This window comes from Schistocerca cancellata, chromosome 2, assembly GCF_023864275.1.
Source record: "Schistocerca cancellata isolate TAMUIC-IGC-003103 chromosome 2, iqSchCanc2.1, whole genome shotgun sequence".
NCBI classification, from domain to species: domain Eukaryota; kingdom Metazoa; phylum Arthropoda; class Insecta; order Orthoptera; family Acrididae; genus Schistocerca; species Schistocerca cancellata.
The window spans coordinates 111,083,233-111,659,948 of NC_064627.1; the positions used below are offsets into that span (position 1 = coordinate 111,083,233).

Genomic DNA, 576,716 nt, shown 5'->3' on the forward strand with positions numbered 1-576,716 from the left:
CGTAAATGACGTTCAATCTCAGAGTTCCATTTATCTTAACATGCCAGTCCTGCAAGTTTCTCTCACTGTACTCATCGATGTAATGCCAGCAGACCGCTGATGGCACAGCCAGCTGCCATCAAATGCACAACTAGCAGTCTCCCGCCAGACACCTGCGGAACATCAAATCCAATCAGCTTGCTTTCTGCCCCCTGTTCTCGTAAAGCTCATATCATACTGATATCGCACTACAGTCATCAATCAACAATGTTTTTTAACTGTTCCTGAAGTTTTCTCTGGTTATGGGAAAAGAATTAAGGTGAAAAAAAGAAACAACGTCGTTTCCTAGTGATAGCCTGTCACCCATATGCTAGCTGCAATTCTGTTTAGGACGGTCAAGAGATGTTTATCTCGCACAATGTTCTTATTAGACGGTCCTAATAGCTGCCTTCTGCGTCACCAAATTATATCTTGCTGCAGACCTAAAGCTTTCAATGCACCTTTCTCTAACAGGTCACACGCCACAGAAAGTACCATTCCATAAGTAGGCCTTCCCTTTTTCTGTATTTTTCCGTCTTGGCTCATGTTGTCCCAGAGTCACTGGCTCGGACCTGTGGGTGCCACTGCTCAGTGTTCGGTTCTCTATTTTACAACAGACGATGCATACAGCCCCCATCTGCTTTTACCTGACCAGCCAATCGCTAATTCTCAGTATACTTTCTCTCCTATGTGCAGGGTTCTGTTCATTTGCGCTTCTCTCTGAATGTTCTGTCCGAGCACGCCAAATCTTGAATGTTCTCCTAAAGAAGTCATCATAACAACATGAACAAGGTCAGTTGTAGTGTAGTAAAGAAACGGGAAAGTAATCACTCCTAACAGTGCAGTCCTAAAGCATCGACAGCACACCGACCAGCGCAGCGTCGCGAAACATCAAGAATGCGCTAACCTGAGCGCCAATGGAAAGAGTGAACAGCGCCACACCTCTAGAAAGACAGAGTTGAGCGCCCGTCACTAGTCGGCCCCCGTTCTGTCGCGGACTTCGAGAGCATCAGTACTGAGCGTAGGAATACGAGGTGCATTCAAGTTCTAAGGCCTCCGATTTTTTTTTCTAATTAACTACTCACCCGAAATCGATGAAACTGGCGTTACTTCTCGACGTAATCGGCCTGCAGACGTACACATTTTTCACAACGCTGACGCCATGATTCCATAGCAGCGGCGAAGGCTTCTTTAGGAGCCTGTTTTGACCACTGGAAAATCGCTGAGGCAATAGCAGCACGGCTGGTGAATGTGCGGCCACGGAGAGTGTCTTTCATTGTTGGAAAAAGCCAAAAGTCACTAGGAGCCAGGTCAGGTGAGTAGGGAGCATGACTAATCACTTCAAAGTTGTTATCACGAAGAAACTGTTGCGTAACGTTAGCTCGATGTGCGGGTGCTTTGTCTTGGTGGAACAGCACACGCACAGCTCTTCCCGGACGTTTTTGTTGCAGTGCAGGAAGGAATTTGTTCTTCAAAACATTTTCGTAGGGTGCACCTGTTACCGTAGTGCCCTTTGGGACGCAATGGGTAAGGATTACGCCCTCGCTGTCCCAGAACATGGACACCATCATTTTTTCAGCACTGGCGGTTACCCGCAATTTTTTTGGTGGCGGTGAATCTGTGTGCTTCCATTGAGCTGACTGGCGCTTTGTTTCTGGATTGAAAAATGGCACTCACGTCTCATCCATTGTCACAACCGACGAAAAGAAAGTCCCATTCATGCTGTCGTTGCGCGTCAACATTGCTTGGCAACGTGCCACACGGGCAGCAATGTGGTCGTCTGTCAGCATTCGTGGCACCCACCTGGATGACACTTTTCGCATTTTCAGGTCGTCATGCAGGATTGTGTGCACAGAACCCACAGAAATGCCAACTCTGGAGGCGATCTGTTCAACAGTCATTCGGCGATCCCCCAGAACAATTCTCTCCACTTTCTCGATCATGTCGTCAGACCGGCTTGTGCGAGCCCGAGGTTGTTTCGGTTTGTTGTCACACGATGTTCTGCCTTCATTAAACTGTCGCACCCACGGACGCACTTTCGACACATCCATAACTCCGTCACCACATGTCTCCTTCAACTGTCGATGAATTTCAATTGGTTTCACACCACGCAAATTCAGAAAACGAATGATTGCACGCTGTTCATGCAAGGAAAACGTCGCCATTTTAAGTATTTAAACAGTTCTCATTCTCGCCACTGGCGGTAAAATTCCATCTGCCGTACGGTGCTGCCATCTCTGGTACGTATTGACAATGAACGCGGCCTCATTTTAAAACAATGCGCATGTTTCTATCTCTTTCCAGTCCGGAGAAAAAAAATCGGAGGCCTTAGAACTTGAATGCACCTCGTACGATAGCCTGCATTCTGTGACTAGTAATAGCGGCTAAAGTACGCAAGTAGGAGGCACAGAAAGCCACTTCATAAAGAGAAGTTGTGTTGCTTAGTAAAATTCTTCTGAGTTTGAGGCCGCATTGCCATCTGTAAAATTCCGACGTTTCCGCGACTGTTGCAAGGTGCCTTCCTCAGGGTGTATAGCAGCAATACACCCTGAGGAAGGCGCCTTGCAACGGTCGCCGAAACGTCGGAATTTTACAGATGACAATGAGGTCTCAAACCCAGAGGAATTTTACTAACTGTGACAACGGCCGCGAAAGCCTACGTTTACAGAAGTCGTGTTCCTTTTCTTTTTAGATATAAAGTGATCTGTTAATCTACAACTGTTATGCTCAGATCATTTTGTACTCCTGCCATCGGCCATCGCAATTTCTCACCTCGTTTGTGTCCTTACTGACTCCCAAAGCAGCCGACATAACATTAACAATCACTGCTATAACTGTATTCAACAGAAAAAACTGAATTTGCATGAAGTGCTTCAGTTTCATTACCTATGAAACTGAATAAAAATGACCAGCTGAAACGGCTTGACGCTTTCTATGGCTACCCATTTTTCTGCCCTGCACTTCTCTCTCATGTCCAAAACTGGCTCTCTCTGTTCAGTGGTATGGAGAAGTTCTCGTTAAACTTTTACCATTTGTGGTTCGGTGTTTCACGTCAGTGACTCTCTGGTTCGAAAGTCTGAAATCGCCCTCACACAACTGCCCTGTCTCGTCCAAAGTAACATTATCTATTAGGGCTTGAAGTTTTCGTTAACATTTGAAAAACCAAACCAGCACACTCACTCCTTGTGGACCTTTTCTTCCTCTGCCACCATGATGCGTGAATTCTCAACTAACCACACAGTCACCCAACTACAGCCCCACGTGGAGTAAGAAATGAAGGAACTTAAATGAAATAAAACACATAACATGTCCCACTTCCCTTCCAGGAAGCCTTAGTGCAGGCTCGCCAAGGCAAGAATTTGCATCGTAGACTGTGTATGGCGCCACCAACATGATGCAAATACACTAAAAATAAAAAATACAATTTTAGGAAAATTTGATAATTTATTCAAGAGAAAGGGCTTCAGAAACTGAGCAAGTCAGTAACGTGTTGATTCCCCTCTGGCCCTTATGCAAGCAGTTATTCGGCTCGGCACTGATTGATAGAATGGTTGGTTGTCCTCCTGAGGGATATCGTGCCAAACTCTATCCAATTGGCGCTTTAGATTACCAAAATCTTGAGCTGGTTGTAGGGCCCTGTCTATAAGCCTCCAAACGTTCTCAATTTGGGAGAGATCCAACGATCTTGCTGGTCAAAGTAGCGTTTTGCAAGCTCGAAGACAAGCAGCAGAAACTGTCACTATGTGCGGGCGGGCATTATCTTGCTAAAATATAAGGCCAGGAGGGCTTATCACGATGGGCAACAAAACGCGGCATAGAATATCGTCGAGATGCTGTACTGTAAGATTGCCGCAGATGACAACCGAACAGTCTTGCTAAGAAAAGAAATGGCACTTCAAACTGTCACTCCTGGCTGTCGGGCGATATGGTGGACTACAGTCAGGTTCTTATCTCATCGCGGTCCAGAGCGTCTCCAGACTCGTCTTCAGCCTGGAATCTCATTGACTGGAGTAGAATTGTCTTCAGTGGTGAGTTATTCTTTGAACTGAGTCCCAATGACCAGCAAAAACGTGTCTGGGGATGCCTTGGACAGTGGTGGGATGTCGTCCTGACTGTCACCCTCTATATATGCCGGGGGCCACGAGTGATGGTCTAGGTTGCCGTTTCTTTTCATAGCGTTACATTTGAACAAGGTAATGCCCGACTACATACAGCGGGAGTTTCTACTGCTTGTCTTCATGCCTGCCAAACCCTACCTTGGACAGCAAGGTCCTCGGATCTCTCCCCAACTGAGAACCTTCAGATCATTATGAGTAGGGCTCTCAAACTGTCTTGAGATTTTGGACAGAATTTGGCACGACATCCTTCAAAAGCACATCCAACAAGGGTATCAATCAAGCCAAGACGAATAACTGGTTGTGTAAGGGCCAGAGGTGAACCAACGCATCACCAACTTGCTCTATTTGGCCTTGCCGCAGTTGTAACACCGGTTCCCCTCAGATCACTGAAGTTACATGCTGTCGGTGTTGGCAAGCAATTGGATGGGTCACCGCCTCTGACCGTTGAGTGCTGCTGGCAAATGTGGTGCACTCAGCCCTTGTGAGGCCGATTGAGGAGTAGCGGTTGACAACAGCCACGAGAATGGTTTGCTGACCACTTGCCCTTCCGTACCACATCTAGTGATGCGTAATATCTGAGGGTGACACGGCGGTCGGTCGGTATCGCCGGAGCCTCCGAGGCTTGCTCGGACGTATTCAGTTTTAGACTGTATGATAGGTTTTGTCAATTCGTATGAAACGGACTAATAGTTATATTTCAAAGGTATACTTCGCAACCGTTAGCCATTTCACTTCTTTCAGGATCTCCATGTCGCTCTCCAAATGGTCAAACAAACTTGTGACCATTCGTGCTTGGAACGTGCTACTTGCGTCCAATAATAAGACAGGAAGCAGCAGGGTCATAAATATCAAACATACACAGCTTGCCTTAAACAATGTTTATTGCCTTGCACAATTTAATACAATAAACCAGACAAATTTAAAAACCTCACACGAGCACAATAAAATTTTTCTTAAACCCCTCTTAAAATCTTCATAACAAATGCATAAAACATTAACAAAATGTCTGTTGGTGTAAATACTTAATAAAATCAAAACTTGCCAAACTCTGAACCCGGAAGACTATCCTGTACAATGTTTTCTCTTTTGCAATATAGATTCATATCAAGGTATAACGTTCAGGCATAACATAAGGCACATAAGTAACAATAAAAGCAATTTCTAACACTTCAGCGCTCGTAAATGAAGACACCGGGCACATAAACTTCTGACTAAAGAATAATCCAGTTGATACCTGCACAGGGAGCACTAGTTAAAATAGCAAACCGTTAATAAAAATACAGCACCTCATTATCTAAACATTCCCTGAAAACACACGCACATGAAACTCTCCTTTACATCACAACCAGCACACAAGGTACCAATATAATAAACAAATGGCTGATAAGGGAATATAGAATGAATAAGGCGGCGCCTCTAGCAATCTTATCAAGCTATAATTACAGTGAAACCCAGTTTTACAGGTTTAAATTCATATTTCGGGCGAAAGGTGCATTCGCCATAGTGGCGGAGGAACGATGTCCAAAACTTAACGACTTGAAAGAGCCAGGAACCAGGAGAACAGCAATACTCAACTTAAAAAGGACGAGATCGAGTCAGAAGGCCAGCTACATGGAGCCCGGTCTAATGCAGCGCAGTTCCACTGGCAACGGCCAAGCCGTCAAGCCCCGGTGCCACGCCCCACCGCATCGGACGAAATACAGTGCGCTCCGCACAACTGAAACATAGATCAACTACAACAGCCCACTTGCTATTTCACATTCATATTACATAAAAGAATAAAGGATAAGACCAAACAGGAAGACTCGATAAATATTTTTTTAACTCAACGCATAAGAATTCATTTAAACACCACAATATAAAAGTAGGTAAGATTGAACCTTGAAACGTGATAGTAACAGCTGAGTATTGTTTTAAACGGGCAAGAGCCCACCAGAACCACACTTTCATGAAATCTGATGTACAGGGTTATTACAAATGATTGAAGCGATTTCACAGCTCTACAATAACTTTATTATTTGAGATATTTTCACAATACTTTGCACACACATACAAAAACTCAAAAAGTTTTTTTAGGTATTCACAAATGTTCGATATGTGCTCCTTTAGTGATTCGGCAGACATCAAGCCGATAATCAAGTTCCTCCCACACTTGGCGCAGCATGTCCCCATCAATGAGTTCGAAAGCATCCTTGATGCGAGCTCGCAGTTCTGCCACGTTTCTTGGTAGAGGAGGTTTACACACTGAATCTTTCACATAACCCCACAGAAAGAAATCGCATGGTGTTAAGTCGGGAGAGCGTGGAGGCCATGACATTAATTGCTGATCATGATCTCCACCACGACCGATCCATCGGTTTTCCAATCTCCTGTTTAAGAAATGCCGAACATCATGATGGAAGTGCGGTGGAGCACCATCCTGTTGAAAGATGAAGTCGGCGCTGTCGGTCTCCAGTTGTGGCATGAGCCAATTTTCCGCGGGCTACGCGCGAAACTTGCCCGCACGCGTTCAACCGTTTCTTCGCTCACTGCAGGCCGACCCGTTGATTTCCCCTGACAGAGGCATCCAGAAGCTTTAAACTGCGCATACCATCGCCGAATGGAGTTAGCAGTTGGTGGATCTTTGTTGAACTTCGTCCTGAAGTGTCGTTGCACTGTTATGACTGACTGATGTGAGTGCATTTCAAGCACGACATACGCTTTCTCGGCTCCTGTCGCCATTTTGTCTCACTGCGCTCTCGAGAGCTCTGGCGGCAGAAACCTGAAGTGCGGCTTCAGCCGAACAAAACTTTATGAGTTTTCCTACGTATCTGTAGTGTGTCGTGACCATATGTCAATGAATGGACCTACAGTGAATTTATGAAATCGCTTCAATCATTTGTAATAGCCCTGTACTTTTACGAGACAGTATAGTATTTCGGTACTCTTAAACTAATGTGCAAACTTTGGTACTTAATCACAGAAGGTTACAACAACCTTAGATATACAAACAATCATGAGCAGCTCATCGGGTTTCCTTACATATACCTGCTGATATTTCATCAGGTGGTAGGAAACAAAGATGGGCCGTGGTGGCCGTGCGGTTCTATGCGCTTCAGTCCGGAACCGCGGGACTGCTACGGTCGCAGGTTCGAATCCTGCCTCGGGCATGGATGTGTGTGATGTCCTTAGGTTAGTTAGGTTTAAGTGGGTCTAAGTTCTAGGGGACTGATGACCTAAGATGTTAAGTCCTATAGTGCTCAGAGCCATTTGAACCATTTTTTGAACATAACTTTGACATATAAGACGCGTCACCAAATTCACACTGCAGACAACATTAGTTAACAATTAACAAATATAGATAAGCACACAATTGCACCTGTTTAAATCACACACACACCATATGCCCAGGCGAACAATTAATTGATTGGCGACTCCATGTTGTCCTGTGCACTACGACCAGATAACAGGTATACTTGAAAAAAGAGACAGCATTGGTCGTATATTTTTTACTATCGCAAAATCGATTTTCTGTCACTGAGTGACCATCTTCAGTGCTATATTGTATAACTTAAATTAGGATGCACTGTTGTCACTAAGCTTACGGCAATCACATAGACTCAATCACATAGACTCAATATGTGATTGCCGTAAGCTTAGTGACAACAGTGCATCCTAATTTAAGTTATACAATATAGCACTGAAGATGGTCACTCAGTGACAGAAAATCGATTTTGCGATAGGTAAAAAATATACGACCAATGCGAACAATTAATGCCAGGCGATGCTCCGGTAAGCTCTTCTCTACATGCACTGCGTGGCGATAAAATCAACACGCCACGCGTCGTGCCAGAACCCAAAACCTTACCGCCGTCTCCGGCCGCAGCACTCCAGTAATACCACGCCCAATGAGCATGCGCACCAAGTGTGGGCCAACCTCCCGACCCCGTTGTAACCGCAACCGACTGAGCACACAGTTAGAGCTGCTGCCTCGACGCTGCAGCCTTAAATAGCCGAACCCGAGATGGACAGTCCACAGCTGCCGGTCACGTTCTCACTTCCCGAGCACGGGGGCTCGGGTTCGATTCCCGGCGGAGTCAGGGATTTTCACCTACCTCGAGCTGTCTGGGTTTGTGTTGTCTTCATCATCATTCATGAAAGTGGCGTGTTTGGACTGATATTGGGAATTTGTACGGGCGCTGATAAACACGCAGTTGAGCGCCCCAGAAACCAAACATCATCATCCGAGATGAACAACTGACTCGCTGCCGGCCAAAGCGATATCGATTGCAAAGATGACACTACAAGAAAGGGGTACTGGTGCCAGCAGCGCGGCGTAATGGCGCTGTCGTCCTAAGTTTACATTCAGTATCCACTATTAGGCATGTTTGGTATGGGTCCCACTAATTTCAGCAGTATTGTCAGAAGGCCTGCACAAGTCTTAAATGAGAGCCTGTAAACTGACTAGTATCAGTGAAACAAAGTCTGCCACCTGTTTTACCCGCGATTGAGCCTCTTTGATCGTTCCATTTCACATCACTACCAATTGTTAATCCATGTCTTTGCATGAATTAGCCGAATTAAATTGTGGCTCATTGGTACTGTAGTCATTGTATAGGCTACTACAGTGAAGTGCCAAAGAAACTGGTATAGGCATGCGTGTTCAAATGCAGAGATATTTAAAGAGGCAGAATACGGCGCTGCCTTCAGCATAGCCTATGTAAGAAAAGTGTCTGACGCAGTTGCTAGATCGGTTACTGCTGCTATAATTGCAGATTATCAAGATTTAAGTAAGTTTGAACGTGATGTTATAGTCGACGAACGAGCAATGGGACACAGCGTCTCCGAGATAGCGAAGAAGTGGGGCCTTTTCCCGTAAGACCATTTCACGAGTGTACCTTGAATATCAAGAATCCGATAAAACATTAGATCTGCGACATAGGTACGGTTGAAAAAGATCCTGCAAGAACGGGACCAACGACGTAACAGAAGTGCAACCTTTCCGCAAATTGCTGCAGATTTCAATACTGGGCCATCAGCAAGTGTCAGCATGTGAAACAGCCACTGAAACGTCATTGATATGGGCTTTTGGGGTCGAAGGCCCATTTGTGTACCCTTGATGACTCGACGACACAAAACTTTACGTCTCTCCTGAGCCCGTCAACACTAACGTTAGACTGTTGATGACTGGAAACATGTTCCTGGTCGGACCAGTCTCGTTTCAAATTGTATTGAGCGGCGGGATGTGTTCGGGTATGGAGACAACCTCATGAATCCATGGACCCTGCATGTCAGCAGGGGTCTGTTCAAGCTGGTGGAGGATCTGTAATGGTGTGGGGCGTGTGCAGTTGGAGTGATGTGGGACCCCTCGAACGTCTAGATACTACTCTGACAAGTGGCACGTACGTGAGCATCCTGTTGATCACCTGCATCCATTTATATCCACTGTGCACCTCGACGGACGGGCAATTCCTGCAGGCCAATGCGTCACCCCACACGTCCTGAACGGCTACAGAGTGTCTCCAGGAACACTCTTCTGAGTTTAAACAATTCCGCTGGCCACCAGACTTCACAGACATGAAAGTTATTGAGCACATTTGGGACGCCTTGCAACGTGATGTTCAAAAGAGACCTCCAACCCCTCGTACTCTTACGGGTTAGTGGAGAGCCCGGCCGGATTCATGGTTTCAATTCCCTCCAGGACTTTTTTTTTTATGCGGCCCGCCACGAATTCCTTTCCTGTGCTAACCTCTTCATCTCAGAGTAGCACTTGCAACCTACGTCCTCAATTATTTGCTTGACGTATCCCAATCTCTGTCTTCCTCTACAGTTTTTGCCCTCTACAGCTCCCTCTAGTACCATGGAAGTCATTCCCTCATGTCTTAGCAGATGTCCTATCATCCTGTCCCTTCTCCTTATCAGTGTTTTCCACATATTCCTTTCCTCTCCGGTTCTGCGTAGAACCTCCTCATTCCTTACCTTCTCAGTCCACCTAATTTTCAACATTCGTCTATAGCACCACATCTCAAATGCTTCGATTCTCTTCTGTTCCGGTTTTCCCACAGTCCATGTTTCACTACCATACAATGCTGTACTCCAGACGTACATCCTCAGAAATTGCTTCCTCAAATTAAGGCCGGTATTTGATATTAGTAGACTTCTCTTGGCCAGAAATGCCTTTTTTGCCATAGCGAGTCTGCTTTTGATGTCCTCCTTGCTCCGTCCGTCATTGGCTATTTTACTGCCTAGGTAGCAGAATTCCTTAACTTCATTGACTTCGTGACCATCAATCCTGATGTCAAGTTTCTCGCTGTTCTCATTTCTAGTACTTCTCATTACCTTCGTCTTTCTCCGAATTACTCTCAAACCATAGTGTGTACTCATTAGACTGTTCATTCCGTTCAGCAGATCATTTAATTCTTCTTCACTTTCACTCAGGATAGCAATGTCATCAGCGAATCTATCACTGATATCCTTTCACCTTGTATTTTAATTCCACTCCTGAACCTTTCTTTTATTTCCATCATTGCTTCCTCGATGTACAGATTGAAGAGTAGGGGCGAAAGGCTACAGCCTTGCCTTACACCCTTCTTAATACGAGCACTTCGTTCTTGATCGTCCACTCTTATTATTCCCTCTTGGTTTTTGTATATTGTATATGACCCGTCTCTCCCTATAGCTTACCCCTACTTTTTTCAGAATCTCGAACAGCTTGCACCATTTTATATTGTCGAACGCTTTTTCCAGGTCGACAGATCCTACTTCAGACATTAGTCGAGTCCACGCCGCGTCGTGTGGCTCGCAGGAGCCCTACACGTTATTAGGCACGTGTACCAGTTTCTTTGCCTCTTCAATGTAGTTTATTTTCATTTTGTGAAGCGCTCAATTTTTCATATATGGACATTTAAAACAAGTTGTGGATCGTTGCGATACTTTCAAGAACTGACTAACTGTGCAGCTTTTTTTAGACAGCGCTTCATTACAGGAAACTGTGTCATCTGTGAACAGTCTGGCGTTACTAAAATAGTGTCTGCAATGTTATTAAGGGACAACATGCACAGCAACTGTCCCACTCGCCTGCATAGGACACGTCTGAAACAACTTCTGTATCTGTCAATGACCCTCCTTGCTACGTTTTGCCTACTCAGAAACCCTCAACACAGTCACGAATTTCGCTTGTTAAGCCATACGATCGCACTTTTTATTAGAAGGGTATGTGATGTACCGAGTAAAATATTTCGCGGTAGTTAAGAACTACGCAAACACACCTCGCGCGTGACGGGGAAGCCACGGCCACCTCATGTCAAGGTGCGTTGACGTCAAAGCAAGCGACAATTGCATAACTTACTCCAGCTAACATATTCCGCTCTCAGACTCCCGAACAGACAGCCAGCATCGATTCTGAAAACATCGATTACGTGAGGCCGGTCTCGCGCTTTTCTCACATAATTTCTTAAAAGTTAGGGATCAAGACAATAAGATGGATGCAGTAGTCAAGAATAACACAATAAGAACAAGACAATCTTATTGTCTTGATCTAAATAAGAAATACTGCATCCATGTTTCAACCGTGAATTTAATTTCAAAACCTTTTCTTAAGAATTTGGTTTATTTACTAGCGATTCATCAAGAACATTCACACATTTAATCACAGTGGGTAACTGATGAAAACAAATTAAATTTCTTTCAGCAAATGGAAATTTTATTCCTAAAAGCCTTTTTTTTAAAACGATTTAAAATTATAATCAGAAAGCACCCTTACAAGCGGTCTTCTCATTGAAAACGGTAGCACTCACCGGAAAAATAAACAACTGACAGTCACGTACAGTAAAGTTTCACAAACGAAAACACTGTTCTGTTGCAAACAGTGCTGTCGGAGATACTTTTTTTCGTTGCAGCCGCACTGCCACCTGCCCATTAACGTTTGCCTGTCCTTATGTAAAGATCGTGTTGGCCGCTTCCCGGCTGGTACACCGGGTCGCTGCGCTGCGGTACACGAAACACTTCCACAGCAGATACAGTCAGCACCAGCTATGAACATGATGTCTCGTAGTACCGGTGTGTGAGCACACCATCATCATTGGCAACATTTCTGCCCTCTTGAGAGTGGAGCTAAAATACTAATACAGGCAGAACATTTGTACTTGCCTGGTGTGCCGTCACTTGTGCATTCAATCTTTGAAACCTACTGAACCGCGAATTTTTTTCAAATAATATTCTTAAGAATTTATTTTATTTACTAACGATTCATCAAGAACATTAACACATTTAATCACACTATGTAATCATGGAAGTAGTTGCCAGGGAGAAACTGATGAAATCATAAGAAAATTTCTTTTAACTAATGGGAATTTTATTCACTTTAACAGTGCCTAAAAGCATTTTTTAAAAGAAACAGATTTAAAATTAAAATCAGACAGCACCCTTTAAATATCAAGTTACAATTTATTCAGAGGCAGAAAGAACAAATTTTGACAGTATGAGCTTTCGGGCTGAGAACCTTGCCGCTCCCTTTTGACATGGCCGTAGTCACGACCGCTAACAACAAACTCTGAAAGACTACATTGGTGCAAATCTGCAACACACCAGATTACTTTAAACTAAAAATTTTAACAACTCACACAAGCACATAAACTATGCATCCCGTAGGAGCGATGGAAATGGTACAAAACACTCACATTATAAAATTACTTGCCACCGAAAGTGCAACTTGTTTTAAAAAAAAACTCTTACGGTGGAAGGGTGGCAACCTTATGTACTAAAATGACCATTTAAATAAAAACCCATGAAATGTAGTCTTACATAAAATACACAAACATGCTCTACATTACACATTTACCGCCTCTCAAGATGATAGGAAAGATAAAAACACATTTCAGGAATTCGGCCGTTACACTTCAAGCAATAAATACGTTAACACCGAATCCGACAAATATGACAGAGGCAGCTATTAACGTATGACAGATTGACAGGGAGATTACTGAACAACCCGAATCGGAGGTCGCTCTAACCCGCCCCTTCTCCACAAGGAAAAAACGGACCACCCAATTCATAAAGAACCACATTCCCGCGGGTGGGCAAACGGAGAATGATGGTGGGACGACCCCAAAACAAAGCGGTTGGTGACCTCACCAAGGAAACAAGTAGAATTTAACACGTAAATGAAACAACACATCTGCAATCACTTAACTTCTAATAAACTGCGATTTCTGGCGAAGACGTGGCGCAGCACCCCCAACGCTCTGCCAAACCGTCCGCTGCCAGCCGCTTCAAAGGAAGGCGCGTCGATCTCCCGTCTCACGGCGTCGCAGCTCGTACCGGCCAGCCCGATGTCGTGGGTTGACTCCTGTTGCTCTCGTGTCGACCGCGAAGCCGCTACCCCTCGCTATACTGCGCGGCCCACTGGACTCCGTGGCGACCTCACATGCGCCGACGCTCAAGGCGGACAAGTTATTTTGTGTGTCAGTACGCGACCGACCAACCGCTCGATCCAACCGCCAATGACCGTTGCCCGAGCAACTCGAGCAGACTGGCGGCCTAACGTGCGGACTCAGATGCTGGAACTCAGCCCGACCGGGCGACCACTAGCTGCGTTCCGTTACTGGAGGAGTGGCAAGACTCTCACTTGTCGGCTTTAAAGCTTGATCCAAACGACAGACATACTAGCACCCCGACGACAGACACTAACTGCCGCACCAATACGAACGAGAGACAGACCAATAACTGGTGACGCGAGACTGACCCAGACTCACTCCGACTGACTAACCACCACTGGCGAGTTTTTTTTTTCTTTATTGATTTTCAATTCCCCCCCGAAGGGGGCGGGCCGGCAGCAGCTTACTACGCTGCTCTACAGCCTACAGACTTTTTTTAAATAAAGGAAGAAGAAAGAAACAAGGAAAAACAGGCGACAAAATGGCGATTTAAAGTGAAAAATGGCGTAAAATTGCGGAAACTTAAAACAGAAAGCAAAGGGGGTTGGCAATGTAGATAAAAGACACAGGAATCAGACAAGTAACACAGTAGACACACAATTACAAAACATGGCGACAGTCTGGTTTCTGTTCGCAAGTAATAAAAAGCACACCCAGCGACAGTATGATGGCTGTTCGCTACACTGCCCAAAAGACACAACACGGAGCACGCACTGGAAAAACACACTGTAAAACACTGCACGAAAAAAGCGGCACAAAGATGGCACTCCCGACCCAAGGCAGATGGGGGGGGGACCTGGAGTAGGGGGAAAAACAAGGAGGGAGGAGAGGAAAAAACGAAAAAGGGGGGGAAACCAAGGAGGGAGAGGACTAATAAAGGGGGAGAAGGGCAGACGCGAGAGGGAATGAGAGGAGGCAGAGGAGGGAAATGTAAAAGGATGTGGGGCAGAGAAGGGGGCAAAGAGAGGGGAGGTGGGGAAGAAAGAGGATGGAAGGGGGGGAGAGGGAGCCTGGGAAAAGGACAGAGGAAAGGAGGGGGAGTGAGGATCAGAGTTGATAGGAGGGATAAATGGAGGGAGAGAGGGCATCATCCGGGAGGGGGAGTTGATGGAAGCCACCTTGGGAAAAGAGTGTAGGGTGTAGAGATGGAGGGTAGGGGGGACACAATGGTGAAGATGTGGCAGGGGGCGGGGACGGGAGAGGAGCAACCAGGGGGTGAGGGGGTTCAAGACGGCGGGAGGTGTAGAGGATGCGGATATGTTCGAGGAATAGGAGCAGATGGGGGAAAGGAATGAGATCATAGAGGATCCGCGTGGGGGACGGGAGGCATATACAGAAGGCGAGACGGAGTGCATGACGCTCAAGGATTTGGAGGGACTTATAGAATTTGGGGGGGGGGGGGGCAGATATCCAGGCAGGATGGGACGGATTGAGGATTTGTAGGTGTGGAGGATGGTAGAGGGGTGCAACCCCCACGTCCGGCCAGAGAGGAGTTTGAGGAGTCGGAGGCGGTTGTAGGCTTTGGATTGGATGGAGCGGAGATGGGGGATCCAGGTGAGGTGACGGTCAATGGTGAGGCCAAGGTAGGTGAGGGTGGGGGTGAGGCAGACAGGACGTGCGCAGACAGTAAGGGAGAAATCCAGGAGCCGGAAGGAGCGAGTGGTACGACCTACGATGATTGCCTGGGTCTTGGAAGGATTGAGTTTCAGGAGCCACTGGTTACACCATGCAGCAAAAAGGTCAAGCTGATTCTGGAGAAGGCGTTGGGACCGTTGGAGGGTAGGAGCGAGGGCGAGGAATGCGGTGTCATCAGCATATTGCAAGAGGAGAACTGGAGGGGGGGGAGCTGGGGCATATCTGCCGTGTACAGGAGGTAGAGGAGAGGGGAGAGGACAGAGCCCTGGGGCACCCACTGGTGAGCACATAGCGCCCCTTAAATGCACATGAACAGGCAACCTTTCCCCTTTCCCACCAGAGGGAGACACCAAAGCTGCGATTGCCAAAGCGGCGCCACCGCCAGAAACGGAAGGCGACTGCTTCACACAACGCGCTGCGGCGCGCTCTTCAAAACAGCAATTTTTCTCCACGGCTCAATCTTATTTTCTTGATCCTTAGCTTTCAAGAAATTATGTGAGAAAAGCGGGACTCCGGCCTCACGTAATCGATGTTTTCCGAATCGATGTTGCTTGTCTCTTCGGGAGTTTCAGATGGGAATGTGTTAGAGTAAGTTATGCAATTATCGCTTGCTTTGACGTCAACGCACCTTGACATGAGGTGGCCGTGCCTCCCCCGTCACGCGCGACGTTTGTTTGTAGAGCCGGCTGTGTAACGTCACGCCGCGAGCTGGAAGTGCCTTCTCCACCTGCGCCAGCTGCGACCGGTACTGACGCAAGGGCCCGCAGAGCCAGTTGGCGAGTCAGCGGACTGTACCCCGCACTGGCGAGGAGAGGCGGACAGTTGTGGGCGCTCCTCTCGCTAATCGCACGCCTCCGGCAGCGCCCCTTCAGCCAGTGAATAAGTGGAAATCTGTGTAATGCACGTCAGCGCCGGTGAGAACAAAACTTTCCAGGTGACTGGTGCTGAATTGAGCGTACAGATTACAACAAAATAATTAAGGCGGGTTTTTGCGCTGGGGCCGGCAACCAAGGCTAATAGCATTCCCGACTGAAGGAGCGCATACTGATTGGAGTCCACTTTCGGTACGCAGTTTTAATTTACATCGTACTTAATCCTCTTTGGCAAGCAGAAAATATCACAACGTGGAAAGAAGCGTCACATAAACATCGTCATAATCATATCCTCATCGTTGTTATCTTAGCCACTTGGCATCTACCGCTAGATAAAGCCCACAACTACCATTGTGATCCTCAGCTACATCCTGCAGCAGTGGAAAAACGCTCCTATCGGAGAACGAAAAATGTGAATATGTAGGAAAAGAATTTGAAAATTTTCCAGTTTATGTAACTCTGGCTGAAAAGTGGCGTACCAGCAGCCTCATTGTACCTTCCCCATCACCTTTAAAAATTTTCCGAAACATTTTTAAATGAAAACTTATTCGCACTCTTTTTAACATGTAGCTCACCTCATACTCCCACAAGTTCCCCTGACTGTAATTCACACCTTCTGGTCCATCGGTGTAAGTCGCTCATTCCCACCCACACCTTGTTGCCTGAACCGCAAAATTACTACTGGTTCACTACAGGTTATTAATCTCAATCAATATGCAAAATGTAAAGTGGAAGTAGGTGCCAAGGAATAACTGGTGAAATTACACAAAATTTTAATAACACTCTTTATTCAAATTTGGTGCAAGACTTCACGACATTTTTTTAAAAAAAAAAAGCCAACAATCGTTTAACAATTAAGTCACAATTTACGATAGGAAAGGACTTTTAAATTATTAAATTATTATAAAAAATTTCACGCCAGTAAAAGGCAAGTACAAGCAAGCAATTTAACGTATACAACGCAACGCTGTATAATATTTCAAGGTCAGCTAAATTACAGGTGAATTTCACTCCATTCATTAAATGGCGCAGAATCTCACTTGTCTGCAACATATAAAGACAATTCAGTTTACAAAAGTTCTCAAAATAGAAAAACCAAAACGTATGAGTCATGCATGCGGGGGGGGGGGGGGGGACACTCAGTTAATAACATTAACATTTCCAAAATACATAAAAATCAAATTTTACAAATTTCTGCCAATTGACGTACGGCAAACACACACGCTCGCCAGGTAGGACCTGCGAACTTTTACAACGTTCTCCTTTCAAGGCAACAATTCTACCCGTAATGAAATGGCAAACTTTTGCATGGCAAGAAATTACACTAATAACCAACTACCTGTATAAAACACATAAGCACGTTGAGTAAAAGCCTTAAAAGGTATTGAACTGGAAAAACACACAACAGTTTTGCTGACTAGAAACAATAAAAAAATCCACTACGGCGTACATTAACAACCTTGCTTGATTATAGCCAAATATACATAAACACAAATTTACGTAAGTTACATCTTCCAGATGAGCAGGAATTCGTTATGCAATTGACTAGTTCTTACCACGAGGCAAAAGGAATTTTTCTTCTTTCTTAGAGTCCCTTTTACACGTGAGTCTAGTAATACTAGTTATGGCAGGCGAGAGAATGGATCAGGTCTTAGTGCCTTGCATTTTAAACAGTACAGTCCCTGGTACCTTAGACTTTGACAGACATGGCAGAGGCTAACAGTCGAATAAACCCGTAGGTAAGCTGGGAGGGGAAAGAAGCAATCCGAACCACAGATTTACTCTGACTCCCCCCCTTTCGTCCTCAAAAGGAGACAAACGGACCACCCTTTTCAATATTAGCACCTTCCCGCGGGTGGGCAGACGAGAATGAATGGCGGGAACCCCCCCCCCCCAAAAAAAAAAAAATACGGCTGGTATAATTAACAAGTAAATTGAATTCAATTAAACTTCATAAAATCGGTTAACAATCAATAATCAACTTCTGGTGCGTTACGACTCCCAGGACTGAACCAACGCAGCACATCCAAATGCTCTGCCGAGCCGCCCGCTGCCAGCCGTTTCAACGGACGCAGGAAGGCGCGCCGATTTTCAGAACCTCCTCGCCGGTCGACAGCATACGGCCGAAATGCAGATCAGGCCCCTTGCGGACCTACGCTCAGGAAGATTACTTTCGCGACGAGCAGTTAACGCCCCATACCACGGAGCCGCTGCTCGCCTCGCTTACGCTGATGCCGCGGTCTGCGTGCTGTCCCTGTAACACCGGCAGAGAAGTCGCTTCTTGATGCCCCGACTGTCAACTCTCCACCAGAGCCCATACAGCCACTTCTTAAACCCACGCAAACAGCCCACTTTTCCCCCTTCCCGCTAGAGGGAGACACCGAAGCCATCAATTGCGACAAAGGCGCCACCACCATAAAACGGAGGGCGCCTGCTTCACGCTACGCGCTGCGGCGCGCTTTTCAAAGCTAACTTTACTACGGCTCATTGCTGCTTCTCAATCACTCACTGTCTCCTTGTGTCTCTCTGTCATTGTTTGCTTTGTTACAGCCACAGTCTCCTCACACAACCACTGTCTTCCTCGTGCTTTCTCTTACTACTAAAATTCATTCCTTTCTTCCTACTGGTGTCTCTTCTCACTGCCATAGTCTCTCACTTACTCATCGTCACTGTCATATACTCTATCATTGTCATTGGCTGTCACACACTTCCCCTTTCTCTTTCTCTTTATTCCCCACCGCCTATCATTGTCATTGGCTGTCACACACTTCCCCTTTCTCATTCTGTTTATTCCCCACCCCTGTCACTGTCTCCTTCACTCTTTTGCTAGCACTATTCTGTCACTGGCAACTATGTCCCTCTGCCACTGTGTCCCTCACTTCATCCTACACTGCCATTGTCTCCTTCGCTCTTTCTAGAACTCTACTATCTTCCAGCACTTACTACTTTTCCGTCTCTTACCTACTGCCACTGTATTCTTCCCTCTCAGCATAAAAAAGAGCGAATATTTTTCGGGAAAATTTTCAGAGTCGCTGCGGCAGGTGAATGAGGCAACTGGTACGCCACTTTTCAGTTGCTGTCTTTTAAATAGACAGGAACATATTCACATTTTTTAATGCTCCGATAGAGTAATTTTACCCCTGTTTCCTTCATTTTAGCTGCTGCAGCAGAGCATGTAACTCGTTTGAAAAGAAATGTAGTGATCGGTGAAACTGAAATAACGCAGAAATAATTTTAGAGCCTAGACCAGATTTTACGTGCAAAAAAAAAAAAAAAATTGCATGTGCTTCAGTACTACAACATGAGGTTCCCAGACGATGACGTAACGGTTCACTTTATAAACTACATTTTCACCTCACACCGAATTTCGTGTGCGTATTTTACGTATACAATTAGGAAACTCTGAATCTCTGTATCTCGAAAACGGATAAAGGTATGAAGAAAATTTTCAAGTGCGTTTGAGATCGCGATCTTAGGAAAACGTAAAAATTACAGCCATTTTCTGTGCATAGCCTTGTCGGATTCCGCGGCTGGGTTTTGGTACCTAAAACACAAGGTTTTGTGGTGTTTCTCGATAGCGCATGAGGATTTTTGAAAACGGGGGAGATGGCTCTTCTAGGTAAATGCCTATAGAATGTTGTTGTTGTGGTCTTCAGTCCTGAGACTGGTTTGATGCAGCTCTCCATGCTACTCTATCCTGTGCAAGCTTCTTCATCTCCCAGTATCTACTGCAACCTACATCCTTCTGAATCTGCTTAGTGTATTCATCTCTTGGTCTCCCTCTACGATTTTCACCCTCCACACTGCCCTCCAATGCTACATTTGTGATCCCTTGATGCCTCAAAACATGTCCTACCAACCGATCCCTTCTTCTAGTCAAGTTGTGCCACAAACTTCTCTTCTCCCCAATCCTATTCAATACCTCCTCATTAGTTACGTGATCTACCCACCTTATCTTCAGCATTCTTCTGTAGCACCACATTTCGAAAGCTTCTATTCTCTTCTTGTCCAAACTAGTTATCGTCCATGTTTCACTTCCATACATGGCTACACTCCATACAAATACTTTCAGAAACGACTTCCTGACACTTAAATCTATACTCGATGTTAACAAATTCCTCTTCTTGAGAAACGCTTTCCTTGCCATTGCCAGTCTACATTTTATATCCTCTCTACTTCGACCATCATCGGTTATTTTACTCCCTAAATAGCAAAACTCCTTTACTACTTTAAGTGTCTCATTTCCTAATCTAATTCCCTCAGCATCACCCGACTTAACTTGACTACATTCCATTATCCTCGTTTTGCTTTTGTTGATGTTCATCTTATATCCTCCTTTCAAGACACTGTCCATTCCGTTCAACTGCTCTTCCAAGTCCTTTGCTGTCTCTGACAGAATTACAATGCCATCGGCGAACCTCAAAGCTTTTGCTTCTTCTCCATGAATTTTAATACCTACTCCGAATTTCTCTTTTGTTTCCTTTACTGCTTGCTCAATATACAGATTGAATAACATCTGGGAGAGGCTACAACCCTGTCTCACTCCCATCCCAACCACTGCTTCCCTTTCGTGCCCCTCGACTCTTATAACTGCCATCTGGTTTCTGTACAAATTGTAAATAGCCTTTCGCTCCCTGTATCTTACCCCTGCCACCTTTAGAATTTGAAAGAGAATATTCCAGTCAACATTATCAAAAGCTTTCTCTAAGTCTAGAAATGCTAGAAATGTAGGTTTGCCTTTCCTTAATCTTTCTTCTAAGATAAGTCGTAGGGTCAGTATTGCCTCACGTGTTCCAACATTTTTACGGAATCCAAACTGATCTTCCCCGAGGACGGATTCTACCAGTCTCTCCATTCGTCTGTAAACAATCGCGTTAGTATTTTGCAGCTGTGACTTATTAAACTGATAGTTCGGTAATTTTATCGTCTGTCAACACCTGCTTTCTTTGGGATTGGAATTACTATATTCTTCTTGAAGTCTGAGGGTATTTAGCCTGTCTGATAAATATTGCTCACCAGATGGTAGAGTTTTGTCAGGACTGGCTCTCCCAAGGCCGTCAGTAGTTCTAATGGTATGTTGTCAACTCCCGGGGCCTTGTTTCGACTCAGGTCTTTCAGTGCTCTGTCAACCTCTTCACGCAGTATCGTATCTCCCATTTCATCTTCAGCTACCTCCTCTTCCATTTCCATAATATTGTCCTCAAGTACATCGCCCTTGTATAGACCCTCTATGTACTCCTTCCACCTTTCTGCTTTCCCTTCTTTGCTTAGAACTGGGTTTCGTCTGAGCTCTTGATATTCATATAAGTGGCTCTCTTTTCTCCAATGGTTTCTTTAATTTTCCTGTAGGCAGTATCCTAGAGAATACACTGTTAAAATTTGAACAATTTGCTGCGGTTATTTCTTATTTCGATTTCTTCTCGTACCAGATTTTACGTGTAGAAGTAGTGTAACTTGGAATCTATGTATCTAGGAAATGGATAAAAACACCAAGAATATTTTCAAGGTTGCTGGAGATCGGGATCTTAGGACGACATCATAAAAGTTTAAGCCATTTGCAATGGATAACCGTCTTGGAATCTTTGACTGGGTTTGGGTCCACTGTGGACGGCGAAAATATAGTTGAAAAATTCTTTTCCTGTTGTTTTCTGAGGAACTGTCTACGAAGTAATGGCAAATCCGTAAGTCTCATCAAGCCCTCTGTAGCACACATCAGACGTAAAAATAAACAACCGATATGCTTCACTTGACTAAGCAAGAAGAACTGTGCCGTTTTCAAACTTTAACCTTGTACTGTAGGGTAGTTACAGTAAGACGATCCTTATGCCGAATATACTGTAAGTACCTTGTTTATATGTGTGTATGTTGGCAGCGAGATAGACTGCATTAATAACTCTGATAGCGCTGTGCGCCCTCTGTAAGAGACTCTCTGTCGCTGGTCGGACTCGCAGTTGGAGTGTTTAGCCAACAGCGATGGAAGTTGGAAGATTATAGTTAGCAGTGATGGAGGTTAGAGGTCTGAAGTGCTAGCGCGAGAGGACGATCTTGATGTGTCCGTCATAGAGATTTAAAATTATTGACGATTATATAATTTTTGGAACTGGTTGACACGGACGATATATATTTTTTGAACTGAATGTCACGTTATTGAGGTAAAATATGCTAGTCTCTGTTTGCTGTGCAACAAATCTTTCCTTTGCTAGCCACATGCCTGTTATTAGTTAGAGCCTACAGTAGTTAGAATCTTTCTATTTAGCTGGCTGCAATGGTGCTTGCTGTATCGCTGTAGTTGGTGTAATGAAGATTTTTTTGTGAGGTAAGTGTCTCATGAAATATATAGATTATTGTTAGGATTTCTTCTAATTCAGGACCATCCTTTTGTGTTAATTCTTTTCTGTCAGGTTGCGTTGCACTTGTATATTGTGGGTAATAAATGAATAAGTCTGAGTTGTATTTGTAAGGAAAAATTCTGTAGGTCAGAAACGAAATGATAAAGACAAGCAGTTTCAGAATTACATAAATTTAGAAGTTTCATCTTCAGTTTAAGTAAAAATATAATGAAGAAGTTTCAATACAAATGGTTCCTAGCCCAAGGGCTTGCCAAAACTCTTGCCCCTACCATTTTATCACCGACAGAATCCCAGTATGGGCACCTGAAAGTCCGTGTTTATGCGCGGCGTTTTGAAACATACCAGGTACGCACGCCGCCGTATGCATACCGATTCATTCATGTCACTCCTGCAAGCTTCCTAAATGTGTTCTATCCACTATCCATCAAATCGTCACGTCCTTGGCTTATTTGTTCGACTGGCTTCCATTTCATTTTCAGGCAGGTCAAAATTCGCCTTCCACTTGAGTCTGTTCCCTGATTCATATGTTTCTTTTTCTTCGTAACTCTTAGATTTGCTTGCTTTCCGCGTTACATATTCAAATCTCACTATCTGTGCAAGCGTAGTCAATATTATATTCTCATCCTTCTATTATACTGTCACTGAGACATTTCTATAGATCACAAGAACGAAAGCATGGCCAAAATCAAGCAACCAGGTGTGACGCGAACCACATCAAGATATTCAGTGGACGGACAAAACAAGGAATAAAGAGTTCTAAAGAGGATGTCTCATGAGATGTCAAAAAAAAATTGTTCAAATGGCTCTGAGCACTATGGGACTCAACTGCTGTGGTCATAAGTCCCCTAGAACTTAGAACTACTTAAACCTAACTAACCTAAGGACATCACACACATCCATGCCCGAGGCAGGATTCGAACCTGCGACCGTAGCGGTCGTGCGGTTCCAGACTGTAGCGCCTTTAACCGCGCGACCACTCCGGCCGGCCATGAGATGTCCATAAGTGTTTATCATGGTACTGGGAGGACTAATACGTAAGAAAATCGGTCTGAATAGTGCAACGATACCGTGATCGATATCCTTGTCAGTGACCTACGCATCAGCAGGCACTAGCTGGCGAAAACTAGCTTCTAAAACTTTCTGCAGTCTCCCGACTTTTCCGGTGAGCAGGCATTACCGCGTTAAGAGAACAGTGCGAGTTAGTAGGGAACCCACATAGCGGTAGTGTGGCACACTAAGCCGAATGTACATGTAATGAAAGAGTCCCGAGTTAGAAATGCGTTAAGTTTAATTACAAAGTGTTTAATAGCGCAGTGAGAGATATATTTCGTTGAAATGGGAATGTTGACCCGTCCGTGGTTTCTCGGAGTGAATGACTTTAGAATTAGGTTAAAATAAATGAGTGCGGCGTCTTTAGATGTGTGTTCCATTGTTTATAGATGAATAAAAAGTTAAACTCCGTCACTTTTTACTTCAGAAGAACCTTACCAGTTTATGATTAATTTTGTGGTAAATATCTGCAATTACGCCAAGTACGGTTAGGCTACAGTTCAGTTTTCTTTGTCATCGTGGGTGAAGTAAGTCTGTTCGCCTATAGTTGCATAGCCAAAGATCAGGATCAGATCTTAAAATTACGCGAATGGGAGCTTGCAGTAGACAGATAAGACACGAAGCGAATAGCTGCTGTAATGATACGGTCTCTCAAGAAATCCAGGAATTTGAATTAACAGTATCTCCAAATGTGACTTCTGAATGAGTACAGGAAATCAAAATTGAATGATGTTCAGATAATGCTGAAAGGAATCCTAAAGTTACGTACCATTTTCCAAACAAACCAATATTTACTAAACTGTCACTACTTTACAGTAGCCAACAACTCATAAATCAGAAGAGCATAAAAGTAACTAACCCATACGTTGAAAAATCCCTTTTTAAGAATTTAATCAAGCTATTTCGTCTACAGAAAGCCCAACATCACAAAATGCACAAAAAGTTACAGTACGCGACAGTGGTCGTAACACTGGAAACTCTTTACTTCCTGTGGGCTTTGCTAGCGGAGATACTTGGCGAGTGTCATCGAACAGATGTGGCGCGTTTACCCTCGAACCTACCCGCAACGTCTTGCCAATAAAACCAATAAGTCCCCCACACGAGTGCTAGTACTGACATCTTCGTGCGACTGCTTGCTCTAAGGACAAAAAGTTTTGACGTTAATTATTGACTAAACCCTCGGGCCGAACAGGAAAAAAAGGAAAAGATTCCTGCAAATGATATTTAGTCACTATACACATCGAAGACGTACCAGGTGTTTCCAAGTGCTTGCGACAAACGTAATAAATCACGTCCTGAGGAACGACTTTTGGTGGATAGAAAACGTTGGCCGACGCTTCCCAGCGAGGCTTGGCCTCCTTCAGCACTGGGAGAGGAAAATTTGACCCAACTGGCAGGATCTACCTACCGGGTATACAGCATACTACGTACCCCAGTAAACTAATACACTGATTGTCAACAAGGGACCCGTAACACGTGAAAGAAACAAATTAGGAACTTAAGTGTTGCACGGCCTCTCACCTTTCAGTCGGAGCAACTGTGTCAGACAACAAACGCTGTACACGAACGCCACATACTGCTGACACACCGTCGTAACTCAGGGGCATAAATGGTCTCGTGTCGCCGGGAAGCGTCTTCAACATTTTTCTCTAAGAAAAGTTGTTCCCCAGTAGACGTTTGATGCAAAAACGTTGAAGCATCCGGTATAAACAAGCGTTTTATTACTTCCTCTCTCCACTCCAAAAGTTTGCATAAATAATTCTTTTACACCGTATATACATACATTGCAATTTTGCTTAACGGGGACAAACTGCAGGTAGAGAGCTCTGATAGGATAAGAAACAATGGTCATGTGGACATATGGCTGGAAATGGTTTTCTTGAGAGATGCATCCACTTATACGTGTAAATAAAAGATCTTTTACAATGTAGGTTTCAAGGACTGAAAGCACAAGTGACAGCACATCAGACAAGTGCAAATGTTCTGCCTGTAATAGCATTTTAGCTCCACTCTCAAGAGGGCAGAAATGTTGTCAGTCATGATGGTGTGCTCACACAACAGTACTAGGGGACATCATCTCCGTAGCTGGTGCTGAATGAATCTGGTGTGGAAGTGTTTCGTGCAGTGCATCGCAGTGACTAGGTGTACCAACCGGGAAGCGTCCAACACGGTCTTCAAATATGGATAGGCAACCGTTAATGTGCAGGTGGCAGTGCGGCTGCAACGAAAGAAAGTATCCCCGAGAACACTGTTTGCAACAGAACAGAGTTCTGTCGTTAATGAAACTACACTGTACGTGACCACCAGTTGTTTATTTTTACGGTGAGTGCTACCGGTTTCGATTAGTGGACCGCTTGTAAGGCGAAGCAAAGCGTAACCACCTTGTTACTGCAACATTTGAAGTGAGCACTTTTTATGTAAGCAGAAAAACCTTGGCTTCTGTTACGCTAAAAAAAAATCTCCAAACTCACATATGTAGGAGACGCACATAAGACACAGACTTATTTAAGAGAATAGTTAACCATCAAAGGCTGATATACCCGAATAAACAATCATTTTGCTGTGCAGTTGAACGGAACGAACTATGGTACAACAAAGGCAATCGTGATAGTTAATGTCCCCCTGGTAAGTAAACCATATTTGGTTGATTTTTTTATTTTGCATCTGGACGAAACGCTGTTTTCGATGGTCAAGGTGAATTGGACACACCGTATACGTAAGACGGAACCGTGATTAGGCGCCGGCCGGAGTGGACGAGCTGTTCTAGACGCTACAATCTGGAACCGCGGGACCGCTACGGTCGCAGGTTCGAATCCTGCCTCGGGCATGGCTGTGTGTGATGACCTTACGTTAGTTAGGTTTAAGTAGTTCTAAGATATAGGGGACTGATGACCTCAGAAGTTAAGTCCCATAGTGCTCAGAGCCATTTGAGCCATTTTTTTGCGATTAGGCCCAGCGGCCAACACTATGTTAACTGATCGCCGTGTCATTCTATCCGACATGGCGTCGTTTTGACGCGGTATGGAGGTACATGGCCTCAACGTACCGCTGTCCTGGCTGTTGTTTGATTATACAGACCTTGGGGCATCTACTTCTTATTCGTTTGGCTCCTCATATGGGCTCATGTGCTAGAGTGCACCCGTTTCCGGTCTTCCAGCCAACGAAATATCGAGGGCTCTTTAGTATTACCCATTTTCTGGACGTGAGGTATCGATTGTCGTATTTTGTCAATAATAAGTGGTATCGATCAGTCATTTTAATTGTACTTAACAGACAGGCCGGCATAGATAGCTCGAGTAGCTCCAGTACTGACGATGAAACCAGTGACATTGACAACACTGAAATATCACAAACACGCAAAACATACATAACATAAAACTCGTAAAACATGCACAACTACTCACTTGAACATTAATCAAATGTTGTAATTTATATCTTACCATCAATGAATCTAATTAAAAGTATAAGTAATTACAATAGATCGTGGACAGATATTGTTCTAGAATCCACGTTAAACCTGTACCCAGTAAGTTGTTACGTAAATGAACGCATCAGTGTAAATGTAATAATATGAATGCACAAAAATTTAACATAAAGCAAGCAAACAAAGTTAAACAGTGTAAATACACAACAGGAATAGATCATGCATATTACGCAATTATACAAAATTAACGGGTCCACTACTCAAAAAAAGTCTAGTTTTATTCAACAAAAATGTTTTTACAAGATTAATAATAGGTTGGCGGTGGATTGTTATTTCTCTTCCAGCTTTGTAGGAAGAATATATAACTTAATTACATTGATGCAGGATATTATTCCAAAGCCATGCATAACCTGTTTACTAACTATCCTTGTAATAGCACTTGTTATGTGACCTAACGAACATCAACTCACAGAGGACTCAAACCTCTAACACACAAAACCAACATGGATTAGATCCGCATGGACTGAAAAAATCGAGTTTTTCCTAGGAGGGATGTTCGTGTATGTCGTACTAAAATGGGTTGCACCACACCTGGAGGCTGGACTTGCAGTTCAATACCAAGTTCCCTTCTCCATGTGGTGTTGATGAAGGGATATCTATATCTACTGTTTCCTGTCTTCATTTGTTCTCTTCTTAAATTATACCATTGTTCAAGATTCATGTATTTTTCTTTAAAAAATAAGTGTAACTGCTGTAAGTAAATAGAAGATAACACCTAACTGCAGACAAACGAACTGCACGCAGCCCCGCCTCCACATGGTGTTCCATAGGCAACGGTGCCAACGGCCTCAACTGCTTAGCACGATTTTGCAGCACTGTGGTGGCCGTGGGCACTGGATAAGAGGTCTGTGTGGAGCGCTAAGGTCTGGATAAGGTAATAAGATAGCAGACTCTAGAAGTCATTATGCAAGTTGGAAAAATATGCAGATTTTATTTAACACAAATCAACAATGCGCTTCCAGAGATTGTTCCCATAATCAGGTTGTCAACTCTCAACACATAGCGGTTAAGACATACCTGACATGGTGGGTCTGGCAGCGTTCTGCAAAATACGGTAACTGAAGAGAACTTCACAAGCGAAGGACGCTGAAAGAGCATTTTATTGTATGATCGGTTTAGAAACAACTATGCTGATGATGACAGCATAGCTCTGTCGAAACCAGTCATGCAATAAAATGCTTTTTTTTTAGCGATCTTAATTTTTCTTCAACTAGCATACATACAATTGAAACACGCTGCAAATAAGTTGTTGCAAATTCGTTGTTAGCGTTTTAGTATGAGGACTATTTTTTTTAAAAGTCCAATCGGTCGCGAAATTAAAATCACAGTGGAAATCAGACGAAGCTTTTTCGCATGCCTGTATGTGTTGTGCAGTGTCTCTAGTATGCGTCAATCGTGTCACGTCAAACTTTTCAGTTTGGATTGCACAGTGAGGACGTAAAGATGCCGAGACGAATAGTATCTCCCGCCAAGTGTGAAGCGTGTGTTATCATTCCATTTCTTAATGCTGGTGGGTTGATATACAACCGCTCTCACGCCGAAAGATCCGCACACAAAGACTGGAAAGCTCCAAAGGTCTCACCACTATTGAAGAAAGACTGAATTACAGGTGCATATCGTTATCCCTGTCCGCTGCTCGTGGTCTCGCGGTAGCGTTCTCGCTTCTCGAGCACGGGGGCGCGGGTTCGATTCCCGGCGGGGTCATGGATTTTTCCTGCCTCGAGATGACTGGGTGTTGTTGTGTCGTCTTCATAATCATCATCCATCCCCATCGCGGTCGGAGGAAGACAACGGCAAACCACCTCCACTAGGACCTTGCCTAGTACGGCGGTGCGGGTCTTCCGCATCGTTCGCCTACGCTCCGTCACGGAGTGTGGGACTTCATCATCATCATTATCCTTGATGTCCAGCGGAATCTAGAAGAGACCGGTTTATTGACAGTCAACACGGATTTAGCCGGCCGCGGTGGCCGTGCGATTCTAGGCGCTCCAGTCCGGAGCCGCGCTGCTGCTACGGTCGCAGGTTCGAATCCTGCCTTGGGCATGGGTGTGTGTGATGTTCTTAGGTTAGTTAGGTTTAAGTAGTTCCCGTCCGCGGTGGTCTCGCGGTTCTAGGCGGTCAGTCCGGAACCGCGCGACTGCTACGGCCGCAGGTTCGAATCCTGCCTCGGGCATGGATGTGTGTGATGTCCTTAGGTTAGTTAGGTTTAAGTAGTTCTAAGTTCTAGGGGACTGATGACCTAAGATGTTAAGTCCCATAGTGCTCAGAGCCATTTGAACCATTTTTTTTGTTTAAGTATTTCTAAGTTCTAGGGGACTAATGACCACAGCAGTTGAGTCCCATAGTGCTCAGAGCCATTTGAACCATTTTTGAACACGGATTTAGAAAATATCGTTCTAGTGAAACACATCAAGTTTTGAGTGCTATTGACAACGAATTTCAAATTGTTTCCGTAATTCTAGATTTCCAGAAGGCTTCTGACACCGTAACTCACAAGCAGCTTGTACTTAAACTGAGTGCTTATGGAATATTGTCTCACGTGACTGGATTCGTGATTTCCTGTCAGAGCCGTCACAGTTCGTAGTCACTGACGAAAAGTCATCGAGTAAAATAAAAATGATTTCTGGCGTTCCCCATTGTATTGCTATAGGCCCTGTGTTGTTTCTCGTCAACACAAACGATTTAGAAGACAATCTGAGTAGTCATCTAAGGTTGTTTGTAGATGACCTTGTCGTTTATCGTCTAGTAAGGGCATCAGAAGATCAAGGCAAATTGTAAAACGGTTTAGAAAAGATATCTGTACGGCAAGAAACTTGGCAATTGCCCCGAATAATGAAAAGTGCGAGGTTATCCACATGAGTACTAAAAGGAATCCGTTAAACCTCGGTTACAGGATAAATCAGTAAAACCTAAAGGCTACCAATTGCAATTATGAACCACTTAAATTGAAAAGAACACATAAAAAAGTGTTGTGGGGAAGGCGAACCAAAAACTGCGTTTTATTGGCAGAACACGTAGAAGATACAACAGATCTACTGAAGAGAATGCGTACACTATACATGTCCGTCCCTTTTTGGAGTACTGCTGCGCGGTGTGGAATCCTTGCCAGACAGGGTTAACGGTGTACACTGAGAGAGTTCAAAATAGAGTAGCACGTTTCGTTTTATAGAAAAATAGAGGACAGAGTGTCATGGACACCACACAGGACCTGGGGTGGACATCGTTAAAATAAAGGCGTTTCTCGTTGCGGCGGAAGCTTCTCGCGAAATTTCAATAACCAACTTTCTCCTCAGAATGTGAAAATACACTCCTGGAAATGGAAAAAAGAACACATTGACACCGGTGTGTCAGACCCACCATACTTGCTCCGGACACTGCGAGAGGGCTGTACAAGCAATGATCACACGCACGGCACAGCGGACACACCAGGAACCGCGGTGTTGGCCGTCGAATGGCGCTAGCTGCGCAGCATTTGTGCACCGCCGCCGTCAGTGTCAGCCAGTTTGCCGTGGCATACGGAGCTCCATCGCAGTCTTTAACACTGGTAGCATGCCGCGACAGCGTGGACGTGAACCGTATGTGCAGTTGACGGACTTTGAGCGAGGGCGTATAGTGGGCATGCGGGAGGCCGGGTGGACGTACCGCCGAATTGCTCAACACGTGGGGCGTGAGGTCTCCACAGTACATCGATGTTGTCGCCAGTGGTCGGCGGAAGGTGCACGTGCCCGTCGACCTGGGACCGGACCGCAGCGACGCACGGATGCACGCCAAGACCGTAGCATCCTACGCAGTGCCGTAGGGGACCGCACCGCCACTTCCCAGCAAATTAGGGACACTGTTGCTCCTGGGGTATCGGCGAGGACCATTCGCAACCGTCTCCATGAAGCTGGGCTACGGTCCCGCACACCGTTAGGCCGTCTTCCGCTCACGCCCCAACATCGTGCAGCCCGCCTCCAGTGGTGTCGCGACAGGCGTGAATGGAGGGACGAATGGAGACGTGTCGTCTTCAGCGATGAGAGTCGCTTCTGCCTTGGTGCCAATGATGGTCGTATGCGTGTTTGGCGCCGTGCAGGTGAGCGCCACAATCAGGACTGCATACGACCGAGGCACACAGGGCCAACACCCGGCATCATGGTGTGGGGAGCGATCTCCTACACTGGCCGTACACCACTGGTGATCGTCGAGGGGACACTGAATAGTGCACGGTACATCCAAACCGTCATCGAACCCATCGTTCTACCATTCCTAGACCGGCAAGGGAACTTGCTGTTCCAACAGGACAATGCACGTCCGCATGTATCCCGTGCCACCCAACGTGCTCTAGAAGGTGTAAGTCAACTACCCTGGCCTGCAAGATCTCCGGATCTGTCCCCCATTGAGCATGTTTGGGACTGGATGAAGCGTCGTCTCACGCGGTCTGCACGTCCAGCACGAACGCTGGTCCAACTGAGGCGCCAGGTGGAAATGGCATGGCAAGCCGTTCCACAGGACTACATCCAGCATCTCTACGATCGTCTCCATGGGAGAATAGCAGCCTGCATTGCTGCGAAAGGTGGATATACACTGTACTAGTGCCGACATTGTGCATGCTCTGTTGCCTGTGTCTATGTGCCTGTGGTTCTGTCAGTGTGATCATGTGATGTATCTGACCCCAGGAATGTGTCAATAAAGTTTCCCCTTCCTGGGACAATGAATTCACGGTGTTCTTATTTCAATTTCCAGGAGTGTATTTTGTTGACGCCGACCTGCATTGGGAGGAACGATCATCGTAAGAAAATAAGATATACGGGCTCGCTTTCCCTCGCGCTGTTCGAGAGTGGGATAGTAGGGAATTATACTGAAGGTGGTCCACTCTGCTAGGCACTTAAGTGTAACGTAACTGTGTCGCGTGGCACCAAAGTACAGCAGTGGTGCAGGAACTTTGAAGGAAGACATACAGATGTCCATGTGGTGCAGGCGGTCAGGGAAGCAAACGAGTGCCAACCGATGATCTTGTTGAGCGAGTGGATCAGGCGTTTCGAGAAAATCGTATACGTAAGGCACCTCAGATCAAGCTAACAAAAATCTTCTCATCGGGCACTGTTTTTCTTTATTACGATGCTCAGCAGCATACTGCAGTTTATAAAAAGACGCACCTGCAGTGTTTACGAGAAGTATTTGATCACCCTCCATACATCCCGGACTTGGCTCCGAATTTTCTCTCTTTTCCCACATGAACAGCTGGATATGAGGACAGAATTTTGGCACAACGAGCTGCAGACCAGTGTAGAGAAATGGCCGAAGGCGCAGGTGGCTGCCGTGTATGACGACGGCAATGGAAAGTCGGTACAACACTACATCAAATGTTTAAGTCGGAGTGGCGATTATGCAGAAAACTAGCTGGAACGTGTAGCTAAATATTGAAAATAAAACAGTTTTCTTCATCACTGTGGTTTTTTTTCGCAACTGATCGTATCTTGGAAGAAAAATTATCCCTGTATTTTAAGCATATGAGTTCAGTGTCGACAATTCTATGGAGAAAGTAGTGTCTCTCGAATAGTATTGATTTGTGTTAAGTACGATTAGACTGACTGAATGCTATCAATTACACAGGCCAACGATGGAAAATTTTTTGCTGAAAATACCTTATTCTTATGTTTTTTAGGTTGGGAAATCCAAATAAGATACTTAAAAAACGGTATCATCCACCATTTCTTCACATTTTACAGATAAATTTATTAAGTTAAGCGATTATTGAAAGAATTTAACAGCTTTTATAGAGTTAAAATAATTTAAAAATGAGCTGTAATGAATGTAGATGACGTTGGTAGCACTGCTGAAAAACATTTGCTGGCAAAAAAGGTCGATTCTATTTTTGTGTTAACAGATAGTGTTTTGTTTACTGTCAACCTAACCTCACTTTCCCGTTTCCTGTACATGTTCTCAGTACAATGTCTAATCGTGGTTTTAAAAACTCTGCTGACAGTTTTTGTCATATTTGTAGTGAGTTTGTGGTTAAAAAACACCAAAGAAACATTACAGACTTTGTGAAAAAGGTTTATTTATCATACTTTGAATCTAAACTTGGTGATAAAGATAACTCTTGGGAGCCACATAGGGTAAGTTATGTGTGTGTTAAGATCTGAGAAAATTGTCCAACAAGGAGAAAAAAGCCTTTAGATTTTCCGTTCCTAGGACATGGAGGGAGCCAAGAAATCATTCCGATGACTGCTACTTTTACATTGTTGATATTACTGGTCATAATTCGAAAAACAAGAAGGTAATAAGCTAACCTAACCTTCCATCCGCCATCCGACCAAGAGTACATGGTGCAGATTTGCTGGTTCCTGAACCACCAGACGATTTAAATCCTATTCCAACAGAAGTATTTTCTGATGTACAATCTGATTTTGATGAGCCAGATGATGATGAATTCCATTATAATACAGAAAGTATAGAGCTTAACGATTTGGTTAGGGATATGGGCTTAACGAAAGAAAAAGCTGAATTTTTTGGCTCTAGAATTAAAAAAATAAGAATTTAGGGCATTTGGAACCAGCATACACATGTATAGAAAGAGAGAGCAGCAATTTTCCAAGGTTTTTCAACAAGAAGGTGATTTAGCATACTGCCCAGACATCCCCGGTCTGATGAATAAGTTTAGAAATGAATACAAAAAGGAAGATTGGAGGCTGTTTATTGATTCATCCAAAAATAGTTTAAAGGCTGTTTTATTACACAATGGTAACATGTATGCATCTATACCTGTTGGACATTATGTACAGATGAAAGAAAGCTATGAAAACCTAGAAATAGTGCAAAATAAAATAGGCTATTCTGTTCATGGTTGGATGATATGTGACGATCTAAAATTAACATGCAAACTCCTTGGTCAGCAAGGTGGCTTTACCAAATTTCCATGTTTCTTGTGTGAATGGGATAGTAGGGCTAGGGATCAACACTGGTGCAGAAGGAACTGGCCTGTGAGGGAGTCTTTGAAACCTGGTAAGAAGAACTTTCTACGCAAAAACCTTGTAGATCCAAAGAACGTACTCCAACCACCTCTACATATAAAGTGAGGCCAAGTGAAACAGTTTGTAAAGGCTTTGCCTGAAAATGGCCCATGTTTTAAGTACCTCTGCAAAAGTTTCCACACCTTCGAGAAGCTAAACTAAAAGAAGGCGTCTTTGTCTGACCTGACATTTTAGAAAAATGATGTCTGATGTTAACTTTGAATCCACAATGACCTTCAGTGAGAAAGATATATGGGTATCATTCAAGCAAGCTGTTACAAAGTTCTTAGGATATGAAAAAACCCAGAATGTTTCTATTATAGCTACAATTTAAAGAAGTTTAAAACTTTGGGATGTTTAATGAGCCTGACTGTTGACTTTTTGAACAGTCACCTTGATTATTTCCCGGACAATATGGGAGATGTTAGTAAGGAGCAAGGAGATCGTTTTCGCAAGGACACTAAAGGGATGGAAAAACGCTACCAAGGCCGCTGGTACACCAACGTGTGGGGGACTACTGTTGGTCACTTCACAGTGAAGTTCAGCAAGCGACTCATCGTAGGAAAAGCTACACAAGAAGCTTCAAAGAAAAAAGAGGAAGAAAATACAAACCAATTCCAGCTGACAAGTGAAACCTCTATTAACACATATAATGGTTTTAAGTAGCTTACTCTAAATACAAACCATGTAATAACAAAGCGTTTCATTAATTTTTCTGTTTGCCATATAGCAGAGGATTTTTATACTATATAGTAAAAAGGATATTGCTCTAAAACTATAGGTGACACAGAAAAAGTCAGACTAGATTTGGATTCAGCTTATAAAAATCTATAAAGATCAGCTATCAAAGTAAAAAAAGTTTTTCAAAGAATTTTTCGTTGACCTGTGTTATTATTGATCACTCGCAGTACCACGAATTGAACCTGGGTCCTCCACGTGCCATTTAGACGAACAGAGATATAAAATAGGTGAAAAACAGTGCAGCTTCACGTATGTCACATCGATGGAAAGTACTGCACTTGAAATCACAATGAAAGATTGATAGATTTACAGCCGGCCGCAACGGTCTGCAATTACGAAAACTGTACCCACCGACTCACAAAACTGATAAATTAGTGTGGTTAAATTTGAAATACAACCATTTGCAATACATTATTTTAAGGCAAAGAAAAAAATTTTTTTTTTTTCATAAAAAATCCGATTCCACATCCTCTTAAATTTTTTTTATCTATGTCCCATATATACCTTGACAACACAATATCTGACGGAAGAAACGCGTTTACTTTGTGCAAGTTTCTTTGATTAGTTGTATCAAGCTGGTCGTGCAGCCCACAACAGATTTCGCCTGTACGAACCAACACTTGCAGGCGCGGAAAGAAGCCAGGAGTAGGGAAGCCGTGCAGCGACGCTTGCCGAAAGCAACACGCGCTGCTTAAAGCTCGTAGGAGTTTAGGACCTCGCCGAGAGATGGCCGCTCAATCGTAGCAGAGGGCGCCAGAGTCGCCTTGCTGCGCGGCGCGCGCGTTTCGTCGAGTCCTAGCGGTAGTCTTGCGGTGCGTCTGGCCCGTGACGCCAGGTGCTGATGTAGCGCGAAGTATCAGTGAGTGCGTCCCAGTGCGTGTGGTGGAACCACGAGCGTGGTGTGCCTTCCGGCGTGTACAGTATACCGTGCCTGACTATTTCGGCTTTCAGTCATGGATAACAGCACTATCATCGAAGGCACCGTTAAGTTCCGCGACGGGAAAAAGGTAAATAATGTAAAATAATTTCGGGTTTTCTTCAAATGTCTTTTTCAGTTCGCCAGAAGATAAAATGTCTTCTGATCTAGTGGCACCATGGAGTAGAGTTAAGTGATATTTTTGGTACAAGTAATGTTCTAAAAGACAAACCTAGACATGTGAAATCGAACAGTTCTCAGTAGAGCTATTAATTACATTCATTCTTTAATTGCAGTGACAGAGATAGGGCAACGACACTACATGAAATCATTGTAGTGTTTTCTGTAAAATTATCATGGACGTATCTTCTCGATCTGCAGGCACTACCCAATATTTGTTACGTATTGTCACAAGTTATTTGTAATGCGTGAGGGAAAATAGCTCTGCTACAGTTTATGATTTGACATATTATTTAAATGATGAACAGGTCTGCTTACACTATAAAACAAAATTCTTCTGCTGGGTACACTCTGCGACAACTGTACGCCACAAGCTGAATTTGTGCGCTGAACCAGACTCGAAGTTAGTATCATCAGTGCTGCTAGGTCATAAAGGGGACACAAGCTTCAGTAAAAGGTAAAAGTTGTTAAAAATGTCTAGTATGGATATTTGTGGATCTAAATTTTACGTCTATCATAGTGTGGTTATCTTCTAGATCCTAAGGAAGAGGGCGGGGGGGGGGGAGGGAAAGCTCAAAATATCTTATTCAGGATTCGAGGTGGAGCTGGTAATCTGGATACGGATTCACTATTGTTACGTTTATACATTTGAACTACCACTGAGTGAGTGTGTATTTGTCATGCTGTACATGTAAGACTCGTCATAAAATCTGAAAACAAATTTAGAGAATTGTCAATTGCTGTAGTGGGTCGAAGATACGCCTTGAATTGCATCTTCGAGTCAGCAGTTAAAAAAAAAAAAAATAATAATCTACTTTTACACTTCATTCATAATGACTTCTCTAAATTTGATAAACTGAGGACGATATGCATGGGCTTAAGGTTTATGAAAGCAATGCAAAATATCATTGCAAGTGTAACTGCAAAATTTGTTGGAAGAAGGAAAAAGAATTTACCGTTGGTAAAGACAAACTCATTTTTGAGTAGGAGAAGAGCTAGCGAATGATCAGTCAAGGGGAAAGATTTCGGATTGTACCATAGGTGTACGCAAGACCAGGGAACGGTGAGAGGGGGGGTGGGGGTGGGAGGGGCTCAAGATGGGACACATGATCCATCCGCCCCCTTCTCCCGGAATCTGGAGCGCGGAGCTTTTATTCATTGCAGAAATCTCCTAAAACATCTGAATGGGAGTGGATAACCAGCAATTCTCTGGGATATAATGTTTTTTATGTCACCTAAAAAATTTAGTTCTTATGGCATGGCGTGTTTCGAAACTGACCAGCTCATTTATATATTTAAAAAAAATGTATTTTTAGAGTCTTGCCCCCCCCCCCCCTCCTCTTGCGTCAGCTGGAAATTTCGGCCAGCACTCAAGTCCTTTTTCATTTTTTTATTTTATTCTATTTATTTATTCGTTTATTTTTTTATGCGACCCACCACAAATTTCTCTCCTGTGCCAACGTTTTCATCTCAGAGTACCATTTTGCTGGTTGTATCTCTATCTTTGCCTACGTTTTCGGTTTCTACCCTTTGCAGCTCCCTCTAGTACCATATAAGTTATTCCCTGATGTCATAACAGATGTCCTGTCATCCTGTCCCTTCTTTCTGTCAGTGTTCTCCAAATATTCCTTTCCTCGCCGATTCTACGGACAATCTCCTCATTCCTCACCTGATCAATCGAACTAATTTGGGTTGTACTGTCGCAAGATAAAATTTTGTTTCCTTATTCTACACACTCATAAAATTGAGAATAAAATGAGTCTTTAAACAAGAAATACATCCGTGACAAAGCAATGTTTTCTGTTGCAGTGGAAATCCCGGTGGTGCGTAATGAGGAAACTTTCACCAGTGGCAGGTGAGTTTTATTTTTTAACCACTCCGCTTGCTGAATTGCGTTCTCGGTGTGGTAGACTCGCTGTTTTCAAGTTGCTGTCTGGCTCAGGAGAATTTTACGATCCTCCATACGGTGAGAGGGGAAGAGTCTCCAGGCCCTGCGTGTCTCCTGGGATAAGGACGCATCTCTCCCTGTTCAACATTTCCTTGGGCTCTTTCCTGCGACTCGCGCCATAAGGATTGCGTCATGCAATGATCCCCTTTTGCTAATAAGCGTTGTCGTTATCTGACCTACAAATAACAAAAGCCTTCCACACTGGAAAGTGATTAATTTTGTAAATAGACCTGCTTCACAGCCTACTAGCACATATTACACGAGGTACGAGCAGACAATATCTTAGCTGGTAGCGTGTCTGGCATTTATCCTGTGGAAAAGGTAGGCAGCCTCTCAGGGGCTTCGTTGTCTCGATTGCTCCTGGTGCCCTTCGGGCGTAAGAAAATCGGCTTAATCTCTGCATACATGTAGTCAAGTCATTTCAGCTTCACGCTTTCCTGCTCACAAACTATGTGGACTGCTATCCCAATAAAAAATAAATACAAGTAATTGATTATGGCAATGTAATATAACCTGACAAGGAAACTATGCCGCTGATAGTTGTACCAAAACAGGACTAGTTTGTCTACAGTCTCTCTCTCTCTCTCTCTCTCTCTCTCTCTCTCTCTCTCTCTCTATACAGGGTGAGTCACCTAACGTTACCGCAGGATATATTTCGTAAACCACATCAAATACTGACGAACCGATTCCATAGACCGAACGTGAGGAGAGGGGCTAGTGTAACTGTTTAATACAAACCATACAAAAATACACGGAAGTATGTTTTTTAACACAAACCTACGTTTTTTTTAAATGGAACCACGTTAGTTTTGTAAGCACATCTGAACATATAAACAAATACGTAATCAGTGCCGTTTGTTGCATAGTAAAATGTTAATTAGATCCGGAGATATTGTAACCTAAAGTTGACGCTTGAGTACCACTCCTCCGCTGTTCGATCGTGTGTATCGGAGAGCACCGAATTACGTAGGGATCCAAAGGGAACGGTGATGGACCTTAGGTACAGAAGAGACTGGACAGAGCACATTACGTCCACATGCTAACACCTTTTTATTTGTCTTTTTCACTGACGCACATGTACATTACCATGACGTGGAGGACGAATAAATTGGCCAGCCTGTTCTTCTGATCTTACACCTGTGGACTTCTTTCTGTGGGGTACGTTAAAGGAGAAAGTGTACCGTGATGTGCCTACAACCCCAGAGGATATGAAACAACGTATTGTGGCAGCCTGCGGCGACATTACACCAAATGTACTGGGCGTGTACGACATTCATTACGCCAGAGACTGCAATTGTGTGCAGCAAATGATGGCCACTACATAGAACATCTATTGGCCTGACATGTCGGGACATACTCTATTCCACTACGTTATTGGAAACGGAAACCACGTGTGTACGTGTACCTCACCCCTCATGGTAATGTACATGTGCGTCAGTGAAAAAGACCAATAAAAAGGTGTTAGCATGTGGACGTAATGTGCTGTTCCAGCCTCTTCTGTACCTAAGGTCCATCACCGTTCCCTTTGGATCCCTACGTAATTCGGTGCTCACCGATACACACGATCGAACAGCGGAGGATAGGTACTCAAGCGTCAACTTTAGGTTACAATATCTCCGGATGTAATTAACATTTTACAATGCAACAAACGGCACTGATTACGTATTTGTTTACATGTTCAGATGTGCTAACAAAACTAACGGGGTTCCATTTAAGAAAACGTAGGTTTGTGTTAAAAAACATACTTCCGTGCATTCTTTTTATGGTTTGTATTAACCAATAACACTCGCCCCTCTCCTCACCTTCGGTCTGTGGAATCGATTCGTCAGTATTTGATGTGGTTTACGAAATATATCCAGCGGTAATGTTAGGTGAATCACCCTGTATATATAGTCTTCCGAGGCCTGTTCGGATTTTTATATGGCAGCTCTCTCTAAGTGTAGAGAAGATAAAATTCATGCAGATGTGTCTAAAAAGTTATATATATATATATATATATATATCCGAACAGGCCTCGGAAGACCTAACGGCACCGACCGACCGCCATGTCATCCTCACTCGAACGGCGTCATTGGATGGAGATATGGAGGAAGGTATGGTCAGCATACCGCTCAGTATTTGTGACCGGAGCCGCTACTCCTCAGTCAAGTAGCTCCTCAATTGACCTCACGAGGACTGAGTGCACCCCGCTTGGCATCAGCGCTCGGCAGATCCGTGACGGTCACCCGTCCATGTACCACCCAAACCCGACAGCGCTTAACTTGGGTGATCTAGCGAGAACCAGTGTTACCATTGAGACAAGGCCGTTGGCGTACTCATTTATACCATTCCAGATTTTGCTTACACAAACAGAGAAATATCTAGGTAAGGCCAAATAATGAAAATTAAAAAAGAAAAGAAGCTATATTCTCAAGGCTGAAAGGAAACAATTACTCCAAAAAGAACAGCTTATGCACCGCATAAGGAGGACGGATAGGGTGGCGTAAGGAGGAAGTACGGTATCGGACGCATAGGGTGAGCGGCAGTATGCGACTGTTTGGTGACGACGCTGCAGTGCACGAGACAGTGACGTCTCTTAAGTTACTATAGGAGAATACGTGACCACCCGGACAGAGTGTCTGTTTGGTATGATAAATGGCAGCCCTCTCTAAGTGTAGAGAAAATTAAATTCATGCAGATGTGTCTAAAAAGTTAATATAATGTGAAGGACTGCAGAGCTATGTTCCAGCAACATACTGCTACAGCTCGTGTAAGGACCGCAAAACGAGTAATTTTGCCGTCGCCCCATTTGTGAACGGAACAGGTGACGCACAGTGACTTGCGAGGTGTGTATGATTAGTTGCAGATGAACACCACAGTTTCTTGCCCGTTTAAGGCGATAAGACATCGGGTTGATGATGGCTTTATAGAACCTAATTATATCTTTATATCTTTCCGTTTATCATGCTGTGACCTTAGTCGTGTTGGGTGATACGTACAGCCGCGCCGCATAAATTCTGGTTCAGACCTACTTATAATGGATCATTTCGAGAGCTTCCGAGGAGAATTCGTATATGCCACACCACAAAGGGCCGCAATTAAACCAATCGAAGTTTCTAAGAAGCTGTAAACTTTCCCATTACGCAATCGAACGTGATCATGCCCTGACTGAGTCTTTCATAATGTTGGCGCTAGGGCTATCCAGAACGGACACATCATTTTGTAAACAAAATACTGGATCAGTAACTTTGTGGAAATTTTAAACAAAATCACACTGCATTGTTTGATATACCTCCCAGCCGGAGGACAACTTCCTTCTGTATTAAGTTCTTTCGTGTGGGATTGCTAGTCTGCTAGCCTTAGCCGGAGTCACAACGATAAGGGCCAAGTCAGTTTTTTTACGTGCAGGAACACAGGAAATCAGTTGGAGCCGGTAATACCTTCCATCTGGAGCTACAAACAACACTTTATTCGCAAACCTCCTTCACCCGTCGTGTTCAGACCATATGAACCTACAGCAAAAAATTCGCGATTGTTCTCAACACTGGCAGATAGTTTTTTTCATCCCACCAACAATCACTTTACAGTATTGTGTCACCTATGGAAGATTTTACTTGCACTGTCAATGTCGAACGACACGTACGTTAATATAGCAGAAACGCTTAAAGCAAAAGGCGAGGAGTTGAGAAGTAATAAAAGGGTGTAGCATTACAATTGGTTTAGTAAATTTTCTATTCATATAGCACTGATTTATTTTTAACTGAATTACTTTCCAGATAGCCCTTGTAATTACTAAAATGGCTGCTTCTGTCCAAAGCTAATCTGCGAGACCTACCATTCCATCTTTAAAGGTATCACTTGTTGATGACACTGAGGACCGTAGCCTGACTCGTAACGCAAACAGCCAGAGGTGAAACGCCCATTGTTTTGCGTTTGTTATTTAAACATTTTGCTATAATAATAAGCATTTACAGGTAAAATAGTTTTAAAGTTTTATTTCCCCCAGCAAAAAATTCAATATGGCATGACGCATGTCAAATGGCTATGAGCACTATGGGACTTAACATCTATGGTCATCAGTCCTTTAGAACTTAGAACTGCTTAAACCTAACTAACCTAAGGACATCACACAACACCTAGTCATCACGAGGCAGAGAAAATCCCTGACCCCGCCGGGAATCGAACCCGGGAACCCGGGCGCATGACGCATGTCAGTCATGTCTGAGAGAAACTAATATTCTTACTATGGGAAAAGATGGGAGTGTCAGATATTAGATTTTCCGTTGACTCCGAAGGGTAATCAGCATTTACTGATGTTGATCGAGAAAAGGGGGGGGGGGGTGTTAGAAGTCGGTCGTGACATTGCTACAAGAACGTAAGGTAGTTTAGGAACACAAACGGATACCTAAATCGGAAAGAAAACAATGGACTGGACCGCATTTCCTGTAGAATGTCGATCCATTGCCTTGACCACGGTGTCGCTTGGCTCGCATTGCCTGAGAATAAGTGTACGTCATATCGGTGGAGGTGCCACACCTTGCTGAATTTTCCGCAAGTCAGTGACACAATTTCGATTCAAAATAGTGTATGTAGTGACGTGACATTTTTAGCTTTACCTAGAAAGAGCTAGACCAGTAAATGATTGCTCGGCGAAATACGTGTTTCAGCTCTACAGTTTGCCACACTGTTGCAACCCTTGTTCACTAAAGTACGAGCAGCCCTTAGCGGCTCGCCATCTTACTTACAACCATTCATGACGTCGCCTTTCCGGCTTAGATCTTTTTTAATATGCGACTTGTAAATAGTGCATCTTTTTCCGGTCAGTACAAACTTTAATTTTGTTCATGTATTATATACTTAATATGTTTTAGAACAGTTAGTCTAACTCTGAAGACGACGCTCATAGTAGCGTCGAAACCTGGTCAATTTTGACTTAATATTTGTTACCGAGGGCTTATTTGTTCTAATATAATTGTGACACGGTCACTGAACCTTAGCAGCTATGTTCAAAGTTTTACAATATTTATAGTTTTCGTTCGACACCGCGTCCCTAAAGTGATGGGCAAGGGAAATTGGAGGCACCGCTCCCCCTCCCTTCCCCCCCCCCCTTCTATCCAGAAAACTTTCGCAAACTGAACTGAAAGCCAAAACATGTAATGCATATTGACTAGTAGCAACTATGCTGCTCCGAGGTATCTTTTCCGTCATGAAATCTCAAACTTATTTCGTCATTCGTCGCAAAACTAATCCGAATGTCGTCCTCCCGCCAGCTCAGTCGGTTTGCAATTTATGTAATTACGTTCAACATCTGTCGTTGACTCGTGCAGGTTGGCACAAAGTAGTTATTTGATGGTGCTACTTCTGCTTGAAGTAGTCTCAATATATGAGTGCTGTACCCGCACTTCAGTGAATACTCTACGATCTGTAACATGTACTACGAAGAACAAACTGTACCATTTATTCTCACGTCGGCATCATAGTCACTAGAGACAAGGATCGGTTCCGATTGTACAAGAATGATCTTTTTGAAGCAGTCATCCGATCATTAACCCGGTGATGCTCGATTAGATGGAATTTTCAGTGTAGATAACCAGAGGGAGATTTGAAACCCGCTGTCAGTCAATACAGATACAGTATTTCAACCCCTTAGTACATAAGGAAAAGGAAGTGTTTGCTTGCTTAGTGATGTAGCGGTGAATCGACCACTTCTGTTGTTTTCTGACTCTTCACGACTTCAGTAGTTTTCACAATGAGAAGCGAGGTGACCCTTAACTGGGGTCCTCTAGTCCAGTTAGTGAAACCGATTTGTTAGTATTTTTATTATTTCGTGTGGATCAGTGGCGAGGTACAAGTCTTGTCAGTTGGACGCCACTTCGGCAACTTGTGTTTTCTTAATACCTAAATCATTTATCCATCCGAGGAAACGGGACTTACAGTTTAATGTGAGATCCTAACCACGTGTCGTTCCTTCTGATTCCCCACATCCCAAAGAGGTGAAGGCTAGATTAAAAACAGTCTGAAAGATTTTCGTGGCCCTAAAGAGATTCGACCCCGCGACCTCTTGGTTTCCTAGCATGTGCTTCCACTAGACCACCAGGTCCTTAGTAGCCTGTTATTCTTTTTTCCAAAACATAGAAGGTCGATGTTTTATGTTTAACATCGATGTTACGTTGTTTCAAACACTTCAGTAACGATACTGAAACGCCGATGTTTAATTTCACAATATCCATACTTTCTGTATGTCGATAATCATAGGACATAACTAGTTTCAATAATTCAGGTGTTGGGTCGGAGTCCCGTGCTCCACTTTAAGTATGAGTTTAAGTGACAGTCTGCAAACCAGCGTATATGTAACTCGACAGCGCTTCTTTGAAAAACTAAGATTACTGCTAAATGCAGTGAGCAAAACGTTGAGGTAGGACCAGAATTCGCCCAAAGTGATTTAAGCGGACTGCGGCAAACATTTTCCTGCTACTTGGACTGATGTTTAAAGTATAGCATGTCATGAAATGGAACAAACACGTAAGACAGGTTGCAGGGAAGGCTAATGGTGGATTTTGATTTGTTGGGAGAATTACTGGAAAGTGTAGCTCATCTGTACAGGAGACGACGTACGTAACACTAGTGCGACCTATTCTTGAGTACTGTTCGAGCATTTGAAATCCCCTCCAGGCCAGATTAAAGGAAAACATCGTAGCAATTCGTAGGCAAGTTGTTCGATTCCTTACCAGAAGGTCCGATCATCGCGCGAGTATTACGGAAATGCTATTTGAACTCAGGTGGGAATCCCTGGTAGGAAGAAGACGCTCTTTTCGCGAAACACTATTAGGAACTTCAGAGAACCTGCATTTTCGACATCCGGCCGAAATGGCCGAGCGGTTATAGGCGCTTCAGTCTAGAACCGAGCGACCGCTACGGCCGCAGGTTCGAATCCTGCCTCGGGCATGGATGTGTGTGATGTCCTCAGGTTTATGCAGTACGAAGTTCTAGGGGACTGATGACCTCAGCTGTTCAGTCCCATAGTGCTCAGAGCCATTTTTTTGCATTTCCGACAGACTGCAGAGGCATCCTCCTGCCACCAACATACACCTCTCTTAAGGAATGCAAAGATAAGAGAGACTGGGGCTCGTAAGGAAGCATATAAATAGACGTTTTTCCCTCGCTCCATTTGCGAATGGAACAGGAAAGCGGATGACCAGCAGTAGTACAAGGTACAATCTACCATGCCATGCTGATGGAGTATTGTGCTAACTGATTCACTCTTGGATTTTTTGACACATCCCGACTTGTGCAGTGCTCTAGAGAAGTGTCTTAATTACCTGCCCCTCCCGCGGGAGGTTCGAGTCCTCCCCCGGGCATGAGTGTGTGTATTGTTCTTAGCATAACTTAGTGTAAGTTAGTTTAAGCAGTGTGTAAGTCTAGGGACCGATGACCTCAGCAGTTTGGTCCTTTAAGAATTCACACGCATTTAATTACCTGCGTCCTTGTTAGTTAGCGCGTTACTGACAGAGTCTCGCGTGAAATGATATAGTTTTATATCAGCAATGCTCCTGGAACAGTACTGGGCGTTTCCTGTGATGTGAGGTAAGTTTAAAAGAAAATTTCGTGAATCGATTGTTATCATCGCAACGCACATGCAGAACTCATCTGGAAAGTCTAGTAGTCTACAAAATTTTAATTTCACCCATTAAATGGAAAGCGAAAGGTAGTTGTAGCAACCCAAGAAGGTCAACTGCTGTTACAAGGTTTTCCTGTTAGAAAGCTAATCAATGTTATCGGTCATATGTAATCTGTACTTTTCGCCCAAACACACTTACGTTTCCTAATGACAATTAGTGTGTTTCCTGGACGCAGTTAAAACTTTCTATCAGTCATTCTCTTACCCCATACTTGCCTGTAAATGCTCTTATTTTTGTCTCAGCTATGCTACGAGATAACAGAAAGCGTTGAGCCACGTAACGTTCTTCGTAATTCTCTGTCCGTTTTGAGACTTTTTCTTGCGAAGTTTGGATAACTCTTATCGTTTGTTATCGCCGCACGCGTGTACGATTTTTTTCCCAGAAAAAACGTTGCTTTCTGCGACGTATTTTGCTTATGCAATTGACGTTTTGTGTGCAGTTAGTCTGTTTGTTCATGTCACCATCATATACCTCGTACCATAGCCACATGCATAGAATGCTTCCAAATTGCTTTCTCCATCACATCATCCAGTAATGTTCGTCTGATCCTGATAAAGAAATGTTCCGCCAAGTTCGGTGGAGATGGAATTCTAGTTCGTTTAGAGGAGAACACTGGCAATTATTGGCCGTGGGGAACAGTATAATTTACTTCCGCAGTAAACCGAACGTATTCAAACAACATAAATGTGATAGTTTTTACACTGGCGCTAATAATTATAATAGGCATTTATTTCAATGTCGTTCTTGTTTCCTAATAAATTCTCAGTATCAACGGACTGCATCACATTTCTGCCAGCATTCTAGCACTGGTACTTCTACTACTACGAGGGCGTGCTGTAGAGTAATGCCTCCGAACTTTGTATGTGAGAACTCTTAAAGATTTTTATACAAAACCAACGTTATAAACATCCTACGTCTTTATTCTTCATGTCTACATATTTGAAAACCTCTGCCTCTAGAGAGCTCTGAATTGTAGCGCGTACAATAGCGGTGTGTAACATAACTATGTCGGTGAGTGAGAAACAGCATGTTGTAATCGAGTTTCGAATTCGAAAATTTCGTCCACATATGGAACACCCTCTTCTCCATCATGACAATGCCAGACAACACACGAGCGCTGCGATGTATACAACACTCCGGCGCGCTGGATTCACCTTTATCGATCGTTCTCCACACACATTTCTCCCAACGAGAGACCTGTTTGGTGATACCATCACTGCAGACTGTTTGACTTTGTTGAAGGAGCCACAACCTCTCTCTGCTTGCACTGCTTCATCACAATCAAAGTGAAGTGCTCGAATGAGTTCTTTCAGTTTTGGAAACAGATGAAGGTCGCATTGGGTCAAGTTCTGTCACTGTTCGTGGTTAAAATTGACTCCGTTATATGTATGTGTTGGGGAGCCTACTCAATACTGATACACGTTAAGAAGGGGAAGAACATGGGCTGGGGCATGAACTGGAGTTTATGTTCGAGACGGAACGTTCTTGGGTAATTCGTGCTGCTGTGAGCAGGAGACCAGGCCTCGAATCCCGTCATTGGTGCAAATTTTAATTCATTTCTTCGACGTGTCTTCACTATCATACTATTGATAAAGTTTAGAGAATCGACATTTGCGACTGACTGCAGGACAAATTTATACCGGCAAACATCTGTCTCGAAGAAAGGCCATGAAGATATGATAAGAGAAATTAGGCTAGTGTGGAGGTAAATAGGCAGTCGATTTTACCTCGCTCCACTTAGAAAGTAACGGGAAAGGAAACAGTATATAAAAAAAATGGTTCGTATGGCTCTGAGCACTAAGGGACTTAACATCTGCGGTCATCAGTCCCCTAGAACTTAGAACTAATTAATTCTAACTAACCTAAGGACATCACACACATCCATGCCCGAGACAGGATTCGAACCTGCGACCGGAGCGGTCGCGCGCTTCCAGACTGAAGTGCCTAGAACCGCTCGGCCACAACGGCCGGCGGAAACAGTATCAGGTGTTAATCCAACATACTTAAACTGGACAATATCATTGCGTAAATATTTCTTCCCTATTGACTGTATGAATTTGTAATTTCATGTTTTTTTCTACTTGAACATAATCCCATAACCTGAAGAGGTCAATGATAATCAATAAGTAGTGCAATCGTATTAAATGTTGACTGGCGTATTGTGATTCCTTAATTTGAACAGGTATACCTGAATACAAGTCTAGAAAGCTGGAGATCTAAATCATTAGAACAAAACTGCAGATCGTTCAGTTGCAGTCTGAGGCATATTCATTCTTACTCGCAAACCGTCATTTACCACTGCATTCCCACAGTTCCGTCAATGATGGGAAGTTTAAATATTCATCAAACTAGTTATAACATCCCGTTTCCTGGCCGTCACCGTGCTCTCTTCCTGCAACTATTGTCTGCAACAGGGTCAGATTCTGGGCGGAAGGAGGCTTTCTACATCCTAGAGCTGAGGGCTGGATTTTTTTCTTAATCCTCATAAATGGGTTGCGAACAGAACCCAAATTACTGGCTCATGGTGAGAGCGATTTTCTCCATGACGGCCGGTGTTTCCAACATCCGTCGCAGAAAAGTTCTTGACGTCCTGGCAAAAGGAAGCAAAGGGAATGGAAATGGTTAGTAGGAATGCGTACCTTATGCTCCTGATTATCTCTGGAAACCCTAAAGGTTAAATTATTTCGTGGAGCAGTTTGGGGGCTCACAAAAATGATCCTGTTTGACCGGCAACCGTCGTGCGATTGAGGACTACTCTGTGGAGCGGTGTTTGTTGTTTTCAGGTGTTATTATTTCGGAAGGAGTGAGTTTGTGATTCTTCGCGATCAACGAGGCACAGTGTGGCCCTAGTTGCTAGCTGGGCACTGTTGCTTTAGTGAACGAGACTGGCTTGACTAGGGTTAATTCGTACCAATGAATTACATTTGTTTCCATGCAAATTTGAGAGATAGTTTCAGAGTGGAACCTTTAAGTGACTGATTTCCTGTTGTCTTTGAACTGTCTTCCTATTTTTTGGTTGTGGTAATTATCGGTGAGAGGTGCTGGTGGGTAACTGGAGGCGGTGAAAGACGTGTTAGAAATGAACATACTCCAGTTCAGCGGTCAGATCCCGGGTGTTCCCTGAAGGTAGATAGCTACAGGGCTTTTTTGACTTTGCAAAAAGTTTAATTCTGTCTCGAGCGTCAAAGCGAGGCCTGATAACCATTATTTATACTGATTTTACATGTGCAACAGTGTACGGAAGAATCTAGGTCCGCCGATAAACGTTTCCGATTAATCCACGGAACAGTATATCGCTTAGTGCGTCTCGCACAGGGTGACCAGACGTATTCTGAAAAGAGCAAGGTGCTCCTTTCATCAACTTCTCAGTGTACTCTTGTAACTTTCCCTTTTTACGCATGTATTATTTTTTTTTTTTTGCACTTCCCATTCTCGTATCATCGAAAATGCTTTGTATTTAAAGTCGACAGCACTTCATGCTATTTGTTTTTGACAGAACACAGAGGTGACAGTTATTAAACTTACGCAAGGCCGACTCCATGTTCACTTACTACTCGATGTTAACGCTTCGTTCTTACGATCCCGTATGCCGTGATTATACTGACGAAAGTGATTTAGCATATTGCGACATATTGAGTTGATAGTACGTGTGCCGGTCAATGTGGGCCTTTGTTAAATTAGGTACCATTTGCTACTTGTGTGATTATCTTCATTATCTCCCTGTCAACAGTCCTGTGGGCTGTATATGATCAATTAGTGAGAAAGTACTCGACCAGTTCAGTGCAAAAAGTGCACCCCCCCCCCCCCCCCCAATACGCTCTGCTTCCTGCAGACCTTGAACCTTGTTTACTGCTGTAGCCAACGAAAACTTGATTGGGAATTGAAGTTGCTTAAAATAAATGGGTAAATCGGTTGGGGCCATTGGTGTATGGAGTAGGAGAGATGTTTCAAGCTGCTGGATCTGTGAAGATGAAGGTATTTCATACGGTTTTAATCTGCAAATGTATGTTTACCAGATTTCACACAATACAGGTTCCGTAGTAGTGTACTGGCGATATACCATCTGACTTTCGGAAAAGCATCATCCACAAAATTCCGAAGACGGCAAGAGCTGACAAGTGCGAGAATTATCACACAATCAGCTTAACAGCTCATGCATCGAAGCTGCTTACAAGAATAATACACAGAAGAATGGAAAAGAAAATTGAGAATGCGCTAGGTGACGATCAGTTTGGCTTTAGGAAAAGTAAAGGGACGAGAGAGGCAATTCTGACGTTACGGCTAATAATGGAAGCAAGGCTAAAGAAAAATCAAGACACTTTCATAGGATTTGTCGACCTGGAAAAAGCGTTCGACAGTATAAAATGGTGCAAGCTGTTCGACATTCTGAAGAAAGTAGGGGTAAGCTATAGGGAGAGACGGGTCATATACAATATGTACAACAACCAAGAGGGAATAATAAGAGTGGACGATCAAAAACGAAGTGCTCGTATTAAGAAGGGTGTAAGACAAGGCTGTAGCCTTTCGCCCCTACTCTTCAATCTGTACATCGAGGAAGCAATGATAAAAATAAAAGAAAGGTTCACGAGTGGAATTAAAATGCAAGGTGAAAGGATATCAATGATACGATTCGCTGATGACATTGCTATCCTGAGTGAAAGTGAAGAAGAATTAAATGATCTGCTGAGCGGAAAAACAGTCTAATGAGTACACAGTATGGTTTGAGAGTAAATCGGAGAAAGACGAAGGTAATGAGAAGTAGTAGAAATTAGAACAGCGAGAAACTTAATGTCAGTACGACGTCAATGAAGTTAAGGAATTCTGCTACCTAGGCAGTAAAATAACCAATGACGGACGGAGCAAGGAGGACATCAAAAGCAGACTCGCTATGGCAAAAAAGGCATTCTTGGCCAAGAGAAGTCTACTAATGTCAAATACAGGCCTTAATTTGAGGAAGAAATTTCTGAGGATGTACGTCTGGTGTACAGCATTGTATGGTAGTGAAACATGGACTGTGGGAAAACCGGAACAGAAGAGAATCGAAGCATTTGAGATGTGGTGCTATAGACAAATGTTGAAAATTAGGTGGACTGATAAGGTAAGGAATGAGGAGGTTCTACGCAGAATCGGAGTGGACTGGAATATGTGGAAAACACTGATAAGGAAAAGGGACAGGATGATAGGACATCTGCTAAGACATGAGGGAATGACTTCCATGGTACTAGAGGGAGATGTAGAGGGCAAAAACTGTAGAGGAAGACAGAGATTGGAATACGTCAAGCAAATAATTGAGGAAGTAGGTTGCAAGTGCTACTCTGAGATGAAGAGGGCGGCATCAAACCAGTCAGTAGACTGATGACCAAAAAAAAAAAAAAAAAAAAAAAAAGGTAGTGTACTAATCACAAGGCGTTATGAGATACGTACAAATTTCGCGTTTCCTGTTAAAATGTACTGTGATGAAGAAAACAAAACAGCACATAGTTGTGTATACAATTTGGTAAAATTGAACTGTGGATTTACTTCCAAAATCTTTTCTTAAAGAGTTTACTTTATTTACTAACCATTCATCAAGAACATTAACACATTTAATCACACTATGTGAGCGTGGAAGTAGTTGCCAGTGGGTAAGTGATGGAAACAAATTACTTTCAACAAATGGAAATTTTATTGCTAAAAACCCTTTCTATTAAAAAAAACGGATTTAAAAATTATAATCGGAAAGCACCCTCTAAATATCAAGTTACAATTTATTCAGAGGAAGAAATAACAATTTTTTTTATTTTTTATTTTTGACAGTATGAGTTTTCGGGATGAGAAGCTTGGCGCTCCCTTTTAACACGGCCGTAGTCACGCCGCTCACAACAACCTCTGAAAGACTACACTGGTGCAAATCTGCAACACACCAGATTACTTTGAAATAAAAATTTTAACAACTCACACTAACACATAAACTATGCACCCCGTAGGAGCGATGGAAATGGTACAAAACACATTAAAAAAAATTACTTGCCACCGAAAGTGCAACTTTTTTTAAAAAGAACTCTTACGGTGGAAGGGTGGCAACTTTATACACTAAAATGACCATTTAAATAAAAACCCATGAAATGCAGTCTTACATAAAATATACAAACATGCTCTACATTACACATATACCGCCTCTCAAGATGATAGGCAAGATAAAAACATATTCCAGTAATTCGGCCTTTACACCTAAGCAATAAATTCGTTAACACCGAATCCGACAAACATGACAGAGGCAGCTATTAACGTACGGCAGACAGACAGACAGACACTAACTGCATAACAAATGCGGACGAGAGACAGACGAGCAAGCTGGGGACGAGAGACTGACCCAGAACACAAGTAGAATTTAACAAGTAAATGAAACAACATATCACGAATCACTTACCTTTTAATAAACTGCGATGTCTGGTGAAGACCTAACGCAGCACGCCCAAAACGCTCTCCCGAATCGTCCGTTGCCAGCCGCTTCAACGGACGCAGGAAGGCTCGCCGATCTCCCGTCTCACGGCGTCGCAGCTCGCGCCGGCCAGACCGATGTCGTGGGTTGGCTCCTGTTACTCCCGTGTCGGCCGCGAAGCCACTACCCCTCGCGATACGGCGCGGGCCACTGGACTCACGTGGCGACCTCACATGCGCCGACGCTCAAGACGGACAAGGCATCTTATGTCCCAGTGCGCGACCGACCAACCGATCGATCCAACCGCCCATGACCATTGCCTGAACAAACTCGAGCAGACTGGCGACCTAACACATACTAGCACTCCGGACGACAGACACTGACTGCCCCACACTGACCCGGCTGACCAACTGACCAGACTCGCCGAGACTGAGCCAGACACACTCCGACTGAGCAACTGCCGAGCTCATAGCGGCCCCCTTCCGGCCAGAGGGAGACACCAAAGCTGCGATTGCCACAGAGGCGCCGCCGCCAGACACGGAGGGAGACTGCTTTACACTACGCGCTGCGGCGCGCTCTTCAAAACTGCAAATTTTACCACGGCTCAATAATATTATACATAAGGGGGAAGAATATACAGGGCTATTACAAATGATTGAAGCGATTTCATAAATTCACTGTAGCTCCATTGATTGACATATGGTCACGACACACTACAGATACGTAGAAAAACTCATAAAGTTTTGTTCGACTGAAGCCGCACTTCAGGTTTCTGCCGCCAGAGCGCTCGAGAGCGCAGTGAGCCAAATGGCGACAGGAGCCGAGAAAGCGTATGTCGTGCTTGAAATGCACTCACATTAGTCAGTCATAACAGTGCAACGACACTTCAGGACGAAGTTCAACAAAGATCCACCAACTGCTAACTCCATTCGGCGATGGTATGCGCAGTTTAAAGCTTCTGGATGCCTCTGTAAGGGGAAATCAACGGGTCGGCCTGCAGTGAGCGAAGAAATGGTTGAACGCGTGCGGGCAAGTTTCACGCATAGCCCGCGGAAAATTGCTCATGCCACAACTGGAGACCGACAGCGCCGACTTCATCTTTCAACAGAATGGTGCTCCACCGCACTTCCATCATGATGTTCGGCATTTCTTAAACAGGAGATTGGAAAACCTATGGATCGGTCGTGGTGGAGATCATGATCAGCAATTCATGTCATGGCCTCCTCGCTATCCCGACTTAATCCCATGCGATTTCTTTCTGTGGGGTTATGTGAAAGATGCAGTGTTTAAACCTCCTCTACCAAGAAACGTGCCAGAACTGCGAGCTCGCATCAACGATGCTTTCGAACTCATTGATGGGGACATGCTGCGCCGAGTGTTGGAGGAACTTGATTATCGGCTTGATGTCTGCCGAATCACTAAAGGAGCACATATCGAACATTTGTGAATGCCTAAAAAAACTTTTTGAGTTTTTGTATGTGTGTGCAAAGCATTGTGAAAATATCTCAAATAATAAAGTTATTGTAGAGCTGTGAAATCGCTTCAATCATTTGTAATAACCCTGTATATGTGGGAGAGACAGTTTGTTCAACGGTTAAGTGCCCAGCTGTTGTAGTTAAAAATGACTGTGCGAAAGGAAACGAAAACGCACATTATTACAGCGCAGCGTTTTCTTTTTCGCAGTCGGTCTTAACAGAAAGCCTGTATGCTGTCAACGAACTTCCAGCATGCTGGAATAGCAACTTCCGTCAATCGGTACAACGAAAAAACAATCCAAAATTGCAAATTTCACGTTTATTATTCACCCAATGGATAGTTTCGGGCCGAGACCCTTTTTCCAATTATCGTAACGTAGTCAAAAATGGTAGTTCCGAAAATGTGAAAACCACGTAAAAAATGAAACTTCCTGGCAGATTAAAACTGTGTGCCCGACCGAGACTCGAACTCGGGACCTTTGCCTTTCGCGGGCAAGGGCTCTACTATCTGAGCTACCGAAGCACGACTCACGCCCGGTACTCACAGCTTTACTTCTGCCAGTACCTCGTCTCCTACCTTCCAAACTTTACAGAAGCTCTCCTGCGAAACTTGCAGAACTAGCACTCCTGAAAGAAAGGATATTGCGGAGACATGGCTTAGCCACAGCCTGGGGGATGTTTCCAGAATGAGATTTTCACTCTGCAGCGGAGTGTGCGCTGATATGAAACTTCCTGGCAGATTAAAACTGTGTGCCCGACCGAGACTCGAACTCGGGACCTTTGCCTTTCGCGGGCAAGGAGAGCTTCTGTAAAGTTTGGAAGGTAGGAGACGAGGTACTGGCAGAAGTAAAGCTGTGAGTACCGGGCGTGAGTCGTGCTTCGGTAGCTTAGATGGTAGAGCGCTTGCCCGCGAAAGGCAAAGGTCCCGAGTTCGAGTCTCGGTCGGGCACACAGTTTTAATCTGCCAGGAAGTTTCATATCAGCGCACACTCCGCTGCAGAGTGAAAATCTCATTCTGGGCACGTAAAAAATGTTCAAACGAGCAGTTGTTGCGAATACAGATAACGGAGTAACTGTTACTGTTCGTTTGCACACTTTTGACATGGTTTCCGCATATTCTATGTGTCTCCGCACGTTTATCAGAGTATCGTTTAAAATTTTGAAGTAAATCGGTCATGAAATTTTCGAGATTTCTGATAACAAGTTTAAACAACGAGTTGCCGTTATATAATAGTGTAGATATCAGAGAAAGCCAATGTTAAATTTATGTTTCTTCATAATATTTAGGCATTTGAGTTGACATGTTCTCTTTTATAGAGAAAAACTGATGGACGTCCGTGTCTCGCGCACCGCACATCGCAAAGTGTGCGAGGATTCTGGTCGTGACACCGTCGAAGCTCCGAGACGAGGACGAAACGAATGATTTCACGGTTACGCGGAGATAAAACGTCTTGCACAGGCTAGGCCAGCTGCGTCAAACCAGACATCTGACAGAAGGAATCAAGAGGAAAGATCGATAACAGTGCAGGCACTGCAGCCAAGCAGGGAAAGGGCTGACGCCTGGGGTTAACATAACGGACCCCGCTGCTGCTCTGCCGGCGGGACGAGAGACACAGCAGTAAAGCCTTTACAGCTCGCGAGGAATGCAGCGGACGCGAGCGCCGCGCGCTGCCCGGCGGGCCGTGACGGACACGCGCAGGCGGACAATGGACAGCGGGACACGGCGCAGGAGTCCCGCACTCCCTCAGACCCTCTGCCGGCAGGCAGCTGCGCTGTTGTGTAGGCTGCCCTGGACCGCCTTCTGCACGCGGGGCGCTGCGGCCGTCCTCCGCCAAGGTCGCCGCTGAGCCGAGCACAGCGGCTGCGGCCCGCGCTGACACCTGCCCACAGCAGGCGCGCCGTCACTCTGCTACTGGCTGGCCGTCCCGGTCATAATGCACCACCTCTCGGGATGAGCCGGAGCTCCACCGCCAAAGCTAATCTCTCCCTCCACCCATCCTCCACCCCACAAAAACTACAGGGTGTTTCAAAAATGACCTGTATATTTGAAACGGCAATACAAACTAAACGAGCAGCGATAGAAATACACCGTTTGTTGCAATATGCTTGGGACAACAGTACATTTTCAGGCAGGCAAACTTTCGAATTACAGTAGTTACAATTGTCAACAACAGATGGCGCTGCGGTCTGGGAAACTCTATAGTACGATATTTTCCACATATCCACCATGCGTAGGAATAATATGGCGTAGTCTCTGAATGAAATTACCCGAAACCTTTGACAACGTGTCTGGCGGAATGGCTTCACATGCAGATGAGATGTACTGCTTCAGCTGTTCAATTGTTTCTGGATTCTGGCGGTACACCTGGTCTTTCACGTGTCCCCACAGAAAGAAGTCACAGGGGTTCATGTCTGGTGAATAGGGAGGCCAATCCACGCCGCCTCCTGTATGTTTCGGATAGCCCAAAGCAATCACACGATCATCGAAATATTCATTCAGGAAATTAAAGACGTCGGCCGTGCGATGTGGCCGGGCACCATCTTGCGTAAACCACGAGGTGTTCGCAGTGTCGTCTAAGGCAGTTTGTACCGCCACAAATTCACCAAGAAAGTCCAGATAGCGAGATGCAGTAATCGTTTCGGATCTGAAAAATGGGCCAATGATTCCTTTGGAAGAAATGGCGGCCCAGACCAGTACTTTTTGAGGATGCAGGGACGATGGGACTGCAACATGGGGCTTTTCGGTTCCCCATAGGCGCCAGTTCTGTTTATTGACGAAGCCGTCCAGGTAAAAATAAGCTTCGTCAGTAAACCAAATGCTGCCCACATGCATATCGCCGTCATCAATCCTGTGCACTATATCGTTAGCGAATGTCTCTCGTGCAGCAATGGTAGCGGCGCTGAGGGGTTGCCGCGTTTGGATTTTGTATGGATAGAGGTGTAAACTCTGGCGCATGAGACGATACGTGGACGTTGGCGTCATTTGGACCGCAGCTGCAACACGGCGAACGGAAACCCGAGGCCGCTGTTGGATCACCTGCTGCACTAGCTGCGCGTTGCCCTCTGTGGTTACCGTACGCGGTCGCCCTACCTTTCCAGCACGTTCATCCGTCACGTTCCCAGTCCGTTGAAATTTTTCAAACAAATCCTTTATTGTATCGCTTTTCGGTCCTTTGGTTACATTAAACCTCCGTTGAAAACTTCGTCTTGTTGCAACAACACTGTGTTCTAGGCGGTGGAATTCCACCACCAGAAAAATCCTCTGTTCTAAGGAATAAACCATGTTGTCCACAGCACACTTGCACGTTGTGAACAGCACACGCTTAAGCAGAAAGACGACGTACATAATGGCGCACCCACAGACTGCGTTGTCTTCTATATCTTTCACATCACTTGCAGCGCCATCTGTTGTTGAAAATTGTAACTACTGTAATTTCGAAAGTTTGTCCGCCTGAAAATTTACTGTTGTCCCGAGCATATTGCAACAAACGGTGTATTTCTATCGCTGCTCGTTTAGTTTTTATTGCCGTTTCAAATATACCGGTCATTTTTGAAACCCCCTGTACCTTTCTGCAATTTTTTCTTCACAGATTTAGGACATTTTGTAATCTGTAGGGAGGTTTAATAAGAATGAAGAGTTATTACTACTTAAATGGCATATACAGTCGAAAAATACTGCAGACAACAAATTTAAGCATTGGAGCAGATGAGATGTATTCCCAGTCTTAAGTTTATCATCTGTTCTGACTCCGTGAGTGCCCTTCAGACCGGTCGTCCAGAACATCCACGATGCCCTACTCCACCTGCAACGGCAGGGGAAGGAGGTTTCTTTCTGCTGGGTGCCGGGGCACGTGGGTATAAGGGGAAACGAACTGGCGGATGTGGCTGCCAAAGATCCATGTTCCCTCCCTCACGTTGTTGAATGTGCCGTCCCCCTCCATGCTGTTACCTCCCATTTGCGTTTTCGCGTTATGCGTCAATGGGAAGAGGAGTGGCTGGCAGTCGGTGAAAATAAGCTGCGTCTGGTCAAGGCCACCAAGCGGCCATGGCGTACGTCCTACCAGTCGTGCAGGCGAGATGAGGTTCTCCTCACTCGCCTCCGCATCGGGCACAGTCCCTTAACGCATGGTTTTTTTACTCCGGCGGGAGGACCCCCCAATCTGCAGCGCTTGTGGCGTCCAGATTACTGTCCGCCACATTTTGCTTGACTGTCTTTTATTCTCTGACCAGAGGGCGGTGGTTTCCTTGCCACCGGATTTGCCCTCTATTTTGCAAGACGACGCAACGAATGTGGTTAAGGTCTTACGGTCTTGTGTCCTGTCCAATTTGTTGCCTCGGATTTTAGGGAGAGGATTTTAATGTGCTGCTGGGTGACTGGCTCACCCAGGTTTTAGGTAAGAGGTCCGCCAGTCACGATTACCTACTTGTTTCACTTCGATTTCTGTTCTCTTTTTCCTCGTGTTTCCTTTCCTTTTTAGTGCGTTTCTTCTCCTCTTGTTTTGCCTCTGTATGTGAGGATTTGGAACTGCGTCAGGTCTGTGTCTTTTAGCCGTTCTCCTTGTTCGCTGTCCGTCTTCGTCCCTTCACCGCATGTGTTCCTGTTTCTATGCGTTTGGGCGCTGATGACCATGCTGTTTAGCGCCAGAAAACCTCAAACCACACACAATTTAATATTAAGTGTAGTAAATAAACTAGGTATCTAGTGTTGCCTGGGGATGTATTTATTCCAATTTTCGATCAGTCCATCTCTTCCTCTCCCCTCTCTTTGTCCATCTCTTCCTTCACTCTTCTCTCTGTCCATCTCTTCCACCTCCTCTCTCTGACCACCTCCTCCTGCCCCTCTCCATCTCCTCCATCTTCCCCTCTCTCTATCTGCTTCTTCCCCCTCCTCCAATTACATGTTTTCTCTTTGTTCATTTCGTCCTTCCTCTTTCTCTCCATCTCTTTCTCCTCCTCCCTCTGTCCATCTCTTCCTCTCCCTCTCTGTTAATCTCTTCTTCCCCTCTCTCTCTCTGTTCACCACCCCTCCTCCCTATTCCTTCCCCCCATATGTACCTCTCTCCTTCTACCCATTATCATGCTCACCCCAATAAGACGCTGGTGCTCCTCATCCCCTCAATTCAAATCTGGTTGCAACCGTTCCAGCTTCTGACCCATGCCTTTGTCCCCCTAAACACTTGTCAAATATATTTCACTTATCCCGAATGAGATTTTCACTCTGGAGTGTCACTGATATAAAATAAGTTTCCTTTAATTTACGACTATGGTCACAAACATTTTGTTAACAGATTACCGGTTTCGGTCTTTAATGACCATCACCAGATCTGTTTCATAAAAACAAAGTCCATAGTGGCCGCAGTACATTAGGACTTTGTTTTTATGAAACAGATCTGATGATGGTCATTAAAGACCGAAACCGGTAATCTGTTAACAAAAAGTTTGTGACCATAGACGTAAATTAAAGGAAACCTATTATATATACGGGTCTCTGTTTTTTCGCGACGATATTGCAGCTTGTGAAACTGATATCAAACTTCCTGACAGACGAAAACAGTGTTCCTGACCGAGACTCGAACACGGGACCTTCGCCTATCGCGGGTAAAAGCTCTACCGACTGCGCTGCCCAAGCACGATTTACGACCCGTCCTCATCTCCTACTTTCCGAACTTCACAGTAGCTCTCCTGCGAAACTTGCGAGGCAAGCACTACTGGAAGACAGGATATGTCGGAGACATGGCGCAGCCATAGCCTGGGGGTGTTTCCAGGACGAGATTTTCGCTATGCAGCGACGTGTGCGCTGATATGACACTTTGAGGCAGATTAAAACTATGTTCCAGGTCGAGACTCGAACTCGGGATCTTTGTCTTTCGCAGTTCTACCGACTGAGCTGTCCAAGCACTCTTTGTTTTTGCTCTACATGGACGAAACGGCCTTGTGAAACAGCGGGCGTATTCAGTCCCGTGCCCAGGGAACGGCTTCTTCTCGCAGTCAGAAGACAGGAACACGTGGGGCAGGAGAACTCAAGTGTATCTTCCGGTTAGTTCTTAATTTTTTTTTTTTACTCTGGCCGTTTTTGCGCCTCCTTTGTGCCTGCACCATTTGCATTGGACTATTTCGTGGTAGCCATTTTACGGCCTTGCTCCACTGACAGAAAGAAGTGTCTAGCAAACGTGAGATCTAAAATGCGTACCTTACGACTTATGAGCACTTATCTTCGCTGCTGTGACTCACATTACTTCCACTGAAAGCTTTTTACTGTCCACAATTTGCGAGGAGGTAAATGGACCAAAACGAAAAAAAGGACGAGTAAACATGGGCTCGGAAGTGTGTACTTTAAGAGCTATGAGCACTTGTTCATTTTCTCTCATGTGAAACACGTCTCCCACTGGACAAGTGCACTTGGCTCTTGGTGTATGCATTTTAGAGCGCATGTTCACCGAGCAACTATCTCCTCCCAAAGTATGGAAAGCAAAGAGCTTGCAGTAGCAAAGGTGTGCTCCACAGTGTCGAATGTGAAACGGCCTTGCGAAGCTCTTAAGGTATGCATTTTAGAGCCCATGCTTTAGAGCAACTGTTTATGTTTACAGCCACATAAATAATCAACAGTGACAGACATCTGAGTTGGAGGCTCAGAGAATATTAGCATAGTATCCCAAGCGCAGATCATAATCCGCTCTGCTCGGAGCAATTTGCGAAAAATGCTACTTCTTCTTCATTGGGATTCCGCATTAGAAGACCAAATATCAGTGGCCTCTGTGCCTCAAGGATATATTCACTCAAATGTTTATCTATTGAAAGCGTCCTTTTATTCTTTAAAAAAGAAAGCTAGCCCCTCTGTAAAATGCATCGATTGTATATTGCGCGATAGTACAGAGTTGGATATAATAGACCTCTCGGATGAAAAGCCGTTTGTCTGTTGTATCTGCCAGCTGGTAAGGTAATGTTCCATTTTAATGTCACAGCTCTAATACGCAAACAGTAAAACGTGAAAATACCTATTATCTCCGCCTACTCTCCGTACATTTCTGAAGTTACGAAGACCTAGAGAGGATATGAATTATCCGGAAAGAGCAGATGTCGATTATAAGAAAAGTTCGAAAGAAATGCGTATGAAATGAAAGAAAGAAGAGTATGGCACTGTTAGGTAGGAGGCCCCGAGGGCTAGGCAAGGCTTTTCTTCCTTCGCCCGCAATGGCATCTTTCATCGTAGTTTGTTAGAATTGTCACCTAAGTGTATGCTTTTACTGCAAGTGACTGTAATGAACACGTGTATAATGCCGTGCCGCATTTATGTAGGAAGAGGCCGGCAAATAGCCTGCAACGCTTGAATAACACGAAAGACACCGCCGGAATTAGTGTCCCCACGCGACGACCAAATCGACAGCGCCTCTTCCCCTCACTTCTTGTAGAGATGGGGGATCCGCTCTTGAACTAATTCATAGAGTTGAATCTTTCAAAGGAGTGAACAATCAGTGATTCAGAAAAAAAGAACGGTAGCTCCAAACGTTTCCCACGGCAGAGAGAGAGAGAGAGAGACGGAGCATATCAGCAGCGCCTCTGCTGGTCAGAGCACAGTGCACACCACACAACACAGCCAGCGCCGGCCTCTGCCCTGCTTCTACCTTGGCTGCCTGCATTGTGCAGTGCCCCATTGGATTTTGTGTTTCACATATGCTGTGCCGTCTCTGTGCGTCGTCTGCCGCCTGCAGTGTCTGGCGCAGCTTAACTTCGCATCGCACTCTGTCGGCGATCGTTTCAGTCGCACGTCCTGCCCTCTGGGCAGTTGATGCGAGCAACAGGACAGAGAGCCACCTAGCGGATAACATAGGAACTACTTGCAACAACCTGCTCGCAAGGGAACGGACGATTTGTCTCGGAGCGGGTGAGTTCACCGCTCTCCCCACCCTCGGAACTCGCCCGCTCAACGCTCGCCACACCCGCCCCACCGTCTCGACTCTAGCCAGAGCGTTGAGCAAAGCGACTCAGGTGTCACTCTGGTCTCTGCGGTCTCAGCTCATGCAGTAATACAGCTCGCGGCTCGACCTGCTCGACTCAGCGCCTCTGCATCGGAGTTCGTCTCTACTGGATATTGTTCTTCGTAGTAATACCGCTATGTATATTACATTATTATGTTATGTATACATCAATTGTTTTTATTTTATTTTTATTTGTTTAAACTGATTAGATTAGGTTCCTGATGACTCCTCTTACTATAGGATTTTTATTATGGACACTCTAATTTACGCTTTAATTACGAGCGAACCGATAAACATATCGCAAAATGTGATACACCAATACTTTCCTTGTTTTATTCTGCGTAAGGCTAAATGCAGCACTTTCGTTTTACAGTCAAATTTATATTTTTTTTCTTATTCTGGTACGGATTTTGCGATTTTAGGCGTCTTCGGAAGGAAACGTTCACTTTAAAAATATATGGCTTGCGATGTATTTGTATGAGGTTAATGAAATTTTAATACATTATAGCCAAATATATTGTTAATGTAAATCTCAAGTTACAACATTTTCCGATCACCCAAAAAACCACGATAGTGCAAAATAAATCAATAATCAAAAACTTTGTCATATCGTGGAAATTTCAATAAACAATACAAAATTCTTACTCATTATCTGTGTTACTTCAAAATAGGATCAAATAAGATCAAAATACAGGTATAGTACTGGAATAAACCAAGTTTAAAGGGCAATGTGCCTTCCATTTATTTTCTATTGTAAATGAGTGGTGAGTCATGAAAAAGAGCTAATTCATTTCAGGGAGTGAACAGTTCTGATCCAATCTCTGAAAAGAACAGTTTTGCCCATCTCTAACTTCTTGAGGCCTTGGGAGAGATTTGGAACTTAATCCAGGACACCGCCTTTCCCCTCACAGCAGTCTGTATGCTGGTCGTGAAAATTTTCTCCACCATCAGGGCTGGAACCAGCTACTTCCTAGTTCGTGCGTGCATTAGCGGTCTCAGCAGTTTTGTGAGGTGAAAGAGTCTGTAACTGCAGCCAGCTGAAACGCATGTGTAAGGATCAAAAAATGAAATGAAATGAGCGTATGGCATCGTTGGCCAGGAGGCCCCGTTCGGGGTAGCTCGGGCAAATAAATAAATAAATAAACTTACAAACGACAGTAGAGTGCGCTTATAATTAAAACTTTATCTACTTGAGCCAGTGTAGACGCAAAACTATTTACCCTAGGGGTACCCAACTTTACAAGAGTGATGTTAAGACTGTGCGCTGCAGGATTTGCGTTGTAGGTTGTGTCTTTATATGTCGTTATGTGCCGATATTGGTACAGCGACGTACGGTTGAAATATAAGCATCAGTATGTGTTACAGCTGCAGACAGTCAACATGGGTTTGGACAACGTGAACACGACTTTTCTCTTAAAGCTGTTTTCTGAAAACTACTGTTCTTCGCAAGCATGGACGCATTAAATGAATGCGGAGAGGTCCTCTTTCTGCACCGGGGTTGAAGAACAAGATTCGGGAATTGGAACTAACCGTCGATTTGTGGACTGCTTCTGAGTAAGGCCGACAGTCAATAGCGCCCCAAATTGTTGAAGAAGTTACTGTTGCCATCGTTGAGAACGCTGGAAGCTATGTGCGATCTTCAAGCAGTGCATGATCATAGCGAGGGAGGTGGCCAGTATCCCACCTGAGTTGTTTCGAGCAGCAATACAGCAAAGTTTAGTGCGATTCCAGGCTGTCGTGGATGGAGGTGGTCGTCACATTGAGCAACATTTGTAACCTGGAACGTAAACATGGTACGAAATTGAAAAACAATACCCTCTCTTGTGGAAATTAAAATATTTTTCCATCAAGGTTTACTCATTACAGATGTTTATTGCGTACAAATGTTTCCACGAAGTTTTATTGTCCTGCGATCATTTGTGTTTCACGGGAGCCCTCTCAACTAGCGAAATTTTGATTATAACTACCCTGCATACTTGGTTTGTAAAAGCGAAGTAAAATTACTTCTTCCGTTGTCGGAATGAAACACCTTACGAGTATTCAATTGTTTCAACTGAGTTCACCAACACACCACAAACACAGAATACGAAATATCGTAGATATGTATTCTTAGTAGTAAAGAAGTAGTAAAACAAAACGTCATGCCTGATGCTCAAATCTTACTACACGAACAGCGCAAATTTAGTATGCGATAAACTTCGTTTCGTCTCATTATTTTGTAGGAGCGTCAGCGAGAAAAAATTTCAAAAAGAATTGAAATTATATGTAAAGTTTTTTTAGAAATTGCATTCTGAAATACAGGATTAATGAAGTCCGGTTAATTTGCGCACCCTGACTTAAGGTGCCTAATTAATATATACAGTTTCTAACTTTGGCACTTAACTTATTTTGTTAAACCTTTAACTTAAGATTGTGCCTCTCAGTGCGTAAATTACGACAACGCTTTAAATTTTTAATATACGAATGCTAAAAAAGCACATTTTTGTTGCTCCTGTAAGCCGTTAGAAAGGCAACCTGCAACTCGGACAGGTTGACTACTGCTCTAACGTGTAGCAATACAGATCGCGTGCCTATGGAGTATCGTCTCTGCTGTGCGACTGGATTCGTGATTTCACGTCTGCAAGTTCACGGCTCATAGTAACTGGTGGGAGGTCGTGTAGTAAAACAGAGGTGATGTCTGGTGTTTACCAAGGAACTATTATAGGCCCTATACTGTTGTTACCCTATATTAGAGAGTCCCAGAACACTTTGAGAATCCCCGTACTTTGACGGAACACATTTTTTTTCATTTTGAAGCTTAGTAAAATTTTCAAAAATGAGAGCAAACTTGTTTTATTCAGGGAATACTTCAATTTTAAATCATAACTAATAACACAGGAATAGGTCCTTCAAGGCGTTGTTGTTAGTGAAGTCATCATAAGTTCACAATGAATTGCAAAACGATTTATACAAGATGCCTCCATGATGCATAAAGCGCCAATACAGGGCTATTACAAATGATTGAAGCGATTTCATAAATTCACTGTAGCTCCATTCATTGACATATGGTCACGACACACTACAGATACGTAGAAAAACTCATAAAGTTTTGTTCGGCTGAAGCCGCACTTCAGGTTTATGCCGCCTGAGCGCTCGAGAGCGCAGTGAGACAAACTGGCGACAGGAGCCGAGAAAGCGTATGTCGTGCTTGAAATGCACTCATATCAGACAGTCAAAACAGTGCAATGACACTTCAGGACGAAGTTCAACAAAGATCCACCAACTGCTAACTCCATTCGGCGATGGTATGCGCAGTTTAAAGCTTCTGGATGCCTCTGTAAGGGGAAATCAACGGGTCGGCCTGCAGTGAGCGAAGAAACGGTTGAACGCGTGCGGGCAAGTTTCACGCGTGGCTCATGCCACAACTGGAGACCGACAGCGCCGACTTCATCTTTCAACAGGATGGTGCTCCACCGCACTTCCATCATGATGTTCGGCATTTGTTAAACATGAGATTGGAAAACCGATGGATCGGTCGTGGTGGAGATCATGATCAGCAATTCATGTCATGGCCTCCACGCTCTCCCGACTTAACCCCATGCGATTTCTTTCTGTGGGGTTATGTGAAAGATTCAGTGTTTAAATCTCCTCTACCAAGAAACGTGCCAGAACTGCGAGCTCGCATCAACGATGCTTTCGAACTCATTGATGGGGACATGCTGCGCCGAGTGTGGGAGGAACTTGATTATCGGCTTGATTTCTGCCGAATCACTAAAGGAGCACATATCGAACATTTGTGAATGCCTAAAAAAACATCTTGAGTTTTTGTATGTGTGTGCAAAGCATTGTGAAAATATCTCAAATAATAAAGTTATTGTAGAGCTGTGAAATCGCTTCAATCATTTGTAATAACCTTGTAGATGCTAAACAACAAGAAACGTGATGGCATCCACATTAGCTCTAAAAAAGAAATTTGAGAACTTCTGTTACCCAACGAATCACACAAAATGAACGGTTTTCACGTAAATTCCCGGCGAATAAAATTACTAGCAACCTGAACTGGAATCATTACTTAGGAAATGTTTTGCGTTTTAGGAAAACATTCCGAAGATGCAACAAGTCTACTAAAGAGAGTGGCTACACTACACTTGTTCATCCTCTTGTCGAGTAATGCTGCTCTGTAAGGGATCTTTACTAGATAGGATGGACGGGCATCTAAATAGTTCAAGAAATGGATGATTGTTTTGTATTATCAGGATATAGAGGGGTTGGGTTGTTTGGGGGAAGAGACCAAACTACGAGGTCATCGGTCTCATAGGATTAGGGACGGACGGGAAAGGAAGTCGGCCGTGCCCTTTCAAAGGAACCATCCCAGCATTTGTCTGGAGCGATTTAGAGAAATCACGGAAAACCTAAATCAGGATGGCCGGATGCGGGATTGAACCGTCGTCCTCCCGAATGCGAGTCCAGTGTATAATCACGATATAGACAAATAGAGTATAGATATACAGATATACACGATATATATCACGGCTTTGATAAGCGACGTGTGGTGGCAATTATTAAAGCGTAGGCATTCTCGTTTCACGAAATTTCAATCACGAGGTTTTCGGAATTAGAATATATTCTGGTGACTCCCACTTACGTACGGGGACATGCCTATCCTGATAAAAGAAGAGTTAGCGTGGAAAGATGGAAAGACAGGTATTCATTTTCCTATGTGTTGTTATAGAGTAAAACGGTCGAGAAATATTCTGGAAGTCATTCTAATGACCACTCTGCCAAAGAAGTGTGAAATGCGAAGTGCCGGCAGCAGTGGCCGAGAGGTTCTAAGCGCTTCAGTCCGGAACCGCACGACTGCTACGGTCGCAGGTTCGAATCCTGCGTAGGGCATGGATGTGCGTGCTGCCCTTAGTTTTGTTTGGTTTAAGTAGTTCTAGGGGACTGATGACCTCAGATGTTAAGTCCCATAGTGCTCAGAGCCATTTGAACCATTTTTAAACTTCAAAGCAATCTTGATGTGGATATGGGTAGCCCATCTACTTCGTTGCGATATGCAACTCTCGGTCTAAAAACTGAGACTGTACACTATTTGGAGAGGCCTCTGCTCAAATTCCAATTGAGTCAAGTCTAAATCGGATTATAAGTTAATGCCGCGCAGACATCAACACTCGTCGTACGTCACCCGGAGGCGAACTCGGTGGCGCTTGAATAGCAGAGGTGGCCGTAAAATGAAATTATTTGTCCCCCGGCGGCGTGTAATACGGCCTGTTGGGGGTGAGCGGAGCCCGCTGCGCCTTTATGGGGGGAGGAAGCACGGCGGGTGCTATTGTTTACGGCGCGCGCGTTGTAGCGGGCCCCGCCCGCCACCTGAGATAAATGCGTGCGCACGCACGTGTGTGTGTGTGTGTGTGCGTGCGTGTGGCAGCTGGGCGGGGCGGCGAATTCACGGAGGAGAGCGGCGGTGTTTGTGGTCGCGGAGGCCCCAGCCGCCGCCGCCGCCGCTGCTGCCGCCGCCGCCGCCCTTTGCCCTTCGCCCTCGCGCAGCTGTGGCAGGCGGCCTCGGCCGAACAAGCGCGCGAGCAAGCAGCTGCCTGTTGACGGCGCGTCGATACGGGCCACGGGCGGGGGACCGCGGCAAACAAGCGCCCACGCGACAGTGCGCGGCCGGCGGAAGTACTGGGTGTCTGACTGCAAGCAGGCGCCTCTTCCAGAGGCCGCCGACACCCGGCACGGGGGCGCCGCTTCCCCTACTGTCCCGCACTAAAAACAGACTGATGGAAGAACTATTTCATTTTATTCGCTGTCACTTACAAATGAGCTACCACCTAGTGACTAAGACAGATCGTGTTGTCACAATATTAAACTGCACATGGTTGGGCAGGCAACGGCCTCCCGCCGCAGCGGATACACCGGTTCCCGTGAGATCACCGAAGTTAAGCGCTGTCGGGCGTGGTCGACGCTTGGACGGGTGACCATCCGGGCCGCCATGCGCTGTTGCCATTTTTCGGGGTGCACTCTGCCTCGTGAGTGTAACACCTACAACGCCTCTCGGTGTTAATAAAGCAAAATAGCTCCCAAATTAGCCCCCAAGCCCTCGAAATATAAATTCAGAAAATGTCCCAAGCCCCTCCACAAGTAGTAATTTACGAAATAGAAATAAGAGACAAACAGAGGGAAATCTATAGTAGAAAAATAATAGAAAAAGAAAAGAATTTTAATCATAAATTTTGGAAAAACGATAGAAATCGTTAAATTATTAGTTATTCTTATATATGAGAAAAATCAATATTATAGTCACAGAACGTAGGTCTTGAACACCAAAGGTAGTGTTTACTAAACTAGAAATAGACATACAATACAATTATGATACTCCAGTCTCTATCCTCTTAGTCTGTTCGAAGTCAGTTAGGACGCACAGCTTTAGGAAGCAACAACAGGAGCTTTATTAAACCAGGGCGCAATAATAAATCGCGACGAGATTGTTTTTTGGGAAGCAAAAATTTCAGATCAGAATTAGAACTTTTGTCATATTAGAGGAACGGGGAGGTGATCAATAATCTCTCTGACTTTAACGTCACTTCGTGTAGAGATTTAAATATTTTACGGAATTAACGATTTTTGGACAGATTCGGACTTTGTATTGTGATAGTGGGAAAGCTTTACTTCGTGCGACTAGTAATCATAGTTCGTGACAGTTTATGGATATTAAACAGGAGCAATCTTTTTATCGAAAGTGACAGAACATTGTTTAGTATCTCTGATATTGACGGTATTCCAGATTAGATACTTATTCAAAGAACCCCTTCGAATGCGATCGTGTGAATGAATTGATTTATTGATAGTTATTGTTAAATAAAATAACGTGTTAATTTGAAACTGACTATTCGTCTTGAACTTCACTTCGATTTAGGGCCGGCCGGAGTGACCGAGCGGTTAAAGGCGCTACAGTCTGCAACCGCACGACCTCTACGGTCGCAGGTTCGAATCCTCCCTCGGGCATGGATGTGTGTGATGTCCTTAGGTTAGTTAGGTTTAAGTAGTTCTAAGGTCTAGGGGACTTATGACCACAGCAGTTGAGTCCCATAGTGCTCAGAGCCATTTGAACTTCGATTTAGGTTCATAAATAATTAGGTTACGTGATTTTCACCAAGAATAGACTGCAGACTAGTAACTGAAACAAGTGAACGAGAATCTACTGAAAACACTAGTATTAATTTACTTATGGCTTTTTCCTTCAGAACTGGGAAGACAATACGTGTAGTGACTCACTGGGGTTAAGTTAAGAACTAGCCGGGATAAAACAAAACCTCTCAGTACCAGTCAATGTATAGATAAATTAACATTCCTACTTCCATGCAAGATACGGAAGTCGAGATAGCAAAAAAGGGTCGCTACAGGAGCTACTAGACCGAACAGTAGCGGCTTCGGTCAAGAATACCATCATGACGACCGGGAGAGCGGTGTGCTGACCCCACGCCCCTCCTATCCGCATCCTCCACTGAGGATGACACGGAGGTTGAATGGCCCCGGTAGGCCACTCGTGGCCTGAAGGCGGGGTGCTTTTTACATTGGTAGGCACCACATAGGAGGTGCGCATCAAGTACGGCGAGAGACTGCCACCATACGGGCACAACAGCTCGCCAGTGGTCTCTCAGCTCCGTGCAGCAACTTCCAGATGACCCTCAGAAACCCAAACAGAGTGGCCTTCGGGATGCACGAAGTCTGCCTAGCTTCCCCTTCCCTCTGGGTACCCATAACCACAGGGTGCTGGTCGCTCTGCACTACTCGTACAATACACGAAGAGCGAAATTTAAGTCATCCAATTCGCCTAAGAAATTGTTTTATATAGATGAGGCAAAGCAGTAAATTTTTACTTCTCACATAAAAAAATAAAATAAAAACCACTGTTTTAGGATTCGCGTGTGTTCTCTCCAGTACAGACTCTCGCATTCGGGTTTGAGGAAACTATTTGGCAAAAAAAATTATTTTTGTGCATCTTATGCCCACAGCTCACAGCTTGATACTGAACTTTTCGTTATTGTCATATCCATTGTGTAATGGAAATGCCGTGTGTCTAGGGTCTCCCGTCGGGCAGACCGTTCATCTGGTGCAAGTCTTTCGAGTTGACGCCACTTCGGCAACACAACACCCAGTTCCTGAGCGGAGAAAATCTCCGACCCAGCCGGGAATCGAACCCGGGCCGTTAGGTATGACATTCCGTCACGCTGACCACTCAGCTACCAGGGGCGGTCTTCAAAGTAATGAAACCATCACACATCTTTTGAAAAGTTAAGAGCGAAAAATATTGTCACTGGCCGGTTTACGTTTGGTGCATTTTATGCCATACATTAGAGCGTACGGAATATAGCTAACATCTGGACATTGTTTTTAGTTGTGCAAGGAGAGTCCTACCGAGTCCTACCTCTTTCCAGCCTCGAGAAAATATGTGAGATTTTCCTCGACGAGGTTGGCACCCATGTGCTACAGAAGGAGCTACTGCCGCCTGCTATGTGGAGTGTGCAGCTGCCTCGTGTTTCTCTGCTTCGTCCCCTACCGATACATACTGAAATTGTAAATGAAAGAAAAACTTAACGAAATGAAAAGACACTGGGAATCATCAGCTCATGACGATAACTGTATGTTCTGTCACTCTATGCTGCTTGTAACATGTATTATTCTGTTCAGGTTATTATATTATTGAATTTATTCGCTTACGTGTGTAATACACTTGAAAACTAACAAATATAAATCAAACCCGCCAAAAAGGAGAAGTGCTGTACATTTCCCAGTTTATATGAGAGTATATCGCGTATTAAATACTGTATTGTTTCGAAAGATAGCCTGCTCATTACTTCGTCGAAGGACTTTATATTGTGATCAGAGACTGGGAGAAAAAGTATTTGACAAAAATCATTTACGTTTACAGGGAAAGAAAATGCTGACATTATATGTAAAGAAGTACGCAAGCAGATAAAGGTGTTTTAATGAAAATTATATGAATAGTGGAAAAGTCAAACGTTTTGGACGAGAAACATAATTTTCATTGTTAAATGGCGCGTAGCAAGAAAACCAGATACAAAGGATGAAGCAAAAAAGCGCTATTTACTGCGTTCTACATACTGCCAGATATGTTTACAAGTATATATTTTCTCGAGCAAGTAAATGTTTATGTTCTGAAATGTTTCGATGAAACTATTCTTATTCTTTCACTTCTGATGAGAATGAGTAGTTTAGCAAAAGACTTTTAACCAGAACTTCCACATTGAATTATGCTTTTGTCATTAATAAACTCTACTGCCATTGCATGTTCCAACATTTTACTACTTCGATTTTTCCGTAGAAAGGGAACCTCACTTGCAGCATTCAGACGACAGACCGCACAGTAGAAACGATAGTGCCGGCAGGGGTGGCCGAGCGGTTCTAGGCGCTACAGTCTGGAACCGCGCGACCGCTACAGTCGCAGATTCGAATCCTGCCTCGGGCATGGATGTGTGTGCTGTCCTCAGGTTAATTAGGTTTAAGTAGTTCTAAGTTCTAGGGGACTGATGACCTCAGAAGTTAAGTCCCGTAGTGCTCGGAGCCATTTGAACCATTTGAAGAACGGTAGTCCATCATAAGATCACTTTCAGCTCTCACAAAACCGGTAATTTTGGCGCTGACGTGTAAACGAAAACTACCACTCGAAACAAACTCGACTCACCATGGAAATAAAACGCCAGGGGCGCTGCAGTAGACGCACTTGTGTCGGGTAGTCCATTGAGACAAGAAAGTCAATCGTGCTAAAGAAAGTGGTCTCTCAGTGCTAACCGTTTTCAGCAGCTACTCGTATGTAGCAGAGCCGTATATCCCGAGCGCCAAGCGTAACGCCTCCACTGACGTAGTGCCAAAAGCTTCCTTCCCCCCCTCCCGATTGCTGCGGAAGCACGTTCCTCTGTCCACGCTTTGCTACCAAGTTATTAGACGCGGTACATTGTACTCGTAGATGTGCCGATAAACTGGCTGTCTCAAATTCAGCACAGTAACAGCTCTTATAGTAGTCATGGTTAACCCGCAGTTCACTGTGCTCAGACGGGCAAATATATGCAGTAACTTGCGTGCCGTTTCTGCAACAGTTTTGAAAATCAAAACCACTGTGTTTTCAATCAATTGAACCAGAAAGTTATGATTCTTTTTTTTAATACACCGGCGCAGGCTGAATTACGGTGTTCGGTCGAGAACACCCAGTAACAAACGAGCACGTCAACGGATGGAAAAAAAAAACAGTTCGTATCGCAGTCCACAGTAAAAATCCGTCATCAGAGCGTGGCAACGTCCAAGATCGATGACTGGATCGGAGGCAAACGAAAGTGGAGGAGGCGTAGGTACACGGTCGGAACTTCATGAAGTGAACTACATCTGGTCGAGGAAATCACAATGATTGATTGTTTAGAAAATAATTATCGGTACGCTTTTATCTCTAACAAAATGACTGGTTTCGACCGCAACACGTTGACGATGTGGTTTACGCGGTGAAGTGATTAAACCACAGCCTGTATTTTATGACCTGCGAATGACCGATGCCGAGCAAAACCTGTCATTTCGGTATGAATGAATGTGATTCTATCGGATAATAAAATTATTTCCTCGGCCAGGAGTGTCTGTCAAAGTTCTGTTATTATGATTATTATTATTATTATTATTATACTGTCTTCAATTCTCCACGGAAAATTAGGATACCAGCAGGTATTACGTATTTAATAATTTTTAAATACATAAAAACAGGCGACAACATATTTTGTCGTTTTAACATACAGTTTGGTGGACAGTTTTTTTTGTGGTCTTCAGTCCTGAGACTGGTTTGATGCAGCTCTCCATGCTACACGATCCTGTGCGAGCCCCTTCATCTCCGAATAACCACTACAGCCTACAAGCTTAAGTTATGACACAGATTTCTTGTCTCCCGAGTTCAATTCAATATCTCCTCATTAGTTACGTGATCTACCCATTTAATCTCCATCATTCTTATACAGTGCCATATTTAGAAGCCGTTTATTCTTTCTTGCCTAAACTACACTCCTGGAAATTGAAATAAGAACACCGTGAATTCATTGTCCCAGGAAGGGGAACCTTTATTGACACATTCCTGGGGTCAGATACATCACATGATCACACTGACAGAACCACAGGCACATAGACACAGGCAACAGAGCATGCACAATGTCGGCACTAGTACAGTGTATATCCACCTTTCGCAGCAATGCAGGCTGCTATTCTCCCATGGAGACGATCGTAGAGATGCTGGATGTAGTCCTGTGGAACGGCTTGATATGCCATTTCCACCTGGCGCCTCAGTTGGACCAGCGTTCGTGCTGGACGTGCAGACCGCGTGAGACGACGCTTCATCCAGTCCCAAACATGCTCAATGGGGGACAGATCCGGAGATCTTGCTGGCCAGGGTAGTTGACTTACACCTTCTAGAGCACGTTGGGTGACACGGGATACATGCGGACGTGCATTGTCCTGTTGGAACAGCAAGTTCCCTTGCCGGTCTAGGAATGGTAGAACGATGGGTTCGATGACGGTTTGGATGTACCGTGCACTATTCAGTGTCCCCTCGACGATCACCAGTGGTGTACGGCCAGTGTAGGAGATCGCTCCCCACACCATGATGCCGGGTGTTGGCCCTGTGTGCCTCGGTCGTATGCAGTCCTGATTGTGGCGCTCACCTGCACGGCGCCAAACACGCATACGACCATCATTGGCACCAAGGCAGAAGCGACTCTCATCGCTGAAGACGACACGTCTCCATTCGTCCCTCCATTCACGCCTGTCGCGACACCACTGGAGGCGGGCTGCACGATGTTGGGGCGTGAGCGGAAGACGGCCTAACGGTGTGCGGGACCGTAGCCCAGCTTCATGGAGACGGTTGCGAATGGTCCTCGCCGATACCCCAGGAGCAACAGTGTCCCTAATTTGCTGGGAAGTGGCGGTGCGGTCCCCTACGGCACTGCGTAGGATCCTACGGTCTTGGCGTGCATCCGTGCGTCGCTGCGGTCCGGTCCCAGGTCGACGGGCACGTGCACCTTCCGCCGACCACTGGCGACAACATCGATGTACTGTGGAGACCTCACGCCCCACGTGTTGAGCAATTCGGCGGTACGTCCACCCGGCCTCCCGCATGCCCACTATACGCCCTCGCTCAAAGTCCGTCAACTGCACATACGGTTCACGTTCACGCTGTCGCGGCATGCTACCAGTGTTAAAGACTGCGATGGAGCTCCGTATGCCACGGCAAACTGGCTGACACTGACGGCGGCGGTGCACAAATGCTGCGCAGCTAGCGCCATTCGACGGCCAACACCGCGGTTCCTGGTGTGTCCGCTGTGCCATGCGTGTGATCATTGCTTGTACAGCCCTCTCGCAGTGTCCGGAGCAAGTATGGTGGGTCTGACACACCGGTGTCAATGTGTTCTTTTTTCCATTTCCAGGAGTGTATTTCTTGTCCACGTTACTCTTCGATGCATGGCCACGCTCCAGACAAAGACTTCCTAACCCTTAAATCTGTATTGGCTGATAATTTCAATTAAAATGTTCGAAAAGTAGCAATATTTTATGATTTTTAAAACTTTTTAGATGATTTTATGTTTCAATAATAATAGTATAGTCATTGACTATGATGTTCATGATGGAGGTCGAATGATGAGTACAAGGCACCTTGTGTAACCGCAGGTAGCGATTAAACGTCACTGAGCAAGGCGGAGGTATGTGGGAGGATGGTGTGAGATGGAACGTTGTGATTTCGTTGTTGGCTGGTAGGAGCTGACTGAAATTCTGGTGGGGCGAGATAGATAAGCCATGAATGGGAAGTGGGATAAGGATGTAGTGCTGCGCAAGGTACCTGCTTTGATGATTTGTGGGTAGGATATTGAGTGCCGGGACTGCGTTATGCGGCTAATGTATTGTGTCCGAAGATGCTCCGCGAAGAGGAAAAAGGGTATTCGATACGAGTTGGGGAAGATAGGTGGATACGGATGGCGAGCCTGAGTGCATGTTTATTGCAGGATTTCAAGGGATTTATAGAATTTAGGAGAGGCAGAGATCGAAGCAGTTATAGTTGAGAATAATGGTACAAGGATTTAAAACTCCGAGGTGTACTCTGTTAATAGCTTTAATCGGTTTCGGGATTTGTGTTGGATGATAAATACGTGTCCATTACTCATCAGTTTTCAGAGAAGGGGTAGTCCTAAATACTTTAATGTATTAGGCAAGGTTGGTTGTTGATGGCTAAAAAAATTGTTCAAATGGCTCTGAGCACTATGGGACTTAACATCTTTGGTCATCAGCCCCCTATAACTTAGAACTACTTAATCCTAACTAACCTAAGGACATCACACACATCCATGTCCGAGGCAAGATTCGAACCTGCGACCGTAGCGGTCACGCGGTTCCAGACGGAAGCGCCTAGAACCGCATGGTAGATGGCTAAATAGAAATCTGGACGAAGGGAACGTCGAACGATGCGACCAAAGATGATGGTTCGGCTTTTTTACTTGAAGCTCTAAAAGTCCTACACCTCCGGGTTAGGATATTCAAATTTCGTTTGAGTGAGGGATGGTAGAGATGGGAGGGCACGAGGCGGGGAGAGGGGATTGTGTATTCAGCATTTTACAGGAGGTAGGTAGAGGTGGCGGTTGAGAAATGTCAGCGTGTAGAGGACGCAGTGGAGGGAGGCTCGGACAGAGCCTTACCTGCAGTAGGTTGAATGACGAAGGAGAAGTTGTGGCCTGTCGAAGGCAGTATAATGGCAGATATAGGCCGCTGGTCTATACCTCTAACGGCACCCAGCGACCAGCTCCTGGCTGTGTAAATGGTATGCACTGCCGCTCTGAAGACCGGACTATCAATGTTCCGTCATAATCGTTAAGTGCGCTGGATACAGCAGTTTTGATGAGCTGATGTACTCCTGTAAGGAGAAATTTGTTTCCTCGGCGCATCAGCAATGAACGCCCCATAACCCTAACGGCTAAAATCGACAGGAAACTTACGTTTAAAAAACAACTTGGTGCCGCCTGAAAGGCTGTCAGTAGCACACTTCTGTAAAAGTACAGCCCCTTTACACGAGCGGCTTCCTTGTCTCAATCGATTACTCGTGGTAAGCGAATCTACTACGACGTTCCTATACAGAAACTTCCGTGTCACGAGCAGCATATTGTCAGTGATTTCTCCTGTGAAAACGAAGTTGACTTTTCTTACAAAAAGTTGAGTACAGTAACGCCAAGTTACACTTTATCAGTATAAGCGTCTTCATTATTTCACATTATCAACCGATTTTGGTGGTGTACCATTGTCGAGTGGTTAGTCATAATATATACGTCTGTCATTTAAGTATGTAACTGTTGTCGGTATAGACTCGTACGGGAACAATTTCTCATAATCGTCAACGATTTAAAAACACTGCTGCCCAAGTGACGTACGTACGTGAACATAAAAACTGAAATCGTGTAGCACATCACTCTCCAGTGGCTGATATGACACTTAAAATCGACGCATGGAGAGCAATGTTCTGTGCAATATACCACTAACTGCGTTTACACACGAAGTCGTCGACACAGTCATCTGATCGAGTGAAATAAATGGCTGTGCTCGCCGGCCGGTGTGGCCGAGCCGTTCTAGGCGCTACAGACTGGAACCGCGCGACCGCTACGGTCGCGGGTTGGAATCCTGCTTCGAGCATGGATGTGTGTGGTGTTCCTAGGTTAGTTAGGTTTGCGTAGTTCTAAGTTCTAGGGGACTGATTACCTGAGAAGTCCCATAGTGCTCAGAGCCACTTGAACCATTTTTTTGACTGTGCTCGTGATCCAGCCGAGATGGAAAATGGAATTGTCTTTTAATAACTCTGTGGCCTGTGGCGCACGATATGAAAATATTTATTGTGAAGGAACTAGCAATGATAGTAAAGTTTAATTACCAGCAAAACCAACTTCATTATTAATGATCTTGACAAAGGTGTGTGGTAAACATTCTTGAAATCTGAAACTGAAAGATTAGGGAAAATGTCATCCAAACATTACAAGACATCATCATCAAACTGCGTGAGAAAATAAATTCGTACAAACTCATCAAACAATACTTACAATAGACTGCAGTGTATAGCGCTTTTTTACTTTCACCGTTTGTGTCTTGTTTTCTTTCCGTGGGCTAGATAACAACCGAAACTATTTTTCTCCTTCAATAGACAAGATTTCTTTCTTTTGAAACAATTTTCATTTCAATTTTTGTCTGTTTTTACTTTTTTATCTGCGCGCAAAGCAGGTTTTTTCTTTGTCACCAACTGTGAAGCTCAAATATTATTTGGTCTTTGTTCTGGACGCACACTCGAACGAAAAATATCAAATCCTCGTGCAACCTCTGCAGCGTTTCACGAAAAAGGAAACAACAAATAAAATAAAAATTAGGAAGAAAGAAAACGTGCTACTGCAACATGACTGGAGCTGTCGAGGATTTTTTGACGATAAAGCCCGCCACTGTTTCTGAACTTGTACTGTCTTCAATATATTCAGCAATTCAGAGTTCTACACTCGACACATTTAAATTGATCATAGACGTCACTGACTCATCTGCGACATAGTTGGCGCCTGTTTTACATAGGGACACATGAAGCTCATACGCTGCCAGTAGTTGAATTTGAGCATATAGTCGCTCTGTATAAAAGACAAACGAGTTCATTCCCTTGCGCCGTCTGTAGGTCAGTGTGCTAACAATGCTGCGTTGTAGCTTATATCTACTGACGAGTCAAAATACGAGGGGCGTTTGAAAAGTCAATGCAAAAATAAAAACTTCTTACTTCTTTGGGGTAAACCTTTTTTATTTTTCGAGATAGTCTCCGGATCCATCAGTATATTCCTGAAAAGTCAAAAATGGGTCTGAGCACCATGGGATTTAACATCTGAGGTCATCAGTCCCCTAGAACTTAGAACTACTTAAACCTAACTAACCTATGGACATCACATACATCGTTGCGCGTCAAACCTGCGATCGTAGCGGTCGCGCCGTTCCAGACTGAAGCGCCTAGAACCGCTCGGTTACACCTGCCGCGACATCATTAAAACAATGGCTTTCTCGTTGCGACGGAATCTTCTCACGAAATTTCAGTCACCAACTTTCTCTTCCGAATACGAAAATATTTTGTTGGCGCCGACCTATATAGGGAGAAACGTTCATCATAATAAAATAAAGACGGAAAAACATAGGTTTCGTTTTTTGCGCGTCGAGTTCGAGAGTGGAATAATAGAGAATTATTGTGAAGGTCGTTCGATGAACCCTCTGCCAGGCACTTCAGTGTGATTTGCACAGTAGCCACGTAGATGTAGATGTAGCAGTAGACGGGAAACAGTATGTCTTGCTTATGTCACCTCAGAGACTCCCTCGACAGGCGACGAAATACAGTCGCATTGGAAGAAGTCAGGGAAGAAGAGATGATGAGACCAGAACAATCCATAAGGCCTAATCTAAGGCAGAAGAAGAAGAGGGTTAGTACTGTAATTCATTTCTTTATAAATTTTCTATTTGGCTTTGTGTAGACTGTGTACCGTCTCGTTTCACGACCAAGTATCTCTGGCTCATGGTGCCTGGAAGATAAATAAATAAATGAAATATGAATAGATTGTTTCAACAATCGAAGGCGACGGCAACATCTTATTTGACTATGAGCGTCAGCCACGAAAAATTTGTTAGTTATTGATTAGTGGATACATGCAGAGATGGTGAGACTGATGGGAGACGGGAAAGATGGCTTACTCGATCTTTCAGATTGACGATAACGCAGAAGAAAACGCCAGCTTTCTTCGTGTGCATTAATCTTGACGTCACAAAGCCGCTGGAGAACATTATTTCGCCACTTCATTTATTTTCGTGCAGAAGAGAAAGGAGCCGGTAGATAGCGAGCTGTTCGGGTGCCTTACGGAACAAGCGGCGGAAACCTGGTGGATGGATTGCCTGTGTGGATACATTATTCTGCGCGGAGAGCCAGTGACGTCAGCGGTATTTATCTTGGCGGGCCACAGGTGGCCGCGCTGCGCTGGCGTTCGTGTTCCCGGAACCCGACAGCTGGCGTGCCGAGTGCAGTCCCCCCCGTGCCGCCTTCCGGAAATGCTGACTCCCGAAAGAGACCGCTACCAGCTGTCAGCCGTCGTCCAGAGAGGCCAGCTAAAAACGCCGAGCAGCTAGTCACCGTTATCACAAAACTGCGATGATTCGACGACGTGCCGCAAATGAGGCTCTATAAGATAAAATTAAAAAACTTTAGGGTCAAAGGAACTGTGATGAAGTGGCCACGTCCTGCTCTTAACTCGCAGGCGAACAGATTTCTGGAAGACGTCTGATTCAATACTCTGCCCGCCTACATTTAAGTATTAGTCCGCACTAGAGTTGTAGCGATTCGTGAATGAGTCGTTCATTTGAACGACTCTAAATAAAGAATCGTAAGAATCGAATGGTGATACTGACGAATCGTCGTTCAAAAGAATCGTAAGAACGATTGTGTGTTTCCGAGTCGTGACGATTCCAAGTTCCAACGATTCATCGATTCTTAGTACGCTATGCTTCGAAGGCAACTTCCGAATCATGCCGAGTCGTGCCGAATGATTACGGCCACCAGACGGCAGTCAAGTGGAGGACGCGTGTCAACAAAGGAAGCTCGAAACGAACAAACGAAGTTCCTGGGCCGTAATATTACGCGTGAAAACCAAGCTGACACTTGGCAGTGTCGTCTTCTCATGTAAATAGTTGTGCCAGTGGCAAGTTCTCAGACAAATTAAAAGCAAAATACCTATGCTTCGTATTTAGAGGAAATGAAAGTTAAGCTAAATTTGCCTTGTGGAAGGGCTGTCAGCTGCGTTATGAATTGCAAGAGTGATGTGGACTTGGAAAGACATCTTAGCACAGAAAAACATAGGATGATATGAACCAAATCACGTCTGCCTCACTGCTAGATTTTGTTACTATAAAACAGACGTCCGTAGTTAGATACGTTCAAGCCACACAACCAAACTGGCATACCACGTAATTTTGCACCACCTTTCGCACAAATCGACTCCTCTTTCCTGGCATACTGAAATAAAACAATAGATGCAATCAAATCGAACGTGACGTATAAATCGAGAATAACACTTGTAACGTCATTTGCATGTTTACTCATAAACTATTTATGGCATATATTATCTTGACACAGTTCGATTCTAACCCCATTGACAATTTCAGACATGTCCTGCCATCTGTGAGTAAGATGTAGAACTTTTTGCATTCCGTAAGAATCGTGCCATCGCAGAATAGAATGAATCGTGAACGAATCGTAGGAATCGATTCGCAATGTGAGATTGAATCGTAGGAATCGAATCGGGAAAAAGAATCGTGTTGCCCAACTCTAGTCCGCACCGTAGGGAAGTTGGCAACGCCAACTGCAGTGTTTAGTAGCGCCTCTTGCGGATGTTATGAGAACTAGTGTCAAAAACCGACAGAAGTAGCGCCTCTATCGGTAAATGCTCAAACGTGCAGAAAGCTGGCTGCGGTTATGAACGGATCTTTGGGTTAGGCCGGTATTACACTATCAAATTTCTTTGTCAAAGATTTGATCAAAGATGTGATCAAATATTCCGTCAAATATATTTGACAAAGATCTTTGACGTAGCGCTAGAAGGGGTATTTGTCATCATATTTTTCGTCAAAGTTCAAGATGGCTGACAACAACAACTTGTTATTAACCGCAGCAGTGGCATGCACCACAATTGCACTATGTGCACATGCGGAGGAGAAGCGGGGGAAAAAAACGAAACATACCTATGCGAAGCCGTGGGTTTTACGACGACACGATAAAAGCATTCAACAAAACTTGTTACGTGAGTTTATAGTGGAGGACGTCAAGTCGTACATCAATTACTTGAGAATGGATGAGCATACATTTCTGTATGTGCTCAGTGAAGTGTATCCTCATATCACAAAGCACAATATTCACTTAAGAACTGCTACATCTGTAACACTCCGATACAAGGAGAGGGTTAGGTTAGGTCAGGTCTCCTATCTTCTTAATCTACTTTTGTATTCAGGTTGCCTCACATTGTAAAGCGCCTCATCAGTTTCATACATTTCTATTAATTTTGTAGTTGTCGGCACACACGAATTGCATTTACCGGCAATGTTTATAAAAACACTACAGATGACAGAACGCTGCAGCGATGCTAGCGCTCCATGTGATAACATGTCACATTGCAGTGAACAGAAGACAAGCGACCTCTTTGATCAAATCTAGAGCGTGGCCCTAGATTTGATCAAATATTGGACGACATTTGACAATGTTCCCTATTACACCATCAAAGATCTTTGACAAAGATTTTTGACAAAGAAATTTGATACTGTAATACCGGCCTTAGCCCGAGGTAAAAGTTGGTTTGGAAGTTTAGTTTGGTTGCGTGATTGCGAAGCCAACGAACCTGAGTGGAAGGAAACGGGCTGTGATAACGATCCGTAGCGTAGCCCGAGGTGTACAATAGAGTGGGCGAAAGTGACTGGCTCTGCTGTTGCCAGCTTTCAACTACGAAGCGCAAACGGCTGCTGGCGAAAACAGCAGTTGTGTAAAGAGCTGCAGAAATACTAGAATCGTTGCCATAGTGACGTATACAGAACCACATTACGTATTTGGTTGAGAGAGGCGAGCGAAGCAGCAATGAAAGCCATTGCAGCTATCGGGGATCCTCTTTCACCGACTCTCGGTTAGGTTGGGATGTGGCAGCTTGGTCGTTTATTCGCAGAAGTCGCATTTTAAAATGATAGTTTCAAAAGGTTTGCTGAGTATTTCCGGAATGACCGATTTCCGTGATTGTTGCTAGGCAGGAACCTTAAATTTTACGCAACGTACCGTTTTACATAACAACATTCTACACAATTATATTTCATCATGCCGCCTCGCATTTTCATTATGACGTTTCTGGAGCGTTATTTTCTCGCTGGATCCGCCATAGTTTTAACCAATCAATGGCCGTTTGGAAATGCTGTCCCGTATTTCGTGTATTTCTCTTAAACTATAATTTTCTTCAGATTCAGTGGCAACTTCTTATTTACATCTCAGTACCCTACGTATGACGCTAATATATACCAATCTATTCTTAAGTTTTACTTTCTGTTCTGACAGTAGAGATACGGGAATGCGTAGTAACCTCACAAATATGTGGCTAGGTCAAACATTTGACATATCCAAGCACTTCAAATAAACGAGAATGCCATTATGACTAGACCCTACAGCTGCTGAGTTAAATAAATTCACTGGCAACGCTATCTGCGCATGTTGCGGATTTTGTGAGAACTAGTGTCACAAACCGACGGAAGCAGCACCTCGATCGGTAAATGTGCGAAAGTGAAGAAAGTGTTTCAGTCTATATGACCATCTTCAGGCACTTCATCTTCGGCTTCTTTTCGTATTGCTATTCCTGTTTCTCTATGGGGGTCGGCATGATTATATCGAGTTTTTCAGTGTGTGTGCCACTTCGTGAGCGGATGCTCTTCCTGACGTGTCTCCGGAATTGTAACTGTGTATTCCATCTGTCTACGTGTAGGTATATTTCATGTCCAAATGCGCCAGTGTGGTCTAAGTGTTTGCGTAGCCGAGCAGGAGGAGGGATATGGTTAAAAAAATGTTCAAATGTGTGTGAAATCTTATGGGACTTAACTGCTAAGGTCATCAGTCCCTAAACTTACACACTACTTAACCTAAATTATCCTAAGGACAAACACACACACCCAAGCTCGAGGGAGGACTCGAGCCTTCGCCGGGACGAGCCGCACAGTCCATGACTGCAGCGCCCAAAACCGCTCGGCTAATCCCGCGCGGCGAGGGACATGGTTACCAACACTCTCTTTGCATACTCGTATGAGAAAAACCGTCTTAGAACCACATCATGAGCTAACAGGCTGCGGACTGTGATTGAAACTATTCAATAATGTTTCGTTCCCATCTGCACCGGAAATATTCTGAGATAAAACAGTGACAACTGCATAAGAAGCTCAAAGAGCCGAATTTATAGAGGAGGTATGAACTGTTACAGAAGGCACCGAATGACTGTGATTCTCGATAACAAGTAATGCATCTGTATAATTTTTCTCTCATTGTGCAAATCAAGAGTGATGTCAACTGTCAGGGACAATCAAGTACTTTCCGTTTTACAGGATAAATGGAGTGCTCTCTATACAGCTTGTAATTTTATGCATCTAACGTAACCTTTCAGCTCAGAAGTACCGGATGGTTATTATTAGCCGGCCGGGGTGGCCGAGCGGTTCTAGGCGCTACAGTGTGGAACCGCGCGACCGCTACGGTCGCAGGTTCGAATCCTGCCTCGGGCATGGATGTGTGTGATGTCCTCAGGTTAGTTAGGTTTAAGTAGTTCTAAGTTCTAGGGGACTGATGACCTTAGAAGTTAAGTCCCATAGTGCTCAGAACCATTTGAACCATTTTTTGGTTATTATTAATGTGCAGCTATTGACGGAGCTCCAGTGTGGGCTGTAATTATCATACAACAGCAAAACTTGTTAGATATGCTAGTGCGTTCAAGCGGGATCGATTTATGAAGAAAAACAAATTAGTTCCATTTGTGCCCACCCTCCACAATTCTTGCTCTGTATAGCCTACTGTCCGTCTGACGGCGTGACATCCATGCTGTCATTTGAGACGCGGTAACTTGAGTCAACAGTATGGCTATGAAGACAGACTGTGCTGTTAGTAAAATGTTTCATGTGAACTGCAGCAATTACAGTGTTGCATGAAGAGAATATCGGCTGTGAGGTCTGAGGGTAATGGTTCAAATGGCTCTGAGCACTATGGGACTTAACATCTGTGGTCATCAGTCACCTAGAACTTAGAACTACTTAAACCTAACTAACCTAAGGACATCACACAGATCCACGCCCGAGGCAGGATTCGAACCTGCGACCGTAGCAGACTGAAGCGCCTAGAACCGCACGGCGACACCGGCCGGAGTCTGAGGGGAGACCCGATGTCATGAAATGGTTTAAAGATAGTGATGACGAAATTCGAAAATAGGGGTGAGCTTCGTGTGGCACCGAGAAGAGGAAGGCATTCCATCCCGGTGGAATTTACTGACAAGCTTGCTGTTAGTGTAAGTGACTATGCAGCACGTGCCTTAGGTTGTGCTAGTTCTCGTGCAGTCTCACAAGAATTGTCCACACCCTGATCGACAGTATGGAACCACACAAGAACCAGACGGGGCAGCAGCTGAAACCTCATGATCGGCAGCAAAATACTGAATTTGCTATTCGGTTTCTGTCACTGACCGAAGTTGATGACACGTGGCCAGGCAATATTATGCGGACTGACGGGGCACATGTTGCACTAGAGCAGGGGCGGGCAGGAATCCTGCACGTGTCCGGTGCACTTGCACGCGTGCAGTTAACAGATGTTCTGCGTGCACACAGGGGCAAGCTGGTCACCCGCTCATCTCCCCTCCCCTCCCCACCATACCTTCTGTCAGCTCCTTCCTCTGCAATGCGTTTTGTTTCCTAGCTTGCTTTATTGAATGTAGGAATAAGATTAGTAGTAGCAGTGCTTGAAAGATATCGTGGTTTGAAAGAGTACCTATTACCTACAATACGTTTTATTTAATTATCACAGGTGGAGTGGAACAAAATAAGGTTAGTAGGAGTGCTTGAAAGATGTCGTGTTTTGAAAGAGTACCTATTACCTACGATACGTTTTATTTAATTATCACAGGTGGAGTGGAACAAAATTTCTACTTACAGACAAACGCAAGCAGTTACTTAAATTTTCATCACTGATGTTTGCTCTTAACCGACACTTACTAATTCAGCAAATAGTTTTCCAGCTCTCGCTATATTAAGCTCGTACCGCTGGGCTATTATTGTTGTCATCCTGAAAGATTGAAAACGGTGCTCCATAAAACGTTAAATCAGTTACATGAGAGACATGACGAAAGGAAGTCGCAAATCTCTCGTGATCACAGCAACTACGACAGATTCATCTAGTATCGTCAGATCGCTCTTCTTAAGCTCAGTCAATTTCCCCATCCGCTCAGAATCCGACAATAAATTGTACTCGTCCTTGTGAAATTTGTTATAATGGCCTTCAATACTAAACTTCCGCTGACCAGCGAGAATACTGCCACATATTAAACATTTTGAATTTTCACGTTTTTGCACAAAGGAAAAATGATTCTCCCATTACTTTTTAAAAGATAGCAAATCTCCACTTCTCCGTTTCCTTGTTTCACTCTGCATTTTCCGGTTTTTGAAATACAATGTTGACTACGTAGTGGTCACTACTAGAGATGGGGGATCCGCTCCTGAGCTAATTCATAGAGTTGAATCTTTCAAAGGAGTGACCAATCAGTGATTCAGAAAAAAAGAACGGTAGCTCCAAACGTTTCCCACAGCAGAGAGAGAGAGAGAGAGAGAGAGAGAGAGAGAGAGAGAGAGAGAGGGGGGGAGGGAGTCGGAGCAGACCAGTGGGGCCTCTGCTGGTCAGAGCACAGTGCACACCACACAACACAGCCAGCGCCGGCCTCTGCCCTGCTTCTACCTTGGCTGCCTGCATTGTGCAGTGCCCCATTGGATTTTGTGTTTCACATATGCTGTGCCGTCTCTGTGCGTCGTCTGCCGCCTGCAGTGTCTGGCGCAGCTTAACTTCGCATCGCACTCTGTCGGCGATCGTTTCAGTCGCACGTCCTGCCCTCTGGGCAGTTGATGCGAGCAACTGGACAGAGAGCCTCCTAGCGGAGAACATAAGAACTACTTGCAACAACCTGCTCGCAAGAGAACGGACGATTTGTCTCGGAGCGGGTGACTGGTGGCCGTTCACCGCTCCCCCCACCCTCGGAACTCGCCCGCTCAACGCTCACCCCACCGTTCTCGACTCTACCCAGAGTGTTGAGCAAAGCAACTCAGGTGTCACTCTGGTCTCTGCGGTCTTAAGCTCACGCAGCAATACAGCTCGCGTCTCGACCTGCTTGACTCAGCGCCTCTGCATCGGAGTTCGTCTCTACTGGATATTGTTCTTCGTAGTAATACCGTTATGTATATTACATAATTATGTTATGTATACATCATTTGTTTTTATTTTATTTTTATTTGTTTAAACTGATCAGATTAGGTTCCTGATGGCTCCTCTTACTATAGGATTTTTTATTATGGTCACTCGAATTTACACTTTAATTACGAGCGAACCGATAAATGTATAGCAAAAGTGATACACCAATAATTTCCTTGTTTTATTCTGCGGAAGGCTATATGCAGCACTTTGGTCTTACAGTCAAATTTATATAATTTTTTCTTATTTTAGTATGCATTTTGCGATTTTAGGCGTCTTCGGAAGGAAATGTTCACTTTAAAAATATATGGCTTGTGATGTATTTGTACGAGGTTAATGAAATTTTAATACATTATAGCCAAAAATATTGTTAATGTAAATCTCAAGTTACAACATTTCCGATCACCCAAAAAACCACGATAGTGCAAAATAAATCAATAATCAAAAACTTTGTCATATCGTGGGAATTTCAATAAACAATACAAAATTCTTACTCATTATCTGTGTTACTTCAAAATAGGATCAAATAAGATCAAAATACAGGTATAGTACTGGAATAAACCAAGTTTAAAGGGCAATGTGCCTTCCATTTATTTTCTGTTGTGAATGAGTGGTGAGTCATGAAAAAGAGCTAGTTCATTTCAGGGAGTGAACAGTTCTGATCCGATCTCTGAAAAGAACAGTTTTGCCCATCTGTAGTCGCTACGCATCAACGTCCGCAGCTTAGCCTGGTACTACACTGCCGCAACCTGCCGGCTGTCGCCACTGCCCCAGTCGACGATTGCACGCGAGCAGCACACGTGCAGCGCTGCGCGCTCACGAGCCGCGTGCAACGTTTGCCCGCCCCTGCACTACAGGCTGCAGTGAATACGCAGAACTGGCGAGTTGGGGTACTGTTAAGCCTTGCAGCCACTGCACTCGCCGTGAGTGACTGTGTGGTGTGGATTCACAAACATCTGTACTCTTGGTCCGTTCTTCTTTGAAGAGAATACGTCTAGATGGCCTGTCAGATGTATCATGACGTCCACACGTTACCGGGATCTCCTTGTAAAGCATGCGATTCCTGCTCTGGAATAGCGCAAGTGTGTGGATACTACTGTTTTCATGTTAGAAGAGACAATATCTCATTTCGCTTTCCCAGTGAAGGGTCTGCCTAATGCAACCTTCGATGCACGTGTTATCTCTAGAGATCATCTGATATGAATCCATGTGACATTTGGCTCTGGAGCACAATATACTGGAACACGTTGTTCAGATTTCACCGCAACTGCAGCGAGCAGTTAAAGGGTGGAGCATCTCGCCGGTGTCTGCGGTGATCATACTGAACAAATGGTGTAAGTGGCTTTTAATAATAAAATCAACGTTATGCCTTTCTCACTTGTTTGACATTTTCTACCCATGTACCGTGTCTAATCCATTACGTATGGAAACATTTCTATACGTATTTCGTACATTCACAGCGTCAGTTTTATACAAGATGTCCAGAATTGGAACTAATATTTTTCCAGCAAAAATCGGTTCCGCATGCACGCATTAGCGTATCTACCAAGTTTCGCTGTCATACGATAATTACAGACCACACTATGCCTCTGTGAGCAAGTCCACATTAATGATAGCCACCCGGTAAATACCAGTGAGGAGTCAACGCAGGCTGTGAAGATATTCTTTATGATATGCAAGCACGGTACCCTAGGCTGTGAGTGCTCATCAGGAACAGAGAAAACTTGCAGAGCATCTGAAGGAAGTGCGGCAAGATGACGCTTGTTCTCACTTTACAGGGTGTTTAAAAAAGAATTATTAGCCGTAACATTTTATTTTGAATAAATCATGCATGTTAAAGGCATAAACTAAGAGTATAATGACAAAATAATTCATAACGTGTTTGTAGATTGAATCATTGTGTGTAGTCCCTGTAAAGAGATTCTTCGTACTAGTCCTGAAATGCTAAATACAGAGGGGTGCTAATTGCTTTGGAACAATGAAACGACATATAAACAATAAAGAGTAGCCTCATATTAATTTTTAGATAATCTAAGTAGTGTAATACAATTATGTGCGATCGGTATTTCCGTAGCGAGCTTTTTTTTTGTAGCAAAAATATAAAACCTGCTTTTCCTGTGCACAGGCGCCGTGTCTCAAATTTTAAGCAGCACAGACATACATCTACATTTATGCTCCGCAAGCCACCCAACGGTGTGTGGCGGAGGGCACTTTGCGTCCCACTCTCATTACCTCCCTTTCATGCTCCAGTTGCGTATGGTTCGCGGGAAGAACGACTGCCGGAAAGCCTCCGTGCGCGCTCGAATCTCTCTAATTTTACATTCGTGATCTCATCGGGATGTATAAGTAGGGGGAAGCAATATATTCGATACCTCGTCCAGAAACGCACCCTCTCGAAACCTGGACAGCAAGCTACACGGCGATGCAGAGCGCCTCTTTTGCAGAGGCTGCCACTTGAGTTTGCTAAACATCTCCGTAACGCTATCACGCTTACCAAATAACCCTGTGACGAAACGCGCCGCTCTTCTTTGGATCTTCTCTATCTCCTCTGTCAACCCGACCTGGTACGGATCCCACACTGATGAGCAATACTCAAGTACAGGTCGAACGAGTGTTTTGTAAGCCACCTCCTTTGTTGATGGACTCCATTTTCTAAGTACTCTCATATTGTTTTGTCACGTCACAGTAAGTCACAGGACAATATTACCACTGAGAATTGTTTTCTGATGTCACAATAAGCTACAGGCAGTATCGTCTTTGAGCATCTCGACGGAAATTCAAAACTCTTTATACGGAACATTCACTTGCCGGAATAAGTGACGCCTTGTACTTATCCACACCTAACGGCAGTCTAACTCGAGTAATTTGGAGGTAAGAATACTATAGCCTTAGTATCGTGGTACGTCACGGTACGCAGTACAGTGGACATACGAATAACATTGAGTGGCGATTTCGAGCGGTACGGACATATAACAGGATGTGAAAAAGAAAGAATGCCATTTATGGACAGACAATGTGCAACCTGGAGGGAGGTGACGTAAAAACTTACACTGTTCTTGAGTACTGCTGGTAAAACTCGCCGATATTAGGCATTTTCGGAGGCGCAGAGAGATCTTACGTGAGTGTATGCTAGGGATAGCGTACTTTTTACCAAACACTGCTGGACAGATTTAAAAAACAAATATTCGAGATAGAGATGCCACTGCGACTATCGTATATCTCACTGCCAGACCACAAGCTTAAGACAGACCTGAGGGAAAGTCGGCAGCATACATTTCCTGAGTAGATGCCACTGTCCCGCGTTTAAAGCCGAATATCTACATTTGCGCACAACGTTAGGACGTAATGGAGTTTTGACGGTGATCGATCCGTCGGGTCTGGACGTTAAAAGTTCGTGGAGCCGTCAAAGCTTGGATTCTCAAACTCCATATCTCCCACTCCATCTTCATCTGTAGATACACTAATATGACGTTGAACAATCACTCATTATTCTCGTCCAGCGCTGTCCCATTTCACGACTGCGATGTGGTGGAAGGCAGCAGCGAGGTACTAATGCTTAAAATTTTAAGTTAATCCGAACTTTCAGTTATCTGATCATTATTTTTACTTCTCATTACGAACGGAGCGAAACATCGAAACGGGAAATGTTTTGACAGCTCTTCATGACCCGATGAACTTATAAACTTCCGTCGCTGCTTGTAGTTTCCCGATAATTAGCTTTTTATGTCTACTTATTTCTGTGTAGTTGTTAGCATTCAGCAGCTGAATTATTCCCGTGCGTCGGCGCTCAGTCTGGAAGGTTCGAATCCTGATGTCTTCTCTCGACAGTATTTGACCAGGATAGAGAGAGAGACAACTTGCCGAAACAATAACAGTGCGCCAATGTTCTCCACAGTGTGTCATGACTATCCGCTTCTGTTCGTTGATCTTGGTGGTGGAGCTATTCGAGATGAGGAGGTTCGCTGTCGGCACTGAGTTTCACCCTCTCTCTGCTTTTCACTTACAAAATTATTCGTAATACCTTGGGCAAAAGTAACTGTAAAGGGAGTGCGAAAGTGAAGATGTCCCAAGAGAAAAATGGGAAAATACAGTGCGTGAATTCTCCGCTCAGTGCCTTACAGTATAGGGCGACTACAGTTTGGCAGCTACATACTGGACCAGGAGGGAACGATGATTCAATAAAAACATCAAAATGTCTCTACAAAATCAGATGAAGACGAATAATGTATGGCAGTGGAGTTTTGCTCCACATTTCGAAGACTGGTTTGATGTGCTTTTTCATGCTAGTCTATTCTGTTCACGCCTCTTCATCTCCGCATAACTACTGCAACACACATCCATTTGAAACTGCTTACTGTATTTAAGCCTTGTTCTCCCTCTACAATTTTTAGCTCCCCCCTCCCTCCCATACTTTTCTCCATTGCCTAACTGACGATTTCTTGATGCCTTAGGATGTGTCTTATATACTGACCCATTCTTTTGCTTCAGTTGTGCCAAAAATTTCTCTTCTCTCCAGTCCTGTACAGTACCTCGTATTAGTTTTCCTATCTGTCCATCCAGTCTTCAGAACTCTGTAGCATTTAATTTCGAAAGCTTTTATTTTCTTCTAACAAGGGAACCTCCCCATCGCACCCCCCTCAGATTCGGTTATAAGTTGGCACAGTGGATAGGCCTTGAAAAACTGAACACAGATCAATCGAGAAAACAGGAAGAAGTTGTGTGGAACTATGAAAAAATAAGTAAAATATACAATTTGAGTAGTCCATACGCAAGATAGGCAACATCAAGGATGGCGTGATCTCAGGAGCGCAGTCTTCCCGTGGTTAGAGTGAGCAGCTGCGGAACGAGAGGTCCTTGGTTCAAGTTCTGCCTCCAGTGAAAAGTGTAATATTTTATTTTCAGTTTATGTGACAAACTCTTATGTTTTCATCAATTTTTTGGGAGTGATTATCACATCCACAAGAAAACCTAAATCGGGCAAGGTAGAAGAATCTTTTTACCCATTTGCGAAGTGTACAAGTTAGGTGGGTCGACAACATATTCCTGTCATGTGACGCACATGCCTTCACCAGTGTCGTATAGAATATATCAGACGTGTTTTCCTGTGGAGGAATCTGTTGACGTATGACCTTGCGATCAAATGTTTTCGGTTCCCATTGGAGACGCACGTCCTTTCGTCTACTAATCGCGCGGTTTTGCGGTGCGGTCGGAAAACACAGACTAAACTTATTACAGTGAACAGAGATTTCAATGAACGAACGGACAGATCATAACTTTGCGAAAATAAGAAATTAAAATTTTAACTCGAGAGCGGACTTGAACTGTTGACATTTCGTTCCGCAGCTGCTCACGCTAACCACGGGACCATGGCACTCTTGAACTCAGACCCTCCTAGATGTTGCGTATGGAACTATGAAAAAATAACTTCCTGTTTTCTCGATTGATTTGTGTTCAGTTTTTCAAGGCCTATCCACTGTGCCAACTTATAACTACACTCCTGGAAATTGAAATAAGAACACCGTGAATTCATTGTCCCAGGAAGGGGAAACTTTATTGACACATTCCTGGGGTCAGATACATCACATGATCACACTGACAGAACCACAGGCACATAGACACAGGCAACAGAGCATGCACAATGTCGGCACTAGTACAGTGTATATCCACCTTTCGCAGCAATGCAGGCTGCTATTCTCCCATGGAGACGATCGTAGAGATGCTGGATGTAGTCCTGTGGAACGGCTTGCCATGCCATTTCCACCTGGCGCCTCAGTTGGACCAGCGTTCGTGCTGGACGTGCAGACCGCGTGAGACGACGCTTCATCCAGTCCCAAACATGCTCAATGGGGGACAGATTCGGAGATCTTGCTGGCCAGGGTAGTTGACTTACACCTTCTAGAGCACGTTGGGTGGCACGGGATACATGCGGACGTGCATTGTCCTGTTGGAACAGCACGTTCCCTTGCCGGTCTAGGAATGGTAGAACGATGGGTTCGATGACGGTTTGGATGTACCGTGCACTATTCAGTGTCCCCTCGACGATCACCAGTGGTGTACGGCCAGTGTAGGAGATCGCTCCCCACACCATGATGCCGGGTGTTGGCCCTGTGTGCCTCGGTCGTATGCAGTCCTGATTGTGGCGCTCACCTGCACGGCGCCAAACACGCATACGACCATCATTGGCACCAAGGCAGAAGCGACTCTCATCGCTGAAGACGACACGTCTCCATTCGTCCCTCCATTCACGCCTGTCGCGACACCACTGGAGGCGGGCTGCACGATGTTGGGGCGTGAGCGGAAGACGGCCTAACGGTGTGCGGGACCGTAGCCCAGCTTCATGGAGACGGTTGCGAATGGTCCTCGTCGATACCCCAGGAGCAACAGTGTCCCTAATTTGTTGGGAAGTGGCGGTGCGGTCCCCTACGGCACTGCGTAGGATCCTACGGTCTTGGCGTGCGTCGCTGCGGTCCGGTCCCAGGTCGACGGGCACGTGCACCTTCCGCCGACCACTGGCGACAACATCGATGTACTGTGGAGACCTCACGCCCCACGTGTTGAGCAATTCGGCGGTACGTCCACCCGGCTTCCCGCATGCCCACTATACGCCCTCGCTCAAAGTCCGTCAACTGCACATACAATTCACGTCCACGCTGTCGCGGCATGCTACCAGTGTTAAAGACTGCGATGGAGCTCCGTATGCCACGGCAAACTGGCTGACACTGACGGCGGCGGTGCACAAATGCTGCGCAGCTAGCGCCATTCGACGGCCAACACCGCGGTTCCTGGTGTGTCCGCTGTGCCGTGCGTGTGATCATTGCTTGTACAGCCCTCTCTCAGTGTCTGGAGCAAGTATGGTGGGTCTGACACACCGGTGTCAATGTGTTCTTTTTTCCATTTCCAGGAGTGTAAATCTGAGGGGGGTGCGATGGGGAGGTTCCCTTGCAAGTAATGAATGTTTCTCCAGAACTGTATAGACTACGAATAGAGTCTTATCGAATACTGAGGCATAGACACTTCTCTAATTGTTAATTTACGATATTTTGAGAAATGCAAAAACGACGATTCTGGCGTTGTACGAAACCACCAAGGCACTGTCATACGAACACACAAGCCCATTCTGATATCTCAACGCTCTGTTGAGACAAGGAGGTGGCCCCATCATTTGTCTCCTTATTCATCTTACGTGTCACTTGTATTGCCTCAGGGACTTTTACCTCTACATAGACCTTGCAGAAACCAAAGCTTTTGCCTATTTTGCGGTACCTGCCCTCAGATGTCCGCGCAGTGTCTTCTCAGGTACCGTACTCGACTAAATCGGACTTGCCTTTAGTCTTGGAATACCCACTGACTGATAACATTGCCTAGAAACAACGTTGGGTCTAGATTCCTATTCGCCATTATCAGGCGAAATCAACTTCGCCATCTCAAGTACTGGTTTTTTATCTTCATCCCCCTTAGCTAACATTACACTATCCCTGACAGTTGCCGCACTTCTACTTAACTTCTAACTTTGGCACTAATGGATAGTCATTTCACCATCTTGTTATCGCGGAAGTCTTAAAGCACACACTTACACAAAAGTTACATGACATTTATTAAGATGTATGATGTTGTACGCCCCTAAAACTGACAGCCAGAATTTTGGAATGCATAACAATTTTATTTTTTTCACAACAGTTGACGACAATCCTCGGAATTCAAGGTAAATTGATGCGTTGGACACAGTAAAACCAAGAAATGAGGTTTCGGCTCGGTCTTCTGATTACAACACGAAGCGGTAAATTAAAGACAATAAGTACAATATGGAATACAGACTGACAACGAACTTGGTGGAAATTCAGGAACGCCAGACGGATATCCCAAAGTATTATCCACAATAACAACTACGTATGGCGGCGATGTTATCGATTCTAGTAGTAAGCATAGGAAGTCACTGGTGGATATATTTTACTGGTTACCCAATGAGACCTAACTTGACGAAGACTTAAAAATAAAAGTATGGAAATATCTTACTAGCTTGCAAGAAATATGACGCAAACGGAACTTGTTACACACGGGTAAGTCTGCCTCTGCGGCAGTCGATGTCAGTGAATACTGTGACAGCAGTACAGAGTGTTAGAAAAAGATTCACCTGATTGCACAGAACTGTACCTCCTACATGGAAGAAAATAGAAAAACTTTATTAAGTCCACGATTACTTTCGCCCTTTATAGTCAGGCCATTTTAAAGTGGATCTGAAACTGCCATTGTCAATACATAATTTAAAGGCTATGTAATTATTTTACTTGCTGTACTTATACTTTGCATAGCTAAGCCCTGCTTCTCATTTCCTATTACGTGAAATATTTGTATATCCATCGAATTATATATTAACAAATGCAGTTTCAATTCCAACTGAAAAGGGCGTGACGTGAAGCTCTAAAATGTTCGTAGACTTAATGAAGTATATTATTAAGAACTGCATCGGCTTTTCATTAACTAATTATCCGAAATAGTTGGAAGGGGAGACACTGACAAACCTCACACAATCAAGCAACCTTGCAGGGCAATGGTGCAATACTAGATCTGAACTCCCCTCAAGGTCCTTGTGAAAGATCTAACTTTTTTGTCAAATTCGATCTGTCTAGCAACACATTTGCCAAATAAGCTAATACATGTACCACCAAAGTCTGTCAATGTAACCTCACTTCTGATGCAGGCAATGTTCGTGTATGCTGTATTTTGACACTAGTGCGAACGGCTACGGATTCAAATGATTCAAATGGCTCTAAGCACTATGGGACTTAACATCTGACGTCATCAGTTCCCTACACTTAGAACTACTTAAACCTAACTAACCTAAGGACGTGACACACATCCATATCCGAGGCAGGATTCGAACCTGCGACCGTAGCAGCAGCGTGGTTGCGAACTGAAGCGCCTAGAACCGCTCGGCCACAACGGCCGGCTTTATATTTCTCCAACGTTATACATGCATCATTTGAATTTGAAGCCTACGTCTAGGGGACTGCTGACCTCATATGTTAAGTCCAATAGTGCTCAGAGCCATTTGAACTATTTGAGAAATATAAACATGAAATAGTACTTATGCATCACAGAGAGGTTTGCTATAGAAATTTCGAGAGAGTACCCTCCGGGAAGACTCGTACAACATATTACTTCCACCCACATATATCTCGCGAAATGAGGACGAGGAAAAACTTCGAGAGCTAATAGAGAGGGTTACTGACAATCATTCTTTCCACGCGACATTCGCTATTGGACAGGGAAGATGGAAGGGGGGGGGGTGTTCAGCGCTACTGGGACTACCCTCCGTCACATACCGTCAGGAGGCTTGTGGTGTGTGTGTGTGTGTGTGTGTGATTGAGGTTTACGAGGCTTGTGGTGTTTTCATGTAGGAGTAGTCGTCAAAAAACTGGATAGATATCCTAAAATAGCTGAAAGTGTATTACCATGATTTCTGAAGTTTCATAAAAGTATAATAAATGCCTGATCTCACCTCTTCTCGTGTGACTGCATGAAGCAGCCCCCATGTTATTTATTCTTTTCTTTCCAGCGTCTGGGCAAGACCATCCAGTCTGGTAATATTTTGTGATCCATTTGCTTAATATGCTGATTCAAAATTTAGGAATATGTGTACAATTGCGAACGTCTGAGGTGTTCCAGTCGCTATTCTCTTGTCGGGTATACTAGAGGCAAACTAGCGCGCCGTTAACAAGGCTTTCTTTATGATGTAGACAGCGGCTACACGACAGTCGTACAGGTTCACTAGGCAGCCGGAGAAGTGTGACGCGACATTCTGGCGCCAAGATAAACTTTTAGTTTCGATGCTTAAGTTAAAATTAATCTAACATTTCCGTTTTCATTCTCCTAGGAGATAATTATAACCTTGTGAAAACGTATGATCTCTTTTCAAAGACACTGTAAACTTCTAAATGCGTCTGTGGAAAGTACTACTGTTCGTGGGTGTCGACGGTTGTGCCTCAAGCTTGAGTTCCCCCTCTGTGGGTTTCCCTCGTGTTTCCTTTTCCCCCTAGTCTACCGGCATTTTCCCATCCGGCTCGGTGTTTTCGCGAAAATTATTACTACTGTCAGTTCCGCTGGGAGTTAATTAGCTTCAAACGTCACGCCACGGATTACGTAAAATGCACCGCACCTCGCAAATGGCATCCCGCGTAAGTGAGAGTTGCGCAAAACTTTTGTCGCGCTGTCACTTGCACGACAAAAGGCGCCGCCCGCCGCACAAATGTTCGTTCCGGTGCGGCGTGGCGTCAACAGTAATGGCGAGGTGGATTGCACGCAAAGTGTGCCAGCGAACCCGCTGTTTGTTCTCTCTTTTCTGTGTTGCTATATCCTGCCCGCCTATAGAATCCGGGCGGCACTTTCAGCTTCTGCCGTTAAAAACAGGAGTGAACGTGTCGCAGGAACGGCAGCTCTCGTGTCGTTTCAATGCGATAAGCACTCTCGGTCCACACTGTCGCGTCCTCTTGTGTAGCGTTTTTTCGTAATAGGCTGTGCTCGTCGGTTTTAAATCACAGAAAACGTTGACTGTTACGCGTTACTGAAAAGTAAGGATCACAGCAATCGTGCTTCATATTGGGATGTAACGTTGAGAACCGTTAACTGTAGCACGATAATCACATCCGTACTTTGCAAAGTATTTGACAAAACTGCACAGCAGAGTGTGCTTTTCATTGTACCGCATATTAAAATTTGCTTTCGTGCTATTAACGAAGCGAGCTTCTAAAGTTATCGACCTGTTACTGTGCCTCTTAATTCTCACAAATCTTCTTCAGCTAATTATAGGTTCCTTCACAAGTAACTGATCACTTAAGACCACAACATAGTCAAGTTTACTTGTTTCATTTGAATTTATCGATTTAAACACAGGATGATCAGCTTCCAGACAGTAACTTTGGCAGTTAGTACCACACAGGTCAGCAACTCAGCCGGCCGGTGTGGCCGAGCGCTTCTAGGCGCTTCAGTCTGGAACCGCGCGACCGCTACGGTCGCAGGTTCGAATCTTGCCTCGGGCATGAATGTGTGTGATGTCCTTAGTTAGGTTTAAGTAGTTCTAAGTTCTAGGGGACTGATGACCTCAGATGTTAAGTCCCATAGTGCTCAGAGCCATTTCAACCATTTGTCAGCAACTCATGAAGTGTATCGCAGACAGCTGATGGTAACCTTGCTCATTGAATGGTAGGGAATAAATGAATCAACACTTTGGTTAACATACAGATGGAACTGATTAAAAGCTCACTCCCGACTGACTCTGAAACTTTACTTGTCAGAAGCTAGCCCACAAGGAACTAACATGGAAATTTATATGTAGCCGTCCGCCGCTCGTGGTCTCGCGGTAGCGTTCTCGCTTCCCGAGCACGGGGTCCCGGGTTCGATTCCCGGCGGGGTCAGGGATTTTCACCTGCCTCGATATGAGTGGGTGTTTGTGTTGTCCTCATCATTTCATTATCATCCAGGAAAGAGGCGAAATTGGACTGAGCAAAGGTTGGGAAATTGTACGGGCGCTGATAACCACGCAGTTGAGCGCCCCACAAATCAAACATCATCATCATCATCATCATATATGTTGCCTACCGGATACTCCTCGCTATGACTTTATGCCTACGCCTATGCACTGCCTAATAAAAATTATCTGGACACCTACTGACTGTCATTAATGTGGAGAGGGGTGTGTGTTGGCGTAAGCTGTCACCAGCAACCGTTCGACAAAGATGAAGATGAAGATCGATAGTAGGCGCTGGATCAAGGTGAGAGACCAAAGGTAGACTCGCAAGCAACAGGCAACAGGCTGCCAACGCTCTCTCGACCGCACGTATTGAGGTCGCCGCAGCTGACCTGAGGGCTCAGTCTCTGTCACTATCTCAGTCTCAGTCACTAGCGCAGTCGCTCAGTCACTAGTTCAGTCACTGACGCACCAACTCGCACTCCAGTTTGGCGTCTGTCATTCACTGCGTAGTGGGGCTTCACCAGCAGTGAGGCCAACATGCACTAATATTAAAGAGCTTATACCACAACACATGGACGCTGTTAAAGTTAAGTAGCAGCTAGCTGTCTAAGAAATAAAGAACCCTGTTAAGTTTACTTTAATTGACGTCTATGGTCACAGACGGTTTGTTAACACATTACCAGTTTCGGTCTATAATGACCCTCATCAGATCTGCGTCAAAAAAATGGGAAAAAACATAAATACACTCGCAGATTGACTACAGCTTAAAAACAATAAATAGACCATAATGAAAAGTACTTCTAACAAAGACTTGCATTTGTGTGCTTTAAATATGAAGAGGCATACCTGTTTTATAAAAACAAAGTCCTAATGTACTGCAGCCATAGTGGCATCGTCAAATGTTAAATGCAAAATCAGCGTCAGCATCGTCAAATATACATAAATAACGTCATATGCGCGAGTCATGTTGTCAGTAGCACTACTGTTCAAAACAAGCTGCCGTACAGTAGCCACAAGATGTTTGTGTTGTAAGTTCACCAGATGTCGCTAATGTCGTCATACACTTGTCTTCAATAATTAATTGAACAGCCTATAATAAAGGGGGATACAATAGTTGAAGTCTGTAATAACGCATAAAAGGCATTATAGTAATAAAAATCGATGAAATAGAACACGACAAAAGTAAGATTGTTCAAAAATGTGTGAAATCTTACGGGACTTAACTGATACGGTCACCAGTCCCTAAGCTTACACACTACTTAACTTAAATTATCCTGAGGACAAACACACACTCCCATGCCCGAGGGAGGACTCGAACCTCCGCCGGGACCAGCCGCACAAGTCATGACTGCAGCGCCTCAGACTGCTTTTTTTTTTTTTTTTCGTTATTGATCGTTGTGTTTGGTCGTTGCAGACGTCGCAAGACATCCTGTTCAAGTTCGGTGGTTGATCCTTCCACTCAGTTTTTTATTACAGAGGCCAACCGGCTCTCTGACCGAACCCGCTGAGCTACCGTGCCGGCACCGCTCGGCTAATCCTGCGCGGCTAAGATTGTTAAAAGGAGGAAGAGTTAAGAGACAGTAGTCGACATACGCTCTAGTGCCAATATTCTAGATAATGACATAAGTAATAAACACTTTTGATAGTGCACAGGATAATATTAAAAACCATAAAACAAATCGTTAAGGAAGGCACAATGAAAGAAACCACAGTGCTGCACATAATCAGCGCCCTCTGCTAGCGCTAACGCCAGAATTCCGCACAGGTGGGAAGTGGCTGGAGGAACGTGACTGCCAGAGGGCCCCTCGTACTATGCGGCACTCCGTTGCAAGAAAAGAATGATAAAATTCCGTAACGGTGCATGACCCACATTATCTAGTTAATGTAGTCTCATGAAAAGATCAGAGAAGGAACAAGAAAATACTAGAGTAGAAGAAAAATTCGGAGACGACTGTCAGCATGAAACTGCACCATGTTTTAAAGCAGCATCTGTGAGGCGATGGTTTCTGGACAAATTCTTGAAATGGGCTAGCCTACCCAGGGTTCCGATCTCAACCAAATGGAACCCTCCAGCGTCTAACGTCACAATCTTCTCTGATTTCGACTCCCTCCATAGCCTATCAGACACCTCTTTGAAAGTCACTCCGGAAGAGTTCGAGCCGTCATAAATGCGAAGGGTTGATAAACTAAATATTAATGTCCACTAATACGTGTCCGGGCACCTTTGATCACAGTGCATTATCTTCCGTCTGAGATGGCTTTTATGTAGGTTCATTTCGTTCCCTAGACTTTATAGTACTTCAAACCGTCATAATTGCCAAGTTCGGACTCACACCATATCATAATTGTGAAGGATGGACACGCACCATGTTAAATGTCAACAAATATGTGTCCAGGTGCCTTTGATCATAGTGTATTATCTTTGGTCTGAGACAGCTTTTCTACGGGGGTCCTTTCGTTCTTTGATATTTTAAGATTTTCTTATCTCATACTTGCTCACGCAAGTTAAAGTCGTCCTGCACCACTAGACAACCATTGCTTCTAACTTTTTGTTTTTCAATTTCTCCGTAGTACACCATTCATGCAGCTCTGTGATTCAAGCATATGATTTGAGGAAAATCTGTCCCAATTGAATCATTTGGTATCAGAAATAAAATGTTCACCTTTTGGTTTTTGCTGCCTTAGATCTCTTTCCGTCGTAGACTAGAGAGTAGCCTTCCCGTAAAGAAACACGCGAAAATTTTATTGTACTGACACTCCACGAAAACCGTCATAGGCACAACTGGTACCAACTCTTCATTACTTACGAGTTTTTGTTACTTCAGCTAAAAAGGTTACTTCGTCTTCGAGCCATATTATCTGTGAAAATGTGTGATCTTCTCTGTGGAGAATGGAAATGATCGGGGATTAATGTCAAAGTTCCTTGGTTCTAATATTTGACTGCAGATTGGAGTAAATGCTTGGTTTCAATTTATGATGGCCATCTTCAGATTACTGTGCTCAACAATTCTAGCTTGTATGCACATTAAATCCGAGACTGCATTCAATAAACACTGGTACTAGACGCTGGTGCCCGTCTTCTATATGCTCAAATATGACAGCGTAGATTTACGTCAAAATATTGTTACGCATTTTATCCCACATAGATCTCAAGGTAATCGTCATTGAATGGGAACAACAGTCTCCGTTTATAGTGTCTATAATGAAGTATTGGAATGGAGAACCTTGGAATTTTTCTGCTCTCTTTGCACGTCTGGTCCTTGTATGGAATTTCCTTCGTTTGGCAACAAGAATTCTTCTTGATTTTCCGCTTGTTTTGTATGTATTACACTTTCCTGGTGTGTCTTTTAGTATATCTCAATCATCTTAAAAATTTCCATTTAATTTCCCTCCAGATCCATGACTACTCGTACGAAGTAGTTAGCGTATCGCTTTCATATATATCATCCAATTCTTGTTTTTTGTACTGGATTCACATCCGGGACAATGATGGTTCAAATACACGCCCGATCATCCAGGTTTCGGTTTCCTGTAATTTATTTACATCGCTGCAGGCATATTACGGTTGCTTTGAAAAGGCATGACAGGTTTACATCCCCGTCCTTAAAACAATCCGATCTTGTACTCCGTCTGTAATGACCTCGTTGTCGGGGGGACGTGAAACTCTAATCTTTCTTGCTTCGTCTTTTTTAGACGGCGATGATTTTCTTTTTGATTAAGGTCTTCAAAAATCTTCTTGTACGTTCATGTTTCATTCAATCAACTGGATACCCGTAAAAGATCGTTTTCTTTTTCTGATGGCTATCTGTAATGCGTCAGTTATTTTATCTCGGAATTTTTATTTTCCTTCATCCATATTTTTTACAATTATTCGAGCCTTTGACATTCAACTGGTTGCAAATTCCCTTGTTGCTTAACTCTATTGTATGTTGTCTGCTAAAGGTATAAATCTCTTGTTGCGAAGATCTTTAGGGACGCCTTTAGAATGTTCGAATTTCAACATCACTCGATAAGCTTAAACTCAGCTGCTACGCTAGGCTCTGGTATTATGCGAGCTGTACACAGCTGTTCGCGAATGACACACCCGTTTTCTTTGATATGTGTGTTGTAACAAATCCCATTGATGTGTTGGATACCGAGACGATATTTCTGTGCCGTTCGTTCACGTCGTGGAATTACCTGTGCCCTTCATATCAGGTTCTCAGTTGCCTCTGATACATGAAAGACCATCAGTTAGTTAGGCAATTAATCAGATTATGCCCACTGTGTCAAACTGGCTTCCGAATGGCCACGGGGAAAAACAGGTCTTTTCACTTCAATATTCGTGCTCCCAGCTGTTCACAAAGGGCTGCGAGTAATCCGATACGATTTGCATTTGGTCAATTGGCTGCGCGTTTACTTGCGTGCATTAACAAGCATTACGTAGGCTACCGAACTGCTGTCCAACAGGACGCACGCTCACAGGAATATTTTCATGGTAATGCTTCGATTATTCATCGGTTTTTAAATTTTAACTTCAACTTTATCTTAAACTGTATGATGTATAACTACTAGCAACGCCTACTTTATACAGTTAGCTTTAGCTTTACATTCTGTCTTTCGCTTTTTCTTTTCTCTTGTGTCGCGAGAAACGTTAGGTATTAGTGAGCTACTACGTGCTTTCCCTAGTAGTTTTGTTGCTTCTTTAGAAAATGTTTCACAAATTATTCCAGTTTTTGGAGAAATTAGCGCAATGTATTTCCGCTTCAGGAATTCCATTATTTGTTCTGCTTTGTCCTCTATTATTCAGCATTAAACAGCACTTCATGCACATTCATTTGAAACTTTCTGGAGCTAGGAGATAAACGTATCTGATAAAGGCATTCGTGACAGAAAAAAATTAAAACTAGAAGTAAATATAGACTTTTCATAAAAACAGAACATAAATGTTATTCACTTTATCGACATTGCGATAATTACGAGACGGAACATAAGAACTGACTGGGAAAGGGTGAGGTAGGAAAACAGAAATAATTTTGTTTAAGGAATCATCTCAACATCTGTCCAAAGTGATTTATAGGGAACATAGGAAGCCTAAAGCTGGATGACGGGGCAGGGATTCAAACACCGAGTTCGATATCTCAACTACTACGCCACCTCGCTCGGTTGTCACCGAGAAACAGAGAAATCAGTAGAGTGAAGGAAGGGAAAAAAAATTCAGGACTGTAAGAAATTCAGGAAGAAACCGGCCGAAAACACTTATAATGAGCAACTGTTTTATGTCGTTCACAGTTGGCCTGATTCGTGGAGTAAGGAATAGGAAATAAGAAGCAAGTGGATGAGAGAGAGGGAGACAGAGAGGGAGGCAGAGAGACAGAGAAAAAAAGGGCGGGGGGGGGGGGTGACATCCCGGCATAGATCTGACAAAAAAAACCTACTACTTCTGCGAAACGCCTCGTCCGCTCTTGACAAATGTCTGCTCCGTAACATGCCCTAAGGAAAAACTCGGGGAAAGTGAATATGCAGTTGGCCACCTGAGAATAACGCGCTTTTCGCACAAAAGCGCGCTGCGAGACCGTACCGTCGAGACAGTACAAAACATGGCCTCGCTGTTGCATCGCGGAAGCCTCATAAATATGTAATTCGTGCCTTGTGCTAGGGTTTTTGTTACACAGTTTCATGTTCTGAGGTAGAAGAGAAAAAGATGCTTCTTGCGACTCGGTATCAGATAAACGCACCTCTACAACAAAATACGTAAAATTGCAGTTATTACATCATACCATTTCACGGTTTCAGATTTATCCTCGGCTTGACCTTTCAGCGAATGAAATACTGGTACTCGCTTGTAACGTAATACGTTTGAAAATGACTGCACAGTGTAATATTAACTATACATTTGATATTTTCATTCGTTTAGATGGTAGGTACAACAACATAGGTTAATTCTGCTATACCCTTCGTAATCAAAGGCAAGACAATATTTGTTTCAATTTAGCTCACGAACAGCTAGCTTTAAAAACAAGAATGATACGGGAGGCAGCAAAACATATGTCGATTATAATATATGCCTTCTCTACGATAATGAGAGATCTGTGTAATGTTGTCGCATTAATTATCTTTCGCCTGATGAAAATGAAGTAATGATGCTCACCTCTTTATGATTCCGTTACTTCTTTGACGACTTATTCCCTTCGTGACGAAGACAATTTGAGTCATTGTCGAAAAGTGACATTTTTGTGGAGAATCAACGCGAAAAATGCATGAACAACATTTAACACAATGAATTCGTCTCAAAAGACTTCGTGGTTATAGGCCAGGACTAGATGGTTATGGAAATTTTCCTTTTCAGCAGAGTTCATAGTCGTGAAAATTTCTGATGAAGATTATCGCCTTTGGTTATCAGCTTAATTTCCAGTACCGCTATTGTACTTTCGACCGTTGAGTCATTATGAAGTGGAATACGACTGATGCTGCAGTCGAAATTGCAATCGTCGTGATTAGAGATTCAATTTGTACAGCTCAACGATACTGGAAGTGAAAACCAAGAAAAGAAATAAGGATAAATGTCCACAAAACAGCGATATTCCTATCTTTGCTGTTTGGGGGTGGAATTTAGACACTTTCGTATGTGTGCCCGTTCAAGATTACAAATGCCGATGGTGCGAACTGATGCTTGTTCAGAATTAAAAATACTTATCGACAGAAAGTTCCGATGGATGGCCGCGGTTCGTTCGTTATGTACGGGGTTGTGCTGCGATAATTTTCTGTGGATAATATACATGAACATCAAAATATTTTGAAGTGAGTTAAATAGGGTTCATTGAAATTTTCACGATAGAATTTATGACGAAACAAATCGGTAATATTTGAGAATGACTTGACTAGGGAAACTGCAATAAGGAGATTGAAGGGACGTTAGGTGTTCAGTCAGTTGTGGGAGAGTTTAGTCCTTCAAATATTGTTTGTATTTTAGAAAATTGTCTACTTTCCTCTGTTTTGAGTGACTAACATTCTTCAGCTGCTAGAGGACAGGTTAGCGCAATCAGTCTCACCAGTTACTTAAGTTAATACAAGCTAAGAGGAAAAAACGACGCAGCACGAAGGAGTTATACAAACTGGTTACAAATTGATATTCATACAGGTTTCCTTTTTTTTTTTTTTGAGTCATCAGTCTTCTGACTGGTTTGATGCTGCCCGCTAAGAATTCCTCCCATGTGCCAATCTCTTCATCTAAAACTAACACTTGCAACCTACGTCCTCAGTTATCTGCTGGATATATTCCAATCTCTGTCTTCCTCTACAGTTTTTGCCCTCTACAGCTCCCTCTAGTACTATGGAAGTCATTCCCTCATGTCTTAGCAGATGTCCTATCATCCTGTCCCTTCTCCTTATCACATGTGACGTAGCATGGGAAAGTTGCTGGATTTGGACGGGTTACTCCAGTAACTGAAATATCAGATCTGAAGATGGTTCTGAATGAACCGAAACCGGTCATATGAATAATAATAATAAAAAAATTGCAATCAAGACGGATTTTAAGTAACACAAAATCTGCATTTCTTCTTGGCGTAGCAATTTTAACGGCCAGTAGTGTATTAGGTATCCCGTGATCTTTGTTGCCTCGATGTATGTCTAGAAACAAATTCTGCGAGAAGCAAAGAGAAACGGCCGCTGAGGAGCTGCCGCTGTGACCTTTCGCGCCTGCCTGCCTACGTTTCCGGTTGGGCATCCAGGTGCGAACATGGCGGTAATGAGATTGGGGGGGGGGGGGGGGCGTTTGGTAGCGCGCGTGCGCGCATGGGGTGGTGCAGTTGAAAGGGTGGGGGGGGGGGAGGCGGGGGGTAAGGGGCACCACCTAGCCCCAGAGAGCGGGGAGTACAATGAGCGGGTACTGCTGCACAACAGTTGGCCGAGTCATGAAGCGCCGGCAGAACAGAGAAACGCGCAGCTGACACGACTCGACTGCCCGCGCCTGCTGCCCCGTCACGCTCGACGGCGGAAAGTCTGGCCCGCATTCATTTTTATTGTGGGAGACGGCAGCGGATAATGACACGGCCGGGGCGGGCCTTCTGTGTCGCCGCGACTCTCCGGCGCGCAGAAAGGAGCGGATGTTCGCCGGCGCCAGTTTGCATCACAATGTTTCCGCGCGCCTATCCCAATCTGCAGCCAGCTGCTTCCGGCCACCGCATTCTGTAGCGCTACTCTCCGTTCACAAATGGATCTTCTGACACCTTTCGCGAGTACTTTTCGTTTAAATGTTTTCTTTTTCCTCCTTCCGCTTTTTCACTTCTCTGTTTGGCCCTTCTCCACCTCTTCCTGCATTCTTTAAAAATGGCTCTGAGCACTATGGGACTTAACAACTGAGGTCATCAGTCCCCTAGAACTTAGAACTACTTAAACCTAACTAACCTAAGGATATCACACACATCCGTGCCCGAGGCGGGATTCAAACCTGCGACTGTAGCGGTCGGTGGTTCCAGACTGAAGCGTCTAGAACGGCACGGCCACAGAGGCCGGCTCCTACACTGTGCTAATCTCTTCTTCATTCGACTACAACAGACACCTCCGATAATCTGTTCCACATACAGTTGACTGTAGAGAGCCAATTGTGAGAGCCCTTTACGTTTTATTATCATTGTTTATTTTTTTGATGATTCTGCTTTGTCAGTTGCGGAGATATTGGTGGGAGGGCTTCAGATCAGATAAGAAAAAAGGACAAACTCTTTGGTATTCCGTTATGAATTTAAAACATAAGCAGCAGAATTTTTTTTTTAGTTAGTTAAATTTACGACTATCGTCACAAACTTTTTGTTGGCATATTACCGGTTTTGGTCTATAATGACCATCATCAGATGTGCAGCAAAAAAATGGTAAAAAATATAAGTACACTCGCCAATTGTCTACAGCTTAAAAACAATAAATAGACTGTAATGAAAAGCACTACTGACATATATATGCATTTGTGCGCTTTCACAAGCATACCTGGTTTATAAAAACGAAGTCATAATATACTGCAGCCATAGTGACATCGTCAAATGTTAAATGCAAAATCAGCATCAGCATCGTCAAATATACATAAATAACATCATATGCACGATTCATGTTGTCAGTAGCACTACCGTTAAAAACAAGCTGCCGTACAGTAGCCACAAGATGTTTGTGTTGTACGTTCATCAGATGTCGCTAATGTAGTCCTACACTAGTTTCCAATAATTAATTGAACGGCGTAAAATAAAGGGGGATACCATAGTTGAAGCTGTAATGAGCTTATAGCATAAAAAGGCATTACAATCATAAAAAGCGAAGAAATACAACACGGCAAAAGTAAGGTTGTTAAAAAGTGGAAGAGTTAAGAGAAAGTAGTTGACATTTGCTCAAGTGCCAATATTCTAGATAATGACGTAAGTAATAAACACCTTTGACAGTGCACAGAATAATATTAAAAAAAAGTATAAAACAAATCGCTAAAGAAGCCACAGTGAACGAAAACTTAGTGCTGCACATAATCAGCGCCCTCTCTTAGAGCTAACGGCAGAATTACGCATAGGCGAGAAGTGATTGCAGGAACGTGATCCGCCCCTTGTACCCTGCGGCACTCCGTTGCAAGAAAAGAATGATAAAATTCCGTAACAGTGCATGACCAACTCTATCTAGTTAATGCAGTATATGAAATGAACAGAGAAGGAACAAGAAAATTCTAGAGTCATGCGTAAAACGTACGAAAACCAATTTTTTCAATTTCTGCTTTATTTTTATGGGCGCCTGCCTAATTCTTTATTGCTGGTATGCTTTGTACTGACTGTTGAGGTTACCAGGTCATCTCCGTCCAAAACAATCACGCGCACCCTACCACGTGGAAATTTGCCTTTTGTTTCCTTTTAGTTTTTTAAATGCAACATTTGTACACTGATTAACAAAAATATACATCTTAGCATCCGGAGATGAAAGCCTCGGAATGCTTTAACGAGCTATTGACGTCCAGCCGCCTTTACTTTTCCAATGTCATTTCGTTCATCCTAAGTGTTGCAGTCTAGCTGTTTTGTTGTGTCCAGTTGTAATATGTAGGATGTCATGTGAACTATGTTTACAGTTATCGATAACTAAAGCTAATATATGCAACCATGTACAGGTGACACTGTAGTACAATAACCAGTTACGTCTACATCTACGAGGGTGTGCTGGAAAGCAATGCCTCCGGAGTTTTTATGTGAAAGCTATTAAGACTTTTTGAATGAAACAAATGTTATTAACGCTCTACATCTTTAGTCTTCACGTCTACATATTTGTAGCTGCTTGCCGCTAGAGGGCTCCGAATTGTAGCGTGTAACACAGCGGTGTGTAACGTAACTACGTCGCTGTGTGAGAAACACTGTGCTGTAAACGACTCCCGAATTAGAAGATTTCTTCCTCAGAATGAGATTTTCACTCTGCAGCGGAGTGTGCACTGTTATGAAACTTCCTGACAGATTAAAACTGTGTGCCGGACCGAGACCCGAACTCGGGACCTTCGCCTTTCGCGGGCTAGTGCTCTACCAGGCACGACTCACGACCCGTCCACACAGCTTCAATTCTGCTGCAGAGTGAAAATATCATTCTGGAAACATCCCCTAGGTTGTGGCTAAGCCATGTCTCCGCAATATCCTTTCTTCCAGGAGTGTTACCTCTGCAAGGTTCGCAGAAGAGTTTCTGTGAAGTTTGGAAGGTAGGAGACGAGGTACTGGCAGGATTGAAGCTGTGTGGACGGGAGCACCCTCACCTGCAGCATGACCAGACTGCATACGAGCGCTGCAACATCTGCAACGATCCAACGCCTTGAGTTCACTGTCATCAGTCATCCTCCATACGGTCCCGACAAGGCTCCATCCGATTTTCATCTGCTTCCAAACACAAAGAACACCTTCGAGGCCCTCGCTTTGGCAGTGATGAAGCGGTGGAGGCAGAGATGAGGTCGTGGCTGCGTCAACAAAGTCGAACACTCTACAGTGACGGTATCAAAAAAACTGGTCTTTGGGAGTAATGTGTCCGTCACCAGAGACTATGTTGAGACAGAAATATGTAGACATGAAGCATAAAGATGTAGAATGTCAGCAACGTTTGTTTTATTTACAGAACTTTAAGGGTTTTTGTTGTGTCTAGACAAGACAGTCTAGACACAGGGTGAGGTTACCGAAAGGGCACACGTCAACTCACGCCGACTGGCGTGAAGTCTGGAACAGGATAAGTAATGAATGCTAATAAGAAAAGTACGTAGCTTGTCTAATACTTATCTTTAATCCACCATTGTGGTACATCGCAATTGACGATACAAATAAGACTCTCTCCAGATATGGTTAATGGCGCCTTGCTAAGTCGTAGGCATGGACTTAGCTGAAGGCTATTCTAACTGTCTCTCGGCAAATGAGAGAAAGGCTTCGTCAGTGTAGTCGCTAGCAAAGTCGTCGTACAACTGGGGCGAGTGCTAGTCCGTCTCTCAAGACCTGCCGTGTGGTGGCGCTCGGTCTGCAAATACTGACTGTGGCGACACGCGGGTCCGACATGTACTAATGGACCGCGGCCGATTTAAAGCTACCACCTAGCAAGTGTGGTGTCTGGCGGTGACACCACATTCCTCCCCCGCAAATCGGCGAACGGTCGTGTTGTGGCTGCGGTAGCGATGAAGCGGCGGCGGCCGCATCGTTTTGCAGCGCACGTTGACCCTGGACGAGCTGTCCAAGGGCATCCAATAACGCCTGCGTCTGCTGATTGTGCAAGCGATAAAATTCGGACAGTACATCTGGAGATTGTGGCGAAGCCATGACACAAGCAAATTAATACAAACGCTATTGGCTCGTCGCCAACTTTTGTTGTGTCTAGACAAGACAGTCTAGACACAGGGTGAGGTTACCGAAAGGGCACGCGTCAACTCACGCTGACTGGCGTGAAGTCTGGAACAGGATAAGTAATGAATGCTAATAAGAAAAGTACGTAGCTTGTCTAATACTTATCTTTAATCCATCATTGTGGTACATCGCTATTGACGATACAAATAAGACTCTCTCCAGATATGGTTAATGGCGCCTTGCTAGGTCGTAGGCATGGACTTAGCTGAAGGCTATTCTAACTGTCTCTCGGCAAATGAGAGAAAGGCTTCGTCAGTGTAGTCGCTAGCAAAGTCGTCGTACAACTGGGGCGAGTGCTAGTCCGTCTCTCAAGACCTGCCGTGTGGTGGCGCTCGGTCTGCAAATACTGACTGTGGCGACACGCGGGTCCGACATGTACTAATGGACCGCGGCCGATTTAAAGCTACCACCTAGCAAGTGTGGTGTCTGGCGGTGACACCACAGTTTTCGCATAAGAAATTCGGAGGCATTACTTTTACGGCACGCTCTCGTTGTATGTACGTTTCTGTGTAGGTTTATGGTGACATTTGGTTACTACAACCGGTCGCTTTCTATACCTAGCTTGTATCTATTTGGCCGGCCGTTGTGGCCGAGCGGTTCTAGGCGCTTCAGTCTGAAACCGCGCTACCCCTACGGTCGCAGGTTTGAATCCTGCCTTGGGCATGTGTGTGATGTCCTTAGGTTAGTCAGGTTTTAGTTCTAAGTTCTAGGGGACTGATGACCTCAGATGTTAAGTCCCAGCGTGCTCAGAGCCATCTCAAACATTTTTGTATCTGTTTACAGTTATAGTTGTTTGCCAATCAGTAAATGTCACATATTAAACGTCTTCAACTCTTGCCCATTCATCGTAGTCAGTTGAACTGCTGCATATTTTGTTGTTCACAAAATCGTCTTGTTTTCAAATATTCATTGTGCAGTACTGCAGAGAAGAAGTCGTTTAGCGTATTTAGTGTGTTGCATGCGCTTTCATTGCGTACTATGACGTTATGGTGTGTTGTGTTAGTGACCTTCTTTGTTGTCCTATGTGCTAAATGTTACTGAACCGTCTGCAGGTCAGGACGATGTGCTCTGGGGTAGCGAGACTGTCACTCAAATACTGACTCCTAATGTGCGAATTCCTAGCATTTTAAGTCTAAATCACGCCTTCCCATAAGGCTAGACCATGTGTCAAAAGAACATAGGCCAGTAATACCTGTCGTAGCTCACGAACATATCTTTCATCTTTGCTTATGAAAACATTTTTCTTTACCTATACTTGAATAGGAAGTTGTTCGCGCAGAACGATCGTCAGATACAAAGGTAACTGCTACGTTATGCGGCTCAGCCTGCGTAGCAATTTTCAAACTTGAACGTAGATCAAGGGGCCGGAGAGGATAGTATTTTCAGTTGTGTGGTGTGTCCTGGGAAGAATTCATCACTTGCGCTACGACCTACATTTGTTTGAACACCATGTAAGTGGGTCATCAGCACCCGCATTTCCGAAACGCTTGTTTACACGCTGTTGTGCTCGAGATGTGGGCTGACGGTATAAGGCGGAAGAAATGGCAAATCCTTTTGTGTCGAGTTTACTTTACAGGTAAGCCTCGATGCGACTGATGCTGAATTCTTGTACTGACTATTCAGAGTGTACGTAAAATTATAAAATATTTTGTATGGCGGCAAACAAGTCTGATGCTGCTGTAGAAGAATTGAAAGTTTGACGTAGAAATGCAGGCACAGTTTTTGCAGACGTGAACTCCGTATGTGATACGTATGCTGGTACGGTAAAAGCATAAGGGTTGCACTATTTAATTTTGTGAAGTATTTTCACATTTTCTGTAGCCATGCCAATGCCTATTTTGGTTGCGCGGTATTCTTATTAGCGCCGCCATCAAATGTCGCTTTTTCACACACTGCTATATGTACCGTAACGTATTGTAAACATAACACTCTTTGGCGTGCTGTGGCTTCACAGTTTCGAAGGGTTGGGAATCAGTTAACTGCTAATTAATGCAACAGTGTTTCTTTCAAAATAGAAGAACAACCCATTCGGGAAAATGACTCCTTTTAAAACATTATTTTCCATTTTTTCCAGCCAGCGAGCAAGTTCGCCTAAATAGCGATCAGCCGAAGCTAATGGCCCGATATAGAGCAGTATGTTTACTTTATAGGAACAAAAAAAACATCATTTGCATGCATCTTTGCCGGCCGGAGTGGCCGAGTGGTTCTAGGCCATACTGTCTGGATCCGCGCGACCGCTACGGCCGTAAGTTCGAATCCTGCTTCGGGTATGGATGTGTGTGATGTCCTTAGGTTGGTTAGGTTTAAGTAGTTCTAAGTTCTAGGGGACTGATGACCTCAGACGTTAAGTCCCATAGTGCTCAGAGCCATTTGAACCATTTTTGCATTCATCTTTCTAGAAGATCGTGCTGCAGGTGATGTCACATTAATGAAACGACCTGTCAAAAGCCTGAATAAACCTCTTCGAGGGTTTAGGAAGAAATTCGATGGTGATCTGGAAGGTACCGTCAGGAATGTGGATCCATGCTGACTCCAGTGTCATGGTCAGCTGAGCTAGATTACTAGGTTATGGATACATGACGAGAACAGCACGATCGAGGTGGTCTCACAAATTATCCACTGGGCTTATACCGGGGAGTTTCGTGGCCAGGCGAGTGCGGTAAATTCATCTTGGTGCTCCTCGAACAACCCATGGGCACTGCGAGCTGTTTGAAACGTTGCATTGTGCCTCCTGGTAGATGCCATCATACAGAGAAGAAAAGCAAGTACTTGTAGGGGTGGACGTTCTCCCTAGGAATAGAAGCTACCTTGTGTTGAGCCATTGCGGCTTCCAGAATGACGAGATAACCCAGGGAATGCGACGAAAACTTTTCCCACGCCATACCGTTCCCTCCTCCGGTCTGGACCCTTCCGACGATTTCTTTCAGTCCGATGGAGCATAAATCTTGATTCATCTGAAAATGCCACCTGTCACCATCTACTCGACGACCGTTGCAGTACTGGCGTGCAAAGTCTAGCTTTCGTCGCCGATGAACCGCAGTCAGCATCCATGAATAAACCAAGCACCTGCTGCTGAGGCCCATAAACCGGTACCTTAGCTGAAAGGTCATTGAGGAGATATTGCTGGTAGCCCCTCGGTTCATGTTGGTGCTCTGTAGCTCAACAGTTGTGCGTCCATTCGTCGCCTCAGCCGTCGTATATCCATCTCATGTACTGCCTGTCATGCACCACAGCTACCTCGGCGACGGTTTTGGATAGCACCGTTTTACCATGCATGATATACTTTAACCACAGCGGCACTAGAACTTCTTAAAAAACTTAGCCTTGCCGGAAATACTTCCACTGTTGGCCCGAAAGTCAATGGTCACGCCCTTTTGGACGTCAGATAAGTCGTTTCGTTTCCGTAACATGTCGAAGACTGCACTGTTTTCCGCGTCCTCTGACATGCTTTATATACCCTCCATGGCTAGTAATGCATCCTGCGCACCAGTTAGTGCGTGTTGACGTTAAACCTAGCCGGTGGTTACAGTTATGTAGCTGGACAGTGTACTCTTCTAGTTGATGAGATTTCTATTTTTCTGCCACTTTGAATCTTCTGTATATCTGAAATGCTAGCTGAACGAAATCGATAACATTTTATGCGCCTGGAAGACTTGCGAATTATGAATACAGCTGAAACTTCCTGGCAGATTAAAACTGTGTGCCCGACCGAGACTCGAACTCGGGACCTTTGCCTTTCGCGGGCACTTGCAGATTTAATCTGCCAGGAAGTTGCATATCAGCGCACACTCCGCTGCAGAGTGAAAATCTCATTCTGGAAACATCCTCCAGGCTGTGGCTAAGCCATGTCTCCGCAGTATCCTTTCTTTCAGGAGTGCTAGTTCTGCAAGGTTCGCAGGAGAGCTTCTGTAAAGTTTGGAAGGTAGGAGACGAGATACTGGCAGAAGTAAAGCTGTGGGGACCGGGCGTGAGTCGTGCTTCGGTAGCTCAGATGGTAGAGCACTTGCCCGCGAAAGGCAAAGGTCCCGAGTTCGAGTCTCGGTCGGGCACGCAGTTTTAATCTGCCAGGAAGTTGCATATCAGCGCACACTCCGCTGCAGAGCGAAAATCTCATTCTGGAAACATCCTCCAGGCTGTGGCTAAGCCATGTCTCCGCAGTATCCTTTCTTTCAGGAGTGCTAGTTCTGCAAGGTTCGCAGGAGAGCTTCTGTAAAGTTTGGAAGGTTGGAGACGAGATACTGGCAGAAGTAAAGCTGTGAGGACCGTGCGTGAGTCGTGCTTCGGTAGCTCAGATGGCAGAGCAGTTGCCCGCGAAAGGCAAAGGTCCCGAGTTCGAGTCTCGGTCGGGTTCAAAAATGGTTCAAATGGCTCTGAGCACTATGCGACTTAACTGCTGTGGTCATCAGTCCCCTAGAACTTAGAACTACTTAAACCTAACTAACCTAAGGACATAACACACATCCATGCCCGAGGCAGGATTCGAACCTGCGACCGTAGCGGTCACGCGGTTCCAGACTGTAACGCCTAGAACCGCACGGCCACTCCGGCCGGGCACACAGTTTTAATCTGCTAGGAAGTTTCATATCAGCGCACACTCCGCTGCAGAGTGAAAATCTCATTCTGGATGAATACAGATTTTTACCTCAGGGCACAGGCGCTCAGATGATTCCTTTTTTTTTTACTATGTAATTATTTTCTGTTTTCATTTACACTCTTTCGTCAGTCTCCTTTAACAGTAGTGACGTAGAAGTAATTGTACTCTTTTTTTCCCACTGCACGCGCTTTCTTTCGTTTGTTCCTCCACCCATAGCGACTTCATTGAGTTTGTAGCTATTATGGCCGTTCGCGGCTAATACGTGAAGCGATTTATCACCGAAAATTTCGGCACCACAGAGGAGTAAAAGACAGCAAGGAATGGGGACGGCATGTGTATTGAATAAGCGATGAGTGTAATTTGTTACTCGCGGTCCTGCCGCCACTGTCGATTGTTCCGCCGGCTACTGTTTATGACAACCAGCTGTTCCGCGGTGGTCAAACGGTGGGTTGGCCACCTTTATTGTTCCTGACGTTACGTACAGCGAATGGGGGGGAGCACGTACATTTTGCAAGTTTGGCTGCTGCTACAGAGAGAGGGGACGATCTAGTTATTCCGCCTGCAGTAGGCACAGGGAGGGGGAATGAATAATTGCCATCTGTGAGCAGCAGGTCCGCAGTACCGTGGCATATGGTCGGAATTTGGAGCGCTTGTGAGCCACACACGGAGCCTGGGTGGAGGATGGAGGGGGTAAAAATGACGGGTCGAGGTGTGCCACGGTATGGTGGGGAGGCGGAGGGGGGAAGGGGGGGGGGAGGAGAGAACGACCAGAGCCTGCCACGCTTTGTCGGTAGATGAGGGGAGCCTGTCTTTTGTCTTCGCGTAATCGATATGCGCGTCCTCGTTAATGCCTTGCACCCTCACGGTGGCACAGCACACGCAAATGCCTCTGGGCGTTCACACGGCTTCGAGCAGTGTGCGTGCGATCTCGGAGCTTTTCCGCTCCTTTTTTTTCTGCCGTTTTTCGGACAGCAGGGTCTGGGTGCGTGGGTGGAGCAGTACGGAACGAACTCGGCTCGCGGGATTTCGATTAACGTCTGCCGGATGATGACGACACGGCGCTGTACGGTCGAGTGAGCCCGTGCAAGCGTTACGTTCGGATTTCTCTGGCGGAATCGTGAGCGGGTGGTGGGTAGGGATGCGGCAGTGGGCAGGGCGTTAGGGGAGGCGTTGTGTGGCAATTTTTGGACAGTTTGACTTTGCAGTGGCGTCGGGGAAGCTGCTGAATGGAGGACACCGCATTGTCCGTGATGGCGTTACACTGTGGCCGGTTGGAACAGTAATGAAGCATTGTGAGCGTGGAAATTGACTGAGCAATGCTTTGTCGCCAGCTGGCGGTGGCAGTGGCTGTGACATGCGTGGAACCTGTTTACCTAAACACCTCCCAGTGATGTTGCCTTAACAGTTATTACTGTGTACAGCAATACTGGCTGTCTCATGAGTCTACAGCTGACAGTTTGTTAGTGAACAAGCGGATGAAAGTGAATTATGAGGTGAACTGAGAGACAAAAAATATGAAGGACCCAGAAAACAAGGTCGGCTGTCAATGTAACTCGTACTCGTGAACAATAGCAGTTTTTTTTTTTTTTTTTTTTTTTTTTTTTTTTTTTTTTTTTGGCATTAGTCACTTGGGCACAGAACTGGGTAAACTTAATGTTGCAGTTTGTACTCATACGTTTTTACTTATCGCCTGTTTGTTTAACTTTAAATCTAAATGGGGTGGAAGGGCTGACCCAATAAAGTAAACATTTCAGTTCAAATGGGTTTATTAACTAGCCCAAACAATCACATAAAATTTGACAGGCGCCACTCGGGCAAGACTGTTTAAGAGACTTACATTACATAAAATCATAAGCTTGTTAATAAATCATCTCCCATAAACAACGAGAACCGCCAGTCAGGCAAAATATTTAAGAAACTCTCGTTATATAAAATCATAAACAAGTTAATAAATCATCTTCCACAATATCCCACCAAAATTGACAGAACCCACTAAGGCCTAATTTAATCATAACTTTAACAAACAACTCCAGTTAAGACACATTATTCAATTTCAACTTTAACATAACATGTAAAATAACAGTGGACACACAGTCACAACTTTAACACGAATACTTAAAACATATTTATTAAACTTAAGCTCGGCAATTTCGCAGGGTGAACCCGAAATTATTCAAATGCCCATTGACTTGTAAGATGGACGTTTAGGGCGTAGAAAGTTACAGCTTTGTACACCATCATCATCATCATCATTTAAGACTGATTATGCCTTTCAGCGTTCAGTCTGGAGCCTTTCAGCGTTCAGTCTGGATCATAGCCCCCTTATAAAATTCCTCCAGTGCTAACATTGGTGCCTCTTCGGATGTTAAGCCTATTACTTCAAAATCATTCTTAACCGAATCCAGGTACCTTCTCCTTGGTCTGCCCCGACTCCTCCTACCCTCTACTGCTGAACCCATGAGTCTCTTGGGTAACCTTGCTTCTCCCATGCGTGTAACATGACCCCACCATCTACGCCTGTTCGCCCTGACTGCTACATCTATAGAGTTCATTCCCAGTTTTTCTTTGATTTCCTCATTGTGGACACCCTCCTGCCACTGTTCCCGTCTACTAGTACCTGCAATCATCCTAGCTACTTTCATATCCGTAACCTCAACCTTGTTGATAAGGTATCCTGAGTCCACTCAGCTTTCGCTCCCATACAACAAAGTTGGTAGAAAGATTGAACGGTACACACATAACTTAGTCTTGGTACTGACTTCCTTCTTTCAGAAGAGAGTAGATCGTAGCTGAGCGCTAACTGCATTAGCTGTGCTACACCTCGCTTCCAGTTCTTTCACTTTGTTGCCATCCTGTGAGAATATGCATCCTAAGTACTTGAAACCGTCCACCTGTTCCACCTTTGTTCCTCCTATTTGGCACTCAATCCGTTTATATCTCTTTCCCACTGACATTACTTTCGTTTTGGAGATGCTCATCTTCATACCATAGTCCTTACATTTTTGATCTAGCTCTGAAACATTACTTTGCAAACTTTCAATCGAATCTGCCATCACAACTAAGTCATCTGCACATGCAAGACTACTTATTTTGTGTTCACGTATCTTAATCTCAACCAGCCAGTCTATTGTTTTCAACATATGGTTCAAATGGCTCTGAGCACTATGGGACTCAACTGCTGGGGTCATAAGTCCCCTAGAACTCAGAACTACTTAAACCTAACTAACCTAAGGACAGCACACAACACCCAGCCATCACGAGGCAGAGAAAATCCCTGACCCCGCCGGGAATCGAACCCGGGAACCCGGGCGTGGGAAGCGAGAACGCTACCGCACGACCACGAGATGCGGGCCCAACATATGATCCATAAATAATATGAACAACAGTGGAGACAGGTTGCAGCCGTGTCTTACCCCTGAAACTACTCTGAACCATGAACTCAATTTACCGTCAACTCTAACTGCTGCCTGACTATCCATGTAAAGACCTTTAATTGCTTGCAAAATTTGCCTCCTATTCCATAATCACGTATAACAGATAATAACTTCCTCCTAGGAACCCGGTCATATGCCTTTTCTAGATCTATAAAGCATAGATACAGTTCCCTGTTCCACTCATATCACTTCTCCATTATTTGCCGTAAGCTAAAGATCTGGTCCTGACAACCTCTAAGAGGCCTAAACCCACACTGATTTTCATCCAATTGGTCCTCAACTAATACTCGCACTTTCCTTTCAACAATACCTGAGAAGATTTTACCTACAACACTGATTAAAGAGATACCTCTGTAGTTGTTACAATCTTTTCTGTTTCCATGTTTAAAGATTGGTGTGATTACTGCTTTCGTCCAGTCTGATGGAACCTGTCCCGACTCCCAGGCCATTTCAGTTATCCTGTGTAGCCATTTAAGACCTGACATTCCACTGTATTTGATGAGTTCCGACTTAATTTCATCCACCCCAGCTGCTTTATTGCACTGCAATCTATTGACCATTTTCTCCACTTCCTCAAATGTGATCCTATTTCCATCATCATTCCTATCCCATTGTACCTCGAAATCTGAAACATTACTTATCGTATTTTCACCTACATGGAGCAACTCTTCAAAATATTCCCTCCATCTGCCCAAGGAATCCACAGGATTCACCAGCAGTTTTCCTGACCTGTCCAAAATACTTGTCATTTCCTTCTTACCTCCCTTTCTAAGACTGCTAATTACACTCCAGAATGGTTTCCCAGCAGCTTGACCCATAGTTTCCAACCTGTTTCCAAAGTCTTCCCACGATTTCTTCTTGGATGATGCAATTATCTGTTTGGCTTTGTTTCTTTCTTCAACATAACTTTCTCTGTCTACCTGAGTTCTAGTATGTAGCCATTTTTGATATGCCTTCTTTTTCCTTTTACAGGCTGCCTTGACTGTGTCATTCCACCAAGCTGTTTGCTTCATCCTACTTTTACACACTACTGTTCCAAGACATTCTTTAGCCACTTCTAGTACTGGGTCCCTGTACCTTGTCCATTCCTTTTCCAATGACTGTAATTGACTACATTCAACTAACTGGTACCTTTCTGAGATCGCTGTTATGTACTTGTGCCTGATTTCCTTACCCTGAAGTTTCTCCACTCTCATCCTCCTACATATGGACCTGACCTCCTGCACTTTCGGACTCACAATCCCAATTTCACTGCAGATTAAATAATGATCAGTGTCATCAAAGAATCCCCTGAATACACGTGTGTCCCTCACAGCCTTCCTGAATTCCTGATCTGGTTCCCCTGCCTTCCTAAGTATACCGGTGAATGTTCTTATGTTTAAAAAAGGAGTTTGTGATTACTAAGCCCATACTAGCACAGAAATCCAAGAGTTGTTTCCCGTTCCTGTTGGCCTCCATATCATCTCCAAATTTACCCATAACCTTTTCACACCCTTCTGTTCGATTTCCAATCTTGGCATTAAAATCACCCATGAGCAGAACACTGTCCTTGTCCTTTACTCTAACAACTACATCACTGAGTGCCTCGTAAAAACTATCCATCTTATCTTGATCTGTCCCTTCACAATGCGAATATACTGACACAGTCCTAATTTTCTTGCTAGACACCGTCAAATCTATCCACATCAGTCGTTCGTGTACATACCTTGTTGCAACTACGCTGGGTTCCATTTCTTTCCTGATGTAAAGCCCTACACCCCATTGTGCTATTCCTGCTTTGACTCCTGACATGTAGACCTTGTATTCTCCCATTTCCTCTTCTTTCTCACCCCTTACCCGAATGTCACTAACAGCTAAAACGTCCAGTCCCATCTTACTTGCAGCCTCTGCCAGCTCTACCTTCTTCCCAGAGTAGCCCCCATTGATATTAATAGCTCCCCATCTCATTACCATTTGTTTGCCAAGTCGTATCTTAGGAGTCCCTTGTTTGTCAGTTAGAGGTGGGACTCCGTCACCTCCAAAGGTCCGAGGCACTTTGCTCTGATTGTTGCCAGCATCATATTTAAAGTAACAGGGAAGCAGGTTGCTAGCCTTACTTGCCCCGAGTCCCATTGAGTTTTACCCCTAACGGTTGAGGGACTAACCGGTGGATTTGGTAGTCTTTGCCGTATGAGCACAAAGGTGACCACGACTCAGAATATGTCCGAGATGCCCAGCCTTATTCCAAAGTAACTGGTATCCCGACTGTCGGGACCACTTACTTGGCCACTCATACGTTGCCCGTGGTTCATGAACTAGGACATGACTACAGGAACCCACACCATGAACCATACAACTTTGTACAATCAATCAGAATTGATTGATTGATTATAAGTAAACCAATCGCTGCTACCTCCACACAACTATGTTGTCTAAAAGTTTGTACAATGATAAATGTGTAACAACAGAAGCAAGGGACAAGCTAGTAAGGTCGATGTTTAACCACGAATGGTGGAACCGACTGAGAGAAGTAATACTTAACTTCGAACAAAGACGTGGCTCTGTTTGCAACCCCACGTCGAGTAGGCCACCGAAATGTGATCCCTGCAAACGCTACCGAAGAGGAACACACGAGCTCAGGTGAAGACCACCGCCCGTAAGCCAAACTTGTAATCTAAAGGGGAGCTCTGCGCTTCGGTTGCCCACTGCCTCAGCTCATTGAAACGCAGACCACAGCCGACAACAGGAGGCTAAAGAACTTTTCCTAACTTCTTCAATTAAAGATTGACCAGTACACTATAAATTCAAGGCTAAACAACAACTAATTTCACTCGCAACTCCTTTCTTTAAGTGAAACAGTACCTGATAAACAAACGCTAAGAGTGGGAAATGAACTGGCTCACGAGAACCGACACTCACTAGAACTTTAGTGACACTTATTGGCCAACGTAAATGGGCCGGCAAAGCTCAAGACGGTAACCTTCAGAAATAAAAACTCAGACTGCCCGCAGAGGACATACTGACATGGATTAATCGATATCGTAAGCCAATTAAACACTTGCTAATAATAGTTAATGAAGTAACATTCTGTAAATACATCAATATTATATGGAGGCAGAGCACACCCTTACAAGGGAACCTCCCCACCGCACCCCCCTCAGATTTAGTTATAAGTTGGCACAGTGGATAGGCCTTGAAAAACTGAACACAGATCAATCGAGAAAACAGGAAGAAGTTGTGTGGAACTATGAAAAAAATAAGCAAAATATACAAACTGAGTAGTTCTAGCGCAAGATAGGTAACATCATGGATGCTGTGAGCTCAGGAGCACTGTGGTCCGGTGGTTAGCGTGAGCAGCTGCGGAACGAGAGGTCCGTCGTTCAAGTCTTCCCTCGAGCGAAAATGTTACTTTATTTTCGCAAAGTTATGATCTGTCCGTTCGTTCATTGACGTCTCTGTTCACCGTAATAAGTTTAGTGTCTCTGTTTTGCAACCGCACCGCAAAACCGTGCGATTAGTAGACGAAAGAACGTGCCTCTCCAATGGGAACCGAAAACATTTGATCGCAATGTCATAGGTCAACCGATTCCTCCACAGGAAAACACGTCTGATATATTCTATACGACACTGGTGACGGCATGTGCGTCACATGACAGGAATATGTTGTCGACCTACCTAACTTAACTCGTACACTTGCCGAATGGATAAAAAGGTTCTTCTCCCTTGCCCGATTTAGGTTTTCTTGTGGATGTGATAATCAGTCCCAAAAAAGTGATGAAAACATAAGAGTTTGTCACAGAAACTACAACAAATGAATGCAACAGTTTCACAGTCGCACAGTTTTCCCTGTGCTGGGTCAAAACATACGTTTTTAACGCTTTCAAATTTTTCCGTGTGTAGACCGTCAAATCCTGCATATGTCCTGGAATTTTGGAGAGCGAAGTTGATTATGTGTGGCTGCCTGAACTTTCATAATTGACACACGATCACGTAAACAATACTGCTCTGTGTACCTGTGCAGCTTCGCAAAATCATAGAATCTTTTCACAAAGTATTTCACTTGCCGAAAACCAAACACATCTAACGGTTGCACAAGAGGTGTACAACCTGAAGGAATGGTAATCACGGACGGACGGACGGACAGATAATAATTGTCTGAAAATAAAAAAATTAAATTTTTCACTCGAGGGAAGACTTGAACCAAGGACCTTTCGTCCCGCAGCTATTCACGATAACCACGTGACCACGGCGCTCCTGAGCATATATAATCCTTGATGATGCCTATCTTAGGCATGGACTACTCAGTTTGTGTATTTTGCTTATTTTTTTCATAGTTCCACATAACTTCTTCCTGTTTTCTCGATTGATCTGTGTTCAGTGTTTCAAGGCCTATCCACTGTGCCAACTTATAACTAAATCTAAGGGGGGTGCGATGGGGAGGTTCCCTTGTTAGTAAGAGGCATAAAATGAAATTGAACAAGTATCACATCATGCGTCCGGCAACGTCTTACTGTACCAAGAGCGATCTCAATCACAGTTAACTAAGCGCTCTTAGTAATTAGAGTACTTAACTGGGTGTCTTGATGCTGGGGCGATTTTGCGAAGATGTCAGACCATCACTTTCTAAGACCATAACAGCGTGTCCCTCCAAAGAAGCGGGCACGTCCACAGCTCACGAGGTTGCCGGAGAGTGCACAGCGCCGGCCAACTCCCGCCGACTCCAGCACAACCACGGGACAACCGCCGCTCGGCCTCTGGCACGCAGTCTTCGCCGAATCGCGCACCGCCGCGTTCCGTTCTCAAAGCCTTATGTCCTCTCACTCTACTCGCGGTCGGCGCTCCCTTATATCTCGAGCCGGCCCCGGCCCAAGCACTGCAATAGGAAATCGATCGTCCTCGAGTCAGGGACAGTACTGCCGCCAGTGTCGCCACGGCTCATGTGCATTCGCACATTCAACATCATACAGGGTGTTTCAAAAATGACCGATATATTTGAAACGGCAATAAAAACTAAACGAGCAGCGATAGAAATACACCGTTTGTTGCAATATGCTTGGGACAACAGTACATTTTCAGGCGGACAAACTTTCGAAATTACAGTAGTTACAATTTTCAACAACAACGCAGTCTGTGGGTGCGCCATTCTGTACGTCGTCTTTCTGCTGTAAGCGTGTGCTGTTCATAACGTGCAAGTGTGCTGTAACCACATGGTTTATTCCTTAGAACAGAGGATTTTTCTGGTGTTGGAATTCCACCGCCTAGAACACAGTGTTGTTGCAACAAGACGAAGTTTTCAACGGAGGTTTAATGTAACCAAAGGACCGAAAAGCGATACAATACAGGATCTGTTTGAAAAATTTCAACGGACTGGGAACGTGACGGATGAACGTGCTGGGAAGGTAGGGCGACCGCGTACGGCAACCACAGAGGGCAACGCGCAGCTACTGCAGCAGGTGATCCAACAGCGGCCTCGGGTTTCCGTTCGCCGTGTTGCAGCTGCGGTCCAAATGACGCCAACGTCCACGTATCGTCTCATGCGCCAGAGTTTACACCTCTATCCATACAAAATTCAAACGCGGCAACCCCTCAACGCCGCTACCATTGCTGCACGAGAGACATTCGCTAACCATATAGTGCACAGGATTGATGACGGCGATATGCATGTGGGCAGCATTTGGTTTACTGACGAAGCTTATTTTTACCTGGACGGCTTCGTCAATAAACAGAACTGGCGCATATGGGGAACCCAAAAGCCCCATGTTGCAGTCCCATCGTCCCTGCATCCTCAAAAAGTACTGGTCTGGGCCGCCATTTCTTCCAAAGGAATCATTGGCCCATTTTTCAGATCCGAAACGATTACTGCATCACGCTATCTGGACATTCTTCGTGAATTTGTGGCGGTACAAACTGCCTTAGACGACACTGCGAACACCTCGTGGTTTATGCAAGATGGTGCCCGGCCACATCGCACGGCCGACGTCTTTAATTTCCTGAATGAATATTTCGATGATCGTGTGATTGCTTTGGGCTATCCGAAACATACAGGAGGCGGCGTGGATTGGCCTCCCTATTCGCCAGACATGAACCCCTGTGACTTATTTCTGTGGGGAGACTGGAAAGACCAGGTGTACCGCCAGAATCCAGAAACAATTGAACAGCTGAAGCAGTACATCTCATCTGCATGTGAAGCCATTCCGCCAGACACGTTGTCAAAGGTTTCGGGTAATTTCATTCAGAGACTACGCCATATTATTGCTACGCATGGTGGATATGTGGAAAATATCGTACTATAGAGTTTCCCAGACCGCAGCGCCATCTGTTGTTGAAAATTGTAACTACTGTAATTTTGAAAGTTTGTCTGCCTGAAAATGTACTGTTGTCCCAAGCATATTGCAACAAACGGTGTATTTCTATCGCTGCTCGTTTAGTTTTTATTGCCGTTTCAAATATACCGGTCATTTTTGAAACACCCTGTATATTCTCACGCTGGATCCTTTGTGTCTGACTTAAACCCGATATCCGCTTCTTGCAGAAAGTTGGCGATGCAAGCATGGTCCTTTGTGGACAACTGTCAAAACTGGTCCGTCACAGATTGTAGGCCGGGGAATTCCTGCTCTGATCAAGGCCTTTAGGAACTTGCGGCGTTGGCTGTCACAGCGTGAATACCCTATTATCATGTGGTTGTGGTCTACAATCACAGAAGGGTGGACTGCACTGTACGGAGAAGGCTGAACTTTGATCCTACAATTATATGAAGGGTAACAGCCGTGACCGAGCCTGATGAACGTTAGAGTAGTGGTAAGACGCCTTATTTCGGAGAACGAGGCGTTTCGCATAATGTCTTCCTTTGGACTGTTGTGAGATCTCCCACGTCTGTAACCATTCTTGATGGGCCTTTTTTCTTTGGGCCAGCAACAAAATCCGTATGATGAAGGCAACTGTAGAAAATTTGGTCATCAATCACATTTTGTTTCGCCAGGTGGTTTTCCATGAGATATCAGTGTGTCCGTTGATCCTTAATGATTGGACACGTTTATTTTTAGTTTCTCACAGATACAATAACTTAATTACAAGCTTGTAAGCTTAGGGACTGATGGCGTTAGCAGTTATGTCCCATAAGATTTCACACACATTTGAACATATGAACGAATTCCAGTCAGAGGTATCAGAACGTTATTCGCTTGTAATTTTCGACTTGTTCGCTTCCAGCACAGGGGCTCTTTACACAAACTGATACATTTATCCTTCTCCATCATCCTAGAAAGTTTATGACATCAGTACGCAATCAACCAGTATATACGTACATTTACATTAGCCGGCACTACAACTTTAACGCTTTGTAGCATCGTTGGATGACTTTTCCGGACATGGGTTCCAACGTAAAACTTGATCTACTGAGTTCCCTCTACAACCTCTAGAAGTGTAACATGAATTGCGAAACACCCTGTGTATATAGTAGTGGATGACCTTCCGAGCCACACAATTGGGAACACGGTATCATCTTTTAACAGCAGTTCCCAGCAACCATAATCACTCAGCAATCACAAATCGCTCTGTCCTAAAAGCCCTCTGGGGTAAACCCATTTGGACCTTCTTACTCATTGTCACACATACAGGGCTATTACAAATGATTGAAGCGATTTCATAAATTCACTGTAGCTCCATTCATTGACATATGGTCACGACACACTACAGATACGTAGAAAAACTCATAAAGTTTTGTTCGACTGAAGCCGCACTTCAGGTTTCTGCCGCCAGAGCGCTCGAGAGCGCAGTGAGACAAAATGGCGACAGGAGCCGAGAAAGCGTATGTCGTGCTTGAAATGCACTCACATCGGTCAGTCATAACAGTGCAACGACAGTTCAGGACGAAGTTCAACAAAGATCCACCAACTGCTAACTCCATTCGGCGATGGTATGCGCAGTTTAAAGCTTCTGGATGCCTCTGTAAGGGGAAATCAACGGGTCGGCCTGCAGTGAGCGAAGAAACGGTTGAACGCGTGCGGACAAGTTTCACGCGTAGCCCGCGGAAAATTAGCTCATGCCACAACTGGAGACCGACAGCGCCGATTTCATCTTTCAACAGGATGGTGCTCCACCGCACTTCCATCATGATGTTCGGCATTTCTTAAACAGGAGATTGGAAAACCGATGGATCGGTCGTGGTGGAGATCATGATCAGCAATTCATGTCATGGCCTCCACGCTCTCCCGACTTAACCCCATGCGATTTCTTTCTGTGGGGTTATGTGAAAGATTCAGTGTTTAAACCTCCTCTACCAAGAAACGTGCTAGAACTGCGAGCTCGCATCAACGATGCTTTCGAACTCATTGATGGGGACATGCTGCGCCGAGTGTGGGAGGAACTTGATTATCGGCTTGATGTCTGCCGAATCACTAAAGGGGCACATATCGAACATTTGTGAATGCCTAAAAAACTTTTTGAGTTTTTGTACGTGTGTGCAAAGCATTGTGAAAATATCTCAAATAATAAAGTTATTGTAGAGCTGTCAAATCGCTTCAATCATTTGTAATAACCCTGTATTTATTCGATATACAGGACATAAAATCCCGTCTGAGGCCTGCGATCATTTTCATGTTAATAATTGGCAACCTATTTTGTACAATCACAGTAAAGTCATGATATGTTCAATTGACTCTTTTATTAGAACATGTTACGCGTTTCAGGATCACACCCATCTTCAGACATCACCAACTTACACTCTTTCCGAACCAACCAGGCGTACAGCCTTGACACCTCAAAGAAAGTGTCGAATAACATATGAGTGCTTGTATCGCAGTCACATGTTATTCGACACTTTCTTTGAGTTGTCAAGGCTGCACGCCTGGTTGGTTAGGAAGGAGTTGAAATTTGTGATGTTTGAAGATGGGTGTAATCCCGAAACGCGTAACAGGTTCTAATAAAGGAATCAATTCAACATTTCATGAGTTTATTGCGATTGTACAGCATAGGTTGCCAATTATTAACATATTTCTTCTACGTGTCCCCCTTAGTCATACCACAGTGTCAGTCTCTGTTACTGCTAATGAATTCATCTTCATTGCCACGCGCTGCTACGTAGCCCTTAAATTTGCTTGTGGGGCGGAGGTGGGTGGGAGAGAGACTGTTGAGCTACAGACGGAACGTCAGCAAGAGTTTACTGCTGTAAAATTCAAGCCCCCCATTCTGGCTTCTGGCAAGTGAGGCAGTGGCGCGGCGGGCAGTTCCGCCCTAATCCCTCAGCGACCGTGCCCCCAGGCATCCAGAGGGTGATTTTGGCGTGCGTGCGTGTGTGTGTGTGTGTGTGTGTGTGTGTGTGTGTGTGTGCGTGCGTGCACGCACGCGCGTGTTTACTCGCGTGTGGGCGGCGCGGCGCCCGGTCCGCATGCTACCGACTGATCAACCCGGCCACGCGTCCGTTTGTTCCACGCGCTGCCCATCAAAGGGACGCGCAAAAATAACCGCCCACTCGGTTTCCGTAGCTCTTTCTGGCCCCCCGCCCCGGCCCTGCTCGTTTGCCGTCTGCGCGCTGGCCGTCGCGCACGCCGATGGGACGCGGCGTGCAGAAGTGAAGGGAAGGCTGGGGGAAGACGGGGGAAAAACAAGTCGGTGTGAATCGGCCGCAGAGGGCCGCTTCGTTCCACGCGATCGAGTCCTTTCAGTGGGGAAAACCATTTCAGGTTAGGGAAGGAAAACGCGCCCGCAAAGGACGACCTCCGCGAAAGTGTCTCCTACGTCATTTCCGAACGGCGGAGAAAAATATGTTTTTTCATGCCTTGGGTGACAGGTCTTTCACTTGAACAGTTTTGATCGTGTTTACAGCACCGCGTACGGGTCATTCGAATCACCTGTCTAATTACTTACGCCGATATTAGAAAGAAGACCGATCATACAATTTCCTTTAAAGTACATACGAGTCGTCTATAATACTTCGCTGGTTTTCTCCATCTCTCGTCGCATTTAGATTTCAGAAGAGTTGCCCTACTGAGACTACCATATGCACGCTCATTCAGCAGATGTTACATGCATTCAGTAACGAAATAACACCGGTTCTGACCTATCTAAGGCATTTGACTGTGTAGATAAACACAGATAAACTGAGGTTCATGGAGCTGGCGATACAGCCAACCAATGGATAATGTCAAACATAAGGAAAAGAATACAGAAAGTTGTACTTAGTAACTCAAGAAGTGCAATCAGGAGAGATTCCTCTGATTCCTCTAACTGGGGATAAATCACATACACTAAAGGCCATTAAAATTGCTACACCAAGAAGAAATGCAGATGATAAACGAGTATTCATTGGACAAATATAGTAGAAATGACATGTCATTATATTTTCACGCAATTTGGGTGCGTACATCCTGAGAAATCAGTACCCAGAACAACCACCTCTGGCCGTAATAACGGCCCTTATACGCCAGGGCATTGAGTCAAACAGAGCTTGGATGGCGTGTACAGGTACAGCTGCCCACGCAGCTTCAACACGATACCACAGTTAATCAAGAGTAGTGACTAGCGTGTTGTGGCGAGCCAGTTGCTCGTCTACCATTGACCAGACGTTTTCAGTTGGTGAGAGATCTGGGAAATGTGCTGGCCAGGGCAGCAGTCGAACATTTTCTGTATGCAGAAAGGCCCGTACAGGACCTGCAACACGCAGTCGTGCATTATCCTGCTGAAATGTAGCGTTACGCAGGGATCGAATGAAGGGTAGAGCCACGGGTCGTAACCCATCTCAAATGTAACGTCCACTGTTCAAAGTGCCGTCAATGCGAACAAGAGGTACCGAGAGGTGTAACCAATGGCACCCCATACCATCACGGCGGGTGATACCCTAGTATGGCGATGACGAATACACGCTTCCAATGTGGGTTCACAGCGATGTCGCCAAACACGGATGCGACCATCATGATGCTGTAAGCAGAACCTGGATTCATCCGAAAAAATTACGTTTTGCCATTCGTGTACCTAGCTTCGTCGTTGTGTATCCATCGCAGGCGCTCCTGTCTGTGATTCAGCGTCAAGGGTAAGCGCAGCCATGGTCCCCGAGCTGATTGTCCATGCTGCCGCAAACGTCGTCGAACTGTTCGTGCAGATGGTTGTTGTCCTGCAAACGTCCCCATCTGTTGACTCAGGGATCGAGACGTGGCTGCACGATCCGTTACAGCCATGCGGATAAGATGCCTGTCATCTGGACTGCTAGTGATACGAAGCCGTTGGGATCCAGCACGGCGTTCCTTATTACCCTCCTGAACCCACCGATTCCATATTCTGCTAACAGTCATTGTATCTCGACCATCGGGAGCAGCAATGTCGCGATACGATAAACCGCAATCGCGATAGGCTACGATCCGACCTTTATCAAAGTCGGAAACGTGATAGTACGCATTTCTCCTCCTTACACGAGGCATCACAACAACGTTTCACCAGGCAGCGCCGGTCATCTGCTGTTTGTGTATGATAAGTCGGTTGGAAACTTTCCTCATGTCAGCATGTTGTAGGTGTCGCCACCGTCGCCAACCTTGTGTGAATGCTCTGAAAAGCTAATCATTTGCATATCACAGCATCTTCTTCGTGTCGGTTAAATTTCGCGTCTGTAGCACGTCATCTTTGTGGTGTAGCAGTTTTAATGGCCTGTAGTGTATATGGTTCTTTGGGTGAAATAAAAGCCATGGGTCGATTCACTACAATTCCACACAGCCACTTATCAAATGCAGCGAGAACCTGTTTGGTACTTGCGTGCTGGGTAACGACATCACTTGATGATTCCATCTAGGTGGTACTATTAGAACTTCAGTATCTCGTTCTGATGTAGCAAGGTACAACGACGTCCCTTACGTTTCCCGCTACTCCACTACAAATTAAAGACAGTTACGTGTTGCCTGAGGTAGCAAAGACAAGGGAGTGGGGCGCTGCTTCTATAACTACGTGCCATTTACCAGCCTCATATTCTATTTCTTGTAGGAAAAGTGTGCTCTTTTGATTTCACCATATAATGCATGACCGTTAAGTTCTTCTGTTTAGTTAGATTAGTTTTTTTTTCTTTTTTTTTTTAATGGGAGTCTGTATTAAGCATCCTCGTGGCTGAAAGGAAAGCCCTAAGCGGAATATAGGAATATGGCAGCGCAGCGACTCATTGGGAGATGATTGAGAAACGCGAAATGTGAACTACAATTAACTCTAGTTATTTCAACATGCTTCGGCGAAATCCGCACAGTATAAGCGTCTTTCCACTTTACTTCCATCTGGTGACTCGTTCCTACTACTCCTATGGAGTATCATTTCAGTTCTGCGTTGGGTTCGTGATATCCTGTCAAAAAAGTCACAGTTCGTAGTAAGTGACGGGAAGTCATCGAGTAAAACAGAAGTAATATCTGACTTGCCCTAAAAAAGTGTTATCGGCTCTCTACTGTTCCTAATCTGTATAACCAATTTATAAGACAATATGAGCAGTCCTCTTGGATTGTTTGCGGAAGATGCCGCCTTGTGGAGTAGTCAGATGGTCAAAACCAGTTGCAAAATGCCTTAGACAAGATATCTATATGGTGCGAAAAGTGTCAACTTACTTTAAATAAAGAAATGTGTGGCGTCGCCCACATGAGTATCAAAAGGAGTCCTCTAGATTTCGGTTACACGATAAATCACGCAAATGTAATGGCTGTAAATTCAACTAAATACTTAGGGATTATGACTGCGAATAACTTAAACTGGAACGATCACATAGATAATGTCGTGGAGAGAACAAACGAATGACCACGATTTAGTGGCAGATACTTAAACGATGCAGTACGTCCACTGAAGAGAATGCTTACATTACGCTTGTCCTCCCTCTTCTGGAATACTGCTATGCGGTGTGGATTCATGTCAGATAGGACTGACGAAGGACATAGAAAAAGTTTAAAGATCAGTAGCTCATTTTGTATCGGTGCGAAATGTGGGAGAGAGTGCCATAGATATGATACGTGAATTAGGGTGGCAACATTACAACAAGGCGTTTTTCGTTGCGGCAGTATCTTCTAATGAAATTTTAGTCACCCATTTTCTCCTCAGAAGTGAACATATTTCGTCGGCAACCACTTACATAGGGAGAAATGATCATCATAATGAACCAAGAGAAATCGGAGCTTGCGTGGTCAGGTTTAAGTCTTCGTTTCTTCCGCGCGCTGTTCGATAATGAAACGGTGCAGAAATAGCTTGAAGGTGGTTTGATGATCCCTCTGCCATGCACTTAATTGTGAACTGCAGAGTTATTATACAAATGTAAATGTAGAGACTGTTATCTGCCATTTATAGCAAGTTGGCCTGCGGTTTATTGATGTAGACGTAGATAGGCGACGTAACGGAAATTTTCACAACTCAGACAAACATTCTACATAATCCTTTGTTATTAGCCGCAAAGCTTTCGATCTGACACCATAGTTTTCCATTAAGTTATTTTCCTCTCTAAGGAAAAAAGAAATATGCACTACTGTCTACAAATCTCCATTGTGATCAACACAAATTCGTTTAAATCCCCCAGCGAATTCGTCACTTCGTTTTTTGAGTAATGTTTGCCTTTAATTAAAATTTATACGCGTACCAGACGGCCTGTGTTTACTTTTATCCGTTTCGCGGGTGTTACGCGCGCCGCCGAGCGCGTAATGGAATTTAGGACACGTGTGATTTGTTGCAGAGGCAAATATGTTCGAGCGACTGAAATTCCCCGTCTTCAGACCATCTCGGTAGCTTAAAGCGCGATAGTACGTGACCAATGATGCAAATACAACGTCTGTGTTCGCAGCTGTGGCCGACTGACTGTTAGCTGTTTATGCACTGTACGTGTTTGGTCTAACTCATTACATTTGGCGTTTATAAACCCGCCAGTACCCAGTTAATAGTTCGATTCGTAGCCATTTATAACTACGTCTGGCTTTATGCAATAAAATTGCGCTGCACAACGGGTATTCTGTTGAGCAGTTCGCGGCCGGCCGGAGTGGCCGTGCGGTTCTAGGCGCTACAGTCTGGAACCGAGCGACCGCTACGGTCGCAGGTTCGAATGCTGCCTCGGGCATGGATGTGTGTGACGTCCTTAGGTTAGTTAGGTTTAATTAGTTCTAAGTTCTAGGCGACTGATGACCTCAGAAGTTAAGTCGCGTAGTGCTCAGAGCCATTTTTTTTGAGCAGTTTGCAGTGGGCGTGTTATTCTTTCGGAAGTCTGTCACTGCAAATATGATGTTTGCCTTGAGGATCGTTTTTACCATTCACAAATTTTAATCGTGTGGTAGACATATCATATAACCTATCTGTGATATTTCATGAAGCATTTATTAACAAATCAGTCAACAGTTGCAGTACATATCTCCCTTTGGCAGTTAATTTCGAAGAGCTGATTCATTTTCTAGCCTGGCGTGCTGAGGCTGCACTGAAAGTGCCTGATCTTAAAAATTAACATCAAAATGGCAATACCATTATAGAACGTTCGCAGAATGACTGTCAGAATCCACATGTGTCTCTTAGCAAATGAAGACTTGAGTTGCTTAGAGGCACATTTGGATGTGAAAATGAACCATCTGGTTCGAAATATGTTGCCAAACGTATGTGCTGCAACTGTTGATATATTAGTGAGTAAAACCTTCATGAACTATTAAAAAATGTGGCTGGTTCCCTGCCAACAAAATGTTGAAATTGAAAAACTATGTGTCATAATGGGAATAAATAACCAAATACGATGATGACCTATATCTCTGAGAAAGGTATCAGTGGTTGAAGTGCTAGACTCTAGTATACAGCAGGGTATATCACTAACAAATTTGTTTCGAAAATTACCACAGAGCAGTTTTACCGCGACCAGTCACAAGTATAGCGCACACACCGTTGCCAAGTGAGAGCAAGAGTACGACACCATTTCCCAGCCAACTCAAAACTACTAACCGAAACCCAGGTTGTCGTAAACCAACGTAAACAGTCCAGTCAGTCTTCTGTTCGTGTAGCGCTTTCACGTTTCTCTACGGGGTCGGTGTTATATCTATTTTGGCAGTGTTAGTGGTCTGCTGACCGGATGTCCTTCCTGAAGCCACTACTTCACCCAACACCCCCCACCCCCCTCGGCAAGGAATCTATGTGTCCTATCCGTCTGCATCTAGTTTAGATCACATTGTCAAATGCGATAACGTTTTGTAAGTGTTTGCGTAAAATCTGTCACGTACCAGCCCAGTATTTACCTAATGGGAAGTTGAAAACCGCCTAAAAATCATATACAGATTGACCGGCTCACCAGCCGTCGCCGTTAATCCGCAAGGCGAATGTGATCTGGGGTTGCTCTTGTCCCCTTGTCCAGGAAGCAGACGTGTTACCGCGCTCAGCTATCCGGGAAGATATGAACAATCCAAGCAGTAGCTAAAGAAAAGTCCAAATTCTTATCCCACAGAGGTGTGGATCCCCTAACATCTTCTAGTGGTACTTTTGGGCCAATAAAAGTTCTAAATCTACAGTTCCCTTCATTGCCGTCAATGTTCTGAGTAGCTAACATTCGGTTTAAGGAAGCTAGCAGGACCGAGTATGTAAGGTTTCCATTGGGTATGATTTTGGAGGTAGGTTGGACAAGTAAACTGACTTGTGGGTAAGGTTCAAAGTAGTAGTATATGACACAGTACCGGGTAGCCGGAAAGTAGTTCCTACCATCCTTTACCGAAGAATGTTTTCCACCGGTTCTTTTCCTCGTCGATTCTGCGGATAGCCTCACTTGTTATCTTATCACTTCATCTAATTCTCATCATCGTTTTACAAGATAATATCTGTAACTCTCTGAGTCTCTCCTTTTCGATCTTCCCACAGCTCATGATTCATTTCCATACCGTGCTATGCTGTAAACGTAGATTATGAAATTTGGTTCTCAAATTAGCGAAAATATTTGAGATTATTAATGTTCTTTCGACAACGATTGACCTCTTGATCTGTGCAGGTCTGCTTTTTTATGTCCTCCACGCTTCCAAAGAAGCAGAATTTCTTAACTTCGTAGTCCCCATGTTAATTTGGTCGCTTACCTCATTTCTTCTAATTGCTTTTGTCCTTTTACAGTCTACTCTCAATCCGTATTTTCCAGTCAGTAGACATTTGATTCCTTTCAACGAGTTCTGAAGTTCTTCTCCACTTTGAGGATAGCAATGTCATAATCGAATTTCAATATTGATATCCTTTCAGCTTGAACTTTAATCCCACTCGTAACCTTTATTTTATTCCTCTCATTACTTGTTCGTTGTATACATTGAGCAGCAGCTCCGAAAGATTGATTTCCTGTCTACTTCATTTTTAATCCAAGCACTTATTCCGTTTTTGTGTCACCGTTAGAAACACAAGATCTTGAAGATGTAGTCGGCAGCGAAATTAGTCTATGCCGTGAGTAACTCCTCCCCGGAATGACTGGAACATCGATTGTTTTATTATTTTAGCGTTTAAAGAAAAATCAAGACACGTTCATAGGGTTTGTAGACTTAGAAAAAGCGTTCGACAATGTAAAATGTTTCAAGATGTTCGAAACTCAGAGAAAAATAGCGGTAAGTTATAGGGAGGCACTGATAATATACAATACTTACAGGAGCCAAGAGGGAATAACAAGAGTGGAAGACTAAGAGCGAAGCGCTCGTTTTAAAAAGGGTTTAAGACAGATGTAGTCTTCCGCCCCTACTGTTGAGTCTGTACATGGAAGAAGCAGTAATGAAAATAAAAGAAAGTTTCAGGAGCGGAATTAAAATTAAGCGTGAAAGGATAGCAATGATACAATTCGCTGATGACATTGCTATCTGAAAGGGAGGAAGTACTACGTGATCTGCTGAATAGACTGGTCTAATGAGTACAGAATATGGACTGAGAGTAAATCGAACAAAGACGAAAGTATTCAGAAGTAGCAGGAATGAGAACATGGAGCAATTTAACATCAGGACTGATCGTCACGACGTACACGAAGTTAAGGAATTCTACTACCTAGGAAGCAAAACAACCAATGACGGACGGAACAAGGAGGACATCAAAAGTACACTAGCACTGGCAAAAAAGGGCATTCTTGGCTAAGAGAAGTCTGCTAGTATCAAACATAGGCCTTAATTCGAGGAAGAAATTTCTGAGAACGTACGTTTGGAGTATTGTATGGTAGTGAAACAGGAATTGTGGGAAAAAGTGGAACAAAAGAGAATCGAAGCATTTGAAATATGGTCCTACAGACGAATGTTGAGAATTAGGTGGGCTGATAAAGGTAAGGAATGAGGAGGTCTTGTGCAGAACCGGAGATGAAAGGAATATGTGAAAAAGACTAACTAGGATAAGGGATAGGATGTTAAGACATTTTTTAAGACATCAGGAAATGATTTTCGTGGTACTAGAGGGAGCTGTAAGAAGGCAAAAACTGTGAAGGAAGACAGAGACTGGAATATAGGAAATCCAGCAAGTAATTGAGGATGTAGATTGCAAATGCTACTCTTGAGATGAAGAGGTTGGCACAGGAGAGGAATCCTTGGTGGCACGCATCAATCTAGTCAGAAGGCTGATGATTCAGAAAGGAGAGAGAGAAAAGAAAAGGATGATGCGTCAGTGCATTCAAAAGGATTTCACTAGAATGAAAGTAATTCTTCCGCAGTGAATTTCTACGCTGCCCCACTTGCCCTGCAAAATAATTACACCAACGGATCCTGTAATGTCTGTCTGCTCGGATAGTCGCGCGCCTTAGCACTTCGCTTTAGAGATTGAAGGTGACCCGTTGATCGAATCCGCCAGGCGTAAGTGCGCCGCCTCGTGTGCCCGCCAGACTTGATATGGCCTTTAGATGGTTTCCCACATCCCACTAGGTGAATACCGGGCTGGTACCAATGCCCTGTCGCTTACACGTTCGCACTCTTTCACATGGGATAATACTAGACGCAGCAGGTACATGAGGTACACCAATTCCTTCACGAGCTGCGAGGGGGGCTGGGGAGGAAAGGCATCTGGTCACTATGTACCACAGACGATAATTAGCATAGCAAAGCCGCGAAGATACGAGATACACGCCAGGAAAAACGAGAAGAAGATCCTCTGTCAGTTACCTTTTTAAACCTGTACTCTTCTTGTGCTAAGTGTGGTTGGAAGACAACACGCAGTTCCCTCATCAAGGGTCTACATAAAGAGTAACATCGTATTCACTTACTGCCCACGCATAAGCGGCGCGTGTGAACCCCTAGTATCCCGCACTGTGCAGAGCTGCACCGACAGTTTCGCGGGCGACGCTACTTTATCTGGCGCGCGTGGCGGCAATAACAATTGTTTTACGGCGGAGGTAAAGCGTTTTATGGGGGCGGCGTGAAGGCGCGCGCCTTTATGAGCGCGGCCGATGCCGTAGCCCACCGTGGCAGCATCGACACCGACATCGACATCGGCGTTGGGGGTCTCCCGCAGCGGTCGCGGGGCTTCGGCGTTCTGCCCAAAACCCGACCTGCGACGAAGCCAGATCCGCGGGCCGCGATAACGTTTCATGGGCTGCGCCATCCGAGGCGACCGTATAAACACGGCTATGGCTGTGGGAATGGCGGTTCAGGGTATCGCAGGCAAAGCTGTAGCTTATCTCCGAAAGCGTCTCCAATGCAAAGTACTCCTGCGACTGCTAGAAGTGACGTGCACGTATGGAGGCGAGTGGCATTGCGATGCGTAGCTGCGTGAGACACGACATTGTCGATCGTAATTTTTATCGAAGTCTTTGAGCTGTCGGCAATGCCATTTCAGGTGTCAATATGTATACTGATGACTTCCGAAACTAGGATGATGTGCATTTGAGTATTCTTTGCACTGTTGGCTCGAACACTGATACAAAGTCTGCGGGGTGGGAAAAATAAAACACACTCGTAAAATAATTCATGCCCCTTAAAGCAGGCTACCTAACGTACATCGTCTGCCCGTGTGTGGATGGCGTAAATTGGGCTTCCTATCTTAAGGTGCATTAGTTATTTTTCGGGTGGGTTAATATGCCCATTCTGTATCTCTATAACATACAAATCACAGTGAACTGCATTTCAAAGGGTGTATGCCATCATAGTACCAGTTATTAGGGCCTCATTCCGTTCCATTCGCTTATGGAGTCTAAGAAGAAAGTTTGATTATAAGCACTTGTCCATGCTACAATTAGTGTAACATTATCTTCGTGATTTCTGCGGGAGCAGCACCAGGGAACCGCAGCATATTTCTCGAATCCTCACTTAAAGTTGGTTGTTGCAGCAAACAGTTTGCGTTTATCTTTGGACATCTGCCAGTTCAGTTTCTCAGCATGTCCATGTTACTCTCCCATGGATTAAGCATGTGACTGTTGTGCTGCCCTTCTTTGTGCGCAGGACTACAAAGCTCTAGGGAGATGGGGCACTTCATAAGAAGTGAGAATTACACAAGAAACCATGGCCATAAAAGTCGACGTACGCAGCTAGGTGGTGGTGTACACGAGAAAACTGGAGAGAAACGTGAGGATTTCCTCATTCCAGCGCTAGCCAGCATACTAGAAACTTGGGATGGTATCCGAGCGGTGAGCTTCCAGATATGCACTTAATGTATAAAATTCTGTGTGCAATGGATGAAGCGCTTGAGCACCGTGAATTATCATTCTGGAACGGGCTCTTCATGGCTAGATTAAAGATGTTCCAGCAGCATGTGGTTCTAAAATGATGAGACGCCTGCTCATTCTGGACTGGCGTTTGAACATGTCATTCTCGCATGGATGGATTGGTCGTGGTGGACCGGTTCCCTGGTACCAAGACTTACAGGATTTGTCGATAACTGATTTATTTCTGTCAGAAGACATGAAATCTCCCATGTATCGCGATCCTATGGAGTCTGAAATGGATCTCTTCGCAAGAATCGTCCGCGCAGCTGCTATAACAAAAGATCTCCCGTTATGTTCGAACGTGTCCGGTAGTCAATGCTAAATCGATGTCAGTCGTACGTGGCATCCGATGGTACAAACTTTGAGCGCCTGTTACAACATTCGAGCTGTGTTTATGTCGTACGGCATGTATACTCATTTAAATGTTTCAAATCAGTGTTCCGAGATTAGACCTCTGCTAGCACTTTACTCGAGACGTTTGTGGCCACTGGTTGCTATGCAATTTTAAATCCTTATGGCGTGCTCCACCTCCCGTAGAAGTTTGTCGCAACATTTCTTGGACACCTTCAGAGCAATATTGAGTACTTGAGCAAAATTTTAGAACGGTTCGCACGAGTGTTTTCTCAGTCATCTCTTTTGTAGCCTTTTCCTTGTATCTTACTACAGGACTGAAGCCTTTCATCTGCATGAATTATTTCTTTACTGAGCCTATGAGATCGTTCCATTTTATACGGAGTAAAGGTTACTGAGGGATTCCAGAAGAGAAGTTGCAAACCAGCTAGCAAAACATCCAGATCACAAGATGCAGCCAGGTATGTCGAGCGCCCATAACCTCTGTGAAACAAATGCCACGAAAAGCAGTTCTGGAAGAATGGAAGAAAGACTGGCAACAGACGACAAAAGGAATCATCAGGAAACAATACTTTCCATTTGTGCACCAGATTACCGACCTCTAATCTAATCTAATCTAAAATCTATATTAACTGGACTTAAGGCTTACTACCATCGATTCAAGCTAACCAACGGTACCATGTGCCCATGTGCTGTACGTCACCAAACTGTGGTCCATACGTCACTTCGGTGTACAACGTGAACAGGCAGAGAAACATCCTACTGGAAAGTGTATTCAGGGAGAACGACAGGGTGGAGGATGAAAATATAGCTCAAATTTAGGATTTTTTTTCTCAGTACTGAAATGTAGCAAAGAAATACGGTTTGCTGCAATGAATAAAGCATACATTGAAGTTTTTGTTGGTATTTTTTATTGAAAAATATTAATATCTTCACTGTGTAATTGTTATTTTCCCCGAGGAAGCTCTGAAAGGAGGTAGATCGGTATTTGTCGCTGTAACACCGGTTGTGTTTATCTGAAACGTGAAATTAACATATCACTCTGATCCTTACGGATGTAATTTTAGTTCATCGGAGAGAAGGCGAAATTATAGGTATTTGAAAAAAATGGCCATTTGTAGACTCCTCTTTATTGGCCGGAAAAATTAGTAAATATCAACATGAAAAAAATCGATGAACTGAAGAGAATCAGTTTGCTTCAAGGGAGACCAAAAGTCATTAAAATCGGATGATAATTATAATGTGGGCGACGACAAACATGTCTATACACTTGGTTTTGAGAAAAGTGCATTTAAGGTTTGATATATATCATATAGAAAAGATATAAACTGCGAAATTTACGGGATATCATCGATGCCTGGCTCCTAATATCTATCGCCCCGTCCAATGGATGGCCGCTTTCTGCTACTTGTGCTACTGATTTTCGTCCTCAAATCCCTTTTCGTCGCTGAGTGCATCGCCGCTGGCGACTCTATCTTCACAGAATCGGCGCATTTCATTGCCAGTTTTGATTTGAAGAGCATTTGCCACGTGTATTAATGCAGTGTGATCTACATTCAATACACATACGGCCAAATCTGAAGCAATGTCGACAGTTTCGCTTCGGCTGTTTGGTATTTTTAGAGCGTATCTCCAAATAAAACTTTCGTTCACATTTTGAGTAAAAGCGTTCAAACAAAGCTCCAGCAAATCACCTTACTCAAATCGGTATAAATAGGGGTGATGGTATAAATAACGAGTTGTGGCAATGGCGTTTTGTGTTTATAACTTTCCAGTTCATAGTTTGCTTTAGCTTCAAACGCACAGAATAGTTACTTTTTGAAGTTCGCGCATAATATTTTGGGGAATAATTGTTCAATGTACATACATTAGAACTTTTTCTACCGTCAGTCTCTCGTTCCTCCTTAATGAAGATCGGAAAATGGCCAACTAGCAGAATGAACTGGTACAACCCTTTTTAAAAGCATTCCGCGAATTCTGTAATTTAATAGAAATTTCTAAGGTGATTAATTTCGGTTACCAGCTCTGAAACAAGCTCTTTGCTAATTTTAAGTCACATCAATCGTAAGATAAATTATGCAATATTCAAATACATTTTTGTGTCTACAACAAAAGTCGTAATCAAGTAAAGGAGCATGTTAATAATAATAGTAGTAATCGTAATTTGTTAGGCTCACGTACGTGTATGAGTTGACCAATTTCAGTTGTGACTCAGTCATACTGTAGTCATAGGCCTATACGTTTATTCGTACAGTAACGTGCAAAGTTTTACATATCTGACTCTTAAAGGAAGTTGCCGTTCTGTACACCACCTTAAAATCTTATCAAGATCTTCAGTACAGATAAATGCGTCATCTGCGAAAAATGCAAAGGTTACGATCAATATTATCTCCAAGGCTATAAATGGACAACGTGAACAGCAATGGTCTCTGCACATTTCCCTGCTACAGACCGGAAGATACTTATAGATATGTTGATGACTCTTTTTCGAAGATAACATTTTGCGACTTCCCTGCCAAGAAACCAATAATTCAGATTCCGCTTGATACTCCGTACTATCTCACTTTCGATAACAAACGTAGGCGTGGTACAGAGTCCAACGCATTTCGGAAGTCTGTTTCATGAAATTACCATACAACCTGCCAGAATCCCGATGTGTTGCCAGATTGCAATTCAGTTTATTGCACAAACTGTGCTCCTCGATCTCTTTCTGACATGTTTGCCTCTTTTAGAGGTCTGACAGTTTGATCAAAACAACAGCCCACTGAGAAATTCAAGCAGAGTGATCATGGCTTATGGTTTAAAAGCTCAGCATCTAGTTACTACTCCGTCCATCGCGCTGTTTTTTGATTAACTGCCTTTACAGCCATCTATTAGTGTCTCATGTACACTTCATATGCAAGAGGTGGACAAAAATGTGGAAAACTAAAAACATAACACATTACCATGTCCAGTATAGTGTAGGAAAACCACTGAAATTCAAAACAGTTTCCAATCGTCTCGGAATGGATAAATACTGATCGTGTATGGTTTTCAAGGCAATCTTAAACCATTGTTCCTGCAAAACAGTGGCATGTTCGGGTAACGATTCTGAAGTTGGAAGCGATTAAGGACCCTTCTCTTCAAGGCTGACTACAAAGAGTAATAATCAGACCTGGTGAGTGTGGTGGCCAGGGGAGATGCAACATTTCACTTGTCCTGGACGCTGGGAGCTATATGAACAGGGCCCTGTCGTTTTGGAACAAGCATCACCACTGAGGAAGAAGTATGTACCATAGGATGGATCCTATCAGCCAAAGTGGTCACATAACCTGTGGCAGTAACGCGACCTTGCAGAAAAACCATGGGGTCCATGGAATGCCACGATATGGCTCCCCAAATCATCTCCGAATACCAGCCATGTTTCGCTCTTGAGACGTAAACACGGCCAGAAGTTGGAAACAGTGCGATATAAGTCTTACACGACAAATGAATTTGTTCCATTGATCCATAGTCCATGTTTTATGGTTTTGTCGCCACGATATCCTGTCACGGGTATTTGCATGAGTACCCACGAAATTCTAGTTCGCCCTGCAGTTTCCTGCTTACTGAGCTCCTTTCGTGTTGTGTTGGTGCTGACAAGGTTCGCGAGTGTGACATTCACTTCCGCATTCATTTTTGCTGCCGTTGTTCTGTTATGTTTTGTTACAGTTCTTTTCAATGGCCGTCTGTCACGATCAGTGAAGAAAGACTTTCGTCCGCGTTGTGACATAGCGGATAATCTTTTTCCGCTTTCCCTGTATGCGGTATAAGCTTTCAGTACTTTGCCTCTTGAAACACCAAAAATTTCCGCTCCCTTGCTTATGGAAGCAACAACCATACGAGCGCCAACAATTCGCCCACGTTCTAATTGACTTTTCTCCGACATAATGCACTATACACGACACTATTCTGCCCACGACTGACACCTGCAGCGTATGGACAACAGTGCAGGGGTGTCAAATGCAACAGGGCAACAGCTTGGTTACTATCTGCATTTACGTTCAAGCATACCTTTCTCGCCGTGTTTCCTCATTTTGTCCAACCTCTCTAGTTTCTCACTGTCTTACGTCGATGCCACTATACTAAAATCATGTGCATGTGTTCGTCACTTCGCCGGCCGGGATGGCCGGACGGTTCTAGGCGCTACAGTCTGGAACCGCGCGACCGCTACGGTCGCGGGTTCGAATCCTGCCTCGGGCATGGATGTGTCTGATGTCCTTAGGTTAGTTAGGTTTAAGTAATTCTAAGTTCTAGGGCATTGATGACCTCGGATGTTAAGTCCCATAGTGCTCAGAGCCATTTGAACCATTTTGATCGTCATTTCTGTCATTTCTGTCAATACTCCGCACGCCATTGTTCAGTGTGATGTGGAGAGTACTTGTGATATCACTATGATTAACCGCCTTCCCTGTTTTAATAGTGAGACATTGTCTATGAACTACAACGTCTCTGACGGTACCACCATGGTCATGTTGTCTGATATGAATGGATGAAGAAATATGACCTGAGTCTTCTTGGAACACAATCCCGCAAAATTTTCACAGTACACCTCAGGAGATGCAACCAGTTTATCTTGTTGCGTCATCCACTGAACAGTGGTATGCATCCTCGTTTCAAATCGGTGGTGAAACTGACCGCTCTTTTTTTTTTTTTTAAAAAAAAAGCCTGTATTGCAAGGGTACTAGACCGACGAGAATATTTGAACAAGTGTTGTCGTTATTCCTGCGGCTAGTGCTTACTGGAACTCCAATCGAAAATGGAAGCCCTGTACATTTTGCGAAGGCGCACCCAGCAGCACCTGCAGGGACTCTTCTCGCAGAGTCACGCCAGCTGCGAGAATTCCGGACGTGCCGTCTCGGGCCAGGGCTCGCCGTGAATGCCGTCTCCAGGTTACGCAGCTGGCGGAACAGGTTTTGCAACAGCTCACGCCAATTAAGCCGTCATCCCGCACTGGACAGGGAAATTCGCTCATTACGTCTTGCTGTGCAGACATGTGGGTGGCGGCAGAGCTGAGAAATCACACGTCGATTCAGTCCCTGTGTTGTAACAGGCGTAGCGCAGCGCAGCTGCTCTTGAATTTGCACTGAGTGACTGACGTAATACAGGCGACTCTCTACGATTCGATGTCCAAGACACCTAACAAGAAGTATGAATAAATGAGAGTTCCAGTATTTTAATCATAGCTGCACAACAGCAACGGTTCCACGTAATAAAATTATAAACAGCCGACCAGTTGCAATGGATAAAGAAATCTTTACCTAGGTTTCAACAAAATTAATTTTGTCTTCTTCAGAAGGTTGCAATTTTACATTAGTATGGACTGATGTATCATCGTCATTTTTACAAATATCTGCATAGATCCATTTGTCCAAATTAAAATATAGCCCTGAAAATAGGGTTTGTCATGTACTAATTTACATTTACATGACAAACCCTATTTTCAGGGCTATATTTTAATTTGGACAAATGGATCTATGCAGATATTTGTAAAAATGACGATGATACATCAGTCCATACTAATGTAAAATTGCAACCTTCTGAAGAAGACAAAATTAATTTTGTTGAAACCTAGGTAAAGATTTCTTTATCCATTGCAACTGGTCGGCTGTTTATAATTTTATTAAATGAGAGTTCGGTATAAGAGAAGTTTAACTGACCGCAGTGGAATCAGAAAAAAAGTCGAAGAAAGTTAAGAAATGGTGTTATTAAAATTTATTTCTTTACGAAGAGAAGCAGAAAATTATAACTACAACTCAAATGAAATGAAAGTTAATTTTCAATAACTAAACTATTTTTAATTTTTTTTACACTTTCAAACGAAAAAACCGTAAGACAAAGTCATTTTCATTTGGTTTTAGAATTCCATACCTCAATCGGTAAAAACAGAGCTCCTATAGAATCGCTTTGTTGTCCTCTGTCTGTCTGTCTGTCTGTCTCCCTGTCCGTCTGTCCGACTGTTAAGACACCTTTTCCTTTGCAACCGATAGAAGTCTTTCTTTCACTTGCGCCTTTATCCCACGGATTAGCAGGGTCGGGGCATGGTTAGGATCGGATTTGGCAAGGTTAATGTTAAGGGGTGGCCGGATGCCCCACCTGCCCCACCCCCCCGGTGTCTAGTGTAATCTATGGAACAGTGTGAACATGTTCAGATGCCTGCGAGTCATGAAACTGAGGCGGGACTTGGGAAACAGCCCGGTATTCGCCTAGTGGGATGTAGAATGCCGCCTAAAAACCACATCCAGGCTGGCTGGCTGGCACACCGGCCCTCGTCGTTAATCAGATGTTCAAATGTGTGTGAAATCCTATGGGACTTAACTGTTAAGGTTATCAGTCCCTAAGCTTACACACTACTTAACCTAAATTATCCTAAGGACAAACACACACACACCCATGCCCGAGGGAGGACTCGAACCTCCGGTGGGACCAGCCGCACAGTCCATGACTGCAGCGCCTTAGACCGCTCGGCTAATCCCGCGCGACCGTCTTTAATCAGCTGGGTGGATTCGAAATGGGACCAGCTTGCCTTTGCAGCCGATAGAAGTATCAAGTTAAAATTTATGTCATTTCTACGGTGCCTTGGCGGAGTGAAAAATTTAAGCTTCTAAGTCAATGCAATCGGAAGATATCGCCATATATTTCGGTATTCGCAAACTCACTCATCGAAACCTATTGCTGAACTAATATTGAAACAAATGAGCCCTTGGTCACTATTATTTTTAGTCTTATTGAACAGGTTTCAACACTTCTAAGAGTCTATTGCAACCTGTGGCTGTACAAGTACGAGAAGCCCATAGTGGCTCGCCTTCACCCATTCCTTTTTATATATTTTGTGACTAAAGCCCTTCTGGCCTCTGAATTATATGAGTTGTAAGTACTGCCTCTGTCTTTTATTGTTAGTCAGTACTTACACTTTTTATATAAAAATGTCTTTTCCTATAAACTTGTAACTATGTTATAGGCCATTTTAATTGTTTTAATGGATGCCACTTCGATTACTTATGTGTCCCTAACTTACCCCATTATCCAACCGGGAAAAACAGACCTACAATTTAACGTGGAATCCGAACCGGCTGTTGTTTCCAGCACTCTTAGAAGTGTTGAAATCTGGTCAATAAGACTAAAAGTTATAGTGACCGCGGGCTCATTTGTTTCAATTTTAATTTAGAAACCGTCACTGAACCAAGCAGCCATGTTTAAAACTTTGCTACTGTTGAACTCCGTATGCACGTGTCTGGCGTAGTAATCTAATGGTAAAGTGAGTGCTGGAATCTCCGAGGTCTGGCCACGGACTTTTCAGCCTTCGTTTTAACCTAGGCCTGACCTCTCAGCGATGTGATGAATCGCTGGAAACAACAGCCGGTTCAGATTCCACGTTAAATTGTAGGTGTGTTTTTCCCGGTTGGATAATGGGGTAGGTTAGGGACACATAAGTCATCGAAGTGGCATCCAGTAGGAAGAATTGTACAAGGCTAACGTGGCATGGCTGTTGGCAACTTTCGACGTGCATTCACTGGAAAGCCTTCGGGATGAGATAGAACAGTCCAGACTCCGGTGACAGACCCCCGCGTTCGACACCACTACTTTCTCTGGCCTCGGACCTTGAGGAAGAATTTCGGGAGTACAGCAGGTCGTCGTAAATTTCACACCATGATATTTCGACTGGACACCAGCCATCTTCTAAATATCTTGACGAAGTTGACGACGACCGGCTGCAATCCCGAAATCTCCTCGAATATTTAATTAGCCGTGAAAATATTACATCTCACAAGAATTATGTCCCCTGTTGAGTTCAAACCGTCATAAAGGTGAAGTGTATACACACTGCATGTTAATATGCACTAACAGGTGTCCGCGTACTTTTGATCATATAGGGAATGTAGAACATTTCATTTTAGTGATCTGGGTCCCAATTTTGCTCTTCGGTTTTCCTGTCTAAGTTAAGGTATCATACAGAAGCATGGATGTGGCCATAATTTAAAAAAACAATAGCTATCTCAGTGCCTTTTTTACAGTGTCGACCCAGAATTATTCTCGTTGCTCCACAGAATCCTGAGGTTAGATGGGTTTTAGTTCTGATTTAAATAAGAAAACACCTCGCCAGTTGCGGTTTCCCATTTTCTAGTGCAACTATTTACAGTGGTACAGTGTGTAATGTCTGGATGATTGTTGTTCTACTTATCTTCCAATGTAAATAGATGCGCTATAAAATCGGAATAAATTACTGAAACACGTTGTGCCATACCTTAAGAAACGTAACTGGTGCAGTATTCTGCTATGTAAATCATTGATGACACAGTTCCAGACTTTTGAAAAACATCGATTATGACGAATGCGAATGAGCATTTTATTTCTTTTTTTCAGTATCATAGTTGTAACGGTGTCTAACGAAACATTCGAAGTATTAAGATATTTTTCTTTTTTAATATTATCTTTGATGTTATACTTTCTTTGAGCCGCGCGGGATTAGCCGAGTGGTCTCAGGCGCTGCAGTCATGGACTGTGCGGCTGGTCCCGGCGGAGGTTCGAGTCCGCCCTCGGGCATGGGTGTGTGTGTTTGTCCTTAGGATAATTTAGGTTAAGTAGTGTGTAAGCTTAGGACTGATGACCTTAGCAGTTAAGTCCCATAAGATTTCACACACATTTGAATATTTTTGAACTTTTTTTGAAGCAATATGCCGGTTTCTAATCTTCCAGAAAAACAGTCTTGCATTAGTTGGCATAGTAAATAATATTTCAGTATAGTTACAGATTTAGTTTGACTCACCGTCGTACTTCTGCAGGCATTTTTTGCCTGAAAATTTCGTGATTTAGAAATACTACGGTTCCTGCTATTCTGCCTATGAAACATCCACTTTATGATTTACCGAGTTCTTAAAAATGACAGTTGCTGGATATCAAATTATTAGCACTACATTTAAGCTACTTTAATACTATTACCGGAGCACCATGAAGGATACAAGTGGATAATGCTCTGAGTCGGTTGACCGTAACTATACTGGCCACAGTAGGACTGCAGTCTGGCAACTGCAGTTTTGAAGCAGCGCATAAATCACTACGTGATCTTTTTGATCGAGAGGTAATCCGTACGTTTTCAATATTCATGGGAGCAATTCGGCCCGCTTGCCAGGTCACACACAATATTTCGTTCGGAGGTTTTCCCGTATTCATCGAACTATCGCGGCCACTGGAGCGGGAAGGCGGGTTTTCGCCATTTAGCTCGGCTCCAGTGACTCCAATTGCCCACATGAATATTGCCCACCTACTTGGTGCAGTAATTTTGCCTTTGTCGCCGTATTTCTCTCTCTCTCTCTCTCTCTCTCTCTTGCTCTTTTTCTCCGTAGTTTTGCCAGTTCGCGTGTTCATTTTCGAGCGCGCAGGACCGCTCTCCGGAGCGGATATTTGCGCCTGTGCAGCCGCCCGAGAATGGCCAACTGCCCTGCTGTTCCCTTTTGTTTTCCTTTCTTGTTTTGTTTCTCCCCGCGAAAAACAATTGGCGACCACCGGCAGCCCTCTGGCTAAGCGTCTCTCTCTAACTATAATGCAGCGGCCCGAATCTGAAAAAGAAATAAGTGTTTCGCTCGAGTTTCCCCTCCAATATTGTCATCGTAAGCGAACTGCCGCAACCAATTTTACATCACTTGATTGACGTTGTTCAGAGAACTGTTACAACCACGGAGGACCATTCGCAATCGGATTTTTATAATCGATACATATTATAAAAATGGACGTATGTATGTGCAGTGTATGATCCACATCTTCTCCTAAACCACTGGACCGATTTCAACCAAACTTGGTACACATATCAGTTACAGTCCGGCAACGATCGCTATCGCAGTAAAAACCAACTACTTTTCACAGTTCAGGAGATACGACGTCATAAATAGCGAGATGCGTGAAAAAATGCCGCATCGTGAATGAAGTTTAAATCCTTTTTTTTCTTTACTACTAAGGCACTCCTACAGTCGAGTCAACTTCAGGAAATCTCTGACTCCCGGTAACTGCGGAATGCAAACCGCTGTAACGAAAACAATAGCTGTATGTAAAGTGGCGTTGCCATGAAGACGTTTACAAAACCGCGTTAAAGTCACGAGAATCAACTGCGCCCAGTGTACAGAAACTGTAAGGGCTACTGTACTTATAAAAATTGTACACTTTGCGTAGTTTGCTGCACGAATGTTTCACAATTTCAAAGGTTGTTTTATGAATATATGGAAATGAAGATTTTCAGTGTCACATTACAAAACAGTTCATTTTTTACCACTACTAAACAACCATCCAAAGCTGGAAATTCCTTTTTTTTGTTTTTTCTTTTTTTTTTTTTTTGTTACGGACTGGGACCCATTTTCAAAACATTGTGCTGGATGGTCAAAACGATATTTCCAAAAATGCAAAACCATATCAAAATGTATACGTATTATGAAGTGCAAATGAACAGTTACAAAAAAAAAATGGCTCTGAGCACTATGCGACTTAACTTCTGAGGTCATCAGTCGCCCAGAACTTAGAACTAATTAAACCTAACTACCCTAAGGACATCACAAACATCCATGCCCGAGGCAGGATTCGAACCTGCGACCGTAGCGGTCGCTCGGATCCGGACTGTAGCGCCTAGAACCGCACGGCCACTCCGGCCGGTCGAACAGTTGCAGCACGTACAGAAGTTGCTGACCTGCAATTAGTCCAGCTTTCTGGAAGTTCGAGGTTCAGTTTTTGTTCTCGTTTCTGATACAAAATTGTCAAAATGAATCTTCTTCTTTTTTCGCTAGCGCCTTTGTCCCGCATTCTGATCAGGGTTGGCATGGTTAAGTCGGATTTGGCGTTGTTGATTTTAAGGGGTGGCCAGATGGCCTTCCCGCCGTCACCCCTTACCCCCCCCCCCCCCCCCCCGGGACCGAAGAATGATTGACCCCAGCTGTCAGCGTCTAGTGTAAACCATGAAATTGTGCGAATGTGTTACAAATGTCTGCGAGGCGTGTAACTAAGGCGGGACGTGGGGACCATCCCAGTATTCATCTAATGGGATGTGGAAAACCGCCTAAAGCCACATCCAGGCTCGCCGGCACACCGGCCCTCGTCGTTAATCCGCAAGGCGGATTCGATCCGGGGCTGGCTCGCCCACCCGAATCCAGGAGGCAGCGCATTCGCGCTCTCAGCTAACCTGGCGTGTCAAAATTGTCAAAATGAATATCCAGGCAATACCGTGTTGTTTTTATTTTTATGGTACATTAAGTTCACTATTCAAATATACCTCTCCCAAAGCAGTCCGACGAAACTTCCACATATTCTCAAGAGAATCGAATTCGTAGTCTTCCGACGACATTTAACACGCCAAAATAAGGTAAATATTTTTCGATAAGCGGTTTGGTTGTGAATAGAGTGCTCGCTTGCTGTGTATGCATGTGTGTGTGTGTGTGTGTGTGGAGGGGGGCAGAAGGAGGGGGCGTGAATTTGATTCCAGGTGGAAACAATTTTTTAAACAAAGGTGCAAGTTCTACTAACATATTCGTGAAGGGCAAAATACAGAAGGCCCACGAGGCCGATAATCCCAAGTCTCGTTTCGATCAAAACTTTTTCCATTCAGTTCGAATACCTGCATCATTTAAATATAAAATTCATCAAATGTATGCTAATTAGCACTCATAACAGTAATTTTTATGAAAAATACATGTTATTTATAATAATATATTGCCTACAAAAATCCAGTTTTTATTGCAAACAAAAGTTATTAATTACCGATCCTGCATAAAATATTGTTAGTCGAGACTACATAATTGAAACAAATCTCAAATTAATTTTTGTATTTTATGATTTGCGTAAATGTTTACAGAACTGGCACCTTTGCTTAAAATTTTGAATCTGCCAAGGTTCGAAGCCAGGCCCCTATAGAGAAAGAAAGCACTTTGCCACGGAGCCACGTTGCATGTTGGAAAGCATCTACGGTAGTTCAGCATATTAAACTTGGGCGCAAAACTTCAAAGTCGATTTTCTCGAGAAATTTTGAGAGTTGTATTGAACTGCTTTGGGAGAGGTATATTTGAGTTTTAAATTTCACGTACCATAAATATAAATAATTACAAGAACGTGTTTGCTATGTGATGCCCTCGTCTGTACTAAATGTGGAAGGATTCATTTTGCTGAGAAGTCGCGGTGATTAAAATTTCTTGTCAATCTCAGAACTTCGTGCTGTTACGCTAAGGAAAATAGACACTTTTACGACATGGAGCCCCAGTTACAAAAATTTATACTTTTTGGAAATGTTGACTCACATAATGGGTACTAATGAAACTTTCATTCCGTCTGAAACTCATGTCTGTCATCAACATCAATGTGGTGTGCCCCTTACAGTCACGAATAGACTCTAATCTTCATTGTAGCATGGAAACTACCTTTAAATGTGACCTTGAGGAATATCTACATCTACATCTGCATACATACTCCGCAATCCACCATACGGTGCGTGGCGGAGGGTACCTCGTACCACAACTAGCATCTTCTCTCCCTGTTCCACTCCCAAACAGAACTAGGGGAAAATTACTGTGTATATGCCTCTGTAAGAGCCCTAATCTCTCTTATCTTATTTTTGTGGTCTTTCCGCGAAAGTTGGCGGCAGCAAAATTGTACTGCAGTCAGCTTCAAATGCTGGTTCTCTAAATTTCCTCAGTAACGATTCACGAAAAGAACGCTTCGTTTCTTCTAGAGACTCCCACCCGAGTTCTTGAAGCATTTCCGTAACACTCGCGTGATGATCAAATCTACCAGTAACAAATCTAATAGGCTGCCTCTGAATTGCTTCTATGTCCTCCTTCAATCCGACCTGATAGGGATCCCAAACGCTCGAGCAGTACTCAAGAATAGGTCGTATTAGTGTTTTATAAGCGGTCTCCTTTACAGATGAACCACATCTTCCCAAAATTCTGCCAATGAACCGAACACGACTGTCCGCCTTCCCCACAACTGCCATTACATGCTTGTCCCACTTCACAACACTCTGCAGTTACGCCCAAATATTTAATCGACGTGACTGTGTCAAGTGCTACACTACTAATTCAAACATTACAGGATTCTTTTTCCTATTCATCTGCATTACTTTACATTTATCTATATTTAGAGTTAGCTGCCATTCTTTACACCAATCACAAATCCTGTCCAAGTCATCTTGTATCCTCCTACAGCCACTCAACGACGACACCTTCCCGTACACCACAGCATCATCAGCAAACAGCCGCACATTGCTTTCCACCCTATCCAAAAGATCATTTCTGTAGATAGAAAACAACAGCGGACCTACCACACTTCCCTGGGGCACTCCAGATGATACCCTCACCTCCGATGAACACTCATCATCGAGGACAACGTACTGGGTTCTATCACTTAAGAAGTCTTCGAGCCACTCACATACTTGGGAACCAATACCATATGCTCGTACCTTAGTTAGAATATCTTGGCGTGTCTGAAATACATGCTCTATCAGCTCTTGAAGATTTCAGGCTGAAGGCTGGTATCAAGGTATACGTCTTCCCATCGCATCCCAGACATGTTCTATGGGTGAGAGACCAAGGGAACTGGCATGCCAGCCAAGAGTTCAGGCAGCCAAGAGTTCAGGCTTGTCAGGTGAGGCTCTGGGCACGCCAGCCAAGGGTCGGTGCATGCCAGCCAAAGGATTGGGTATGCCAACCAAGGATCTGGGTATACCAGCCAAGGGTCTGTACATTTCTCAAGTCTTTCCTGGTGTAAGATGTTCAATATCCTGCTGGAGTGTGCCGTTGGTACCAAAGTCAGAAATCACTAAATAAGTCTTGTCATCATATCCACTGGTCCTACACACAATGATCGCAGAATTTGGAGGCGTCGATCTGATCACCACAAACACATGTGATATTTACCGCTGAAGGTCACAGAACTCCACCCATTGTCCAATTGACTCTGTCTTTTCACCATGCAGGTCTCTATTTTTTGTATGGCAACTCCAGAGCTCTCTCTAGCGTCTAGCAATTTGTTCTTGGCCTTTTGTGGTGACAGTCTGTAACCTCCGCCAAGACTTCATCTGTTGTCATCAGTCTATTCGTGAGCGCCTGTAGAGCACTCCTACAATATTCCCGTGGTTTTGTCCTTCTGGAAGTACCCGTACTTATTCGTCTTGCTATACAGCTGTCCTGTGTCCAAATCGTACCCACTCCTGCACCAATTTCGATACCAACCAACTGTTTAGGTGATCTGTCGGTATGATGCTCGTAAATGTTTCATTTCTCAAAATACGAAAGATGACGATAAGCTGCATTTCAACATCCTCGAAGTATGCGCTCGCTACCTGAAAATTTCCAGTGACGTTAGAGACACCATATGGTCATCATTTACTCCAACCATTCTTTAACTGTAGGGTTGGCTTTATCAAGTACTGAAAATTAGCTCAAACAAAGATGAAATTTAGATCAGAATTTCCCACACATATGGAAATACTAGTTTGTTTGGCGAAAGACTTTCCACTTCCGTGCGGAACTATCTTATTTTGTTATTAAGATCAAGGACGAGGTGCACGGATTAAAAAGGGTGTAATATAGGGACATAGGCTTCCACCCCTTCTGTATACAACTTGGAAGACGGCGCGTGGATCTGCTCCTGAAAACTGAAAGGTTGACTGAGTGAAGGAAGTGAGTAGGAGCAGGAAAAGGTAATACACGTCGGTAGCCGGCCGGAGTGGGCGAGCGGTTCTAGGCGCTTCAGTCTGGAACCGCGCGACCGCTACGGTCGCAGGTTCGAATCCTGCCTTGGGCATGGATGTGTGTGATGTCCGTAGGTTAGTTAGGTTTAAGTAGTTCTAAGTTCTAGGGGACTAATGACCTCATATGTTAAGTCCCATAGTGCTCAGAGCCATTTTAACACGTCGGTACCGCAAGAAAGTAAAAGTTGTTTACAGGTGCATGACTATATCTAGGGCAAACGTAACTTTGTAATGATGAGCAAGTCTTAAAGCCGCCGTAAGTAGAGCAAAATATATGAAGCGAAGTGTCCCGGCCGTCTGCTCACGATCAAATGGGCTGAATCTGCAGCGGAGCTCGTAGATCTGCACAGTGCCTGCTGCAGGGCGCTATCGTCGGTGTCGGTCGTAGTGCCAACTTAAGTACTTGCACTTACGCCGTGGCATCGTGGCTATCGATACCACAACCCCTTCGGTTCAACACATACATCGAAAAAGCGATGTCGGAAGTTAAAGAAAATTCCAAGTGTGAAATTAAAATTCAAGGTGAAAGAATATCAACTATAAGGTGCCCTGATGACATTGCTATCCCCAATGAAATTGTACAAGAATTACAGGATTTTCTGAATGGAATGAACAGACCAACGAATATACACTCCTGGAAATGGAAAAAAGAACACATTGACACCGGTGTGTCAGACCCACCATACTTGCTCCGGACACTGCGAGAGGGCTGTACAAGCAATGATCACACGCACGGCACAGCGGACACACCAGGAACCGCGGTGTTGGCCGTCGAATGGCGCTAGCTGCGCAGCATTTGTGCACCGCCGCCGTCAGTGTCAGCCAGTTTGCCGTGGCATACGGAGCTCCATCGCAGTCTCTAACACTGGTAGCATGCCGCGACAGCGTGGACGTGAACCGTATGTGCAGTTGACGGACTTTGAGCGAGGGCGTATAGTGGGCATGCGGGAGGCCGGGTGGACGTACCGCCGAATTGCTCAACACGTGGGGCGTGAGGTCTCCACAGTACATCGATGTTGTCGCCAGTGGTCGGCGGAAGATGCACGTGCCCGTCGACCTGGGACCGGACCGCAGCGACGCACGGATGCACGCCAAGACCGTAGGATCCTACGCAGTGCCGTAGGGGACCGCACCGCCACTTCCCAGCAAATTAGGGACACTGTTGCTCCTGGGGTATCGGCGAGGACCATTCGCAACCGTCTCCATGAAGCTGGGCTACGGTCCCGCACACCGTTAGGCCGTCTTCCGCTCACGCCCCAACATCGTGCAGCCCGCCTCCAGTGGTGTCGCGACAGGCGTGAATGGAGGGACGAATGGAGACGTGTCGTCTTCAGCGATGAGAGTCGCTTCTGCCTTGGTGCCAATGATGGTCGTATGCGTGTTTGGCGCCGTGCAGGTGAGCGCCACAATCAGGACTGCATACGACCGAGGCACACAGGGCCAACTCCCGGCATCATGGTGTGGGGAGCGATCTCCTACACTGGCTGTACACCACTGGTGATCGTCGAGGGGACACTGAATAGTGCACGGTACATCCAAACCGTCATCGAACCCATCGTTCTACCATTCCTAGACCGGCAAGGGAACTTGCTGTTCCAACAGGACAATGCACGTCCGCATGTATCCCGTGCCACCCAACGTGCTCTAGAAGGTGTAAGTCAACTACCCTGGCCAGCAAGATCTCCGGATCTGTCCCCCATTGAGCATGTTTGGGACTGGATGAAGCGTCGTCTCACGCGGTCTGCACGTCCAGCACGAACGCTGGTCCAACTGAGGCGCCAGGTGGAAATGGCATGGCAAGCCGTTCCACAGGACTACATCCAGCATCTCTACGATCGTCTCCATGGGAGAATAGCAGCCTGCATTGCTGCGAAAGGTGGATATACACTGTACTAGTGCCGACATTGTGCATGCTCTGTTGCCTGTGTCTATGTGCCTGTGGTTCTGTCAGTGTGATCATGTGATGTATCTGACCCCAGGAATGTGTCAATAAAGTTTCCCCTTCCTGGGACAATGAATTCACGGTGTTCTTATTTCAATTTCCAGGAGTGTAGAATATGGGTTGAGAGTAAATCAAAGGAATACGAAAATAATGAGTAGTAGCAGAAATGAGAACAGCGGGAAACTTAACATGAGCATTGGTGGTTACGAAGCGGAGGAAGTTACGGAATGCTACTATCTAGGCAGCAAAATAACCCATGAAGGACGGAGAAAGGAGGATGTAAAAGGCAGACTAGCAGCGGCAAAAAGGGCATTCCTGGCCAAAAGAAGCCTACTAGTGTCAAACAAAGGCCTTAATTTGTGGAAGAAATTTCTAAGGATGTACGTTTGGAGTACAGCAATGTGTGAAAGTGAGACATGGAATATGGGAAAACCGGAACAGAAGAGCATCGAAGCATTTGAGGCATGAAGAGGCTCTGCGCAGAGGGGGCGAGTACAAGAGCATTGTGGGAAATACCGACATCAAGAAGGGATAGGATATTATTAAGACCTAAGGAGATAACTTACAGAGAGTAACACCTGTAGCGTAAGATATAGATTGGAATATATCCAACAAATAATGGAAAACTTGGGTGCAAGTCCTTGTCTGAGGCGAAGAGAATGACACGCAAGAGGAATTCGTACCAGTCAGAAGGATGGTCCCCCACGGCTTCTTACAGTACAGTGGCGTGAGAAATTCGGTGTGTACCAGGATTGCAGACATGTGCGTGCAAAGAAAAAAAATTACTTAAGTAATATTATTTTTTCAAGATGATAAATCGTATTGACTTTGTCTCGTAGTCGTTTTTCTTTCGCTCAGTAGATGAATGGAACAGGATAATATAAGTAATAATATTGGTACGACGTATGCTTCGCCAAGAATTGTACGTTGTTTTGCTTCCCGGCGTAGGCTGCAGATTAACAATCTGTATATGTTAAAGGAAACAAAAGAAAAATTCGGAGTAGGTATTAAAATCCATGGAGAAGAAATAAAAACTTTGAGGTTCGCCGATGACATTGTAATTCTGTCAGAGACAGCAAAGGACTTGGAAGAGCAGTTGAACGGAATGGATGGTGTCTTGACGGTAGGATATAAGATGAACATCAACAAAAGTAAAACGAGGATAATGGAATGTAGTCGAATTAAGTCGGGTGATGTTGAGGGTATTAGATTAGGAAATGAGACACTTAAAGTAGTGAAGGAGTTTTGCTATTTGGGGAGCAAAATAACTGATGATGGTCGAAGTAGATAGGATATAAAATGTAGACTGGCAATGGCAAGGAAAGTGTTTCTGAAGAAGAGAAATTTGTTAACATCGAGTATAGATTTAAGTGTCAGGAAGTCATTTCTGAAAGTATTTGTATGGAGTGTAGCCATGTATGGAAGTGAAACATGGACGGTAATTAGTTTGGACAAGAAGAGAATAGAGGCTTTCGAAATGTGGTGCTACAGAAGAATGCTGAAGATTAGATGGGTAGATCACATAACTAATGAGGAGGTATTGAATAGGATTGGGGAGAAGAGACGTTTGTGGCACAACTTGACCAGAAGAAGGGATCGGTTTGTAGGACATGTTCTGAGGCATCAAGGGATCACCAATTTAGGATTGGAGGGCAGCGTGGACGGTAAAAATCATAGGGGGAGACCAAGAGATGAATACACTAAGCAGATTCAGAAGGATGTAGGTTGCAGTAGCTACTGGGAGATGAAGAAGCTTGCACAGGACAGAGTAGCATGGAGAGCTGCATCAAACCAGTCTCAGGACTGAAGACCACAACAACAACAATATGTTAAAAGTTATGGATTTCTATATACTTATTTCTTTATTAATGAAGGGCGAAAAAATTATTTATAATCATTATCAACAGATATTATGATTATAAATAATTGTTGCCACCTTCACTACATTACTTTTGTCATACTTAATCTGAAGGTAGCTAGTAGTTTTAGCCCTGACGAGATGCCAAGAATATAAACAATTTTTGCGGTCTTGATTACTAAAGGATTGTTTATAAGATATAACACTCTACATTGGCTTGCAGAATGTATTCGTAAATGTGGTCAGTAGAGGTTTACGGTGCTCAGCGGCAGACCTGAAACCTCTCAAAATATCAGCGCGCAAGTACCAGCACGCGAAGGCAGCCTCGCTCCATTGCACCTCTCCCTCCCCCCCTCCCCCCTCCCCCTTGCCCTTCCTAGCGGACCCACAACTCAGCAAGAGAACGTGATTTCAGGTGTCGGTACGGGAAAATGTTGACCTTGGCCTGGATTTGCTTGCGTACGGTGTAAGGGTCGCCCCAGCGGAGCCCGGAACGCAAACAGCGGCTGGGCTGGCTGCACCGGCGGTCCCGCCTACACACACACACACACACACACACACAAGGCTAGCGGCAGCTGTTTGCCCAGTACGCTGCGGCCCAGCCCGGTCTCCCGTATCGGGGCCAGAGTGTTATCTGGCGGCTATGCACAGCCCATCTACCCGCTAGCTGGCCCGTAACTAACTGTGCCCGCCGCGCGATAACTTATCCCGCAGAAGCTAAGCCTTACCCTCATAAGGCAATGCTTCACACGAATCTCGAGCATCCTTCTAAGGACTTACTTTGGATCGGATCCATCGACGAAAGGTCAGTCTAAATTAAATTTGATGATTTTTCCTTGGTTGGAGAGCACAGTCATAACATAATGTATCAAAGGATATTATTGCCACCGTTTGACAGTAAGTTTTATTATTTATTTATTTCACTACGTCGATTTCGCCTGTAGAGCCGTTTTCTAGTGCACAGTGAAAGAACTCACTAATTATCGCAAATGTCTGAATGACAACCACAAAATTTACTAAACGTAAGTGGACACATATACCAGTCGAGCATAAGATCTGATTGCGAATTGAAAACAGGCGTTACAATATGCATGTGTCTGCCGTGCGTAATGTTAGTAGTGATCCCTGTTTTTAATTTGCACTCACAATAGGAGGTCACGACGTTGGCATCACGGATTTACTTCAAACTTTGTACACCTTAAGTAGGCCATTAAAACAACATGATGTGCAAGTAATAAGGTGCACTAATTAGGCAATTCCGAGAAAATCGCAGCACAGATTTTACGAGTTTATTATGTAACTGACGTATCTGTGCGAAGGTCCGGACAGTAAAAGTAATTGTGATCAAGTGGATAGGGATTGCGCATAGCAAGACGGTCGTACATGAGGCGACGTTACGAATCCTACCAACACTTATTTTTTAGTCTATATTTTTTCTTGGTCACATTACTTGATTTGTGTGACATTGAAGAGGTAATATAATGAAAAATACCCATGTGTATTTTCATGAAGTTGCAGTGAATTTCATATGTTATTTCTCTATTTATCATTTTTAATTAAATTTTCGAGGATGAGGGACAAGTTTGGAAAGCCCAAGTCTAACCTCGATAAATAATATTTAGAGTTTCTAAGGGAAACCACACCTCGTTGACATTTTGAAAAATTTCGCCTTCTTCCGAAAGTGTAGATTAAAACTTAATTTTGAGGGGGAGTAGAACCTTCGCTTCATAAACGTTACTTTCACGAAACTCGGACGCTGACCACTTGCCTACCATGAACTCTAACGTTCTGTTCCTACTCACAGATATATAACACACATAACGGAGCGTAAAACTTCTCTCGCGAATTTCTCGTATTTGTCAGAGTAGTGCACTTTACTGCTTGCACATCATGTTGTTTTAATGGCCTACAAAAAGTGTACAAGGTTCGAAGAAGATCTGTGATCCCAACGTCATGGCCTCCCCTTGTACTGCTGTTGCTGCTCGCTGCTGGTGTTTCATTGTCAAGACCTTTCCTTGTTAGTAGCGCTGCATGCTTGGCGGTTGAACTTTCGGTATAAGTGCTGCTCTGAGGTGCTGGCACAGTGGAAGAAGTCGTGGCGGGCGGCATCTGATCTGTCAAATGATAGGTGACCCAATGAAGGAGACTAGTTCAAAACATTCGAAACGACAGCTTCCTCGGTGCGGTTTCCCTAGATCTAGAACTACAGGGCTATTACAAATGATTGAAGCGATTTCATAAATTCACTGTAGCTCCATTCATTAATATATGGTCACGACACACTACAGATACGTAGAAATACTCATAAAGTTTTGTTCGGCTGAAGCCGCACTTCAGGTTTCTGCTGTCAGAGCGCTCGAGAGCGCAGTGAGACAAAATGGCGACAGGAGCCGACAAAGCGTATGTCGTGCTTGAAATGCACTCACATCAGTCAGTCATAACAGTGCAACGACACTTCAGGACAAAGTTCAACAAAGATCCACCAACTGCTAACTCCATTCGGCGATGGTATGCGCAGTTTAAAGCTTCTGGATGCCTCTGTAAGGGGAAATCAACGAGTCGGCCTGCAGTGAGCGAAGAAACGGTTGAACGCGTGCGGGCAAGTTTCACGCGTAGCCCGCGGAAAATTGGCTCATGCCAGAACTGGAGACCGACAGCGCCGACTTCATCTTTCAACAGGATGGTGCTCCACCGCACTTCCATCATGATGTTCGGCATTTCTTAAACAGGAGATTGGAAAACCGATGGATCGGTCGTGGTGGAGATCATGATCAGCAATTCATGTCATGGCCTCCACGCTCTCCCGACTTAACCCCATGCGATTTCTTTCTGTGGGGTTATGTGAAAGATTCAGTGTTTAAGCCTCCTCTACCAAGAAACGTGCCAGAACTGCGAGCTCGCATCAACGATGCTTTCGAACTCATTGATGGGGACATGCTGCGCCGAGTGTGCGAGGAACTTGATTATCGGCTTGATGTCTGCTGAATCACTAAAGGGGCACATATCGAACATTTGTGAATGCCTAAAAAAACTTTTTGAGTTTTTGTATGTGTGTGCAAAGCATTGTGAAAATATCTCAAATAATGAAGTTATTGTAGAGCTGTGAAATCGCTTCAATCATTTGTAATAACCCTCTACTTAAACCCACTTAACGTAAGGACGTCACACACATCCATGCCCGAGGCAGGATTCGAAACACCGACCGTAGCAGCAACTCGGTTCCTGACTGAAGCGCCTAGAACCACTCGGCCACAGCGGCCGGCCACGGTTCGGATGAAACCGGTAGAAGTCGGTCGTCTTCGAGCAGTGAGTGTTTTGCTTCCGGACGCCGGTCAACATTGGCCAACTAACAATACAGTACCTGTGTGTTCCGTAGCCTTTGCTAAGTGATTGTCGTGCTGTGTGAAACCAGTAAACGTAAGAGTACTTGTTCCCGCTCCCGTTCCGAACCACCACTCTACCTGTGTCTGTCGGTATGTTGGGCGGATCTTGTTTCCACTGTTCCCCGGATAACCCCCCCCCCCCTCCTCAACCCCTCCTTCCCCTGAAACACATCAGAGAATCTTGAATAAGCTTTGGAACATAAGACTCCTCCCAAACCACACAAAGCTGTATAATGCACGTACATAATTGCGCGGTTAAACGATTCAAGTGCAGCTCAACAAGTACTGTTTAGTCATTGTTAACTGATGACTCCCTAAGTACCGTGGGACGACGGCACTGTCCTTACATAGCGACGCTGGCGATCGCGACGTCATATATGCCGAGAGGCTAGACTATCACCATGTAAAGGAATGTTTTCGTTCCGCTTCAACCTCGCGATAAGTGCGCAGCTGCAGGCCTCCGAGGGTATCATGTATAGATTTAATTTGTACAACATTTTCGCGAAATCATATGTCATACTGCTAATAGGGGTGTCATCAGTCTTAATTCTACTTTTATTTTCTGGGGCGAGTTGTGCCAATGATAATTATTATGCTCGTATTTTCTAGATCGAGTTACGCTAATGATAATTCTTTCGCCACAGGGCATGCTGAAACACCTGTAATTTTTCTTCTGGCGCTTCCGTACAGCGATCACAGTTAACCCTACTTAGGAACACCAAGTGTCGTCCCTGCCGAACCAATAGACAACGGCATAAACAGGCAATATCCGGAAATAAAGCGCCATCGGGCGTCAAAAATACACTCTACAAGTGTTACTGCTACTGCTGTTCTCATCTGTAGCAATGCTTTTGCCTTGCTCTGAAATGTTATTTTAACGATTTAACGAACTGTTCTGAAATTTTATGTACATTTGACCTAAATATTAATAGTAAATAAATATATTTTAGGCTTTTTGAAAAATTAAATCTTATAGAGGCCGCGCGTATCTAGCGCAAAGAGAGTGAAAATAATGTGTGTGAAATCTTATGGGACTTAACTGCGAAGGTCATAAGTCCCTAAGCTTACACACTACTTAACCTAAATAATCCTAAGGACAAACACACATACCCATGCCCGAGGGAGGACTCGAACCTCCGCCGGGACCAGCCGTACAATCCACGACTGCAGCGCCTCAGACCGCTCAGCTAATGCCAAGCGGCCAAAGAGAGTGAACAGACTCTAAAAAGTTTTTAAATCTTTATAAGACCGGTATTTTACATTTTATAGCTAGTTTGACAACGCATGGACCTGTGTTCAGTATATGCCGCCTTTAGGTATGAACTATATGTATTTCGTATAAATTCAGTTACATCACTAATAAGCGTGGTTAAATATTGTACTTATTTTTACGTTTTAATGTAAATTTTCTTTTGTATTGTTTTAGCATCCGAAGATGTTCATTGTATGGCCGAAACCGATTATGACTGCGTCATAAACATGTGACTGTGTCTATAAATAAACAAAAATTTTTTTTGCAGAAGAATCAGTCACGCACTCCTTAGACAAAATGTTTTTCCAAGAACTCCAAGTTTTTATGATCGCCGGGCATTTTGAACCCTTCTAGGAACGTAACAACCCGGAATAATCTACAGAAATGTATAGAAGAAGCTACACGGGAATCTTGGAAGATTAACAACGTATTTCTCGCGAACACAGGCATAATTTGTCGTATGTTTGTAACCATGCAGTGTGAAGAAGACAGTGCAGTAAGAAGTAAAACTGAAACCAATGCTTACATGTTGAAGAAACGGAAGGGTCTAAAAACGCATGGAATACATTTGTATACGTTGTAAATGAAAACAGAACATCCACAGGGACGTATTTTGCATAAACTGATCTACAAGTGTTTCAAGTCGGGAACAACTCAGTTAAAGAAACATAGTTGTAAGAAATCCCATATTGACACAGCTTCTTCAGAATTACCTACAGTAGTAAAAAGAAATAGTATAACAGCAACGTTTTTTCCAATGTGTGCTAAAGATATGGGGCCTTTTAATACTGTTTCCGGTGAAGGTTTTAAAGAACTAGGCCAAGAATTAATTTATCTAGATGCAAATTATCAAGAAGTCAGCGTTTCAGATGCTATGCCCCATCCTAGTGTGGGATTTCAGACATCACCTATGGCTCGGTCACCCATGTAGCAACAGAGCCGTAAACGGCCAAAGATCGAAGGCTGCAACATTCTAGCCACCAAACTCCCAAGACGTGAACAATATTGAACATATCTGCGATGGCTTGCAACGGGCTGTTCAGAACGGATCTCCACCACATCCCTTCCCCTCCCTCCGTACTCTTACGGATTTATGGACAGCCATGCAGGATTCACGGTGTCAGTTCCCTCCAGCACTACTTCAGACGTTAGTCAGGTCCATGCCACGTCGTGTTGCGGCATTTGTGCGTGCTCGTGGGGGCTCTACACGATATTAGGCAGGTGTACCAATTTCTTTGGCTGTTCAGTGTAGATGAGTGACTGTAATTGTAGTGTAAGTGCGATCAGAACAAGAAGGGACGTATATACGTACATATATACATAGCCATCTATCGCAGGCCCTGCAGACTGCGCTCTGCTTCCACAAACTGCCTGCATTCCTGTCTGATTTGTGGTCGGCTCCTCCAGGTGTCTTCAATCTCTAGGCCTGCCAGATCCTTGGCTAGGTCGTCCTATGGGCTGTCTGGTGTTTGGTTTCCTTAGAATGCATTCTTCGCCTATCTTTCTTCTGGCATATGGGCTGTATGGCCTGCCCACTGAATTCTTTTGCTCTTCAGCTTCTGTAGTATTGTTGGTTGTTGCACCAAGAGGTAGATTTCCTCATTCCTCCTTCTTCTCCATTCTTCTTTATCTAAGAATGGTCCCCACATCTTCCTGATCACTTCCTTTTCAAATATTAATAGTTTTTCCTTTTCACATTTTTTTCCGCTCCAGGTTTTTCAACTGTACGTGATTGCTGGGCATATTACTGTGTTATACACTACTGGCCATTAAAATTGCTACACCACGAAGTTGACGTGCTACAGACGCGAAATTTAACCGACAGGAAGAAGATGCCGTGATATGCAAATGATTAGTTTTTCAGAGCATTCACACAAGGTTAGCGCCGGTGGCGACACCTACAACGTGCTGACATGAGGAAAGTTTCCAACCGATTTCTCATACACAAACAGCAGTTGACCGGCGTTGCCTGGTGAAACGTTGTTGTGATGCCTCGTGTAAGGAGGAGAAATGCGACTTTGATGAAGGTCGGATTGTAGCCTATCGCGATTGCGGTTTATCGTATCGCGACACTGCTGCTCGCGTTGGTCGAGATCCAATGACTGTTAGCAGAATATGGAATCGGTGGGTTCAGGAGGGTAATACGGAACGCCGTGCTGGATCCCAACGGCCTCGTATCACTAGCAGTCAAGATGACATGCATCTTATCCGCATGGCTGTAACGGATCGTGAAGCCAAGTCTCGATCCCTGAGTCAACAGATGGGGACGTTTGCAAGACAACAACCATCTGCACGAACAGTTCGACGACGTTTGCAGCAGCATGGACTATCAGCTCGGAGACCATGGCTGCGGTTACCCTTGACGCTGCATCACAGACAGGAGAGCCTGCGATGGTGTATTCAACGACGAACCTGGGTGCACGAATGGCAAAATATCATTTCTTCGGATGAATCCAGGTTCTGCTTACAGCATCATGATGGTCGCATCCGTGTTTGGCCACATCGCTGCGAACGCACATTGGAAGCGTGTATTCGTCATCGCCATACTGGCGTATCACTCGGCGTGATGGTGTGGGGTGCCATTGGTTACGTGTCTCGGTCACCTTTTGTTCGCATTGACGACACTTTGCACAGTGGACGTTACAATTCAGATGTGGCTCTACCCTTCATTCGATCCCTGCGAAACCCTACATTTCAGCAGGATAATTCACGACCGCATGTTGCAGGTCCTGTAAGGGCCTTTCTGTAAACAGACAATGTTCGACTGCTGCCATGGCCAGCGCATTCTCCAGATCTCTCAACATTGAAAACGTCTGGTCAATGGTGACCGAGCAACTGGCTCGTCACAATATGCCAGTCACTACTCATGATGCTCTGTGGTATCGTGTTGAAGCGGCATGGGCAGCTGTACCTGCACACGCCATCCAAGCTCAGTTTGCCTCATTGCCCAGGCGTATCAAGGCCGTTATTACGACCAGAGGTGGTTGTTCTGGGTACTGATGTCTCAGGATCTATGCACCCAAATTGCGTGAAAATGTAATCACATGGCGGTTCTAGTATAATACATTTGTCGAATGAATACCCGTTTCTCATCTGCATTTCTTCTTGGAGTAGCAATTTTAATGGCCAGTAGTGTAGATTATCGTCTTAGTATTCGATGATATAGATTCTGAGCTGAGCATCTCTATGAGGGAATACATGCATTTTATCCCCACTGCAATTCTTTCCTTTATACAGGAACGTGGAACAAGAATTTAAAGTGAAATAAATTTTATTGTACGAAAGTGTTCACGTACTGCAACCTCTGCATCATTATTGGAGTTTTCGAAGGGAATGAATTACAGAACAGTGTGGGAGAATAGATAGGGCATTCGTCGTAGGTTCACGCTCAAAACTTATCGGCGCATGTACCTTTTGAGTGAGTTATTAATCCAAAACTGGTTACTTATGAAATTCCGCTGCCTAATTTTCCAACTAGGCATTCTGTAGCAACTAATAATCAAGTATAAATCAATAAGCAGTACGGAATGGCGGCCTACGGCCTCATCTGATAGCTTTGTCAGACCTATTAGTGTGATTTTGTATTGATTTCATGATTCAGTTAAGTGTCCTTGACGTGTGCTTAATTAAATCTTGCATTGTTCTGATCAGTTTGTGCACACAATAATTTACAATAAATATTTGGGGATTTACCTGAACCCTGTCTGTTAGTTTGTAATTAATTAATGAAATAAAATTATACGAGTGCCAATACCTGTGATTCAATGCTACGGCCACCTCACTGTAAAGTGCATTAAATGACATCCGTTGTGTAACTTCCTCCAGCATTTGGATTCTAGGCAGCTGTCAGTCAGTCAGTAGGCGCACTTGCTCCAGAAGAAATGTTCAAATGTGTGTGATATCTTATGGGACTTAACTGCTAAGATCATCAGTCCCTAAGCTTACACACTACTTAACCTAAATTATTCTAAAGACAAACACACACACACACACACCCATGCCCGAGGGAGGACTCGAACCTCCGCCGGTACCAGCCGCACAGCACTTGATCCAGATCTAGCTACAGGCTCACAGGTACATCCACACGGTAAATAATAACCCCCCTCACACACACACACAGACACACACACACACACACACACACACACACACACACACACACCAAACGCCAAAAACATCTTTTTTTTTTTTTTTTTTAGGCCTCCGTGCACAATGCGGAGAGAGGCATCGCGCGACAGAGTTGTGGCCTCGGTACGGGCTGGCATCTCGTCATTCAATGTCGCCGCCTGCCCTCGCCGTGTTCTTCCGGCAGCGGGAGCATTTGCTCGTCCTGTATAGCAATATCGCGGAAATTCGCCACTAAAGGAGGAAATATAGCAACGTTATTGGCGGCGCCACGGCGGCCCCGCCTCGGGGCGGGCTTATTTCCGAGCACCGCTAGCGGAGGAACCAAGGAACCACTCAGTTTGCCCGCAGGGAGGGTTCCTTTCAGGGCTGCGCGTTCGGCGCCCGTGGGCCGATGTCATTGTGCGAGCGCTCGGCTTTGGCTCGCTTCAAGAAGGACCAGGTTAGCCGCGGATGGCGTGGGGTTGTACGTGGAGGGCGGTGGGGGGTGGGAGGGGAAGGAGGGTTGATGCCAGACGGCCAGTCGCCGGGTTTCGGCCGCGCCGCTCATGAATAAATTTACCTGCCAGCGTAGCTCGTGTCTCGGGCAGAAGACGTGCGACGCACGCCGGTTAGTGGTGACCGCCACCTGGATGGGGGGGCTGTCCGAAGCCGGCAGTATACTGCACCCCTCCAGCACGGCCGACGTTGTTGCTAATAATACACGAGCACGGGGGCAAGTGGCGAATAATTCAGCGGCTAGCCGTCACCTGGCATGAAACTGGCCGTCGAGAGGGAAAGTTTTTCCCCCTCAGAGACACAGCTATGGGAGTCCGTGCAGTGAGAGTCGGTATCAAGCAAAGGGCGCACGCATCGCTGCGGACAGGGCGCGATGCGAGGGATTGCCTATGGTGGAAGGCTGTGAGGCAGCAAGAAACGACTTTTCCACTCTGTGCTACGGAACTGTAGATACATCATCGAATTCCAATACTACTGCACTGGATGCTGGTTCAGAAAGATTCGTCTGATTGTACAGTATACATCTGTGTACATACCGCGCAAGCCACCGCGTGGTGGACGGCGGAGGGTACCTTGCATCACTAGTAGTCATTTCCTTTCCTGTTCCTCTCGAAAACGGAGCGAGGGGAATACGACTATCTATATGCCTCCGCTTTTTATTTTATTATTTTTTTATTTATTTGTCATCAGTCTTCTGACTGGTTCATGCTCCCCGCCACGATTTCCTCTTCTGTGCTAACCTCTTCATCTCAGAGTAGCACTTGCAACATACGTTCTGGCTCTGAGCACTATGGGACTTAACTACTGTGGTCATCAGTCCTCTAGAACTTAGAACTACTTAAACATAACTAACCTGAGGACATCACACACATTCATGCCCGAGGCAGGATTCGAACCTGCGACCGTAGCAGTCACGCGGTTCCGGACTGCGCGCCTAGAACCGCTAGACCACCGCGGCCGGCTATACGTTCTCAATTATTTGATGGATGTATTCCAATCTCTGTCTTCCTCTACAGTTTTTTACATTTACAGCTCCCAGTAGTACCATGGAAGTCATTCCCTCAAGTCTTAACAGGTCCTATCATCCTTTCCTCTCCGATTCTGCGCAGAACCTCCTTCATTCCTTACCTTATCAGTCCACATAATTTTCAACATTTGTCTATCGTACCACATCTCAAATGCTTCGATCCTCTTCTGCTCCGGTTTTCCCACAGTCCATGTTTCACTACCATATAATGCTGTACTCCAGACGTTCATTCTCAGAAATTTCTACCTCAACTTAAGGCTGATATTTGGTATTAATAGACTTCTGTTGCACAGGAATGCCCTTTTTACCATTGCTTGTCAGCTTTTGATGTCCTCCTTGCTCCGTCCGCCATTTGTTATTTTACTGCCTCTCTCGTGTCTTTGCCTTTCATAAAGTCAAATTGATCGTCAACTAGCGCTTCCTCAATTTTCTTTTCCATTCTTCTGTATATTATTCTTGTAAGCAACTTGGCTGCATGAGATGTTAAACTGATTGTGTGCTACTTCTCGCACTTGTCAGCTCTTGCCGTCTTCGGAATTATGTGCATGATGCTTTTCCGAAAGTCAGATGGTATGTCGCCAGACTCATACATTCTACACACCAACGTTAATAGTTCTTTTGTTGCCACTTCCCTCAATGACTTTAGAAATTCTGATGGTATGTTTTCTATCCCTGCTGCCTTATTTGATCTTAAGTCCTCCAAAGCTCTTTTAAATTCTGATTCTAATGCTGGATCCCTTATCTCTTCTAAATCTACTCCCGTTTCTTCTTCTATCACATCACGTAAATTTTCCCCCTCATAGAGGCTTTTTCTCCACCTACCCGCTCTCTCCTCTGCATTTAACAGTGGAATTCCCGTTGCACTCTTAATGTCATCATCCTTGCTTTTAATGTCACCGAAGGTTATTTTGACTTTCCTGTATGCTGAGTCTGCACTTCCAACGATCATTACTTTTTCGATGTCTTCACATTTTTCCTACAGCCATTTCGTCTTGCTTCCTAGCGCTTCCTATTTATTTCCTTCCTCAGCGACTTCTATTTTTCTGTTCCTGAGTTTCCCTGAGTATTTTTGCATTTCCTCCTTTCATCGATCAATTGAAGTATTTCTTCTGTTACCCATGATTTCTTCGCAGTTACCTTCTTTGCATCTATGTTTTCCTTCCCAACTACTGTGATGGCCTATTTTAGAGACGTCCATTCCTCTTCAACTGTACGGCCTACTGAGCTGTTCCTTGTTGCTGTATCTTCAGTCTTACAGAACTTTAACTGTCATTCCAAACTACTCCCGTATCCCACTTCTTTGCGTATTGATTGTTCCTGACTAATGTCTTAAACTTCAGCCTACTCTTCATCACCACTGTATTGTGATCTGAGTCTATGTCTGCTCCTGGGTATGCCTTACAATCCAGTATCTGATTTCGGAATGTCTGTCTGACCATGACGTAATATAACTGAAATCTTCCCGTATCACCCGGCCTTTTCCAAGTATACTTCCTCCTCTTGTGATTGTTGAACAGGGTATTCGCTATTACTAGCTGGAACTTATTACAGAACTCAGTGTTTCTCCTCTTTCATTCCTTGCCAAAGTCCATATTCTCCTGTAACCTTTTCTTCTACTCCTTTCCCTGCAACTGCATTTCAGTCCCCCATGATTATTAGATTTTCATTTCCCTTTACATACTGTATTACCCTTTCACTATCCTCATACACTTTCTCTATCTCTTCATCTTCAACGTCTTATCAGAATCGACAGCAAGCCAACACCGACAAGCCATGCTGACGTCGGCGTGTATACCTGAACTATCGTTGTCGGTGTTGATTTGCAGTCGATTCTGATAAGAACAACCCTATCATTAAACTGTTCACAGTAAGACACTCTCTGCCCTACCTTCCTATTCATAACGAATCCTACTCCAGTTCTGACATTCTCTGCTGCTGTTGATGTTACCCTACACTCATCTGACCAGAAGTCCTCGCTGTCTTTCCATTTCACTCCACTGACCCGTAATATATGTAGACTGTGCATTTTCATTTCCCTTTTCAGATTTTTTAGTCTCCCTACCACATTCAAGCTTCTGACATTCCACGCCCCGACTCGTAGGAGTTATTATTATTGAATCTTTTTCTCATGGTAACCTCCCCTCCCGCAGATCCGAGTGGGAGACAATTCCGCAATCTTTTGCCAGTGGAGAGATCAGAATGACACCTCTTCAATTGCAAGCCACATGTCTTGTGGATACACGTTACGTGTCTATTATGCAGTGGTTGGGTAGCTCAGTTGGTAGAGCACTTGCCCGCGAAAGGCAAAGGTCCCGAGTTCGAGTCTCGTTCCGGCACACAGTTTAAATCTGCCAGGAAGTTTCATATCAGCGGACACTCCGCTGCAGAGTGAAAATCTCATTCTAGTTCTTTCTTTGATGTAAAAAGGAAAACAAAGGAAAAAGTATTATGAGAGATTACTGAAGCATAATCACAGCTTGTATCTGCATGCATGTACCATCGGATTCTTCTGCAAATAAAAGCTTTGTCTGCCTATGCCTAAGTTAAAATTTACCTCAAGCATCTACATTCATCCAGATGATGTTTTTTTTGGCACTCCTTTTGAAACATCCACTAGTTTACTCGCTTCTATTTAATGCTGTAATTATGAGATATATACAATGCAAAGAATCACAGATTCGTCTAATTGACATTATGTGGAACCTAAACTACCCTTACATACATGCAAACGTTTCGTATGCACATTACACATTTCCCTCCCTTTTTTATGAAAGTAGTGTAATACTATATAAAAATATACAGTAAACGTAACATTAGGAGTAGAAACCTCACTGTTCGTTATGCTTTTTGTTGACATAAATTTTAAAACATTTTATTTTAATTAATTGAATTGTATTGTTAACGGAGAATATATTTTTTTTTTAGAAAAGACTCTTAAATATTTTCATACTCCGGTGCAATGGTTAATAACTTAAGCAATCCAAGAAACAGAGACTGAACGATCTTATTGGATGTTAAAAAAGTTTCTCACATATGTCATTCACTGTCCATTGCATGTGTATTACATCAATGAATAACTCATAGGACTCTGAGAGTATACTTGTGAATGTAGATTTAAACTGAAAGATTGTTAGTGTATTTCCGAGTATAACAAATCTTCTCTCTTTTTCAGGTAAGCAAGCAGAACACGAAGACATTTTTGTAAGTAATTCAATCATTGTCATCTTCAGGCACAGATCTTGAATCATATGTTTTTAGTATTAAATACCTCAGTTCTTTAGGCGCCGATTTATGTACCTTCTACCTACTAAAGTGTGCGTGACACATGGTTAAGTCTCACAGCAACACATATTACCAACATTTTCGTTCTGGCTCTGTCACGTATAATGAAGTATTGTCTCAAAAATACTTCACAAGTATTGAATCAGACCTTGATAAGATTTTAGAATGATGCAGAGAGTAACAACTTGCTGTAAATGTTCAGAAATATAAAATTTTGCACTTCACGAAAGCAAAACCCACCGGAATCGATCAACTTATACAAATACCTGAGTGTAATCCTTCGTGGGGTATTACTTTAGTTACATATGCCGGCCGGGGTGGCCGAGCGGTTCTAGGCGCTAGATCCTGGAACCGCGCGACAGCTACGGTCGCAGGTTCGAATCCTGCCTCGGGCATGGATGTGTGTGATGTCCTCAGGTTAGTTAGGTTTAAGTAGTTCTAAGTTCTAGGGGACTGATGACCTCAGAAGTTAAGTCCCACAGTGCTCAGAGCCATTTGAACCATTTAGTTACATATGTATTCGAGTCAGTCTGTGGCTAAGCCATGCCTCCGACATATACTTTCTTCCAGTAATGCTAGTCCCATAACGTAATCAGGATTATTTCTATGAAATTTGGAAGACAGGAGATGAGGTACTAGCGGAAGTACAGCTGTGAGTGCGGGTCGTGAGTTGTAGTGAGGTCGTGACTCATGCTTGGATAGTTCAGCCGCTGGGCACTTGTCCGTGAAAGGCAAAGATTCCAGGTTAGAGTCCCAATCCTGTACACAGATTCAATTTGCTAGGATGTTTCAGTAAAAATACATGGTAATTACCATTCATCATCATCAGTGTTCTGCCAAAAGGCAGGTTTTCACATGGTAGTTCTCCAGGCTGTCCGATCTTCTGCCACCCTCTTCAGGTATGCATAATTTCCTCTTCCATTTATGTCGTCTATCATCTTGTATATCCTTCTTCCTCTCAGTCTTCTCCCACAAACCAATCCTTCCAAAGCATCTGCTAGCAAGCACTCCCTCCTCAGTGAATGTCCCAACCAATTCTTTTTCCTTTCTCTTACAACATTCTGCAGACATCTTCTCTCACCAACCCTTTCCAATAATCTTTCATTACTAACTCTTTCCATCCAGCTTATTCTCTCCATTGTCCTCCATATCCTCGTATCAAATGCTTCTAACTATTTTTCATCCTCTCATCTCAGCGCCCATGTTTCTGCCCCATATAGTGCCACACTCGAGACAAAGCATTTTCCAAGCCTTTTCCTTAGACCTGTATCTAATTTTCCACATAAGAGTCTCCTCTTTCTGTTGAATGCCTTCTTCGCTATGGCAATTCGAGTTTTCACCTCCTGGTGACATCTCAAGTCTTCAGTTATTATGCTTCCAAGATATTTAAATGCACTCACTAGGCTAATGGTAGATCGTTCTATTTCAGTATTTGACAGTCTACGTCTTGTACTGATGACCATACTGTTTGTTTTTGCTGTGTTTATTTGCATCCCATATTCCACACAAGCTTTATTCAGATCTTTCAGCATGTTATTCACTGTCCACTCACTTTCTGCCACTAATACCATGTCATCAGCAAATATTATAGATTCTGTTCTCTTTCTACCAATACATATTCCTCTTTTCTCATCTAAGCCTTTTGCAATAATCTCTTCAAGTTGTAATTACCATTAGAAGCAAATAAAAAAATGGCTCGGAGCACTATGGGACTTAACTTCTGTGGTCATCAGTCCCCTAGAACTTAGAACTACTTAAACCTAACTAACCTAAGGACATCACATACATCCATGCCAGGGGCAGGATTCGAACCTGCGACCTTAGCAGTCCCGCGGTTCCGGACTGCGCGCCTAGAACCAATAAGCAAATAAAAAAAAGAATTCTAAAGTTACACTACAGTTGACTAGAGCCTTGCAACTTCAGTTCTGCACAGAGACCTTGTTCTGTGCAAGATGCAGGACATTGTTAGCAATCCATGGTCTGTGGTTCTCCGAAGCCACAGGGAAATGTCATTTCTGCAGATTACTCCTGGATTGTCCAGCTCCAGAAGGAAATCGGCTGAGTGGCCTTCACACAATCTAATCCTGTTCATGGCCAGGTGGTAGCGTTTCCGAAAGGGGAGCCTAGGTAGAGTTATTCTCAGGTTGAGAAACCACAATTGTTTCCCTGCTGTAGCTGCTGCTGTTGGTATTGAGGAAACTTCATCTGGACCTGAAACTGGAAAGTGATTATTTAATGTAAAATTTGTGAAAAACAGTGTAGATTGCAATGTTTATTTTATTTAAAATGGCCGGTTTCGGTCTAGTCTTAGGCCATATTCAGAATAACGCCATTAGCTGGAGTTTACGATGTCCAGGACAGTCACTAGACGTCAGTCGGTGAAACTGCTTTATCACTATCAAAGTGAAGTCCTCGAGGATTTTCTTTATGTTTTGGAAAAAGATGAAAATCGGAAGTCGGGACTGTAAGGAGGATGATCGATGACAGCGAACCCATGGTGTGGGATTGTTGCAGATGTCAGAGCGCTCGTGTGTGGTCTGGCAAAGTATTGCTGAGCCAGAGGATACACCACGTGTGGACGAACTCTTCGAATTCGTGCTTTTAGTTTTCTGTGGTGTTCTGAGGAATTTTTGGTATCCTTAGTCATGAATTGCCAATTCTCCACACGTTGAACATCCCAAAACGTTGTGAGCATGACTTTACCGGCTGATGGTATGGTCCTGAACATTTTTGCCGTCAGTGATCCTTTGTGGCGAAACTGCTTTTATGCTTTTGTTTTCGGGGTCAAAATGGTGAACCCAGTTTCCATCACCTGTCAAAATGCCGTTAAGGAACTCATCACCTTCATGCTCGAAACGCAAAAGAAACTGTCGACAAGTATACTGTCTCCCCTGTCAGGAAGAAGTTTCGAGGCACCCACGATGCACCAAGTTCTGCAGCAATGGCCAGTACACGCTCTTGTGATATACCACACTGAGCTGTTTCAGTGTTGTTAGAAGATTTCCTCTATTTCTCTGTTTCCGATGAGTTTCCTCAACTGCAGTACGCGATCGTCCACTCCGGGCTCTGCCACACAATTTGGGGATTAGCTCCACCAATCCCTTCATTACGGGTACGAACAACTGAACATCGAAAAGTGTGGATGCGGATACAGTCATATTATAAACAGCATTTATTCTTCTATTGTTTATGTGGTGTGCGTACTGTAAGACCTTCGGTACACACACCATCAGATTATTGGACTTGTCGCTCTAACGAAGTAGGTGAGTGTCAGCAATATGTCTCGTGGTCTTATCGTGGCGTGTTTATCTTCTGCCGTTAGGTCAGACGGGCAGCAGCCTTGCTGCAGTGGATACACCGGTTCCCGTGAGATCACCGACGTTAAGCGGTGTTGGGCGTGGTCGGCACTTGGATGGATGACCATCCAGGCCGCCATGCGCTGTTGCCATTTTTCGGGGTGCACTCAGCCTCGTGATGCCAATTGAGGAGTTCCTCGACCGAATAGTAGCGGCTTCGGTCAAGAATACCATCAGAACGACCGGGAGAGCGGTGTGCTGACCCCACGCCCCTCCTATCCGCATCCTCCACTGAGGATGACACGGCGGTCGGATGGTCCCGGTAGGCCACTCGTGGCCTGAAGACGGAGTGCTTTTTAGGTCAGACGATAGAAATGCCACTTGCACACTCAGAGTAGCAGCTTGACGGTGACCAACTTTAAACAGAACTTGATTAATTTTCACACACATTTATTAAAATCATAAAAAGCATAGACATTACGTAACTTGATTCTGGATGCTGTTTACAACTGACAATCTGAAGTTCCTTTGGTCTTGGTACGTTAATCTTATTCTCACATATCTCTGATACTTGACAAAGTGTCTATTCATTTATCTTGATGACTGTGTACAGGAATATGATAATCTTCTTAGGTGTGGACTGAAACTTGACTGGTACAGACTAATGCAGACTGGTACAGACTGGTGCAGACAAATGCAGACTGACTAATTGGAGGTCTGTACACTCGTTATAATACCTCGCGCGTTCAGGTATCATTACGTGAGGGTGATCTGCGAGGAGAAAAGGTTCTATGTTAGCAGCAATCTCATTGACTGCGTTACATATTAATACGCGGATCGGCGGAAGCAGAATTTGGTCCGTCCCTAAGGCAACGCCATCTCGTAGTGCGGAGACGGACGAGCACTGCGCCTGCTCTGCTGTGCTTAGCGGGGCGCGCTCTAGTGGGAAAGTTGTGTACGCGCTGACTACGCAGAACTATGTACACAACAGATTTCAATTGGAGGCTTTTTTTTGTGGTGGCAGAAACTCCATTACAGCACACTGCTTTCCACGCACCTACGTAGTTAAGTTACACAGTGCTATGTTACACGTTGAAATCCGGACCCCTTTAGCGGCAGAGGGTTGTAACTTGCGTCAGCGAAGCGGAAAATTGGATCGAGTATAAGCACGACAGTATGGAGAACCGAATAAAAAGTGCGGAGGCATTACTTTTCAGCATGCTCTCGGACTACCTTGTGGTAGGCCATTTCTTTGGTGTCTCCGTCAGACGACATTGGCCCTATAAGTTCACCTAAGATGTCCACTGTAAAACTGATGGTGGATTATTTTTTGGTGAATTGACGCCGAGGACTAACGACGTGGCAGTTTCCCAGGTGCTGCACATGTGGTGTCGTAGACAGTTACTCGCATTATATGAATTATAGGAAGGGAAAAGAAACTGAACGCACTGTGGCGAGCTTAGGCATCGCATCTGTGGGGCTGCGGCGACAGAGTCCACAAACAGAGCGCGCGGCGCGCTCCTCTGTTATCTAATCTGGCGATTGACACCCGGATCGCCGCGTGTGTTTGCCCACCTCTTGTGCCGAACGCGCTGCTGCAATAACGACGGCGCAGCTAGCTAGAACCGAGCCTCTCTCTCCCCCTCCCCCCCCCCCAGCGTCAGCCCTCCTACCCAACCCCTCCCCCCCAGTCAACCCCACGTATTGTGCCCAGATACGGCGCCCCGCTCGCGCCGTTCCGGAAGCCCAGCGCCGTACGATTCTGATTCTCCCTGTCAGGGCGCACCATGGCGAGCCGTTCCGGGTGGATTAGTTAGCAGCTGACGTGGAATGGCAATGGCATACCTGTCACAAACTCTGTCACTCGTTCGCGAAGTAGCAACGCTCATTGACTGGATCTTTTGGAAATTGTGACATACAGTGTTGTTGTTGTTGTGGTCTTCAGTCCTGAGACAGGTTTGATGCAGCTCTCCACGCTACTCTATCCTGTGCAAGCTTCTTCATCTCCCAGTACCTACTGCAACCTACATCCTTCTGAATCTGCTTAGTGTATTCATCTCTTGGTCTCCTTCTACGATTTTTACCCTCCACGCTGCCCTCCAATACTAAACTGGTGATCCCTTGATACCTCGACACATGTCCTACCAACCGATCCCCTCTTTTAGTCAAGTTGTGCCACAAACTTCTCTTCTCCCCAATTCTATTCAATACTTCCTCATTAGTTATGTGATCTACCCATCTAATCTTCAGCATTCTTCTGTAGCACCACATTTCGAAAGCTTCTATTCTCTTCTTGCCCAAACTATTTACCGTCCAAGTTTCACTTCTATACATGACCACACTCCATACAAATACTTTCAGAAAAGACTTACTGACACTTAAACCTATACTCGACGTTAACAAATTTCTTTTCTTCAGAAATGCTTTCCTTGCCATTGCCAGTCTACATTTTATATCCTATCTACTTCGACCATCATCAGTTATTTTGCTCCCCAAATAGCAAAACTCCTTCACTACTTTAAGTGTCTCATTTCCTAATCTAATACCCTCAACATCACCCGATTTAATTCGACTACATTCCATTATCCTCGTTTTACTTTTGTTGATGTTCATCTTATATCCTCTCGTCAAGACACCATCCATTCCGTTCAACTGCTCTTCCAAGTCCTTTGCTGTCTCTGACAGAATTACAATGTTATCGGGGAACCTCAAAGTTTTTATTTCTTCTCCATGGATTTTAATACCTACTCCGAATTTTTCTTTTGTTTCCTTCACTGCTTGCTCAATATAGAGACTGAATAACATCGGTGAGAGGCTACAACCCTGTCTCACTCCCTTCCCAGCCACTGCTTCTCTTTCATGACCGTCGACTCTTATAACTGCCATCTGGTTTCTGTACAAATTGCAAATAGCCTTCCGCTCCCTGTATTTTACCCCTGCCACCTTCAGAATTTGAAAGAGAGTATTCCAGTCAACATTGTCAAAAGCTTTCTCTAAGTCTACAAATGCTAGAAAAGTAGGTTTGCCTTTCCTTGATCTAGCTTCTAAGATAAGTTGTAGGGTCAGTATTGCCTCACGTGTTGCAATATTTCTGCGGAATCCAAACTGATCTTCCCCGAGGTCGGCTTGTACTAGTTTTTCCATTCGTCTGTAAAGAATTCGCGTTAGTATTTTGCAGCCGTGCATACAGTACGTTGCTTTATTTCTTTACACATGAACATTTCGCATCACCGTAACTGATTTCGACCAACCAGCGTTCAGATAGCAGAAAAAAAAGAGGAGACATCATTGTAGTGCCTAAAGAGTGACAATTTTTGAATTGTATGAAAGAAACGTAAATTAGTTACAAACTACGGCGTGCACACACTTTATTCAACATGTAAACGTGACTAAAATATTCGAATTTATGTTATGTTTAGTATAACTGCCATCATTGGTGATGTTGCGGTGAAGACCAATAGTGAAATTCTGCATGACCTGCTGAAGTGTCGGAACACCGATGCTGTCGATAAGCTCCTGAATGACTATTTTCAGCTCAGAAATGTTTTGCTGTTATTGCTGTACACCTTGTCTGTAATAGAGCCCCACAAAATGGAGTCATATGTTCAGATCCATAGAATGTAGCAGCCAATCGCCAGCGTCCTCTGGTTACCCCAGAGCCGGAATTCGGTCCCCAAATGCTCCTCCAGGACATCAAACACTCTCCTGCTCCGATGGGGTCGACCTACGTCTTGCATGAACCACATCCTATCGAAATCAGGGTCACTTTGGTTTATAGGGATGAAATCATCTCCCAAAACCTGCCACTAACTGTTAGGTAGTCACCGAGCCATCAAGGAATATCGCACAGATTATTCCGTGACGGAACACTGCTCACCACACAGCCACCCGTTGAGGGTGAAGAGACTTCTCCATGGCGAAATGCGGATTCTCAGTCCCTCAAACGCACCAATTTTGCTTACTGACAAACTCATCCAAATGAAAGTGCACTTCGCCGTTAAAACAAACCATGCTAAATCCCATCATGCCTCGAAGTCAACAGTGCAGTTTGAACGTCCTAACGAAAACTGTTCAGAAGTTATGACTATTTTATTTCATAGAGTTCAATAGTTGTCTCGCACTGTATAAAATACAGTAGCAGGAAGAACACAAGACAGTCGGATTTTTGTAATATGTACAGTGTGTTTCAACAATACACCTATAGACTTGGAGGTGATGTAGGAGCAAAACGAGTGTAGGAGCCCGTGTCAGGGGGCGTCATCCAACGGATCTACAGGGCGTCGCAGTTACAGGCGCTGGCCCATGTATACGGGTGTAAATTCAGGTTGATTGCGCGATGATGTTCTGATACCTGACAGTGGAATACATGTACAGGTACGGTTGCTGCTGAGACTGGAGGGTAGGCAATTTCCAGAGGCGGTAGTATTGAGCAAAACAAGAAAAAAATGCCCAGTAAAGATTTGATCTAAAACACCTACGGGGCTATGAGGACTTGTTCATTTCGCTACTGTCATCTCATCTATTGAACAAGTGTTAATAGCTCTTAAGATATGATTTTGGAGCCCATGTTTACTAGACACTTTCTCTTGTTTTCGTCCATGCTACCGCCTCCGAAAGTTGCCTACCCTACGTCTTACCAACAATAGTGCCGGTACATGCATTCCATTGTAAGGAGTATTAGAAAGATTTTCGTTTATAGCTTTCGTCTCATTCGTTTCTGATGTTCCTTACCACAAATTGATACATTTAATTCTTCTCCATCATCCCTGAAAGTCTGTAATATCATCAAGGAATCACCTCTTATATTCGTACACACGCAGACACCGGCGCCTATGATTTCGACGCCCTGCAGCGTCGTTAGATGGCGTTTCCTCGTCCGGTTCCTGTCCTTATTTTACTCCCCAAAACACCTTCAAGATCCCCTTGAAGTTCGTCACAGTAATTCTGAAGAACACGAAATGACTGTCTGGCTCATAATCACCCAGTTCAAACCGCTAAGGACAGAAACTTGAAATTTGGAGAGGGTGTGGATCTTATATTGTAGCCATCGGATAAGAAGGCACTGTTCGAAATTTCACTCTTAAGGGGGTGACGTAGGAATAGAATGCTTTTGAAGAATATGTCGCTATTAAGGCAGTTTTGAAGCTAGAACTACGAAAATTAGTATTCGGTTTCTCAGTCAAAATTAAGAACAAACATGGTCCAGCATTTTTGGAAATTCGACCACTGACGGCATAAAATAGTGAGTGAAAATCTTTTTTTTAAATAAATCTTTGTTAAAGATTTATTTAAAGCTACATCTATGAAAATTGGTATTTCACTTCTCGGTTAGAAATGAAAAATTCGTGTTTCAGTGTTTTTGAGGATTCAACCCCCTAAGAGAGTGAAATAGGGGTAGAAAAGTTTTATGAAATGGTTTAATTATTAAATCATTTTCAAAGCTAAATCTATGAAAATTTGTATTTGGAATCTCGGCTACAAATGAAAAAAAAGTGCATGTCTCTTGTTTAATTATTAAATCATTTTCAAAGCTAAATCTATGAAAATTTGTATTTGGAATCTCGGCTACAAATGAAAAAAAAGTGCATGTCTCTTGAAATTCAACGCCTAAGGGGCTGAAACAAGGGACGAATGCTTCTGAGAAAATATTTTGTTATATATAAAAAAAGAAATCTGTGAAAATTGATATTATAGTTCTTGGTTATTTATAAACGAATGTGTGTCAGGGGATGAAAGTTCAATGGAAGTATCATCACAAAACGCAAAAGTTACAGTTGACAAAAACCTTGGACTCCAGATTCGAGAATAGTTTTTGATCAGAAGTACATTCGGAAAAGAACATGCTTCTATAGCATTAACTAGAGTGAAAAATTTAGAGGGTGCTGCAATTTGTGAACAACATAAAAATTCGATTAAGGAAAAAACAAACTCTGTGCAGACCGTGTAGTCTAAGCGAGCGAAGCAGAGGGCGCTAATTTAGTTTTGTATATTTATGATACGCAAGATCGGAATTTAAATACCAATAAATAGGTCACAGACGTGCTCATTTGTGATTACTTGAACAGTGATGGGGAAGGGGACCGCTGTGGCTCCGCTGAACCATCTCGTCCTTGGTCCAAAGGTGTTCAAATCAAATGTGTGTGAAATCTTACGGGACTTAACTGCTAAGGTCATCAGTCCCTAAGCTTACACACTACTTAACCTAAATTATCCTGAGAACAAACACACACACCCATGCCCGAGGGAGGACACGAACCTCCGGCGGGACCAGCCGCACAGTCCATGACTGCAGTGCCTTTGAAAGCTCGCCAAAGGTGTTGAGGCAGTACTTACGGACGGGTATTTGACCTCTGGTCCTGTTGAATACGTCTAGTGTCTTAGCGACTACGCCATTTCTCGGTATGGTTTTTCAGAGCCAACCAGGCGAACTTTTTGATAATTGAGACTGTATGTCAGTATCTCAGCCAACCTTGGGCCTTTTACATGGGTAAAGAGGTAAGCAGAACTGCTTCACGAGTAATTACTTAACTATGGGATTTTAACACTTTACTAACACCTCTAAGTATAGATTCTTATAAACACTTCCGGTTATATTACCAGAGACCTTTGCAGCACTTTCAGCGAAACTTTGGTGGAACGTTCCCGAGTGGATGTTAACTACAAGTGTGAATGGCAGAGATGGTGAATCAAGTTTTATTAAAGTCCTAGAGATTTGCGCCATAATAGTCATTTTAAGACAAACGTATTTTTTCCTTCACGATGGGCCAGATATTTTCCGAGAAATGCTTAATCCTTCCTTACTACAGTTAATTCTTTCCAGAAAACGTCTTTATTTCCTGTTAAAATTTAGAGTTTGTGATCAAATAAATGATTGTCCATTTCCCTACTTTTCGTAACACGATTTTCCCTGTACCTTTGTATTTTACCTTTCGCTACATTTGTGTGTTGCAGCTGACTACATTCAAAATCATAAATTTTTGTCAGTAATTTACCCCGAGCTGCCACAACAAAAGTAATTATACGTTTCACCTTTCCAAAATAATCATGTTGTTGTTGTTGTTGTTGTGGTCTTCAGTCCTGAGACTGGTTTGATGCAGCTCTCTATGCTACTCTATCCTGTGCAAGCTTCTTCATCTCCCAGTACCTACTGCAACCTACATCCTTCTGAATCTGCTTAGTGTATTCATCTCTTGGTCTCCCTCTACGATTTTTACCCTCCACGCTGCCCTCCAGTAATAAATTGGTGATCCATTGATGCCTCAGAAGATGCCCTACCAACCGATCCCTTCTAGTCAAGTTGTGCTACAAACTCCTCTTCTCCCCAATTCTGTTCAATACCTCCTCATTAGTTATGTGATCTACCCATGTAATCTTCAGCATTCTTCTGTAGCACCACATTTCGAAAGCTTCTATTCTCTTCTTGTCTAAACTATTTATCGTCCATGTTTCACTTCCATACATGGCTACACTCCATACCAATACTTTCAGGAACGACTTCCTGACACTTACATCTATACTCGATGTTAATAAATTTCTCTTCTTCAGAAACGCTTTCCTTGCCATTGCCAGTCTACATTTTATATCCTCTCTACTTCGACAATCATCAGTTAATTCGCTCCCCAAATAGCAAAACTCCTTTACTACTTTAAGTGTCTCATTTCCTAATCTAATTCCCTCAGCATCACCCGGCTTAATTCGACTACATTCCATTATCATCGTTTTGCTTTTGTTGATGTTCATCTTATACCCTCCTTTCAAAACACTATCCATTCCGTTCAACTGCTCTTCCAAGTCCTTTGCTGTCTCTGACAGAATTACAATGTCATCGGGGCACCTCAAAGTTTTTGTTTCTTCTCCATGGATTTTAATACCTACTCCGAATTTTTCTTTTGTTTCCTTTACTGCTTGCTCAATATATAAAATGAATAGCATCGGGGAGAGGCTACAACCCTGTCTCACTCCCTTCCCAACCACTGCTTCCCTTTCATATCCCTCGACTCTTATAACTGCCATCTGCTTTCTGTGCAAATTGTAAATAGCCTTTCGCTCTCTGTATTTTACCCCTGCCACTTTCAGAATTTGAAAGAGAGTATTCCAGTCAACATTGTCAAAAGCTTTCTCTAAGTCTCCAATCATATGGTTTACGAATTTCTAGCTAGAGCTAGTATTCCGAAATGAAAACAATTATGGCTGTTTGTGCGGTACAAAACTGGTGAACGTTAGCGGAGAGTGCGGAGAGACTGCCAAGGTCGGAACTGATACCTGCCCATAGCAGGCTATCGAAGCTGCGATAGCGTTCATGGAACTGCCGTCTCCGAGAATAAAGCACGTACGTGTGTCTGCACTTCAGTGACCGGCGACATTTTACCGTATCCTTCACGACAACTAGAGAAGTTCTCTTGAGATTAGTAATGAGGAAAAATTTGCTTCTTTCTGTTTTAACTTTACTGCTCGTTGCGTTACCTTTTAGTGCAGTGATTAATTGTTCTAAGCACTATGACTCTAGTAAATATTGCCACCTTGTGAGAAAAATCACTGAATCACTGCTGCAAAACAGAATTATCTGTTGTACGCTGGAGAGCAGAAAGATCGGATGACAACTGCAGAAAAATCGGCTCACCCACGATGATGTCCTAGCTACCCTCCACTTCAACCTGTGTACCAGTGACCGACCAACACCAAATCACACCACTACCCACTACCTGCACGCCAACGATCAAGAGGGTTGGCCATCACAGCTCAAGAAAAGAGCTTTGAAAACATGGAATGCGCTCCGAGCACCATGTCTGAATTTTACCAAGAAAATTCTCTTAAATCAAATCACTCGAAGACTCAAGTCAGCGTTTTCCACCTTCGCCCAGATCGAAATATGAATATTATCTGGAATGACGTTGTCCTGGGACACACTTTGGTGTCGTACTGGACCTGAAATTAAAGCGCAAATATCACTGCGAGAAGACCTGTCATAATGTCGAAGTAGGATGTAACGTGATGAGAAGATTGGATGACAGCATTTGGGAAAATAGAACAAAGACGTTTCTTCTGAGCAGGATATGTTTGTGTGATCCAGATCTGTACGTGTCAGGTAGATCTTCTGAAGCTAAAGTGAAACATCGTGACTAATAAATTGCTGCATGGAACCCACTTCTTTTGATAAACTATACAAAGTGGGCTGATTTACGAACACCAGAACACTGAGTACTGGTCACGAACATACTGATAGGCTTAAGCATGCATTAGTGAACGCCTCTCCTCGTTTGGAGCTTCCTGTGGACTTGGAACACTTGAATCCCACAGGAGAATAATGAACAACGAAGTTATGGAGCCTTCAAATGACTACTCCCCACTATACGAGTTTCGCAGCGACGATAACCTGTGATGAAGTTTTAGAGGATCCTGAACTGCATCGGAATGGTTGTGACACCAGTGAAAGCGAACCTGATCAAGTGGGGCCTTGTAGACGAAATGACGATAAATATGATTCGGGCGAGTATCAGAATGTGGAACATCTCCTGACCTGACCCAGTAAAAGGACCCTCATTGAATTATTGCAGGCAAGCATGAAACATAGCCAATTTTAGGGTTGAAAAAAGAAAAGTAATGCAATGTTACTTCTTCTGGAAACTTTATCACAAGCAAATAACAGTCAACTTACAAAAACCATTATCATTTGATAAAAATCACACTACTCCGTCTTCCGGCTGGTGGTACAGCAACCTCTTGAGATGTTCAGATAAGAGTAGGTAGACTCGGTTGGAAAACGGTTTTTTATTTATTTAATTTGTGACGCGTTTCCCTCTCACAGGAGCATCATCAGACATCGGGTAAAAACTCTCGTGGACCACTGGCAAGTGCACAGAAAGTATCGCAATCACCAAAAATGGCACGTCATCCAACAAAATTTACGGGGCACATCCACTGGGTAAAAACCACTCGAGGACCACTGGCAAGAGTACAGAACGTCCCGAAATTACTTGGTAGTTGGTCCTCCAGTGTTTCTACCAGATGTCTGATGATGCTTCTGTGAGAGTGATATGCGTCACAAATTAAATAAATAAACAAAAACATTTTGCAACCGAGGCTGCCTATTCTTCGTTGATCATCAATTGATAAGTTGGTCTGAAAACCGCCATCCATCGCCAGGTTAGCTGATATTGGAACCGAGCGAGAAGGTGTTGTAATGGCACGATGGACTCGAATTCAGTAGGAGGCCGCCCGCCTTCCCTTTAGCCAGCCAGGTTCAGAATTTCTTTGGTTTCCATGAATCGCTTAGAGCCTTAAGGCAAATGTGTGCAGAGACTGTTCGTTTGAAAAAGAAATGATCTACGCCCTTCCCCATTTTTAGTTTATGCTCTGTCTCTAATGAACTCACAGTCAACAGGACTTTAAACCCTGTCTTCTTTCCTTTCTGTTTGTTGTAATATTGGAGGTGATACTCCCACACTCCGATTCGACCTGAGAGCCAGTTATCGAAGCAACTATAGAGCTGTGGAGAAATACAATGCACACAGCAGCATGCAGGGGAATGGTTCGCTCCTCGTTGAAAGAAAAAAAAAAAAAAAGAACAAGTTCTAAAGTGCCAGAAAAGAGAGACCGAAAGTAGAAACAGTCTTTTGTGAATGACTTTTGAACCATAGGACATTTGCATTTGTAGTCTCACGGTGTAACAGCACTTTTTATCTTACTATGTTTTTAATAGTCCCCTGTTCTTAATTTTCGTGAGTGTATGTACTGTAATGTGGTCGTTCTGTGAACTGAACAATGCGAGTGGTATGCTTACGTAAATGCAATCTAATGAAATTCGTCGCCAAATCAGTCTGAAATTGACTTATTGTATTACAACTGACTTTTAGTAAAATAATTAGAAGATATAAAACTATACACGGAAGAAGCTATGTTGTGAAACTCAGCATTGTGCACTGCAGTACGTCACAATACGTTTCTTGCAATACTACCACACAGAACTAACAGAGTAAAAATTCTGTATAAAATTACAAACTGAAATTTGGTTCAAATGGCTCTGAGGTCATCAGTCCCCTAGAACTTAGAAGTACTTAAACCTAACCAACCTAAGGACATCACACACATTCATGCCCGAGGCAGGATTCGAACCTGCGACCGCAGCAGTCCCGCGGTTCCGGACTGTAGCGCGTAGAACCGCACGGCCATCACGGCCGGCCGAAATTTGGAAGAATAAATGCTGAAAATGCTTGTGTTTAAATGCACTGCAGATTTACGTACCCAAACTGAGTAAAATCCTAGCCTTTAAACGACATATACGAAAATACGTAAACGCCACTGTAAGACTGCACTGTAAGATGTCTGAGAAGAGGAATGAGATCTGAATTAAACATTAACTGAACTGACAGTGATGATAATTTTGAAACACACTCCTTGACTGTAAATTATCTTACTGCGTCCTAATAAAACAAAAACAAAAAAAAACACCATCCGAACAGGCCTTGAAGCCCCAATGATACCGACCGGCCGCCGTGTCATCCTCGGCCCTTAGACATCGACGGATGCGGATACGGAGGGGCATGTGGTCAGCACACCGCTCTCCCGGCCGTTGTCAGTTTTCGTGACCGATGCGGCTACTTCTCAGTCAGCTAACTCCTCAATTGTCCTCACAACGGCTGCGTGCTTCCGCTTCCCAAAAGCGCTCGGCAGACCCAGACGGTGAACCATCCAAGTACTAACCAAGCTCGGAACTTTCGTAATCTGACGGGAACCGGTGTTACCAATGTGGCAAGGCCGTTGGGACTGTGTCCTAATAGTGACGTTTGGTCGTGTGACTAGGGTCTCCCGTGGGGTAGACCGTTCGACGTTAAACAGGCCATAACAAACTTTTGCTACTTACATGGTTGTTGTTGTTGTTGTGGTCTTCAGTCCTGAGACTGGTTTGATGCAGCTCCCCATGCTACTCTATCCTGTGCAAGCTTCTTCATCTCCCAGTACCTACTGCAACCTACCTCCTTTTGAATCTACTTAGTGTATTCATCTCTTGGTCTCCCTCTACAATTTTATCCTCCACGCTGCCCTCCAATACTAAACTGGTGACCACTTGATGCATGAGAACGTGTCCTACCAACCGATCCCTTCTTCTAGTCAAGTTGTACCACCAACTTCTCTGCTCCCCAATCCTATTCAATACCTCCTCATTAGTTATGTGACATACCCATCTAATCTTCAGAATTCTTCTGTAGCACCACATTTCGAAAGCTTCTATTCTCTTCTTGTCGAAACTATTTATCGTCCACGTTTCACTTACATACATGGCTACACTCCATACAAATACTTTCAGAAATGACTTCCTGACATTTAAATCTATATTCGATGTTAACAAATTTCTCTTCTTCAGAAACGCTTTCCTTGCCATTGCCAGTCTACATTTTATATCCTCTCTACTTCGACAATCATCAGTTATTTTGCTCCCCAAATATCAAAACTCCTTTACTACTTTGTCTCACTTCCTAAACTAATTCCCTCAGCATCACCTGATTTAATTCGACTACATTCCATTATCCTCGTTTTGCTTTTGTTGATGTTCATCTTGCATCCTCCTTTCAAGACACTATCCATTCCGTTCAACTGCTCTTCCAAGTCCTTTGCTGTCTCTGACAGAATTACGATGTCATCGGCAAACCTCAAAGTTTTCATTACTTCTCCATGGATTTTAATACCTACTCCGAATTTTTCTTTTGTTTCCTTCACTGCTTGCTCAATATAAAGATTGAATAACATCGGGGAAAGGCTACAACCCTGTCTCACTCCCTTCCCAACCACTGCTTCCCTTTCGTGCCCCTCGGCTCTTATAACTGCCATCTGGTTTCCGTACAAATTGTAAATAGCCTTTCGCTCCCTGTATTTTACCCCTGCCACCTTCAGAATTTGAAAGAGAGTATTCCAGTCAACATTGTCAAAAGCTTTCTCTAAGTCTACAAATGCTAGAAAAGTAGGTTTGCCTTTCCTTAATCTAGCTTCTAAGATAAGTCGTAGGGTCAGTATTGCCTAACGTGTTGCAGTATTCCTACGAAATCCAAACTGATCTTCCCCAAGTTGGTTTCTACTAGTTCTTGTTTCGTCTGTAAAGAATTCGCGTTAGTATTTTGCAGCTGTGGCTTATTAAACTGATTGTTCGGTAATTTTCACATCTGTCAACACCTGCTTTCTTTGAGATTGGAATTATTAAATTCTTCTTGAAGTCTGAGGGTATTTCACCTGTCTCATACATCTTGCTGACCAGATGGTAGAGTTTTGTCAGGACTGGCTCTCCCAAGGATGTCAGTAGTTCTAATGGAATGTTGTCTACTCCCGGGGCCTTGTTTCGACTCAGGTCTTTCAGTGCTCTGTCAAACTCTTCACGCAGTATCGTATCTCCCATTTCATCTTCATCTCCATCCTCTTCCATTTTCATAATATTGTCCTCAAGTACATCGCCCTTGTATAGACCCTCGTTACCGCAGTGCAACGAAAGGCAGATTTGCTAAGCCAATCATACGTTACGCTTAGAGCAACTACGTTCCGCTAAGTGTGTTGCGGTGACACACGATTACAGGGTAAAACTTTAGTAAGGGGACGGTGAAAGAAACTGAACTTACGGAATGATATAGAAGAGACTAGCATTTGAAAAAAGTATTATGAAACTGACATTTTTCTGTTAGAACTATCTTTATAAAATACACTTCTTATAAAAAAAATATTACTCTACCATGTAATTCGTCAATGAAATGGAAAAGGAGTGGTGAATCTGTAGTTTTGAGTCCAAGCCACGTTAGAACATAATTTTGCTTAGTCTAGTCACGACAATCAAGCGAAATGACCCGACTCACAGCAGAGAAGCTATTATGCTACGTTCACCTTCAGCCTTTGTATTTTTTAAGAGGTGGAGAAAGGGGCGGAGGATTTCGCTGTGTTTACCTGTCGGTTAGTGACGGATTGTTACCTAGATCCTGCAGTGGGGCGAGATGAAGAGCCCAAGAGGGATCGGGCCTCACTCCCCAGCTGCCTTTGTGTTTTCTTTGTGCGGTGTGCTTGGTTGGGTTCCAGGTGGTATATTTTGTTTGCGTGGCAGGGTGTGGTTTAGTGTATGGATTTCACAGTATTTATTTCTTCTCTTTGCTTCCGGTGTATGGTGTCATCTTGTGGGGAGGCCCTGTTTTTGTTTCCTCACTTTGTGTATTATTTCCTATGGAGCATGAGTCGGTGTGTGTATGCAATGTGTGTGTAGGGGAATGGCGGCGGTGGGATTTGGAGGGGGGGGGGGGAGATTGCAAAAGTGCGTACGTGGATTCTTGTCTGTCTTTGTGTGTGCGTTTGTGAGTGAGAGAGGGACTTTACAGGACGTATTATATGGTGTCTGTGTTCACGAGCACAGTCGAAGAGACGGTCACCTGCACATAGGAAGGTTCAAATGGTTCAAATGGCTCTGAGCACTATGGGACATAACTTCTTAGGTCATCAGTCCCCTAGAACTTACAACTACTTAAACCTAACTAACCTAAGGACGTCACACACATCCAAGCCCGAGGCAGGATTCGAACGTGCGATCCAGACTGAAGCGCCTAGAACCGCGCGGCCACAACGGCCGGCACATAGGAAGGTTATCAGGTAATCAGGTAATCACAAGTTGCGTAAGAGGGGGAATGTATAGATGAGCAGCGGTCTGACATTCCTAGTGATCGCTGACGGCTGGGGACGCACGGCTCTTATTCATGATTTGATTACTCTGTCAGGAGTCGGTTAAGGTCCACGCAACGCTGAGTAATCACCGCCTGGGTCCGTCGTATACGGGCCTCAATAAGCCAGTGAGTATTCTACTGCTTTCTGCCGCAATCATTTGGCAACTATATCTGTAATTAAGTGTTGAATCATTGCCTGCCACATCAGAAATGGATTTTAAACTTCGGACTATTCATGGCTGTTGGGTTTTGAGTAAATGGTTTCTCCCTAGTGCGGCAGTGTCAGTCACAGAGGATGAGACGAAACGTATTCCGGCGCAAACTTCAACACAGCATTCGAGTAAAGGTTACACTCAACGGACGGGAGTTCACAGTCGGTAGAATATAGGAAAGGATGGATTCTTCCACCAGCTGCCGAAGTCAGAGCCCAAGAACAAATACAAAATGTTTCAGTCTGTGCGGAGCGACACAGAAATTGTTTTAAAAAATGCGTAACGCTGAGCTATCAGTAATAATGTCGTTTTTTTTGCTGCCAGTTTCGTTTATGAACCGTCATCAAAGCAGGAAAATTATCACAGATGTAACACATGTCATACATGCTTTAACATAAGTTACCGTAAGGAATCACAACTGCCAAGAGAATATGAAATCAAAAATTGTGACAAGATTAATATGTGACGTCACTTGACACAAGGACAACAAGTGATGTGAATCACTTGTTGTCGTTGTGTCAATGCGCCATCATATTTTAATCTTGTCACAATCTTTGATTTTGTGTTATCTTGACAATTATGATTTCCTGTGGTAACTTACGTTAAAGCATGTATGGCATGTAATAAACCTGTAAGAATTTTCCTGTCCTTGATGATGGGTCAGAATCGAAACCGGCAGCAAAACAAAATAACATTGCTGCAGACAGCAGACTGTTATGCATTTTTAAAAATTTATAGATGATGGTGACCATCGCCTGAGCAAGCTGTACAGATGTTGCGTGCGAGAGTTCGGCTGAAAAAAACAAAAAAGTACTACACTGTCGCGTGAACACGTGTACTACTCTCTATTCTTTGTCCAAATAAGCAGATTATGTTCATTCTTTGCCATGGATGAGCCTTTATCCTGTACTTTTCTAACGAAACGATGTGCTTGCCATTTAATTTAACAACGTTTTAAGCTCATATTTCTATTTTTCTCAGAATTTTGAACTTCTTGCACCATTTGTTGTTGTCGAACACATTGTCCAGGTCGACAAACCGCATGAACGTGTCTTGATTTTTCTTTAGTCTTGCTTGTGTTATGAACCGCAACGTCAGAATTTCCTCGCTGGTGTCTTTACCTTTCCTAGAACCAAACTCATCGTCGTCCAACACATTCTCAGTTCTCTTTTCCATTCTTCTGTATATTACTGATAAACGAAATACCCTCCGTCTCCACACATTTTGGAAGGTCCGCCTCTCATGATATTGGTCATTTCAGCAGTGCGTTGTGGTGTCCACATTCTTTTCATCAGATGGTGTACGAGCAAAAGTATCAATTGGAAAATATCGAGGCAAAAAGTATAGGAAAAATATTCCATATCAAGAAGTACCCATACTTATTGCGTGTCGCTACTCTCGCAACAGAAAGTCTTCTGTTATCTTTTTCGTTTTGTCTGTACCGCACTTTCGAGATTGTGTAGTAGGATGGTCTTTGCGGCTAGCGGGAAATTCCGGTGCGCACGGTGCGTCCTCGGACAAAACAGTTCTCTGCGACCGAGGTGCAGGCAGCAGACGAGCACCGCTGCAGGCAGCGGCGGCGGTCGCGGCGAGGGAAGGCCGCTTTGTGCGTGGCGACGTACCTGCGGCCGCCGTCCTGCGTGCTGCTCTTTGTGCACGCACACGCACACGAAGACAGCGCGCCCGACAATGGCCGCCATTGTGGGACCCTGGCGGGCCGCCTTTGCCTGCCTGCGGCTGCGGAAGAGAGAGCACCCCCATTGTTGCCGGGGATGTTTTAATTACCACCTGCGGCGCGCCCGCCGACCGAGTAATTGACGAGCGGTCTGTCCGACAGATGGCGTGCGGGTGGTTCGATTGCTACTGCGGGGTAGTCACGAACACGGCGCCACCCGAGCGAGGGAAATGCGTTTCGGGCTTGCGTGTTGGAGGCAAGTCCAAGCCGTTTCGTTCTCCAGATTTCAATTGGAGTCTGCCCTAATAATATAAGGTCCCTAGCAGCCGTAATCTTCCGTGAAACATTCTTCCTCCTCCTCCCTAGGGTCTTCCTGCTTTTGCAGAGTTCACAGTTCCGACCATGGTGCGTCACATCGCCAATGCTGAGCGGAATCAACGGTATCTATATCTTCGCTAATGACGACCTGCTGTGTCTGCTTAGGCCGTTGACATTGTGGACTGCCACTATATCAGTCCGTAGCAGTTCAGCGAAGCTGACCATCCCGCAGTTTCTCTGTATTGACTTCGTTTTTTGTCATTCAAATCCAACATGTCAGCTAGAAAATCTGAAAAGGTAAATGTAAAGGCTCAATCTAGATATAGCGAAGTGAAGTGGAAAGAAGAGGAGGATTTCTGGTCAGATGAGTATAGTGTACTATCAACAGCAGCAGAAAACGCACGGCGCCACCCGAGCGAGGGAAATGCGTTTCGGGCTTGCGTGTTGGAGGCAAGTCCAAGCCGTTTCGTTCTCCAGATTTCAATTGGACTCTGCCCTAATAATACAGAGTCCGTAGCAGCCGTAGTCTTCCGTGAAACATTCTTCCTCCTTCTTCCTAGGGTCTTCGTGCGTTGGGAGTTCACAGTTCCGACCATGGTGCGTCTCATCGCCCATGCTGAGCGGAATCAACGGTCCATATATCTTCGCTAATAACGACCTGCAGTGTCTACTTAGGCCGTTGACATAGCGGACTGCCACTATACTAGTCCGTAGCAGTTCAGCGAAGCTGACCATACCGCAGTTTCTCTGTACTGACATCATTTTTTGTCATTCAAATCCAACATGTCAGCTAGAAAACTTAAAAAGGGAGATGTAAAGGCTCAATCAAGACATGGGGAAGGTCAGTGAAGTGGAAAGAAGACAAGGATTTCTGGTCAGATGAGTATAGTTTAATATCAACAGCAGCAGAAAACGATGTAACGAGAGTAGGATACGTTATGAATAGGAACTTAGGGCAGAGAGTGTGTTACTGTGAACAGTTCAAAGGTAGGATTGTTCTCATTAGAATCGACAGCAAACCAACACCGACAGTGATAGCTCAGGTATATATGCAGACGTCGCAAGCTGAACATGAACAGATTGAGAAAGTATGTGGGGATAGTGAAAGAATAATACAGTACGTAAAGGGAGATGGGGGACTGGAAAGCAGTTGTAGGGGAAGGAGTAGAACAAAGGCTTATGGGAGAATTAGGAATGAGAGAGGAGAAAGACCAATTGAGTTCTGCAATAAATTTCCCCTAGTAATAGCGAATATGCTGTTTCAGAATTACAAGAGGAGGATGTATACTTGGAAAAGGCCGGGAGACACGGGAAGATTTCAGTTAGATTACATCACGGTTCACGGTCAGACTTAGATCCCGAAATCAGATTCTGGATAGTAAGGCAGAAGGATGTACGGGGGAAAAAATGTAATCATTGATGACAGGTCACGCCGTTTTCAAAGGAAACATTACCAAACACTTTTTAATAAATTTAGCGAAGCCACGAAAATCTAAAGTTGCGTATCTGGCAAGGCTTTTGAAACGCTCAGCATCTTAAGAAAAGTCCTTACTCCGTCTCGTACGTTTTGTTGTGATACCGTTAGTATTCATGGATCACCACGGAACCGATCTCAACAGGTGTCTATGTAGGTATCGTCCTGGGGATGTGACGTTCCGATTAAGGGGCGGAAGTTGCATATGAAAGAAACGGAACTGGTAGCATAATCCAGCCAGCCAATTCAGGTTGTCGGTTTTTCATGTGACTCTCCTCTGAGGAATGATTGAACAGTATATTTGATAAAAGAGCTTCTGATTCGTCCTCACCTGATGCTACTGCCCCACCTCTAACGACTTCGAAGTCAGCGAAACTTTTAACTGTAACATTGCCTCTTTCACACTAGTGACAGCATATTTAAAATATGTTCTACGAAAAACGAATCGTCAATTTGTGGAGGCTTCTAGCCGCCACATCTCCAGCAAGTCTTTCCATTACGCTACGAAAGAGCTATTTAAATGACGTCTCCTTACAGAAAGAATGCCAGCAAAGGATTTTTTCCGCTACGGACGTCTTGTTGGCTGTTCAAGGATCTCGGTAATTGGCCCTCACTGCCTTAGCGTCTTCGTTCCTCGGTCCTCAAGAGCACTTATTATTATGGTCCCTCTCGCGTGAAGAGTTTATTTAGCCTAGTAATAACCTACTTGAAACGCGGAACGACTCAGAGAGGTGTACTGCACTTCTTTGGTGAGCGGTGATGAAACGGAATTGTAGCGTTAAGAAATAAAGAATTCTTTTGATATGGCGCATTCTACAAAAGCAGAACAAAGGCTGATATTCTAAACAAGTTCTATTCTGCACTACTTTCACACAGGGTGACTTTTCGAAGTGTGCAGAAAATTTAATGAAATGCAGATAATACCGAAGCTGAATCGAAAATTCATGTGCTAATTCACAAATATACCGCTTCATAATAGACACACGGCCGACATTGCAACAATGCAAATAAATAGCTTTGATAGTCAAAGGCTGACTACGATATTATTTACAAAAGGGCATTCTGTTATGGCGAACTAACTGGGAACGGCGAAACTAGCCGGCTCTTCGTATGCACAGTATGTCCCAGTTCCGTTGGGACTGTGGCTATGAAAAATAAGAGTCATGGGTTACGTTCACAAAACCACTGTTCTTTATTTTCTCAAAATAGATCCTCCCTGAATCAATAGCTAAAATCGTTTTAAAAGTGTTTTGAAACGGACACTATAATCCTTTTTTGGAACTGTCTTTAGTACTGCAGCACAGTTGTTTTGGATATCCTCGATTGCATCGTAATTGTGTTCTCTGACTGCCAATTCCAATTTGGGGAACAAGAAGTCGGCTGGAGCCAAATCCCGGGAATACAGCGGGTAATCCAGGACCACGGCCATTTGCTGGCCATAAAGTGGCACACATTTTTCGCCTTGTGGACTGGGTCATCGACTTGGAGGAGTGTCCAGAAACCTGCCTGTCGGTATTCAGGTCGAATTTCAAGAAATCTTGCCCACAAACGATGGAGGACTCAAAAAACTTGATGTTGCTTCACTACTCGACCTTCATTTTTCGACAAGTGTTGGACACATACTGTTTCATTTGCGGTCAGTCAGGTCATTTGACCTTCGAGGACTTTCAAACCCTATTAAGTAGGACAGGAGGCGATCTGTGACAGAACTGACGACAGAATACACTATTGGTGCACACGTGTTTGGGGTCACCCCGTTCAGCCCATATTATTGAATGTGGTGTTTATCTCAGCCGACGGCAATGTGTTGCCATGTTGATCCAGAAACGTCGTCATTTACGCTTGCAGTGGGCACGGGATTACCGTGACTGGATCATGCATCTGTGGAAACTGCCGCCTGGAAGGATGTAACACGTCTCTTGGTTCACAATGTCGATTGTAATTCCCGGAGATGCCGTCATAGAGGTGAACGATTACTCGAAACGTGCACCGCTCCACGAACGCAGGGTGATGAGGGCAGTATTATGGTACCCGCGGCATTCATCTGGGCCCCTGCGTATGTCGAAACCATCGTGACATCTGTGGACTGTGTGAATATTCTTGCGAGCCACCTCCATCCCTTCGTACTTGGTACCTTCCGGGACAGTGATGGCGCCTTTCATCAGAACAACAGCTCTTGTGAAAGGCCAGGTAGTGCTGCAGTGATTTGATGAGGACAGTAAGGAACTCATGGTATGTCTTTGCTACCAAATTCTTAATATCTTAAAATATAAGCTCGTAGAGTCACTAATACTCTCGAAACTTGACTACCATGACGTTAATCTCCAAGAACTTTTGTACCAAAGTTCACGCAGGCTAGAACTGGCGATTAACGCTTGTGTGCGATACGTTTGTGACGTACTCCTCTTTACATACAATTATCATGGCTGCACGCCAATAAGCGTAGAGATTATCATTATGTCTGCTCTACCGTAGTCTCAATCACTGCACTCCCTCTTATTTATCTTCAGCTCTTACACTACTATCTGAACAGCAGAGCAGAAACACTCGGTCTCATCAAGGTACAATCCTCTCTGTACCATCACATAACACTGCCTTGTTCTCTAAATCGTTTTCTGCATGAGGAAACCCGCATCGCAACGATCTTCCTAAAAAAAATCAGAGAAATTAAATTCTTTCCAAACTTCAAAAGACAGTTAATGGTTCACCTTCTATCACTATCTCTCCCATACAACAGTATGTATCTCACTCTCGTCAATCCCACCTCCCCTAAATTTTTGTCCTCTCCCATGCTGGCAGAGTCCTTTATTTAATTTCTGTTCTTTCTTAACAGCCATTGTCACTGTTAATTCCAATCTCTTTATCATTTTCGATTTTATAATACGGAACATGTATTCCAGTGTGCTAGACTAATCTACATCATTCTTAATGCCCTTCACTATTATTTACCATCATCGTCATTATTATTAGTGTCAACCGTTATTTTCATTATTATTACTATTGTCAATTATTATTATCATTATTGGTGTCAATTATTTTATTATTATTATTATTATTATTCCTGTGGACGTTTTTATAATATCTTTGGTATGTGATCCTGGTCAGATGAAAGAGAGGGTCTTATGGCCCTAATCTGGATAGGCTACATAAGGAATAACCAAATAAATAAATTCATCTGATGGGAACCTTATAGGACACAGTTGGAACGCTCTCGGGCGATAGCTCCCCGAGTACAGATCATAGTAATTTAACGGCATTGCGTGACCTGTGCGTAGACATGTGGTACCATACACTTCCGGTAGACTACCAAGGACTTACATATACTGCCGAGATTAGGTATCAACACTGCAGGCTGGATTTTAAGGTTAATAAACAAATAAATTCTTTGTCCTGGCTCACATTGTTACTCCGCAAGTGCTCGCCCAGTTCACGCCTTATTAGTACTGAAGACGAACGACTACCCACGCCTTACCACCGAGAAAGAAGACAACCCTTTGCAACAATAATGCTACAAGATAGGCTCTTGTCCCCATAAAAGACGAATCTGAGCGAAAACGAGCAGATAAAATAATAATTTATAGCAGGATAAATGAAGAATAGGAATATTTTATGTGACATTTTTATGTAACATTGTCTGCTCCTTCCACCCTGTTGATTTGCATGTGGACTCCGGGATTTCGCAGAGAAGTAAGTGTACTTGTTACCCGTTTGTCAGGCTGTACAGCCGTTCGTTAGCCCGCAATTGACATTAATGTTCAGGGCTTACGGATAAATCATAGAGGGACTCATTTGCAATTCTAATGAATCTGGCGCCAGCACAGTGGAATCTTGCCAAGGCGGCCATGTCTTACTACGTAACACATGCCGGCGTCTGAAAACGTTTCGATCAGGCCCATAGTAAACCGTTTTACGTTTAAAAGACAAGAGCTTTTTGTTATTGTGAAGCTGAAGCGTTTTAAGAATAAAATTTTGAGTACAAGCTTCAGTTTAATTATTTGGTTATATTTACGAAAGCTCGCTATGATTTGGAATATGTCAATAAGTTTACAAAAATTATACATTTTTAAGTGAAAATATGGCTTCATAATGAATATTTACGGAATTGTATTTTTACTTTTGCCTTAAAACAGAGATATTAAACAGCAGAAATAGAGGACAGCCAACCACTTGCAAAAAATAATGGTTTTCAAATAACCCTGACCACTGATCTGATGGATCTATAGCTGTTTTCTTCAGAAGGACAGACAAATTTCACACTAGCAATTTACTTGGTGGAAGCTGTCTCTACATGCCATTAATCGGCAACGGTCCGTATGTACATACGTAAAAATTAGGGCCCCAGGTATCAAGGGCTTGTCACATCAGTAAAAACAATCACTTAGAATAACAGACCATACTACTAGCTACATGCCGACTAAACTGATATTAAACAAATGAAACTGAACCGCACTAACGAATTATTCGTTCATAAATTCTGTGGACTAATCGACCAGAAGTGATTTCACTTTGGTTTTACACCTGTTTCCAATATCTGGTCAAATACTTATAATGCTGCACACTTTACTTTTTTCTGTGGAACAGTAAGTAAAGTTATAGATAGCCCCTTCAGCTAGCCGCGCGGTCTAACGGGCTACTTCCCGAGCGGGAAGGCGTGACGGTCCCCGGCACGAATCCGCCCGGCGGGTTAGTGACGAGGTCCGGTGTGCCGGCCAGTCTGTGGATGGTTTTTAAGGCGGATTTCCATCTGCCTCGGCGAAAGCGGACTGATTCCCGTTATTCCGCCTCAGTTACACTGTGTCGGCGATTGCTGCGCAAACACCGTTCCCACGTACGCGTACACCATAATTACTCTACCATGCAAACATTTGGGGTTACACTAGTCTGGTATGAGACGTTCCCGGGGAGGGTTCCACTTGGGGCCGAACCGTACAATAACACTGGGTTCGGTGTGGGGTGGCGGTGGGGTGGGTGGACTGCTGTGGACTGTTGTGGGGTTGTGAACCAGTGAGGGCTACTGCGGGACGAAGCCTCTCCGTCGTTTTTAGGTCAGCCCTTTAATACACAACATCCCGGTTTACTACAATACAATATAACACAATGCAAAAGTTATAGATCGTAGAAAATATTTTCTTGTGTTTTATCTCTGAATGGTACCCTCAAGAAAGTCCCCTTTTTCTCTGTAGCAAGGGATACCCCGATGGATAAGATAAGCCACGTTAGGACAATTTGTATTTCTTCTAGTATAATTCCACTTTTCCTTCGCGAAGTAGGTTGCGCTTCCGGCAAGTTTGAGAAATTGTGTAAATGAGTTAGAGTTGTACTGCCATGTCTGAGTTATTGATGACAATGAGAGAGAAAGAAAGGCGATAGAGACAACAGATAGTGTCCTATGCTCGAACTGTGCGAAGTATGTCACCTAATTTACATCATCATCCGACGGATGCGGACGGGTCATCATTTACAGTCTTACGTGCACTCGCTTTCACGATACTCTGTCGATATCTTTCGAATTTAAGCCTGGGTATCAAGCACTTTGCCATAATCTCATCTCCTGCCGACCAAATACTGGCGACAAAAATTTTAACTAGTATCAGGATTTTTACTGGATTCCTCCTGGTGCGTTATGTACCTTCATATGGCAAGAGGTGAGAATAGGACATGCATCTAGGAACATTGTCGGACATGATTGTTTTGAAGTCCATGTGTTACGGTGTGGAGAGGTATAATGTTGCATATTGACATCGAAATGTCTGAACACTACACTTACCCATCAAAACTACTGCGGCTTTGTTTTCCTTGCTCATATGCATCTCTTGAGAGCCGTACTCTACTCTGGCTTTATTTTGAGGGTTCTGCACCTCAATCGGAAACTTTTGGAGCCGTTTGACTGTTAAGACCCCATTGTCTCAGGAACAGATAGAGGCATCGATTTGAAGTTCATGCCAAATACTTAGGTTATCCCCTAACGGTGTAAAAAATTTAAGCTTCTAAGTCGGTGTCGTCAAAAGATATTATCATTTATGCCATATGTTTTGATACTTGTAAACTCATTCATCAAAACCCATAGATGAATTATACATGTGCCTGGGGGTCCACCGGTAAACCGTGTGCCTGGAAACCATCAGGTCGCGGGATCGACTCTCTACAGGACCACGGATAGTTCAGTCCCTCGCCTCTCTACGACGTGAGAACAACACGAGTTTCGGATTCCACGTTAAATTATAGGTCCCTTTTCCACGATTGAGTGGTGAGCATAGTTTCAGAGAAACACAAGTCGTGCTGAAGTGGCGTCCTATTGGAAGACTTGCACCAGGCTACTAACCCACTCTTATTATTACTATTGTTATTATCTATATAGGTAATTTTGCACGGAATCCTCAGAGCACAAGGTTTTGAACTTTATACAAGAAAGCCTCCTGTCAACTTGTTCCAAAGAAATTGAAATGGTCGACTTCATAGAGTTGCTCTCTCAGAAACTGTATATATTAGGTTTTATCACAGTTAAGCGTTACCCTGTTCTCTGAATACAGAATGCTGATCTTATTGATGACTCTGTTAGGTGCATCATTTATATTGCGTTCCATGTCTTTCTCAGTGATACTTGTTTCATCTGCAAAGACAACAGTTTTTGAGCCATTTGTTACGTTTAGCGGCAGCTTATTTATATATATCAAGAGGACCAATAATACCTGGCCGCTGTGGCCGAGCGGTTCTTGGCGCTTCAGTCCGGAAGCACGCTGCTGCTACTGTCGCAGGTTCGAATCCTGCCTCGGGCATGGATGTGTGTGATGTCCTTAGGTTAGTTAAGTTGAAGTAGTTCTAAGACTAGGGGACTGATGACCTCAGATGTTAAGTCCCGTAGTGGCTCGAGCCATTTGAACCAATAAGACCAGTGGACCGAGAACAGAACCCCGTGGGACCCCCCTGCCCCCACGTTACCTTACACCTTATGCAAAAGTATTCTATTTGCAATAAAATGCTTTTGTTAAATGAAAGAAAATACATACTGTCCTCGACTTACCGTTCAATCATTGCAATGCTTCACACAGAAGAATAAATTGAATTTTTTGTGGATACCCACCTCGAGAAACCAAACCGAGGGTCTGACAGCAAATTACGTGTACTGTGATGTGCTACTACTCTCCTAAACGCTGCTTATTGTCTGAGTTGTCTCTTTCTCTCTCTTTTATAAAGTTGTTTCACTGATGAGTATTTCAATCTGGTACGTCACTGACCACATCTGAGAGACACATTGCAGTAGTGAATGAATACAGGGTTAATGTAAGTTGTACCGAACTTCATGATTCTACTTGAAATGTAACATCCTAGGAATCCTTACATTCAGGGTAGTTGACACTTAAAGCAGCCCAAAAAACCAATGACGTCTTTTTAAAACAAACGGAAAAATACTCCAGAAAACATAATGGACCTTAACTATATTTGATTACGAAAATTTAATTAACATTCAAAGTGTTATATAGTTAGCCTTAGATAAATTAAAAAGAGCCATTATATTAATTGAAGACAACTATTTTCTTGCAATATGACAAACACAGTAAGTAACATTAAACTTCCAGAAAAACAGCTTTAAGCTGATGTAGAATCCTAATGACTGTATGTACAATTTAGCCCTTTTTTGGATACCTGCAGAAATTTATAGATCTTCACTGACTTCTCCGCTCATTTCTCCCCTAATTATAGCTTGTATTTGGCCAAACAAGCCCGAAGCAGGAGGCGATTCTCTCAGTGGATATAGGGCTGGCAGGGCAAGAAATGAAACTTTTCACAAGAGTAATAAAGCCTGCAGGTAAGTTTCCTGCTTTTTGAGGCTTTCAGCTACATTATCTTGCACCATATGTTTGGATAGAACTGTTTCACAATTGCATCGGAAAACATAGTGGAAGGAAAATAATCAGAATTAGCAGTCCTAAAATACTGAAGACTGACAAACCACTCTGCACGAACTCTGAGAACCAGTTTTCTGTACTATTTGCTAGTTCAGCAGTTAATCATTTCCCTCTGAATTTTGGATGTAGCACTGACAGTGGAAGAGTTCTAGCGGTTGTTTCTTTCGTTTTCTTATTACGTTCCATATCATGACTTTCTAAAAGATCGATCCATAGTTCGACAGTTTGTACAATATTTGTGCTGTCCGCTTGAAGAAGGGCCAGGACTCCACAAACCTGTGACAGTTATTGTGGAAGATGAGTGGCATCTTTGTAAATCGTAACATTATCCAAGGTATTGCTAGTGTGAGTAGGGTCTTCTTCAGGGTGGCCTGTTACAATTGCTACATATATAGAATAAAGTTGTCGTAAGACTGGGTTAGTGTTTTGAATAAATTAATCGTAAGAATTTAAACTGAATTATTTAATCACCAGTACCGAAAAATCCCAAAAGTCCCAGTTTCATTCAGTGGGTTGTGTTTCTTTTTCAAATACCCGGGTTTTTATCTACCCTGCTTACTCCTTAATGGTGTAACAGTTGTTTCATCTTTACATGTTTACTGTAGCTGCCAGGATGTCTTGGAACAACTGTTTCATTCTCTACGCCAGTGGAAATATGGGAAGATGCAGCATGACAGTTCTAGAAGCAGGATATAAGAACGCGGTGAGGAGGCAGACGTTTCTGCAAACTGGAGACGCCTGGGGACACGAAAAACAGATTGCTGGACCCGAGCAAGCAGCCGCTGGCGAGGGCTAAACTTGTTAGCGGCCATGTTAATCAAGAGGTAAACAGGAGCACAGCGGGAAGGCCGTGGCGTTCCCCGTACAGCCTCCTGCCATTCCCCTGCCGCTAACTGCTGGCGCAGCGGCGGAAGGCCACGGAGAACGGTCCGGTGTGCGCCTTCGCTGCAGGCGCACATAACAAGTAGTCACAGAAACCCTGGTGTCCGTTGGTCGGGCAACTGTCAATAATCCGCAACTACGGCACAATGGAAGGGTGGTAGAGTAGACTGTAGATCCTGTTGTGCCGTACCAAAATACACACGCCTGCACAACGGTGGGTTCTTTGGTTTGCTCCCGAAAGAGCATATAAACATATTGCAACAAAATTAAAACAGCCGACCAGTTGCAAAGGATAAAGTAATCTTTACCTAGGTTTCGATAGATTTAAATCTATCTTCTTCAGAATGCGGCAGTATTACATTAACATGGAGTGATATGTCATTGCCATTTTTACAAACATCTGCATAGCTCCATTAGTCCAAATAAAATATAGCCCTGAGAAGATAGATTTAAATCTATCGAAACCTAGGTAAAGATTACTTTATCCTTTGCAACTGGTCGGCTGTTTTAATCTAATTACGTGGAACCGTTGCTGTTGCGCAGCTATGTTTAAAATATTGCAACAAAGGTAAGAAGATTTACGTAACTTTGTTTAATCCATTTCTACAGGAATATTGTGAGTATTTAGAACTGTCCCTGAATATTACAGATTATTATTACAGAATATTAATGATACAGATTTACAAGACTCTTCACTTGAAGACTAACTGACACACTGAAAAGCCAAAACATTACGACCACCGCCCAATGCGACGTTGGATGCTGCTGGTAGCTTTTCGAGCACGTGACGCGGTAGCAAATGTACGTATGCGGAGCAGATACGGTCGGGGGATCACCCTAGCGAAGATACGGGCTGCAAATGGGGAAATCCATTGAGATAAGTGACTATGACAAATGTCAGATTATTATTACGCAGAGCCGGTGGAAATGGAAACGAGCGTTTGGCGTCATTGGCCGGCCGCCTTGGTGCAGGTCTTATTACATTCGACGCCACATTGGGCGACCTGCGCGCCGGATGGGGATGAAATGATGATGAAGACAACACAACACCCAGTCCCTGAGCGGTGGAAATCCCCGACTCAGCCGGGAATCGAACCCAGGCCCCTTAGGACGGCAGTCCGCCACGCTGACCATTCAGCTATCGGGGCGGACACGCAGAACCCGTGAACGAGTGTGTCGGAAACGGGAAAGATTGTCTAGTGTTCACCTGCCACTGTCGTGAGCATCTACGGAAAGAGGTAGCAGCTCAGTGAAACTACCACTAGGCGGTAAATGGGGGACGTCCACAACTCTTCTCAGAAGAGGTTTGGAGGCTTTTCAGCTCTGTACAGTAGAATAGATGATCTGTAACATCTCGGAAGAAGGAACTCAGTGCTGGTGCACATCGTTCGTACATTGTTGAACATGGGCCCGCATCTCGTGGTCGTGCGGTAGCGTTCTCGCTTCCCACGCCCGGGTTCCCGGGTTCGATTCCCGGCGGGGTCAGGGATTTTCTCTGCCTCGTGATGGCTGGGTGTTGTGTGCTGTCCTTAGGTTAGTTAGGTTTAAGTAGTTCTAAGTTCTAGGAGACTGATGACCATAGATGTTAAGTCCCATAGTGCTCAGAGCCATTTGAACCATTTGTTGAACATGGAACTCAACAGCAGAGCACCCCTACGTATTCACGTATTACGATTGCAGTGAGCGCGGGACCATGGGGATTGGACTGTCGATCAATGGAAACGTGTCGGCTCTTCGGGTGAATCACATGTTTGCTATACTAGGTTGATGGTCGTGTTCACAAATGCTGTCATCGAGCTGAATGACGGCTGGAAACGTGCAATGTGGCACGAACACAGGCTGGCGGGTGCAGTATTATGCTATGGGAGACATTTTCCTGCGCTCGCATAGAACCTCTGGTAGTAATCGAACACACGCTGACAGCTGGCCGGCCGGAGTGGCCGAGCGGTTCTAGGCGCTACAATCTGGAACCGCGCGACCGCTACGGTCGCAGGTTCGAATCCTACCTCGGATATGGATGTGTGTGATGTCCTTAGGTTAGTTAGGTTTAAGTAGTTCTAATTCTAGGGGACTGATGACCTCAGAAGTTAAGTCCCATAGTGCTGAGAGCCATTTGAACCCGTTTTGAACGCTGACAGCTGCGAACCACCTGCATCCCTTCGTGCTTGATGTCTTCCCCGATGGCGATATCGTCTTTTAGCAGAACCGTGCTAGAGTGGTTTGAGGAGCATTACAGTGAATTCACGTTGATGTCTCGGCGACCAAATTCGACTGATGTAAATCCGGTGGAATCCATTTGGGTCGCTGTTGGGCCCCATCACGAAAACCGAGCGAGGTGGCGCAGTGGTAGCACACTGGACTCGCATTCGGGAGGACGACGGTTCAATCCCGCGCCTGATTTAGGTTTTCCGTGATTTCCCTAAATCGCTCCAGGCAAATGCTGGGATGGTTCCTTTGAAAGGGCACGGCTGACTTCCTTCCCCATCCTTCCCTTATCTGATGAGACTGATTACCTCGCTGTTTGGTCTCTTCCCCCATACAACCCAACCCCAACCATCACGAAAATCAGTGGACCGTTATTTGCACGCATTAAGTGACCTGTGAGTACACATCTAATGCCACAAATCTCTACAGACCTACCAAGAAACTGCCGGTTCCTTGATACACAGAATCAGTGATGAATTTCATTCAGAAGTCGGAGAAACAAGGTATTAAGCGGTGGTCATAATGTTTTGGCTCATCAATGTGATGTTCACATAATATTCTTCCTCAGACATATAATACACTGGCGGCCGATCTAAGATCATGCTGTCGTCTTGATCGTTGACTGCGAACTGGGCCGAGCAATCCTCTGCTCAGCCGTTGAGTAGACGAGCCGTTGCAGTGGCATTAAAAAGCTGTAGTGGCGTGGCTACCCCGGCATTAATCATTCGCTGTGCGGCATGCATAGTTTCGTTGCGAGCTGCCAATATTGCTTTGGCGCTACGCTCTTGGACGTCACTATAGAGTCTTTAAGCAAAAGTCTATGCCCAGTGATTGGAAGAAGCACAGTCCCACCAGTCTAAAAGAAATATAGCGAAAGTGAACCAAAAAATTGTAGCCTAACTCACTGACGTCCTCTGTTGTAGAGTAACATATTCCGAGCGCAGACACCATGAAATACACTCCTGGAAATTGAAATAAGAACACCGTGAATTCATTGTCCCAGGAAGGGGAAACTTTATTGACACATTCCTGGGGTCAGATACATCACATGATCACACTGACAGAACCACAGGCACATAGACACAGGCAACAGAGCATGCACAATGTCGGCACTACTACAGTGTATATCCACCTTTCGCAGCAATGCAGGCTGCTATTCTCCCATGGAGACGATCGTAGAGATGCTGGATGTAGTCCTGTGGAACGGCTTGCCATGCCATTTCCACCTGGCGTCTCAGTTGGACCAGCGTTCGTGCTGGACGTGCAGACCGCGTGAGACGACGCTTCATCCAGTTCAAAACATGCTCAATGGGGGACAGATCCGGAGATCTTGCTGGCCAGGGTAGTTTACTTACACCTTCTAGAGCACGTTGGGTGGCACGGGATACATGCGGACGTGCATTGTCCTGTTGGAACAGCAAGTTCCCTTGCCGGTCTAGGAATGGTAGAACGATGGGTTCGATGACGGTTTGGATGTACCGTGCACTATTCAGTGTCCCCTCGACGATCACCAGTTGTGTACGGCCAGTGTAGGAGATCGCTCCCCCACACCATGATGCCGGGTGTTGGCCCTGTGTGCCTCGGTCGTATGCAGTCCTGATTGTGGCGCTCACCTGCACGGCGCCAAACACGCATACGACCATCATTGGCACCAAGGCAGAAGCGACTCTCATCGCTGAAGACGACACGTCTCCATTCGTCCCTCCATTCACGCCTGTCGCGACACCACTGGAGGCGGGCTGCACGATGTTGGGGCGTGAGCGGAAGACGGCCTAACGGTGTGCGGGACGGTAGCCCAGCTTCATGGAGACGGTTGCGAATGGTCCTCGCCGATACCCCAGGAGCAACAGTGTCCCTAATTTGCTGGGAAGTGGCGGTGCGGTCCCCTACGGCACTGCGTAGGATCCTACGGTCTTGGCGTGCATCCGTGCGTCGCTGCGGTCCGGTCCCAGGTCGACGGGCACGTGCACCTTCCGCCGACCACTGGCGACAACATCGATGTACTGTGGAGACCTCACGCCCCACGTGTTGAGCAATTCGGCGGTACGTCCACCCGGCCTCCCGCATGCCCACTATACGCCCTCGCTCAAAGTCCGTCAACTGCACATACGGTTCACGTCCACGCTGTCGCGGCATGCTACCAGTGTTAAAGACTGCGATGGAGCTCCGTATGCCACGGCAAACTGGCTGACACTGACGGCGGCGGTGCACAAATGCTGCGCAGCTAGCGCCATTCGACGGCCAACACCGCGGTTCCTGGTGTGTCCGCTGTGCCGTGCGTGTGAACATTGCTTGTACAGCCCTCTCGCAGTGTCCGGAGCAAGTGTGTTGGGTCTGACACACCGGTGTCAATGTGTTCTTTTTTACATATCCAGGAGTGTATAACTTACCTACCGAATGATCTCCTCCACACCAACCAGCATGGGTTATGAAAACATCGATCATGCAAAACCCTACTTTCGCTCTTCTCAGTGGCATCTAGAGAGTTACGAATCAAGGCAGTCGGGTGGAAGCAGTAGCATTTCTTGACTTCCGAAAAGCACGTGACTAGGCACCACACCATCGTTTGTTAACCAAAGGGACTTTATTGGGGTATATCATTACTGCCTGTATTGAGGATACCTCGGTAGGGAGGATGTAGCGTGTTATCTTGCAATGACAGCAGAACTAAAAACATAAGAAAGAGCAGAACAGAGATTACACGATTGACAGACAGCTGGCACGGCTGTTGCCGAAAGATCATGCAGGCCCCAAAATGAATGCCATGAATAAAAATAATAATATTAACAGCAGGAAGGAGACGGCGAGCTACATTTCTAGCGCATGCAACCTACTAAAGCTAGACTTATTTGCTAAAAGATTTAAGTTAAAACATATCCAATTTTATTTGGACTATAAGAACGCTTTCCTACTGGATGGTATTATATCAAAATCTGACCATTAATTGTAGTGCAAAACGATAAGATAGAGTTTTTAGCTGTTAAACTGAACTAACTTGGATTGGCAAAAAAAAAGAAAGATTTGGATAAGTCATGCCCTGATTGTGAGCCTTTCATTCACAAATTTGGGATGTAAGTATCACTGTACATTGTGAAACACGAAGTGGATTACAGTTTTCCGTAGGAATAGAACTATTCCGTAGGAAAACTATTCCGTAGGAATAGTTATTTTGAGCTGTCGAGGCTTACTGCGTGCACAACCTAACCGCATTCGATATTACCAGTAGGTCCATCAGCACCGTCCTTTCGTGTTCCCAGAAACTCGAGCTGAATACTGTGAAAAATCTTGCTCTTCACACGGATCTTTTAGCCAGAACCTAACATGTTTTCGCGGAACGAAGGTTAACGATAGTAGATGCATTGAGTTTATATCTCTTATATGTGCTTCACAGACTAGCGTAAGAAGGCTATTTCGTTGGAAGTAACGTTCCCTGTCTGGGTAGTTTACATTTACGCGCACATATTCTCAGTAATAAAGTGCAGTTATGAATTAGTATTAGCGGCAACGTTGCTCCGGGGGACTTGGTGCATGCCGTTTAAACGAGTTTGAAACTACTGCTTACTTACGTGTGTGTCGCGTAATTTAGCAAATTTATCGTCACGTTTTGTTATGAGATAGTTTTGTCTTACGAAATTTTGTTGGAATGCCGAGTAACACTGGCGATCTCAAGCGGCACATCGTCATCTGACAAGCGGATAGCTTAATAATGAGCAGTCGCAGTGTGGAATTACACGCATTACTGTACGAAACACGTTCAGTTTTCAAATCTTAGATGCGTGTAGCGGCTGTTCTCCATTGGCTCGCGTTTTCATAGACACTGTTCATGAGCGGTAACTTTCCCCGCTGCTGTCGACGCTTATCGCGAACCTGTGGTTAGTCTCTGCCGTGCGTCAATAATGGAAAAGAATTGTAAAGTTCTGGTAGACGTCGCTCGGCTTCGATTTAACAAAGGAAAAGACACAAGAGAGGCAGTTCTGACGTTGCTGTTGCTAATGGAAGAAAGATTCAAGAAAAATTGATACGCTCGGAGGACTTGTGAACATGGAAAAAGCGTTCGACAGTGTAAAAGGCGAGGGCTAGTAGAAATCCTTGGGTAACAGAAGAAATATTGAATTTAGTTGATGAAAGGAGAAAGTATAAAAATGCAGTAAATGAACCAGGCAAAAAGAAATACAAACGTCTCAAAAATGAGATCGACAGGAAGTGCAAAATGGCTAAGCAGGGATGGCTAGAGGACAAATGTAAGGATGTAGAGGCGTATCTCACTAGAGGTAAGATAGATACTGCCTACAGGAAAATTAAAGAGACCTTTGGAGATAAGAAAACCACTTGTATGAACATCAAGAGCTCAGATGGAAACCCAGTTCTAAGCAAAGAAGGAAAAGCAGAAAGGTGGAAGGAGTATATAGAGGGTCTATACAAGGGTGATGCACTTGAGGACAATATTATGGAAATGGAAGAGGATGTAGATGAAGATGAAATGGGAGATACGATACTGCGTGAAGAGTTTGACAGAGCACTGAAAGACCTGAGTCGAAACAAGGCCCCCGGAGTAGACAACATTCCATTGGAACTACTGACGGCCTTGAGAGAGCCAGTCCTGACAAAACTCTACCATCTGGTGAGCAAGATGTATGAGACAGGCGAAATACCCTCAGACTTCAAGAAGAATATAATAATTCCAATCCCAAAGAAAGCAGGTGTTGACAGATGTGAAAATTACCGAACAATCAGTTTAATAAGCCACAGCTGCAAAATACTAACACGAATTCTTTACAGACGAATGGAAAAACTAGTAGAAGCCGACCTCGGGTAAGATCAGTTTGGATTCCGTAGAAATGTTGGAACACGTGAGGCAATACTGACCTTACGACTTATCTTAGAAGAAAGATTAAGGAAAGGCAAGCCTACATTTCTAGCATTTGTAGACTTAGAGAAAGCTTTTGACAATGTTGACTGGGGTGCTCTCTTTCAAATTCTAAAGGTGGCAGGGGTAAAATACAGGGAGCGAAAGGCTATTTACAGTTTGTACAGAAACCAGATGGCAGTTATAAGAGTCGAGGGACTTGAAAGGGAAGCAGTGGTTGGGAAGCGAGTAAGACAGGGTTGTAGCCTCTCCCCGATGTTATTCAATTTGTATATTGAGCAAGCAGTGAAGGAAACAAAAGAAAAATTCGGAGTAGGTATTAAAATCCATGGAGAAGAAATAAAAACTTTGAGGTTCGCCGATGACATTGTAATTCTGTCAGAGACAGCAAAGGACTTGGAAGAGCAGTTGAACGGAATGGACAGTGTCTTGAAAGGAGGATATAAGATGGACATCAACAAAAACAAAACGAGGATAATGGAATGTAGTCGAATTAAGTCGGGTGATGTTGAGGGTATTAGATTAGGAAATGAGACACTTAAAGTAGTAAAGGAGTTTTGCTATTTGGGGAGCAAAATAACTGATGATGGTCGAAGTAGAGAGGATATAAAATGTAGACTGGCAATGGCAAGGAAAGCGTTTCTGAAGAAGAGAAATTTGTTAACATCCAGTATAGATTTAAGTGTCAGGAAGTCATTTCTGAAAGTATTTGTATGGAGTGTAGCCATGTATGGAAGTGAAACATGGACCGTAAATAGTTTGGACAGGAAGAGAATAGAAGCTTTCGAAATGTGGTGCTACAGAAGAATGCTGAAGATTAGATGGGTAAATCACATAACTAATGAGGAAGTATTGAATAGGATTGGGGAGAAGAGAAGTTTGTGGCCCAACTTTACCAGAAGAAGGGATCGGTTGGTAGGACATGTTCTGAGGCATCAAGGGATCACCAATTTAGTATTGGAGGGCAGCGTGGAGGGTAAAAATCGTAGGGGGAGACCAAGAGATGAATACACTAAGCAGATTCAGAAGGATGTAGGTTGCAGTAGGTACTGGGAGATGAAGAAGCTTGCACAGGATAGAGTAGCATGGAGAGCTGCATCAAACCAGTCTCAGGACTGATGACCACAACAACAACAACAACAGTGTAAAAGGGCGCAAAATGTTCGAAATTCTCAGGAAAATATTTAGGCTGGTTATATGCTGTGTGTACGTAAATCAAGAGATGGATTATAATGGGTGTCAGACTGGCATGGAGCCTTTCGCCCATCCTTGAAAGTAAGATGTCGAAGACATTCAGTCTGTACATTGAATAAGCAGCGATGGAAATAAAAGTTGAGGACTGGGATTACAGTTTAGGGTGAAATATAAGATTCATTGACGTCACTGCTATCCTCAGTGAAGATAAAGAAGAATTACAGAACTTGTCGAATGGAATGAACATTCTAATGAGCACACACTATACAAGAAGTAATGCGGAGCAGAAGAAATGAAGTCAGCAAAAATTTAACATCAAGATTTCGAGGAATTTTCTTGCCTTTGTAGCAAAATAACCCATGGCGACGAAGCAAGGACGCCGTATAGCACTGGAAAAAAGGGCATTCCAGGCCAAATCAAGGCTCCTGTATCAAACATCAATTTGATAAAGAAATCTCTGAAAATGCACATCTGGAGCAAAACATTGTATGGAGGTGAGTCATAAGGAACTGTAGGAAAGCTGGAAAAGATGGAAATGAAGCTTTTCAGATGTGATGCTATAAAAGGGTGTTGAAAATTAGATGGCTCTGAGCACTATGGGACTCAACATCTTAGGTCATAAGTCCGAAAATTAGATGGACTGATATAAAAATAAGGTGGTACTGTGCAGTATGGACGAGGAAAGGAAAATGTGAAAAACATTGCGAATAAGAAGGAGGGAGTTGTAGAGAGTGAAAACTGAAGTAGAAGACAAAGATTGGAAGATACTCCACAAATAATTGAGGAAGTTGGGTGGAAATGCTACCCTGAGATGAAGAGGTTGGCACAGGCCAGAAATTCCTGGCGGGTCGCATTTAACCGGTCAGATGGCCTACTTCTCTAGCCTTAATGCTCTACAAAACAACCTCTCACGTTTAGATTCCAGAATTACTGCCGATTAATTTCGTTTCAGTCTCCATATATTTTGTGCTTAATGCGCCCCGGAAGTCAAGCAATACTGCAACTACTCGACTGCCTTGATTCATAGCTTTCAAGATATATGTGGGACAAGTGCGGGTTGAGTCTCACCTGACATGTTTTAGTAATCCAGCAGATAGAAGTGAACGATATTGGATGGTAGTTCTGTAAATCTTTTCTGATATCCTTCCTGTAGAGAGATGTAACCAGTGTTCTCTTCCAACAGCTTGACAGGTTTTCGTCCAAGGCATCTACGGCATGTTATGGTTAGCTACTTTCTGTATGTAATGTGATAGTGATCTTGTCGGACCAAGAAGCCTCGTACATTTTATCGATTTCAGCTGTTTCTCAAACTCACTAACACTAATCAATATATCTGAGATATCTGAGTACATATCGAACGAGCCAAAGCGTATTTCGGTGGGTGGGACTAGTTATGTAGAATTATATTATTCTTGAGGAATCAAGTTAGCGAGATCGCTAGCAATTCTTTTTATTGCTATGACCGCTTTCGACAGATCAATGCCGTCATCATCGGATCTTGTAACATTATCCGATGACGACAGCGTAGATCTGTGGAAACCGGTCATAGCAATAAAAAGAAATGCTAGTGACCTTGGCTAAGTTGAGTCTTCAAGAAAAATACAACTTTCAGTTCGCCCTCAAACTGAAGCAGTGTCAGACATATACTGTGTTGAATTCTTAATGAATTAGAGTTCTCGTACGTGTACGAAGGGAACCCACCGTGTTATTCAAGCTGTATAAAGAACAAGCAGTGAAAGAACTAAGGTTTACCGATGTCCAAACCCAAGGGCGATGCTCAGATTGCCTTTTAAGTGGTGGTGGTTAGTGTTTAACGTCCCGTCGACAACGAGGTCATTACAGACGGAGCGCAAGCTCGGGTTAGGGAAGGACTGGGAAGGAAATCGGCCGTGCCCTTTCGAAGGAACCAATCCGGCATTTGCCTGAAACGATTTAGGGAAATCACGGAAAACCTAAATCAGGATGGCTGGAGACGGGATTGAACCGTCGTCCTTCCGAATGCGTGTGTCCAGTGTGCTAACCACTGCGCCACCTCGCTCGGTGACTTTTAAGTCTTTCATATTGATTGAGAACAGCAGAGGGCCCTTTGGCGTTTTCTCGTGGAACCCTAAACATAACTTCAGTTGCATCACGTGGATTCCAGTCGTCTTACCTATGTGACATGAAATCACGAATCCATCGCACAGCTGAGACGAAACTTCAGTAGAGCCGCTATTAGAAGCCGCATGTGATGAATGATGTCAAAACCCTTCTGTAAATATACTAATATGAAATAAACTTGAGATCCCCTGTCAGAAGCACACATTACATCGTACAGATCAACACACAGTTCAGAAGAGCGATTTTTTCTGAATCCGAGCTGGTTATGTGTCAGTGGATCATGATTTTGAAAGTGATTCATAATGAAACTTCCTGGTAGATTAAAACTGTGTGCCCGACCGAGACTCAGCTCAGGAGAGCTTCTGTAAAGTTTGGAAGGTAGGAGTCGAGATACTGGCAGAATTAAAGCTGTGAGGACCGGGCGTGAGTCGTGCTTCGGTAGCTCAGATGGTAGAACACTTGCCCGCGAAAGGCAAAGGTCCCGAGTTCGAGTCTCGGTCGGGCACACAGTTTTAATCTGCCAGGAAGTTTCATATCAGCGCACACTCCGCTGTAGGTGAAAATCTCATTCTGATTCATAATGTTCAAACACGGTGTCAATTATGTTCCAAATTCCTACTGCAAATCTATGTCTACGTCTGAAGATTTCTCATCGTTGATTGCACCGCTGGTCTAAGAGTCCTCGGACCCGGCCTCGAATCCCGCCACTGCTTATATTTTGAATAACAATCAGCATTGGCAGCCGAAGACTTCCAGTTCTGCATTCTGCCAACGACTTAGTCAAAGACGGTCTTGTCAAAGGGGGCGGAGGAGCGGACATAGGTTCAGGACACTCACTTGTCTTTGGCGTGGGAAACTGACCTTAAAGGCGGAAGAATCAGCAATGATCAACGGCATGAGGATGAAGATTTGTCTAACGTGAAAGGAGAAAAAACAAGACTTGAGGAAACAGTATGAGAATCAGAACTTAAAAATAGTTCAAATGGCTCTGAGCACTATGGGGCTCACCTTATGAGGTCATCAGTCCCCTAGAACTTAGAACTACGTAAACCTAACTAACCTAGGGACATCACACACATCCATGCCCGAGGCTGGATTCGAACCTGCGACCGTAGCGGTCTCGCGGCTCCAGACTGTAGCGCCTAGAACCGGACGGCCACTCCGGCCGGCATCAGAACTTAAAAGAGATTTGGAAAACTTAACATCTAATGAGGCAGAAGGAGTAGATAACATTCCATCAGAATTTATAAACTCACTGGGGGAAGCGGCAACAAAACAAATATTCTCGTTGGTGTGTAGAACGTATGAGCAAGGCGATATACCATCTGACCTTCGGGAAAATGTCATCCACACGTTTCCGAAGACTGCAAGTGCTGACAAGTGATGAATTATCGCACAATCAGCTTTAACAGCTCATACATCCCGGTTGCTGACAAGAATAATATACAGAAGAAGACAAGAGGAAATTGACGGTGTGTTAGATGACAATTTGATTTTAGGAATGGTAAAGGTACCAGAAAGTCAATTCTAACGTTGCGATTGATAATGGAAGCAAGACCGCTTATAGGAAAATGCATTCGACAGTGTCAAATTGTCCAAGGTGCTCGAAATTCTGAGGAAAATTGGGGTAAGCTGTAGGGAGAGGCGGCTATTACAGAACATGTAGACAACATTAGCCAAGAGTGGAGACCAAAAACGAAGTGAAGAGTGTAAGACAAGGATATAGTCTTTCGCCTTTTATATCCTTATATAATTAAAACTGCGTTTTATAAGCACTAAAAATTTGTCGTCCGCGTAACTTCGGCATTTTTATGCAACAAAAGCAGTCACTTCTGATACAAGTACAGTTTACACGTAGAAACATAGCAATTGTGTATATGATTATTGTTGTTATTTTGCACTCAGTAGAACGTTATTCATCACGATCAAAGATATGAGTTACCTGTTGTTATTGATAAATTCGTAAGCTTTTTATGAATAACGGAAACATGTTCTGTGTAAGTTCGACAAGGTATTGTAGCGGTGTTTGATGTATTTTTGTTTTGTGGTTTTGTTTCTTTTACCTTTTTGTTGAGAGTATTTCGTTTTCTAGCATTGTATGATAACTCTGTACTGTTTTCTTTACTTTATACTACACTATCCCTCTGTTTCACATTACAAATCAATAATTTTCAAATAAAACCTAAATTAAACATTGATAACTTTTTTGCTATAATCACTGTTTATTTTTAACTATGTAAAACAAAAATGTTCCTTAGGTTACCCAACTCTTTATATATTCTCACTCAGTTTGTAGACGTTTCACCACATCCGGATTTCAGAGGAATGTAGTAAGACACTGTTTGCATACATGACGACAATCGTTAACGGGTATAATGGGTAACGCCTGATAGGTATGCAACACCATACACACAGTTAACGCGGGTACGGTTTTAACTGACCAAAGCTACGAGCAAAACTACCGCAGTCTCCGGTTCCGGTAGTCTACGGTAGCCTACGGTAGCTTTACAAATCTGCAGAGAAGAGACTAGCCGCACCAAAACACTATTCGGATTGGTACCACAAAAAAGACAGTGGTTTTGAGAGAGCATAGAGCGTGCGAAGCGACAGCGCGCCCAGTACGCAAAGTAGATTCGGTGCTGCGGACTCGTTGGCGGTCCAGCCGCAGAACAGCGCACACCTGCCGCTGCCCGTGGGCGGTGAGTAGCAGAGAGCAGGCAGCAGGTCGCGTGCCGCCAGACAGCACCTGCCGCAAGGGGCAGCTGCGCTCGCGGACCGGCTCCCTGCAGAGCCGGCAGGTGCAGCGGCCACTCCTTCAACCACAGATTTCTCCTGGCCGGCCCTCGCCTTGCCAAGGACATCGGGCTATCTGTGGCTGATGCGACGCGAAATGGATTTCCCCTGCACAGATAAAACATCTCTCTGGTTACCACATTACATTTTGTATACACTGAGATGGCAAAAGCTATGGAATACCTCCAAATATCGTATGGGATCTCTTTTTCCCTGGGGTAGTGCAGTAACTCGACGCGGCATGGACTCAACGAGTCGTTGGAAGTGCCCTGCAGAAATATTGAGCTGTGCTCCCTCTACAGTCGTCCGTAATTGCGAAAGTGTTGCCGGTGCACGATGTCGTCTACGAACTGACCTCTCAATTGGGCCATGTAAATCCTTGATGGGGTTCATGTCGGGCGGTCTGGGCGGCCGGATCATTCGTTCGAATTGTCCAGAAAGTTCTTCAAACCAACAGAGAACAGTTGTGGCCCAGCGACATGGCCCAGTGTCATTAATAACATGAAGTCCACAAATAGCTGCAAATGGTTGTCAAGCAGCCGAACGTAACCATTTTCAGTCAATGATCGGTTCAGTTGCACAAGAGGAGTCAGTCCATACCATGTAAACACGGTGCACACCATTATGGAACCACCACAAGTCATCAGTCCCCTAGAACTTAGAACTACTTAAACCTAACTAACCTAAGGACATCACACACATCCATTCCCGAGGCAGCATTCGAACCTGCGACCGTAGCTGTCGTGCGGTTCCAGACTGAAGCGCCTAGAACCGCTTGGCCACACAGGCCAGAGGAATTTCTCAAGTCCGTCGGAATGCACAGTGGACATGGATGGATGCAGTTGATCAGACAGGATGCTTACGTACGTGTAGCCTGTCAGAGTCGTACTTAGACGGATTAGGGGTCCCACATCAATCCAACTGCTTACGCCCCACACCCTTACAGACTCTTCACCAGCTTGGCCAGTGTGGTCAAGCAGTTCTAGGAGCTTCAGTCTGGAACCGTCAGACAGCTACGGTCGCAGGTTCGAATCCTGCCTCGGGCATGGATGTGTGTGATGTCCTTAGGTTAGTTAGGTTTAAGTAGTTCTAAGTTCTATGGGACTGATGACCTCACAAGTTAAGTCCCATAGTTGAACCACCACAACTTTCCGCAGTGCCTTCTTAACAACTTGGGTCCATGGTTTCTTGGGTTCTCCGCCATACTCGAACCTTACCATCAGCTATTACCAACTGAAATCGAGTTTCATCCGAGCAGGCCACAGTTATCCAGTCGTCTAGCATCCAACAGATATTGTTGCGAGCCCAGGAGAGGCACTTCAGGCGATGTCGTACATTTAGCAAAGGCACTCGCGTCGGCCGAGTGCTGCCGTAGCCCAAATTTCGCTGCACTATCCTAACAGATACGTTCGCCGTACGTCCCACATTGATTTCCGTGGTTATTTCACGCAGTGTTGCTTGTCTGTAACTATTGACAACTCTTCGGAAACGCCGTTGCTCTCGGTCGTTAAGTGAAGGCCGTCGGCCACTGCGATGTCCGTGGTGAGAGGTAATGCCTGAAATTTAGTATTCTTGGAATGCTCTTGGCACTGTGGGTCTCGGAATGCTGAATCTCCAAATGATTTCCGAAATGGAATGTCCCATGCCTGTATCTTCGACTACCATTCCGCCGTCGGACACCTCTTCACATGAGTCACGTTAGTACGAATGGCAGCTCTGCGCCAATGTACTGCCCTTTTATACTTTGTGTACGCGATATTACCGCCATCTGTATATGCGCATGTCTCTATGACGTTTGTCGCCTCAGTATATAAAATTATTTTTACCAGGTTCAGCTCCATAGGAAAACAGCTGTTCATAGCGACTGCATTCGTTTCAAATAGTAAAGAGTACAGGAATGCAATAAATATAATTTGCGACTGATTGCCGTACCCTACACTGCTTCAAATGTATATTTGACTGGTAGTTATTTACGCTACAAAACATACGAAGGGCTTTCAAGATATTGTCAGTAATCAGTTGGTGGAGATGTACATAACTTCTGGAGATGAACATATTCCAGTCTAGTGGTCGGATGTTGGAAAATTTCCTGAAAGTATCTGCAGGAATATCGATTCTTGTCTTTCGAGTTGTGAGATGTTTAACCCCATCTCACGGGCCACAGCGATACTCATTTGTAGTGACTGATGTACAGCAGAATAGAGAATTAAACAAACGTCTTACTACTCATATTTGTCAGCACCGTACATTAAGATAGCGTGAAGTTTCTGCGAGGGGCATTCAATAAGGAATACTTTTTTTTGTCTTGGAGCAGATTGGTTTCCTTGAGGATTCCCATACATCATATTATTCTCCACTCTTTTGTTTCCAAAACACTATTTTTTAATATAAGCTCTTTTCAGTGCGATGGCCTAACGCCATCTTACTGGGCCTCTATGCCCGTATGGTACCACACTACTTGTCGAGGTAGGAACCAACGCCTTGCTCCATCAATAACCTCCCCATCATTCACGTATTGCCTCCCGCAGAGTGCACCCTTCATTAGGCCAAAGAGAGGGAAGTGGGAAGCTGTGAGGCCCGGGCTGGAGAAGGGATGAGGAAGAGCAGTCCAAGCTCCTCACAGGTGCATAGATTTCTGTGAGGCCATGCTTTGTCATGGGGAAGTGCGTTTGCATTTTTTGGCGACGAACACGCTGAAATCGTTTCTTCAATTTCCTGAAGTCTTATGAGCTCTGGTGGGAAGACTTGTGTGGGGCCTTGCGATGTCTCCAAGAAGAAGTTCATTAGCATTGTGGCAACTAACACGCTGAAAACATTTTCTAGCTTCCTGTCGGTAGCACAATACATCTCTGAGGTGATCGTTGCACCTTGAGTGAGGCCATCGAACAGAATAACACTTTCAGAGTACCAGAAGACAGTAGCCTTGACTTTACCGGCTGAGGATGCAGTGGTACGGTGTCACTCCACGGATTGCCGTTTAGTTCGCGATTCGAAGTGATAAACTCATGTTTCATCGCCTATGGTGATTTTTTGCAAATATGGTCACGATAAGCCTCGTAAGCGCAACAAATTCCGCGCAGATGGTCCTTAGTTGCTCTTTATGGTTTTCTGTTAGGAGTCGAGCGACCCAGTGGGCACAGGCCTTTGAATACCCCAGTTTGTGGACAAGGGTGTCAGCACGACCAACAAAGACGTCAAACTGTGCCACGAGGTGTTTCATTGTGATCCGTCGATCACGTCCAATGAGAGTGTCCACACGTTCTTTTTGAAGGCAACTTTTTTGTTCTGTACAGTACAGGCAGCTCTGATTAAAACTACGCTGGAGAAGTCACCAATTTTTTGATGAGAAGAACATCGCTCATATACAACAGTTCTACCGCTTTCTTTTAATTATTTGACAGAGAAAGATAACAGTGTACACAGTGTGCATTGATACGAATGAGCAGTTCATATATTAAAGTCGAACATCAAATTGAAAGGAGAATGGGAAGGTACCAAGGAAATCCAAAAATAGTTTGGGAATGCACCGATAACATGTTTCACAGAAATTAGATGCCAAAAAGGAATTTTAGAACCGATGAAACTTCCTGTCAGATTACAACTGTGTGTCGGACCGAGACTCGAACTCGGGACGTTTGCCTTTCGCAGGCAAGTGCTCTACCCAAGCACGACTCACGACCAGTCCTCACAGCTTCAGTTCTGCCAGTACCTCGTCTCCTACCTTCCAAACTTCACAGAAGCTCTTCTGCGAACCTTGCGGAACTAGGACTCCTGGAAGAAAGGATAGCCGCGCGGGATTAACCGAGCGGTCTCGGGCGCTGCAGTCGTGGACTCTGCGACTGGTCCCGGCGGACGTTCGAGTAGTGTTAAGCTTAAGGACTGACGACCTTAGCAGTTAAGTGCCATAATATTTCACACACATTTGAACATTTCTTTGAAGAAAGGATATGCGGAGACATGGCTTAGTCACAGCCTGGGGGATGTTTCCAATGTTTTCAGAATGAGATTTTTACCCTGCACTGGAGTGTGCGCTGATATGAAACTTCCTGGCAGAATAAAACTATGAGGACGGGTAGTGGTGAGTCATGGTTGGGTAGCCCGCGAAAGGCAAAGGTACCGAGTTCGAGTCTCGGTCCGGCACACGGTTTTAATGTTTCAGGAAGTTTCATATCAAAGCACACTCCGTTGCAGAGTGAAAATCTCATTTTAGAACCTCTGCTCCCTTTTAAATGAACATTTATGTATCATTAAAGGAAGACCTCCTTCCTTCGGTAACTCTAACAGTAGTCGTCAGCAAATTTTTGAAAATGTTCTTAACTATGAAACTCATAAGACGTTTTACATTCAAAGCCATTTTTTTATTTTATAATTTTAGCTGTTAAGTTACTGCTATGTGCCCATATCAAATTTGCCTTCGTGTCCCTTTCAGAAATTCTGAGCTATTGAAGTTATTAATATTTATTGCGCAACAGTACTTGCAACACATTGTACCAGATTACGTAGCTAGTTCCAGTCCTTCAACTTTCCTTCCGCTCTGTTTTAGCTCCATTACGCTATATTAATGTGTTACTAAAGAAGAGCGTGCCAACAGCCGTACCACAGTGGTAACAACGTCCCATCAGTTCACTGAAGCGCTGTTGGGCTTGGCTAGCATTTGGATTGTTGACCGTCCGGGATTGTCGAGTGTTGTAGTCAATGGAGGGGGCAGACAGCGCTGAACCCTTGTACTACTTGATTTAGAAGTAGCGGGTCCGGTTACGAAAACCGAGAACGACTGGGAGAGTGACGTCATGACCACATGTCCCTCCACATTTGTGTCTGCATTCAGTGACGCCTATCGGCTGAGGATGATATGGCGGTCGGCCGTTACCCTTGGGCCTAACGAAGCCTGTTCTGACGGAGTTCACTTCAGTTAAAACTTGAGCACTGAGTCGTAGTTGGCTATTTATCTCTGAAGGCTACGGTCGCAGGTTCGATTCCTGCCTCGGGCATGGGTGTGTGTGATGTCCTTAGGTTAGTTAGGTTTAAGTAGTTTTAAGTTCTAGGGGACTTATGACCTAAGATGTTGAGTCCCATAGTGCTCAGAGCCATTTGAACCATTTTTTATCTCTGAAGTTGTTGCGCACAATTGGAGACGAAACGCTCGTAATTAATTATATACATATCCGACAGCCTTTCAGTTTGGAAGTTTTAACGTGTGTACAGAGTAATTTGTCACAGTATGTCGCCAGGTGATGTATTGTTTCCTTATATAAAACAACCTAAGCGGAACCATGATGTCTTTTCACACTTTTTAAGTGTAAGCGCCGGAAATATCCAGCTCGATTGTACAGTAAGGTAAAGCATCGTTGCTAAATGTGCAGTGGTTAGCACTGCCTGTAGATTGAGTGGACACGGATTCGATTTCCGGCCGTTTCGGATATATCCTTCCCTTAGGAACTGGACGCTTGTGGTGTGATAGTCTTACCTTCATTACAAAGATGCATGAGTTTTAGATTAGCTCCCTAGTACTTTTTATGGCGCGTGTCATCTTTGCAGTTTTTTACTGGTATTTATTATTTTATAGGCTTTAATTCTTGACCTAATGGCTTTTTTTCAAGCATTATACGTACTTCAGTTGATGTTCAAATTTCTTAATGCTTCTGGCCTGCACTTTTACTGTCTCAAATGCTGTTATTATAGCAGTTATCTCTTTGAGTTCCATATGCGTCTTGCATAGTCCGCTGCTTTGACATTAGATGTGACCTGTGTAAGTCGTCGTGTTTGTTGATTTTCTTGGTTTTTCCTGAGACTTTTTTTCTAGTCGGTATTTGGTCCACTATGTTTTTTACGGAGCGGTCATCTCTCGAACATGTGCCGTGACTTTCGGCTGCTCATTACTATTTTCGTCGTTTTGAACTTCACCTTAGCTTCTCTTTTGTTCGGGTGGGGAGTTCCTGACGCCGTCTTACTTCAGAGCAGTTTGTAATCACATTACACACACTGCCGCTTTCTACGAGTAATTGTTATGTGGCAGACGTTTAGCTACTTAGTTACGGACACTTAAATACTGTTTCATCTGTCGAAGTTAAGCCAGTTTTTATGCTGCCTATCAATGACAGCACAGTGTTAACTCGGCTTCGGTTGGCCTTCCATAAGTGTAACTATTTACGGCTCAGTTTTAGAGTCACTTTGTAGTGTAAATGAGTAGTTGATGGATGGAGACACATCATCGTTGTTACGGGGAGTCTGCGAAAATCAGTTCACAGATGTTGACCACTGATGAGTCGGGTATATGTTTGGAGTTAAGGCCTGAAGATGGTGAACTGAAGCACCGAAACTGGTAGCCGTGTAATAAACAACATCGTAAGAGCGACTGTAGATGTTACGTTTTATTACACAACTGAACGACCAAATTCCTTCAAATCTTCAATCAGAAGAATGGACATACAAAAACTTGCAACATATGATTGAGTTAGGTCAGACAGATTTGAATATTGAAACTTCCTGGCAGATTAAAACTGTGTGCCCGACCGAGACTCGAACTCGGGACCTTTGCCTTTCGCGGGCAAGTGCTCTACCAACTGAGCTACCGAAGCACGACTCTCGGTCGGGCACACAGTTTTAATCTGCCAGGAAGTTTCATATCAGCGCACACTCCGCTGCAGAGTGAAAATCTCATTCTGGAAACATCCCCCAGGTTGTGGCTAAGCCATGTCTCCGCAATATCCTTTCTTTCAGGAGTGCTAGTTCTGCAAGGTTCGCAGGAGAGCTTCTGTAAAGTTTGGAAGGTAGGAGACGAGGTACTGGCAGAAGTAAAGCTGTGAGTACCGGGCGTGAGTCGTGCTTCGGTAGCTCAGTTGGTAGAGCACTTGCCCGCGAAAGGCAAAGGTCCCGAGTTCGAGTCTCGGTCGGGCACACAGTTTTAATCTGCCAGGAAGTTTCATATCAGCGCACACTCCGCTGCAGAGTGAAAATCTCATTCTGGAAACATCCCCCAGGCTGTGGCTAAGCCATGTCTCCGCAATATCCTTTCTTTCAGGAGTGCTAGTTCTGCAAGGTTCGCAGGAGAGCTTCTGTAAAGTTTGGAAGGTAGGAGACGAGGTACTGGCAGAAGTAAAGCTGTGAGTACCGGGCGTGAGTCGTGCTTCGGTAGCTCAGTTGGTAGAGCACTTGCCCGCGAAAGGCAAAGGTCCCGAGTTCGAGTCTCGGTCGGGCACACAGTTTTAATCTGCCAGGAAGTTTCATATCAGCGCACACTCCGCTGCAGAGTGAAAATCTCATTCTGGAGATTTGAATATTGTGTTAGCGTGGTCACTTTTCCATATTCCCTCTGATGAGCTACTTAACGGCAGACATGCTACCTTTCAACTTAACTCTGACAAGCACATTTTCTGTTGCTTTAGGTTCGTCGATGTTTAACACATTTTTGACCTTATTTGCTTTCATGCTACTAATAGCCTTTCATGATCCTTATTTTTCAGACAAAAGTTCCATTTTCAGTTTAGTTTTGCACGTGAAGATAGGGCTATGTTCCTTAAACCGGTTCGTGGATGTCCTACTAAGAGAAATTTATGTAACAGAAATGTTGTGGGGTCTTAAATGGAAATCCTTCGAAGAAGCGGACGGAGCTCTCTTGGATACATTTAGAGAACCCATATTCGACCCATCATACGTTAACCAACCTGTATCTAGCATAGGGATCATGATAATTTGGACCCGTACAAAGTCATGTGGACAATCATTTTTGGTTGGTTGATTGAATTGGGGTAGGGGACTAAACAGTGAGGTCATCGGCCCCATCGAATTAGGGAAGCATGGGGAAGGAAGAGGCAGTGTTGTTTCAAAGGAACAATCCCGGCATTTGCCTGAAGCGGTTTAAGGAAATCACCTAAAACCTGAACCAGGATAACCGGACGCGGGTTTGAACCGTTGTCCTCTCGAATACGACTCCAGTGTGGTAACCACTGCGCCAACTCGCTCCATTTTTCCATCATTCAGTGCACGGACGGAACAGGAAAGGAAATCGAAAATACTGGTGGAATGTGCGCACCACCATGCATTGCTCAGTGACTTGAGGGGGATATATGTAAATGTACTGCGAACTGGTTCTCCTTGTTGTGTGAATTAGTAGTCGTTTCTCGTAGTGTTGGATGATTAGAAGACGTCAGATACATTAGGGATGCGGTGACCAGTAATGCGTAGCGGCTGTCGGTGGGGGGAACACTGTGTGGGTCGGTGTGTGTAGCGATGGAAGGGGGGGGGGGGAGTAGCGGAGGTAGTGGAGCCGCGGTGGGAGGAGTGTGTTCAGGGAGGGAGGGGGCGGGGGGGGGGAGGGGTTGAGCCCCGCGCCCTGCGACCCCGACATGGCGCGCTTTATTAGCGAGCGGGCGAGCATATTGATTTGCCTGATATTGGCGATCCCCGGTGACGTTTATTGCCGGCAAGATTGCCCGCAGGACAATCGGACGGCACTCACTCAGGGCCGCTGGGGAACGCGAGTTGCGCCAAGACAAGACGGAGTGCGCGGGTCGCCGTGCTGCCGCCCGCTAATGAAACTGCCCTCCCGGCTGCCGTTCGCAGCAATTTGTGAATCCTCTCAACGAGAACAAGTGTGGGCAGACGTCTGCCTGTTAAGCGACGAAGGGAATGGGGACCATGGTTAGTGGGCACCCACATTCACAGATATACAGGGTGTTACAAAAAGATACGGCCAAACTTTCAGGAAACGTTCCTCGCACACAAAGAAAGAAAATATGTTGTGTGGACATGTGTCCGGAAACGCTTACTTTCCATGTTAGAGCTCATTTTATTACTTCTCTTCAAATCACATTAATCATGGAATGGAAACACACAGAAACAGAACGTACCAGCGTGACTTCAAACACTTTGTTACAGGAAATGTTCAAAATGTCCTCCGTTAGCGAGGATACACGCATCCACCCTCCGTCGCATGGAATCCCTGATGCGCTGATGCAGCCCTGGAGAATGGCGTATTGTATCACAGCCGTCCACAATACGAGCACGAAGAGTCTCTACATTTGGTACCGGGGTTGCGTAGACAAGAGCTTTCAAATGCCCCCATAAATGAAAGTCAAGAGGGTTGAGGTCAGGAGAGCGTGGAGGCCATGGAATTGGTCCGCCTCTACCAATCCATCGGTCACCGAATCTGTTGTTGAGAAGCGTACGAACACTTCGACTGAAATGTGCAAGAGCTCCATGGTGCATGAACCACACGTTGTGTCGTAAAGGCACATGTTCTAGCAGCACAGGTAGAGTATCCCGTATGAAATCTTGATAACGTGCTCCATTGAGCGTAGGTGGAAGAACATGGGGCCCAATCAAGACATCACCAACAATGCCTGCCCAAACGTTCACAGAAAATCTGTTTTGATGACGTGATTGCACAATTGCGTGCGGATTATCGTCAGCCCACACATGTTGACAGTGAAAATTTACAATTTGATCACGTTGGAATGAAGCCTCATCCGTAAAGAGAACATTTGCACTGAAATGAGGATGGACGCATTGTTGGATGAACCATTCGCAGAAGTGTACCCGTGCAGGACAATCAGCTGCTCATAGTGCCTGTACACGCAGTACATGGTACGGAAACAACTGGTTCTCCCGTAGCACTCTCCATACAGTGACGTGGTCAACGTTAGCTTGTACAGCAGCAACTTCTCTGACGCTGACATTAGGGTTATCGTCAACTGCACGAAGAATTGCCTCGTCCATTGCAGGTGTCCTCGTCGTTCTAGGTCTTCCCCAGTCGCGAGTCATAGGCTGGAATGTTCCGTGCTCCCTAAGACGCCGATCAATTGCTTCGAACGTCTTCCTGTCGGGACACCTTCGTTCTGGAAATCTGTCTCGATACAAACGTACCCCGCCACGGCTATTGACCCGTGATAATCCATACATCAAATGGGCATCTGCCAACCCCGCATTTGTAAACATTGCACTGACTGCAAAACCACGTTCGTGATGAAGACTAACCTGTTGATGCTACGAACTGATGTGCTTGATGCTAGTACTGTAGAGCAATGAGTCGCATGTCAACACAAGCACCGAAGTCAACATTACCTTCCTTCAATTGGGCCAACTGGCGGTGAATCGAGGAAGTACAGTACATACTGACGAAACTAAAATGAGCTCTAACATGGAAATTAAGCGTTTCAGGACACATGTGCACATAACATCATTTCTTCATTTGTGTGTGAGGAATGTTTCCTGAAAGTTTGGCCGTACCTTTTTGTAACACCCTGTAGAGACACAGAGGCACACAGTAGATAAGGCGTCTCTGTGTGTTTTTAACACGCATTACAGGTGCTCAGGCAGCGCACCGAAGTCTTTGTCAGGAATTGCCTGGAAGGGCGAGACAAGGGCCCACTTTACAAATTGGTTCATTGCGTTGCCTATCTGTAGGTGTTCAATGCGACGATACGAAGCAGATGATTGGTTTACTACACTCTACATGTCATGGCACACCTGCCCCGTAGTGCAACTACGCCACGGCGTGTATTACGGTAGAAACTTGGAGAGATGCTGCGTCCATTCATAGTTGTCATTTTTCAGAATGTCTTGTAGTTTTTGCGGGAAATCCTAAACGTACTCCTGTGTGTACAGGTCTTCAGATCGCATAAGGGGCTCCATGCTCATAGTAGTCTATTCTATGCAAATCACTTTACTTGTGCACAGATACTGCAATTTATCTTTGAAACTGGGTACTGTACTCAAATCTTGGTCTCCCTGTACTGTTTTAAACCTCCCCCCCCCCCCCCCCCCACACACACACATTCCAGCAAACGGACTCTCCTTGATGCCTCAGGATGGTTCAAATGGCTCTGAGCACTATGGGACTTAACTTCTCAGGTCATCAGTCCCCTAGAACTTAGAACTACTTAAACCTAACTAACCTAAGGACATCACACACATCCATGCCCGAGGCAGGATTCGAACCTGCGACCGTAGCGGTCGCGCGGTTCCAGACTGTAGCGCCTAGAAACGCTCAGCCACCCAGGCCTGCTGGATGTCGGTCACAGTCTGCAAATGTATTTTCCATGTGACTAGTTTTGTGTTTGGATTATTTGACTGTGTAATGCTCACAGTATGTGCTTTGCTAAAGAATAAAATATTATTGTGTCTCATGTTTAACCTATAAAAATAAAAGGTAATGTCCTGACCTGACTGAATCATCATTGCCTGGACCAAACCGCTAACGACAGAAACTTGAAATTTGGGGAGGGTGCTGTAGGTGCTGTAGGTATCGTTTAACAAGGGATTTTTTGGCATTCCACCTCTAAGAGATGAAATAGGGGATGAATAATTTTTTGAAAATGTGTCAATATTAAGCCAATTTTGAAGCTAGACCTACAAAATTGGTATTTGATTTCTCGCTCAGAAATAAAGAAATACGTGTTTCAGCATTTTTGGAAATTTAACCACTAAAGGGGTGAAATGGGGGGCGAAATTGGTTTTGCAAATTTATAGTTACTATAGAATACTGAAGTATTTTTATAGCTACTTATATGAGAACTGGTGTAGGTCCTTTTGGTTAAATATAAAAAAGTACGTGTTTGAGTGTTTTTGGAAATTTGGCTCATATGGAGGTGAAGTAGGGGATGAAAGTTTTTATGGGACTATTTCATTAAACAAGCATTTTTGAAGCTACATGTATGAAAATCTTACTAGGCTTCTTTGTTGGAAATAAAAAATAGCCATATCACTCTTTTTACAAAATAAGTCCCTAATGGAGTAAAATGAGTTTGGAAATTAAACCCCTAAGGGGAAGAAACAGGGCCAGACTGATTTATTGACTCGTCATTGACCGGCCCAAACCCCTAAGTATAGAAAGCTGAAATTTGGTGATGATGTTATACTGTAGAAATTTTTTAAGATGGGATTGTTTGAAACCCCAATGTAAACACAACGTGGTCTGCCTAGGATCTTTTTCCTACTAACGACCATTGTGTCAGTTCTCAAAATATTTACTTCTGCTACAGGGACACACAGGTGGGTCAATAAAATAAATTGATGTCAGTTATTGGTACATCAGCGTAAGACAGATGTTCAGGGGATGTTAGACAGGCACCATACCAAATGCTCTGCGAATGGGGACTTAAGACGATATACCAGGAGATCCTATGATATAAAAGCACTACATTATCATTCCGTGTGTGATTTAAATTGTTTTTCGAGAACAACTCCCACACTGGAGAATTACAATGTAATATGAGCTCTTTATCATGGCAGCAAACAAAGCGGAAAAGAATGTCGACTCCCAAATCCGAAACGTGCATAGCGCACAAAACTTTTGTTTTATGTAACGGCGGCGATTTGCAGCCGATAATTAATGCATGCTGGCCGCGGGCTACTATTGATTGAACGCTTACAGCTGCAGAGGGAAAGCTTAAATTTAGATATCGTACGCCTGGCTATCATGCTACGAGCGGCAGCCAACAGAGCAGCCGCACAAACACTTTCCACGCAGCAGACAATGCTGCTGTGTCTGCAGCTGAAATAATGTTTTTTCGCCCAATTATAGGGCTTTTGTTTCGCATGTGTGTTGTTATCCGTTCGTTTCATTCTGCGCCGCCGTTTAAAGAAGAGTGATAAACTGAAATGATGTAATAATTAATACCGGCATTGTGCGTAACGAAATTTATGCAGTATAATTTTAGTTTCTGTTGCGAATCTGGCTGATTTCATTGGAAAGGTTCAGTGCACGCGCGACAAAAAAGAAAGAAAAGGGTAGCAAAACACAAAGGACACCTGTGCGACCGCATTTTGCAGTCCCATTATTTCACGCACGAGTTTTTAAGTTTTAGTATCTATACCTAATCTTTCCTCTGCGTATTTCATTTTGCTGTGTAATTTGTTGTTGAGGTAATAACTTCATATTCTAGATATTACGTAGCATATAATTGTATTTCCATGTATAGTTTCCACTCTCGACTTATTCTTCCACGCACAGTCCAGAAGAACACCAAATTTTTGGTAGTTTATGGAAAACTCCACGTATGATTCACGTTATGTTCTTATGTTAAGATTCTCATGCTACTTCTCTTTCTGTGTCTTCTGTTTTAATTGTTGTAGATTACGTGTGTAACTCGTTCACAAAAGTCTAAAAGTCGTAGTACTATCTCTCTCCCCCTTCGTCTCGTTATTTTTTTACGGCTCTTGAAGTTGTTTGGAAGGAATAGCAGATACTGAGGCACAGTTTTCCAATTTTTAACGACATTCTTACGTTGATAAGATTACGTGTGAAGAATGATGGGACGTCAGGTGCGACACATGACCACTGATAACGTAACTTACGTCATCGCCCTGCCTCAGATAAAACTCGAGGTGAGGTGACGTAACATTAAAGCTAAAAAGTAAAATGGTGGATAGATAACGGAAAAAAATGTTTGACGAAAACTCACACACCCTATTGCAGGTAATCAGTCCAACATTTCAGTCGAGTTGCTCTCAGTGATGCCGACTATATACGCGGGTCGTTCAATATGCCCCACAAATTTTTTGCTCAGAACTAATTTATTCTTAAGAGAATTTAGTGACAATATCAGTTAACATTTCTTTTACATGTACTGTTCTTCTACAGAGTCTCCATCACGTTCTATGGCCTTTCGTCATCATTGTGGAAGATATTCTTAGCAGCTAATAGCTCGCATCATCTTCAAGGTGTCTCTCACGTAGAGAATCCTTAAGTGGCCCGAACAGATGGACATCCGAGTGCGCCATGTCTGGACTGTAGGACTGATGGGGCAAAGATGCCCAAACCAGTTTTGCACTGTGTTCCTTTATTCTGAGACTGGGTGTCATGGATTGTCCTGTTGGATTCTTGAGATAGACATCATAACTTTGGTGTTAGAGGTAGCTTTCTTGAATTACTTCTTTTTTGTGACTGCACTACTTCAGTGACTCGCTTTGTGTTTGCGGCTCAAAGTGATACGCTCTATATTGGCCCGAGATTCATCCAGCATCAGATGAAAAGTCTTTTCTATGTATCTTGTGGTCTGGTATGCAAACAATCTTGAGCACGTATTTGAGTATCCAAGCCTCTGTATTCTCAATACTAATTCTACTACTACTATTACTACTACTACTACTATAAACCCCCCCCCCCCCCACACACACACACAACCACACACACACACACACACACACACACACACACACACACACGTCCATTGCTCAGCGATAGCTCTAGAGCCAACTGAGATATGTCGAAACACGGGTCCTTTTTCTGCAATAACCAATTCAATTACACCACGTTGCTTGTAACGAGTGTCTCGCATAGACGCCATTCTGATGGTTCACTACGGCTCAGCCATCTGAATTGTTCCAAACTTCGCACACGTATAGCAGAATAAACATAAAATTTGATTTGAGGGACGTTTTACATTATGTATATTCTCAGAAGAAAAACAGGCACCACATCCTCCAGGGTGAGATCGCTAACGCGCTACTTCCTGGACTCGGTTAGGCGCGCTGTGCCCGGATCGAATCTGCCTGGCGGATTAACGACGACGGACGGTGTGCCGGCCAGCCGGGATGTGGTTTTTAGGCGGTTTTCCACATCCCACTAGGTGAATACCGGGCTGGTCCCCACGTCCCGCTTCAGTTAAACGAATCGCAGACATTTGAAACACATTCACACTCTTTCACGATTTACACTAGACGCAGACAGCTGGGGTACACTAATTCCGTCCTGGAGGGTATGGGGTGGCGGCAAGAAAGGCATCTGGCCACCCCTTACAATTTACCACGCCAAATCCGTACTTAACCTTGCCGACCTTGCGCATAAAGCGGGATACAGGCAGTAGCAAAAGAAAGAAAAGAAGGAAAAAGGCACCACGAAGGAATTATCGAAATGGGATGGCAATCGATGATCTGATGTGCATGTACAGACAAACAAATGATTATAATTAAAAAAACTGGAAGCATTTATTCAAGGGCCGGTCGCTATGGCCGAGCGGTTCTAGGCTCTTCAGTCCGGAATCGCGCGACTGCTAGAGTCGGAAGTTCGAATCCTGACTCGGGCATGGATGTGTGTGATGTCCTTAGGTTAGTTAGGTTTAAGTAGTTCTAAGTTCTAGGGGACTGATGACCTCAGATGTTAAGTCCCATAATGCTCAGAGCCATTTGAACCATTTATTCAAGAGAAAAGACTTTACAAATGGTTATCCCGCCACTGTCTGGAGCATCTCCAGACACGTCTTTGCTTGTCATCAGGGATCCGTTGGAAGCGGTACTCATCACTGAAGGCAATTCTGTTCCAGTCAATGACATTCCAGGCCGAAGGCGTCTGAAGACACCTTGGGCAGCGGTGGGATACCATCCTGACTGTCGCCCACCATCCTACCCGAAACCAGGAATGATGTCCTGGGGTGCCATTTCTGTCCACAGAAGGACCACTTTGTTTGACATTCGCTGCACCCTTACAGCACAGCGGTACGTCGACGATATTCTATGCTCTTCATGGCAAGCCATTCCGAGCTTACATTTCAGCAAGATAACGGCCATTCGCACAAGGCGAGAGTTTCTACTGCTTGTCTTCGTGCTTTCCAACCCCTACCTTGGCCAGAAAAGTCACCGGATCTGTCCCCAATGGAGAACCTCTGGAGGATTGTGGGCAGGGCGCTCCAGTCTGCTCGGGATTTTGACGATCTAACGCGCCCATTGGGCTGAATTTATCACACTGTCCCTCTGGGCGACATCCAGCGATTCTGTCAATGAATGCCAAGTCGTCTAACTTCTTCCATAAGGGCCAGAAGTGGACCACCGCGTTACTGACTTGTTAAATTTGTGAAGCTCTTTCTCTTCTTTTGTCTTAGAGTGTACTGACGGCTGTCTAAAAAGATTTGGGGTATAATTAATTCTACGACCTTCGCAGAATGTAGCTGCCCAACACCGTACCTGCGTTTTGGTTGTAACGGTTAATCATTCGTTTAATGCGTATCGTGAATGACATCAGGCAGTGCTGATTAGCTGCATAGCAGCACCATACCGTATGACTCACTAAACGATTGGGTTTGGGTGACACACTCTTCTTAGTACTATAACCCTGTCTCGTACGTGACAAGAACTGGGTTCAAAGCACCGTCCAGCGGTGTTCTGAAACGGGTTTTACAAATGCCGCACCTGAAACACTACAAGTGGATTCCGGGCAGCATACAGCAACAGGAAAAATTTTCCAGTTATCTTGATGTCCACGGAACGCAAGAGTTACGCCTTCATATTCAAATTTTATCCTTGTTTGCAATTGTTCACTTAATGATTATTTTATTTTTGCCCCTGGACTGATGCACGGTTTTTTCCTTTTTTCATTGCATGAAATTAAAAAAAAGACAGAATCATCTTTCTCACTTTAAGATGTAAGTAAGCAGTGGACAGTAGTAATCTAATAGAAGGTATTCGAGAAACGATTGCCAGTTCTTCGGAGTCGCCAGTTATCCTCGTGAATTTTGTGGTTGAACGTAATGTGCTGTCTGAAAAGAAAAATATTTGGCATTGAAGAATTCCTGAAAAGGCAAACTATTGAGTATGACATCATTTAATGTCGTACGCTGCTGTTAAATGGTACTGACTTTTTACATTTGTGAAGCTCTTTCTCGTTTTTGTCTTAGTGTATTGACGGATATCTAAAAGGATTTGGGGTATTATTAATTCTATAACTGGGCTTCTATAAATTCTATAGTGCAAGAGTCACTGGAGCACAGTGATGTCAAAAAAGGAGGGTAATATCATAAAGACGACTCTATATGGAGAAAAAACGGCTAACACTATATCTGTAAAAGAAATATTGCCGGCTTATATCATTATTTGTCGAAAATATCGATATATAGTTATTTTATCAAAAGCCCTAGTGCATGGTATAGAAAATTTAGATGACAACATAGTCGAACAGAACATTTAATTTGTAACATTTTAGAGACTTATATGTGCAGATTGACGCAACCCTCGTCATACTGTACAGGGCCAAGCATATAACCGAATACGATATTACACTTCACGTGAACTGTCGCAGCAGTAATTAACGACTTGCTTACTTATACAAAAATACAACTTCTCTTCGTTGACATCCGTAAGTTTTTTAAAGGTAATTTGCCTTTCTTGAGTGGTGCACGAAAGCCAGTTCATAGCGCTCTCCCGAAGTTTATCACGCAGAACAAATACTGCTGCCAGCTTTCGTGTTGATCAGCACCTTATATAAAACTTTTTTGTACAGTCGCTGAATTAGGCGATGGTAGAACAGAAGTACAAATTCTATAGGCGGGGCATCCCCGGTTTGGGACGGAACTATTTGATCACCCTCTATTGTGATTATCGTGCAAAAAAGTGATGACCATTCTGTGTCAATTAGCTAAACTGATTACTGTGCTGTAGCGACGATGCCTGAATACTCCAACGTAGAAACGTCTTACAATAAATTCTTCCGCCAAGGGACCTTCACCGCCTGAAGGGAAACGCCTTTTTACAGCGCCATTTCCAACAGAGATCCCCTCGAGATCAACATTTATTACGTATCATTACGTCCGTTCTCAGCGACTGCGCAACCAGACACCTCCGCTCCTTGTGTTCCCATTGCGCCACTGTTAACAGCCGCTCCGCAGATATAATTACATTAATTAACGCGGCCGTTATTAAAATCTTTCAAAGGCCATCTCCCCGGTTAAGCCGTTCGTAATTGCTACTCTCTGTTGCGCAGGACGCTCAGCGCCGAGCGGGGCAGTTAATTGATTAATTAATAAGGGAACATCGTGTCCGGTACGGAGAGAGGGCAACTGTTCATGCAGGGGTCGCTCAGTCATCTCTAGCTCCGCTTTCGCGGAAATAATGACGGTCTTCGCTCTTTTCCCTACTGGGTGCTAGCACAGACGTCGGCCGTCTCGAATTCCTTTTGCGCGCGAGGGAATACCCGGTCCGTCCCGCGCGCACACTCTTTATTTTACTCCTCTTTGTGCGCGCCTTTGCGCATGCGCGCCCGTCCCTAGGGCTCGCGTTGCACGTTCCCTCTTTATTCCGCCGTAACGCGATACCCTTCACGCTCGAGCGAGCCAAACGGAGCCAGCCGTGTGCCCGGGTCTCTTCCTGTCTGTTCTGCCCGCGACTGCTGTTGTAAAAACCAGAGGGCCGACCTCCGCTAAACGTTCTCCGCGTATGTCGTGGCCCGCGCAGCTGTCTGCCGTGCTCGTACAGTGTCGTGTCTAATGGCCGAGGCCCGGTGCTTGGGCTGAAAGCGTGTAATGGACTACTTGGGGCGGGGAGGGGGGGGCGACACGGACATGTATTATATATCTCCTGGTGATGCAGAGGACGGTGACACATGGGCGCTTCAGAAACGGTAAACTGGAGGGACCGTCGTCTTCGCCACTTGCGATCTAGTGAGGCGGCGTAGTGAACACAACTGCACTTACATTTGGGAGGACCAATACCCCATTCAGCGATCCAGATTTAGTTTTTCTGTGTATACTCCAAGTCGAACGTCGGGATGGTTCCCTCGTAAAGGCCACGACGGAGTTCCTTCCTGACTTCTAGCGTTTGCGAAGTCACTAATGACCACATCATTGAAGGAACTTAAAACGCTAGACTTATTTCGTTCCTTCCCCCTTTTTTGCGTCATACACTTTGTAGACAGTTGCGATTTCTGTAATCTACAGTAAATAAATTGAGCCGGCTCCTAACGATACCTGATGAGAACGGTCAAACGTCAAGTTTCTGCACCACGGTGCGATGATCTTTCGCTGCGGCCCGATAAAGAGAGGGAGAGAGATGTCTTGCTCAGCCGGCCAGAGTGGCCCAGCCATTCTAGGCGCTACAGTCTATAACCGCGCGACCGCTACGTTCGCAGGTTTGAATCCTACCTCGGGCATGGATGTGTCTGATGTCATTAGGTTAATTAGGTTTAAGTAGTTCTAAGTTCCAGGGGACTGATGGCCTCAGAAGATAAGTCCCATAGTGCTCAGAGCCACTTGAACCATTTTTGTCTTGCTCACCGGATCTTGCGCTAGATTTGTTGTCTGATATGCCCCCTCGTGTGCAAGAGTGCAGAGGTGTCACGCATTGCAATGGGTACGTTGTACCGGCAGTTTATCGGGGTATCACGCACCGTCAAGAACGATATTGTCGATCAGTATCGTTTGCAGCTCGTGATCTAGTAGCCAGCGTCCCGGGTTCGATTCATGGCCGGGTTGGGGATTTCTCTGCCCGGGGACTGGGTGTTTTTGTTGTCCTCATCATTTCATCGTAATCATCATCATTCGTGACAGTGGCAAAATTTGACTGAAAAAAATTGGGCTTTGTACGACCGCTGATGACCGCGCAATTGAGCGCCCCACAAACGAATCTTCATCGTCATCATCATCATCATCATCATCATCATCATCTTGCAGTATCGCCCGTGGACATGTAGCGTCGCTTGTGTTGTAAACTTGGCTGCAGGTTGGTGAGTTAGATTTATTGGCGATTTACGGCCATCTCATCAGCGCAGGAGTACTGTTTTGAATGTTGTGAGCCGCGAGGGATTAGCCGAGTGGTCTTGGGCGCTGCAATCATGGACTGTGCGGCAGATCCCGGCAGAGGTTCGAGTCCTCCCTCGGGCATGGGTGTGTGTGTTTGTCCTTAGGATAATTTAGGTTGAGTAGTGTATAAGCTTAGCAACTGATGACCTTAGCAGTTAAGTACCATAAGATTTCACACACACATTTTTTTTGAATGTCGTGAGGCTTCATTTTTTAACCTGAGCTTGTGCGTCTTGTTCCGTTGAAACTCGATATGATGGTACTGTCCTTGATCGCTCTTAAGTATTTCTGTTGAAAGTTGTTTTAATTGGCTTTTCTTGTGGTGAAACCATTTGGTATTCTGAATCGTATCCCGAGGTCTAGGGACTTATGTTGCATAAACTGGCGATGTTTCTGTCTCCGGTTATTAAGTCCAGTGCCCTGCAAAGTACAGCTTGACTACTAATTATTGTAGGCTCGAATTTCAAGTTTTGATGTCAGCTGAGTGGTTGTATTTCTTATGCATTCAAGTGTACTGCACGTGTGTAACTTTCGATTTTGTATGTTGCAATTAAGTGGCCCGTTCAGACTAGTGGTATTCCATACTTTGAAAGGACACATACCACACGTGCAGACCCAAGCTTATTCGGTTTGTTGATGGGTGCCGTTGCTGCAAAGGAGCTGATTATAAATTATTATTTGTATTGACACTTGACAGTCTTGCAATCTTCTTAGAAACCAACTGTTTAAAGCTGTAATTGAAGGGTGTTACTTATCCCTTTGTTTGTTTTAAAACTGCTTTTCTAGTATCATGTATTGGCCGATATCGCCCCATGGTGCATCAGGTTTGGTAACAGGGTGGAGAGTTTCCGCCTGACGCCGACGGCGATCTCTCAGGTCTGGCGGACGCAGTGGTGTGTACCTGCAGAGCCACAACTCAGTTTCTCCGTACCAAGAGCGCCCTCTTCCACTGTAATATAGGATGGCTGGTGACAGTTGTTCAGCCCACTTGCACTTGGAGCCACTGCACAGTGACACCATTGTTCGTGCTTCATTCTTACTGACATTGAGATGCCTGTACTCTGTTTCTTGCTACATTATTTCTAAAGAGACTTTGTACACTTGCGGAAATAAAAGTTAAGTAAATCCTCTGTTTGTTTCATTGCGTTGTTCTCTAATGATGTCAGCTCCTGCCCAGCTTTCCCACAACGACACTTGCCACACGACTCCGTAGCCCACCTCTCCTTACCACTGCGTACAAAGTTGTACGCAACAGCTTTCATGATTCTTCCACTTTTAAAAATGGCTGTTTCTCGGCAACCATAGGATTATACAGCCAACCGGTTGCAAATAACTGTTTCGTGCACTGACCTAGGTTTCTACACCTTCTACAGATGTTTGCAACAGAATGAAATTTGAGAAAGCGTAAAATTATATAGCGAGAAAGCAATAATCAGAATTAAGAGCAAATACGCTGAAATCAAAAATTAAATAAAACACGTTTCATCCTTTCGCACGTGTTTAATTCCAGTTTTGACTTGAACATATCTGCTCTTAATCCTGATCATTGCTTTCTCGCAATGTAATTTTACAATTTCTCAAAATTTCGTTCTGATTAAGGCATCCTTAGAAGCTGTCGAAACCTAGGTCAGTGTACCAAATAGTTATTTGCAAGTGGTTGGCTGTATAATTCTGTGTTGAAGCTTTCATAATTGTAACAGCTTAGGTCAAGCTGTAACCTTAACGGTCACGCTTTTTGAAATAATTTTTTATTTAATTTCGATTGACGGTTGCCTTATTTCAACTGTTTTAAATTAACTTCAATATGCCTTTTAAGCGATTGTGTCTAATTTTCTTTGTGGAGACCTCAGGAAAACCGAAGTACTTATTATATTGAAATCATACTCTGCTGGAGACAAGTACCTACTGCTCCCCTGCACCACGCAGCTGTTACTGTGGCAAATATCCTTTATCATTTGATAAATAGACACTTTACACGGTTACGGTATTTACTGACTATCATACTTTAAATGAACTTAAATCGCCGTTCGTTGTATTTGGGAAAATGTAAGGTTTGCAAGAAAATATAATTTCCTAGAAACCCTTTATGCTCGTCAGGTGGCGTTTATAACCATCAGAGTCAGTACCTGGCAGATGGGGGTGTTGTTTCTCACTAATCCTCCTAGATTGATTGTGGCTGAAGCCCATATGAGGGCCAGTATTTTCCGAGATCTGTGGCAGATAAACTAGTGAAAGTCCTGCCAGGAGACACCACCTTATAAAAGCACTGTAAGTGGGAGTAGGAAATCACCATTGAAAAATGCATACATTCTGCTCCTCATTCTGATATAATCGGTTAACGCTAAATAATGTCGTGTAATGTTTTAGTGACCCGCCCAAACAGAGCGATCCTAGAACCCGTAAGCCTTGTGGAAGGCTCGGTGGTGCTATTTTCGTAACGTACTTCAGAATTCGGAAAAAGGCGATCCTACATGATTTCTTGCAGTATGGAAAACTGAGAGATTCCATACCGTTCAGTCACTGGTGTCGATGTTCGTTTTCCTGCCCGTGGATCACTACTTCATACGACTTATAGTGAGCCAAAAAAGTGTTCGTCTAGAAGTTTATCTATTTTAAAACGTAAATCTGTGGCACATGAAAAGAAGCGAATACAAAATCCGAGGAGCCGATCCTGTGGAAAGTACCTCAGTAAATAATCTTTAGTGAAATACTAGGAGCCGCGCGGGATTAGCCGAGCGGTCTTGGGCGCTGCAGTCATGTACTGTGCGGCTGGTCCCGGCGGTGGTTCGACTCCTCCTCGGGAATGTGTGTGTGTGTTTGTCGTGAGGATAATTTAGGTTAAGTAGCGTGTAAGCTTAGGGACTGATGACCTTAGCAGTTAAGTCTCATAAGATTTCGCACACATTTGAACATATTTGAAATACTAGGAAAAAAATATAATCATAACGATAACAAGCTTAACGAAATAGGAACTTTCATACGAAAGCTACTTCAGAAAGTACTCTTCCACTCTAGTTTTCCGACATTTATAAGCTGAAAAAATTGTTCAAATTACAAAAATTAATACTGAGTTGTGTTTCTGCTTGCAATTATTACTGCTTGCAGTCGTCTGAACTTAGAGCTGACTAAGTTTGCTCTCACAGAGGATAGAATTTACTCCCATTCTTCTTGAAAAGCTCGTTTTAAGTCTTTCTTCTTAGAAAATTGTCTTCTTCCGACCTCTTCGGGCTCTTTTCTAAGATGTTCAGAGGATTAATATCAGGACTCTGGCAAGGAGTGTGTTTTCAAGGCCACGTCCTCGCATTTCTAGCCGTATGCTTCTAAACGAAAAAAAAAAAAAAGTTTTCCAACACCTGCAGCTCCCGTACACCACAACACCATCAGGATGGCCACAAGGTCATGTGGCATCATCTCCGTGTTTTTCATACGCCACACCATTCCCATCCGACCCGAGTACTTTATATTGACCTTCATCAGAAAATATAACCCTATTGCAGAAACCATTGTTCTGGTATCTATGGTCCTGGGCAAAATGAAGACGTTTGTCACGATTATGTTGACACAAAATTTGCTGTTAGCTACTCGGCCATTACGTCTGTATTTCTTGCAGGTGTGAGTATTTCTGACTGTATTCAGACATATCTTCTTTCCCCACCCACCTACGGAGCGCTGATTTTAGAATTTTTCTCGATTACGCTCACGAGAAGCCTCAAGTTATCATCGGTCAATGAGCGAGGGTGTGAGGTGAATGGCTGGTTTCTCAATATTTTAGTTATAAAAAAGCGATATGTTATCAAGTGAACCGTTGATTTCGGTCTCCATACTAGTTTAACAATCTCGTAATAAGATGTGCACTGATTATGCAAGTGTCACACTGCGCTTACGTCCCCTGTTGCAAAGCGCACAGTCCTGGCGCCGCTCAAAACAACAACAGGTGACAGGCTGTGGTTGCGGACGGTTGATTCTAGATAGTGCCGTAGGTTGAAGGTTCATTCCTGGGCGCAAATTTTATTCATAACGCGGATGAGTACGTTATGAAGTAGCTTCTGCATGAACTTTTAGGGTTTGCTAACGTTGTTATCGCTGTGAATGTATTTAGTTCCTTGTTTTTCGATAGTAACAATTTACAGACGCACTTTCCGCAGGCCTCACCGTAGAGTCCTACCTTTCACCAGCCTTACCTTCAAGATATCATTTTTGATAATGCTACTCTGTCGCAGTTACTTTTACTGTGTGACTTCGTCGTAACGTCTGTTGTACTCCTTTCTTTGTGGTTGCTAATCCTAACACACAGAATGTAAGGTGGCTTGGTCTCCTGACCTTCATTTCTTACATATTTCGACCTCACCATCATATTCTGCATATCAAGACGCTTCATTCGAGCCTAAACTCGATTGGGCAGAGTCAGTTTTACATATTTCCATTTAATCGATATGCAAATCTAATAAATAAATCGCAAGTGCGCACCGAGATTAAAAAGTCGAGGCTGGCATACGCAAACATTCAAGACACGATGGCCACAGGAGTTTTTGTTTGGCGGAGGCAACCAGCCCACTGGAAAGTCCGTTAGCACACAACTGCGCCGGCTGGCTGACCGCCCAGGGACGAAAACAGTTTTTGCCAGAGAAAAGGGATAATGGCCTGCGTGTTCACCTTAAAAGCAAAACCCGCTGTATTGTTTGGGAGAGCCCCAGCATACGCATTTTTTGACGGACCTAGTGCGCAGTTTCAGAGTTCTCACAGGTTGACAGTAAATGCCTAACGCAGATGCTATATACACTCCTGGAAATGGAAAAAAGAACACATTGACACCGGTGTGTCAGACCCACCATACTTGCTCCGGACACTGCGAGAGGGCTGTACAAGCAATGATCACACGCACGGCACAGCGGGCACACCAGGAACCGCGGTGTTGGCCGTCGAATGGCGCTAGCTGCGCAGCATTTGTGCACCGCCGCCGTCAGTGTCAGCCAGTTTGCCGTGGCATACGGAGCTCCATCGCAGTCTTTAACACTGGTAGCATGCCGCGACAGCGTGGACGTGAACCGTATGTGCAGTTGACGGACTTTGAGCGAGGGCGTATAGTGGGCATGCGGGAGGCCGGGTGGACGTACCGCCGAATTGCTCAACACGTGGGGCGTGAGGTCTCCACAGTACATCGATGTTGTCGCCAGTGGTCGGCGGAAGGTGCACGTGCCCGTCGACCTGGGACCGGACCGCAGCGACGCACGGATGCACGCCAAGACCGTAGGATCCTACGCAGTGCCGTAGGGGACCGCACCGCCACTTCCCAGCAAATTAGGGACACTGTTGCTCCTGGGGTATCGGCGAGGACCATTCGCAACCGTCTCCATGAAGCTGGGCTACGGTCCCGCACACCGTTAGGCCGTCTTCCGCTCACGCCCCACCATTGTGCAGCCCACCTCCAGTGGTGTCGCGACAGGCGTGAATGGAGGGACGAATGGAGACGTGTCGTCTTCAGCGATGAGAGTCGCTTCTGCCTTGGTGCCAATGATGGTCGTATGCGTGTTTGGCGCCGTGCAGGTGAGCGCCACAATCAGGACTGCATACGACCGAGGCACACAGGGCCAACACCCGGCATCATGGTGTGGGGAGCGATCTCCTACACTGGCCGTACACCACTGGTGATCGTCGAGGGGACACTGAATAGTGCACGGTACATCCAAACCGTCATCGAACCCATCGTTCTACCATTCCTAGACCGGCAAGGGAACGTGCTGTTCCAACAGGACAATGCACGTCCGCATGTATCCCGTGCCACCCTACGTGCTCTAGAAGGTGTAAGTCAACTACCCTGGCCAGCAAGATCTCCGGATCTGTCCCCCATTGAGCATGTTTGGGACTGGATGAAGCGTCGTCTCACGCGGTCTGCACGTCCAGCACGAACGCTGGTCCAACTGAGGCGCCAGGTGGAAATGGCATGGCAAGCCGTTCCACAGGACTACATCCAGCATCTCTACGATCGTCTCCATGGGAGAATAGCAGCCTGCATTGCTGCGAAAGGTGGATATACACTGTACTAGTGCCGACATTGTGCATGCTCTGTTGCCTGCATCTATGTGCCTGTGGTTCCGTCAGTGTGATCATGTGATGTATCTGACCCCAGGAATGTGTCAATAAAGTTTCCCCTTCCTGGGACAATGAATTCACGGTGTTCTTATTTCAATTTCCAGGAGTGTATTTCCGGATTGGTCAGCTTAAACAGAGCGCCGTTCTCCCGTTTGTAAGAGTAACGCTGATTGGCGGACTATTTCTGACGCAATGAGCCGGAGGACTGAGGGAAGGACAGCAGATGATATACCCTTTCACTTTTTGCGTGGAGGGCGGTGGTTCCCGTGACGCTCTTGAAGCGGGAACACGTAGCGGGAACGAATGTGCTCGTGTGTGTATGCAGAGAGTGAGGAACAAAGTCTCTACTCAGTAGTGCACTGAGAGAGCACCTCTGTCACTGGCGAATCAGAGTGATACTCTATGTTGAGTCGCTCTCGATTAAGCGTTTGTTCAGTGTGTTGGCCGCGACACTTAATGTGCGGTGTGAACACAGTCTTAGGAAGCGCCTGCAAGCGAACATTGAGTTTTATCACGGTGCACTGGTTATCTGACTAGTGGGCCACGCCAATAGAATAGGGGCAGATAGGAGTCCTTGACTACATCAAGGCATAGTGAGAGGTCGATCGGCGAAGGTCAATCCAGATAGAAAGAGACAGTTTTGTTATTTTTCAGCGGCAAATGACGCGGGCAGCAGTCGTCGCAGCTCACAGTATTGTGCGCTACAGCGTAGGCGAGCACCATTTTTCTTCCATTAGAAATAACATACATCATTCACGTCACTCCATAACATTTCCCACGCGACAGCCTCGACCGTACTTAGAAAAATTCAATCGGATAATTATTCAAGTTGAGTAGGCGCGGCTCTCAGCCATTCTGCCGAGTAAATAACATTCTTAAAGAAAAGGGATAAAAGAGCTCTCCCACACTTTGTATATAAATTTCATTAACAGGATTCCTATCCATAAGAGATAACTTCCTATTCTGAAAAGAACCTTGAAATTTGTGTATCAGTTTTTAAATAAAAGTTTCACTTGATTTTCTTAGGTTTTGCAATAAATAATATTTTCCCTTTGTTTAATGTTTTTGTCACACTAACTAGCAATGCTCTAGTACCCAAGTATCCCACCAGTTACGTAAGAAAATAGGATATTTTTTGTGTCTTTTCCTTACAGCGGACAACTCCAGAAGATATTTGTTGCTGAAAGTTTTTCAGGCATTTTTGGTACGTTAGGAGCGTGCGCGCGCGCGCGCACGCACACACACACACACACACACACACACACACACACACACACACACAAACTTCTATACATTTTTGTAAAAAGACAACAGAAATTTCGTAGAGAAAAACTGGAAATAATAACTACGGAGAAATAGTTTCCGCCCTGAATAATCCCGGGAAGAACAAGATGTATTTGTCAGGAATGGAATTTCCACAGCTGGTTACGTGGAGGCTCTGCACTTGCAACGAGGATTAACGGCGTAAGTACTGTCGCAATGGCGCCCGGTGCGACGTGTTAGAGCCGCGTTGGGAAGTCGACTGTTGCCCCACCGATAGCGCGGTGCGCTATCTGCGTACAAACAAAAGCCTTTAAGGCAGCAGATAACCTGTGACGAGCGCTGGCCGCGTTACACGTGGTGCACGGAAAATGTCGCCTGCTATCCGTGCGCGTTTAACGTCCTCTCCGCAACGAAATGACTGCAGCGGAAATCTAACTCACTCTTGGCAGACCTGCTGAGAAAACATTGGCCGTGAGGCGGACAGCCTTTATCTAAGTGTCACTAAACGTCATGCAATCGTGTCTCAGGTATCAGGACAAGAAACAAACCGGAAAGGGTAAATTTCTTCACGCATAGTGCTGCGTTCCTCCATACACGGCGTTGTCATGATAGTGGAATTGCACAGGCTGCAGCACTCGTCCGTACATCGCGAATTCATTTGTTAGCCACAATACTTTTTCGTGTCAATGAAAGAAAGTCATATTATCCTAAACATGGAATGTTCAGGATTATGATAACACACGGTCCTATTCGAACGTGTTTCGTAAATTGAGCCCCTGAAAAATCCACATTTATGGCTCTGAGTACTATGGCACTTAATGTCTGAGGTCATCAGTCCCCTAGAACTTAGAACTACTTAAATCTAACTAACCTAAGAACATCACACACATCATGCCCGAGTCAGGATTCGAACCTACGACCGTAGCGGTCGCGTGGTTCCAGACTAAAGCGCCTAGAACCGTTCGGTCACTGCGGTCGGCTCCACATTTATGTCAATGGCATGAAACTGCAGTAATGCGTCTAAGAACCTTACGATACGCGTACATGATAAAAATGATGTTTACATTCAATAGTAATTGCAAATATCTGTTGTTTAAAACTAGTAAGATGCATATTTGTGTTCAAAAATTTAGAACCGAAGTGACCACAATAAATTCAGTCTAATGGCTCTAGTGCTATACTGGCGTTACTCAATACGTCTGATAGAAAGTGACCGAATTCAGAGTGAAGTACAGTCTGAGAGAAGAGGAGGATGAGGATGAGGATGAGGAGAAGAAGAACATTAGCGTTTAACGCCCCGTCGATAACGAGGTCAACAGAGAGGAAGCGCAAGCACTGATTGGGGAAGGACAGAGAAAGAAAGCGGCTGTGCCGTTTCGAAGGAACCATCCCGGCAGTTGACGGAAACCTAAATCAGGATGGCCGGAAGCGGGTTAAAACCGTCATCCTCCTGAATGCGAGTCCAATGTGCTAAACAACGCGCTACTCCGCTCGGTCTCACAGAAGAGGCTAATATGACAACTAAGGGGCGCTATTTGAGACAACAGAGAAAGGGGCAATTCAGGAGTAATAACAGTGAAAATGCATCCAAGGCGTCATCAAGAGAGAGAGCGATTTACGGAAATGCTTTAAGGAAAGATCGAACAAAAGTCTTTCTAGTCACACTGGGTATATTTTGCCAAAGAGACTCCGCCAAAACAAAGTTTTTTCACCTTACGTTGTTTATTTTATCGCGAAGTACGTTGTGACAGTACGCATAAAAGAAGACGTCTGATATCTTTCGAAGAACCAGGTCTATGCATCCGACACTGACACGATGCTCACTGATCGTGCTGTTACCTTTACTGGGATGAGAACCGACATGTGCTATTTATGAAGGCATCAGTGAAAATTTTGATTTCTTCCGTTAGCCCAGGGCTCAGGTGCACAAGATTGAATACAAGCTGATGAAGGATAATCATCCGTCAAGATGTTGCAAATGATGATTTTAGTATCCTTCGAAAATAGGTAAATAAGAGACAAAGGAACGGTAAGAGAGAGAGAGAGAGGGAGAGAGAGAGAGAGAGAGAGAGAGTGAGAGAGTAAGCTGCTCCCTCCACCCCTCCTATGATATTTCCAGAATCGTTTAAGATATTGCAATTCTCTTCCCACAAAAAGTTATTGAGGAAATGTCTTCGCTAAATGATTTATGACCTCTGCTCTTATCCCAATTAAAAGACAGAAATGTTGTTGTTGTTGTGGTCTTCAGTCCTGAGACTGGTTTGATGCAGCTCTCCATGCTACTCTGTCCTGTGCAAGCTTCTCCATCTCCCATTACCTACTGCAACCTATATCCTTCTGAATCTGCTTAGTGTATTCATCTCTTGGTCTCCCCCTACGATTTTTACCCTCCGCACTGCCCTCCAATACTAAATTGGTGATCCCTTGATGCCTTAGAACATGTCCTACCAACCGATCCCTTCTTCTGGTCAAGTTGTGCCACAAACTTCTCTTCTCCCCAATCCTATCCAATACTTCCTCATTAGTTATGTGATCTACCCATCTAATCTTCAGCATTCTTCTGTAGCACCACATTTCGAAAGCATCTATTCTCTTCTTGTCCAAACTATTTACCGTCCATGTTTCACTTCCATACATGGCTACACTCCATACAAATACTTTCAGAAATGACTTCCTGGCACTTAAATCTATACTCGATGTTAACAAATTCCTCTTCTTCAGAAACGCTTTCCTTGCCATTGCCAGTCTACATTTTATATCCTCTCTACTTCGACCATCATCAGTTATTTTGCTCCCCAAATAGCAAAACTCCTTTACTACTTTAAGTGTCTCATTTCCTAATCTAACACCCTCAACATCACCCGACTTAATTCGACTACATTCCATTATCCTCGTTTTGCTTTTGTTTATGTTCATCTTATATCCTCCCTTCAAGAGACCATCCATTCCGTTCAACTGCTCTTCCAAGTCTTTTGGTGTCTCTGACAGAATTACAATGTCATCGGCGAACCTCAAAGTTTTTATTTCTTCTCCATGGATTTTAATACTTACTCCGAATATTTCTTTTGTTTCCTTTACTGCTTGTTCAATATACAGATTGAATAACATCGGGGATAGGCTACAACCCTGTCTTACTCACTTCCCAACCACTGCTTCCGTTTCATGTCCCTCGACTCTTATAACTACCACCTGGTTTCTGTATAAATTGTAAATAGCGTTTTGCTCCCTGTATTTTACCCCTGCCACCTTTAGAATTTGAAAGAGAGTATTCCAGTCAACATTGTCAAAAGCTTTCTCTAAGTCTACAAATGCTAGAAACGTAGGTTTGCCTTTCCTTAATCTTTCTTCTAAGATAAGTCGTAAGGTCAGTATTGCCTCACGTGTTCCAGTATTTCTACGGAATCCAAACTGATCTTCCCCGAGGTCGGCTTCTACTAGTTTTTCCATTCGTCTGTAAAGAATTCGTGTTAGTATTTTGCAGCTGTGGCTTATTAAACTGATTGTTCGGTAATTTTCACATCTGTCAGCACCTGCTTTCTTTGGGATTGGAATTATTATATTCTTCTTGAAGTCTGAGGGTATTTCGCCTGTTTCATACATCTTGCTGACCAGATGGTAGAGTTTTGTCAGGACTGGCTCTCCCAAGGCCGTCAGTAGTTACAATGGAATAAGGCAGAAATATCTGTATGAAAATTCGCTTTTGCAGCGGAACAATAGTAATTTCTGCTACCGGTATTGTCGTTCTAAAACAGACGAATCCAAGGGCGTTTCACTCTTCAAAATCAGATTAGTAAGTGACAAATCCATCCTGCAGCCAAAAACCCTAAGAGTGTCCTGTGTTAAACAAAGCTTATAATTTCTTAGAGTTTCTTGCCATTTTCGAGACTTTATCCTAGGCACTGTGTTCAAAAGTTACCTAAAAAATTGGGAAATTAATTACGCAAACGCTTTCAGCAAAATGTAAATATGAGAGGTGGGTGTCATGACTCCCACAAACACTCCGTTCATCCCTCCTCTCCATCCTCACCCGCCACCCCGTAGATTCTCACTGGAATCCTACTTCTAGCAGAAGGCCAACACTACATACGACCTTATACCTGAACTACATTTTTCAACGTGCCCATCTTTTTTTACGCGGACAAAGAAGCTGGTACCTTTGGTGTTGGGTGGCTTGCAACAGCCATCCAACGAAATGGGTGCCACTTTGGCTCAAAGATGGTTGATGAAGCCGTGGCGAAATTTGCGTAGCAAATATCGGTAATTTGCTGACTGAATGGCGTGTGGGATGCTGGGTAAGCAGCTGTGTCACCGCGTAACGAGAAACTTAGCTCCCTTCTCCAGAGATCATTTGCTACCTGATCCCTCTTTCACAGATCACCTGCCAATTCCCGTGCACTTGAGAAAGCCTTCTCTTCTCCGCAGCGGAGCTGCCAATTTGCTGACGAAGTGAGATCCGCTCGTTTGCGTGCCCGGTGCTCGATATTCGCCCCGTCCGCATCCGCGGGCGGTCGTTTGCTCTGGCAGGTGTGAGCTGTCCGTGTGGTGGGGAGCTGGAAGAGAGCGGGGGGGGGGGGGGGCTTTCCCGGAAGGACAGACACCCACACAGCCGCAGCCCACCCGGCTGGGTCGCCAAAGCGCGCCTCTTTCCCACGAATTCGCGCCTCTCGACGGGCGTCCGCTTTCGCTAACATCCTCGGCCGTCGACGCCGATGCCGCATACTCATTTCCGCCTCGCAAGGAATGCGTGATAGCAGAACAATGTAGGAAACAGGTAAAAAGGTAGAAGTCTCATATACTGGTCGAAATTGGCTCTCTATTCTGGTGATATTACAACAATTAGTTAATGTTATTATATTGATTAAAAGTATGTAATGATTTCGTAATGTCTTCTGACCCTTTATTTGATGTATGTGTGACCGTACAATTTCTTACGTGTTTAACGTAGGAGAAAGTCATATCCCAAAATCTACTAGGAATATAACTTACTTTATGAACGGTTCTTCAGTGGTATATTATGTTACGCACGTCTTTGCTCCTACGACTGTATGTAACTGTCATAAAAGAGATTAGAGGAAATTTTGTTTATTTTAGAAGCTCGCTATTTCTGAGCAGTTGTTGCAAAGCTTTTATATGTATGGTCGACGTTTTTAATACAGCTTAATTACAGAACTTCTGTTAAATAATTATAATCTTCTTAGTTTAAGTACATTAAAAACATCGAACTTTGCAGTTACTGCTCGTAAATTACCTTCTCCTAAAATAAAAAACTACCTCTAATGTCATTTAACATACAGTCATTTCTAATTTATTTTATGACAATTATATACAATCATAGGAGCAAGGACGTACATGGCACAGTACACCACTAAAAATCGTGCATATCGTAGGTTAAAATCCTTTTAGTGTATCTTGGGATATGAGTTTTTCCTATATTAGATTTATGAGTGATACAAATATGTCCAGTATATAATGCTTTCTTCCTAGATAACTGAAAATGACCGAAGGCCGAAATTGTACAACCATTCATTAAATAAAGAGAATGCTAGCTGAAGGCATCACGAAATCGTTTTAAAAAATTCATCGGACTCACAGACCCTATCGCAATGCAGATTATAGAAATAAGATTAAGGTTACACACTGTGGAAACTTAAGAAGCCGTTGCTGTATATTAAATATAAATACAGAAAACTGCAACGTCACTCTTTTGAAATACTAGTTACTTATTCCATAAACCAGTATCCGAACCATCTCGGACTCATTTTCAGATGATGCTCCGGAGGTTACATGACTATTCCAAAGTGTAATGTTGAGAGCTGACTTTGTGACAGTATGGCGGCTTTGTTATTAACAGTTATCTATCAGCTTCGGTTGTAATTTACAGTTGGTAACGCTTAGTTTGAACAGGATACGTATTTATTTAGCGATTGTTACAACTGTACAACTGGGCACATGCTGGGTGTTGGCCAAGTTACGCAACTATCAATAAATAGATACATATCCTGTGAAAAGTGAGTAATGCGTTATCAACCGACAATGGTAGACAGATATTGATAACAAAGACGCCCGTAATGTCACAGAGCCAGCGCCGAGCACCACGGTTTAAATTAGTCCTAAGCACCATCGTAAGATGATCCTGAAGAGGATCTAAAACCGTTTCATTGATTAAATAACTATTCCAAAAAAGTGACTGATCAGCCAGAACATTACGGTGACTGACCTACAATCGACACAAACCTGTCCAGACGACATCAGCGTCACCTGCAGAGGAATGACTGCTAGTCAGACATGCGCACGGTGCGTGTAGGATCAGCGAGCGTGCTGTCAGTGTATACAGGGTGTTTCAAAAATGACCGGTATATTTGAAACGGCAATAAAAACTAAACGAGCAGCGATAGAAATATACCGTTTGTTGCAATATGCTTGGGACAACAGTACATTTTCAGGCAGACAAACTTTCGAAATTACAGTAGTTACAACTGTCAACAACAGATGGCGCTGCGGTCTGGGAAACTCTATAGTACGATATTTTCCACATATCCACCATGCGTAGCAATAATATGGCGTAGTCTCTGAATGAAATTACCCGAAACCTTTGACAACGTGTCTGGCGGAATGGCTTCACATGCAGATGAGATGTACTGCTTCAGCTGTTCAATTGTTTCTGGATTCTGGCGGTACACCTGGTCTTTCAAGTGTCCCCACAGAAAGAAGTCACAGGGGTTCATGTCTGGCGAATAGGGAGGCCAATCCACGCCGCCTCCTGTATGTTTCGGATAGGCCAAAGCAATCACACGATCATCGAAATATTCATTCAGGAAATTAAAGACGTCGGCCGTGCGATGTGGCCGGGCACCATCTTGCATAAACCACGAGGTGTTCGCAGTGTCGTCTAAGGCTGTTTGTACCGCCACAAATTCACGAAGAATGTCCAGATAGCGTGATGCAGTAATCGTTCCGGATCTGAAAAATGGGCTAATGATTCCTTTGGAGGAAATGGCAGCCCAGACCAGTACTTTTTGAGGATGCAGGGACGATGGGACTGCAACATGGGGCTTTTCGGTTCCCCATATGCGCCAGTTCTGTTTGTTGACGAAGCCGTCCAGGTAAAAATAAGCTTCGTCAGTAAACCAAATGCTGCCCACATGCATATCGCCGTCATCAATCCTGTGCACTATATCGTTAGCGAATGTCTCTCGTGCAGCAATGGTAGCGGCGCTGAGGGGTTGCCGCATTTGAATTTTGTATGGATAGAGGTGTAAACTCTGGCGCATGAGACGATACGTGGACGTTGGCGTCATTTGGACCGCAGCTGCAACACGGCGAACGGAAACTCGAGGCCGCTGTTGGATCACCTGCCGCACTAGCTGCGCGTTGCCCTCTGTGGTTGCCGTACGCGGTCGCCCTACCTTTCCAGCAGGTTCATCCGTCACGTTCCCAGTCCGTTGAAATTTTTCAAACATATCCTTTATTGTATCGCTTTTCGGTCCTTTGGTTACATTAAACCTCCGTTGAAAACTTCGTGTTGTTGCAACAACACTGTGTTCTAGGCGGTGGAATTCCAACACCAGAAAAATCCTCTGTTCTAAGGAATAAACCATGTTGTCTACAGCACACTTGCACGTTGTGAACAGCACACGCTTACAGCAGAAAGACGACGTACAGAATGGCGCACCCACAGACTGCGTTGTCTTCTATATCTTTCACATCACTTGCAGCGCCATCTGTTGTTGAAAATTGTAACTACTGTAATTTCGAAAGTTTGTCCGCCTGAAAATGTACTGTTGTCCCAAGCATATTGCAACAAACGGTGTATTTCTATCGCTGCTCGTTTAGTTTTTATTGCCGTTTCAAATATTCCGGTCATTTTTGAAACACCCTGTAGAATTGGGAAACCGTGCGATCATCTGAGTCTGATCAAGGGAAGATTCTAACGGTCCGGAGGCTCGGTACGAGCAGTTCTGGAACAGCACGACTTCTCGGGTGTTCGAGGAATGCTGTGATGAGTGTCTTCAACATGTGGTGCAGAAAAAAAAGGTGAAACCAAATCTTGACACCGTGGGGTTGGGCGACCACAGGTCGTCGTAAGTTGAGCAGACAGGTAAAACAGGACAGGCGGCGAACTGTGGTGGAAATAACTACAGACCCTAATGCTGGACAGAGTAAAAGTGTGTCTGAACACAGCGCAGAGAACACTGCTAATGATGGGTCTCTGCAGCCGACGACCCATGCATGTGCCAACGTTAACACCGCGACAACGGCAACTACGACTGGAATGGGCACGTGACCATCCGCACTTGACGTTTGCGCAGTGACAGAACGTTGCATCGTCTGATGAATCCTGATACCTTCTTCATCACGCAGAAGGGAGGGCGCGAATCCGTCGTCATCCATGCGAACAGCTTTTTGACACCTATATTGCGGCACGGAGAAAAGCTGGGGTGGCTCTATTATGCACTGTGGAACATTCGCTAGGGCATCCACGGGTCCAGTGGAACTCGTGCAAGGCGCCATTGCTGCCAAGAAGTATCGTACATTGGTTGCAGACCAAGTACACCCCCTCATGACGGTCATATTTCCCTTTCGAGGAATACAGTGGTGAGTTCCAGTTGATGAGCTGGCCGTCCAACTCGCAAGATGTAAGCCAGATCGAACACGTTTGCGATATGATGGCGTCAGATATCATCGCCCCCTCCCCTGAATTTACGAGGATTAGGTGACGTGTGTGTGTGTGCAGATGTGGCGCCAACTCCCTCCAGCGACCTACCTTAGACGTCATTGCTTCCATGCCAGACGCGTCGCCGCTGTTATCCGTGTCAAAGGTTGACATACCAGCTATTAGGTAGGTGGTCACAATGTTCTGGCTAATGAGTGTATGTTGAAAAGTAAATGAAATTAGGAAGAACCAATGTTAGGTAAGCGATCTGATGTTTTCCCGGCGTATTTATACGTTGTAGAAATCTCGGGTGTCCGCAAGGGTCTCGTCTTCCAGTCTCCGCGATGCAAACAGACTCGATGCCATCTGCAAGTCGTTTCTGATGTCTGCTGCCCTGCTTGCGTTGGCGTACTGTGACCTTTGACCGTTATCCCTACGTCACTACCCTTCTGTCGCTATCGGCGCAGCTGTCGCGGAGGGTGGCGGTGGAGGCGGTGGAGGCGGTGACGCATGACTGTGAACTGTGTTCTCCAGCGTCCGCAATATCCCCGCCGGGTGCGGGCCGCTGTGTACGCTTTGCTTTTCCACGGCTCAGTCAGGCCGCTTTGTTAATTAGAGCATCTCGAATTGTAATTTCAATGGCTTCTTTAATCGCGCAGTCTCAGAAGGGGGAAGATGGCCTAAGTATCTTAGTTTTGTCGGCCACAACAGGTGTCCCTCTTCTACTATGCGTATAGGCTTCCCACTGTGTGCCTTGTCCATTGGCAGTAGATTCGGCAGACTCCTAGTTTTCGAGGGCCTTTATCATCGTATACTGAATCAAGTACTGTCAGGATCATAAGGTGTGAGCGAAATAAGCATTCGATATTACGTCACTCCAAGACTGTGCAGGTTTTTCTGGAGGAATTACCGTCAAACGGTTTGCCTGCTAGTGATTTGCCCTCTCCTTTTGGCCCCTGGCGTCGTCTACGTAAAACCTGTCCAACCGCACGCCTTATCTGCTTGCCGCCGTATCCCTTCCTTTGGAATGTTGTCTCCAGGTGCTTCAACTCAATTGGAAGGCTGGTCGCAGATAGATCGCGTCCTGTGAGCAGGTGTGCTTAAGACACCGTGACACTAAGAGTTGTGGTGACTGCTGGAGGAGAGTAGATACAGATCAGTGTGTGCAGGCTTTCTGTACACACTGTTTTCCAGCTGGTTTCCGTTTAGCCGGTACCTGAAGAAACGGGAGGACGCCAGCCTGTTCCATCTCCATTGTACGCTGTATGTTGGGATGAATCGAGGTGTGGCGAAGTAGAAATTCACCTAAGTTGTCCCATCCATGTAACCAAACGACGAACGATAAGAACAGGATGGTTTTAGTTGAGCCTTCTGCTCCAAATATTTCTTGAACAAATTCGCCACAAACCCGACATAGGACAATCCAAGACGACGCCGTCCTTCTGTTTATAGTTATTTCCTTCGAATAAGAAGATTTTCAGTCAATAATTTTTTTTTTTTTTGGGGTTTGTTGCCGCATTGTCAATGTGTTGTTTGAACAAAAACACCTTGAAGAAAGTCACGAGCAACAGTGACCGAAACGTCAGAAAATTTGATTGACTGTGACAATGGCCGCGGAGGCCTACGTTCCTACGCTTATATAAATGATTTTCATCTGCTTGGTCTCGAATCCCGAGGAGGTTTTTTGTGCTACACTTATCAACGTGGCACCCACGATTCAAAAAACTAAATACGGGAAAATCAAGAGTTTCTCAATTCAAGTATTTAAGCGAAATCTGCCAGGAAAATTGTTTGGGAAAGGCTGGTTACGGAATTCAGTGACACAGAATAGAGCCAACTTTCAGGTTTACAAAAGACGTCTATAACAAAAATTGATTTCAAAATACATCAAAGTGAGACACTACAACAGTCACCAAAGCAGAGTATCTTTATATGGCTAAAACACTTACTTAAACAGAGAGAGATAGTGAAGAAATCCAAAAGAAAGTACAACACTTACTCAGAATAATCTGAGGTCCCATTTATACTGAGGAAGGGACTCCAGACTAAGAGAACATAGTTAATTGAATAGTGTATTCGGTCGTGAGCAAACGTAGTCTAAAATTCTGTGGGCATGTTTAAAGAATGTAACCAAATAGAATAACTAGACAGTTTGAAGAATTCTACGTAGCTCACAGTATGGCTAGAACTGAAACAATGAAATAAATCGGTGCAGTGAAAGACCTGACTGAAGCAGGAATAACAGCAATTTGCTATACCAAATAGGAAATTTGTTAGGCGGAAAATTCTCGACTGGAGAGTTATTGGTGTGGCAGAAAAACGCAAGATGACACGAACAACGGCCTGATGACTGGAAAAGAGCCCATTTTCAATTATTAAAAAGAAATCTGAAAACGCGTCTTGTTGTACATCGCCTGCGTTACGTTACATTGCATGGTACAGAAGGGCGAGAACGTGAACAACGATACCAAATGAATGATGTTGACCTCAGCTCTTAAACTATAGAAACTCGCACCAAACATTCAAAATCAGCGACAAACCGGACAAAAATATCAGAACAAATGAGCAGCGCCAACATAATATCTCTCGGCGAGTGTGCCACCTTAAGTTTTCGTATTTTTCGTTTTGTGTATGAAAACTTTCGATAACAGACGCAGTGAGGAAGGTGCGCAGAACTGTGGGAACAGTTACAGCCTGCAAAGAATTACACCAAGGAGTATAAATACGACGTAAAACAGAACAGTCAGTTGCTTTCTGGACGATGACGATGGTGGACGTTGTCGAAAGCACAGATTTCATCGAGAATCAACATGACGGCTGCACCACGAACATTTAATACACAATATCCACTAATGTTACTTTCGGGACAAGTTTTCAAAAAACAATTATTCTTCGAGCAAAAATTATTATTATTTTTTTTTCGAGCTGCTTGACAGGAGTCTTGCTTTCAAGCCACAATATGGATAACAACTGACAAACTTGTGCTGTCAGATCATGACCATTTATACAGCTTCAGGTGAGTAATCACAGCGTAATCCAATACACTGGTCTTTAGCCAACAGCATCTGTAAAATCTTTTGTGAAATAAAATGAGACCCGCTGAAGATGCCTCATTGGTATCTAAACATTTGGTATGTTGTTAGAGAAGTGAAACAATGGAAAACTTTGTGTTTTTCAAAGGTGGTGTTTTAAAAAACAAAATTTTTATAAAACCTTCCTCTTAACAGTGTTAATTTTGCACTGTTAAGTATGATGTAATTACAAAATTAGTTTCGAATGAGGTATCTCAGTCTATCTGTGTACTTACGGTGTAATGAAATGTTATTGTCATCAGCAACAACAGCTATTAAATGTTTATTATTGCTTCAAGGCCTGCTCTGGACTTTCCCCTTATTAGTTCTTCCGCTAGACTTATCCAGATTGCTCCTGCATGTTTTATAATGTCATTTTCCCATCTTCCACTAGGCCATTGTCTCCAACTTTTCTTACCTCTTACACTACAGAAAAATACTTCTTTCATTTACCATTGTTTCACCTGACTAAATATTCCACCCATCACCATTTCATTTTCATTACGGTCATAATTACGTCTTCCGTTCCGGTTTGTTGTCTGCTTTATTTGCTTTTTTCCTGTTTGTCCTGGTAATCTTCTCAATTGTTGTCGAGCAGCTTACAGTTTTTCAACGGTTTTTCACATATCTCACCATGCACATGACCCGCACTGGAGTCACATAGTCCACTCGGACGTGATAATATACGTGTCAGTTACATTGGGCTGCGAGCTCCAGAGAATAACTCACCTTGCTACGAACACACGATAAAGATGGCCTCTAAAAAAAGTACTACCTACGCGCACGCAACAATACCTGGCGTTATGCTCAAGGGAGCAAACCACGGTTCTCTTATTTGAATAATAAACTTTTATATGTCGTCCAAAATAAGACCGATATCGAGACAGAAGCCGTGTTTTGCTATTTAGGTAAAGCGTAGTGAATAACAGTGGTGTTTTATGGCAAGATTAAGTGGATAGCGTCTGAGTTACGCCCGATCAGATGCAATTTTTTTTTGTCGTACGCAAGTGGTGCTGTCCCAAGTAATTTGTTATTATTATCATCATTTTGTGGGAATCATTGGGGGAAAGTCTGTAGGTACAGTGGAAAGAAATTTTACTGCAACTTAGTTTCTCAGAACCCGTTCCAGAAGTGTAAACAATGTTTGTTATAAAGTAACCGTTTTGTTTGAAAGAAAATCTTTTATTGCCATTGTACATAAATAGCTAAAAACTCTAAAATTTGTGAACAGTTAACAAACAATTTTCTTCATTTGAAACGTTGATGACTTGAATTGTTTGAAATTTTATGTTTGGACCCTAAGTCTTAAAATAAAAAGAAACCTAAAAATAGACGTGTAAATTAAATATGCCCACGAATCAGTATGAGAAAAAATAAAAATAAACTAGACAAAATAAACCATGGGCTTGAGAATCTGCAGGCACTGCGATTTAAGAATGTTCGTAGCCGGACTAATTATCTGAACACCAATCTCGCAAGTTAAACCGTTCGAGTAGCAAAATCAGTTTCACTTTTGGCGATAGAAATTTGCCATAATTATTTACTTTTCTCAGTTAAAACTGATGCGTCATTTTCAGGCTCGGGGTATATACGGTAATAAGGAAATACGTAATAGGGAAAGTAAGCGTAGTATGTAGTATTTTTATTGCCACCCGGCTCAGTATTCTCGCTGACACGTAAGAAATATCTGGTCTGTAATAAATTTATACTGCACTACCTGCGGCAACCAAGAAAACCAGAAGGCAAAATAAATAATAAACAGCACCTAGATCCCTTGAGTTTATCCCTATTACTTCTGAAGATAATTTTGGTACGGTAGCAGTGCTTACACTCGTTTATCGTAATAAATCCACTGAGATTTGGCGCCGCGGCTTGTTATGTTGTAGTTTTGCAAAAAGTGGATAGATCACAAATTACATGAACCTCTGAGAACGCATGCTATCACATTTGTACTTACCTGTCTTTGATATGATGGTTTAAGTTTCACGTTCTTCACATTGCTGGATGCTGTACGGCAAGAAGCAGATCTTTTTATGATTATAATGAGATTTAAATATTCTTAAATATCCATCTTTTGCTATTGATAATGTCTACTTGACACCATTTAGATATTCTTATTCTTTTGGGTACCAGGACATATGATGTTTCGGAGAACAAAATCGCGGATGTAGGAACCGAAGGAGCCTACACACTTCCTACTGATGCATAATTTGGAGAACCCCTAGATTGGCCACTCTGTTGACAAACATGAATAAGTAATTGGGGGAAGATGTAGTTGGAACGGCGAGAAACTCATCTGACGAAACATGACTGCATGTAAGAGGGATAAGATGCAGTTGGAGGTGTAGGAAAACCATCTGTGCTTGGTAAAACGTACTACCCATCTTTAGCGTAGTTCCTTTCAGCCACAAAGACACAGTTTACTCTTCACTTACCTCTGGTGCATGGATTCCCAATGTTGTGTCAGCTACTGTGGGAGTCATCACGGACACAAAGAAGGAAGGAGTGAAGCTGCGATGGCCACTGGCAGGAAACCAAAATTATCTGTACCGAACAGTGGTAGATTAATAGAACATTTTATATCTAAAAAGGAAAGGAACATAACTCCTTATGAAGGGGATACCTGTGCTTTCTCAGCCTCCCACATGCAATTACGTTGACACACTATGGGTACCTGCAGAACGCAGACTAAGTATCATCTTCCCATTACTCAGTATTGATGCTCTCGAAGACTGCGACCAAACTGGGTCGACCACCTATGGGCGGCTGGTTAAATCATCGTTGACAGGCGGCTGCCGCTCTTCCCATTGGACGTAGGTCAGCACTTCCTTGACGCCGTTTCGCGGCGCTTCGATGGTCGGTGTGCAGTCTGTCCCACTGTGGTGAAAGGATCGACCAATGTGAAGTGTTTGTGGCGTACGTCTGCCTATGTAGTTTATTTTAGAATAGTGAATCCACTTGGTATGTTAGAAGGCAGTACATTATTTTGCTTCGGAGTTACCTTCTAATTCTGATGATGATAAAAAATGAAAATGGCTAAAGAATTTCTTTTCATGTTTTCATTTTATCCGAACAATTTTTAAGTAACGAATGCTGTTTTTATTTCTATCTCTACTGTTTCTAATGGGAGAAGCATGAACTTTCTTCTTTTGAATAAAATAAAATCTTCTTCTTTATTCACTCATTCCATTTCTTCTTTATTTATTAGTTTTCATTTTACGATCATGCATTTCACGCATTTTCATAACCTTTAAATAATAATTCAGTACTAAGGGATGCTGATGACAATGCATTCGCGTGTACTTCGTCCTCACAACAACAAAATGTAGTTTTGTCGTATAATACCATATGTTAAGATAGTAGTGCGGAATGTCGTTTTAAATGTAATGAAACACCTTTTTCTCTTTGTTACAGGTAAGCAGCTGAATAGCTCAGAGATAGAAACGTAAGTAGTATGACTATTGTTGACTTAAGAATAACTACTTTGTACTATGAAAACTGGTCTTGTGGTGATACATCCGTTACTGAACGTCGGCTTTTGTATAACAGAGCCATTTATATGTACTAGGTTTCTCCATAATAGTCTAAAACAAACCTAAATCTAGCAGCAACGTGTCTTTAAAACATGTATTCGTAGTAATCCAAATAGAAAAATGAAAGGCCAGTGGGCTGTCAGCTCTGGATTTTGAGCGTTCAGCTCTCCCTGGAGCATTTAATTTCAGACGAATACGTAAGCAAACTTAGCGTAAGTTTCTTTGTAATGACTGGAGGTGACCAATAGCTGAGAGACATTTGTGGTAAATGCACAAGCTCTACAACCATTTTGATGATGGTTTCATCATTTTTACGTTTTTGAGATATGGTGGCTCTCATTTAGGTCACAAATGTCGCATCCTAAAAATTTAAGTGTGTTGAAGAGCGCTCGTACAAATAAACACAGACTGGAGGGAGAAACAAATGGAGCTCCAAAACGAGAGAAATGTAATTATACTATTGTGCTAACGAGCTCACATAAAGAGCTATACGTTTGAAGTAATTACTATTTTCCCACCATTTTACAAATCATCCTGCCACTAAGAATTGAAAAATTGCAATCATATCTTAGATTTTTGGTGGAAACCCTCATTCTTCCAGAATTAATGATTTGTACTTTGTGGTAGTCTTCTGTTACTTGTTCCCCGCTGCCACTCACATCTCAAATATTTCGGGACAGCTGAAAATGTCTTTGTAACTGGTATGATTTCAGAAGTGTCACGTATGTTGCAAGTCAGACTTCATGATAAGGCAAATTATATCTTTCCGAAGTGTAATTAAATTGACTTTAAAAGGTGAACGTTTTATGCAAACCGATACCACAGCCTCTCAAAATAGAATTTGTACATTAATCTGAGGACCAGTTTGGTTACTGCGTGAAGTATAAAGACTTTAATACGACTGCCTAAGCTCGTAGGATTGTTTAGCACAATTATAATTATTTACAAGAAATTACCTGTACAGCAGCGTCGAGTTTCTGCACATTTAACATTTTGAAAGTGTACTGTGATACACGAGAAATGTTTATTTTTTAATAAAGTTACTCAAGTTCATTTTTTACACGTGGTTTGCACACTAGCGACGTGATCCTTATTACATATCTTGCGTGGCAAAGAGCTAACGTAAAATATCCAGGCATGTGCGAGCAGTCTGCGCTTATCATCTCATCAGCTACATTCTGAAGATAAAAAGGCAATTATTCTTCTCGCAAGCCCAAGCACAGATATATTCACCGAAATTGCATGCTTGCGAAAACAGATTAATTATAATGGACTTAAAATTTTGCTATTTGAGCTAATTTCGTGACTATAACTCGGGCTAGCTATTCTTAGTCATTATACATAACACAAAAGTTATTGCTAGAAGAAGCAACGTCGAACATACAGAAATAATTTTTTTGGAACAACTTCAGCGTTTTTACAATCACTTTTGTAATGCGCATCTTTCTGTCAGATTAAAACTGTTGAAACGTTCCCTTAGAAAAATTATACAAGACTGTGCTTAAACTGACACACAATATTTTTTTAGCGCAACGCAATCTGACTTTCAGCAATCCCTACAAAGGAATGGCCCTGACTAACATTAACCTGTACGTTTCACAAATCACTTACCTCACAAAAATCTTCGTTACTCGAACTACTGCAATACAGCGAGCGCCACTACTGCCAGCTAAATAACAGATTCAAACTACGGAAGGCACTAACTACTGATAGGCGTAGTTAGCAAATGAAAGATTTTTGTAGAGAACAAACAATGTATTTACCTTAATACTCATAATATATATAGCAGTTCATGACAAATTACAAAACTCCGCCATCTCTCTCCCCACATCCACCACTGCTGGCGGCTCACCCCCAACTGCCCAACGCTATGCGCTGTTAACATCCAGCTGCCCAACAATACAATGGCAGACAACAATGCAAACTAGCCACAGACTGCACACAGCACAGCCAGTGATTTTCATACAGAGCGCTACGTAGCGTTGCCAATAAGAAAACATAAACAGCCTACTTACATAAAGAAAACATAAACAGCCTACTTACACTGTGTGCCAGAAACGGTTACCTGTACTTGGCGGTTTGTGAATCTTGCCTGGAGAGCTCACTTGGCTTGCGTACGCCAAGGTCTCGTTCGAGTCCCGGTGTAGCAAACAGTTTTATCTCTCAGGAAGTTTCAAAACAGTGCGCATCCGATACAGAGTAAGTCATTCTGGATCTCGCTTGTCATTAGCAATTATATGTCATTTGAACTGGCTATGTTATTTGAAGCTGTGTGGGTCCTGCTGTGCGAAAATGTCATTATCTGTCAGCACCTTTAATTCAGAAAGGACTTGATAAAATATTTGAATATTCCTAATTGGTATACACCTTTCTGTGCTTCAGTGTGATCAACTCGACCTCGAATTCAGAGACGCGCCACTAGATTAGTAAAAGGTTGCAAAAGTGCATGATGTCGTTGATGTTACCGTTGTGATCTTCATTCTGGAGATTGGTTTGTTTTAGCCCTCCGAACTAATCTGTTCTGCGCAATCTTCTTCATCTCTGCAAACTACAGCAACCTTCATCTATTTGAACCTGCTTACTGTCTAGATTTTTCCTCTACAACTTTTACCACCACAACATTTTCCTCCCTTAGTAAATTGACATTGTGTTCATTCCCAAGAATGTGTCCTATTAACTTATCCCTTCTTTTACTCAAGTTATGTCATAATTTCTTTTTTCTACAGTTCAGTTCAGTAATCCTTCATCTGGTTTTTGATCTACCCGTTTAATCCACAGAAAACTGCAATAGCACATCATTTAAAAAGCTATTCTCTTTTTGTCTGGACTGCTTATCGTCATATTTCGCTTCCATAGAAGACTATACTCCAGTCAGTAACCTCCACAAAGGCTTCCTTGCACGTATGGTGATATTAGACTTTTTTATCAGAAATGCTTTCATGCTGTTGTTATTCGGCGTCTTATGTCCTCTCTACTCCACCCATCATCAGTTATTTTGATGCCCAAACATCAAAACTCGTCTGGCATTTTCAGTGCCTCAGTTCGAAATCTAATGCTATCATCATCTCTTTACATTCCATTAACCTTGTTTTACTTTTGTCGATGTTCATAATATCATTCCATTTCAGGACACCATCTATTCAGTTCAGCTGCTCGTCCAAACTGTCTCCGAAAGAATGAAATTATCATTTTTCTTCCTTCAACTGCCATTATTGGTGTATGGATGAAAATACCTTTTCTAAACGTTTTACTGTTTTATTTCTTAACTTAATGATCATTCTATTTGGTACATATCACGTTTAATCATTAGTATCCTAAGGCGGCTCATCAATTTCAGAAAGATGTCAAACCCACAAAAATTTTAATAATACAAATATATGTGTTTTGTTGATAGTAATTCTTACCTTTTATGTGAGAAAATAATCTACGTATAACAAATATTGTGTGGTTAACCATTAATTCTACATCTACATTTATACATCTACATTTATACATCTACATTTATACTCCGCAAGCCACCCAACGGTGCTCTGGGCAATGTAAGTTTTGAGTATCATGTATACGATTTAATTCTTATTGCATGTCACGTCTCGAAATTATCCAATTCATTTATTTATGTAAGATTTATGTAAGAAATGGCAATTTAAGTGTAATGCGCACCCTGAATAAACTTCTTTGGGTGCCCTTAATAAAGTGCAAGAGATGATATAATCTAACAGTTCCAAGAAAATCAACGTTGATCTTACAGAACCTGCACTGAAGATAGACTTAGCTACAGTTCTACTTCATTCATCTTATACCTCATACTGATTTATTCTAAGTGCTGTTTGGTCGAAAATAAAACTGGTTAGACCGTGGCAGTGTAGAAATCGTGGTTAACTCTGAGAATAATAATTGTTTCGGTTTTGTCTTTCACAGTATTTAAAATGTCTAGTTACTTGATCTTTTTAAAATGACTAGATAGAGACAATCTTACTGATGGTGTTCGGCTTGTGTAATGATAACCGGTGTTTCGAGCTGCTCTGTAGTACCGAAACACAGCCCTCATAAAACACAAAAATGTGTGATACAGACAGTTATCATTTATTCTTATATAAAACAAATCGCTCAAGATCTAACATGTTGCCAATTTTTTTATTTTCATAATGAAGTGCTGTACATTTGTTTATATTATACTTAATACATAATTACAATTTCAGAAAAATAGTATGATCTATTCAAGAAAAAGAGCTTTACAGATCGAGCAAGTCAATAACTCGTTTATGCACCCCTGGCCCTTATGCAACAAGTTATTCTGCTTTCATTGATTAGCAGAGTTGTTGTACACCCTCCTTAGGGATATAGTGCAAGTTATGTCCAATTGGAGCGTTAGATCATCGCCGCTCTGCCTGTCTTTCTGTCCGACTGTTAAAAAATCATTTTTCTCACGAACGGGTAGACGCAGTTGTAGAAGTTGAAATTTATGCCACGTACTAAGGTCTAAAGTTGTCATGGCAGTGTAATAAACTTAAGCCTCTATGTCAATGCAGTCAAAAGATATGTCCATTTATCTCATATTCTGGAACTCTAGAACTCACTCATCAGAACGTATAGGGCACCTCCTGTTGACCTAGAATCATAAACATTGACAGGAAGCAAGGTTTCACAGTACCTGTAAAGTAAAATGACCGGAAAGTGTTAATCTGTAATTATATGACGCGAAAAAATATTTTCTATTTGCCATTAGTTATCCGACTGTCTATCTGTCTGCTAAGACTCCTTTTTCTCAAGTATCAAATTAAAATTTATCTCACATACTTTCTGTAGACCCTCGACGGTATAAAAACTTCGCGTTGACCCACAATCATGAAATTTGACAAGAAGCAAGATTCCCTTGTGCAAGTAAAGGAAAAATATTCCGGAAATTGTTAATCTGTAATAATGTCAGATGAATATTTTTTTCATTTGTTTTCTGACTGCCTGTCTCTTCGTCTGTTAAAATTCCATTTTCTTCGAACGGATCGACGGATCAAGTCCCTCTGCAAAATTTGAGCTTCTATATCATTGCAGTCAAAAGACACAGACACCTTCCCAGAATCGATATCAATAGCTGGCAAATATCATCGAGATTCTCGGTTTCCGGGATGGATGAATTAACTATATACATAATTAACATTGTACGAAACCCTCGTTGCATGGCTTCCACTCGTACTTATCCAGATTTTTAGTTTTTTGTAGGATTTAACAATGTATACTCCACATGTTACAGGAATAGAACAGGGAGTAGCTGATGTTTTGTGAAAGAGGCTCTTTGTGTAGGGAATCTCTCCTGTCGACCGACTTGCATGTGCGTGACTGAACCGCAACATTCTGGCAGTCGTCAGTGGAACGTATGCGAACTGCCCGTCGAAATCAGAGGGCGCTAAAAGCATAAGAATGCATCGCCGAGCACACTGACAGGTATTTCTCTCCCCTGACTCCCCGTTCCTGATGTACGCTAAGCTCCCTCTACCCCCCCACGCACCTCCTAGTACTTACCAGGGCACTCCACTAGAGGGCTGCCAACCCTCCCCTGCCCCCCGGATTATTCATTTCGCTTTCACCGCGCGTGCCTTATCCAGCTTGTAGGCCTTCATTCACCACGACCTGCTGTTGCCAGCCTAATCCACCACTCATGTTTCTCCCTATTGTCTCCCTCACCTCTTACATACCCTCCGCCCTTCCTTTTTTCCAGTAGCCGCCCTCCGCCCTTCTTTCCCGTACCTATAGACTTTCACGGTGGCCAACACTTTCTCTTCGTTTGTTTTCACTAATTGATTTACGCTTTTTATGTCATTTAATTGTATCTCTTCTCTTAAACTAGAAAAAGATCTCGCACTGATTGCACAGAGAAATAATATTCAAATTATTCATAAAATATTACGTACTAAATAATTTCCACTGGCACTGTATGCTACCGTCTGTAAATGAACTTAGGCCTGAAATTACACTACTGGTCATTAAAATTGCTACACCACGAAGATGACGTGCTACAGACGCGAAATTTAACCGACAGGAAGAAGATGCTGTGATATGCAAATGATTAGCTTTTCAGAGCATTCATACTAGGTTGGCGCCGGTGGCGACACCTACAACGTGCTGACACGAGGAAAGTTCGGAGACCGTGGCTATGGTTACCCTTGACGCTGCATCACAGACAGAAGCGCCTGCGATGGTGTACTCAACGACGAACCTGGGTGCACGAATGGCAAGACGTCATTTTTTCGGATGAATCCAGGTTCTGTTTACAGCATCATGATGGTCGCATCCGTGTTTGGCGACATCGCTGTGAACGCACATTGGAAGCGTGTATTCGTCATCGCCGTACTGGCGTATCACCCTGCGTGATGGTATGATGTGCCATTGGTTACACGTCTCGGTCACCTGCTGTTCGCATTGACGGCACTTTGAACAGTGGACGTTACATTTCAGTTGTGTTACGACCCGTAGCTCTACCCTTCATTCGATCCCTGCGAAACCCTACATTTCAGCAGGATAATGCACGACCGCATGTTGCAAGTCCTGTACGGGCCTTTCTGGATACAGAAAGTGTTCTACTGCTGCCCTGGTCAGCACATTCTCCAGATCTCTCACCAATTGAAAACGTCTGGTCAATGGTGGTCGAGCAACTGGCTCGTCACAATACGCCAGTCACTACTCTTGATGAACTGTGGTATCGTGTTGAAGCTGCATGGTCAGCTGTACCTGTACACGCCATGCAAGCTCTGTTTGACTCAATGCCCAGGCGTATCAAGGCCGTTATTACGGCCAGAGGTGGTTGTTCTGAGTACTGATTTCTCAGGAACTATGCACCCAAAGTGCTTGAAAATGTAATCACATGTCACTCTAGTATAATATATTTGTCCAATGAATACTCGTTTATCATCTGCATTTCTTCTTCGTGTAGCAATTTTAATGGCCAGTAGTGTAGTTATTAATACGTAGTTGATTTGATGGAAAATTGACTAGATGCAACATCTCATCGTAGAACAAAGCTACCTCTCAGAGCTCAATCTGAATGTTCCTTTCAGGTACAAATGGGAACTCGCAGCTGGGACTTAAGCTTTTTGCGGGAAAGTGCTCTGCCGAGTGAGCTATCCTAGCGTGGATAGCGACCCTCCCTCATAGCTTTACTTCCGCCAGTACCCCTCCCCTAGCTTCCGAACTTTACAGAAGTTTTCCTTTACAGAAGTTGACCTGCATACATTGTGGGACTTGCAGTCCTGGAAGAAAGTAATGACACACCGAGTTGCTGCTCCAGGCCGGGCAAAAGTAATTCCGGCACGATATTAGGAAGCATTCCGTCTCTTTTGTCAACTCAGTGTATCTATAAGATACAGGTAGTGAGATCCACCTGTTATGCAAATGAATGCTGTTTCTAAACGTCCAAACAGGTTTTAGAGCTTTTTGCCGTCAACTGTAGATACTTTTATTCAATTCTTATTATCTATAAGGGGCAGTCAAATGAAAAGCAGGTACACGGAGAAAAGGTAAGTAAACCGTTTGTTATTTCAAAAGTAATCGCCGTAATTGTTATTACATTTATCCCACTTATGATAAGACAATCAATGCCTTCACGGAAAACTGCAGTTGCCTACGGAACCATGATTATATCCAGAAGTGTACCTCTTCGTTCGAAGCAAATCGACTGCCACGAAATTCTTTCTTCAGGCTCCAAAAATATTCGGAATGTGTAAGGGTTTCCCAGCGAAACTTCTGCAGCGTCGTCGAAAGAATTTTGGAAACACGTGGGCCTGCCAAGTTTACATATCTCTTTTCGTCTGTTTAGTTTACATTGGACTGCCCATTATTCATTGCCTGTTTCTGTAGGATCTTTTTCACACAGACGACACAGACACACAACAGCAAGCAACATAAAGATTCTGTTTTGTGATGTACCATAATATAACAAGTGGAGTTACTTGGAAACCTGTATCGTTTTTCTCTCTTCATCTTCACATCAGAGCAGCATGCAGATGACAGATAATTTGAAAGTTAACTTTATAATAGCCACTGATGCTGGCACAAAGGTGCTGAAACGTATTTGGACATTTATAAACAACAGCTACTTGGATACCAGGAATACTTGAGCTCCCATAATTTAGTCGGCAACACGATTGTTGGTAGGGCATCAAAACCAAATGGTTCAAAAAATGGTTCAAATGGCTCTGAGCACTATGGGACTAAACTTCTGAAGTCATTAGTCCCCTAGAACTTAGAACTACTTAAACCTCAGACTGAAGCGCCTAGAACCGCTCGGCTACTACGGCCGGCTTCATAATCAAATGAAGATTAGTTTCGCTTGTTCTGTTACCAACTGACCACGATATTTTTGCACTTGGCCTCCCGTGGCCGTTATCGGAAAAACGCGGTGACATTACGGTAAACAAGTACAGTGGTGACAAACGAAAACGCACGGCACTCTGAACGATTTCAAGACAGTTGGTCAGATACTATCAAGTGTTTCAGCGTGTCATCATGAAGCATCATGATAAAAACTCACGACAAGCCAACAGAAGCACCCTCTCTCCGAGCTACAATAATATTGTGGTCGACTAATACACATCGTGTGTTAGATGACGATCAGTTAGGCTTTATGGAAGGTAAAGGCACCAGAGAAGCAATTCTGACGTTGCGATGGATAATTAAAGAAAGACCAAAGAAAAATCAAGACACGTTCATAGAATTTGTCGACCTGGAAAAAGCGTTCGACAGTGTCAAATAGTGCAAGATATTCGAAGTTGTCACAAAAATCGGGGTAAAATGTAGGGAGAGATGGGTAAAATACAATACAAACGAGAACCAAGAGGGAATAGTAAGAGTAGACGAACAAAAACGAAGTGCTCGAATTAAAAAGGATGTAAGACAGGGACGTAATCTTTCACCCCTGTAAACCGAAGAAGCAATGAAGGAAATAAATGAAGGGTTCAGGAGTGGTGTCAAAATTCAAGGTGAAAGGATATCAATCTTACGATTCACTGATTGTTATCCTGAGTGAAAGTGAAGACGAATTACATGACCTGCTGAATTGAATTAACAGTCTCATGAGTTACAGAACGTGCACTGACAGTAAATCGAATAAAGACGAAAGTGATGAGAGGTAGCAGATATGAGAACAGCTAGAAACTTAACATCAGGATTGATGAAGTTAAGGAATTTTGCTACCTAGGAAAATAGCCAATGACGGACGGAGCAAAGAGGTCATCAAAAGCAGACTAGCACTGACAAAAAGGGCATTCCTGGCCAATAGAAGTCCACTAGTATCAAACATAGACCTTAATTTGAAGAAGAAATTTATGAAAATGTACGTTTGGGGCACAACGTAGTATGGTACTGAAACATGCACTGTGGGAAAACCTTAACAGAAGAGAATCAAAGCACTTGAGATGTGGTGCTATTGATGAATGTTGACAATTAGGTGGACTGATAAGGTAAGGTATGATGATGTTCTGTGCAGAATCTGAGAGAAGGGGAATGTGCGGAAAACACTGACAAGGAAAAGGGACAGCATGATAGGACATCTGTTAAGACATCAAAGGCTCTGAGCAGTATGGGACTTAACATCTGAGGTCATCAGTCCCCTAGAACTTAGAACTACTTAAAACTAACTAACCTAAGGACATCACACACATCCATGCCCGAGGCAGGAGTCGAGCCTGCGATCGTAGCGGTCGCGCGGTTCCAGACTGAAGCGCCTAGAACCGCTCGGCAACACCGGCCGGCTGTTAAGACATCAATGAATGGCTTCCGTGTTACTAGAGGGAGGTGTAGAGCGTAAAAACTGTACAGGAAGGCAAAGATTGGAATAAATCCAGCAAGTAATATAGGACGTAGGTTGGAAGTGCTACTGTGAGATGAAGTGGTTGGTGCAGGAGGTAATTCGTGGCGGGCATGAGATGTTTATATTTTCCCACCTCCGCGTTGCAAATGTTTTGAGTGAAATGCCCAGTCGATGTGCTGTTTTTTTCACGTCAGTTCTACCAACATTGAGAGTTGGTTAGTTCTCGGGGTTTTGTAAAATTCCTGGATTCATGTCTCGTCGCTGTGCAGCCTATGAAAAGGATTGCGGAAGACTGCCAAATAAATTCCATAATACAGTGCAGTTTTAACACCAATATATTTCCAGGACTCTGGTGTCCGAGCCTGGTGAACTGTACGGGTCACATCAGATGTACCCAAAGTTGACATCAAACGACACAGAGTTCACAACAATCAACAAACGAGTGAGCCTACAATACATTTTCTCGCAACCCTAGCCAAAAAAGAAGTGCCCCAAGGAGCCTGCGTGACCTCTGTTTATACTTTCGTTAACAATTACCTACACTGAAAATTACAATTTTATGTAAAATCACAATTAAAAGTTAAACCGAATATGAGCTACACATTCCTAAAAATTTACAATCTCAGTGTTGAACAAAGTGAACCTATTTTCAACCTAGTTACGAGTTAATATAACATTTTCTGACTAATTATGTTACAGGTAACAATTACATTTCTAAATTGTTTATAACAAATCAACTAGTGCCTGAATTTTAGTGCTAACATACATCGGAGATTCAATTAACATGCTTTATTTATATGTTCTATTTAATTTGCTGTAGTAATTTTATACTGATAGGTTTACTGGTACATCCTGACCATTTGCTACATTTCTTTCGATTAGTTACAGTAGTAATTTTACATTTATATTATATTTCTCACACAAGAACAATGTTAATCAGCAAAACATCGTTTTCGAATTATATGTACACTGAAATAGTGGTTACTTTTGTACGTAATTTGGAAACAAGTCACTTTACAATTGAACAATTAGGACTGGTGCTTATCTTTAATGCTCTCCGAGGGGTTCTGATAGGTAGCAATGAGATACAGTAATATTTCAGGCTGCATAAACCAGTCATAAGACGGGGGACTAAAAGAACATACATTGGAAGCCCCTCTAGAGGAGCAGAAGCAAAACTTGGCGACGCATCTCCACTTTACCCAGGGGCTGTATTCATAAACAGTTCCTGGGTTCGCACCTGACAACAGAGACACGTTACAGGAAAAATACGCCAGGGGCGCTGCAGTAGACTCACTTGCCAGAACTAGTCGATGGAGAAATGAAAGTCGCTCGCGTAATAGGCCTTAACGCGACCGGGATGGCCGTCTTATAACGGTGTTTACGGTGCGCCGCCGTGGGCTGCGGCGCAGACGAGCGACGTCAAAGTGCGGCTCAAAAGGGGTCAGGGGGGCCGTGCGACCGGCGGACAATGCACCCAGCGGGCGGCGCAAGGTTCACCGAGCCAGGTCGGTCCCAACTGGAGCGCCGGCGGCGATTAACGCGCTTCCTAGGCGATACAGCGGCCGCTCGGACCGCGCGCCCGGCGCGGGCGCACACGAAATATCCATTAAGTTTTATGTCTGCGCGCTCCGTTAACCGCGAAAATTACGTTTCAAACGAGGCAATTAATCCTCTATCGATTATCCGATTACGTCATGTAGGGTAAACGCCAGGTCGTGTGTAAGCCTACGAGGATGTAGGGCGTAAAGCCCTGCGTGCAAGGCCGGTATCTGGATGGCGGCCTAAGCGTGTGTCCATCCGTGTAGTCCCTCAGGGCCGACAGACAACGAAACGAAAAATCTGCCGTGTAATGCTTGCGATCAGGAAATGTATAATGAAGGGGGTAGCCAGGCGATAAGTTTGATGTGACCCCGTGGGGTGCTGCCAAGTGTTATAAATAGAAGGAGCTTACCTCGCGGTCACGTACTACAGTGTTTTACTTAATTTGTTACTGTGCCCTGAGAATATGAGGAGTCCCCCAGTTTGTTGATAGTTCGCATGACTATAGTACATTACTAAAGGCTGGTGAAGCGAATGCTGCTCCAGTGCTATAACCTTCTCAAACGATTGCAAGCAACAGAGACTAGAAGTCTGTTCATACTTCGTTAGTGTCCCATAGTCTCTTCCTAAACTTATATCACTACAAAATCAGTTTCATTCAGAAGAAGTGTAATAATAGTAATAATAATAAATGTGGTATTTTTATGGCGAGGTATATTAAGAAATCGCAACTGAATCAACATTTCGCGAGTTGCGACTTAGTCGTGGCAAAATGCAGTGATCCAGAAAAGAGCTTCTGTCTCAATTCAGTTTGCAGCTAAAATCTTATATAGCAAGTAATAATGACCATCTTCAAGACTAGAATGCAAACGGTTTTTCTACCCCATCTATGCCGGTGTGGCCGAGCGGTTCTAGGCGCTACAGTCTGGAACCGCGCGACCGCTACGATCGCAGGTTCGAATCCTGCCTCGGGCATGGGTGTGTGTGATGTCCATAGGTTAGTTAGGTTTAAGTAGTTCTAAGTTCTAGGGGACTGATGACCTCAGAAGTTAAGTCCCATAGTGCTCAGAGCCATTTTAGCCATACCCCAGCCGGCCGCGGTGGCCATGCGGTTCTGGCGCTGCAGTCCGGAACCGCGGGACTGCTACGGTCGCAGGTTCGAATCCTGCCTCGGGCATGGGTGTGTGTGATGTCCTTAGGTTAGTTAGGTTTAAGTAGTTCTAAGTTCTAGGGGGCTTATGACCTAAGATGTTGAGTCTCATAGTGCTCAGAGCCATTTGAACCATTTTTTTGAGCCATCTATCCGATAACTTGTAAGTGTGAACCTATCAGAAAATAATAAGTCAGAAGGGCTTCGTCGTTTGAAGCAAAATTGCGACTACCATATAACACACTTGTACAGGAATACACCTGCTAATAGATGTTGCATACATCCGACACGTCTCTCCAAATATGTTACACAGGCTGTTTCATCTTCTCTTACCTATGGGTTTTATGCAACCTGCAATGCTTTCAGAAACCACGCTTATGATATTCGTGTTGTCTCGCTCGCTACACACAAACTATTAGACAGAAAAAATGAGGAGTACCTATTTGTAGAAAATTTAATGTAGTTAAATTTTGTACTGGGATGTTAGGAAACAGGCCTGAAGGCACTTTTGTAGGTTTTTCTTGAACAACTCGAAAACTGGAGCCTCTAGTTAAAACGTATCCCAGAACAAAATTTAACTACACTAATTTCCAGCAAAAATGTCCTGTTAATTTTTTCTGTAGGACTAGTAGTTAGCACATAGTGAGTGAGAGAGTATGAAAATCTTAATCTTGTTTTAGAGGGCGTTGCAGGTTGCGTAAGACCAATAGTTAGCGGCTGCTGAATCACACTGTGGGTTGCATAAAACCTGTATGTAGGAGCAGATGAACCACCCCATACAAGGAACAGGAATCGTAGTAGATATTACTCAAAAATCTCCATCGAAAACCGCTAACACTGCTTACCAGGGTTGTTAGCAGCTATATTTTACTGCTGTACTATCTGGACACATGGAACATAGTTCACGTTTTCACAATTTCAAAGCCCGGGAAAGATCATTCTAAACCAGTAAGCTATCGCCCGATAAGCTTATTGCCTAGTGTGGGGAAGGTGCTGGAGCGAATTCTCTTTAACAGGATCACCGCTTAGTTGGAACAACATCACATCATATGGCTGGAACAGTTTGGTTTCCATGCAAAGTTTTCTGCGGAAATTCAGCTCATCTGGTCACTGAATTTATTCAGTTTAATTTTAACAGCCTCTGCTCTGCCCTCGGTGTCTTCCTTCAGCTTGAAGGAAAGAAGTCCGGCGCGGAACATCAAGTCGCTGGCATCCACCCTGACTCTGTCTTGTCGCCGTTACTGTTTAATATTTATATTAATGACGTGCCACTGAAATGCGACGTGTCCACGGGTCTTTAAGCAGATGACACGGCTTTCTCAGACACGGGTCGTATTATACCGCAGCTGACTGCCCGCATGCAGCGACAAGTGGATCGACTTGGAACATGGATTTCTACAACAAAATAACCACTAAGGCAATCAAAACTGCAGTAGTCATATTTAAGAAGGAACGCCCAATACTGGACGTGAGCTTAATGATCAACGAAGACAGGATTCCCTGGGAAACTCACACTAAGTACCTTCTTGTATGGCTTGACAAAAGACTTATTTTCAAAACAAGTGCTAAGGAGAAGAAAAAGACAACACAGCCTTCTATATGGCAGTGCTGCATGAGGGACGACCTGCAACTCTAATATTAAAGAATTTCAAACTCCTCAGAACAAATGCCTTAAATCGTGTTTAGGTCCCCCATGGTGGACAAGTACACGAACGATTAGCAGGGCTCTTCACTAAAAATACCTTAGTGAAAAGATAAGCGACCACGCAGCCACAATATTCCAGCGAATAGACGCCTTACGACACGTTGTCCGGAAACTTGAACACGTAGGCACCATCGAACCACGTCTGTGGCATGGATAGAATGTCCCCCGACAACTAATGAACCGTTAACACAAGAATCTGTCCTGGCCTACGTTCACTGAGATGTTGAGCTACGTTCAACCTTAGTACAGTTCAGCGTTCAACCCTTTTGAATTTACGATCGCAGAGGTAAAAGGGATGTATTATCTCTTCCTGATTGAATGCAGAAGCATAAATGGTAAAGCTTCACTATTCTGCTATGAATCTGTTACTACCCTTAAAGATATGCGTCTGTAGATAGTGCCCCGTTAGGTTCTGAACTTTAAATAGTGCTGATAAGCAGAGTGGTCCACTGCTGGTTGACCTCGGACATAACTGTGACTAGCTAGCGAGAGACTGTGATTTTTCGTGGTCGTTGCCACATACTTAAGAGAACATATGAGAATCTTAATTACAGCGTGTAATGACCATAACATATTGCTAGTATTGGGAACAAAAATAAGTACTTTCATTATCAACACACACACACACACACACACACACACACACACACACATATATATATATATATATATATATATATATATATACAGGGCTAAACTGATAAAGTTTTGTTCGGCTGAAGCCGCACTTCAGGTTTCTGCCGCCAGAGCGCTCGAGAGCGCAGTGAGACAAAATGGCGACAGGAGCCGAGAAAGCGTATGTCGTGCTTGAAATGCACTCACATCAGTCATAACAGTGCAACGACACTTCAGGACGGAGTTCAACAAAGATCCACCAACTGCTAACTCCATTCGGCGATGGTATGCGCAGTTTAAAGCTTCTGGATGCCTCTGTAAGGGGAAATCAACAGGTCGGCCTGCAGTGAGCGATGAAACGGTTGAACGCGTGCGGGCAAGTTTCACGCGTAGCCCGCGGAAGTCGACGAATAAAGCAAGCAGGGAGCTAAACGTACCACAGCCGACGGTTTGGAAAATCTAACGGAAAAGGCTAAAGCAGAAGCCTTACCGTTTCGAACTCATTGATGGGGACATGCTGCGCCGAGTGTGGGAGGAACTTGATTATCGGCTTGATGTCTGCCGAATCACTAAAGGGGCACATATCGAACATTTGTGAATGCCTAAAAAAACTTTTTGAGTTTTTGTATGTGTGTGCAAAGCATTTTGAAAATATCTCAAATAATAAAGTTATTGTAGAGCTGTGAAATCGCTTCAATCATTTGTAATAACCCTGTATATATATATATATATATATATATATATATATATATATACACTCCTGGAAATGGAAAAAAGAACACATTGACACCGGTGTGTCAGACCCACCATACTTGCTCCGGACACTGCGAGATGGCTGTACAAGCAATGATCACACGCACGGCACAGCGGACACACCACGAACCGCGGTGTTGGCCGTCGAATGGCGCTAGCTGCGCAGCATTTGTGCACCGCCGCCGTCAGTGTCAGCCAGTTTGCCGTGGCATACGGAGCTCCATCGCAGTCTTTAACACTGGTAGCATGCCGCGACAGCGTGGACGTGAACCGTATGTGCAGTTGACGGACTTTGAGCGAGGGCGTATAGTGGGCATGCGGGAGGCCGGGTGGACGTACCGCCGAATTGCTCAACACGTGGGGCGTGAGGTCTCCACAGTACAGCGATGTTGTCGCCAGTGGTCGGCGGAAGGTGCACGTGCCCGTCGACCTGGGACCGGACCGCAGCGACGCACGGATGCACGCCAAGACCGTAGGATCCTACGCAGCGCCGTAGGGGACCGCACCGCCACTTCCCAGCAAATTAGGGACTCTGTTGCTCCTGGGGTATCGGCGAGGACCATTCGCAACCGTCTCCATGAAGCTGGGCTACGGTCCCGCACACCGTTAGGCCGTCTTCCGCTCACGGCCCAACATCGTGCAGCCCGCCTCCAGTGGTGTCGCGACAGGCGTGAATGGAGGGACGAATGGAGACGTGTCGTCTTCAGCGATGAGAGTCGCTTCTGCCTTGGTGCCAATGATGGTCGTATGCGTGTTTGGCGCCGTGCAGGTGAGCGCCACAATCAGGACTGCATACGACCGAGGCACACAGGGCCAACACCCGGCATCATGGTGTGAGGAGCGATCTCCTACACTGGCCGTACACCACTGGTGATCGTCGAGGGGACACTGAATAGTGCACGGTACATCCAAACCGTCATCGAACACATCGTTCTACCATTCCTAGACCGGCAAGGGAACTTGCTGTTCCAACAGGACAATGCACGTCCGCATGTATCCCGTGCCACCCAACGTGCTCTAGAAGGTGTAAGTCAACTACCCTGGGCAGCAAGATCTCCGGATCTGTCCCCCATTGAGCATGTTTGGGACTGGATGAAGCGTCGTCTCACGCGGTCTGCACGTCCAGCACGAACGCTGGTCCAACTGAGGCGCCAGGTGGAAATGGCATGGCAAGCCGTTCCACAGGACTACATCCAGCATCTCTACGATCGTCTCCATGGGAGAATAGCAGCCTGCATTGCTGCGAAAGGTGGATATACACTGTACTAGTGCCGACATTTTGCATGCTCTGTTGCCTGTGTCTATGTGCCTGTGGTTCTGTCAGTGTGATCATGTGATGTATCTGACCCCAGGAATGTGTCAATAAAGTTTCCCCTTCCTGGGACAATGAATTCACGGTGTTCTTATTTCAATTTCCAGGAGTGTATATTGATAGTGGCGTTTTTTTCCTAAAATTCATGACCGATCACAATGTTTCATATTCCGTCACAAAAGATTAAAAATGGGAAGAACAGTGCAAATAAACTGCGGTAAAAATGGGTAAAGCTGTTATAAACGCGAATATTGGTTTCAGCACTACAGTGCTTTGATAGGCATGTTCGTACTGAGCACGGAATATCGTTGCCTTCTTCCGACGTACTCACCCAGCCAATTACAGAGCGAAATTGTATGTTTCACATTAACGGACATTTCCAAAGGTGAAATAAGTGATAAAAATCCTAGGACTGACCTGGGGCCAGACCAAAGACTTTTTAATCCGCAGTCTGACACTTAACCACTGACCCACACTACATAAAGTTTTTACAGTAAAATTTAAAATATTTCTCTTCTACTGATCACACGAGTGCCCTGGAAAGACGCGCTGATAAAATCCTGACTGTAGCGTTGTTAACTATTCTATAAATACTCTATGAAAGTATAATGTACTATAATCCGTAAATATCTGCACAGTATCAGGTACTGAACGAAGTGTTTCTGAAGTCTGGATTACATTGTGTAATATTAAATAGTGCACACTGTGAACATTAATAAAACCGACAAACAGCAGGGACGGATTCCTGATTGGAAATGGAAGAAAAAGTCCCTATGAACATGTGCCCAGCAATGGATGGTGCGTGCGCAACGACAACAAATGGTTCAAATGGCTCTGAGCACTACGGGACTTAACTTCTGAGGTCATCAGTCCACTAGAACTTAGAACTACCTAAGCCTAACTAACCTAAGGTCATCACACATATCGATACCCGAGGCAGGATTCGAACCTGCGACCGTAGCGATCGCGTGATTCCAAACTGTAGCGCCTAGAACCGCTCGGCCACCCCGATCGGCGCAACGACATCAAATCATCCTCGAGCACAGTACAGAATTGCATCGTATCCTCGTCACAACAGATGCTCAAAGTGGTTTCCAGGCGATATGGGTAGTAGCAGGATAGTGCAGGATACACGTAGTCGTATTTTGGCTTACAAAATGTTGGCAGGCCACTTGCCTGGAACTTGTGCTAATTTTCGACTCAATACCCGGTAGAATAGGATCCTCCAGATGTAGTGTACGCACAGTCCGCCGCCTCCCAGCACGTTCGTCTGACTGGAAGGACCCATGATCACACGAACGCCCAAAAAGGGTTTGAAATATTGTGTGATATGGTTGGTGTCTCTCAGTACTTGTTCTGGCGTAGTCGTGCTGCCCCTCGACCGTTTCCCTCTGCTTGGCCGTACATAAACACCATCTCGGCCCGTTCCCGACATGAATAAGGCACCATTCTGCTGCTTACAGAGTACGCTCCGCCAATCGCACTCACTGCAACAGGGGTGGCCGAGCGGTTCTAGGCGCTACAGTCTGGAACCGCGAGACCGCTACGGTCGCAGGTTCGCATATTGCCTCGGGCAGTGCTGTGTGTGACGTCCTTAGGTTAGTTAGGTTTAAGTAGTTCTGAGATCTAGGGGACTGATGACCTTAGAAGTTAAGTCCCATAGTGCTCAGAGCCATTTGAACCATCTCTGCAACACTCAAGGAAAACATGGCACGTGGTCAGAGGAAGTTTCATCGCCATCTACAGCGGCAACGATGCATTTAGGGGTACATGTTCAAAGGACATTTTTACCTCGATTTCCAGTCAGGAATCCGTCCCTGTCGGTGTCATTAATGTTCAACCTATATAATGCTGATATATGACTGTTTAACCGTACAACACTAAAGAGGGTGTTTCATTGTTTCTAAATTATAGTAAATTTTACTACTGCTTTTTTATTCAAATCAACTCATAATTTACAGTTTATGCACTAGTTAATTACAATTATAAGGTCTCCAATGGCGTGTTACATAGAATACATGCAAAAAATGGCCTGTTTCACGCTCTATACTGACAATACCGCACTGGCGGATACCACCGAATTGGTACCATTTGCCACCGTAAATTTTACGAGGTTTTCCTAATCCAGATTTAACAACGTTCTTCATCGTAACTGTCGTGGGTTACTGCTCCCGTCGGACTGGACTACTTCTTTGTAGTGTATGTCGTTGATAATGTTGACGCGCGCCCCGCAGAACGTGAACTGGTGAGCCTAACTCAGTGACTCAGCTCTAGCACTTCCGTCGCACCTATCACCCGATCTACTGACATTCCCATTGTCATATTACCTTTATCATGTACCCGCAGCCTGAGTGACCTATAGCCCCGATGGCTGTAGAAAACTCGCTTAGCGGCCTGCACGCTCTTTCCAACTGTTCAAAGTCACCACACCTGCTATATAGCTAGAGAAGGCCGAAATGCACGCGTCAAATGACGCCGGCTTGCTTAGGTCTGAAACAGGATACGTAATGAATGCTATAAAGAAAAGTACGTAGCTGCTGGAATACTTAACTTTAATCCATCATTTGTATACAGCATTCTTGATGATACAAGTGAGACTCTCTCTAGAAATGGTTAATGGCGCCTTGCTAGGTCGTAGCAATTGTAGCTGAAGGCTATGCTAACTATCGTCTCGGCAAATGAGAGCGTAATTCTCAGTGAACCATGGCTAGCAACGTCGGCTGTACAACTGGGGGGAGTGCTAGTACGTCTCTCTAGACCTGCCGTGTGGTGGCGCTCGGTCTGCAATTACTGACAGTGGCGACACGCGGGTCCGTCGTATACTAGCGGACCGCGGCCGATTTAAAAGCTACCACCTAGCAAGTGCGGTGTCTGGCGGTGACACCACAACACCCTCATACGTTTTCACAAGCTACTGTTGACGTAAAATGTTCGCGTGTCTTTGTGACCCAAAGATTATAATGTCTACTTCCCTGCGATCCGATAGAACTACAGTTTTCACACGGCGCCTCCAAAATGGTAGGCAAAATGTGATATTTTCTGTGGAATTTTACAAAAAACCGAATCCCTAGTGTTTTTGATATCGTATCTCGAATATTGTGCTAGATCGAATATTGTGTTGTCCTCCAAAATAACACAAATTTCATTTTTTTAAAAATAGCTTTCTACAATTTCACTTAATTCGTTTGGTTGCGTATTGTATTTAAGCAATTTTATCATATCTAGTAGAAAAATTACAAATACTTCGGTGACATTTTGTTTCTTAGAGGTAGACAGAATGAAACGACTGAATAAAACGATGCGGGACGGCTTAAAACCGATATTTTGTTGTGAAACCACATTGGTATTATGAGATGAACGGGTCTGATACTTGTATCATGAGTTTAGCAAAACAAATACGATACTCGAACTGACTTCCTCTAATTACAATAATCACGTAACATGGCAGCACCCTTTAAGAAATCAATTTCTTTTTCGTACAAAACCTCACTTTTGAGTACTTACATAATTTTTTAAGTATATTTTACGAATGTTTGAAGAAGAACTGCAACTCTGAATGTTTTCAACCTCTGCTGTACACTTCGCCCCCCCCCCCCCCCCCCACCCTTTGACCTTTGGCTCACACCCGTGTTCGCCACCCCCCCACCCCCCTCAGTGCCCCCTAAAAATAAATTAGTTGTCGCCATCCTTTCCCCTTTTTGCAATTAGAGAACCTCTAGGTGCTTACCATCTGCCAGAACTCTAGTTCTGCCGATAATTAGACAGTCGGGGATTACTTCCGTTGACTATAGAGAAACCTATTCGGAAACCAATATCGGTGAAGCACAAAATTTGATGCTTACGGTTGTATGAGAGTCAATTTTCTGGTACACAGCTAAAAATAGGTTACGAGGTGCATGTTTAGTGTCTTATCTGGTTTATTGTACTAATTAGGGGACAGTTGGAAGCGGCTCACGTAACGGCGATCGGTAACACGTGGTCGCTAAATACACGCGTGCAGGTGGCGCCAGCTATTAGAAGCAGACATCTGTGTCAACAGGTGCCCGGCACGCTGACGTACTGTATACCAAACACTGTCGAGACAGGCCTCGCCATCCACACCGCACAACTCGATAATTACTCCCCTGCACTTCCTTCTTAACTACCTTTTCAGAAACTATACGCAAGCGCCGGCTGACGTATCAAGAGAAGTTAGCAGTAGGTTGTTTACATATTTGCTCTCCTACTCCGTTATTTATGACGGTATTGCGTTGCTGTTGTGTTTACGGAGCAGGGCAAGCAGCGCAGCATGTTCAGTGAGCTATCTCGGTGCTAGACCGCTTGTTCTCTGGACCAGAGACATGAAGAGAAAAAATATTTCATATTTCGCTCAAAACGAGACATTTTTAATCTTTGCAGTTGTCAGTCATTTGATAATTTTTACGTTCTTCGATTATTTTGGCACTGCCCATCCGCTCCTATGTATTGTACGCTGACACCTTCTGCTAACGTAGCGGTGTGAAAAATATGTTTCAATACGGCAAACGGTAAAATTGTCAGTTACCTAATTTACTTCTACTTACTCGTGTTGGTAGCTTATCGTTGTCGATTCCGTTTTGGTCTCAATGAATGGCAGCCAAACGAACATAGGGCAGTATTTTCAGAAGCTGTTTTGCGATTGCGTTATTCTTAGAATACACAAACCTGTGGTACATGGCACCAAGAGTTGCTTATCAATAACAGTTATTGATAACCGTGCCGGCATTGTTAGCAGTTCTCGGTTTTGCAGTACACGAAAATATGACTCCTTCCTAACCGAAGCGAAACCACATACGTAAAGTGGTAGGTATAAATCTCAGCAAGTTATTTAAGAATTCTGGCACTACCTTTATAGAGAATTCATCTTTTTTATGCTAGTGTGACAGATGTCAGTACGTATGTTTCAGGTCTCACTGCATTAGAAAACACGTAATTTACAGTATGTCTAATAATTAATAAGATTTTTAATAGGATTTTACAGTCAGTCTTCCTACTTTAACAGTGCTCATTATTTTGACCAGATTAAATACATTAATTTTAGCTCATACTATGATAGTTTCATTATCACAAGTTAAGTGGCCATTTCAGAATGAGATTTTCACTCTGCATTGGAGTGTACACTGATATGAAACTTCCTGGCAGATTAAAACTGTGTGTTGGACCGAGACTCGAAGTCGGGACCTTTGTCTTTCGCGGGCAACTGCTCTACCAAATGAGCTACTGAAGCACGACTCACGCCCGGTACTCACAGCTTTACTTCTGCCAGTATCTCGTCTCCTACCTTCCAAACTTTACAGAAGCTCTCCTGCGAACCTTGCAAAACTAGCACTCCTGAAAGAAAGGATATTGCGGAGACATGGCTTGGCCACAGCCTGCGCAATGTTTCCAGAATGAGATTTTCACTCCGCAGCGGAGTGTGTGCTGATATGAAACTTCCTGGCAGATCTTAAGTGGCCATTAATAATTTAATTTTGAACCTATAGCTGGCACCAGAGAATGTAATCGACTATTCGTTTATCAGTAGAGAACATCTCTGGAAAAGATTCTGCGTATATATATACCTCCAGAAGAACGTACGCCACTTCGGTCTGACTATGTTTACTTATTACCTACTGTGTGAGTAGGATGCTTCCCTGATTCTATGGTTTTGATGCAGTTGGACTGTAGTACCATCTGGATAAAAGTTGCCATGATCTTACACATGTCCTATAATTGAAGTCGTCTTGTAAGTGCATGTTATGTAACGAACGATGTAAAGATGTTTCTGTTTGTGACCACTGTGCCCAATTATGGTATTTTATCGCTGTATGTAGATAGGATGGTATGGTATCCGAGCGAAACTGTTTGTAAAAAAAGCGACATTCAGCTAGGGTCCAAATCAGGACATTCTAAAGAATGCATTTGGTGCATTTTACATAGTATGTTGTAACGTATGAAATTTAGCTAACATTTTGAATCTTTCTTTAGACTTGGCTGAGACGTCTCTGTCAGCAGTCTCTGGAAAATTGATCTGACGTCGTACACTCATTTGCGATCGCGCTGCGCCAGCGATGAAACCTGAGGAAATATCCACAACACTCCTCGTATCTCATAACGGTCAGAAATATTGAAATGAGATTTTGACAAGTAATAACTCGTGAAGAGAAGAGTATTTTACTGTATGATTATTATGCAATACTTCATTGTCTAAAGTCTTGTTCCACTAACTACAGACTTTTTCGATGAAAGAAAGCAGTTTTTAAGCATCATCCATAGTTGTTGAAAGGAGAAATGTTATGGGTTTTGGAACAATGTAAGTGAAGACATTACACATTTATTTTGTACCAAGAATGTGCTTCTTCATAAGCTACTGACCGTACTTTTCCTCAGTTCCTCAGTTAACAAACTTGATACCTCTTTTTCAGAATTCTTTTGCAGCTGCATCTTCACAACATGTTAAAGAGGCGAGACTGTGTAAACTCCACAGTGATTTGGCAAAAGAATAAAATTTTAACATGGAAACCAGAGAAATGTGTAGGTTTTACTCAAAATTCACCCCTAATGATGCTTCTCTGAAAGTTACAAATGGTTAACAAGCCAGGTGCAACAAAATTGCTGCATTTTTGGCGAAATTCCAACCAACCAAAGCAGAGGTGACATTAGATGTTTTTGAATGGCCTTCATGCAAGTATAGGTGTATAGGACTCCCACTTTATATTTACGGAAAACGTGAGCATAGACTTCAGTTTAGAAAGGCATTTCCCCTCCAGGGCTGAGCGTTTCCCCTAGAGCGCCAGCCTGTAACCCCCACCACTACTAATAATGACTTGAATGTTGTTGTTATCGTGATCAGCTCATGAACAACGATTACAATTCGTCCCGTTGAAGTGTTCAGTGAATCTGCAACTCACAGTGAATCCCTCATCTTTGGAATAACCGCCGACACCTTCCATGGGTGTCATGTTGTCTGGGCAGTTGACTGAGTTCTGAAACATTTGCGTTATAAGGCAGTGGGATCTGGCATTTCTCTGCATCGTCGAGCAAATGTTATGTTACTAAAACGTAATATCCTCGTCCTTCTTCACGATGTAAGAAAATATTTCTGTGAGTGCTTTGCACTTCCTGTGTACTCTTCCCAATAATATACAGTCTTCCTCTGCCAAAATTAACATTTTTTTTTAATCGATCACTGCACTGCATGTTGTTCTTTTACTTCCTCTGCTACGACTGTCATGTTGCACTGCACGTCTCCTATAATAACAAAACGTTCCCTGCAGCGAACTGGAACTCGCATCGCAATACTGCTCTCGTCTATGGGCAACTGTAGCTCCGACCGACTTACAACAAACTGTAAAAATAAATTCAAACCTTTCCGAAACTTCTTCTTGCATATACCCGCGGCAACAAGTGTAAGGGATAAAGTTTACTGTTTACTGCAGTGTCACCGCCAGACACCACACTTGCTAGGTGGTAGCATTTCAATCGGCCGCGGTCCGCTAGTATACGACGGACCCGCGTGTCGCCACTGTCAGTAATTGCAGACCGAGCGCCACCACACGGCAGGTCTAGAGAGACGTACTAGCTCTCGCCCCTGCAGCCGACGTTGCTAGCCATGGTTCACTGAGAATTACGCTCTCATTTGCCGAGACGATAGTTAGCATAGCCTTCAGCTACATTTGCTACGACCTAGCAAGGCGCCGTATTCAATTAATATTAAGACTCTATTAATGTATCATCAAGAGCGATGTTCTACAAATGTGGATTAAAGTTAAGTATTCCAGAAGCTACGTACTTTTCTTTATAGCATTCATTACGTATCCTGTTTCAGACATCACGCCAGCCTGCGTGAGTTTAAGCGCGTACCTTTCGGCTTCCTCTCATTGTGTCTAGGCTGTCTTGTCTAGACACAACACTTACTATATTTCGAATACTGGTTTGCTAAAAGTAGCGCAACTTAGATGAGACTTTGATTTATTACTTCACTCGTCACTGTTGGCTAGAAAGGCCGCACACGTAATCGATAAGTACTGCTCTAAAATTATGTTGCTATACGACACATAGTATAGAAAATATGGCGTGATAAATATTAAGTAAGGCGAAAAGCCAACATTTCTGTAAAGTCTAAATATTTTTATATTTCAAGAGCACAAAATGTCCATTGAATTAAAAGAGCTGTGGGAAGGCAGTCCTCGCATTACTCTATCATGCACAGTTCTTAAATTATACAACACAACTACTCCAGTTTTTAACGTTCTGACGTACACGCCTAGGAAAACGTTTCACGCAGCGTCTTGCGTCCCGCACCGGAAAGCGAAAAGCGCAAGCGTTTTCCGCAGCAGGTTGCGATAAACTTCCGCAACTAGGAAAACTTAGCATTACAGTTACATAGAACTTGCTTCTGTCTCTTCGGAAAACAGCCATTAAGACTCTGGAAACCAATCATCTATTCCACCTCTTACGAGTGGAAGAGCTCCTTTCAGCTGTCTTAGTGTTCCATCACAGGTGGATCGAAATAAGCCATCTCAAGAAAGAGTCCATTAATGCAACATTGAAACGGCACCCTTGTAACAAATGAGACCTGCACCTGGAATACACTACGTTTTGTTGTTCTTGCATCAGTTTATGTGATCGATAATGACAGGTCCGTACACAGATTACGAGATATGTCAACTGTGTGTCGAATCACACTGCAGGAGCACGAGGTAACGTAAAGCTGCTTTGAGGATCAACGATAATGTTGACACAAACTTTATGTAATGCAGGGGACAGAGAATATCTGTTAGCTGAATTTCTTTACCCGTATCACATAAGCAAAGAATGATTACAAAATAGTGGTACTGTTTGGACGGTATATGATCCATTCTTGCCGAGTCAAACAAAATAAATCTGCCAGAAGTGGCGTTATATGCCAAGAGCAGCCTTCAGCTATTTTTAAGCTCTTTTTTTTTCCTTACAATATATACACGTCACATGCGAAACATTCTATGTTGGCTATCAACATTTTCCGCCGTATAAAATTGGCGCTTCCATGGACGCCTTTTGGTCGAAAAAGCTATCATCTGCATTGGAGAGAAATCGCGTTTGATTCACATTCAAGAAAAATGAATATACTACTATATACTCGTGTTTCTCCAGACCCTAGATTCATGTAAAATTATACGTCAAAGGTGCAATTTTTATCATTATCTAAGAAGGGTGTATTTATAGTGAATTATAGAAGGAGCCCATTGAGACACTATGTTTATTAAGAAGTGATGACACAGTTTCAACTAATATACTCGAGAAACTGAAATCAGGTGACGAACACGAAGAGAAAACTAAAAGCAAGAAATTCGAACTGATGAATTTAAAATATGTTAGAAACCCAGAGGAGAAAATTATTAGAACATTTCTGTTTCAGTAATTGTCAGTATGAAAAACTCTTGCCTGTATTGGGAGAACGTACATTTCTGGAGAAGAAGATTTGGTGCCTTTCTGAGGGAAGGAAGCCTTTCTTCCAACACTTATCCGCTTTGTTTAAAAGCAAGTATTAGCAGACCTCACAAAACAGTACTTCGGAATAAAATCCAATATTTGGAAAAACATGCATTGATCTCGTGGGGACGGCGTCAAAAATGTAGCCATTTGCTTTATCTAAAAGCACGGTATTTAACCACCGAGGCGTTATACTGATCCGGGTAAACAGACCAGCAAGAGCGATGGCTGGTGCGATGTTCTGTCTACTTCGCTTGTCACTGCATTGGATAACGAAGTGCCACAAGTTCTGAGTGCTTTCTAGATCATTCCGCTGTAGCGTGAAAGACTTTCTGCAAACATCTCCTGGTGCTGTGGAGTGCATGAAACATTTAACGTCTAAACATCACGTCAGTATTTTCTCACTTTCAGATTTCAAATTCAGTGCAACCCTTCTAACTGCACAAAGCCAAAGATTAAGTTCATGTGAAGACACTTTGAACGAAAGCTGTATATCATCTTCTCGTGGAAAGTATTGCGTATGTGAACTTCACGAGATTTTAGAGCTGAAACTAGCTGTGTGCCGTTGCTAAGATATAGTTAGTCATACGATGACACCCAGGGGTACTATCGTACTTGGTTACAAGGAGGAACTTAGTAAAGTTTAGAAGAGTTGGAGAGAAATAGGGGCACGCTGGCCCTTTGAGTCAGTCCCTGAGGCGTACTCCGATATCTTTTACGGTACAGTTCATCCTGCTTGAGAGTTGTGTGAGCTCTTCTCCTCGCCCCAGATATGAGTACAGAATTTCACTGTATGGCGTGTGTTTTCTACTCTGACCAGTACTGATACTGAGCGAGGAGAATAATCACCGCAAATGGATCACCTTGCGTGTGAAACCATGGCATTGTTTGCTGAAATACAGATATCTCTACTGTTGCTATTGGACTGACTCTATCAAGAAAAATGTAATGGAACTGCAAAATATATTTTTACGCCACTCAGTGTATCTCATCAGTAGCTCGAAGCCAAAACTATCGAGAGAGTGAAATTGGCCGTTAGCTGGCTGCGGGCAGCTACAACTTCAGATACATTTCTCGAAAACCTCACTTACGAGGGCAGAATTTCAGTTTCACTGGATTCTTAAAATGGGCAATAGTCCGGACGGAACAACTCCGAAAAGAGTGAATTTGCAATGTGATTCCTTCAATTTCGATAGGGAAATAACGATGTTTGGTATGTGACGAAATAATGTGGCAGAGACCAACGGCTCGTTTAGAAGTTAACGCCTGAGCACACTTCGAGCTTCCGCGACCTTCAGCTATTGTTAGCAACATGTTTCGTGGCAGCGTGCCAAGACGTTAGTGCGAACCTTTTGAGGTCAGAAAACATCTCGTGGTCAGCAACACGGGTAGGCGCAGACTCCTGTCACGTAGACCCACCGTGCAGCAGACAATGGCTGATACAGCAATCGGGTACATTCCTTCGAGGTGACTGCACTCACGGATGTACACGGGAAGCTGTTTTTAAACGATAAACAACGTAACTCTTTGCCTGCCGTCAACAGCCGTCGGATGAATTCAGTTGTGCTTTCTCTTACAATATACCACCCACAGATTCGGCAATACTCACTTGATGCTCTTGTACTTCCTTACTTCCCCCTCCCCCCCCCCTCACGCACACATACAAACCTCTCACAAATACTAGTTGTACGAGTAAATATAGTTTTCACGACTATAACACTAAGCAACTAAACACATCGAAATAATTCATGCACGACAAAGGATGCATGACAAACAGAACAGAAACAATAATCCATTCTCTTTGTTTGCCAGCATTACACTTTTCTACATCTACACCTACATGGATTCTCTGCAAACCACACTCAAGTGTCTGGCAGAGGGTTCATCAAACCACCTGTATTATTCCACTCTCGAACAGCGCGCCGAAGAAACGAACACTTACATCTTTCCGTGCGAGCTCTCACTTCCCTTATTTTTTATTATAATGATCGCTCTGCCTATGTAGGTCGGCGTCAACAAAATATTTTCGCATTCGGAGGACAAAGTTGGTGATTGAAATTTCGTGAGAAGACTCCGCCGCAACGAAAAACGCCTTTGTCTTAATCCTGTCCATCCGAAATCCTCTATTATGTCCGTGACACTCTCTCCCCTATTTATCGGTAATATAAAACGTGCTGCTCTTCTTTGAACTTTCTCGATGTGCTCCGTTAATCGTATCTGGTAAGGATCCAAGTATGCGCAGTACTACTCCCAAACAGGACGGATAACCGTAGTGTAGGCAGTCTTTTTCGTAGATCTGTTACATTTTCTAAGTGTTCTGCCAATAAAACGCAGTCTTTGGTTTTCCCGCCGCACAACATTTTCTATGTGTTCTATCCAATTAAAATTGTTGGTAATTGTAATTCCTAAGTATTTAGCTGAATTTATGGCCTTTAGATTTCACTGATTTATCGTGTAACCGAAGTTCAACGGATTCATTTTAACACCTACGTGGATGACATCATACTTTTCATTATTTAGTGTCAATCACCAATTTTCACATCATTCAGATATATTTTATTGCACTTGAAGAAGAATTAGTGAGTAGCTGCTTATCTGGGTAGAAAATTAGTCTACATGTAATGTAGCTTCTCTTTACCCGTTGCTTCGCTGGTGTAGACTGTATGATCTATATAGATTTTTTTTCTTTAAATGAAATTTTTGTGTTGTTCGGAATTTTCAACACCTTCTAAACGTTTCATACTAAATAAGGCCACCCAAGCATGGACTATTCAGAATGTGCTTCAGATCAAGAAGCAGTTCCCCTATCTGAGGTCCAAGGTTTCTGTTAATCATGCCTTTTGCTTTCTTGTGGTGGTACTTCATCAAAATTTTCATCCCTTCATATCTAACCGAGAAGTGAAATACCAGTCATCATAGAATCAGCTTCAAAATTATTTAACGTAACGAAATATTTTACTGAAATCTTTCACCCCCTATTTCACTGACATACGGGTTCAATTTCCAAATACACGTGACAGCCAGAGAGTAGACTACGTTCAAAATCTCTGAGCTCTCCTAACCGACGCATTCTGCTTTTATTTCTTCTCTGCTGACAACACAAGACTACCCGCCCCCTTTTACACTGGCTGGGTCTCGTGACATCTAGTGGTCCGGACACAGAAGAGGTAGTCCACACGCCGCCAGCAGGGACAGAGATCACTGCTATATTTTGACTAAAGTTCAGTCTTGATCACTCATGTATGTTTTAATGATATAGGTAACCGGTTTCGGTTCTTTCTACAGAACCATCATCAGACCCATGGCTCCCTTAGGATGGTAGGTGGAGCTCTCCTCGCTGCTACGCAGTCAACTGATCAGTTGACTGCGTAGCAGCGAGGAGAGCTCCACCTACCATCCTAAGGGAGCCATGGGTCTGATGATGGTTCTGTAGAAAGAACCGAAACCGGTTACCTATATCATTAAAACATACATGAGTGATCAAGACTGCACGTTAGTCAAAATATAACAATTAATTGATCACTGCTTTCCAAAAATGTTTACCAAAAAAGAGATCACTGCGTCAGAACTGTTGAAGGTGGTCGCCAAATCATTGCGTAACAAGATGTTCGCGCGTCTCAATACCCTGTACCCTTTCACCGCCTCCAATGTTCCTAAACCACGTCTACCCCATAAGCCTTATGATTTCGGCTGGGCAATTGCAAACTTGACCGCCGTCATTCCTAAGAGGGACTTGGACCTTATAAACCGCTTCCCTATTTTTACCGATCATGACTGGCAGCGTGTAATTGCTGCTATTCCGAGAGTTAAGCAGAAGAAGAACAAACATTCCTCTTCCTCTCGCCGCTAGTTTCCTAGCACCCATTGTATTTTTTCCTGTCGAGCTCAGACAAGCCTTAGCAAACCCTTTTTAATCCCAGCCAATTTTACCTTTATACTTGTGGAGTAAATGTCAATTGACAACAGACTCCGATATTGTAGACCACCTCAGGGGAGGTTGTCCATACTAGAGAGCTGCAAGCCAAGAAGGTCCGTTTTGCAATGTATACCGGTGTCCGGATACTTTTGTGTACCGTCTGCCGTTTCATTCGCTTCGATTTATCGAGCGTACCAAAAACACGTGGAATTTCTTCCATATGTCGAGGTTTTCTCCGTGGACCATACAACTAGTTCGAACTGTCGAAGATCGAATTAACATAAGTCGACTTTATTTATGCCGCTGAAAATAGGCTTCTATCAGATACCGGCTCATCAACAATAACAGTATTACCATAATAGTCTTAGAACTATCTATTAATCAACATTAAATTACTGAAATTCTGATTTAGGTTGTTCTTGGTGTCTCTAAATGGATGAAGCTGAATACCAGGCTCGTTCCTTTTAAAATCATGGCTGATTTCCTCTCCCATCCTATATCTTTCTATGGTGACACTATGTCTCCAGTAACGTCTTTATATTCCTACCATCCCTATTCTATTTTCAATCCAGCCGTACTCTGAATTCCCGCGTTCTTGAAGCCTAAATAAAAATTTCTGTCATTCCGTCGCTATCTAGAAAAGTCAAGTGGAGTCCCTTCAGCGGACACTGTACTGATATGTTTCGAAATGCTCGTGACCCGCTTCTGTAATCAGAACATCGGCGCTCTGCTTTCATCCAGTGGTACAGCGTGAACTGTTAGTCCTTATCACTCTGGGCAACGATCTTCCATTCCGTTTAGCTTTCCTGCAGGAACATTGTCGAAATTCATACACTAAGCCTTTAAAGAGCCTCTTCGAGAGAATTTTCATTGCTAAAAGCACATTTGATCAAGAATGTAAAGTTAGAGAGGAAGTGCAACTATCACTCTGTTTTCAGTTAGTCGCTGCTGAATGTGTGATGTCCATTGCGATGTGAAGCGCATCCGAGTACATCGTTACTCAAAGATCTGTCGGTGAAGCAAATTCAAATCTGTTCACGCATCATTAACCTATAACTACCAGTTTCATTGGAAACGTTTCAGTACGTCAAAAATTATTGTGCTAGATAAGATTCCATCCGACCATTTTTATTTATGACCCCATGAAAATGATGCTGGCTTTCGTCAGCGGGCCAATAGCCTATTCCTTCCCTTCTGCGTGTGTAGCCCTCTTCCTCCCCCCCCCCCCCCAATTCTTTAATTGGACGCTATCAACGGGGAATGAAGCATAAAAAAGACAAAAAAGCCTGCAGTATAACACCCATAACTTGATTTTATGACATTTTTTGCCCGTCCTACACGAGCACCATCAGACCTGTAAAAATTAGAGTATTTATCAACAAGAACGTGTGATAAAATTAATTACAGAACGTCAGCTTTCGATGTAGTATCATATGATACATACAGTAGCGGCATCACGTTGGAAGTGAACATTTAAACGCAACCAAACATAGCGTAGTAGAAAATCATAGCATGAGCATATCTGACACAAGAAGGCTAATTAAATATGCTGGAGGAATTGGAAGTACGTACGAAAAAGAAAAGAAACCGCCAAAATATATTACGTGAACGGAGTGAGTTCAAATTGAATGGATTTTTCACGATGTTATAGGACTGGTTTGTACTTATCGATATATTCCCAAGCATATGTGATAACTTCCACTGATGTGCTTTCGTCATACACCTGAGGAAAGAGCCTATTGAGTATTAGAGATTGAACGCACAGCACTTTGCGTTTGACTATGGTACCGAATTGTACTTTTAATTTCCTAATGTGTTACCACGGCGGCAACGAATGTAACTTATTAAGTCGAAAACTAAGGCTGGACGCAGATAGCCGTGCGCCTTAGCGCGCCGCTTCTGGGATTCAGGGAGACTCACCAGCCTCGGATCAAATAGGTCCAGGGAATTAAGGACAAGGGCAGGTGTGTCGACCATGCTGGATGTGAAACTTCCTGCCAGATTAAAACTGTGTGCCCGACCGAGACTCGAACTCGGGACCTTTGCCTTTCGCGGGCGAGTGCTCTACCATCTGAGCTACCGAAGCACGACTCACGCCCGGCACTCACAGCTTTACTTCTGCCAGTATCTCGTCTCTTCTGTAAAGTTTGGAAGGTAGGAGACGAGATACTGGCAGAAGTAAAGCTGTGAGTACCGGGCGTGAGTTGTGCTTCGGTAGCTCAAATGGTAGAGCACTTGCCCGCGAAAGGCAAAGGTCCCGAGTTCGAGTCTCGGTCGGGCACACAGTTTTAATCTGCCAGGAAGTTTCATATCAGCGCACACTCCGCTGCAGAGTGAAAATCTCTTTCTGGAAGGATGCTGGATGTGGTTTTTATGCGGTCTACAGTTAAACTGTCGACTAAGTGAAGATAGGGGATAGAAGACAAGAACAAGAAATAAAAGAAGCTGACTGCTAGTGATTAATTTCATATGACGTTCTGTTCCTGAATACTCTTACTTTTACAGATCTGGTGATCCCCACGTTGGACGGCCGAAACCTCTTAAATATTCAATCAAACTGTGTGCGACCTTTGGTTGTTTTATCTGAATATTATTCACAACGCCCATTATGTCTGCAGCAGGTGATGCCTGTGTTTGCTAAATCTTCTATCATATCTACAATTTATTACCAGTAAAGGTTTTATTTCGATTTACATGGGACACCGTCGTGTTTGCAATGCAAATCATCCTTGCTTGTTAGTGAAATGGCTGTGAGAAATAAACTTGTATCTTTGCTTTTGCAGATGCGGCTGAATGTCTGACTTCAGAATGATTTTCAGTGAGCTGCTTATGCAGACACACACTACGCCACACAAATGAACTACCCGGTAGCCACAACGTCTTGAACACTGTGAATTTGAGTTCTCTGGGGTCTCCCAGAAACTTATTTATTCTTCTTCTTCATTACGATAATTTTCGGCAGTGACGTGCCGCCCTAGCAGTTTGTTGGAAATACCGTTGCGAGAACTATACTCATCGCTGTCGGAGCTGATGTACAGAGTAACAATTATTGAACTGTATGAAATAAAATTGTCGTAACTATTGAACGGTTTGCGTTAGGACGTTCAAACTGCACGTTTGGCCGGAGCGTGATGGGAATTAGCATGCACCGTGTGGTTTGGATTACCGACGAAGCCCACTTTCATTTGGATGGGTTCGTAAATAAGCAAAATTGGCCAATGGGAGGACTGAAAATCCGCATTTCGTAAACGAGAAGTCTCTTCACCCTGAACGGGTGACTGTGTGGTATGCAATGTCCAGTCACGTGATAATTGGTGCGGTATTCCGTGATGGCACGGTGACTACCGAACGGTACGTGAAGGTTTTGGAAGATGATTTCATCCCCATTATCTAAAGTGGCCGTGGTTTCTACAAGATGGTGTTCATGCAAGACGGAGCTCGACACCATAGAAGCAGGAGAATTATGTCCTGTAGGAACACGTTGAGGACCGCATTCTGGCTCTGGGGTACCACTGTTATGAGACTCTATTGACCGCCATATTCTCCGGATCTGAACATATGCCACTCCTTTTTGTGGGGCTATATTAAAGACAAGGTGTACAGCAATAACCCCAGAACCATTGCTGTGTTGAAAACAGCTATTCAGGTGGTCATTGACAACATCGATGTTCCGACACTTCAGCGGGTCATGCAGAATATAGCTATTAGTCTGGACCACATCATGGTCAATGATGGTAGGCATATCTAACATGTCATAACCTAAATCGGAATATCTGTAGTGACGTTTACATGTTGAATAAAGTGTGTGCACCCTGTAGTTTGTAACTAATTTACGTTTCTTTTCCATATAGTTCAATAATTGTCATCCTGTATGTCGTTCTTTGTATCCTCGTATCATGAACGCTTCACAAAGTCGCCCCGTGGGTGAAGGAATCATCAGAGGACTCGTTGAAAATATCACTTTCGAAACAAAGTAATTCATAGGAAAAAAAAGGAATGAAAATGTGCCCGTGGAATGTTCGATGTCCGGGACATCAGACTTACTCTGCCAAGCGTATTGTGATAATGGTGTTTCTGTAGTGTTGATATTCTCTGAATTAAATAAACAAAACTGTTTTCAAGTTTCTGCGTTTTGATATTGAAACTTGTGTATATTGAGTCGCTGTTTTACTTACCTTGGCATTATTTCGACAGGAAATTTCCTATTTCAGTTGACGTCCGCTGACAACAACGTACATTACTTCAGAATTATTTAAACATCATAAAAGGGGAAAAGAAGCAAAGGTAGTGGATGCTCTTGAAAAGACTGTGCACCATTTTGATGCTTAATTATCAAATTTTAATCACTGTATTCAGTGAACTAAAATAAGTGACCTTAAATTTTTCAGAATACTGACAGCAAGTCAATTTTCCAATTCCTTTTTCTTTCTCATTGTGATTTGTTAACTGAACCTGTCGATAATTTGCACACAGAAACTTTACACCACGCGATTGGTCTGAACGGAAATCGCTCTGCGAACTGAATTTGCACGCCTGTATGCGAGTCACGGACACAGTACCAAATTTCTGCAGCTCTGATTTCGAATGTTAATTTCTACGGGAGCAGTCAATTACCGATAAAAGTTTACTGTGAAACAACTGAATCTGATAAACATCTGTAATTAAATTACGAATTTAATTAAACAGCAGGTAATGCTGCCATCGGGACACATCGTAACTCTACCTAACAAAAAAAAAGGGATAGAGAGAGCGAGAGAGAGAGAGAGATAGGAACATACTTTTTTGTCCTCATTGCTCGTTGCTAACCTCTCCCTTTAACGGATCAGTGACACGCTATTTTTGCGAAAGTTTCTTAACTTTTCGTGACCATATGTGTCGGATGATTTATATGCTGATGTACCATCAAATAAGTTGACCATCAAAGTGAAATCTTCTCAGTTTAAGTTCTGACATTGAAGAAATTCTCGGAAGCTTTTCTACAATTTGCGGTTCTTTCTATTTTTTTACTATGTGGGGCGTATAAGAGCGTACATCCTTGTCACCGCAGGCTATCCCAGTCAAACCCTTTTGGGTTTGTCGCCGCGTCACAATATATCAGAACTACCAACATTTCGGCAGCTATTGCAGGTAGCCTTAATCAGGTTAATACCACCGAGCGAGGTGGCGCAGCGGTTAGACACTGGACTCGCATTCGGGAGGACGACGGTTCAATCCCGGGTCCGGCCATCCTGATTTAGGTTTTCCGTGATTTCCCTCAATCATTCCAGGCAAATGCCGGGATGGTTCCTCCGAAAGGGCACGGCCGACTTCCTTCCCCATCCTTCCCTAATCCGATGAGACCGATGACCACGCTGTCTGGTCTCCTTCCCCAAACAACCAACCAACCATCAGGTTAATACCCTTTGAGCATCTTTGGAGTATGGACCATGCCCATATGTTCTCCATTCTATTGATGTTAACGTTAACTGCTTCGTATGCCCGTAGTTGACAAGTTCGTCTTCAAATAAGGAAGTGCTCTACTTCCTCTCTTTAAAAATATTTCTATCCATCACAGTGTGCTCTGTCACGCTACTCAGTTTAGATCTTGAAGCACTTCTCTGTGTCATCTAGTTTCATTGTTGAGCTAATAAACGTAATATTTTTCCGGTTTTCTCTTCCTCTTAAACTTAGAGCATCCGTAAATATTTCATTGATTAAATAGCAAACCCATTTGCTTAAGAAAGTATTTATTGCCACAACCTGTTCAGGCACTTAGGTTTTTTTCAGTGATCATTTAGTTACCATGACAAGAAATGATGTAAGTTGGAAATGGGTTATGGATGAAACCGGCTGTGACAATATATGCGTTCTTATGCAACTGGAGATGGTCATATGCCTTATACCCCATTAACATATGCAGACCTGTAACAGCGTATCATTTGAAAATATATGAAATTTTATGCGGAATAGCCATTTCGTATCCACGTGACAACAGTTTGTGAATTCAAAATACCTAAGTTACTTCCTTGCTTGCTGCCTCCGACTGCAAGGGAAGTAGTATCCCAGGACTTAGTTTTGCAATCCAGTACTGATTGTGTTTCTTAGCTCGGCAAGTTCCACAGTAAGTTGAAAGTGGAACGGATTGTAACGAAGCCTCATAAGGAAGATCGATAGCTAGCAAAGGTCGGACGGATGTGGTCATGCAGCACGAAGCTATCACGGAATGGGCAATTCACCAAGCTGTCGGAGAGTTACCAGCTTTCAGTCGGTACTGAAGTGGTCCTACGACCTGTTACCGAGCCAGACGGCGTGCTAATTGACACAGCGGACCAATGCTCTCACCCTCTAAATTGGATTTTGACCTCCGGTGTCAAAACGTACCGGCCAAAGATCCTGATCCTTCGGATCTTGACCAACTAGAATATTTCTGCCAAGTAGTGATAGCACTCACATAAGCCTGTTACTTCGCATGTTACAGATCTCAGGAGCTGAGCTAGGTGGACTGTTTCTAGAGAAGCGCAACAATCGGTGATAATTCTAATGTATCGTTTCAAAACCATTATGTCATCCTGGCGTTGACAGGATGATCAGAAAACCGATTCTGTTTCATTCAAGTTGTGTTTTATGCACACTTCTCATGAGATGCAACAGAAAGCAATAAATTATGCGCTATTTTAGCTGAATCTTTAATTATATGCAGATCGTAAAATGAAGTACTATAAGCAATATAGGTGCCTCTTGAACAAAGCTGACCTCGTTTCTTGAGATATGGCATTACTTGTGAATATCATATATGAACAAAGCAAGTACTTATTAAATGTCTTCAGTCCGAAGACTGCTTTGATATAGCTTTCCATGCAACTCTATCCTGTTCAAGTCTCTTCGCCTCCGAGTAACTAATGCTACCTACCTCCTTCCGAAACTGCTTATTGTATTCATCTCTTGGTCTCCCTCTATAATTTTTACCCCTCACCCCCCCCCCCCACTCCCCACTTACCTCCAATACCATATCGCCTCCAATACCATATCGGTGTCTCAGAACGTAAATCAATAGATCCCTTCCTTTAGTCAGATTTTGCCACAAATTTCCTTTTTCCCCTATTCTACTCAGTGCCTCCTCATTTGTTACATGATCTACTCATTTAATGTCAGCATTTTTCTGTAGCACCAACTTCTCTTCTTGTATGAACTGTTCAATGTCCACGTTTCACTTTCATACAAGGCTACTCTCCAGACAAATACTTTCAGAAAAGACCGTAATACTTCATATTCGATGTTAACAATCTGTTCTCTTTGAGAAACGCTTTTCTTGTCATTGCCAGTCTTCATTTTATATCCTCTGTACCTCGGTCATCAAGAGTCATTCTACTGCCCAAATAGCAAAACTCCTCTAGTACATTTAGTATGTCGTTTCTTGATCCCTTCGGCATCGCCTGATTTAATTCAGCTACATTCGTCACCATTGGCTTGCGTTTGTTGATGTTCTTATATCTCCTTTCAATGCGCTGTGAATTCCATTCAACTGCTTTTCAAGTCCTTTGCTGTTCCTGACGGAATGACAATGTCATTGGCAAACCTCAAAGATTATATTTCTTCTTCCTGAACTTCAATTTCCTCACCAAATTTTCTTTGGCTTCCTTTACTGCTTGGGCAATGTATGAATTGTACAACGTGGGGAATATACTATAAGTCTGTCTCACTCCATTCCTTTCATATCGCTTGACTATTATGACTTATTAAATATAAACTGATATGAAAATGTGGAATGGGTCCTACATCACAATACATTTTTACTTATTTTTATCTTACATGATACATTGCTTACTAACGTTTTTGCTGCCAATAAATGTCACAGAGACACATACTACAAATGCGACAGTTGTTACCACCAATATCGAGCTTCCTGGAAAATTGTCTGCATACCGGTCGCTACTTGTGGTCAGTTTTGGTAACACAGAAACATCTACAACACATGTTTGGGAATAGTGTCCGAAATGATTGTCAATTAACAGCAGGGCATACACAGCAAAGACATAAACCACACGAAATATTCCTGGAGCACCAAAACTCCGCTACCAGTTTGCAGAAACAAAACGATTAGGAAGATTGTAAAATTCGCATCATACCTGAAGGAAGCAATTATTGTAAAATTCGCATCATACCTGAAGGAAGCAATTACTCTGGTTATGTACATCTCTTCTACTGAAGTATTAGAATGGCCTGCTAACAGTTACTTTACTTACTGTTATAGTCATGGCCTAAGGTGTATAGTCTGAAACTGATAAATTACAGTTAATCACGTAGTGAACGATCGAAACATTTCGCTCAACTACAACATGCGGACGGTGCAAAGCAGGCAAGCGCAAATTATTTGCGTAGAGACTAGAGCTCTACTTCCGGGTAAAGTAGAGGCCACTTCAGTGGATTAGGAAGTAGTTAGGTTCGACTCCGCGTCCGACCACCCAGGATCAGATTCCACATGGTTCCCCTACCATGTTTGAGGCAGGTGCTGGTATGGTTCCCTCTTACAAGACGATGCTGATTTCATTCCCTGTCCATCATCGTAACAGCACCTGCACCCAAATTGCTAACAAGGATAGTATACAGAAGAATGTAAAAGAAAATTGAGGATGAGCTAGATGACGATCAGTTTAACTTTGTGAAAGGTAAAGGCACTAGAGAGGCAAGACTGAAGAAAAATCAAGACATTTTCATAATATTTGTATACCTGGAAAAAGCATTCGATAGTGTCACATGGTACAAGAAATTCGGAATCCTGAGAACAATAGGAGTAAGGCTATAGGGAAAGGCAATATACAACAAGTACAAGAACCAAGAGGGAAAAATAAGAGTAGAAGACGAAGTACGAAGTGCTCGAATTAAAAAGGATGTAACACAGGTATGTAGTCTTTCATCCCTACTGTTTAGTCTATACATCGAAGAAGCAGTGATGGAAATAAACGCAAGGATCAGGAGTAGAATTAAAAATCAAAGTGAAAGGATATTAATGATACGATTCGCTAATTACACTGACATCTTCACCGAAAGTGAAGAAGAATTACACGATATGTTAAATGGAATAAACATTCTAATGAGTACAGAATATAGATTGAGAGTAAATCGAAGACAGACGAAAGCAATGAGAAGTAGCAGAAATGAGAACAGCGAGAAACTTAACATTAGGATCGATGGTCACGAAGTAGGTGAAGTTGAGGAATTGCACTACGTAGGCAGCAAAATAACAAATGACAGACGTAGTAAGAACATCAAAAGTAGACTGATACTGTCAATAAGAGCATCAAACATATGCTTATATTTGAGGAGAAAGAAATTTTTGAGAACGTGTGTCTGGAGCACAATACAGCCTTGTATGGTAGCGAAATATGGACTGTGGGAAAAGGATCGGAAGAGGGTCGAAGCATTTCAGTTGAGGTGCTACAGAAGACTGTTGAATTATAGATGGACTGATAAGGTAAGAAAAGACTATGTTCTCTGCAGAATCGGTGAGGGAAGAAATGTATGGAAACACTGACAGGAAGAAGGGACAGGTTAATAGGACATGTATTAAGACGAAACGGCGCGTCAACTGGAAATCCACTTCATAGTTTAAGCAAGTGAGACAGGACGATTCTTTTGGGCAAACGTCAAAATGTCACAGAGATGTACCTTGAAATTATAACGGTATATGGACCAAATACTGCTAACCCTAGTGAAACGGCGAGAACAGTTTGACCAAGGGCGCAAAGACATGCGTAATCCTTATTGACAGGTCCAGATTTACGTCCAGCGATTTTCACCTTCCGGCAAGGTGAAAGAACATGTGAGAGAGAAAGGAGGGGGGGAGAGATTTTCGAACTATTAGGAAGTTCACACAGCAGTTCTCGAATGCGTCTGTGACCAATGAACTGATTTATATCTTCGAGAAAATAAGTTATTGGCAGAACGTTCTGATTGTTGCTTACACAGACTTTGTGACCGTGTTGAAAAAATGTGTCAATTTATCTACGTCATTTTTACATATAGTACAGCATTCCATAAAAGTTACTTGGCTTGCCATAACAATGTGTAACTGGCTTTTAGAGGTAACGTCGAGCTTGAATTGCAAGTACTTTTGTTCAAAAAATATATTTATGGTAACTGAGACGTGAGCTGCCTGTGGCACTAAAAGTGTCCAGGTAGCAATGACTAAACATGTTTATTTACCAAAGACTGTTAACACATCTACTCTCATGTGAACTGATACAGAACATAAGGTAAGCCAGGTCTTGAAATAGGACAATACTTCTGGTGGCTGATGGCCAATTAGATTGTCACTGAGTGTAAGTTCACTAATAAAAATAAACTTTATGAAACTCAACTTCCTGTAGGACACTCAAAGCACAAACTGAATTAACAAAATTTTAACTCTGCAGGCAGCAATGCTGCCGAAGTCCAGCATGAAGCCAACTGACAATCTAACACGAATAGATTTGTAAGTCCACTAGTCTTCCATGAAGAGTGAGTTCTCATCTTCCTCAACGAGGAGGCCATGATCACTCTCAAGTTCATAGCTGGCAGCTCCTGCGGTCGCTAAGTCAGAAGTGAACAGCAGTGACTTCGTGGAGATGGCTCTCGAGTGAGAATTCTGATTGATGGACTCCTGGTGGAATCAGTGCCAGACCTTGAAAACTCACTCCGAGCAAACTGGTCAGGGCCGCGTGCTGCCCTTAGTACCACTCGGTAGAAGGGTACAGCCGGGCCTATTTTCGATCACGCGTCTTGTGGAAGAGAATAGGTTCACGTGGCTCGTGTCGTCTGGGTCGCCTGCTGGTGTATGGTAGGAGCAAGGCCATCTATCCTCCAGGAAATTGTCCCCTGTGTGTTAGACATCATCAGAACCCCGATGTGTTGCTGTCTGCTGGCAGTGCAGTAACGACAAGTTTCTAACTTCTGTATGAAGGCTGCTGCCAGTTTTATAATTTTGCTTCTGCTCCGTTTTCTTCAGTGTCACTGTTTTTCTTTGATTTTGTTGTCAGCTTGTTCACTAATACATTTCACTCTCCAATAGTGCTTGGATGTAAATTTTTTATGAACTAAAAATGTCTGGCCCCTTTCGCTATACGTTAGCGATACATTGTGTAACTTACCTGCTTGTCTGACGCATAAACTGTTCGTTTGCTTGGCTTGTTCTTTGCTATCATAATAATTAGGCATCGGTCAATTTTTAGCAGCATTACCAGAGAGCGTATTCCTGAGGTACACATACCCCTGTTAATAAAATTCTTCTGGTCTGTTGACCACATTGTCAATGTATAAAATTAGCTGACGTTTGGGCTACTGTTGCAAGTGGCCTTCCTGAGGGCTTTGTGCTCAGCTGTTGTAAATCCATAACTATGTGCCTATGTGACATGCGTCCTCTCAGTCACCTACTGTTCGAAATAAGTCAATTAATGAATGTACTACGGTGAAAGGAGATCTCTAATGCAACATTTTAGGATGCACAGTGGGGTTTATTATGCCCTGAGCTCACCAAAAATGTACCTATGTCGATCTAAATCCACTCATAGTACATGAACACTTACATTATTCACATGATTTGTCAAATTATACACTCCTGGAAATTGAAATAAGAACACCGTGAATTCATTGTCCCAGGAAGGGGAAACTTTATTGACACATTCCTGGGGTCAGATACATCACATGATCACTCTGACAGAACCACAGGCACATAGACACAGGCAACAGAGCATGCACAATGTCGGCACTAGTACAGTGTATATCCACCTTTCGCAGCAATGCAGGCTGCTATTCTCCCATGGAGACGATCGTAGAGATGCTGGATGTAGTCCTGTGGAACGGCTTGCCATGCCATTTCCACCTGGCGCCTCAGTTGGACCAGCGTTCGTGCTGGACGTGCAGACCGCGTGAGACGACGCTTCATCCAGTCCCAAACATGCTCAATGGGGGACAGATCCGGAAATCTTGCTGGCCAGGGTAGTTGACTTTACACCTTCTAGAGCACGTTGGGTGGCACGGGATACATGCGGACGTGCATTGTCCTGTGGGAACAGCAAGTTCCCTTGCCGGTCTAGGAATGGTAGAACGATGGGTTCGATGACGGTTTGGATGTACCGTGCACTATTCAGTGTCCCCTCGACGATCACCAGTGGTGTACGGCCAGTGTAGGAGATCGCTCCCCACACCATGATGCCGGGTGTTGGCCCTGTGTGCCTCGGTCGTATGCAGTCCTGATTGTGGCGCTCACCTGCACGACGCCAAACACGCATACGACCATCATTGGCACCAAGGCAGAAGCGACTCTCATCGCTGAAGACGACACGTCTCCATTCGTCCTTCCATTCACGCCTGTCGCGACACCACTGGAGGCGGGCTGCACGATGTTGGGGCGTGAGCGGAAGACGGCCTAACGGTGTGCGGGACCGTAGCCCAGCTTCATGGAGACGGTTGCGAATGGTCCTCGCCGATACCCCAGGAGCAACAGTGTCCCTAATTTGCTGGGAAGTGGCGGTGCGTTCCCCTACGGCACTGCGTAGGATCCTACGGTCTTGGCGTGCATCCGTGCGTCGCTGCGGTCCGGTCCCAGGTCGACGGGCACGTGCACCTTCCGCCGACCACTGGCGACAACATCGATGTACTGTGGAGACCTCACGCCCCACGTGTTGAGCAATTCGGCGGTACGTCCACCCGGCCTCCCGCATGCCCACTATACGCCCTCGCTCAAAGTCCGTCAACTGCACATACGGTTCACGTCCACGCTGTCGCGGCATGCTACCAGTGTTAAAGACTGCGATGGAGCTCCGTATGCCACGGCAAACTGGCTGACACTGACGGCGGCGGTGCACAAATGCTGCGCAGCTAGCGCCATTCGACGGCCAACACCGCGGTTCCTGGTGTGTCCGCTGTGCCGTGCGTGTGATCGTTGCTTGTACAGCCCTCTCGCAGTGTCCGGAGCAAGTATGGTGGTTCTGACACACCGGTGTCAATGTGTTCTTTTTTCCACTTCCAGGAGTGTATGTTGTAGTGCAAGGTTAGGTTTGGTCGCTGCAAAGAAAAGTATGCTGTTCCATAGTTCCATACAGCATTATAATAATAATTGAATAAATACTTGGCCCTTGTCTTCGCACCAACGTGGGCTACGTTCTGATTGATACTTGTGCACTCAATAGTTCACTCCATTAGCAGATCTTAAGTACCTACAGACCTCTTCTGCAGGTGCGAAACCCCATCCCATTACCTAGCCAGGGGACTTCCCCGCCTCATTTGAGCTCTTAGATCCAGCAGAGTTGGTAAGATTCCTTACATCGCAGTGGTGTCCATATCTGTACCCCGATAACTGATCTCAATATTTTATTTTTATTTAATCATATGGCTAGGGCCCCACGTCGGACAGACCGTTCTCCGAATGCCGGTCTTACAATTTGAGGCCACTTCGACGGCCTGCAGTCGGTGAGGATGATAGGAGGATGATGAGGCCAGCACAATACCCAGTCCCTGGGCGGAGAAAATTCCCCGACCCATCCGGGAATCGAACCCGGGCCCAGAGGATCGACAATCCGTCAGGTTGACCATTCAGCTACCGGGGGCGGACATTCTCAAAATGATGTCTAACATAATCTAGAATGAAATTTTCACTCTACAGCGGAGTGTGCGCTGATATGAAACTTCCTGCCTGATTAAAACTGTGTGCTGGACCGAGACTCGAACTCGGGACCTTTGCCTTTCGCGGGCAAGTGCTCTGCCAACTTTTTTTTTTTTTTTTTAATTCTCATTTTGTTCGTTTTTGTTCGTTGTATCTGCTCAGGGCGGACGTCGAAAGACACCCATTTCAGTTCGTCGTTGACCCATTAACTCAGTTTTTTTTATTACAGAGGGCAGCTGAGCTACTGTGCCGGCGACCAACTGAGCTACCCAAGCAAGACTCACGCCCCATCCTCACAGCTTTACGTCTTGCAGCCCTCGTCTCCTACCTCCCAAACTTTACAGAAGCTCTATTGCGAACCTTGCAGAACTAGCACACCTGAAAGAAAGGATGTTGTGGAGACATGGCTTACCCACAGCCTGGGGGATGTTTCAGGAGAGCTTGTAACCTCCCCACAAAAATCATAATAAAAAATGAAAATTAACCATGAACCAGGTGTAACCTCCCCTCGGAAATAAGAATTAAATGAATTTTAAATATTGTAACCTCGGAACAAAATTGGCTCCCATTTATAATCTCTGTGCAGAAATGCATTCACATTTAATGTTCCCACAAAATTCTTTTTTCATTTAATGTTAAGTTCGAAACAGAAAAATTCCTAAACGCAAAAATAATAAAAAAGGAAAATTCAGTAACCTGGTAAATTTTATGACGACAGCAGCGCTGCGCCACGGCCCTGTATTCTGAATAAAAAAAGCAAAAATTCTTACCTCAATAAAAACTGCGAATGTATCTGCTCTTAACTAAAAAATTTTCGGCACAGCTCCGTGCAATGCTGGCCTATGCTTTGTGACTCGTGAAAGGAATTAATTATTCATTAGATAAAATCTTTAAATTGAAATGAATGCTTTTTTATTAAAAAAATTACTTTATATTATGAAAATTATTATTGGGGCATTTTTTGAAAGAAATTGGATGACAGTTAACATACATTACTAGATATGTGCAAGGCTGCTTCTTTACCTTCTACAGTAATACTCATCCTCCAGAGTCCCGACCAGAGCAGACTGCCGACACGCGCAGACACGCGCCGACTACTGCCGACTCACGCAGACTACTGTCGACTACTGCCGACTAATGCCGACTAGCGACAACTAACTACATACTGCTCTCTGGTCAGAGACTCTCCTAAGTCTTGCCTGTTGCAGGCAGCGCATACATCGCATACCTCTTACAAGCTTCTGTAAAATTTGGAAGGTAGGAGACGAGGTACTGGCAGAAGTAAAGCTGTGAGGACGGGGCGTGAGTCGTGCTTGGATAGCTCAGTTGGTAAGAGAACTTTCCCGCGAAAGGCGTAGGTCCCGAGTTCGAGTCTCGGTCCGGCACACAGTTTTAATCTGCCAGGAAGTTTCATGTCTAACATAAATTTTCAGTAGCTTACTTTTATGGCACACTTAAGTTCTCATCTCGGACACCAGCTACGCAGCTCGTCGAATGGTCGGTACCAGTGACAGTGGCCGTCAGCATCGCACTTGTCAATGCTGTACTAGTTGGTGCCCGGGGTCAAGAGAGCTTGTTGCTGATGTTTCAGTATGTTGAGTGTCGCTAAGCGGCGTGGCTTATTCAGGGTGGTCCATTGATAGTGACCAGGCCAAATACACTCCTGGAAATGGAAAAAAGAACACATTGACACCGGTGTGTCAGACCCACCATACTTGCTCCGGACACTGCGAGAGGGCTGTACAAGCAATGATCACACGCACGGCACAGCGGACACACCAGGAACCGCGGTGTTGGCCGTCGAATGGCGCTAGCTGCGCAGCATTTGTGCACCGCCGCCGTCAGTGTCAGCCAGTTTGCCGTGGCGTACGGAGCTCAGTCTCTAACACTGGTAGCATGCCGCGACAGCGTGGATGTGAACCGTATGTGCAGTTGACGGACTTTGGGCGAGGGCGTATAGTGGGCATGCGGGAGGCCGGGTGGACGTACCGCCGAATTGCTCAACACGTGGGGCGTGAGGTCTCCACAGTACATCGATGTTGTCGCCAGTGGTCGGCGGAAGGTGCACGTGCCCGTCGACCTGGGACCGGACCGCAGCGACGCACGGATGCACGCCAAGACCGTAGGATCCTACGCAGTGCCGTAGGGGACCGCACCGCCACTTCCCAGCAAATTAGGGACACTGTTGCTCCTGGGGTATCGGCGAGGACCATTCGCAACCGTCTCCATGAAGCTGGGCTACGGTCCCGCACACCGTTAGGCCGTCTTCCGCTCACGCCCCAACATCGTGCAACCCGCCTCCAGTGGTGTCGCGACAGGCGTGAATGGAGGGACGAATGGAGACGTGTCGTCTTCAGCGATGAGAGTCGCTTCTGCCTTGGTGCCAATGATGGTCGTATGCGTGTTTGGCGCCGTGCAGGTGAGCGCCACAATCAGGACTGCATACGACCGAGGCACACAGGGCCAACACCCGGCATCATGGTGTGGGGAGCGATCTCCTACACTGGCCGTACACCACTGGTGATCGTCGAGGGGACACTGAATAGTGCACGGTACATCCAAACCGTCATCGAACCCATCGTTCTACCATTCCTAGACCGGCAAGGGAACTTGCTGTTCCAACAGGACAATGCACGTCCGCATGTATCCCGTGCCACCCAACGTGCTCTAGAAGGTGTAAGTCAACTACCCTGGCCAGCAAGATCTCCGGATCTGTCCCCCATTGAGCATGTTTGGGACTGAATGAAGCGTCGTCTCACGCGGTCTGCACGTCCAGCACAAACGCTGGTCCAACTGAGGCGCCAGGTGGAAATGGCATGGCAAGCCGTTCCACAGGACTACATCCAGCATCTCTACGATCGTCTCCATGGGAGAATAGCAGCCTGCATTGCTGCGAAAGGTGGATATACACTGTACTAGTGCCGATATTGTGCATGCTTTGTTGCCTGTGTCTATGTGCCTGTGGTTCTGTCAGTGTGATCATGTGATGTATCTGACCCCAGGAATGTGTCAATAAAGTTTCCCCTTCCTGGGACAATGAATTCACGGTGTTCTTATTTCAATTTCCAGGAGTGTATTTCACGAAATAAGCCTCAAACGAAAATCCTACAAAGAACGAAACTCCTTTAGCATGAAGGGGGAAACCAGATGGTGCTATGGTTGGCCCGCTAGCTGGCGCCGCCAAGGTACTTAAACTCGGGCTGACGTTGCCAGACGCCGCTGTTTGACGTGAAGTTGCCGAATTAGCATGGGATTAGTGAACCCTTCCTTGAGTTCTTCTGAGTGATGAATTTTGCGTCTGACCACTTTCGCCCCTTCCTCCCCGCGTGAATCTCTCTCTCTCTCTCTCTCTCTCTCTCTCTCTCTCTCTCTCTCTCTCTCTCTCACACACACACACACACACACACACACACACACACAACATTCGCCACATACTTATCCCAAAAAGAGCACACACACATTGCTCTCTCTCTCTGTCTCTCTCTCTCTCTCTCTCTCTCTCTCTCTCTCTCTCAGTGAATATTGGCAGGAACACCGGGCTCTGGGCAGTTAATTAACGCCGATATCCGCGGTGGCAGGTGACCAGCAGTGTGATTAACACGCACACAAGCGCAGGTACGACCGGCGGGCAGGCCAGAAGACGAGCGGAGACGGCGCGGCTAGGCTCGCCACGTGTCACGGGCCCTGCAATCAAATTTTCACGTGGTCAGCACCGTTAAGACGTGACGTACGCCCGCGCCGTCATCACCGTGCCTGAATATTCATGCGACCAAGGCGGAGGCGCAAGCGAGGGCCGCACGGCGTGTTGCACGTCGTGCCGCGATGGGACGCTTTCTTGGACAAAAAGCGGGCTTCAGCCTGCAGGTGAGATTGAAAAAGGGTTCAAATGGCTCTGAGCACTATGGGACTTAACTGCTGTGGTCATCAGTCCCCTAGAACTTAGAACTACTTAAACCTAACTAACCTAAGGACATCACACACATCCATGCCCGAGGCAGGATTCGAACCTGCGACCGTAGCAGTCCCGCGGTTCCGGACTGCGCGCCTAGAACCACTAGACCACCGCGGCCGGCAGGTGAGATTAAGACCGTGTGCATCGCCTTCTGGGAAGTCACTCTACCTGTGTTCGCAATGAACACTCTTTCATCGTTATTTTCTTGTTACTGAGGATATGTCAGTGATTGAGGTACTACTCACATCTTGTGTTAAGGTTCGAATGATTCAAATGGGACTTAACATCTGAGGTCATCAGTCCGCTAGACTTAGAACTACTTGAACCTAACTAACCTAAGGACAGCGCACACATCCTTGCCCGAGACAGGGTTCAAACCTGCGACTGTAGCAGCAGCGCGGTTCCGGACTGAATCGCCTATAAACGCTCGGCCACAACGGCCGGCTTGTGTTCAGGGATGAAGCGAAGAATAAAGGGAATTAGCACTTTTGGACGTAGAGGAAGATATTTTACAGATCAGTATGTAGCAACATGTTCGAAACTCTGGGAAGACTGTGCTTTATCCCCAAAGATACAGAAGCGATCTGCAATATCGTAAAAAAAAGTTTGTACTGTAAAAGTGTAAGAGAAAGAGGAAGGAAGGAGGACTAACCATCCGTAGACGACGATGTCTTTAGATTCTAGGCACAGGCTCGATTTGGAGAAGAAACTGGGTCGTGTCCTTCTCAGTGGAACCATCCTAGTATTTGACTTGAGTGTTTTACCAAATGCGACGATGAAGAAAGATACGTTTGTCCGATGTAAGCACAGGTTCAAGTCACTTTAATGTAACCACTGCATATGTTAGACATCAATAACCACTCACCGACGGTAGGTGGCAGCAGTAGCAGCGAAATACATACAAAGCATGTCGGGAAAATTTGGAAATTTGTAGGGCCGGCCGGTGTGGCCGAGCGGTTATAGGTGCTTCAGTCTGAAACTGCGCGACTGCTACGGTCACAGGTTCGAATCCTACCTCGGGCATAGATGTGTGTGACGTCCTTAGGTTTGTTAGGTTTAAGTAGTTCTAAGTTATAGGAGACTGATGACCTCAGATGTTACGTCCATAGTGATCAGAACAATTTTTCAAATTTGTGGTAAGGACTATGGGACTAAACAGCTGAGGTCATCGGTCCCTAGGCCGACGCACTACTTAATCTAACTTACGCCAAGGACAACACGTATACCCATGCCCGAGGAAGGACTCTAACCTCCGACGGGCGGACGGCCAAAGTTGTAACCATTTCCGAAATGGCTAAATCTGTAAACTACACTCCTGGAAATGGAAAAAAGAACACATTGACACCGGTGTGCCAGACCCACCATACTTGCTCCGGGCACTGCGAGAGGGCTGTACAAGCAATGATCACACGCACGGCACAGCGGACACACCAGGAACCGCGGTGTTGGCCGTCGAATGGCGCTAGCTGCGCAGCATTTGTGCACTGCCGCCGTCAGTGTCAGCCAGTTTGCCGTGGCATACGGAGCTCCATCGCAGTCTTTAACACTGGTAGGATGCCGCGACAGCGTGGACGTGAACCGTATGTGCAGTTGACCGACTTTGAGCGAGGGCGTATAGTGGGCATGCGGGAGGCCGGGTGGACGTACCGCCGAATTGCTCAACACGTGGGGCGTGAGGTCTCCACAGTACATCGATGTTGTCGCCAGTGGTCGGCGGAAGGTGCACGTGCCCGTCGACCTGGGACCGGACCGCAGCGACGCACGGATGCACGCCAAGACCGTAGGATCCTACGCAGTGCCGTAGGGGACCGCACCGCCACTTCCCAGCAAATTAGGGACACTGTTGCTCCTGGGGTATCGGCGAGGACCATTCGCAACCGTCTCCATGAAGCTGGGCTACGGTCCCGCACACCGTTAGGCCGTCTTCCGCTCACGCCCCAACATCGTGCAACCCGCCTCCAGTGGTGTCGCGACAAGCGTGAATGGAGGGACGAATGGAGACGTGTCGTCTTCAGCGATGAGAGTCGCTTCTGCCTTGGTGCCAATGATGGTCGTATGCGTGTTTGGCGCCGTGCAGGTGAGCGCCACAATCAGGACTGCATACGACCGAGGCACACAGGGCCAACACCCGGCATCATGGTGTGGGGAGCGATCTCCTACACTGGCCGTACACCACTGGTGATCGTCGAGGGGACACTGAATAGTGCACGGTACATCCAAACCGTCATCGAACCCATCGTTCTACCATTCCTAGACCGGCAAGGGAACTTTCTGTTCCAACAGGACAACGCACGTCCGCATGTATCCCGTGCCACCCAACGTGCTCTAGAAGGTGTAAGTCAACTACCCTGGCCAGCAAGATCTCCGGATCTGTCCCCCATTGAGCATGTTTGGGACTGGATGAAGCGTCGTCTCACGCGATCTGCACGTCCAGCACGAACGCTGGTCCAACTGAGGCGCCAGGTGGAAATGGCATGGCAAGCCGTTCCACAGGACTACATCCAGCATCTCTACGATCGTCTCCATGGGAGAATAGCAGCCTGCATTGCTGCGAAAGGTGGATATACACTGTACTAGTGCCGACATTGTGCATGCTCTGTTGCCTGTGTCTATGTGCCTGTGGTTCTGTCAGTGTGATCATGTGATGTATCTGACCCCAGGAATGTGTCAATAAAGTTTCCCCTTCCTGGGACAATGAATTCACGGTGTTCTTATTTCAATTTCCAGGAGTGTATTTGCTTGCTGCCATGGTTTAGGTATGCCGTGCATGGTAAAACTGTGCCATCCAAAACTGGCGCCGAAGCAACTGTGGTTCACCACGGACCAAGGATGACAGGGGCGAACAACGGCTGCGGAGATGTGTACCGGCGAACAGACGTGCAACTGTTGAGGAACTGACCGGCCAGATGAACCAAAGGAGCTACCAACAGTGTTTCCTTAGTGACCGTTCGGCGAACGTTTCTGCGTATGTGCCTCCTCAGTTCTTGCGGTCCATCGGCGACGAAGGTTGGAATTTTTACTCCAGTACCGCAAATGGACGAACGGCCCTTCCAGGTGAATCACATCTTATGCTCCATCAGACAGATGGCCGTAGGCGTGTACGGCGTGAAACACAAACCCATTCAACAATTGTCGGAAGGGTTCCAGTCCAAAGAAGGGAGCGTTGTGGCCCACGGAATGCTTCTGTGGGATTCCCTGGCTGACCTCGTCATTCTGGAAGGCACAGTGGATCGAGACAAGTATGCATCTATCCTTGGGGACCATGTTTACCCCTACATGCTCTTTGATTTTCGTCAGCACGAGGGCATCTACCAGAGGGTCGTGTCACACAGCTCTCAGTGGACGTGCATGGTTCAAAGAGCACCATAGTAAATTTATCTAGTGCCACGACCACAAATTTCGCGGTTTTAAATCAAACCTAGGATCTGTGTGACCACCTCAATCGGACAGTTCGTGCCATGGGTATTCAACGGAGAAATATAGCCCAGCTGGGTATGGCACTAGGTCGGCATGCCTCCGAGTTCATGTCGGCACCTTCCAGAAACTCACAAACTCTCTTCTTGCACGCCTCCAGCAGTCTGTGCTACAAAAGGTGATTGCTCAGTCTTTTGACAAGTGATCACATTAATATGACTGGACAGTGCAGAAGACTGAATTTCAACTTGTAAGTCGTGTGTGTGTGTGTGTGTGTGTGTGTGTGTGTGTCTATGAGAGAGAGAGAGAGAAGCTATTTCATAAGTGACTGATGAGCGTGTAAGGGAAGTACAAAATCTAATATTAGCAAGGTTCAGGACAGTTTATCTCATGTGATAGAAACTAATATAGACTGTAAAGAAAAGCATTATTAGAACATTTTACTTCCTGTAGTTAAGGAAAATTGAAACGGAAGTGATAGAGGGGGCAGTGAAGAGTGTAATAAAGACTTACTATGGAGCAAAGTCGGGGAAGTGAAGGAAAAATATGCAGCTAGTCGGCTAACGACAACTTAGCGTCTGCAGTCAACCACCTCAAAGAAGTTGCATATCAAATCAACGATGCGTCACGAGATGAGGCAGTCCGGCCGAGGCTCGACCAACGCCTTCTGGAGTTGGTTGGCGCCACGACTGTGCGTCCTACTGTGGGGGACCGAGTGAAGTCCGGATACCCGCTGGGAACCTACGAAGCGTCAACGATGCTAGTGAAACATTATCAGTTGCGCGCCAGCTCAAGGGTTGCACGTCCAGTCGAGGTTTAGCGACCCCATTGCACTGGTGGGTTGCCGCAGGGAAGGCGTGGCCATACATAGCCCAGTGCGAAGTGGTCTCGGGCTGGCTGCTGGCGTGTGCTCGGCTCGTCCCTTGATGACCCATCCACGATGTTCCTGGTGTTTGTAATGGTGTGATCTGTTGATCTCCTCCCTACCACGGCCAGGTTTCTGCTCAGGAAAATGGACCGCATCAAGCCATGTTGCTGGCTTCCGCATTGAACAAACAACTTTCTGGGGAGAAGAACCACAGCTCAGAAACATTGTGAATAACAATAAAAACACCCAAACACTCAGTACCCATTCAAATTATCATTATAATTATAATAATTACAAATTCAAGAATGGTGAGGTGTTTCCAAAAACGGCATAGCTGTATGAAAATGCTTAATTCGCAACTACCGGTTTCACGTCAGTATAGACGCATCTTCAGATTTATAATAGTTATATTTCCATAATTGAGATGAAAGGTTGCTAACAAGCTGATGTGGCGTAAGCAGCGCATGGAGGCTAGCTTCCACAGGCTGCTTGCGCGACACTGAAATCTGGGACTCCGTAATTGTCCATGTTATGGAAGTATAATGATTGTAGACCTGAAGATGCGTCTATGGTGGCCGATAGTCGTGAATAAAGCACCTTCATACAGCTATACCGTTTCTGGAAATACCTCATCATTTTTTAGTTTTTCAGTGTTACCATTTTTATGATAATTTGAAGCGATATTGAGTGTTTTTATTGTTATCACGCATTGAAGTTCAGTGCTCGTAGCACTTTGCAATGTTGTGTTGTCAGAAGTCAGTTCAAAATTGGTTAAAATGGCTCTGAGCACTATGGGACTTAACATCTGAGGTCATCAGTCCCCTAGAACTTAGAACTACTTAAACCTAACTAACCTAAGGACATCACACACATCCATGCCCGAGGCAGGATTCGAACCTGCGACCGTAGCAGTCGCGCGGTTCCGGACTGCAGCGCCTAAACCGCGTGGCCACCGCGGTCGGCTCAGAAGTCAGTTCCTCTACCAGTAGATGGTAGGGAGTGAGCAGCTTGAGGATGTTCAGGTGAAGAGCATTTATCTCGAGTACATATTCGGCTGTGCTCTAGTATCTAGGACATAGATTCACTGAAGTTTCGTAATCAAAGAATCGAGTGCTGTTACTGTGAATGCCATCGATCCCACTGATCAACTCATCTTGAGAGCTGGGGTGTTTAAAGGGAGCTATGACCTAAGGCTCGGTTCATCATGACCTAACAAGTCCTTCTTATTCTGCTATATTCACTTAAAAGACAGTTTACTAATGGTTCAAATGGCTCTGAGCACTATGGGACTTAACATCTATGGTCATTAGTCCCCTAGAACTTAGAACTACTTAAACCTAACTAACCTAAGGACAGCACACAACACCCAGTCATCACGAGGCAGAGAAAATCCCTGACCCCGCCGGGAATCGAACCCGGGAACCCGGGCGTGGGAAGCGAGAACGCTACCGCACGACCACGAGCTGCGGACGACAGTTTACTGCTGTGTCAGTTTCTCGCTATGTGCTCGTGTGAAAGAGACAATTTTTTTTTTTTTTGCAATATTTCTCACAAAGTAACAAATGTTGTCTCACTTTCTTTGGTATTCTGTTACAGTCTGCTTTCTGCAGAATGCGTATGCTCACTCGCCAGACGGAGTCGTAACATGTGTCGACAGCCTGATCCACTTACGACTTAGCCGGCCGCGGTGGTCTAGCGGTTCTGGCGCTGCAGTCCGGAACCGCGGGACTGCTACGGTCGCAGGTTCGAATCCTGCCTCGGGCATGGGTGTGTGTGATGTCCTTAGGTTAGTTAGGTTTAAGTAGTTCTAAGTTCTAGGGGACTTATGACCTAAGATGTTGAGTCCCATAGTGCTCAGAGCCATTTGAACCATTTGAACTTACGACATACCTGCTTGTTTCCTGCTTCCGCCTGTGTGTCTGGCATGACTTGATTTTTCCTGTGGCAATGTGACTGAGTATTTAAAAAAAATTGTCATTTGTTCTCTTTACTATTCTGTGCCGGAATACTGCTATGAAATGCAGCCTGCAAGAGACAAGCTGATCTGTTTCTACCCTGCTTCTCGCTGCTTGTGTTCGGGTTCGTCGAGGCCTTGTTCTGCGAGCTCAAGTCGGACTAGTGTCTACTGAGTACAGAGTTGTCCTATTAACAAATGTCAAGTAATAGTGGCGCTTAAAAGATTCAGAGTTCAGGTACTAAAGATTTTCAGCATCATGCACCACTGTGTTTGCGGCTGTTTCTATGTGTATTTGTAGCAGCTAACGCACTATCTGATCCCAAGCTTGTCATCTGCAGTCACAGCGGATTGGAAAGCTACAAAAGATAAATGTTCTTTCCGAGTTAAATAGTGTTTCTATTTACTGTGTGTGTTAATTCATTGACTGTTCTCCGTGTCGAAACGCGTGTACAAAAGAGGAATACAAGAAAAAGTACTGCAAGAACTTAGTTCTCCAGAAAACATCATTTCTAAATCTTACCCAAAGTGTTGGAAGAAAGGAAACTATAATAACTAGACTGTCATAGATTTCCACGGGGAAAAAGTTCGGTTTCAACGAAAGAACATTTGTGGCATGAAACATTAACAGAATTTAAGGAGTCTGTAAACTAGAATATTGCAATTTTTATTTTATTTTAGTTTTTACGTGTTTCAAGTGTTCAAATGTGTGTGAAGTCTTATGGAACTTTACTGCTAAGGTCATCAGTCCCTAAGCTTACACGCTACTTAACCTAAATTATCCTAAGGACAAACAGACACACCCATGCCCGAGGGAGGACTCGAACCTTCGAACCTTCGCCGGTGCCAGCCGCACAGTCCTTGACTGCAGCGCCTGAGACTGCTCGGCTAATCCCGCACGGCTTTTACGTGTTTCACTCGCCTCACAAGAATTGGCCGGACTTTCATAGAACTTTGTTCTTGTGAGCCAAATATCCCTTTAGGATGAAAGTGAAGGAGAGGGCCCTACAGTTGAGAATGTTTAGGTTCTGCTTTCCATTTCCAGCATTCACCTGATGATGTAGAGAAGCCTTCCGGAAACCTTGTTGGAAACCAAGGGATTGGAACTGTTTAAATTTGTGGGACAATGTTGTCCATTATCCTATTCAGTAACTCAAAAAATGTGTATATATGCACGTATATCGGTTGAGTGAGTGTGTGTTTTTCTCAGTGTATCTGGCGCAACCAAATTCAGTAGAAGGACCTTACTTATGGAGAAACAGATATTACGAGCATTTCACCATAGTTTGCTCTTACACATTCACAAAACCAATCAGTTCCTCGTTTCGTGTGGATGGCTCGTGCCACGTGATGATACTTCCAGACGTTCGTAGGGCGGTTCCGATTATATCGTTGTTCTTCATTATATTTCACCCACAAACCATCCAGTTTAGAGGAAGCAACAGCCGATAGAAAGGCTCTTACACTCGCCTAAATGACACAGTGGATTTCAGTCACGTATGTTAACACCACTAGACGGCTGAAGTTCGGTAAATACCTTCTTATCACGATTTCTGTCTCGCATTTTTCTATCAGTTCGACACTTGTAAAGCGAATTACTAGAATCCGCCGCTGCAATACTAAGCGCATTCAATAACTCACGGCGTTAAAAACACGGTAAAATATTCTGATTGCAGAAACCGCAAAATAAATAAAAGTATTTATAGCAACAGTTAATGTCGCTGTTAATTATTTTCGTGCATCGGCTTGTTTCAGCGTGTAGTTACCGTTATTCGTGGGAATGTTTACATAAATAATTCAGCAAACTGGATGAATAAACCACCGCACCTCACGCATTTGTTTTTAGGATGAAATGGCCTGCGGCCGCGCGTGGCTTTTCGTTGCAGTTATAAGGGTCTCTCATTTTAATTAAACGTGAATGAAAAGATAAACGCAGAGGGCGTTGCCCGGCATTTAATTTACAGCAACTTTCTTTACAGGGATGTTTGTACGACTACTATAAAACCACCCTAATAAGAGGTAAGATATGTCACTTCTAGCAAATTCCGTTGCATCATGCAATTTTATCCGTCTTAAGCCTTCGAGTTTTACTCAACGGAAACCTCTTTGTAACACATTTGTCTCTCCCTCTTCTTTTATATACACCAAAGATGCGAAGGAACATTCCACCTGCACCCTTTCGTACGTGCGTTAATTTCTCTTGTCTTGTCGTTATGAGGATTATTTTAAGTCGGAGCCTGACACTAACAAACTTCCTTGAGACGGAAAAGTTTCTGTCCACAGTAATACAGTACGGTTTTAGAAAGCACCGCTCTTTCGAAACTCAGCTTGCCCTTTTCTCGCACGATATCCTTCGAACGATGGATGAAAGGCAGGAGGCAGATTCCATATACCTAGACTTCCGGTAACCATTTGACCCAATGCCCCACTGCAGACTGTTAACGAAAGTCAGAGCATACGTAATAGGTTCTGAGATATGAGAGCGGTTCTAAGGCTTTTTAGCATTGAAATTCAGCTCCACTTCCTGGAAGGCGAGTGTTCATCATAGACAAGGTTATCATGTGGAGTGCCCCAGGGAAGCGTATGCATAAATTATCTGACGAACTGGGTGAGCAGTAATCTGCGGCTGTTTGATGAAGACAGTGTAGTGTACGACAGTGTGTCATCGTTGAGTGACTGTAGGAGGGTAGGGTATGACTTAGACAGAATTTCACTTTGGTGTGGCGAATATCAGATTGATTGCAATGTAGAAAAATGCAAGCTAATGCGGAATCGTTCGGTGTTAGAATAAGTTACAATGTTATTGGTACGCTGCTTGACACAATCAGGTCAATTAAATATCTAGATGTAACATTGGAAAGCAATATGAAATAGAAGGAGCACATAAGATCAGTTACAGTGAATGCCAATGTCGTCTTCGGGGTACTAGGGGATTAAAGGAAAGTATAGTTCATTTGTAAAATAAACACGTATAGAAAGGACAGTTATGCAGTCTATTATTGAGTATTGCTTGAATGTTTCGATCTCCACAAGATCGATTTAAAGAAAGACACAGTAGCAATTCAGAGGCATGCTTCTAGATTTGTTACCAACATGTTTAATAAACGAAGGTAGGAGACAAGGTACTGGCAGAAGTAAAGCTCTGAGGACGGGTCGTGAGTCGTACTTGGGTAGCTCAGTTGGTAGAGCACTTGCCCGCGAAAAGCACAGGTCCCGAGTTCGAGTTTCAATCCGGCACACAGCTTTCATCTGCCAGTAAGTTTCACATCAGCGCACACTCCACTCCAGAGTGAAAATCTCATTCTGGAAACATCTCCAAGGCTGTGACTAAGCCATGTCTCCGAAATATCCTTTCTTCCAGTAGTGCTAGCTCTGCAAGATTCGGAGGAGAGCTTCTGTTGAGTTTTGAAGGTAGGAGGCGAGGTACTGGCAGAAGTAAATCTGAGAGGACGGGGCGTGAGTCGTGCTTGGGTAGCTCAGAGGGTAGAGCACTTGCCCGCGAAAGGCACAGGTCCCGAGTTCGTGTCTCGGTCTGGCACACAGTTTTAATCTGCCAGGAAGTTTCATGTTTTGATAAACATACGAGTATTAAAAAATTCTCCGTAAACTCAAATGGGAAGCCGTGGAAGAAAACAACGTTCCTTGCGTGTGGTACGATTGAGAATGTTTAGACAACCGGCATTAGCGACTGACTGCAGAAATATCCTACTGTCACCTACGTACTTATCGCGTAAGGACCGCGAAGACAAGAGAAAGCAGGGCTCGCACGGAGGCATATAGGCCGTCGTTTTCCCTCGTTCCATTTGCAACTGGAAAATGAAAGCAGTGGTAAAAAGTAGGCCCTGCCGTGCACCGAATGGTTTCTTGCGCGGTATGTATGTTGATTTAGATAGAGACACAAACTAGGCAGGTCATTGCCGCTAATCACGTAGCGTGTGGAAACCGAGACAGTCGAAGGCCGAAAACTGCAATAGGGAGTAAGCCTTAGGACCCTGGAAGTAACACGAACTTACATCATTACCTATGAACAGACCTAGTAGTTTGCAAATTCAAGTCATACTGCCAAGAGATGGTAGGAATATGACTGTTTGTTACGAGAAAATAGGATAATTTTTGATTTCACCCATCTCAGTTACATTGATATAATATTCTGCTGTGGTGGTTACCGATTTCGGGCTGACACGCTAATTCACAAACTGCACACTTTGCTATTAACCATAATTGTTCATAAAAAAATGCCGCCAAAAGACACGAACAGCTTCTGTACACCAAATTATACCGTGGGAAGCAAGTACCTTCACTGAGCTTAGCCTATGTATCAGTTGCAACAGGCTACTACTAAACTAAACTCCGTCTGAATAGGTCTTGGAGGACCCTAACTTTACCGACCGACCGCCGTGTCGTCCTCAGACTACAAGCATCACTGGTTGCGGATACCGAGGGGCGTGTGGTCACCATACTGTTCTCCCGGTCGGTATCAGTTTTCGTCACTGGAGCCGCTACGTCTCAGTCAAGTAGCTCCTCAATTCGCTTCGCGAGGGCTGAGTGAACCCTGCTTGCCAACAGCGCTGGATGGTCACCCATCCAAGTACTAGCCAAGCCCGACAGCGCTTAACTTCGGTGATTTGACGAGAACCAGGTGTTATCACTGCGGGAAGGCCGTTGGCGTAACAGGCACATTGGCTAATGTGAGTTACAGTACTTGTTTCCCACTGAACACTTTGGTGTTCAGAAGCTGTTGGTACCTTTTGGCTCCATATTGTATGAATAATCACTTAATAGCAAAGGTGTTATTGTTTGAGAATGGGCATGTCAGCCTGAAACCGATAACCACTGCAGCTGACTTTTATACCAGTGCAGCTGACACGGACTCTAGCTTAGTACCGGCTCAAACCTAGTACCGTACTAAAGAGCAATACATAGTCACACAAGAGTTCCATCTCTAGGGCCGGCAGGTAACATTTGTTTGGAGAATAGGCGTGCGGAGTCTTCAATAACAAGGTACGAACTCTAGAACCGTCAGCTGGGAGGGGTGGTATTTCCTGGAAAGGTCCAATGACGATGCTCGTGTTAGTCGCAAACCCTGGAACGGAACAGAGTGCTGCAGAGTGCAGACACTGGAGCGAATGACTTGGTGCCAGGTATGTTAGGATTACCAATATAAAAACTTATTAATATAATACGTTTTTAAAACGGACTAAAAAGTATAAAGTAATCTGCCCTAGCCGCATACAGATAGTTCCGAAAATGTTTCCTTATGAATTTTTAATAGCGGTGGGTGATCTGTAAAATTTAAAGCGAAAATCGTGGAGCGCATGCACTAGGTAATTGATACATGAATAGTTTACACGAGTCACTAACAATTTTATTGTGCTGCAAATGATATGAATTGTTGTGTGATATTTCTCAACAATAGCTACTCCCTGCACTCCTTACTATTATCTTTTGCATGAGCCCTATGTTCTTCGTTTTAAATTTTACAAATATTGTCATAGCCACTAAAAATTCACAAGCACAAATTTTCAAGACCATCATTAAGGATTCCAGAGTCTATGTGGAGCTACGAGAAATTACTTTATAATTTTCAGTCCGTTTTGAAAACTTATGACATTAAAAGGTTTTTTATTTAAATAATTATTTTCTGATTTTTAGTGTTGAGTGTATGAAATAGCTCATCGGAAAGTTACTTTAAAATCAACTATAAAATCTGTGCTGAACAATATGGAAATGGAAATGTCGTGTGGCTAGGGCCTCCCGTCGGGTAGACCGTTCGCCTGGTGCAGGTCTTTCGATTTGACGCCACTTCGGCGACCTGCGCGTCGATGGGGATGAAATGATGATGATTAGGACAACACAACACCCAGTCCCTGGGCAGAGAAGATAAGAGAACGACCTAACAAAAACGTGTTAAAAATACAACAGTATTCTAGTTTGTCTTGCTTATTGGTTCGTTCATCTTTTCTAATAGTACTGTTAGCTTTGAGACATCCCCTTGTAAGATGTCTCGTCCGAGGATCTCTCGTGCTGATTCAAACCACTATTTACAAATGTAGTAGCGCGCTGTGGTGTTCATTAGATTTTTTTTTCTTCTGTTTCGCCAAACTGAGACTCCCAAACAGTGGTACAGAAAAGTCTGGTAGCATAAAATTCTTGTTCTCTGTCTCCTTTGTATTGACCTTAAATATCTCCCGAGCCTCCAGGTTATTAAAAATCGGACGTTTTACCTTCCTATTTTGACTTTACATGTTTTTTCTTCCCCATGTCACTTCATTCTGCACGAATGAATAAATCGCGTTTTACAAACGATCAAAGCTTCGCGTAGGTTACATTTGCCGGCGGCAGTGGCCGAGCGGTTCTAGGCGCTACAGTCTGGAACCCCGCGACCGCTACGGTCGCACGTTCGAATCCTGCCTCGGGCATGGATGTGTGTGATGTCCTTAGGTTAGTGTGCTCAGAGCCATTTTAACCATTTTTAGGTTACGTTTCTTTTTTTTTCTCGTGATGTGCTTATGGTCTTTGGAGAACACTCTATCATTCCACATGATACTTTATACTGTTATCGATGAAACAGACTTTACTAGAAAATCGCTAATTTCTTGTTGAAAGGATAAAATGTTTCGTACTGCTAACAGGGAGGGAGATTAGTGTTTAACGTCCCGTCGACAACGACGTCATTAGTGACGGAGCACAAACTCGGATTAGGGGAGGATAGAGAAGAAAAGCGGACTTGCCCTTTCGAAGGAACCATTCCGACATTTGCCTTAACCGATTTAGGGAAATCACGGAAAACATAAATCAGGATGGGTGAACGCGGGTGTGAGCCGTGCGAGTCAAGGTTGGTAATCACTGTGTTACCTCGCTTGGTCTGCTGCTCATAGTCTACATTTAAAGGAAATAGTTATTCCATCTAACTCTTGGAGTATGAGTGTCGTTACGAAACTACCTGGGTGTGTTGCCCTCATTTTGTCCAACTCATTCGAGTTTTTGGTGTATTCAGATTATAACGCTGCATTTTCAATACACCTCTCTTTCATGTCGCTGCCTGTTCTGTCTATACAGCAAATTAATTTAATGTTTATTTTTGTGCTTGTACGTCTTTACTGTAACTGCATAAGCAGTTTCACTTTCCCTGTAAAGTCTTTACCGAATCATTTTTTATATTTAAGTTTTGGTATCCATTGCCTTCGCCTTTTTTTTAATCATCCAGAATAAAGCACATACGATCAAAGCTTCGAGTAGGTTACATTTGCCGGCAGCAGTGGCCGAGCGGTTCTAGGCGCTACAGTCTGGAACCCCGCGACCGCTACGGTCGCAGGTTCGAATCCTGCCTCGGGCATGGATGTGTGTGATGTCCCTAGGTTAGTTAGGTTTAAGTAGTTCTAAGTTCTAGGGGACTGACGATCTCAGCAGTTAAGTCCCTTAGTGCTCAGAGCCATTTTAACCATTTTTAGGTTACGTTTCTTTTTTTTTCTCGTGATGTGCTTATGGTCTTTGGAGAACACTCTATCATTCCACATGATACATGCACCTTATCTCTGTAACTCGTTCAAAGTGCAGTGAAACGGGGACATCACCCTCTTGTTGAAATAACTTTCCTCAAACGAGCACATGTCACCATCTACCGCCCCCCCTCCCCCCCCGTCCCTCCTGCGTAGCCACTCATTGACAGACTGGTAAAACCCATGACAAACTTAGTGGCTGTGCGTGTAGTGATGGCGGTCGAGTAATTTGGAAAAGCGAGTACGAAATGTACCACCACAAAATAGCGGGACATGCAAAGAGCATACTATAGTAGTACATCAAGCGATATTCTGCGTGACGTCACGACACACACGCACATCCAGTGACATCAGTGACGTCAGCACGCATTGCGTAGCGGGCCACGCCCGACGAGTACATACCCTCTCTCTCCGGTAGCGCGCGCGCGCCTCCCCACAGCGGACGTACCCGCCCTGTAGTTTTCAGCGGGTCGGCCGGTGGGGACAATCGATGGGAGATTCACGGCATTTGTTACTTGCTTGTGTTTTTTTTTTTTTTTGTTTACCTCGGTAGTCCAAAGCTTTTTGCGCGGTATCGATGAGAGGTACGCACCAGCAGTCTGTGCGAACGGAGCACTGCCACGACAAAGCGGCCGGTTTTTGTTGTGGCAGATGTTTATTGCGCGAAGTTCCCAGGTCGCCGATTCAAAAGAGAGTAACCGATAGGGTGTGGAGAGGAGCAGCACGTATGCATTTACGTGTGAACCTCTCTAGTGTTCGCTAAATCTCTCATTGCCGCACATAATGAGCGAATTCACTGTAGAGAGGTAAAAATTCCGCGTTCTTTACGTGTACATCTCGGCGCTACACATCATTGTGAATACGTGGCGGATGGTACCTCCCATGTTACCGCATATTACAGTTTCATTTCCGGTCCATTCGTGTATGGAGCGCGAGCGGTATGACTACTTAAATGCCCCTGTATACGCTGTGATTAATAAATTTTGTTTCCGCGGATACCTGCGCGAGCCTATACGCCACGTGTTGTACAGTGTTTTTCTTTTTTTTTTTTTCCTCGCTCTCTTGTTTGTGGTGAGCATGCTCCCGACTATCCGAGTTAATGCGGACTCGTACATGCGTGGATAACTGAAAAAAAAAGAATAATCCAAAACATAAACATTTAAAACCGGAAATTGCTATTCACTCTACGTACAAATCAGGCTACATGTCACATTACTTAACGCTTTACTCCCCGGAAAACTGACGACAGGGCGAATGTATTACTATGGTGTGCAAAATTTGAGGACAAAAGCAGTTTTCGCATAATGTGTCACTGTCAAGTAACGAATGTTGATGAAAATTTGACCATAGACAGAAATAACTGCTACAGTTTTGTACATAAGATAACTCAAAGAAATGCACAATAACACGAACAGAAATGAAGCTTCCATTAAAGGATAGTAATTACAAAATGGTTCAAATGGCTGTGACCACTATGGGACTTAACATCTGAGGTCATCAGTCCCCTAGAACTTAGAACTACTTAAAGCTAACTAACCTAAGGATATCACACACATCCGTGCCCGAGGCAGGATTCGAACCTGCGACTGCAGCGGTCGCGCGGTTCCAGACTGAAGCACCTAGAATTGCTCGGCCACACCGGCCGGCACAATAATTACACTGAAGCCTACTGGACAATGCAAAACGCGGGACATGATCCTGAATAGGGTTGTGCTCACCACGGACACCAGTGAATGCTGTGTAACATGTACCTGTGCTGGTCACGTAGGTGGTAAGGGGTTCGTAGGTCGTTTCATTCCTCCACCAGTGCGGTTGACAATTGCTGGATGGTCATTGGTGTATGTGGACGTTCTGCAACACGTCTCCTCGACTCATCGCAAAAATCCTCGTTGAGAAATAAGCCGGGGAAACGGGCAGGCCAGTCTGTTCACCCAAAATCCTCTCATTCCAGGAGCTCCTCCATCTGCGTTCTTCGATGCGGTTGCTCGTGGTTACCCATAAAAATGGAGATGAAATATCTTGGCAGATTAAAACTGTATGCCGTACCGAGACTCCAACTCGGGACCTCTGCTTTTCGTGGGTATGTGCTCTACGGACTGAGCTACGCAAGCACGACTCACGATCCGTCCTCACAACTTTACTTCCGCCAGTAATCTCGTCTCCTACCTTCCTAACTTCGCATTAGCTCCCCTGCGAACCTTGCAAACCTAGCACTCTTGGAAGAAAGGATATTGCGAAGAAATGGCTTAGTCACACCCTGGGGTTTGTTTCCAGAATGAAATTTTCACTTTTCAGCGCAGTGCACGCTGATATGAAAGATCCTGGCAGATTTAAAACTGTGTTCCAGACGGAGTTTAACTTGTATATCTCAACATGTATGAAGTTTCATTAGAATAATGCAGCAGGAAATAGTGTCATAGCCTCAAGTAGTGAAGAGGCTCCAAGTGTGAGAGGGCTGTGTGTGGCTGCCACCGGCTGACAGATATTGCGGTAGCACAAGGCGCTCGTAGTACGGAGCTGCTGGAGGCATGGCTCAGCGGGCATGCACCAATGGGTTCGCAGGATTCCACGTCACTGCTTTCGGCGTCTGACGGAAACTCCTAATTCCATTGCCAACTTTGACGTCCAATGAGTGTAACGTGTTCAGAGATTTGGAGATCACTATGCCCACACAACATCATGCCTCTCCTCACCATAAAACATAGACCATCAAAACGATCAATGTCGACAATGCTGGTGGTACCTTCGAATTGCGCGAGAACGGAAATTGTCGGGCATGATCATTTTAGTGGTCTACATGTTATCATATGGGGATTGCATGGGTGTACTGACCTCCAAATCTTTGAACATGATGCACTTAGGGTCAACGTTATTGTGACACTGTACTCCTTCCCCATGTACGGCTTTGAGGGGTACATTCGGCCCCGACATCGGTTTCATGGATGACAATGCACGACCGCATAGAACAGCACAGGTGGAAGAGGTTTTGAAACGAGAGGGTATTCGGCGAATGTGCTGCACTGTCCAATCTCTCGACTTAAACCCCATCGAGCATGTGTGGGATGCTTTGGCGAGAAGTTGTCAGCAGTTCTCATGGAGAACTTCAACGCCCTACGACATGAGTTTCTTACCAACCTTATCGACACCATTAGGCCACATTGTAGAGCATGCACTGTCGGCTGTGTCCCGATTTTGTAACTTACAGATGACCATCGTGAATCGCTGTGACTGCAATATAATTATTGTCTTTGAATAAGAGTTTCACATTTCGTATTTATTTCAGTTACGTTCTGTGCTGTACTGCAGCAGTTCTTTCTACGTGTCAAATGGTTCAAATGACTCTGAGTTCTATGGGACTTAACTTCTCAGGTCATCAGTCCCCTAGAACTTAGAACTACTTAAACCTAACTAACGTAAGAACATCGGACACATTCATGCCCGAGGCAGGATTCGAACCTGCGACCGTAGCGGTCGCGCGGTTCCAGACTGTAGCGCCTAGAACCGCTCGGCCAATCCTGCCGGCCTTCTACGTGTCATCCAAGTTTCATCGAGCTATGTTACACCATTCGAAAGTTACTTTCGTCCTTAAGTTTCAGTGTAATGTAGTATATCACTAGATTCCTCACTTAACACGCATTCTTTGAACATTCTAAGTTGGTTTTCTCAGGTTTGTTGACATTTATCTTCAATCGTCACCCAGTTTAGACGCCGACCCCTGGATTAAATAAATTTGTTGCCGTTCATGCTGTCTGTCTACGTATACATTTAATATCTCCTGTTAGCCCTGTTTGATTTGGGCCCTGTACGCTTCAGTTTCAGCGAAATCTAGGATGGGCTGGACGAGTGGTATGTATGCCAGCTTTTGTAGACTGATTGCATTTTCCTAGTGTACAAGACGTTTATCGAAGTCTTCGCCCTGCTGCACCTACGACTGAGCCTAAGTTATAATATTTCGTATGTCCACAAAATTAGTCGTACGTCACTACTTTTTTTTCCATTTTCCCAAGAGCAAAATACTGCTTCTCTGAACATTTAAAACTGGTTACTGATATTTGCACCAATCTCAGATCTTGTCAAGAACTGACTGTATAAGTGAGCAGCTTTAGTCAGACAGCACGCCATATACAAAAAGTTCGAGGTTACTAGTGATACTCTCCACCGGGTCATTCATAAATATCAACAGCAACCGTCCCAATACGCCACCATGGGTACGCCTGACGTTACTGCTACATATGTCAATGATTCTCCATCCAAGATACGATGTTGTGTCTTCCTGCCAAGCAATCTTCAACCAAGTAGAAAATTTTACTCGTTGGTGTGCTATTGAGTCAAATGTTTTTCGGAAGTCAAGAAATACTGCATGTGCCACAATGCTTCGAGCTAGTGCTTTCCGGATATGCGAGAAAAGCATGATTTGGGTTTCTCATTTACGTCGTTTTCAGAATCCATGGTGGACAGTATGGATTGTGCTCGAGATACCTCACTGCGTTTGAGCTCAGAATATGTAATAAGATTCTACAGCAATTGGATGTAAACGGTGTCGGATGGCAGCTTTGTAAGTCACTTCCGCAACCCTTACTGTGGACGGGTGTGACTTGTGTTTCCACCAAGTACTGAGATCAGTTTATTGTTCCAGGGAATTGTGATGGTAGAAAGAGGGCGTAGGTCAGGCTCAAATCCTCTATAGAACGTAATAGGCATTACATAGGGCCCTGGAGCTTTGCTCAGTTTCAGCTGTTTCATCTGTTTCCCAGTCCCAGTGACACACACTTGTGGTTGTACGAGAATTAAAGTAGACGCTGCTCCTGGACCTTCTATTGTAAAGCAAACATTTTAGTTCTATTCTTGAATTAGGAATTTGTCACACATTACGATTTTCCACAACTTGAAGTATTGGCCCTCGAAACTACTGTTGATGCAGTAGGATACACGCGCATCATTACCTTTCTCGTTATTTGCTTCTAAACTTTTGCACCAAGTATCTCGTCGAACCCATTCATTACTTATTGTCTCTTCCCCATTTTAAACCTGTGAAATGGCCATAGTGTCCAGCCAGCTGTTTGGTTACGTATGCGTAAGACATTCCATTCTCGGCCCAGAGGAAGTAGGGTCCTCATTTTCACAGTAGAGAACGGCGGAAGGAGCCTCTTCGTCACGTTGCATGGTAGCTCTATCTGTGAAAGTTGCCCAAGAGAATCCAATCATAAGACGCTTCTCAAAAAATGTTAATGATGGTTGTGAAGGATGAAATGGATAATTGCATTTAATTCCGACTGACTGTCTTATGGAATGACACGCGTGAGACAACGGCAGTAATTTCCATTGTATGACGTTACTCCCCTAAGGAAGAGAAAGTGAATGCTACCGGCCAGCTCTAGAGCTTCTAAAAAAAGTAGTGGGTTCCTTGCAACAATCTCTGTGTAGTTGTTCGTAAGTCTCAAAGCAATATCCATATAATGCAGTAGGCTTCTGTAATGTTTTTTCACTTTTCACGGTGACATGATTGGATCCATTTTTCATGAGCTCCCCGGCATCACATTGTTTCTTCTTCTTGGGATGATAATTGGAAATCCTGTCCAGAAAAGAGATAATTTCCTTTAGCTGTACGGAAATAAAGAGAGTTTCATCACAGATTCTGGAATAGTCACAACCTAGATGACAAACAAAACATGAACGAAGCGAAAATGAGCGTGAGGAGAGCAATGAGAGAAACGTTCAGTGACTCTGAAATTAAAATTTTGTCAACCGATCCGAAAACCCAAGGAGGTTTTGTTCTTATGTAAATTCAGTAAGCGGCCTAAATACTGAATGCGGTCTTCCAAAATTGCTTCTCCGTGGAAGATCGTAACACGATCCCTCCTTTCGGTCATCTCACGAACATGAAAATGGTAGATTATTAGCTAACCGATCATGGAACTACAATACAATTTCTTAGTAGTGGAAAGGATCGTTACTCGATGAGATACTTATAAGAAAAAATGGTTCAAACTGCTCTGAGCGCTATGGGACTTAACATCTGAGGTCATCAGTCTCCTAGAACTTAGAACTACTTAAACCTAACTAACCTAAGGACATCAGACACATCCATGCCCGAGGCAGGATTCGAACCTGCGACCGTAGCGATCGCGCGGTTCCAGACTGAAGCGCCGAGAACCGCTCGGCCAATCCGGCCGGTTACCTATTAGACTCTACAAAGTTTATGCGAAAGAATTTGCTCCCCTTGTAGTAGCAGCTTATCGTGGATCACTGAAACAACAAAGACTACCTAGTGACTGGGAAGGTGCATGTCATTTCCTTTTCTAAGGAAGGTCGTAAGACGTACGCACGTATTCATAGGCCTATGTACACTCCTGGAAATTGAAATAAGAACACCGTGAATTCATTGTCCCAGGAAGGGGAAACTTTATTGACACATTCCTGGGGTCAGATACATCACATGATCACACTGACAGAACCACAGGCACATAGACACAGGCAACAGATCATGCACAATGTCGGCACTAGTACAGTGTATATCCACCTTTCGCAGCAATGCAGGCTGCTATTCTCCCATGGAGACGATCGTAGAGATGCTGGATGTAGTCCTGTGGAACGGCTTGCCATGCCATTTCCACCTGGCGCCTCAGTTGGACCAGCGTTCGTGCTGGACGTGCAGACCGCGTGAGACGACGCTTCATCCAGTCCCAAACATGCTCAATGGGGGACAGATCCGGAGATCTTGCTGGCCAGGGTAGTTGACTTACACCTTCTAGAGCACGTTGGGTGGCACGGGATACATGCGGACGTGCATTGTCCTGTTGGAACAGCAAGTTCCCTTGCCGGTCTAGGAACGGTAGAACGATGGGTTCGATGACGGTTTGGATGTACCGTGCACTATTCAGTGTCCCCTCGACGATCACCAGTGGTGTATGGCCAGTGTAGGAGATCGCTCCCCACACCATGATGTCGGGTGTTGGCCCTGTGTGCCTCGGTCGTATGCAGTCCTGATTGTGGCGCTCACCTGCACGGCGCCAAACACGCATACGACCATCATTGGCACCAAGGCAGAAGCGACTCTCATCGCTGAAGACGACACGTCTCCATTCGTCCCTCCATTCACGCCTGTCGCGACACAACTGGAGGCGGGCTGCACGATGTTGGGACGTGAGCGGAAGACGGCCTAACGGTGTGCGGGACCGTAGCCCAGCTTCATGGAGACGGTTGCGAATGGTCCTCGCCGATGCCCCAGGAGCAACAGTGTCCCTAATTTGCTGGGAAGTGGCGGTGCGGTCCCCTACGGCACTGCGTAGGATCCTACGGTCTTGGCGTGCATCCGTGCGTCGCTGCGGTCCGGTCCCAGGTCGACGGGCACGTGCACCTTCCGCCGACCACTGGCGACAACATCGATGTACTGTGGAGACCTCACGCCCCACGTGTTGAGCAATTCGGCGGTACGTCCACCCGGCCTCCCGCATGCCCACTATACGCCCTCGCTCAAAGTCCGTCAACTGCACATACGGTTCACGTCCACGCTGTCGCGGCATGCTACCAGTGTTAAAGACTGCGATGGAGCTCCGTATGCCACGGCAAACTGGCTGACACTGTCGGCGGCGGTGCACAAATGCTGCGCAGCTAGCGCCATTCGACGGCCAACACCGCGGTTCCTGGTGTGTCCGCTGTGCCGTGCGTGTGATCATTGCTTGTACAGCCCTCTCGCAGTGTCGGGAGCAAGTATGGTGGGTCTGACACACCGGTGTCAATGTGTTCTTTTTTTCATTTCCAGGAGTGTAGTTGACGTCAATCTGTTGTAGACCTATGGAATATGTTTAATGCTCGAGAATTATGACGGTATTGGAGAACGACAATCCCCTCTAAAAAATCGTCATGCACTCCGCAGGCAGAGTTGTGGTGAAACTCAGTTTTCTGTGCTCCTCATGAGATCCATAGCGCCGTAGCCAACGGAGCTCAGGTAGATTCCTTGATTTGACAGGTACTGCACTGGCAATTAGTGAAAAAAAGAAGAAAAAACGAAGTTTCCGAGTATCGCGACTGTGTTCAGGACTTCCTTTTATATAGAACTCAACTCGTCACTCTTAAAGGAACAAAATAGACAGATAAGATAATTTCAGGAGTACCCCAAGGAAGTGAGATAGGACCGCTACTGGTTACAACGCATGTAAGTGATCTAATAGAAAGCATCGGAAGCTCTTTAAGACTGTTGCGGTTGTCTGTAATGAAATAGCAACGCCAAAAGACAGAATGTATTTGCAGAATGGCCTGCAGAAGTTTGATGAATGGTGCAGATTCTGGCAATTGATCCTGAACGTAAATAAATGTAACGTTTGTCGCGAAGATAGGAAAAGAAATCCACTTCTGTACAACCACACTATCGACGAAAAATTTCTGGAAACATAATCTACCGTAAGTAGCCAGAGGGACCTTAAGTGGAATAACCACAAAAAAACAAATAGTAGGAAAAGCATGTATCAGACTAAGATTCATAGGAAGAGTTTTAAGGGTAGGTAACTCATTCACGAAGGAGGTGGCTTACAAGGTGCTTGTCTGACCGAGTGAAGATTATTGTTCACGAACATGGGACCCTTACAAGGTAGGACTGATAGAAGAGATAGAGAGGATCCAACGAAGATCAGCACTTTTCATCAGTTAGTTTAGTCGATGCGAGAGCGTTGCAGAAAAGCTCAACAGACTCCAGTGGCAGACTTCGCAAGAGAGGCGTTGTGCATCACGGAGAAGTATACTATTGAAATTTCGGGTGAGCACTTTCCGGGAACATATCGCTTACTCCCACATACTTCTTTCAAAACGACCGAGACGAGAAAATTCGAGGTAATACAGAGGCTTACCGGCAGTCACTCTCTCTACGCGCCATTTGCAAATGGAACAGGAAAAGTGGGGAGGGGGGGTGATCAGTTAGTGATACCAGAAAAGTACTCTATGTGACATACCGTTAGGCAGATTGCGGATTATGATGCAAATGGAAAAAGTACGTGATAATAACGTAGAATTCTGTCAGTATTACTTGCTAGTTGTACTGTAGCGCATTGATAACTCATGCTAGGGCGCAATTCTTTTGGAATTTGACATGAAATGGAGGTCGCTCTAAACGGCCGCGGTGGCCGGCGGGTCTAGGCGCTTCAGGCCGGAAGCGCGCCACTGCTACGGTCGCAGGTTCGAATCCTGCCTCGGGCATGGATGTGTGTGATGTCCTTAGGTTTAAGTAGTTGTAAGTCTAGGGGACTGATGACCTCAGATGTCGAGTCCCATAGTGCTCACAGCCATTTGAACCAATTTTTTTGAGGTCGCTCTCCTAGCTAAAGCCGCAACATTTGCTTATCAAAATGGTTCAAATGGCTCTGAGCACTATGGGACTCAACTGCTGTGGTCATAAGTCCCGTAGAACTTAGAACTACTTAAACCTAACTAACCTAAGGACAGCACACAACACCCAGCCATCACGAGGCAGAGAAAATCCCTGACCCCGCCGGGAATCGAACCCGGGCGTGGGAAGCGAGAACGCTACCGCACGACCACGAGATGCGGGCAATTTGCTTATCGTTAGCGTTGCTTTTGTGTGGTGGCTTCCTCACAAAAGTTTAACCATTTACCAGAAATTATTACTTCTTGTAAGAAACTTCCTGAAGTCCGCAGCAGTACGGAGCATATTCGCAAGGTCGCGACTTCAACAGAAGGTAGCAGGTTTTGAGATAATTTATTATTTATATATTTGTCATTAGAGTCCACAGTTTGACGCATACTGCTTTAGGAGGATTAGAGGAAGCCCATCTTCAGGCCGATCAAACAGCCCCGTTCCCACTGCAAGCGGAAACTGACTATAACAGTGCGCAGTGCACGTACAGGTAGTGGTACAGTGTTACACGGTCCCACAGAATACCGTACGCTACTGCCAGTATTTTGATTCTAAAATAATGGCCTAGTTTTCTAGATGTAACCGCGTGGCCAGCGTACAATGTCCGACATGTACACACATCAAAAAAGTTTTGCATCACCTCGTTTCCGAGAGTTCCGGAACGCGTACAGAAAACTGAAACGCAGATCAACATGAACATCATTTCTGCCCTTTTTACTGTTCATGAAAACTACACATTGCATGTTGTACCACCATACAGTGAGACCTTCAGACGTCGTTGTCCAGACTGCTGTACACACAGGTACCTCTAATACCCAATAGCGCGTCCTCTTGCTTTGATGCCTATATTCGTCGTGCCAAAGTTCATCAAGGTACTGTTGGTCCAGATTGTCCCACTCCTCAACGGTGATTCTGAGTAGATCCCTCCGCGTGCGTACTGGGTCACGTCGTCCATAAACAGCCCTCTTCAGTCTACACCAGGCATGTTCGATAGGGTTCATGTCCGGAGAACATGCTGCCCAGTCTAGTCGAGCGAAGGAAATTATTCACAAGATGTGCACAATGGGGACTCGAATTGTCCATGAACACGAATGCCTCAACAATATGCTGCCGATATGGTTGTGCCGGCCGTAGTGGCCGTGCGGTTCAAGGCGCTGCAGTCTGGCACCGCAAGACCGCTACGGTCGCAGGTTCGAATCCTGCCTCGGGCATGGATGTTTGTGATGTTCTTAGGTTAGTTAGGTTTAACTAGTTCTAAGTTCTAGGGGACTAATGACATCAGCAGTTGAGTCCCATAGTGCTCAGAGCCATTTGAACCATTTTGATATGGTTGTACTATCGGTCGGAGGATGGCAATCACGTATCGTACAGTCGTTGCGGCACCTACCATGACCAGCGGCGTACGTCGGCCCCACATAATGCCACCCCAAAACAGCAGGAAACCTCCGTCTTGCTGCAATCGCTGGACAATGTGTCTTAGACATTTAGCCTGACCGGGTTGCCTCCAAACACGTCTCCGACGATTGTCTCGTTCAAGGCATATGTGGCACTCATAGGTGAAGAGAACGTGATACCTATCTTGAGCGGTCCAGTCGGCATGTTGTTGGGCCCATCTGTACCACGCTGAATGGTGTCATGTTTGCAAAGATGTACGTCGCCACGGACGTCGAGAGTGAAGTCGCGCATCATGCAGTCTACTGCGCATAGTTTGAGTTGTAACACGACGTCCTGCGGCTGCACGAAAAGCATTATTCAACATGGTGACGTTGCTGTCAGGATTCCTCCGAGCCATAATCCGTAGGTAGCGGTCACCCACTGCAGTAGTAGTCCTTGGGCGGCCTGAGCGAGGCATGTCATTGACAGTTCCTGTCCCTCTGTATATCCTCCATGTCCGAACAACATCGCTTTGGTTCACTGTGAGACGCCTTGACAGCCGGCAGGGGCGGCAGAGCGGTCTAGGCGCTACATTCTGGAGCCGCGCGACCGCTACGGTAACAGGTTCGAATCCTGCCTCGGGCATGGATGTGTGTGATGTCCTTAGGTTAGTTAGGTTTAAGTAGTTGTAAGTTCTAGGGGACTGATGACCTCAGAAGTTAAGTCCCATAGTGCTCAGAGCCATTTTTGAACGCCTTGACACTCCCCTTGTTGAGAGCCCTTCCTCGCACCAAATAACAATTCGGACGCTATCGAACCGCGGTATTTACCGTCTACGCATGGTTGAACACAGACAACACTAGCCGTGTGCCTCCTTTCTGGTGGAATAACTGGAATGAATCGGCTGTCGGACCCCCTCCGTCTAATATTCGCTGCTCTTGCATGGTTTTTTACATCTTTTGGGCGGGTATAGTGCCATCTCTGAACAGTCAAAGAGACTGTGTCTGTGATACAATATCCACAGTCAACGTCTATCTTCAGGAGCTCTGGGAACCGGGGTGAAGGAAAACTTATTTTGATGTGTGTGTAGTCAGGGGTGGCCTCTCCATACTGCGACGTCTGGACATCTTTTCACCTTGGTTTCGCCGCGTGTCAAGGGCACTCGCCACGGAGCTTCTCGAACACCCGACAAGTCGTGCAGAATCCGAAATGCTCTTGCCTAGCCTCCGGCCATCACATTCTGCCCTCGGTCAAACTCAGAGCGCGCGGCTTCCCCATTCTTACACACGGACAGCACGCTCACTCATATTACATTCACCGTGCGTGTGTCTGACTTGCAGTCATTTCTCGTCTGGACGGGTTTTTGTCGATAGTAGATCTGTGTTTACAATGTACTGGCTGATCCGTGCCTGCAGGGCTTGACCAGAAATGAAAGTGACAGAAGTGGAAGGCCAGGTGCCCAAGCGTTTAGAAAAAGTGCACCTTTTGGAGCTGGACCGATGACGCATGAGCCTTTGCGTTAGCAGAGATTGCCGCAGCTGAAGGAGTACTGAACGGCAACCCGTGGATCGTTGTGTCGAGTCCCTATCCGCAAAATTTCTTCTTTTCTTTATTTTCATTTTTTACGTTTGTTACACTGCAGGAAACGGAAATAATGCTCGTTATGTATCGTACTTACTGATATTTTCATACAAGGCAAGAAAAGGAAAGCCAAAGGAAAATATAGGAATGTTGTAATTACTTCACAAAAATAACCTTACACAAGAGTTTTTTGATTGATTATCTCTCTCCTGTTAATTTACTTGTGGGGAGGACAAACAAATCCACAATTACATCACCAGATTTTTCAAGGTGTAGAAAGACTGCCATCGTGCAGTATTAAACTGATTCCCCCCCACCACATATGCACCGCTAGTGCAAACCTGCGGTTTCATGTAAAGAAGTTGATCAAAGAGCTCCAAAAAGTTCATATCTAGTCGAGAGACAAAAAAAGTCACATTCCATTGCAATTAATTGGTGAAACGGTACTGGTCTTGTGTTTGCTGCTACACAGTACGATGAGAGAGAATCATTTATGAATGTAAACTGTGTTTGTTTTTCTACAGAAACTTGAAAACTGCATGTAAATGTAAAAATGTGGCTCTTATAAAGTATTCGAGATGCAAAGAAAATTACTACTTCCCCTCTTTTTACGATGCATGTTACCCCAGCACTTGTACAACGTGAACTGTCAAATAATGAAAGTGTCTACTTTTGTAAGCGAACTACTTTTTTAGTCCTTACAGATTTTTCTGGGAATCTATTTGCAGTCCCCAGCTTTCGTTGACCTTTCCTTTTCATGCGTTTTTTAAAATATTAATAAAAACAATATACAGGGTGATTCAGCTGCCCCTACCGATATCGTTTTATGCATCCCACAATGTTATATTTGGCCTTCAAAAACCAGGCGCGAAATTTTAATATTCTTTCTCTTGCTACACGCGAAATTTTCGCATTTTTCTCGCTCGAGAGGAACAAATTATTAGTCCTACAGCAAAAAATAACATTTTCGTAGTAAATTTAATGTAATAATCAAATGGCACACGTTTAGCTAGAGACGGTAGTTTTCGAGTTACTCAAGAAAAACGTATAAAATTCACCTTCAAACGCATCCCCACTCCAACACTCATCCACCGCCGGTCAGGATTTCTAGTATATAGTTCACGGCACTATCTCTTACCACTGTACAAAAATTGGCGACTGCACAAATTATTTCCAACATTCGACCTTTTTTGGTCTTTATTGGCAGATCTTATTACGCCACATACTCATTCGAGGATACAAATTGTGATTGACTTTTATGTAGACTTTACCTAATAATTTCGAGAATTTTAACAGCATAAATAAACAATTACGTTGTTGTATTCCTCATGGCCTCTAAGTAAGTAACTACTTTGCTTGTAAATGTTCGGTCTGGATCGAACTGTCAAGGTAATTTGCTTTAGCATAACGTTTACAAAAGTCATTTTTCTTTCATTACCCTCACGGTCACATTTAAATTAATAATGTTAGTGAAGTAGCCTACTCTCTAGCGTGATGTAAAAGCCCAAGCAACAGAGAACAAACGAGATCAACTATTGCGAACAGTTCGCGTACTTGGAAATTTTTGTACAGTGATAGGAAAGAGTGCCATGAAGTAATACTAGAAATCCTAACATGATGGATGAGTGTCGGGCTGGAAGTGCGTTTCCACCTCACTTTCGTACATTTTTCTTGAATACCTCGAAAACCATAGCCTCCAGCAGAAAACGGATCCTAGTACAAAATTTAATAACATTACATTTTCTATGAAAGTGTCGTGTTGATTTTTCTGTAGTACTAATAGTTGCGCGTAGCGAGCGAGAGAATATAAAAGTCTCGCGCGTGGTTTTCGAAGACCAGATATAGCACTGGAGGTTGCATAAAACGACATCGATAGGGGCAGCAGACTCTCCCTGTATCGAGCCTCCATTATTTCTGTTTATTTGCAATGCAAGTAACTTAAATATTGAAAAGAAAAAAGGAAAATGTCTCTCCGTAGCTACTCGAGCCCACACACGTGGTTTACCGTTCTGTACTTTCTCTGCTGCGCCAGCTGCTTCCTGGTAACTACACTAACATAAAAGCTCATCCGATCCGCACCAAAAATGTTACTTTTAGCTTTCCGTTCCTCAATCTGTAGAAGCGGAATCCATACACGAACTCTTTGTTGTCTGTCTCTCTCTGTTCGACTGTTAGAAACCATTTTCTAAGGAACGTTTCTAGTTATAATTTAGTCACATATTAATACCTATGATCCCTTGAAAGTGTAAAAATTGTAAGATTCAAAGTCAATGGAATCAAAAGAAACAGCCATTTATGTCATATATTTCGTAACTTGAAAATTCACTCATCAAAACCCATAGGATACTTCCCGGTGACCTAGAATAATGAAATTTGGCATGAACCAAGATTTCACCGTAAAAGAAAAGGAAAAAGAAATCCTAAAATTGTTCATTTATGATTACGTAACACATGAAAATATTTTATTGTCGTTTTTTATCCGTTTCTATCTATTTGTCTGTCCGTCAGTTAAGAACCTTTTTCTCTGGAACAGTTTGGCGTATCAAGTTCAAATTTATGAGACTTATTAAGGTTTACGATCCCTTGGCAGTATAAAAATTTTAATGTTCTAAGTCAATGTAATCAAAAGATACGACCAGTTGATACTCGAGAACTCACTCATAATTTGTAGAGTACTTCCCGTTGATATAGAATCATGGAATGTGGCAAGTAGGAAGATTTCAACTACAAGTGAAAGGGAAAAATCCGAAATTATTAATTTGTAATTATATCATACGGAAAAAATATTTCTTTTGTCATTTGTTATCCGACTTCAAATTTGAAATTAAAACAATAAAAAACCGATTTTCCACACATCATTTATAATGGTAATTATATAAACTTGTAATGATCCACTGTCATCCAAGGTGTCAAGAGGAAAATAGCATAAATAAAAACCACCTAAAATCAGGTATACATCTCCAGTGTACATCTAAGGATTAGCTAATCGTTCTGAAAAAAGACACGATATGAAAGGAACGGTATAAACAGCTAACGATATAAACAGCTAAGGATGTTATATAACTTTACTCATCATAGTTACAGACCTTTATATGAAGACCATTACTTACTTATGTATTTACAGAGCACTTGATGATGGCAGTATGCCGAAGTGCGATCATTGTGAATGATTTATAAACCAAACCATTTTAAGAGCAGTTAGCTGACTGATCTTGGTATTACTTATGTCATTGGAAGATATATTTTGCACTGCAGGCCTGCAAGAACAAAAGTCATGAAATTAAAACTTTCTCAGAAGTCTGGAACCAATGTATTGCCAGCATCAATGTCGATAACAAGCAAAAATCTCAATATCCTCGATTCCCGGAACGGATGAACTGTCGATATACCGGGTGATCAAAAAGGCAGTATAAATTTGAAAACTGAATAAATCGCGGCATAATGTAGATAGGGAGGTACAAATTGACACACATGCTTGGAATGACATGGAGTTTTATTAAAACCAAAAAAATACAAAATTTCAAAAAATGTCCGACAGATGGAGCTTCATCTGATAAGAAGAGGAATAATTAGTATAACAAAGAAAGCCAGAGCAAAGGTGATGATCTTTACAGGAAATGCTCAATATGTCCACCATCATTCCTCAACAACAGCTGTAGTCGAGGAATAATGTTGTGAACAACACTGTGAAGCATTTCCGGAGTTACGGTGAAGCATTGGCGAAGGATGTTGTCTTTTAGCATCCCTAGAAATGTCTGTCGATTACGATACACTTGCGACTTCAGGTAACGGGCTGAGGTCTGGGGACCTGGGAGGCCAAGCATGACGAAAGTGACGGCTGAGCACACAATCATCACCAAACGACGCGCGCAAGAGATCTTTCATGCGTCTAGCAATATGGGGTGGAGCGCCATCCTGCATAAACATCGTACGTTCCAGCAGGTGTTTATCAGCCTGGCTGGGGATGATGCGATTCTGTAACATATCGGCGTGCCTCTCACCCGTCCAAAATCACGAATTTCCTCGAAGAAAAAAGGCCCGATAACGGTCGATGTGGTAAATCCAACCCATACCGTGACTTTCTCGTCGTGTAATGGAGGCTCCACAACAGTTCTAGGATTTTCGGCAGCGCAAATTCTGCAGTTGTGGGCGTTGACAGACCCTCGGAGCGTGAAATGAGCTTCGTCGGTCGACAAAACGTTACTCAACCAATCGTCATCTTCCGCCATCTTTTGAAACGCCCCCACCGCAAATGCACTCCGCTTCACTAAATCGCCAGGTAACAGTTCATGATGCCGATGGATTTTTTACGGATAGCATCGGAGGGTACGCCTAAGTGCCAACCAAACAGCAGTGTATGGAATGCCGGTGCGACGTGCGACTGCACGAGCGCTGACTTCCCCGTGCATAGACGACCCCGCTACAGTCTCCATTTCTTCCGGAACTGCCTCAGCAGCATTACGCCTTGTGCTCGGTCGGCCACTACGGGGTCTATCGTCTAAACAACCCGTGGCTTCCAATGTCGAAATCATTCTCGCCACAGCTGCATTTGTCAACGGACCTTTACCCGTTCGAATCCCCTTCCTATGACGATAGGATCGTAACGCTGAACTAGCACATTCCCCATTCTGATAATACAGCTTCACTAACAGCGTCTTTTCAGGTAACGTCAACATGCTGCGACTGCTGGCGCATCTGATTCTCTCTCCTTTTTTTTTCCTTTATTGTAATTTTCATCACCTGATACAGGCGGGCTGTCAGCAGCATACTACGCTGCTCTTCAGCCTTAAGTGGAACAATAACAAGACATATAGGTGATACAGACACTACAGTAGAAACGGCGGGCAAAAAAAAGGAGATTTAAAAAACAATAAACATGAAGCCGTTCACGCTGGACTCGAAAAAACAGGAAACACTTGGTGACACGGCGCACAGAACACGGATGACGGCGACAGCATACGTGAACAGTTGATGCGTGACGGTGACAGAACACGAAACACAAATCGAGGGCCGGCCGGAGTGGCCGAGCGGTTAAAGGCGCTACAGTCTGGAACCGCACGACCGCTACGGTCGCAGGTTCGAATCCTGCCTCGGGCATGGTTGTGTGTGATGTCCTTAGGTTAGTTAGGTTTAAGTAGTTCTAAGTTCTAGGGGACTTATGACCACAGCAGTTGAGTCCCATAGTGCTCAGAGCCATTTGAACCATTTTTGAACAAATCGAGGCACACACACGACACACAGATGGCGATGATCTCCGGCGCGCGAAAGTCCACTGAGCGTGTACGAGTCCGGGGACCTGCCAAGAGAGGAGGAGGAGGAAGGGGAGTGGGAGAGCGAGACCAGAGAGCAGAGATGCCACGGGCAGGGGAGAGAGGGGGGAGGGAGGAAGGGGGAGGGGAAGCCCGGGGGAAGAGGGGTGGAGGGAGGGGACGGGGGAAAAGGAAAAAGAAGGGAAGAGAAGAGAAGGGAGGAAGGGTGCCGAAAGGAAAGGACACCGGAAGTGGGGGGTGGGGCAGGGTCAAAGTTGATAGGAGGGGTAGATGGAGGGGACGAGGATATCATCAGGGAGGGTGAGCTGGCGGAAGCCACCTTGGGAGAGGGTAAGGAGGGTGGAGAGATGGAGACCGGGTGGGACATGGGAATACAGGCGCGGCAGCGGGCGGGGGTGGGAAGAGATCGGGGACACGAGCGGGTGAGGAGGATCAAGTTTACGCGAGGTGTACAGGATCCGTATCCTTTCAAGGAAAAGGAGGAGGTGAGGGAAGGGGATGAGGTCATACAGGATCCGCGTGGGGGAGGGGAGACGGAGGCGATAGGCAAGGCGGAGAGCATGGCGTTCAAGGATTTGGAGAGATTTATAAAAGGTAGGGGGGGGGGCGGAGATCCAGGCTACTTGGGCGTAACAAAGGATAGGGCGGATGAGGGATTTATAGGTGTGGAGGATTGTGGAGGGGTCCAGACCCCACGTACGACCGGAAGATTCTCTCTCTCATTACAGCTCCTTTTATACACGATTGTCATGTGCAGTCACTGACGTTTTGCTGTCCAGTGCCATCTGTCGGACATTTTGTGAACTTTTCTTTTTTTTTGGTTCTAGTAAAACCCTATGTCATTCCGATCATGTGTGTCAATTTTTACCTCTCTATCTATATTATTCCGTGTTTCATTAAGTTTTCAAATTTGTACTGACTTTTCGATCACCCGGTACATAACTAAGTTTCTACGGAACGTTCAGTGTACGTGTCTTCCTCGCATCTGGCCAGCTTTTTATTGCTAAATCCCTGACCATCTGGATCTCCTTCTTTTGTCACTTTAGTTTCTGGCCCAGCACAGATTGTAAACCACGGGTTTATATGAAATCTTTGATGACCAGTAGGCGCGGTCCCCTTCTCAGTACGAGTGACGAAGTCAGCTACTGCAACGTCGTGTCTGTGCGGACGGCTGTCGGACAGAGGGCAGCGCACACGCCCGAAATACGACTTTGGTGAACGCAGACCGCAGAGGAAGTTGCGCTGCAGAGGCAGTGAGAACTGGCCGAGCAGAGGCGCCGCGGGGGCCGTAGTATTGCAGATCCATACCGGGCGGACGGGCACCCCGTGTGTGTGTGTGTGTGTGTGTGTGTTTGGACCCCGGCGTGTGTCTGGGCGCCTGTTTGCCGATGGGCTCTGCTGGGAGCGCGATTGCGGGAGGCGCGCCGTTGGTGCTTGTAGAGAGGTGTCAGCCGGGACCGGATGCGGCGAGAGACTTAGCACAGTGGGGACGGCGCAGACAACTCGCGGAGCGAAGCGCCACTGTTGCAGCACATCCACACACACACACACACACACACACACACCGTCAGGTGCACGGCTGTACCCCGCCTATTGATTGCGAGCGCCGTTGTGTGTTGGCCGGCGGCTGATTGACGCAGTTAATTCGTCAGGAAGCCTCGCTTCCGGCGGGCGACCGCGGTAAGCGCCGCCGACACCAGATGGTGTTGGCGGCGGCGGTCACTGTGCGTGCGGCGCGGCTTGCGTGTGTTTTACGGGCGGCAGGATACAAAAAAAGAGAGAAAAGGGGAAAAAGAGAGAGGGATGCGGCGAAGCAGAAAGAGGTGAGCTCTCTCGCAAATTGAAACTGGCCGCTTCGCGTTTCGCGCTGATTTACGGCGGGAATCGTCCCCTCCCTCCCACACCCTCCCCCAACTCCCCAAGTTTTTTGTCTTTTTTTTTTGTCTTCCGCCCTCAGCTAGACTTGCGGTGATAAACTTTTGAAGGACTCGCACCGAAACTGGTCGATGCTCTCCTACGTAGCGCGAAGTCGTAAAACGCTCCTTTCCCTACCGTCTCCTTCTGCGTTTGTCCTTTAGGTAGAAATTCATGACAGAACTGCGCGCCACGGCGCTTTCCGATTTACGGACGAAATTTTTACAGTCGTCTCTACATCCACCGATAAAGTCGTCTTCCGCGAGAAGACCTTGCACGATACAGGGCTACGCGAGCCGTTGCCCTGTTCTCCTTGAGACGCGGACCACCGATGACCGCCGCGACAAGGAATACCTTTCAGCTTTCGGTTGGTACATGTTGAGGTCTCTCTTTACTGTTTTACGACAACAGTTCCTCCTTTAGAGGTGCTGTCCAAAATAGGACCACCTTGAGAGAGGGCACGTTTTTTTCTTACTCTCCTAACGTTTGGAATGTTTTACGATGAGCAACTTTGACCTCGATGGAGTGTCATCATTAAACGTATTTTATGCTTTCTCCTCTGTAAGTCCTGAACCACGAATGAAACAGAAATCGACAACTGTAAATTGTTTCCCCAAACTGAAACGTTATAACTGCTATAAATATCCGATTGTGGTATTAGTGGCCGTAATAATAAATGAATGGTGAATCCGCCCTGCAAATACAACCAGTGCACACTCCACGCAGGATTTGTCAATGCAAACCAGTCGCATTCGTTGCTTCCTGTTGTCTAAAAAAAGAGATGCATTCAGTAGTTTATAAAATGTTTTCGTGGATCTCAGACGATGACGGGCTTGAACATCCGTGTGACAAAATTCATCCCAATTGCAAACCGTGAATTTAAAAAGTTCTTAGCGATATTTCGAATAACACAAAATACAGTTCATGTCCTTGCCGATGGACAACGATGTTCCTTTTTTCAGTATTCACGTAAGTAAATACCAAGCACTATATTGAGTATGTAATACATGTGCAAGTACATACAAAGCCCATAATAAATGAAACAAGATCATACTGACACTACATGGTAACAGGTAACAAGTAGAATTAGTAGAAAAGATGCCAATTCAGTTATTTCGGGCATTACGCAATTGTCAAGCATAAATAATTGGTGTCTTCCCAAATAAGGTCACTTGCTTCCATTGTTGTAAAGTGGTACTTCACCCAACAAAGTTACCATTAATTACAACTTACGTCTTTGCCATGTACCAATCATTTATGTTTGACAGTGGCGTAACGCCAAAATTGCTACAGCAAAATAATACCTCTACATCCATAGGCTTCTTGTGACGCCCCTGTAACAATACATACAGGCTACGGGCTCATTTTATAAAAAAGTTAAGTACAATACAACGATGAACGTTAGGTGTCGTGCACTACATTTCCAATTCATAATCCAAGACTTTTTGTGGGAATAGGTTTCATACTGATTTAGACAAAATTTCTAGTTGAAGTGATGAATGGCAGCTGGCTCTAACTGAGGAAATGTAAGTTATTGTGAATGAGTAGCAAAAGCAAATCCCCAATGTTCGGATACAGCTTTAATAATCAAAATGGCTCTGAGCACTATGGGACTCAACTGCTGTGGTCATCAGTCCCCTAGAACTTAGAATTACTTAAACCTAACTAACCTAAGGACATCACACACATCCATGCCCGAGGCAGGATTCGAACCTGCGACCGTAGCAGCAGCGCGGCTCCTGACTGGAGCGCCTAGAACCGCACGGCCACCGCGGCCGGCCAGCTTTAAAAATGCCCTGCTTGAAACAATCATGTCCTTTAAATAACTGGGCGTAAAGTTGCAAAGCGATATGAAATGGAAGGAGCAAGTGAGGATTGTGGTAGGAAAAGCGTGTTGTCAACTTTGGTTTATTGGGAGCAGTTTAGGAAAATGTGGTCCATCTGTAAAGGAGACCACATATAGGACGCCAGTGCGACGTATTCTTGTGTATTGCTCGAGTGTTTTGGATCCGCACTAAGTCGGATTAAAGTAAGACATCGAAGCGATTCCAAGGCAGGCTGCTAGATTTGTTATTGGTTGCTTCGAACATCACGCAAGTTTTACGGTGTTACGGAGAGGATTCGGTAATTCAAATGGGAATCCCTGGAGGGAACTCGACGTTCTTTTCGAGGAAAAGTATTGAGGAAATGTAGAGAACCGGCAGTTAAGGCTGACTACAAGGCGATCCTACTACCGCCAACATACATTTCGCGTAAGGACCACGAAGATAAGATACGAGAAATTAGGGCTCGTACGGAGGTGTATAGATAGTCTCTTTCCTCTCTATTGGCAAGTGGAATAGGAAAAGAACCGATCAGTAGTAGTACAGGGTACCCTCTGCCATGCACCGTACAGTGTGTTGCGGAGTATGTATGACGTAGAAGTAGATATTATAGTACTTACGGCCACTCTAACGACACATTTCTGCAGATTCTTCTTTCCTTGCATTGTGTTTCAATTTCAAGTCAGATGAATTAAAAATGTATTCATTCTGTTGTTGCGTTAGTATCCAACGCTCAGCCGGATAAGTCACTTACATCTGAGATTCACTATCATCTTCTGATACTGAGGGAATACGACGTCGCATGCTTCGAGCAAAAAGAAATAAGAAAACGTACCTAACCTGTGTTGAAATTTAACCTGTTACAACACCAACTGCGCAAATTTGAGTTGAGTTATAAATTCAACCCCTTCTGAAATTTCAATTGAGTGCTATACAATACTATCCTCCTTTGCAGCCAAGTGCACAATGCGCGCTTTTGCGGTGGCGATAAATCGAGGAGGAGGTCCAGATGGTTTGAAGAAAGTACCCCCCACACCTGCCAACGAGAAAAGGCGAGGTGTTTTCGTAATATCCCTGATCACCACTCACGGAATGAGTGCAACTGACACCGTTGACAGTGATCGGTTTGTCGGGACTGAGATGTTGGCGATGCCTTTCAGTGCTATTCCTGAAGGCTTCCTTTCATCACATACTCTATCATGACAACACAGACACACAGTGATGTAAAACGCCTGGGCATTTGTACTCTGGGGCAAATGCCCATGACAAATGCTTGGGAAAATGCCTAAAAGTCACAAATGCCTGGGCATTTATGCATTTTAGAGATAAATTGATAAATGACGCTTATAAAAAAATGTAAGCTGATATTATGTATTGCAAAAATGTTTTGCAACACTGCTTCTTTCGTGGATGGGTGACCAAGTTAAAAAAGCTGCTTGAGAATTAGAGGAAAGGGGGAGTTATTAGGAGAAATAAATTGGACTGCATAAATAACTTTTTACATCTTTAATGAGAACAATTCTTGGGCTAGCACATAAGAAGAGAAGCAAATAATACTCTCGTTTAAAATTATTTTTTTTTAAAAGTAAAGTATGGTTTATATTAAGTAGCTGGCCTGACGTAGCATTTTTTTATACTATACTACTGAAAAAAATTAAAAAATTCTTCTGAGTCAGCTTCGTGATCTTTATAAGTTGAAGAAGAATTACGGAGTTCCGAATCTGCCTCGTATTCTCCGGAATCTGATTCCTCGCTGATTACTGGTTCCTTTCCATTTTGTCTTTGCCGTGGCTGTGTAGTATAGGTTTCCCCTTGACATCTAAAGGATTAGGTCGTGTTCCTGCTCTGTCCATCAATTTCCAGTTATAGGAGAGGTAGATTAGTTTTGCAGCTCTATGATGAGAGTACGTTTCTTTCTTTTTTTGTGTGTATCCATCCAAAAGTGCCGGAGTAACATTCTGTAGCAGCAGATGTAACTGGTACGCCCAGAATTTTTATGGCAACTTCTGCCAATTCACAAGTACATCTTAAACCTCGTCACTACAATAAAGGATGTAGAGGACGATTTTTATCTTCTAGAGGGTGCGGATCCACTCCTTCCCATGTTAACTGTATGGACCAAATACTTTGTTTTCCCTATAATCAGCCAAGTTGTCTCTAACTTAACTAACATTTAGTCCATTGTTCTTTGCTTTGCCACAAACAAAGCTTATTGCATCAAGCATCTCGACAAGCTTCGGGTTACTACATTGTGCTACTTGATCAAGAAGATTAGCTGCATGATGGATAGAAGACACAACGAATGCCTTCCCAGCTTGGAATTTAGATAAGATTGACTTTTCTTGTGCAGACTGCAGCGGAGAGGACCGTAGTTTCTCAGTGAGAACTTATTGAAGTCTGTGGCTATTTTGCGAACCTGTGGCTCATTTAACTCTAGAGCTGTAATCAAATGAACGATTCGCTCCATGACGTCTATCGTTTTCTCAACTCTTGTCCAGAAAACATCATCATCCAGAACTCTCTTCTTTATTTCAGGCTGCATGTATGATTGCGCCTTTTTGTCTGCAACTAAGGCTTGTAAGGAAACTTTATTTGATTGCAACGTCCTTTTAAGGCAAAGAAAAGTTGCTCCCTCATATTGTCCGTCCTGGGAACTGCAGTGAAATCATATATGTAAATTCTTTTTAGCCTGATATTTCATCGAACACTTCTTGTAAAATGTGGCTGTGATTTACTGTTTTGACAATATCTACTGCGTATTCCAAGAAAGTTTTGATTGTTTGGTAGCCTAAAATATCTGAGTACTACAAGTTTAATAGGCACCCAAGTGGAAAAATGCATCGATTCTTTGATATTAGATCTTTTTGGTGCCTGTGTTCTCATTTTATCTTCACAGCAATGCAGTCATACGAAAATAGATAAAGAAGAGAGGAGAACAGAAAACTATAGTCTGGCTCAAATGTCGCTACGTCTGACAGTAAAGCATTTTTGTTTTTTTGTTTTTCAGTGAAAACATTTCAACATTTAGGAATACATTTACTATCAAGAAACACATGCCATCTGTTTAATATATTCAGTAATAAACACTCTTCAATAAAATTCAGAGATTTGACACAGGCTATGAAGTGTTATGTTACAAAGCGATGATCAAAGGACAATCTTTTTTTTATTATTTTATTCTGGCTTATCAGTACACAGCTGTTAAACGCTGTATGTGCGCAGATGTTTGTGCGTGCGCGCGTTTGTGTGTGTGTGTGTGTCTGTATGAGTGTGAGAGAGACGGAGAGTGAAGAGTAGAAGTGGTAAAACACTATCACTCTTACCCATACCATACAAGTAAATACTAGACACGTTATGAGAACTTGAGAAAACGGTTAACGCACGGATAAGTTTGAAAAGGGGATTAAAGATCAGGGAGAGGAAATAAAAGCTTTGAGGATTGCCGATGAAAACGTAGTTCTGTCACAGACGACAAAGAACTCGGAAGAATCAGTTGAACGAATGTGTTGAAAAAGGTTTGAAAGATGTACACCGACTGGAGTAAAACAAGGGTAATAGAATGTATTCAAATTAAATCAGTTCGTGCTGATAGAACCAGATTACGAAATGAAACAATAAAAGAAGTCGATATCTTTTGTTGTTTGGGTGGCAAAATGGTGATCACCCAAATCGAGACTGTATAAAATGCAAACTGGTAATAGGTACAAAAGCGTTTCTGAAAAGAGACATTTGTTAACATCCGATATAAATTTAAGTGTTAGAAAGCCTTTTTCTTGAGGTATTTGTACGGAGTGTAGCTTTGTACGGAAGTGGATTATGGACTTTAAGCACTTCAAACAAGAAGAGAATAGATGCTTTTGAAATGTGGTGCACAATTTAATTAAGGGGCTCCGGAAAGGCTCAAAATCATGAAAAGTTCAATTTTTACTTTTTTGCGTTTTCTGAATCTGAAGACTATTACCTTTTAATGGATATATAATTTATTCAATTCCGAAGACTACAACTATTTTTAATTTTTTTTTTGAAATGTGTTCTACATGGGCGTGACCCACTGTGGCGCTGTTAAACTGCTGTCAAATGGTGTTATTATTAACGTCCGTGTTCATCAGGTATAAGCATAGTCTGCCTCATGCAATAATGGAGGTGATAAAACGTATTTTCAGAGACTTAGCAGCACCTGAACTGTTGAAAAAGTGTATTCACGGAAAAACTCAAAACCCCAATGAAAGTGTAAATAGTGTTATATGGTCGAGAATCCCCAAGACTGTATTTGTTGGAATAGAAACACTTCACTTTGGTGTGTATGATGCTGTTGCGACTTTCAATGATGACAACATTGTAAGGTGAAAGGTATTTAGAAATATGGGAATGAAGATAGGTTCTAACATGGTACGAGCGATGCTTGCTTTAGACAAGGAACGCCTTCGGGCTGCAGAAAGGGCTGTAAAGAGTCTAGAAATACAAGCAAGAGTTAACAGGAGGAGGATCAAGAGGAAGCTGGAGGAGGAGTTTGCAGAGGATGAAGATAATCCATCCTATGGACCTGGAATGCACTAAAAAGTTAATCCAATCTTTGTTGCTCGATTCCCAAAACTTTTATTTTCTCATACTAATTAAATGTTTTCTAAGGATCTTCCAAACATACTTGTTTCAAACTTTCAGTAAATGTTACACAGTACCTTCTGCATAATTTAACACAGCCTTTTTCCAAATAACTGTATATTTTTGAATATATAAATAAAAAATTGCAAAAAAATGTTGTGAATTTTCATTGCAGTTGAAAAAAAAATAATCTTTAATAACTGAACTAAAATTTTGTAAAATCCCTGTGTTAAGTTGTAGCCCATATTCCAATAAATAATCTGTAAAAAGTTCAACTTCCTACCTCAAATACTTTGTGAGGAAAGATGTAATTTATAAGCATTATTTTAACATTGCAAGTATAGGGCGTTCCGGAGCCTCTTAAAGGAATGCTGCATCAAGGGATCACCAACTTGGCAATGGAAGGAAATGTGTGGGGTAAAAATTTCAGAGCCAACAACAACGACAAATTTAATGAACGTACCACTAATTTACTTGCAGAAGAACCTCGTACAGGGTAGCAACAAGCCAATTTGTATTATTCCCAAGGCTCAGTGCTTGAGTAAGGGACTTATTACGTCTTTGTGTGTCTGCTTTAGCCCAATACATAACCGAGTACTTCCTGGATTCTGTACGTCTACTCTAATGAAAGGAGAAGCGTATAAATTCCATTTATCAGCCAATATTATTGTGGGAACATAAGGATATAAATTAAAAAATCCTCGAGCAGTAGCTTATCGTGATATTAACCGATCTTGTGATCAACTGCAACAACTTTTAGGATCAGTCTTTCTATACTATGTGCAATAAGCATTGCACAGATGATGCACGAGCATGTATGAATTCAGGGATTACCACCACTGGTCTGACGCGTAAACAGAACTTGTAGTGAAACAACTTATATCAACAGGGATTCGTTTCCGCACGCTGATACATTACGGGAATAAGATAACACGAATCACCCTTATCATCAGCGGCAAGTGTGACCTCGTGTAGGAGAGAAACATCTCCAGATGCTTTACATATCACAGTCTTCAGCTTTTCGCATCCACGTATAGTCTGGCTGCTTGCTGATCAGACTCCTAACTTTTTACCATTGTCTAGTTTCTTACTTACAAGGAAGAATTTAGCAATTGTCCTAATACGTTAGTTCGCCTAACTACATTCCCCTTTTTCGTGCTTCTTAGTTCTATCACGTATCATGCCTTTGATTGTTTCATTATATGGATGGTTTATAAATATGTGTTTAACTACTCCTAAACGTTAGAAGTGGCAACGACTCCAGTTTCAGGCAAACTGAGATTTTACTTTTGACTACGACTGAGTTTCATTCTTTTTTATCCTCGTTCAGCTTCTACTCGATCTTTCTTTGGAGTTATCACAGGCACTAGTACACAAAGTTTTTATTAATCGTCTATTTCTTGTTTTCAATGTACTGGTTTTATGTTATTTTTCTACTAATTTAGTTAATTTTCTGCACCAGTTCCACATTTGTGTTACTGATCTCGTGATGCCCTCAAAGTATGAATCAGAGATTGTCGACTCACTTGTGGAACAATCGGGCTTAAAATCCGCCTGACTTACGTGTCGAGTGATCAGATCAGTCACTGCAGGCAAATGGCAGAATGGTTCTTCATACAGACCTCGATGTACATGAGACAGTGAACTGGTGTTCCTTCTTTATTCAGAGTATATAGATAGAAACAAAAAGTAAAACACGTGTTTTCTTGGTTCAAAAATAGCTCTGAGCGCTATGGGACTCAACTGCTGTGGTCATCAGTCCCCTAGAACTTAGAACTACTTAAACCTAACTAACCTAAGGACATCACACACACCCATGCCCGAGGCAGGATTCGAACCTGCGACCGTAGCAGCAGCGCGGCTCCGGACTGGAGCGCCTAGAACCGCACGGCCACCTCGGCCGGCACGTATTTTCTTATGTCGTCATTTATATAACCTAGCTAGACCAGTCCGCTCAGGCCCTCTCTTCCCTTTTAACCAGATGTCCGTTGTGAGTCAACATTACTGCATACATAATACATGAGTATGAAATAATGACAGTAATAATAATGATAATAGAAACAGTAATGAATGTATAGAAATTTCTGAAATGGCAGTCTTATTAAATTATGTTAAGCAGTTTCCTCGTTTCATTATTGCCTAATGTGGCAAATGAGATCTAAGATATGTATGTTAGCACTATGTGGAGAAGGAGGTCCTCAGATCAAGAGCGAGAAATGCACTGGTGTTCAAAAGCTAAGGAGAAAGGAACCAACGCATGATGTGTCACCTAGCTGAAACAAGGCCTATGCATATAAGGTAACAGTTGTTGAACTATATGAAATAAAATGGCCATAACTTCTGAACGGTTTGCCTTACGACGTTGAAACTGCACGGTTGGCCGCGAAGCATGATGGGAATTAGAATGCGTGGTATGATTTGGTTTAGCGGCGAAGCCCACTTTCATTTGAATGGGTTCGTCAATAAGCGAAACTGGCACGTTTGGGGAACTGAGGATCCGCATTTCGTGATGGAGAAGTCTCTTCACTCTCAACGGGTGACTGTGTGATGGGGCAATGTCCTGTCGTGAAGTAATGGGTGCGATATTCCTCGATGGCACGGTGACTACCGAACGGTACGTGAAGATTTTGGAAGATGTTTTCATCCCAATTATCCAAAGTGCAATTGATTTCGACCAGATATGGTTCATGCAAGACAGATCTCTTTCCCATCGAAGCAGAAGAGTGTCTGATGTCCTGGGGGAGCACGTTGAGGACCGGATTCTGGCACTGGGGTACCCAGATTGGTCGCCATATTCTCCGGATCTCGACACACGAACCACCTTCTTTTGGTGGTATATTAAAGACAAGGCGAGTAGCAATAACCCCAAAACCATTGCTGAGCTGAAAACAGACATTCACGAGGTAATCGACAGCACCCATGTCCCGACACTTCAGCGGGTATGCAGAATTTCGCTATTCATCTGCGCCACTTCATCACCAATGATGGCAGGCATACCGACCATGTCATAACCTAATTTCGAATATCAGAAGTGACATTTACATGTTGAATAAAATGCGTGCACTCTGTAGTTTGTAACTAATTTACATTTTTTCATATAATTCTATAATTGTCACCATGAAGAAAGAACTGCTTCATTGTAGTACAGAAAATACATGATATTACAGACTGCGTGGCATAGTTCAAAAAAGGGTGTAGTGATCACCACGGAAGGCAGTGAAAGCTCTGCAACGTGGTCCCATGCTGGCAACAATGTTGGTAAGGAGTTCTTGCGGTAGGGTTTTCCGTTCCTCCACCACCGCTGTTGAAATATGATCTTTGGCGCAGTGGACGTACTTCAGTACGTCTCTCCAATGCCACCAAAACGCGCTCAGTGTGATTTAACTCTGGGGGAAAGGTAAGGCCAGTCCATTCGCCTTTTATCCATTCTTCCACCTGCGCTGTTCGAAGCGGCCGAGGATTCTCATCCATAAAACTGAAGTCAGGGCTGAATGCAGCCTTGAAAAGACCCACATGCGCAAGGAGAACAGTGCCACAACACTGTTGACCGTTGAGTGAACCGTGTGTTTAGAGATTTCGAGGTCATTATGGCCGTAGCTTAAGGAAAGGCAAACCTAGATTTCTAGCATTTGCAGACTTAGAGAAAGCTTTTGACAATGTTGACTGGAATACTCTCTTTTCATTCTGAAGGTGGCATGGGTATAATACAGGGAGAGAAAGGCTATTTACGATTTGTACAGAAACCAGATGGCAGTTATCAGAGTCGAGGGGCATGAAAGGGAAGCAGTGGTTGGGAAGGGAGTGAGACAGGGTTGTAGCCTATCCCCGATGTTATTCAATCTGTATATTGAGCAAGCAGTAAAGGAAACAAAAGAAAAATTCGGAGTAGGTATTAAAATCCATGGAGAAGAAATAAAAACTTTGAGGTTCGCAGATGACATTGTAATTCTGTCAGAGACAGCAAAGGACTTGGAAGTGCAGTTGAACGGAATGGACAGTGTCTTGAAAGGAGGGTATAAGATGAACATCAACTAAAGCAAAACTAGGATAATGCAGTGTAGTCGAATTAAGCCGGGTGATGCTGAGGGAATTATATTAGGAAATGAGACACTAAAAGTAGTAAAGGAGTTTTGCTATTTGGGGAGCAAAATAACTGATGATGGTCGAAGTAGAGAGGATATAAAATGTAGACTGGCAATTGCAAGGAAAGAGTTTCTGAAGAAGAGAAATTTATTAACATCGAGTATAGATTTAAGTGTCAGGAAGTCGTTTCTCAAAGTATTTGTATGCAGTGTGGCCATGTATGGAAATGAAATGTGGACGATAAATAGTTTGGACACGAAGAGAATACAAGCTTTCGAAATGTGGTGCTACAGAAGAATGCTGAAGATTAGATGGGTCGATCACATAACTAATGAGGAGGTATTGAATAGAATTAGGGGGAAGAGGAGTTTGTGGGACAACTTGACTAGAAGAAGGGATCGGTTGGTAGGACATGTTCTGAGGCATCAAGGAATCACCAACTTAGTATTGGAGGGCAGCGTGGAGGGTAAAAATAGTAGAGGGAAGCTAAGAGACCATGAGCTGCATCAAACCAGTCTCATGACTGAAGACCACAACAACAACATGGCCATACAACACTATGTCATCATAACACCTAAACCACCAAAGCGATCATGTTCGACAGTGTTCCTGGGTGCATTACGTGTTCCTACCTCTCAGTTCCGTACAGAATCTCTACTCAGACTTAATGTGCTCTCATCCGGAAAGAGCACGCGACACCTCTCCTCGTTGGCTTAGTCGCTGTGCTGTGGACACCATTGCAAACGGTGCCGGCGATGGGCGGGTCTACAGAACGCTATGTACTGGTCGTCAGCAAAGGGACCACTCCCACGCAGTCGCCTTACCACTATCAATTGTGGCATTGCGCACCTTGCAGTCTTAAGTTTTGGAAGCGGGTCCCTCCTTGTCTGCTGCGCAAAGTAGCGGTCATCTGCAGCTGTAGTTGTCCGTCGACAACCACCTCTCCTTCGGGCAGTAGTGCCTGTGTTTCGGAACTCTCCCCGGATCCCGCGAAACAATGTTGCAAGCAATACCAAACTTTTGGGCTACACTCGTCACACTTCGTCCTTATTCCATTTTCCCGATGATTCTTCCCCTTTGAAGTCATCTAAATTCTTCTGGGCTATTTTGTAGCGGAGAACATCGCCATAGTGCACCATGACTGGTCGCTGGTTGAGAAGACTGTCTTTTTCTCGATCCTTCAAGTGTCTCCTGTTGCGTGGCCAGCCCCATTTGGCGCTGTATTCACTATGACTGCACTCCATCTGACGTCCAGCTTTCTGGGTACGACTGGAAGACATTGGCATTATGCTTTTGCAGTTTCATTCATTTATACCTAGTACTTTATATTTACCGTTACTTAATCTGTCTCGCCCTCAAGTTTTGCAGAGAAGTGTGAGGCGATAAGGATAGCAGGATTTACAAGACTTTACGGAGGCTTTCCGGCAGTCGTTCTTCCCGCGAACCATACGCGACTGGAACAGAAAAGGGAGGTAATGACAGTGATACGTAAAGTGCCCTCCGCCACACACCGTTGGGTGGCTGGCGGAGTATAAATGTAGATGTGGATGTATTATAGATGGGAGAAAGTAAACAAAAAACACTCGTATGAAAAGAGCGTGGATAGTGTTGACGATGTGATACTGCTTCACTGTTGGACAGTCGGAAAACAGCTGGAATATCTTGAGAGAGAAAGTATACCAACGATAACACACAAAAGTTTAATATCTTCTTGAATGCGGAATGGTTTTTGATAAGTCGCAGGATACGGGTAGGTTTTTGCAGAGCTGTATGGCTGAAATCGAGAAGGAGATGGAGAAAGATTCAGTGTTATGCATAGGTAGAGTCAGTCCCGAAGGACGTATCCGATTTGATATTGCAGATGTTGACTGATGATAGGTGTTAGATTTGTGAGAAGGAGTACTAGCGACTAAGAAACCATCAAACAAAAAAGTTTGTGAAAATCGTAAATGATTTATTATAATGTTGATATCAACACCAGATATTTTGATAAACACAATTTCCTCTGTCTGACTGAAGAGCTAACGTCGAACGCTTTAGCATGTGCCTCCTTCCTCCAAGGGGCAGCTATCCACTAGATACTCAAGTACGGAACTCTTAGCAGTAAGCAAAGTGAGGCGTTAACAATTTTATATAACAGCATTTGCCAAGGCGAGCAGTGTAACACTTGCTAATCACCGGACGTACACTTCGTCGACTCTCAGACATTCCGGTCGTGAAACAAGGCTCACCTGCACATCGCACCAGCTACCGTGTAAAACTCATACATGTTGTTAATAGCTGTTATAGGTCGCATAGTAACCGAGAGGCCTCGCGAGCTAAACACTTGCGTCGGTTGTATTTACATGTGTGCCCCCGCTAACACAGCGTAATGGACGCAGTTAACACAGCGGCGATGAATGAAAGTGGTCCGCTTAGTAGCGGAGAGTGCATCGAATTCAGTTGTTGGGGGCGGATTAAAACCGGACGGTGTACCGTTAGCGCGGACCACAGGGCCAGCGTGCTGTGGCCCTGAACTCGGACCAGCCTGTTTAGGGCGAGTACATACACCGGGAGTGTGTTTAACATGAGACAACTAAAACAAATATCTCGAAAAATGTTGTAGGAGAAAAGTTAATATTAGTAAAGCGGACATCTCTCTGTGCTGCAAATGGACATCTCCTAACCACCCTTTCTGCGCGGTCGCGGTCAGTTTCCTACACTCCTGGAAATTGAAATAAGAACACCGTGAATTCATTGTCCCAGGAAGGGGAAACTTTATTGACACATTCCTGGGGTCAGATACATCACATGATCACACTGACAGAACCACAGGCACATAGACACAGGCAACAGAGCATGCACAATGTCGGCACTAGTACAGTGTACATCCACCTTTCGCAGCAATGCAGGCTGCTATTCTCCCATGGAGACGATCGTAGAGATGCTGGATGTAGTCCTGTGGAACGGCTTGCCATGCCATTTCCACCTGGCGCCTCAGTTGGACCAGCGTTCGTGCTGGACGTGCAGACCGCGTGAGACGACGCTTCATCCAGTCCCAAACATGCTCAATGGGGGACAGATCCGGAGATCTTGCTGGCCAGGGTAGTTGACTTACACCTTCTAGAGCACGCTGGGTGGCACGGGATACATGCGGACGTGCATTGTCCTGTTGGAACAGCAAGTTCCCTTGCCGGTCTAGGAATGGTAGAACGATGGGTTCGATGACGGTTTGGATGTACCGTGCACTATTCAGTGTCCCCTCGACGGTCACCAGTGGTGTACGGCCAGTGTAGGAGATCGCTCCCCACACCATAATGCCGGGTGTTGGCCCTGTGTGCCTCGGTCGTATGCAGTCCTGATTCTGGCGCTCACCTGCACGGCGACAAACACGCATACGACCATCATTGGCACCAAGGCAGAAGCGACTCTCATCGCTGAAGACGACACGTCTCCATTCGTCCCTCCATTCACGCCTGTCGCGACACCACTGGAGGCGGGCTGCACGATGTTGGGGCGTGAGCGGAAGACGGCCTAACGGTGTGCGGGACCGTAGCCCAGCTTCATGGAGACGGTTGCGAATGGTCCTCGCCGATACCCCAGGAGCAACAGTGTCCCTAATTTGCTGGGAAGTGGCGGTGCGGTCCCCTACGGCACTGCGTAGGATCCTACGGTCTTGGCGTGCATCCGTGCGTCGCTGCGGTCCGGTCCCAGGTCGACGGGCACGTGCACCTTCCGCCGACCACTGGCGACGACATCGATGTACTGTGGAGTCCTCACGCCCCACGTGTTGAGCAATTCGGCGGTACGTCCACCCGGCCTCCCTTCTGCCCACTATACGCCCTCGCTCAAAGTCCGTCAACTGCACATACGGTTCACGTCCACGCTGTCGCGGCATGCTACCAGTGTTAAAGACTGCGATGGAGCTCCGTATGCCACGGCAAACTGGCTGACACTGACGGCGGCGGTGCACAAATGCTGCGCAGCTAGCGCCATTCGACAGCCAACACCGCGGTTCCTGGTGTGTCCGCTGTGCCGTGCGTGTGATCATTGCTTGTACAGCCCTCTCGCAGTGTCCGGAGCAAGTATGGTGGGTCTGACACACCGGTGTCAATGTATTCTTTTTTCCATTTCCAGGAGTGTATTTTCAAATGGAAACCTGCCATTTTTATTGCATATTCGTATTCTACGCCAAAAGGACACTTAAGGTTTACGTCCACCATCGTTTTACATTCGTGGTAGATGGCGCAGTAATCGACAAACATCAAATGTGCCTGGTTTTGCAATTAAGAACCGACGAATTTGATCCTACATTTCCTTTACGGTGCAAACGTAAACTTTGTATTCTAAAGGTTGACAGTTACGTTCGAAATTTATTTTAGTGTTGCAAATTTGATAGTACAGTACCATATGGCTACCCGTTTCAATGTCTGGTTAGAAACTACGTTTAAGTTGTTCCAGGAACAACGATGCGGATGTAACAGTTTTCTGTTTCCATTGGGATGTTTGATGTCGTCGAGCCTCCTTGCCTCTCATCAATATTTTTGGATTGTTTGGGGGAAGAGACCAAATAGCGAGGTCATCGGTCTCATCGGATTAGGGAAGGAAGTCGGCCGTGCCCTTTCAAATGAACCATTCCGGCATTTGCCTGGAGCGATTTAGGGAAATCACGGAAAACCTAAATCAGGATGGCCGGACGCGGGACTGAACCGTCGTCCTCCCAAATGCGAGTCCAGTGTGCTAACCATTGCGCCACCTCGCTCGGTCTCTCATCAGTAGGTTGCTTGATTTCGGTAAGTACCCACGTCAGCTGCGCCGGTCGCTATCACTTCAGGATATATTACTTTGTCACAATGGTCATTTTGTAGGCCACTTATGCATGTGCCCCAACTTCATCTGTGTGGTTTTTCACATTGTATTTTAGCAGTTGCTCTCTTTCGATTGTATTCAGCTCTTAATTCTGGCTTTTTTTCTCTGTACATAAGCGCTGCAGGGCGAAAACTTCTTCCCCTTTAGCGTGTTCCTGTTTCTTCTGCGGGGTCGGTGTTGTTATGAGGCCTGAGGCGTGGTTGCCGGTAGTTGTTGGTTATGTGCGTGCATTTTCTCTCTTGTTACTTATTCCAATTCTTTGTGCCACATCGTAATCCTTTTTCACTATGTCTTTCAAATATGAAATCAAAGCGACAAATTTTAAACATTCTAGGTATTTCAGCATGGTTGATTTTGCAGGAGTGATGCTGATGAGCTGAACACCAAAACTTCCGCCTGATGACGGAGTAAAACTCCTGACATGCGTACTAATTAAATAAATTTTAGTTACTATGTTGTGTTTTTTTATTTATAGATCAGACGAAGCTGCTGAATATCGCTTTATCTGTTGCGTCGACAAAACTATACTCAGTAACACACTGTAACCGCTACTGCAGTAACAGCCGATCTGCAGCCGCAGGCGTTTGCACCAGGGCAGCGAAAAACTGGTAGGGAAGCAGCTTTTTTGTGCCTCCCACACAGTCGGCCACGACCTGGGTGTGCAAGGACATGCCGGACGCGGTTTTTCACGCTCGGCTGGGAAAACCTTCATTGCTGCTGTACCTCTGTTACGCAACATCCTACCTTTCAGCACCTGGACGTGCAGGTGCTAACGCGCGAAAGCGTTCCCTGTTCCTGCAGTGGTATTTCAAAGATAATTGAGGAACAATGTCTAATAAAATATTTGATACCAGATAAAACAATCACTCACTTAACCTTTGTCTCAAAAGATAATAATATGGAAGAGTTACAGGTGGTTATTCAGCTGGCAAACTGCCTCGGGATCATAAAAGGAAAAAGTCGCTGTTTGCAGTAAAGTCGGATCTGAATAATTAATACCTGGTGTGCAAATCGTAAGAATGTAAGTAACTTCCGTATGATGTGTCACTGGCAGCTAACATAGCTTGATGCAACTTGGACCGTACAATGACAGAACCGTTGCAGTATAGCACAGCCCACTGCTTGAATACTGCTCACCGGTGTGGGATCCGTACCGGATAGGGTTGATAGAAGAGATAGAGAAGATCCAACGGAGAGCAGCGCGCTTCGTTACAGGATCGTTTAGTAATCGCGAAAGCGTTACGGAGATGACAGATAAACTGCAGTGGAAGACTGCAAGAGAGACGTTCAGTATCGCGGTAAGGGGTTTTTGTTGAAGTTTCGAGAACATACCTGCACCGAGGAGTCAAGCAGTATATTGCTCCCTCCTACTTACATCTCGCTAAGAGACCATGAGGATAAAATCAGAGAGATTAGAGCCCACACAGAGCCATACCGACAGTCTTTCTTAATAGAATAGAATAGAAGGGAGAACGGATAGAGGTACTCAAGGTAGCCCGAGGCAGGATTCGAACCTGCGACCGTAACGGTCGCGCGGTTCCAGACTGTAGCGCCTAGAAGGCGGTTCTCTAAGCACTATAAATATAAACATACAGTCTTCTTGACGTTCCAATATACTGAACACTGTGGCTAATTAATGTTTGGAGTAAGGCGCGAACATAAATGCCCACAGTGCCCAGTTTCTACTGCTCGAGGACCCCTGACCAGTCTTGTAGCCATCAACAGCACATTAAACCAATTCGAACAAATTATGTTGGCATCATCAGTCAATTTCCAGGGGTCTTCCATGTATTCATGCCTTTATTGTCGTTATTATTTCTTTTACGCCGATTCGTTTTTGGTTTGCTGCCCCAAACGATGCTGGTTAACATGTAGTAGTAAAAAGGATGAGGGAATAATTATTTGCAGTATTTTTTCAAAATTAAACGCCGTCTTTTAGTTTTCGTAATTTAAATTGTTTGCGTTTTTGATGAACCGGGAAAAAGAAACGAGTACGGCATCGGACTAGCAGTGGAGAAAAACGTCTGAAGCTATTATGAGGTTGGCAATGCTCATAGCTAACAGTCATCTACAGATGTTCGAAACAGGTCAGTTTCATCTTATGTCTAGACTGTAGGCACAAATCAGGCCACTCATCGTAATGAATACTGAAGTGCGTAGCTTCTCGTGTGCCCCATGGCAGTGGATGGGCTGTAATTCTTATTTCACATCCGCTTAACTGTTCACCCACGTAGCCCTGGTCGCGACGCGAGCGTACAACCTCCGGTCCTATAAATTATCACTCTCCTAACGGGAACCGAGTGTCCGCGTCCTTTCCCGGTTATCTTTACTGCTGCATTATGCCACTCTTCGCCAAACAGCGTCAGTAGCACACGTTCAAGAAGAAGGGCATAAAAGACATTTACGTCGTTATGGTCGTGACGCAATACCCATTCTGCAGAAGCGGCAGCCTGAGTGCCATCGTAAATGAATTAATGCCTCCGCTGGCCTCTGTTGCTCTCAGCTGTAATCCACGAACCGGCTAAGATAAATCTCTCGATAATTCTGCTACTGCGAGGATTCTCACTCCTTCACTCCAAAGGATCTTTGTCTCATACATACAGTCAACGTCCCAAAAACCATTCCTTCCTACTCGAGTTTTCTGACCAGATCACTTTTCTCGTGATCCATACTATTCTCCAGTCATCCCCAACATCCACGTATATTTGGACAACTTCATTTCCCAGTGTAACTAGTGGTACCTTTCCGTAATTCCTGTAAAACCGAATCAATAATTATAGGTCAAAAGCAGCCTACCACTTTAGGCAATCCATCCAATCTGACCCACCTAAGCCGGCCGCGGTGGTCTAGCGGTTCTGGCGCTGCAGTCCGGAACCGCGGGACTGCTACGGTCGCAGGTTCGAATCCTGCCTCGGGCATGGGTGTGTGTGATGTCCTTAGGTTAGTTAGATTTAAGTAGTTCTAAGTTCTAGGGGACTTATGACCTAAGATGTTGAGTCCCATAGTGCTCAGAGCCATTTGAACCATTTTGACCCACCTAACTAAAGCTCTAAGGCGCCTGGCACAAAAGTCCTGCTCAAAAACTAACCTGCTAACCATGCAAAAGAAATTACGTAATAAGATGAAACTTCTGACCACGAGCATTTTTCATAAATATAAAACCCTCATGCGTCCCATCCTGACTTTTGCCAGATGTAGCCTGGACTTCCGCTCTTCCCAAGTTTTATCCCCATCACTGTCTGTACGCAACTACTTTCTCCCATCCACATGCTATACCAGCTCTTACCTCGACCCCTAGAACACCTTCGCCTCTGCTGCGGCCCTCTCAGTATGTCCCAGTTTCCTTCCATCTATAGACACTCAATGTCCTCCCTCAAAGTAAGTTTTAATCACCTACCCCTCCCACATCATGAACTCATCTATGAAATTTACCCGCCTAACAACCACAACCCACTCTAACTGAAGGCTTCAACGCACCGTTTCTGGCATCGCGCTCGTCTCCTAACACGCACATTCTAACTGTCTTCCTTCCCATACAGACATCCCACATACTTTTCCATATAATATCCTCTCCAACACTACCCATGTCCCAATCCTTATCCATAGCGAAAAGGAACTTCTGTGATGTCATCCTCATAGTGAAGGGAATGTAAATCACCATTTTCATGCCTAAACTTCTTCAGTTACTTCATACTAAACCTAAAATTATGTAACATAATGGCTGAAAAACGGAAATCAGGCCTCATAAAGTGAGAATATAATTACAAAAGAAAAGCATCTTCTGAAATGTCAATTCTGTAGACAGAACCTCATTGGAAATGTTACATTACTAGTAATAAATAAAATTCATAGATAAAGCCGAAGAACACCAGAAATAAGAACCACTGATTCAATAAGACTGATAAGTTGGCTTTTATGAATATACTTTGTGATCCGAAGATTGGTTTCATGCAGCACTCCAAATTACTCTCTCTTGTGTAAGTGGGTTCAAATGGTTCAAATGGCTCTGAGCACTGTGAGACTTAACTTCTGAGGTCATCAGTCCCCTAGAACTTAGAACTACTTAAACCTAACTAACCTAAGAATCTACCACACATCCATGCCCGAGGCAGGATTCGAACCTGCGACCGTAGTGGTCGCGCAGTTCCAGACTGTAGCGTCTAGAACCGCTCGGCCACTCCGGCCGGCCTCTCCTGGGTAAGTCTCATTTCGGAATAACCACTGGATCATGCACGCATCTCAACATGTTACTGCATTGATGGGAAGTTGTCAAGGTCTCCCTCTGCAATGTTTATCACCCGCCCTCCACTCCATTACCTTTGATTCTTTCAAGCATGAGGATACATCTTAACAACCTATCTCATCTTTTAGTTAAGTTGTGTCCCAGATTTATTTTTTCCCCAACTTTAGTTAGTACCTTCTAATTGGTAATTCGGTCTACCCGACTAATCTTCAGTATTCTTCTGTAGGCGATATTTCTAAAGTTTTGATTCTAGCCTTGCCTGAACTGTTTATCTTCCGTGTTTCACTTCCGTATAAGGCTACACTCCAGATAAATTATAAAAGACTTCCTAACACTGAAGTACATATTAGATGTTAAAAACTTCTTCTTTTTAGAGATTGAAACGTCCCCTTTGAACAATTATACCTGACTGTGCTTAAACTGACACACAATAATTTTAGCGCAACGCAATCTGACTATCAAAAATCCCTACAAAAGAATGGCCCAGACAAACATTAAACTATACCTTTCACAAATCACTTACTTCACAAAAATCTTCGTTACTCGAACTACTGCAATACAGCGAGCGCCACTATTGCCAGCTAAATAAAAGATTGAAACTACAGAAGGCACTAACTACTGATAGGCATAGTTAGCAATTGAAAGGTGATAATAGAGAACAAACAATGTATTTACCTTAACAGTCATAATATATATAGTAGTTCATAATATCCAGCATTACAAATTATCAAAACTCCGCCATCTCTCTCCCCACATCCACCACTGCTGGCGGCTCACCTCCAACTGCGCAACGCTACGCGCTGTTCACATCCAGCTGCCCAACACTACAATGGCAGACAACAATGCAAACTAGCCACAGACTGCATACAGCACAGCCAGTGATTTTCATACAGAGCGCTACGTAACGTTGCCAATAAGAAAACATAAACAGCCTACTTACAAGATGCTTTTCTACCTTTATCTCTATACTTCGGCCATCATCAGTTATTTTTGTGGTCAAATAGAAAAACTAATTGACAACTGTGACTGACTTAGTCTAATTCCCTGAACATCGCCTGACTTAATTCTGTTACATTTTATTATTGTTGTTTTACTTTTGTGGATGTTCATCTTATATCCTCTTGTCAAGGCACTACCCATACCATTCAGATCTCTTCCAATTCCTTTCCAGTCTGTGACAGAATTATAGTGCCATCAGCAAACTTGAAAGTTTTTATTTCTTCTCACTCATCTATGATTCACTTTCCACATTTTTACTTACTTCCATTTAATGCTTTCTCTGTGCACAGGTTGAATAAAATCGAGAATAAGCTGAAACTGTCTCGCTTTTCTCAACCAGTGCTTTATTTTCATGTCGATGGACTCTTTATAATTGCAGTCTGGTTGCTGTACGAGTTGTAAATAACCTTTCGCTCCTTGTATTTTATGCCTGCTATCTTCAGTCTTTACAGTCGTTGCTTGAAAAATCTGGTAACAGCTGTAGAGAAAATCGTTCAACTACGTCTGCATACACTCCTGGAAATTGAAATAAGAACACCGTGAATTCATTGTCCCAGGAAGGGGAAACTTTATTGACACATTCCTGGGGTCAGATACATCACATGATCACACTGACAGAACCACAGGCACATAGACACAGGCAACAGAGCATGCACAATGTCGGCACTAGTACAGTGTATATCCACCTTTCGCAGCAATGCAGGCTGCTATTCTCCCATGGAGACGATCGTAGAGATGCTGGATGTAGTCCTGTGGAACGGCTTGCCATGCCATTTCCACCTGGCGCCTCAGTTGGACCAGCGTTCGTGCTGGACGTGCAGACCGCGTGAGACGACGCTTCATCCAGTCCCAAACATGCTCAATGGGGGACAGATCCGGAGATCTTGCTGGCCAGGGTAGTTGACTTACACCTTCTAGAGCACGTTGGGTGGCACGGGATACATGCGGACGTGCATTGTCGTGTTGGAACAGCAAGTTCCCTTGCCGGTCTAGGAATGGTAGAACGATGGGTTCGATGACGGTTTGGATGTACCGTGCACTATTCAGTGTCCCCTCGACGATCACCAGTGGTGTACGGCCAGTGTAGGAGATCGCTCCCCACACCATGATGCCGGGTGTTGGCCCTGTGTGCCTCGGTCGTATGCAGTCCTGATTGTGGCGCTCACCTGCACGGCGCCAAACACGCATACGACCATCATTGGCACCAAGGCAGAAGCGACTCTCATCGCTGAAGACGACACGTCTCCATTCGTCCCTCCATTCACGCCTGTCGCGGCACCACTGGAGGAGGGCTGCACGATGTTGGGGCGTGAGCGGAAGACGGCCTAACGGTGTGCGGGACCGTAGCCCAGCATCATGGAGACGGTTGCGAATGGTCCTCGCCGATACCCCAGGAGCAACAGTGTCCCTAATTTGCTGGGAAGTGGCGGTGCGGTCCCCTACGGCACTGCGTAGGATCCTACGGTCTTGGCGTGCATCCGTGCGTCGCTGCGGTCCGGTCCCAGGTCGACGGGCACGTGCACCTTCCGCCGACCACTGGCGACAACATCGATGTACTGTGGAGACCTCACGCCCCACGTGTTGAGCAATTCGGCGGTACGTCCACCCGGCCTCCCGCATGCCCACTATACGCCCTCGCTCAAAGTCCGTCAACTGCACATACGGTTCACGTCCACGCTGTCGCGGCATGCTACCAGTGTTAAAGACTGCGATGGAGCTCCGTATGCCACGGCAAACTGGCTGACACTGACGGCGGCGGTGCACAAATGCTGCGCAGCTAGCGCCATTCGACGGCCAACACCGCGGTTCCTGGTGTGTCCGCTGTGCCATGCGTGTGATCATTGCTTGTACAGCCCTCTCGCTGTGTCCGGAGCAAGTATGGTGGGTCTGACACACCGGTGTCAATGTGTTCTTTTTTCCATTTCCAGGAGTGTATGTATATGTTCGCGAATGATTTACCGAAGTCTGGTGGTATCAAGGAACTGCTAGTATTGCGATCAAGTCCTCGGGATTTTCGGCTGTATACCTACCAGAGATACTCTCGGCACCTCCAGTTGCGCCTCGCGCGGGGCGTGTCGCAGATCGCGGAAGTGACGGCCCACGAGCCAGCCCGCCCCGCTGGGCTCTGCCCATAAGTAACCAGGGTAAACAGCGATAAACATGCCGCGCCGCAGGTTTACGGGCACGGCGAGCGGCGGGCGAGCTTGCTTTACGGCGGGGGACACGCGGTGCGCCAGCGCAGTTTTACGGCGTTCTGCAAAGTATTGAAAAGTGAAAAGTGCTGGGCGGCAGCTAACTCACGCGGGTGACCCAGCATTTTGGACTGTCAAAATATTTCGCACTGTTTGCAGGGTCATCGGTAAAGGGGGATCAAAACTAAAAGTGACGTGGTGATCATTGATTCTGGGATACGGCACATAAAGCAGCTGTCTTTGTCCGGTCAGAGATTGAGCAGTAGAGAAGCGACAGAAGTGGAGAGAATGTAAATGGGGAGGACATTCGAAAGCTCACTTTCATGTGTAGCCGCGCCCTTCAAGTGAATTAATGGTTCAAATGGCTCTGAGCACTGTGGGACTTAACATTCGAGGTCATCAGTCTCCTAGAACATAGAACTACTTAAACCTAACTAACCCAAGGACATCACACACATCCATGCCCGAGGCAGCATTCGAACCTGCGACCGTAGCGGTCGCGCGGTTACAGATTCAAGCGCCTAGAACCGCTCGGCCACCAGCGGCCGGCAAGTGAATTAATCTGCGATTTTTAATGGAGTGGTTGCAGGTTGCGTAACGGGGCTTAGTGAGAATACGGAGAATGAAACAGGAAATGAGCAGTACGAATATTTTCAATTTCGCCAGCCACAATCTGAAGTTATTAAAATTTCGTATGACGTTTGATAAGACAGATCCGACCTTACGGAATAGTTTATCAGGTAATTACATGGCTAGCTACAAAACAAAATGGTAGCAAGACTAGTTAAGTAATCGAATCCAGCAGGCTTTCCTGGACGGCTGGTGTTCATCGGACACAATGGCGTCTTTAGGAGAGCCCCAGGGAAGTGTGAAAGGGCCTTTGTTATTGTCGGTATACAGAAACGCTCTGACGAATGTGGTGAACAGCAATGTGCAGGTGTTTACCAACAGGTCGAATTAAAGGAAGATATCGAATGAATTAAGAGACGTGCTGCTAGATTCGCTATTACTTCTATTACTGCTACTACCACGTGATCAGGCCCAGCATCTACAAGTTTCCTCCTCCACTGTATTCTGTCCATTGCTGCTATCCGCCATCCATTCACATCTATTGACTCTTGGTTTAAATCTTCATGGAGTCCATGCCTCCAACGCTTCTTGGGTCTCCCTGGCGGTCTCTTTCCTGTAGATGTGAAATCCAGGAGCTTCCGAGGCCATCTGTGATCATCCATCCGGGCCACATGGCCGGCCCACTGCATTCGTTTGGCCTTGACAGTTTCATGCTATGTTGGGCTGCTGGTACAGTTTCTCAAGCTCTTGATTGTATCTGATCCTCCATTCCCCTGTATCTGCATCCAGAACCGGACCGAAGATCTTCCGAAGCACTTTTCTCTCAAAAACAAGGAGCTAATGGAAGTCCTATTTCCCGATACTCCATGTCTCACAGCCATATAAAACAACAGGATGGATCAGGGTTTTGTACAGTCGAATCTTGAACTGTCTGGAGAGATATCTGGACCGACGCAGTTGTGCTAGGCTGTGGTAAGATCGTTTTCCTGCTTGTATTCTAGCACTGATCTCTGCTTCACATAAGTGCCCCTAGTTATTTGAAATCTTGCACTCTCTTATAGGACTGGTCCCCAACCTGCAGTGATTGTAGATGATCAGCAGTCTGACAATGAGCACGCGTCGTAACGAGGTACTTCGTTTACGTTTAGCCCAAATTTGCTGCCAGCCTCCTTTAGTGCTTTGGTCATTTGCTCCAGCTCCTCTTCCAACCTAGAGAGTAAACATATGTCGTCTGCATAGGCTAAGTATGATAGCGTCTTTCCTTCGATTTCAATCCGTTCGTTCTCGTGGAAGGTGTCGCGTGCCTCTCATAAATACGCGAGCATTACGGAAATGCTCCGTGAACTCCAATGGAAATCCTTGGAAGCAGGACGATAATCTTATCGACAGCGAGAAGGAGATAGTTTAGAGAATAGACATTATTTTGCAACAGACTGCGGGAACATCCTACTGCCACTGAGTATAACGGGTGATCAAAAAAATTGCGTTCGAAGGCAATACGGTACAGAATCGGCATTCCAGTCAGGCAAAATTGTTGAGAGCGTTGAGGCAATCATCCAGCCGACGCCCCACGTTGACTATATCCTTTTGTAAAATGTCGCGTCCTACTGCGTGATGACGTTCATAATTGCTTTCTGCACATCCTCGATCGACAGGAATGTCGACCCTTCAAGGCCTTTTTTAAAGGATCCAAAGCGTTATACTCGCTTGGGAAGAGATCAGAACGACAGGGCAGATGCTCGACTTTCTCCCACTTGGATTGGCGTAACTTCTGCGTTGCGACATTAGCGATATGGGGACGTGCATTATCATGAAACAGCAGTACCCGCTGTTGCAGACGTTTCACCTTAAATGCACTCCGTAATTGCCCCAGCGTTGCGCAGCACCTTTCTCCAGTGATGGAGACACGAGGTTCCGTGAAATTTATAACCAATGGGTCCCGGTAATCAGAGGATACGACGAGCATCACCTTTCCAGCAGGTAGCTGGCTCTTGAACCTCTTTCGACAGACACGCTGACCATATGCATTCTTCATTCTCCGTTGGATGTCCACCGCCGTGTCTCCTTCGGTAGCCGAGAAAAGAGTAGCAAGTCGTTAGCTCTCCTGGGGCGCGTCTGTTAATAATGTCACCATAGTACACGTTTCCAGTGTTGCCGCACGCACTTAGGAAAGACACGAATGCCACGCTGATCCCTTCCCTACACGTCTGTGTCTGTATACCTACACTGGAGTCGCACTCCACGTTACACACACGCTGCAGCAAAGCTCGCAAATGGAAACTTTTTTTATCACTTCTTATGTATCTCGCGCAAGGACCGCGAAGAGAAAGTAAGAGAAACGGGGCTCGTACAGAAGCTTAGAGACAGTGGTTTCTCGCCGTTTCCTGTTCTCTGCCCTTTCTTAACAGTCTGTTAAAACAGACTGTTATAACCGCTTGGGAAGAGATAAGGACGACAGGGTGCATGCTCGAGGTTCTCCCACTTGGATTGGCGTAACTTCTGCGTTACGACATTAGCGATTTTAAAACAGACTGTCAATAAAGATACCTGTACAATCATATTGAAGTTCAATAACTAGCATAGCACAAGGTACACTCCGCCCTGCATCGTACGGTGGCTTCCAGAGCACATCTGTAAGTATAAGTAGAACTGGAAAACACACGTTAAAACGTAAGCTCGATAGACCATATACACTCCTGGAAATTGAAATAAGAACACCGTGAATTCATTGTCCCGGGAAGGGGAAACTTTATTGACACATTCCTGGGGTCAGATACATCACATGATCACACTGACAGAACCACAGGCACATAGACACAGGCAACAGAGCATGCACAATGTCGGCACTAGTACAGTGTATATCCACCTTTCGCAGCAATGCAGGCTGCTATTCTCCCATGGAGACGATCGTAGAGATGCTGGATGTAGTCCTGTGGAACGGCTTGCCATGCCATTTCCACCTGGCGCCTCAGTTGGACCAGCGTTCGTGCTGGACGTGCAGACCGCGTGAGACGACGCTTCATCCAGTCCCAAACATGCTCAATGGGGGACAGATCCGGAGATCTTGTTGGCCAAGGTAGTTGACTTACACCTTCTAGAGCACGTTCGGTGGCACGGGATACATGCGGACGAGCATTGTCCTGTTGGAACAGCAAGTTCCCTTGCCGGTCTAGGAATGGTAGAACGATGGGTTCGATGACGGTTTGGATGTACCGTGCACTATTCAGTGTCCCCTCGACGATCACCAGTGGTGTACGGCCAGTGTAGGAGATCGCTCCCCACACCATGATGCCGGGTGTTGGCCCTGTGTGCCCCGGTCGTATGCAGTCCTGATTGTGGCGCTCACCTGCACGGCGCCAAACACGCATACGACCATCATTGGCACCAAGGCAGAAGCGACTCTCATCGCTGAAGACGACACGTCTCCATTCGTCCCTCCATTCACGCCTGTCGCGACACCACTGGAGGCGGGCTGCACGATGTTGGGGCGTGAGCGGAAGACGGCCTAACGGTGTGCGGGACTGCAGCCCAGCTTCATGGAGACGGTTGCGAATGGTCCTCGCCGATACCCCAGGAGCAACAGTGTCCCTAATTTGCTGGGAAGTGGTGGTGCGGTCCCCTACGGCACTGCGTAGGATCCTACGGTCTTGGCGTGCATCCGTGCGTCGCTGCGGTCCGGTCCCAGGTCGACGGGCACGTGCACCTTCCGCCGACCGCTGGCGAGAACATCGATGTACTGTGGAGACCTCACGCCCCACGTGTTGAGCAATTCGGCGGTACGTCCACCCGGCCTCCCGCATGCCCACTATACGCCCTCGCTCAAAGTCCGTCAACTGCACATACGGTTCACGTCCACGCTGTCGCGGCATGCTACCAGTGTTAAAGACTGCGATGGAGCTCCGTATGCCACGGCAAATTGGCTGACACTGACGGCGGCGGTGCACAAATGCTGCGCAGCTAGCGCCATTCGACGGCCAACACCGCGGTTCCTGGTGTGTCCGCTGTGCCGTGCGTGTGATCATTGCTTGTACAGCCCTCTCGCAGTGTCCGGAGCAAGTACGGTGGGTCTGACACACCGGTGTCAATGTGTTCTTTTTTCCATTTCCAGGAGTGTATATATATATATATATATATATATATATATATATATATATATCTGCGTCAAAGCTGAACCTAATCAATCCACGGCAGTCGGCAGTATGTCGTTAAGCAAGCAGTAAGGTATACTGGGAAAAAAGCCGCACCACGAAGGAATTATCCGAATGGGATGTGATATACATGCACAGACAAACAAATGATTACAATTTCAGAAAAAAAATTGTTGATATATTCAAGAGAAAGAGCTTCACAAATTGAGCAAGCAGTTATTCGGCTGGACACAGATTGATACAGTTGTTGGATGCCCTCCTGAGAGACACAGCGCCAAATACTGTCAAACTGGCACGTTGGATCGGCAGAATCCGGAACTGGTAGCAGGGCCTTGTCCATGACTCTCCAAATGTTCCCAACTGGAAGGGGGGGGATCGGGTGACCTTGCTGGCCAACGTAGGATTTGTAAAGCGCGAAGATAATCAGTAGGAACACTCGCCGTTGCGGGAGAGCAATATCTTGCTAAAATGTAAGCACATATGGCTTTTCATGAAGGGTACAAAACGGGCTGTAGAATATTGTCGACGTACCGCTGTGCTGTAAGGGTGCCGAGAGTGGCAAACAATGAGGTTTTGCTATGAAAAGAAATGACACCCCAAACCATTACTTCTGGTTGTCAAGCAGTATGGCGGCAGACAATCAGTTGGTATCACACCGCTGCCCGAGGCGTCTCCAAACGTGAGTAGTCGTTTTGTTGCCAATTCCCCCAGTGATTTTAGAGATTCTAATGGAATGTTATCTATTTGTATTTCTCTATTCCTGAGTTTCCGGGAACATTTTTGTACTTCCTCATTTCATCGATCAAGTATTTCTTCCTTACCCATGGTTTCTTCGCAGTTACTTTCTTTGTGTGTATGTTTTCCATCCCAACTTCTGCGATTGCCCGTTTTAGAGACGTCCATTCCTGTTCAACTGCACTGCCTACTGAGCAATTCCTTATTCCTGTATCTGTAGCATAAGAGAACTTCGACCCTATCTCGTCATTCCTTAATACTTCCGTATCCCACTTCTTTGAATATTGATTCTTCCTGGCTCCAGCCTACTCTTCATCACTACTATATTGTGATCTGAGTCTACGTCTGCTCCTGGGTACACCTTACAATCCAGTATCTGATTTCGGAATGTCTGTCTGAACATGATGTAATCTAACTGAAATCTTCCCGTATCACCCGGCCTTTTCCAAGTTACCTTCTCCTCTTGTGATTCTCGAACAGAGTACTCGCTTTTACTAGTTGAAACTTGTTACAGAACTCGATTAGTCTTTCTCCTCTCTCATTCCTTGTCCCAAGCCCATATTCTCCTGTAACCTTTTCTTCTACTCCTTCCCCTACGCCTGCATTCCATTCCCCCATGACTATTAGATTTTCATCTCCGTTTACACGCTGTATTACCTTTTCAATATCCTCAAACATTTCCTCTATCTCTTCAGCTTGTGACGTCGGCATGTATACCTGAACTATCGCTGTCGGTGTCGGTTTGCTGGTAAGAACAAAGCTAAGCTGTTCACAGTAACACACTCTCTGCCCTACCTTTCTATTCACAATGAATCCTACCCCCGTTATACCATTTTCTGCTGCTGTTGATGTTACCCTATACTCATCACACCACAAATCCTTCCTTCTTTCCACTTCACTTCACTGACCTCTACATCTAGATTGAGCCTTTGCATTTCACTTTTCAGATTTTCTAGTTTCTCTACCAAGTTCAATCTTCTGACAGTCCACGCCCCGACTCGTAGAATGTTATCCTTCCGCTGATTATTCAAATGGTTCAAATGGCTCTGAGCACTATGTGACTCAACTTCTGGTGTCATTAGTCCCCTAGAACTTAGAACTAGTTAAACCTAACTAACCTAAGGACATCACAAACATCCATGCCCGAGGCAGGATTCGAACCTGCGACCGTAGCGGTCTCGCGGTTCCAGACTGCAGCGCCTAGAACCGCACGGCCACTTCGGCCGGCGCTGATTATTCAATCGTACATGGTGGTATAAGAGGCGCACAGTATAACTGGCCACGCGTTCCCACCCGAGTCTTGCGATAATTAAGCTAGTCCGCCCTTGAACTGACTTATGAGCCGCCGCGCAAAAATTCTGCCTATCTGTTGTGTGGGGAAGCTCTCATAGTCCTCTTGCAGAGCCGTAGCAGTGCCATCGGAGTCAGGAAGTGCAATACTACTGCCTGTGTGTTACATAATGAAGCGGGAAGAAGTTTTCCTGTGCAAATAATTTTTATACGGGGGTTTATTTAAGAAACACCGTAAAATGAACTTGTTCACGCTCGTTATAAGGCAGGAGAGCATGGTCCACCACATGACTAAATCGAAAGGCATCCTATCGACGACTGCCGATTACGGCTCATAGTTTGCAACTTGAGTGAACAATCGGTATAGTTCGCATAAGACCGTGCATCTTCATTTGTGCCAAAACTATTCATTCATTTAATAATATTAATGTTGAAAGGCATTGTAAAACTACTGAAAGATAGTACACTCCTGGAAATTGAAATAAGAACACCGTGAATTCATTGTCCCAGGAAGGGGAAACTTTATTGACACATTCCTGGGGTCAGATACATCACATGATCACACTGACAGAACCACAGGCACATAGATACAGGCAACAGAGCATGCACAATGTCGGCACTAGTACAGTGTATATCCACCTTTCGCAGCAATGCAGGCTGCTATTCTCCCATGGAGACGATCGTAGAGATGCTGGATGTAGTCCTGTGGAACGGCTTGCCATGCCATTTCCACCTGGCGCCTCAGTTGGACCAGCGTTCGTGCTGGACGTGCAGACCGCGTGAGACGACGCTTCATCCAGTCCCAAACATGCTCAATGGGGGACAGATCCGGAGATCTTGCTGGCCAGGGTAGTTGACTTACACCTTCTAGAGCACGTTGGGTGGCACGGGATACATGCGGACGTGCATTGTCCTGTTGGAACAGCAAGTTCCCTAGCCGGTCAAGGAATGGTAGAACGATGGGTTCGATGACGGTTTGGATGTACCGTGCACGATTCAGTGTCCCCTCGACGATCACCAGTGGTGTACGGCCAGTGTAGGAGATCGCTCCCCACACCATGATGCCGGGTGTTGGCCCTGTGTGCCTCGGTCGTATGCAGTCCTGATTGTGGCGCTCACCTGCACGGCGCCACACACGCATACGACCATCATTGGCACCAAGGCAGAAGCGACTCTCATCGCTGAAGACGACACGTCTCCATTCGTCCCTCCATTCACGCCTGTCGCGACACCACTGGAGGCGGGCTGCACGATGTTGGGGCGTGAGCGGAAGACGGCCTAACGGTGTGCGGGACCGTAGCCCAGCTTCATGGAGACGGTTGCGAATGGTCCTCGCCGATACCCCAGGAGCAACAGTGTCCCTAATTTGCTGGGAAGTGGCGGTGCGGTCCCCTACGGCACTGCGTAGGATCCTACGGTCTTGGCGTGCATCCGTGCGTCGCTGCGGTCCGGTCCCAGGTCGACGGGCACGTGCACCTTCCGCCGACCACTGGCGACAACATCGATGTACTGTGGAGACCTCACGCCCCACGTGTTGAGCAATTCGGCGGTACGTCAACCCGGCCTCCCGCATGCCCACTATACGCCCTCGCTCAAAGTCCGTCAACTGCACATACGGTTCACGTCCACGGTGTCGCGGCATGCTACCAGTGTTAAAGACTGCGATGGAGCTCCGTATGCCACGGCAAACTGGCTGACACTGACGGCGGCGGTGCACAAATGCTGCGCAGCTAGCGCCATTCGACGGCCAACACCGTGGTTCCTGGTGTGTCCGCTGTGCCGTGCGTGTGATCATTGCTTGTACAGCCCTCTCGCAGTGTCCGGAGCAAGTATGGTGGGTCTGACACACCGGTGTCAATGTGTTCTTTTTTCCATTTCCAGGATTGTATTTATAAACCAAAGACTCCTCCTAATGTCTTGAGTGGCAAAAGTCAAGTTTTGTTTGCAAATATTTATTAATAACAATTACTTGATTCGTGCCAGAATAAATGTAATTTCCTTACGTATCTCTTTGCTGACATCACGAGCGATTTCTACATCGGCACCTCATCCCACAGGCTCTGAAAGCACCATATGGCCAGCCGCGTCTGCTAGCCGGCAGGGGAACCTACCAGCCGCTCCTTACTCTGTAGGTACAGCAGTACTGCAGCGCTGATACGTTCATTTCATGTATGTGAAACAGCAAAATTGGGAATAAAATAAAATGCACTGTTATCTGCAAATAAGGGATACATTAGGAGTTCAGATCTTTCATTTTCATCTGTCCTGCGAATGAAACTGTACCACAAATTAAAGGTACGTTTTCGCATTAAATCTCATTTACTAAGAACGCACTTTTCTTTACTTTTGCTTATAGTCGCCACTGGCGCTACGTTTAAGCTTAAATTCATATTTGCTTTGTGGAGATGTTCCACCTTTTCGCACTGCTCCTCCTTCCTTTCGAAACTTATCCTCTCTGTTTAAAAGTCTTCCTCTGCTTCACTCTGAAACAAGTGAAAATCACTTGGTGCTATAACTGAACAGTACATGAATGTGGCATGCTTACCAACCGACGTACTGCAATAGCTTCGGTGCTCCACTGGCAGTCTGCCGTAGTGCAAGGCAGTAGTCTGATAGTAGTAGATTTCAGCGTATTCTCATCGCCTGGATTGTTAGAGACAGTGCACTAGTTGAGTTGGAGAAATGTGCGGAAAGGAAGTACCCCTAATGCTTAAGAGAATATGTGGATGTTCATCTGAACTGTTTGAAGGAAACGGAAAGCTCGAAGGCAGGAAGGCATTTCTAATCCACTGCTCTTTAATCAGAGTGTGGTATCCACTGAAATGGACAACAGACGTATTACAGAACGTGGTTTAATGGTAAACAGTGCAAATCTGGAAATTTGTGGTACGGACTATGGGACCAAACTGATGAGGTCATCGGTCCCTAGGCCTAGACACTAATTAATCTAACTTAACCTAACTTAAGCTAAGGACAACACACACACACCCATGCCGGAGGGAGGACTCGAACCTCCGACAGGGTGGAAGCAGCGCGAACCGTGACAAGGCGCCTCGGACCACGCGGCTCAACAGTGCTAAGAGGAAGGGAATGAAGTGTAGTATAAAGGAACGAAGAAGAACTGTTAAGGGGTTAATAATTGAATAATTTCGAAATAAAACTTTAAAAAATTGAGTTTTGTAACCGATAACGAAGTGTTCTGGAGTACAGAAAGTCAAATGTAAAATATGTTATTCCTGGGTTAGGAATTATTAATTCATGTTCCGCCATCATTCTAGCTGCTATCCAGCGCTTTATGAGGCCACAATTACAGTATCAAGGACAGTACGGATTCAAAAATTTAAAATGGTTCAAATGGCTCCGAGCACTATGGGACTTAACATCTGAGGTCATCAGTCCCCTGGTACGATATCTGACATATATGGCCTTACACCTGCTTCTGTTTTTCACTTACGATTCGTATTCTGCAATGATGAAAAACTTCCACATTTGCACTTACATTTGGGAACTATTTAAAATGGTTATTTCAGTACGTAGTAGTGTAATAAATATGTCGAATAGTTTCAAAATGTTAATTGCAATTGTCGAAGCTTATACCAAAACAGAAGACGAAAGTCATGTGATTTAATGCAAGTGATGAACTGAAACAGATGCACAGCCAGATATCCATACAGTCATTGAAAATGGAGCTTTAGCTCCGAAACGCCGTGGTCAGCAATTACGAAGTAACATTTATGACTGATGACGGAATAGTACTCACTAATATACCTAACGTAGAGGTTAAAGTCATAGACTGCCCACGACTTTACATCTGTTAATAGTGTTATACCCGTCAGATATAATTTAATATGTCCCATATTTCCGATAACAGACATCTAACAAACTGAACACATACAATACTTCATTATTATTTTTATTTAACGTTTGATGACATGTTGGTAAGGACGTGATAAAAAATAATAAAAACACATTATGGCGTAAACTTTAAATAATTATTTATAATGCAATATAGTCTTATTCGCGAAATTGCCGGAACAGTTTCTGCTGTTGTTTAGACACAGGTGAACGTTGGCAGAAGGCCAACATCTCTTATTTTCTCATTTCTTTTTCCTTGCCTGCGGAGAGCCTCTGCTGGGTTTGAATTCTAGTCGAGAATTTATTACGTGGAATATTGAAACCGTCACAGGCCCTCTGTGTAGTTGGTGCACGAGGTCTGAAATGTCCATGTGTGTTTCGTAAGAAAGACGAGAACAGCAGACCGCTCTAAAAGTACCCGAAATGTTCAGGAAATGGCAGAACATGTCAGAGGCATTAGTAGCGTCGTGTAGGATATTTATCTATATTCACTGGCACTCAAAAACAGTCAACCTCCCACCTATTAGCGTCGCTTTGGTACGACGCGAAGTCATGGCAGTCGGCTGTATGGGGTTAAATGAGGCGCTATCGAGGAATATTATAAATGAAATATTAAGTAGGTCAGGTGTGAAAGAAATTTTATGAAAATCGTTGCTACGAGACCTGCCGGGATAGTGAGACATCTGCCACGGCATTCAGAAATAGTACAGGAGAAGCAGAGAGGGAAAAATGTTAAGGGTCGAGCAAGAACAGAACATGCATAGCTCCATATAAAGTAGTAGTAGGTAGAGACGTAAACACAGCGCAAGGCATTAGACGGTGATATGTAGCACCGTAGCACCCAACCAGTAGAAATACAACTTACCTCTGACGTGACTTGCTGGCGTTCTCAGTAAAATGCATTCTCCGGGATCACGAACAATGGGCATTAAAGAGACAGCTTCATTATTAGCACTTACGATTTACGGCTCTTCGTACGGGTTGTCATCTTTGCTACGACCAGTAGCTTCCAGTATCGAAGATTATAGTTGTACCGGGCGTTCTTGTACGGGCTGCAACGAGAAACACAAGAGATGTAAGTTGCAGCACTTATGCAGAGATGAAAGAATTTGCGCTAAGACACACTAGCGTGGAGAACTGTATCAAAGCAGTCTTCAGAGTGAAGACCACAACAAGAACAACAACAACAACAACAACAACAACAACAACAACAATGGTTACTTTTTAAATTTACTGAACAGTTTACCAGAGGGACTTGTCCAAAACGTTTCACGAACGTGAATGGTTACCATAAGTTCCGCAGGATAACACTTTGTTATTAGACAAGACACAGGCTAGTGCCAATAATAGTCTACTTATTTCCCGGCGATTTGTTGTGAGATTAGTTGGCACGGAACTCTAGATATTTCAAGCTACAATCACCAGTGAATTACACAATTTTATTTCTACGCAGTTGCTCTTGGTCTTACGTGAAGTCCTGCCCTGCGGCTGCCTTAATCAGAGTTTCTCCAAGAAATGGTTTTTCATCAGTGGCACTTCTACGTTCACGATGACGCTTAAGAACAAATAAAGTGCCTTACAATCTCTCAAATATATATGTTTCATACATAAAACTATTCAGGAAGATGTGAATAGAAAATAGCCATATTTTGAAAAAAATCTATTTTCTTTTTAATTTCTGAGTTCCTACCCCCCCCCCCCCCCTCCCTTAACAGTGCATTCAGTTATCTTCTCTTCCTTCGTCCGTTTGCATCATCTTTATAATTACAGGAGCACGAATCGAAAAATCTCGGGTGTGCTTCGGAACCAACGAGACGTATCCTGATGATTGAAAGTGGAATTTGATGGAAAACATCGAATAGTACCGCAACGAAACAACACGCAAAACTCAGAAAGCCTAGAAGATGAGAACGAGAAAGAGGAGAGGAGACATAAGGTTTGAAAGACGTAAGGTGTCCATTTTAAGTCGTCATTGAGATTGAGGCCACTGCAGACAGAACTCTAGCTTGGATTATACAAGTAAGAACGGTGAACTGACCACAGTGGAACTGAAAAAACCGTCTCGAACATTTTATTTGCTGTATTCTACAGTCACACCATTACTTTGTCAAATGACTACCCGTTTTGGTAAGAAATATGAAAATCAGGTCATCTCCTGGCGCGCAGTCCCCAGAATCGCTTACCCATGTAGGTAAGTTGCGAAGTGAGTTTAATGCTATACCTCCTTACCTAAGCAACTGGGGCAACTACGCTCAAGATGATGACCTGATGACGGTACTTAGCACCTAAACTTCCATTCACTCGACAAAATAAAAGTACAACTGTAGAGTAATTATAAAAAGAATCCTGATAGTGCTGGTCACTGTTCCAACCGGTAGTATGTCGTGAATACCAATCTCGACATTCTCTTGGACTTGGTAAGCTATGGAGGACTAGTCATGATGGTCGAACATAATTATGAGGTGGCTTCCCTAGTTTTGGATCTTGGAAGCACATCTTTCTACATAAGCATTAAGTGACGTGCAAAATAAAATAGAGTAAAAAGGTGAAGAACAAAATGAGGAGTGATATAAGCAAGAGTGAGTTTTTTAAGAGAAAGTACGATTGGTGTGTGGATAAGGAATAAAAATAGAAAAAGAGCTCTAAAAAACGTGAAATAAGTAAAAGAGAAAAGAAATAAGAGCAACATAATGAAGAGCTAGAAGAAGAAAGCGCAGGACTTGAGAGGAGTACGAGAATAGTAAGAGAATAGATAAAGAACTAGGAAAGTGAGGAAGAAGAGAAACAAGTAGAAAAATGAAAATTCGAGGAGACGGGATGAGGGTTAGAATAGTGATGAATGAGGATGATTAGGAGAAATAAATATGTAGGGCTACACATAGTGGAAACAAACTTTACCACAACGCTGTACACGTTTAAAATGTAAAGCTGTATTCTTACTCAATTAAGGCAGCTGACCACTCACTAAAAATTTGTCGATAAGGTTCACTTTTGCTCTGTTTACGTGACCCGGTAGCTGCGACCGCCTGAGAATTCGTCAGAGCCGCAGATTCCCGGCGCCCACCCCTTCTGCCTGGCGGCTGGGCGAACACGCCACCGGAGGCGGCGCACCGCCGCTCGTAAAGCATGCCGGCCGCATTAACGCAGCGCTGGCGGCCGCTGCACGTCCGGCTCGCTCCAGCAGGCCAAAAATCTGCATTATTAAACTGCAGATTAAACGTGTAGCTGCGCGTATATTATCTCGTTTTCATTAGCACACCGCCGCCGCGGACACAAGTTACTGGGCGCGCCCGCCGCAGCGCCCTCCTCACGCTCCGGTTCCAAATGGCAGTTCTGCGTCTGCTTCGCGCGGAATCTGCTGTGCGCGCGGTAGAGATTAAGGGGAGCCGGAGGTGCCTATGCTGCCCATGTTATAATCACTAAGTTTTAGGAACATTTATGAATAAACTACCAAATAGAAAAATTTGAATTTTTTTTACATATAGAGTGGTTTAGTATTGCAGTTATGACAGAGGGATTTTGGAGTATCTTTTCTAGTTTCCTTCAAATTGTTTGACCACTAGGAGTGCTGTATAAAAATTTCATCTCTCTAGCTTGAGTGGATTTCGAGAAAATGTTCCTTATATTCGAAAAATTCTAATTCACGGGAAATGGCTATCAAAGATTCTCAATACATTCCTGCACTATAGGATGGATTATCAGGGTCTTCTTCTTCATCCTCCAAAAGCTTCCTCCTCTGTCTTCTTTTCTGGCCTGTTGTTCCATCGTACTTTCCCTCTCTCTTCTTTCTGCTCCTCTTATCCTTTCTCTGTCAATATTTCTTAGTGCTCGTACAGTGTTCACCCCAGCTGTAAATCCTAATACCTTCAGAACTTCACACTTCACACTATTCCCTTGGTTGTAGGTTGCTATTGCATCATAAATGCCAAAGTGCAGTGTTTTTATGCTTTACAAACACCCTTTTAGGAATCACTTTCCAAATCAAATTGTTTACGCTCTCATTAGGATCCTGCGTCTTTCCGTGTAGACATTTGTGTAACAATTCTGGCTGTGCTAAGTCATGAAAAATTGGTTTTATTGTTCCCTCCTGATTCGTGTACATACTGCATATTACCCGCTTTATACAAGAAGTATAATACTACCAAAAACAGGCGCAACACTGAACTAATTCGAAACGGTAAACAGCAAAGAGACGATGTTCCGCGCTCTTATTCATTGTAGTATCGCAACTTGGTATTAGTGTTAATTTTCTTTTCCCTACGTTCTTCCTCTTCTTATATACACGGCTACTAAAACGTGGCATCGTAACCAGAACAAAAGTGTACGACAATATTAAATGGAGCAAGATGTTCGAAATTCTGAGGAAAATAGGAGTAAGCTGTTAGGAAATACGGGTAATATTTGTGACAGAAAACAATGTAGCCTATCCTTGCACACTCGCTGTATGCGTAACATAAGGCGCTGTAAGCGTAACAGGCCGAGAAAATCCCAAGCAGTTCGCCAGGAAGTCACGAGAGGGTGTTAGATGCATTCAGCGGCCGCCCATTTCCTCTGCAGGCGTGGGGGAAAATGGTAATAACTCCACTTCTAGGGCGAATAGAACAATAATTCAAAGTTTACATTAAAGAGGAATCATGTCCATTATAATTATCTGGGCTGTTATGCCGTGGTCGGTTGATGAATTCTGTGGTGATTCCCAACGTTTCGTCTCCGACTGCGGGAGACATCTTCAAGGGGGTCCGTAGCTTGATGGAAGGTCCAACACACACACTGGCTCGCTACTGACTGCCGCTAAATTCCGTGTCCGCGCGCCCCCGCGCCGCGGCGTGACGTCACGTGTTTTGAAAACGTCAGTGCAATTGGCCGCTGTCCGTCGCCGTCGATCGCCGTTGCCATCACCCAGTAGTGGACGAGTGGTACACATCTTGAAGATGTCTCCCGCAGTCGGAGACGAAACGTTGGGAATCACCACAGAATTCATCAACCAACCACGGCATAACAGCCCGGATAATTATAATGGACATGATATTTCCGGCCGTGAAAGTTTACATTTTAGTATTAAAGAGGAATGTTCCAATTAATTTTCGGTACCAAAAAAAAAAATCGTAATTTTTAGGATTTGACCACCTCCGGCTCTCCTTAAGCCATCAGCAACAATACTAACGTTATAGATTTTCCTCTACTGTAACTGTGGTGTGTTGTCACAAATGAGTAGGGCTCTAAACAGGTGATAAATTACGTGATTATTGCACGTGTAAAATGTAAGAATTGAAGTATATTTACTGTCGAACACTTATCTTTTGTTATACTCCGTCTTCTCCGCTATACATTGATAGTACCAGGATAACACTTGCGGTGCAACACTGTCGTTAGTAGTAAAACTCGAATCGCTGATAAATAAAAACTGTTTCTCTTAGCACTGCTCAAAGACAAAGTTCACAAACATACGCAAAGACTTGCAGAATATTTCAAGAGTGTAACTGGTTGTCTCTAACACTGTTGTCGCCGGTCACGGCCTTCTTCTCGCTACTTACTGTGGACTAGCCGTTGCCTGGAACTTAGGCTGGCGTAGAACTTGACCTACTTCTTTGTATAGGTCTATTTGAAGACAGGTCGCCGACCGTGGTGCGGAGAATTTCTGTGGACGTGTCTTGCTACTTCCACTCTTCGATGTAGCCAGCGATGCTCGGATACCAAGGAGCATCTTTGTCGTGTCGATAGCAGTCGCCAGCACTACGCCTATGAGCTACTTCGCAGTTTCCATACGGGCTTAGTGCAATGTTTATCAGTCAAACATTAATGGTGTCGATGTTACTCCACTTACAAATATGCTGAGATTTTCGTGATCACTTGCCGACTTATTGGCTGTTGTCTTTTGGCTCTGGATCTTCGACCGACGATTGTTTAACGAGTTTCCTGACGTTCAGCCAGAACGAGTGGCTGGCATTTTTCGAGGTTCACCCTCCATTGCATATGGCGGACTGATTATGCCACCAGTGTTGACGAAGCCAGCCACTCGTGACGGCAAAACCGCAGGAAAATCGTTAAATGAACGCCGGATGAATTTTCCTAGTGCGAAGCCAACAGGCCATACGTTACGCTACATGGATGGCCTCAAGTCGCTGAATGCATATACAACTCACCATTTGTAGGTGATTTGGAGCTATACAGAATGAGAAATTTAGTAAACAAAGCAAGTTTGATTCTAATCTGACTAGGTACCGAGTCGAACCGAATTTAGATGACAGGTATGTGTTCATCATTCTATTTTGGTTTAACTCCTTGCCTTATTTGGGGAGTTACGTACGGACTAAGAGATGAGCAGCTCATCCTTTGGAACATTATTTCTGGGAGCAGTGTTCATCATCGCTAAATAGCGGGCTTTTCCTCTCCTGTCTCTCAGTCATCATGTAGTTTAAATGGGCTGAGGATGATTGTACCACCATTGAAAACCAGTAACCTGATTAATAAATTTTCAGTTTTAGCAACTTACATAAGTTTCTGTTACATTAAAAGACTTTTATATATGCAGCTGTTGAGTAACTGATCACCCAGCTGAACCATAGGGCAACCAACAATGCGTTCTCAACTACCTTTGAGCGAACGTTGCTGCCTATGTGTCCCCGCAGCAGGCGTCTGGTTCTTGCACCTATGCTGACTGTTGTTCATCAGTGACGAAGGCTGGAATTTGCACACCAGTACTGCAACTGTACGTCCACAGTATGGCGACCGGTGTCCTATTCAGATGAATCACATTTCATGCTCCCTCCAACTGATGGCCGTTGACGTGTATGGCGTGTGACGTCTGAAAGCACAGGATCGTGGCCAGAGAAGGGCCTGTATGGTCTAGGAAATGTTTTCGTGCTATTCTGTAGCAGAACTCGTCATTCTGGAAGGTACAATGAATCAACACAATTATGAATCTGCCCTTGAGGACCATGTACCCTGCCGATCGGAGTGGCAGCGCGGTTTGAGGCGTGTTGTCACTGATTGCGCGACCCCTCCCTCGGACTTGGGTGTGTGTGTAAGTCTAGGGATCGATGACCTGTGCAGTTTAGTCCCTCAGGAAAAAAAAATGTTTATCACTACACGCTGTTTGTTATTCCTCGGCCCGAAGGCATCTACCAGCAAGACAAAGCAAAGTGTAACATACCTAGCGGTGTACGTGAGTAGTTCGAAGAGCACGCGAATGACTTGTCCATACTCCCTTGGCCGAAAGACCTCCCGAATTTAAACCCAATGTGGGACCACATCAATCGGGCTGTTCGCACCATGGATCCTCAACCGAGAAATCTAGCGCAGCTGGCCACGGTGCTGGATTCGGAACCTTCCCGAACCTCACTGACTCTTTACCGGCATTTATCGCAGGGGTACGCGCTGCTAAAGGTGGTTATTTAGGTTTCTGATAGTTGGACACATTACTTTGATTGGGCAATACGGAAGCTGCAACAATTGTTGCTTTGCTGACAGTCCTTGTCTTTCCAGTCGTTGTCGGGTTGTCAGTGTGAATGTTGATTATGTTGCAGAGAAGCCCAGTTTTTTGAACCAGGTACGTGGCATGTATGTAATATCCTGCTCAGGCGAGTGAACAATCGGTCTGTACTCTCGGGTGCTAGTCGCGTGCGGCCGTTAAGAGCCCACATTCTTCTTAACCCATCGATTCCCTACTCGCATGGCATTCGTGAATTTCCCGATCAACACGTGCAGCGATATCACGGAATTATTAACGGCAGTCTCGTAGGCTTCAATTCCGACATGTGCTTCTTCTTCTTACAAGAGGCATAACAAGATCTTCTGACAAACAGTTTTGCATTTAAATATGATTTCTGCACGTTAAACTCGCTGGATATTCTTATTTGTGCACAAAATGTGGAAGCATTTTTGCTTCCTACTTTGAGCGATTGCGATGAAAAGTAGATCACTTGTGTATCCAAATATGCAGCATATTTCACGCCAATTTTAGTTTGTTCCGTGCAGCTTTGATTGTGCGGCAAATTTCAGTGGTCACCCGTGTAGCACTCCACGGTGGAGAAATCGGTAGAGTCATGAATTGAAAAAAGGATGGAGGAAAGATGGAGCTTCATCGTCGCGTCAACGCTGACGTCGTTATAGAAGGAACACAAGTTCGGATTGGGGAAGAATAGGGGGAAATCGGTCCTGATCTTTCCAAAACAATCATCCCAGCGTTTACCTAAAGGAATTTGGAGAAACCGTGGAAAATGTAATTCTGGATGGCATGACTACGATTTGAAACGCCATCTGTCCGCTTGCGAGACCAATGTGCTAATTGCTACTCAACTTCTCTGGATTAGTGGGGTTAAACCAGGGAAATTCATTATACCTTTCATTGATTGCCTCAGAGGATGTTCCATATCAGCTTTCGCTTCTGAATGAGGTACAGTTCTTTACTTGATTGCAGTTTCCGTGATGGATTGCAACAGAGTGTTGGTCAGTTGTAAAGTATGAGACAACGGATCTACGGTTCGATCCCTAGTCGGCCATAGGATTTTTATCTGTCACCTCTCTTTTGAGTTGTGGAAATGTTGGTGTGGTAAATGCCAAGTGCTCCGGAGTTCACGTTAAACTGTACAGGTGCCAGACAAAAATGTGGAAACAGGTTGAGAAGTCCATGGTTAGACATAAATGCAGATACACAATGTATAGAAGAACAGTAATCGATCACGAAATGCGTCGTTTTATGACAGCAGTTTCAGATTTCGACTGTTACATAGCTGTCTTCAGTGTATATAACAACAGGTGACATTAGCACAAAGTGTCACATAGTAAAAAATATTGATGAAGAGCTGTTCATGTTAGACCCCTTATGTTCTACATAAGCCAAAAGGCTGAGATCGAAGTTTTTGCTTGGTGGCTGGTGTGGGTGAAACAGCATACAGGTTGTTGATTATGGCTATGTGCCACTCACGTAGTACTTGTTTGTGGTTGCAGGTAATAATGCAGTCTTCGAGAACTGTTTAACCTCAGTCTAGCCCGCTTTAAATCTACGAACACCAGCATTTCACCTGTTTTTGTAGCTTTTAGCCTTTTAATTTGGCACAGAAGTTCGTCGTTGCTTTACTGGGCTAAATCATACAAGAATAAACCGAATTATATGGATGGAAATTGGACTAGGTTGTAAAACTGTTGCTACACGAAGGAAGTTCTTAGTTTCTTGCTCGCTTCGTTCAGCTACACGTTTATAATAAAATGAGTTTGCTAATTGCCGTAATGTTTCTTCTGTGAATTGCTATTCTCTTCAAGTACAGTAGAATGTCTTAATTGGAGGACATATTTATTGTGTAATGCAAGCGCTGCGTAATACAGTGATAAACTTTTGTAATGAACGCGCCCTTACATCATTCTGAGATGATCTTACTTAAGACATTACTGATAACAGGAGATTAATATGAAAGCTTAAGCCTTTAAGCAGAGATTTGCGGACATACGATCCAGTATCACCTTAATCCGAAACGAACCCCTCCCCCCCTCCCCCTCCATAGCTCCTCTCTTCCCTCCCTTCCTCCGTCACATTACGCAATGACTCTGAATCTTTTCCCATGTATTGCGTGGGAACGCTTGTTTGAATTAATTAATATGTTCTGTCAGCGAACAGCGTAACGAACGTCTTCTTATCGGCTTCTGTAAGAGAGGAACCGACCCTTCTCTCAACAGTTAATGCCGAGACTGGTCACATAAATCTTAGTCTTATCTCGGGGGATTTATCATCCACTCGTTAAATGAGAAAGCCCTAATTTAGTTATCGTTGACCTCGTATGTCTCAAGCAGAGATAAATAACAACGGCAGAAAAACACTGACCATTGTGTTGTCCCGAACGTTATTAGTTCCATCACAAAAACATTTCGTGTGAGTGATGTCAACTCACTTGTTATGTCCTGCAGAGATTCTTTCGGTCCCGTACTGTGAAGGCGTTGTAATTCGTTCCGTCCCTCTGTTACCTTACTGTGAGACTATACAGCGCTGGTTAAGGTCCAAGCGCTTGGGGTGTCAATTTGAGAGGAGCACCTGGGGCGCTCATGTAGAAAATTTTTATGTAGATTGTATCATAATGGTTATGCTGTAATGTTAATAATTTGCTTATCCAAGCAACAGAAGCAAAGTCGTTCCAGTAAAAACTGGTCCGCAATCGAGCTGTTTACAAGGTAGTCTGTCTACGAGCCAGCACTGACTTCAGAATCAAATATTGCACTAGTCAGTATAAATGTAACTGTAATTAGGGTTCTTTCAACTCCTCGTTATGCAAAACACAATTTATTTCTTTTTATTCACCCAGACATATTTCGAAACCTGTCCGTGTTCTTCTGTGGGTCAAATTCCTTTCTTTGAAGCGTAATATTCAACTTCATGATCGTTTATCTGTTTTAGGCAAAAAAAATATAAATGAGCATTTTGTTTTGTTTTGGTTCAGCTACTCACCTGAAAATTACATATTTTGTGAAAATCCCTTTTTTCGGAAGGACATTTTTGTGCCCTTTTTTCTCGTTTTCTCACCACTGAAATGTAAACATTTCGACTAAATCTCCGTGTCAGTGAGCTTAAATTTTGCCCGACTCCTGCATGTTCCACATTATTCTGGAAACTATGTGAGCAATTAATTAAGAAAGAGCCTTTTTAGATTCAATATATGTAGTGTGTTGTTGAAGGGAGAAGACGTTCGAGTCCGCTGTATTGCAAAATACCTAAGTCCAGAGAAGAAATTATGTTAAAGCTTGCTGATATTGGACCCTTTCTGAATTATCTATTTGTAACACGCTGCCATCAGATACCAGGGACCTGGTATACAGGATACGATGCCGTGTTAACAGTAACCTGCGGCACATCACTAACGAGGTACATCGTAGAACTACACTAATCGTTTTCCAAATCACCTTGCCGTCTCCAGAAATTCATAGGATTATCAGATTCACGAGTAATTTAGTTATTTAATCGTTTACTTTTTACCAATCCTTTAAATTTTTTATTAAACGTTTAGATACATCTTTCTCTTCTTCTCCTTCATGGATTCAGTGACTTCACATGCTCCGATCAACAAGGTCCAGCACTTCTTCTGTGGTTTTCCCCTCTGTCTTGTCACTTTAAGTTTGAAGTCTATTTTCATGCTTTCTATCCACGTGTTCTTGCCGTCTGTTTCTGGTTAGATCTGTTTTCTTGTCTACTGAAGAATTTTGTAATTCACCACTAATGTCTTAATTTCAGAAGCTAGTTTCTCTGGGTCACCCTCTAACACTACGTCAAGATCTCGTTTCCGCAGCCTGGGTCTTGTTCACATCCTTTTGCGTGGGAACCCAGATTTTGGATACCTATTGCGTGGAGCATAGTAGATGTGTCTGTGTCTCACAAGATTTGGTTATACGTGAAGGTAAATTAATGTTTGTTAATGAAAAAATGCATCGTTTTAGTAAGAAAAAGGGTATTAGTCTACAATAGCGCCATAGAATACATTGCAGTTTGCCTCGGAAGGCTATAAGAACCAGTTTTCTCAGTAACGAGTAGACGTATCAAATTGAAATTTATGTCACATACTAAGGTCTACGGTCCCTTGACGGCGTACAAAACTTATGCGTCTACGTCAATGCAGTCATAAAATGCTGTCATTTATGTGGAATATTTGATACTCACAAACTCATGAAATTACAATTACAAACGCAATATTACACAAAAAAAATTAAACTTAAAACTTAAAATTGAAGCATTTTCGGAAGTCTTGGAGTTTCCTGATTCGATAACTTGCCAATGTCGGTATCGATAAAAGGCAAAAATAATCGAGATCCTCGATTAGTGGGACGCCTGGACTATGTGCACACATATTTAAGATTGTACGGAATCCCTAGAGCGCGATTCTATTTGCACTTTCCCATTTTCTTCTTCCTACAGAAAATAAATACGATTCCATGTCTATGACATTCACTTATAACCTACACAACCTCTTTCATAAACTATTCATCTTATGCCAATTTTTGAGCTTAGGTATCAGAAAAAAAGATACACAAGCTGAGATTTAGGGAATGTGCCCAATGGTGGGCTATTTCGAACCACATCACATGCAACTATACGGCCAGAATGGTCGATATATGACCATAAGCATGTTTTTGGTCCAAGACCACTTTTGGCCGCTGCTTGAAGGCTCCAGTAACACTGGAGGATTGCCGGCCGCTGTGACCGAGCGGTTCTACGCGCTTCAGTTCGTCTATTGACTTACGTAACGGCTCAGTGATTCCTTTGAATTCAGCTTTTCTATAGAAGTGATATTCTGCATCAGTGGCTACCATCAAAACAGTTTGAATCAGGGTTGCAGTATTTTCTTTACTTTAAGTTTACAGCGAAAATATTTGAACTTCGAGACGCAGAAAGGTAACATTTAACAAAATTTTCGGTTCTTTTTACACCCACCTGGAGTGTAACTCGATGCACTGTGCAGAACAGTCATACATACACCCTTCGGGACGTGGTTTCACTAGTTGTTGATTATCTTGAAAGATGTAGGATGGACATCTAGCACAACTGTTCTCTATCTGTAAAGTAGTGACATTCGGCCTTGCGACACTGTATGATTACTGTGATGGAACTTCCAGGAGAACTCCTGATGAAGTTTATAGCCTTCCATGGAGTACATTCTACAAAATATTTGTCGCGCAGTGTAGCAGTGCGGTCTCAGCCCCATGGTTCGCGTGGTTCCCACGCCGGAGGTTCGAGTCCTCCCTCGAGAATTGTTGTGTGTGTTGTCAGCGTAAGTTAGTTTAAGTTAGATTAAGTTGTGTGTAAGACAAGCGACCGATGACTTCAGCAGTTTAGTGCCATATAACTTCACAAATTTCCGATTTCCAAACAAAATATTTAAGAGCATTATGTGCAGCATCGAATACTGTATAGTGGCGTTTGTCCTAGATGCAGTAGATATCATACACTGGTTCGTTTCTGCTTACTATGGTTGATGACGACATACTGAAAATTGTAATCCACTATTTCTCTGAACGAAGGGTTTCCTTTCTGCCCTGTGACAGGAACTTGGCGATGTTAAATAGCCCACCAGCAAGAGTGACGGAATTTATGCGGTGGGAGATAACTGTGAGCTTATGCAAAAGAACAGTGTGGCCTCACGTCTCTCCATCAATCCGCCACGTTGAAGCATATTGAATATAAATCAGATATGAAAGAGAAGACTGTTTGTTGCATATAAGCAAATAGACGGACTAGACAGGCACACGCATTCTCTCAAATACTGCAATATTCTTACGACAGTATCTCATGAGAGAGCATGCAACACTGGCAGTGTTTGAATATTGATAAAAGAAGTAAAGGATCTGCAAAAACTTCAACAACACTTGCGAGAAGGACACATGTAATATATATATATATATATATATATATATATATATATATATATATATATATATATAATATAAGGCAATTATTACACACACACACACACACATATATATATATATATATATATATATATATATATATGTGTGTGTGTGTGTGTGTGTATAATAATTGCCTTATATATCACATGTTGCAGCAGTTTCCCTTTTAGTATTGTGACAAAACATGACAGCAAAACTGAAGAAAAGTTTCATGTAAATACTTGGTGCTGCAAACTATCTACGAAGTTTTCTGTGTCAGCTAAACATTTTTACTTTTTTTTGCGTCTTCTGCAGGGTGTGTTGCTAACTCTGATAAATCAGCATGCCGTGAAACTTTAATGAACTAAATGACTAATTATAAGCGTGCTCCATGTAACACTTTTGACCAAGCAATATGCGGGTATCTTCTGGCAGCCATCTTAACTTATAGATTTGACATATTTGAAGAAAAAAAATTTAAAACGAGCATTATGCAACGTCAAAAATGAACTACAAGGTTCAGGAAGGACATATCTAACAAAAATGAAAATGTTCAGTTGACACAAAAAACTTCATAGAGAGTTCAAAACACGAAGTTTACACGTGGAACTTTTCTGCAGCCTTGTAATTTCAGTTTGCCACAATACTTAAACGAAAACTGCTCCAACATGTGACATATCGGGCAATTATTGCTCATCGTATACAGGGTGTTACAAAAAGGTACGGCCAAACTTTCAGGAAACATTCCTCACACACAAAAAAATAAAATATGTTATGTGGACATGTGTCCGGAAACGCTTACTTTCCATGTTAGAGCTCATTGTATTACTTCTCTTCAAGTCATATTAATCATGAAATGGAAACACACAGCAACAGAACGTACGAGCGTGACTTCAAACACTTTGTTACAGGAAAAGTTCAAAATGTCCTCCGTTAGCGAGGATACATGTATCCACCCTCCGTCGCATGGAATCCCTGATGCGCTGATGCAGCCCTGGAGAATGGCGTATTGTATCACAGCCGTCCACAATACGAGCACGAAGAGTCTCTACATTTGGTACCGGGGTTGCGTAGACGAGAGCTTTCAAATGCCCCCATAAATGAAAGTGAAGAGGGTTGAGGTCAGGAGAGCGTGGAAGCCATGAAATTGGTCCGCCTCTACCAATCCATCGGTCACCGAATCTGTTGTTGAGAAGCGTACGAACACTTCGACTGAAATGTGCAGTAGCTCCATGGTGCATGAACCACATGTTGTGTCGTAAAGGCACATGTTCTGGCAGCACAGGTAGAGTATCCCGTATGAAATCATGTTAACGTGCTCCATTGAGCGTAGGTGGACGAAACTAAAATGAGCTCTAACATGGAAATTAAGCGTTTCCGGACACATGTCCACATAACATATTTTATTTATTTCTATGTGAGGAATGTTTCCTGAAAGTTTGGCTGTTCCTTTTTGTAACACCCTGTATATTTTACACGTGCTGTTTTCGCAGTAAACTTGTGAGGGGTCTTATTTTGTCGCCTGGTGATGAAGACAGTAGTAATAGCGCCCAGAAGAATGAGAATGAGTTTTAACTCTCGTCACTATTGAGCCAAGAATGTCTCATACATGAATGAGCATTAATTGACAACAATAACAAAAAGAGACTTTGTAAAAGAATCAACAGGCAACTACGGTTTAATCTGTAATATCCTGGCTTAGTTAATTAGTTATGGCATTGGTAAGAACTGCGGGGGATGTCAGAAAAATTAGAAATGCGAATTACCTACAGGTACGGCTCTGTTTGTTTACAAAGATTGTAACTCAAAACAGCATATCAAGAGCGAATTACGAGAATGTGATAGCTGGATGTTAAACGGTATGTGTACGGGGCTTTTGTTTGGATTTTTATCAAAGAAGTGACAGAATGGGAGTGTGGACAATTGCATGAAAATACTGTAAAGCTTAAAGCTTATAGACTGTGCTCGAAGCCTCAAGTTTCACAGGAGGGTAAAATAGCGAAGGAGAAAGGTGACTAGAAAACGAAAACTGATAGACTTTAATGAGAAACGATGGACTTGCTCAGCTTCATAGGAAGACGGAAAACTAAAACTAAATGGAAGAATTGGAAAGTATCGCGTGTGTGTGTTTGTTCAGTTATTGAGAGAGTTACGATACGCTCGACTTGACAGAACAGCTACAGACGGAAAAAAAGTTGAAGATAGGAGCGAGGGAGAGAGAGAGAGAGAGAGCGAGAGCGAGAGAGAGAGAGAAAGAGAGAGAAGAGTTAAATTAAGTCAATCGGGCTGTTATGAATCGGTCCTAGCGAGGCCTCGACCTCAGTTTATTTTATTTACTGTTACGACAGAAAAAAGTTGTAGTCCATAAGCAGTAAGCGGAGCACATAAAGAGTTTCGTTCCGTCTTTTAACTTTGGTGATACGGACCGGAGTCATATTGCCGCGGCTCGAGAAGTTTGGATATAGTGGCAGTGCCAGGAAGAGACTTCTTGTGGGTTTGCTTTACGGTCTCCACTTAGGGCGGGTTCGCGGACGGTCGCGGAAGGGCGCCCAATAAATCGCCTTTATTCCTTCCTTTCGGCGAACACGCCGGACGACGTAAATTCTTCGCATCCGTAAACTACTCTGAACCGCCGCACACACCTGCAGTCGCCAATGGCTGACACTTTCGCAGATTAAGGTGTAAGCTGAACTACGTTAGACTAGTTTGTTTGTTGTTTAATGTCCACATGTAGGCACACTCGTACCACTTCTGTTGACAGCTTGCTGTGGGAAATGCAGTGTGTTGACTGCAAAGATACATCACTTCTGTTGAGAAGCCTTGAAGTTGTCGTCACGCAGAAGTACAGTAGCTTACACACACACACACACACACACACACACATACGCGCACGAGTTGCTAACGGAGAGTACGTCGTGCCAGTATTCATCAGCCTCTACATGTTCTATTTATTCACGTGCGATGCAAGAGAAGAGTGTATGTCTGCATGTCACTGCGTCTCTTCTCTTAGTCTCATAATTCTTGCCGAAGATATAGGGTGCAGACAGTGGAGTACTCTGCAGTCAACCTTGACAACCGATGCTCTAGATTCACACGGTGGGATTTCACAAGAACAATGTCGCCCTTTCTATCTACGACTCGCTTTTGTGTTTCATGAGTATCTCTGTGGCATGTGCATATCGTCGTGCTAACCTGTTACGTCACTAGCTGCATCACTTTGAGTACGGCTTCCATCAGGAGTACTGGGTATGCACCCGAAACAATGGACCAGTACTGTTCAGTAGGTCGTAACATTCTCTGTCATTCCTTCAAAGATACCAATGAGTTGGTAGAAGTGTGTTAAAATCGCTTAGGTTAACAATAAAACTGTCTCGTCTATTTTGATGAGTTAGGACAAGAAAGTTTCGCACGCTTTATCATATTCTCGAAGAGGCGATCAGCTGATCTACTTTCCGGGAATGTTAAGTAACTGCTAGCAATTGACTGCTGTATGTGTTCGTAGAAATGTTACCTCGGCTTTTATATATAAGAGAGGTTCCTTGCTTTTACATGCCTGGATATGATATGACGAATAGCAGCACTCATGCAGTAACCCTCCATAGAGTTCACAGAATTATTAACATACGTACGATTTGTGTGGAGGCATTAGCTTTCATTTGTCCACGGTTACAATTATGTTACAGCAGTCTTTTATTGCACTTGTACATACCGTTGTATGGCTTAAATAATTAAGACAGGAAGCTTACAGTGCATTTGCTCATATTTTCGTTTTGCTCATATCTAAGCTTTTTCCTTGTATGCATTGTTTCAAACAAGTATTTTTCACATATCTGCATTTTCCCCGTATCTGTGTTATTGCAGTACGTACGTTCTTCCCACATTTGACTTTTCCTCGTATCTGCGTTTTTGTCATATTTTTATTTGTCCTGTATTTGTATTTTCCCATATTTGCATCATTACAATATCTGTATTTCGCCATGTCTTTATTTTTTGCATATCTGTGTGAGATGGGCGTATTTCCGTTATTGTCAGATTTGAGTTTTTCCGCCGGCCGGAGTGGCCGAGCGGTTCTAGGCCCTACAGTCTGGAACCGCGCGACCGCTACTGTCGCAGGTTCGAATCCTGCCTCGGGAATGGATGTGAGTGATGGCCTTAGGTTAATTAGGTTTAAATAGTTCTAAGTTCTAGGCGACTGATGACCTCAGAAGTTAAGTCGCATAGTGCTCAGAGCCATTTGAACCATTTTGAACCTTATTTTCATTTCCTTTATATTTTCGTTTTTCCTATACATGCATTTTACCTATTCAATGTGTTTCGCATAACTGCGTCATTGCTATAACTGTTTATTTCCCATATCTGCGTTGTTTAACCTGTCAGTGTTTTTTTTCTCCGAAACTCCATTTTTCACATATCTACATTTTCCCGATATTTGCGTTTTCATGTATCTGTTTTTCCCGTATTTGCATTTGACATATTTTTCCCCATTTTTTTCATTTTTCACTTTTTAGCGTTTTGCGATTTCTGAATTTTCCCAAATCTGCGTTTGTCCCCCCGTCTGCGTTTTTCTCGTATGTACGTGTTTCCTATATTTGCGTTTTTTGTTCAGTTGTGTATGAACCTTAGAGACATGACACCATTTTACTAGGTTAGGTTAGGGTAGAAAGTGAAGTAGTAGTATTTATCTTCTACATCTACATTATTATAGATAGAGCAGATAAAGCAGAAACAGGAAGTTAGTTTGACCTTTCCGACGTCTGCTAAAATAATTTTCGAAAATGACGAGAAATTTAAATCAGAATTGCGAAATGGATGTCAGTAGTTCCTTCACATACAAACCCACTGTCTGAACAACTCTGTCAGGCTTGGTTGTCTCTATCGTTGCAGCTGCATTGCTTAGCAGAGTTCTATCGTCCGTGTACCAGGAAGAAGCAGAAAAAGTATATGCTTTACGCCTTTCGTAATGAAAACGGTTTTTTTGTTGGGGTAAAATGAGTTTTAGGAAAATCTTTGACGAAGTATGGTGAACCCTGAATCTGCTGGAAAGTCGTTTAAGTAACGTCAGTTTCAGAAGTTGAAACTGAAGTTTTCTTAGTGCAACACACTGCCATTCTGGTGTATCGTTTTATTTGTTATTCGTCACTACTAGTAAGTGCTCCGTTAGGTACAGTTCTGCAAGAAGTACTTGTTCTCATAAGGTTAATGTGTAAGTCCGAACAACCTACTATTCTTTAACCAGGTATGTCTAGAAGAGCAAATACGTTCGTGAGACGGTTTGTACTGCACACTTAAAAATGTCTACCCCGCAGCAATATGCAGTAACGATAATCCAAAATAACGAAAAAGAAAGTATTTTAATTCAACTAAGGCCTGCAAGTGCGGCAGATTGTTGGCGTTCAGAAAGAAATGTTTTGACTGTCAACCTCTTTGCAACTAAATTATTGAAATGGGAAGCAAGCAAAAAATTTGACGCCTACATTGAAAGAGGAAACTGAATGACAAACAGTCAAAAACACAATGGAGACGTGAAGGAATTGGAAAGGCAGTACGTTTAAAGCAACAGTGTTATTGTCATTAACTTGTACAGAAGAAACACAGTGCGCTGGTATTAGGAAAGAACGATTTTTTTTTTCAGTGTGAAGAGTAAAGAGATTAGACTGGTAGGGCTTCAGCGTGTATTTACTTCACCATCACCTGCTGCATGCTATTAGCAGACAACGTGTCAGTCATTCCGTAGGATTTTACCACCGTCTCTTGCTCCGTTTATGTTTCTGCCGCGGAAATGAAATTCCAGCAAGAATGCTCCGTGCGCCATCTGGAATCTCAGGTTCTGGACAATTTGTATTTGCGTTACACGGAAGCAAAACTGTGCTAAATGTTTTGGAAAATAAAAATAAAATTGTGTATCACCCCACTGAATTACTGGGATTCCAGTTTGACCTCAAATGTAGCACACACTGAGGCTACGATGTTGCGTCATCAGTAAAAATTGCCGATTTACATCCAGGTTCGCAGCTCACGTTAAGCTGTAGGTCTAACAGGCTGTTGAAACCTGTTCAGAGGTCAGCGAAAGGTGACAGCATGTCACCTCCCATAGGTCCATGCCTAGTAAAGCACTGTGGTGTTCAAACCAATCTTCGGGTCGATGACTGAGTATAGGGGGCTAGCAGGAAATCTGCCATTACGATCCCTGAGCTTGGATTTTACGCCGACGAGTAACACTGCTATGTCTGACTAGAGAAGTACATTCGCAGTGTAGTTTGTCTAGCTTCGACGGGTGGCCAGTAGCAGTCTCACAAGCCCTCGTTCCTCTGTGCTCTGGAGAGTTTTGAGATACAACCCACAACACTGACACACAGCCTAATGATTTCCTCTTATCCCTGTCCTTGCCAGATACTAGCGGTGAAATTTGCCTGAATGAGTAATGTTGTTGTTGTTGTGGTCTTCAGTCTTGAGACTGGTTTGATGCAGCTCTCCATGTTATTCTATCCTGTTTAAGCTTCTTCATCTCCCAGTACCTACTGCAGCCTACATCCTTCTGAATCTGCTTAGTGTATTCATCTCTTGGTCTCCTTCTTCGATTTTTACCCTCCACGCTGCCCTCCAATACTAAATTGGTGATCCCTCGATGTCTCAGAACATGTCCTACCAACCGATCCCTTCTTCTAGTCAATTTCTACCACAAGCTCCTCTTCTCCCCAATTCTATTCAATACCTCCTCATTAGTTATGTAACCTACCCATCTAATCTTCAGCATTCTTCTGTAGCACCACATTTCGAAAGCTTCTATTCTCTTCTTGTCTAAACCATTTATCGTCCACGTTTCACTTCCATACATGGCTACACTCCAAACAAATACTTTCAGAAACGACTTCCTGACATTTAAATCTATACTCGATGTTAACAATTTTTTCTTCTTCAGAAACGCTTTCCTTGCCATTACCAGTCTACATTTTATATCCTCTCTACTTCGACCATCATCAGTCATTTTGCTCCCCTAATAGCAAAACTCCTTCACTACTTTAAGTGTCTCATTTCCTAAGCTTATTCCCTCAGCATCACCCGACTTAATTCGACTACATTCCATTATCCTCGTTTTGCTTTTGTTGATGTTCATCTTATATCCTCCTTTCAAGACACTGCCCATTCCGTTCAACAGCTGTTCCAAGTCCTCTGCTGTCTCTGACAGAATTACAATGTCATCGGCGAACCTCAGAGTTTTTATTTCTTCTCCATGAATTTTAATACCTACTCCGAATTTTTCTTTTGTTTCCTTTACTGCTTGCTCAATATACAGATTGAATAGCATCGGGGAGAGGCTACAACCCTGTCTCACTCCCTTCCCAACCACTGCTTCCCTTTCGTGTCTCTCGACTCTTATAATCGCCATCTGGTTTCTGTACAAATTGTAAATATCCTTTCGCTCCCTGTATTTTACCCCTGCCACCTTCAGAATTTGAAAGAGAGTATTCCAATCAACATTGTCAAAAGCTTTCTCTAAGTCTACAAATGCTAGACACGTAGGTTTGCCTTTCCTTAATCTTTCTTCTAAGATAAGTCGTAGGATCAGTATTGCCTCACGTGTTCCAACATTTCTACGGAATCCAAACTGATCTTCCCCGTGGTCGGCTTCTATCAGTTTTTCCATTCATCTGTAAAGAATTCGCGTTAGTATTTCGCAGCTGTGACTTATTAAACTGATAGTTCGGTAATTTTCACATCTTTCAACACCTGCTTTCTTTGGGATTGGAATTATTATATTCTTCCTGAAGTCTGAGGATATTTCGCCTGTCTCATACATCTTGCTCACCAGATGGTAGAGTTTTGTCAGGAGTGGCTCTCCCAAGGCTGTCAGTAGTTCTAATGGAATATTGTCTACTCCGGGGGCCTTGTTTCGACTCAGGTCTTTCAGTGCTCTGTCAAACTCTTCACGCAGTATCGTATCTCCCATTTCATCTTCATCTACATCCTCTTCCGTGGAAAGAGTATGTAGAGGGTTTATGGAAATGGAATGAATAATATTCGATCCAATTGTCTCGAATAGAGTGCCATCACAAAAGTATCCTTACCTTAACAGCATGAATATCGTTATAGAAAGCTAGCCTGAATTTCTGTAGTAACTGAGCAGATCCAACTAGGAGGTTATGGGGAAATAAATGCTAAATTTTACTGTAAAAAAGTCCACAATAGTAACTAAAAGTGATAGATGGGCAAGAAATACAGTGGAAAAAACTTTACCGTATCTGCGAATGGGAAATCCAGCAGAGAGGCGGTATATGTAATATTGGGAATCATAAAGCACTTGTGAAAATTTCGCCCGCCGACAGGTAGAGTGGTGTGCCAGGGCATATCGGACACTGGACGCAGCTCGCCATCAATTCGTAAAGTGGGTGGATCAAGGACGGCAGGCGGCCTCAGTGCGCATGCGCGTGCCTGACGGGAGGGTTACGTGAAACATGCCGCGGCCCGCCTATCCCATGCATTATCCAGCGGCTGTCTGCGTAGCGCCGATCACAGCGGAACTCCAGTAGCCGGCCGGAAGGCCCGCTGACAACCTCTGCTGTTGCTGCCGGGCGCTGGCGTTTCACGTCCCGTGCGGAGGGGCCACTGTGCGTTTCCTCTACATCCACATCTACATCTACATAATTACTCTGCAATTCACATTTAAGTGCTTGGCAGAGGGTTCATCGAACCACAATCATACTATCTCCCTACCATTCCACTCCCGAACAGCGCGCGGGAAAAACGAACACCTAAACCTTTCTGTTCGAGCTCTGATTTCTCTTATTTTATTTTGATAGGCTGGGCTTAACAAAATATTGTCGTATTCGGAAGAGAAAGTTGGTGACTGAAATTTCGTAAATAGATCTCGCCGCGACGAAAAACGTCTTTCCTTTAATGACTTCCATCCCAACTCACGTATCATCTCTGCCACACTCTCTCCCCTGTTACGTGATAATACAAAACGAGCTGCCCTTTTTTGCACCCTTTCGATGTCCTCCGTCAATCCCACCTGGTAAGGATCCCACACCGCGCAGCAATATTCCAACAGAGGACGAACGAGTGTAGTGTAAGCCGTCTCTTTAGTGGACTTGTTGCATCTTCTAAGTGTCCTGCCAATGAAACGCAACCTTTGGCTCGCCTTCCCCACAATATTTTCTATGTGGTCTTTCCAACTGAAGTTGTTCGTAATTTTTACACCCATGTACTTAGTTGAATTGACAGCCTCGAGAATTGTACTATTTATCGAGTAATCGAATTCCAACGGATTTCTTTTGGAACTCATGTCAACTGCCACCTGCCACACCATACAGCAAGCTTTTCTAAATCGCTTTGCAACTGATACTGGTCTTCGGATGACCTTACTAGACGGTAAATTATAGCATCATCTGCGAACAACCTAAGAGAACTGCTCAGATTGTCACCCAGGTCATTTATATAGAGCAGGAACAGCAGAGGTCCCAGGACGCTTCCCTGGGGAACACCTGATATCACTTCAGTTTTACTCGATGATTTGCCGTCTATTACTACGAACTGCGACCTTCCTGACAGGAAATCACGAATCCAGTCGCACAACTGAGTCGATGCCCCATAGGCCCGCAGCTTGATTAGAAGTCGCCTCTACATTATACTTCGTTTTTATTGTGGAACATCCAGGACGCTAACGGCGTTGTTCCTCGAGTTTCTAATTAAATTGCATGCGTGTTAAACATCATCTCAGTTGTGCTACTTGACTCGTGATTTTGTTTGAGAAAGTTCATAATAAGTCATCAGAAGTTGAAAACTAATTGCAAAATGATTCACGGTGCAAAAAATGACGACCCAGAACAGTATGAGATCCTCCATATGTACTTTAAATAAGTTTGTTAAATTTTTATACTGCCGATTCAACTAAAATTACAACTTAAACTGACACTCTCACACAGTAAATGTTGTGAGGGAGGCGAACCAAAGAAGATTCAACGATTCTATTAAAGAGGCTGCCTGCATTACGTTTGTCTGTCCTCTTCTTAAGTATTTATGCGCGGCATGGGATTCTTACCATATAGGATTGAAGGAGGGCATCGAAAAAAGTTGCAACAAGGGCAGTTCGTTTTATTTTATCTCGGAATAGGGGAGAGAGTGTGTAAAGGATTTGATAATGTAGTTCAGTTGGCAGTCATTAAAACAAGGGCGATGTTTTCACGAATTTTCAAACGAAAACGATTTCCTCATATTGCAATAATGTTTCGTTGACTCCCACTGGATTTTTTTCCAGCCTCCAAATTGGTTTGATGCAGCCTGCCACGAATTCCTCTGCTGTGTCAACCTCCATCTCCGAGCAGCTCTTGCACCTTTTTCCCTCAATCATTTATTGGAGATATTCCAATTCTAGTACCATGAAATTTATTCTCTGATGTCTAACAAATGTCCTATCGTCCTGTTTCTTTTTCTTGTCAGTGTTTTCCTTTCTTCGTCGACTCCGAGGAGGTGGTCCTTATCAGTCCACCTAAATTTCAATTTCCTTCTTTAGCATCACTTCTCAAACGCCTTGATTCTCTTCTGAACAGAAGACCCACGTAGATAGAGGGGGGGGGGGGATGACAATCGTAGTAAAGTAAGAGAGTTATAGGTGTTCAATTTTTCACGTGCTATTCGGAAGTGGAACGATCGATAAATAATATGAAAGTGGTTCTGTGAGCTCTCTGCTGAGAAGATGTAGAATACATGTAGAATCAGAATTTCTGTTTTTGTGTTATTCTCTATGTTCGTCAAATGCTTTCTAATTTTTGAAAGACGATCCACAGATTTTTGAACTGTCATCTTTTTCAGGTTGTTGTTTGGCTTCTCACCATTCTTCTACTGGTTTCTTGCTGTCCTCCATCTTTTCTTAATTTCTGCTACATTTTCCATGTGCACTTAACTGTTGGACCCAACAAACTTTTATACACTTTATTTCCATATGGTAAGTTGATTTATTTCGTCACCGTTTGTTACTATAGTTGAATTCTTTTATGTTGGCGGTTCGCGCATGCCCGCCCAGACGCGGGAGATTGCTGCGTTGCCACTTGTACGCGCCAAGAGAAGCAGCGCCATAGTATAGTATAGTTCGCAAACTTACGTTTAGGGGGGAGCGCGCAGTTTATGAAGTAAAGCCGCCACGGCCGCATTAACCCTTTCGCTGGTACAGAGACGTGCTCCCCGCATTCCGCGATGTGCGCGATTTTGGCACCATTGCACTGCTCGCCTGTGCAGACACACGGTGTTCCGACTTCTTTGACACACTTTATCATTCGATTTCACAAAAACTATTTGGCCCAAAAATTTTATTTTTACTGATTCTTGACTGATACCTTCCCCCCATAAATGACTTAATTTTGTTTCGATGTTCAACGCAGTTATTGTGCAGCATTAGATGTAGTAAACCATTGCACGAAATTTTTGAGAGTTTGCAGAGGTAAAAGTCAATAGCGTATACTTTCCGTATGGTCGATTTTAGTTGCCACTAGAAATTTCAAAAAAATTACATTCAAACGAATAAAATTCATGTAGTAAGACACTTCGATGTGGTTTTTAAAATAAAGAAAATGAACCTTTCGCTTAGCAGCCATACACTTTAACCATTACGCTAACGCAGCTCATTATTCAACTTTACTCCCGAAGGGCTTTAAACTCTTACGCAAAATACCGACAAACACTGTTGGTATGATTATGAATTAATCACGTTTCGTCGAAGTACAATAGGAAATAAACATTACCGCTGTTCTTTATTGCGAAAAAGCGGTTAGTGAGAATGATACAAAGACCTTTCCTTGCTATCGCCTGAATTAGGAGGCTTATTGCTTGTTTGGTTTAATTAATTAATAGAATATGAAGCAGTTGGTATAAAGAATGCTTTTTCCAAACTTTCTATAAAAGAAAGTCTGCTACCAAGACATTGCTTTTGTTCAATTACTTTCTTTATGACTGAACGTTTCTAAAACTGGAGCCACTCGTCCGTGCTCTGCACTGCAGTCGAGCTCTGGCAACGTCGTTCTCTGTTCATTGGCTGACTGTGTTTTGTGACGTCAGATGCGCAGAACGAACCTAAACTCGTCCGCCGTCATAAATGACGCGCACTTTAGTACCTCATATTTCGTACTGGTGCCTGGCGGAGAGAATACGAGCCTGGCGGAATTCCGCATCTTCGTGACCGAGCTGACTTTCTCGCAGGCAGCACGCCATTCCAGACTCGAAGAATTTATCAAATATGAAAGCAGCTTTAGATCTACCCAAAATGGATGAGACAAGGTTCTTGTTGTTCTCAGTGTACACAGGGCGGAAAAAAAGTGTGTCACGTATTCCTTCAGGAGGTAGTGTTGGTCAAAAGTAGAGGACACATTCCTGTAACGATATATCCGGAAACCAATACCTGTTGACATATGGGTCAATCCGTCCTGTCATTCCCATCGATCTTTTAACGTAGAAGCATACCCTACAGGCTGTGCTGTATGTGGTTACCACGCATCCTTCAGTCCTCCTTCGCAGTGAATCACGCACTGTTTATTTACCTTCATTTCGGATTGAGTCACATGTGTTGTTTACGAACTACTGCAAGATCGATAGGTTGGGCACACACCAATGACTTTAAATGTTGCCATAGCCAGAAAGCGAACGGATTCACATCCGCTGAACCGGGACGTCACGCTACTGAGCCTCGACGGCCAGTCGGCCGCCCATGCATGAAACGTAGCGGTGACAAATAGTGTCACGACCCGTACAAAATGGGGTGGTGCACCGCCGGCGTAAAGCAGTCGTTGACTTCGGGCCGCCTTCAAACATGCGCAGCGAAGTGCAGCGGTAAAACTGTTTGCACGATCGAATACTGTAGATTACTCGTCACAAATAAAACTGCCCATTTCACAACAGGTACTGGTTTTCGGACATATAGTTACTGGAACTTTTGTTCTAGTTTTCATCAGTATTACGTTTCGATAAATGCAACCAGGCGGAGGGGCACATAACTTTGCTGTAGTGACAATACTCATAACTCATCTATCAATCGAGATACCGAAGCAAGTATTTTTTAAATGAAACTATATAGTTCTCTCCAGCAAAAAGCGTAAAACTCTTTAAATGATGAGTACAGTGGTTTAACACTTGTCAATTTTGACGTTAAAATTTTCGAATAAATACGAGAAATTACTGACGTTGAAAGGCAAAAAACAAGAAACCGGAAATTACGGCGTGAACACCACCAAGAGGAGTTCTCATGCCACACTCCGTCGTTACATGCAGCATGGAAATCTATGCTACTCGCCCTAATTTATACGAGATAGATACACGTCAGTTGTGATTTTTGTATGCTGGTTTGTAGCCTATCAGAAGGTTCTTGAGAAAACTAATTCAAGAATTTTTATTTACTTACGTACAAATGAAATCTTTTATGCAAACAAGCAAACAATCTAATAACTCGATACAGTTGCGGAGTTCAGCTCTAGCTGGTTCTGTTTACATCGCAAATAGTTGATTCCGCACTCCTGGACCTTCAGTATAAGCAGAGTCTCCCCTCCCCCCTCCCTTCCCGGCAGCTGAGGGGTCAGCGCGACAGAATGTCAATCCTGGGTTCGATTCCCGGCTGGAGGCTAGGTCGGAGATTTTCTCCGCTCAGGGACTGGATGTTGTGTTCTTCTAATCATCATCATTTCATCCACATCGACGCGCGAGTCGCCGAAGTGGCGTCAAATCGAAAGACTTGCACCCGGTGAATGTTCTACCCGACGGGAGGCCCAAGTCACACGACGTTTATTTAGTATTAGCACATTTATTGGATACTAGCTCAAAAATCGGGCATTGTCCGGCTATACATTTTGCCAATTTTCCGCTAGAAACGAAAAAAAAAAAATGAACTGTGCTTGTAGCGTAATACCGGAAAAATTTATTTACATGCATTCGCGAAAACACCTTTGAAATTATGGAAGAGTCGTGCAAAGAAATATGCATAATGTACAAATGTGTAAGTACACTATCCAAACTTAGAAACATAGTTTCCCTAAACTGGGAGCAGGTGTTTGGCGCGTCTACGGGTACAGTTTACGCCTACATCAGTTTGCGCTTCGCAGCTGAAAGCTGTCAAACTTAATTTATGCGAAATTGATTTAGAATAGAGTTAGTAGCACAGAAGTAATAAATTTAAAGTCGTGCATGAAGCGGCAGTTTTTCACGCGTGTAATTGTTTATAACTTCATATTTCGTGAATGGTGTTATGTATGTCGTTCTTAACCCCAGAGCGAGTGTTGCCTGACAGTGAGGAATAAGTGTACATCCATTTTAGAAGGCCGTGCGGTTCTAGGCGCTTCAGTCTGGAACCGCGTGACCGCTACGGTCGCAGGTTCGAATCCTGCCTCGGGCATGGATGTGTGTGATGTCCTTAGGTTAGCTAGGTTCTTAGTTCTAGGGGACTGATGACCACAGATGTGAAGTCCCATTGTGCTCAGAGCCATTTGAACCATTTGAACCATTTTAGAAATATTAATAGATTTATGCGAAAAGTTTCACTGCCGATATTAATAAGCGTTATATCGCTGCACTTGTGTTTTCTACAACTTTTGGAGTGTCATGAAAAGTACATCGTTTCATTTCAGAAAACCTCACTTCCGTCAGTGTCTAATTTGACACAAGTGTTAAGAGGATTAAATGTACAACGAAGTCTTGTTTACCTTCGCTTACTACCAATTACCGAAAACTTCGTTTCAATGTACTGAAATTTTCGTGAAATAAAAGAGTTGTATATTTTGCGCAACATGTTCTGGCACATAATGTCCGTTGCACAGTGTTTGTTCGAGGACGATGCTGTTGTTTTACGTATAGGCAACTGGAGGATGCAGTCATCCTGACTACATACGCTGAGCAATACTGACAAAATGTTCAAGTTACCAGTCAGTCTATCATAAAATACAGAGCGAAAGCTGGAACTATTGACAGTTCTTGAAATCAACGGACACTCAGCTTACAGTTCATAATTAAAATTAACCTGTCCGAATAAGCTTAGTACTTCTTTGTTCTTAAATCTACAGCTTCCGATTACTCTTAAATTACTTTATATTCTGCTGTGTTAAGGTGTGAAATTAGCTACAAAATGTAAGTAACTACTCGGTTACAGATTGTAATTCTTTTGTACCACAATCCAAACCTAAAACTTATTTTGGCCCGCTAGCCTTTCCTCTCAACCTCTTCGTTTCCGCTTATTCATTCTTAATTTTATTGTTTTCTAGTCGATTTATTTAAATAGCGGCAGCACTGCACGGAACTAAAGTTAATGGCGCAACAGGTTTCGGCTCTTAGTCTATTCTCGAGCTACAGCAGTTAGTTATCACAGCAGAACTCATATTGGTTAGACGATTTGTGATTTGCTATACCACAATTGAATGACTTTTACTCTGTAAGCTTTTTGAAGCACATTTCGTAAATAATTTTCAAGCTCCTTGATATCGTCTTCGACGGGGATAGATGTCATCTGGCGACGGTGTTGTGAGCTGAAAACCATTTCACGGAAATATTAAGTTTGTAGAACTTCCACAGTTTATGTTCTGTTGCTTAATGTTCCAGACGCTTATGGCTGTTTACTTTAACAAAAGTACGAAGTTGTTCAGTGGAAACGTTTACTGCTCTCATTTGTTACGGCGAAGGTCATAAACGCCGCTATTGTCCCGGTCCGTTACTATTTCGTCGGGCGTATGAAGAACAACCGCCGATGTCTGTCCTGGAATTTGCAGTACCCAGAATCCTGTTGAAATTTTGTGCGAAACCCATTTCCGTACGGCAATAAAAATTACAGAAAGAGCACCACGAATACCAGCGCCTCAGTCAGATGAATGTACTCGTAATAATTTTGCGAAGATAATTCGAAAAGAAAGATTTCGCGGAAACTCTAGACAGACGGTGACAAATTTTTCTCCGTGTTGAGTAAGACCATCGTCATTCATACTGGTCAGGCGCTCAGTGCAACTTTCGGAAGTAATAAGCGTAGCCATTGCAAGCCCTGCCGGATTCGGGTATTGCGGGTGGAAAATGATACCGTGCAGCCCTCGTCGTTGAATTGCCGTACTTTACGGACGCTGCCAGTTGCCGAAATCGATGCTTAGCGTTTCAGAGTTCGTGAACAAGCTCATGTTAGTGAAAAGAGCAAAATCATTAAACAGAATCAACGCTTCTCGGTTTGTGAAGTGTACGATTAGTGTCCGCAAGGGTAGTGTACATTATTAAACGAAGATCTAAATGAATCAAGGGGTGAACGCTTTGTATTAGGAATTATTTAAGATTCTCTGGAGGTACGAAAAATACATTCGGAGCGACTATACGGTGAAACAAACGGAAACATACGGTACTGGTTTGTATTTTCATGTTAGCTCTTCGGTGGCTCAAGTGACAGGGCACTGTCTGTGAGAAGTTTCTCGTTGGAAACTGCCGATCAAGGTATTGTGCTACGCAGCAAGAATTAGGATTCCCATGGGTATGGTGAAATTTGAAGTACGATTATGTGACTTTTGCAACTTCTCATTGAGGTGTAGTTAATTTCTTGACAGACTGAAATACTCGGTTCCCGGGTTCGATTCCCGGCGGGGTCAGGGATTTTCTCTGTCTCGTGATGACTGGGTGTTGTGTGATGTCCTTAGGTTAGTTAGGTTTAAGTAGTTCTAAGTTCTAGGGGACTGATGACCATAGATGTTAAGTCTCATAGTGCTCAGAGCCATTTGAACAATTTTTTGAAATACTCGGTAGTGAAACCACTATATAAAACGGGCACAAGACATAACGCAGGCAATTGCCATTCAATTTCTAGCTTACCAGTACTTTCAAAATATTTTAAGAGAGCTATGTGTAGGGGAGTAGACGTAATTTGCTGTCATACTCTCAGTTTGACTTTCACATGATCTTCCTTTAACATTTGGAATCATTGGTTGGAGATATATGAAAACAATGAAGAAGAAGAAGAAGAAGAAGAAGAAGGAAAAGGACAAACGCGAGCGAAGATAATTACCTGCAGCTGTTGATAAGAGATTTACGAAAGTAACAATAAATAATAAAATAACGTGGGGACCTCTTTCTCAGTTTCAGTCATGTAAAATCACCTCATTCACTAGACAATAAATAAAGAAACAACCGGAAAAAGTAGTTAAATTTAATAATATTGTGTTGTCAGACGAAAGAGAAAGTCTAATAGCTCCGTCACCATTTTCGAGTAAGAAAAGTCGGTCTTTTGATGCTTTCAAACACAGTAACGAATACTCAAAGAGCTTTCAAATGTCCATTGAACTGAATTACCATCCGTACGTGTTAAATCGAACTAGGGAACAGAAGTTCTCCCACCACGAATATCGGTATCGTGTAATACGAAGCTACCCTATAATCAGCGACGAATTCACTGCAGACTACCGCGCTGCTTGTAATTGAGAGGATTTCCATGTAAATGTGGAAGTGAAAGCAGTTGCTCGATGATCTGACGTGGAATGTAATCAAGGACAATGGGATGGACGCGACAGCGGCAGATAATCTTCTTCATTTGGTGCTCTCCGTTCACGGCGGGCAGGTGAGCGGCGTTCCATGTAAACAGGAGACCGTTGCGGGCACAGTGGACACGCCTGGTCAGCTTGCTGGAATTCCAATATCTGCAGCCTGATCTGCTTGCGGGCCGCAGCTGCTACTGGTAACGTCACTTTGTTGTTAACTTGAAACTGCATTTCATCTTCACTACAGACCACTGTCAGGCGGTCAATCAATTATCATTTGTGATTAACTCATAGTCATGGAAAATTAAGAGCAAGGCAGTTCGTCATGTCTCATCGTATAAGGTGAAGTATTATCTTTACTGTTCACGTTTCGGCCATATTGGGTCCTATGTACGACAAAGAGCATTTTCAGGTTTTTGTTGTAGCATTTCTTGCGGGCGTATTACTTTCTTTCTCTCAGAAAGGACTCTTTTTTTCTTACCGTCAGACCAAGTTATTCTGGTCGGGCAAACTCTTCAGTCGTCTACCTAAAAACGTCTCTTTCTATTATATCACATTCGTATCCTTGATTCCTTCAGGTGTTATTTTACTCCAACGATTAATTTTTGTGTTTCTTTCGTAGAATTTCACATCTCAAGTGAATCTAGTTGCTTCCATTCTTTCAATACGCCCAATAAAATTTTTCTTGGGTTTTTGCATATACGAATAAGTGCTGGTATAATTTTCAGTACCCTTATTTGCTCTTAGTCTGTTTATTACATCTTTACTATAGCTTGGGCCCGAAATTTAGCTGAATATGTGTGTTCTTTGGCTTGATCCATTAGAAAACATCTTTATAACTGGCTGTTTGTATACGTTTATTATTCTCGATGTGTACTGTGCACGGAAAATTGTGTCTGGTGGTTAGTATGTGTGGACTGTGCACAGATGGAGCACAAGAAAACTTAAAGACAACAATACCATGCAGAACCTCATACATCTAAAACATTATGAAAAAGTAGCATAGCACACAGAGAAAAACGCACCTTGAAATGGGAAAGGGCGTCCTGCAAAATATAAATAAAAGAAAATCATGACTGAGAAGCAGAAAATTTACAAACTCGTGAGTTCTTTCTTTCGGTTTCTTTTTCGCTCTTTGTGTTTAAAATGAATCTTTCAGAACGCATAAAAGCACTCGAATTGATGACTGTGTTTTAGTGTCTCTCTTTTCTGTATTTTGGGTTGTTATTTGTTGTAGATATTTTATGTAAGTTCAGAGGTTGTTTCTGTTATATGGGAATGAATTATGTAACCGGTCTTTATGTGGCCAGTCTCCTCAATTGTTTCGCCAGAACATATGTTAAAAGTTAAAAAATATCGCGACTTTTTCGTTTTACGAGTATTTGTCGAAAGTTCGGGCACCAGATTGATGTTACACATGCACGTTTCTTTAAATTATACCTCGAGGCCTACCATTACCACAATTTCTTTAAGAACTGACATTTTTATTTATTTAGTTTTTTGATGTTGGGATGACTTATATAGAATAGGCAGGTCGTCTGGAGCCTATGGTAAATTAGTTCGTCAGTTGTAATCTCTGTCATTACTTTTGGATTATAACGGCAATACCGCCCATATTGGCGCAAGGCAGTCTCCCACATCGCGCTTCAAACGGTGGTTTGTCTACATGTTCTGACACATCTGCAGCTGCATCACGGAGCATGTTACGAATCGAAACTTGGAGAGCTGCTCTATCCGTTCAAGCTGACTGCTGTAAGGCTAATGTGTGGAAAAAAATAAATAATTCGCAAGCGACTGGTTGCAGTTGCGCGCGAGGTGTTATTCCTAAGTATCGCCGTGGTTTCAGAAGCTGACTGCATGAAAAGTACGAGACATACAGCAAATAGACACATCTCAGTGACAGAACAGCACTCTAAGCTTTTAACTCAAACTGCAACTGCCCAATGTGGCCACCACCGGGTGCGCAGCAGACGTCAAAGTGTGTGCGCGCAGTTCGTTGAAGTCGGTGCTCCTGTTACGACAGCAGCCAGCATTGCACTTCTGTGCTTTGGATTGCCTATCTTTAGGCGCGAACTAATTCCATACGATAATACGATTGCTATTCGGAAAGTAAGGAACGGTAGGTCGCGAAATGGAAACCCCAGTGAAAATCAAAACTGTTTTATTTGCAACAGTCAGCTACAACCTCCAGCTACTTATCTCCATAGTCGCCGATCCAACTTAAACGTTTGTCGTAGCGTTCTACCAACTTTCCAATACCCTCGCTATAGAAGGCAGTCACCAGTGCTTCCGGCCAATTCTCTGAACAGGCCTGCAGCTCGTTGTCTGTGCCAAAATGTTGTCTTCATAGCCAGTGGTTCATGTGAGCAGAGATGAAACTCAGAGCGAGACAATTACGGGCTGTATTGTGAGTAATCAAACTTTTCCAATTGGAAACAATGCAGGAGGATCTTCATTGCTCCTGCAGAATGCGGCTGAGAATTGTCTTGAAGCAGAAAACGTATGACAGTTGTGTAATGTTGGCTGCATAGCTTCAGGCGAAATTTCTCACCAGGCCCTCGTACTTGGCGGGAGACACTATTGTTCTAGGTATCTTCATGTGTTCCCTGTGTGCTCAGAACTAAAAAGAACGACGTAACTTGATCAACGGCATACTAGAGACACAGCCCAACACGCCTGTGCAGAACTTCATCGGATTTTCACTGTGGTTTCCATTTCGGGACCGATCGTTCCTTACTTTCCGAATAACCGTCGTATAAAATAGATGATTTGTCTACATGGCCTGATAAAACTGCAACCACACCATGGCGCATAATTCGAATCGAAACTTGGATAGATACAGAGTCCGCTGCTGTGCGCCACTTTTCTGTATGTCTTGTAGTTTTTGCGCAGACTTCTTTTGAAACCGTGTGGCACTTGTAAATAACCCTGTATTTATATTCAACACTCGAAATATTGGGTTGACGTACAAGATCATAGCGTTTTCCGTAAGTTTAATAAACACAACAGATACACATAATTTTAGCCATCAATAAAATATTCTTCTTTACTGTTAACAATAGACTGCCAATGCTGAGGTTACTTTTCGATTCCGCGAATCATCTGGTTTTGAGGCGAAGAAAGGAAGTTCCTTGAAGGTTGTTCGATAGAGAGCGAAAGAGAAGAAAAACTATCTTTATCAAACCACGAAGGTCTTTCTGAAAGTGGAGCGTCACTGATGCCAAAACGAATCTCCCATAAACGAGAAAACCATTTTCTCGCCGTGTTCTGTCCATTGCCATTATCCCCATGCACGACTTTTTTTTTTTTTTTTTTTTTTTTGAGTCATTAATCTTCCGTCTGGCTTGATGCGACCAGCAACGAATTCCTCTCCTGAGCAACCTTTCCATTTCAGAGAAGCAACCTACGTCTTCAGTTATTTGCTGTATGTATTCCAATCTATGTCTTCCCCTACAGTTTTTACCCTCTACGGTTTCCTCTAGTACAATGTATATTATTTCTTTATGTCTTCACACTTGTTCTATCTTTTTCTCTTATTATTATTATTGTTTGTCATATATTCCTTTCCTCGCCGATTCTCCAGAGAACCTCCTCATTCATTATCTTATCAGTACGCCTAATTTTCAACATTCTTCTGTAGCACCACATCTCAAATGCTTTTGTTCTGTTCTCTTCCGATTTTTCCACAGTTCATATCTCACTACCACACAATGCTGTGGTCTAAACGTACATTCTCAGATATTTCTACCTCAAATGAAGCCCTATGTTTAATACTAATAGACTTCTCTTGGCCAAAAATGCCCTGTTTGCCTGTGCTAGTCTGCTTTTTTATCTCCTACTTGCTTCGTCCGTCGTGGGTTATTTTGCTGCCTTGGTAGAAGAATTCCGTAACTTCATTTGTTTCATGAACATCTACCCTGACGGTAAGTTCCTCGCTGTTCTCATATCTGCTACTTCACTTTCGTCTTTCTTCGATTTACTCTGAACCCATACTTTGTACTCATTAGACTGTTCTTTCCATTTAGCAGATCCTGTAATTCTTCTTCACTTTCACTGAGGCTAGCTGTGGGATCCCGCCCACTCGTCTCTTATAGGGTACCTAAGGGATGCTGCTTTCTCGGATAGTTATACTACAATTCGAGCAAATCATATTAATGGTTTTTATTAAAATAAAGTAGATTTACAATACTTGCCTTTGGTTTACAATGTCGTGTCGCAAGCTATTGGCGACATCAAATAATCAATATCTTTCGCTATGTGCCAGTCCTTGCAAGTAATGGATACGGATCACAAGTAACAGCACTTCTAGTCCGGGTCTACAAATAATCAATGTCTTTCGCTATATAGAAGTCCTTGCAAGTAATGGATATGGATCACAAGTAACAGCTCTTCTAGTCTGGGTCTACAAGTGTCCCTCTTCTACTGTCCGGCCGAGGCGCCGGCCGCTGTGGCCGAGTGGTTCTAGGCGCTTCAGTCTGGAACCGCGTGACCGCTACGGTCGCAGGTTCGAATCCTGCCTCGGGCATGGATGTGTGTGATGTCCTTAGGTTAGTTAGGTTTAAGTGGTTCTAAGTTCTAGGGGACTGATGACCACAGATGTTGAGTCCAATAGTGCTCAGAGCCATTTGAACCATTTGATCTGGCCGAGGCTGGCAGGAGCGGCGCTTATATTCTCTTCGGCTGGAGGCCGCTCCTGTCGTGGCCAGTCAGCGAACTATTGACTGACCTCGTCTCACAGGCTTCTGTGCTCTTGCGTTCTTCATCTTCGTGCCGTCACTTGTCGTTACGTCGGAACAGTAGCAATGTCACCGGCGTATCTTATCATTGAAATCCTCTCACCTTCAGTTCTAATTCAATTCGTGCAACTTCCTTTCATTTTCGTCATTGCTTGTATGATGTACAGATTGAACAGTAAGAGCGAAAGACTACGCCCCTGTCTTACACCATTTCAATATGAGCACAATTTCTCGATCGCCAACTCTTATTGTTCCTTCTTGACTCTTGTACATATCGCATGTCACCCGCCTATCCCTATAGCTTACGCCTATTTTTCTCAGAATATAGTACATCTTGCACCGTTTCACATTGTCGAAGCTTTTTCCTGGTCACCAAATAGTATGACCGTATCTCGATTTTCATTTACTCGCGCTGCCACTGTCAGCGCCAACGTCAAAACGAAATCTCTGGTGCCTTTACCCTTCCTAAAACCAGACTGATCGTCACCCCTCTATTGAACTCAAACACACAGCTCCATTCGGTACCTACAAATGAAAAAAATTACCATACGTATACTCCAATAGCAACAGTGAACTACATTTAAATGACAATCGATAAATTCATAGCAACTGTGATGTCAACATGCAAACCAAAAGCGTAACGAACTTGTGCGTCAACCTAATACTTCCTAATTCGGTCTGGTGGAACACACTAGAAAACGGTCGCACAAGTATTGCCTAATATTCTGGGAAGAGTTATATACACTACTGACCATTAAAATTGCAACACCAAGAAGAAATGCAGGTGACAAACGGGTATTCATTGGACGAATATATTATACTACAACTGACATGTGATTACGTTTTCACGCAATTTGGGTGCATAGATCCTGAGAAATCAGTACCCAGGACAACCACCTCTGGCCGTAATAACGGTTTTGATACGCATGGTCACTGAGTCAAACAGAGCTAGTATGGCGTGTACAGGTACAGCTGCCCATGCAGCTTCAACGCGACATCATAGTTCATCAAGAGTAGTGACTGGTATATTGTGACGAGCCAGTTGCTCGGCCAACATTGACCAGACGTTTTCAATTGGTGAGAGATCTGGAGAATGTGCTGGCCAGGGCAGCAGTCGAACATTTTCTGTAACCAGAAAGGCCCGTACAGGACCTGCAACATGCGGTCGCGCATTATCCTGCTGAAATGTAGGGTTTCGCAGGGATCGAATGAAGGGTAGAGCCACGGGTCGTAACGTATGTGAAATGTAACGCCGACTGTTCAAAGAGGCGTCAGTGCGAACAAGAGGTGATACGCCAGTATGGCGATGACGAATACACGCTTCCAAGGTGCGTTCACCGCGATGTCGCCAAACACGGATGCGACCATCTGTAAACAGAACCTGGATTCATCCGAAAAAATGACGTTTTGCCATTCGTGCACCCAGGTTCGTCGTTGAGTACACCATCGCAGGCGCTCCTGTCTGTGATGCAGCGTCAAGAGTAACCGCAGACATGGTCTCCGAGCTGATTCTCCATACTGTTGCAAACATGGTCAGACTGTTCCTGCAGATGGTTGTTGCCTTGCAAACGTCCCCATCTGTTGACTCAGGGATCGAGACGTGGCTGCACGATCCTTTACAGCCATGCGGATAAGATGCCTGTCATCTCGACTGCTAGTGACACGAGGCCGTTGGGATCCAGCACGGCGTTCGGTATTACCCTCCTGAACCCACCGATTCCATGTTCTGCTAACAGTCATTGGATCTCGACCAACGCGAGCAGCAATGTCGCGATACGATAAACCGCAATCGCGATAGGCTACTGTCCGACCTTTATCAAAGCGGAAACGTGACGGTACGCATTTCTTGTGCTTAAACGAGGCATCACAACAACGTTTCACCAGGCAACGCCGGTCAACTGCTGTTTGTGAATGAGAAATGGGTTGGAAACTTTCCTCATGTCAGCACGTTGTAGGTGTCGCCACCGGCGCCAACCCTGTGTGAATGTTCTGAAAAGCTAATCATTTGCATATCACAGTATCTTCTTCCTGTCGGTTCAATTTCGCGTCTGTAGCACGTTATCTTCGTGGTGTAGCAATTTTAATGGCTAGTAGTGTACGTAGCTATGGAGAGGGGCTGGGGGGCGGCGGCAGAAGCGTCCAATGAGCGTTGTTTCCCTCGTCCTCCGCTGCTCACTTTTTCGCGAGGCGGGCCCGAGTCCCCAGCTCAGCTCAGGAGGATGACAGGCGAGAGCCCCGGTCCGCTGCCTGCTCCCTCTAGCGGAGCCGCCTGCCGTCTCCTCTTATACTGCTGTACGTGTGGGACGGCTACCGGCTCCTGCGGTAGCCACCTGTTGCTTCCCTTCTTTTTCTCGTAACAGCTCGCTGTCTCGGCCTGAGTTATCGCCCAGTTCTTCGCAGCACGCTCTGTTTTCATCTCCACGCCTGTTGCTAACTCGTTCTCTATATCTTTCGATCAACACTGCAAAGTAGGAACTTCGATCACTTCGGAGATAGGCCTCTTCTCGCGTATTAGTCGACAAACAGCAGGGACGAGGGGCTGCGTCTTCTTTATTCTTTCCTCACTAGACACCTTCGTCTCTACTGATACGCCACAGCAGTACCTCTGGCACATACCGAATTAATCTAGATAATGTGTCTCTGGCGTAAGTATGAATAGCATCTCAAGTCTAGAAGCATGTAAAATTGTGTATTCCATTCATCCCAGACTGTCACGTAAAAGAGCGACTGCAGTCAACTAACTAGCTAATGTAATGACAGTGTCGTTAGCTTTGAAAGTATTCATGCAGGCCACAATGGGGTGAAAAACGTTGTGGAATACCTCTTAACATCGGGTCGGAACTCTTTTTGCCCGGAGTAGTGCAGCAACTCGACGTGGTATCGACACAGCAAGTTGTTCGAAGTCCCCTGCAGAAATGTTGAGCCATTCTGCTTCCAAAGTAGGCCGTAATTGCGAAAGGGTAGCCGGCGCAATATTTTGTGCACGAACTGACCATTTGAGTATGTTCAATAAATGTTCGATTCATGTCAGGCGCCGGCCGGTGTGGCCAAGCGGTTCTGGGCGCTTCGGTCTGGAGCCGCGTGACCGCCACGGTCGCAGGTTTGAATCCTGCCTCGGACATGGATGTGTGTGATGTCCTTCGGGTTAGTTAGGTTTAAGTAGTTCTAAGTTCTATGGGACTGATGACCTCAGATGTTAAGTCCCATAGTGCTCAGAGCCATTTGAACCATGTCAGGCGATCTGAGTGATCAAATTGCGAGGTTCCGGGGCTAGCAGTATATTTAACACTCAATTCTTCTAGAATCTACATATGTAAATGATGCTCTAAGCCCCCCCCTATTCTAACTCCAACTTTTGCTGTTGCACAAGGATTAAAAAAAATACGCGAACTGACTCTAATCAACCCTGCCAGTGGAGTAGAAGAGAGTTTGGCACCTGCAATAATTTAATTTGATAAATAAGTTATATAAACGAAGGTTTCATTAACATAGTGAGGAATGATGGGGTTGCTTTACCGATTAACAGAATGAATGTTCTGTCCAAAATAACAATATGATTTATTAAGACTAAACACAAAATAATAAACAAAAACACATGAAACATTTATAATACATAAAATTGGCTCAAATTGGATACTCAAACAAACGCTATGAAGGTGAAGTTGTCCCTAAACTAGATTGTGAGGTTTAAGACGAAGTGGTATGTGGAGCCAATTCCTTGCCACTCAAATCTTAAGAGAGACACACAGCTAACCCAACATTAATTGCTGCTACTCAAGACAGAACAAAGTTAGAAAAAGACGAACAGGCGCGCTCTGCTGAGCTCTGATTGTCACCTAGGAAAATCCCTATCTGCTGGTGCTGCGGACATACATTACCAAACTGTCTTCTTAACTGCCAGAACACGATCTGGCGTACCGGAGGGGCTGGTTGCTTCGACGTCCTCGACCGAAAGGCGAGAGCCGATACCCCACAAGAGCACCCGTACAAACCGAACACACAACATTCCCGCCCCCACGACAGTGGCCGTGGTTAACCGTTCCAATCAGCAACTGGAAAACCGGCGGAATATTCCACTCTATTGCCGGAACACTACCATTCCACCAATGGAGATTCTTGGCGCCAATTTCTTCGCTGGTTTTGCTACGTCACGGAGCTATGCCCTGAGCAAGCCAATCACAGTTACTATTTTGCAGAAAGCGCGGGAATTTTCCCGCCACAACTGCCTGGGTACACAAGTCATTCCCACGCCTCGCTGGTAGCCCGCCAGAAAGTGTTTTCGCTAAGTTTCTGCGAAGTAACGGAACCTCTAGCCCAACCGCTACTTCAGGCCCCCGCGAGCGTGTCTCTTGAAAATGTCGGCGTCTGCAAAGCATTCACTCGACTTCCTCACACCCGTCGGCTTAACGCTTTCCAGATCAGCAGAGCCCGCCTGTCACCGGACCACCCGGGTGACGAGAGACGCTGCGTGGGAAGTCCGCTTGTGAAGGAATAGCGACTTTTCACTGCATGCAATTAGAGAGGAAAACCATAAGATAGAAATATGAGAGGGGGATCATGCCACCTCTCAAAATCATTCTCTCAAATTGCCCAGAACGTTCTTCAGACCAATCGCGAACAGTTGTGGCCCTGTGATATGGCACACTGTCAAGCATAAAATTTCCATCGGTGTTTGGGAACATGAATTCCTTGAATGGCCGCGGATGGTCTGCAAGCAGCCAAACATCCATTTCTAGTCGAAGATCGGAACAGGTGGATTAGAGGACCCAGTCCATTCCATGTATAAACAGTTCACACCATTATGGAGCCACCACCAGCTCGCACAGCGCCTTGTTGACAACTGGGGTCCATGGCTTCGTGGGATCCGCGCCACGCCACACTCGAACCCTACCATCAGCTCTTATCAACTGCAATTGGGACTCATCTGATCAGGCCATATTTTTGTAGTCATCTAGGGTCTAACCGATGTGGTCACAAGCCGAGGAGAGACGCTGCAGGCGATGTCGTGCTATTAGCAAAGGCACTCGAGTAGGTTTTCTGCTTACATAGCCCATTAACGCCTAGTTCAAATGGTTCAAATGGCTCTGAGCACTATGGGACTTAACTTCTGAGGTCATCAGCTGCCTAGAACTTAGAACTACTTAAACCTAACTAACCTAAGGACATCACACACATTCATGCCCGAGGCAGGATTCGAACCTGCGAGCGTAGCGGTCTCGCGGTTCCAGACTGTAGCGCCTAGAACCGCACGCCCACCCCGGCCGGCATTAACGCCTAGTTTTGCCGCACTGCCATAACGGATATGTTCGTCGTAATTCCCATATTTATTTCTCCATTTATTTCACACAGTGTCGATTGTCTGTTAGAACTGACAACTGCACGCAAACGCCGTTGCTCTCGGTCGTTAAGTGGAGGCCGGCGGCTACTGCGTTATCCACGGTGATAGCTTTCGGAACACTCTTCAGACTGCGGGTCTCAGAATAGTGAATTCTCTAACGATTTATGAAATACAATGCCCCATATGTGCAGCTTGAAGTACCACTCCGCATTAATAGTGTACTAATTCGCATCGTGCGGCCGTAATGACGGCGGAAACTTTTTCACATAAATCACCTGAGTGAAAATGACAGCTCTGCCAATACACTGCCCTTTTATATCTTGTGTACGCGATACTATAGCCATCTGTATGTCTGATTATCAAATTCCCATGACTTTTGTGACCCAGCGTAAAGCATGAGTGGAAGACTCATTTACATTGACACAAATAGTGTACATTCGTGTCTTCATTTTGTGGTGGGTATTGTTGCATCTACATCTATGCTACGTTAGCCTCTCCATATGACGTGTAGTGAAGGTTACTTCTGCTGCCACTATGGTTCCCTCCTGTCCCCCGCCCACCCCCCTCCTCCCCATTCCTTCCAAACCACCACCTCTCACCAGCCTGCCACACTTCCCTATTCAATTCGTGAATGGTGTGTGGGAAGAATACTGTCGATAAACCCCGTGCAATTTAGAATTTCTTTGATTTTATCCTGATGATGATTTAACGAAATTTATGTGAAAGAAATAATATGCTGCGTCATACGACTTGCAACTCAGCATATCTCGTGCGATGCAACATGGGTCTGTCTTGCAGCTTGAACCGCTGGAGTTGGGACAGCATCCCCGTTGTACTATCGTGTTTGGTAATAGTGCAGTAACCATATTGGTTACTTGATCATAATTCGCTGATAGAAAAAAAACTTCGGCACCAAGAAAGAGTTGTGTGACACAATCGACAGTTGGTAGACGTGTTTCTGCGTCTGAAACATGATGTCTATCCAGATTTCGCTCGCGAGCGTTCGTTACCTACGAGACTGGACGCGGTGAGTTGCGTTAGTTAAGAGGGCTCTTGCCGACCGTTGTGACCGAGCGGTTCTATGCGCTTCAGTCCAGAACCGCGCTGCTGCTACAGTCTCAGGTTCAAATCCTGCCTCGCGCAGGTGTCCTTAGGTTAGTTAGGTTTAGGTAGTTTTAAGTCTAGGGGACTGATGACCTCAGATGTTATGTCCCATAGTGCTTGGAGACATTTGAGCCATTTTAAGAGGGCGTTTAAGGGGCTCCGGAACGCCCTATACTTGCAATGTTAAAATAACGCCTATAAATTACATCTTTCCTCACAAAGTATTTGAGGTAGGAAGTTGAACTTTTTACAGATTATTTATTGGAATATGGGCTACAACTTAACACAGGGATTTTACAAAATTTTAGTTCAGTTATTAAAGATGATTTTTTTCAATTGTAATGAAAAGTCACAACATTTTTTTGCAACTTTTTATTTATATATTCAAAAATATACAGTTTTTGGAAAAAGGCTGTATTAAATTATGCAGAAGGTACTGTGTAACATTTACTGAAAGTTTGAAACAAATATGTTTGGAAGATCCTTAGAAAACATGTAATTAGTATGAGAAAATAAAAGTTTTGGGAATCGAGCGACAAAGATTGGATTAACTGTTTAGTGCATTCCAGGTCCATAGGATGGATTATCTTCATCCTCTGCAAACTCCTCCTCCAGCTTCCTCTTGTTACTCCTCCTGTTTACTCTTGCTTGTATTTCTAGACAGGGCTGTAAAGCCCGAAGGCGTTCCTTGTCTAAAGCAAACTTCGCTCGTATCATTTTAGAACCTATCTTCATTCCCATATTTCTAAATACCTTTCACCTTACAATGTTGCCATCATTGAAAGTCGCAACAGCAACTTTACTTTTACTCATTATTATACTTCAACAAAACAGAGACTCAAGAAACAGAATTAATTACGAATATTTTCGAGATAACGACAGAGTAAATAAACATGAAACAATCGACAGTCACACCAGCGATGTATATTGAACCATCACAGGTTAGCCATAACACATACTTTATCTCACATCACTAAAATGTACCTGATGAACACGGACGTTAATAATAACACCATTTGACAGCAGTTTAACAGCGCCACAGTGGGTCACGCCCATGTAGAACACATTTCAAAAAAAATTTAAAAATAGTTGTAGTCTTCGGAATTGAATAAATTATATATCTATTAAAAGGTAATAGTCTGCAGATTCAGAAAACGCAAAAAAGTAAAAATTGAACTTTTCATGATTTTGAGCCTTTCCGGAGCTCCTTAAGGCGACAAAAATGCCTTTATTGACACCTCGCTGAGTTTGAACGAGGTCGTGTGATAGCGGTAGGAGAAGCTGAACGTTCCTTCTGCGATATTACAGAAAGACTTAGAAGGCACGCAGCGGCTGTACACGATTGCTGGCGGCTATGGGCCCAAGAATGTATGGTCGCAAGAAGACTGAGCTCTGAACGGACACGTGGCACTCCGAGAGGGAAGACCACCGTTCTCGGCCTATGACTCTGGCGCATCGTACTTTATCTTCAACAGCATTATGAGCAGCAGCTGGCATCACGGTGACGCCACGGCTAAAAATCGGTTACTTCGAGGACATCTCCGAACCAAACTCTCTGTAGCGTGCATTCCACTGACCCCAAACCACCGCCATTTGCGCCTTTAGAGGTGTGAAGCAAGAGCTCAAGAGAGGGCACTGTGGAGGTCTGTTGAGCTTTCTGGTGAAAGCTGGTTTTGCCTCGGTGCCAGTGAAGGTACTGTGTTGCTTAAAAGGAGGCGGCGTGAGCGCCAGCAACCAACCAGTATTAATGCTAGACACACTGGACGTACACGTGGAGTTATGGTCCGGAGTGCGATTTCGTATGGCAGCAGGAATACTCTCGTGGTTATCCCACGCACTCTGACTGCATATTTTTACGTCAATCTGGTAATTCGACCTGTGTGTGTGTGTGTGTGGTTTGAGGTTTTCGGGCGCTAAACAGCGTGGTCATCAGCGCCCAAACGCATAGAAACAGGAACACATGCAGTGAAGGAACGAAGACGGACACCGAACAAGGAGAACGGCTAAAAGCCACAGACCTGACGCAGTTCCAAATCCTCACATACAGAGGCAAAACAAGAGGAAAAGAAACGCACTAAAAGAGGAAAGGAAACACAAGGAAAAGAGAACAGAAATCGAAGTGAAACAAGTAGGTAATCGTGATTGGCGGACCTCTTACCTAAAGCCAGGGTGAGCCAGTCACCCAGCAGCACATTAAAATCCTCTCCCTAAAATCCGAGGCAACAAATTGGACAGGACACAAAACCGTAAGACCTTAACCACAGTCGTTGCGTCGTCTTGCAAAATAGAGGGCAAATCCGGTGGCAAGGAAACCACCGCCCTCTGGTCAGAGAATAAATGACAGTGAAGTAAAATGTGGCGGACCGTAACCTGGACGCCACAAGCACTGCAGATTGGGGGGTCCTCCCGCCGGAGTAAAAAACCGTGCGTTAAGGGACTGTGCCCGATGCGGAGGCGAGTGAGGAGAACCTCATCCCGCCTGCATGACTGGTAGGACGTACGCCATGGCCGCGTGGTGGCCTTGACCAGACGCAGCTTATTTTCACCGACTGCCAGCCACTCCTCTTCCCATTGACGCATAACACGAAAACGCAAAAGGGAGGTAACAGCATGGAGGGGGACGGCACATTCAACAACGTGAGGGAGGGAACATGCATCTTTGGCAGCCACATCTGCCAGTTCGTTTCCCCTAATACCCACGTGCCCCGGCACCCAGCAGAAAGAAACCTCCTTCCCCTGCCGTTGCAGGTGGAGTAGGGCATCATGGATGTTCTGGACGACCGTATCCGCTGGGTACAAGTGTTGCATGGTCTGAAGGGCACTCAGAGAGTCAGAACAGATGAGAAACTTAAGACTGGGAACACATCTCATCTGCTCCAATGCCCGCAAGATCGCAAACAATTCGGCATCAAAGATGGTAAACGCTGCAGGAAGCCATAATTTGACGACTCGATCAGGGAAAACAACAGCACAACCAACAGAGTCCCCCAGTTTAGAGCCATCCGTAAATACTGGTACATGGTCGGGATGCTGGTTTAAAATATCATAAAATAAGGAGGTAAAAACAAACGCAGGAGTGCAGTTCCTCCGGTACTCTGACAAGTCTAAAAGGACGCTGGGCCTCTGGAGCAACCAGGATGGCAGACGGGTAAAACCCTGGAGTTGGGGTGCGACACGCTCCACACCTAGGGACTCTAGCAAATGCTTGGCACGAATCCCAAATGGTCTCGTTGCCCTTGGGCGACTGGAAAAGAGACGTTCCATAGGCGGTAGGGCAACAGTAGGGTATGCAGGGGAGGTAGGACAGGCAAGGAATTGACACACCTGTCGCACCATGAGGAGTTTCCGCCGGATGGCGAGCGGCGGTTCCCCTGCCTCAGCACACTGGCTGGGGATGGGACTGGTACGGAAGGCACCAGTGGCCAGCCTGATACCCTCATGGTGTACTGCGTCAAGAATCTTGAGATACGAAGGCCTCGCTGACCCATACACAGAGCATCCATAGTCAAGACGCGACCGGACGAAAGCCTTATAAAACTGCAGACCTGTTATGCTGCCACTTATGAACAGCATTCCAGGGGGTGTTTTCCAAAAGGATAACGCTCGACCACATACCGGTGTTGTAGTCAACATGCTCAACAGAGAGTCGACATATTGGCTTGTCCAGCTCTTTAACGAGATCTGTGTCCAGTCGAGCGCGTATGGGACATTGTCGTACGACAACTCCATCGTCATCCACAAGCAGCATTATCCGCCCCTGTATTGACCGACCAAGTGCTTTTGCATGGAGCTCCATCCCACAAACCGACATCCGGCACCTGCACAGCACAATGCAGGCCCGTTTGCATGCTTGCATTCAACGTTTTGGCCGTTACACCGGTTGTTAATGTGCCAGCATTCCGCATTTTCAACGGCTTACCTCGCGCCTACAGTAACCTTATATCTTGCAATGTTAATCGCTTAAAGATGTTAATTACCCAAACGTATTCCCGATATATCAATACGATTGCTCTTTCACGTGCAGGCGAGAAAGAGGGAAAAAAAGTTAAATAACACGCTTGTTCCTGCAGCCCAGAAACTGTTAATCAGTCCTTGAAAGTTCCCTTTAGAAATAGTACCTGTTCGCTCTCTATTACGTAACTTTGAGATTATTACCTTGCTGCGCAATAAAAGTGTGACCTTTTTTTGTTTCAGACTGCCTACACCTGCAGCTGTACCGGGACAGCAAAGAACGCTACAAGCAGGGACACACCAAAGCGTCGCTTTCCCTACAACACTTCCTCGCCATCGAAACTGGTGAGTCACTCAATGCTCTATTACACTGACGTAACTCAGCGAACCCAACTAAAAGAGTAGAGCTTCAACATAATCCTCGGGAAAGCAAATAACGTTGCGGCTGTTTTTACTTGAACGTTCGTCGTGAGATGAGAAATTGTCACTACTGTAGGAAACTGATTGCACCATATTTCTATGAGTCTCGCATATTACAATTTCTTTTCATATTTTTGACGATGCAAGCATTTGACGAGACGTATTTTTTGACTGACTGCATTTCTAGTCATAAAACTGTGGCTCTCCCAAAGCCTTATGAACTGCTGGCGACACTCTCCAGCTTCGACGACTTGTCTAGCGTAGCGCTAATAAATTATACAGTCTGTTTCAGAAGTGACGGTCAATATTTAGCGACTGTAACAGGAATGATCATTCGAGATAAAAAAGTCAACCTGGGCTCTAAAGCGCATCCCTTAATACCTATGAGGAAATCTTGATCTTCGTAGTATGAAATAAATCTCCTCTACTTCAAGCTCTTTGCTCTCCATATTTTGGAAATACGCAGTATAGACCAAAACAAGAAAAAATTTCCAGTAAAAATGTGCTCTAAGACGCGTACCTTCAGAGCTATGAGCACTTGTTCATCTTCGCTTGTTTGAAACACAACTCTTCTAATGAACAAGTGCTCATAACTTTTAAGGTATGCATTTTAGAGCACACATTTACTGGACATTTTTTCTTGTTTTGGTCCATACTACGATTTTCCAAAATATGGAGAGCAAAGTGCTTGTATTAGAAGAGATTTTTTTCACAATATCGAAGATCAATAATTGCTCACAGCTCTTAAGGTAGGCGTTTTAGAGCCAAAGTTTACTTGACATTTTTGTTTCGAATGATCATTCCTGTCAAATCATTGAATATTGACCAGCACTTCTGAAACATCCTGTATATTCGAATCAACCTCGTGGATCTATCTTTTAGTGAAAACCATTTCAGAATCCTTATAGTAGTTCCTGTAGACATACAGACAGAAAAACCGGGCAGAGGACTTTAATTAACAACATGTATACAGGGTGTTCCACAGTTCATGTTGAACACTTGTATAAGTTGGCCGGCTGAAGTGGCCGTGCGCTTCTAGGGGCTGCAGTCTGGAACCGCGAGACCGCTACGGTCGCAGGTTCGAATCCTGCCTCGGGCATGGGTGTGTGTGATGTCCTTAGGTTAGTTTGGTTTAATGACCTCAGAAGTTGAGTCCCATAGTGCTCAGAGCCATTTTTTTGTATAAGTTGTAGAGGGGACTCATTAGATCAAGTTTTACATTGTAACCCATATCCGAAAAGTCATCCAACGACGCTACAGAACGTGAAAGATGTAGGCGCCGGTGCCTGAAGATCTTTCTACGAGTATATAGAGGGTGATTCCACGATTATGTTACAAACTTTCTAGGGTGACCGAGCAGGATAAATATATTAATTTGATGTAAGAGTTCCTCTACCGGAATCGAAAGAGTCGAAAGTTGTAAACCAAAACTGTTCTGATACTTCTGACAGTGGAATACATGTACTGCTACTGTTGTTGCTAAGACTGCAGGGTAGGCAACTTTCGGAGATGGTACTGTTTACCAAAACAAAAAAAAACAAAAAAACGTCTAGTACACTGGAGCTCTAAAATACATGTGTTAACAGGTATTGGCAGCCGTTCAATGGAGGAGATGCGTTCCACAGAAGCGAAGACGAAAATGTGCTCCTCATAGTTCAGGTATACATTTTACAGCCCATGCTTACTGCAGCTTTTTTTTCCTTTTTTATGTCCGTACTACCACCTCTGAAAGTTGTCTACCGTATAATCTTAGTATCAACAATACCAGTACATGTATGTCATTGTCAGAGCTATCAGAACCATTTTTGTTTAAAACTTTCGACTCCTTCGTTTCCGGTACGGGAACACTTGCCTCAAATTGATACATTTAGTCCCCGGCGCCTGTAACTTTGACCTTGTGTAGCGTCGATGTATGACGTTCCCGCAAAAGGTTTCCTATGTAAAACTTGATCTACTGAGTCCCGTCTACACTCTCTAGAATTGTGAAACACCCTGAACATGAGAAACAACCAATAGAAAACTTGTCGTCTCTGTTTCTTTTTTCCATTTAAGTTATTTACATTGTGTGTGCCTCAAGATCCTGTTGAAAAGGAAAAAGAACAGACATTTTCGCTGGACAGGAATCAACTGCTGTGTCATTCAAATAGAGCAAGTAGTTCATTCACAGATTAAATTTCGAGAGAAGCAGAGAGCGAGAGAATCAGTGAAAACTATTTTGCTTTTAACATATTTCTGATTTATTTTTATTTTTTTGTAAATTCTTCATTCGCTTGGCACGGTCGTGGTAGATTAATGATTTCTTCACGCTAAAGCTGCAAAGAAATGTCCAGTCTCTGTTTATCAGCACATCAAATTAGTAACAACATGAAGCAGGAATGTATTTTCTCTTCAGAATTATTTTATGCCATATTTTGCACTTTTTGCGAATTAACACACTTCTTTACAAGAACACCCAACTTTCTCTATGATACAGCTTTACAACTGCATCACAACTGCCTCCAGCCAAAACGTAATATACGTTCCTAGCGAACACAGACACAGATGTATCAGTTTCAGTAAAATGACATGTTTGTATGATCAGTACGATAGATGTCCTTTACCAAAAATTAGCTGTTCGATTAATACATCACGAAAGCACAAAGAAATACCATCTTCTGCTCAGTTCGTCTTTTTAACAATTATGCAAAACTATGAGTATAATACTAAACCCAAATGTTCTCGATTTTACAACTGAAGAATGCTGTGAAGTACATTAGAAATACAAAAATAATAATGTTCCTCTTAAAATTATTAATTTTATGTCACCGTTATGCTTTATCAGTGTGCATTTACATCAAAATTATGTAAAATACACAACTTGCATTTTCTAACTCTCACGATCGTGTTGTGAATCATAATGTGTCGGGTTCTTCGAGACTTCACGAGAAAAAGAGATGATTTGAACAGTTTACAAGCTACATAAACTATATTTCTTATTTATCTAATATTTCGGCTGTATAAATTTCTGCCACCTTCAGAGTGGGCCAACTAAAGCTGGAGAACGATACTGTTTTAAACTACTGAAAGCGACAAGTGTTTGAGACACTGGTTGGCGGCGAAGAGTATGCATAAACTGAATCTGTCGTTACGCAGTCAATCCGTACAGGGATATCGATGTGTAATGTTTAGCTCTACTATAGCCATGTCATTGTGAGTTTATTGAAGAAAGCACTGAATTCCATGTTTTGTCTACGTTGAAATCACCATCTTTGTTAGTTAAATTTTTCGGCAACGAATTTCGATAGCTTCTTTCACCGCAGAAAGATGAAATTGACGCAAGAATTTCATTTCCATACGGCATAGAGTGACCGGTATCAATGCACTGCTCTACCACAGCAGATTTATTGTGCTGCAAAAGTCAGGGATGTCTACGCTGTTAAATATATCTTTGCGGGATTGTACGAGTCGTTTGCCGCTGTCTTCGGTGCAGGGCGATCAATCATCAAACGAGCAATGGTAGTTAGAATGTGTGTAAATAACTATAACTCTTGGGGACGCAGTGATTCAAATCATGAGTGGTAAAAATTTAAATCGTTGCTACATGGTGGCGGACTTTTTGATGCAAGGTATCATTTACCAAATAACGTTGCTATCACCAACAGTAGTGATAAATTAGCTTGCGCGCGCATTTATCGGCAGGTCATCTTACTGTAATTAGTGCATAGTTCAGAGTTTACGGCTTCCCTGTTTCATTGCATATAACTTCCAGTAAATTCCAAATTCTTTGCTAACAGACTGTTGATGTACATTTTGGCGCAGTTGTATGGTAGTTTTAAACATTAGTGGCCACATTTTGAGAAATTTGCAACGCTAACAGAAGAATGCAAGAGTTACATCTCTGTGCATCACAGCAACCTCCTTGAAAAGCAGTCTGAAATTATTCGTAATACAACAGAAAATCAATTTAACGCTTCCGTTTGGAGTAAGGTACGTTTTTGGGGAAGAGAAACCAAATACTTGTCAGTGAAACACTTCCTGACGTAAGAACTCCCTGATGGCAATGAAGGCAATCAACTTCTTCTCAAGTGGTGAAAGTTGCAGAAACCAACAGAAATTCCACGAAGGTGTGCTTCGTGCCAGGACAAGCATCCTGGATATGCAGCACTTGCAACGTACCATTGTATTCTGAAAAAATTACGGAGACTGTTTTCAGAAATTTCAATTTGAAATTTTCTGTGTGTTTTACGTAGCTTCCTTCAAATCTTTTCACGTAAAACAATAACGCATTCATTCTGACTTCATCAGTAAATATCTTTCTTTAACCAAACAATAAGCGGTCTCAACAGCATTCTGAAGCAAAACGTGTATCACTAGATTTTCAAGAAATACGTTGCAGAGAGGTTACAAAATATCTTTTACAACTAATTGCAGGGTATAACCAGAAAAACACGCAAAGTTCGAGTATTGCAAAAGTCACAAATTTCGTGCTACAAGGGTCACAAGAGAGCGATTTTCTCCGTGCTGCAAGGAGTCGAGAGAGATAAGGGATTTGCACTCAGCTCTGGTTGGAGGCTGGTACTTGAACCGAGGAACTCTGTGTACTTTTCATTCTTTACGTGAAGGAGTAGAGAGAGCTGTTTGCTATGCGGCTCATTATAGAATCGGCGTTCTTTTCGGCCAGTTGCCAGAGAAGCTGCTAGTGAGACAGAAGGTTCTCAATTAGGAATAAATGTGAGAGGATTACCAGTTCCTGCATTTGCCCAGTAACCAAGGACAACCTCCTAATTAGGAGTAAATGAGAGGGTAATGGATGGCATACGAGTGTTCTCATGAGAGATGCTGCAAGTCTATTATTTTTAAAAATATCTGTTGTAACAGTCTCAGTTGCAATTTGTCATTAATGATAACTAATTTCGGTCAAAACTGGGAGAGTATTACCAGTTTTCATCCCACAATTAAGGACAATCTCCAACACATCTTGTGAAGAAACGGAGAATTAGAATTTTTTTCTTAAAAAAAGAGAAGGAATGGGAGTGTGTCCTGTGTCATATGTCGTAAAGGAAACAAAGATGCTGCGAGTGACGTTTCGTAGTTGCAGTGTTGGCAGCAGTGTAATCGCTGGTGCAGAGATCATCATTTCTTCGATAGTTAAGAGTTATTTTTCTGACGAATAACATGGAGTATATTGTCGAAAGGTCGGATTTTCGTAGAGATAATAACTCGACAAGTGCACCGAGACTGTTTAATAGTCTTCATGGTTAGACAAGAAGGAAACAGTTTCAAGTTGTCCTCAAAACTGAGAATTCGTTGTGGATCCTTTTCTACGTCCAATACGTAGATAAACTCTATGAAGCCATCTCGCTATCAATGCACGCAGAGAACTTTGACTTTACTAAGAAAACTGGTATGACAAAGTTTCAGTTTTAATTCGAACCGTTTGCCCCAGTTTTTATAGAAATTTCCGCCATTTGACTGTTAATTGTTTGTTTATTTTACATAATCATGATTTCAGCTTTGTAGCCATCTCAAGTGCATGTTGAAACGTTCAAAAATGTCTGATCTTTCTGCGACATGTCATCGTCGGAAAAGCATATTTCTGGTCTTCTAGACCAGTCGTTGTACTACAGAATACGAGTACATATCGAAGATTCATAATATGGCTGACATTGTGTGCGATACGAAACCACTAACGTACTGTATGATGTATTTAACACCTACTGTATTCCTGTGACCTGCGTTCATCACTTATGTTCATCAATTTAAGTGACCTATTTTAGAAACTTGCCGATGAGGCTTTGGTTATTTGATTTCACAGCTACGCAAAAAACAGAAAGCGACGAATCTCTGGTTGGTTTTTCGTCTTCCTCAGGACGTGAGAAAGCTGGGAGCAGAGGCCTTAGTAACAGTATCGTGTTAACCGGCACCTCTGCTGAAGAAGGTTGCGCGGACACGCTAATTCCGTGGAGTGCTACTTCAGTAGAATGCTTAGCGCATGCGTTAAAAGTGGGTAGCCGTTTATATTGGCAGTAAGAACTAAACATGACGGTACCGATGGCATTTCCAGTATTCTGGAGTTGCCAGAACTGCGCTTCACTGCTAAGAGGCGCAGTGAACATTCTTTGATACAGTGCGCATCCACAATTATCACAACAATCTCTTCCAGAGATCTCCGCATAACACTGTCTTCTGCTTTATTCGTCCAAGCCTAAACTCGAGTGCGGTAGCATAAGTGATTGAGGCCGAATGGCCAAAGAAGTCCCGCTACAAAAATGACGAAAGACGACTGAAGTCACGTGACAACAGTGGCATTACAGACGGAAGTAAATATGGGTAAGGAAATCGGCAGCGTCCATTTCAGAGGAACCATTCCGTAATTTGCGGTGAGCGATTTAGAGAAACCACAGAAAACCTAAATCTGGGTGGCCGAACGGGGATTTGAACGGTCGTACTTCCGAATATTAGTCCATAACAAGAAGACAGTTGCCCATCCCAGCATAATGCACCATAGAGAGGGGAAGAAGACATCGGATGTTGACGCTGCGTTTGCCTGACTGTATTAAATGGCTACAGTCTTTTACATAACCACTACACGAATGCACTCGCGACAAAATTTGCCCGATGGCGGGCTGGGAAGTATTTGGGATTTAGGGGGGGGGGGGGGCAATAGAGCAGGGACCTGGCCGTTAGTAAATGCAAGCAAGTTCAATTAACAGATATCAAAGTTTATGGCAAGAACAATACCAACATCTCTGTTGGAAAATGGTTTAAAAGCAGTCACTTGTGGTGCGCGTTTGCTTCGTTTTGGAGTCGTATTTCCTTGCGTATTATTAGGCAAGCTGGTTCACCGCGGAAAAAAGGAAAGCGGAAAAAATAGAGAAGTGTGAAGATGGTGATCTACATAGTTTCCTCCCGTTTGAGTACAGAACAGGCCTTCAGTCTGGAACCGTGCGACCGCTACGGTCGCAGGTTTGAATCCTGCCTGGGGCACGGATGTGTGTGATGTCCTTAGGTTAGTTAGGTTTAAGTAGTTCTAAGTTCTAGGGGACTAATGACCTCAGCAGTTAAGTCTCATAGTGTTCAGAGCCATCTGAACCATTTGAACAGAACAGGCAACGTTCATACAATTGAGTGAAAGCGTCAAAAATGTCCTTCTTTGGAATGTTGTTCGACTCATGCGTGACTTTGCCTTATGTCGGTTATGTCACCAAAGCGTTGATTCTTCATGTGAATTTCTGCATTTTTATGGCAGTTTCTTAATGATACCACGAATTCTCATCACCATGACGATTCTTTCCAGGGAAAAATTGGCCTCACTTTGCATGTTAATCAGGTCATGGGAACAATCCACTGGTAGCTTGTTTTCGTTTGGGAGTCAAGCTGTGTGGGACAAAAGCTGCACACACTCTTCTCTTCTTCGAAACATTTCGTCTCCTGCTGGATTCTGGGACAAAAGCTGTTATATTGGACCATCAGCATCCGCAAAACTACTTATTATGTGTGTTGGAGCATATGGGGTCAGCATATCAGTTCAGCGATAGCATATAAATAAAACCAATAAACATACCTGATACTGTTACAGTTACTACATACCAGGTGATTCAGCTGCCCCTACCCATGGGTTTTAGGCAACCCGCATTGCCTTCAAATACAATGCAGAAGACTTTCATATACTCGCGGTCGTTACGTGCAAACTGTCAGTCCTGCAGGAAAAAGAAACAGAACCTTTTTGTAGGAAATTTAATGTAGTTAAATTTTCTTCCGGAATACGTTATCAATAGAGGCCGTAGTTTCCTAATTATTCAAGAGAAACGTACGTAAGTGCTCTTCAAAGGCGCCTTCCTTGAATAACTGAAATACCGTGGCCTTCAACAAAAACGTGTCCCAATAAAAAAGAAAAAAAAATTAACTGCAAAAATTTCCAGCGGAAGGGACCTGTTCATTTTTTCTGTAAGACTTATAGTTTGCACTTAGTGATTGAGAGAATAGGTAAATTTTGCGCGTGGTGGCGTTTCAGGTTGCATAAAACCCATAGGTAGTGCCAGCTGAACCACCTTGTATATTTTCCAGAGTGTCTTGATCACTTCAGAGACGTTGCCCCATACCGATTTGTGACACAACATCGTTGAAACACTACGGACACACACACACACACACACACACACACACTAATTAATACTGTCTCTTCACAACTGACTGGTTGAATGTACAGCTCTTGTTTACAGTTGTTAGTTCAAGCTGCCACCGTAGTAATACTCTGCCGCCGCTTATTTGCCACGGATAAAAACAGTCTCGGAAACTTAACGGATTTACGCCATCTTGCATACTTGTTACATTAATTAAATAGTGAAAGGGAAGATTACTTCACCACCAACTAATCGATGATCCTCCATACAGGCAGGCTATCAGTGGTGTCCGTTGGCATGGAGAAATTAAATGGATTACATGGCGTGAAACGATTTAGTTTAATTATTTTATAATTAATTGGCAATCAGGTCTGTGATTACTGTCAAAGAACTCGGAATTTTTTCAGGCAACTGGAATGTGTGATTGAAATCGCGAAATTGATTTTACTCGTCTCTCTTTCTTTATGCTGGGGACTGGACTAGGCAGGCTTTGTGGCTTCGCCACGTGCGTTATTTGCCTTCAAAAGTATCTCCAGTACAATGTACAAGATATTATGAAATTATGTCTATTATAGAATGGTACACGATATCAGGGTTTGGGGGTTCAGTATTCTGTGTAGTAGCTGTAAAAGAGTGTGACTGAACAGCTCCGTGACGGTCGAATGATGTGTGGTTTTATGGTTTTCCTAGGTTTCACACTAGACAAGGAGTCCAATACAATAGCTATCATCTGCCAGGACGTGACGGTGATCCTGGCATTCGACACCCGAGAGCGGCAAATGCAGTGGCAGGTGAAGATATCAAACAATCTGGGCGAAGGTAAGTCATAAACAGCTACAGTATTCTAACTTAAGAAGTAAAGCAGTGTTCCTTCAATGACACATAGATATTCTATTGTCACTCTCTCCATACATTTTTGCTTTACTGTAAGTGCAAGCTTATTTACTGAACAAGAATAAGAATGTTTTATTTTTGTGCATAATTTATTGAAATTTAATTTACATTCATTCTTGATATGGTTGAAACAACAGTTATTTCAAATCGATTTAAAGGATGAGTCAGGTGCGAAGGTACATCCTCTTCTTAAAAGTTTCCGAGGAAAGTAATGGAACAGGACAAGTGAAGGGGATAGTAAATGAAACATTGTGATCTAACGTTTTGTTTGATTCCTGAGGATATTTTTGTTTCGTCGTTACAACCACAAAAAGATGCATGTTTTTCTCATGAGATGCGTTTTGCTTCAGTGAAGAAAAGCATCGCGGTCTGTAATTAAAGACGATTCCTTTTTTAGATCGAAAAGCAGTTCGTTAACAATTTTTTGGTTTTTACTTTTACTTTTACAACAGGTAGTTGGTTTTTACTTTTACTTTTACAAAAAATTGTTAAAGAACTTTTTTCGATCTAAAAAGAAATCAAATTGTAAATCTCTTCAGTCACAGACCACTGATGATGCTTTACTTCAATAAAGCGAAACGTATCTGGTGAGAAGAAGATGCGTTTTCTTCTAGTTGTAATGACGGAACAAAAATACCTTCAGGAACTGTAAAGCAGCTACGGACAGTATGGGCTCACAAATGAAGAATTTTTTTTAATTGTGTATATTTCCTCAGAAAAGACGTTCAAAAAGTCCATCGTCAACTACACTGCATTTTGCAGCTCTTTTAGGCAGCTGCTGTGTTGCTGATTCGTATGGTCCTTTACTTGAGCACACACAGATAATGCAAGCGAGAAGTTCCTGCTTCACGTCCACTCTGCAGATGCAGCCAACTATACAAAAAGTAATCTAATGGCCTAAGTTCGTGTGACCTCGATGGCCAAAAAATGACTCTGCAGCGACCGGAGTATGAAGCAGCTTCTTCGTTCTGAAAGCACATACGACGCTGTGTTGCCAAAGGAATATTCTCCAAGTATTCTGGTAGTACATTTCGAAGGAAATGAAGATACCGTACTCCATACATGTGAACCGATGAGCTGATCATCAATAATATCGCAATACACGTCCACTGAGAAAACAAATTGAAAATTTTGTCTCCACAGTAGCGTGCAGATTTTCATCTGCCCATACGTGAGAATTGTGCGTGTTATTGATGCCGTTGTGGGCAAATATCAACTCATCAGTGAACAGAATACGTGGAATACAGCATTCATTGGCAAAGATCCACTGAAATAATTCCTGTCGTTTGGTATCACCTCCTACATGCAGATGTTGCGCAATCTGCCGATCATGCGGTTGCAGATCCTGCTAATGTACTGTGTCCATAACCTTCATTGGTGGAATAGCAAGCTGTACAGCAATTCTTCTGAAGCTGGTAGTTGGGCTACGTTCTTTCATTTCAAGAATGTTCTCAGCTACAGCAAGGTCTTGTTGGACAGAAAGTTCAGATACAAAACGTACCCTGGGAAGCGTTCCACCGCACACAATCTGTCACATACGCTGCTAAATACCTGCTATCCGGAACTCTGCGATAAGGAAATCGTATTCGGGAACAACGGGCTTGGAATTCCCATTGCAAAACCAGTAGATAAAGGTCGTGTCACCATACTCCACACGTGTGACGACCAGTGGCATTTTCGCTACACTGTGTCGTACTGGTTTGACACTGTAGTACATTGGTGCAACCACTGTAGTACTGAGACGCGAGGTAAACAACGTGTAGGCCTACACTTACAGCTCTCGTCGCAGTCCCATAAGCAGCTACAGTGCGCATTGAAATGGCCAGTAAAGACAACACTATGTAGCCTCATGTCGCTTTGTTTGCATTCACATGTGAGTGCTGGTGAAGAAGGACATGAGACTGACACCAATGATTTTCAAACGGCTTTGTGTCGGATACGGTTAAGAAAAGGGCAGATGTTCATTTGAAGTTTGTTGTTCAGTATCACCAATACTATATCCGCCCCGATAGCTGAGTGGTTAGCGTGACGCATGCCGTCGTAAGGGCCCGGGTTCGATTTCCGGCTGGGTTGGGGATTTTCTCCGCTCAGGGACTGGGTGTTGTGCTGCCTTCATCATCATTTCATCCCAACCGGTGGGCACGTCTCCCAATGTGGCGTCGAATGTAGTAAGACCTGCACCAAGGCGGCCGGACCTGCCCCGCAACGGGCCTCCCGGCCAATGACATCGAACGCTCATTTCCATTTACCAGTACTATGAATCCTGAAAGCAGATACCTTTGGTTATCACTGGTTATCACTGTTAGCATTCAACCGCGATTCTTAAACATATATTTTAACAACGCGTTTCAAGAGACAATGCTCCCATCATCAGGTTGTAAAATCTATGTCATGAAATTAAACTGACTAAAAAGACAAAATACCATCACAAATAGTTGGGAAGTTCATATAGTAAAACAGAATTAAAAGTATATTGGACTGTGCGTCCTCGTCTTACAATGAAGTTGTTGACACAAGTCAATGGCCGTCCCATAGCTACCAAATATGCTGTCGCACTGTACCGGCTCGGGAGCTGTTGTGGACTGACGTGCCTAGGTGTTGTGGCGTGGTTACAGCCGTGTGCTTGACGGTAACGCTATGCTATTGGGCGCCTGATTTCCTTATTACATTGCTCTGCCATCGTTAGCCTCTCGCAACTCTGTCAGTGACATGCTACAAGTTTAAAGTCGCATACCTACCCTAAAATAATTCTAAAAACCCGCTAAAAAATCTCATTTCCTTAAAATTATCTTGTGCATTTAGAATATTGCTTTGTTTCTTTTCGTGGATAGCTATCTCGAATTCCTCTAGTAAATCAAGTTTCCTCCCTTTCTTTTCTACATGCAATATTTCTACGTTGTCTTCTATGCTATTAAGGGGATGGCCTGTTTCATATATATGGTTCGCAACAGCTGATTTGTCATAATTTCCTAATCTGAATGTATCTTTATGTTCTTTATACCGGATCGCGAATGATCTTCCTGCCTGCCCTATATATTCTGCATCACAAGTTCTGCACTGAATCTTATAAACTCCCGATCTTTCAAACTTATTTCTCTTCTCGCCAATATCGTGCTTAAGGCTTTACCTCACTAGGTTATTAGCCTGAAAAGCTATTTTAACATCGTGTGGCTTAAAAATATTTGCTATCTTTTGTGAGACTGTTCCGTAGTATGGCATCGTGATAATTTTCACTTTCTCTCCATCAGGTTTATTCTTTTTGCGCTTATTACTTTTCCGTAACAGTTTTTTAACCATATCTGTTCTGTAACCGTTGTTCATCGCTATTCTCTTAACGGTATTAATTTCAGTCTCCCTATCTTTTTCGCTCATGGGTATATTGATTGCCCTCTGCACGAGACTACGGAAAGCAGCTTCTTTATAAGCCTGCGGATGGCACGAATCATTCGGGATCACGGCATCAGTCGTAGTTTGTTTTCTATAAACGGAGAACGCGTGTTTGTTGCCATGCTTTTTTATATTCAGGTCCAGGAACTGTAAACCATTGTCAGTTTCATACTCCACGGTAAATTCTATTTTATTATGTGCGTCGTTGAACTTTTTTACTATTTTCCCAATGTCCTCACGGGAACCATCGACAAGTAACAGAGAGTCGTCTACATAACGTTTGTAATAAACAATTTTATCCATGATGTTATCGTCAGAATTTAGAACTTTATCTTCAAGGTCATTGATAAAAATGTCCGCCATAGTTCCTGAAATACTGGACCCCATGGCTAACCCATCGTCCTGAATGTAAAATTTGTTATTAAACGTAAAATAATTAAAACTTGTAATGAGCTGTAGGAGTTCAATAAATTCAGACACCTTTCCTCCAGACTTACTGCAAATATAGAGGCGTCAGACACAGTCTGAAAAGCTTGTAAGGGTATTGCAGGATAGGTTCTGCTGCGCCTCTTCGGAATTAATTGGCACTGAATGTAGCCAATCAGGCCGTTGTGCTGCCCGCCAGGGATGGTGTCGCCAAACGTTTCCTGTGTTTGGATTCCTAAAATCGAAGAAGAGAGCGATACAAAAATTAGACACGGGACGGTAGCAAGCATCGAACCAGAACCAAAGACTGAGCAATATCGTGCGCTATCATCTACCCTATGAGAACAACTGACAATAATTATATCTGGCGTGCTGCTTCAATTTTCGTACACATCTTCCTGTTTGGCTAACTACAACAGTAATTAACTCGGAATCGGTTCAATATGTCGAATTTTTTCTTAACAAATATTTCTCAGCACAATCTACCCTACGACACCATTACAAGCTTTTGAGGTTGTTTCTGATCACCCTGTATACCGGATATACGCTCTTGAGCAGTTGAATTAGACGTAGATGCTATTTGAAAGAGGTCGCTCTTGCCGACCTTTTTCCAGCCATCGTCGTAAATAGTCCAGCTAAGAGTGAACTTTTTTCTCCGAATAATTTCTCATCTGACTGGTTTGGTGTGACCCAACACTACTTCTTCCCCCTGCTAACCCCTTCATCTTCCTCCTCAATTATTTATTGGATCTATCCCAATCACAGTCTTCCCATACACTTTTTGGCCTCTATAGCTGCCACTACTACCATGAAAATTATTCCCTAATGTCTTAACACACGCCCCATCATCCTGTCCCTTCTTTCTACGATTTTGCAGGGAACATTATTTCATACGTTCTTAGACAGCGTAGTTCTCAGAATCATTCTATAAACGCTTCGAGTCTCTTCTTCTCTGGTTTCTGCCACAGTCCTTGAATGACTTCTTTAGAATTCTGTGTTCCATACGTATATTTTCAGAAATTTATTCCTCTTATGAAGCCTCTTTTGGATACCAGTAGACTTCTCTTGGTCATGAATGCCTTCTTTGCTTGTGCTGGTCTGCTTTTTATATCCTACTTGCTTCGTCCGTCATTCGTTATTTTTCTTATAAGGTAGAAGAATTCCTTCATTTCGTCTACTTCGTGATGTTAGCTTTACTCATTCAGTCAATGAGATTTTTATTTGCTGCCGAATTAAGGGTCTGCTATGAGTACCTCAGTTCGGGATAAATTTCAGCCTTCGGAATCAACTGTGAAAGATAAAAGGATACAGAGGAAAGTGTATTAATGAAGCGCATGCTAATGTTATGCAACTTTTGTCCGACACAAATTTTGAAAACTAGGTTTTAAGTAATGTAACGACGTAGAGCTCTGGTTACTTTCTCCTTCCCTAGACATGTTCTTAGGCTTGTTGGAATATTTAGATTCCTCTGTCGGTACATAACTTAGGCGTTCTGTCCTAGACTTACAAAATTCTTTTGCGCTAGCCACACTTGTCCTTTCCTTTTATAAGTTTAGTCCTTTTTGCTTATATCATTTCTGTTACGCAGTATTTATTATCTGCCCTCAAACCACTTCACTATCTTCAATAATTTAAATACTGTATGTACACCTAAGAATCCCTTGCTCGGCTACAGTGCGAATCAAGATCTCACTTGACCCACGCGCTTGACTAGCTGATGCAAGCGCACAACCATGCTGAACGCATATGGAGAGGAAAATGCTATTGTCCTCTGATAAAACATGACTGACACACGGCCGCGTCGCCTGTAAGTCATAATGGAAACAAAGGGCACAAACTTTTGTTATGTACCTTTGTTGTGATCGACGATGGGAACGTCCTCGAGAAATTTCCACATTAAAATGCAGCTCACAACCTACATCTACATTTAAACTCGGCACGCAACTTGTAATGCATGGCAGAGGGCTTCTTCCTGTTCCATCAACGTATGCAGCGCAGAAAGAACGATCGCTTAAACACCTCTGTGCGCGATATAACTAGTTTATTCTTGTCACCGCTTCGGGAGTGATACCTAGAGGGGATTTGGTGTATTCCTAGATTCGTCTCTTAGTGATGGTCCTGAAACTTTAATAGCAGACTTGATCGAAACAGTTTGCGTCTGTCTTCAGGTTCCTCCCAGTTCAGTTTCTTCGGCATTGCTGTGACACTATGCCATGGCTCAAACAAACCTGTGACCGTTTGTGTTGCCTTTCCGTGCATACGTTCTATATCAGTGTAGTCGTATTTGGTACCAGTGCTATGTTCTAGGATTTATTGAACGACTGCTTGCACGCAATCTCCATTTCCACAGTATTCGACCCATAAACCAAAGTCTGTCATTCGATTTACCTACCATTAAGCATATGCGATCGTTCCATTTCAAATCCCTACAAATTTTGACACCCAAGTCTTTGTATGTGTAGATGGATTCCAGTTACGACACGTTGATATTTAAGTCATGGGCGACTACATATTTTCTTTCTCTGAAGCGCAAAATTTTGCGTTTCTGAACATTTAAAGCAATTTGCCAATTTCTGCGCTGTTTCGAAATTTTATCAAGATCCGACTGAATATTTGTGCAGCTTTTCTCCGACAGTTATTCACTATAGGTGGCTGCATCCGCCACGAGAGGCCTCGGGCTCTATTAATATTGTCTAAAAGGTAATTAATGTATAACACGAACAGCAAGGATCCCAACACACTTCTCAGGCGCACACCTGAAATTACTTATACATCTGTCAACGGCTCCATTCTAAAGATAACATGCTGCGTCGTCCCTACCAAGAAATTCAAAACCCAATCACAAATTTGCTTGACACCCCCGTACACAGCTGTGTTGCTTACAAGTCTTGACACTTATCTGAATTTATGAGTTACTGCACCTCCTTATTGCTTTGTTCCATGGCTTTCAGTATGTCATGTGAGAGAAATGCGACTTTGTTGTCACATGATCAATGTTGTCGGAATGCATGCTCGTTGGCATGGAGAAGCTCATTCTGTTTGAGATACGTCACTATGTTTGAGTTCAGAAAATGATGGTCTTATTTCCAAACTGACCTATCTCCACTTCAGACCAATATCCAGTTTGTGGACATAGAATGTTGTCTAAATGTTCTTTCATCATGCTGCTTGGCTTTTGTTTTCGGTGTGTCATTAAACTTTTTCAATATGGTATCGGTAAATAAATGTTATTTCCCAAAGTTTCATACCTCCTTTACTTGTTTATTTTATGTCACTTTTTTCACTGTCAATAGAGACACTTGAGAATGATACACGTGAGTTAGAAGTAAGAATGTTATTCTGATTTGCTTGCGAAATGTAAGCCCACAATGTTGAAACGAGACAAAAGGAGGCCGTCTCTTGTAGTTAACATAAGAGTCAGTCGGTAGAGGCCTTAAGCATGAAAAATTTTATGCTGTGAACCGGCCTTGAAGAAAATCAGCCATTTTAAAACAAAGTGTTTTCTCTATAGAGAAAGTGTATGGTGTTCTGAACAAATAATGATTTATTAATTCTTTCCTAAATACAGTAGATTGCTTAGTATTTCAGACTGTGTAAATGTTACTGATCAAGAAAAATTCAGTCATTTTTATGCCGAACGACTTAACTCCAAACCCATAAGTACTTCCTATGGACTAGGATTTGTCTGTCTGTTGCGTCTGTGTTTAAAACATGAAAGTGGTGCTATGTGTCAAAAACTACCCAGATAGAACGGTTACGTTATTTAAAATTTGTTTCCCAAAAATTTTAATTTATTTGAGGAAAGTCGGTCTGGAAATCCGCTTTTCATATGTTGTACTATTCTGCAACCAACTGATGCCAAGGATACAAGGATACTTCTCGTAAACGTGCGTGGCCTGTTATGTATTCTAAATTCTGGGAACAGTTTTTTGCTCGGGTTTTATGGTGTATTATGGTTGAAATAGAGGCTAACTCAACCGCTAGTTCGATACAGATTCTGATAGGGATTGCACCGTGCGATGGAACCTTGTTCAGTTTTATAAATATAAGCTGCTTCACAATGCCACTAATATCTACATGACTCAAATTTGTAGTGGTATGAAAATTAAACTGCGGTAGTGCTCTCCGAGTGTCTTTCGTAAAGAAACATTTGAAAAAGGAGTTCAGCATTTAAGCTTTTGCTCTGTTTCCTCAGTTTCCGTTCCTGTATCATCCATGAGTACCTGGACACTAATTCTGGTACCAGATTAGCAACCTTTACATTTAACTAGAATATCTTTTGGCTTTGTTAGAGATATATGTTTCGATAATATTCTTCCATGGCAGTCTTTGTAGACTTCACGCATTGCCCTCTTGGCAACCAAGAGCGTTTTGTTCAGGGTCATTCTATCTATAGCTCTATGGTTTGTGCTTGGTTTTACACGTACTGTGCTGTAACCTCTGTTTCTAGAAAAGTGCGTTTACACTGACTGTAGGGACCCTCCCTTGATGAGCTGTTCTGCTGGGTATACATCTCTCAAGTTTATGGACAACTATTCTTCTACATGCTCCTCTCCAACACTAAATGTTTTACACTACTGGCCATTAAAATTGCTACACCAAGAAGAAATGCAGATGATAAACGGGTATTCATTGGACAAATATATTATAATAGAACTGACATGTGATTACATTTTCACGCAATTTGGGTGCGTACATCCTGAGGAATCATTACCCAGAACAACCACCTATGGCTGTAATAACGGCCTTGATACGCCTGGGCATTTAGTCAAACAGAGCTTGGATGGCGTGTACAGGTACAGCTGACCATGCAGCTTCAACACGATACCACAGTTCACCAAGAGGAGTGACTGGCGTATTGTGACGAGCCAGTTGCTGAGCCACCGTTGACCAGACGTTTTCAGTTGGTGAGAAATCTGGAGAATGTGCTGGCTACGGCAGCAGTCGAACATTTTTTGTATCCAGAAAGGCCCGTACAGGACCTGCAAAATGCGGTCGTGCATTATCCTGCTAAAATGTAGGGTTTCGCAGGGATCGAATGAAGGGTAGAGCCACGGGTCGTAACACATCTGAAATGTAACGTCGACTGTTCATAGTGCCGTCAATGCCAACAAGAGGAGACCGAGACGTGTAACCAATGGCACCACATACTATCACGCCGGGTGATACGTCAGTATGGCGATGACGAATACAGGCTACCAATGTTCGCTCACCGCGATGCCGCCAAACACGGATGCGATCATCATGTAAACCATCTGCAAACAGAACCTGGATTCATCCGAAAAAAGACGTTTTGCCATTCACGCATCCAGGTTCGTCGTTGAGTACACCATTGTAGGCGGTCTTGTCTGTGATGCAGCGTCAAGGGTAACCGCAGCCATGGTCTCCGAGCTGACAGTCCATGCTACTGCAAACGTCGTCGAACTGTTCGTGCAGATGGTTGTTGTCTTGCAAACGTTCCCATCTTTTGACTCCGAGATCGAGACGTGCCTGCACGATCCGTTACAGCCAGGCGGATAAGATGCCTGTCATCTCGACTGCTAGTGATACGAGGCCGTTAGGATCCAGCACGGCGTTCCGTATTACCCTCCTGAACCCACCGATTCCATATTCTGCTAACAGTCATTGGATCTCGACCCACGCGAGCAGCAATGTCGCGATACGATAAATCGCAATCGCGATAGGCTACAACCCGACCTTTATCAAAGTCGGAAACGTGACGGTACGCATTTCTCCTCCTTACACGAGGCTTCACAACAACGTTTCACCAGGCAACGCCGGTCAACTGTTGTTTGTGTATGAGAAATCGGTTGGAAACTTTCCTCATGTGAGCAAGTTGTAGGTGTCGCCACCGGCGCCAACCTCGTGTGAATGCTCTGAAAAGCTCATCATTTGCATATCACAGGATCTTCTTCCTGTCGGATAATTTCGCGTCTGTAGCACGTCATCTTCGTGGTGTAGCAATTTTAATGGCCAGTAGTGTATATCCGTCATTGAGGTGCGACATATTGCGGTTAATGCGTTTCGCCCTGTGTCCTGTGTCTTCAGACGTCCAGTTCCTGATCCAGATAACGTCGGCTCCTCCGCGCGCCAAGATAGCTGCTGGACCAGCGCGGCTGCACGTGAAGGAGCAGCGCTTCTGCCTCACCTCCGGCGTACCACCCAGGCTGCTGGGCTTCTGGGACATCAGCCAGCTCAGGTGAGTGGGCTCAGCACTATTCTCCTGTCTGTCTTACATCAAAGCAGCCTGCCGTATGGGCTGCGTTTTTGTATTATTAAAGCCGGCCGCTGTGGCCGAGCGGTTCTAGGCGATTCAGACCGGAGCCGCGCTACTGCTACGGTCGCGGGTTCGAATCCTGCCTTTTTCTTGTTTATATAGATATCAATGTGCTTACGGTCATAGTTAGTCAAGCCTGCAAAACTAAAACAGAATGAAGACACCATCGAAGATAGTAAACATAAAAAACATGAAAATAAAGCTACCACTTCGTACTTAGGCTTCCCAGCGACTGCGCCCACTGATAAAGATAAAATGATCGTATGGCATTGTTGGCCGGCAGGCCCCATGCGGGGAAGTTCGGCCGCCGTATTGCAAGTCTCTTTTAGTTGACGCCACTTCGGCGACTTGCGAGTCAATGATGATGAAATCGTTCAATATACGATCGTTTGCAGTTCGTTCTGACCTCATCTACCACTGCCTGGAACATTCCAGCTACACGGCGGGCTGTGAAAGGCACTCCATAGGTAGTTTGCGAAGCATTGTCGATATCTGGTATGCCCGGAAATAGCATGATGTCTTTCTTGCAAATAGAGCCAGAAGTCAAGTAAATTCTTGTGTCTGTCACGGTAGAGTTAATGGACCTATGTCCACGTATCCAAGTGACGGAATTGGTCCGAGTCTTGGGGTAAAATGTCTCATTCGGAAACAATAAAGTGCATGCAGGTGTATGCTCCGGCCTAACTCGCAAGAGATAAGCCAGCATCTGCCGCACTAGGTGCCAAACCGGTTCCGCCTCTCCACAGCTGAGGCGGTGCACGTCAGAATCTACTGTATTACAACCCACACAATTCGGAGATTCTGCCCTGTGCATATTGTAGAGACGTTCTTGTGTCACCAGCTTCCATTCTACATCTACATCTACATCTATACTCCGCATCTGTACTCGGAGGGTACCTTGAGTACCTCTATCGGTTCTCCCTTCTATTCCAGTCTCGTATTGTTCGTGGAAAGAAGGATTGTCGGTATGCCTCTGTGTGGGATCGAATCTGATTTTATCCTCATGGTCTCTTCGCGAGATGTACGTAGGAGGGATCAATATACAGTTTGACTCCTCGCTGAAGGTATGTTCTCGAAACTTCAACAAAAGCCCGTACCGAGGTACTGAGCGTCTCTCCTGCAGAGTCTTCCACTGGAGTTTATCTATCATCTCCGTAACGCTTTCGTGATTACTAAATGATCCTGTAAAGAAGCGCGCTGCTCTCCGTTGGATCTTCTCTATCTCTTCTATCAACCCTATCTAGTACGGATCCCACACTGCTGAACAGTATTCAAGCAGTGGGCGAACAAGCGTACTGTAACCTACATCCTTTGTTTTCGGATTGCATTTTCTTAGGATTCTTCCAATGAATGTTAGTCTGGCATCTGCTTTACCGACGATCAACTTTATGTGATCATTCCATTTTAAATCACTCCTAATGCGTACTCCCAGATAATTTATGGAATTAACTGCTTCCTGTTGCTGACCTGCTATATTGTAGCTAAATGATAAGGGATCTTTCCTTCTATGTATTCGCATCACACTAAACTTGTCTACACTGAGATTCCATTGCCATTCCCTGCACCATGCGTCAATTCGCTGCAGATCCTCCTGTATTTCAGTACAATCTTCTCATTAACGACTAGGTACCATTGGGAAACAACATCGGAATCAAACATGGCATCGCGTACAGTCTTCCACACCACGCGCCACCGTACGTCAGGATATTTTAGATCTACCACATTTAGGGGGCGGCGTTGCAGCATGTCGTGATATAGACGTCGAGTTGTGGCCATTCGTGGTGTCGTAAGCGCTACACTGGAATGACTTTGTTCTAAACAGAAACGTCCTATATAAAAGAGGGGCGCCGGGATGTCCTGTAGTGGCATCGGCGCTCTTAGGGAAGCAGGTCGTGGCGCCGTCAGAAGCAGACTCGTGATGCTTGTAGGACAACGGCGCAGCAGACATAAATGTGAGCTAACATAGAGGGCAATGGCCCTATCATGGACGTTAACTAGGCCGAGATCACATTTTTCCTTGGGGATGGTAAGAGATACGTATCTGATCTTCAGTAAGATACCAGCGGTGACAAAGTATCCCAGCGCTACCATAATGCTACGCGCCAAGGAGTTCGGAATGGGTAGCGTTTGGGCGACATGCTGTATGCGGGACGCCCGCTGAACGATGTGCCATTTGAAACATTTTTTGTATTATTAAAATTTATTTTCCTCTACTTTCAGTTTTTGTCTTTTCGCACAATTTGTTACGATTACTGTTCCTATTAATGTCTAGTTCTCTGTTACTGCATGGCTTAGTCATTAACCTTGAATCTGTCTCTTCTTCTGGTACAGCTTTCTGTAATCACCTTTTTTTTTTTTACAGTAAGTAATCATTTTGTAGTTTATCTTCCTGCTTAAAGTCTTGTATACCCTCACAAAACTGCATTTCAGTCGCGTCCACATTCTTCTTTTCCGGGTTCCCCGTGTACTTTGATATTGTACAAGGCTGTATGAGAATCGTTTCAGAAACTTTTTTCCGGTTTCTTAGAAACATAAGTTACTGACAGAGACCTTTTGTTGCAAACCATCTTGAGCAATCTTCTGTCTTGTAGACGGGTATTAAAAAGTGTCCTATACTACTACAGGATATAGTATTATTTAAACCTAGAAAGTTAGTAACTAAATAAAACAAAATTATATAACACATTTTTGAAACGGACAAGAAAGTATAAAATAATTAGGACTAACAGTAGTCTTGGACATAACTGATGCATGAATATTTCACCTTTACTATTATGCTTTACATGCTGCCCAAGTTTTTCGTTTTAAATTCTAAAAGTATTTTCACAGTCATTAAGAAGTCACAAGCACAAATTTTCAGGACTATCTTCATGAGCTCACGAATCTGTATGGGTTTACGAGAAGCTATTTTATACTTTTTAGTCAGATTTAAAAATGTGGTGTATTAAAAAACTTTTTATTTAAATAATTATTTCCTCCTTTTTAGTCACGTGTGTATCAAATTTTTCAGTCGATCTAAAATGTTTTGGTGAGATGACTATTTAGGCATGTGGTAAATATCGGGATTATTTCAGTCTCTCTTCACTTGAGTCACCCAATACATTGCTTCCTCCTACGATTACCTCACGAAAAGACCTCTAAGGTAAAAATGAGAGAGAATCGAGTTCACATGGAGACTTACCAGCAACCGTTGTTACCACGAAACACTCGCAAGTGGAACGGATAAGAGGGAAATAGCAGTCGTACACGAAGTACCCTTCGCCACAACCCAGACCCGAAAGAGGGTTAATTTTGCATTGTCATAAAGTTCTGAGCAACGTAAAAATTTAAAGTATCTAATTCAGCAGTAAGTGATAGTGGTACCATCCGCCACACACCAGATAAGAAAGTGAGTTAATATAGAATTGTCATCCAGTTCTGGGCTATGTTGAAAGTTGCAAGCCTGTAGCTCGTAAGAAAATGCTAGTAGTAAACAAAGTACCCTTCACCACACACCAGTCAAGAAAGCGAGTTAGTATGGCATTGTCTTCCATTTCTGAGTTATGTAGAAAGTTTCAAGTTCGTGGTTCATCGGGAAGTTCGGCCGACTGCCTTGGAGGGGACCCAGGTTCAGTTCCCGGTAGTGATACGAATCTTTCATTCGTGCGAGTACTGGTACGGGTTGCACTCAGCCCTGTGAGGCCAAAGAAGAAGCTGCTCGACCGATTAGCGGCGGCTCCAAGATAAACCAACCCAGCAACGACCGGGAGAGCGGTGTGCTCATCACATGCTCCTCCTTAGCACTTCCGCTGACGCCATTGGCAGAGGGAGACACGGCGGTCGGAGTGGTCCGATTGGTGCATCGGGACATAAAGTGGGATATTACCTATATAATTACTGACCACATTAAAAAAATTAAATTGCTTTCATAATCTACTCAGTAGGAGGTAAATGTTATGGCTCTGAGCACTATGGGACTTAACATCTATGGTCATCAGTCCCCTAGAACTTAGAACTACTTAAACCTAGCTAACCTAAGGACAGCACACAACAACCAGTCATCACGAGGCAGAGAAAATCCCTGACCCCGCCGGGAATCGAACCCGGGAACCCGGGCGCGGGAAGCGAGAACGCTTCCGCACGACCACGAGCTGCGGACGTAAATGTTATGTTAAAGGTTTAACACGCTAAGACAAGTATTACGGCTAGAAACTGGGTATATGTTTTATGGAACCGTAACTCACGGCGCGCAAATTACCCATACTATATTCATCTAGTATTTGAGAACGAGAGCGCTTGGTGATTTCTAACAAACTTTACACATAATTTCAAACAAATCTTCTCCAAAATTTCCTCGCTGGTACCATTCGCGAAATATTAACAAAAAAGAAAACTTTAATAAAAATGGTTCAAATGGCTCTGAGCACTATGGGACTTAACAAAAAATGGTTCAAATGGCTCTGAGCACTATGGGACTTAACATCTGAGGTCATCACCCCTAGAACGTCGAACTACTTAAACCTAACTAACCTAAGAACATCACACATCCATGCCCGAAACAGGATTCGAACTTGCGACCGTAGCAGTCGCGCGTTTCCGGACTGAAGCGCCTAGAGCCGCTCGGCCATCGCGGCCGGCGTGTATCACTTACCACATTTTCGCTGCTCATGCAGTAAAATTTCAGTATTAGGTGCGACGTATAATTTTAGATATCGTTAAAAAACTTACTTTTTATTAGTTAATCATTACTAACTCCACTCGCAAGCCATTTTGCAAATCTCTGTATGTCCATCTTTTCAGAGATGCTTGCAGAACCTCGGCAGTTAAATACAGAATTTCAGATCCAACTCATGTCAGCCGTCTATATTTCCAAATTGTTATTTTATTGGGGGACCAGTTTCGACAACACAATGCTCCATCTTCAGGCGTGTTGGAAGATTCCTATCTCACCTGCCGACCCCGGTGACGTTTGAAGTGATCGTTGTGTGAATGCTGGCGATTATTTTGACCGTAACCGAGGCTGGAATCTTCCTACACGTCTTTCAGTGGGCATGAAGACGGCGTAATATTTTTCGAAACTGGTAGCCCAATAAAATAACAAAGTGGAAATTTAGACGGCTGACAAGTACTTGTTTTGACAGTATCCACATATACAGCTGAATATATCTGCAAAATTATGTTAATGTACGACACATAGTACAGGTGAAATGGCGTCATAAACATTGAGATGCGTGAAACTCGCTTGGGAGTTCGATTCTTTAAAGAATTGAGGATACGGGTTACTGTTGGATTCTAGGACAGAAACGTGAAGACTCGCTGTTCATAGCTCGCATTTTATTTACAGAATAGTCTGCTCGGTAGAAAAAAATGAACTAAAACAATGCTCACAAGCGGGCACGTGCGAATCGCCGAGCGATCGTGAAGGCAAAGCGACAGGTGCGGGTCACAGATTCATCAAATCATACAGATTGCCAGTCGGTTGAATATCAATGTATACGCAAGAAATTACCCCCACTCGTGGGCAGTGGATGAGGTTATGCACGAGGGTTCGCCACACCATTTTCTACGCTTTGTGTGGCACTGAATGACACCAACTTCCAACTAGCGATGGAGATTAGTCGAGGAGCATGGCCGGGAAACTGTTCAGCTGAGCTTAATCGCTTTGATTTCTGGCGATGTGGACAAAGCTAGTACTGCAATCAACACCAATGAAAAAGTCCATTTTTTTCGGCAGTATGCGTCCCTTGCATGTTCTAGTATATAGAATGTGCGTACGGCATATTTTGGCCGGGAGTTCCCTTTCGGAGACTTCAGATACCTGGTGCAAGTCTTGTTTTTTGTGAGCACTCAAGCGACTTGTGTGTCGATGACGATGAAATGATGGTGATGACAACACAATACCCAGTCCCCGAGCGTAAAAAATCTGCAACCCGACCATGAATCGAAACCGGGCGTCTTGAATTGCATTCAACCACGCTGACCACTCAACGACATCCAGTGACAACCAGCTTCGTTCGGCACAAGTCACTGATGGAGAGCTGTTCTGAGCTCCTATCAGAATATGCAACACAGTTATTTAACTTACTGATCGTAAAATCAACATTTTATTCGCATTTTTCTTCATGCAGCAGGAACTATCAACCTTCAAACCACGATTCTTGAAAGAATCGAACTTGCATGTGTAAAAAAGCTTCGAATTATGTTCGTTGTAAGTCGCTAAGGGCTCTAATTATGAAACAATTGGGTGTGTTTAGTCTAAGTAATTTGCATTCTGTTTTAAGAAAAGGTGGAAGGAGTATATAGAGGGTTTATACAAGGGCGATGTACTTGAGGACAATATTATGGAAATGGAAGAGGATGTAGATGAAGATGAAATGGGAGATAAGATACTGCGTGAAGAGTTTGACAGAGCACTGAAAGACCTGAGTCGAAACAAGGCCCCGGGAGTAGACAACATTCCATTTGAACTACTGATGGCCTCGGGAGAGCCAGTCATGACAAAACTCTACCATCTGGTGAGCAAGATGTATGAGACAGGCGAAATACCCTCAGACTTCAAGAAGAATATAATAATCCCAATCCCAAAGAAAGCAGGTGTTGACAGATGTGAAAATTACCGAACTATCAGTTTAATAAGTCACAGCTGCAAAATACTAACGCGAATTCTTTACAGACGAATGGAAAAACTGGTAGAAGCCGACCTCGGGGAAGATCAGTTTGGATTCCGTAGAAATGTTGGAACACGTGAGGCAATACTGACCTTACGACTTATCTTAGAAGAAAGATTAAGAAAAGGCAAACCTACGTTTCTAGCATTTGTAGACTTAGAGAAAGCTTTTGACAATGTTAACTGGAATACTCTCTTTCAAATTCTGAAGGTGGCAGGGGTAAAATACAGGGAGCGAAAGGCTATTTACAGTTTGTACAGAAACCAGATGGCAGTTATAAGAGTCGAGGGGCATGAAAGGGAAGCAGTGGTTGGGAAAGGAGTAAGACAGGGTTGTAGCCTCTCCCCGATGTTATTCAATCTGTATATTGAGCAAGCAGTAAAGGAAACAAAAGAAAAATTCGGAGTAGGTATTAAAATTCATGGAGAAGAAGTAAAAACTTTGAGGTTCGCCGATGACATTGTAATTCTGTCAGAGACAGCAAAGGACTTGGAAGAGCACTTGAACGGAATGGACAGTGTCTTGAAAGGAGGATATAAGATGAACATCAACAAAAGCAAAACGAGGATAATGGAATGTAGTCAAATTAAGTCGGGTGATGCTGAGGGAATTAGATTAGGAAATGAGACACTTAAAGTAGTAAAGGAGTTTTGCTATTTAGGGAGTAAAATAACCGATGATGGTCGAAGTAGAGAGGATATAAAATGTAGACTGGCAATGGCAAGGAAAGCGTTTCTCAAGAAGAGGAATTTGTTAACATCGAGTATAGATTTAAGTGTCAGGAAGTGGTTTCTGAAAGTATTTGTATGGAGTGTAGCCATGTATGGAAGTGAAACATGGACGATAACTAGTTTGGACAAGAAGAGAATAGAAGCTTTCGAAATGTGGTGCTACAGAAGAATGCTGAAGATAAGGTGGGTAGATCACGTAACTAATGAGGAGGTATTGAATAGGATTGGGGAGAAGAGAAGTTTGTGGCACAACTTGACTAGAAGAAGGGATCGGTTGGTAGGACATGTTTTGAGGCATCAAGGGATCACAAATTTAGCATTGGAGGGCAGTGTGGAGGGTAAAAATCGTAGAGGGAGACCAAGAGATGAATACACTAAGCAGATTCAGAAGGATGTAGGTTGCAGTAGATACTGGGAGATGAAGAAGCTTGCACAGGATAGAGTAGCATGGAGAGCTGCATCAAACCAGTCTCAGGACTGAAGACCACAACAACATTTAAGAAAAGCTAGTTTTTAGCGCAAATCAGGTTTGTGATGTCATATCTCCTGAACTATAAGCCCTGTAGCATTAGAATTGTGGATATACATTCAGTGGTGTATGTGGATACTGTTTGGAATGTGTGTTGCGAATAGAGTTTATAACAAACGAAAGTCGCGCTTGATGCTGAAATTTTACTGGAAGGACAACGAAAATGTGGTAAGAGATAAAAGCTTTCCCTTTCATTATTTTGTGGCAAGAGTCAGCTACGGAAAGTTTCATAAAGGGTGGAAATTATGTTTAAAGTTTGTTAGAAGTAGTTAAGTGCTCTCATTCTCAAATACTGGGAGAATATATTCTCGGTAATTTGGGTATATTTACCTCAAGACAGATACACAGTTTGTAGCTGTCGTGTGTCTTGCTGCGTTAAGCCTTTAACATATGATTATACCTTTTAATTAGTAGCTTATGACAGCATTTTAAATTTTTAAATTCGGCCAATAATGTCATTAAATACTGATAAATCAAATTAGCACCTGATAGTCTTTAGATAGGCAACCTGCGACTCGCTCTATGAACCATGAACTGGGATGGTATGTCAGTAATAGGTTTTCACTATCGATCAGCAAAGATGAGAATATTCTGTGAAATCAGTTGGACGTAGTACAATGGAACAGGGAAAAAACAGTGGACGTGGTAGTAATAATTACGATTTATCCGTTACTTGTAATTCAGGATGTACCTAAATGTAAAAAATTTATTACCTTGCCAGTAGCGAAGTGAATACGATGTTTCATGCTTCCGGAATACATTGACAGTATGCTAAAAATACCTACAGTATTACTGCTACAAATATCAGTAGTAAAATATCTTTGGAGGTATTTTTAAATGCCACTAAATCATTTGTGTTAAAGACGTCTAGTTATTTTGAGCTGCTCTAAAAGACCAGGAATGCTGCGCGTTGATACTTATTATCGGTTAAAAGCAATGACCTAAGGGAAAATGGAATCGTCAGAGAGTTTACGTAATAGAGTGGCATACGGCCGCGTGTTAATATATCCACTTACGTCCTTTAGGTACGCCGGTAGTTTATTTTCAGCCACGCATGGCGTTCGAATGACTCGCGTGCTCTACCTCTTTATTCTGCGACATTTTGTGCCGGCAGACAATCTGATTGGAATTAATCGCATCGTGCTGTCTGGCATCCAGGCCGCTTCCAGCGGCTATTGCGCTGCCAGTTACCAGAAACGATTCAATTAAGTTCGACAAAGTGTCGGCAGTAAACAAGGCGACCGTTTTAATTTAAAATAATCTCTGCTGGCGGATCTCTCTAAGCGGCTGTACGACAGAAATACTACGGGAAGTTCTTTAACGTCATAAAAATGTGAAATTCTTCGGACCATCCTTTTCTGAGATTATACACGTATTGCTAAAGATTACTGTATTAGTGTTTCGCATTTTTGTCTGTCAGAGATAATTCTTTGATCTTCATCACAATAAAATTCTTCATGTGTTATATTTGCTGTAGAATCCTTTTCTCTTATTGCGCATGTATTTTTATGCCTGCATATATACTGTAGGTCGCCTAACTCGTGCTTAAATGCCAACTACATTTCTTCTTACAATGTTTGTCCTTCGCTCACTTAATGGTGCTGTTTATCTCAAATTTCTTTCTCCTTCCGACCTTTATTTACCGGTTTTCATTCTTCGACTACTATTAGAAACTTTTATAATAGTACATAAGCGTACTACGAGACTCATCCAGAAAATAAAAACCATTTCGACATAATTAAATAAAAACAGAAGGCGTCAGAACAATACTTTGTAAATAAAATAACAATCTCTATTATTCAATGTACTCGTCATAGCTGCCAAGGCACTTAGTGTAACGTAGGACCAGTTTCCTCTACCGCCAAGATTTGAGTCAGAATATCACTGATTGTTAGAGATCTTTATTGTTTGCAAACTATTTTACACCAAAAAGTTCCTTCAGTTTCGTGAATAAATGAAAATAACTTGGTGCCACGTAAGACGTCGAACTTCTTGCTGTGTTCGAGCTGATGGCGTAATGACTGACTGCCTCCCACTCCGATGTTCGTCGTGCAGACTGGCTCTTCCCAGATCTAACGTAATGCACCGTTTGCTCATTGAGGACTCATTCATTACGCTATCACCATAAACATTCTTCATTTTGTGTAAAATACGAGGGTAATCCCAAAAGTAAGGTCTCCTATTTTTTTATAAGCACGTCGCGCTGAGGCGCTGTCTTGGCTTGGCAGCCATTGAGAATAGAGCTCCCGTTGGATGTTACCGCCAAGTGCGGGTTGCGCGCAGTTATTCAGTTTTTGAATGCAAAGGACACTGCGCCGATTGACATCCATCGCCAATTCACGGAAGTGTATGGTGAGTCGTGCATGGATGTCAAAAATGTTCGTAAGTGGTGTAGAGAGTTTGAAGCTGGTCGAACCGAAATTCACGACGAGCAAAGGAGCGGGAGACTGTCAATTTCTGAGGAGACAGTGTTGAAGGTTGAGCAAAGCATGCGTGAAGATCGGCGGATCACCCTGGATGATCTCTACACGTTGGTTCCTGAGGTTTACCGAAGCACCACTCACAGAATTTTAACAGAAACATTAAACTACCGGAAGGTGTGCGCTAGATGGGTGCCGCCCGCATCTCGTGGTCGTGCGGTAGCGTTCTCGCTTCCCACGCCCGGGTTCCCGGGTTCGATTCCCGGCGGGGTCAGGGATTTTCTCTGCCTCGTGATGGCTGGGTGTTGTGTGCTGTCCTTAGGTTAGTTAGGTTTAAGTAGTTCTAAGTTCTAGGGGACTGATGACCATCGATGTTAAGTCCCATAGTGCTCAGAGCAATTTGAACCATTTTTAGATGGGTGCCACGCATGCTGACTGAGGACCACATGCGCCAACGAGTTGATGCTTCCTGCGCATTTCATCACCGCCTTGTAGCCGAACAGGACAGCTTTCTGGACTCAATAGTAACGAGTGACGAAACCTGGGCATATTACTTTACACCTGAGAAAGAAGATGTTCATGACATTCTGAACGGCATGGCGGCGAGCTGGTATGACATGGGCATACAAAAACTGCCGCAGCGCCTACAAAAATTCATCGACAGAAATTGTGATTATATCAAAAAATAGCTGTAAACTGATGTAAACCATTGGAGAAATAAACAGGTCTACGTACTTATAAAAATATAGGAGACCTTACTTTTGGGATTACCCTCGTATGAAAGGCCGAACATTTTGTGCATTCAGAAAACGAATGACACCGCACACTTTGCATTTGGCGGGATTTTTGATGGGTGCCGGCCTTTCGAAACGTTACCGAACAAAGACACGTGACCACTCAGCAACAAAACTCGGTTCACACGGAGACTGGGGAAGGATATAACTGGCACGCTTTCGATCACGGTGGTGGGAAATCGGCGTCGGTCTTGGGGTGAAATCGACCTTTACTTTCTCAGCAGCCAGCGTATGTTTCAAATGGTTCCAGATTTTAATTCGCAAGTCTTACGCTGTTTCCTTTTAGTGATTTCCAAAACTTCCTCTTGACAGAATTAGATTTCTGTTCTTGAAATACGATTAATTTACGTAGGACTGTATGTGTTCTTCAGCAAGCTGTTAAACTCGTAATTCTAATATATTTATGTAAGACCACCTTTGAGATAATCCAATTAATTCTCTTCTAGTAATTATCACGATTTAAATAACGGAAACAGCACCAGTAACTTATTTTTTGCTGCTTCGCACAACGCGTTTCGATAATTTATTCTCATTTTCAAGTGCAGTTGTGCGTTCATTACATGAATAAGTTTGGTGATGTTTTGCGTGTGTGCTTTTGTTTCTCTCCTGCGTCTTAGACTGCAATCGGAAAATCGTACAAAATGAGTTTTTGAGAGATTTTTAAATGCTAATGTTAGAAATGGTATTTTGTTTGTTTACTAACAGTAAGTAAACAAACAAAAATATTTTTTCTATGATTAGCATTTAAAAAACCCTGAAAAATTCATTTTGCCCGACTTTCCGATTGCAGCATAACTTCTAAAATACGCAAGATTGCCAGAAAAGCACACAGACAAACAATACAAGTTGTTCTTGTCCGCCGGTGTGAACTGCGTCGCTGGGTATATCCTACACACCCGGAAACTGCTATGCACAATGAACATCTGAGATTAAGGATCTAAAGTAGGTGGTATACAGGTTGAGATCAGATGATAACCAGTTTGGCTTTAGGAAAGATTAAGGCATCCTAGAGACATTTCTGATGTTTTCATACTATCTGTCGAAGTTGTAAAATTGTGCAAGATTTTCGAAATTTTGAGAAGAACAAGGACAAGCTCTGGGGAAAGACGGGTAATATACAATATGTACAAGAACCATGAGGGAAGAAAAAAATTCAAGAATTCTGGGGATAAAGAAAGCTGTAAGACAGCGACATAATCTTTCGCCCGTGCCTTTCAATCTATACACCGAAGAAACAATGACGGAAATAAAATAAAGGCTGAAGAGTTGAATTTAAATTTAGGCTGAAAGGATATCAATAACAAGATTCGTCGATGACATTGCTATCCTTAGTGAAAGTGAAGAAGGGTCACAGAAGGTGTTGAACGGAATGAAAAATCTAATGAGTACAGAATTTGGACTGAGAATAAATGGAAGAATGGCGAAAATAATGAGAAGTAACAGAAATGAGAAGAGCGAGTAACTTAACATCAGGATTGGAGATCCTGAAGCGGAAGTAGCCAAGGAATTCTGCCACCTAGGCAGCAAAATTACTCATGACGGACGGAGCATGGAAGACATAAAAAGCAGATTACCACTGACAAAGAGGAGACTCTTGGCCAAGAGAAGTGTACTAGTATCAAACATAGGTATTAATCTGAGGAAGAAATTTGTAAGAATGTGCGCTTGGAGCACAGCGCCGGCCGCGGTGGTCTAGCGGTTCTAGTCGCGCAGTCCGGAACCGCGCGACTGCTAAAGGTCGCAGGTTCGCATCCTGCCTCGGGCATGGATGTGTGTGATGTCCTTAGGTTAGTTAGGTTTAAGTAGTTCTAAGTTCTAGGGGACTGATGACCACAGATGTTAAGTCCCGTAGTGCTCAGAGCCATTTTAACCATTTTGCCGGCCGCGGTGGTCTAGCGGTTCTAGGCGTGCAGTCCGGAACCGCGCGACTGCTACGGTCGCAGGTTCGAATCCTGCCTCGGGCATGGATGTGTGTGATGTCCTTAGGTTAGTTAGGTTTAAGTAGTTCTAAGTTCTAGGGGACTGATGATCACAGATGTTAAGTCCCATAGTGCTCAGAGCCATTTGAACCATTTTTTTTTTGGAGCACAGCGTTGTGTGGCAGTGAGACATGGACCTGGGAAAACCGGAACAGAAGAGTTTCGAAGCATTTCAGATGTAGTACTACAGAAGAATGTTGCAAATTAGGCGGACTAATGAGGTAAGGAATGAAGTAGTTCTCCGCAGAATCGGCGAGGAAAGGAATGTATCGAAAACACTGATAAGTAGATGGGTCAGGATGGTAGGACGTCTGGTAAGACATCATGGAATAACTTCCATGATGTTAGTGGGAGCTTTAAACGGTAAAAACTGTAGAGGAAGACAGAATTTGGGATACATGCACCAAATAATTGAGGACGCTGGTTGCATGTGCTACTCTGAGATGAAGAGATTGGCACAGCAGATGAATTCCGAGTTAATTGCCGTTGAAGTTAGCGAGTCAGGCAGTTGCGAGCGCAAATTCAAGCGGCCCTCCAAAGAGAGCAGTTCTAAAACCGGACAATATGAACGAAGAGTTAGCTTCGTGTAAAGCACAGACTTACAGACACCGGTTATTTAATATTGGCCCCTGTTATGTCTCTAAACGAGATTGGACTGCCGGCCGCTGTGGCCGAGCGGTTCTAGGCGCTTCAGTCCGGAACCACACGGTTGCTACGGTCGCAGGTTCGAATCCTGCCGCGGGCATGGATACGTGTGATGTCCTTAGGTTAGTTGGGTTTACATAGTTCTAAGTCTAGGAGACTGATGACCTCAGATGTTAAATCCCATAGTGCTTAGAGCCATTTGAACCATTTGAGATTGGACTCCTCCCAATTTACGTTGGTCAGGCTACCTGAAGAGCGTGTAGTGGAACACCGAAACTGGTTCTGTAAACAAATTAAATCCAAAAGAGACGACTGCAGATGCCTTAATTTTCATTTGATGTTGGCACTAAGGCAATACACGGTTAATCCAGTCACTTACGTTCCCCTAAACGAATAAGTTTATTTATTTTTGTTGCAGGCGCTATGGCGTGGTAGAGGGCAGGTTCGTGTTTGAGGGTGGCTCCCGCTGCGGGAAAGGCGAGGGAGTGCACGTGTGCGTCACGGACCAGGGCGACGAGATCACCAGGACCTTTCAGATGGCGGCCCAGGGCAAGGTCGCAGTCAGGAGGCGGCCCGTCACCAGGAACATGTCCAGTGAGTATAACACACTGCCCGTTGTACTGTAGTGCAGTTGAGGTGCCTGTCACTTCCCTGCTGGTAGTAACACAAAGTTCGTGGTACATCATCAATTTGAAGCACAAAATTAGAATGCAGACTTTCTGGAATCGTAACAATTGACTTCATCAACGAGACATAAAATCCTTTGGGCCAGTCTGTATCGGTCATTATTGTCATAGAAGTCCTTGTCACGTTTTCTGCGTGTTCTTCAGTATCCACTTTTAAATTTGAAGGAAATTTAATAGCCAAGATCGTATTCAATACTATTTATTCCTAATGACCGTTTTCGACAGCTAAGATTGTCATCTTCTGGTTTTTCAAAAACTTGTTACTTGCTCTGTTCCATTATGACAGTATCACATACACCATGGTGGCATTGTAATGGGTAGCGTGTACCACATTTCACAAAGGTTTGTAAAAAAGTAGAAACAGGTTTGTCAAATATGAAAACAATATTGTGACAAACCTGTTCCTATATTTTACAAACCTCTCTGTAATGTGCTACTTACTTTTCATATTGTAAATGAACAGTATAGCCGGAGCCAGAGCCGATTATCAGCATACAAACATCTGACAGCATTGTATGTACTATATCTGACACCTGTCTACTTGAGGAAAACTCCGAAATTGCTCCTGTATACGACTTTTTGATTGACTTAGCTCACTGACTGACGATTTTCATTTCATTTTCCTGTGCAGTGATGGACAGTCCCCGGCGGCAGATGCTACCCCGAACATCCGAGGTGTCTTCCGTTCTGGCAACACCGGCTCTGTCTGATCTATGCTCAGATGACTTATGCAGGTACGTGATCTTTCTTTTATTTCAAGTTTAATATTAACCAGTAAGAAAGTAATGTTCAGTACAGTTCCACTTTTATTTGAAGAGAAAATGATCTTGACAACTTATACAGGGTTATTCATAAATGCCTGTGGGGTTGCAGAAGACCACTGTGCGAAAAATACAAGATATACAGGAAAGTGACACGTATCAGTGGACAGAGAATCTACCCAGGTTTCGATTAATGCAACATGATGTACTTGCACTAGGAGGCAGGTATGACAAAACACTTGTACAAATTGTACACTTAATAGTGCATAAAATTAATTCCCACCATCTGATAGGAAAACCAGTGAAGATATTTCCAAAGTGGTCTACTATCGCGCCTTCCCAGACAATATGCCTCATCGATTTCCGTGAACTGGAGCACATACTTATATTTGCTGTATCATAAATGCTGTCCGTAATGAGCAACTGAACTGTAAGTTAAAATTTGGAAAGATACTGATGAGTGCCTTTTTACCAAATGTGTTGTAATTTTCGCAGTCATCTTAAGAAACTCCGGAGGTACTCATGAGTAACGATGTATAAATACGAGGTTTCTCTAGAAAGTATGCACCACATTTTTTCTTCAACAGTTCTTTATTGAACATAATAAGATTTACACACGCGAATGAATGGTATTTTATCTTTACACCCTAGTTTTCCCGTTCTATGGCCTTCCTCTAACGCGAAACAAGGGTGTGTATGCCCTGTCGTTGCCAGTCCTTGTCCTGATGGCGGAACCAGTGCTTCGCTGTGTGAATCACCTCCTCGTCGTCCTCAAAATGTCTTCCACGATTGCCATCCTTTAATGTCCCAAAATAAGTGGAAGTCCGAGGAGTCTCCCCGACCGCTGCAAATCGTGGAGCTCCGGCGAACCGCCTTCTGATGAACTCACCCTCCGTGTCCAGCGACTGACTGTACTTATGTCGACAGCAGGTGCTCCATAGACCGTGCACAATAGTTTGTGAATATTCCACACACTTTCTTTCTCTGCAGTGAGAAATTCAATGTCGACACGTTGCTTGTAACGTACATCACTACAGACGCAATTTTGAAACTGTCCTGCAGCTACGCTGTCTGTCGGAAGTGACGGAAAGTGGGCGCGCTCACTTACGAGACTTCAAATAATACATACATAACGTTTCGTACTCGTAGCGTTGTTTCCGGCTGAGAATAATAAATGTGGTGCACTACTTTCTGGGCAACCCTCTTATTTACTTAATATAATGATTGTTGTAACAATTTCTCAATAATTTGTGTGCACATCATAAATCCGTGACAAAAATACAGAGTGATTCAAAATGAACGGAATAAAAGAGAAAGTATTCCTCTAACTATAGTAACGACTTTATTCCAGAAATATATTTATTTAATATACATACATATAATGTACATAATATAGTGTACATATGGGCACATTAATAGACATATGGAGTGAAAGGATAACTGTCACAGTTCTTATGGACGCATACAGATGTTCGATGTGTGCTCCATTTGCTAAATAGCTTAGTCTATGTCCGGTACTGCGTTCCGTAACAGACCCTTTCTAATGTAGCCCACTCAGTGGAGTTAAGTGCACTATTTACACCGATTATCCAGTGCTATAGCTGCTGTAAGTGCTGCGGAAATGGGCATCTGTAAACGGTTTCATTCACACATCATCAAAGGAAAAAACTCCATTGGTGCAAGGTCAGGCGAACTAGGGCGGTCACAATATGAACTGCACGTCATTCGGCTCAGCTTGACCATTTCAGCATTGTGGAAGACGTTCGTTGAGGTGATTACATACTAGGTTATGCCAAAGTGGCGCGGTTCCGCCCTACTGCAAAATGAAGTAGGGTAACTCTTCTATCAAACAGAGAGAAAGCATATCGTGATAGGTTATCCCTGTAGCGATAGATTCTGCGCAAAAGAAAGGACTGAGGGGTATATTGCGCATAAAACATTCAGCTTCGGAGAATCACGTTCCAGAGTAGCATGCGAACCCTCTGTAGCCAGTATTCTCAAATTATGCTTGTTTGCTTTGCCATTTAAGTGAAACTTGACTTCGTTAGAGAACGCAAGTCCATCTGTGAAACCATCTATCTCCATCAGGATTATCAGCTGGTTTTAGCGGCTGCAACACTTCAGTTCTGTAATCTTTGAACTGCAGATGCTTGCACATCACATGCCACACTGTTGATTGCAGCTCATTCACTTCTCTGTTGGCACGACCTGTAGATTTTCTGAGACTTCTTTCGTAGATCGTACGAAGATTTTCGACCACTTCATTGTCGACAGTTTGCCATCCGATGGTTTGCTTCTTTGATATATATCCTGTCTCCCCGAATTGCTTGGCACATCCAATAATGTTGTGTCGGAGTGCAGCCATTTCACCAAACTTGGTCGAAAGTGTCTGTGAACAACGATTATAGTTGATTGTCGCATATTATATGCCACCGTTTTGAATAATAAGACCAGCGGCGAACAACAGCGGCGGTTTTACATTGTTTCATTGTTGGCAACTTACACTGTGAGAGTTAACCTTTGAGTCTCATTTTCTAAAGCATGCCTGTCATTTGTTTAGTCACAGGAGTACTTTCCTTTTGTCCCATTCATTATGAATCAGCCTGTGTAATAGTGTCCATATAAACTGCTGCAGGTGGCACCGTACAGGCACCTAACCCAAAGTAAATGCGAACACTTGTAAGAAATACCGTACGTAGACAGACGCACACGTGCACAGATGCAGTTTCAATGCAGTAGCTTACGCTAGAAAATACGGCGTGTGTGGCTGGCTGTCCAGGTTGCACCGCGACGGCAGCTCCCCCTACTGGCTGTCCACCGAGTCTTCCGGCGGGGCGCGCAACTCGGACCTGGACAGCAACTACGGCTGCGGCGACACGTCGTCGGTGAGCGACCACTACGACCAGTCGGCCATGTCGGGCGGGGGCGGCTGGCACGGCTCCAGCGGGCCCGGCGGAGCTCTGGAGAGGTGAGTGAGCCAGCCTCCAGCGTCACTTCGCGAGGGCAGCCGCGCTCTCCTTGCACCGAACGAGGTCTTCTCAATTGTGAAGCAAAGCTGTCCTCGACACGAAGGTTGATTTGAACGCAGCAGTGCTTTACCAGGCATGGCCGTACTGATTTTCCCCCCACAATGGTCGTAATATCTGCGCCCCCCTCCCCTCCCAATGACACCTACATCTTACTCCAAAGCCCTCACAAATTACTTGCCTTTACATGGGCTCTTAGGTCATCGTCATCACAATCAGAAGCTGTCCTGCATTTGTGACAGGTTACTGACGCCATTAGTGTCTCCATCTGATCCTGTCCCTGTTCGTCTGTATCGTAGTTATTATTTTCATACTTCCTATCCCGTTTTTCTTCTCTCCTTCCAATGTACCTTCGGTAGCTGCTGTTAGAATTGCCTACTCTGGCTGTGTATGCCCCACCTAATCTTCTTTCATTTGCTTAACCAGGTTTGGTAGAATTTTTCGTTTCAAATATTTTATTATTCCTTATGTATCCTCTCATTTTCTCCTATCTTCCCCTTATTGACATCGGGAATATATCAAATTTGACTGTTTCTCTCTCCGTCAATGTCCAAATACCATAGCTATATAGAAAAACGCTCGACAAAAAGCATTCAGTTAACCTTTTCCTTAACTAATTATAATTTTGCTTCAAAATAAGCACAACATAGACATTCACCTGTGACAGGAATAAATTTCTGAGACGTATTACAGTGGTAGAGATTTACAGAAGAAAGAGATAGTTTACATACAAGATAATTCTTGAAATACTGAAAAGCTATTAGTGAAGCAGAAAGAACTAAACATATTGTATTGTTCTAACGTCAGTCTACCTATGAAATTGAGTGAAAAGAATGGTAATATAAAATTTTGTAATTTTTAAGCTTTTAAACGGAACGTTTTGTTATTTTTATGATTAAGTTTCTTACTTTCCATCGAAAAAAGTGGCAGTGAAATACAAGAAATTATCTAATTTTATAGTGACACGTTAAACATGAGAAACCGTTTAACTGAGTAATTTTATGTACCATCAGCAAACATACTCACCAGTAAGTAGTTAAACTTTAGAAAATTTACGATCAAAGTTGTTGGAAACTAATAAACACGCTTAAAATTTTTATGTGTACAATTGAAATGAAAGAAAAAAAAAACAAAGTTCCCTGTGGTTCGAAAGAGAAACACTCTATCAATAAAGTGATGTGTAATTCTTACAGTTGGTCAGTGTATGTACTGACATTGAAATGTTGTAACATTTAACTTAGCAAAATCTTTCGGAGCACATCCTCAATCTATTGACTTGAAGGTTTACGTTGGCTAAAGCTGACAATCCATTCAATCGTTCTTGAGGATGTACTCACACAATGTTATATCTTTCACAGCCCGAGTATTGAAAAACTTGTTTCTCCTATAGCTGCGTAGACAGCTAACAGGAGGAGTTGTAAGCGTATAAAACTATTGGAAAAACTGCCAATGAAATTGCTTTTTGTAATACAAGGTTTCGAGCTTTGTAGATAACTTCCAGCAAGAAGTATGGCCGGTAAGGTAAAAATTCCATCGTTTAATTCCTTTCTGTTGTTGTCACCTCCATCACCAGCAGTTGGCATAGTCTCAAGAACCAGGCGTGCAGATTTCGGGTCGTTACCATCCCGCGACTGCAGATCATTGATACACTACTGAATCAGTGGCAGCTCATATAATGACACACTCGCATTTCACTCGCAAATGTTTATCAGACCATCTTTGCTTTTCATATCGTATACTTTCACCCCTGTCACTTTTCGCTGCTAATTACAATACACCATGTATACAAATTTGCACTTCTGGGCATCTGGTGCCCCTCTCCGCTTGGCGCCCCAAGCATCCACTTGTCCCGCTTGGGCCTTAAATCTCTCCTCACAGTTGAACGGATAGGTCATGCTTGTGTACTTGTGCTACGTTCCTGAAGGAAAAGCATTACTGAAGGTCACATGTTGATAACTCACGACTGTGTGCGTTACTCATGAGTTGGCGCAGGAGACCTAACCGTTGTCTCCGTACTGAACCTACTTTTTTTCATTTTTGTATCTGCAGCTGCAAGCACAAACATGGAACGTGATGAGAAATAGATGGCTAGACTTCATGCAACACGAGTCAGTGGTGAATGGAACTACTGTTATTCAGTGACACCATCAGTACTGAATCCACACAAGTCTGAACTTAGGCTGAAGGCTGTAATGATGAAACAGTCAAAATATAATTTTCACTTGGAGGTAGCAAAAAATAATGTAATGAAGGTAAATGGCCAATAAGAAGTCCCTTCTCCCTCCGATGCAGAAGGCAAGTCGTAGTGATGCTGTTGACAGACATTCGTAGCTACCTCAGTCGGCGTTGGATAGCAAATGGCATGGCATTGTATGTAGCAAAGTCTCTAGTCGAGATACTGATTGAAGAACTGTGGGTACATTTGGCGCCTGGCTGAGAGCTGGACTGAAGACTGCATTGAACGTGCATTGTGTCCATACTAAATTCCCTGGCGGCATATAGATACTAGACAGTGTACTTGTGATAACATGCCTTGCGCCAGCGAAGAGACCAGCAGAGCTGACGACCTCTAGTGGCACAAGGGCTGCCAGCCGGTGGCCTAGTGAGCATGTGTGGTTCAAGTTTTGTTGCTTACTGGTGTAACCCCATCTGGGCTAGGCCGCTTGTATACCACAGATATGGGAAGGACTGCAGGTCTGCTGGGCAAACGACCCACAGCCACACCTATTGCCCCTGTGAAAGATGAGAGGATGGTGCCCATCTCAAAGACTCAGGAAGATTGCGGCCGCTCGTATAACTGGTGACCCATGACACTGTGGGTGACGTCCATTGGCATGGGAGCTACAAGCGGAGACCCAGAAAATACTCATCGACAACAGATATGGGACAAAACTTGGAGGTGGCGGCAGAGACAACAGAGGCGCTGGAGGCAGAAAAATCTTTGTGGCCAACACACTAGCTGTGCGATGGTTGGGGAGCAATGAGAATCCAGCCAGGTTAAACAACGCAGAACAGTTTTATTGAAAGGTGGAACCAAATTAATCTTCTGCTGGAGAAACGTTAATCACTATATTAGGTTGCGAAAGTTCGTGATTGGCACTGAATTTAGACCAGTTTGAAATTAGGCTGAAGACTGGAATGATGGAATAGTCATAACTTGATATTCACTTGGAAGTAGAAAAAGAAAAGATCAACGACCAGTACCAAGTTCCTGGTCATCTCCGATGCGGAGGCCAACACCTGCTTATGGTAGTGACAGACACTGGCGGCTCCCTCGATCGTGGGTGGCTGGCGAGTGGCATAGCGTCATATGCAACAAAGATTCGGATCGAGACTCTGAAGACTTGTAGATGCTGTAGGCACTTGGCTCAGAGTTCGACAGAAGACTAGCTTGGAGCTGCGTTGTGCAGCTCTAAATACTCAGGTCGCTTCTAGATACTAGAGGGACTATTGGCGATAACGTGTCCCATGGAAGCCGTTTGCTGGTCTAGTCAGCGTGTGTGACTGAAGTTCTGATGTCTGCTGATGTAACCCTTTTACAGTTAGGCCGCTCGCATACGATAGATGTGAGAGTGTTCGCAGTGCTACCGGGCGAGCAGCCCAAACACCATGCATTTTACCATAGCGTGACGTTTGAAAGGCTTCGGTTCTCTTCTTTCCCGTTTTCTCCAAAGTCTTTCACAAAATGGTGTGAGCCAGGCTTACATTTTCAGAAACTTTTCCCTCAAATTAAGGCCACTACTTGACATTAGTATATTTCTATTGGACAGGAATGTCCTCTTTGCCTGTGCTAATGTACTTCTGTGTCCTTGATTCGTGCGTCATGTGTGTAGCTTCGTCTATTTCGTGACGTCACTGATTCCAATTTTTGGTTCTCTACATTTCATCGACTTTCTTCCGTTTCTACATGTACATCTACATCAATACTCCGCAAGCCCCCTGACAGTGTGTGGCGGAGAGTACCTTGAGTACCGCTATCGGTTCTCCCTTCTATTCCAGTCTCGTATTGTTCGTGGAAAGAAGGATTGTCGGTATGCTTCTGTGTGGGCTCTAATCTCTCTGATTTTATCCTCATGGTCTCTTCGCGAGATATACGTAGGAGGGAGCAATATACTGCTTGACTCCTCGTTGAAGGTATGTTCTCGAAACTTCAACAAAAGCCCGTGACGAGCTACTGAGCGTCTCTCCTGCAGAGTCTTCCACTGGAGTTTATCTATCATCTCCGTAACGCTTTCGCGATTACTAAATGATCCTGTAACGAAGCGCGCTGCTCTCCGTTGGATCTTCTCTATCTCTTCTATCAACCCTATCAGGTACGAATCCGACACTGCTGAGCAGTATTCAAGCAGTGGGCGAACAAGCGTACTGTATCCTACTTCCTTTGTTTTCGGATTGCATTTCCTTAGGATTCTTCCAAAAAATCTTAGTCTGGCATCTGCTCTACCGACGATCAACTTTATATAATCATTCCATTTTAAATCACTTCTAATGCGTACTCCCAGATAATTTATGGAATTAACAGCTTCCAGTTGCTGACCTGCTGTACTGCAGCTAAATGATAAGGGATCTTTCTTTCTATGTATTCGCAGCACATTACACTTCTCTATATTGAGATTCAATTGCCATTCCCTGCAACGATGCGTCAATTCGCTGCAGATCCTCCTGCATTTCAGTACAATTTTCCATTGTTACAACCTCTCGATACACCACAGCATCATCTGCAAAAAGCCTCAGTGAACTTCCGATGTCATCCAAAAGGTCATTTATGTATATTGTGAACAGCAACGGTCTTATGACACTCCCCTGCGGCACACCTGAAATCACTCTTACTTCGGAAGACTTCTCTCCGTTGAGTATGACATGCTGCGTTCTGTTATGTAGGAACTCTTCAGTCCAATTCGTGATGTTACTAATGTCATCCGTTTCAGTTCATAGAGTGTTCCCAATTGAATGTTCATTGTTTGCTACAGCTCCAGCAATTCTCCTTCGCTTTTACCGAGGATAGCAATGTCATCAGCGAATCTTATAGTTAATATTCTTACACCATGTACTTTAATCCATGTTCTGGATCTTATTTCCGTCATTGTCTCTTAGACGCTCAGACTGAATAGTAGTGGAGGAATCCTGGATCGCCAGCCGGTGTGGCCGTGCGGTTCTAGGCGCTACAATCTGGAGGCGAGCGACCGCTACGGTCGCAGGTTCGAATTCTGTTAAGTCGCATAGTGCTCAGAGCCATTTGAACCATTTGAAGCCTGGATCCCTGCCTTGTAAGCTTTTAAATCCGAGCATTTCTACCTTGGTCTTCCGTTCCTATTGTTCCCTGTATGTTGTTTGCGGCCTTTGTGAATGACCGGTGTGGTGGTGCCGTGGCAGGTGCGTGAGCTGCATGAGCAAGCTGGGCGCGCTGTCGCGCTCGTCGACGGCGGGCACGTGCACGCCGCTGACGCCGGGCCCGCCTGGAGCTGGAACGGCCGCGTGCTGGCTGCACGACGCCCAGCAGACGGCCGCCGGCCAGCAGGGCCGCGACGCGCGCTCCAGCGCCGCCTCCCTGGCCTCCTCGCACGGCAGCGACGGCCCGCGCTCCTCCCAGGAGGCGCCCTGCTTCTGGTAAGGCTCCTACAGGGCTGGCTACACGCATTACAGTCGGCAGATGAGAAAGGGGCAAAGCGTGATCCAAAGAATTTCTAGCAAAACGCTCAGATGGAAGTACTTGACACTAGGCTGATCAAGAGCATTCACCACTTCATTTCAGACAGAAACGTTTTTATCATAACCATTCATAAAACAACAATTCCATTAAACAATTAATCGATTAAAAGAAGCCGGCCGCGGTGGTCTAGCGGTTCTAGGCGCTCAGTCCGGAACCGCGAGACTGCTACGGTCGCAAGTTCGAATCCTGCCTCGGGCATGGATGTGTGTGCTGTCCTTAGGTTAGTTAGGTTTAAGTAGTTCTAAGTTCTAGGAGACTGATGACCACAGATGTTAAGTCCCATAGTGCTCAGAGCCATTTGAACTTTTTTTTTTTTTTTTGATTAAAAGAAGTTTACTTTAAGCCATCAGTTAGTACCGATCTCAAGACAATGTAATGTGACTCAATTAATAACATGGAGATAGAGATTAGCAGGTTGGCTAATGCTCAGAATTAAAGAGTACAATCAATTATTTTCTCAAAAAAAATTGTGTTCATTTACCACAGTTAACCAGCCCCTTATGCACAAATAGTTGGCTAAAAAGTTGCACTCTTTAAGGAAATTAACTGGATCAAAATTACAAGGATAATCAACATTTATCAATAATATTTTCTTAGAGAAATAAGGATAAGAACAATTTACATTTTGCCGGCCGCGGTGGTCTCGCGGTTCTAGGCGCGCAGTCCGGAACCGCGCGACTGCTACGGTCGCAGGTTCGAATCCTGCCTCGGGCATGGATGTGTGTGATGTCCTTAGGTTAGTTAGGCTTAAGTAGTTCTAAGTTCTAGGGGACTGATGACCACAGCTGTTGAGTCCCATAGTGCTCAGACCCATTTGAACCATTTTTGAACCAATTTACATTGAAATGATAAATATGCCCGTAAAACTGTTAGTCGACACAGTAACGGACCAGATGCAAGGACATCAAACGATGAAGTAAGCATCTTTTTGGGTCATGAAAAACAAATAGGTTTCAGTTATTACATAAAATTGCTAAAAACCATTCAACACCCAAGATTGCATAAAATATTTCTATCTTTGAGACAATAGGTTTGCCGGCCGGGGAGGCCGTGCGGTTCTAGGCGCTACAGTCTGGAACCGCGAGACCGCTACGGTCGCAGGTTCGAATCCTGCCTTGGGAATGGATGTGTGTGATGTCCTTAGGTTAGTTAGGTTTAGGTAATTCTAAGTGCTAGACGACTGATGACCTCAGAAGTTAAGTCCCATAGTGCTCAGAGTCATTTTTGAGACAACAGGTTTCAACAGACTTCGCTGTTATCTTCAGGTCTTGAAAGTCTTTTTGTTGTAAACCGAGTTCATTTTACGCAGAACCTCATGTCAAGATGTCAATTGGATAAAAGTCAACACATTATTCACTTCACATATTGGTCTGAGGTTCAGTGTAAAATGAACGCGTTTTACAACAAAAACGTTTTTAAGATCTCAAGACAGCAGCAAAGTGTGTTGAAACTAGTTGTCTTACAGAAAGAAATATTTTATGCGATCTTGGCTGTTGAATGGTTTTTAGCGATTAAAACAGATTGACGTTTAGTACTCTCAAAATGAGAAAAGTCTATTACACAAAATATTAAAGGTTCATGTCTAGGTTCCAACCACAATGAACAGCAACTTAACTTTGCCTTTTAGGTATTTATCTGTTTCATTTTATTACATAGGTATTTTAGTTCAACTGACAGCCTTCAGATTTATACGATTTACCGTGTAACCGGAATGTAGTTAATGGATTTATTTTAGTACGCCTGCACATGGCCTCACACTTTTCATTATTCAGCATCAATTGCCAGTTTTTGAACCCTACAGAAATATTGTCTAAATCATATCATAGACTGAGAAAGGGTAGATCATGTTCGGAACAAATACAAAACCTCGAAAACATTATGGCACACCAAAAATCAAGGACAAAGACATGCGTAATGTCCTTCATTGACTTAAAAAAACATATGATTCGATTGATAGAGAATCTCTATTATCAGTCCTGGAAGAAATGGGTTTTAGATAAGAAAACAACTAATATTATAAAAGCGACCCTTACAAATACATTTTCGAAAGCTAAATTTATGGTCGAATTATCGGAACCCTTTGAAATAAAAACGGGAGTGCGACAGGGGGATGGGCTTTCACTGTTGCTGTTCAATTGTGCGCTTGAGAAAGTAGTCAGAGAATGGAACACAAATATTAAGAGTGGTATAAGACTGAGATGCAAAAAGAAGAACCTTAATGAAGAACCTGCTTTTGCAGGTGATGTGGCCCTGTTTACTGAAACAATGGAAGAAGCACGGGAGCAAATCCTTGACTAAAGAAACAAGCAGCTAAAATAGGTTTTCACATCTCCTTTGAAAAAACTACGATATTGACAAACATCAAGCACTCATGTAAATACCTCAAAGTTCAAGAACAGAAGGTTGAAACAGTAAAAGAATTCAAATATCTCGGAGAATGGATTAGGTGGAATGCTAGGAAAAGCAAATCAATGGAATCCAGAAAAAATAAACTTGAATTGGCCTTCCAACTAACAAAAAATACATAAACAAAAAATCCCTTTCATGGGGGTCCAAAAGAACACATTACAAGACAATGATTAAGCCAGAAGCACTGTATGCAGCAGAAACACTAAACATGAATTTCAAAGGCCAAATGGAGAAACTTGAGCTGAAGGAAAGAAAAATTTTAAGAAAAATCATAGGGCCAAAATTTCAAGACAGTAAATTATATACATCAAAAATGAAACTCTCTACAAGAAAACTGAAAAACTTTCAGATACTCTGCGAAAAAGGAGAATAAATTTTTATGGTCATCTTCTCAGAATGAATTCCAACAGATTAACTAAACAAATCTTTGACTCTTTCCGTAACCGCAAAACGAAACCCAACTGGTTTAAAGAAACTGAGAAAAACCTAGTAGAATTAAAGATTTCAGAAAATTCACTTATTGATCAAACAGCTAAATTAATTACTGAAGATGAAAACGTAAAGTTCCAAGACAAATATACGCAAAAGTCCTAACACTTAATCACGAAAGAAGAGAGGAAAAGAAGGTAAGAAAGAATGAAGACATGCTGGGCCCTAAGAAAAGAACAACGCACACAGAAATGATTGATGCAGCGTACCCCAAAGAGGGGGAAACGAAAGAAGAAGAAGACGAGGCATTTCCTTGGGGAACGCCAGAGACTTACGTTTTACGCGACGACCTTCCATTCCTACGAACTGTGACCTTTTCTGAAAGGTCCCACGACTGAGACGATACTCCATAAGGACGCAATATCGCTGTGCCACTAGGGAACGGTAACGAAAGCTTTCAGGAAATCTGGAAACGGATTCAATTTGAGGTCCCCTGTCGACAGCGTTCATTACTTGATGAGAACATACACTGAGATGATAAAAGTCGTGGGATAGCAGTATGCACACATTCATATGGCAGTAGTATCACGCGCACTAGGTGTTAAACGACAGCGCATTTGTACTCCGGTGATACTCTTGAAGAGGTGTCGAACGTGATTATGGCCACACGTTGAGAATTAACAGACTTTGAACGTAGATTGGTTGTTGGTGCAACACGTATGGAACATTGCGTTTCAGAATTTGTTAGGGAATTCAGTATTCAGAGATACAGAGTGTCGAGAGTGTGCAGAGAACACCAGATTTCAGGCATTAGCTCTCACTATGGGCAAGAGCAGCGAAGTTTGCGTAGAGTTGTCAGTGCTAACAGACAAGCGACACTGCGTGAAACAACCGCGGAAAATGTGGGACATACGAAGAACGTATCCGTTAGGACAGTCTGGCAAAATTAGGGGCCAATGGGCTATGGCAGCAGATGAGCGACGCGATTGTCTATGCTAACAGCATGACTTCGACTGCAGCGCCCCTCCTGGGCTCGGGACAGTGTGCCATATCGCTGTGCCACTACTGTTCATGACTGGCTCGAAGAACATTCTAGACAATTTGAGCTAACGATTCGGTCACCCAGATCGCTCGACATAAATCGCATCGAGCATTTATGGGAAATAATCGAGAGGTAAGTTCGTACACAAATTCCTGAAACGGAAGCACTTTCGCAATTATGGACGGCTATAGAGGGAGCGTGGTTCAATATTTCTGCAGCGGACTTCCAAAGACTTCTGGTGTCAATACCAAGTCGAGTTCCTGCACTGCGGTGGGCAGACTGAGGTCTGACACGAATTAGGAGGTATCTGATGACTTTTCACCTCAGTAGAGAACTAGTTGTGTTTCACACAAGCGATATTTTCTGAATCCGTTTTAATTATTGTCATTATATCGTTTTCCTTGAGGTAATTCGTAGCGCAGTCCCAGCACCTCAGCAGCTTTGTTCCACCATGAATGCAAGAGGATTATACATCCGCCGCGCTGTATGATTTTGGCTACTAGCGGCGTGCTACTTTACTGCAGGGCGGGAGTTTCTTTGTATCTGGACTGCAAAAATTAATTACGGAACTTTATATTTTAGAGCTGATAATTGTAACTTCATGAACATCGGACATACATTCATCGTGCGTGTCAGGAGGAGAGAGAGAGAGTGAGCCAGCGGTGTGCCCGCAGGTACGACCGTCCACGGCTGGGCACGCCGCCGCCAGTGCTGCCCCCCAAGAGCCCCGCGCGCGCCGCCCCCGCGGCGTCGCCCTGCCGCCCCCCCAAGCCGGCGCTGACGCCACAGAGGAAGCCTCCGCCGCCGGCTCTGCCGCTGCCGCTGCCGCTGCCCCTGGCGCTGCCGCTGGGGCGTCCGGCCGCCTGCCAGAACCCGGCCTGCGCATGCGCGTGCACGCGGTTCGCCGCCGCCTACCGCCGCCTAGCCTCTACCGACTCCGCCACCTCGCCCTACGACAATTACGACGTGCCCAAGCCGATACTCGGGCATCTAGCCGTCAAGGTACTTATCTTCATACCACACTTCTTGTTTGTTGCTGACGTAGGCACTTTTCTTTTTTTTTTTTTTTTTTTTGTGTCATCAGTCTTCAGACACTTGTTTCACGCGACCCGTCACGAATTCGTCTCCTGTGGCAAACTTTTCATCTCACAGTAGCAATTGCAACCTACGTCGTCAATTATTTGTTGGAAGTATCCCAATCTCTGTGTTGCTCTGCAGGTATACCCTCTACATCTCCCTCTACTACCATAGAATTACCCCTGATGTCGTATCATCCTGTCTCTTCTGCTTGTCAGTGTTTTCCATCTATTCCTTTCCTCGTGGATTCTGCGAAAGTCTTCCTCAGTGCATCTAATTTTCAACATTCTTCTGTTGCATCGTATCTCAAAATCTTCGATTTTTTCCTGTTCCTGTTTTCCGACAACCCATGTTTCACTTAATATGAGACAAATGGTCCACAAATATCGGGTAAACCTCAAACGTGAGTGAAAAATGTTGAACGTGTGATGACGCGAAATGACGTACCTCACCGCACGTGCATCAGTTGAGCCTATCAGTCTGTCACACCTGATCATACCAAATATTTGAATTATTCACGTCGTTGTGGCACTGGGACTACGTGCGCAACTTTGGCGCATGTTGCAGGCAAAATTGTTTCATTGTTTTGAACAGTTGTGTGTTTAAATTGAGTTTTTTTGTGGTTTTAGGGCCTACAACTACAGTAGTCATTAGCGCCCAGACTAAGTTATGAACGCACTACGAGGCACAAGGTTAAAACAGCAACTAAAAAGGACAACACTATAAAAGGCACATTAACAGGCCAGGGATTAAAAGAAAACAGCATAATCAAATGTCATTAGACAGGTTTGTCAAGTGGATAAAACAGCTACTCCTGGGTCATCCGCTAAAAAGTCATCCAGAGTACATGGCAGGCCAAGATCAATGCGCAGTGTATTAAAATTCAAACAGGACGTTAAAATGTGACGTGCCGTCAGCAATTGCCCACATGGGCAGACCGGCGCCGGCGCAGCCGTCAGCAGATGGCGATGGCTGAACCGGCAGTGTCCAGTCCGTAACCGGGCCAAAACGACCTCCTCCCGCCGAGTTAAATTGAGGTAAGGATTATCGGTCTAGTTTACTGCAAAGTACAGTATAACAAAAATTTACCGTATTGCGTCACGAGTAAATGAGTATAAGGTTCCGAATTTTGTCGTTACCAGTAGATGACGGACGTTTTCTTTACCAAATAATGTCTGTAACAAAACAAGAAGTGACATCAAGAAAGGAACAAAAAATACGTACAGTTTTTGTTTGGTTATAGCGATGATAGTAATTTTGTGGTTTCTACGTTTACAGCAGACCACATTCACAAAAGGCGTTCGAAATTTGTTCTGTTGTGCAGCGATATGCAGCACCACCCCCACCGGCGAGGTCAGTATTTGCAAGCCCAACCCCTGCACGTGCGACGAGGTACGTCATCAGGTGACGTCATTTCTTCAATACTTGTCAGCCGCTTATAGGGTACATCCCGACATTTGCGACCCCGTGATTCTTATATTAAACTACTTATCGCAGCAATGTCTACGTCGCTTCGGGCATTTTTAAACTTTAAGGAGAATCACCCTTTATATATGGTGATACCGTGAGAATGTTAGAAATTTTCAGGGATGACGGACAAGTGTTAGGGAACCTGGTCCGAAAACGACCGACTGAAAAATTAAGCAAAAATTGTTCTGGTACCTCTGATAGCGGAATACTTGTAACGATACTGTTGTTACTTCGAGTTTATGGGTAGGCAACTTTCAGAAGTACTAGTATGGACCAGGACAAGAAAATAATGTCTAGTAAATATGATATGCTTACTTCGATAGCTATGAGCAGTTGTTGATCTTCGCTACCTTGCAAGAAATCTCTTCTACTGAACAAGTTCACGTAGCTCTTAAAGTATGCATTTTAGAGCCCTTATTTTCTGGAAAAGTTTTTCTTGTTTTGTTCCATACAACGTTCTCCAAAATAATGAGAGCAAATAGCTTGAAGTAGAAGAGATGTGTTCACAGTACCGAAGATGAATAAGGGCCCATAGCTCTTAAGCTATGAGTTTTAGAGCCCATGTTACTGGACGTTTTGTCTTATTTTGGTCCATGCTATCATATCTGTAACTTTCCTGCCTTATAATCTCAGCATCAACAGTAACGGTACATCTACTCAACTGCCACACGTATCGAAATGATTTTCACGTACAGCTTTCGGCACAGTCGATTCTAGACGAGGTTCCCTTTCCTGTAATTGATACAGTTATCGTGCTCCATCTTCCCAAAAAATTGTAGAATCATCACGGAATCACTTTGTATACTGTCAGGATAAATAAGGGTGGACAACGTCGCTTAGAACCGCGAGATAAGTTTAAAACTCTTTCGCTAATCAAAAACTGATCGTCAACTAAAAGATCTGCATTTTCCTTTTCCATTCTTCTGTATCTCTTTCTTGTAAGTAACTTAGAGGTATGATCTCGAAGATACGGAATTAAGTTTGACAGCACCTGTGATTGTACGTCACAGGAGTATAACTTGTCTACACGTTTCCCACTTCACCCTCTGTCTTTCTTCGTCAGTAACATTTCACTTTACACACACTTACCAGATTCATTTACACAGTGCAAATAGGGACACATCCTTCCCTGATCAGGAAGGATAGGTTTCCTTCAATTATTCCATACGGCATCTAATCTTTTGCTTAATTTTAATGTTTATTTAAATGTTTCTACTTTGTTAATTTCCAGGACCAGATAAGCAACTTGAGACCAGCCGGACAAGGCGACGTTCCTGACGGGTACTACGACACGCCCAGGAGTCTCAGGGAACACCTGACGACTCCCACCATGGACTCTCAGTCACCGTACGGAAATTACGACGTCCCAGCGTCCGCGCGGCCGGTGCAGAGGTCCTGCGGCTGCGGGATGAAGTACCCCAGAACTCCTGTGTCTGCGTCTGCGGACAGCCCAGTGGAGAGGCACTCCTGCCCCTGCCAGAGGATGATGGGCTGGGCCGAGAACCTGATGACGCTGCCCTACTGCAAGCGCGGTAACGGCGTCGAGAACACCACCATGACCATCACCAAAGTGAGGCTCAGCGGCGAAGGCAAGATGCCGGTCGTCAGCCCCAATGGCGACATAGCCATCTACAACCCCAGCGACAGCGTCAAGAAGTTTGTGCGCAACGACTCTGCTCCGAGTCTGCCGCACCAGTTCCACCGCGACGGAAGCTCCTACGGACTGCCCGAGGAAAGGAGCGGCATTGCTGCCGGCGTCACCCTCGAAGTGTCTAAAGTTAACTCTCTCGATAGGAACATGAAACCAAAATTCAGGGATTACGCCAACCTGGCCTTTTCAGAGTCTTTAGAGTACTACGAGAACGCCAGAGACGTGCTCAATCGAGCAGGTATGGGACAGCAAGTAACAGACTTGGTGGATCAAGATGTTTCCCCGTCCATGCCACAGGAAAGAATCAACGTATGTGATAAGTGCAGGCATACGTGTCAGAACACTGAAGGTAACTCTCCAGGACAGAGTGATGAAGCTGAAACTGCAGTTCCTCCTGAAGAAGACAGTAATGCAGAAAGTGAGAAAGTAGATGCTGACTACGTTTCAATGCAGTCAGTTGCGAAAGCTCTTTACAGAGACACAGAAAACACCCACCACGACAATGCCAAGAGTGAAGAACATCTAGTGCCAACAGTTGCAACGAATGAACATGAAATGAGTGGTGTGTCTCTTGTGGCGGCAAGTTCTCCACTAGGTAGCAGACAGACTGAGAAGTCCGCGAGTAGTCCCAACTTGGAAGAAGCAAAAAGCCTGCTCGAAGTGGCCGATATCTTGAAGCGACACGCGCCGCTAGACGAGCTGGACGCTTCCTCCCAAATGGAGGACTCTAGAAAGCAGCAGTTCGCCAACAGGAAAAGGTCTAGTTCAGCCGATGCCTCCAGATTCATTGACGATGTTGAAGATGAACCCAGTTCCCTCGATGGCCCCGTCTCTCTCCCACAAGCTGGAAGCTGCGACAGTGTCATTCATTCTCAAGTGATGGTCGCTGATAACGTGGAACCATCGTCCAATAAGGCAGTAGAAGTTCAACAGGAGACGTCACCTCATGTTCCAGAACCGAGCGCTGTCACCTCGACGTTACATGCAACTGAAGCACGGATCGCGTGCATGCGGCGGTCCTCGAGCGTTCCTAGCCACAGAGCAGCTTCCGCGGTGAGTGGCAACAATCGCGATTCCTCCAGTTCAAACGATTCTGGCGTTTCCATCGCGTCGCTGAGGCACCGAGGAGGTGACTTCGCCGAGTTTGAGCTGCCGTTGACCACCTCTATGTCCGCGAGACGACACCATATGGCCATGCGCAGCAGTGGGAGCCACCAGCACCATCACCACCACTCACCCGTGTCGTCCGGAGTCAGCGGTGGGGGCAGGGGTTCACCTTGTCTGCACTCTTCTCTGCCCCGCCGCTCCAAGTCTGTGGACCCGCTCAGAGACATCACCTTCCAGTTCACTGAGGTGTCAGACGACTCACAGCAGCAGCAGGCCAAATGTTCCTCTGCTGAAGCTGAGGTGCCAGTCTGCCCAAAACGCAGAGGTGAGTCCACCCAAATGAGTGTGTAACTTATCTTTAAACTATTGTGGGAACGAAGAGATTCAAAGATCCATGTTCACATTTCACCTGTCCACGTTCTGTAGCAATTGAAATACTTTTCCTTAAGCAGAAAGTGCCTTGACATGTTTGTTAGCCGGTAAAAGGTGTTTCTTTAACGTATGCTACTGCACTGGCGTCACGTGGTTGGTAGTTTATTTATCCCGGCCAAAGATCTACGTATATATGAGGAAATTTCCTTCGTACCATCGTATGAAGTAGCTAGTTACCTGCACTGTCTTCGATTTATTATTCCAGATACACTTCTGTAACTTTACTCCGAATATGTGTCATGTTCGACCACATGATTTGGAATTATCGACCATTTCCATGGACAGTTTTGCCAGTGTTTGATTTGCCTACATCATTATGTTGCATGGGTAGACAACCATGAAATATAACACCCAAGAACTTCTTCCACGACCATCTGAAGTTCTACCTTACTTGACACACTCGCGGATCTTGCTCTTAGACAAAAATATGGAAATGCCGCGAGAAATGCAAACTTGAAGATAAATGGAGATGCTAAGCTTGCGAGCTTCACTGTTGTATTTGACCGCAAACAGCCTCTGTGCAAAATGTACTCATCATGATGAAGGGTCAATCGTTGTCAGAACAGTGTTCTGTATAGTTGTGAGTGCATTATGTCGGATCTCAGTAAATTTGAAAGTGGACAAATTGATGGTTCTGGTGTGGAGGATACTTCAGCAACCAAGGGAGCCGACGTTGTTGTAGATTCAAGGGGCAGCGTATCGAAGATTACACCGCGTACAGGGAAAGCGGAGAAACATCGTCCGCTGTGTCAAAACGCGCAAGAAAGTGTGTGCTAAGTGATCGTGACGAACGGACATTGAAGAACATTGTGACGAAATACAAGATGCCGACAAGTTTGAAAGTCATTGCACAACTGAATGTCACACTTGCAAATCCCGGCGGCACCAGAACAACATCAAATGAGCTCCGTAAGCAGGAAATAGGAGAGCGAGCTGGAAATCCGAAACCACTCGCCGGTGATGTAAATGCCCGAAACGAGAAAATGTGGCGTCAAAGCCTTATGGCTATGGAACAATGGCAGAAAATCATTCGGTCGGATGAGTGTTGTTGCATCCTGCTTTCAACTTCTGGAGGACTCTACGTCCCAAGAGTGAAACATGATAGGGCTTCGGTGCTGATTTGGGGAGCCATATCTTTATATTACATAGGCCCCCTCTGCGAGATCACATTACTGCCAAGAATCATTTGACCATTCTGGCTGATCAGGTCCATCCTATGGTAGAATAATTGTTCCCAAATAGTAAGGCCGTCTTCTAAGAAGTCAGGGGCCCTATTCAAAGGGCTCTGAGCACTATGGGACTTAACATATATGGTCATTAGTCCCTTAGATCTTAGAACTACTTAAACCTAACTAACCTAAGGACATCACACAACACCCAGTCATCACGAGGCAGAGAAAATCCCTGACTCGCTTCCCACGCCCGGGTTCCCGGGTTCGATTCCCGGCGGGGTCAGGGATTTTCTCTGCCTCGTGATGGCTGGGTGTTGTGTGCTGTCCTTAGGTTAGTTAGGTTTAAGTAGTTCTAAGTTCTAGGGGACTGATGACCGTAGATGTTAAGTCCCATAGTGCTCAGAGCCATTTGAATCATTTTTTGAAAATCTCTGACCCCGCCGGGAATCGAACCCGGGAACCCGGGCGTGGGAAGCGAGAACGCTACCGCACGACCACGAGCTGCGGACAGGGGGGGGGGGGGGGCTATTCACGCAGCCGGTATCGTCCAGGACTGTTTTTGTGAGCACGAGGAGTCTTGATTCTGATAAGTACGAAAGTGAGCTTGTATAATCAGTACAATATATACGTTGTTCTACGTAATAGTTATTTAATGCTTGATTTGCTGATGTACTACTGTTCAAGAAAGATCGTTGTATGATATGATACGATGTAAGATGGATTTGGTCAAGAGTCAGTGAGATGTACTGCAGAACATCGGATGATGGCAACGTAGTTTGCTGAAACCGGTCATCACAATAAATACGGCACAATAGTGATCTTGGCTGTCTGAAGCTGTAGCAGGCCGGAGTGGCCGAGCGGTTCTAGGCGCTACAGTCTGGTACCGCGAGATCGCTACGGTCGCAGGTTCGAATCCTGTCTCGGGCATGGATGTGTGTGATGTCCTTAGGTTAGTTAGGTTTAAGTAGTCCTAAGTTCTAGGGGACTGATGACCTCAGAAGTTAAGTCCCGTAGTGCTCAGAGCCATTTGAACCATTTTTATCTGAAGCTGTACTTAGGTTCCTGTATTAAATAACTTGACAATGTCAAGCATATGTGGTGTAAGACCCTTGTAAACCATACAGAACATGTATTTAACCATTCTGAGACGCTGGAAGCTGTTTAGAAGCTAACGGTTTTCCTACTCCATATTATGAATGGTAATGTGTTTTTGGCGTTACCATATTATGTCGTCTCACGCTGAGATCGTTGCGCAACAAGAGTGGCGTATTATCAGAAGAGAGAAACTGAAAATATTCTCCTGAGCTGAAGTACGCGAGAACCTGAGATTCTTGCGGCCAAGACGTCTAAATTGCATACAGAGCTATCGTGAAATTATGACGTTGTTTGGACCAAATTCGGTATCACCTCTAGTTGTAACGAAATTGTGCCAGCAGTTTGACCAAGGCCGCACAGAAATGGTTGTTGTTGATAGGGTAGGAAAGCCATCAACTACAGACGACTATGCCAAATCTATGGTCAGAGCGAGGTGGCGCAGTGGTTAGCACGCTGGACTCGTCTTTGAGAGGACGACGGTTCAAACCCGCGTCCTGCCATCCTGATTTAGGTTTTCCGTGGTTTCCTAAATCGCTTCAGGCAAATGCCGGGATGGTTCCTTTGAAAGGGCACGGACGATTACCTTCCCTATCCTTTCCTCATTTGACGGGACCAATGACCTCGCTGTTTGGTCCCTTACTCCAAACCAACCACCCAATTAGGCGATGGAGGGATAACATAGGAGGGGGGGGGGGGTCAAGATTCGTAGACGTCGACGACGTTTACACTCCTGTCCTAGAGCGACTCAGTGACCGAGGAGCGCATTTCTAACGTCGAGGAAATGAATGAGTGGCAGAACATGTGGTGCCACATTCAGTAACAGTTACTTGGCCTGTATTACTTACATTTCGAAGTTCCCTTGCAGAATTTTTGCGATAGTCGTGGCCATAGCGATCAAAACAAACAAGCAAAAAATGGAAATGATAGCGTCTAGTATTTTAAAAGAAGAATTCATGTGTTGCCTTATTTTGTTGCTTTGCATATTGTCTTAATTCGTAAACTTTGGTCCACTGTCAGCCTGCGTTACATGGGAAAATGAGAACATGATTGACATGCACGGTACCCAAAACCTTTAGGGTCAAAAGTGTATATCTGATGGAGTATTCTAAATTGATTACTGCGAGGTAAGGAATTAATGGTCGAAAATTGAGTTTTTAATGACGTAAAAAATTTACATGTTAAGCAACAACGTAAGATTATAGAAGTTTTTCAGAGTTACGACAGCCAGTCTCAAGGCATCTATTACAACGGGACGTACAACTGTGTCCCACTTTATGAAATATTCCTGTTCTCTGTTGCTCAACGAGACGGACGGCAGAAGCCTACAAATCAGTTTCCTTTCAGTATGTACCAGGATTTCATACGCCCACGACTACATGTAGCCCCACAGAAAAAAATCCATTCTCGAAATTTGAAGGTGACTGCGTATTGTTTTTAAGGTAATCGTAAAAATTCGGTACAAGAAGGTAAGCAGGAACATACAGGGACATTCCAGATTCAACAGCTGGTACCACCAGATAAATTGACTATTGCTTCCCTACTTGGAAATGGTCCGCTGCTGTTTGCACAATTTTGAATTCAAAGGCTTTGTACTTTATGTATATTTATCGTACGCATTGCATACCTACCACATTATCAAACTATTTGGTAGCACATCAGAAGATCATTGTATCAAAGTCACTCAATGAAAATTCCTGGACGTCTCAAAGTTTTTCGGTACATTTCCCTTTCTTTATGTGTACTGGGATGTATCTGTGCAGAATTTCGTCCACTCAAAACTCGATACCAGAATTTTATCTTCCTTTCGTATCATTCGGTTCTCATTTCATACTTTTCTACAGTTTAGGCTGTAAATGATGTATTTTATTAAGTCCATTACTTCTTAAAATATCAGTTTCAACGTTTATTAGGTTTGAGGCATGATTTATAATTTATTGCTGAATACTGCAAGCTTATTGCTTTATTTTATTTTCTCGTGAAAGCAATGCTGAACACGTGAGTTCTCAGTTCTCCCCGACGTATACTACGTTCAAATAACTTACGTGAATGCTACATGGTGACGTGGTCGACAATTGCCGATGTTTCGACCAGTGAGCACCCTGTCATTTTCAAGTCAACACTGCAGCAAGTAAGCGCTCTGCGACTGACTTTAAAACCTCGGTTTGTAGAGCCGTTCCGGAAAGGTAACACACACACACACACACACACACACACACACACACACACACACACACACACACATTGTAAACTAGCTCCACCACAAAACTAAGGATGACTGACTCCAGAAGTTATCGATTGTGAAAAACAACGAATGAGGTAGCGTTAACTCTGCCCCTCTGTTTCTTGACTGGGGCATGAGCAGAGTTCCTCCGTCTCTATTTGCAGCGTCAGTTGCTAATTTAATCTCAACTGCTTCCGTAATAACACTGTACCAATAGCTGGAAGTACTTGTCAGACTCTCCGTGTTGCTATATACAGGGCTATTACAAATGATTGAAGCGATTTCATAAATTCACTGTAGCTCCATTCATTGACATATGGTCACGACACTCTACAGATACGTAGAAAAACTCATAAAGTTTTGTTCGGCTGAAGCCGCACTTCAGGTTTCTGCCGTCAGAGCGCTCGAGAGCGCAGTGAGACAAAATGGCGACAGGAGCCGAGAAAACGTATGACGTGCTTGAAATGCACTCATATCAGTCAGTCATAACAGTGCAACGACACTTCAAGACGAAGTTCAACAAAGATCCACCAACTGCTAACTCCATTCGCCGATGGTATGCGCAGTTTAAAGCTTCTGGATGCCTCTGTAAGGGGAAATCAACGGGTCGGCCTGCAGTGAGCGAAGAAACGGTTGAACGCGTGCGGGCAAGTTTCACGCGTAGCCCGCGGAAAATTGGCTCATGCCACAACTGGAGGCCGACTTCATCTTTCAACAGGATGATGCTCCACCGCACTTCCATCATGATATTCGGCATTTCTTAAACAGGAGATTGGAAAACCGATGGATCGGTCGTGGTGGAGATCATGATCAGCAATTCATGTCATGGCCTCCACGCTCTCCCGACTTAACCCCATGCGATTTCTTTCTGTGGGGTTATGTGAAAGATTCAGTGTTTAAACCTCCTCTACCAAGAAACGTACCAGAACTGCGAGCTCGCATCAACGATGCTTTCGAACTCATTGATGGGGACATGCTGCGCCGAGTGTGGGAGGAACTTATCGGGAGGAACTTATCGGCTTGATGTCTGCCGAATCACTAAAGGGGCACATATCGAACATTTGTGAATGCCTAAAAAAACTTTTTGAGTTTTGTATGTGTGTGCAAAGCATTTTGAAAATATCTCAAATAATAAAGTTATTGTAGAGCAGTGAAATCGCTTCAATCATTTGTAATAACCCTGTACTATACGATTGGCGGTGCCAAGACAACGCCCTGCAATAGCAGATTTGCTCGGCTGTTTTAAGCGTTTGTGACGCTTATGTTCAGTACATCGGTTCTCCAAGGTCCTGATAGTCTGACCAATATATGACAGGACACAACTGCAAGGAATACGGTAGACACCCGTCTTACGCGAACAAAGATGATCCTAAACGGAATCTAAAAGGATCCTAATCTTAAATGGATGTCCTTTACCTCTGGAAGTGAGCGTGGTTTTCTGGCGTGCACACGAAATTTCAAATACTCCCTTAAGGAAGAAATCACAAGATCGCAACATCTGGGTGGTCAATTCACGTCACCATTGCTACAAGGAACCTCTTCGATAACAAGTCCATTGTTGTAGTCGATATGTGACAGGTTGCGGCATCCTGTTGCAGGCGAAACCTCTACAGTATCCACACTAACCAGCTCAGACCACAAAAACTTCTTGATATATTGCGACAGCGTTCGTCGACCATTGGTAATATGTTTCCGGTGCCATCTTCGAAGAATTACGGTTTAGTTATACCCTCTGCCCAAATGCTATACCACATACTCACTCTTTATGGATGTACTGTACGGTGTCAGTTTCATTTTTTTAAAACAATGGGGTATTTTGAAAATTTTAGAAAGAAACCTGGGATAATTCAGAGGAAAAGGGAAGACAAATTATATCGACAAAATTCAATGGACAGAGAAGTTTACCTTTGCATCATGCACTCACGTGATCTCAAATGACTTATTACGATTATTCTGCTGCACTCTCGCCGTAATTTTCACTTCTGTGTATTTTATCAAGAGGTGTATCTTCCTATGAACACACACGCGCTGTCCCTTCGTCTTAATGCAATTAACAAAGTCAGAACTTCCACCATGTCCAATAGCAAACTTCTATTTGCACAACGCGCCTACTACAGTTTCTCAATTGCCAGAGGAAAGGTAAATTCACTTTTAGTATTGGTGTTAAAATTACACTTGGTCTGGACATCATGAAACAGCGTACATGAATCGGTACTATCAACAGTGCAAAACATGAACGCAGTTATATAAAGATTATAGAGCAACTTATTCAAGTACAGTTCCTATCGTATATACTTGCACAGTGCGCAGTACAATGCAAATCGAACATTCGGTAGCGTAAAATACTTAAGCGAAGAGGAAGCACAAAAAAAGCGGGACATTTGAAGTTCCCCCAAAAATCTTTCGGAGCACCCAGTAAATTTTTGAAAGGAAAAAAAATAACTGACTCTCCCATGAAAAGCGGGGCGAATGGACTCCGTAATGTATTGGCATCTTCGTTGTGACTGGAAGCTTAGCTGTCAGTCTCATTACAGATCATTTACTCCATGCTTTACGTTGACCAAACATCGAACGGAGTCTGACAGCCACGCCTCGACAACATTCCCTACATTTGAAATAAGTTTTCACAATGCATTATGCTGTTCTGTCGTGAAGGCTTCATTACTTTATGGTTACGAAGGAAACGGATGAAAATAGTGTGATGTCCAGTGCTGCCAACTTACTAGGGCAGAAGTGACGGGTATTTGAAGAACTGTGTTCTTTGTGGGACACTCTTTGCAGCCTTGATAAACGACACTGCCAAACGGCTGTGTTGCAGGTTTCCAGAGCCCTGGCGGAGACAGCGCGATCGTCGTGCCGTACCCAGACTCCCGCTCCACCAGTAGCGGTACCTCCGACATGTCCGACTACATCGAGACGCTCTCCTTGTCCTCGCACGGGTCTTCCGATGTTCCTGATTCGATGAGGTGAGTGTGATGTAGCGATGTTTCCTCATGTTATGATCTCGTTTTCTTTCTCGGTGAGCTGAATAAACATGAAACTCTCAGGTCGCCATCCGTGTGAGTTGGTCGAGATGGTGCGACATTTGAATGCCTGTCACTTCCGTCATCATCGCCGGAAGATGATGGGATGGTGCCGAAACGTTGCGCCTTGTTAATAAAGGAAATATAGTTCCTATATGAGTCTACAATCAGTATGAATGTTGTGTGGATAAAACCGTCTTGATCACTAAATAAATTTCTTTATTTATTTCGCCGCTTCCGCTACAGTCATAATCAGATATCAAAAGAAGCTTATTAAGGGGCTCCGGAAAGGCTCAAAATCATGAAAAGTTCTATTTTTACTTTTTTGCGTTTTCTGAATCTGCAGACTATATACCTTTTAATAGATATATAATTTATTCAATTCCGAAGACTACAACTATTTTTAAATTTTTTTTGAAATGTGTTCTACATGGGCGTGACCCACTGTGGCGCTGTTAAACTGCTGTCAAATGGTGTTATTATTAACGTCCGTGTTCATCAGGTACATTTTAGTGATGTGAGATAAGGTATGTGTTGTGGCTAACCTATTTTCAGAGACTTAGCAGCACCTGAACTGTTGAAAAAGTGTATTCACGGAAAAACTCAAAACCCCAATGAAAGTGTAAATAGTGTTATATGGTCGAGAATCCCCAAAACTGTATTTGTTGGAATAGAAACACTTCACTTTGGTGTGTATGATGCTGTTGCGACTTTCAATGATGACAACATTGTAAGGTGCAAGGTATTTAGGAATATGGGAATGAAGATAGGTTCTAACATGGTGCGAGCGATGCTTGCTTTAGACAAGGAACGCCTTCGGGCTGCAGACAGGGCTGTAAAGAGTCTAGAAATACAAGCAAGAGTAAACAGGAGGAGGAACAAGAGGAAGCTGGAGGAGGAGTTTGCAGAGGATGAAGATAATCCATCCTATGGACCTGGAATGCACTAAAAAGTTAATCCAATCTTTGTCGCTCGATTCCCAAAACTTTTATTTTCTCATACTACTTACATGTTTTCTAAGGATCTTCCAAACATATTTGTTTCAAACTTTCAGTAAATGTTACACAGTACCTTCTGCATAATTTAACACAGCCTTTTTCCAAAAAACTGTATATTTTTGAATATATAAATAAAAAATTGCAAAAAAATGTTGTGAATTTTCATTACAATTGAAAAAAAAAATCATCTTTAATAACTGAACTAAAATTTTGTAAACTCGCTGTGTTAAGTTGTAGCCCATATTCCAATAAATAATCTGTAAAAAGTTCAACTTCCTACCTCAAATACTTTGTGAGGAAAGATGTAATTTATAAGCGTTATTTTAACATTGCAAGTATAGGGCGTTCCGGAGCCCCTTAAGTGCGAAAAGACGTTCACTGTCAATATTAAATGCTATTCCTAATATAGGCGTTAACTTGGCTAGTTGATGCCTCAATTAGGCACACGTTTTACGATTGACACTGAAATTTGTTCGCAAGTTCAAAGTTGTCTTTGATATCTGACGATGCCAATGACAGCAACCGTCCGCCCCTGGTAGCTGAGTGGTTAGCGCGACGAAATGTCATTTCTAACGGCCTGGGTTCGATTCCCGGCTGCGTCGGAGATTTTCTCCGCTCTGTGACTGGGTGTTGTGTTGCCCTTATCATCATCATTTCATCCCCATCGACACGCAAGTTGCCGAAGTGGCGTCAACTCGAAAGACTTGCACCAGGCGAACGGTCTACCCGACTGGAGGCCATAGCCACACAGCATTTCCGTTTTGATGACAGCAGCTGCGTAATAAATAAATAGTTTCGTTTAACGGTCAAGACGGTTTTGATTACGAAAATTTGCGCCATTTCGACGAACAAAATGTGATCTGAACGACACTCATCGGAACTTTGCACCATTCGGACGAACTCTCTCGGCCGGAAATTGGAAATCCTTATTTTATTTCTTCACGTTGTCTCTTCTTCATTCACGGATAGACAGTAAGGTGCAGGTATGGCATTAGAGCAAGATTTCATGTAGCATGATCCGTTGGTAAATCCATCCATTCATTCCGCTGCCATTCATCCAGCTAATGTTGGGTCGGAAGTGGGAATATTAATTTCTATAATACGCAGAGAATCAAAGAGGCACCTCAATTCGATGAAGAAATTTTTGAAAACATATGGCTGCAGAACAGCACTGTGTGGTAGTGAATCATGGACAATGGACAAACCAGAACAAGAGAGAAGCGTTTTAGACGTGGTGATACAGAAGAGCGTTGGAAACTAGGTGGACTAATTAGGTAACGGATGAAGAGGTAATCTTCTGAATCGGCGAAGAGAGAAACATACGGAAAACACTAACAAGAAGAAGGGATAGGATCAGAGGGCATGTGCTAATACATTAGGGAATAACTCCGTGGTACTAGAGGAAGCTGTAGAGGGCAAAAACGGTAGAGGAAGACGGAGACGAGAATACATCCAACAAGTAATTGAGGACGTAGGGTACTAGTCAGAGATAAAAAGGTTGGTGCGGGAGAGGAAGATGAGGCGGGCCGCATCAAACCAGTAAGAATGATTATTCAAAAAACAAAGCGCGGAGAACCAACCATGTCTGTATATAAGCTATTATTACGATGGGGTCGCCGCCCCCAAACGCATTCTAAAGATACTGCCATCTCAGCCCAGGGAGTAATCCATGTACCTCTGCTGCCTGTATCTCGTGGACATTAAGTCGTTAAATGCAATAACGTGTTTGGAAGTGTCTGCGAATCATGTAACGGAGGCGGAACTTGCGATTCTGCCCGACATTTATTTCGTCGGATATGGTAAACGGCCTAAGAACGACATCTAGGCTGGCTGGCACACCGACCCCTGTCGTTAACCAGCCGGTCGGATTCTCTCAAGGGCCGGCGCGCATCCTCGTGTCCGTAAGGAGGGCGCTTTGACGCGTGAAGCTGTGCGGGCGGGTGATTCGTAGTTAAACAGCTCAGTGAACAGATCCAAAGTTTTTATATTTGGCAGATTAACTGTAGGATGAAATGAAACGATTTTTCAACCCATCAAGAGCGCAATGGACAGTAGATGGCAAGCACCGGAGCAATGAAATTGAAGGAGTAGGTGCGATAATATGGTGAAGGAACTGTAGTATGACCATAATTCGGAAGAGGAACTAGAACAACAAAGTCAGTCAGTTTTGTAGAAACACTATTTGTCCGGATGGATGCCCTTCAGTAAGCAATAGATAATATGGACGTAAAATGGATGCGCGCGGTATACTGCTTGGAAGGGAATATATTTGCAACTTTGTCGCTTATCTAATCCGTTTGAATCATGACTCAACCCAGGTATTGAAGAAATCGTGTCCTTTTTTTTTTGCGAAACGGTATACATTTTTACTGTCATTCGAAAGTTTGAAATTACGAGTACAGTGATATAAAGCTTATTTCTGTCGGCATTGACACTTTTCGCAAAAATATCCGGTAAATGTCCTAAAGTTCAAAAGCAAGGCGGCGGGAACTGGCTGTCCACAGAGATTCGACGTCGTCATCGCAGTTTCATGTCAATGAACCTTTCACCAACACAATCTGTTTCACTGACGTGGAATATTAATTACAAAAATTATCTCGTTCGGACGGATGTGGTTCTCGATACTACTGTTGTTTAGTGATAACTTCTAAAACTTTGTCAACGTGTAGATGAGCAAGAGACAAATTACTTCATGACTCCGTATTTTCGTCTTTACAAGTTCATTGGAGTAGTGTACAATGAATAAAAAATATGTTTTGTCGGTTGATTTCTACCAATGTCGCTTTGTTCTAGTACCTGGAGACGAGGGCACGGTTATAAATAAGAGCAGACGTGAGAATAATAGATGAAACAAGTATTTTTTTTTGGAGAGAAGCATTGAAAAAGGAACTGTGTAGGTTGGGAGCGTACTAATATATGTGTGCGATTATAGCGGTACCGAAGTAATTTTAAAGCTATTTAAAAGCACGAGAAATTCATGTTATGTAGCCGTACTTTTCCTATGTTTTTGAGCCGACTTGTTTATTAATAAGAGCAGACGTAAGAATAATAGATGAAGCAAGTATTTTCTTAGAGAAAAGCAGTGAAAAAGGAACTGTGTAGGGTGGGAGCATACCAATATATGTGCGATTATAGCGGTACTGAAGTAATTTTAAAGCTATTAAAAAGTACGAGAAATTCATTTTATGTAGCGTACTTTTCATTGGAGTAGTGTACAATGAATAAAAAATATGTTTTGTCGGTTGATTTCTACCAATGTCGCTTTGTTCTAGTACCTGGAGACGAGGGCACGGTTATAAATAAGAGCAGACGTGAGAATAATAGATGAAACAAGTATTTTTTTTGGAGAGAAGCATTGAAAAAGGAACTGTGTAGGTTGGGAGCGTACTAATATATGTGTGCGATTATAGCGGTACCGAAGTAATTTTAAAGCTATTTAAAAGCACGAGAAATTCATGTTATGTAGCCGTACTTTTCCTATGTTTTTGAGCCGACTTGTTTATTAATAAGAGCAGACGTAAGAATAATAGATGAAGCAAGTATTTTCTTAGAGAAAAGCAGTGAAAAAGGAACTGTGTAGGGTGGGAGCATACCAATATATGTGCGATTATAGCGGTACTGAAGTAATTTTAAAGCTATTAAAAAGTACGAGAAATTCATTTTATGTAGCGTACTTTTCCTATGTTTTTGAACCGACTTATTTGTGATATAACTGCGTATTAGTCGAAGTGCAGATATGCTTTATTTTTACCTAAATGTATTTGCATCATTACTGTTCTTACACACACAGTGACCCAAATGCCACTCAGTATTTGAAATTCAGTACCTCACAGAATAATCTAGGTAGAGAGGTAAAAATTGACACAATTGCTTAAAATTACATGGGGTTTTAATAAAAGAAAAGACCAACAGAAGGTGCTTAATATGATACAAAAGCGTTGATTTTTAGTAAAGACGATGTTCTTTATAACAAATTCTCAGCACGTCGGCCATCATTGCTCAACAATATCTGTAGTCAAAGGACAATATTTTGTACAGCACTGCACAGCGTGTCAGCAGGTATGGTGAGAAATTGACGTCTGATGCTGTGTTTTAGCATCCCTAATGAAATCGGACGATGGCGGTAGACTTGCAACGAAGTAACTCCACAACCAATAATCACATGGATTAAGGTCTGGGGTGGCCAAGCATCACGTACGAGGCGGTTCAGCACGTGACCGTCACCATGCAATGCGAGCAAGAGATGTTTCACACATGGGATGGAGCAGAACCGTACATAAAAATCGAACCTTTCAGCTCTGTTTATCAGCCAGGCTAGGGATGATAAACCACCCTCACTCACTGGAGCTTATTTTATATACGTTTGTCACAACTCGTCACTCTTGTCCTCCTGTCCAGTATCGACTGTTTGCCAATTTTTGAACTTGTTTTGGGTTCCAATAAAGCCCCATGTCATTTCAGGCACGTATGTCAGGTTATACCTCTCTACCTACTTTATCTCGTGAATTACTGCGTTTTCATATGTGTACAAACTTTTGGGTCGCCTTGTACTTCCAAAATAAACATTTCACTAAACTACAGTATAGTGTGAGGAGCTATTCACAAATTCACTTGTCTATGTCTACACCGCATCATTCACATTATCTGCTTTGTCTCAATAGTTCATCAGATGCAAGAAGCGAGCGGTGGTGTAGCTTATCCTACACAACCTTTTTGGAACTTGGGCCAGGGTTCTGACACAATACTGCCTGTATTGTCCATGCATTGACACCTGCGGCACTGGAGATTATGAAGTGCACCACCTCACAGTGGTGTAAAAAACAAAACATTAAAAAAACACCGATCACAATGCGATAACTGTGTCGGAGTCTCGTGAGGTGAATATGGATAAGACTGCGGCTTAGGTAAAACAGACATACTTCCAAACAATAAGGAGAGAAGTAGCAAAGTGAAAACAAAAAACGCAGTGCCATAGAGCTGTTGTGGGTATCGTGTGTCGACATCCATTTACGGTCTAATGTTTCTCGTCTGGTTAAGGTGGAAGGAGGCGTTATATGAAAAGTTTTTTGCTCAGTCCAAAGAGCGACGGAGATCTTCGTTTATGAGAAAAGCATAGTTGGTTCTGAAAGCATGAATAGTGTGCTTTTCTTTGCATATTCGTAGTTTTGAAATAGCTTATTACATTATCATACATTCTTGCTCTAGAAAACACTGACATCCAATGAAACGAAGAATTTTACTCACGCACCTGTATGAAATTATAGTGATATGAGTGCAGTTAGAATACTATGCATTCCATAAGTACTATTACAAATCCCGTTGAAAAGCCATTTGAAACTGTGGCTAAATCGTTGGTTCATCATTTTATATTACGACTCGATCCAGAACTCAAAAGAATTTTGTAGAATGTAACAGTGTGACGTTACAGTAAGACTGACTTCTTGCATATGCATTTAATGTATTCGTGGCAGTTACCTAATGCCTGATTTACTTACAGGTTCGGCCGGCTTGCTGTGACGACACTGAAGCCACGTTCTGGAAATGAATATCAGCTCATTGACAGGTCTGCTCTTGAAGGTGGCCCCAACGTGAAGTAGGAGGACTACTGAAGCATACCACAGGGGACACAGAAAGAGGCCGTATCAGTTGATTGTTTCTACCAATGTCTGTAATATGTTCACATTCTGTAAATAAAAGCTCAAGCATTACAAGTATAAAAAAGTGGATGACATCACTATTTGCCAAACTGTACAGAGTGGAAATGGGCTCAATTCCTGCAAAAATTTTATAGCAACATATTTACCTTTCAGTAGCACAAAGGAAATATATGTAACTATAACACGTTTTAATCTTAGGCACTCAGCTATCACAAAGGTCTTCACTTCCGATCTTTGCCAGTTAGACAGAGAAACAAGACCATTTCAAGGGAAACACAATATTACACAATCGCCAGACATGGAGATAACATAGTGTTTCCTTGACTCCCCTGCTTGCGACGTAACTTGCGTTTGAGACGTTCTCAAAGCACTGAATTACGGACTGTAAGTAAAAGTCTGTATGTTTTGAGCTTACTTGATCGATTGGTAAGGAAAAATGTTTTATCTGTAGGTACCCTTCCAGATGTACCTTACGTACTCTGTAATAAAAAAAACAACAAATTTTCTATTACTTTTGTAACATATAAGCTTTTCTACAGACTTGTAAATTTGACTGAAGTTGCGGGACATGTTGCGTATTTGAAAAAGAATTTGTGACTGATTATAAAGACGGCCAGGTTTTGTAAATAGTATGGCATTGTGTGTGAACGGTCAGAGACTTTCTGAAATATTTATTCTGCTAGTCAGGTTCTGTGATAGAGGATTTTCAGGATGGTGTAGAGTGCATTTACGAGAGTATTACACATAAGTTAATTTTAAGTCACAGTTCTTGGAATAATTATTTTGAAGAGTTGAAATTATTTGATTATTCTTTTGGCTTGTTAAGTTCTTATTTAGAATGTTCTGTGACTTAAACATCTTATCTGTGTATGTAATATAATTTACTTACCTTAAATGAGACACTGCTATATATGTAAAGAGCACTGTAACATATTGATTTGAAGAGATAAATATATGAAAAAATTGAAACTGAATTAACTCTCAGTTTTTATATTCTATCATTTTACATTCCTTTCATTTATAAAGAAAGTTTCAGAAGAGTAGATTGTACCCAACATCTTCATCAAGTATTCTTTATTATTATTGTTTTAAATAAATACAGAACTATAACTTTTCATTGCCACTGTCTTCTGTTTCTTTCATAATGGTACACTCAACAACTCCATCTTACTACTATTGCCCCTGCATTTCAGAAACCATAGCTGCAGACAGTTCTTCTATTTTGTAGTGAGATGCAGGCACCTGTTTTATTTCACGTCGGGAATTTAGAGATTTTATGCTCTTACCTACATTGAAACAAACATTCATAGTGATTTAATATTACAATATACAAAGTATGTGATCAATACATAATGTTATAGTAACAGTAACAATAATACTGGTAATAGTTGTAAGATAAACATATGGTGTTCCAGAAACGTCTTTTATTAATTTCGTCATTACATTTCTGTTGAATATGTGTACTTCATTAATAACAGAAGTGTATAACAGCGTTACTGAAATGGAGAAAGAGGTGGAGAAATATGTAACTATATGCAAAGTTACTAAACTTATCAGATCTTGCATTGATGTTATGAAATGGTGATAGGTATATGATATAAAAGGGGAGGTATTTAAGACACTCGTAACAAACCTAATTCTACGAAGGCATGAAAATCATATTGTTGTCCCGCTCCATCTATACCAACTAAACAATGGAAGTACTGACAGGCTCAAACACTGAATGTTACACACATACCTTAGACAAGTTTTTGGGGTGAGCTTGTGCTATGTGGAGGCTTCACAGATTCTGCTGTGTTAAACGAAATATCAGTAGCAAAGATTTTCCAGAGCCAAAGAATGGATTAGTTTTTGCATTATCTTAGGTGGGAAAACTAAATTTTTTGAATTCTTTCACGCTATGTTCTTCTTATTTTAAGTGCTCATCAAAAATTGTGTGCAGATTCGGTAAATTTTTATGATAGTGTAATTGGATATCATTGAAGGGTATAGGAGGAACCGTTTCACCGAAGTGCTCGCTGACCAATTTTCAGCGTGATATGAGTGTGGACTGTGACATCTTAGGCTTTAGTTTAAGATCTTTTGTGCCTATCCTGATTCTGAACCAGGGTCGTCAGTCATGGTAACAGCACTATTCTAAGGGCTTATATACAAATGGATGTCATCAGCATATGACAGTTACAGGAATACCCCACAGAATAAATATCAGTTGGGCACAGTGTGTTAAGTTATGGACCAATGACTGAACCCTGTGGGTGTCCTAAGAGTTCATGGTTCTCTTTGTTTATTACTGAGTGAGACAGTGCAGTGGTGAGCGTAGTCGTGTTCAGGAGGATGGCAGCTCAAATCCCTGTACAGACACTGTAATATTTGTGGCCAGTTGGGTCTTGCTGGAAATTTGATATGGTGCAATACTGCATAAAGTAAACCACAGCCTCTCCTATTATGTTGTCATCACGAGCTGAGTGCTTAGGTGAACGACCGTTTCTCATTTCTCACTGCCTGACCACAGCACATCCTTATAATGAAGCTTTGCCTCTCCTGGCCTCTGATTGCTTAAAAAGTCGAGAACAGAGATTGCAGAACAGCTTAGCACCAGGTTGGTTGTGTCATTTGGGAGAATGATGTCACTCTAAGCAAGTATATCCACAATATGACAGTGTGTTTTCATTCAAATGGCATTTTACACAAGCATTACATTCTGACAGGGACAAAATGTAGTGGTCCACACTGCCTCCTGGCAATAAAATATTGTGGCATCCCTGAAAAATACGGAATAATTCAGCAGGTTCAGAGAATCCTAAATCCTCATTACAGTCACGGCATATGTGATTAGCGGACCTACCTACTGTGTGAGATCTGCGAGAGGGACACGTCTATCACAAGACACAAGGTGATTGAGTAGAGCTCTAGGCATGCGTGCCTGAAGTGGAAACATCCAAGAGTACCACCTGTGTCACCTACCAACTTATTGCAAGCAGTTCACACCGTCACCTTTTCTGAATTACACAGTTTGATGCATCTTTCGAAAATTGTCAATAACATCGAATTTAAAGTTTCGTCTTTAATACCCCAAGGTAAGGTTGACTTTGACAGACAATGTGGCTCTGTGGTAGATTGATCTTCTTTCATACCCAACACCGTAAAATTTTAAAGAAAAATGCGTATTTCATGAACATTTCTGTAAAGCAGAAAATACATAAAGGTGAAAAGAAAATTAATTTGCTTTTCTCTAAATTTAAAAATTCTTTATTAACAATCTTTTATAAAAGAATTTATATTTACAAAGAAAACTGCATTTTAGTGCCATATGTGATGAGAAACAAGACATGTGTTTTCATGTAAATGACAGTTATATATGCATTGATTCACATATAGTTGGTGTATCCACCTTTGTTTAAACATTTGCGTCACCTTGGAATAGAGCTCCCATTCTTGCACCAGTGCCTGTCGGAGCTCCTGAAGTGTCGTAGGGATTTGAAGACGTGCACCGATATATCGACCGGGAGCATCACAGACGTGTTCGATGGGGTTTAGGTGTGGAGAACAGGCAGGCCACTCCATTCGCCTGACATCTTCTGTTTCAAGGTACTCCTCCACGATGGCAGCTCGGTGGGGCCGTGCGTTATCATCCATATGGAGGAAGGTGGGACCCACAGCAAACCTGAAAAGGCGGACATACTGGTGCAAAATGACGTCCCGATACACCTGACCTGTTACAGTTCATCTGTCAAAGACATGCAGGGGTGTACGTGCACCAATCATAATCCCACCCCACACCATCAAACCAAGACCTCCATACAGGTCCCTCTGGTTCCTGGTTCACGCCAGATGAAAACCAGGCGAGAATCACTGTTCAATCTAAACCTGGACTCGTCCGTGAACATAACCTGGGACCACTGTTCCAATGACCATGTACTGTGTTCTTGACACCAGGCTTTACGGGCTCTCCCTTGACCAGGGGTACAGTGGAATGCACCTTGCAGGTCTCCAGGTGAATAAACGCTGTCTGTTCAGTCGTCTGTAGACTGTGTGTCTGGAGACAACTGTTCCAGTGGCTGCGGTAAGGTCCGAGCAAGGTTACCCGGAGTACTCCGTGGCCGTCTGTGGGCACTGAGGGTGAGGTATCGGTCTTCTTGTGGTGTTGTACACTGCGGACGTCCCGTACTGTAGCGCCTGGACACGTTTCCTGTCTGCTGAAATCGTTACCATAATCTTGAGATCACACTTTGTGGTTTACGGAGGGCCCGTGCTACGATCTGCTGTGTGTGACCAGCCTCCAGTAGCCCTAGAATTCTACCCCTCATAACGTCATCAATATGTGTTCTTTGAGCCATATTCAACACGTAGTCACCATTATCACGTCTGAAAACGTCTGTACACTTACTCGCTGCACCATACTCTAACTTGTACCAACACACCTGTGCGTATGTCGACTGCTGCCAGAGACACCGTGCGAAGACCGCAGGTCAAACACACTGCATGGTCACATCCCGAGGTGATTTAAACCCCCAAAACCCCCACCAGAGCGTTGTTTCACCATGTATCAGCATTATACTTAATTTATGAGCATGAGTGTATTATCATTAATATCCTTTCACCTTGTATTTTAATCCCAGTATTGAATATTTACTTTATGTCCGTCATTGCTTCTTCGATGTGTAGTCCAAACAGAAGCGACGAAAGACTGCATCCATGTCTTACACCCATTTCCATTCGAGCACTTCGTTCTTGGTCTTTAACTCTTACTGTCCCCTCTTGGCTCTTGTACACTTATTTTTCTCAGAATTTCGAACATCTTTTACTATTTTACATTGTCAGACACATTTTCTGTGTCAACATATCATATGAAGGTGTCTCGATTTTTCTTTAGTCTTGCTTCCATTATCAACCGCAATGTCAGAACTGTCTATCTGGTACCTTTACCTTTCCAGTGGAGGAATTACACAGCCAAAAGGTCGCAGATAATAGTTTAGTACACTGACCTGGGTTTCGACACCTCTAAAGAAGTCTTTATCAGACTGAAATTTTAAAGGCCCTGTAAAATCATAGAAAAATAAGTTTGACAGAAACATTAACGAAGATGATAATGTCGAAGGGTTCGTTATGTAAAGGCAAATTGCGAAAAGACAATAGTCAAAACATACAACACACATGCTCAAGTCAAAAATTAAAAATTAAATCCGTTCCAGCCTTTAGTACATATACCTTGCAATGATCAACATCAGACAGATCGGCCCAATGGCCTACATTACTGCGACGAAAACAAGACACAAGCTGCACTTTGATTTCGTAGCAGCAATGTACACCCCTTCTGCATTATTCGAGCTTAAGTATTCCAAAGCTCTTTTAAATTCTTATATTAATACTGCATCTCCTACCTCTCGTATTAGACTCCCTTTTCTTCTTGTATCACATCATCAGACAAGTATTCCTCATCATAGAAGCCTTCAACGTACTACCTCCAGCTAGGCGTTGTCTTCTCTGAATTTAACAGTGGAATTCCCATTGAATTGTTAATGTTACCACCATTGCTTTTAGTTTCACCGAAAGTTGTTTCGACTTTCCTGTATGTTGAGTGGGTCCTTCTAACAATAATGTCATAATTTAGTTTTTCACGCTTTTCATTCTGGCATTGCGCCATAGCTTCCCTGCACATCCTATTTATTGCATTTCTGAACACCCCGTATTCATTAATTTCCTTGAACATTTTTTGTAATTCCTTCTTTCATCGATGAACAGAAGTATTTCTTCTGTTACTCATGATTTCTTCGCAGTTACCTTCTCAGTAGCTATATTTTAGTTTCCAGTTTCTGTGTTTGTCCTTCTTAGAAATGTCCATTCCTCTTCAACTGAACTGCTTACCTTGCTATTCCTTATGGCACTATCTACAGCTTTGGAGAACTTCAGGGAACTCTCTCTGTACCTTAGTACTCACTTTTTAGTCCATTGATTCTTCCTGACTAGTCTCGTACATTTCAGCCTAGCCTTCATCACTACTTAATTGTGATCTGAGTCTGTATCTGCTCCTGGGTAGCCTTACAATGCTATATCTGATTTCGGAATCTCTGCCTGAGCATTAGATAATCTAACTGAAATCTTCTCATGTGTCCCGGCTTTTCCATTTCCCCTGCTGTTATCCTTGTGTTTGTACGGAGTAAAGTTGATGACTTGCTCGACATGTGCAGTGTACCTAAGAATTCATTACTGTGCCCATGATGTTATAACGCAGCTTTCCAGTTGTCCCGGCAGCGAGTTACAGGGCGTGCGTCGAGAATCACCTCTGCGCGCAAACTCCACTGCCAACTCTCGTCAATAATTAACCAGCCGACGTTGCCCACTCCGCCAACACAGAAGTGCCCTGCAGTGGATCTAAGCTCCAGCTGAACCTCATCTGCTCTGCGGTATACTCGTATTTGCCTCCGCCTCGTGGCATGAGCAGCCCGTAGCTTTCCTGAGTCTTTCGTCTGCTCTTGATTTCCCTATAACAAGGTAAATATGAAAAGTTCTAAGTTTGCACCGAAAGGCTCATATATTTTATCTCACGAGTCTACTTACTTTTCGCCCTAATTCCCTGCAAGTGAACGCAGCTTGTTCAACATTTTTGTAGTGAGAAGATTCCATCCTCGAAAAGTACGAGGGCAGTTCAATAAGTAATGCAACACTTTTTTTTCTCGGCCAATTTTGGTTGAAAAAACCGGAAATTTTTTGTGGAATATTTTCAAACATTCCCGCTTCGTCTCGTATAGTTTCATTGACTTCCGACAGGTGGCAGCGCTGTACGGAGCTGTTAAAATGGCGTCTGTAACGGATGTGCGTTGCAAACAACGGGCAGTGATCGAGTTTCTTTTGGCGGAAAATCAGGGCATCTCAGATATTCATAGGCGCTTGCAGAATGTCTACGGTGATCTGGCAGTGGACAAAAGCACGGCGAGTCGTTGGGCAAAGCGTGTCTCATCATCGCCGCAAGGTCAAGCAAGACTGTCTGATCTCCCGCGTGCGGGCCGGCCGTGCACAGCTGTGACTCCTGCAGTGGCGGAGCGTGCGAACACACTCGTTGGAGATGATCGACGGACCACAATCAAACAACTCAGTGCTCAACTTGACATCTCTGTTGGTAGTGCTGTCACAATTGTTCACCAGTTGGGATATTCAAAGGTTTGTTCCCGCTGGGTCCTTCTTTGTCTAACCGAACACCATAAAGAGCAAAGGAGAACCATCTGTGCGGAATTGCTTGCTCGTCATGTGGCTGAGGGTGACAATTTCTTGTCAAAGATTGTTACAGGCGATGAAACATGGGTTCATCACTTCGAACCTGAAACAAAACGGCAATCAATGGAGTGGCGCCACACCGACTCCCCTACCGAGAAAAAGTTTAAAGCCATACCCTCAGCCAGTAAAGTCATGGTTACAGTCTTCTGGGACGCTGAAGGGGTTATTCTGTTCGATGTCCTTCCCCATGGTCAAACGATCAACTCTGAAGTGTATTGTGCTACTCTTCAGAAATTGAAGAAACGACTTCAGCGTGTTCGTAGGCACAAAAATCTGAACGAACTTCTCCTTCTTCATGACAACGCAAGACCTCACATAAGTCTTCGCACCCGAGAGGAGCTCACAAAACTTCAGTGGACTGTTCTTCCTCATGCACCCTACAGCCCCGATCTCGCACCGTCGGATTTCCACATGTTTGGCCCAATGAAGGACGCAATCCGTGGGAGGCACTACGCGGATGATGACGAAGTTATTGATGCAGTACGACGCTGGCTCCGACATCGACCAGTGGAATGGTACCGTGCAGGCATACAGGCCCTCATTTCAAGGTGGCGTAAGGCCGTAGCATTGAATGGAGATTACGTTGAAAAATAGTGTTGTGTAGCTAAAAGATTGGGGGAATAACCTGGTGTATTTCAATGCTGAATAAAACAACCCCTGTTTCAGAAAAAAAATTTGTTGCATTACTTATTGAACTGCCCTCGTAGATGAAAGGTGGCGCTAGTTCTAATGAATAGGGTGGACTCCAGCTCACTTTATCACGTATTTAGTCGTCGAGTTTGTGTAGAAGAACAGCAAAGCACACAGCACTATTTTCCTTACCTCCTTTAAATAAGCAGTGAGTAGGAAAATGCCCATATTTTCATTTCAGAAAACCCTGGTGGTAAGTTTTCCTATACATCAAATCGACCTTTTCCGTGTAGAACACCAGCTTCCATTCACTTTGTTGATGGGCGCCGAGATCGTCTGGCCATCTCGGTGTAAGTTTTCCATAGTGTCCTTGAATCGCTTAAGAAAATACTGGGAAGCTTCCTTTCAAAAGCATATGGTAAGTTTCCTTCCCTGATCCTTTCGCTGTCATGATTCCGTCTGTAAGGACGTCATCGTTGAGGGGCCTTACACCCTAATCTCCCTTCCTGTTTCTCCCATCTACACTAATGTGTAACACCTTGCTGTACACGTTCCTCTTATAAAACAGTTAGGTAAATTTCGAAGATGGTACGAGCATAATGCTGCCTATATCATTTAACTCCTGCAGAGGTCACAAGGAAACAGAGATTATTGCAGTCATTGGTCACCCATATTCAGTACACAAGTAAAATAGGTTGAGTAAAGTAATCCCTGTGGTGTAATTTCTGATTACATGTTAGGTACGAAATTGGTCCTATAGCTGTCAGTGTACCTGACACCGAACTGGTAATGTTAACAAGCAGCAATACAAAACATAACAGACCTTAAGGAGGACAAATCGCCAGTAAACAGGAGATAATTGCAACGAATACACTAGAGATACTTTATTTAGAGTCACTCGTATACATAATTTAAAGACTTTTTAACTGCGTGGAGTTAGGAAACAACATCCAACAGTCTTCTAAATTTAGAAGGCATAACCAGAAGTAACAACGTGATCACATGACTGCAAATATCAACACTAGGGTCTCTAAGGTGTACAACAATCCTTGATAACCGCAAAGACTAGTTTTTTGTGGTGTGTCAAAACATCTCGCTGCGAAGTGCTAAACATCCCTCAGCTGCTAGAGAAGGAGATGAGACCAACTGAAAAAAACTGCTTTATGGTTATTATTGGAAAACCTAAAGAATCTTGTTGACAACATAAATTACATAAAAATAGTAACAAAACTTAAGCATTGTTACACCCATTACAAAACGGCATTGTATTATTATTATTATTACTATTATGGTGCTTAAAATAATGGATCAAGTGGACCGTCAGGAAGAAATAGCGGTATCTCTGTAACGCCAAATAAAGAAATTCGTCGTACAATAAGCAATTATCTACATGGCAAATTCTCCAAGTTCGTTTCTGGAAGACACGGTGTGAAGGCAAAACTACGATGTCTCCTACATGGAAGTGTGAAATGACAGAAAGATGCATCTTGGAAAAACTGGCAAGGAATAATTGGAAACCTTTCTGAGGAAATATAGAAACCCTTTGGCTAAACTATATAAAGGGAACTGGATAACATTAAAATGAATGTCCCAATGAACCAACAGCCTGGAACTTCTTCATAGCTTTGTGTAGACAACTATTATATTTTTTATCTGGCTAAAATGCAAGAATGTGGTGAGACTTTTAACAAAAGGAGATGTAAGACTACCTAACACTAAACTTTGAACATGGAATGGTAGTTGGAGATAGAGTCATGGGACACACCATTTCGGAAATCGATAGTAATTCACAGTGACGAGGGAGTCCCGAGAATACCAAATATCAGGCATTATCTCTCACCACAGACACCACAGTGGCCGACGGCCTTCACTTAATGACCGAGAGCAGCGTCCTTTACGTGAGTTGTCGGTGCTAACACAGAAGCAACAATTCGTGAAATAACAGCAGAAATCAACATGGGACGAACGATGAACGTATCCGTTAGGACAATGTCCAAAATTTTGACGTTAATGGGCTATGGCAGCAGACGACCGGCGCGAGAGCATTTTCTAACGGCAGACAACGCCTATAGCTCATCTCCTGGGCTCGTGAGCATATCGATTCGAACCTAGACGGCTGACCTAGTCATATAGGTCCCGATTTCAGTTGGTATGAGCTGATGGTAGGGTCAGAGCTTGCGCGTAACCCACGAAGCCATGGACCCAGGTTGTCAACGAGGTACTGTACAAGCTTTTTATGTGCAATAAACTGCGTCCTCTGTTGGAAATGAAGCTGTCATCGACTATTCGGCTACTTGAAGACTGTTTGAAGACATTCGTGGGCTTTTTATTCCCACAAAACGATAGACTATTTTATTGCTGTCAATCCGTCGTGTCACCGGGCCACAATCGTTCACCGTTGACGTGAATAACATTCTGGACCGTCCCATCGAACATTTATGGGACATAATCGAGTGGTCAGCTCGTGCATGAAATACTGCACTGGCAACACGTTCGTAATTATGGACGAATATACAGGCAGCATGGATCAATATTATTGCAGGGTAATTCCACCAGGTTGTTGAATCCATCCCACATCGAGTTGCTGCACTACTCCTGGTAAAAGAGATCCGACATGGTATTGGGAAGTATCCCATGACTTCTGTCATCTCCGTGTGTTTCCAGATTAGGATTGGTTTCGATGAATAACGTTGTTGCACAGCTCTTAAGAGAAAGAACCTATGTATCAAGAAAATATAATCCATTCCGTATTAAAAAAAATTACTCCCTTAAGGGCAGTTAATGTGTTATGTGGTTGTAGAATAATATACGCTACCAGTCACAATTATTGTGACTGGTAGCGAATACTTTTCTACAACCCCATAAACGAACAGTCACGGAGTTTGACAGCATCCACTATGGATAAAATTCATTTAATGTGCTATGTGTATGAAATAGAAAACTCGTAACGGAAATGCAAAGCAGAAAAAAGAAAACTGCAGTATTTGGAGAAAACATTTGCAACGAAGAAGGACTATGATCTATTACTAGTAAAGTAGAAGGTCATTGTAGACGTGCAAGCGAGGGTTGGAAATTACTTTGCAGAGGACGTATGGAGAAACCTTGATAAAACTGTGGAGTTCTAGATATCTGTATTTGCTGTAAATACCAATGAAAAGTAGTCATACGTTGGAGTGTATGCAGAAAATAATGGAGCTGAGGACGTAATACGTTAAAGAACACACAAGAAATCTGTTTATTAGCTCTGTGCCCATTTGGATCTCTTCGAAAATGGTGGTCACATTGTATCTCTATGAGGTATACTGGACACGCTGCATCTAGAAGCAGGAAAACTGTTTGCAGATGTTTAGTAACTCTGCTTTAGCGCCACTGTCATCAGTAACATCATCATTGTTATCAAACAGTGACAGTATTCATTGATCATGCCGCTGGTAATATTTACGTACGACGAGCATCACTTTTGCTTTTCCGCCAGATTTCGAGATGAAGCTTCGTCGTAGAAACTATTAGAAGCGTCTCGCATTTAAGCTCGAGTTTCTGTAAAACGTCGCCAATCTTGAGGATTTTGCCTTCTTTTAAATTTGGAAGAGTTTTTTCATTGCTTCTGCAGGTGCGTTTGCCGTCCGAAGTCGCCGTGCGGTTCTAGGCGCTGCAATCTGGAACCGCGAGACCGCTACGGTCGCAGGTTCGAATCCTGCCTCGAGCATAGATGTGTGTGATGTCCTTTGGTTAGTTAGGTTTAACTAGTTCTAAGTTCTAGGGGACTAATGACCTCAGAAGTTGAGTCCCATTGTGCTCAGAGCCATTTGAACCATTTTGCAGGAGCGTTTCACCTGTTTTTTGTACCGTGAGAGATCAGTATCGTCTCTTTTTAAATAATTTAGTATATATATCTCTCAGTTACCGTCAATACTATTTCTCTGAACCTTAACTACATATGGTCTACGCTTGCGTAGTCAGTTTGGAAGGAGTGAAAACTGTCCCTTAGGAAGGTGTAAAGCAAATTTTTATTTGAGTTTCTTCAATAGATGTATTCTGCGTTTATTGATGATGGATTTGCTTGTTACGGTTTCAGTCTAGCTACAACAACCTTGTGGTCACTAACCCTTGTATCTGCTTTAATTCTCCCTATTTGGTCACGATTATTTGTTGCTAAGAGGGAAGTATGTTTTCGCAGCAATGTACACTTTGAATGGGCTCCTGAAATAGTTGTTCGAAATAGTTTTCTGAGAAGGCACTTAATACGACTTCGGACCATGTTTCATGCCTGCTACCGACTTGAAACATGTATTTTCACCAACACATCGAGGGTAAATTGAGGTAATGGGATACATACTTGAAACGAGGCTCAAGTTTTCATTGAATTGTTCAACAACTGTATCATCTGTGTCCGGGGTCGGTAAAGGAAACCAGTTAATAATTTATTCTGGTTGTCAAGTGTAACGTATGCCTATAATAACTCGCAGGAACTATCTACTAGAATTTCACTACAGCAATAACCACTCCACCAACAACAGTATTTAATCTGTAATCTATCCTACCTGAACACTGTTTGTCTATCCTGCAGCCTTTGGAACTGAATGTCTCCCCCAGGCTGTTGCTTGGCCAGATATCCGCAATTTCCTTTCTCCCAGGTGTCCTAGTCTTGCAGGGTCCACTGGAGAACCTCTGTCAAGTATGAAGGGTAGGAGATGAGATAATGGCGGAAATATATTTGTGAGGACGAATTGTGAATCGTGCTTGGATAGCTCAGTCGGTAGCACAGTTGCTCACCGAAGGCAGAAGTCCAGGTTCTGTGTCCCAGTCCGATACACAGTATTAATCTGCCAGGGAGTTTCATATCAGAGCATACCCCACTGCAGAGCGAGAATTCATTCTGGCAACCATCCTTCTGGTTGTTGCTGAGCCTTGTCTCCGCAATATCCTTTCCTCCAGAAGTGCTAGTCCTGCAGGTTCCGCCGGCGAATCTCTGGAGATGAGGTACTGGTGGAAGTATGGCTGTGAGTATGGGTCCCGAGTCGTGCTTGGATAGGTCATGTAGTAGTATACTTGCCCAACAATGTTTCCAGGTACGTGTCGTGGTATGACTCACAGTATTGATCTACCAGGAGGTTTCATATATTATTTGTATTAATCTAATTAATGGCTGGAAAAAGAATTGGACCCCAATACACACAAACGCGCGCGTGCACACGAAATAGTGCAATTGGGATACGATTTTAGAACTGAATGAGTCAGTTCCTCGAACATTATACCCTTTTGTGCATAGATCATCGATCTTCCGAGAAAACAAGTAGCTTCTATAGCCGCAGTTGATCTGTATTCTGTTTTATCAACATAAGAGAAAGTAAAAATGGGTGTCACCTCCGTTAGGTGGTAATAAAGTGGCATCTAAAGTCAGCACACGTATCTACGACCCACTTTGTAATATTGAAATAATTTCACTTCCAGAATAATCCATGTGTTTCAGTATGTACGAGTATATTGAGTGACTCTGACAGATAGCATTGTCTTCACAAAAGTTATTTTTTCGGATCAGATATTTCTATGAAGAAGAAGAAATGTGCCTTCAAACTCGTTGTACATACTCTGGCTGTGTGATGGAACCTGAAACACTGCTAGATGCTACGGAAATCTCCATACACCTGATAGGGGAACGAATAAGGAAACAGATACACTTGTATAAAATCTTACACACAGAAAGCAATCTCTCTTTGCGTTTGTGTGGAATAGTTTTGATAGCACACAGCTTAACTTTTAACATATATGATTTGAATTTACATAGTAGTCGTATAACTCTTTTCCAACCAATATGTCGATAAGTCAAACAAGGTATGCACTCAAATTCTAATATGTATCTAATTTTTTTCTGTAAACTATCTGCCTTATTCCCTCAACAATTGGCTTTCTTCTCTCTTCCAATTCTTCTAGCCAGAGCAAACGGCAATTTTATTGTTGCCTTTTATTTCCTGTATTACACATAGGTCAAAGAAAGCCATATCTTATTGGGTGTACATTGGCGTTTCTTATCGACCACGTTCTTGTGGAATTGCTTTATGGAACTTTACATCTTTTGCCAACGAACTATTATTAATTAGTTATTCCATCAGTTTTACCTCTGCAAATGAATTTTCTGCTCTAGCATGTGCAGACTACGACATTTAAATAAAGTGTACCCACCATTTTAAGCAGATCCAAATGGGCATAGAGATAATAAAAATGTGAGCACTTTCCATTGCTGTTCACTGTAAACGCTTATATCTTGTATTTCCCAGTCATATCCAGATTTTTCCTTATGATGTGCATACAGCAATTTGTAAGCCTCTCTCTCACATTAGAAATGGCTTGCACTTTTTCCAGTAGCAGTTTATATTCTTGCTTCATGGCAAATGTTTTCGGCAAATAATCCAGCTTTATTTTCTTTACTTCAACCTATTCCATTTTAAGTTTTAAATGTCGTATGTATAATATGTTAACTGCATTTTAGGAAGCAATTTCTTTAATAGAGGATAGTCTAATGTTCTTGATACATTGATTCTTTTTCTTAAGACCTGTGGAATAACGTTGTTAACACAAGCCAGTCCTAATTTCATAATGCCTATATTCGACGGTATTGTGGAGGTGTCCTAGACTGAGAAAAATATGTTTCTCTAGCTGCAGTGTGACACTTATGTATATTACTTATGTTGTCTTTGTTGAAATCTTTTTTAACAATCTTCATATAGTTGACAGGTAAATGCTAAAAACAACAGATCGACAGGCCACAGTTTGTAATCTTTTCTTATTGTTGGTTCTCCAGAACTTTGACTCGCACACCAGTCACATTTGTGTGTCATTATTGCCTCAGTAAACAAGTTGCAGAATACAGGTAAATACAACACGGCAGCTGTTTTGCAAGCTATCCAGGAATGTACACAGCATATAGGTTATTGGTACAGAGTACAGTGAAGCATGCTGTAAATACTGTTAACTGGCGTGGAATATTCTCAGACGGTGTTCCATAGGGTCAACCACCCCATCCATAGTTATATACTGTAGCTTCTAGACTGGCAACAGCATATTCTTTAGCCAAAGATGTGAAAATTCCTCATAGATGTATGTCACGGTACTTCATAAAATCGATAAAATGGTTTCCAGTAACTTTGTTTTCTCCTGGGCTTGTGATTCGGCACATAAATTTGTTCCACATTTTATTCTATAGTTGGAGCTCTTCCGAATTAAACAGTTTATTAAAACTCTGTCATCGTTGTTTACAATCACTCTGTCATTTCCTTGGTAGTCTCATTGCAATTAGAAGTCGTCGTTTGATGTTACGTGATCACATATGTATTTTTGTTAAAAATCCCAGCAAAATCCTGTGTTATAGCCCGGTCCATAAGGTAACAGTTGTCTTCATAAAGCTGTTGCAAATGTCAAGGCAGTTGCTCGATTAGAACCTGAGCCCCTTCCCCTTTATATAGTACAGCTACAGGACTTTTTTTTCACCTCGAGGTGTTTCCTTGACCATTCTTCAGTATTCCTATCGAATTAGTGTTCCCTCGTACGAGAAATGGTAGTTCCCGTTGACATCACTTTTCCTTTTCGAATTGTTCTTGATAGTCCACTTGATCACAGATTTTAACCACCATAACGTTCTCACGAAACAGTTCTGTAATCAGTGCAAGTCAATTTAAATTTTATTGTTGAGGAGCTTACTGTCTTCAGTGTAATTTATATTATCAATATCAGTAACAAGATTCAGTAGGTTCTTCAGTAATAACCACCAAGCAAAACTTTCATCAGTTGGTCTCATCTTCTTCTTCAAGAGCTGAGGGATGTAAAGCACTTAGGCGTGAGACATGCGTTAAAGGACTAATTAGTTGCTATTGTCAAGTGTTGTTATATACTCTTAAGATCCAAGTTATTGGCACTTCAGATCGCGTGATAATGTCATCACTTCCGGTTATTTCGTACCTTTAAAGTTTAGAAGACTGGTCGGTGGTGTCCCCCACTGCCCCGCAATTAAAAATTCTTTACGTTATGCAAGTCTTGTATGAGGGCTATTCGGAAGCTAAGATGCGATAAGTCGCGAAATGGAAACCAAAATGAAAATCAAAAATGTTACCTACACCTTCCAGCTGCTTCTCCATACAGTCGCTGCTCCGATTGAGACATTTGTCGTAGCATTGTACCAACTTTCCAATACCCATACCATGCGAGGCAGCCACCTGTGCTTTCTGCCAATTCTCTACGCTGACCTGCAGTCCGATGTCTGTGCCAAAATGTTGTCTTCATAGCCAGCGGTTCATCTGAGCAGAAGCGGAAATCAGAGGGAGCCACGTGCGGGCTGTGTGGTGGGTGATCAAACACTTGCCATCGAAAATGCTGTGGAAATTCCACTGAGCCCTTCAATGTGCGGCCGAGAATTGTAGTGAAGAAGGAGATGCATGACAGTTACGTTATTCGGGCTACATGAAATCAGGTGATATCTCTCACACTATTTTATAGACATTTTACGTGCTCACTGTGTGTTCAGTAGTGAAAAGAGCGAAGTAATGCGATCGATGGGCATACTAGAGACACTGTCCAACACATCTATGCACAGTTTCATTAGATTTTCAATGTGGTTTCTGTTTAGCAGATCGATCGGATGTTGCTTTCCGAACAGTCGTCGTATGTTAGCCTAACACTTCAACTCAATGTCGCTATATGCGTCTAGTAAATTTGCTGCAATTGTCTCCTGCTTATTTTCGGTTTGACCTTGTTAAACTTTGTTGGATCCTATATTACGTCTTATTAACACCACGATAACGGCGTCAGATGCACTGAGAGTTATTGGACCAGGTATGAACCTAACAAGCAACCGGAAATTACATTGGGCAGATTACATATTCCATTTGTTTGTTAAAAATCTGGAGAAAATGACTGTGTCATAATCACCTTTCTCTTAAGATCACTATGAGAGTTACACGGTGGTGGTAGTATTACGCACACACATCATTCTTCGAATACAGATTATCGAAATTTACCTAACTCAGTTTGACGAAAACTACGCTGTATTTTTTCCATGGAAGGCCATTTCAGTTCCCGAGTACTTCCGTTACTTTTTTAATACAGTTGCATCGACCAATGCCTCAATTATCTGTATTATTTGTGAAAAAGGTGTTCATATATTTGAGTGACCTCCAAGACAGGGTTATGGAAAACAACATGTGTTTGTGGACCTTTGCTCTTAATGGTTCCGCCGGCCGGAGTGGCCGAGCGGTTCTAGGCGCTACAGTCTGGAGCCGCGCGACCGCTACGGTCGCAGGTTCGAATACTGCCTCGGGCATGCATGTGTGTGATGTCCTTAAGGTAGTTAGGTTTAAGTAGCTCTAAGTTCTAGGGGACCGATGACCTCAGAAGTTAAGTCCCATAGTGCTCAGAGCCATTTGAACCATTAATGGTTCCGTACAATGGAGGCTAGGTGATACATCGCCATTTTAGGGCTAAACTGCAACAAATTGCACCACATTGTTTCACCTACTAGATGATAGATAATGTTCTCGGTTACATAAATGCATCAAGCAAATTTGTAAAAAGTTGCTCTATACATTACCACGTTGCAACAAAATTGTAGCAGTTGTTGTACATTATAATAATTCCATGATAGGGTAATTCCGATGTCAATAGTTGGCTAGCGTTACCTTTTTTTATTTTGGCAGTTGTATACATTTTAATTGGTAGGACACAATGCTTGGTTTGGAGTGATATCTCACATACAAAAGGACACGGAGCCATTTACTTTAACCAGTATATGAAATACTAAATTTCTTTCCCAAGCCGATGTTTCTGTGATAGACAGCACTACTATGCATACAAAACAAATGCAGGATTCTTGTTGTAATACACAGGTTTGATTACAGGAGAGAGTAACTATACGAAACACAAAATCCAGAATTGACAGATTTTCATTGTTCCTGCATAATTACCATTCGCTAGCACTGGTAGGCAGAAATGCAGAATGTATTTCGTCTTGATTTATACATGAGGTATATACTGACACACTTTTCAGGATGTGACACCTTGGAATACAGTGGAATGGAAGAGTTCGCACGACTCATCATGGATTCCCTAATTCTTTCCGATATTCCAGGCTGTAGCCCAATAACGTCACATAACAAGAACACGCTGAGCAAGGGTCTGGACATCAGCAACTAGGTAAGCACTATTTTTCTTTCTTAAGTCTTGTCTTCTGTCAGTGTTTTCCATATATTCCTCTCTGTGCCAATTCTGTGGAGAACCTCCACATTCGTAACCTTGATAGTCTGCCTAATTTTCAACATGCTTCCAGAGCTCCACAACTCAGATGCTTTAATTCTCTTCTGTTCCAGTTTTCCCGCAGTCCATGTTTTACTATCATACAATACTGTGCTCCACACTTACATTCTCAGACATTTTTCCTCAAATTAAGACCTATGTTTGATACTAACAGACGTCTATTCGCAAGGAATGGCCTTTTTGATAGTGCTAGTCCTTTATGCCCTTTTTACTCCGTTCATCATGGATTATTTTACTGCCTAGGTAACAGAATTCTTTAACTTCATATACTTCGTGATCACCAATTATAATGTTAAGTTTCACGCTGTTCTCCTTTCTGATGCTTCTAGTTTCTTTCGTCTTCTTTAGATTTATTCTCAAACCATTGTCCGTGCTCATCAGACTGTTCAGTCGCGTCAACAACTTTGTAATTCTTCTTCACTTTCACTAAGTGATAGCAAAATTCTTATTAAATCTTAACACTGATATCCTTTCACCTAATTTTTGATCCCACACCTGGATCTTTCTTTTATTTCCGTCATTGATTCTTCGATGTATAGATTGAACACAAGGGCCGAAAGATTTCGTACCTATCATACATCCTTTTTAATCCGGGCACTTCGAGCTTGCCCTTTCATTCTTATTGTTCTCTCTTGGTCCTTGCACATATATGTTGTACTTGCATATTCTACATATATTACCCGTCTTTCCCTACAGCTTGCAGCTATTTTTCTCAGGATTTCGAAAATCTTGCACCATTTTGCATTGGCGAACGCTCTTTCCACGACGACAAATCCGATGAACGTGTCTTGACTTTTCTTCGGTCTTGCTTCCACTATCAACAGCAACGTCAAAATTGCCACCTGTTGCCTTTACCTTTCCTAAGGTCAAACTGATCGTCATCTAGCATATCCTCAATTTTATTTTCCATTCTTCCGTATATTATTGTCGTCAGCAACTTGGATGCATGAGCTGTTAAGCTGATTGTGTGATAATTGTCGCACTTGTCCGCTCTTGCAAGCTTGCTCTTTTCCGAGACCCCAGAAAATAAAAATCAAAGTGGTTTGCATGCCATTGGCTAGGCAGACTGTCCCCCTAATCCGAGCGTCCGGGAGTCTAGCTAAATCGCTGCTGATTTCAACCGTGGCGAGTTATTAAATCGGTTTACGTTCGTCGTCGACTGTCGTACAGTTTACACAATTACAATTTCGACTTTTAGGTTATTGGGTGGTGGTTATGCTGTAGTCAGTAATGAACACTAAAATTAGACATAACACTGGAAAAATGTAGACATGTTTTTCAGTACTTCCTTGAAATAATCTAGATTTGTAGTTGACAAAAATTACTGACGTGCTGAGAACACCTCAGTTGTCAACATTAGTAAACGGAGTAAAAATGACTGAGCCCACTTATATTAACATTCCTCAAATACAGATACAGAGATAAATAAAGCACTCTTGACTAACTTGCAAAAATTTTCATGAAACTTGGTTTGTGGTTTCAACCCACAGCAGTAACTTAGTTAGAACTGGTCAAAAACAGTCGGGAAACAGATTCCAAATATTTACATCATTTGCAAGGATATATTTAAAATGCACGCAGAATTTTTGATACAAAACATACAAATGAATTCTTAGCTCTTAAGCTTGCAGTGATGGGAAAACGAGAATTATAACAGTGTATTACTTGTGGTAAATCATACATTAATCATATAACATTTATTGCAGCCAAATAACTATACAAGTTTAGAAAATGTAAATGTTACAGATTGTAGTTTGCGTAGTTATTTTTTGACCGTGTCATTCTAGTGCCGTATTCTATACGGTAACGTTCGCATATTTAGTTACAAAGTTTACATTCACACGTTGTGTTTCGTTCGTGACACGGGGAACTACGGGCTGCCATTCTGGTAATCACGTGTCTCGTCTCGAAGTTTTTTTAAAAAAATGGCTCTGAGCACTATGGGACTCAACTGCTGTGGTCATCAGTCCCCTAGAACTTAGAAATACTTAAACCTAACTAACCTAAGGACATCACACGCACCCATGCCCGAGGCAGGATTCGAACCTGCGACCGTAGCAGCAGCGCGGCGCCGGACTGGAGCGCCTAGAACCGCACGGCCACCGCGGCCGGCCGAAGTTTTTCTTCGTACATGTTTGGTCAGCCATCTCCACGGTGTTTTTAAATTGTGGCGGTATGTCTTCCCTTTTTCCTTCAACATTCGTAACAAGATGGAAAAGCGGGTGCTGGGTATGTGCGTAGTTCTTCAACACGGAAAGAATCCCTAACCAGCAGCTACATGAATCTGGATCGTGTAGTTTTGGACACTCCGATCACTTTCTTTATTTGTTTTGCCTTTATTCTTCCTAATGTTATTAGGTTTCTCACCGTGAGATGTGGTTCTGTGATTTCTACGAAATACGTCAGTACTTGAGAGATTTTTGCCCTGACTAGTGAGGCCCACACGTAGGGGATGCTTACACTAGATACAAAGGAAATTTTCGAGCTCCAAAATGTTTTCTTAATACTATTCATTGTTTAGCATTAATGAAACTCAATTGGAGAGAGTTTCATGTGTGAAGAAGCTGATGGATAACAGCAGAGGAAGGTCCACGAAACTCTACGAGGCTTCAACACTTTTAAAGAAGAGTAGATAGTGAAAAGTTTCATAACATTACTAAAACTATATTTGCGTAAATATTCCCATATAGTTGAAAATATATCATCCGAGGATAGGTTTGAGCTAATTAGCTTGCTTGGTCTCCGGACTCAATGCCGTACTTAACGATACAATGAAAAATTTATGTGAAGCGTGGCAGCGTCTGGGTTAATTCGGAACAGGAACAGAATAGACTCAAGGTAAGTATCTTCATTCGAAAACTTTTGTTAAGTAAATAGGTGCCTTTCACGTAGAAAAAAATAGTGAATGATTTTATCAGGAAAAGTCATCTGGAATGGAATAGATCTGTTAAAGCGAGAGTGGTCTTCAAGCCCCTGTACAACCACATAAAAGTAAGCACCTCCAGCCACGTAAAAAAGTAAAGACACTAGAACGAAGTCACTTAATTAGGAACTTTTCATCTATCAACTCATAAGATAACTTCCGACCCAGTTAGGTAGTGGAAGAAAATTTTTGGATTTTCCCGGCATAGAGTGTGCGGGTTGTCTATGAAGAAGGCAGTTTGGTAAGCCAGCGCCCTCAGTAAAAATGGTTCAAATGGCTCTGAGCACTATGGGACTTAACATGTATGGTCATCAGTCCCCTAGAACTTAGAAATACCTAAACCTAACTAACCTAAGGACATCACACAACACTCAATCATCACGAGGCAAAGAAAATCCCTGACCCCGCCGGGAATCGAACCCCGCCCTCAGTATTTTGTACCCCTACTTCAGCTGTACTGCAGATAGAAACAGGGTCACCTCAGAATTTCCAATCACTGGATTATTGTGAGTAATACAAATCACTGAATTCTTTATTTCAGTTACTCAAAAGCGAAATGTCATCAAGGATTTCATTGATACTACAAATGTTTATAATTTATTTACGGGACATATAGATACCTATCTTCCACAGCCGGTGCAAAACAGACATAATTTAATATCGATTCTGAGAGTAAAATGCGTAGCACAGATACGAGTTCGCTTTGGAACAAACTGTTTTTAGGTAGATCTAGCTAGAAATCCTAAATCATAGCGACGGCGGTTTCATCACTGGTTATTCATAATCACAACATCTGACAGAATTCGTATCCACCCATTCAGTATAACAAACAACGAAAATTTGCTCCCACGAGCTTATTTAAGAGTCGTAATTCCGCTATGTAGGTAGGTCACGTTGTATGATAATCTTACAATCCGAAGGCACGACCTGTGTAATGCACTGGGGATGAGTCCGGGGATATCATTAATACTTCCGAAGGGTGCCCACTTATAGAAGTGGTAAAGCGTACTAACCAACCAATTACGAGAAAAAATTATAAAATTTCAAATTGGAGCTTTCTGTATTTCAAATATTTTCATAAACAGCAACCAGCTTAGTTAGACAGGAGCCTATTCTTCAGTTCTACAATAGTAATCGAACAATAACCTATTAAGCAATGAACTTGGTATAGTGTCTAGCAAGCCTGCATACTCGGTTCGCTAGACAAACAATCAAACAAGTTGTATTACTGAGTTTTTTTACAATAATCATTTACAGTACTTAATTTGGCAATCACACATATGTGTCACAAGGAAAGGGCGACATACGAAATAATCAGTCTTTGCAGTGACTGCTGATCTCTAACTGACAAAAGTCATTCCTGAACTGCTATCGAAGTCACTAACGTAGACGCTGTTATCAAAGTCGCTAATCTTGAAGCTGCTGTTCAACTGGGACGTCACCAATCGGTCGCGGCGCTGATGTCCTCTTCACATAATGGCCGCTGCTGTCGCGTTGTGGTCCTGGAGTCACGTCCGGTCAGCGTGCGATTGACTGATCTCTTCTCATAGCCTTCTCTTCCCTGTCGTTCCCAACTGGCGTGCCAGCACCTGACTTTACGCCGTAACACTTGGTACTTCTCTAACATTGCTGTAAAGTAAATTTATCTAGTAGTTTCGCGGAAATTGGGGATATTATCACGTTTATGGGTCATTTAAGATGAAAGAAAACAGAAAATTACTTCTTGTCTACCTGACTGATTTATTAAAAAATTTATTCAAATCTTTATTTAGTGAAGTGAAGTGGAAAGAAGACAAGGATTTCTGGTCAGATGAGTATAGGGTAATATCAACAGCAGCAGAAAATGGTATAACGGGAGTAGGATTCGTTACGAATAGGAAGGTAGGTGAGAGTGTGTTACTGCGAACAGTTCAGTGATAGGGTTGTTCTTATAAGAATCGACAGCAAACCAACACCGACGACGATAGTTCAGGTACACATCCCGACGTCGCAAGCTGAAGATGAAGAAATAGAGAAAGTGTATGAGGATATTGAAAGGGTAATAAGTATATAAATGGAGATGAAAGTCTAATAGTCATGGGGGACTGGAATGCAGTAGTAGGGGAAGGAGCAGAAGGAAAGGTCCGTGCAAACACAGCAATAGCAAGAGGGGAAGGTATACATGGAAAGGCCAGGTAATACGGGAAGATTTAAGTTAGATTACGTCATGGTCAGACAGAGATTCCGAAATCAGATACTGGATTGTAAGGTGTACGCAGGAGCATATACAGACCCAGATCACAATATAGCAGTGATGAAGAGTAGGCTGAAGTTTAAGACAATAGTCAGGAAGAATCAATACGCAAAGAAGTGGGATACGGAAGTACTAAGGAATGACGAGATACGGTTGAAGTTCTCTAAGGCTATAGGTACAGCAAAAAGGAACAGCTCAGTAGGCAGTACAGTTGAAGAGGAATGGACATCTCTAAAAAGGGCCATCGCAGAAGTTGGGAAGGAAATCAGAGGTACAAAGAAGGTAGCTGCGAAGAACCCATGGGTAACATAAGAAATACTTCAATTGAACGACGAAAGGAGGAAGTACAAAAATATTCCGGGAGACTCAGGAATACAGGAATACAAGTCTCTGAGGAATGAAATAAATAGAAAGTGCAGGGAAGCTATGACGAAATGGCTGCAGGAAAAATGTGAAGATATTCAGAGACAAATGATTGTCTGAAGGACAGACTCAGCATACAGAAAAGTCAATATAATCTTCGGCGGCATCAAAAGCGAGGGTGATAATATTAAGAGTGCAGCGGGATTTCCACTGTTAAATGCAGAGGAGAGAGCGGATAGGTGGAAAGAATACACTGAAGGCCTCTATGAGGGGGAAGAGTTGTCTGATGTGATAGAAGAAGAAACAGGAATCGATTTATAAGTAGATAGGAGATCCAGTATTAGAATTTAAAAGAGCTTTGGAGGCCTTAAGATCAAATAAGGCAGAAGGGACAGATAACATTTCATTAAAATTTCTAAAATCACTTGCTTCAAATGGCTCTGAGCACTATGGGACTTAACATCTATGGTCATCAGTCCCCTAGAACTTAGAACTACTTAAGCCTAACTAACCTAAGGACAGCACACAACACCCAGCCATCACGAGGCAGAGAAAATCCCTGATCCCGCCGGGAATCGAACCCGGAAAACCGGACGTGGGAAGCGAGAACGCTACCGCACGACCACGAGATGCGAGCTAAAAACACTTGGGGAAGGGGCAACAAAACGACTATTCACTTCGGTGTGTAGAATGTATGAGTCTGGCGACATACCAGCTGTCTTTCGGAAAAGCATCATGCACACAGTTCCGAGACGGCAAGAGCTGACAAGTGAGAGAAGTACCACACAATCAGCTTAACAGCTCATGTATCCAAGTTGCTTACAAGAATAATATACAGAAGAATCGAAAAGTAAATTGAGGAAGCGGTAGATGATGTTCAGATTGGCTTTAGGAAAAGGTAAAGGCACCAGAGAGGCAATTCTGATGTTGCGTTTAATAATGGAAGCAAGACTAAAGAAAAATGAAGACACTCACAGGATCTGTCAATCTGGAAAAGGCGTTCGACAATGTAAAATGGTGGAAGTAGTTCGAAATAGTGGAAAAAGTAGGTGAAAGCTATAGAGAGAAACGGGTCATACACAATATGTACAACAACCAAGAGGGAATAATAAGAGTGGACGACCAAGAACGAAGTGGTCGTATTAAAAAGGGTGTAAGAAAAGGATATAGACTTTCGCCCTTATTGTTCAGTCTGTACATCGAGGAAGCAATAATGGAAATAAAAGAAAGGTTCAGGAGCGGAATTAAAATTGAAGGTACAAGGATATCAATGATCCTATTCGCTGATGACATTGCTATCCTGAATGAAAGTGAAGAAGAATTACCTGATCTGCTGAGCGGAATGAACAGTCTAATGAGTACAGAGTACGGATTGAGAGTACATCGAAGAAAGACGAAGGTAATGAGAAGTAGTAGAAAAGAGAACAGCGATTGATGGTCACAGAGTAGGTGAAGTTAAGGAATTCTGCTACCTAGGCAGTAAAATAACCAATGACGGACGGAGCGAGGAGGACATCCAAAGCAGACTAGCAACGGTAAAAAAGGCGTTCCAGGCCAAGAGAAGTCTCCTAATATCAAATATCGGCCTTAATTTGAGGAAGAAATTTCTGAGGATGTACATCTTGAGTACAGCATTGTATGGTAGTGAAACATGGACTGTGGGGAAACCGGAACAGCAGAGAATCGAAGCGTTCGAGATGTGATGCTACAGGCGAATTTTGAAAATTAGGTGACTGATAAGGTAAGGAATGAATAGGTTCTGCGCAGAATCGGAGGGAAAAGGAACATGTGGAAAACACTGATACAGAAAAGGGACAGGATGATTGGATGTCTGTTAAGACATAGATTGGTACTAGGTACTAGAGGGAGCTGTAGAGGTCAAAAAGTGTAGCGGAAGACATAGATTGGAATACATCCAGCAAATAATTGAGGATGTAATTTGCAAGTGATACTCTGAGATGGAGAGGTTAGCACAGGAGAGGAATTCGTGGCGAGCAGCATCAAACCAGTCAAAAGACAGATGACAAAAGAAAATGAAGAGTCACACCAGATACAATTAGCTTTCTGATTTGCCTCCTCCCCCATCTCTCTCCATCACCTCTTCCTCTCTCTGTCCGTCTCCTCTTACCCCCTCCTTTCTATACTCATTGCCGCTCCCCACCTCCCCCCCCCCCATCTACCACACTCTCTGTCCATTTCATTTTTCATTTTCCCCTATCTCGCTATTTATTGCTATAGCCAACGAAGGCGAAACCTTGATTGGGATTTGAAGTCACTTAAAATAAATGGGTAAATCGGTTGGGCTGATTTGCATACTGGGTATCAGAGACCTCTCGCACTGTGAGGATAGTAGCTTCGATGGCAGTGTTTCCCATAATTTTGATCCGCAAATGGGTAGGACTGCAAAACCATGACTACAATTGACATGATTTCTGTTAAAACCGACAGCGAGGAAGACAACCAGAGAACACGTAGTTGTGTGTACAATTTTTGTCTCGATTTATGTACAATATAATCAGAAAGAATACATGGTGAACACTAAGAAAAGCGACAAATTGCAGGAACGGAGGATAAGTGCTATGACCATGTGTCCGGGAGTATCGTGTGTTCCTTGTGCGTTGCAGGCCGCGTGATTGAAGCAGCGTACTGTAAGCAACAGAATGGTCCCGTATTCATGCCTGGAACAAGCCGAGACGGTGTTTGTGAACGGTCAGGCAGATGGAAACGGTCTAGAGGTAGCACGGTTTTACAAAAACAAGTACAATCACAGACAAAACCACATTACACAACATTTTAAGCCCTTTATGGGCGTTTGTGTGACCACGGGTACTTCCACGCAGACGATCGTGCGGGGAGGCGGCGGATTGTGCATACACCATATTCGGAGGACAAGCTTCTATGGGACATCGAGACGAACCCTAGTACAAGCGTCAGTGGCCCCCAACATGGTGTAAGCCGAAGTACGATTATGTGTCCCTACATGACAACCGCTACTATTCGTATCACCTGTAATCTCATGGAGGCCACTTTGAACATTGGTTGTGACGTAGATGTGACGCCGCTTTGTTCTGTGTTCCGGGACGATTTTTTGTCGTTACACACGTACAGTCCATTTTCGCACACTTGTTCGTTGGACCTTTGTTCCCGCATTTTCATTCAGGAATCCGTCACTGCAGTTTGTCGGTTCTTTAATGTTCACTCTGTATATACGCTGAAGAGTCAAAGAAATTGGTACACTTGCCTAATATCGTGTAGGGCCCCGCGAGCACGCAGAAGTGCAGGAACACGACTTGGCATGGCCTCGACTAACGACTGAGGTACTTCTGGAGGGAATGGACACCATGAATCCTGTAGGGCTGTCCCTAAATCCGTAAGAGTACAAATGTGTGGAGATCTTTTCCGAGCAGCACGTTGCGAGGCATCCCAGATACGCTCAATAATGTTCATGTCTGGGGAGTTTGGTGGGTAGCGGAAGTGTTTAAACTCAGAAGAGTGTTCCTGGAGCCACTATGTAGCAATTCTGGACGTGTGGTGTCTCGCATTGTCCTGCTGAAATAGCTAAAGTCCGTCGGAATGCACAATGGACATGAATGGATGCAAGTGATCAGACAGGATGCTTACGTACGTGTCCCCTGTCAGAGTCGTATCTAGACGTTTCAGAGGTCCCGTATCCTGCAGTTGCACACGCCCTACACCTAAGGAACCTCCTCCAGCTTGAACAGTCCCCTGTTATATGCAGGGTCCATAGATTCTAAAGGTTATCTCCATACCTATACACTTCCATCCGCTACTTTCAATTTGAAACAAGATTCGTCCGACCAGGCAACATGTTTCCAGTCCTCAACAGTCCAAAGTCGGTGTTGAAGGGCCATGGCAAGGCGTAAAGCTTTGTGTCTTGCAGTTATCAAGGGTACACGAGTAGACCTTCGGCTCCGAAAGCCCGTATCGATGATCTTCCGTTGAATGGTTCGCATGCTGACACTTTTTGATTGCCCAGCACTGAAATCTGCAGCAGTTTGCGAAAAAGTTGCATTTCTGTGCGTTGAACGATTCTCTTCAGTGGTCGCTTGTCCCTTTTTTGCAGGATCTTTTTCCGGCCGCAGCGATGTTTTGGATTTGACGTTTTACGGCATTTCTGATATTCACCGTACACCCATGAAACGGTCGTACAGGAAAATCCCCTCTTCATCGCTCCCTCGGATGTGCTGCAATAACCTTTCTAACGACTGCGCCAGACACTTGTTATATAGGCGTTGCAGACCGCAGTATTTTGCTGTTTACATATCTCTGTACTTGAATACAGATCCTATACCAGTTTCTTTGGCGCTTCAGTGTATAAGGGAAACAATTTATCGAAAGGCTTATATGCCCTGCTGTCGTAATTGAAAATGACTGGGAGAAAGTAAAAGAAGCTTTTTAATTTTTACGGTTCAGTATAGCACAGCATTTTCTTTCTCACAGTTAGTTTTAACATGAAACCCGTACATTATTATTTAAAAAAATGCAGCCTATGTCCACCTGAATGATTATTAGAGAACCTTTTCAAAATCTGAAGTAAACCAGTCATACACTTCTTCAGATTTTTGGTAGCAACGTTAAACATTGACTTGTCTTCATATAATAAAATAGATTAAATACTGATTTAATACCATGTAATATGTATAATAGTAAACCAGTACTAATTCTTTTATTGCACATTCACAGTCCATTTCGAGACACTTGCTGAAACGAACGTTTTGTTCATTTTCGTGTCGGAAGTCACCTTCCGACGTCCGTCCCTGTGTCGATTTACCTTCGCAAATTCATGCACTATCATGTTCGAGGCATAAGAAGGAAATGATGTTCTCCGGTTGCAACTCTAGTGATTTACTGATATCATTAATGTTAAATACATGAACTGCTGAGAACTGCAGACAAGGGAAGTTTGTACTGGAACAGATCCGCAAGAGTGAAACAGACGATGATCATGATACATAATTACTGCCACCACTAACTCTGTCAGCATTCGGGACTGATACACCACTAGTTGCTAAGCAAACACAAAAAGAAACAATCGAAAGTTAAGAATAAAAGTAGTTGTAAAAATCCAGGTTTACAACGATCCAAAGACTGGAAAATAATGTAAAGGAGAATCTTCAAATTCCTCACATCAACACAGCTAGTATGAGAAGAAACTCTACACTTATGAACCAAACCAATATGATCACCTGCTTAATAGCTTATTTGTCCGTCTTTGCAACAAAATACATCACTGATTCTGCATATCAGGCATCCGACAGTTTGTTGGTAGGTTTGTGGGGGAATGTGGCATTAGATGTCTACGCTCAGGGCACGTAATTCCCGCAAATAACGGACCGCTGATTTGCGTACTCGGTGATGGCGCCCAAGGTGGGTTCCACAGGACTTACATCAAGCGAATTTGGTCGCCGATACCTCGTCGTGAGTCCACTACAATACTCCTCAAACCACTGTAGCACGGTTCAGGCTCCGAGACATGGACAATTATGCTGCTGAAAGATGACATCACGGTCGGGGAAGACATTAAGCATGAAGGTTGTTTGTTTGATTCGGAGGAGGGGACCAAACAGCGAGGTCACTGGTCCCAAGCATGAAGGGATGCAGGTGGTTGGTAGCTATCAGTGTGTCTTCTATTAGTAGCAAAGGGCCCATGCAAGCGGAGGAGAATGTCTCCTATAACATAATACAGCTCCCACCATTCTGCGTCCGTCGCTCGCTGTACGTTTTGAGCCGCCATTCACCTCGATGACGGCGTTTGTGGAGGCGACCAGCGACCTAGGGTAGCAAAAATGTGATTCACCCGAAGAGGCGACACTTTTCCATTGTTCGACTGCGGAATCCCTTTCATCGTAATTGACGATGTCGCTGGGTCAACATTTGTACAAGTATGGGTGGTCTACGGCGGAGCTACATGTTCAGCTATGTACGATGAACGCTATGCTCCGAAAAATTTGTGCGTCCAACAGCATTATCACCATCTATCCTACTTTACAGAACAGATAAGCTTCCGAATCCCACGTACTGTGAAGAATCGTGGACGTCCAATCTTTTAGTACCTAGTGTCCTTACACACTTTTCGTAGATGCTCATGACAGTAGCAACTGAACATTCAGCTTCGCCATTTTCGAGATATTCGTTTACAGGCCTTGCATAATAATAACGACCCCTTTGTCAGAGTCACTTATCTCAATGTATTTCCCCATTTGCAGCCTATACCTTCACTAGGGTGGTTCCCCGTCCCGCACCGCTTACGTACTTTCGTTACCGCGTCATGTGTTACCGCGGCATGTGCCCGTAACGCCACCAGGCGGAATCGAGCGCCTCGGTAGGTATGGTTATAACGATGGCTTATCATTGTAAGTTTGTATGTGCCCGAAGGTTTCAAAAGTGGTGTACGGCTCGTTGTAGCGACAGAGAGAGAGAGAGAGAGAGAGAGAGAGAGAGAGAGACAGAAGAAAGAGAAGGAGGACGTCAAGATATGATATCGGCGGAACCAGTGTTAGTATGCAGGGGCGACCAACGACAGCGCCGAAGAAACAGTTCCCGTGTCGCTATTTGCATGGCAGGGCGATAGCGTCCTCTGACGTCAAAGAAGAGTCAGGTGCGTGCAACATGGCGACACTCTCTCGTCCTTGACGAAGAGCAAGGGCTGTCAGTTTTAACAACCCAGAAAAGAGGCCACAGCGAACCTGTGTAGAGGGAACGGTTTTATTTATCCCCCGTTGTTCCTTCTCCGAGGCCTAATCGCTTATAATACGCAGACAAGGTGAAAATTTGTCTTTACTCTCTCCATTAAGAAAATGTAGTTAGTAGGGACCTGCTATAAAGTGACTGATTTAGTTTGTCTGGTGGTTAATTCACACAGTTTTACAGAAGTCCTGAGCTTTACTTTGTAAAAAATTGTGTTTCGTCTCCTCATCGTCCCTCCTCTTCCCCAAAATTAACAACCTTCCCATCTTACTCCTTCGTTTTCTAACCCAGATATTCGCATTAAAAAATAAAAAATAAAAAACAGGGCTTGCACAATCTAATCAGGGAACTATTGGCATTATCGGGTGATATTAGTCGTATCTTAACGGGGATGGTTTCGTAGTTGTGTGACCATTCACCTCTTGGTAGGTCTTATCAATCATGAACGTTTAGTATTTTTAATGTAATTTTTGTATTAAAGTATACAGGACATATTTAGATTTCATTATGCTATATATGGCATGATGTTGGTGATATTGCCTTCTTGATAAGCATAACTGATCGCAAGTACAGTCCCAGTACTGATTTCTTTATGTGAATTTCTTTCACATGTTTATACTTTCTTGTTTCACCTTTTAGGTATCATTCCGTACACTGTCAGTTTCCGACGGTGACCCCTTACTTTCTACTGTGTAGTCTTCTCGATTTACGTACAATATTTCAGTTTTCGTCTTCTTCCTTCTTACTAGGCGACCTTACAGTTCTTTACACTTGTACTGTGATTAAGGTAATTGTGTACGTTTCGCATACAGCATATGTCATTGCTTGATTACTGCTTGTTCACATCTCAACACAGGTCGTTTCCTGAATGTTTGCTGTCTGTCCGTAATCCCTATTTTCGCGTACATTGATAGACATGATTGTTTGATTGAAGCTCGTCCAGTAGCAAGTGAGTCGGATTGTCCTCACGTGTTTCGTAATTTGTAGATTCACCTAGTGCTCACAGGATGTGTATACGCTCAGTGACGGACCTGCTGCTCATTCATTGGTAGCTGGCTCACATTTCTTATACTTTCTTGCTCTGATATTGGTAGCCTGGTAGCCTAAATAACAGAATATCAAAACAAGGGACAATTTTTACAATTCAGGAAAAGACGTCGATTTGAATCTTACGTCGTCCTTATACTTCTACACTCCTGGAAATTGAAATAAGAACACGGTGAATTCATTGTCCCAGGAAGGGGAAACTTTATTGACACATTCCTGGGGTCAGATACATCACATGATCACACTGACAGAACCACAGGCACATAGACACAGGCAACAGAGCATGCACAATGTCGGCACTAGTACAGTGTATATCCACCTTTCGCAGCAATGCAGGCTGCTATTCTCCCATGGAGACGATCGTAGAGATGCTGGATGTAGTCCTGTGGAACGGCTTGCCATGCCATTTCCACCTGGCGCCTCAGTTGGACCAGCGTTCGTGCTGGACGTGCAGACCGCGTGAGACGACGATGTTGGGGCGTGAGTGGAAGACGGCCTAACGGTGTGCGGGACCGTAGCCCAGCTTCATGGAGACGGTTGCGAATGGTCCTCGCCGATACCCCAGGAGCAACAGTGGCCCTAATTTGCTGGGAAGTGGCGGTGCGGTCCCCTACGGCACTGCGTAGGATCCTACGGTCTTGGCGTGCATCCGTGCGTCGCTGCGGTCCGGTCCCAGGTCGACGGGCACGTGCACCTTCCGCCGACCACTGGCGACAACATCGATGTACTGTGGAGACCTCATGCCCCACGTGTTGAGCAATTCGGCGGTACGTCCACCCGGCCTCCCGCATGCCCACTATACGCCCTCGCTCAAAGTCCGTCAACTGCACATACGGTTCACGTCCACGCTGTCGCGGCATGCTTTCAGTGTTAAAGACTGCGATGGAGCTCCGTATGCCACGGCAAACTGGCTGACACTGACGGCGGCGGTGCACAAATGCTGCGCAGCTAGCGCCATTCGACGGCCAACACCGCGGTTCCTGGTGTGTCCGCTGTGCCGTGCGTGTGATCATTGCTTGTACAGCCCTCTCGCAGTGTCCGGAGCAAGTATGGTGGGTCTGACACACCGGTGTCAATGTGTTGTTTTTTCCATTTCCAGGAGTGTATATCGATGGCACGGTGGTGGATATAATATCTCAAAATCTTCAAAATATTTAGATATAAGTGCTTAAGAGGCAGGATGACGTAAATGTGCTGCTATTCTTAGAAAGTTTTAGACAATGTACATATAAAATCAATGTTTGTATTGCAATAACACTATTGTTCTTATGATTTATCTCTGATAGGTGACTCGTTTATTGGTAAATTGCAAAATATGTTATATATTTGTAACATATCATTGGTTGTACGCCGAATGTATTATATGACTGGTTTCTTTTGCTTATATTTATTAAACGTACCTTTGTTTCGTTTGTAAAATACTGTGTATGATATCTTATTATGTATTTGTCTGATAATTATGTATTTGTCTTGTAATTTTTACTGTACAGGGCCTGAAGACGATCCTATTGAGGAGTCGAAACTGGTATCCTAAATAAAAGGATATCAAAGCAAGGGACTGTTTTTACAATTCAGAAAAAGACGTCGATTTGAATCTTACGTCGTCCTTATATTTCTATATCGATGGCACGTTGGTGGATATAATATATCCAAATGTTCAAAATATTTAGATATAAGTGCTTGAGAAGCAGGATGTAAATGTGATGCGATGCGTTTATTTACTATTTCTTTCGATTTCTTCTCTATCCCCAGGGACAAAAATATGATGAACAAACTATTGAGTTCTATGAATATTCATGGTGCTTTAATTTATGAATGCCCTACGTCGTGCCTACATGAATATATAAAATGTTGTCGCGTCGATGGTCACGACAGGTGGTTAAAAACCCACGAGTTTTACGTCCATTCCAGTTTCAGCCACTGTCAAGTGTTACAATTGCCGTCTGACCCACGCACCGCCTGACGGCATGCATCTCAAATGGGAACAACGGGCAGAAAGCAAAAGACTGCCGTATATGGAGAGGCGAATAACAGTCACATGAAAATGACCGCATCACAAAATGCCACCCCTACTTCCCCAGGAATCTGCGATTCTCACTCCGGCCTTAGTGGGCCTCTGAAATTTCTTCCCCAAATTTCTTCCTTTAGTACCAAATACTTTTGCATATTGTAATGGAAGTCTTCAGTACACCTCTTACTTCGTCGAGTATCGAAGTACTTGATACATTATAGTCCACAATCCGATCTAAAAAGATTAAAATCGAAAATTGTAATTTTCTATAATTGTTATGTAAATATACATTGATGACGCATACTCCTGACACAAAATTAACTCTTTTATGAGAGACGTGGTTTTTTTGTTTTTCTAATGTGCTTCACATACTTGTTCATTTGTAATGTCGGGAATAGACCTTGTTGATCATAGACCTTGTTTGATCATAATTATCGTTATCCGTAACTGTTCAAAAAGGTAAAATGAATAGAATTCTGCATTTCTTTCCGATTTAATGAAATATTAATAAAATTGGTATTCTTTGGTCAAGGACATCAACTACATAGGTCATGTCAACTTATCTTCGTACTGAAAGTGATATATCTCTGTTCTTGTTTACTTGGAGCATGTGTTCATTTTTGGCGAGAGGCAGTTGGGATGTAGTTGCACAAGTTGTCGTTGTTGTAAAATGCAAAACTGAAGTTAGTAGTTCTTTTTAAGAATTGTGTTAATTTGTGGAAACTGCAAAATGTGTTCAAATGTGTGTGAATTCCTAAGAGACCAAACTGCTAAGGTCTTCGGTCTCTAGACTTACACACTACTCAGACTAACTTGAACTAACTTCTGCTAAGAAAAACACACACACACACATGCCCGAGGGAGGACTCGAACCTCCGGCGGGAGAGGCCGCGCAATCCGTGACATGGCGCCTCTAACCTCGCTGCCACTCCATGCGGCTGCAAAATAGGGAATAAAATAATTCTCGAGAGAAAATACATTCTTGATACATGGTTTTACTGAGCTGATCTGTGGATAGACAGAACACCATTTTTTGGCGTTAGCATGATGAATGATTAACCTACGACGAGTGTGCCAAGAGCAAGGTCTTTCAACAAACGAGGAGAATTAAGTTAAGTGCAAAATACTTTTCACAAATTTTTTTCGCTCTCTACTTTATCCCTTTAGTAGTTGAAGACCTGAAACTTCCAATTCACACTCAATAATTGCTTCAGTGTTGTATTAACTAATAGTATTTAAATTCAATTTTGGTACTTTTTATAGCTCTAAAGAGTACTAATCTGGCCATTTCCGCTCTGAAGTATTTCCTGCATACGTCTTTCCTCTTCTGTCTACTTCGCACTTCACCTGTATTAACAAGCAAGACAGTGCCGTGATAAAAATTTGACTAATATTAGAAAAATTGTGACGATTTATTCTCCTCGCGCTCTTTCTGCAATTACGTCATTGTCGACTAGACAATGGCTCTTGATATTTCCTATTTAAATGCGACTTTAGTTCATAATGTTTCATCTAGGTACAATAGAATACAAAGGAAAGGGGAAATAATATCAGAACTTGGGAGATGTGAGACTCTGAGAAGAATTTACCAAAGTACTGAAGTAGCTAAAACGGAAAAAGGCTCCAGAGTTCATGATATTACCTCGGAATTACTAATATCCTTGGGAGAACCATTCATGACAAACTATTCCACGTCGTACGGAAAATACACTCTAACTAAAAAAGAAAGAAAGAAAGCACTAAGTAGGACTCATCACATCAACAATGAAGACAATTCTGCTCCAGTCAATGATATTCCAGGCCAAAGACGAGTCAAGAGACGGTTCGTACAGTGGTGGGATACCAATCCGTAAAGAAAGAAAGCACTAAGTAGGACTCATCACATCAACAATGAAGACAATTCTGCTCCAGTCAATGATATTCCAGGCCAAAGACGAGTCTAGAGACGGTTCGTACAGTGGTGGGATACCAATCCGTAAAGAAAGAAAGCACTAAGTAGGACTCATCACATCAACAATGAAGACAATTCTGCTCCAGTCAATGATATTCCAGGCCAAAGACGAGTCTAGAGACGGTTCGTACAGTGGTGGGATACCAATCCGTAAAGAAAGAAAGCACTAAGTAGGACTCATCACATCAACAATGAAGACAATTCTGCTCCAGTCAATGATATTCCAGGCCAAAGACGAGTCTAGAGACGGTTCGTACAGTGGTGGCATACCAATCCGTAAAGAAAGAAAGCACTAAGTAGGACTAATTACATCAACAATGAAGACAATTCTGCTCCAGTCAATGATATTCCAGGCCAAAGACGAGTCTAGAGACGGTTCGTACAGTGGTGGGATACCAATCCGTAAAGAAAGAAAGCACTAAGTAGGACTCATCACATCAACAATGAAGACAATTCTGCTCCAGTCGATGATATTCCAGGCCAAAGACGAGTCTAGAGACGGTTCGTACAGTGGTGGGATACCAATCCGTAAAGAAAGAAAGCACTAAGTAGGACTAATTACATCAACAATGAAGACAATTCTGCTCCAGTCAATGATATTCCAGGCCAAAGACGAGTCTAGAGACGGTTCGTACAGTGGTGGGATACCAGTCCGTCTCCCAGTATACGGTACTACAACGTGATGGTCTGGGATGTCATTTCATTTCGTAACAGGACCTCTTTGGTTGTCATCCGCGGGACCTTTACAGCACAGAGGTACGTCGGCTGTATTCTACTGCCCGTTTTGTTAACATTCATGGCAAGCCATTCTGAGCCTGCATTTCAAAAAGGTAATGCCCACAGGCACAGGCCGAGAGTTTCTACTGATGCTTATGGTACTACGGGCAGTGCCTCCAACCAGTTCGTGATTTTGACAATATAACGTACAAACTAGACAGAATTTAGCACGACATCCCTCAGGACAACATCGAACAACCCTGTCAATCGAGGACAAGGTGAATAATCACTTGCATAAGAGCCAGAGATGGGCCAACGCATTATTATACTGCTCAATTTATGAAGCTCTTTCTCTTGAATAAATCATCCAGTTTTTCTGAAACTGTAATCATTTGTTTGTCTTTACACGTGTATCACAACTACCGATTTCCGTTACATTCGGACAATTCTTTGCTGGTACATAGTTTTTTTCTTACTTGGAGCGTATATAAAACAGGCGAAGAAGAGAACGTAATAATTCCAATTCCAAACAAGGAGGGTGCTGAAAGGTGTAAATGTTACCGAACTATCAGTCCAACAACTCAGGACTGGAAGACACTCGCACAAATTATTTACAGTGGAATGGAAAGCTGGTAGAGGCCTACGTCGGAGAATATCGGTAGGGATCCCACAGAGATGTAGGAGGAGACAGTGACCGTACGATTTATCTTTCAAGGCAGATCGAAGAGGAGAAAACTTGTCTTAATAGCATTTATAGATTTAGAGAATGTTTTTGACAATGTTGACTCGGATACAATGTTTGTATTTCTGAAAGTAGCAGGAATGAAATACATAGAGCGAACGATTGTCTACAGTTCGTACGGAAAGCAGATTGCATTTATAAGAATCGAAGGGGAAGGAAAGGAAGCAGTAGTCAAGGCAGTAGCATCTTACCGATGTTATTTAATCTGTAGATTGAGCAAGAATTCTGGAAACGGAGTTAAAGTTTAGGAAGAAGAAATAAAAAATTTAAGATCTGCCGATGACATTGACATTCTGTCAGAGACGGCAAAGGACTTGGAAGATGAGTAGGGCGAAATGGATAGTGTCTTGAAAACAAGTTATAAGAAGAAAGTTAAGAAGAGTACGAAGGATGTTCACTAAGTAATGCAACATATTCTTTTTCTCTGAAAGCAAGTTGGGTTTATTCAGGATTCTAATACACCATATTATTTACCACTCTTTTGGTTACAAAACTATACTTTTCAACGTAACCTCCTTTCAATGCTTACCCCACCTTACTGGGAGAGCGTGGCTATGCGTGAAGCGTTCAGTGAATTCGAAAGTAAAATTCTATGTACCAACTTGACAGAAAATCCTAGGAAGTTCTGGTCTTACGTTAAATCAGTAAGTGGCTCGAAACAGCATATCCAGACACTCCGGGATGATGAAGGCATTGAAACAGAGGATGACACGCGTAAAACTGAAATACTAAACACCTTTTTCCAAAGCTGTTTCACAGAGGAAGACCGCACTGCAGTTCCTTCTCTAAATCCTCGCACAAACGAAAAAATGGCTGACATCGAAATAAGTGTCCAAGGAATAGAACAGCAACTGGAATCACTCAACAAAGTCCACTGGACCTGACGGGATACCTGACGGGATACCAATTCGATTCTACACAGTACGCGAAAGAACTTGCCCCCCTTCTAACAGCCGTGTACCGCAAGTCTCTAGAGGAACGGAAGGTTCCAAATGATTGGAAAAGAGCACAGGTAGTCCCAGTCTTCAAGAAGGGTCGTCGAGCAGATGCGCAAAACTATAGACCTGTATCTCTGACGTCGATCTGTTGTAGAATTTTAGAACATGTTTTTTGCTCGAGTATCATGTCGTTTTTGGAAACCCAGAATCTACTATGTACGAATCAACATGGATTCCGGAAACAGCGATCGTGTGAGACCCAACTCGCTTTATTTGTTCATGAGACCCAGAAAATATTAGATACAGGCTCCCAGGTAGATGCTATTTATCTTGACTTCCGGAAGGCGTTCGATACAGTTCCGCACTGTCGCCTGATAAAGTAAGAGCCTAAGGAATATCAAACCAGCTGTGTGGCTGGATTGAAGAGCTTTTAGCAAACAGAACACAGCATGTTGTTATCAATGGAGAGACGTCTACAGACGTTAAAGTAACCTCTGACGTGGCACAGGGGAGTGTTATGGGACCATTGCTTTTCACAATATATATAAATGACCTAGTAGATAGTGTCGGAAGTTCCATGCGGCTTTTCGCGGATGATGCTGTAGTATACAGAGAAGTTGCAGCATTAGAAAATTGTAGCGAAATTCAGGAAGATCTGCAGCGGATAGGCACTTGGTGCAGAGAGTGGCAACTGACCCTTAACATAGACAAATGTAATGTATTGCGAATACATAGAAAGAAGGATCCTTTATTGTATGATTATATGATAGCGGAACAAACACTGGTAGCAGTTACTTCTGTAAAATATCTGGGAGTATGCGTGCGGAACGATTTGAAGTGGAATGATCATATAAAATTAATTGTTGGTAAGGCGGGTACCAGGTTGAGATTCATTGGAAGAGTCCTTAGAAAATGTAGTCCATCAACAAAGGAGGTGGCTTACAAAACACTCGTTCGACCTATACTTGAGTATTGCGCATCAGTGTGGGATCCGTACCAGATCGGGTTCACGGCGGAGATAGAGAAGATCCAAAGAAGAGCGTCGCGTTTCGTCACAGGGTTATTTGGTAACCGTGATAGCGTTACGGAGATGTTTAACAAACTCAAGTGGCAGACTCTGCAAGAGAGGCGCTCTGCATCGCGGTGTAGCTTGCTCGTGAGGTTTCGAGAGGGTGCGTTTCTGGATGAGGTATCGAATATATTGCTTCCCCCTACTTATACCTCCCGAGGAGATCATGAATGTAAAATTAGAGAGATTAGAGCAGGCACGGAGGCTTTCAGACAGTCGTTCTTCCCGTGAACAATACGCGACTGGAACAGGAAAGGGAGGTAATGACAGTGGCACGTAAAGTGCCCTCCGCCACACACCGTTGGGTGGCTTGCGGAGTATAAATTTAGATGTAGATGTAGATGTGTGTGACCGCAAAGTACCGCCCTATTGGGCGACATCGGAGCCAACGTCTTGCTGCATCAACAACCTCCCCATCATCCAAGTACTGGTTGCCGTGGATTAGATCTCTCATTGGGCCGAACAGATGGAAGTCGGAAGGTGCGAGATTCGGGCTGTAGGGTAGTTAAGAAACAACGGTCCAATGAAGTTTTGTGAGCTCTTCTCGGCTGTGCAGACTTGTTTGAGGCCTCGGGTGTTTATGGAAAAGGAGCAGTCCGTTTGCATTATTGTGGCGACAACCACGCTGAAATAATTATTTCAGTTTCCTGAGAGTAGCGCAATGCAGTGTACGAGTACACTGAAGAGTCAAAGAAACTAGTACACCTGACTAATATCGTGTAGGGCCCTCGCGAGCACGCAAAAGATCCACAAAAAAAAGAAAAAAAATGGTTCAAATGTCTCTGAGCACGATGGGACTTAACATCTGAGGTCATCAGTCCCCTTGAACTTAGAACTAATTAAACCTAACTAACCTAAGGACATCACACACATCCATGCCCGAGGCAGGATTCGAACCTGCGACCGTAGCGGTGACTCAGCTCCAGACTGTAGCGCCTAGAACCGCACGGCCACTCCGGCCGGTGTCTCTGAAGTAGACCTGGAGGGAATTGACACCATAAATCCGTAAGAGAACGACGGGGTGGAGATCTCTTCTGAACAGCACGTTGCAAGGCATCCCGGATATGCTCAATAATGTTCATGTCTGGGGAGTTTGGTGGCCAGCGGAAGTATCTAAACTCAGAAGAGTGTTCCTGGAGTCACTCTGTAGCAATTCTGGACGTGTGGGGAGTCACATTTTCCTGCTGCAATTTCTCAAGTCCGACGGAATACACAATGGGCATGGATGGATGCAGGTGATCAGACAGGATGCTCACGTATGTGTAGCCTATCAGAGTCGTACTTAGACGTATCAGGGGTCCCACATTAATCCAACTGTTTACGCCCCACACCCTTACAGACACTTCACCAGCTTGAACATTCTCCTGCTGAAACGCAGGGTCCATTAATTCATAAAGTTATCTCCATACCCGTTACCGTTCATCCACTCCATACAATCTGAAAGGAGACTCGTTTCCAGTCATCAACAGTCCAATGTCGGTGTTGACGGGCCAGGGCGAGGCGTAAAGCTTTGTGTCGTGCAGTCATCAAGGATCCACGAGAGGGCCTTCGGCTCCGAAAGGCTATATCGATAGTGCTCCGTTCAATGCTTCGCACGCTGACATTTGTGGATGGCCCAGTATTGCAACGTGCAGCAAGTTGGACTTCTGTCACGTTGAACGATTATCTTCAGTCGTCGTTGGTCCTATTCTAGCAGGATCTTTCCCCGGCCTCAGTGATGTAGGAGGTTCCATGTTTTACCGGATCCCTGATATTCACGGCACACTCATGAAATGGCCGTACTGGAAAATCCTAACTTCATCGCTACCTCGGAGATGCTGTGTTCCATCGCTCGTGCGTTGACTGTAACACCAAGTTAAAACTCGCTTAAATATTGATAACCTGCCATTGTAGCAGCAGTAACCAGTCTAATAACTGATCCAGACACTTGTTGTCTTATATGGGCTTTGCTGATCGCAGCGCCGTATTCTGCCTGTTTACATATCTCTGTATTTGATTACGCATGCCTATAACAGTTTCTTTGGCGCTGCAGTGTATGTGTCATTACCGATGTTGAGAAGATGTAAAGAGCAGGGTGACAGTATCATAGAAGTATTTATGAGGCATATAAATTTGTTAACGAGGAGTGTACATTTAAATGTTAGGAAACCTTTCATGGAGGTATTTGCAAGAATGTATCCTTATACGGAAGTGAAACATGGTCGACAGACATTTCAAAGAAGTAGATAATAGACGCTGTAAAAAGTGTCTTTACAGTTTTGATGAACAGATTACACAATAAATGGACTTAGGGAGGAAAGACTTTTACGGCACAACTCGACTAAAACGAGGAATTGCTCGATAGAAAACATTCGGAGGCATCAAGAAGCCGCCAGTTTGGCTAGGAAGGAAGTGTGAGAGGATGTGAAGAGATACCAAGCCTGACTTGTGCAAGGTACGATCCTGTAGTTACGCAGAGGTGAAGAGGCTTGCATTGGAATGGCTAGTTTCGACTACTGAGCTGCATCTATACAGTCTCGTGATGAAGACCACAACAGCAACAGTATTTCGACGAGAGCTCACATACCTTGGAGCACAGCATCTGACGTTACAGCTGAGCTATACTGTCTATTGTATTGGAAACATTAACCTTGATGCACTAAGGGAAGTATGTGTACACACACACAAATAGCATCTTGTAACTGCAGAAGAAATTTGCAAAAGGATCGTCGTGGGGAAATTTGCTAATAAAATAGTATCTAATATCCTACGCCAGCTGCTCCACGCCAACCGACCAACTGCTCCCACACAGCACAGCCGGAAACTATATGCACCAGGCCGAAGATAGTACAAGGTGCGAGTATCGATACACATCGCTGCTGCCACTCGTGGAGAGAGAGGTTAACAGCATAATCGCTATAACTCCGGGAGACTAAACACAGAATAGCAACCAAGGTTTAACCCGACGCCTAACATGAGCTAGACACGGCTCACTTACTAGAATTTCATACCCGCTTACAGCAATGGCTTTGTGACTTCTTGTAAGTTTTTTTGTATTGGCGCGGTAATTTATGGGTCACTCTGAATCACTAACCTGGAATTTCCGAATTATGGAACGCTTTTAAATGACACCTCTGGACCGCATGGCCTACAACTCCTCTTACACGCGGGAAGGACGTCGGCAAACTTCTTGTTTCATGAGCTCCAAGTGTCTCACAAAACTGCTCAGTCACTGAAGCCTTTGAGATAATATGTCCTGGTATTTTTACCTCTTGCCTTATTTGTCACTGCACTGCCTGTGTTTCAGTTCTGCGCGTAACTTGGCTATGTTTCACTGCCATACAGCACTTGTAACGTTCCTACGGCTTCTCCGTGGTGCTGAGGTTTCTCGCAAAGTGTCACACGCATCGTGGGCGAAAATCGATACTGCTTCATTTGCCTGTTTCGCTTTGACATCCGAGAAAGGATTAAACATCATTCTGCAGTTAGCCTCAAATGCCGGTTCACTAAATTTTCTCAATAGTGCTCCTCGAAAAGAACGGCGCCTTCCCTCCAGGGATTCTCATTTGAGTTCCGGAAGGATCTTCGTGTTTCTTGCTTGTTGTTCGAACAACATTTCTGTGAGCCCCTCTCCGAACTGCTTCACTCTCTTCCGTTAATCCGACATGTCGCAGATGCCAAACACTCGATCAGTACTCAAGAACAGGTCGCACTGGTGTTCTATATGCTGTCTCCTTTACAGATGAACCTCACTTCCCAAATTTCTCGCAATAAAGCGAGCAATAATCTTTACATGTTCATTCCATTTCATATTGCTTTCCAACGTAGCGCTGTATATTTAATCGCCGTGCCTGTGTCACGCAGCAGGCCACAATTGCTGTACTCGAAGATTATGGGTTTATTTTTTCCTACTCATCTGTACTAACACAGAGAGCCAGCTGCCGTTAATCACTCCAGCTAGAAGCTTTTTCTAAGTCATCTTGTATCCCACTACAGCAGGGGCGGGCAGGAATCCTGCACGTGTGCGGTGCACTTGCACGCGTGCAGTTAACAGATGTTCTGCGTGCACACAGGGGCAAGCTGGTCACCCGCTCATCTCCCCTCCCCTCCCCACCATACCTTCTGACCGCTCCTTCCTCTGCAATGCGTTTTGTTTCCTAGCTTGCTTTATTGAATGTAGGAATAAGATTAGTAGTAGTAGTGCTTGAAAGATATCGTGGTTTGAAAGAGTACCTATTACCTAAGATACGTTTTATTTAATTATCACAGGTGGAGTGGAACAAAATAAGGTTAGTAGGAGTGCTTGAAAGATGTCGTGTTTTGAAAGAGTACCTATTACCTACGATACGTTTTATTTAATTATCACAGGTGGAGTGGAACAAAATTTCTACATACAGACAAACGCAAGCAGTTACTTAAATTTTCATCACTGATGTTTGCTCTTAACCGACACTTACTAATTCAGCAAATGGTTTTCCAGCTCTCGCTATATTAAGCTCGTACCGCTGGGCTATTATTGTTGTCGTCCTCAAAAATTGAAAACGGTGCTCCATAAAATGTTAAATCAGTTACATGAGAGACATGACGAAAAGAAGTCGCAGATATCTCGTGAACACAGCAACTACGACAGATTCATCTAGTACCGTCAGATCGCTCTTCTTAAGCTCAGTCAATTTCCCCATCCGCTCAGAATCCGACAATAAATTGTACTCGTCCTTGTGAAATTTGTTATAATGGCCTTCAATACTAAACTTCCGCTGACCAGCGAGAATACTGCCACATATTAAACATTTTGAATTTTCACGTTTTTGCACAAAGGAAAAATGATTCTCCCATTACTTTTTAAAAGATAGCAAATCTCCACCTCTCCGTTTCCTTGTTTCACTCTGCATTTTCCGGTTCTTGAAATACAACGTTGACTACGTAGTGGTCGCTACGCATCAACGTCCGCAGCTTAGCCTGGTACTACTACACTGCCGCAACCTGCCGGCTGTCGCCACTGCCCCAGTCGACGATTGCACGCGAGAAGCACACGTGCAGCGCTGTGCGCTCATGAGCCGCGTGCAACGTATGCCCGCCCCTGCACTACAGTCACTCAACGCCGACACCTTCTCGTACAGCATAGCATCATCAGCAAACAGCCGCAGATTGCTGCTCACCAGACTATATATGGAACAACAGCGGTCCCATCACACATCCATGGGGCACTCCGGGCGACATTCTTGTCTCAGATGAACACTCGCCGGCGGGTCAACGTATTGCTTAGTGTTACTCAAGAAGACTTCGAGCTATTCACGTACCTGGGGATCTATCCCGTACGCTTGTGTCTTCGTTAACAGTCGGTAGTGTGGCAACGTGTCAAAAGCTTTACGGAAATCTAGGAATATGGAATCCACCTGTTGCTAATGATAAATGCCAGGTAGAGACATAACTGAACTCTAAAAGACTCGAGGTAGAGACATAATTGAACTCTAAAAGACTCAAAATCCGACCAATTGATAGAAAAACGTAGAACGCTAGCAATCAGTAGATTCATTCGAACCAGAAACTTCCTCAAAGAGAAAGTAGCGCAACAGTTAAAAAAAAAATGTTCAAATGTGTGCGAAATCTTATGGAACTTAATTGCTAAGGTTATCAGTCCCTAAGCTTACACACTACTTAACCTAAATTATCCTAGGGACAAACACACACACACACACACACACACACACACCCATGCCCGAGGGAGAACTCGAACCTCCACCGGGACCAGCCGCACAGTCCATGACCGCAGCGCCAGAGACCGCTCGGCTCATCCCGCGCAACAGTTTAAAACTACGTAACTGTAGAATCACACCTACACAGACAGATGCCATTTTTTACCTTTTATTAAAACGCATCAAGTCTGTGTCTTCTGTCGAACGCCCCTCCCCCCCCCCCCCCCTCTACTAGGTGCCATGATCAGATACAAAGATACCAGGCTTGTGCCTGTGAATGCGTGTTACTAAAACCGCAGTAACTGATAAACCCGCAGGACAGGACAGGTAGTTTAAGTCGTGAAAAGGGGCAAAAACAAGCGGCTGTCAGTTACACTCGAACATACAACTTTATTTATTTGACCAAACATTACAAGAGCCAAGAAAACTAAAAAAAACAAAAACAAAAAACACAACGTTAATTTTTGGAACTTAATCGCTGGCTGAATGCGCCATACAATCTCATGCCTTAAGGGCAAGATCACTTTAATTCAAAATTGGATAAAAGCCAATAACTTAAGACTCAAACCAAAATTAGAAATGTAAAAGGTAGAAGGTCTTATCTTAAATCGGTTCTTTCAATTACGCTGAAGGCCCTAACAATCTGACACCTTAAGAGCAAAACAACTTTAATTTAAAAATCGGCTGAAGGCCCATCACTTAAGACTCAAACCAGAATAAATTTTTAAAAGGCAAAAATGCCTTATCTTATAACAATTCTTTAATTACGCTGAATGTGCAAACAATGTGACACCTTAAGAGCAAAACAACTTTAATTTAAAAATCGGCTGAAGGTACATCACTTAAGACTCAAACCAAAATGAATTTTTAAAAGGCCAAGGCCTTACCTTAAAACAGTTCTTTAAATTAGGCTGAAGGCCCAAACAATCTTACGCCATAAGGGCTAAACAACCTTAATTTAAAAATCGACTAGAAGCCATACAACTACAAACAATAAGAACAAATAAGAAAAGGCAGTACACCCAACGGCGCTCAGAAGTTTGCGAGGGTCGGCCTGGAATTCAAACACTAACGCTCGCTTAGGTGAGGCAGGCAGTTGGCCCAACCATTCTCGATCCAATGACAGCCCAACCGACAGTCAACGGACCCACCGACAAGATTACTTCCGCTACACCTGACCAGCACACAATAGGGAGTTCAATGGAAGAACGTAGAAGGTATTGGCTTCCACAACCAATTATATATCATCATCATCATCATCATTTAAGACTGATTATGCCTTTCAGCGTTCAGTCTGGAGCATAGCCCCCCTTATACAATTCCTCCATGATCCCCTATTCAGTGCTAACATTGGTGCCTCTTCTGATGTTAAACCTATTACTTCAAAATCATTCTTAACCGAATCCAGGTACCTTCTCCTCGGTCTGCCGCGACTCCTCCTACCCTCTACTGTTGAATCCATGAGTCTCTTGGGTAACCTTACTTCTCCCATGCGTGTAACATGACCCCACCATCTAAGCCTGTTCGCCCTGACTGCTACATCTATAGAGTTCATTCCCAGTTTTTCTTTGATTTCCTCATTGTGGACACCCTCCTGCCATTGTTCCCATCTACTAGTACCTGCAATCATCCTAGCTACTTTCACATCCGTAACCTCAACCTTGTTGATAAGGTAGCCTGAATCAACCCAGCTTTCGCTCCCATACAACAAAGTTGGTCGAAAGATTGAACGGTGCACAGATAACTTAGTCTTGGTACTGACTTCCTTCTTGCAGAAGAGAGTAGATCGTAGCTGAGAGCTCACTGCATTAGCTTTGCTACACCTCGCTTCCAGTTCTTTCACGATGTTGCCATCCTGTGAGAATATGCATCCTAAGTACTTGAAACCATCCACCTGTTCTAACTTTGTTCCTCCTATTTGGCACTCAATCCGTTTATATTTCTTTCTCACTGACATTACTTTCGTTTTGGAGATGCTAATCTTCATACCATAGTCCTTACATTTCTGATCTAGCTCTGAAATATTACTTTGCAAACTTTCAATCGAATCTGCCATCACAACTAAGTCATCCGCATATGCAAGACTGCTTATTTTGTGTTCACATATCTTAATCTCACCCAGCCAGTCTATTGTTTTCAACATATGATCCATAAATAATATGGACAACAGTGGAGACAGGTTGCAGCCTTGTCTTACCCCTGAAACTACTCTGAACCATGAACTCAACTTACCGTCAACTCCAACTGCTGCTTGACTATCCATGTAAAGAACTTTAATTGCATGCAAAAGTTTGCCTCCTATTCCATAATCTCGTAGAACGGACAATAACTTCCTCCTAGGAACCCGGTCATATGCCTTTTCTAGATCTATAAAGCATAGATACAATTCCCTGTTCCACTCATAACACTTCTCCATTATTTGCCGTAAGCTAAAGATCTGGTCCTGACAACCTCTAAGAGTCCTAAACCCACACTGATTTTCATCCAATTGGTCCTCAACTAATACTCGCACTTTCCTTTCAACAATACCTGAGAAGATTTTACCCACAACGCTGATTAAAGAGATACCTCTGTAGTTGTTACAATATTTTCTGTTTCCATGTTTAAAGATTGATGTGATTACTGCTTTTGTCCAGTCTGATGGAACCTGTCCCGACTCCCAGGCCACTTCAATTATCCTGTGTAGCCATTTAAGACCTGACATTCCACTGTATTTGATGAGTTCCGACTTAATTTCATCCACCCCAGCCGCTTTATTGCACTGCAATCTATTGACCATTTTTTCCACTTCCTCAAATGTGATCCTATTTCCATCATCATTCCTGTCCCGTTCTACCTCGAAATCTGAAACATTACTGATCGCATTTACACCTACATTGAGCAACTCTTCAAAATATTTCCTCCATCTGCCCAAGGCATCCACAGGATTCACCAGCAGTTTTCCTGACCTGTCCAAAATACTTGTCATTTCCTTCTTACCTCCCTTTCGAAGACTGCTAATTACACTCCAGAATGGTTTTCCAGCAGCTTGACCCATAGTCTCCAACCTGTTTCCGAAGTCTTCCCAAGATTTCTTCTTGGATGCTGCAATTATCTGTTTGGCTTTGTTTCTTTCTTCAACATAACTTTCTCTGTCTACCTGGGTTTTAGTATGTAGCCATTTTTGATACGCCTTCTTTTTGCTTTTACAGGCTGCCTTGACTGTATCATTCCACCAAGCTGTTTGCTTCATCCTACTTTTACACACTACTGTTCCAAGACATTCTTTAGCCACTTCTAGTACTGTGTCCCTGTACCTTGTCCATTCCTTTTCCAATGACTGTAATTGACTACATTCAACTAACTGGTACCTTTCTGAGATCGCTGTTATGTACTTGTGCCTGATTTCCTTATCCTGAAGTTTCTCCACTCTTATCCTCCGACATATGGACCTGACCTCCTGCACTTTCGGCCTCACAATCCCAATTTCACTGCAGATTAAATAATGATCAGTGTCATCAAAGAATCCCCTGAATACACGTGTGTCCCTCACAGCCTTCCTGAATTCCTGATCTGTTATTATATAGTCAATGACAGATCTGGTTCCCCTGCCTTCCCAAGTATACCGGTGAATGTTCTTATGTTTAAAAAAGGAGTTTGTGATTACTAAGCCCATACTGGCACAGAAATCCAAGAGTTGTTTCCCGTTCCTGCTGGCCTCCATATCCTCTCCAAATTTACCCATAACCTTTTCATACCCTTCTGTTCGATTTCCAATCCTGGCGTTAAAATCACCCATGAGCAGAACACTGTCCTTGTCCTTTACTCTAACAACTACATCACTAAGTGACTGATAAAAACTATCCATCTCATCTTGATGTGTCCCTTCACAATGCGAATATACTGACACAATCCTAATTTTCTTGCTAGACACTGTCAAATCTATCCATATCAGTCGTTCGTTTACATACCTTATTGCAACTACGCTGGGTTCCATTTCTTTCCTGATGTGAAGCCCTACACCCCATTGTGCTATTGCTGCTTTGACTCCTGACAGGTAGACCTTGTATTCTCCCACTTCCTCTTCTTTCTCACCCCTTACCCGAATGTCACTAACAGCTAAAACGTCCAGCCCCATCTTACTTGCAGCCTCTGCCAGCTCTACCTTCTTCCCAGAGTAGCCCCCACTGATATTAATAGCTCCCCATCTCATTACCATTTGTTTGCCAAGTCGTATCTTAGGAGTCCCTGGTTTGTCAGTTAGAGGTGGGACTCCGTCACCTCTAAAGGTCCGAGGCATTTTGCTCTGATTGTTGCCAGCATCATATTTAAAGTACCAGGGAAGCAGGTTGCTAGCCTTACTTGCCCCGAGTCCCACTGGGTTTTACCCCTAACGGCTGAGGGACTAACCGGTGGATTTGGTAGTCTTTGCCGTATGAGCACAAAGGTGACCATGACTCAGAATATGTCCGAGATGCCCAGCCTTATTCCAAAGTAACTGGTATCCCGACTGTCGGGACCACTTACTTGGCCACTCATACTTTGCCCGTCGTTCATGAACCAGGACATGACTACAGGAACCCTCACCATGAACCACTTATACACTTATACACCAATTATACATTGAACTGTAAAACTAAACACCAACCCGGACATCGACAACACGATGAGGAATATACACTGCCTGAATTTACGTCAACGGCCAGGGCAGGTAACCGGAACCTTAACGGCCACAAGGCAGAAGATTCCCCTGGTGCACTTCAATTCAAAAATAACCAAGTACAGTTAAACTCCACTGGAGGGTGGCTAAAATTAGCCAACTTGAAAACACACGTTGTTGCTCGCGGGAATGTCCCAACAGCCGAAAATGAAATCCAAACGACACAATGTGAACAGTCGTGACTTGCTGGTAGATTAAGTCAAAACTCAACTTTCGTGTCCAGGATCGGATCGGGGAGCCACCGACCTCGTAGCAATGGGAACAGTACCACACACTCCGACCGCGCGTGGACGCCGCCAGCGGCCTCGACCAAACTACAAGGCACGGAGATTTCCTCGTGCTCCACGCCAACAGATCAACTGCTCGCACAGCCGGAACTATAAGCGACAGGACAAAGATAGTACAAGGTGTAAATATCGATACACACCGCTGCTGCCACTCGCGGAGAGAGAGGATAACAGCATAATCGGGATAACCGCGGGAGACTAAACACAGAATAGCAAGCAAGGTTTAATCTAACGCATAACATGAGCTAGCCACGGCTCACTTACCAGAATTCCACACCCGCGTACAGGAATGGCTTTGTGAGTTCTTGTAAGTTTTTTGTACTGGCGCGGTAATTTATGGGTCTCTCTGAATTGGAATTTCCGAAATATGAAACACTTTTAAATCACACTTCTGAACAGCACGGCCTACAACTCCTCTAACACCCGGGAAGGACGCCGGCAACACTTCTTGTTTCATGAGCTCCAAACGTCTCACAAAACTGTTCGATCACTGAAGCCTTTTAGATAATGAGTCCAGGCATTGTTACCTCGAGTGCGAGAATTGTCTTTGGTCCATCACCTTCTCCCCCCGACATACAGGGTGGCGCATGAAATGTGACACCATTTGTTTCGTACATAATGTATGGGTTGCATTAGATATCCCCTAGTGATCTCAACAGCGGTTGCAATAGACCATAGAGAATTAACCGTGCTACGAAATAACAATTAACGATACCGTCTCGAGAAGACTAGTGGTTAGAACATGGCCGACAATGGGTGACTAACAACGCAGCAAATATCGACAGTTGTGCTACATTTTCAAAAAACGAAAAGCCTTGTTGCGACTGACAGACAGTTTAGACTTAAGTTTAACACGCGGTGAGCCTCTTGCAAGACAATCATTAACAGGAATTATGATCAGTTTGTACGGGAGGGATCAATACTGGAAGCGTAGCGACCTTGGCCGAAATCTGTTTGTTCGAAGGAGAATACTGAAGCGGTACGAGTTGTGCCACAGATAGGCAATGGTAAATCGTGCGGAAAGGCAGCAGTGCAACTGGGCATACGCGGACGCTCTGTTAAACGATTCTTAAACGTGACCTCCGGATATAGACGGAGAAGATGACCTCTGATCGGAAGCTCGCTGCAGAACACAAGTGGCTGAAACTATTGTTTGCCCACGGGGCGGAGGACAGGGAACAAACTCTCAACAACTCTGGTTTTCAGGCGAGGCGTATTTTCAAAAAACGGCTCCGAGCACTATGGGGTTTAACTTCAGAAGTCATCAGTCCCCCAGAACTTAGAACTACTTAAACCTAAGTAACCTAAGGACATCACACACATCCATGCCCGAGGCAGGATTCGAACCTGCGACCGTAGCGGTCGCGCGGTTCCAGACTGTACCGCCTAGGGTTCGATTCCCGGCGGGGTCAGGGATTTTCTCTGTCTCGTGATGACTGGGTGTTGTGTGCTGTCCTTAGGTTAGTTAGGTTTAAGTAGTTCTAGGTTCTAGGGGACTGATGACCATAGAAGTTAAGTCCCATAGTGCTCAGAGCCATTTTGAACCTGTAGCGCCTAGCTCCGCTCGGCCACCCCGGCCGGCAGCGTATTTTCATTTGGACGGCGTGGTTAAAAAACGAAATGTACGCTAGGGGACTACTGATGATCCACAAACGATTCATGAACGATGTCATGCTCCGAGGATTACAGTCTGGGTCGCAGGTTTCAGTCACAGACTTATTGGACCTTTTTCTTTCAAGAAACTGCGAACAGTGCGTTGTTATTTGAGCATACACCACGATAATTTCGTTCTACGTATTTTTGCTACTGCTTTGTTCTTCAACACGTAGTGATTCATACAAGATGGAGCAAGACCGTATGCTGCATATATTGTGTTGGATTTATTAAACGAACGTTTCGTCAAGTGGGTCAAACAAGGAAGGAGAGTAGTTGCGATGGCCGGTTGCACGATTCCAAAATGATCTGGACAGTAAACTTAAAATTAATATATCGTTTTATTTCTGCAAAGAACAGAAACGTTACTTAATTTGTTGTGTCTTCTACGTCCACGTACGTTGACGATCTACTACTGCTCGCAGAATGAATGCTAAGTATCGTCTTCGTATTTACTCAATACGGATGCTCAAAGCCTGCGACCGAACTGGGCCGACAATCGACGGGTGGCAGGATGGCAGGAGACGATGAACTCTGTCCTCTTGGTGGTGTGGCGCTGCCCGCGCAGGTGTCAGCGCCTTCTTGATGACGTTCTGCGGCAGTGCGCTGGTCGGTGTACAGTCGATTCTTTAGGATTGCACATTTCTTGTCCCCCCCCCCCCCAAATTCCGCACCGTTGTCGTGCGCGGAGCCATGTGATGACAAAGGCGTGGGGGGGGGGGGGAGGGGGGCGGAGGCAGGAATTTGGATGGCGGTAAGGAGCTGGGAGCTGAACCTGGGACCGACCCCGGGTCCCCCAGTTGTGCCCCGACATCTGTCGGTCAGGAAACCCCAGAAAACACGGGCACCCTATTCCTGAGCCGCTCCGACGAAAGACGCAGAGGGCGGCGATGGCGACGGCGGGAGAGATGACTACTACGACGACGGCGACGACGGCTCCGGGTGTACGGTAGGCGCCGGGACGAGCGCCAGGAAGTTGAGCTTCTGCGGCGGCGAAGGCGATGGGTCCAGCTCTACCGGTTAAGCAAGCGATTTCGAAGAGGCATCCTGGGGCCGCCACGCTGGCCGCGAGATCCCGTCACGATGCGAATCTGCGTGCAGAAAATCCGCAGGAGAATCTCGCAAGCGAGAAGCACGAACCTGATTGGATGGCGGCGCAGCTACCCAGTAGCACGTTGAATGTAATATATGCGAGCGCGCAAATTAAAAAAGGCACCTGGCACCTGGTGCGACCAAAAACTCTAAAATCGATTGAATTACTAGGCACAAAGCGTTGCTTGCGGGGCGCGGAAGGCGCCGTGCGCTGCGGTAGGTGCAGCAACTAGAGCAGCGTGCCGTGGCGCTGGCCCTGTAGAAATTCCGCCGGCGATGAACCGTCGCGGGATTGGGATGGTACTTTGCAAGGAAAAGCAGCTTGCGTTGTCGGAGGCACGTAGTTGGTTCATCTGTTACTTGCTTGAAGGTACGCACAGATCGTTCAGGTTCTCCGTTCGACTGGGGATGAAATGGAGCACTGTTGAGATGAGTGATACCGTTGTCTGTACAAAACAATTCAAAGTCCTGAGCCATTCTGTAACCAGCACTTTAGGCAAACCTTCGAAGCAAAAGGTAGATGACAAAGCCTGAATGGTACCATGCGACATACTCGAGTTCATGCCCATTGCAAACGGATATTTGCTTAAAAAAATGTCCACAAAAATAAGCCAACGAGTGCTCCGAAAGGGAACATCAAAGTCAATATGCACTCGTCGCCACGGCGATGGAGACTCTGGTCAAGCCGGAAACGTTTGCGGCGGGGTCGACAGATTTTCAGCTCTAGCGCGACAGTGTGTCGTCATCAGTTCAATGTAGGCATGCATGCCCGGTCTAGTACAAGGCTTACGCGCTAAATGTTTTGTGCGTTCAATTCCAGAATGTCTGATGAAGCAGTCGCAAAACATTCTTTTTCATTACTTTTGGAATAAGCACACGCGACTCTCAGTAGACGTTTTGCACTAAAATCACACCGTACTGGACGGAGAGGCTGTGCCGACGAGCAAAATATCGGCTCTCAAAAGAATTCCGAATGTTCTTCACCGAACGAGGCTAATCAATACGGACGTAGAGCAACAAAATGTTCAAGTCAGGATCTGCTTCTGTGACCCGAGCAGTTTAGTGGAAAAGTCTGTAAAATTTCAGTGTCCTGCGCATCGGTTTGATAAGACGCGGCAGTAGCATCGAATTCAAAATAAGGACCAACAGGAAGGCGAAGAAGAGCGTCTGCATTTGGATGCTTCGACGTAGGCCGTTGCAATATTTCGCTCTGGCACTGTAAAAATGAAAGCCGTTATGGCTGATTGGTTCTAGGCGCTTCAGTCTGGAACCGCGCGACCGCTACGGTCGCAGTTTCGAATCCTGCCTCGGGCATGGGTGTGTGTGATGTCCTTAGGTTAGTCAGGTTTAAGTAGTTCTAAGTTCTAGGGGACTGATGACCTCAGATGTTAAGTCCCATAGTGCTGCGAGTCATTTGAACCATTTTTGAACTGTAAAAATAACAAAGTCAAATGTTGAACCTTCCGAGCCGTGCGTGGCTGAACGGCTTTGGACGGATGAAACAAAGACTGGAGAGGCTTATGGTCCGTCCATAGCTAGACTTCCGACCAAACAAATAATGGTGAAACTTTGTCATGCCAAAGATAACAGCGAGCATTTCCTTCTCATGTTGGGAACGGTTAAATTGTATCTTATTCAATAACTTGGAAGCGACAGCAATCGGCCTGCCAGCGAACCAAATCTGTGCGAGAGCGCAGCTCCTATTCCGTACGAAGAAGCCTCCACCGCCAAAACCAAAAACTTAGCGGAACAGAAGTGGACGAGACCTCTGTCACTCAACAAGGCTTTTTTAAGTTCCTGCAATGCGTTCTGACGCTCTCTGGTCCAAACAAAAAGTACATGCTTCCGGCGCAAACGATGCAATGGAGCCGCGATTTGGGGCTGCAACTTACTGCAATTACGTACCACGGGGTACTGAGGTCCTCGATAGACAAGATAATGTGGCAGAAGGGGGTTAACACCTTGCCGTAAGTACTGTATTTCAGACTGAGAAATGGCATATTTGTCCAGCCAACACTTGAAACCTGCAGCTGAAACCACAAGAAAGAACGTACGAAGGTCACTGATATGCTCCGTTCAAATGGTTCAAATGGCTCTGAGCACTATGTGACTTAACATCTACGGCCATCAGTCCCCTATAACTTAGAACTACTTAAACCTAACTAACCTAAGGACATCACACAACACCCAGTCATCACGAGGCAGAGAAAATCCCTGACCCCGCCGGGAATCGAACCCGGGAACCCGGGCGTGGGAAGCTATTCTCCGTTGGTGTACTTTCTGATACCAAAATATCTTCCAAGTAATTGGAACAAAATGGAATTTTTGCAGTAAGCTGTTCTAGATAGCATTGGAATATGGCAGGAGCGGAAGCGCAGCCAAAAGGTAAGCGCAAAAATGTGAACAACCATAAATGTGTGTTGACCTCGAACACTTTCTAAGACTCCTCAGCTAGTGGAATTTGTAAATACGCATTACGTAAGTCAATTTTTGAAAAAATAGCGGACTGCAACAAGCCTGTCCATAAATTTCTGAGGGCGAGGGAACGAATAAGTATCAATTAATGTCTGTGGGTCCCGAGTTCGAGTCTCGGTCCAGCACACAGTTTTAATAACACCATTGTGTTACCAGTCTTTAAGCTCACTTGCAGCGTTGTTTCTAGGTGCATAAGGGACGCGCCCGAAAACACTTAGTTTGCCCATTGTCCTTCATTGTAACATGCGCTAGAAATTTATTTGCTCTGCCAAGTCCTTCAGAAAATAAAGCAGGGAACTGCTTACTCAGTTGAGTTATGCAGTCTTTTGGGCTTGAAAGTAGAAAACAAAAGTTCATCGTCCTGAATACGAAGACCAGACAAATCAAATGAAACTAATCTAAAAATATTTTCACAGCGAAATGGTGATGTCACTGTTCTGGTGTGGAACTGCAATGTGGCAGGCGAACTACATGTACCAAACACTGTAGTGCCTGACCATTATACGCAGTAAATTGTGTGGAAGTTTTGTCAACTGTGGCGAGCCCAACTGTTCATAAGTGGCACGATAAAGCACTGTAACGGAAGCGCCAATGTCTAACTGAAGCCGCAGACAGCATCCGGCGATGACTAAGTTCACAAACAGTTTTTGTTTGACTGTCGTTGCACAGCATTCGGTTGGGGTGAAGGGACATCCTGAATTTAGTCATTACTAGTGCTGGTACCTGGTTTAGAAAAAAACTGCATTCACTGAGTGAGATGGTGCTTCATGATTACGAAAGCGAGCGTGGTTGGAGTTCTTTTTCTGTTCGAAGCACACAAACTGTACATGACTCTGGTTCCCCACAAGAAAAGCAAGTCGCGTTCCACAAAGAGCAATTTTGTCTTTTATGCGTGTAAAAGCAGCAGTAACACGATTTCAGAGCAGACACATGCGTTGACACTTGTTTACTTTGACCAGAGCGCCGTGACCTATTTGCATGCTGCGGGCGGTCGAAGGCCGGACTTGCTTGTGACTTTGCGTTACACTGCAGACGGGAGCTACTTCAAAGTTTTCCACAGCACTTCACATGGGTCCCGACGTTCAATAATTCAAAGTAGGATCAGAATGTTTACAAATTTGTTCAGGATCCTGCTTTCTTGCACATTGTACGTAACTCATCATGAATCATTGCGTCACTATAGTACTGTCCACAGCTACATTAAAAACAACCTGAAGTTCACTGAGCCGACCGCGGCAGCCTAGCGGTTCTAGGCGCTTCAGTACGGAGCCGCGCTGCTGCTACGGTCGCAGGTTCGAATCCTACCTCGGGCATGGATGTTTGTGGTGTCCTTAGATTAGTTAGGTTTAAGTAGTTCTAAGTCTAGGGGACTGATGACCTCAGATGTTAAGTCCCATAGTGCTTAGAGCCATTTTTTTTTAAGTTCAGTGACCAGTGACGGCATGTCTGTTGTGGCTTTTTCCGAAATCGAAAGAACTTGTAACGAGTTACAACAACCTGCACCTGTTTCTCATAATACACTGAAGCGCTAAACAAACTGTATAGGCATGCGTATTCAAATACAGAGACATGTAAACAGGCAGAACACTGGGCTACGGTCGGCAACACCTAAAGACAACAACTGTCTGGCGAAATTGTTAGATCGGTTACTGCTGCTACACAGGCACGTTACCAAGGTTTAGATGAGTTTGAACGTCGTGTTATAGTTGGCGCACGAGCGATGGGACACAGCATCTTCGAGGTAACGATGAAGTGGAGATTTTTCCGTACGACTATTTCACGAGTGTACCGTGAATATCAGGAATCCGGTAAAACAGCTAATCTCCGACACCGCTGAGGCCGACTAAAGATCCTGCAATAACGCGACCAGCGACGGCTCAAGAGAATCGAACTTGACAGAAGTGAAACCTTCCGCAGATTTCAATGGTGGGCCATCAAAAAATGTCAGCGTGCGAAACATTAAACGGAGCACCATCGATATAGCCTTTCGGAGTCGAAGGCCCAGTCGTGGACCCTTGATGACTGCACGACACATAGCTTTACGCCTCGCCCTGGCCCGTCAACACCGACATTGGACTGTTGATGACTGTAAACATGTTGCCTGGTCAGACGAGTCTCATTTCCAATTGTATCGAGCGGATGGACGGTAACGGGTATGGAGACAACCTCAGGAATTAATGGACCCTGCATGTCAGCATGGGACTGTTCAAGCAGTGGAGGCTCTGTAATGGTCTGAGGCGTGTGCAGTCGACCTCTGATACGTCTAGATACGACTCTGACAGGTGACGCGTACGTAAGCAGCCTGTATGATGATCTGCATCCACTCGTTTCCACTGTGCGCTCCGACGGATTTGGGCAATTCCAGAAAGAAAAGGCGACAAGCCACACGTCCGGAATTTCTACAGAGTGGCTCTTCTCAGTTTAAACACTTCCGCTACCCACCAAACTCCCCAGACATTAAAATTATTGAGCATATCTGGGATGTCTTGCATCGTGCTGTTCGGAAGAGATCTCCACCCCTTTAGTATTCTTTCGGATTTATGGACAGCCCTGCAGGATTCATGGTGTCAGTTCCCTCCAGCATCACTTCAGACATCAGCCGAGTCCATGCCACGTCGTGTTGTGGCACTTCTGCATGCTCGCGAGGGCCCTACACGATATTAAGCAGGTCTACCAGTTCTTTGGCTCTTTGGTGTAGTTAGTGAGGGTGCAATCTATATGTTCAAAAATCAGCAGCTCCGGCCTACTAGACGGGAATAACTTCTTACTGAGGTGGCAAACTTCTTGCACTTTACACGTAGCACAGTTAGCATTGAACGGAGTGTAGTACTCATTCCATTCCTCTTGCTGGTCATTGAAAGCTCGGAACAGTGGAATGCACAGAGGCAGCAGTCCCATGGATGTGGCTGGTTGTTGTGGCGGTGTTGACGCAGTAGCGGTTTGGGCATTAATGAGCTGCTGGACGACGGTCTTCAACTGCGACATTTGGTGGTTTTGAAACTGAATATACTGCAATAGATCAAAGCCAGCAGTAGACGGAGGCGTAAGCGCAGGTGGTGTGGGAACGAGTTAGAGGCCATTTTAATGGAAGGAGCGCGGCACCAAAGTTATATAAACACTTATAAGTAAATAGTACTAATGAGCCTCTGAAGGAAGAGAGAACAACATTAGTGACGGGCTGTGACATAGCGGCGTAGAGCGAAGGCAGCGTTGGTTCTAGAATCCTCATAGCCGGATGTGTAGGCTACTGCGGCCGTCAGCACCGACACAAAGGAGGAAGGAGATAAGTTGCGATGGCCGGTAACAGGAATCCAAAATGGTGTGTACATTAAACTTCAAGACTAATATAATGCTCGATTTTTACAAAGAAGAGACCCATCAATTAACTTTTTGTGCCTCCTAGGTGCAAGTATATTGACAATCTATTACTACTGTTTACTCAGTAATGATGCGCTCGATGCCTACGACCGAACTGGGTCGACCAGCGATGGGCTGCTGATTAAATCACCATTTACAGAGGGCGCTGAACTTTGTCCTCCTGGGTGATGTGTGACACTGCCCCCTGTTTTCATTGGCGCGCAGGTCAGCGCCTTCTTCAAGGAACTTGCCCCCCTTCTTGCAGCGGTGTACCGTAGGTCTCTAGAAGAGCGTAGCGTTCCAAAGGATTGGAAAAGGGCACAGGTCATCCCCGTTTTCAAGAAGGGACGTCGAACAGATGTGCAGAACTATAGACCTATATCTCTAACGTCGATCAGTTGTAGAATTTTGGAACACGTATTGTGTTCGAGTATAATGACTTTTCTGGAGACTAGAAATCTACTCTGTAGGAATCAGCATGGGTTTCGAAAAAGACGGTCATGTGAAACCCAGCTCGCGCTATTCGTCCACGAGACTCAGAGGGCCATAGACACGGGTTCACAGGTAGATGCCGTGTTTCTTGACTTCCGCAAGGCGTTCGATACAGTTCCCCACAGTCATTTATTGAACAAAGTAAGAGCATATGGACTATCAGACCAATTGTGTGATTGGATTGAGGAGTTCCTAGATAACAGGACGCAGCATGTTATTCTCAATGGAGAGAAGTCTTCCGAAGTAAGAGTAATTTCAGGTGTGCCACAGGGGAGTGTCATAGGACCGTTGCTATTCACAATATACACAAATGATCTGGTCGATGACATCGGAAGTTCACTGAGGCTTTTTGCAGATGATGCTGTGGTGTATCGAGAGGTTGTAACAATGGAAAATTGTACTGAAATGCAGGGGGATCTGCAGCGAATCGACGCATGGTGCAGGGAATGGCAACTGAATCTCAATGTAGACAAGTGTAATGTGCTGCGAATACACAGAAAGATAGATCCTTTATCATTTAGCTACAAAATAGTAGGTCAGCAACTGGAAGCAGTTAATACCATAAATTATCTGGGAGTACGCATTAGGAGTGATTTAAAATGGAATGATCATATAATGTTGATTGTCGGTAAAGCAGATGCCAGACTGAGATTCATTGGAAGAATGCAGGAAATGCAATCCGAAAACAAAGGAAGTAGGTTACAGTACGCTTGTTCGCCCACTGCTTGAATACTGCTCAGCAGTGTGGGATCCGTACCAGATAGTGTTGATACAAGACAGAGAGAAGATCCAACGGAGAGCAGCGCGCTTCGTTACAGGATCATTTAGTAATCGCGAAAGCGTTACGGAGATGATAGATAAACTCCAGTGGAAGACTCTGCAGGAGAGACGCTCAGTAGCTCGGTACGGGCTTTTGTCAAAGTTTCGAGAACATACCTTCACCGAAGAGTCAAGCAGTATATTGCTCCCTCCTACGTATATCTCGCGAAGAGACCATGAGGATAAAATCAGAGAGATTAGAGCCCACACAGAGGCATACCGACAATCCTTCTTTCCACGAACAGTACGAGACTGGAATAGAAGGGAGAACCGATAGAGGTACTGAAGGTACCCTCCGCCACACACCGTCAGGTGGCTTGCGGAGTATGGATGTAGATGTAGATGTAGATGTAGATGCCGTTTCGAGGCGCTGCGCTGGTCGGTGTGCAATTGATGCTTTAGGACTGCACACATTTCACACAGATTTTCAGGTCATTTCAGTAATGGGCAATTTTGGGCCCCCAATAGCTCAGACCTCAACCCACGTGGCTTCTATCTTTGGGATAACTACAGCAAACAATTTTCGTGAAACGTCCACATGATTTAATGTAGAGCAAACGCCTCGTTCTTCAAGTTTACAACGAAATCACGGAAGACAGATGCCGTAGGTATATCGCTAACATAAGTGCTCGTTGCGAGGAAGTTAGGAATCAAATGGTGGACAACATTCCACAGAGATTTCTCCATGGTATTTTATGTTCCTTTGAATCTGTCTTGACAGTAAAGTGTTTATTCGAGAAAAAAAATGGTCACACATTTAGTGCGCCACAGTGTAAGTTCCTCGTGTACCGTTGTGCTTCTTGCTGGAGCGTCTTCCCACTCTGAAGTGTTTTCGTAGTTGTGTCCCATAGCTTATCGAAAATGATATTGTACCGATATGAACCTGTGATACTACATTTATTTTATTGGGGAATTAAGCTATAAAATATAATAAAAAGGAATTTGCCTCTCGATTTTATGTGTGTTCCCGAGACAACAGTAAGACAGAAATTACTTAAGATTATTTGCTCTTTATTAGGGTAATTCTGGGGCACTTAATTTAAAGGCATCGTCTTTCAAACTATAATCATTTGTTGTCACCGAGATGCCGGTGACCGTTAGAATAAGACCGTTGAATAAGAATACCAGGAGCGCAGGAACAGATTGTTTCGAGGAAGTTGGCGGTCAGGAACAGCCATGTAATGGCAACTTAACAGATAGGGAGAGTTCGCTTAAAACTCGCTGCTAAGACAGAAGTAAGTTTTTGTAGGAACTGCCGTTTATGGTGGCAATAGAAAATAATGCCTTGTGCCCTTGCCCTCTTCTCACTGCAATTAGGGGAGCGTAGACTACTTTTTACAAAGGAGCGACTTTAATTTTATTCTGTAAATGTAACAGTCGCGACATGGATGCAATCCGCATTAGGGATGGCTATCGTGTCCATAAGCTGCACGCTGCAGTACTACATATAGAACTTTCCAGAAATACACAAATTAATTTATCTTAGTGGAGCCAATCTTGTTATTTTAGACAGTCATTTTCGTCATATCAGGTCAGTGAGTAGGTTGACGGGTTTCAGGATTAGGAAACAGTAGCCGATAAAACTAGTGTAATATTTCCTATACAGTATTTCGTACAGAATAAAAGTGATCGGCGTAAATATCTCACGGGGTTCTGGCCCTTAAAAAAAAAGATATCAACGAACGAGCAAAAAAAGTCACCGAACAATCCGCTGGCAGTCTATTTTTTTATTTTTTTTAATTGCCAAATTATAGACCTGGTACCTGATGTTTAAAACATGTCGTACATCTTACAATTTTCGTTTTTCATCTTTTTACAGTTTTCTTTCCTTTTGTTTTATCTACAACATTTACAAAGAATGATACTTTTAAAAATGACAATAATTTAAGGTTGAAATATAAATAAAATTTTGTTGTTTTTTAAGAAGAATATAAAAAGAAGATAGGATAGATGAGAGATTTGTTAGTACCATCACCGAGTGTGACTGACGGTGAATACCTCGGAATGGTTTCTTCGAGCCGTTGACCGCCAGTCACACACACACACACACAAATGGTTATTAGTAGAGAAATAATATTGCTTATCCTATTTGTTACTAATCCTATGTATTAACTACTTTAGGTGCGCATCCATGTACAGCATTTGGTGTTTTCTTGGCTAGATTGCCAGCAATGTGCTTATTTACTGTCACATCTCAGCTTCCTCCTCCTGTTCCTCCTCATTGTCACTATTTTCGTTGTCACTGTGGGTATCGCTGTCCATCCTCTGGAGATTTCTGTTACGCTGCACATAGGCATGTCTGTGATGTCGTGTCCGCATATACTCTTCATGTGTTGTTTTTGAAATACTGTTTGTCAGTGCGTTTAATTGTGCCCATTGTTCTTCGTCTCTTATTGCTGTGTATATATCTGTCTGTATCTGTGTAATCCAAGTGTAGTGTATGTCTATTGTTAGCGTATTGCCCGCAGAAAAAGACAGTGTGTTCTGGAGAACCTTCTTCCCCGCATGTGCATGTAGGTGTCTGCCTCAGACTCACGCGGTTTAAGTGCGTGGGATAAGGTCCGTGCCCGGTTACCATACCGCGGCTGGGATCGATATGTCTCATTCTCAACCGCTCCCTTATGTCAGGGAGGAAGTCGTGCAGTCTACGTCCCTTATCACTTACATCCCATTCACCTTGCCATGTATCCAAACGCCAACTTTTAAGGTGACGGATCGTCTCTATGGGCACACCGGTTATTGTGTGTACCTTATCTAGTCTCCCCACCTTTAACCAGTACCTTGCAGCTCTGTATTTGATCGTAATATCTATGGGGCATATTCCGAGCACCACGCACAGTGCATCCCCAGAGGTGGTACCGAAGGCTCCAAATAGCCTAAGTAGGACACTTCTCTGCCCTCGTCTGACGGATGCTTTGTTGGTGACCACGTTCAGTCTATGTGCCCACGTGCTAGCTGCAAAGCTGAGTACTGATTCGATGAGCGCACAGTGGTATGTACGTATGACTGGTAGAGGTAGTCTGTACTGTTTTGAATTTAGCCTCACCAGTTTGTGGAGTATTTTTTCTACTTTGTCTGTTGTTAGCCTTATGTGTTCGTGGAAATTCAATTTTTCATCTATGTGTTCCCCAAGATAGCGCGTAATGCGTGCTCGTTTGATGTTTGTGTCCCCAATTTTAACCGAGAGATTCCTTTGGAGTGATCCTTTCAGTAAACTGCATGTTGTTTTGTTTTCGGCTATCCTGAGTTTGTTGTTGTGACACCACTGAGTAATTGTTTGTAGTAATCCACTGGCTTTCTCTTATAACTGGGCTCTGTTGTTTGCAGTGACTATAACTAATAGGTCATCTGCGTAGGCGACAATTCCGTCTGACCTGTCATCCCCATCCAGAAGCTGTAGGAGGGGTTCGATTGTTATGTCCCAGAAGATGGGGCCGTAGATCGACCCTTGAGGACAGCCTTTGGTAATTCTTTTAATTACTTTCCGGCTATCCGTCTGCCATTCGACTACTCGGTCTTTACAGTAGTCTAGAAAACTGTTGTACACTGATTGCGGTACCTCCAGATGTCTTAGCCTCTGAAACGGTGCTGGCCACCAAAGATTATCAAATGCTCCAGCAATGTCAATCATTATTGCCATGGCGTATTTCTGATTTGTGGTGTTAACCATGTGCAGCACCTGGTTGATGGCATCATCTATTGATCTGCCAGATCTGAAGCCGAATTGGTGTTGGCTCATACCCCTGAGAGCTCTGTGTGTTTGCAGGCGCTTACACAGTAGCTTCTCCTGAAACTTTGCTAGGGTGTTTATTAGGCATATTGGCCTGTAAGTCTTTGAATCTGAAGGATCCCTGTCCGCTGATTTCTTAATAATGGCTGCTTTGGAGGTTTTCCATACTGTAGGTACCCTGCCCAGCCGTAAGGCATCGTTCAGTAACGTTGTTAGGAACGGGGTGATCTGCGGTGCTAGTTTTTTCAGTGTTTCCGAGTGGATACCATCTGGTCCAGGTGCTTTTCTGTTTTTGAGCTCTGAGATTGCTAGCGCAACCTCTTCTTGCACAAAAGGACAGGTGACAGTTGCAGTGTTGTATGGTGTGTGTAGGTGTTCTCTTAGGCTCACTTTATTCGGCGTCGTGGAGCAGTCAACACGTAGCTTGATGGTTCATCACAGAGACCCACTTGCACAAACGGCAATGGTTATCTGCGTAATACGGCGAGGTGCTACGACCTACGCGCCATTATGCTTCACTCTTACTCGCGACTGTTAAATAATATTTCTCTCTCTGATCGTCTCAAAGGTATGGGAGCTTAAGTCACCACATTTTTGTAACAGATGCCTGATAACATGTGATCTTGATACTTCACTTTAGTGTAACCCCTCCTCCTGACTTCAGTAGTTAATATTCGTTTTGTATTGCTTTGTAAGCCTTGAATGCAGACTATATCACAGCTAAGGAGTCGAATTTGTTATACTGTCCCCCATGTTCACCCACATCCCCACGATAAGCTGCAACTAGGCTAATTAATTTTCAATGTGAAATCTTGATTCACATCCGCAAATAAAGAAAAACTGTTACCGAATCAGATACTTCCAATACCACACGGTACAGTATCCCCTTGATTGGGTTCCATTTGTTGGAGGAACTGGCAGGCATGCATGGTGTAACACAATAGCTATTATAAAAAATCTTTGCAACTGGAACTCGTTCGATTTTCAAAATTATTAGGCACAGGTAATTTTTCAATTTGAAATGCTATGAGCATAGCGATATGTGATTATAAAGTGACTGAAGAACAGCTTTACGGTACTGGGAGAACATCTAAGGCATTCGGATAATCTTCCACCTTTAAGCCACCATAACAGACGTGAAGCCCAACATCCAGCAAGCATATCGTCAATCCTTCGAACAGTTAACTTTAAATGAAGTAGGGAAAACCAGCCTCTCAAGTTCTGGATTCACAGCACGTATCACTCGTCCTGTGGACTGGCGGTAAATGTTCCATTCTCCAGCTGTTGGGCAGTAACAGTCAGGGTCACCTTCCCAAGCCACAGCCGTCTATCAGGATAGATTTAAGGAAAATCCTTGCTCCAATCAAAAGTCAAATCGGATTATTGCTCCTTACGACACTCGTCATTAAAGGCTCATAAATGCGATATAGTCTTACAGTGCCCCGAAAGTCCAGTCACAGTAACTCTTTTCGTATTTTTTTGACAAATACTTGTCAGTAAATGGTCGCTTTTATCGCAGAACCTTCCTTTGGCGTGCGATGTTCTGCTCCTAACAATCGTTCGGAAATCGTATGTAATATCGGTTCTCATGCAACAGTATTTTCTGACCTCCTACTGTGTCTTACCTTATCTCCGTGTTGTAAAACTCATCATACCCTTACTCATTTTCAATATCTTCTTTAGTTTTTTCTTTCCTTTAGCTCGAATCAGCGACAATAATGTTTCTGAAAGTATTATATGTGCCATACCATGTGCGAATCTTCGCATAGTTACAGATACCTGCTACATTTTTATTGTTGTTGTTGTTGTGGTCTTCAGTCCTGAGACTGGTTTGATGCAGCTCTCCATGCTACTCTATCCTGTGCAAGCTTCTTCATCTCCCAGTATCTACTGCAACCTACATCCTTCTGAATCTGCTTAGTGTATTCATCTCTTGGTCTCCCTCTACGATTTTTACCCTCCACACTGCCCTCCAATGCTAAATTTGTGATCCCTTGATGCCTCAAAACATGTCCCACCAACCGATCCCTTCTTCTAGTCAAGTTGTGGCACAAACTTCTCTTCTCCCCAATCCTATTCAATACCTCCTCATTAGTTACGTGATCTACCCAACTTATCTTCAGCATTCTTCTGTAGCACCACATTTCGAAAGCTTCTATTCTCTTCTTGTCCAAACTAGTTATCGTCCATGTTTCACTTCCATACATGGCTACACTCCATACAAATACTTTCAGAAACGACTTCCTGACACTTAAATCTATACTCGATGTTAACAAATTCCTCTTCTTGAGAAACGCTTTCCTTGACATTGCCAGTGTACATTTTATATCCTCTCTACTTCAACCATCATCGGTTATTTTACTCCCTAAATAGCAAAACTCCTTTACTGCTTTAAGTGTCTCATTTCCTAATCTAATTCCCTCAGCATCACCCGACTTAATTTGACTACATTCCATTATCCTCGTTTTGCTTTTGTTGATGTTCATCTTATATCCTCCTTTCAAGACACTGTCCATTCCGTTAAACTGCTCTTCCAAGTCCTTTGCTGTCTCTGACAGAATTACTATGTCATCGGCGAACCTCAAAGTTTTTACTTCTTCTCCATGAATTTTAATACCTACTCCAAATTTTTCTTTTGTTTCCTTTACTGCTTGCTCAATATACAGATTGAATAACATCGGGGATAGGCTACAACCCTGTCTTACTCCTTTCCCAACCACTGCTTCCCTTTCATGCCCCTCGACTCTTATAACTGCCATCTGGTTTCTGTACAAACTGTAAATAGCCTTTCGCTCCCTGTATTTTACCCCTGCCACCTTCAGAATTTGAAAGAGAGTATTCCAGTTAACATTGTCAAAAGCTTTCTCTAAGTCTACAAATGCTAGAAACGTAGGTTTGCCTTTTCTTAATCTTTCTTCTAAGATAAGTCTTAAGGTCAGTATTGCCTCACGTGTTCCAACATTTCTACGGAATCCAAACTGATCTTCCCCGAGGTCGGCTTCTACCAGTTTTTCCATTCGTCTGTAAAGAATTCGCGTTAGTATTTTGCAGCTGTGACTTATTAAACTGATAGTTCGGTAATTTTCACATCTGTCAATACCTGCTTTCTTTGGGATTGGAATTATTATATTCTTCTTGAAGTCTGAGGGTATTTCGCCTGTCTCATACATCGTGCTCACCAGATGGTAGAGTTTTGTCATGACTGGCTCTCCCAAGGCCGTCAGTAGTTCAAATGGAATGTTGTCTACTCCCGGGGCCTTGTTTCGACTCAGGTCTTTCAGTGCTCTGTCAAACACTTCACGCAGTATCTTATCTCCCATTTCGTCTTCATCTACATCCTCTTCCATTTCCATAATATTGTCCTCAAGTACATCGCCCTTGTATAAACCCTCTATATACTCCTTCCACCTTTCTGCCTTCCCTTCTTTGCTTAGAACTGGGTTGCCATCTGAGCTCTTGATATTCATACAAGTGGTTCTCTTATCTCCAAAGGTCTCTTTAATTTTCCTGTAGGCAGTATCTATCTTACCCCTAGTGAGATAAGCCTCTACATCCTTACATTTGTTCTCTAGCCATGCCTGCTTAGCCATTTTGCACTTCCTGTCGATCTCATTTTTGAGACGTTTGTATTCCTCTTTGCCTGCTTCACTTACTGCATTTTTATATTTTCTCCTTTCATCAATTAAATTCAATATTTCTTCTGTTACCCAAGGATTTCTACTAGCCCTCTTCTTTTTACCTACTTGATCCTCTGCTGCCTTCACTACTTCATCCCTCAAAGCTACCCATTCTTCTTCTACTGTATTTCTTTCCCCCATTCCTGTCAATTGTTCCCTTCTGCTCTCCCTGAAACTCTCTACAACCTCTGGTTCTTTCAGTTTATCCAGGTCCCATCTCCTTAAATTCCCACCTTTTTGCAGTTTCTTCAGTTTCAATCTGCAGTTCATAACCAATAGATTGTGGTCAGAATCCACATCTGCCCCAGGAAATGTCTTACAATTTAAAACCTGGTTCCTAAATCTCTGTCTTACCATTATATAATCTATCTGATACCTTTTAGTATCTCCAGGATTCTGCCAGGTATACAACCTTCTTTTATGATTCTTGAACCAAGTGTTGGCTATGATTAAGTTTTTATTATACATCTCATTTTTTTTCTTTGACATAGTAAGTGTCCTAAAAGCAACAGAAAAATGAAAATGTCACAGAAATAAGCAAATGTATTTCAAACAATAAAAACAATTTCTCGATAAATGGTTACGTTGTTACCGAAAATTGGAATTGCAGATAATCCAAGGTTGCAACTTGGTTTTATTCTGACTGATTTTATCGGTGATGAAATTGAAACATAGTGTTGACAGTTTCGCGTCCAGTGAATATTCAGTGGAAGAGTAAATACACGCAACTCGTCGGTGCAAAGTGGCTAGTATGGCAATAATTTGTTTCATAATTAGGAAACAAAAACATTCAAAAGCTTGCCGACGAACCATATCGTGCTACTGGAAGTACTTTTCCAGTAGTTTATTTTCCACCTTTTCTATTAATAATGCATCATCAGATGCATTTTAACCAAAATGGCAATACACAAGCCGCGCGGAATGGTACGGGTAGCAGGGTCCTCCCGCCGGAGGTTCGATTCCTCCCTCGGACATGTGTGTGTGTGTGTGTGTGTGTGTGTGTGCGTGTGTGTGCGTGTGTGTGTGTGTGATTGTTGGTGTTGTTCGTTGCATAAGTTAGTTTAAGTAGGTGTAAGTCCAGGCATCGATGACCTCAGCAGTTTGGTCTCTTAGGAATTCAAACACACACGCGCGCACACACACACACACACACACACACACTTTTTTTTTTTTTTTTTTGGCAATACACTGCAGGAATTTCTTACGCCCGTTTTATCATCAAACGTTTGAATTTGTTATAGCTAAAAGTTGTGAACGTCTTTTTTGGGTATTACCCCATTCGCTCAAGCTAATTTAGATTTGGCACATTTTCCCAGTAAAAAACATAAAGGCCGAAGGAAGGAGGGAAGAGTTAAACATTATGGTAAGATTACGTCAGATGTCTGCAGCAGGGAGATAGCAATCGCTTACTGTTTTTTTATAAAATTCACTCTCTAAACGCACACATCATATTTTTCTCTGCAATATTTGCTCATGACATCCTTGCATCATTCTTCTGGCATAAATTCGCTCTGTCGCAGAGTTCTTCCACTTGTTCCGCCGCCTTCACTTATTTGATTGCTTAAAATGAACTAATTAAGATATGCATATTATGTAAATAACTGTTGCTTATAAATAACGAAAACATATTTCAGCAACTTTGTCATATCATCAGTCGGTACTTTTACTCCGTTCTGTAAAGCGCAAATATGATTTAACTTTATAGTATTATTTTATGTAACGTAATTTAGACCTAAAACCGTTAATGTCTGTTATGATTTTTACCTAATTTTCTACATTGCTTGGTTCAGCATACAGTTTTTCCATTACAGTATGTCGATAGCTTGACGTCTGCAATAAAATTTTATGTTACTGTGAGTCTGGTTGCCGAGTAAACAACTCACTTTAGCAATGAACTATGTTTTGTTGCGCGAAAATGTTTCGCGACTTTATTTTGGATTACTTACATTTATTTTCGAGGTATTCGTCCTTATCTGGGTGCTTATCTGTTGTGGAAGTGCACACAGAAATAGTATACTTGTTCGCGAGGACTCAAATCCTAAGTTCCACTTTTGCACTTCAAATATCACAACGTGTGTCTTCCTGCTGTGTGTCTATCTCTGGTTGGTGACTGATGTTCACATGTTTTCATGTAAGTTTGGCGCCAAATTTGAAATTTCCTTACTTCCTTTGTTCATGTGTGTGGTGTGTGTGTGTGTGTGTGTGTGTGTGTGTGTGTGTGTGTGTGCACTCCGAAAGTTAACGTAAGTAATCAAAAAGCATAGTCGTGATACGTTTTCGTGCAACGAAATTTCGTTTATAGACAGTCGGCTCCTCTCACACCCACGACGCTTACCGTTGACTCCAGTAACTCATGAATTCAAGGAATCTCAATAAACTGTGTAAAAGCTGAAACCTTTCAGCCAGACAGCTCTGACGTGCAGGATGGACTGGCCTCTGTTGGCACTCTCATTGGTCCATCTACTTCTCTTCCACCTTTACCTGTTTAACCAAGACACAAACGTATCACGTAGGTGGTCTGTATTTGAACCGCAGGAAACTGTGTGCCGGATCGCTATTAGGAAAACATGTCATGATTTTTGTCTGGATAAGTCATACGGTAGAGAAATCTGCAATGTTCTCCAGATCGGCTCTATATTTCCTACTATCGAAATTACGTGATGTGTAACTAACAAAATAACATCGCTGTCTTTTATTTTTGTGAATAATTCGACCAGAATCCATATACATCTAATTGTTTTCACCAGTGTCATTTTCCCAGCGAATAGCGGGACTTGCTACACGGTATACAAAGTGAATCACCTAAAACTTGCACCGCAGATATTGCGGAAATTGAAATTGCTATTGATGTGCAGTTGTTACTGAATAGATTGGTAGTCAGGGTATCGTATTGTTACCTAATCGACGGACTGTAGAAATACTTAGAAAATGCACACTTTTGTTCATACTCTTTTTTAAATGGAAGAATGCCTATTGATACTAACAAAGTAAAAGGAGGGTAAATCAGAATGTTGGTGGTCTTTCTTGCATGATTCTGACGTGAGTCGTTTACAAGATATCGTATTTTGAAAGGTTTTCACACCGACACTTGTTTGTGCCATTAAACCTGCGTAGTTGCTAGGTACGATGTTGTTGTGTAAGACTCAAGTAACAGGGAGTAGCGTAAATGAAATTTGCGATAAATGTAACACCAATGTTGGTAAAATGTAAATGTCGTGTGTGACTAGGGACTCCTGTCAGGTAGACAGTTCGCCGAGAGCAAGTCTTTCGATTTGACGCCACTTCGGCGACTTGCGCGTCGATGGGGATGAAGTGATGATGATTAGGACATCAAAACAAGCAGTTCCTGAGCTGAGAAAAATCTCCGACCGAGACGGGAATCGAATCTGGGCCTTAGGATTGATATTCTGTCGCGCTGACCACTCAGCTACCGATGGGCGGACACCAATGTTGGTGATCACGAAGGAGACGAAGTTAACAAGTTCTGCTGCTTTGAGAGAAAGGTAATGCATGACGGACAAAGCAAGAAGGACGTCAGGAGCAGACTAGGACAGGCACAAACGGACTTTCCGCCAAGACAAGTCTAGTAGCATTAAACGCAGGCCTTAATTTGACGAAAAATGTCTGAGACTGTACATTTGGAGTACAGCATTGGATTGTAGTGAAACATGGACTTTAGGAAAACCGGAACAGAAGAGATTCGAAGCATTTGAGATGATGTGGTACAGAAAAATGTTATAAGTGAGGCAGTTCTCCACAGAATCGGCGAAGAAAGGAACATATGGAAAACACTCGAAGAAGGGGCCCGATTATAGGATATGTGTTAACACATCAGGTAATAACTTCCATGGCAATAGCGCAGGAGTGGGCAATAGTTTAAAACGATTTCACTCCTTACTTAGCTTTATGTTTGAGAAGAGGTATAAAGTGTACCATAAAAAATAATAAACATAAAATAAAAAAAGTTTTAATCAATTTATGTAGTGTACTGATTTCATATCGTCTATTAGCTGCAAGTACATTTCCTTTTAGAATACGTTTAATAAGGCAAATGTATCCTAACAGTCGTTTCTATAATTTTTTTAGCGGTAGCGTTCTCGCTTCCCACGCCCGGGTTCCCGGGTTCGATTTTCGGCGGGGTCAGGGATTTTCTCTGCCTCGTGATGACTGGGTGTTGTGTGTTGTCCTTAGGTTAGTTAAGTTTAAGTAGTTCTAAGTTCTAGGGGACTGATGACCATAGATGTTAAGTCCCATAGTGCTCAGAGCCATTTGAACCATTTTTTTATAATTTTTTAAAAATAAGAAGTGATATTGCTTGTTAATATTCTTATCGCAACCCACAAGTTAATGTATGTCAAAGAACATCTGAGGGGCTATATTTACTCTTGTTGATCTTCAAACAAGAAAAACCATGCATACAAGTATACGAGAGCTATTCGGAAGGTGAGATCCGATCAGACGCGAAATAGAAAACAAAGTGAAAAGTGGCTCTGAGCACTATGGGACTTAACTTCTGAGTTCATCAGTCCCCTAGAACGTAGAAGTACTTAAACCTAACTGATCTAAGGACATCACACACACCCATGCCCGAGGCAGGATTCGAACCTGCGACCGTAGCGGTCGCGCGGTTCCACTCGGCCACCCAGGCCGACAAACAAAGTGAAAAAGAAAAATTATTTACAGACATAAACATGGTACATAGTAATCTGTGCTCACTGTGTGCTCAGAACTTAAAGGAGCGATGTGCCGCGGCCGATAGGCACACTTGACAAACTGCCCAACACATCTGTGCAAAGCTTAACGGTATTTTCAATGTCGTTTCCATTTCGCGACCTACCGCATCTTACTTTCCGAATAGTCCTCGTATTTACACCCACATATGGAGAACATTTACCCAGTAAATTTCTTCATACCTGGAAATTTTCCAGAAGACAAAGATTTGTAAAATTTAACTAATGTCATGACAATAAACATTCATTTCACAGTATGATCAGACTGCGTATCAACAAGTAAATAAAATGCCTGTATGGTCGCTCCCATCACCTACTGCGCTGAGTGTCAACTTGGTTTGCGCTATTAGCATCCACAGTGCGCATTGACGTAGCTCTCCCAGTGGAAATCCTCGGTCGCGCACGAGAAGGAAATCTTGGGGAAAACAGCAAACAAGCGTAATCATTTTGTATCGGCTTTCCCGGCCATTCTTTGTCTAGGGCCCGCTTGAAGTTACTGTATTTTGGGATCTTCATAGGGACGCCTTACAGTTCTTAGCTCTGTTGTTCCAGCTTCTAACAACTCTACCGCAACAAAGGTCAAAAATTAATTATGATAGTGGCGTTGCTCACGCTGCTAAATACTGCATTTTCGGGCAACAACAAAGTTATATTATGTGGCAGGTGTCATTAGAGCACAGTTAATAAAGTCATTTCATGAAATAATGGATAAACTAGGCACTCATCTTTTTGTGTTTCCCACGCTGGTCTCGTTGTGAAATCATGGCTCAATCGTCGAAAATCTAGGTGGTGATGATTCCAAGCTCGGATGCAAAGAGGCCTAGGTGTTATTCTGCGATATTCAAAAGTTTTATAGATGCGTTTCATAAACCATTCTTGAAGATTAAACTTTGCAATTTAGCACAATGGTGATCTGAAAGAAAGTAATCAGCACTCAGAATTTAAGTTACACTTATTTTTTATTACTTTTGTTGCAATATCACGTAACTCACAAAACATCACTTCACAACATAAAACATACTTGAAAATATCTTCCTCACTGTTAAAGTTGACATTTTATAAACTGACTACAATTTGCGTCTTTCCAACATGACGTCCAAGACTTGACTTTCTAATAACCGCTTACGCGCCCAAAATTCAGAGTTACAAGTACGACAAAGATCATAGTGACAAAAGAAAGTATACACATAAGAATAACATCACTGCAATATAAACATATCGATGTATCAAAGTACCTCTACATTAATGAAATAAAATCTGAATGTTGTCTCAGAAATATGTTAACTACTTTACAGAAACACAGTAAAATATTGCTGGTATCGAGAGGTTGAGGTGAGGTGCCGCAATGGTTACGTAATTCAAGTACCATTACAAGCTGTTACAAGTACGTTCATTTGCAGCCCCAGTTGTCAATAGCGTGTGTAGTTTTTTGAATTGATTGACTTCCTGGGTTAGCAAGAGTGGTTGGCTAATGATACGAAACAGTTTGTCACAGTAACTTTCAACCCCCTTTTGAACCGCAGCCCCTGGACGGTCGAGAATTGTCGCATAAGATAGTGGCTGCTGCTGCACGTTTGTGACACCGGATTCTGCGATGGGCCTCCATTGCGTTGCAAGCAACAAAGGTGAGATGCGGAGGTGTGCAGCAGAAAAACGGTGCAGTATTGTAGAGGTCGCCTCGCAGGCTCAGTAACCTGTCTTTAAGGCAGAGGATGTGTTGAGCAACATCGTCGCTGGATGGCGGTGATCTGTAATTCGACCGCATTTAGAAATCGGGAGGCTGGGTCGGTCACGGCGTGCGAGTAACGGAACACGCCCGCTCGTCGGAAATTCGTGTTCCGCGTTATACGAATGTACGGTTTGCGCACAGAGCCCCGGTTCCCGCGCGGTGAAAGCTGGCGTCGCATCGGCCGACGCGAACAGCGCGGCGCCTCTGGCCTACTAAGTCAGTCCGTGTGGCGCGGCCGCAGTGCACAGTGGATTGCGCAGGCGGGCCGCCGCGGGCCTTCCGGTATACATACGAGGGCAGCCGACTCGGTGGCCGCCGGAGAAAACGGCCAACGAGTTTGGGCTCCCACGATATGTGTGGAACACAGCAGAGACCTCTTCGCTTTTACTACATCTCCCCCGAAACGTGAGATAGATAGTCGTTCTAGACACTGGGCATTTGTTTTGCGGTCCTGAAGCCGAGGTCGCTGGTAGGGACGTGCGATGTTAACAAATCATCGACAAGTTATGCAATATAAACAGAAGTTGGCAGGTGTGTCTCTAAATCTGAAAGATGATATACACTCCTGGAAATGGAAAAAAAGAACACATTGACACCAGTGTGTCAGACCCACCATACTTGCTCCGGACACTGCGAGAGGGCTGTACAAGCAATGATCACACGCACGGCACAGCGGACACACCAGGAACCGCGGTGTTGGCCGTCGAATGGCGCTAGCTGCGCAGCATTTGTGCACCGCCGCCGTCAGTGTCAGCCAGTTTGCCGTGGCATACGGAGCTCCATCGCAGTCTTTAACACTGGTAGCATGCCGCGACAGCGTGGACGTGAACCGTATGTGCAGTTGACGGACTTTGAGCGAGGGCGTATAGTGGGCATGCGGGAGGCCGGGCGGACGTACCGCCGAATTGCTCAACACGTGGGGCGTGAGGTCTCCACAGTACATCGATGTTGTCGCCAGTGGTCGGCGGAAGGTGCACGTGCCCGTCGACCTGGGACCGGACCGCAGCGACGCACGGATGCACGCCAAGACCGTAGGATCCTACGCAGTGCCGTAGGGGACCGCACCGCCACTTCCCAGCAAATTAGGGACGCTGTTGCTCCTGGGGTATCGGCGAGGACCATTCGCAACCGTCTCCATGAAGCTGGGCTACGGTCCCGTACACCGTTAGGCCGTCTTCCGCTCACGCCCCAACATCGTGCAGCCCGCCTCCAGTGGTGTCGCGACAGGCGTGAATGGAGGGACGAATGGAGACGTGTCGTCTTCAGCGATGAGAGTCGCTTCTGCCTTGGTGCCAATGATGGTCGTATGCGTGTTTGGCGCCGTGCAGGTGAGCGCCACAATCAGGACTGCATACGACCGAGGCACACAGGGCCAACACCCGGCATCATGGTGTGGGGAGCGATCTCCTACACTGGCCGTACACCACTGGTGATCGTCGAGGGGACACTGAATAGTGCACGGTACATCCAAACCGTCATCGAACCCATCGTTCTACCATTCCTAGACCGGCAAGGGAACTTGCTGTTCCGACAGGACAATGCACGTCCGCATGTATCCCGTGCCACCCAACGTGCTCTAGAAGGTGTAAGTCAACTACCCTGGCCAGCAAGATATCCGGATCTGTCCCCCAATGAGCATGTTTGGGACTGGATGAAGCGTCGTCTCACGCGGTCTGCACGTCCAGCACGAACGCTGGTCCAACTGAGGCGCGAGGTGGAAATGGCATGGCAAGCCGTTCCACAGGACTACATCCAGCATCTCTACGATCGTCTCCATGGGAGAATAGCAGCCTGCATTGCTGCGAAAGGTGGATATACACTGTACTAGTGCCGACATTGTGCATGCTCTGTTGCCTGTGTCTACGTGCCTGTGGTTCTGTCAGTGTGATCATGTGATGTATCTGACCCCAGGAATGTGTCAATAAAGTTTCCCCTTCCTGGGACAATGAATTCACGGTGTTCTTATTTCAATTTCCAGGAGTGTATATTCAAATTTCGCGCCAGTCAGTAACACAATTACCTATAATGGTATTATCTAACTTCCTTTACTGTTTATACTTAATGTGACTTTTGTATAACTACGCTCCTTGATCTACTAGGGTTTCCCAGAAAGAAATGCACCGCATTTTTTTCTCACCCGGAAATGCTACGAATGCGAAACCCTTACGATTGTATTATTTGAAGTCTCCTGAGCGAGCGTGCCAAGTTTGCGTCACTTTCGACAGGTAGCGTAACTGCAGGACAGTTTCAAAATGGCGTATGTTAGTGATGTATGTTACAATAATCGTGCCGTCATTGAATTTCTCACTGCAGAGAATCAAACTGAGTACTCACAAGCACTTGTGCCTGGTCTGTGGAGCATCTGCTGCTGACAGAAGCACAGTTATTCGCTGGGCACGGAGGTTGAGGTAACCAGAAGGCGGTTCGGCAGAGCTCCACGATTTGCAGCGGTCGGGGAGACCATCCACGGCTGTCATACCTGACACGTTGCAGCGAGCTGATGTTGTTATTCGCGAGGACACGCGCATTGCTACTCGGAATCTTGAGGACGATGAGGAGGTGAAGCACTGGCTCCACCACCAGGACGAGGATTGGTACCGACATACACGCCCCTGTTACGAGCTGGAGGAAGGCCATAGAACGGAATGGAGATTACGTGGAAAAATAGGTTCAAATGGCTCTGAGCACTATGGGACTTAAGCCATAGAACGGAATGGAGATTACGTGGAAAAATAGGTTCAAATGGCTCTGAGCACTATGGGACTTAACATCTGAGGTCATCAGTACCCTAGAACTTAGAACTACTTAAACCTAACCAACCGAAGGACATCGCACACATCCATGCCCGAGGCAGGATTCGAACCTGCGACCGCAGCAGTCGCGCGGTTCCGGACTGAAGCGCCTAGAACCACTCAGCCATAACGGCTGACATTTTTACAGTGCCCGAGCGAAACATTGCACCGGCCTACGTCGAAGCATCCAAATGCAGACGCTCTTCTTCGCCTTCCTGTTGGTCCTTATTTTGAATTCGATGCTGCTGCAGCGTCTTGTCAAATCGATGCGCAGGACATTGAAATTTTGCAGACTTTTCCACTAAACTACAGGAAAACTGCTCGGGTCACAGAAGCAGACACTGACTTGAACATTTTGTTGCACTACGTCCGTATTGCTTGGCCTCGTTCAGTGAAAAACATTCGGAATTCTTTTGAGAGCCACTGCGGCCGGCCGGAAAAATAGGGTGTGTAGATAAAACTCCATTCATTAGTGTAATTCTCATTACGTTCAATAAAGAATTGTTGAAGAAAAAAATACGGTGCATTACTTTCTGGCAAACCTCGTAACATAAATGTAAATGGTTTATTCTTTATTTGTGATCATTTATGTAATTGTAATTAATCTATGAATGTAATTTCAAAAGTAAAGTGTTGTAAAGGAATGTGAAAGCTAAAAAGTTAATTGTAACACTGGTATACAGGTAGGGTTAGTAGGTTTGTTTTCATCTAAAAGTTGGAGGGAAGTCCCTGTCAGTCTGGAACTGCGTGACCGCAACGGTCGCAAGTTCGAATCCTGCCTCGGGCATTAATGTGTGTGATGTCCTTAGGTTAGTTAGGTTTAAGTACCTCTAAGTTCTAGGGGACTGATGACCTCAGATGTTAAGTCCCATAGCGCTCAGAGCCATTTTTTTGAAGTCCCTGTGCAACAGAACTAGCCAGCCTGTAATAGAAAAGGGGGACCTGGCGGTCGAACTGCAAGACTCCTGTGTGGTATGAGTAGGTCGGTAGCCAGCAGGCAAAGAATGCGCATCTTGTCAACTGAAAGAAACGAGAAGAACTACAAGATAACACAATATATCCTCGGATGCAGAAGTAATGGGGCTTATCATTCAAGGCATACTTTGGTTAGCTCTGTGCTATGAAAATCCGACACTAAGAAGATAATTTTCCTTATCATTCATGGCGTACTTTGGTTAGCTCTATGCAATGAAAATCCGACCCTAAGAAGATAATTTTCAGAGCTTACTGGACATGAAGAACCACGGATATACATGTAAAAGATTTTTCTTATTGAAAAAAATGCTGTTTACAATGTCACGGTTTATATAGTTAACAGTGTTTGTGTGACTCAAGTGTCCAGTCACGACCTCAATCTACCGATAAATTAGTTTCTCCGTTAGCATGCTAATAGTTGAATTACATTTAAATATATTACAATAACAGTAATCAAGAGTAAGCAACTGGCTACAAATATTCAAACTGTACTAGATCCTTGTGTCACATAGACCACTTGAGCTAAATAATATAAGGAACTGAATGTTCCTTGAGAATGTAAGTAACAATTAGTACAAGAGATAATATTTCTTCATAACTATTTAAATAAAGTAATTTCCTACAGTTAAACAGACAAAAGTTTATCTTGCCGAAGTCAGTAGTGCTCCACCAGTAATAATCTTTTGCCTGCAATTATCATTATTTTCCTACTGATGTACAGATAGTAAGTGTTGTTGAGAGTCAGTTGTTTCCCAAACGCATTAACACTCGTCCTGTGTAGATCAAGTCAAATCAATGGTACATTGCTTACAAAATTGTGCCACTGTCTTGTATCCTATCACATCAAATTAAGTCAAAAAATGGTTCAAATGGCTCTGAGCACTATGCGACTTAACTTCTGAGGTCATCAGTCGCCTAGAACTTAGGACTAATTAAACCTAACTTACCTAAGGACATCACACACATACATGCCCGAGGTAGGATTCGAACCTGCGACCGTAGCGGTCACGCAGTTCCAGACTGAAGCGCCTAGAACCGAACGGCCACACCGGCTGGCTCAAGTTAAGTCAAACCCATTAGTTAAGTGTCTTTATGAAGCGTGATTGTACTGGGTACAACTTTGCCTAGTCAGGCTGGCGACAGTTTCTTCTCACGAAATTACGGTTTACTAGATTATCAATAGAACCTTGCTTCAGTTTTCTTTAGGGAAACGAACATCGTCCCACATCTCACCACTGCAAACCGTCACGGTCACAAAACAAAAAGCCTTTCACAGGGATAACATTATCGGCATATTACTACTTTAACAGTAGCCTTAGAATTATTAGTCGCCGGCCGGGTTGGCCGAGCGGTTCTAGAAGCTACAGTCTGGAACCGCGCGACTGCTACGGTCGCAGGTTCTAATCCTGCCTCGGGCATGGATTGGTTTGCTGTCCTTAGGTTAGTTAGGTTTAAATAGTTCTAAGATCTAGGGGTCTGATGACTTCAGAAGTTAAGTCCCATAGTGCTCAGAGCCATTTGAACCAGTTATGAGTCGCTTAAGAATGGAGTTAGTAGCGACACTGTAAGGATGCAAATCAGGTTTGCTTTAAATACACGCTGTAACTGTCGTGGGAGTTACTTAGCTGCGAGATCGGACGTGGTGAGTTGATGTTATTCAGGAATACCTTGAAGGCGACAAAGAAGGATATAAGATGAACATCAACAAAAGCAAAACGAGGATAATGGAATGTAGTCGAATTAAGTCGGGTGATGCTGAGGGAATTAGATTAGGAAATGAGACACTTAAAGTAGTAAAGGAGTTTTGCTATTTGGGGGGCATTAACTGATGATGGTCTAAGTAGAGAGGATATAAAATGTAGACTGGCAATGGCAAGGAAAGCGTTTCTGAAGAAGAGAAATTTGTTAACATCGAGTATAGATTTAAGTGTCAGGAAGTCGTTTCTGAAAGTATTTGTATGGAGTGTAGCCATGTATGGAAGTGAAACATGGACGATAAATAGTTTGGACAAGAAGAGAATAGAAGCTTCCGAAATGTGGTGCTACAGAAGAATGCTGAAGATAGAATTGGGGAGAAGAGGATTTTGTGGCACAACTTGACAAGAAGAAGGGACCGTTTGGTAGGACATCTTCTGAGGCATCAAGGTATCACAAATTTAGCACTGGAGGGCAGCGTGGAGGGTAAAAAGCGTAGAGGGAGACCAAGAGATGAATACACTAAGCAGATTCAGAAGGATGTAGGTTGCAGTAAGTACTGGGAGATGAAGAAGCTTGCACAGGAAAGAGTAGCATGTCGAGCTGCATCAAACCAGTCTCAGGACTGAAGACAACAACAGCAACAACTTTAAGGGCAGCTCCGAGCCAGACATCGTGTAGCGTGCATTTCACTGACACCACTCCACCACCATTTTCGACTTACGTGGTTTCAAGCGAGAGCTAATTGTAGGGGAGGGTGAAGTTCTGTTGTGTTTCCTGATGAAAGCTGCCTCGGTACCAGTGATGGTCGTGAGTTGGTTAGTAAGAGTACAAATGAGGGCCTGCAAACAACCTGTCCGCATTCTGAACACACTGGACCCACAACTGGATTTATGGTCAGGGGTGCGATTTCGTATGACGGCAGGAGCACTCTCGTGGTTATCCCATGCACACTGACTGAAAAGCTGTAACGTCAGTCTGACGATTCCACCCGTTGTGCTGCCATTCACGAGCAGCATCAAAAAATGGCTTAAATGGCTCTAAGCACTATGGGACATAACATCTGAGGTCATCAGTCCCCTAGACTTAGAACTACTTAAACCTAACTAAACTAAGGACACCACACACATCCATGCCCCAGGCAGGATTCGGACCTGTGACCGTAGCAGCAGTTCGGTTTCGGACTGAGGCGCCTAGAACCAATCGGCCACAGCGGCAGGCCGATCAGCAACCCAAGGAGTGTTTTCCAACGAGATAACACTGGCCCACATACCGCTGTTGTAACCCAACGTGCCATACGAGGTGTGGCTAGAAAAAAACCGGACTAGTACTGGTGAAACAATAAAACGAATGCAATAAGGCTGAAAGTCGCGTGGCCTGTCACGTGACTCTCACTCCGCCTACTGCTCGAGTTTCATCTGCCTCCTGCACTCAGTCTGCCCGTGGCGTCTGTTTTAAGTAGTTGACGTTTTGTCTGTGCGTCGGAAAATGTTGAGTGTACAGAAAGAACAGCGTGTTAACATCAAATTTTGTTTCAAACTAGGAAAATCTGCAAGTGAAACGTTTGTAATGTTACAACAAGTGTACGGCGATGATTGTTTATCGCGAAAACAAGTGTTTGAGTGGTTTAAACGATTTAAAGATGGCCGCGAAGACACCAGTGATGACACTCGCACTGGCAGACCATTGTCAGGAAAAACATGAAGAATCTGCCTAACACTTTCCTTGTCAACTCCTGTTAACTCAGACACTGCTCTGATTGTTAAATGGCGATCTTGTCGAACAAGTTTACCGATTTTTTCAATGTTTGCATCAGTTTTTGCTGACAATGGTCTGCCAGTGCGAGTGTCCCAAGCATATTGCAACAAACGGTGTATTTCTATCGCTGCTCGTTTAGTTTTTATTGCCGTTTCAAATATACCGGTCATTTTTGAAACACCCTGTAGGTTAACCACTGGTAAAAACTCAATTCAACCCAAACCTAATATATATAATATAATAAGCCCAACAGTACAGCGGATAACTCCAATCGTCTGGACAGTCTGCACGCTACTGTCCTTACCAAGACAGTTCAACGGGTGCCAGTGAATATTATCCCATAATTCCACTTTTCCCGTGCCTCCTGTAGGCAGAGATAGCGGATTATATTCCAGGCCCGTCATCCACCAAATCAGATCGCCGTTCTAGCTCGATCGTATAAGTTGATACATTAGCGCCACCCACTCACTCCAGGTAATGTTCGATTCCAGCAACTGCTCATAGCGCCCACGTCCCACATGTCTGCCAGTACTTGCTCTCGGACGGCGATGTCCTCAGCTATCGGTGGTCAGCGACTGAGAGCGGGTCACCGTTGAGTCAGCGCGGTAGAACACGAAGATGCCCCCTGGCGGGACGGGAACCAGGCCGTTGCTTAGCTACAGTCAGGGTATATCGCGGTTTGCGTTACACAGAGAAACGGCAATCAGTTCGGGTCAATTCCAATAATTCCTTTTCAAGGTAACAAACGTAAAGTGTAAAACCACCCGAGAACTGACGGAACACAAACATGTAAAATAACGTTAATTGTGGATATGTTGGTTCCTTAAGCATTGTAAACGAGAAATTTATTTACATAATTCGAAGCATTGTTTTTGAAATTAAAAGAATTTCAAATAATACGGGCACGCACTACATGATACTACGAAATCATGGACTAAATGAACAATGAAACTTACTAATTCACTCACATCAGTAGCCAATGTCCCTGCCTCAGTTCGTTCAGAACTATTACTTCTACCTCCAATGGGTGCAGTCATACTGGGGCGGGGTCTGGGGTTTCAAGACCACCACAACCCCCAGCCCCTCGCACGGGAAATGGAGAAGTGATCTTAAAACAAGTTGAAATGTAATTTCTATTTCAAAATTACCGCATTTTCAAACAGCGGCTATTGCCAGCGTGGCGTAGCGCATGAGGGAATACGGCGCTGAGCTATTATTACCTACAATATTGACCTCGGTATGTGGACTGAGCCTCAAAGGTACGTGATTTGTCTGGATTCCTATAAAGTCCAGGTAGCACCGTTCCTGCGTGACGTCTACCCCAGTTGTCATAAGTGTTATGGCTGGGGGCAGTGAGAAGACATTAACAAACACGGCAGCAGCTTAGAACGACCGTGATCACACGCTGCCCTTAAACTTTGGGAAACTGTTGTTAGTAACCTGTTGAATGTTTTAATCGTAATTTTTAAGCAGTTTTTCGTAGGACAGAGGAACGGCTACCATGTGCAGTATGATTATTTTGGACTTTTTACATTTACTTTCCAACACTTATATCATACAAACAGCATCTGACAACTTACCATTTTCAGGCAAAACTGTTTGATCGAAAAGCTGTAGAACATCAACGTGGGTTTTTAATACATCCAGAAAAGTGGTGAAGAACCTGGCTAGTAAATAAATATCGAAATTTCAATTTAATGTAGTATGCATGAAGATTCAGTGAAGCCTCAAAGAAACAGGTTGGTTCAAATGGCTCTGAGCACTATGGGGCTTAACATCTGTGGTCATCAGTCCCCTAGAACTTAGAACTACTTAAACCTAACTAACCTAGGGACATCACACGCATCCATGCCCGAGGCAGGATTCGAACCTGCGACCGGTTCCAGACTGAAGCGCCTTGTACTGCTCGGCCACTCTGGCTGGCCCAAAGAAACAGGAATAGGAACGTGTATTCAAGCACAAAGATATGTAAACAGGCGGAATACGAAGCTGCGATCTGCAACGCCTATATTAGACAAATGTGTGGCGCAGTTGTTAGATCGGTTACTGATGCTGCATTGGCAGGTTATCAAGATTTAATTGAGTTTGAACGTGGTGTTACAGCCGGCGCACGAGCGATGGGACACAGCATCTCCGAGGTAGCGATGTAGTGGGGATATTCCCGTACGACAATTTCACGAGTGTACCGTGAATATCAGGGATCCGGTAAAACATCAAATCTGCGACGTCACTGCGGCCGGAAAAAGATCCTGCGAGAAGTGGACCAATGACTACTGAAGATAATCTTTCAACGTAACAGAAGTGCACCCCTTCCGCAAATTCCTGCTGATTTCAATGTTGGGCAATCAAGAAGTGTCATCGTGAGAATCATTCAACGAAACACCATCGATATGGGCTTTCGGAGTTGAACGCCCACTTTTGTATCCTGGATGACTGCACGTCACAAAGCTTTACGCCTCGCCTGGGCCCGTCAACACCGACATTGGACTGTTGATGGCTGGAAACATGTTGCCAGGTCGGACGAGTCTCGTTTCAAATTGTGTCGAGCGGATGGACACGTTCCGGTATGGAGACAACCTCATGAGTTAATGTACCCTCCATGTCAGCAGGGGACTGTTAAAGTTGGTGGAGGCTCTGTAATGGTGTGGGGCGCATGCAGTGGGAGTGATATGGGAGGCTTGATACATCTAGATACCACTGTGGCAGACGACACGTACGTAAGCATCCTGTCTGATCACCTACATCCATTCATGTCCGACGGACATGGAAAATTCTAGCAGGACAACGCGACACTCCAACGTTCAGAATTCATACAGAGTGGCTCTAGGAACACTATTCTGAGTTTAAACATCCCCGCTGGCACCAAACTCCCCAGACACGAATATTATTAGACGCATCTGGGATGCCTTGCAACGTGCTGTTCAGAAGAGATCTGCACCCCCTCGTACTATTGTGGATTTTTGGAAAGCACTGCAGGATTTATGGTGTCAGTTCCCTCCAGCACGACTTCAGACATCAGTGGAGTCCATGCCACGTCTAGTTGCGGCTCTTCTGCGTGCTTGCGGGGGCCCTACAAGAGATTAGGCGATGTACCAGCTTTTTCCTCTCTTCAGTGTAATACACTGGTGTGCAAAACTTAAGGACAAAAATATCCTTCCCACTATGTGTCACCGCCAAGATAGCTCGATGAAACGAGAATCAGGTATGGAAAGAATTGCTACGGCTTAGTACAGAAGGTAAGTGAAAGAAATACGCAACGAGACAGATATTACATTTATTCGAAGATACTAATTACACTGAAGCTACTGAGATTCATGATGGTCCCCTGGGCATTACAAAAGGCAAGACATGGTTTACAATAAGGTGTGCGAGTACCACGGACGGAAATACACGCTCTGCAGCTTTCAGCCATGCTGGCCACGGGCTTGGTAAGGAGTTTTTGGAGCTGGGCGTACCGTTCCTCAACCAGCATGGTTGACATTAGCTTCTGGTGGATGGTCGTTGATACACGCGGATGTCTTCTCAACGAATCTCGTACGTGCTCTATGGAATTTAAATGGGTCGACGCGGGCAGACCAGTCTATATTCTCTCCTTCCAAGAGCTCCCGCACCTACGCTCTTAGATGCGGTCACTTTTCGTCATCCATTAAAATGAAGTAAGGGCTGAATGCACCCGTGAAAAGTGGCACACGGGAAAGGAGTGCAGTTCCACAATAACGCTGGTCAGTGAGTGCACCGCATTCAAAGATTTAGGGGACGGTACGCACTTGCAACGTTATGCCTCCTCACACAACTCCTGGAGCATCAAAACGATCATGTTCGACAATGCTGGATATGCCTCAGAAAGAGAGAGATGGTAACACCTAAGGTAACCAGGAACATAGTCGAATAGGAGCGTTCTGATGTTCCATGTATTACACTCCTGGAAATGGAAAAATGAACACATTGACACCGGTGTGTCAGACCCACCATACTTGCTCCGGACACTGCGAGAAGGCTGTAGCAATGATCACACGCACGGCACAGCGGACACACCAGGAACCGCGGTGTTGGCCGTCGAATGGCGCTAGCTGCGCAGCATTTGTGCACCGCCGCCGTCAGTGTCAGCCAGTTTGCCGTGGCATACGGAGCTCCATCGCAGTCTTTAACACTGGTAGCATGCCGCGACAGCGTGGACGTGAACCGTATGTGCAGTTGACGGACTTTGAGCGAGGGCGTATAGTGGGCATGCGGGAGGCCGGGTGGACGTACCGCCGAATTGCTCAACACGTGGGGCGTGAGGTCTCCAGAGTACATTGATGTTGTCGCCAGTGGTCGGCGGAAGGTGCACGTGCCCGTCGACCTGGCATCGGACCGCAGCGACGCACGGATGCACGACAAGACCGTAGGATCCTACGCAGTGCCGTAGGGGACCGCACCGCCACTTCCCAGCAAATTAGGGACACTGTTGCTCCTGGGGTGTCGGCGAGGACCATTCGCAACCGTCTCCATGAAGCTGGGCTACGGTCCCGCACACCGTTAGGCCGTCTTCCGCTCACGCCCCAACATCGTGCAGCCCGCCTCCAGTGGTGTCGCTACAGGCGTGAATGGAGGGACGAATGGAGACGTGTCGTCTTCAGCGATGAGAGTCGCTTCTGCCTTGGTGCCAATGATGGTCGTATGCGTGTTTGGCGCCGTGCAGGTGAGCGCCACAATCAGGACTGCATACGACCGAGGCACACAGGGCCAACACCCGGCATCATGGTGTGGGGAGCGATCTCCTACACTGGCCGTACACCACTGGTGTTCGTCGAGGGGACACTGAATAGTGCACGGTACATCCAAACCGTCATCGAACCCATCGTTCTACCATTCCTAGACCGGCAAGGGAACTTGCTGTTCCAACAGGACAATGCACGTCCGCATGTATCCCGTGCCACTTAACGTGCTCTAGAAGGTGTAAGTCAACTACCCTGGCCAGCAAGATCTCCGGATCTGTCCCCCATTGAGCATGTTTGGGACTGGATGAAGCGTCGTCTCACGCGGTCTGCACGTCCAGCACGAACGCTGGTCCAACTGAGGCGCCAGGTGGAAATGGCATGGCAAGCCGTTCCACAGGACTACATCCAGCATCTCTACGATCCTCTCCATGGGAGAATAGCAGCCTGCATTGCTGCGAAAGGTGGATATACACTGTACTAGTGCCGACATTGTGCATGCTCTGTTGCCTGTGTCTATGTGCCTGTGTTTCTGTCAGTGTGATCATGTGATGTATCTGACCCCAGGAATGTGTCAATAGAGTTTCCCCTTCCTGGGACAATGAATTCACGGTGTTCTTATTTCAATTTCCAGGAGTGTATGTTGGGTGCATAATGATGAATGGACGTGCTGCCTTCCGAATCATTGAAAACGGTACAATATGATGGACTCAAGGCAGATAAAATAATTTTCTTGGCAGATTTCTCCTGATTTTTTGCATATGGGTACTTTGGTAATGAAAACTATGTGACATAATTATAGGACTAATACGAAACCTGTTTTTTCTCCCTATGTCATCAGTGTTCTGACTAGTTTGATGCGGCCCGCCACAAATTTCTCTCCTGCGCCATTCTTTTCATCTCAGAATAGCACTTGCAATCTGCTTCCTCGATTATTTTCTTGGTGTAGTCCAATATTGTTTTCCTCTACAGTTTTTACCTTCCACAGCTCCCGCTAGAACTTTGGAACTTGTCCTCTGACTTCCTAACAGATTTCCCATAATTCCGTCCCCTCTTTTGTTGGTGATTTCCATACATTCCTTTCCTCGCCTGTTCTGTGGGAGAACGTCATCATTTCTTACCTTGACACGCTATCAGATTTTCAACATTGTTCTGCACCACCTCATCTCAGATTCTTCTATTCTTTTCTCTTCCGGTCTATGTCTCACTACCGTACAATGCTGTCAGATTAGATTAGATTCAGTTTTCGTTCCATAGACCCAAAAAACGAGATGAATCTCGTGGGTGTGGAACATGTGCTCCAAACGTACATTATCAGAAATGTCTTCGTCAAAGTAAGACCAATGTTTGATACTAGTAGAGTTCTTTTGGTTTGAAATGTTCTCCTTTCCCTGTCCATCATGGGTTATTTTGATGTCTAGGTAGCATAATTCCTTAACTCGTCAACACCGTGGGCTCAATTCTGGTGATAAGTTTCTCGCAGTGCTCATTTTTCATGCTTCTTATTACCTCCGTCTTCCTTTTATTTACTCTCAATGATCATTCTGCACTCATTAGATTTTATTTCATCCAACTTTCATCCAACACAACCTGCAATACACCTTCGCTTTGACTGAGGGTAGCAATGTCATCAGCGAATCTTATCATTGATATTCTTTTACTTTGTCATTTAATTTAATCTTGAACCTTTCTTCTATTTCCATAATTGTTTCTTCGGTGTATAGACTGAACAGTAAGGGTAAAAGATTACATTCCTTTTTTAATCCGAGCTCTTTGGTCTTGGTCTTCCAGTCGTATTGTTCCCTCTTGTATCGTGAACATATTGTATTTTAACTGTCTTTCCCTAGAGCTTGCTCCTATTTTCATCAGAATTTCGAACATCTTGCACCTTTCAACATTGTCGAACGGACTTCCAGGTTGTCAAATCCTATGAACGTTTCTTGATTGCCCGCATCTCGTGGTCGTGCGGTAGCGTTCTCGCTTCCCACGCCCGGGTTCCCGGGTTCGATTACCGGCGGGGTCAGGCATTTTCTCTGCCTCGTGATGGCTGGGTGTTGTGTGCTGTCCTTAGGTTAGTTAGGTTTAAGTAGTTCTAAGTTCTAGGGGACTGATGACCATTGATGTTAAGTCCCATAGTGCTCAGAGCCATTTTTTGTTTCTTGATTCTTCTTCAGTCTTGCTTCCATTATCAGCCACTACTTTAGTACTGCCTCTTACCTTTCCTAAAGTCAAACTGATCGTCATATAACAGATCCTCAATTTTTTTCCGTTCCTCTGTATATTATTCTTGTAAGCAACCTGGAATATGAATTGCAAAGCTGGTGGTCCGATAATCCTCCCACTTGCCGGCTCTTGCTATCCTCGGAATTGTGTGGATGATATTTTTTCCGTAAGTCTGATGGTATAAAGACGGTCTCATACATTCTACACACCAATGTGAGTAGTAGTTCTGTTGCCACTTCCACCAACTATTTTACAAATCCTGATGAACTTTTAACTATCCTTTCTGCTTTATTTGATCTTAAGTTGTCCAAAGCTCTTTTAAATTCTGACTCTAGTAGTGGATCCCCTACCTCTTCCCTGTCGACTCCTGTTTCTTCTTCTGTGACATCAGACAAGGCCTGCCTTCAGTGGAATCTTTCAACCTATTCGCTCTATCTGCTGCACTTAACAGTGTGATTTCCATTGCATTCTTCATGATACGGCAGCCGGCCGGAGTGGCCGAGCGGTTCTAGGCGCTACAGTCCGGAACCGCGCGACCGCTACGGTCGCAGATACGAATCCTGCCATGTCCTTAGGTTAGTTAGGTTTAAGTAGTTCTAAGTTCTAGGGGACTGATGACCTCAGAAGTTAAGTCACATAGTGCTCAGAGCCATTTGAACCATAAAACGGCCCTTGCTTTCAATTTCACCGAAATATCTATAACTAGTGACGGAAGCCTTTTGACTTTTCTACGTCCTGAGTAACCCTTCCCGCAATCATTCCTTCCTCCACTTCTTCACATTTTTCTTGCAACCATTTCGCCTTAGCTTCCCCGCACTTCCTGTTTATTTCGTTCCTAAGTGACTTGTGTTTCTGTATTGTTTGTACTTTCTTCCATCGTCGATTGGCTATTTCTCTACTATTCATCGTTTCTTCGTAGTTACCTTGTTTCTACCTATGTTTTTCTTTCCAGCTTCTGCGATTGCCCTTTTTACATATGTACTTGCCTCTGCTGAGCTATTCATTATCGCATCACCTATAGCCTCGGAAAACGTCAAGTGGGTCCCTTCATTTTTTAATATTTCCGTATACTCCTTCTTTGCGCACTGATTCACTCTTCATAATTCCTAAATTGTGGTGTGAGTCTAAATATGCTCAAGGGTACACCTTGCAAGCCAATATCCGATTTCGAAATCTCTGCCTGACCATGATGTAATCTAATTGGAATACTCCTGTTTATCACGACTTTTTCCAGATATACCTCCTACTCTTTGGGTTCTTGAGCGGTGTATTTCACTATTACCGCCTGGAATTTATTGCAGAATTCAATTTGTCTTTCTCCTCTATCATTTCTATGCCAAGCCCGTATTTTCTCGTAATCCTTTCTTCTGTTTCTTCCCCTGCAACCGTAGTCCAATCTCCCATGACTATTGGATTTTCATCTCCCTTTAAGTACCGGTATAACCTTTCAATACCCTCATATCTCTTAGTGCATGCTAATAGCACACCTAAGGATTTCTTTATCCGTATTTTTTTTTGTATACCGTTATCTCAAGACCTAGTTGTGTATTATAAACGAAGGATCTCAGTTTTGCAGCTGTAATATCAAAATGCGAGTGGCAGTTGATTGTCATCTTTACCTTCAAACGGTACCCTTTCCTTTGAAAAAATGGTCAGCCTAAGAATTTTCCTTATTTCTGTGATGCGCTATTAGTCTTCTAGTCTTCTGTCACTAGTTGTAGATATTTTGATCAAATATCTACAACCAGTGACAGAACACTTGTGCATCGCAACAATTAGGGGCAAACAAGATGAAAAGTTCGGAACACAAAAACATGCTTATGTTTCGTAGATAGACTTGTAGTGAGACCTCCAGCATGTGACTAGATGAGAGGAAAATCAGATGCCAATCAAAAATGCAAATAACTATTCCACAGATGACGCATTAAAGCGAAAAATTCGAAACGCGTCTGGGAGAAATAAAATACAGTGCAGCAAGAAAAGGTGGTTTTTTATTTACAAAGCAAATATTTTTGTGCCTGCCGCACAAAAGTCTTGGTGATGTAAAAAGGGCGCCAATTTTGGCCGTTAGACGGAAGAGTAGTCAGTCCCGACATAACTGGCTCCAAGAAAGGAAAACACAATGCACGTCCGCTACCTTAGGCGGTATATGGTCAATTCCTGCCAACTATGGGAGGTCCTCACCCTTGCCTTGTTCAAGGGAAGATTCAGGGGTGATTCCTTTCAGGTCACCGCCCCTTGATTTGTAGTCCGGAGCCAGGGGACCTGCTCAACGGAAAATCTGAGTAGCTGTAAGGCCGCCAGCATCTTGTTGTTAAGCTCTTAGTTCAGTTACGCAGCCGTTCTGTATCGTCTACGTCACAACCGCAACGCCAACATGTGAAGAGTTGTCTACAAGGTGACACCGTCCCACCATCACTTTCCATTACTGCATACTCCGTTATTTCCACTCTGGTAAGGCCATTTGATAAAGTCGTCCCTGCAATGACTAATTGCAGTACGACAATGAGTTGTTGCTGTAACTAGGTTTTCTGTATAATGTTTGTGTGCGTGTATTCTATCGTATTGTTCCATTTAATTTCAGTGCACCCTCTGCCCACAGCCAGATGCTAACATTAATGCAGTGAGCGTTATTCTGATGGAACAACATCAACTTTGTGTTCACTGCTAAAGGCATTCATAAACTCCGTTTACGCGTGTTTCTCTGACAAATATAGAAGGTCCAGTAACATTAATGTGACCACTGTCTGTGTTGAACATCAACGTGCATTAACCACTCACTGGCGGAAGATGCCAGCACTAGCAGTGCAAGGTACATAAAGTGTGGCGGGGAAAGGGGAGGAGGCACAGAAACGTCGTTGTCGTAATCCGTAAACGGAGCGATGTACCTGACGTCCTAAAGAGCATGATTATTGGAGTTTGCGCCAACGGAGGCAGTATTTTCAGAACTGTTCGCTTTCCGCCGTGATTATACTGTGGATGGCGAAATGACACTATACGAAACTGACGCCGAAGGAACCGTGGTGCACCGTTGGATGTAGGTGAGAGAGGCTAACGACAGCTGCAGACATGTGTACAGGCGAATAGACGAACAATTGTTGAGCAACTGACCGCCAAAATGAACCAAGGGCCTACCAGTGAACGTTGCTGCGCATGGGAATCCGCAGAAGGCGCTTGGTTCATGCACCTTTCCTGACTACTGCTCATCGGTGACGGAGGCTGAAATTTACCACAACCCGACGTCCACTGAGTAGTGGCAGGTGGCCTTTTCAGATGATTCATCTTTGATGCCCCATCGCATAGATGGCCGTTGGCGTGTATATGGCGATGTGTTCTGCGATATGTTTTAGTGTCATTCCCTGGCTGATCCCATTATTCTACGTGCGTGGTCCGAAGTGCATCACGATTAGTTTACCGTAAATTCTCAGGATTTAAACCCAATCAAGAATGTGCGGGACCATCTTGAACGGGCTGCTCTCAAGATGGTTCCTTAACAGAGAAACCTAACGCAGCCGGCCACGGCATGGCTCCACATCCCAGTCGGTACCTCCCAGAACTTCACTGACTCTCTTTCTGCACTTCTGCAGCGGCCCGTGCTGCAAGCGGTGGTTATTCAGGCTTTTGGCAGATGGTCACATTAATGTTACTGGACAGTGTATCTTTTTATTGTATTAATAACAGCAGAAGAGAGACACCTTATCCGTTGAAAAACGTGGTAAACAGGAAATCTACTATCCACAAAATTAGAGGGCAATGACCTCTCCTGCAAGTAGGCACTGAAACCGGTATTGCTTCTGCAAAAGATAAACTATATAATTATCCTCGTTGCGTTTAAACTAATGTGATATGCACTGGAACAGTTCTCCGAAAGAGCGGTCCACCCCCAGCTACTAGTATACAAGGTGTTACAAAAAGGTACGGCCAAACTTTCAGGAAACATTCCTCACACACAAATAAAGAAAAGATGTTATGTGTACATGTGTCAGGAAACGCTTAATTTCCATGATAGAGCTCATTTTAGTTTCGTCAGTATGTACTGTACTTCCTCGATTCACTGTCAGCTGGCCCAATTGAAGGAAGGTAATGTTGACTTCGGTGCTTGTGTTGACATGCGACTCATTGCTTTACAGTACTAGCATCAAGCACATCAGTACGTAGCATCAACAGGTTAGTGTTCATCACGAACGTGGTTTTGCAGTCAGTGCAATGTTTACAAATGAGGCGTTGGCAGATGCCCATTTGATGTATGGATTAGCACGGGGCAATAGCCGTGGCGCGGTACATTAGTATCGAGACAGATATCCAGAACGAAGGTGTCCCGACAGGAAGACGTTCGAAGCAATTGGTCGGCGTCTTAGGGAGCACGGAACATTCCAGCCTATGACTCGTGACTGGGGAAGACCTAGAACGACGACGACACCTGCAATGGACGAGGCAATTCTTCGTGCAGTTGACGATAACCCTACTGTCAGAGTGAGAGAAGTTGCTGCTGTACAAGGTGACGTTGACCACGTCACTGTATGGAGAGTGCTACGGGAGAACCAGTTGTTTGCGTACCATGTACACTCCTGGAAATGGAAAAAAGAACACATTGACACCGGTGTGTCAGACCCACCATACTTGCTCCGCACACTGCGAGAGGGCTGTAGAAGCAATGATCACACGCACGGCACAGCGGACACACCAGGAACCGCGGTGTTGGCCGTCGAATGGCGCTAGCTGCGCAGCATGTGTGCACCGCCGCCGTCAGTGTCAGCCAGTTTGCCGTGGCATACGGAGCTCCATCGCAGTCTTTAACACTGGTAGCACGCCGCGACAGCGTGGACGTGAACCGTATGTGCAGTTGACGGACTTTGAGCGAGGGCGTATAGTGGGCATGCGGGTGGACGTACCGCCGAATTGCTCAACACGTGGGGCGTGAGGTCTCCACAGTACATCGATGTTGTCGCCAGTGGTCGACGGAAGGTGCACGTGCCCGTCGACCTGGGACCGGACCGCAGCGACGCACGGATGCACGCCAAGACCGTAGGATCCTACGCAGTGCCGTAGGGGACCGCACCGCCACTTCCCAGCAAATTAGGGACACTGTTGCTCCTGGGGTATCGGCGAGGACCATTCGCAACCGTCTCCATGAAGCTGGGCTACGGTCCCGCACACCGTTAGGCCGTTTTCCGCTCACGCCCCAACATCGTTCAGCCCGCCTCCAGTGGTGTCGCGACAGGCGTGAATGGAGGTACGAATGGAGACGTGTCGTCTTCAGCGATGAGAGTCGCTTCTGCCTTGGTGCCAATGATGGTCGTATGCGTGTTTGGCGCCGTGCAGGTGAGCGCCACAATCAGGACTGCATACGACCGAGGCACACAGGGCCAACACCCGGCATCATGGTGTGCGGAGCGATCTCCTACACTGGCCGTACACCACTGGTGATCGTCGAGGGGACACTGAATAGTGCACGGTACATCCAAACCGTCATCGAACCCATCGTTCTACCATTCCTAGACCGGCAAGGGAACTTGCTGTTCCAACAGGACAATGCACGTCCGCATGTATCTCGTGCCACCCAACGTGCTCTAGAAGGTGTAAGTCAACTACCCTGGCCAGCAAGATCTCCGGATCTGTCCCCCATTGTGCATGTTTGGGACTAGATGAAGCGTCGTCTCACGCGGTCTGCACGTCCAGCACGAACGCTGGTCCAACTGAGGCGCCAGGTGGAAATGGCATGGCAAGCCGTTCCACAGGACTACATCCAGCATCTCTACGATCGTCTCCATGGGAGAATAGCAGCCTGCATTGCTGCGAAAGGTGGATATACACTGTACTAGTGCCGACATTGTGCATGCTCTGTTGCCTGTGTCTATGTGCCTGTGGTTCTGTCAGTGTGATAATGTGATGTATCTGACCCCAGGAATGTGTCAATAAAGTTTCCCCTTCCTGGGACAATGAATTCACGGTGTTCTTATTTCAATTTCCAGGAGTGTACAACGTGAGCAGGCACTATCGGCAGCTGATGGGCCTCCACGGGTACACTTCTGCGAATGGTTCATCCAACAATGTGTCAATCCTCATTTCAGTGCAAATGTTCTCTTTACGGATGAGGCTTCATTCCAACGTGATCAAATTGTAAATTTTCACAATCAACATGTGTGGGCTGACTAGAATTCCCACGCAATTGTGCAATCATGTCATCAACTCAGATTTTCTGTGCACGTTTGGGCAGGCATTGTTGGTGATGTCTTGATTGGGCCCCATGTTCTTCCACCTACGCTCAATGGAGCACGTTATCATGATTTCATACGGGATACTGCCGGCCGGTGTGGCCGTGCGGTTCTAGGCGCTTCAGTCTGGAACCGCGTGACCGCTACGGTCGCAGTTTCGAATCCGGCCTCGGGCATGGATGTGTGTGATGTCCTTAGGTTAGTTAGGTTTAAGTAGTTGTAAGTTCTAGGGGACTGATGACCACAGATGTTCAGTCCCATAGTGCTGAGAGCCATTTGAACCATCATACGGGATACTCTACTTGTGCTGCTAGAACATGTGCTTTTACAAGTACGACACAATGCACGATGCACGATGGAGCTCCTGCACATTTCAGTCGAAGTGTTCGTACGCTTCTCAACAACAGATTCGGTGACCGATGGACTGGCAGAGGCGGACCAATTCCATCGCCTCCACGCTCTCCTGACCTCAACCCCTTTGACTTTCATTTATGTTGGCATTTGAAAGCTCTTGTCTATGCAACCCCGGTACCAAATGTAGATACTCTTCGTGCTCGTATTGTGGACGGCTGTGATACAATACGCCATTCTCCAGGGCTGTGTCAGCGCATCAGGGATTCCATGCGACGTAGGGTGGATGCGTGTATCCTCGCTAACGGAGGACATTTTGAACATTTCCTGTAACAAAGTGTTTGAAGTCCCGCTGGTACGTTCTGTTGCTGTGTGTTTCCATTCCATGATTAATGTGATTTGAAGAGAAGTAATAAAATGAGCTTTAACATGGAAAGTAAGCGTTTCCGGACACATGTCCACATAACATATTTTCTTTCTTTGTGTGTGAGGAATGTTTCCTCAAAGTTTGGCCGTACCTTTTTGTAACACCCTGTATAATCTGCCCCTCACCGACGCTATTCTGCAAATGTCACAAAACAATCCATTTAAGTCACTAGAATTTTATTCACAGTGGTAACAAGTAACATGATACATTTTTGGCCAA

The 576,716-nt window shown here is 44.0% G+C and overlaps 1 protein-coding gene across 1 annotated transcript; it reads left to right on the forward strand.

The window, feature by feature from the left end:
* Nucleotides 1–35,495: 35,495 nt before the first annotated feature.
* Nucleotides 35,496–482,984, forward strand: LOC126151398 (uncharacterized). Its single transcript, XM_049915938.1, has 13 exons — nucleotides 35,496–35,680; nucleotides 37,579–37,624; nucleotides 415,073–415,174; nucleotides 424,042–424,170; nucleotides 434,107–434,257; nucleotides 448,499–448,674; nucleotides 449,398–449,500; nucleotides 452,307–452,495; nucleotides 457,927–458,160; nucleotides 462,818–463,145; nucleotides 465,922–467,773; nucleotides 475,187–475,334; nucleotides 481,887–482,984. The coding sequence occupies exons 1-13, from the start codon at nucleotides 35,627–35,629 to the stop codon at nucleotides 481,984–481,986; spliced, it is 3,612 nt and encodes a 1,203-aa protein (XP_049771895.1). The 5' UTR covers nucleotides 35,496–35,626; the 3' UTR covers nucleotides 481,987–482,984.
* The last annotated feature ends 93,732 nt before the right edge of the window (nucleotides 482,985–576,716 follow it).

Bases quoted from the DNA above. Each gene is read 5' to 3' on its own strand.
- LOC126151398 (XM_049915938.1), top strand. From the start codon at position 35,627: ATGGATAACAGCACTATCATCGAAGGCACCGTTAAGTTCCGCGACGGG. The intron at 424,171-434,106 runs GTAAGTCATAAA...CTGTGTCTTCAG, and splicing joins ATCAAACAATCTGGGCGAAG to ACGTCCAGTTCCTGATCCAG. The intron at 458,161-462,817 runs GTAAGGCTCCTA...GTGTGCCCGCAG, and splicing joins CAGGAGGCGCCCTGCTTCTG to GTACGACCGTCCACGGCTGG.